At 45.8% G+C, this 461,461-nt stretch overlaps 2 protein-coding genes across 2 annotated transcripts in view; one reads left to right on the top strand and one right to left on the bottom strand.

The window, feature by feature from the left end:
- Positions 1-29,094: 29,094 nt before the first annotated feature.
- On the bottom strand, positions 29,095-440,632 carry klhl32 (kelch-like family member 32). The gene is made up of 11 exons (XM_085997427.1): positions 440,069-440,632; positions 339,766-339,850; positions 339,032-339,212; positions 303,732-303,839; positions 220,056-220,154; positions 168,035-168,250; positions 76,520-77,246; positions 67,649-67,707; positions 62,941-63,133; positions 34,970-35,064; positions 29,095-34,442 (listed from the first exon to the last, which is right to left on the bottom strand). The coding sequence occupies exons 2-11, from the start codon at positions 339,786-339,788 to the stop codon at positions 34,281-34,283; spliced, it is 1,863 nt and encodes a 620-aa protein (XP_085853553.1). The 5' UTR covers positions 339,789-339,850; positions 440,069-440,632; the 3' UTR covers positions 29,095-34,280.
- Positions 440,633-455,381: 14,749 nt separating this feature from the next.
- The window catches only part of ndufaf4 (NADH:ubiquinone oxidoreductase complex assembly factor 4), a 19,223-nt gene continuing 13,143 nt past the window's right edge, over positions 455,382-461,461 (top strand). Inside the window, exons 1-2 of the mRNA XM_085997426.1 lie at positions 455,382-455,649; positions 460,021-460,115. Coding sequence (XP_085853552.1) covers positions 455,514-455,649; positions 460,021-460,115 — 231 coding nt within the window. The 5' untranslated portion in view covers positions 455,382-455,513. The remainder of the gene's footprint in view (positions 455,650-460,020; positions 460,116-461,461) is intronic.

Here is a 461,461-nt window from a genome sequence, read left to right as displayed (position 1 = left end):
TGGGTTTTTATATTACTGATGCTAGCTTTTTATTCCAGATTTATTTAATTCACTGAATTTAAATTCCCCCGCTGCCCTGGTGGGATTTGAATTCAAGTCTCTGGATTCTCACTCGAGGCCTACTGGATTGCTAGTCCAGTCACATAACCACTATGCTACCGTACGCTTTATGAATAGAGTTATGCAAAAAAAAGGATACAGAGGCACTGAAGAGGGTGCAAAAAATATTTACAAGGATGATACCAGAAATGCTAGGGTACACCTGTCAGGAAAGGATGAATGGGCTGGGTCTCTTTTCTCTTGAAAAGAGAAGGCTGAGGGGTGACCTATAAGAACATAAGAAGTAAGAGCAGGAGTAGGCTATACGGCCCCTCGAGCCTGCTCCGCCATTCAATAAGATCAGGGCTGATCGTCGACCTCAACTCCACTTTCCTGCCTGATCTCCATATCCCTTGATTCCCCTAGAGTCCAAAAATCTATCGATCTCAGCCTTGAATATACTCAAAGACTCAGCATTCACAGCCCTCTGAGGCAGAGAATTCCAAAGATTCACAACCCTCTGAGTGAAGAAATTCCTCCTCATCTCAGTCGTAAATGGCCTACCCCTTATCCTGAGACTGTGCCCCCTAGTTCGAGACACTCCAGCCAGGGGAAACAACCTCTCAGCATCTACCCTGTCAATCCCCTTCAGAATCTTGTATATTTCAACGAGATCACCTCCCATTCTTCTAACCTCCAGAGAGTATAGGCCCATTCTACACAATCTCATCATAGGACAGCCCTCTCATCCCAGGACCTAATAGAGGTCTTTAAAATTATGAAAGGTTTTGATCGAGTGGATAGAGAGAGTGTTTCCACTTGTGGGGAAGAGCATAACTAGAGGCCATCAACATAAGATAGTTACCAAGAAATCCAATAGGGAATTCAGAAGAAACTTTTTTACCTAGAGTGATGAGAATGTGGATCTCGCTAGAAGATAGGAGCAGGAGTAGGCCATTCGGCCCCTCGAGCCTGCTCTGCCATTCAATGCGATCATGGCTGATCAATTTCAGTACCCAGTCCCTGCTTTCTCCCCATACCCCTTGATCCCTTTGGCCTTAAGAAATATATCCAACTCCTTCTTGAATATATTTAATGAATTGGCCTCTACTGCCTTCTGTGGTAGAGAATTCCATAGGTTCACCACTCTCTGGGTGAAGAAATTCCTCCTCATTTCTGTCCTAAATGGCCTACCCCTTATCCTTAGACTGTGACCCCTGGTTCTGGACTCCCCGACCATCGGGAACATCCTTCCTGCGTCTAGTCCTGTCAGAATTTTATAAGTTTCAATAAGATCCCCTCTTATTCTTCAAACTCTCTGCTACCTTCTCCAAATAGTACCGTGAGATCTTTTACATTCACCTGAACAGGCAGGTTTAATACCTCATCCAAAAGGCAGCACTCCCTCACTGAAATGTCAGCCTAGCAAGTGCTGATTATGAGGCAAGAGTGCTACTACTGAGCCACACTGATAATTATATTAAAATTGGTATTCCATGAAATTTTAGCTGACAGTAGGGGGCCAAAAATATAATTATCTGATTGAGTGACTTAAATTTGAATATGCATTCTAATATAATCAAAAATTAGTTCTCTGATTGGATTTTAAAAAAGCTTTCTTTACTGCCAGGTTAAGCTGTTACTTCTGTCTGCTGAAGCAAAATGAAGCGCATAGTGAAACACGAAGTCAGAAACAATCCTTAGGAACAAAATATTGGTGAACGATTTAATTAACGTTTTTCTTTTATAACTATCTACCTATCCATATAAACTCACAATAAAATGTTCTTTCAGGATTTAGCTATCCTTCCTTGCACTGTGTCCAGAAACCCAAATAGTCAAAATTTAGAATAACATGTTGAACTTAGCAGATTTGTGTAAAAATGTGTTTTTGCACCAAGCATCATGCTTAATATCTTACATGTTAAAATAACACTGAATAAGTTTGGAAGATTGCACATATTTCATTTTGAAACATATCATAATTGGACATGTTTATGTCAACAGGTCTACTGCTTTTTATCAAAATAGAAAGGTCTGAATGCACGCGCACAAGTTGTAATTTAGTCGGTTACAACTTGTTAATTGTTACCAATTACCACAATCGGTGTGTTCTGCCTGTACTTGGGAATGTAGGAACAAATTATCAGTTCACTTAATCAGCCTTCATTACTTACCTAAATGTAGTAGCTAAAAGCCTCTGTAGACCACTTATGGGCCCAGAACAGCGAGATCCTCTTTCAATGTGAATGTGACATATGAACTTATTCTGTAACTACTTGTAAAGCACAGACACCTGGGATAGGTTTTATGTGTCCCCTGAGCACTGGCTATGTCTGAAAGCTTTAACTAATAAAGTCTGATTTATTCGGATGTCTTGGTAATTTGAGTGCTTGTGATGAAGCAGAGATAGCAGAGCAGATGTCTGCAGTATCACTTCCTGAATTTAGGCCACAAGTAAATTCTGCACTTTCCAGCAGTTATGTCTGTAGAGATTGGTAAGAGTTGGCTTTTTGTTAGATCTGCATACAAAGACCGGCAGTCTGCAAGGCAGAACCAAACGTTAAGAGGCAGAGAAGCTGTGATATGTTTTTTTGACAATGCATTTGATTGTCCTTTTTTAAGTATAATTTATAGCAATATAATAATTCAACCTCCAGCGAGTGAACAGATTGCTTTGTTATACTTGGTGTCTGTTCTGTGACTACCATGACTGTTGAACCAAAGCATTTCAAATTGTCAAAACTGCACCTTGATGGTCTGCATTGTATTCACTTAGTCTCCTGTATACTGTAGTTTGTGTTTGTTAGCTGAAGTTGGACAGGAAATAGTATATTTCAAGCTTAATTGGGGTAACTGTCACGAGGTCGAATGGCGATAATGGACTATTGTAGATTTTATATAATTTTATTACAGTATGTCGTCCTATCATAATGCTATAAAAGAAAATTTACTGTTACTATTTCATTTTAGATTGTTCCAACATTTTTGTTGGGTGGGGAAACAGGTCTTCCTTTAAATAACAAGGGTAAAAAATAAAGCATTTTGTGGTTAAAAATATGTGCTTAACTAGCCATTTCAAACAGTAAAAGTTTTTATTTATGGTTACAAAACTACTGAGTTTACAATGAGGTTGCGATCTGCAGAGGTCTGATCTAAATAGGTATGAAGTGTTGTGTCCTTGACCATGTGGCAAACACTATTTTGATCATCGTGGCCAAATACAAAGTGCCATATTTGCAAAAGTGCTAGATAAAGGAATCAGTGTTAACATAGCAAATTACCTTTGTGCCTTAACTATGCTAAATAAGCTAAATTTGTGGAATATAGCAAATAACTTTTTTAAGAAACCTAAGTGAAGGCCAGAGGCCCATAATGAAGACAGCAAAAAGGTTGAAAGTAGGCCAGAAATTAGTAGTTTTTATAGATTTTAGGAGGAAGAGAAGACGCGGGGAGTAAGGAGCTCACAGTTTTGAGATCTTGGGAAAGAATGAATTAGAGTAATAGTTTGAGAAGGAAGAGCCGAGATCTTGGGAAAGAATGAATTAGAGTAATAGTTTGAGAAGGAAGAGCCTGTAAATAAGCATATTTAAGTTTAGGAGGAACAAGATGAAAGTTTAGAAGAGCAATGACTGTAGTTGTATTAATAAAATAGAGACCAGGGGAGGTTGGAAGGTCGGGGAGAAAGAAAGATTGCCGATCAGGATGACAAGCTTTCTCTTACATCATTTTTGTGGCTCAAGTAATTCCCTCCCAAATAGAGTTTCAGTATTTGGCACGGTGAACTTCTGAGGTATTTACAAAAAAGGAGAAAAAAGATTTCATGTCATTTATGGGAAACCATATTTGCATGCCGTAGCTAAAAATGTGGGCAAAATTGAAATGGTCATAGATATCTGAAAATCTGATACCAAATTTTAGAGTGAACATTTTTAAAACCTTGTCAGGAATATGCTGTCAGTTTTGGCATCAATTATTTCCAGAATTGAGCAAGTCTTAGATGTGAAACATGCCTGAGGAAGGATTTCTGTGAAAATCCATTTTGAACACATCTTTTAATCCTTTTTAAATATACTAAAAAAATGGCAGTTCTGCCTTTGAACACTGAATTTTTTGAACGGGCGCCAGCATGTTATAAAATAGTCTGTGTGCGCGTGAACAGTTTTTTATATTCTTGATCGTAATTCTGCTACCATGTTGCTATTTCGCTATTTACCCCACTGCCCCTCTCCCACTCCACTCCATATACACACACACACAATAAAATAGTCACATCATATAACTGATATTAAATCACAAAATTTTGAACCTTGCAAGCAAGAAACCCTACAAAGTCTGATTTAGTGGTGCAATCAAATTGCTAATATTCCAAAGAGTTTTTTTTAGTACTGGCATGCATTGTATACAAATGAAAACATACGTCACAGAGGGGGATTAGGCATTTTAACCTAGTTTTGCAGATTACCAATGTTTTTACACTGGTGGTAGAACTTGCTATCTAGAATTCCCCTCCTTTACGTTGAGTGCTCTCTCTGAGATATACATAAATAAAAGAGATTCAACCACTCAATATATTATAAAATAAACAAAATGCAAAATTTCAAATGCAAAGTTTCACTTGTCACACGGACACAAGCTCCTTGTGCTCTCTCTATACAATCCTCTTTGCTCTTCCCATTTTACACTTTCATGATTTGCCCCACCAGTAATATGTTATGCTCAATATCCTGACAGCCATGTCTAATCCGATTGCAAAAACAAATAAAATGTTGGGATGTATTGCCAGGACAATTCAGGCCCCACCTAGAATATTGGGCGTGATCTTGCCAGCCCTGGGGAGGCGGGTATGGAGGCAGGACTGCCGGGAAAATGGCAGAAATTGGGAGCGGGTGCCCAACCCGTCTCCAACCCGCCTCTGTGCCATCTTGCCAGGAAGTGGGTAGCCCACCCATGCCGGCTCCTGTCTCCTTGGAGGCAGGAAGGGGATTCGTGTCACTTATCTGCAGATAAGAGGATTATCCCCATTTTACCAACACAAGTGCGGGCTTCCCGAAGGCTGCGAACCCCGCCAGGGTCACCGAGGCGTGTAGTGGGTCTGCAGGGGTCGGAGGGGTACAAAAGTGCGCTGTGAAGGTAAGTGATGGGTGCAAGTGTGGAGAGGTGAGTATGTGAGGTAAGTGGAAAGGTAAAAAAAAAGTTTACTTACCTTTGTTTCTTCCTGCCGGCTTCAAGAGTTGGGTATGCGGAGAGTCTCACACTTCCGCGGCAGAGATTACAGATGGCCGCTGCATTTTCCAATGCAACAACCATCTAATTTCTGCTAAATAAAGAGTTTTGATGAGTCTTGAATTGAAGAACTCATCAAACTGCAGAGAATGTCACTGTTTAACAGCTTCACAGAGCTGTCAAATGATGACAATGCATCTCAAAAATTTTTGACAGATGGAAAGTCATACGCTGACGTTCTCTGTAACCAGCTTTCCCTTAATTGGCCTGCTAAGCCTGCTGGGTGGGCTTAACAAGATCAATCAAGGGAAAATAGCGTGGGTTGGCTAGAAGTTGATGGAGGCGGGACTGAAACCCGACAAACATAGAAACATAGAAGATAAGAGCAGGAGTAGGCCATTCAGCCCCTCGAGCCTGCTCCGCCATTCAATGAGATCATGGCTGATCATCCAAATTCAGTACCCGGTCCCTGATTTCTCCCCATACCCCTTGATCCCTTTAGCCTTAAGAAATATATCCAACTCCTTCTTGAATATATTTAATGAATTGGCCTCTACTGCCTTCTGTGGTAGAGAATTCCACAGGTTCACCACTCTCTGGGTGAAGAAATTCCTCCTCATCTCAGTCCTAAATGGCATACCCTTTATCCTTAGACTGTGACCCCTGGTTCTGGACTCCCCGACCATCGGGAACATCCTTCCTGCATCTAGTCTCTCCAGTCCTGTCAGAATTTTATAAGTTTCAATGAGATCCCCTCTCATTCTTCTAAACTCCAGCGAGTACAAGCCCAATCGACCCAATCTCTCATACGTCATTCCTGCCATCCCAGGTATCAGCCTGGTGAATCTTCGTTGAACTCCTTCCTTGGCAAGAACATCCTTCCTCAGATAAGGCGACCAAAACTGCACACAATACTCAAGATGTGGTCTCACCAAGGCCCTGTACAACTGCAGCAAGACATCCTTGTTCCTGTACTCAAACCCTCTCGCTATGAAGGCCAACATACCATTTGCCTTCTTAACCGCCTGCTGCACCTGCATGCTTACCTTCAGCAACTGGTGCACAAGGACACCCAGGTCTCGTTGCACTTCCCCTTCGCCCAATCTATTGCCATTCAGATAATAATCTGCCTTCCTGTTTTTGCCACCAAAGTGGATAACCTCACATTTATCCACGTTATATTGCATCTGCCATGCTTCTGCCCAATCACCCAACCTGCCCAAATCATCCTGGAGTTTCTCGGCATCCTCCTCACAGCACACACGCCCACCTAGCTTTGTGTCATCTGCAAATTTGGAGATATTACATCTAGTTCCCTCGTCTAGATCATTAATATATATTGTGAATAGCTGGGGTCCAAGGACCGATCCCTGTGGTACCCCACTAGTCACTGCCTGCCACTCAGAAAAAGACCCGTTTATTCCAACTCTGCTTTCTGTCTGCCAACCAGTTTTCTATCCAAGTCAATACCTTGCCCCCAATCCCATGTGCCTTAACTTTACACGCTAACCTCTTATGCGGGACCTTATCGAAAGCCTTCTGAAAGTCCAAATATACCACATCCACTGGTTCTCCCTTATCTATTTTACCAGTTACATCCTCAAAAAGTTCCAGTAGATTAGTGAAGCACGATTTACCTTTTGTAAATCCATGTTGACTTTGTCCGATCCTGTCACTGTTTTCCAAGTGCTCAGCTATTACATCCTTTATAATGGACTCTAGCATTTTCCCCACTACCGATGTCAGGCTTACCGGTCTGTAATTCCCCGTTTTCTCTCTACCACCTTTTTTGTCCAGCCTCCAAAAGCTCCCTATTGGCAAAATCCAGCCCATTTTTTAGTCCACTCACATGGTGGGATGATTATAGAGGCCCTGGAAAAGGGTTAAAATAATACCTAGCTTAAAGACCCTCACTTACCATGATAGGTTTAGAGAGCTGGGTTTTTTTACTGTAGGAAAACATAGGGGTCTAAACTCAACGTCGTTGCACTCGTTTTTCAGACACAACAGCCTAGATTTTCAGTGTGCCGTGAGGCGGGCTTTTAGGCATGTGGGGGGCTAAAATCCCGAATTCGGGGTCCCGACACCATCGCGCCCAAAACCCGCCTCCACATAAGTTTCAAAGGAGTCGGGTACCCGCCCTGCACTGGGAACCGCCGACCCGAGGCGGGAAGGGATTACTGCCAATTAACTGCCTGTTAACAGGCAGTTTTTAGCCTAATCCCTATTTTGAGGGGTGTCGTGGGGATTCCCGACGTCTCCAAACCACGCCAGGTTAGAGCAGGCAGGCCGTCGGCGTTGGAGGGGTTGCGATGTCGGTGTTCAGGTGAGTGATGGGTGCATGATTGCAAAGGTAAGTGTGTTTGGTGTGTATAAAGTGTGTAAAGAAGTTTAAATTACCTGTACTTACCTTAACAGCCTTTCTTCCTCTAGGCATCGGGAGTCCATCACTCAGCCAGCACTGAAAGCAAAATGGCTGCGAACTGTCAAAAGTGACAGCCTTCAGCTTTCAGTGCCAGTGAGAGTTCTAACTGAGTCTGCGTAGAAGGACTCAGGTTAGAAGTCAGACTGTCAGTGTTGACAGCTTCAAACAGCTGTGAAACACTGATATTTCATCTGTCAAGACGTCTTGACAGATGAAATTTCAGTCTGTGACGTCACCTGTTGCCGGGTGGCCCTTAATTGGACTGCTGAGCCCGCTGGACGGGCTCAACAAGGTCAATCAAGGGAAAATCGCATGGATTGGCTGGACGTCGATGGAGGCGGGACTAAAACCCGAAAGTTGTAGTCCCGCCTCCTTCCCGACTGCTGAATGGAAATCCAGCCCAATGATGACAAAATTAGCATCAAGGTGGCTCACGCCCAACATGAGCATGCTCCCAACGACTGCTAAATTCGTCCTGCAATTTCTTTTTTAGGTGGCCACCACACAACATTGATTTTAATATTAAAATGAGAGCCTTGCGCATAGGGACCCCCGTTTGCTAAATTTGTGTGTGAACGCGCCCGATTCATACTTCACCTTTACAAAGGAGCAGTGCATCAGGCAGTGACTGAGCTCTACCCCCTGCTCACCCAAGAATTGCAGCCCAGCAGCAGGGCATCCACCGTGGCTGTGAATGTTACTGTAGCCCTAAAGATTTCTGTATCGGGCTCCTTTCAACATCCAACGGGCGACATGTGTAACATCTCCCGGTTTGCTGTGAACACTAATCAAGGAGGTCACAGGTGCACTGTTTACTAGGTGCCAGGAATTCATCACTGTCCCAATGGAGGCTGCCAAGCAGAAGGGAGGCTGGCAAGCAGGTGGGCTTTGTAAGAGTTGCTGGATTTCCTCAGGGGCAGGGAGTCATCGGAAGTACCCACATGGCCCTGCGCGCTCCCATGCAAGACCAAGCCTTCTATTACAACAGGACGAGATTGTATTTGTTGAATGTGGCACGCGTCTGCAACCACAGGCAACTAAATATGCGGGTCTGTGCCCGGTATCCTGGCAGTGATCATGATGTAGCATTTCCTACATTACAACAGTGACTACACTTCAAAAGTACTTCATTGGCTGTAAACCGCTTTGGGACGTCCAGAGGTCGTGAAAGTCACTATAGAAACACAAGTCTTTCTTTGCATTCATTCTTCGCCAGCCATCAAACTCCTAGCTTTTCCACCATTGTGTTCCTACAAAACCTCCCTCATTATTGGATCCCTGACAATGTTTTTGTTTTCTACTTATGTACATGTGGTCACGATGCTGAAATTTAGAGGTGATATTTTTCCATCGCATTTCAAACACTATATACATTTAAGTGGAATGATTATGTGTGAAATGGAAGTTTGTGATTCTTCCTTTATTCTATGGTGTTAGCCGTGGTTCAGTTGGTAGCACTCTTGCCTCAGAGTGAGATAGGTTGTGGGTTCAATCCCCACTCCAAGGACTTGAGCACATAATCTAGCTGACACTCCCAGTGCACTGCTGAGGAAGCGCTGCACTGTCGGAGGTGCTGTCTCTCAGATGAGACATTAAACCATATCCTTCTTTTCCTTTCTCCCCCATGTACTTATCTAGCTTCCCCTAAATGCATCAATGAATTGTCAACCATTTCACCACATAATTTCTTCATGTTTTATAGTCTGTCTTTCGGATGAGGTGTTAAACCGAGGTCCCATCTTCCCTCTCAAGTGGACGTAAAAGATCCCATGGCACTATTTCAAAGAAGAGCAGGGGAGTTCTCCCCGGTGTCCTAGGCAATATTTATCCCTCATGCAACATCACTAAAACACAATGGCCTGGAATTTGCAGTGGGTAATAACTGCGAATGAACAGCATTTGCTTTTATTACGCCTTTGAAACTGACCGCAACTTCATGCGCATCCTAGCGCAGAAATCCTGAAGTTGCGGTCAGTTATTTCACTGCTCCAACACTGGGCCCCATGCTGCGAACTCTGCAGTTTTTTTTTAACTTAACTGCAGCACCGGGGAGAGTGCCGGGCTGACCGATCATGGCACATCCAGAGCAAAAAAAAAACATTTTTCAAAAAAGCTGACATTTTTTTCAGGGTGGCCGGCCACCTCACCTTTAACTTCTGCCCTGCTAGCAGCCGGCTGTCCTGCTCACATCAGTCGCTGCCATCGCCCAGTACTGCTGCAGGGGCCGAAGGGGAATTTTGCTGCCAGGACAATGCGCCTGGAGATGACGCCATGATCTCCGGGCACATGAGATTGGTGCGATACTCGGTGACGCCGCTACTAACCTGCGGAATTTGACAGGAGGAGCGATCAGCGCCGCGGCCGGGCAAAAAGGCCTTTGCACCCTGTTAGCGCCCCCCACGGGAGGCGCAAAGGAGGGGAATTTCTGCCCCTTGGAATAAAAGCATTTCTTCCCATCTGTGAGAATTCTGCATTGTGATTGGCTGCATAGACAGCTTGTTGACGTCACAGCAGCTCACGTTAGGAATTCGCCATTAACTTGCACTGATTTCAACTGAACGTCGGAAAAGCTGAACTTATACATAGATACATAGAAGATAGGAGCAGGAGTAGGCCATTCGGCCCTTCGTGCCTGCTCCGCCATTCGATGAGATCATGGCTGATCCTTTAATTCAGTATCCCGTCCCCGCCTTCTCTCCGTAACCCTTAACCCCTTTTGCCCGTAGAAATATATCTAATTCCCTCTTAAATATATTTAATGAGCTGGCGTACACTGCCCTCTGTGGCAATGAGTTCCACAGGTTCACCACTCTCTGAGTGAAGAAATTCCCCCTCATCTCTGTCCTAAATGGTTTAGCCCTTATCCTTAAATTATGTCCTCTAGTTCTGTTCTCACCCGCCAAGGGAAACATTCCTTCTGCATCCAGTCTGTCTAGACCTGTCAGAATTTTATACACTTCTATGAGGTCCCCTCTCAATCTTCTAAACTCCAGTGTGTACATCCCTAAACTACATAGTCTCTCCTCATAGGTCATTCCCGCCATTCCTGGTATCAGCCTGGTGAATCGCCGCTGCACCCCCTCCATGGCAAGAACATCCTTCCTCAGATGAGGCGACCAAAACTGTACACAGTACTCGAGGTGTGGTCTCACCAGTGCCCTGTACAGCTGCAGCAAGGTATCCCTGTTCCTGTATTCTAACCCTTTTGCTATGAAGGCCAGCATACCGTTTGCCTTCTTGCTCGCCTTCAGTGACTGGTGTACAAGAACACCCAGGTCTCTCTGTACTTCCCCCTCTCCCAATCTATTGCCATTTAAATAATAATTTGCCCTCCCGTTCCTGCACCCAAGGTGGATAACTTCGCACTTGTCCACATTATAGTGCATCTGCCATTTATCCGCCCAATCGCCCAGTCTGTCCAAATCGCTCTGGAGCTTCCTGGTCTCTTCCTCTGAGCCCACCCCCCCTCCTAGTTTAGTGTCGTCTGCAAATTTGGAAATGCTGCATCCGACTCCCTGATCCAGGTCATTAATGTAAATTGTGAACAGCTGGGGGCCCAGGACAGATCCCTGTGGTACCCCACTTGTTACTGCCTGCCATTCAGAAAATGAGCCGTTTATTCCAACTCTCTGTTTTCTATCTGACAGCCAGTTCCCTATCCACGCCAAAACTTTCCCCTTTATCCCATGAGCCTCAATTTTCCATGCTAATCTTTTATGTGGGACCTTATCGAAGGCCTTTTGGAAGTCCAGGTACACCACATCTACTGGCTCTCCCCCATCTATTCTACCAGTTACTCCCTCAAAAAATTCCAATAGATTAGTCAAGCACGATTTACCCTTTGTAAATCCATGTTGACTCTGTCCTATCCTGTCCCCATTTGCTAAGTGCTCCGCTATTTCATCCTTAATGATGGACTCCAGCATTTTGCCCACAACTGATGTAAGGCTTACAGGTCTGTAATTACCTGCTTTTTCCCTACCCCCCTTTTTGAATAGTGGGGTAACGTTAGCTACCCTCCAATCCATCGGTACTGTTCCCGAGTCTAATGAATTCTGAAAAATCATCCTTAGTGCATCCGCTATCTCTAGGGCCACCTCCTTCAGTACCCTAGGATGCATGTTATCAGGCCCTGGGGATTTGTCCACCTTCAATCCCTTTAGCTTCCTTAACACCATATCCTTAGAGATATTGATTTGCGTCAGTTCCTCCTTTGCCAATGTCCCTATTTTTCCCGATATCCCAGGGAGTTTTTTTGTGTCTTCCTTCGTAAAGACTGACCCAAAGTATGCATTTAGTTGATCTGCCATTTCCTTATTTCCCATTATATATTCCCCCGTATCTGACTGCAATGGACCAACTTTGGTTTTCACCAGTCTTTTCCTTTTGATATACTTATAAAAGCTTTTGGAGTTAGTTTTTATATTTTCCGCCAGCTTGTTTTCGTAAGCTATTTTGCCCCTCTTGATTATGCCCTTTGCCCTCCTTTGCTCTATCTTAAACTGTTCCCAATCTTCCGCTCTGGCGCTTTTTTTGGCTATTTTATACGCCCTATCTTTGGATTTTATGCTGTCTCTAATTTCCCCTGTTATCCACGGTTGAGTCACCTTTTTAGATTTCCTTTTATGCCAGATTGGTATAAACAATTTTTGCAATTTTGTCATTCTATCTTTAAATGTTTGCCATTGTTTATCTACCTCCAGTCCTCCCAGGAACGTTGTCCACTCAGACCTACTCAGTTCCCGTCTCATGGCATCATAATTCCCCTTGTTTAAATTCAGGACCTTAGTCTCTGAGTCAATTTCTTCGCTCTCCATTTCGAGTGAGAAATCGATCATGTTATGATCGCTCTGACCCAAGGGTCCCCGTACAACAAGATTACTGACAGGGATCACAAGATCTTTGTGGGAAGCTTAATTTGTGGTCAACGGCCATTATCTGGTCATTATCTCATTGCTGTTTGTGGGAGCATGCTGTGCGCAGATTGGCTGCTGCATTTCCTACATTACAACGGTGACTACACTTCAAAAATAGTTCATTATTTGTGAAGTGCTTTGGGACACCCTGAAGTCGTGAACAGTGCTATATAAATGCAAGTCTTTTGTCCTTATTATGATTGCCTGCTAATGTAATTTACTACAGAGAAATTTAAAAAAAAATATATATATATATATGTGGGTGGATTCCTAATTGTACCACAGAGGGTCGACTTCGCTTCTGAATTCCATTGCTAAGCTTGTCACCTCGGAACCGACACAACCCCAAAAGACCCACATACCCCTTCTCCCTAAGTATAGTCACTGGTTGGTTGTTAGACAACTGACAATTGTGGGTTTGAACCCTCACTAGATGGGCAGCAGGCACTAGGAGCTCCTCATGAGTGGCATGGTGAGCAGCACAACTCACCATAACATGTTTGAGTGCATTGCCACCATCCACCAAACTTGCCACTGAATACCCTGGAATGGAAGTCAGCCTCACTGGCACATGCCATACCCCATTGAATGGAACAGAGCTTCAGCAGCAGATGATTCCCTGTCTGAAACCCAATCACATTAAAGAAAGAAAGAACTTGCTTTCATATATTTTTTTAACCTTGGCACATCCCAAAGCAATTTACATCCAATGACTTATGTTTGAAGTGTAGTCATTGTTGCTATGTAGGCAAATGTGGCAGCCAAATTGTTCACAGCACAGTCTCACAAATAGAAAATGAGATAAATGACCAGTTAATCTGTTTCGGTGGTGTTAGTTGAGGCAGAGATGTTAGCCAGGAAACCAGAAGAATGACCTGCTCATTGTCAAATAGTGCCATGGGTCTTTTATGTCCCCTTTAACAGAAAGATGGGGCTTCAGTTTAGCATTGCATCTGAAAGATGACACTACTGACAATATACCATTACCTCAGCCTTCGGTCACTTGAGGAAGAGAGTGTTTGAAGACCAGGACCTCAAACCCGGCACTAAGCTCATGGTCTACAGAGCAACAGTGATACCCGCCCTGCTGTATGCTTCAGAGACATGGACCATGTACAGTAGGCACCTCAAAGCACTAGAGAGGTACCACCAACGCTGCCTCCGCAAGATCTTGCAAATCCATTGGCAGGATAGGCGCACCAACGTCCGTGTTCTCGCTCAGGCCAACATCCCAAGCATCGAAGCTTTGACCACGCTCGAGCAGCTTCGATGGACGGGTCACATCGTCCGCATGCCCGATATGAAACTCCCAAAACAAGCTCCAGCACAGCAAGAGAGCCCCAGGTGGGCAGAGGAAATGCTTCAAGGGCACCCTCAAAGCCTCCTTGAAAAAGTGCAACACCCCCACTGACACCTGGGAATCCCTGGCCCAAGACCGCACAAAGTGGAGGAGAAGCATCCGGGAAGGCGCCAAACACCTCGAGTCTCTTCACCGGGAGCAAGCGGAAGCCAAGCGCAAACAGTGCAAGGAGCGCATGTCAACCCAAGCACCCCACCCACCCGCCCCTTCAACCACTGTCTGCCCCACCTGTGACAGAGACTGTAGGTCCCGCATTGGACTCATCAGTCACCTGAGAACTCATTTTTAATGTGGAATCAAGTCATCCTCGGTTCCAAGGGACTGCCTAAGAGAGAGCCTCAGTTCTGAACTAAAGTGTCTATCTAGATTATGTGCTCAGGTTCTACTGTGGACTTGGCAGGTATCGATCCCTGGCTATATGAATGTGTGGTCTCATACTCAGCCTCTAGGTAATGTCTTCTAGTTGCTGTTGTCCAAAGTTTCTTCATCAGCTTTACGATGGATGCCTTTATCATCATGGAAGAACCTACATAGGGCAGATTGCATTGTACCAGCCATCTTGATGTTCTAGACATCCAAATACAGTGCTGTGTACGAGGCTTGCTCATCAATGTGAGGAGTTTTGGCAAACAGGCATGCCCACCATATAGCTGACTTCCATTCCAGAGAAATATGTCAGTGTAAGATGAAGCCCACACTCCTTGCAACCACTTCCCCTTTTTGTAACAAATCCCTCACACAGATTGGTTTAGCTCTTGAACATGGGTGAGAAGAAGTCCTTCTGTTGCATGTGACCATTCAATAAAGGCATAACCCTCAGGTAGCCAGGAATTTTTGGTGTAGTAAAACATTTGTGCTGTTGCATAACGGTGAGAATTCTTCCATTAAAATACACCTTAAAAACAGGTGCCTGGAAACACCACGGGGGATCTCCGGCACAGCATAAATAATTAAAAAATGGCCGTTTGCACCATCTCTCTGGGGGTTTCTGGCAATTCCCCACTGAAACTATGGCGAGAGATTGGGAGAGGCCACGGAATTTCAGGGCCCCATTGTTTTAACTGGATTACAGCTGTTTGATTAATTGGCTTAGAAATATATACTTTATGTGGAACTGTATTATTTTACTGTTGTACTTTTCAATTTTATCCTTGCTTCGAAATGCCTTCTTATCTCAGAATATGTGACTTTGCAGCCAGACATCATATTTCCACAAGGGCTTCTAGTAGGTAAACGGAACAGTAACTTCATTTATAATTCTCCCTGCCACTAACGTTTCCCATGGCTTCACATCCAATGTATTTTGCATCAGCTTACCAGCTGATAAGTGTCTTAAGTGATGTGCATAAGAAGGGAATCCTTGCTTGTTCCTATTCTTTTCCTTTTTAGGAAGCCAGTATCTGATTTAACTTGAACATGGTCTATCCATGCAGTCAGTACACAGAATAAAACTTGGTAGGGTTTCACCATGGTAAGTTCATTAGAGACGGGGACCGACAACAGAGCTCAATTATCTTTTGCTGCTGAATAGCACTGCTTCATTTGCCTAGAGATAGGAAAACAATGCCGAGGTGGCCTATATGACAAGGGTGAGCAACATGTACAGGGCAAATTGGTAATGAGTGGGATCTGTTACAGGCTAGATGCACCCATCAAATTACATGACAGGCCTGTCGCACCTGTCAGGTATGAGATGTATTGAGCGACAAGGACAGCTGAGCACTGGAGTCCTGCCAGGACAGCAACCTCTTCTGAGACAATGACATAAAACAGCGGGGATATAATTTTACACGATTTTGAAATTCTGTCTCCTCTCAGGTGATTATCTATCATGTAGCTTTAGGTTTGACACTGAAAACAGTGCAATGTTCAGCGAGGTCCCGGGTTTATTCACCAACCTATGTTGAATTAGTTGATCTCAGATGGGATGGTTTTGGGCTACAATTAGCCTCAGCACTGCTGCCCCAAGGAGGGGGGCAACACAGTTGTACAGGGCCTTGGTGAGGCCACATCTTGAGTATTGTGTGCAGTTTTGGTCGCCTTACCTGAGGAAGGACGTTCTTGCCATGGAAGGAGTTCAGCGAAGATTCACCAGGCTGATACCTGGGATGGCAGGAATGACGTATTAGGAGAGATTGGGTCGATTGGGCTTATACTCACTGGAGTTTAGAAGATTGAGAGGGGATCTCATCGAAACTTATAAAATTCTGTCAGGCTTAGACAGACTAGATGCAGGAAGGATGTTCCCGATGGCGGGGGAGTCCAGAACCAGGGGTCATAGTCTAAGGATAAGGGGTAAGCCATTTAGGACTGAAATGAGGAGGAATTTCTTCACCCAGAGAGTGGTGAACCTGTGGAATTCTCTACCACAGAGGGTGGTGGAGGCCAGTTCATTAAATATATTCAAGAAAGAGTTGGATATATTTCTTAAGGCTAAAGGGATCAAGGGATATGGGGAGAAGGCAGGGACACGGTACTGAATTTGGATGATCAGCCATGATCTCATTGAATGGCGGAGCAGGCTCGAAGGGCCGAATGGCCTACTCCTGCTCCTATCTTCTATGTTTGAACACTATCCAATCCTTCCTGGTGAAATATGTTTGTGTGTGGATATTGAGTGGGGAGATAATTGAGCTTGTTCAAGATGTCCCTATGGTCGATAGCCTGAAAATATTTACTATCTGAGTTCACACATGAACAATGGGTACTTAGTTGAGGTACAGTGGTGCCCATGCTAAGGCTGTGCATTTGGTAGGGAAATGGTGAAAATTGGAGAACTAGGGTTTCAAAATAGTGAGAGGCATAGGTCATTGTAGGTATTTGGGCTGTGAGAACATAACTACAGGAAACAAGTATAGAAGTGTCCCAGCCCCTAAACTTGCTTTAAAATCTGTTCTTTTTCCTACTTTTTTTCCAGTTCTGACAAAAGATCTTCAACCTGAAACGTTAACTCTGTTTCTCTCTCCACGGATGCTGCCTGGCCTGCTGAGTTTTTCCAGCGTTTTCTGTTGTTATTTCAGATTTCCAGCAGCCGCAGTATTTTGCTATTGTATAAAAGTGTCAAGTCTGAAACAAGACAAGATTAGAAGAGAATGTTTTCTTCTATTACAGAATAATGGATATTTGGAAGTCTCCTGGCAAAACTTCTTTAATACAAGTTGGGTAAATATCTGTTTAGCAACAGGCTTGAAGGTTATTAGAAACATATAGCTATAGGTCAAAATAGTTTACATGCTGCGATAATGTTAGGAATACCATCTGTAAATATTACGATATATGATATAGTTATTCTGATGCTTCACTCAATTAATCACAGGAGTTCAGCGAGGCATTTTGTGGAAGTATCCCTCAGGAGCAAGTTATGTTGGGTAAAATCCAGGATGAGGCAATTTGTACATAATTTATGGAAGGAATGAGCTTTATGGGCTAAATAGCCTTTTGTTGTTATAAACATTCTTACATTTACTTCAGAGTCTGTGCCATCTTTCCCTTTCAGCTTGTAGTTTTTTATTTCAGACTTATAGCTTGAGCTCTTGTTTGATGGGACCAGTGGGAAAGAGGCTATCTATAATGGCTGGCATTGGCAGCCAAGGCTTGTAAGATGTTGTTTTCTTGTCCCAGTGGTGGAGAGTTGTTTTATGAAGTCCTTCACCGGGGAGTCCAGCCACAAACCTACAAAACTCATCCTGATTATGTGTGGTGTACATTGTGGAGCCAGAAGGGATTTTAAAAAGTTAATAAAATAAAAAAGGAAGATTTTTTTCTTAAATTAACAAAAATGTCTGTGAGCGACTACCAGAATTTTTCCCACTGGTTCCTCCTTTTTCATTGCAGATGACTAGATGACAGAAACGCAAAAATTGATGACATAAACACCAAAGGCTGTGAAGCAAAATGCCAATCCAAATAATCCAAATGATAGCAAAAGATGAATTTTTAAAAAATCTTTTACTGTTAATCAATCAGACATTGTGACATTAAGATAAAGCAAAATACAGCAGCTGCTGAAAATTTGAAACAAAAACTGAGATTTGACAAAGGGACCAAACCCAAAACACCAACTTGACTGTTCTCGCCACAGATGTTGCCCAACCTGTTGAGTGTTTCCAACATTCTTCATTTTTGTTGTTGGCGTCAATAGAAGTAGATTTTGTACAGGTTATAATTTGAGCTTTGCTATATTTTACATCTAAAAGTAATGAAAACTTTTAAGGAACTTTTCAATTGTCCTGTCATGGGTTCTGTAAAAGCTCATCTCCAGTTGTATATCTCTAGTTTCTTTCATACTATAATTGGCATCAGTCATACTTTGATCATGCAGTGTATCCTCCCCTATGAAAAGACTCATATCTTCAACATTATATTGTGGAAAAAGATTGTAAATTTTGGTAAAACGTGGCAGCAAAAATCAGAAAAAGATGAGTTTGAACCTAGGCCTTCAATATCCTGTCATATATACTTGGTGAACACAAATGAATATGAGACATTCAAAAGCTATGGAAGCATCTTCTCTTAAAAAATAAGATGCAATATTCTCAGAAAGTTCAACAAATTTCTCAAAAAATAAAAGGTCATAGGCCCCAAAATTCCTGGGCCTGGAATGGTGGTGTTTGTGAGAGCTGGAATTGGAGGTGCGACCCACACCCCAAAAAAACAATTTGCAAGTTAAATCAAGGAAAACCCAAAGATGTTTTATAAGTACATAAAGAGCAAGAGGATAACGAAGGAAATAAGGCCTACTAGAGACCAAAAAGGAAGCTTGCGTGTGGAGGCGGAAAATGTGGGTATGGATCTTAATGAATACTTAGCTTCCGTCTTCACGAAAGAGAGGGACGATGCAGACACTGCAGTTAAGGAGAAGGAGTGTGAAATATTAGATAAGTATAGTGAGAGAAAATATTAAGGGGTTTAGCATCTTTGAAAGTAAATAAATTGCCAGGCCCGGATGAAATATATCCCAGGCTGTTAAGAGAAGCAAGGGAGGAAATAGAGAATATCGAGGCACTGGAGAGGGTACAAAAAAGATTTACAAGGATGATACCAGAAATGCGAGGGTATACCTATCAGGAAAGGATGAACAGGCTGGGTCTCTTTTCTCTTGAAAAGAGAAGGCAACCTAATAGAGGTCTTTAAGAAAGGTTTTGATAGAATGGACAGAGAGAGAGTGTTTCCACTTGTGGGGAAGAGCAAAGCTAGAGGCCATCAATATAAGATAGTCACCAAAAAATCAAATAGGGAATTCAGAAGAAACTCCTTTACCCAAAGAGTGGTGAGAATGTGGAACTCGCTACCACAGGGAGTGGTTGAAGCGAATAGTACAGATGCATTTAAGGGGAGGCTAGACAAGCATATGAGGGAGAAGGGAATAGAGGGTTAAGCTGATAGAGTTAGATGAGGAAAGACAGGAGGAGGCTCAAGTGGAGCATAAATGCTGGCATGGACTGATTGGGCCGAATGGCCTGTTTGCTGTATATCCTGTGGAATCCTATGAAATAGCGGAGGCCCTGACCATCATTTTCCAATCCTCTCTGGCTACAGGTGTGATGCCAGAAGACTGCTAACGTGCCGTTGTTTAAAAAGGGAGAAAAGGATAGACCAAGTCAGCCTAACCTTGGTGGTGGGCAAATTATTGTAAAAAATTTTGAGGGATAGTATTAATCGTTATTTATAAAGGCACGGATTAATCAAGGACAGTCAGCTTGGATTTGTCAAGAGAAGGTCGTGTCTGACTAACTTCATTGAATTTTTTGAGAAAGTAACAAGGAGGGTCAATGAGGATAGCACATTTTGATGTAGTCTACATGGATGTTGACAAGGTTTTTGACAAGGTCCCATATGGCAGACTGGTCAGAAAATTAAAAGCCCATAGGATCCAAGGAAAAGTGGCAAGTTGGATCCAAAATTGGCTCAGTGGCAGGAAGTAAAGGGTGATGGTCGATGGGTGCTTTTAGGACTGGAAGGCTGTTTCCAGTGCAGTTCCATAGGGTCAGTATTAGGTCCCTTGCTTTTTTTTTATTCATTCATCGGATGTGGGCATCACTGGCAAGGCCAGCATTTATTGCCCATTTCTAATTGCCCTTGAGAAGGTGGTGGTGAGCTGCCTTCTTGAACCACTGCAGTCCGTGTGGTGAAGGTACTCCCACAGTGCTGTTAGGGAAGGAATTCCAGGATTTTGACCCAGCAACGATGAAGAAATGACGATAAACCTCCAAGTCAGGATGGTGTGTGACTTGGAGGGGAACTTGGAGGTGGTGGTGTTCCCATGCGCCTGCTGCCATTGTCCTTCCAGGTGGAAGAGGTCACGGGTTTGGGAGATGCTGCCGAAGAAGCCTTGCGAGTTGCTGCAGTGCATCTTGTAGATGATACACACTGCAGCCACGGTACGCGGGTGGTGGAGGGAGTGAATGTTTAAGGTGGTGGATGGGGTGCCAATGAAGCAGGCTGCTTTGTCCTGGATGGTATCGAGCTTCTTGAGTGTTGTTGGAGCTGCATTCATCCAGACAAGTGGAGAGCATTCCATCACACTCCTTACTTGAGGCTTGTAGATGGTGGAAAGGCTTTGGGGAGTCAGGAGGTGAGACACTCGCTGCAGAATACCCAGCCTCTGACCTGCCCTTGTTGCTACAATATTTATGTGGCTGGTCCAGTTAAGTTTCTGGTCAATGGTGACCCCCAGGATGTTGATGGTGGGGGATTCAGCGATGGTAATGCTGTTGAATGTCATGGGGTGGTGGTTAGACACTCGCTTGTTGGAGATAGTCATTGCCTGACACTTGTGTAGCACGAAAGTTACCTGCCACTTATCACTCCAAGCCTGAACATCGTCCAGGTCTTGTTGCATGCGGGCATGGACTGCTTCATTATCTAAGGATTCCCATCGACTTCAATTTTACTAGGGCTCCTTGATGTGCTTCTCTTTTGTAGACTGCAGGAAGGTATCAATGGATTGGTCAGGTGGGCAGGAAAGTGGCAAATGGAATTCAACCCGGAGAAGTGTGAGGTAATGCATTTGGAGAGGTTTAACAAGGCAACGGAATACACAATAAATGGTAGGATACTGAGAAGTGCAGAGAAACAGAGGGACCTTGGCGTGCGTGTCCAGAGAGCCCTGAAGGTAGCAGGGCAGGTAGAGAAGGTGGTTAAGAAGGCATACGAGATACTTTCCTTTATTAGCCGAGGCATAGAATATAAGAGCAGGGAGGTTATGCTAGAACTGTATAAAACACTAGTTAGACCACAGAGTACTGTGGACAGTTCTGTTCACCACATTACAGGAAAGATGTGATTGCACTAGAGAGGGTACAGAGGAGATTTATGAGGATGTTGCCAGGACTGGAGAATTTTAGCTATAAGGAAAGATTGGATAGGCTGGGGTTGTTTTCTTCAGAACAGAGGAGGCTGAGGGGAGACTTGATTGAGGTGTATAGAATTATGAGGGGCTTAGATAGAGTGGCTAGGAAGGACTTATTTCCCTTAGCAGGGTGGTCCATAACCAGGGGACATAGATTTAAAGTAACTAGTAGAAGGATTAGAGTTGAGGAGAACTTTTTTCACCCAGAGGGTGGTGGGGGTCTGGAACTCACTGCCTGAAAGGATGGTGGAGGCAGAAACCCTCATCGCATTTAAAAACTTGGATGTGCACTTGAAGTGGCGTGACCTACAGGGCACAGACACGATGAGCTGAATGGCCTCCTTCTGTGCCGTAAACTTCTATGATTCCACCGGGTCTCTACCACTTTCTCACAAGCCAAATCCTGAGGGCGGGTGGTGGTGGTGGTGGTACTTCCCAAATCTGACCCTTCTGTCATGACATCACTGAAAGAGGTGGGACTGGCAGGAATATGTTCACCACCAGAAAAAATATCAGTTCCAGTGGAAAGTACATCTAAATAATGCTGGCGTATTTATTCTACAAAAGAGGAAATGGGGCCTATGCCTGTTCCTAATCCTGCATTTCCTGAATTTATGGCTATAATGTTTAACCTATCCATAACTATCAAGGCAGTATGTTTAAAGCGTTCAACCTCAAGAATTACTGCTTCCATGGGTAAATATTACAGAAAGTTCTTACATTTAAAATTGACCAGCAGATGCTACTAGTACAAGTTAATAGTGGCCCAGAAATTTGGGTCGGAGGCTTCCCGCGGGTGCAAGCCTCCGACCTGCACTTACCTAGCACGCCGGCCGTTGAGCTGTGGGCCCACGTGGGATTCCAATCCAGGGCCTCCTCCAACTGCTGGCGCGCAGTGCTTGCGTATCCCAGGGGCGTAGTTAGTTTGATGCGTCCCCTGGGATCACATGGGCCATGGAGAGCCAATGGCAGCAGGGAATGCTTCATTCATAAAATTGACAGGAAGAGCTGTCAAAACTATAAATACTATAAGCCCCAAAACATCACTAAAACTTCAAATAATTTTTTTTTTTAAATCACATTTTTAAAATAACTATAAATTACATAAAATAACTATTTTAAACAATAATTTAAATTTTTGAAAAAATTTAATTTTCTAACGGGGCTAAAAATAAACTTACCTTTCTTTAAAGTATTTAAAAATAATAAACCTGTGGAAAAAAAGTTTTAATTTTAATTAATTCACCACTTACCTTGTTAAAAGCAAGCCTTGCGACTGCTTTTTACATTGTAACTCTTGGAGACTTAACCTCCCGGGAAAACCTGGAAAAAAAACGTAAGTTCCATGCGCACGCGCTGCCTCTAAACCCCTTCCTTTAAGGGAACAGAAGTTCCGGTTTCCCGCGCATGCGCAGTGCATGCACGAAACCGGCACTTCCGTTGGGCCTATGGGTGAGTACTCCATGCATACTCACCCGTGGAGACTCGAATTTCTGGGCCTCCTTTTGGGTTTGCTCCTGTACCTGGAGTCTTTCTGTAATAGTTGTACTTTAAGATGTTATAAACATCCCCACCTCAACAACTGCTTTATGAAAATATTATGTTGACGTGAAAAGGAAGAAAGACTTGCATTTATATAGTGCCTTTCATGACCACTGGACATCCCAAAGTGCTATACAGCCAATGAAGTACTATTTTGAAGTGTAGTCACTGTTGTAATGTAGGAAACGTGGCAGACAATTTGCGCAGAGCAAGCTCCCACAAACAGCAACGACCAGATAATCTGTTTTTAGTGATGTTGATTGAGGGATAAATATTGACCAGGACACTGGGGATAACTCCCCTGCTCTTCTTCGAAATAGCGCCATGGGAGGCGATTTTGCCAGCCCTGGGGAGGCGGGTATGGAGGCGGGACTGCCGGGAAAATGGCAGAATTTGGGGGTGGGTGGCCAACCCGCCCCCAACCCGCCTCCGTGCCATCTTGCCAGGAGGCGGGTAGCCGACCCGCGCCAGATCCCATCTCCTTGGAGGCGGGAAGGGGATTAGTGTCACTTATTTGCCTGTTAACAGGCAGATAAGAGGATTATCCCCATTTTGAGCCCTGAAGTGCGAGCTTCCCGAAGGCTCCGAACCCCGCCAGGGTCACCGAGGCGAGTAGTGGGTCTGCGGGGATCGGAGGGGTGCAAAAGTGCAATGTGAAGGTAAGTGATTGGTGCAAGTGTGGAGAGGTGAGTAGGTGAGGTAAGTGGAAAGTGTTAGTAGAAGTTTACTTACTTTTGTTTCTTCCTGCAGGCTTCAAGAGTTGGGTATGTGGAGAGTCTCGCACCTCCGCGGCAGAGATGACAGATGGCCGTTGCATTCTCCAATGCAACAACCATCTAATTTCTGCTAAATAAAGAGGTTTGAGGAGGTCTTGAATTCAAGAATCATCAAACTAGAGAATGTCAGTGTTTGACAGATTCAACAAAAATTTTTGACTGATGAAACGTCATACGTTCTCAGTAACCGGCTTTCCCTTAATTGGCCTGCTAAGCCCGCTGGGCGGGTTTAACAAGGTCAATCAAGGGAAAATAGAGTGGGTTGGCCAGAATTTGATGGAGGCGGGACTGAAACCCGACAAGTGGGTGTCCCGCCTCCTAAAGCTCCCCATTGGCAAAATCCAGCTTGTGGGATCTTTTACGTCCACCTGAGATAGCAGACAGGGCCTCGGTTTAACGTCTCATCCGAAAGACAGCACCTCCAACAGTGCAGCACTTCCTCAGTACTGCACTGGAATATATCAGCCTAGATTTTTGTGCTCAAGTCCCTGGAGTGGGACTTGAACCCACAACCGTCTGACTCAGAGGCGAGAGTGTTACCCACTGAGCCACAGCTGACACATTTCTTAAAAGGTGCAGATTCATGATTCAACCATGCGTAAGTATATAACCTGAGGTCTGATGGAGATATCTTTTAATGTAGGGAATATTTCCAAAATTCAAAAACCTGTATCTGTAATAAAAATACTTGAAAATCTACCTGTGATTTAACCTCCTGGGCAAGAGATAGTCACCAATACTTTATTGTTGGAAATCAGCTATAAAAAAACGAGTAAGGAACATACTTTTGAAATGTATTATATTACACGTTACTTTATTTACATAATAAACTGTTGTACAGGCATCAAACAATGTGTATCATAGGTAGCTTTTTTCTGTGTTTTTTTGTTAAGGAAGCCCATAACAATAGATTCCATGTCATGTAAAGTTTTGTTCAAAGGCTTGATTGACGTTTCCTCCATTCCAACAGGAAAATTTATTGAAAAGTGGTTGATAGTCCTTGGCTTTACATAACAAGTAGCTAACACAACTGCACTGGTACAGTCCTGATTGGTCACATCATTGTATTTCAATCTGAGCTTCAACACAGTTAATAGTATTGGGATTAACCCTTACAGTACTGATGTTTGTTATTAACCTGCAGTGTACAGTTTTATATTTTCACAATTAACAGTAGTGAATACATTGAAGTTGAATGAGAATAAAACGCACATCCTATATAATGTGGTGAATAATGAGGCTAAATTTAAGGTATTGCATCAGAGGTCGTGCAGTATAGATTAATGGGAGTTTTATTGTGAATGTGAAAGCCCCATAAGTCACAAATGCCAGAGCACAAGGGATGTATGATGGCCTTTTCCACAACAGATGGAACTTCCACGGTATACTAACAATGAAACAATGTTGGATATATTACATGGATGGCCTTTGAATCATCTTCTGAAACACATAATCTAGACCATTCAGTGATACTGAATTGCAGTAACCATTCTTTATCTTTGTATTTTCACTGAACAGGATTGTGATGCCTCACCCATAAAAGTAAAATACTCTAATCTTGTAATATTCGAACATGAGATGCAGTCTACAATTGGGGTTTTCAGTGCTGCCGTTTTGTTTTGTTTGATTCTTGCACCAGTAGATAAGGCGATGAATATTTTAGTAAGACAATGTGAAAAGGACAGTAACTTCCGGTCATACTCCAAATGCTTTTTCCAAGAACTATTTACAAAATACCATGGGGTGGATTTTCATTTGAGCAGCCTGGGCGGTAATCTGGCAGAGCAGGTCAGCCGCCCATTCTAGAACCTGCCCCATTTCCATTCCATTGAAATCAGGCAGGTTTTGTAACGGGCGGTTGATCTGCTCCACCAGTTTACCGTTCAGGTGAAGACAAAAATCTAACCACATAGATCCCCGTTATAGACGACAGCTTTATTGGATTTTTGCAACCACCTTGACAGGAGTGGTGCTGCCTTATTTGCACAATAAAAATTAATTTTATGCTTCAGTCAGTTTTTTAAACTTCTTGCAGGATTTAGGTTTTGAAAAAAAATGCTGCAATGACTTGTATCAAATATTATACATTCCTCTTTTTAAAAAAAAAGCCCCAGTTCTATGGCACCAAATGGTGCAGTAAAAAGCCCCAGTTCTATGGCACCAAATGGTGCAGTATCAGATGCATTTTTAAGAATAATGCAAGTGGACAGCCATGGTTACACTTCTCGATTACACTGCCATTGAGTGGAAGAAAACATGCGCACTGAAACACATGCCTGGAGCTCCACTCAACAGTCTTTTGTTGCCAGTAAACTTTTAAATAATAGAAGAGCTGATGAGATAGTCAGCTCTTTTCTTTCATTAGAAATGTAAAGACAGTATAGTGGGCCACCTGAGTTCTTTTTAAATGTTTAAATTTTATAAAGTTGGCTGCACAATAATGCAATATCACCACTTTCAAATGATTTTCTATTTTTTTTAAAAATTCATTCTTGGGATATGGATGTCGCTGGCATGGCCAGCATTTATTGCCCATCCCGAGCTGCCCTGGGGAAGATGGTGGTGAACCGCCTTCTTGAATCGCTGCAGTCCACATGGTGCAGTGCTGTTAGGGAGGGAGTTCCAGGATTTTGACCCAGCCACAATGAAGGAACGGCGATATATGTCCAAGTCAGGATGGTGTGCGACTTGGAGCGGAACCTGGAGGTGGTGGTGTTCCCATGCGCCTGCTGCCCATGACCTTCTAGGTGGTAGAGGTCGTGGGTTTGGGAGGTGCTGTCGAAGAAGCCATGGCGAGTTGCTGCAGTGCATCTTGTAGATGGTACACACTGCAGACACATACTGATATCAAATTACTGATTTCTGTGAAATCAGCATCATCATAACGAGAATTGTGTGCAATGCAATAGATTGTGCTGCATTGATTCCAAATGTGTAACATACAAGACTTTTCATTTGGAATATCTGCACAGGCCCACAATAATTTTTTGCTAAAGTTTTAAGGTAAAATATATTCAGCTTTTTGAGACCTAAAACACGTAACTAATACTGCAGATCACATTAATATGCCATACAAACATTTAAGAGCATGCGACATTCAGTGTTCCCCTGTAAGTTTTTTTTGGATGCGCGGCCCATTAAAATTTTCGTGCAAGCGCGGTTATTCCAATTGGAAAGCCGGCAAGCGGCCTGTGCGGGAGCTCCAGACCACTGCGCGACTTAACGGGAACATTGGCGACATTTCAAATATGACGGTTTCCTAGAAAAGGCTGTTCTGTCCAGTGAATAATTGTTACTTATCCAACTATCAGCATTGTGACCATGATTTTAATAAGCAGTTTTTGAAAAAATATTGCTCATTTGATTAATTTCTTCCCTCTATATTCAAACTATAGTCTTGTTGATCAGGAAAAGTAGGACTGTCAATGAAACTAGTGGCAGAATTTTTTGGCGGTTTTCCTCCTCCCCCAGCCTCCTGATGACCCAGCTGAGAATGGTAAAACTCACCATCTAGGGGAAGCATGCATGCAAACATCAAGGTGAGACTGGAATTGTAGTCAAGAATCTCAGGCGCTTCAATTGCAGCTACCAGAACATCCTATACAACATCTAGGTCTGTAGCATCAAAGATATAACATCCAGAAAACAAAACACATCTCTATTCATACTCCAGCAGTCATTTTTTGACCACTTTGAATGGAAAAATCTGGAGGATCATGGAAATCAGTATTCTGCAGAACTTGCATGATGTGGGAGTGTCTGAAAACTGTGTGCATCCAGGACAACCACAGGTATAAGGAGTGTCCCCAAGTGGACTTGCTTAAGCTCCAAGTGCTGAGCTTGAGGAATAGTCAAGACATTTCACACTATACAAGAGGGAAACAAGGGACCCAGGAGCACACATTGCTGGAGGTGGTCACTTCACAGTTAGAGAAGAATAGTGAGACAGAACAAGGCAAGTAGGTGACCATCCGCTGGCTTGGGGGAGGATAGTGAAGAAGGACTGAAGTTGTCTGCTGTGTTGACAGTACTGGATATCTATGATGTAGATGAGGACGGCGACTCGGAGGCAAATCGTGAGCAACACCATGGACCACATGGTTACACAGACAGGAAGAAATAATAGTGTTGAGAAAGTCATGTGATAGTTATTGGGGATTCTATTATCAGAGAAATTGATAGACTTTATTGTAGCTGTGACTGGGAGATCCAAATGGCATGTTAGCTCCCAATTGCCAAGGTACAAAAAATAATGGAGTGGATGAGGATGCTTCTGAAAAGGGATGATTCATGTTGGAACCAATGATATATGGAAGAACAGGATGGAGGTTTCTGAAAAGAAAATTTCAGGAGTTAAGTATTTTAAAAATATTGTGCCAAGCACTAGGTCCATTAGGAAGAAGCAGAGCAGACACATCAATGCATGTCTTGACAAATGGGAGGGTTTCAGATTTCTAGAGCACTAGGATTAGTTCTGGACAGGAGGAAGCTTTACAACTGGGATGGGCTTCACCTAAAATGAGCGGCCAATGTCATTGCAGAGAGGGTAAATATAATAATGGGGAAGGGATTTAAATTTGTAAAGTAGGGAGAAGGAGCAAATTTTAGAGCATATAAGGAGGGGTTACAAATAGGTATAGTGAAGGGGAAAAGCAACTAAAATAGTAAGCTCAAGGGAGAGGATATGGAGAGATATATACTAGGGCAGTTAGGAGAAGCTCAAGAGAAGAAACGTGAAGAAAACAAGAGAAAAATAGTACTGATTAGTATGAATTGGTCAGCGGTGCATTGTTTATACATGAATGTACAAACCATTAAAGAAAGAGTCCGGGAACTAGAGGTACTCGTATCTTCATACGTATCTTCGTACCACCATACGTATCTTCCCCTCCCCTCCCCTTTCAGCATTCCGCAGGGACCGCTCCCTCCGAGACACCCTAGTCCACTCCTCTATCACCCCAAACAGCCCTTCCCCTTCGCCTGGCACCTTCCCGTGCAAGCGGAGGAGATGTAACACCTGCCCCTATACCTCCCCCGTTCCCACTGTCCAGGGCCCCAAACACCCCTTCCAGGTGAAACAGCGATTTACTTGTACTTCTCGCAATCTAGTATACTGTATTCGCTGCTCACGATGCGGTCTCCTCTACATTGGGGAGACCAAACGCAGATTGGGTGACCGCTTTGCGGAACACCTCCGTTCAGTCCGTAAGGGTGACCCCGAGCTTCCGGTCGCCTGTCATTTTAATTCACCGCTCCATTCCCACTCGGACCTCACCGTCCTTGGCCTCTTGTATTGTTCCATGGAAGCTCAACGTAAACTCGAGGAGCAGCACCTCATCTTCCGATTAGGCACTCTGCAGCCTTCCGGACTCAATATTGAATTCAACAATTTCAGATCATAAGCTCGGCCCCCATTTCATTTTCTCTTGCAATTGTTCCACTCCTTCCCCCCCCCCCCCCTTTCCTTTCTCACACCTGGCAGCTATCTTTTGCCCTGCCAGTACACTTTACACCTAATCTCAGCCTATTACCATCTCGTCTAGCTTCTAATCTCTTTTACTTCTTTTGTTTCTTTTATTCTTTTGTCCGATCGCAGCCCTGCCTTCGATCTAGTTTCTTTTCTTTCCAGTTTTGAAGAAGGGTCCAACCCGAAACGTCAACTCAAATTTCTCTCCACGGATGTTGCCTGACCTGCTGAGTTTTTCCAGCATTTTCTGTTGTTATTTCGGATTTCCAACATCTGCAGTATTTTGCTATCGTACTCGTTAGAATGTGGTGACACGGGGTGAATTTCCGTGGGGTTTTGCTGCTTGTCCGCCGTAACTGCTATTTTCCCATGCTTTCCATGGATATGGCAGATGAGCAGGGGAGTCTCTGTGGAAACTCACCCCTATGATGTTGTAACCATGACAGAAACTTGGCTTCAGTCATGGCAAAACTGGGAACTAAATATTCCCAGCTCTAAAACTTTTAGGAGAGATTGAAAAGGAAAAAAGTATTAAGGATACAATTACAGTGATGCTCAGACAGACTGAGGTAAGGGATGTGTGAGGATATTGGAAGTACATTATAGACTTTTGAATAGCGTGAAAGAATACAAGGATGAGATTTGTAGGGAATATGGAGAGATCTGCAGTGGCAATAAGAATGGAATTATGTTTTTTTTTATAAATTAGACTGGGTTAAGACAAAGTTTGTGGTCAAAATGAGGAGGGGTTCTTAGAATATATCCAGGTCTGTTTCCAATAATTTCAGCTGATGATAGGGACCTAGTCCAGATTAATTGGAAAAGTATCAGATCAAACATTGGGAGATATTTAAAGATGAAATGGATAAAGTACAGGTTAACTATATTCTGACTACATGTAAAGGGGTTATGTCAAAGGCATTAATAAAGAGGTTAGATCAAAAATTAGAATTTAAAAGAGGCACATAATAAATATAGGGGGATAATACAGAAGAAAATTATGAAAGGTTTCCACAAAGGGAAATAGCAAAGGCTTTTATAAGCACATAAGTAAAAGGATAGAAAAGAAGGGTGAGCCTACTTGGAGCATCATGTGCTTGAGACTAAGAGAATAGCAGAGATGCTTAATAAATGCTTTTTATGAGATTTGACAGAGGAATACGAAAGTAGGACTGTGGGGGTATCTGAGAAGGATGTGGATGAGGTACTATTGGAGATTTTGACACTTTAAAAAAATGAATGGCACTGAAAATAGTAAAGCTACCAGACCCAGAATGCATTCAAGAACACTAAAGGAAGTTGAGGAAGAGATAAGAGAGGCACTAACCATAATCTTCTAAAAATGTCAGAAATAGGAATTGTGCCAATTAGAGGGTGGGAAATGGTACACCCCCTGCAGGCAGAGGTATTTGAAGAGCTGGGACTGGAATGTATCATCTTGTATGAATTTCAGCTTTCTCCTAAGATCAGTTCTTAATCGAGTATTGTAAATAGTTAGCTGTGTATTACAAGTTTGAATTTTTATATTTATTATTGTACTTGGAGACTTTTGGCAAACAAGTTTTTGGCAGAGCAAGAAGTAATTTTCTCTTTTAAGGGGGTGGAACAGAATGAGTTAGAGGAATTAGTCTTTGAAGGCACAATATAAAAATATTGAAACTAAAGAATCCTTGCCACAACTAAATTGGGATGACTGTTGTGGATGCTGAGGTTACTGCATCTGTGACGTGCAGGATGCGGGCTATCCTGGATCCGCAAAGTATCCAGGGAGTACACTTGCATGAAGTGCCGACTAATTAATTCCTTTGAGAAACAAATTGACAGGCTCAAGGACCAACTAGCTACATTGCACAATATAAGCAAAAGAGGAAAAGTTTCCGGAAGATACCTTTCATGTAGCTGTCCCCACTGAGATAGAGGGAGACAGTGCAGCAAACAGTAACAGATGGGTGATAGCCCCTAGAGCACGTAAAAAGAATTAGAAGATATCTGTGAAATTAGAGCTATCCAACAGATTTTCAGCACTGAAGGTGGATAAGGATGGAACTGCAGGTGATGATAATCACAACCAGGCCAATGACACAGGGCAGCCATTAGTTGCTCAAGGCAAATAGGGAACAGATAAGATTAAAGGTAGCACTGTGGTTGTAGGGGATTGCACAGTAAAATGGATCAATAGAATCTTCTGCAAGATCATCTGGAAGTCCTAAATGTGTGTGGCTTCCCAAGTGCCAGGGTTCAGAACTTGACCATGCGGATGAATAAGATCCTGTGATCGAAAGGGGCGAAATCAGAGGTCGTGGTTCACATGACAGCCAATGATTTAAGAGGATGTAGAATAGAGATCCTATGCCAAAGAGATTACAGGGTGGGGGGGGGGGGGGACGGACGGGGGGGAGGTTTTACCTTCGGGATGACCTTCACCTAAACTGAGCAGACACATTTATCTTGACTGATGGAATAAATAAAACAGTTGAGAAGAATGCAAGAAGGAGGGATCCATTTTCAAGGCCTCTTTGGCTGTATCGCCTGCAAGACTGATCGGAGAATGCACAACACACGCTGCAACCAGTTCTGTACTATGATGTACACAGGACCCCGATTTGTATGTAAAATCGGGCCTACAGCTTGAAACAGGCAGGCCGTACAGCCACTCAGTGGTAGCCCCCTGTAAAAATGGCAGGGGGCAGAGCATTGGCATTAATGGGAAGGTAAGTCTATCGACCCCATTTTGAGGCAGTTGCTACCCAGCTAACACCAATTTAAAAGCAAGTTAAAATCAGCCTCAATGTCCAAACAATGCACAACAGCAACCAAGGCTGTTGAACTTCATAACCAAAACAGTAGAATATGTCAGAGGAAGTCTTGACCATACTGAATAGTGCTTTGATCAGACTGCACTTTCTGATAGGCAAGACACAAGGGAGACTTTCAAGCTCTGTAGGCAACAGAGAGAGGAGCCATGAGCTGATCCCTGGTACCAATGGTCTGAGAACTTTGGCAACCCAGCAAAGCTGTATTGTAAGTCACCCCTGAACTGTCCAAGCATCTGAAGCTGCAAGATGCCAATAGTGTGTTTCAATAATGACTCTTGTGGCTGCATGGGCCTCGCTGTATCATAGCTGTCTCAATGGTGTCATGAATAAGGGCTGAAGAGGATTGCCTCAGTCGCAGCTGTTCCATCCGTGTTGTCTGCCTTCTCCTTTAAATAGCTCAGAGGATTCTCTTAAAACGAAGGCATCATAACTGCTGCCTGGAAAGCAGGATCTGACCTGTGTTGTGGTCACTGACCATCTGCACAATGGTGGAGTAGATCCCCTTGTGGTGCATGAGGGCATAAAATTATATAAACAGGCCTTGATGCCCAAGTGGGTGGCATCAACAACACCCGGACTTTGGCCAATCCACCTGTGCATTGATGAAAGGTGTCGATGTGCCCTGCGGTAACTTGGAATGAGCCTGAGGCATAAAAGTATGAGGCTATGAAGGCCTTGACTGATACTGTGCTGTGGGTCAGATTGCAGCAGACGGCATAACTCGGTTACTGACACTTGGGGTAGCGGAGCCTGCATTGCCATTTCCCTTGCACATTCCCAAGTAGATGTGCTTGGATAAGGAAAGTCCTCATATGGAGCAGTCAAACCTGCCTTGCATCCTTTTCATCCTCTCCCCCAAATAACACAAATAGAGAGGAATACCTACTAAACTTTCCGTAGCTCAAATTTTGATTGTAGCGATAATAAACCTTGCTGCCAAAAGCTAGGACAAACCCTTCCAAAAAATAAACAAACTCCCAAGGAAAACACTGAAAATGTCATTTTTCGTGAATCCAAAGTTAAACACCACTTTCAGATATGCTTCAAATTAAAATACAGAAGATCCACCTTTTAAATACATTCCTGTTATTTCAGTACACGCCCAATCCTGTGAACTGATCACACACCACATGCCCTGTGAGAACAGTGGATAAAGTTGCCTGTACTGATTTCCATCTCATTACTAGTATGGTAATATTAAAATGAAGCTCTTCTACATTTTGTGCAAGAGTAATTTAGGCCAGCCTAAAAGGCTGGTCAGAAAATCACAGTGCACAATGAGTGATGGTCCAAGTCCACGCTGGTGGCACCAGCCTTGGCAACTGGAAAATCTATCATACAATGCTTACTTACATTATTTTTACTGGGTTTAGAGTAACTTAACTACAGTATGCATTCCTTCCCCCCCAAACTTGCATGGGGTTCTTAATAACTGTGATGCACCAACTGATAAGAATCTGTTCTTGATGTTTGTTTTTCCGAGCAGTCCCTGAAAAATATGTAGAGCCATGAAAGAGCTGATTTAATTTTAAACTTTTGATAAAATTTGTGTTAAGGACTGAAAAAAACTTTTATAAAATTAGCATTTAAAAAGGTAGAAATTACTGTTGGTGATAATAGCAGATGAGCACTTCACCTATTTATAGGACGTTCCTCATTTTAGAGGAAGCATTAACTCGTTTATCTTAGAGGATTGTCATATGAACAGGTTAAATATTTGTCTGCTAGCAGCAATTTTTACCTTTTAAGTGTTTAGTTAGTGAACTTCAGTCTGCTGGTGGGAAATGAGATAAACCACGGAATGGCTACATAACTGTCTTAGAGACACACAAAGTTGGGAAGATGACTAGTATTGAATTCTAACTGTACGTTTAGAAGAACATGACTAACGGTTAGGAAATTAATAGAAATATTTATCTAAAATCATTGACTACATGTTGGAAATCCCTTTCCCCACATAAAGCGAGAGAGAAAAATGAACATTGGTGTAATCTTAGAGACTTATGTATGACATCAGATTCAGCATTAGCCTCTGTAAACAGAATCAAATAATCTCCTTCAAATAAAACTGGGACTTTCTTTGTTCTTTTGAAAGTATTAACAAATCTTGTATTCTCACAGAAGCAGCAGTTGTTATAGTTACTAGCTACATCAAACAGCTACTCCTATAGAGAATTTAAGGTATGTTAGAATGCATTCATGAAAAGGTAGGCTACCTGATCTTGACTGGGACATGTTGCAAGTGGATATAGGCTTTGGCCTAGTCACACAAAATGCTGAAAATATCAAAACCACTGTTGCTGTCAGATATATCCATATCCATTCACACTGCACGTGGATTGATACCTTAAGCTCTATGCCCTCACATAGCACCTATCCTGTGATGAGGCACTTGCAGTGTCTGAAGATTAGGGCATGTAAAATAAGGGGCTGGGAGAAAGCATCCTGCTATTCCATTGGAAGCAAATGGTAGCGTTGGCCCATAAAACACCTCCTCTTTGCCTTCTGTACTGACATCCAATACCTAAAAAATACAAGAGAATTACATTTTTGTTTTTCACATATATTTTTATAACAAATATATATTTCATCACAAATCACCATTAAAACAATTTCCTAATTACAATTAATAATGTTCTTCACTTATGTAACTTTTATGTATGCACAGATATTACAGTTATTCAGTCTGAACATTTGGTGATTAAACCCAAGTTCTTAGGAACCTTTTAAACTCCAAACTGAAACATCCTGTAACATCAGTTAGTCAAGCTCGTATTTTGCAACTTCCACAACTGAGCAAGCCACGAATTTAGTTAATCATAGTTGTTGAATTTCTTCTTATTCAGCCTAATCAAGATTCCTTAATTTATGTATGTGTATTTCATGCAATATTTTCCATAGTATCTTGAAGATTGTTGTTAAAGAGTAAAAAAAAAACTTTAATTTCAATAAAGGAATTGACAAAAGAAATGAAGAGGCTTCCCTTCCACATATTTTAATTAATAATCCTATAAAAGAAATGCAAGGAAGGAAATAAACCAGGTTACTGACCTGGATACATGCTAATGGCTCATTGGTCCAGATGGAGTACCCGCCAACTAGATAGATTCTTGCATTGTGCACAGCTACGCCCGATTCATTTTGGCCTAATGTGGAAAAATGAAAGGTACTGATTAGTTAGATTACTCAACTAAAAACCTACAATTTAGCTTAAATGTTGGGATATTTGCACCTGAAGTTTAAATAAAAGATGCTATTTTCATGGCCATGAGCAGAGTGCAATACCAAAATAAAGATTGTACTACCTGTTATTCAATAGCATCGCTTTTCAACATAAGTATTGGTTCTATTTACTCTCATAAACCTTGCTGCATCACCATAGAAGTATCTCTTTTGTCTTCATGGCTATATACTTATTTTGTAATCTACTTATTACCTTCTTGAATAGATTCCACTGTTAGTCTGTAGATTTACAACTAACAATTTCCCCCAGTTTACTACATTACAACAGTGACTAGACTTCAAAAGCAGTTCTGACGAAGGGTCATCGACCTGAAACGTTAACTCTGTTTCTCTCTCTACAGATGCTGTCTGACCTGCTGAGTATTTCCAACATTTTCTGTTTTTATTTCAAAGGTACTTCATTGGTTGTAAAACGCTTTGGGACATCCTGAGGTCGTGAAAGATGCTATATAAATGCAAGTTTTTCTTTCTTCTTACTTTTACTACAGTTAATTGCTTCCTAATCCCTTTAAAGTTAGCCTTGTTTAAGACAAATATCTGCTACTTTTCTTATAGGTTGTCCTGATCTTTGTATAGATACATTTCCCTGTTGATTAGTTAGGAGGTCTATACAGCAACCATCCTTTCCTGTTTCTTAGCTGTACCTATAATTATATACTTACTGATTACACTCATTTAGTTCTCTTCCACTTCCATTTTGGTGGTCTTTATTAATACTGCCATTTGTCTCTTTCCTATTCCCCCCCTATCTCATCTTAAAAAAAAAAAAAAAAAAAATCTACATTCAGGTATATCTAGCTCACAATTTTGTCCTAGCTGCAGCCAGGTTTCTGTAATTGCTACCACATCATACCCCCAATGCTTCTAGCTCCCCTGTTTTACATGTAATAGGATTGGCATAAAGGCACCTTGTTTGGTTGACTGCTTTTCCCCTCTCCATTCCCCCATCTATTGGTCTCCATGCCCCTGTTAATTTACTATTTTGTTTAATTTTATGTTAAACTTCCCACCCTCACTAATTTCCGTTCCCTCAATGCTATCTATTTTAAAGTCTTGTTTTCCCCCTATCCCTCCTTTACCAAATTCTCTTCCACTGATCTATTTTATGAAGACATTGTTTAGGTGAAGACTGTCTCATCTATACAGTTTCCCCTATCCAAACCTTGTCCCAGTGCCCTAGAAATCTGAAGCCCACTCTTTTACACCATCACTGAAGCCATGCGTTGATATGATTAAACTGCTTCTCCCTAACTTGCCTAACGGGTGGCATTGGGGAATAATTTGGAGATTACGACACTTGTGGTGTTGTCCTGCAAATCAGCACCTAACTCTTCAAAATCCTTTTCCAAGACCTCCATCTCATTGGCTCCCATGTGAATCATGAATTCTAAGTTTCGCCCCCACCCCACCCTTTGAAGAAGTTTTCCATCTATTCCATTCAGTCCCTTACCCTGGCACCTGGAAGCAATTCACCATTTGGGTGTCCCAATCACTGTTGCAAAAAAAAGCTGTCTGTTCCTCTAATCATAGAATTACCCACAATTAACATTTTCCTATTCTTCCAAGGCCATACCCCAACATGTCTATCCCTTTAGAAAAAAAAAGGTAAGGCAAAATATTTGCAGAGGACTTGTTCAACTCAACTTATAAGTTTCTAGAGGAATGAAAATAACCACTGATAAAAAGGTTCTGTGAAATAAGTCTCTATCTTAGTCATGAAAACTATCCTTATTAGTCTAATACACAATCTGACCTATTCAACGCTGACCTGGTGCATTCCACAGATTATAATGTCCACTAGGAAAGGGCCACAGTGTTACACCAAATATTTTTATCAATCATGTTCTTAATCAGATATCTACCCAGCTTCTTTTTAAAGGGGCGAATTGATAAAGCATCAATTACTTTTGCCAGGGAGTGGGCCTTTGGCGTAGCGGTAAGCATCCCCGCCGCTGGGCCAGAAGGTGTAGGGTTTCGAACCCCGCTCCAGACAGTCCCGGCAAGTAAAGTCGGAGCTCCGGCTCTAAATTCTGGGTTGACATCCAGTGGGATACTTGCGTCCGTGGGCGTGGGTGGCCCCCCCATCGTATGGGTTGTGGGAGCCCATAAAACCCTCCCGCCATAGGACTAACCACCCTAATGGCTGGTATGAAGATGGTTACGGTCACGGAAGGAGCGTTTAACGCGGCCAGAAATCCTTCCACTACTTCATACTGTTCCCCAAAGGGAACAGTGTGTAGACACGATAAGAAGACGACTTTTGCCAGGAGTATCTTCCAGACTTTTGGTACTCTATGGCTCTCATCTCTAATTTTGCTTGATTACACCCCTAGCTCTGCAATTAAGTTAAATAACCTGCTAATACTACAGTAACTTTTAAAAATTCTTGGCTTTTAGCACTTCAAAGACATGCATCATATCTCCCTCCATTTTATTTTCTCCAATGCAAATACGTTCATACCCATTTTTTATAATTCAAGGGTCACAATCTACTGGCAGTAATGTTAACATGCAGCTAATGCCACATTGTATGCATAAACTGGATCTGGTCAACAGTAACAATGCTTTAAAAAGGTGGTAAAATATCAATGCTGTTGGTTTAATAACTGCAATTAAGCCAGGCAGCAATTCCCAAATCATTACTTAGCATGATTATCTGGATTTTCTAGTCAGCCTTTAGTTCACTATATTGCGATGGAAAGTCAGTGTGATGACTTTTTTTAGAAACATGCTGAATGTATCAATGAAAAGGAGTAACTACACTGATATCTGCAGAGGCATTTTACACCAATTCAGAACATATTTTGAATACTCCTTTATGCAGTATGAAAATGCTTTGCATCACATTACAGTAGTCCAGATAAACATTGGAATTTCATCTGAACTCATCCCCCTGCCCCCCCCCAAAATAGGCCACCAAATCAGGCAGCACATTCCAGAAACAGTTATAGTTACAACCATAAGGATGAGCAGCCATCATACTGAAATATCTAACATATACATTTGCTTTACTTGTTCTCGGGATGTGGGCGATGTTGGCAAGGCTCCATTTATCGCCCATCCCTACTTTCCCTCAGAAGTTGATACTGGTACTTTTCTGTTAACTGCTACAGTCCTTGTGCTGATGGTATTAGATAGGAAATTCTAGGTTGTTTACCCAGTGGTGATGAAGGAATGGCAGTATATGTCCAAGTCAGGATGGTGTGACTTGGAGGGGTACCTGGAGGTGATGGTGTTCCCATGATCTTGCTGCTTTTGTCCCTCTTGGTGTTAGAGGCTGCTGTACTGGGAGGTGCTATTGAAGGAAGGTTGGGGAGTTGCTGCAGTACATCCTGTAGAAAGTACAAACAGGTGCAACAAAGCACCAGTGGTGGAGGGGGTGGATATTGGGTTCAGTGGCAGGCGTGTCATTCAAGAGGACTGCTTTGTCCTGGATGGTGTCAAACTTCTAGCGCATCATTGTGGCTGCACCCACCCAGATGAGTGGCGGGTAGTCCAGCATGCTACTGACTTGAGCCTTGCCGATCATAGAATCATAGAAATTTATGGCACAGAAGGAGGCCATTTGGCCCATCGTATCTGTGCTGGCCATAAAAGAGCTATCCAGCCTAATCCCACTTTCCAGCTCTTGGTCCGTGGCCTTGTAGGTTACAGCACTTCAAGTACTTTTTAAACGTGATGAGGGTTTCTGCCTCCACCATCCTTTCAGGCAGTGAGTCCCAGACCCCCACCAACCTCTGGGTGAAAAAAGTTCTCCTCAACTCGCCTCTAACCCTCCTACCAAATACTTTAAATCTATGCCCCCTGGTTATTGACCTCTCTGCTAAGGGAAATAGGTCCTTCCTAGCCACTCTATCTAGGCCCCTCATAATTTTATACACCTCAATTAAATTTCCCCTCAGCCTCCTCTGTTCCAAAGAAAACAACCCCAGCCTATCCAATCTTTCCTCATAGCTACAATTCTCCAGTCCTGGCAACATCCTCGTAAATCTCCTCCAACACCTCTAGTGCAAGCACATCTTTCCTGGAATGTGGTGACCAGAACTGTATGCAGTATTCTAGCTGTGGCCTAACTAGTGTTTTATACAGTACAAGCATAACCTCCCTGCTCTTATATTCTATGCCTTGGCTAATAAAGGAAAGTATCCCATATGCCTTCTTAAGCATCTTACCTACCTGTCCTGCCACCTTCAGGGATCTGTGGACAATGTTGTAACATTTAAACAACAATACAACATTAGCAGTCCTCCAGCACTCCAATGTCCCTCTGTTCCGCTAAATTCTCAGTATCCTATCATTTATTGTGCATTCCCTTGCCTTGTTAGACCTCCCCAAATGCAATACCTCCCATTTTTCCGGGCTGAATTGCATTTGCCACTTTTCTGCCCACCTGACCAGTCTATTGATATCTTCCTGCAGTCTACAGCTTTCTTCACCATCAACCACACGACCAATTTTTGTATCATCTGCAAACTTCTTAATCATGCTCCCTACATTGAAGTCTAAATCATTGATGTATACCACAAAAAGCAAGGGACCTAGTACTGAGCCCTGTGGAACCCCACTGGAAACAGCCTTCCAGTCACAAAAACACCCGTCGACCATTGCTTCCTGCCACTGAGCCAATTTTGAAACTAACTTGCCACTTTCCCTTGGATCCCATGGGCTTTTACTTTTCTGACCAGCCTGCCATGTGGGACCTTGTCAAAAGCCTTGCTAAAATCCATGTAGACTACGTCAAATGTGCTACCCTCATCAACCCTCCTTGTTACCGCCTCAAAAAATTCAATCAAGTTAGTCAGACATGACCTTCCCTTAACAAAGCTGTTGTGTATGCACCTTTAAGGGAATAACTGGTTTTAGACTGCAGTACCGGCAGTGACCACCCCTGTATAAAAGGCCCTAGCAGGCTTCTGTATTTCAGTCTGACACTGCCTCCTGTTCAGTAAAGTACCTGTTAAACTGTTCTCCCGAAGTCCGTGTATTATTGAGGCGTGGACTTTACAATTTACAATTCAAATCGCTTTATTGGCATGATAAGTTACATCTTATGTTGCCAAAGCATCAAAATACATTTATGGTTTAGCACATAAACGCAGTTCTATTCATACAGTGTATAAACAGGTACATCCCTGAGTGTATAAATATACATTCGCATTGTTTATATATATTCTTTTCTTAGTTTACTGGTTGTCCCTCTGTTCATGGCAAGCTGTAACATAGTGTGCCGCCAGTGTTATACAGCTTCTCTCCTCTCCCAGTAGGAATGGGAGTTTTTGGTTGTCATTCAGATTTCTGAAATCAGGGCATATTTGTGAGAATTTTTGGTAGAAATTCTCCCTGATGCCCTGATATTTTCCACAAGCTGTGAGGAAGTGCATTTCTGTCTCCACCACTCCCTGACTGCAGTGAGAGCATATCCTGTCCTCTCTTGGCAGCCTGGTCTGCCTGTGTCTGCCTTTTTCGATCGCTAGGCTATCACAGAATCACAGAAACCCCACAGTGCAGATAGAGGCCATTTCGGCCCATCGAGCCTGCACCGACACATACCCCACCCGATCCCCGTAACCCCACGTATTTAATCCCCCTAACACTAAGGGTCAATTTATCATAGCCAATCAACCTAACCCGCACATCTTTGGACTGTGGGAGGAAACCGGAGCACCCGGAGAAAACCCACGCAAACACGGGGAGAATGTGCAAACTCCACACAGACAGTCGCCCGAGGCTAAGTCTGTACCTTGTCAAGGTTCTTCTCAGTTTGTTATCCTTTACCATGGTCAGGTAATCAGCTATGTTGTATTGTCTGTTTAGGGCCAAGTAGCAATTGAGTTTGCTTTGGGTTTTTGTTGTTTCTGCCCAATATGTCAGATATTTTTCCTTTTGCTTAGCGACGATTGTGTTGGGTCGAATTCTTTGTGTTACCCTGTGTTACAGTGGCGACGAGTAAGTTCGACCTCACCTGCAGTGTGGCATCATCTCATGGGGATCTCGCCTGAGAGAAGGGTTCTGGAAGGTCGTAGTCTGAGCAACGGGCGTCGACCGAGGGCAACCGCCCAAAGAATTCATCGGTGTTCGGAGAATTGTGGGAGAGACTGTGGAGAGCTGTGCTTGGCTCCCCAGTTAAGGTGTTCCAGCAAATCGTGCTGGTAGCAGGTAGCGCGCTGACCCTTCCGGACTGCGGCGGGCTCAAGCTCGATCGAGCGGCTCTACAAAATGGGCCACGCAGCGTCGCCGGGAAAAGAAAACAAGAGAGAGAGAGGGTGGAGTGCACAGGGCGCGGTCGGTGCTCAAGAACAGGGCAGCGGAGAGAAACTAAACGGGGGGGAAGGAAAGCGAGACGCGCCGAAGCTGCAGGTCGCCGCCATTACCCCGTAGAACGCTAGGAGCAGCGTGGCAGCAAGGGCAAGAAGCAAAAGCGTGGGAGGCGCCATTTTATCCCGTTGGGGAAGAAGCAAAAGCGCGGGAGGCGCCATTTTAAATCACCCAAGATGCCGAAAAGTGGCAGTATCGCTGCTTTCGACAATGAGGTAGAAGACTGGACCACGTATGTGGAAAGAATTGAAGTGTACTGCAAGGCAAATGAGGTGGCTGATGGAAAGAGGGCGTCGGTATTATTAAATCTGATGGGTGCGAGTACGTACGGCCTATTGCGGAATTTAATTACCCCAGCTAAACCAATGGAGAAAAGTTTTGAGGAGATTGTTCATATCTTACAGGAACACCTAAGCCCTACACCACTGCTGATAGTAGAAAGATTCAAGTTCCATAAAAGAAACCAGCACAAAGATGAGAGCAATGCTGACTATCTTACGGAACTACGCAAGTTATCGAAGCACTGCCAGTTTGGAGCAGGACTGGCAGACACCTTACGGGATAAGTTTGTCTGCAGGCTCCAGAGTGAAGGAACCCAGAAACGACTACTTTCAAAAAAGGACCTGACGCTAGAACAGGCTTTCAGCGTGGCAGTATCCTACAAAGCAGCAGCATGGGGAGCTGCGGAAATACAACAGAAACCACAAGAATACAGAGCTAACGAAATGGCGTATGGAGCAGAAAAGTGCTATCGCTGCGGCAGAACAACCCATGAGCAGAAGGACTGCTGGTTTAAAGATAAAATATGCAGGCAATGCGGAAAAATGGGACATATAGCAAGAGTCTGCAGGTCGGGAAAGAAAACCAACATGACAAGAACTACTAAGGAACAGTACAGGAAAGTAAAGAAACTGACAGACAGTAGTTCAGAAGATCAGGAGCGTGATAAGGACTCCGGGAGCAGGAGATTAAGTTGTTTAAAGTTACACAACGTGATCGCAAAGGAAGATCACCGAACCATTTGGGTCACCCTCATGATAGCAGGGTCCCCAGTAAAGATTGAATTGGACACAGGATCAGCCCTAACTGTCATGAATCGACGAGACTATGAGCGGCTATTCTCACACATACCCTTAAAGGACACGTCCATTGTATTGAAGACATACACGGGGCAAAAGGTCTACCTCAGAGGAAAAATAAGGGTGCCAGTTGAATATAACGGAAAGGAAACACAGAAACTATACATGTATATACTACGAGATGGAGGACCACCATTATTGGGACGTGAATGGATCCGAAAAATACAATTGGATTGGCATTCCATTCTGGCACTAACTGTGACTGACAAAAAGGATGATGACGTTGCACCTGGACGTCTGTCACAAATTCTATCTGACGCGGAAGAGGTGTTCCAACAAGGACTTGGGACTCTAAAGGCAACCATAAAGATTGAGGATAACGCAACCCCAAAATTTTTCAAGGCCAGACCAGTGCCATACGCGATCCGCCCAGCCGTGGAAGCTGAACTGGAGAGTCTGGAGCGTTCGGGGGTGCTGTCTAAGGTGGACTGGAGCAAGTGGGCCACACCCATCGTTCCTGTAATGAAGAAAGCATTGAGCAGCACGCCTGGGGAGCCAAGGAAGGTTCACATCTGTGGGGACTTCAAGGTGACTGTGAACCCAGTCCGGCACACAGTACAGTATCCACTTCCGCAGATAGAAGATATTTTCGCCTCACTATCTGGAGGTAAACGTTTTACAAAGATTGATCTGGCTCAAGCGTATCTACAAATGGAGGTGGAAGAAGCATCTAGGAAATACCTCACGATAAACACTCACAAAGGCCTTTACCAGTACAATCGACTGGTATTCGGGGTAGCATCGGCCCCGGCTATTTGGCAGAGGGCAATGGAACAAGTCCTGCAAGGGATCCCGGGGACCCAGTGTTATTTGGACGACATCCTGGTTACGGGCGAAAATGACAATGAACACCTTGCCAACCTGGAACAGGTGCTCACGAGATTGCAGGAATATGGGCTACGAGCCAACCGCCCCAAATGCGAGTTCTTCAGGAGACAAATCTTGTATTGTGGCCACATGATTGATGAGGAAGGGTTGCATAAGTCGCCGGACAAGATTGAGGCTGTAGTCAAGGCTCCAGCACCGGAAAATGTGTCGCAACTGAGGTCGTTCCTCGGGTTGGTGAACTACTACCATAAGTTCTTGCCGAATTTATCTACAATTCTGCACCCACTGAATGCCCTGCTTCAAACTGGTGTAACATGGAAATGGAGTGATGAGTGTAAGCGTGCCTTTCAGGAATGTAAATGCCTAATCACTTCAAAAGAAGTATTGGCCCACTACAACCCAACACTACCGATTTGGTTGGCATGTGATGCGTCACCTTACGGCATTGGAGCGGTGCTGTCACACAAATTCCGTGACGGTTCAGAGAGGCCAATAGCCTTTGCATCGCGCTCGCTAACCTCAGCTGAGCGTAACTACGCCCAGATTGACAGGGAGGCCCTCAGCCTGGTGTGGGGGGTGAAGAAGTTCAATCACTATCTGCACGGGCAGAAATTCACCCTACTGACTGATCATCAACCCCTGGTCTCAATTTTTAACCCAAAGAAGGGCGTTCCGGTGATGACGGCGCAACGGCTGCAAAGATGGTCACTTTTTCTAGGGGCACATCAGTATGACATAGAGTACAAAGGTACGAAACAGCATGGAAACGCTGATGGGCTGTCGCGCCTACCGTTGCCTACGGTGGAAGAAGCACCTGCAGTGGACCCTGTGGAGATATTCCATGCGACCATAGTCGAATGTTTGCCTGTTACAAACGCAAGTATTGAGAAGGAAACCCGAAATGACCCGACACTCTCTCGGGTCTATGATTTGACGGTGAAGGGATGGCCAGCATATGGCGACTCACTGTTGCCAGCATTCTCGCCAAGGAGAGAACAGCTGTCAGTGTGCCAGGGAACCTTGATGTGTGGATCCCGAGTGGTAATTCCACCCAAGTTGAGAGATAGAGTGCTCAATGAGCTTCACGAGGGTCATCTGGGAGGGGTAAAAATGAAGAGCCTAGCCAGGGCGTTTGTGTGGTGGCCAGGAATCGATAAAGAATTCGAGGACATGACCAAGAGATGCACAGGATGCCAGAAGGTCCAAAACGCTCCACCACAGGCCCCGCTACATCTATGGGCGTGGCCCTCATCTCCATGGCAACGGGTACACATCGATTTCGCTGGTCCATTTATGGACTCAATGTTTCTAATCGCTGTGGACGCCCATTCGAAATGGCCAGAGGTCATTAAAATGTCCTCCACCACCACGGAGAAAACTATTGCAGTCCTAAGGACCATCTTCGCCAGGAATGGGTTGCCAGAACAGATTTGCTCCGACAATGGCCCACAGTTTGTGTCTGAGGATTTCCGGAGGTTCCTGAAGAATAATGGGGTGAAACATTACACATCTGCCCCATATCATCCAGCCACAAATGGATTGGCTGAGAGGTTTGTTCAGACCTTTAAAAAGGCCATAAAGGCAATGTATAATGACGACATACCACTACAACACAAGGTGGATAATTTCTTGTTTGCTTACCGGAATGCGACACATGCAGTAACCAACCAAACTCCAGCCGTACTGTTTTTCAACCGGAGACTAAGATGTCGCCTGGATTTGCTCAAACCAAACATAAGACGAGATGTTGAGGATAAGCAGTTCCAGCACATAAATGAGAAGCCAACCAGGAGCTTCAAGATAGGGCAACCAGTCTTGGCCCGCGACTACCGAACAGAAAAATGGCAGCCAGGAACGATATGCACACAGCAGGGACCACTAATATACACAGTGGACGTTGGAGAGAGCATCGTGAGACGCCATGCTGACCAGATTCTAGAGTCACAGGAACAAGCCAAACCTATACCACAAGCATGTGCACCTGGTAATGAGCCCGAAGTACAGATTGCGTCTACCTCAGAAGCAGGGGTATTGGAAGCTGACGAACCAACCAATGACAATGAGCCAGAATCGACTCCACCGCAAGAACAGGATACTCGAGAAAGGCGCTATCCAGTCAGGATCAGGAAGCCTCCTCAAAGACTGAACTTATAAATGACTATTTCAGTTGATGTATATAGTACTGAGAAAATTGTAATTGTAATTAGTTATTATTTAGTTGTTAAATGAATGTTATGTACTGTTTATCTAAAAGGGGAGGAATTGTTGTGTATGCACCTTTAAGGGAATAACTGGTTTTAGACTGCAGTACCGGCAGTGACCACCCCTATATAAAAGGCCCTAGCAGGCTTCTGTATTTCAGTCTGACGCTGCCTCCTGTTCAGTAAAGTACCTGTTAAACTGTTCTCCCGAAGTCCGTGTATTATTGAGGCGCGGACTTTACAAAAGCTATGCTGGCTGTCCTTGATTAATCTGTGCCTTTTTAAATGACAATTAATACTGTCCCTCAGATTTTTTTCCAATAATTTGCCCACCACCGAAGTTAGGCTGACGGGCCTGTAATTACTTGGTCTATCCCTTTCTCCCTTTTTAAACAACGATACAGTATTAGCAGTCCTCCAGTACCACACCTGTAGCCAAAGAGGATTGGAAAATGATGGTCAGATGGTGGAGTTGCTTTGAGGGGTCAGGAGATGAGCTACTTGTCGCAGAGTACCCACCCTCTGCCCTGCTCTTGTAGCCATGGTGTTGAAATGACTGATCTATTTAAGCTTCTGGTCAATGGCGACTACCAGGCTGTTGATTGTGGGGGATTATTGATGGTGCAGCTTTTGTGTAGTGGTCACTCCGACCTATGCGGTCATAGCCAGATGTATCTGCGACAGGTATACTGGCGAGGTCGAGGTCAAGTAGGTTTTTCCCTCAAGTTGGTTCTCTCACCCCCTGCCACAAGCCTAGTTTTACAGCTATGAATTTCAGGACTCAGCCAGCTTGGTCAGTGGTGGTTCTACCAACCAATCCTTGGTAAATTGAGCAGCTTATATTTTTCTAACTGCTACTGATGGCAAGGGTACCATGTACCTTTTGTCAGCTGAAGTTTTTAATGTAACATGCTAATAGGTGCTTTCATAATAAGAACGGCTCTTTACCATCAGAATGTCATCGAAAGGGCTGTTAAACAAGTCAGAATATCATTGCTTTAAGTATCCTTGAAACTATGAGATAAAACCTCGCCAATGCATTGATTATTCTTTTGAAGCTTTAATTTTATGGCCAAATATTTCACATAATATTTAAACATGGCCTATGCCAATGACTTGTACAGCTAAAATATGTTTGGAGCTTATAATCAAATGCCCTCGAGGTGCACCCCTGAACTTGATTGCTTTGTTAAAGCAACTTCAAATTGACTTGTGAAAGATAACTACTGGTTCTCGATTCACTAAATGTCAACACACTAACACCCCTTGACCCTTTTATTAAATACATTGCTTAGAAATAAGTTTTCCCAAGGTTTTATAATTATCCAAAATAACTAATTGTCTGGAGTTATACAGATCATTAGTTCTATCAACATAATGGGCTGGAAATTACTGATAACTTATGCCATAGTAATACAGGGGTAGCGCATCTACAGCACACATCATTCCAATTTCCAGAAAATTATGGCGTGAGTGACTCGCCATTACTTGCGTCATGCCAAAATGTCTTGGGACCCTCTACGCGGCACCACGGTGAACCTCGCCATCATAGTGAGAATTTGATTTTCACAGCTCCTTCCCGCTACAAAATCAATGTCCAATTAATGCTGCTTTACTCGTCACTGCCACTTGGACTGAACCAGAATGGCTCTGGTGACCAGGCAGTGGCGTGAAGATCCATCAGCAGTTCATTTTGCAATTTTGTGTTGAAATTAATTACAGACACACACATCCTCGGATTCCTGAAGACTTTTGTAACGCACAGAAACTTTATGCGGGTGCAACTTCAATAGTTTACAAGGCAACAATAAACGAATGAAAGGAATGATTTATTTACATTAGGGCTAATGATTGACGTGATTTGTTTTTCTTGGTCGGATCCAGGGTGAGTTTTAAAAATGTTGCTGACAGGACTGCTTCTTTCGCTATTTGCTGGACTACAGTCAACCTCAGCCTGTCTCTAAACCCGGAGCCTGCAAGTGAGCTGAACATTTGGGCCAAATCACTGCCGGGATCCTCATTACCACATCGCAAGAGCAAATCAGCACTGTAAGAGAGAGAGGAGTCTACCCACAGCTACCACAGGGCATCCACTTAGTTTACAAAGCAGGTTCAGTCAAACCATAACTTACTTAAAAATGTTTTTCCCACACTCGGTTATAAAAACCGATTAAGATTAGTTTGTAGCCATTTCTTGCTCTACCTGCCTTCTACATTTGACCACTGCTGTGGAAGATTTTACAGTCAAGCATTTCAGGTACAGCAACAAGCCTAATTACAGTTGGGGGTAATGTAAAGCATTTCGAATAGACACGTAAGACTGTGAAATTCTTTTTGTTTCATTCAGTAATCACACATTCAACCCCTCTGTGTTCTGTAACTTGCAGGTACTAAACGCTGATAAACATTGGCCTTTTTCAATGCCGCTCCCAATCCACCACTTTTCTCGCTGCGCCGTTTTCTAATTATTTTTTCTGCAAATTGTGGTGTGAATTCACCACTGGCGAGCACAATGGTCCAACCTATGACGTTTGTCACCAATATCATCACTCCAGCAAATTACAACCAATATTCCAGGGCTGTGAAAATATTGATGCCGGGAAATCAGCATTAAAACTTTGAAGGAAGTGTTTGTAAAAGTTTGTAATTATAATCTCTTTGGAGAAGTGAAATTTTGACACCATTCCAGGCTAAAACTGCATATGGAGTCTGTAATCCACTACTGGAGCTATTGGCCCAGAAATTCGGGTCTCCACGGGGGAGTACGCACGGGGTACTCACTCGTAGGCCCAATGGAAGTGCCGGTTTCCTGCATGCACTGCGCATGCGCGGGAAACCGGTACTTCCGTTCCCCTGAAAGAAGGGGTTCAGAAGTCGAACGCGTGCGCAGGAGAGGCAGCGCGTGCGCATCGAACGTACTTTTTTTTTTGCAGGTTTTCCCAGGAGCGTAAGTCTCCAGAAGTCTCCAGTCGCAAGGCCTGCTTTTTACAAGGTAAGTGGTGAATTAATTAATATTAAAACATTTTTTCCACAGGTTTATTATTTTTAAATACTTTAAAGAAAGGCAAGTTTATTTTTAGCCCCGTTAGAAAATGTAATTAATTTTTTCAAAAATTTAAATTATTGTTTAAAATAGCTATTTCATGTAATTTATAGTTTATTTTAAAACTGTGATGGCTTTAAAAAAAAATTATTTGAAGATTTAGTGATGTTTTGGCGCTTGTAGTATTTATAGGTTTGACAGGTCTTCCTGTCCATGGCCCACGTGATCCATGGGGACGCATCGAACTAACTGTGCCCCTGGGATACGCAAGCACTGCGCGCCGGCAGTTGGAGGAGGCCCAGGATCGGAATCCCACGTGGGCCCACAGCTCAACGGCCGGCGCGCTAGGTAAGTGTAGGTCAGGGGCTTGCACCCGCGGGAAGCCCCCGACCCGAATTTCTGGGCCAATAGCTCACTCACTCAGTATGCGGAGAGGAATATGGCTGTTTTTGAAAGTGAGGAACTTGAGGTAACATGATGACATGGAGTCATGTGGAGAATGAGATCATAGGGGGGTATATGGAGTTCGGTCACAGATCAGTCATGATCTCATTGAATGGCGGAACATGCTCGAGGGGCTGAATGGCGGAACATGCTCGAGGGGCGAAATGGCCTACTCCTGTTCCTTTATTTCTAGATTCTGTTGAGAAGGATTGAATGGAAGACTAACCCTTTCTGGCACCCATCATTAACTCATCACAAGGTGATGTTTTCCTACAGCTTTTTCATTTACCACAGAATAAGGCTGAAACAACTATCAGGTGAATCGTAGTGGAGCTAAGCTTCAAGATAAAGCAAGTAAGTAGAAAAATCGACAGGCCCGGATGAAATGTATCCTGTTGTGAAGTAAGGCAGGGAACAGCAGAGGCTCTGACCATCATTTCCCAATCCTCTCTGGCTACAGGTATGGTGTCGGAGGACTGCTAACGTTGTACCATTGTTTAAAAAGGGAGAAAGGGATAGACCGAGTAATTACAGGCCAGTCAGCCTAACTTCGGTGGTGAGCAAATTATTGGAAAAAATTCTGAGGGACAGTATTAATCGTCATTTAGAAACGCATGGATTAATTGAGGACAGTCAGCATGGATTTGTTAAGGGAAGGTCGTGTCTGACTAACTTGGTTGAATTTTGAGGAGGTAACAAGGAGGGTCAGTGAGGGTAGCACGTTTGATGTAGTCTACATGATTTTAGCAAGGCTTTTGACAAGGTCCCACATGACAGGTTGGTCAAAAAAATAAAAGCCCATTGGATCCAAGGGAAAGTGGCAAGTTGGATCCAAAATTGGCTCAGTGGCAGGAAGCAAAAGGTAATGGTCGACAGGTGTTTTTGTGACTGGAAGGCTGTTTCCAGTGGGGTTCTGCAGGGCTCGGTAATAGGTCCCTTGCTTTTTGTGGTATATATATTAATGATTTAGACTTCAATGTAGGGGACATGATTAAGAAGTTTGCAGATGATATTAAAATTGGCCGTGTGGTTGATACTGAGGAAGAAAGCTGTAGACTACAGGAAGATATCAATAGACTGGTCAGGTGGACAGAAAAAGTGGCTAATGGAACCCGGAGAAGTGTGAGGTAATTCATTTGGGGAGGGCTTACAAGGCAAGGGGATACACAATAAATGGTAGGACACTGAGAAGTGTAGAGGAACAGAGGGACCTTGGAGTGCATGTCCACAGATCTCTGAAGGTAGCAGGACACTAGTTAGGCCACAGCTAGAGTACTGCATACAGTTCTGGTCATCACATTATAGGAAGGATGTGATTGCACTAAGAGAGGGTATAGAGGAGATTTTCAAGGAGGTTGCCAAGACTGGAGAATTGTAGCTATGAGGAAAGATTGGATAGGCTGGGGTTGTTTTCTTTGGAACAGAGGAAGCTGAGGGGAGACTTAACTGAGGTGTATAAAATTATGCGGGCCTAGATAGAATGGATTTCTCTTAGCAGAGAGGTCAATAACCAGGGGGCATAGATTTAAAGTAATTGGTAGATGGATTAGAGGTGAGTTGAGGAGAACTTTTTTCACCCAGAGGGTGGTGTGGGTCTGGAACCCACTGTCTGAAAGGGTGAGAGAGGCAAAAGCCCTCTTCACATTTAAAAAGTACTTGGATATGCACCTGAAGTACCGTAACCTACAAGGCCACGGTCCAAGTGCTGGAAAGTGGGATTAGGCCGGATAGTTCTTTTTCAGCTGGCACAGACACGATGGGCTGAATGGCCTCCTTCTGTGCCGTAAATTTCTATGATTCTATGTTGAGACATCACAGCTTGAGGAGTTAGTGATTATCTTAATACTACAAGGCAAATCGCTAGCTCTTTATATTATCGCTTTAAAATGGTAGAGTTTCTGGATGCTTAGAGAGTTATAATGAAAGCATACATCCTTTGTCTATTCTTTTTAAGAGCCATGTTATCAATGAAGACTGTAGATGGCAGTGTGATTATGAATGTGATTTTTCATCTGTGACTCCAGCTTTGTAACATGTTAGCTGTGGAATGGGGGAAATGCAGTGCATGTGGTGCACATGGAATTTCAAATTGGATTCAAAACTGGTTAGAAGGGAGGAAACAAAGAGTAGGAGTTAAGGGCAGTTTCTCAGTGATTGGATATGGGTAGCACTGCCCCACACTGTGTACATCAATGATTTAGACTTAGGGGAGAGGAAGTAACATACAAATTTGCAGATGGCACTAAAATAGGATGCATAGTAAATAATTCTGAGAACCAAAGAAAGTGGCAAGGAAATACTGGCAAAAAAGTAATAAGATAGTATTCAATGGTGGTAAATGTGAGATGGTAAATTTTGGTACAAATAAAGTAATAATTAAACTTTGAACGGGGAAGGCTGGGTGATGTTTAAGAGCAGAGGCATTTGGGGTTTAGGTTAACAAGACATTAAATACGACACAACAACAACAACTTGAGAGAGTTGAGATGGAGGTTGATATCACTGAGGATGAAAAGTCGCTTGGTGCAGAGGCTAAGGGAGAAAAGCAGTGAAGATATCTCGGTGAGAAACTTAGCGTGTTAGTTGGGTGGATGAGAATGAGGATTTGAAATGAGAGGTGATGGGGTGGAACAAGGTGAGATTATCAAAGGAGGAGAAGGTGCCAGAGGAGTAGGGGGACAGATCAAGGTATGATTTAGTGATAAGAACCACACCGCCACCATGGTGCTTTGGGCGGGCCAAGTGGTGGAAGGTATAACCAAAAATGAGGCTTCATTAAGGGGGAAGGTGTCAGCACCTGTCAGCCAGCTTTCTGTCAAGGCCACGATGCCAATGCAATCATCTATAGTAAACTCATGGATGGCAAAGGCCTTGTTCATAAGTGAACAGACGTTCTGGAGGGAGATGCAGAGGGGCGGAGATAGCCGATCTGCTGCCAGAGTGCACGGCGTCAGCGCTGGAAGGTGTGAGTGAGACGGGAAGGAGATTGGCAAGATTAGCCTCCAGCAGGCGCACTGGGTGCGATGGTCGACGAGAGAAAATAGGATGGGGCAGTTGGGGTTGCTGCTCGTAAGGAGGTAGGAACGAGTGCCTCACTGGACCCTTCCGAGGATGCAGAGAGAGGCACAGAGGGAAGCTGTCGGCTTATCCAAAAGGGAGTCAATCCTAGGATGGTGGCAGGAGAGTAGGAAGGTCGAGGAATGCCGATGGGTTGGGGTAGGAATTTGGGAGGGCTGAGTACCTGAGAGGGGAGAAGGGAAAGGAGGCATGACAACAGGAGAGAGGGGCCTAGGAGGGGTAAAGAGAAAGAAGAGAAAAGGGGAAATAGAAGTGATGGGCTTGTGTCCAAAGCAGCAGCCAAAACACACACGTGAATGGACACAGGGAAACTCAAGTTACATAGGCATGGAAGATAAGCACTCCAAATGAATAAGGCCATGAAACAAACTAACGGGATACTAAGTTTTATGGCAAGAGGCATAGAAAATAAAAGTCGAGATGTAATAGTGAATCTATAGTAAGGCCACAGTTGGAGTACTGTGTGCAGTTTTAGGCTCCACATCATAGGAAGTTTGTTGAGGCAATAGAGAGGATACAGCACAGATTCACTAGGAAACTAGAGGAAATACAAATACAACGAAAGACTTTCAAATTAATTGTTGCTTGTTTATCAGTTTGATCCAAGGCCTACCACAATGCTGCCCTGTATCACACAAATCCCCATTTAGCCTTAAATACTATACTTCTGTTTAGATTTTGGTTCGAATACCTGATAATGAAGGCTTATTGGCAACAAGTGGGGCTACTGCAAAAATGTGCAGACCTAATCGGTGGCAGCACCGAGGAGGCGGCGGTGCCGAGGAGGGGGCGGCACCTCTGACAATTTCAACAACAAAAAACAAGGAGTGACATCACAGGACAGCAGGTAGGTGATTGGTTGGTGAGTATTAAGGTTTTTTCTCTCTAAGCTAGGACAGTGGTTTAAACTAGGAGCGGGAAACTATAACGTAATTTGTTAAATTAAAAATTTAACTAGATAAACTAATTAATATAACTATAAATAGTCATTGAATAAAGATTTTAACTAATTAAATATATAAAACAAGGCTAGACTAAGATATGGTAGGGCAGGTTGTGTGTCTGGACTGCAATATGTGGGAGTTTGTGGACAGCGAGACTGTCCCGAGCAAACACGTCTGCAGGAGATGTCTCGGTCTCGAATCTCTCCGGCTCAGAGTCATTGAGCTGGAGTGTGAGTTGGAGACACTCCAACACATAGGGGAGGGGGAGGAGTATCTGGACGGTTTGCTCCAGATTTCAGCCACACCAAATAGAGAGGTGCAGGATCAGAATGGGGTTGGTATGACCGATAGTGTGCAGAGTAAAGGGAACCCAGGTAAGAAAGGGAACGAGGAGCCACAGAAACTGATCCTATCCAACAGGTACAATGAACTTGCTACCTGTGAGGATAAGGATAAAGACTTTCGGAAGGACAGCTGGAATGCAGACCATGGCACTTTGGAGCAGGAGGCTGTTCTAAGGGAGGAGGAGAGGAAGTGTAATGTGGTAGTTGTAGGGGATTCTATAAGTAGGGGAACAGATAGCATCCTTTGGAGGCAAGATCGAGAGTCCCACATGGTATGTTCCCTACCTGGTGCCAGTGTAAGGGACATCTCGAACCGGCTTGAACAGAGAGGGAGGCGGAGAATCCAGTCATTGTGGTCCATGTTGGGATCAGCAACATAGGGAAGAGTAGGCAATAAGTCCTGTTTGGGGAGTACCAGGAACTAGGAGCTAAAGTAAAGAACAGGACCTCAAGGGTTATAATCTCTGGATTATTCACCTGAGCCACTTACAAATTGACGTAGAGATAAGCTGATTAGGGAAGTGAACATGTGGCTAAAGGCGTGGTGTGGGAAAGAGGGGTTCCATTTCATGGAGCACTGGCACCAGTATTGGGACAGGAAGGAACTGTACCATTGGGACGGGCTCCACCTGAACCGGTCTGAGACCAGGGTCCTAGCGGAAAAAATAAATAGGACGGTCACAAGGACTTTAAACTAGTAAATTGGGGGGGGAGGGGGAGGGTTCAGGGGTAAATTGCAAGACAAATAGTAGTTCAGAAACAAACAAAAGGGAAAAGAGTAGAGTAGCAATCAGAATTTGTGCTTTAGGCACTACAGGTAAAGGGAAAACTAAAAGATGTAAAGCGATTAAACCAGGAGAGAGAAATAAGAAACATATGAGTAAAACATCAGAGCTGAAGGACAGGCTAGGGTGTGTGGCCCAAATAAGCACTCTTTATACAAACACACGGAGTATAAGGAATAAGTTGAATGAACTGCAGGCACAAATTCAAATTGGAGAGTATGACATGGTAGCCATTACTGAGACATGGCTGCAAGACAGTCAGGACTGGGAACTAAATATACCAGGTTACAAGGTTTACAGGACAGATAGGGAAAATGGCAGAGGGGTAGGAGTAGCCTTAGTGATTAAGGATGAAATCACTTCAATGATGAGAGGATTTAAAGAGGGGTAAGCAGCCAGTGGAAACCTTATGGGTTGAATTAAGAAATAGGAAAGGAGCTAAGATTGTAGTGGGAGTTGTGTATAGGTCCTCTGGTTGCAGCTTTGAAGTGCTAGATTATATAAATGCAGAGACAGTTTTAATGAGGGATTTTAACTTTCATATAGATTGGGAAAAGCAGACTAGCGCCTATCAGAAAGGTAGTGAATTTCTTGAGTGTGCCCGTGATAGTTTTCTACAACAACATGTCCTAGAGGCAACAAGGGGGCAAGCCATATTAGGTTTAGTAATGAGCCACATTTAGTTAACAGCCTAAGGGTGCGTGAACATTTATCCAATAGCGATCATAACATAATTGAGTTCAAATTGGCATTTGAAAAGGGAGAAACGCGAAACAGCTACTAAGATTCTAGATTTAGGTAAGCCGACTTCAATGGGATGAGGCAGAGACTGTCCAAAGTAAATTGGGCAAATTTGTCCATGGGTAAAACAACAGAGGATCAGTGGGAGATGTTAAAAAAAGAATTTAACGTGATGCAGAACCAGTTTATACCCGAGGGGCAAAAGCTCTACTTGTTAAGTCTGTGTGTTATAGTGAGAATTACTACACAGACCACAAGAGTAAATTCAACAGGTCTTTACTGGTTGGAGGTCGGACTATACTGAATACAATATTATTACACTGTACTTATATACCGGTGTGGTCACCACCGATATTACGTATACAGCAGCCAAAGAAAGTAGTACCTTTCTTAAGGTGGACCAGGCTCAAGTTCTCTTAAGGTGGAACAGGTTACATACACCACAATCCTCCCTTTTTAGCTTAACAGTCATATCCCCAAATAAACATAACATATATACATATATAATTTCAGGTATAACAGTTCAAAGGTTCAGTCTCTCAGGAGGCTTTCTGATTCGGCTTGGATAACGCCTTTCAGTGGTCTCTGATTCTTGTGTTGAGGTGCCTCCTCTAGTTGGTTGCCAATGTATTGGGTGTCATCATCATCAAATACATTCTCGGCCGAGGTAGATGCTTCAGGTTCATGAACGTCTTCCACAGCTGTCTCTGTCACAACCATGGGTTCGACCCTTGCTCTCGACTCTACCAGTTGATCCGCATGACGCCTTATCACATTATGACCAATATCTACGGTGTACATCAGAGGTCCTTGTCTGGCCCGGATTGTTCTGGACTGCCATTTGTCGTTTCCATAGCCCCTTGCCATCACTGGTTGTCCTATGTCGAAAGTTCGAGTGGTCTTGCTGTTAATATGCCGAAACTGTTTGTTTTCCACTTCCCTCCGCACATTTGGTTTTAACAAGTCCAACTTGGACCGCAACCTCCTGTTATAAAACATCATAGCAGGACTTTGGTTAGTCACGGCATGATCGGCGTTTCTATATGACATCAGGAACTTATCGACCTTGTGTTGCAGCGGAATCTGATCATCATTCATGGCCTTAATAGCCTTTTTGAATGTCTGGACAAATCTTTCAGCCAACCTGTTTGTCGCCGGATGATATGGGGCAGAGGTATAATGTTTAACTCCATTCTTCTTTAAGAATTGTTGGAATTCTTCCGATACAAAATGTGGTCCGTTGTCCGAACAGATCTGTTCTGGCAATCCGTTCCTTGCGAATATTGTTCTTAACACCGCAATTGTCTTTTCTGAAGTAGTGGTATTCATCTTGATGACTTCTGGCCATTTGGAATGTGCGTCCACCGCGATTAGGAACATGGAGTCCATGAATGGACCAGCAAAGTCAATGTGTACGCGTTGCCATGGGGCTGAAGGCCATTCCCATGGGTGTAGCGGTGCTATCGGAGGTGCATTTTGCACTTTTTGACACCCAGCGCAGCTTTTCGTTAACTCCTCAATCTGTTGGTCAATACCCGGCCACCATACGTAAGCCCTAGCAAGACTTTTCATTTTAACTCCCCCCAGATGACCTTCATGTAGTTCTTTTAAAACTCTTTCCCTTAACTTGGGAGGAATAATCACTCTTGTCCCGTACATCAAAGTACCATGGCAGACGGACAGCTGGTCTCGCCTTGCCGAGAATGCCGGTAACAGAGGATCACCCCGTGTTGGCCATCCTTTCACTGTCACCTCGTAGACTCTGGACAGTGTCGGGTCGTTCCTGGTTTCTCTTTCAATACTTGCGTTGGTGACAGGTAAACACTCGATAATGGTCGAATGAAATAACTCAACAGGGTCAACTTCCGTCGTGTCTTCATCTTCAGGTAGTGGCAGGCGCGACAGGCCATCAGCATTGCCATGCTGTTTCGTACCTTTGAATTCTGATATTGATGTGCCCCTAAGAAAAGAGACCATCTCTGGAGACGCTGTGCTGTCATCACCGAAACACCCTTCTTAGGGTTAAAAATGGACACCAACGGTTGATGGTCCGTCAGAAGTGTGAATTTTTGGCCCTGTAGGTAATGATTAAACTTCTTCACTCCCCATACAAGGCTAAGGGCCTCCCTATCGATCTGCGCATAGTTGCGCTCAGCGGAGGTCAATGATCTGGATGCAAACGCGACTGGCCTTTCCGTGCCATTTGGCAATTTATGTGAGAGTACTGCCCCAATACCATATGGAGAAGCATCACAAGCCAACCGAATAGGCAGTGTCGGGTTGAAGTGAGCCAACACTTCCTGAGGTGATCAATTCTTTGCTTTTGCGAAATGCCTTCTTACAGTTTTCGCCCCAGTCCCATGGTACCCCTTTCTGTAAAAGAGCGTTCAACGGATGCAGCACCGTGGATAGATTTGGCAGAAATTTATGGTAATAGTTAATTAATCCTAGAAACGACCTCAACTGAGAGACATTCTCCGGAGCGGGAGCCTTTACAACAGCCGTTATCTTGTCAGGAGACTTATGAAGCCCCTCCCGGTCAATGACATGACCACAGTACGAGATCCGCTTCTGGAAGAACTCACATTTCTGCCGATTTACTCTAAGTCCATACTCTTTCAGTCTGTTGAGCACCAGTTCCAAGTTAGCGAGATGCTGTTCATCACCATCACCTGTGATCAGAATGTCGTCCAGGTAACATTGTGTGCCTGGAATTCCCTGTAATACCTGCTCCATGGCCCTCTGCCAAATTGCTGGAGCCGATGCCACACCAAAAACCAGACTATTGTACCGGTACAACCCTCGATGCGTGTTGATCGTGAGGTATTGGCGTGACTCTTCTTCAACCTCCATCTGCAAGTACGCCTGTGCCAGGTCTATCTTGGTGAAGTGTTTCCCGCCAGACAGTGAAGCGAAAATATCCTCAATCCGTGGAAGCGGATACTGCACCGTGTGAAGCACCGGATTAACGGTGATCTTGAAATCTCCACAGATGCGAACCTTCCCTGGATCTCCTGGCTTATTGTTCGCAGGACGTTTCATAACGGGAACAATGGGCGTAGCCCACTCACTCCAATCTACTTTAGACAGTACCCCTGAACATTCTAGTGCTTCCAGCTCCGCTTCAACCGCAGGTCGTATTGCATAGGGTACCGGTCTGGCTTTAAAAAATTTTGGTTGTGCATGTTCATCAATCTTGATGTTTGCCGTAATTCCTCTCAGTGTTCCCAGTCCCGGCTGGAACACCTCTTTAGCCTCATCCAATATTCTGGACAATCGTTTAGGTTTGACAGCTGTTTCCCCGGAATCTACCGTTAGTGCTTTCAAGGAGTGCCAGTCCATATTCATTTTCCTAATCCACTCCCGTCCTAGTAGTGGTGGACCTCCTTCAGGTAGCACATATAAGTCCATTACTTGGCTTCCTTCGCCCTTGTGGACCACTTCTACCTCTATTTTTCCGATGGGGTACACTCTTTGCCCCGTGTACGTTTTCAATATAATCTCTGTATCCTGTAAGGGAATATGTTGGAATAACCTTCTGTAATCTTTCTTATTCATGACTGTCAATGCCGATCCAGTGTCCAATTCCATTTTTACTTGGACTCCTGCTATCTTAAGAGTGACCCAAATTGTCTGGAGGTCTGTATCCTTACCAACGTTGTGTATTCTTAAGCTATCCAGTTCATTACTGCTAGCGTCTGAATCTGACTTCTGTTCGGTCAAACTGTTCTTTGTCACCTTGTGTACCTTTGCATATTTTCCTTGCGGTGACTTTTTATTGCTGGTCTTCTTTCCTGACCGGCATACTTTAGCTATGTGGCCAAGCCTGCCACACGTTCTGCATTCTTGGTTTTTAAACCAACACTGGTTCTGATCGTGCGTTGTCTTTCCACAACGATAACATTTGACAGAACTCAAACCCAATTTGTTTGTACCGAGTTCCGGTGGCCGTAGCTGCATTACTGCCGTGCCTCTCGCTGCGGCCTCGTGTGCTGCTGCCATAGTGACCGCCTTCTCGAGAGACAGCTCATTCTCCTCGAGCAGTCGCCTTTGTGTATCCTGTTTAAATAAACCACACACAAATCTATCTCGAAGTGCCTCTGTCAGTCCCGTTCCAAACTGACAATATTTTGCTAGCTTACGTAATTCCATCAAATATTCAGCATTGCTTTCATTTTGCAGCTGTCTTCTATCATAAAATTTAAATCGTTCCGCTAGCATCAGCGGCGTGGGGCTAAGATGATTTTTTAGGACAGTAACAATCTGTTCGAACGTCTTATCCGCCGGTTCATCTGGTGATAACAGGTGTTTCAATTGCCCGTATGTCTTCGCACCCATTAAGTTTAGTAATGTTAGTGCTTTATCTGTCTCAGGAATTTTATTTGCCTTACAATAGTTTTGTACGCGTTCTACATACATAGCCCAGTCTTCTATATCACTGTCGAAGGCATTAATGTTCCCATGTTTAGGCATCGTAGCAATTTATCGTATTTTTAATGTTATCTAAGATGGCGGCTTCCCGCTCTTGCCGTCGTCCTCCGCCCACAAAATGGCGGTTTTCCCGCGCTTGGCGGTCTTCACCCGTCCCCCGACGCTGTCTCCGCTTCACCGCGGCTCTCGCGCCTTCAGTTTCCCCAGACGCTGCACCTTTAGCCCGAATGCGGCCCTTATCTCCGGTCGCGATCGATGTCCCGCGCTGCGCCTCTCGCTCGATAGCGGCCCGGCCCTTATCTCTGGTCGCGATCGACCTCACCGCCCTTATTCCTCCGTCTTCCCAGCCCCGTCTGTACAGCCAACGCGGTTGACTTTCTGTCGCGTCGCTGCCCGGCTTACCCACCACGAGGTAGTAGAAGAAGCTGACAGTCGCTGATGGAGGCTTCGAGGTCAGGATGTCTTCTGCACTCCGGTTGCTCGATGCCTGCCGCTCGACGTGTCTTCCCGTAGGTGATGAGGGTGGAAACCTCTCTTCGACGTCCTGTCTGTGGACGAAGTCGCCGTGGAAATTACTGCAGCAGGGTAAGAATCGGACTCGTCGCCACTGTTAAGTCTGTGTGTTATAGTGAGAATTACTACACAGACCACAAGAGTAAATTCAACAGGTCTTTACTGGTTGGAGGTCAGACTATACTGAATACAATATTATTACACTGTGCTTATATACCGGTGTGGTCACCACCGGTATTACGTATACAGCAGCCAAAGAAAGTAGTACCTTTCTTAAGGTGGACCAGGCTTAAGTTCTCTTAAGGTGGAACAGGTTACATACACCACACTACTTGCCAAAAAAAACAGCCATGGACAACTAAAGAGGTAAGGGACAACATAAAAGTAAAGCAAAGGGCACACAAAAATGCAAAAAATAGCACAGATCCTGGAGAATGGGAAAGATACAAAGAACAGCAAAGGGTTACAAAACAGATAGTAAGATCTACAAAAAAGCAGTATGAAAAGTAACTTGCAAGTGATATCAAAATCAATACGAATAATTTTTATAGTTACATTAGGAAAAAGAGGGTAGTCAGGAGCAATGTTGGCCCCTTAAAAACTGAAAGTGCTGATATTGTCAATGACAATGGAGAAATGGCGGACATGTTGAATAATTACTTTGTGTCAGTATTTACAGTAGAAGGTGGTTAGAGTTAGGGTGCCAGAAATACCAAAGAAACTAATATTGAATCGGGGACAGGGACTCAATAAAATTAACGTAAGTAAAATAACAGTAATGAAGAAAATAATGGCACTAAAGAGTGACAAATCCCCTGTTCCTATGTTCCTACTACATTGGGTAAAGCCTTGTCCTAAATGGTTACTTTTCAGCATTTCAGTTTTTCTTGACTCCAGATAGATTTTTGCAAGCTACATTCTCTTCACTGTAACGTTATTTTTGAAAAATGAGAAAATGCTCTGGTATTAGAATTATATAGATACTAAGAAAACAAGAGTTGCAACTATAGACAAAACTAACCAATCCAAAATACACAGAAATGACTCAAGAACTTCCTCTGCTGGAACAGCAATACTGAGACATTGGTGCAAACAATGATCGAGAACAAACTGATCGAAGAACATAAGAAATAGGAGCAGGAGTAGGCCATTCGGCCCTTCGAGCCTGCTCCGCCATTCAATGAGATCATGGCTGATCTTCCACCTCAACGGCCCTATCGCCATATCCCTTGATGCCTTTACTAGTCAGAAATCTATCAGCTTCTGTTTTGAATATACCCAATGACTGAGCCTCCACAGCCCGCTGGGGTAGAGAATTCCAAAGATTCACCACCCGCTGTGTGAAGAAATTTCTTCTCATCTCAGTCCTGAATGGCCTACCCTTTATCCTGAGGCTGTGGCCCCTGGTTCTAGACTCCCCAGCCAAGGGAAACATTCTCCCAGCATCCACCCTATCAAGCCCTGTAATAAGTTTGTATGCTTCAATGAGATCCCCTCTCATTCTTCTGAATTCAAGAGAATACAGGCCTAGTTTACTCAATCTCTTCTCATAAGACAGTCCCGCCATCCCAGGACTAAATCTCGTGAACCTTCGTTGCACTCCCTGTATGGCAAGTATATCCTTCCTTAGGTAAGGAGACCGAAATTGTACACAGTACTCCAGGTGTGGTCTCACCAAGGCCCTATATAATTGGAGTAAGACTTCTTTACTCCTGTACTCAAATCCTCTTGTAATGAAGGCCAGCATACCATTTGCTTTCCTAATGGCTTGCTGCACCTGCACATTCACTTTCAGTGACTCATGTACAAGGACACCCAGGTCCCTTTGAGCATCTGCATTCCCCAATCTTTCACCATTTAGGAAATACTCTGCCTTTCTGTTTGTTCTACCAAAGTGGATAACTTCACATTTATCCACATTATATTCCATCTGCCATGTTCTCGCCCACTCACAGCCTGTCGAGATCCCCTTGAAGCCTCTTCACATCCTCTTCACATCTGACACTGCCACCTAGCTTTGTATCATCAGCAAATTTGGAAATGTTACATTTAGTCCCCTCATCCAAATCATTGATATGGATTGTGAATAGCTGGGGCCCAAGCACCGATCCTTGCGGTACCCCACTAGTCACAGCCTGCCATCCTGAAAAGGACCCGTTTATCCCTACTCTTTGTTTTCTGTCTGTTAACCAATTCTCAATCCATGCTAGTATATTACCCCCAATTCCATGTGCCCTAATTTTGTTCACCAACCTCTTGTGTGGGACCTTATCGAAGGCCTTCTGAAAATCCAGGTACACCACATCTACTGGTTCCCCTTTGTCTACTCCACTAGTTACATCCTCAAAGAACTCCAATAGGTTTGTCAAACAGTATTTCCCTTTCATAAATCCATATTGACTCTGCCCAATCTTACTATTAGTTTCTAAGTGCCCAGTTATTGCATCCTTTATAATAGATTCCAACATTTTCCCAACTACTGACATGAGGCTAACAGGTCTGTAGTTCCCCGTTTTCTCTCTCCCTCCTTTCTTAAATAGCAGGGTTATATTTGCTATCCTCCAATCTGCAGGAACCGTTCCAGAATCTATAGAATTTTGGAAGATGACAACCAATGCGTCCACTATCCCAATGGCCACCTCTTTCAAAACCCTAGGATGTAGGTCATCCGGTCCTTGGGATTTATCGACTTTTAGTCCCATTAATTTTGCTAGGGCTGTACCTCTTACACCCATGGTAACACATAGCCCTCACACAGCGACCATGAAAAAGCAGTGGTGAAGAAACAATATCCTCAATTAATAATATAGCTATATTGATGTATATGGAGAATAAATGTCAAAATAAAACAACTTTAAAAATACACTGAACAGAATATTCTTAAGCATACTCGACAAGAAAGTCCATTAAATTACCCTGTCATGAATGCAGAATAATACAGTACTCTCACAAAGGAAACCTAAAAACGCCTACCTGTGAGTAAGTTGAAATGGCAGCGTACCCACTGGTCAGTGTCTATGTTATAACAATCAATTTGACGAACCAGAATCCGATCATTGTTGTAGTCCAAGTCATTTCCTCCAAGGACATAAAGTTTTCTATTGACAGTTGCCATAACATGATAGACTCGCCTCTGTAACATTGGGCTGCGGCTGATCCATTTATTCTGAGAGTCAGAAAGATTAAAAAAATTACAGAGGGTTTAATTTATTTAGCCACTTGCAGATCATCCCAAGTCATTGCTCACCATAGGTCAGGGCATATACACAAGGCCCAATTTTAACTACAGTGGATAACAGGCAGGTGGCGGATGGAGTGCAGCCGCCCATTGTTGCGAATGTGAGGCCGGAGCCATTTTGAGGCCCAGGCCTCATTTACATGCCAGCTGGTGAGCTGCTAAATGGGCGCCCCACTACAGCTCGCTAGTTGGGGAAGGGTGGGAAATGGGCTGCCTCCCACACACAGTCGGAGCCTGGGTGGGGGAAAATTATCTAGAGGGAGGCCTCAGATGGCCCAGCAGCAGGATGGAGTTTTTAATGTGGGCCCAGGAGGAGCTGCCACATAAAAGGTTCAAAGCAGCTGTAACCTTGACAGCCACTGGAACTAGTCTCCAAAGTTTGGTGATGGCTTCCTTTAGTTGGCACTGGCAGATTCAACAGATCCAGAAGAGAGACCCTGTACCTATATAAAAGTGTGTCAGCATGAGGATGTGTCTGAATGCTCCCTCTGATCTTTCTCCTCCTCCAGAACTTGAGCTAGGGCAAACTGTGTGAATCAGTATTAAAAATACAATGGCCTTAAAATTCGGCAGTGCCCGAAAACGGGCGTTCAGGGTACAGGGTGCGCACTACACACGTCAGTTTAACTTAGCCCCGGGCAGCACATTAAATTTGTGCTGGGGCCTCATTATAAGAAGTCAGGCATTTGTCAGGGGGTGGAGGGGGTGAGGGGAGGAGACCAGAAATTGGGCATCTCTGACACCACTTAAAGGCAGACAGCGCTTCTTGGGGGGGGGGGGGGGGGGATGTGCTTTGGCTGCAGAAGGAAACACTTCTCAGCAGAGAGATGGCTGCGTCCAGCAGGGTGGGCCCCCCAAGTTCTCCGATGCTGCTTTGAAGGCCGTGATCCAGGCAGTGAATAGCAGGAGTGAGATCCTGTTCTCCCAAGCCCTCCAGGCAACAACTGTGCCACCAGTGAGAAGACATCGTGGAGTAGGTCAAAGCCAGGAGCTTAGCTCCCCGGACATGGCTCCAATGTAGAAAGAAGTTCAATTACCTCAGCAGAGTTACCAAGGTAAGAATATTGCTCTCTTACTCTCTGCTCACACCTTAACCACCTCCAGCCTCACAAACCTCTCCATCCCCCACTTCCCGTCATCCTCCTACAATCACTGCGCCGCACTTCACTACACCTCCTTCCCCTCATACTCACACACTCACCACTATTGCAACCCTCACTTCTCACACCTCATCTTACACCTGCATACTCATTATTGGACCATGACAGACACATCTGCTAAACAGCTCACAAGGCTGTCATCAACACACTCCATTCTTTCTTACAGGAGACGATTGCGCACAACTCCAGACAGGAGACAGCCACCGGAGGAGGTTGAGCCCATCTGCACATTCTCTCCCTCCTTGAAGAAAACATGCTGACCATGATGGGCCGGGCCCGAGTCATGGCCCAGGCAACTGGCATCGCTGGAGGAGACGTCAGGCAGGGCTTCCTCACACCTGATTCACTTTTCCATTCTTACTTCTAGCTCACCCGACTCACTATGCCTGACAAACTGCAGGTGCTCCCTTTTTTGCGAGCTGCTCCTGCTCTCTCCTGTCTTACTTGCTGCTCCTGCTTTCTCCTGTCTTACTTGCTGCTCCCCCTCCTCTTACAGCTCCAAAGGCAGCCCTACCAGACCAACCATGACTGCAGTCAAATAGTTTTGAAAGCAGCCAAAAATAGTGCAACACCAGCAAAATCTTCTTCTCAGCAGTCAGAATTCAGTTTCCAGAGTTAGACAACAGGCCAAAAATTGCCTTGACGTTCACTTGCAGCCTGAAATGACAAACCAGCAAGTAGTGGATGAGCCCTTTAAATAGCGCTGCTGAAGGGTCCTTTACGCCTGTTAGCGCCACGAGTTGCTCGGCAAATTGCTCACGTGGCGAGTCAGGCGCTGGGGCAGCCCAATATCAGAAATGTGTGCTACAACAAGTGTAGGACCCTTATTTAAATATTTTAATTCATTGGTTTAATAGTTCTGGCGTGCACCCTGGACGCCTACGGAGAAGCCAATATGGCAGGTGGTGCATTTCAGGCTCGAAATGAGCGCGTGCACCCTGCCTACCACACTGGGTGCTTAAGCGCTGATTCTGTGACTAAAGAACGGGCGCAGCACGATCAAATTTCTAGGCCACTATTTGTCCTGCATGAACTAATTTCTGCTATGAATTTGGACCAATAGCACCCCCCCACCCCCCTAATGAATGGCTAGAGGCAACATCTGTTTGCTGTAGAAGGTTTCCTATGTTCTTCAATTAGATCTTCTTTAGCAGCAAAGTCTGGCAGGTTGAGCTCCTGATCACCATAAGGAACAGAGACTCTGGGGAAATGAGGGGTCATTCTGAATCAACTGACAAGCCATTACTAATCAGTATAGAAGGAGAAGGGGTCACTGCCTGTTAGCAGGTATCTGTGTGCTCTTTGGCAGATGCTTGCTATTATCTGCACTTGAGAATGTCCTGAAAAAAAAACCTCAAATACCAAATGATAGAGTTATTGGAATTCAAAGCCATACCCTTCCAGCTGTGACTTTTGTTAGTCACTGTATCCAAACAATATGCCACATGAATTTTAAAAAGCTAGTGTACGTGTAAACATGAAACAGACCTGATTAGAAAAACATTCACTCTTTCAATACTGCAATAACTTTTTTTAAAAAACAGCACATCCGCAAATAACGGATTGATTTTCTTGCAGTTTTAATTAAGGTGCATAATATGCAAATGTTTGTGTATGCCACTTTGTTTTCTTTGCATTTTGAACAAAGTCAGCATTAAAATATAATTGAAGGTGTATTTATTTAAAAAAAAGTAATGAAAATCCTTCTATGTTCAAAGGATTCTCATTAATTCCGTTGAAGTACAGAAAAGAGGCGATAGCCTTAGTCTGGAGAGGTTTTGTAATGCACTCATTGTTTAATCTGTTCAAGTCCCCTATTCAAAAATGAAACTGCACTGGTATGCGTACATAATTCCGGTTGAATCATTTTGGTATTTTAGGGATGAGTTTTTGTTTTTGACTCTTTCTGATGTAGCATAAGGGCAAATTTAGTGAAAATGCACTCCAGAAGTGGAGCCGTGCTAGACAGGAGAGCAAGTTGGACACAGGCTATAACACTATAATCGTGATTCTCCAGCCTGCAGTCCCATCTAGTGAGACTCCATTTTGGAAACACAGTTTTTGATAAATGTCTCCATAATGTCTAATGAATTACATTTTCCATAAACAAAAGCAATCATTAGATCAGCAACAAGCAGGCCGAAATTCCACTGGGCGTGCAACGGCAGCATGAGGGTATTTGCCCCGGTGTGTTTCTGCGTTTCTGGCACGTCCGAGCGGATGTTCAGGTTTTCCAACGTTTCCTCATCACACACCGGGAGCACTGAGGCCAGGGTAGGGAGACGGCATTTCCTGAGCAATTTAAGGTTGCATCTGCATCTCTTGTTGTTTGTCAAATTGTTCAGTTCTGCTTATTTTTGCTATGTGGTGTGGAGCGGAACCAGAAGTCTGCTGATTCCATGGGGTTGGAAGGACAACTCCCCTTACTGAGACCCCCCCTGCAGGTCAATCCGAGGGATGAGACGGTATGGAAGAATTCCACTTTGGACAGGACAGGCACCCTTCTCAGCAAATTGCAATCAGTGCTGCCTGGGAAGAGATGGCCAAGCAAGTGAATACAGTTTCTGTAATAAAAAATTCATCTCCCCAGTGTATTACTCGTCGCCATATGCAAAATAAACATTTTGAGTTGAGCGAAGATAAATTTCATGCTACAAGGCATTTTTGGAATAAAGTCTATTTTTGCCACAGTTTCAAGCACAGTTCTTGTGTGGTGAAGTAACAAAGTTAATCAACTTTCTGCTAGAAATAATTTCCATTATTCACAAAGGAGGCTCCCCCTCATTATGGTGGACAATGAAGGTCCTACTGTATGGGCATCAGGGTGAAACTAAGACACAAAACAGTGATAAACTAGAATGGTGGTTACTAGCAATAAGTTTGTATGTTTATTTGCCTGTTGTATAATGTATTAATGCTAAGGATGCTGAAGTGTCTTTTTAGAATATTCAGTTGGAGCCACAGAAAACCAGAACAAAGCTGGAAAGTGAGCAACAAAGTCAAGTTCACAGCATTTGTGAAGATTCTTTGATTGTAAGAAATTAATGTCAAATATCACTGGTTTGAACAAGTCTACTTGTAGCAGCTAAGCGCCACATAGCTGTGACTATCTGGCAAGCAATTAAACCCAGGCCACCAAAAGACTTCTATACTCTAAGATAACTCCGTTAAAAGTTATTGTTGGCACATTTTCTTTTCCATTGTATAAAAAGTATAATTTTTAGTGTGTGCTTAACAGAATGAAGTGTCCCCACAGTACACACAGAGCAATAGTGATACCTACCTGGCTTGGATCGTACACCATAAGTCTGTTCTGGTACTGAGCTGTGTTGGTCACTCCACCTACCATGAAAACAATTAATTCCAGCTCAGTGATGATTTGACAAGCATTTCAATATGACATTACTTTTTATTCCAATTTTCTTTACACGTCAATTTCATCTATCTGCTCCCCCCACCCCCCACACACATTTCCTCTCAATGCTCAGATGTGATGGGCTGACTGGAGTTTTTGGAGTGCCAATTGCTATTATTCTATGAATATACCGACTCATGCTGGGCTCTGGTTCCACAGCCACTGACTATCCTACAGTATCTCGCTCGAGTGGCCATTCTTCACACACGAGTCTACACAGTGACTGTAAGCAGGCTATTCAAGCATGGGGAGGATTCATCACAGGTAAGCCCAACCCTATCCCCACCCAATATCCATACACTGCCCAGCAGAGTCAGTGGATGGTGACCAGCAGGAGTCAGTGGATGGTGACCAGCAGGAGTCAGTGGATGGTGACCAGCAGGACCTGCAACTTCTACCTGATTCTTCCTCTCTGTAAACCTGAGGCCAACTGTAGCACCTGTATCACTTTTTTGCTGAGATCAGTTAACTCGGCACAGAACAGCGATCAAACAAGGAGCCTTTCTGATCTGTATCGCTCAGTTCCATATTGGGCAGTGCATATATCAACTGAGCCATCAATGCTTCTTAATACCATCTTATATTTTTGGTCAACACATATTGGCAAAATTCTCGGAGAAAAGTATTACTTAACAATGTGAATGGCTAATCTACTTAAAATGCAATGATATTACAAGAAAACCAAGTATAATGTTATAGTGCTAATTTCATGTTAAAAATCCTTTCACCCATTGTAGGAGGTGGAGGTCAGTAAAGCACAAAAAGACAAAAAGGATATAACTAACTGTACCTGCCTGATGTTAAGTGACATTTTAAATGTGCATCAGATAAAGGTTTCAGTCACACTAACTTCAGATTTAATTTTTACTTGTGTGAGATGCAATTTGTTTAACTTATTCTGAAACACATTTCCAGTGCACTTAGGGCATTCAACATGATCTGAAGGTGATTGAAACCACTTCAATTTTATATAACAGCATAACAAAACATGAATTGAGAAACTACCATCCAGGCATCAAACAGGCTTCTTCCACAATGTACAATCTATTCGACCATGGACCTCACCACCCACCTACTTGTTCTCCTACTGGAAAGTTCAGTGTAAATAAATACTCCCGATCCCTAAAAGTAATAAAGCAAACTCCAGAATCTACATGCACATCTTCACCATTCAATCCTGGCCTTCACAGACACCAGAAATCCAGCACCCAATGTGTTTCATTGAGTAATTATTAATCTCAGTTGATATCTATCCTGAGAAACCTCCAAATCCATTCTCAATCAACTATGTTAACCGACACAGACAAATTAGTTTCTCTCTGGTAATGAGTGTCACATATCCATTATTCTGAGCCATAAAAAAATGTCCTCATGAATTCTTCTGGACTTATTTGAGGCTTGTTAATTTTAAATCCATGTCCTCCAGGTCTATGCATTAGCCTAGTTGCAGTTACTCGCTTACATCTAAATCACGCATGTCTCGCAAACATTTTAAAGGTATAGATCATATTTCACTCAATCATCTTTTCTCCAACTAAAACAAGCCCTTCAAATATCTTCTTGCAATTTCAAGCCCCAAGTCCTAGAGGTCTGTTTATGCTCTTCTTTGATCTGTTTTCAAGGTATTAATGTCCTAATGTGGAGTGGCCAAAATGGCACACAGTCTACCTATCCATCTATTTACATATCTCTCAGAGCCTTACTTACTGCTGTCACAATTTTTGAGTAATAAGAATATTGACATTTAGACATTGTAAATATTTATAATGGCACTTTGCAATGTCAACAATTGCCTGCCAATGTGCAATTACAGACTCTAGCCACCAAGTGGCATGAAGAAGTAAGTTTCACAAAGCTCTCTCCCAATTCAGCATCTAATTTTTCCTGTTTTTTTCAAAAAAAGGGCTTTTTCCTCATTTATTGGGTGTTTTAAACCTCTTGTGTCCATGTTTAGACCCCCCCAAGGCTGTAATGAGGTCTGGAGCCAGGGGGGTCTGGTGGAATACAAACTGAGCATCGGTGAACAGGTAATTGGTGAGTAAGTGCCGCTTGATAGTGCTGTTGACGACACCTTCCATCACTTTGCTGATGATTGAGAATAGGCTGATAGGACAGTAATTGGACAGGTTGGATTTGTCCTACTTCTTGTGGCCAGGACATACCCGGGCAACGTTCCACACTGTCGGATAGATGCCAGTTTTGTAGCTGCATTGGAACAACTTGGCTAGAGGCGTGGCTAGTTCTGGAGCACAAGTCTTCAGCATGACAGCCGGGATGCCATCTGGATAAGTCCTTCTTCTTCTTCTTAGGCAGTCCCTCGGAACCGAGGATGACTTGCTTCCACATTAAAAATGAGCTCACAGGTGACTGATTAGTCCAATGCGGGACCTACAGTCTCTGTCACAGGTGGAGCAGACAGTGATTGAAGGGGCGGGTGGGTGGGGTGCTTGGGTTGACGTGTGCTCCTTGCGCTGCCTGCGCTTGGCTTCTGCTTGCTCCCGGCGAAGAGATTCGAGGTGTTCGGCGCCTTCCCGGATAAGTATATGGAAGCTTACTAGTGCTGTGCTTGTATAGCCTGCGGTTCACAAGCTTTGGTGCCTATATGCACCTTAATATACTGGGGTTTAGGGATCTGGTATGTGTCCCCCAGAGAGAGAGTGTGCACTCCATGTTGGGCAAAGAAACTCTACTATGTGGATTCCTCATGAACTTGGTTGGGAGCCTCTTAAGCATGGTCATGAGTTTCCATGCTTCAAGCACCGAGCTAACCAAAAATGTATTTCTGCAATTTTTTATACACTTCTTAAGTCCATTTTTTTTTTAAATGGGTAATTTTTTGGGGGGAGGATTTTTCAAAAAGGTCAACACCATAGATTTCTGTAGTTTACATCTTCTACCAAGGTGAACACACCTGTATTCAGTTCTGTAATTAAATTCCTTCCACGTATGCACTTCATGTTCATGCTCATCTGTCAGTAAGGGATGCTGAGGATTTGCATACAGATTTGATTGTACTAAAACAGATATTAAATTAGAGTGTCCTTATTGTTTACTTTGCTTACAACCGGGGTGCATTTGCCTGCTGAAGTTCTCAAAAGTCATCAAGCTGATTTCTCTGCTGTTAGGTTATGCTACCTCATGCTGGCACATCATCCCTTGCAATCAAAGCCCTCCATAGATTCTAGGGCTCACCTATCGAGTGTATCACACAGATTAACACTTCATTCTATCTGCTTCCCAGGGGTCTAATCAGCATGCTAAAGTTTCGGTAATGCTGCAACCGTAATTAAATCGCCTGATGCTGTTAAGGATGATTCTAAGCTTTTTATTTCAGTCCTGACAGAGAGTCTCTACCAAAAACATTAACCTTTCTTTTCTCTTTTCAGATGCTAATGGGCCTTCTTTGTAATTTCAAAATGTTATGTTTTTATTGCAGTTTTTTTTAGCTTGTGCAGTTTGTTTTAATTTTATTGCTTTGTCTTTCTTGTTCTAAAACATGATTTTTCTTTTCAAGTTTGAAACAGCTGTTAGTGATTGAAAAGATAGCTGCATGATTTTTAAAAAAAAAAGTAACTTTGACGTGGCCGTGCCTCGGCTTAATGGGTACAAGTGAATCAGTGCTACTCTACAGTGAGGCCGCTCTCCGTGGGCCAAATTAATTCATCAGGGCTGAAAGTAACCAACTTCTCTGACCTGGAAAATCAGGAATTGGTTGAGGATCAGTCTATGGAGACTTTTTACTGAGAGAAATAAAAGGCGAGTTGGCATTATGTGATTCATGGCTCCATGGAGCATGTTACTACTGGGCATTGGAATCAGTATGGGAGGAAACAGATGTTAGTATTAGGAAATTCGATGATCAGGGATATAGACAGGCACGTCTGTAGGCTTGACTTGAAGACCAGAGGGTATGTCACTTGCCTGATGCCAGGGTGAAGGATATCAAGCAGGTTGTGGTCAGAAATTTGGGCAGCCTGAGTTAAACAGCCACTGGTCGTAGTTTATGTGGGCACTAATGACACTGATAGGACCAAAGAAGCAAGCTGCACAATTTCATATTCATGAGGGATTAGCCCTTACCACAATCTGGACAGCAACAAGTACAGGAGGAAGAGAAGCAGCTTCCACCAGTGACCCTATCTGCCCAAGCTCTCGGAGACAAGCTGATCAAGGAGCAGTTCAACTAATTCAGCCCTCCCATTCCCCATCTAGCCTACAATCCTTATCACTCTTCTTACAGCCGCCATCCGATTGCCTTCCTTCACCCCCAACACTTCACTACAAAGACAAATACCCAAATCAAAAAACTAATTTATCAAGCAAATAATGTAAGCATTGACAAAAAAATGACTAATCACCCTTGTGCAAGCCCTCAGTACCTGTCTTGTGTGCTCATTCTCCTATCCTGGTGCATCTACTAAGTGCTTCCCCAGTGGCTACAGCTTAGGAAGTTGAAAGCTGCTGAGCTTCCATTAAGGACACTGCAGATGGCCTTGGAGGACGACCTGAAACAACTCTGGGCCTTGAGGGCCCGGCTGCAGACGGCAGCATCTCGGCCTAGGCCAGGGCAGTCTCGCCTAGCTGGCTGAGAGGCACTAGCAAGAGCACTGGTGGCGTGTGTGGTAGGGGAGCAGACACGCTGTCACCCTGAGAGAGGACTGTAAGTGCCTCTCCTACAGAGCCATGGCCACATTCCTTGGACGGTGCCCCAGCACTCCTTGGGCTCTGCTAGAGTGCAGGAGTGATGTGATGCCTTGGAAGACCCTTTCAACAGTGGACCCCAAAGCCAAGATGGCAGCCATCTGAGCTTCCATGCCAGCAGTGTGAGCCGCTATAGTGGTCATCTGGGCTTCCATGCTGCAATTTGTGCTGGAGGAAAGAGACAGGGATGTTGCTGGGGGGTCTAAGATGTAGCACATGGACTGTTCACACTCACCTTTACCTTCACTACTGAGCGTACAAGCCAAGGAGAACATTCCTATAGTTAAATTAAGAGCCACGTAGAGGAAGCTTCTCCAGGGAGGCAGTAACAGACATGTGACATCTGTTCCAAGAGAATCTGCATCCAACCTCCGGTGCTGCTTGTTGAAGTAAAGTATACTGCAGCCTGAACTATTTGGCCTCTAGTTCCGTCCAGGCTGCTCCAGGGGAGATCAGTAATATCAGCCAATTTGCAGTCCTTACAAGTATCAAAAAGACGATCACTTGCCTTGTTTCTGAAAACAGACATCTTCATTACTTTCTCCGTCCAGAAGCAGCAGGATAGGGATCTGGGGTTTGCAGGATTCCCCAAAGTTCAGAGTGTCATAGATAGCACACATATAGCAACTGTTTTTCCCTCCATACAATGCCTAGCCTTCATAAATTTCAAGAAATTCTACTCGATCAAAGTGCAATTCTCTGTCTATCTGCAACAAAACCTGCCGGTCATTACCCACTTTGACAGCTGCCATGATATCGGCACCTTATGCCCGTCATCCATTCCCCAATATTTGACCCTGGAAAGTGAGTCAAAGTTTAGCTCCTTGGAGACCAAGGCTACTAACTGCAGGCCTGGTCAATATCCATGTATACCTGCTGAACACAGATAAAATGAGATCCATGCTTCTACAAGATACATTAGAGGAGGAGCAGGGGAATGGGGGTGGGGCAGGTGACCAAAAGCTTTGTCAAAGAGGTGGGTTTTAAGGAACGTCTTAAAGGAGTAAAGGGGGGCGGAGAGGTGGAAGGGTTTAAGGAGGGAATTTCAGAGTGTGGGCCTTAGGCAGCTCAAGCACAGCTGCCAATGGTGGGACAAAGAGACGGGAAATACACAAGTGGCCAGAGTCAGTGGAACGGAGAATTCAAGTGGGGAGAGAGAGGCTTTTAGAATTGGAAGAGGTTAGAGAGATAGGGAAGTGTGTGAAACATGAAGGGTTTTAAAAACGAGGATGAGATTTTTAAATTTGAGGCATTGTGAAGATCGGGAGCCAATGCAGGTGAGCGATCACAGGGGTGATGGGTGAGCAGGACAGGATATGGGCAGCTGAAGTTTGCTGAAAATAAACAGTGGGACAGCCAGGAGAGCAATGGAATAGTCGAGTTTGGAGGTGACAAAGTCATGGGTGAGGAATTCAGCAGCAGATGGGTTGAGGTAGGGTCATAGGCGGACAACGTTATGGAGGTGGAAGTAGGTGGTCTTTCTGATGGAAAGGATATGGTGTCGGAAGATCAGCTCTGGGGCAAATAGGACAACAAAATTGTGAACAGTCTGGTTCAGCCCGTGACAGTGACTAGGGAAGGGAATGGAATTGGTGGCAAGGGTACGGAGTTTGTGGCAGGGGTCAAAGATGATGACTTCAGCATTCCCAATGTTGAATATGGATAAAACTGTGGCTCATCCTGACTAGATGTTGGGCAAGCATTCTGACAACACAGAGGCAGTGGAGTTATTGACAGAAGTGGTGGCAGGGTAGAGCTGTGTGTCATCAGTGTCTATCAACAAGCTTGACCCCACATTGTTGCCAAGGGGCTGCATTTAGATGAGGAACAGGAGGGAGCCAAGGATTAGATACTTGGGAACTCCAGAGGTAACAGTGCGGGCCAGGAAGTGAAGCCACTGCTGAAGATGTACTGCATATAATCGGATAGGTAATGGTGAGGACAACGAGCTGGACATCGCAAAGGATGATGTGCAGGACAGAGGTGCTAAAATCATGTCTGTGGCCCGGTGTTGCCTGCTCTCGCTCGCCTGCTATCTCTCATTGGTGCTGTTTGTGTGCCCCCCCCCCCCAAAAAAAGACATCCCATTTGCCATGACCATACCTCACCTGCTGTGACCCCTTCTTGTCTAACCTGTAACGGAGTCTCAACCCCAGGCCACCCCCACAGGCACAAACGCCACCAATAAGAAGACAGTGAATATTTTAAAAGCAAAAGTAAACTGAAAATGCTGAAAATTTAAAACAAAATGCTGGAAATAGTCTGCAGGCCTAACAGCATTTCTGACAATGGGTTGTACCTGAGGCAATAAATTGTCTTTTCTCTTTACAGATACTGATAAACCTATAGGATGCAACTGCAGGATGTTACGTGCTGATATGTGCATAGCTGTGGTATGTTAGGAACGCATACTTATTTATCTACCTGTGGTGGGTTAAAAGCACATTATAAGTGAACATAATTTCTATATCTATATTTATCCATGAGCAACACTGTGGAAGGTTTACTAGTTTAAATAGACTCAAAGGTACAAAGGTTTGAGCTGCACCAGGTAAGGCACTGGCTGCAGCACAAACTTCCCCCGTTAACAGGGTAGCAGGTTTTGAATAATTTTCAGAGAAGACTATTCTTGGCCATTCCTAGAATTAAGCCTTTTTGGAAAACTTCCTAGAGGGCCCAATGCCCTTTAAAGTTTATAGTCTCACAGAAAACTCCTGACTCCATTCTCCAAACACAAGGATTTTTTTTTATTAATTTGACTAACCTCTTTTGCTATTCACCCTGATTTTGCAGCGTGCAATTTGTTATTTGTAGTTTGTTCTCAAGTGCTACCAGCTGTCATGCTTTTAATCATCGATGCAATAATTGCAGTATTTGTAACTAATTGTGACTGACAATCAAAAATGCACTATGATGTTTCTGGCATAACTGATGTATTTCTGTCACCACAGAAAAGTTGGAAATTACAGCAGAAACCAGTTATTATAAACCTTGATACTCTAATCAGTGATGAGCAAAATCATGTTTTGATTTTTTTTTCCTTCCCTTATTTTTAATTTATTTTAATTTTCTTACTGTCTCTCTCTGGTTTCCCCCAGCCCACGTACCATTCACCGATTGACAGCATAAACAAGTAGCCTGCCCCCATGTTTCAGCTAATCCCACTCTCGAGTTGGCTTCCAGATGTGCGCGAGATCAGCCGAGAGTAATTCATCCTCTGCTTTTCCCTTCCGGGCTTGTTGTCTATGGGGAATTGCTTGACACCTCCCCTGGTTAAGATCAGGAAGACACCATGGCCAAGATCAAGAAGGCATCATGTAGGGAGTCACAGGTGTAAACTCACGGCCTAAAACTCTGTAGCAATGTACACTTCTTGTTTCATTTGCTGCCTAACGTGGGAATGCCTTATCGAGTACATTCTGAAAATCCTCTCAGTCACCTCCTCAAAATACAATTACATTTGTCAAATACTTCTGGCCTTTACACAAATTCAGTTTTCCCAAAACTGAAGTTAGATGAACCGGTCTATAATTACTGCATTTATCCTTCTCGGCCAAAGGTGTTACATCTTCCAATCACACACCACAATTTTCATATTTGAGAAGGGTTAAAAAATTGTGGTCAGAGCTCGTCAAAACTTCTGTTTTCCAAAAGGGAAGGTGCTGCTTGACCAACCTTATTGAATTCTTTGAAGAAGTAACAGAGAGAGCAGCCTGTGATGATTGAGCCAAGGTGGCAGTAGAAGCATTACAAGTGGCCTTAGCTTTTCTGTGCGAGAAAGGGGGAAAATATTGTCGTGTTTCCATTACTTGTAACCTTCCTGGCTTGTATGGATCAGTAGCACATGGATCCTGAATACTTACTCAATGAACCATTTAGGAAACTTATTCTCCATCCACATCAAAAATGAGTATCCCAGTTCTCATTTCAGCTAACCTTACCTTTGTTTAACTGGATCTAGGCCTTATAAACCACAACTGATTTGTGCATGCAAGATACTCAATAGAGGACATTAAAACTCAAATTGTAGATCCTTACCCGATATCCAAAGAAGCCCATCAGCCATACATCCTGCATGGCAGGATAGCGATCTATCAAATGATTGTACGAAAGACCACTTGTTCTTCTTTGTACAGTATCTCTCCACTGTGGGCAAAACCTGCCGCAGTTCATTCCTTCCACCCACGGCATATAGGTATTCATCCAAGGCTCCAAGTACAAAATGCTCACGGCAGTTTTTCATAGGAGCTATCTCTGTCCAAGTGTTGCTGCGAGGATCATAACGGCACGCGGTCCTTACAGCACAGGTGCGACCTGTTGCATGTTCCACCTCCCCACCTGCCACAAAAAGGAAGTCTCCCATGACAGCCACACAATGATGGCTTCTTCCTACAGGCATTGGGGACAGCTCACTCCAGTTCGATACCCCTGCTATGTGAACATTCTCCTGGTTCACTGGGTTAAAATACCGCAGGTCTCTCACTTTGCAAATCTCGCGCTTCTTACCACCTACAATGTAAAGTGTTTCTGATTGGAAGCGAGGTCGTGTCCTGATGGTTTGCCATATGGGCTGTGCATAGATGCTCTGGTGGTACTCCAAGGACTCATTAATGAAAGCTGTGGCAGTTTCATTGGCCTGAACCAGAGGGTGAGACAGGGCCACAGCATGAAGTGTATCAACATCCATCAAACCAAAGCGTACATATTGTAAGAGTTCGTCCATGTACTGATACCGACAGCCATGTTCCAACCACCTCACTGCCAGCTGTCAAAATAGAACATAGCCTGGTTAGTCTTTTAAAGCAAGAAGATAGCCCAACATCATTGTTAACAAGCAGTCAATAATTATAACACTTAAGATTCGAAGTTTAGAATTAGTGGATGTTGCCAACTCTCAAACATAAACATAAATCTAGAATACAATGATTCTATTTGGCAAACAAAATATTGTTAATAGCTGATTTTGTAATTCCGCTCCCTTCTTCATTCAATCTCTGACTATAGCTTGGAAACTTAGAAAAAAATCAAAAATAATTCAAATCAAGAAGTAATTTTCTCAGTTCTGAAGTTAAAAATCATGATTGGATTCAACAACAATAATAAATTTATATAAAGCACCATTAATGCAGCAAAATTTCCCATTTCACAGAGGCGTAATCTGACAAAAATTGGACGGCTAGCCAAAGAAGGAGAAATTAGGAGGAGTGACAGTCACAGAGGTGGGTTTTCAGGAGGGTCTTAAAGGGGGAGAGGGGAAGAGGGTGGTGGAGAGGCAAATAGGTTCAGGGAAGGAATTCAAGAGTGTGGGGCTGAGACAACTGAAGGCACGGCTGCCAATGGTGGGGTGAAGGGAGAGGGTATCAGAATAAATCTAGTCAGAGGAACAGAGAGTTGTGGGAGGTTGTAGGGCTATACGGGGTTACAGATAGAGGGAGGGACAAGGCTTTGAAGCGATTTAAACACGAGGATGCAAATTTTAAATTGGGGATGTTGGGGGACTGGGAGCCAATGTAGGTCAGCAAGGTCAGAGGTGATAGATCAGCTGGACCTGGTATGGGATAGAATATGGGCATCCTAATTTTGGATGAGTTAAGCTTACAGAGTGTTGAGGACAGGTGGTCATTTTACCAATTAAATTAAACGGTAAAATGACCATTTTTATTGGCAATCCTCACCTGTTCTTTACCAAAATTTTTATTATAGTTCAAGGAATGCTGAAACACAAGAATAGGCATTCGGCAGAACAAGTCTATGTCAGTATTTTCTCTACAAGAGCCACCTAGTCTAATCCCAATAGAAACATAGGAGCAGGAGTAGGCCATTCGGCCCCTCGAGCCTGCTCCGCCATTCAATGCGATCATGGCTGATCATCCAAATTCAGTACCCAGTCCCTGCTTTCTCCCCATACCCCTTGATCCCTTTAGCCTTAAGAAATATATCCAACTCCTTCTTGAATATATTTAATGTATTGGCCTCTACTGCCTTCTGTGGTAGAGAATTCCACAGGTTCACCACTCTCTGATGAAGAAATTCCTAATTTCTGTCCTAAATGGCCTACCCCTTATCGTTAGACTGTGACCCCTGGTTCTGGACTCCCCGACCATCGGGAACATCCTTCTTGCATCTAGTCTGTCCAGTCCTGTCAGAATTTTATAAGTTTCAATGAGATCCCCTCTCACTCTTCTAAACTCCAGCGAGTACAAGCCCAATCGACCCAATCTCTCCTCATACGTCATTCCTGCCATCCCAGGTATCAGCCTGGTGAATCTTCGCTGAACTCCTTCCATGGCAAGAACATCCTTCCTCAGATAAGGTGACCAAAATTGCACACACTACTCAAGATGTGGTCTCACCAAGGCCCTGTATAACTGCAGCAAGACATCCTTGTTCCTGTACTCAAACCCTCTTGCTACGAAGGCCAACATACCATTTGCCTTCTTAACCGCCTGCTGCACCTGCATGCTTACCTTCAGCGACTGGTGCACAAGGACACCCAGGTCTCGTTACACTTCCCCTTCTCCCAATCTATTGCCATTCAGATAATAATCTGCCTTCCTGTTTTTGCCACCAAAGTGGATAACCTCACATTTATCCACATTATAGTGCATTTGCCATGTTTCTGCCCAATCACCCAACCTGTCCAAATCATACTGGAGTTTCACGACATCCTCCTCACAGCATACCCTCCCACCCAGCTTTGTGTCATCTGCAAATTTGGAGATATTACATCTAGTTCCCTTGTCTAGATCATTAATATATATTGTGAATAGCTAGGGTCCAAGGACCGATCCCTGCGGTACCCCACTAGTCACTGCCTGCCACTCGGAAAAAGACCCGTTTATTCCAACTCTTTGCTTTCTGTCTGCCAACCAGTTCTCTATCCAAGTCAATACCTTGCCCCCAATCCCATGTGCCTTAACTTTACACGCTAGTCTCTTATGCGGGACCTTATCAAAAGCCTTCTGAAAGTCCAAATACACCACATCCACTGGTTCTCCCTTATCTATTTTACCAGTTACATCCTCAAAAAATTCCAGTAGATTAGTCAAGCACAATTTACCTTTTGTAAATCCATGTTGACTTTGTCTGATCCTGTCACTGTTTTCCAAGTGCTCTGCTATTATATCTTTCATAATGGACTCTAGCATTTTCCCCACTACCGATGTCAGGCTTACCGGTCTGTAATTCCCCGTTTTCTCTCTACCACCTTTTTTGAATAGTGGGGTAACATTAGCTACCCTCCAATCCATGGATACTGTTCCAGATTCCATCAGCAATGCATCTACTATTTCTAGGGCCACTTCCTTAAGTACCCTAGGATGTAGATTATCAGGCCCTGGGGATTTATCGGCCTTCAATCAATCAATTTCCCTAACACCATTTCCCTACAAATACGGATTTCTTTCAGTTCCTCACCTGCTCACTCTCCACGCACTTCAACATTACTCTTTTTCAAGCAACTATCCAAGTCCTTCTTAAAATAATTTATGAACTCGGCTTCAACCATATTGCAGAAAATTCCAAAATGATATATTCTTTGTATAAAGAATTTTCCAACTTGCCTTTTAATCCTTTTTTAAATTATCTTAATTTTTGTGAGGAACTTGATAAAATTCTTGCTGTTGTTTTTGTGAAATGTGTGTATGGGTGTTACCACCTTAAAATATACCACATATAAATATTCAGATAGGCAAATTCTGGCCTCCTACTCAACAAGCATAAGTAATGGAAATTAAATTTACTCTAAAACTGCTGAGATATGTCATTGCTACCAGCTGTTGTAGGAAATGAAAATGTCACACAACCACATTACAGTGTTCACTTCTAAGTCTGTGGTTGATGTATATGGTTGAGACCTCAAAGTACTTAGTGATGCCACTGGGTAAAGAAAAGATGGAACTGTATCTATAATTTATCAGAACTTGCATCACTCCTTTGATGAGCAAAATATATTCAAAAGAAATAATATTACTCAATGTGTTTTGTGCCAAACAGCTGTTTGTACTGCATTTTGTTGTGATACAAATCTAAAAGTGTATTGTATCCTCTCCCATTTATTATAGTGCCACAAAAGGAGTGGCAGCGTCTATATTAATGCTACATCTGAGGCACTGCAGATGATGCATTTGTTTTCTTTTGATGTAGTGCACCTTCCATGACCAACATATTGCACAATATTACAAGAAGCATCATTCTGCATAGATGATTATTTTTAGTTGAAAAAAAATTGATAATCAGATCTGATTTAAATGAATCGTGTGACCAAAATGCCATTGTTCCTTTACTGCATTTATATTTCATTTAACTAGTGTGTAATTGCTTTCAACACCCACCCTTGCTAACCAACTCAAAATTTGCCAAAATAAATCAACACCTGCATTATTTAATACATTATTGTAACCATATCCTCACTGCCCAACACAGATGTGATATATTATCATGAGATAGGAAGCCACTAACAACACTGCGCATGCACATTTTAGATCCACATAGCAACATGTAATTGGCGTCATCCAGTGATGGGAGGTGTGAAAAACGAATTCAAATGGGGAAAGGCAGCACCATGATGGTGCTTTTATTATGCTGACAAATGTGTAGGTTTTACTTTTTCTCCTCATCAATTTTCTTCTCTATTTTCCTGAAGATACCGTACTCCTTGCTGGCACGCTGTTCCATGGGTGCCAATTACACGCGAGTGCCTCGTTCAAGTGGCTAATACTTTTGTATGATCCTTAAGTGCCAGCAGGCTATTCAACTGCAGAGAGCATCACAGCTGAGCCAAATTCTATCCTCACTCGCTGCTATCATGTGATTAGGATGCATGACATCTTCGCCAGTTTTTCTCTCCCTAACGCAGGGACATAAAGGTCAATTACACCACTCTTCCTGCTGCCCTGGCTGATATCAGCTGGCTCAGCACAGACTTTGAATTGAACCTGGGACCTCAGTAGCTCACCTACTCACATGATTAGCTCTCTGAGCAATCAGAGCACTAATTATGCTGCTGCAACCGAGAATCAATGTATGAAAAAACAATAGAAGGAATGCTTTTCTTAAATAGGCACAATCTTCAAGAAAGCATTTGAAAAATATTTTTCAGCTGGGAGCAGAGTCAGAACACATAGGTGTCATTTCCATCACAATGAAATATGTGCAACTGATGCAAAGTATGTCCAATGCAATTTACCTTATCGCACAGTGGTTGCAAACAAATGAAGAAACAGGCATTTCAATGCTCCCTCAGCTTAATAATTGAATACACCACTGTTGTCACACCATGAAAATCCCAAGCTTAATCCCTGATTGATGCACACTCAATCCATTTTGGCCATGGGGATGCTACAATTGGCCTCAGTATCCTTGGACTGGGGGAGAATGAGCAAGGTTAGCTTTCCTGATCAGTATTCAGTGACCCTTGCTGGAAAGTGCACATATATGGACAGGTTGAACAGCCCAGCACTTTCACTGTCTAGGTACACAAATGGAGAATGGCCAGTGGGTTAGGCACCAGAGGACCGCCCAGTAAGAGTCACCACCTTGAGAAAAGGGAGGGAGAAAATTGATGAAGACAGTCTCCCATCATAAACCATGCCAACTCTCAGCATTAGGTCATAACTCACTTACCCTTATAGTTTATGGGTTGCGCATTTTAATCTCATTCAAGCTTTTTTTTGTATAAAACTCAAGCCTTTGTTGCTCATAATCAAATTATTTATACATAATCTAAATCTAATATATTAAGAATGATACATATGCATGGACTTCTTGTCATGTGATCATCACAGTTGTAGCATCACACTTTGTTGATTTGCTCAAATTAAAACAGCACAAATCAGAATTGAGGAGATTGGGAATATACAAATCAAAAGTGAGGAAAGTAGCTGAAAAACTAAGAACTTATGCAAACAACCAATCCTGAATTCTGAGTCAGGAGAACATACCAAGAAGAGAAAGAAGAAGGTGAGCCAACTAAATCACTCAAAACATGACTTTAAATGGTTTTCTTCCACCATTTTCTCTCCTTCACTAACCAACAACAGTCCTAAAATAAGGTTTCTAACATAATTAAGACATAAAAAAAATTGCAATAGCAATAAATGTTAAGTATCAGGTTGGCTTTTGTGCTTTCTGAATACCTTCATTAATGTAGCTACATTTACATCGGTGGGAGCTCGCCCTCAATATTATAATTTGCCTGACCCTGGAAACTTCAGTGGGGTCAACACAGATGCGGTCAAAAGCCCCACCCCGCCATGCTTCCAACAGCGATGGAAAATTCAGTGATGTGTGCGTGCATGTATGAGAGAGGGAGAAAGAGTGAGAGAGACACAAAGACAGAGAGAGAAAGCGACATAAAAGGCAAAGGCCAAAGTTCAGAAACTCCCCTCCAATACTACTAAACTCCATGCCCACCATCCACTCACCAGCACCACTCAGTACCAGGCCCCTAGTAGATACTGGTGCATCTTGCTATTAATCCTGAGCTTTAAAAAAGTAAAAGATAAAGCTTAAGTATATAGGTAATATAATAATACCTCTATATTAAAAGTTTTACATTTACCATGCATTTCAGGGCTGTTTGACTGGGTGGGGCGGTTGGAGCAGGAGATCATGTGATGAAACATCCAGGCATACTTACAACTAGAGGTGGAAACCTTACTTTGCCCCCATCCTCTACACAACTCCATTAGGACAAAAGAAGAACTTGAATTGATCTAATACTTTTTATGTCTTCAGGACATCCCAAAGCCCTGCACAGCCAATTAAATACTACAGTACTGAAGTTACTGTTACTGTTAATGTAGGCAAATACAACAGCCATTGTGCACTCGGCAACATCCCACAAACAGCAATAAGTTTAATGACTAGATAATCTGTTTTAGTGATGTTGGTTGAAGGGTAAGTGTTGGCCAGGACACCAGGGAGAACTCCCCTGCTTTTTTTTTTCCCCAAACAGTGTCATGGGATCATTTTCGTCCACTGGATCAGGCAGGCAGGGTCTCAGTTGAACGTCTCATCCATCTGGAACCTCTGGCAGAGCTGTCCTGGAGTGTCAGCTTAGATTATGTGCTCAAGTCTCTGGAGTGGGGCTTGAACCCACAACATTGAGATTCAGAAACAAGAGTGCTACTACTGAGTCTAGACTGACAAAAGAGTTATATAGTCATCCTTCACCTTATGTTACAAGCATAGACTTATGTTACTGTGGTGTATGAGAGGTGCAAATTTATTTCTTTATTAGTCAATTTCCCAGGAATGGGAGAGGAGGATGAGGAAAGAAGGAAGGGGAGGTCAGCTCCAATCAGCGAAGTGATGTTCAGTGGCAGGGGTTGAGCAGAGGAGAGATATGTTTAGGTGTGGAGGCTGAGTTTTCGTTACCAAGGCAATGTTCAGTGGGTAGGGAATTGTTTAACTGGTCGGTGGGCAAGGGAGGGAGATGTCCTCAGGGGAGGGGTGTGGGTTCTGATTCCCAAAATGATGCTAACTGTTGTAAGGGGTGTTGCTTGGCTGAGGAGGTCTGCTCCAATTGCCGAGGTACCGCTCAGTGCAAAGGGGTGCCAAATGTGGGTTGAGGGTTTTTCTTCCACATATCTCTCCTCAAATGGGACACGTGCAGTGTGTGTAACATGATATGACTGCTCATTGGGAAGTGGGAAGCAATCTGGTGTTGGGGTATGTTGACAATAGTTCCTCTCCATGGGGGAGGGGAGGGAATCCAATTAAGGGGGGTGGGGGGCGGCAGATCATGATATTTAGGCTCAGTGGTGGGGTGTTTGGTTTTGGGTTCGTATTCCGATCCTAGAATTTCTGCTCTGTGGGGGGAGTGGGGGTTGAGGCCCGGTCCTGGTGGGGTTCTTTCCTTCTTTTAAATATCAGATGACCTTCCCGTCCAGTCGGCCATAGAAAGTGTTTATTTACAGCTTCTGAATGTCGTCGGCTGATTTCTTGTGGTAAAGTACTTGGTTTTTCTGTGACTCAGCTGAGTTACACGATGGCCATTCGTCTTCTCTAAACATTCACTCCACCTACTTTGAGAACTTCAGATTCCTTTTGTCTTGGCCATCACGCCATGCACTGTTTTGTAATCCATTCCTTTAAAAGCATCCTCAGACCATAAACGTTGTCTTATTTCCATCCCTTTGCATCTCGTAGCTGAGAGTTTCTGTCTTTGCAATAAGTATACTCATCTTCACTCACCTTTTCCAACGTATCCGGGCCATTCTCCATGGAAAGGATTCACCCAGCATCACTGGGTGGACAAAACAAGGAATTGCACCAAGATTTCACAGAAGAGGCTTCAGATTAGTTGATTGATGGTCACATCAATTAGGTTGAATGTCATTAAAGTTAATGAGTCAAGTGACATTACTCTGACATCGCCACCTGCAGGTACAATACCACTAGCATGTTGTGACCACACGCTGCGCTGTGTTGAAGCTCCATACATTGTTGGCTCTGTAGCCCGCCTGTCCATAACTGGATCAAATTGCACATTGAACTTAGCCATATAGAGTCTACAGCGTGACTGGATCAAATTATACATTCCAGGCAAAGTGTTGGCTGAGTATTGTCCTCCCACTTCCTGGCTATGACAATACACTGCTACTTTAATTGCAATGCATGGGGTCAACAAACATAGCCTTTTAATATACAGTAGAATGTCTAAGTGTAGTGGGCAAGGAAAACGTTATTCATTTAATTTTCAGGAACTATTCAAATAACACTCACTGCGTCTGAACACATCTCTTACAAGTTTCTTTTCAAATTCTTTCAGCAGAAATATACCTCCCTTCACCACTCAAGCACCCTCTTTCCAAGAGCATAACCTCTGACTCACACCACCGGAGATCTGCAAATTTAATTAAAAGTCTTGCATCTTGCATTAGTTTGCTGCATCACGCCTTTCAAAGCCACCACAGCTGAAAGTGCAGCCTCAGGGGCATCACGGCTCAAACGTGTCCCACTTCCAGACATCACACCTCAAAGGATCATGCATTCACTGCGCAAATAACTGCAACAATTAATAAAATATCCAATTTACTAAAAGTGAATCAATTAAAAAGTAGTAAAGTTCCCCAAAGGGGAACAAACAATCAACAGAAAACCAAACTATTATTCACCGGTCAGCAAATACCACAAAATCTATCAAAGAGTTTTCATCTGTCATTTTCCTTCTTTGCTCAGATGAGTGCATAGTCAGAAGAACAGCCCCCAATTTTCATTTGGAGCCTCCGATTGCATTCGCACAGTGCAATATTAGCATATGCCCAACAATGAATGCACTAAACACACCTTTATTTATGGCTTCAGCCTGATTTGCCTTGTTTCACCTTCATCAGCTGCATAGTCACATGTGATGTTTTCTTATCATTACACACCCCTGTGCTTGAATTTTGCCTTGTTTCCTTTATTGGGGGAGGGCATGCTGCTTAAGTCTTCCCTTGTTAATACTTTGAGGAAATAATTAATTCAGAATATTTACTATTTTGTACTTAGTTTCAAGTCCCCCTGCATCTCTTGTGATTCTTCCCTCTTCCTTGACTGCACTCTTATAATTGTAGCACTGAAATTTCTTTTTTACTGTTATGTTTTGCTCTTGTAGCTCTACTTTTTTCCCCCTCTGTCTTGCTGCGCCTTTGATCACCCGTTTAATATGCATGTTGTTTCATTTTTCATGAATGCTGTTGAGATACCGCATGGGAATTGTAGTTTTCACTCTGCTCCTGTGGAACTACAATTCCAAACCAGGCAGAAAATTTACAAATAAAAACTGAGATGAAAAATACAATCAAAAGATCTCCATTTTAATGCTGTGCAGCTGATTTTGCTTGTCATGCAATTTTGTTTTGGTACTGCCGAGGGTGACTGATATTTGTGGCTGGGTCAGAGGCATTTTGTTGCCGAAATTAGTCAACCAGGTGCAAACCATGACTAATGACTATGTGTTGAGAAGCTGGTCATTGAAGACACAACACTGGGCTGGGAAGTACCTCCATGGAAAGGGCTTCAATGATAGCTTCAACAAAACCTGCAATTCCACCATAGGAAGTGGAGGAGAAAAAAAATCATTTAAAAAACTGAAAAGACGGGTGGTTGTATCTGGCTCCGCCTCAATTCCCGCCATCGCCCGCCAATGTTGATGTCATTCCCACCAGCTTTGGGCAGGAGACACTTCAGCACTATTTAAATGAGGCCCTGGAGTTCAAATGGCCCAGGCCTATTGCTGAACTGTCCTCGCAGATTTGGGGGGGGGGGTTACTGCCCATCCTGCACCCCGAGTTAAAAGCCTTTAAACTGATGTGAATTATAAAAAATCAAGTTTTTAATACAATTCATTTTTTTCATTTTTTTTAAAAAACCTGACCAGTTGACAGCAGTAACCACGCTGGTAAACAGTAATATGTTGAAATGACCCTGTAGGTTTTTCCTGGCATACTCTCAATTGACTGACAACCTCCTTTACAGAGAAAGCTAAACAGAAGTCAAAGCCAACTCCACAACACTTTTGTTCAAAGGCTGTGAAGGTCACAGCCAAGCAAATGAACTTCCTCCTCAAGACAGAAATAAATAAATCGCAAGGAAAGAAACTAAAATGCAATCTCTAGCGTTCAAGACACGAACTCTAAATGACAATGATTGACAGCTGAGCTATATCCATGCAATATCTGAGATAGCACGTTCTCATTTACCTCAGTGTAGCTAGCAAGCGCACATTAAACATCCGTCTGATGCCCAAATTAACCTTCTCAGGAAACTGAAAGAGGCACAAACTATCATAATCAGCCTTTCATTATCACAGCAGCCTCTAGTTAAAGGGTCAGAATAATTGTGCCATCAGAGCAATGATTGTTTTCAATCAACAGACGGCTGGAATGACAGGTCTGTGATTGAATAGTTTGATGAAACTGCACTAGGCCTAATCAGACCAGATGAAAGGGAGGCATGATTGGTGCAAATGAACATTCAGGGCTCTTCTCTTCATTTACAATCTGAAATTACACTTAAATTCTAGGTTTTTTTTTGAGTGTCTTAAGGGGGGATGTTTGATTTGTTATGAGTTATGACAGCTGAGTGTTATAAAACATAGGATGGGGGGGTATCAGATCTTGAAACAACTACTGTAATATTCACATAAATTCTGTAGAAGTTCAAATTCTAACTCCACAAGGTCACAAAAAGAATGAGGACTGACTTATCCTTGTAGCATTGTATCACATTAATGGAACCATCAAAGCAAAAAATAATTACAGTAGGTAGAGTCAATATAGGCTAACCAAAATGAAAGACCTTTTAACCTTCTGATAGACTATACATTTTACAGCGTACTTTGGTTTTCAAAAACCTAGCCAATAACACACGGCAAAAATAAAATCAGCTTCCTTTGCCACTGAAGGTGAGGTTTGCTGCTCGGGTGTAAACTGTGAAGTTTCTGTATCTTTAATCGCAGCATTAAAGAAAGAAAGAAAGAAAAAATGAAAGAGCTTGCATTTATATAGCACCTTTCACGACCTCAGGATGTTCCAAAGCGCTTTATAGCCAATGAAATAATGTTGAAGTGTCGTCAGTGTTGTAATGTAGGAAACATTGCAGCCAATTTGTGCACAGCAAGGTCCCACAAACAGCAATAAGATAAATGACCAATTAAACTGTTTTTAGTGATGTTAGTTAAGGGATAAATAGTGCTCAGGACACAGGTGAGAATTCCCCTGCTCTTCTTTGAAATAGTGCCATGGGACGTCAGTTAACGTCTCATCCGAAAGATGACACCTCTGACAGTGCAGCACTCCCTCAGTACTGCACTGGACTGTCAGCCGAGATTACGTGCTCAAGGCTCTGGAGTGGGACTTGAACCACTAAGCCGTGGCTAACACCTAATTAGTTTCATTTCTAACAGTTGTGTCACTCTCTCTTGAATTGCCTGTACGGGACACTAATATGGTTATTGTTTCTTATCAAGCTCCAAGATTTACATTTCTATGGCATGCAGTGTTCAGCGTTTCATATCAACCTTCCTAACAGCACCGTGACCACATAAAACATTTCTTATGCGTCTTTATAATGTGTTTCTTAACAAATATCTTGAATCTGTCTAAGCTTACTTTACAGGAAAAAATTATTTTAGAGTGCATATTCAGAAAGAAAGTTATTAAGAAGTTCATCAGTTTGCAGCTCGGGATAAAAACATTTAAAAATAGAATACATCGTCAATGCCGGTTCTGATTCTCACTTCAAGAAGTTATCTTCATCCCCTAATTAACTACCTGGATAACACTCTAACTCTTGGAGTGCCACTGCTGAATTACCTTGTCGAAAGTGCAATCATGTTGCCAATTCCAAAGAAAAAAATATCCAGCAGCAGCACTTGCTGTGTTTGACACTGGGAAATCACATCCAAAAATTGACCTGGCCACAGCCACGTCAACCTTCAGACTCTTAAGCCTCGAACTGCAAAACGAAAATGGTCAAAAAACTCAGGACACATTTTCCCCCCAGTGTGTATTCACCTCCAAAATGAACGGTGGAGCCTTGGGAGAAGAGAATAGGTTAGGAAAGTGTTCGTTTTAAAGTAAAATACGGAATAGATAGAATGGAGTATATTAGACATAAAATAAAAATGGAAAAGAGATAGAATGACGATGAGAGAATGGGTAGATGAGAGAGCGAGCAGAATAGTTTGCTATTTTTAGTTGTACAGAATGAATACTAGACTAATAAGGCTACTCCTGATAGTTGAGTAGTTTTATTCCTGTAATGTTAGCAGTTGTTTCAGTGCCACAACGTGTAAGCGGAAAATTTTAAAAAGGCTGGCTCAGGGAGACTAAGATCCCCTGGTGCTTCTGGCAGCCTGTGGGCTAACACTATTTGCCAAGCATTTGTAGGTTTAAAAAATACTTTTAATAAAATCTAAATTAATTTCTTAATGTATTAATGGGTAGAGTAAAAAAAATTGTCTGCGTAGGCAGCGCACACCCCAACCAGAAGACCCCAGGCTGGCCTTAAATTAGGCCTGATTAACATTTTATGTGCGAGCGCCTGCCGTGTCTCCTTAGGCAGCTTGCGCATCGAAGGTGCTGAATTTCAGGTTACTCGCCTCGCGGGTAAGTAGCCTCGAAACTAAGTCCCGGGGTGGGGACTGGAATGGGCAATGGCACTTCTGCTCCTGCTGGAACCACAGGAAGGCTTTATTTGTTTAATGTAATTTTAAAAACTTTCCTTTCGTTGGCGATCGCCGTGCCCGCTGAAGAATCCTGCCAGTACCTGCTCCCCTCCCCTCATTGCAAACAAGCTTCCCAGAGGAGACTTTAAACAGGCGTCGGGCCCCTAATTAACATACGCAAGGGACCCAACACCTGATTCAGACAGATGCCCAGAACGCCTACAAAATGGGCTCAATGAATGAGGCAATGGCCCGAACATGCTCAGATTTGGTGCGGGCCATCCCTCTGCTAAATCTATTAGTGTTACGCCCGTTTTTACACTTGGAAAATGGGCGCGACACATACCTATTTCTACCCCATGGTTTTTACTGCAAATATCACCATTATCCGACATCCTGTAGTCACATCAACGTAACCAAGCGGGTCTTTGGTCTCTACCAATGCTACTTTTGATAGGGCCATCAATAAATAATTGAATACAGGTAAGTGACTAATTTTACCTCTGATTTATTCCCATCCTGTTTGGCCTCTGCACAAACTCATTCTCCATCGCTCACAGTGCTCAAACAATTAATTCATTAATAAGGTTGGCCTGGAAATTGCGGTCGGAGGCTTACGCCTCCGAACCGAAAGAAAACTATGTACTTACCTTGTGCCTCCGGAGCTTTGGACTGTTCGCAAGCGTCCCTGGGATCACGTGGGCCAGGCCGAACCAATGACAAAGGGGGATTCCCATTATGCTTATGGGGATTCCATTTGCGTATGGAATCCACTTGAGCATAATAATAGGAATCACCTAATAAATAAAATTTCACAACACTTAAATAAAAATAAATGATCACTATAGTAATCTGGGATGTTATGATTAAGGTTCTCCACCAGGTGGTGCTGTAGCCAATGCTGCTGCTAAGGTCAGAGGTTTGCTTCCTGTTAAGGTCAGAGGTTTGCTTCCTGTCAAGGTCAGCAAAGGTGGAATGCCAGGATGCAGGCATGATGTTTGTTACTCTGTTTGTTTAATAAAATACTCGTACTAGTTCCAAGATATCGCCTCTTCGAGTTCTTGTTCCACTACATGGATTTATCACATTTGGCGACGAGGTAAAAAGGACCCTGGATAAAGAAGAGAAGTCTGCCAGGACTTTTAAACAACAAAATCACGAGCTGAAGTTAGCTACCAGTTGGAAGAGAGCATGGCTGCCATGGTAGGAATGGTTTCCGCTTTTGACAGTCAAGCACAAACCTGGGAGGAATACTGTGAAGTGTTGGGTTATTTTTTCGAAGCAAATGAAATAAATGATGCCGGAAAAAGGAAAGCCATTCTGCTTAGTTCAGTGGGAAGCCAGACCTACAGTTTGATGAGAAATCTGTTCAGTCCTGAAAAGCCTGGAGACAAATCATTTGTTGAATTAGTGGCTTTGCTAAAAGAATATTTCAACCCTAAGCCTAGTGAGATTGTAAAGCGGTTCAAGTTTAATTCAAGGAACAGGAAAGAGGAAGAGAGCGTAATGGACTATGTAGCGGTGTTGCGTAAATTAGCACAAGATTGCAATTATGGGAACAACCTGAAGGAAATGCTGCGAGATAGGCTAGTTTGCGGAATTATGGACGACCGAATGCAGCGTAGATTATTATCCGAGACTGGGCTTACTTATGAAAAAGCATTGGAACTTGCTCAAGCCATAGAGACAGCGAACCGAGATGTAAAAGAAATACAGGGTTCAGACAGGGCTAATGCTATGCAAGTTGCAGGTCAGGTTGTTGTGCACAAGTTGAACATGCGTCAGAAACCACAACGTGAGCATGTGAAGGCATGTTATAGATGCAAGGGCGATCACCTGGCGAGTGAATGCCGGTTTCTGGAGGAAAAGTGCTACAAGTGTGGGAAACAAGGACACATAAAACGAGCTTGCAGGGCGAAATCACCTGTGGAGGAATCCAAACCAAAAGGGGGAGGACAGCAAAACCAAGTGAGAGAAGTGAAAAAACATGGAGCACACCACATCAGCGGGGAAGCTGAGGAAGAAGAGGACATGTTCATAATGTATAGCATGTTAGAGAACATTCCAAAAGTGGCTCCTATCACATTGCAACTGACAGTAAATGACTCTAAGGTGAACTTTGAAGTGGATACAGGGTGCGGCGTGACCATAATGAACAAGGCAGAGTGCTCAAAATTGTGGAACCGTGCAAAAGTTCCCAAGTTAAAGCCTTGCTCCCTGCATCTTAAAACATATACAGGTGAACGAGTAGTGACATTAGGTACAGCTAATGTAACTGTGCAACACAGGGACACAGTGGAACAGCTACCTGTAGTTATAGTATCGGGTACCGGACCAAACCTGTTAGGTCGGGGCTGGATAAAAGAACTTAAATTAGACTGGGCAGCAGTAAATCAAATAGATGCGGGCAAACAGTTGACTTTGCAAGAAGTGTTGAGTGAACATGAGAATGTGTTCAAGGAGGAACTTGTGTGGCGACACGCCACCACTGGACACAATCCGCTCACGCCGGTACGGACAGTTTAAGCAGACGCCCCCAACCGGGGGCCCTTTCCTCCAGCAACTTGTTTCCCACAGGGACAGGCTGCCGGGAGCACTTCCTGTCTGGGGAGTATTTAAGTCAGGCGCGGGCGCTTCCAGTTCCTGTTTTGCCATGAGGCTGAAATAAAAAGCTGTTCTGTTTTACTAGCTCTGGTCTCGACTCCCACGTTTGCCGCGGTATCTCAACACAGGTGACCCCGACGCTCAGGACGAATCCTAAGCTAGCATGGCGGATACAAACGCAGTCACGGTTAAATTACCAGACTTTTGGGAAAACTTGGCCGAAGCCTGGTTCGTTCAAGCCGAGTCCAGATTCCGGCTGAAAGGCATCACAGGCGACACCACGAAGTACGACTACCTCGTCTCCTCGCTCACGTACGCTACCGTCCCCAAAATTTGGGCAGCGCTGTAGGACCCACCACAGACTGGCAAGTACGAACATCTGAAGGCTGCGCTCCTTAAAAAATTTCAAACGTCCTCTTACCAGCGCCACTGCCAACTCCTTGACCTCCCCGGTCTCGGTGACACTTCACCATCAGACCTGCTTTCCCACATGCTGTCCCTCGCGGACGACAAGCCCCCCGGCGCCCTCTTTCGCACGCTTTTCATTCGGCAGCTTCCCGCCAGCATCTGCCCGCTCATTGTGGAGTCCGGCTCCACGGACCTGAATGACATAGCAGAAAAGGCCGACCGGCTGCTCTCTGCACAGTCCGCGCGTGACGTCACGCCCGACCTCGCGGCAACGACCACGCGGTCTCCCCGGCCCACCAGGCCCGCCCACCCTGCCACTCCGGGCCACTGTTACTACCACACCCGTTTTGGCACTAAGGCCCAACGCTGCACGCCACCGTGTACCTTCAATTCCCCCCCCGCACCGGCCCCCGCGATGGCCGTGGGGCAAAAGGGGCCTCTACTGTACGTCACTGACGACAGAACCAACCGCTGATTTCTGTGCGACACAGGGGCCCAGCACAGCATCACCCCTGCCTCCACCCTCGAAATCCAACGCGGCACACGAGGTATCACGCTGGTCGCCGCCAATGGCTCGGACATCCGCACATATGGCACCCGCATGGTCACGCTCGACCTCGCGGGCCGCCGCTACCGCTGGGAGTTCCTCACCGCCGAGGTCCTCTGCCCACTCATCGGCGCCGACTTCCTACGCGCCCACGGCCTCCTTGTCGACATTCCGAGGCACCGCCTCATCGACGCCAACACTATGGCCACCATCCCCGGCGCCTTTACCCCGGACCGTTCGGCCGGCCTGATGACCTACTGCCTCGCCAGGGCCGTGGACGACTACTCGGCACTCCTAGCCGAGTTTCCCGCCCTCACCAACCCGACCTTTTCGGCCAAAGCCGCCAAACATGGGGTGGAGCACGATATCCCCACCACCGGCCCTCCAGTTTCTGCCCACGCCCGCAGGCTCAACCCGGCCAAGCTGAAAATCGCGCGGGCCGAGTTCACCACCATGGAACAACTCGGCATCATCCGCCGCTCCAGCAGCCCCTGGGCCTCGCCCCTTCCACATCACCCCTAAGCCCGGCGGAGGCTGGCGCCCTTGTGGGGACTACCGCCGCCTTAACGACGCCACCACCCCCGACCGATACCCGGTGCCTCACATCCAGGACTTCTCGGCCCGACGAACCGTCTTTTCCAAAGTCGACCTGGTGCGCGATTACCACCAAGTCCCCGTACACCCCGCGGACATCCCCAAAACGGCCGTCATCACCCCATTCGGCCTGTTCGAGTTCCTGAGGATGCCCTTCGGCCTCAAGAATGCAGCCCAGGCTTTCCAGCGCCTTATGGACTCGGTCCTGCGGGACCTGAACTTCCTATTCGTCTATCTAGACGACATTCTCGTGGCCAGCTCTTCCAAACAGGAACACCTCGAACACCTTCGCGTCCTGTTCGGGCGCCGAGCCCAACACGGGCTCATCCTCAGCCCGGCGAAGTGCCAATTCGGCCTAACCGAGATTGATTTTCTCGGTCACCACATCACCCCTGCTGGGGCCGTCCCCCTGCCCAACAAGGTGCAGGCCGTCCAGCAGTTCCCCCGCCCCACAACCATCAAGGGCCTCCAGGAGTTCCTCGGGATGGTGAACTTCTACAACAGGTTCATCCCCAGAGCTGCAGCCCTCATGAAGCCCCTATACGACTCCCTCCGAGGTAAATCCGGCAAGATGGCCGTAGCCTGGACCACTGACACGTCAGCCGCCTTCGATGCCACCAAAAACGCGCTCGCTGACGCCACTCTGCTCGCGCACCCGAGGGCCGACGCCCGGGTCACGCTCACCACCGACGCCGCCGACCACGCGGTCGGGGCCGTGTTCGAGCAGTGGGTTAATGGCGCGTGGCAGCCACTTGCCTTCTACAGCCGCCAACTGCGCCCCCCGGAGGTCAAATACTCCACTTTCGACCGCGAGCTTCTCACGCTCCACCTGTCGGTCCGCCATTTCAGGTTCCTCCTGGAAGGCCGCCCCTTCACCGCGTACGTGGACCACAAGCCACTCACATATGCGATGGCCAAGCACACCGAACCCTGGTCCGCTCGGCAGCAACGCCAGCTCGCGGCCGTGTCCGAGTTTACCACGGACATCCAGCACGTCTCCGGTAGAGACAACGTTGTCGCCGACTGCCTTTCCCGTCCCGCCATCTGCGCGAATCACCTCGCGGTTGACTACGCGCAACTAGCAGCGGCCCAGCTCACGGATCCAGACCTCCTCTCGGCGGCTACCAGCCTGCCAGGGCTACGCCTAGCCAAGGTCGTGCACGGGCCCGAAGCCACGGCAGTCACTTGCGACATCACACTCAGCCAACCCAGGCCAGTCGTCCCTGAAACCTGGCGCCGCCGCGTCTTCGACGCGCTCCACTGGCTCTCCCACCCGGGTTCCCGCGCGTCCGTCAAACTCCTCTCCCAGCGTTTCGTCTGGCGCGGCCTCAGCAGAGATGTTCGGACTTGGGCCACCTCCTGCCTCGCCTGCCAACGGGCTAAGGTACAACGGCATACAAAAGCACCCCTGGGAGACTTCGAGGTACCCAGCCGCCGCTTCGACCACGTACACGTCGACATCGTCGGGCCCCTGCCGCCATCGCAAGGCCAGACTTATCTCCTCACGATGGTCGACCGCTACACACGCTGGCCTGAGGCAGTGCCGCTGACCTCCACCACCACAGCCGACATCGCCAGGGCGTTCGTTAACACCTGGGTAGCGAGGTTCGGCGTACCGGCCGACATAACCTCCGACAGAGGCGCCCAGTTCACCTCCGAACTCTGGACGGCCACAGCACGCAACCTCGGTGTGACGCTCCACCGAACCACGGTGTACCACCCGCAGGCCAACGGGCTTTGTGAACGCTTCCACCGGTCACTCAAGGCCTCACTCCGCGCCAGCCTGCAGGACAGTACCTGGACTGACCGCCTACCATGGGTACTACTAGGCCTACGCACCGCGGTCAAAGAAGACCTCCAGTCCTCGGCAGCGGAGTTAGTCTACGGACAACCGCTGCGCGTCCCAGGCGAATTCCTTCCGGAGGCTACCACGCCTTGGTCGGCCGACCAGCAGCAGCTCAACTTTTTCTCTTCCGCTCAGCAGTTCGCCCCACTTCCGGTCAACCGACACGGCGAACTCGCACCTCACGTTCCGCCAAATTTACAGCAGGCGCGCTTCGTCTTCGTGCGACACGCGGACCCCCGTACGACGGACCGTACGAAGTACTACAAACCGGGGACAAGGTCTTCAAGCTGCGACTCGGCGACAGGGTCAAGACAGTCTCCATCGACCGGCTCAAACCAGCACACACAGAACCAGGGGAACAAGTCCCCGTGGCCCGGCCTCCAACTAGAGGTCGTCCCGCCAGCAAGCCAGCACAGCCGGCGGCGAACCGCCAGGCCCCGCCAACTAGACCGGCGATCACGCAGAGCCGCTGCGGCAGAACCATCAGACCACCGTCACGACTCGTCCACTCCTCCTAAGCGGATTCTGGGGGGAGCTCTGTGGCGACACGCCACCACTGGACACAATCCGCTCACGGCGGTACGGACAGTTTAAGCAGACGCCCCCAACCGGGGGCCCTTTCCTGCAGCAACTTGTTTCCCACAGGGACAGGCTGCCGGGAGCACTTCCTGTCTGGGGAGTATTTAAGTCAGGCACGGGCGCTTCCAGTTCCTGTTTTGCCATGAGGCTGAAATAAAAAGCTGTTCTGTTTTACTAGCTCTGGTCTCGACTCCCACGTTTGCCGCGGTATCTCAACACTTGGCACATTTAATGGCCCCCCAGCTAAGATTTATGTAGACAAGGAGGCACCGCCAAGGTTTTTTAAACAACGACCTGTGCCTTATGCCATGAAGCCAAAGGTAGAGGCTGAGCTTGACCGTCTATTGAGAGAGAACATACTGGAGCCAGTGAAATGTTCGGAATGGGCAGCTCCCATAGTACCTGTTTTGAAACCGGACAATTCGGTAAGACTCTGTGGAGATTATAAATTGACAGTCAATCGGGTGTCCAAACTAGAGCAGTATCCGATTCCCAAAACACAGGATCTCTTTGTGAATTTCTTTCCTCCAGCCAGGTTTGCAAAGTTGGATATGAGTCAGGCCTACTTGCAGATTACACTGGATGACGAATCAAAGAAGTATGTCACCATAAATACACACAAGGGCTTGTTTACATATAACCGCTTACTGTTTGGTGTCTCATCTAGTCCAGCTATCTTCCAGAGGACAATCGAAGGTGTACTGCAAGGGATTCCACATGTTTCCATCTATGTGGATGACATTCTGGTGACGGGAAGTACCGACCAGGAGCATCTGAGCACTCTGAGAGAGGTACTACAGAGATTGGAGCGGGCAGGGTTCCGGCTCAAGAGGAGTAAGTGCACTTTCCTGGGGAATGAGGCAGTGTTCCTGGGACACAGAGTGGATGCCACCGGGCTCCATCCACTCAAGGAGAAGGTACAAGCACTGCACACCTATCCGTGCAGCTCCAGAGGACAGAGTTTTGATGTTGGAGGACACTGACACGGCACTTGTGACTGCAGAGCAAGTAAGAACATGGACAGGTAAAGATCCAGTACTGTCTAGAGTTCGAGAATATGTGGTGAGGGGATGGCCACAGCATCCGGAAGGGACTGACTTCACACCCTACAGTGTCAGGAAAACAGAGCTGAGTGTGCAGGATGGTTGCGTGTTGTGGGGAGCACGAGTGATTATTCCACAGCCAGCATGACAGTCTATCCTAGAGCAACTACATCAGTGTCATCCTGGGGTCTCGCGTATGAAAACCTTGGCTAGGAGTTACTTGTGGTGGCCAAAGCTAAATGAGGAGATAGAAAATCTAGTCAAGACATGCAGCACTTGTCAGGAACACCGGAAGGCACCAGCAGCGGCTCCTCTCCACCCCTGGGAGTGGCCGGATAAACCATGGCGAAGATTGCACTTAGATTATGCGGGTCCATTCATGGGGAAGATGTTCCTCATAATCACTGATGCACATTCCAAATGGATGGATGTTTATCCTGTAAATTCTGCTTCCGCCACTACTACTATAGACTGCCTGCGTCGGAGCTTCAGTAATCAAGGGCTACCGGAGATCGTGGTGAGTGACAATGCCACTTGTTTTGTGAGTACAGAGACAAAAGAGTTCTTGAGAAAAAATGGCATAGTGCAGGTGACCTCGGCTCCATATCATCCATCCTCAAATGGCCTTGCGGAGAGAGCTGTACAAACATTTAAGGAGATGATGAAAGAAAGTGCAGAAGGGAGTTTAGCAGCCAAAGTGTCACGGGTTCTGTTCAGCTACAGAATAACACCTCAATCCACCACAGGACTCTCTCCTGCTGAGATGTTATTAGGTCGTAGACTACGCTCCACTCTTGACCTTGTCCACCCAGACCTAAAAAGGAAAATGGAAAACAGACAAAACAAACAAAAAGAGAACCATGACAAAAGAACAAAGAGCCGAAGTTTTGGAGAAGGAGATGCGGTCCTTACCAGGAATTTCAGTTATGGGCCAAAGTGGATTCCTGGCTTCATAGACTCAATGACAGGTCCAGTATCATACAAGGTCATGTTGGGAGATGGTAGGGTAGTACGCAGACATGTAGATCATATACTTCCCAGACAAGGGGATATTGAAATGAAGGTTCCAGATGCAATGACTGAAGACAGGGTTGCCCCCAGTTATCCAAGTGCATCTGTGGTGCCACCCCCAAGGAAAGAGACAATTCCACAGGAACCTATTCGTCAAGAGGAAACCACCGTTGCAGAGTCAGATACTCTGAGCACTGCTCAGGAGCAGCTGGTGGCTTCACCACAAACAAGCAGGGACTTTACTGTTAGACGTTCACAAAGGACTCGCAAGCCACCAGAGAGATTGATACTGAATTGTTAGATTCATCAAGTATGGAACATGATGAATGGAGACTCCTTATGTGACCCTCAGGAATGGTTGTTTGTTAAGAAATTCATACTGAAATCTTAAGGGAGGAGGGATATAGTAATCTGGGATGTTATGATTAAGGTTATCCACCAGGTGGTGCTGTAGCCAATGCTGCTGCTAAGGTCAGAGGTTTGCTTCCTGTTAAGGTCAGAGGTTTGCTTCCTGTCAAGGTCAGCAAAGGTGGAATGCCAGGATGCAGGCATGATGTTTGTTACTCTGTTTGTTTAATAAAATACTCGTACTAGTTCCAAGATATCGCCTCTTCGAGTTCTTGTTCCACTACATGGAGTTATCACAATCACAGGTTCCAAATTAATTAAAATAACCTTTAATTAAACATGTAAAAAAAAAATTAAATGTTTTGAAAAATAAATTTAAATATTTTTAAACAGGACAAAATTTACCTAAACTAATTTAAAATGTAAGTGAATGTTTAAATCATTTAAAAAAAAATATTTTATTTTAACATTTATTTTAACCCTTACGCTGGTAAAAGAAGGCCTTATGCCTGCCTTTACCGTTTCGTGGGTATTTGCTGGGCAGTACTGCGCCAGCAAAAGTGAATTTCCAGCGGATGCGGTGGATCTGTCCAAGCGAAACTTGACAGATCGCAAGTTCCGGGTTTTCGCGCATTGCGCATTGCATGTGGAAACCCGGAACTTGCGGGGCCATTCACAGCACTTACGACTGCGTGTGCATACACCATCATAGGCCTCGTAAATTCCAGGCCATTGTATTGTAAAACACAAATGGTTGGATAACTTACAGTAATTCACAGCAGTGTCCCACATTCTTCACTTTTTTTTGTAAATGGTAGTTAATGGTAATTTTTTAGGAACTATTGTAATGTTTTGAGCTCTATTTAGGATGTCCAGGCAGAACGAAAACAAAAGGTCCACCCTTTAGGCCAAAAAACTGTCACTTCAGATTCACAGTAATCTTTGTATGTTTAGGCAATCACAGTACTAAATCTCGTTGATAGCCTAGATGTATAAAGTTCATTGTCCTATTCCTTATATATCTGGGGGAGGACTTTCCAGTGTTTTGTAATGTGTATAGACACTTGAGCATCACATCACAATTTCACTGAGGAAGGCCTCATTTCTTTACCAGGACTCTCAGAGTTCATGGCTACAATTAACTATACCAGAACAGCTACTGATATTTCTCACTACTGAAGTATAAAAACAAATACACTATTGAAAATTGAACAGGTTGCATATTCCTGCTTAACTACTGTATATACTAATGGATAGAGCATATGACTGTAAACATTGGATGCTTTAATAGGAATAAGCAATAAGACACGCAAAAGCCTCAAATAGCCTTATGCTCAAATATTCCTTATCCAATATAGTCCATTAAAAAAATCTGTAATGTACTTTTGTACTTTCATCTTCTAGTTCATTTTCCAAGCACCCTGAAATGAATTAGAATGGCAGTGCACTTTACTCATTTTGGAAAAAAAAGACTTGCATTTCTATAGCGCCTTTCACAACCACTGAATATCTCAAAGTGTTTTACAGCCAATGAAGTACTTTTTGAAGTGTAATCACTGTTGTAATGTTGGAAATGCAATTTGCGCACAGCCAGCTCCCACAACCAGCAATGTGATAATGACCAGATAACCTGTTTTAGTGATGTTGATTGAGGGATTAATATTGGCCAAGACACCGGGGATAACTCCCCTGCTCTTCTTCAAAATAGTGCCATGGGATCTTTTACGTCCACCGAAAGAGCAGACGGGGCCTCGGTTTTACTTCTCATCTGAAGGACGGGTAAATGCGAGCTGGGTGATTGTGAGAAGGCCTTTTGTGATAGCTTTAATTACAGTTGGAACCCGCATCTTAGGGCACTCCCTGACATGTGTAAAACAATTTTAGATGACACTATGCCATATAAACCAAGAAGGTCTCAGAATCAACACCTCATTTGTGCTGTGCTAGCTGATCTTGGCTGATGCAGTGGTTAGGGCACTACATTAGCCTTGCTTTACTGAAACAGAGGAAAACACAGCCAGAGTTTCAGGATGTCAAGTGACATCAGGATTTGACTTGGCTATGATGCCCTCTCCCCTATTCTGGAATAGACTGTCAACACTCACTATCCCATTGCTCAGATTCCCAGATAAGAGTTCAGCCAGTGATACCCAATGTGCAACCTTTCCCTAGCTGACAGACTTGGTGCATCTTTTGACTGAGATTTCCATGACTAATGTGACATTTTCATTCTGGTTAGTGCACCATATTTTCCCCCATCATCAATTTCTTTGCTAATCCATCATCAGTAAGTCAGTTTTTGATTAGTATTATACCATTACAATATAGTTTTTAAAGTCATATAATATTATGTTTATGATCAAACAACATTTTACTGACTTGTTTTATGAGCTTCAGATAATGACATAAAGAAAACTGAGTTTGGTTATATAAATAGCAAATTAGCATTACTTAGTTATGGATTTGGATATAAAAGTAAGAAAGTATTACTCCAACTATATAGTCCAACAACAATTCACCAGAATAATACTTGGGATGATGGCACTAATTTATGAGGAGAGACTGAGTAAACTTGGATTATATTACCTGGCCATTAGGAATTTAAGGGGTGATTTGATTAAGTTATTGAAGGAAATTGACTGAGTTGATATGGAATCACTTTTCCCTGTAGTAGGGGAATCCAGAATAAGGGGACATCATTACTGAATTTCAGCTAAACCGACTAACAAGAGTGAATCCTGGAAAAACATCTTCATACGAAGGGATGTGATAAAAATAGAACACACTACCCCAGAAGGTACATTATTTTAGGTGTTTGAAAGAGTGATATATACTTACTCGAGAAGTAAAGATAATACAGGATATAAGAAAAAGGCAGGAGAATTGGAATTAAAAAGATAGAGCTAATAACTAACAAAAATGGCAGAGCGGATTTGATGGGTTGAACGGCCTGCTCCTGTTACTTTTTTTTTTGCACTACTTCCTCGGTGATTCATTCTTACCAGTTTATCTAAAAAAATAATTAATTACAAGAAAGTTGATGATTTCCTCCAAACATTGCTTCAGTTTGTAAATGGACTGCATAGAGTGCTACTGAGCTGTACTGACTGGGAAGGCAGCAGGTTTTAGGTCTAGTCTGTGCTCACTAATCTCAACTGTAGTCTAAATGAGGGCACCACAGTTGGTCTCGATGTACCCAGGGTGGGGAGGGCAAAAAGGTCATGTACTGCTCTTGACTGCCATTCAGTGACTCTTGTAAGAAGTGCATGCGTGAGTGCTTCACATGTGTAGGATCAGCCCTGCTGTGATGTCTTTCATGGTTAAATAGGGGTGAAGTATAAAGTATGCACATTCAAAATTATATTCTGAGACTCCCCCTTGCCAATCATACATTTTTCCAATACTCCCCTTCCCATAAAAGTATACTTTCTACCTTTCCCTCTTCCCATGATTAATTTGGATCACAAATATAACTTTTTGATTTCAATTCAAATAAAACAGAGAGAGTAATAAGACATAAACAGAGACAACTAATATCAGAAACCGTTATAATCAAATTATAGAGTATGGTATGGGGTGTCTGTCATAAAAACAGCTAGAGAAAGCCCTTTGGATAATCTGTCAAACCTGGCTTCCCTAACATCCACATTGTTAATTCTATTCCTTTGCTGGGTTTGCTGTGTAAGGCCAGAGCAGCTCTTTCAACATACTCAGACTCTGAACTCCCTCAAGCCCCACTCTGTTGCCACAAGTGACCAGGGTGGGGCTTTCAGTCACCAATCTGGCCTGGTGTTGAGCCCAGCCTAAATCCCAGAGACAGGCCATTTACATAAAGGGGGGGGGGGGGGGGGAGAAGTGGGGAAGCGATCACACTCATTAAAGTGCTTCCTGGTGTCTGCTTAATGGGGAATCAGGAATATCAGCACGGTATCTTGATGTTCCACTGGGAGTTTTGGGGGGGGAGCAGATTAATGCAGACAAAGATAGAATTAAAAAAAAATAATCTCCATTATATTGTTGCCATTGGGAAATCAGCATTCAGCCTACACTTCCATGTTGTTTTGTAAATGCATCTGCAGGTGTACTTTATGTTGGCTACAGGAAAGGCAGAACTGGCACAATGACTGGCAGGGTACATCATGCTCCCAGTCCTCTTTCCGCAACTTGAGGCCGGAAAAAGGACTAATGCAAAAAGCATCCAACCTCTTTCATCATAAATTTTGACCGTGGGAAGATACTCGATAGAACAATGCTGTAACCCAATATGCACACTTACATACCTCAATTTCTACAATCATCATTATCTACTCCATCAAAAAAAATCCTTTATAAGGACCCTAACTCCCAAATTCCTCTAACTCTGGTCCTACTCCTGCCGATATGCAATTTTGGCGCGTGCTGCACCTGATTTTCCAACCATTTGGAAGTCTGAAAATTATCCCTTAGATGCCTAAATTGGAACTCCTGTAGCACACCGATCAACAGTGACCTCCTGACCTTGATGAGCAGAAATGAAAATGCGGATAAACATGAATGATGTCAAACTGAAAAAATGCACTCTTACATTGACATTTAGCAATGCCATATAAATTATTTCAATGACATGTTGAGATGCAAACAAAAGCTTGATGAATCCAGTGCTACTGTAGTCCCAAAAATAACATCAGTTTTATTAAATAGACATGCTGGGCCCAGCATTCCTGACTTTGCGAATCTCAGCAAGAAAGTAGATAATGGTGCGAGATTGGGAGAAAGCACCAAGAACAGTTTGTTCTTGTGAAGGAATAAGCCATATTTCAGAAAAATACACCATCATATGAATAGAATTCTGATTTTATTAATACATGATATACTGGGTTTAAAAATCTAAAGTCTCAACGACACAAGCTGTGCAAACAGGCTTCTGCGATGGGATGGTCTGATAACACAAAAGTTGTAAACACCACAAGCTTTTGAAATGGGAATTGGTTAAAAATACTAAAACAATGGCCCTATTGAAATAGCAGTTTGGCGCTTCCAGAAGGTCTGGAGTTTGGGAGAAACACAATGGAATGACCCAAGTAAAGTGTATTAAAATATTAAAAAACCATGTGCCTTTGTAAAAGTAACATCAAATGAAACAGGAAACACGATTATAATTTAACCAACTAAGATGGCTAGGAAAACAAACACCCTAGTTGAAGTGTCTTTAATTTACATGTTGTAAATATGATACCAACAGAACTCTTTGAAGATATGACTTCAATTGATGCACCAAGCAATCACATGGTGTTTGTATTGAACTTGGAACACCACGGAGACAGGAGTCTGTGGTTGTAACCAGTTAAGGTGGTTTTAGAATTGAATGGAAGTCCTTCGATAAGAATGACATCAAATAAATACTACTGTCATATTGTGTTTTATGATAAGTTTTTGAAACACCTAAACAACAGACAGAAGTCTGCAAGCTAACATTTGAATTGGCAGTAAGTATAGAGAAAAGTCAACAGGAAGATGACTAGAGATAATTAGCTTACATCAACAGAAAACTTCAAAGGATAAACCACTAAAAAAAGGTATAAAAATAGAGCTTTTCAGATAGACAGTTAGAAGTCGCTGGAAAGGGGCAAAGCGATTCTCTCAACTTCAGAGGCACGCTCTGTAAGTTTTTAACTCTGAGTCTCGGGGATTAAGGTACTTTTAATTTGATTTTGGTGGATATTCTGGATTAGAATTAAGAATAAGAAATGTAAAAATGTACGAAGTTAAGATTTGAGAATAAGGATCTCTGAGAAAAAGAAATGTAAGCTATATGTATTTTGAATTGTTAAAGTTGCGATTGACTCACAAGCTGTTAACTGTATGTTGGCTCTTAAATAAATCTATATATTTTTAGAATTGTCTCACAGAGTATTTCTGTATCAAACTCGTGAACTCAATTTCTGTACACTCTTTTGCAAGGAGTTGCAGAATTTTGGGGGGGGGGGTTTCCGGACCCTCATAATATCTGGAAGGTTACAGTCTAGTTAAACTTATTAAAAGTGCTATCTGGAGGACGTTAACATCTTCACGTCGTTCCTTTCCTTTAGGGAAAGATAATCTGAACCTTTAGACCCAATTAACCATCTTACAGAATTCGACTATCTTTAACTTTAGTTGAAGGTGAACGTCTGGGGAATACGCCTGATCTGGGGTAGCCTGAAAAGGGCTAGGACTAGTAATTATCCCTTCATTCTAACATGGGTTTAACAAGTACAAAATGACCTTTTACTCACTTTGCACTAGGCTTTCTTTGCTTCTTAAAAAATATTGAACATGGACAATTTGTGTAAAAAGGAGCAAAAAAACTAGTGCAAAATGAGAAAGGTGATAATTTTGTACGTGTTAAACCCATGTTAGAGGTCATTAATGATGAACTTGTGCAGCATTCCATGTCTGCAAATCAGATCAAAAAAGTGAGGATTTTGCTTTAGGTCAGAACTGGACTTAGTGAGCTTTGAGAAGATCAAAATTTTGAAATCTCAACACAGCAGTGAAAGAAGTGAATAGGACAGGAGTTTTCCACCCATAAGTAATCATGTGGAGATAATTAGCAGGTATACCACAGTAGAGAAGGAGAAGAAGTGGGTGGCCAACAAAATGCACAGCTGGTACTATCCCTCTGTGTCCTGTTAAGTGGCTGTTTTGCTTTTAAACGTGACAATAGTGGGCTTCAGACAGTAATTTACCCTCTGCAAAATTCTTCCTGTACTATATTCTCTCTCCCATCAAAGAATGCATAACTGCGCTATTCACTACCAATTTTCTTCTTTCTCCTGATGGCAATGACTCCTTACTGGGATACAGTTTCATGGATGTTACTCACATCTGGTACCATGTCCAAGTAAGTAATATTCTAGTGTGAGTCTTAACAATGAATACTGGCAGGCAATGTGACTGTGAGGAGCTTGGCAGTTAAGCCAAATCCCTTCCTTACCCAATGTCCACACACAGACACTTGGAGAAAACTCAAATGGAACCCTGACCAATCTTCCCCTCCTTAACATGGGGCACTTAAGCAAATTTTTGCCACTACTGCTACCCCGACTGAGATCATCTAACACAACATTGAGGGCTGAATTTTGCCGGTGCTCGGAGTGCAGGTTTGGAGGCAGATCCGCTGTCAAAATCGCAATGATTGACAGCGGGTTGGGAACCCGCCTCCATGGAAGTTTCCAGAGTGTGGTCTGCGATTTCAGAACAGACCCGACACCAAGCGGCGGGGGAGGCATTTAAGACAGTTCAATGCTTGTTAACTACTATTTTGCCAGCCTTTTTCTATTTTACCACATTTTTAACAGGGTTCACGTCATTCAGAGATCACGTCAGGTAAGTAGGTCGGGTTCTCTATGTCTCCCCATTGCTGTGAATAGGTGACAGCTGCAAAAGTGGTATGAAAGCTACCATTTCACAGCTGGTCACTTCCCAATGTCAGAAGCTTGAGCCTTCAGGACTTGGAAGATACTTTTGAGCTTTATGCAATTTGGAAGTGTTTGTAGTAAACTCTCTATCCACTGTCACCTCCTTGGAGCAGCCTCTCTCACCATTGACAGATCGCTTCTGTCATCTTAACTTCAGCTGCCATCTATTCCAGCAACATCGGTACCCTTGAAAAAATCTCACCTTGGTCCTCAATCCCTCCACGATCAGCCCCAACATCACCAGGCACATCAACAACAACACCAACCTTCTCCGCAATCACCTAATGCTGCACAGGACACAGGGAATCAGCCCCTGACAACATTGCTGCCAGCGATGGCATTACCATGGCCAGATTTACTTCACTTGACACTGTACACCCTGGCTGCCACATGATGCGCCAGGTTAACACCACCCCACACCATTACCATAAAGCATTCCTACAATGACCAAGCCATTCCTTTCACACTCGTCACCATTGTGGGGAATACCGTTATGTCTCACCATTCACTGCAACTCACTAAGACACTCCAAAGGTGAACACTGATCTGTACAATAAGGCAAAGTGTTGAAAATAAAGAGTTCAATGTTTGACAACACATTAACAGAAAATTTACATGAGCATTGCATAAAATATCCAAGTGCCTACCCTTGTGTGTTGTTAGTTGGTATGATTGGATGAGGATGAGGGTGAGTGTGAGGGTGAGGGGTGGCTAGTGAGATGGGGAAGTGATAATATAGATAGGGATAGGTGGAGGTGCAAGGTAAGTTGGTGTGAGTAAGGATGTGCAGGAGTAGGGTAGGGAAGGCAGAGTGATGGGGATGTGCAGGAGTGGCACAGCAGGACGAGGTTGAGTGTGGCTTTGCAGTAACGTTTCATGATCTACTGAGATCATTGAAAGGTGTGCGCCACTGCAGCCAGGTACTCCTGACAACATCCCTGTTTGTGACCTCCTGTGCAATGTGCAACCAGGCTGCATTGGTGTCCTGGGGAGGTCTCTTCCGCCCTTGGAAGGGAAGAGAACCTCCCTGCGTGCTGTGACTCCCTCCATAAGCATATGGAGGGAGTCATGCGAGAGCCTGGGTGTAGCCGTGCACCTTTGTGCAGTGCTTGTCAGTGTTTGCAGCACCTCAATGCTGTAGAACACCGACAATACAACTGTCAAAATGAATGCGGCCATGGTCCCTTTAAGGAAACTGGCTGATGACGCGTCATCAAATGATGTCATCAGACCCGCTTCCTTTTAATTGGCCGGGAACCCCATAGGGCTAACAAGCCCTATTAATGGAAAATCCTTTTTACAGAGCGGCTGTAGCCAGGAACGGGACCGGAACCAGCTGATATACCTATCAATTCGTCCAATAAAAAGCGACGAGTTAGGAACGTAACTAAAGGTTTTTATTGACTAAATAACAGAGCCCACCCTCGTGGGTGATCGGGTCCAACAAGGAGGAATACCAGCCAGTCGACTACCTTTATACCTGGGCAGGTAGGTGGAGCCATGGGCGGAGTCGGAGGTGGTCAGCCCAGGTATAACAGCGCGACAAGAGGCGACCTCGTATCGTGATACAACAGTGATAACGGTGATAACAATACAACAGTGATAACTATAGTGTAACGATAAAAGTGGTTTACCACATTCACCCCTTGTTTAGATTTGAGTCCGGCGGGGTGAAGTGTACTACCAGTTCTGGTATGTCAGTCTGTCCGGAGGCCTCGTAAGCCTCTCCGATCGTCGCAGCGGCGGTGCTGCATTATCCGGTGTTAGTGCTGGTGTCTGCGTGGTCGGCGAAGGCTCGTGGGGTTCCGGCATGCCGTCTACCTGGGCTGGAATTGGGGGGGTGGTGGGGGGGGGGTAAAGGTGGTGTCTCCGGAGTGCCCGAGGGTGCGAGGTCTCGTAAGGAGACAGTGTCCTCCCGCCCGTCTGGGTAAGCCACGTAGGCGTACTGGGGGTTGGCGTGCAGGAGGTTCACCCTTTCGACCAGGGGGTCTGTTTTATGGGCCCTCACGTGCTTTCGCAGCAAGACGGGCCCCGGAGAGGTCAGCCAGGTTGGTAGAGTGGTTCCCGTAGTCGACTTCCTGGGGAAAACAAACATTCGTTCATGGGGGGTGGCGTTAACGGCAGTGCAAAGTAGTGACCGGATGGAGTGCAGCGCTGTCGGGAGGACTTCCTGCCAGCGGGAGGTTGGGAGGCCCTTAGACTTTAAGGCTAAGAGGACGGCCTTCCATACCGTCGCGTTCTCTCTTTCCACCTGGCCGTTCCCTCGGGGGTTGTAGCTGGTGGTCCTACTTGCTGCAATACCTCTCGCTAGTAGGAACTGACGGAGTTCCTCGCTCATGAAAGAGGAGCCCCGGTCACTATGTATATAGTTTGGGAACCCGAACAAGGCGAAGAGGTCGTTCAGGCATTTAATGACCGTGGTACTGGTCATGTCTGGGCAGGGGAAGGCAAAGGGGAAACGGGAGTACTCATCAACAATGTTGAGGAAGTACACATTACGGTCAGAGGACGGGAGGGGCCCCTTAAAGTTGATGCTCAGGCGCTCGAAGGGGCGGGTGGCCTTGATCAGGCTTGCTCTGTCCGGCCTAAAGAAGTGCGGTTTGCACTCGGCGCAGGTCTGGCAGTTCCTGGTTATGGTCCTGACCTCCTCGATGGAGTAGGGCAGGTTGCGGGCCTTAATGAAGTGGTAAAGTCTGGTGACCCCGGGGTGGCAGAGGTCGTTGTGGAGGGTCTGAAGTCTATCACTTTGCGCGCTGGCGCATGTAATTCGTGACAGAGCATCGGGGGGTTCGTTCAGCTTACCTGGCCGGTACAAGATATCATAATCGTAGGTGGAGAGCTCGATTCTCCACCTCAAGATCTTGTCATTCTTGATTTTGCCCCTCAGCTTGTTATTAAACATAAAAGCGACCGAACGTTGGTCGGTAAGGAGGGTAAATCGTTTGCCTGCCAGGTAGTGCCTCCAGCGTCGTACCGCCTCCACAATCGCCTGGGCCTCCTTCTCGACCGACGAGTGTCGGATCTCAGGGTCCTGTAGGGTCCTTGAGAAGAAGGCCACCGGTCTCCCCTCCTGGTTAAGGGTGGCGGCTAGGGCGAAGTCGGATGCATCGCTCTCGACTTGGAAGGGGATGGACTCATCCACTGTGTGCATAGTGGCCTTGGCAATGTCTCCCTTAATGAGGGAGAAGGCTGCGCATGCTTCCTCCGTAAGGGGGAAGGATGTGGACTTCATGAGGGGTCTGGCTTTGTCTGCATAATTGGGCACCCATTGGGCATAGTAGGCGAAGAGCCCCAGGGTTCTCTTAAGTGCCTTAGGGCAGTGGGGGAGGGGTAGCTCCATGAGGGGGCGCATTCTTTCGGGGTCGGGGCCGATGAGTCCGTTCTCTACTACACAGCCAAGGATGGCAAGGCGCGAGGTGTTAAACACACATTTCTCCTTATTGTAGGTGAGGTTCAGCCGTTGGGCTGTACGGAGGAATTTCTCCAGATTCACGTCGTGGTCCTGCCGGTCGCGGCCGCAGATGGTGACGTTATCTAGGTAGGGGAATGTGGCCTGCAGTCCGTTCTGGTCAACCATCCGGTCCATCTCCCTTTGGAAGACCGAGACCCCGTTGGTGACACCGAACGGGACCCTAAGGAAGTGGTATAGGCGCCCATTCGCCTCGAAGGCGGTGTACTGGCGGTCCTCGGGGTGGATAGGGAGTTGGTGGTAGGCCGACTTAAGGTCGATGGTCGAGAATACGCGGTATTGTGCAATCTGATTGACCATGTCAGATATGCGGGGAAGGGGGTATGCGTCCAGCTGGGTGTATCTGTTTATGGTCTGGCTGTAGTCGATGACCAGGCGATTTTTATCGCCGGTCTTAACGACCACGACCTGGGCACGCCAGGGGCTGTTGCTCCCCTCGATGATGCCCTCCTTCAGGAGACGCTGCACCTCAGAGCTAATGAAAGCTCTGTCCCCAGCGCTGTACCGCCTGCTCTTGGTAGCGACGGGTTTGCAGTCGGGGGTGAGGTTAGCGAACAGGGAAGGTGGCGGCACCTTGAGGGTGGATAGGCTGCAGGTGTTACGCGGTGGGCGGTTTAACCTTCGCTGGTTGTCGACTGTGAGTGGGGGGAGGGGTCCACCGTATGCTAGGGTTACACTTTGGAGGTGGGATTGGAAGTCCAGCCCTAGTAGGACGGCAGCGCAGAGCTGGGGGAGGACGAGGAGTTTAAAGTTTTTATACTCTGTACCCTTAACCGACAAGGTCACAGCACAGTAGCCGCTAATGTCCGTGGCGTGGGACCTCGATGCCATCGAGATTCGGTTGCGCGTTGGCAGGACAGGGAGGGAGTAGTGGCTCACCGTGTCTGGGTGGATGAAGCTCTCCGTGCTTCCGCTGTCGAACAGGCAGGTCGTGGCGTGGCCGTTTACTTTGATGTCCATCATCGACTTGGACAGGTGGTGTGGGCGGGCTTGATCCAGAGTGACGGAGGCTAGCATGTAGGTAAGCGAGTCGTTGTCGTCTGCGGGCGAGGCGGTCGTCGGGTCCGGGGGCCCGGTGGCAGTCGGGCGTGGTGGGTAAAATGGCGTCTCCCACGAGGTAGGACAAAATGGCGGAGAAGATGGCTGCCCCCATAACTCACGAGGCACTATTGGGGTCGGTTGCCTTGATCAAAGATGGCCACCCCCATGACTCACGTGTGGGGATACTGGCCTCAGTTGCCATGAAAGAAGATGGCCGCCCCCACAGTTCGCATGAGGCACTGCTGGCCTCTGAAGATCCGCTCCTGCAGGCCTTAGAGAAGTGGCCTTTCTTCCTGCAGGTTGTGCAGGTCGAGTTCCTGGCTGGGCAGCGCGACCTCGGGTGCTTCTCCTGGCCGCAAAAGAAGCAGCCGGCGGCCCGATCGCGGGTGCCCGATGTCGGAGCCGGTACCGGGGGTGGCGGGCCCGGTCGGGTCCGGGACGCCGACGCTGAGGTAGGTCCCGGGGGCGGCGCTGCGAAGGGTATTGCGGTAGGGGTCGGGCCCGAGTCCCAGGGTCGCGAGCAGTACCTGGAAAACGCCTCCTGGTCCTGATGGGCCACCTCCAGGGAGAGAGCGAGGGCTTCAGCTTTGTCCAGGTCGAGGTCTTTAGCTTCAAGCAGTCTTTGCCGTGAGTAGTCGGACCGTAGGCCTTTCACAAAGGCATCGCGGATATTATCTTCCGTATTTTCAACAGCCGTCACCGCTTTAAAGTCACAGTTCCTGCCGAGTGCTCTTAGCGCCCGTAAAAATTCAGCTACAGACTCTCCTGGCTGTTGCGGGCGGGATCTTAGGAGGTGCCTGGTGTACATGTAATTTACCGGGCTGCGGTACTGCTGTTTCAGTAGGTTGATAGCAGCCTCGTACGTAGTCGTGTCCTGTATGAGTGCGTATACTCTCGGGCTCGCTTGGGCGTTCAGAAGTCTTAGTTTGGATCTCTGCGGGGCGCCGGATTCTTCCAGGTAGGATTCGAAGCAGTCCAGCCAGTGTTTGAAGTTGAGGGCTGCGTTTGCTGCCTGTGGGTTTAGATCCAGGTACGGTGGTTTGAGGGCTTGCAGCCAAGCCGGCTGGTGTGGCTGTGCTTCTGGGAGGGCTTCTGGCTGGCCAGTAGTAGACATCTTTAAAATTTAGTCAATAAAATTGATATACCTATCAATTCGTCCAATAAAAAGCGACGAGTTAGGAACGTAACTAAAGGTTTTTATTGACTAAATAACAGAGCCCACCCTCGTGGGTGATCGGGTCCAACAAGGAGGAATACCAGCCAGTCGACTACCTTTATACCTGGGCAGGTAGGTGGAGCCATGGGCGGAGTCGGAGGTGGTCAGCCCAGGTATAACAGCGCGACAAGAGGCGACCTCGTATCGTGATACAACAGTGATAACGGTGATAACAATACAACAGTGATAACTATAGTGTAACGATAAAAGTGGTTTACCACACCAGCCAACCACCTCTCCCGCCACGATCCTGCCTCCGCTGGTGAAATCGTGGCCTGAGGGTCAAATGTGGGACATATCTGGGTTTTATAGCTCAGCGACTAGTTTGATGAACTCTCAGCCATTTGGAGAGCCTAACTTTGTCATTTTTACTATTCTTACATTAGCTGCTGCATCATTGCTAACATTTCTGTTAGAAAAGCATTTTTGCATATGTTTGACAATTACTACTTTTCTTTACATTGTGCTGTTATATTGGCCCAGAAATTCGAGTCGGGGGCTTGCCGCGCGTGTAAGCCCCCGATCTGCACTTACCCGACGCGCCGGCCGTTGAGCTTCAGGGACGCCTGGAATTGCTGTTTTAAAATGTTGACTCCCGGGCAGTGTCTGACGTCACGCCGCCCAGGAGTGCAGCCAGCGCAAAGCCTGTAGCGCGCTGTGCAACTGAGACACGCCCCTTGAGGTCTCAGTTTAACAGGACACGCCCCCAATGTTTCTGCCAAGCTGCTAAGCATTTTTACATGCAAAGCAGCAGTTTAAATAGGTTTTTGGAAGTTTTTTGAAGCTTTTGGTAACTTTTATAAACTTTTAAAAACGTTTACATTATTTTGAAGGATCTGAAGTAGTTTTAAACAGAATTAAAGCAATTTAAAGACTTTTAAAAGCCCTAAAAGAATTTTTTAAATTCCATTTATTTATTTAGCAATGTCGTCGTCATACGTGTCTTCACACTGTTCCCTTTGGGGAACTGTATGAAGTGGTGGAAGGATTTATGGCCATGATTAACGCTCATTCCGTGACCGTAACCATCTTTGAACCAGCCATTAGGGCGGTTAGTCCTATGGCGGGAGGGTTTTACGGGCTCCCACAAGCTATACAAGGAGGGGGGCCACCCACACCCACGGACGCAAATATCCCACTGGATGTCAACCCAGAATTTAGAGCCGGAGCTCCGACTCCACTTGCCGGGACTGTCTGGAGCGGGGTTCGAAACCCTACCCTGATCTGGCCCAGCGGCGGGGATCCTACCGCTATGCCAAAGGCCCAATCCGATTAGCAACGTGAAATGGCTGGAATGAGCACAATTCACGGCATTAAAAGAACTCACAATTGAACTGATGATGACCTCAGCAATCTCCTCAAGGAGGTGGAGGCGCAGCGCCTGCTCATCATTGGTAATGAGAAGTCAAAGGCGCCGCAAAAAGGGCAGATGATAGCTTGGTCTTTCAAGTGGCAGCATAGGGCTCCAGTCACGGGGAGGGAAAAGGCGCAGGAAACGTATGGGTGTCACCTTTTGTGCGGAGTGGGCCTTTTGCGTAGCAGTAAGCATCCCCGCCGCTGGGCCAGAAGGAGTAGGGTTTCGAACCCCACTCCAGACAGTCCCGGCAAGTGGAGTCGGAGCTCCAACTATAAATTCTGGGTGGACATCCAGCGGGATACTTGCGTCCGTGGGTGTGGGTGGCCCCCCCCCTCAGATGGGTTGTGGGAGCCCGTAAAACCCTCACGCCATAGGACTAACCACCCTAATGGCTGGTTCAAAGATGGTTACGGTCACGGAATGAGCGTTAATCACGGCCATAAATCCTTCCACCACTTCATACAGTTCCCGAAAGGGAACAGTGTGAGGATACGTACGACGATGACCTCTTGCGCAATGTACCTCCTTGGACCCTCAGTCGCAGATGCGAGGGGGCAAATCGTGCAATTGTTAAATTTTTCATTTTATTGACATGTAAAATGTTGGCCCAGTAATTCCCTTCCAAATGCGCGAGTACGGTCGGGGTACTTACGCGTCTGGCCGGAGGAAATGCCGGTTTTCAGCATGCACAGCGCATGCGGGGAAAACCGGCATTTCCTGTCCTCTGAACGAAGGGGTTCAGAGGCAGAACGCGTGCGCAGTAAAATTCGCCGCTTTCATTCATGCTTTCAGTGAGGTCAAGTCCTTACAACTTACACATGAAAAAAGCATGGGTACAGTTGCTCCAGAGGCTGCGGAGGAAGATATTTCTTATCGTGGAGCTTCTGAAAGTATGTATGTCTGTATATATTCCTTTGCGTGTTATGTATATATTCCTTTACTTATGTGTATGAATGTATTATTTAATTATGACTTTCAGAGAAAGTAACTTATTGGAAAATCATAATTAAAAACATACATTCATACACATAAGTAAAGGAATATAAAACATACATACATATACGTAAAGGAATATATGCGGACATACATACATAATTACTTATTACTGATGAAAAGTTTCTTTGTTAAAAGTGCTGGAAATGTTACATTACTCATTTTAGAACACTCATTTTCACATTCAATTCACACAGCCACAATTGCTCCTTCTACCTACCGTTCTGAAAACCCGTTTAAAAAAAAAATTTAAACTTTAAAACTTACTTAAAATTTCTTAAAATAACTTCCCTCCCTTTCCCAAACAAAAATATTGCCTTTCAGAAGCTCCACGATAAAATATATCTTCCTCCGCAGCCTTGGAACAACTTTACACATGCTTTTTTCAAGTGTAACTTGTAAGGACTTACCCTCACTGAATCCATGAATGAAATCGACGAAGTTCACTGCGCAAGCGCTGCCTGTGCAGTCGCACGCGCTGTGCCTATGAACCCCTTCGTTCCGAGGGCTGGAAATGCCGGCGTTCCCCGCATGCGCTGTGCATGCTGAACGCCGGCATTTCCAACGGCCAGATGCGTGAGTACCCAGACCGTACTCACGCATTTGGTCACGAATTTCTGGCCCATTATCATAATATTCATGGCTTAGCTTTAATCTCTTATAATTTGTGCTCCTTCTTCTGGATCTCCAGCTACATTGTAGAGATGTTGGCCTAGAAATTCGAGTAGGCCGGAAACCTGCTGGTTACAGTGCCGGCCAAGACTAATGGCCGCCTGCAGAGAGAGCGCAGGCAGCACCGGTATTCTGGTGCTGCCTGCTAATTAACATCAGCGGTGCGGAGAATTTGTGGTGTAACACGGTCTTTAGAGTGCTAAGCTCAGCAGGAGACCGAAGGTCGTGTCTGTGTTCCACTTACAGTTAAGGAGAACAACGAAGAAACAAGTGAACCTGTAAGCCATGTATGGAACAGTTGCCGTATTTGTTACAACAATTTACCTGCCACCCCGCTCACCAATCAATGTTACAGCATTGCATTCAGCTTTTGTGGAGAAAGCTCCCTCTTGTTTAAAGCGCATCAAAGTAACACAAGCAAAACTCCGGAACCGATCTATGGAAGTCATCTTTCAGATCAGCTCAGGCTCTGGCTCGCAAAATTTCTGCAGATGGAAAAAGGGTTCGGCAAATTGTTTATGGATTTGTGGGGAGTCTGCCGACTACACCGGGAGTTTTTGGTTTGATCGGACTTCGGATTTTATGGGATCGGAGGAGAAGTGGCGGGGTGGGGTGGGGGTGGTGTAGATGTACAACAGGGCAAATTAATTATCGGAAGTCTGTATGCTGAAGAAGGCACGAAACAGAGAGTGTTGTTGAAAGGGAACACAGTTCATTTTGTTTTGACATTGAGCCAAGATGGCCCATTTAATGCTTTCAAGGAATCTCTCCTATTACTTTACCCACACATCTCATTCTAAAGGAATAGGAACCAAGCCAAGCTCTTTATTCTGACGAAAGGTCATCGACCTGATACGTTAACTCTGTTTCTCTCTCCACAGATGCTGCCTGACCTGCTGAGTGTTTGCAGATTTTCTGTTTTTATTTCAGATTTCCAGCATCCGCTGTATTTTGCTTCTGTCTTTATTTTAAATGCTTGTAATTTGTGCTCCTTCTTCTGGATCTCCAGCTACATTGTAGAGATGTAGCATGATTTTCATGAAGCAGGAAGAAAAAGATGTAGGACAGGAACAATCAAATCCAGCGCTTTGTGGTTTTTGAAACCGTTACACTGTCGTCATAATTTCACTGATATGCTGAGGTCACTTTAGTCACTGGCTTAGGAGGGTCTGACAACAGGGCCTTTTACTGTTCCATGCTGAGGACAGAGTGCTCATATCTGATAACTTAAAGAATTTGAATTCACACTTCAAATTTCAGAGATCGAAACACTGAACATCCATAGGTGATTCCTAATCCAAACCTCAAGCTTACTCTTCTAGTCACTCAGAAGTAATCACTTGCAATATTCTGCATCTTCTGATTTGTTACATTCAGTATTACAATCTCAGGCAGGACAGTTTCAAATAAGTAAACAATCGAAAAAAAAATTAAAATTTACCTACAAAAAATCAAATTTTACCTACAAATCGCAAGGGTTAGCTATCAAGACCTACGTGGAGATGATAGTCCTTGCTGTCTTACATTTGTCACTTGAAGTGTTCTCATAGCTGTTTACGCTGCTGAAGTGCTTTTAGTGGTTGCATGCACGGGCGTGCTTTGGAGAGGACGGCAAGAGGAGCGGCGATATCCAAAATGGATGAGCGGGCGTCATCTCGGTGTTGCACGCAGATTGACATCACGCTCCGACTAATTACAATACTTTCGACGTGCGCAGGCAACGACAGGCCGCCACGGGATTTGCCGGCAGCGGACGAAAGTGAGGCGGCCGCCAATTTTTTCCCCTAAACGGGCCTTAACGGCCAGCGCAAACACTTCAAATTTCTAGGCCAGAGTTCACTCTGTTCGTGATATTTTGCCATTCTTGGCATTTCTCTGCATACCTGCCGATTGTCTTCTCCCCTAAGATTGTGCCTGTGTTTCTCCATTATTGAGCTTACAGAGTCCCACCAATAAGAGAAACAGGCAATCTCCTGTTCTAGTTAAAAAAAAAATACTTTTACCCCTTAATAATTGTTTCTAATAGCTAATCACTATTAAAGATTTTATTTATTGGTATGCTTTTGCTCAACATTGACATCATACAAGAACAAATAAAGGTTTCAAAACAAAAATAGAATACTGGCAAACTTACCTTCCTGAAATGTAGAGCATGGTTTCAGTTGTGAAATTTACTTCAGGTGCACTAGACATACTTTCAAGCACCACTGCACAACAGTGATCCTTCATTTAACAGGACAAGTGCACTCTGCTGCTAGCAAATTAGTATTCAGTCATTAATTTAAATACACTTGGGGACACCTAGGAGTACTCAGGATGGGGAGGGCTATCTGGGAGTACATGGGATGGGCAAAAAAGTGAATGGAGTGCACAGATGGAAATAATTAATCGTATTAAATCACTGGGAGTTGATTCTTTAATATACATATATTAGCAGATCTCATGCCATTGGCGCATGGTGAGTCAGAGATTGCACCGTGTCAAGGGAAAGGGAGGAAGGTGCGGAGATGTAAACGTGGGGAGGGATGTGGAAGTGGGCCTTTTTTGATGGCCCAATAAGGAGGACACTGGGTTGCCCCAGGGTCACCAAACAAGAATCATCACAACAAGCACCCCTTTTAGGACACCGCTAATATAGGAAAGAACACATGGTCCAATCAAACTGAAAGAAGCCAAAAAAAGCAAGAAACTCCCAACAAAAGGGATAGCCTTCCGACTAAATCAAAATGTTATCAGTTTCTACGTGAAACTCAATACCCTGCGGTGCAAACTGATCATGGAAGGCTCCCTCTCCAGGGCCACCCAGGCACAGACAAGGCCGCAAAAGAGAGGCAGGCAGCCAGACAACTCCCGCCCCCATGGGCCCGGCCAATCTTGGACCTTCAAACTGTTGTTTTAGCCAGGCTCAAGAGCACATCCACGAGAAGATCCTCGGATTTACCGACCCCACTCCGCACTGGGCTAGAAGTGGGGCAGGGGAGGGATGTGGACGTGGGGGGGGGGGAGGGATGTAGAAGTGGGGGGAGGGGTGTAGAAGTGGGGGGGAGGGGTGTAGAAGGGGGGAGGGATGTAGAAGTGGGGGGAGGGATGTAGAAGGGGGGATGTAGAAGTGGGGGGAGGAGTGTGGAAGTGGGGGGAAGGGATGTAGAAGTGGGGGGGTGTAGAAGTGGGGGGAGGGATGTAGAAGTGCAGGGGAGGGATGTAGAAGTGGGGGGGGGAGGGGTGTAGAAGTGGGGGGAGGGATGTAGAAGTGGGGGGAGGGATGTAGAAGTGCAGGGGAGGGATGTAGAAGTGGGGGGGAGGGATGTAGAAGTTGGGGGGAGGGATGTAGAAGTGGGGGGGAGGGATGTAGAAGTGGGGGGGAGGGATGTAGAAGTGGGGGGAGGGGTGTAGAAGTGGGGGGGGAGGGGTGTAGAAGTGGGGGGAGGGGTGTAGAAGTGGGGGGGAGGGATGCTCCCATTATTTCAGACAGCAGCTATCGGTAATGGTTCTGCTGTTACCATTTACACCTCCTCTAGACCCACCTTTTGTTTCTTTATCTGTCCCATTACCATCCGCTTTTGCCTTGCACCATCATCCTTTTTGTCATTTAATTTCTCCTGCCTTCCATCCCATCACAGACCTTCCCTTTTGTTCTTTCCTCCCGTCTCCCCCAGCCGCTACACTTGCTTAAAACCTGTTACATCTCTAACATTTTCCAGCGCTGATGAATGGTCACTGACCTGAAACGTTAACTCTGTTTCTCTCTCCACTGATGCTGCCTGACCTGCGGAGTATTTCCAGCATTTTCTGGGTATTTTTCAGATTTCCAGCATCCGCAGTATTTTGCCTTTGGCTTTTTGATTGGGTCCTGGAAACTAGTGTGCTCCTTATCTACTGCAGCTAGATAAATAAATACCAGTTACATAAATCAATCGCAATTGATATCAATTGTTTTCATGTCCAAATTGAATTAGATAAGCAATGCAAATGTATCTGATAATTACTTTAACACTTCTATGTGCTTTTTTTTGAGAGAAAAAACATTTACGTGTGGGAGCACTGTCCTGTAGAGATAACCATGATCCAGTGAAGATTTTCAGTGAAACAGAGGTGGGTTGATCACAGAATCGGTTTGTGATTAATCTAGGACTGGAAATTACATTGATATTTATGTTGCTGATCAACCTACCAGTAGAATGCTTGAACCCCACCCCACCCACTTTGACCCCCCAATGTAATAAAAGCTAATGACATTTACCCTCTGGATCAAGCTGACTGAAAATATAGAGGAATGAGTTTCAAGTTCTAGGTTCTTAAAATGGGAGTTCCACAGCGTGGAAATATGATTTGGGTCACCAACAAAGCTTCCTGGTAAGTGCCGTCACAATGAAGATGGCCAGTGGTATAATTGATTTTGCACTATGCCATAACCTTAGCTAACATTCACACTCAACCTCCCTCCGTGGGCAGCTGACGCTCTTCATTGGTTCAGCACCGAGTAGCGGTAAGAGACAGGATATTACGACCCAGGTGCAAGGGCTGCATCAAGAGGCCTGCTGTGCATGTAGGCAATAGTGGGACCAAAGTACCTTTACTCATTAATAAGCACATGGAAGTTTTGAAGTAATTATCAGCTAAATGTACAAAATTATTGCTTATTCAATCACATTTGGCCATGCATCTAATTTAAACATGCTCCCTGTGCCTCTAGTGCCTTGCACTGGAAGCATGAAATGCATGGGGGGGTGGGGGTGGGGATGGAAAAATCACAGCAGCTCAAAGCCCTTAAAGGCTGCAGCTCCAATTTAATGTCCTTGCAGCTAGTTAGAGGGAAATGGCTGCATCTAGTAACAAAAACATTGGAAAATGTTGCAAGCTTTTGCTGGGGGGAGGTGAGGCAAAAGAAAGGAAAAGCCAAAATGGAGGCACAAAAAAAAAGAATCTGTGGGCAAAAGGTGGAGCGGTGCTACACCCAATCCACTGTTTGATAGCTGGCAAAGTGGATGTGCTGCTGCATGAGGTGACTGTGAGGATGATTGCTCCATTTGGCACTCTCGGGAACCTGACATAGAGGACTGAAGTGCACCATGACTGGCAGGAGAGGAGGGCCAGGCTTCATGCTGCATGCTGGGAAACAGATACAAGAGAAGATGAGACACTTTTAAGGAATTTAGCAAGGTAAGACTACCCAAGAGTGCCATATACCAGTTAGAAAATCCATGATTTCATGGCACAAAATGTTCCCCATCAAACCGTTCCTCATTTACTGATAAACTCATGCCAAGTCCTCACACTTCTACTATCCACTCTATGACTTCCTACAACACCCTAGGTTGCATGCAGTCAGGGCCCAGTGACTTATCCACATTAATGTGTATTAATAATTTCAGAACCCATTTATTTTCTATAATACAATTGGAAGCCATGCCATACTCACATCTTCCATAGGGTTTAGCCATCAAAGTGCTGAAGCCCAAGCTAGTTGCCAGATGCACGGTGACTTACTGACATACATGGTGACTGACAGGTTGTGCATGTCTGTCACTGTGCGCAGAGATGTAGACAGCATGTTTAAAATTAGAAATACTCCTTCCAAACAGCAATGTGTTTTTCTCCCCCCACAACACATGCAAATGGACATTTCTTTTGGGGCATGTTTCCCAGAAGAATTTTGAATGCTATATTAAAAGTCTTGAGTATAGAAGATTGAGGGATGATCTAATCGAGGTGTTTAACATTTTAAAAGGATTTGATATGGTAGATAGAGAGAAACTATTTGCTCCGGTGGGGGAATCACGAATGAGGGGACATAATCTTAACTTAAGAGCTAGGACATTTAGGAGGGAGATCGGGAAACACCCAAAGGGTAGTAGAAATTTAGAATTCTCTTCCCCCAAAAGGCTGCAGATGCTGGGACAATTGGAGCTTTCAAGTTTGAGATTGCTAGATTTTTGTTAGGTAAGTGTATCAAGGAATATGGAGCTAAGCTCAGAGTACGCTGTCGTATTCCCTTTGAAAGGTCCCAGAAGTTCCAGATTTCCGCATGCGCGAAATCCGGAACTTGCGATCTGTCAAGGTAAATCTTGACAGATCATCTATTTGCCCAACAACTGCCCAGCAATTGCCCATGCAACTCTTATGGCTAGTAAAAGCAGGCATAGGGCCTGCTTTCATCAGCGTAATAGTATATGTAAGGCTTAAATAAAACATTTAAAAATCCAAAATGATGCACATACACTTTAAATGTTTAAAAATTAAATTTTTATTCAGGTTGGTGCAATGAAGGGACTTATGAATAAAATTGCAATTCAGTACATTTATAATCATTAGAATTCTGTACATGCAATGGAATCGATTTGTGATTTGAGGACCGGACCCACATGATCCCAGGGACGCTTCCAAACCACCTACGTCCCTGAGATCCGTGGGCCTTTATGCTGCTGTCCACCTGGAGGCCCGAGACCGCAACTCTACACAGCCTGGGTGCCTGGAGGTAAATTGGTAAATATTTCATGGGTCGGAGGTGTACTCCGGAGGTACGCCTCCAACCACAATTTCTAGGCTAATGTGGTTCATATGCACGACTCTGGAACATGATGGGTACACACGTTGCCAGCTGGTGTCATGCAAGATATTCACCCCCATAACAGAACTGTCCATGGAAAATCCATTCCAGTAGAGGATAGTGCCTCAAAATAAACTGTTAGCGTCAATAAAGTAAGATTTCTGCCTGAAGGTGGCACAAAATTCATGTAAACAGGACCACAAATCACTGGCCTTGGAGGAGACACAGGGCATTCTGGTGTATCAGAGCATGAGAGGAGTAAGGCAAGATGAAGCAACATGCCTAGTTCCATCCTGCTCTGATGTCTTGTACCCTCTTTCACTCTCCCACACAAGCATAAGCACAACTACACAAACCACACACACAGTATTGTACAATGCAAGCTCTGTTTGAAGCCAAGTCAGGGAACAAGTATTCTAACATTTGACACTGTTTTGTAGACTTGGAAATGCAGCTGCTCAATACTGCCACCAGCCTAGAGCAAGGCAGCAGCATACAGTGTCCTGCTTATCAAAGTTTGCAAACCGTGACCACAACTACATCAATTTAGGAGGAGGATGTTAGTGAACTTGACAAGATAGCTCTGATTGAGATAGAGTGCGTAGGTGAGGAGGAACAAGTGGTGATGTTAGAGGAGCAGAGTTTGTGTTCCAGTGTTGGGAACCTTGTAACCCAGAAATTATTCTGTGTCCTGTTGAGCGGGTGCCTCCTTTCTACAGGGAAATGGATGAATGTGTTTATACCTTACAAACCAGGCCTCTGTCACTTGCTTGATGCAGCTGTGGACAGCCAATTGATTTAGCACATGCTGCTAGTAGTAGCTTAGAAGGATCTGATGGAGTAAAGGTTTCCGTCATGGCCATGGATGCCCTTGTGGCACAAGTTGCCTGTAGGCTAGCCTTCATGGGAAAGCATAACTATATGGACACCCTCATTGTGAAATGGAGGCACAGAAAATGGGTTTACTCTGAGATAGACAGGAAGGACTACATGGGCCAGTAAATGTGGGCCATGGGGTAAGGACAGGTGAAGTATAGTTGCACCTGCTTTTCCTGTCTTCTCAAAAACTGCTCTTCCTGTAAAAGAAATTCCAAACCTGTCCAATTTGGTCACTGCATGCGAAATAGATGATGGATGCAAGATGTATTGGAAATAAAAATCTTGCGATGCAACTGATCAGGCCTTTATAGCAACACAGTTAATGCACCAATCAAAAAGCAGATAAAGCAATATGAGGTGGCAAAAAAAATTCCAACTTTCAAACCAACAATAAAAGTGATACGTTTAAAAAGCCAACTCCTACAGAGTATCCAAACTCAGCTGCACCTGTTTCATGGTGAAAAAACAATGAGAAAGTTGCTAAATTCAGCATGATACAAATTTAAATAATTTTGTTAGGTTTAGTGAGGCTTCTGCTGGCAACCAGCATGGCTTCCAAAAACCCTGCAACTGTCTTCACCACAAAATGAAGAGCATAGGAATTATCCATGCTAGCCCCATTTTAAAACCCATGCTTGCCCTCAGCAAGATTACACACCAACATTGAAGCCTCGTATATTGGGTGCTGATGCCTAGCCAATGCAAAGGAACACAAAAAAAAGAAATAAAATTAGCTAATGTACAATCTAAGGTGGACTTCAGAACCCTCATCATCTGCCCACAGAAAAGCACCATCACTGAAATGTTTCCAGCTGATTGCCTATCCTATCAGCTATAACCCAGACTCTAGCTTGGGAGTGCATCGATAAATTGTTCCTAAAATGGGAATTAAAAAGCATTTATATTTTTTTAAATCATACTTTTGGACATAATGTTATGTCACAGTGTAAAAAGGTATCACTATAAGGCTGACATAAGTATGTTATACCACATGTATCACAATAACTTCTCTTTTTGATTTTCAGTGATATATCTCACATTACTTCACTTCAAGGCTTTCAAAGGAAAACTTCCCTCAGATAAATATTTGGCGGATACTTTTGGGAAGAAGGGACACAGAGGCAATCCTGGTCAAACTCTGAAGACCCAAGATAATCTGTTCCCTCCGAGTTTTTTTCCCTTTCTGGGATTGATAACAAGTGCATGAATTGCCTTCCTCTACATGATGTTGAGAATCCTTCATAATGCAAACTCCACAAGCCAAATAATTCCTACTCCTACTTTCTTTCTGATTCCACTTCTAACATGGTTGTTTTCTTAGCAGCCTGATGAATATACTGGTTGAAGTTCTTCCATCAGACACTAATCATACTCTTAGGGGGCGATTTTCTGACGTCGGAGGAGGCGGGTAAGGCAGGAAAATCAGATTCAAAGAGGTCAGGTTTGGAACCCGCCTCCAACCCGCCTCCGCGGGATTTTGCCGGTGCCGGCTTTGGAGGTCAGGAAACACTCCCGCCTCCAGCTGGCCACTGCGCTATTTAACCTCCTTAAATGCTCGTTAAGGGCCTCTCTAAGCCTATTTTGAGAGGCCCTCCTGATTTTTCCAGCATTTCGGCATGCTCCACGCATCTCCTAAACCACGCCAGGTAAACCTGGCGGTTTGACTTGTGGGTGGCCTCCTCACTGCTGCAGGTCTAACAAGACATTGTTTATTGCAGCAAGGCTTACTTGCAGGTGCCAGACCTTGACTTTAAAAGGTCTCTGAGCACTTTTAGAAGGCCTTCCGAAGTCAGAGGTGCTGCAGCTTGACTCCAGCAACTGTGGGGCCTCCTTGGAAGACCCTCTCCCCGCTTGCAATGAGCGCTTCCCCAAAGGAGGCATCTACAAGCAGAATGGGAACCATTCGTTTTCTTTCTGCATCGTCCTCAGATGAAGATGAGGAGGAAGAGGAGGTCAGAGCGTCGGTGTATCGACCAGCAGCAGTGGCAGCACGCTAGCACATGGCTGCCCGGGATGAACTTATCATGGCCAGATTTGCATAGGTTGCCCAAGTTGGCACATGTCCTTGGCTCCATCCTAGGACATCATTGACAATGGACATGACTCTCTGGCCCCTTTTCACTCAGGCCACCAACCTGACAACGCAAGTGTGCCAATGCCCGCAATGTGGAGCTGCCTAAGGCAAAAGAACAGATGGCATAACACCAACATTTTGGCTTCAAATCATTTTAATACTTTCCAACAGGGATGGCATTTTATCAATACACAGAAACAGTCTCCCTATCTGCACACCGATCTGGAGGTTATATCCCTTGCCAGATGTACCCACACAGCCTTGGTTTCTTTGGCAGGTCCCTTCCTCCGAGATGAGTGGAAGAGCACCTCCATGCTAGCTGTCACCCCCACAAACAACATTTGCAGCTCCTCATCCGAGAGCCTCGGGTAGGCCCTTGCCTTGGAATTGGACATAGTGGTTTCTCAAATGATGTTGGACGTGGTGCAGGAGACGCAGAAATGCTGTGGAATGAGCCAAGGGAGCAAGAAGTCATAAAATCAGACTGGAAAAGTGCTGTCAACAGAGGCGAGTTTCAGTCCCAAAACACTAATTGAGCAAGGGCATCCCACACCTCTGAAATCAAGTGGCCAATCGTGGGAAAATTGCAAATTTTTGAAACCTATCAGTGGAGGCGAGTTTCAAACCCACCCAAACTGAAACCTACCTCCATCTCGCCTCCAGTGGGAAAATCACCCCCTTAGTATCTCACAGGTCCAATTTAACAGTCCCGATTACCACACTTTCTGTATGAACACAAATTCTCTTAATGCTGCCATCTCCCACAACAATAACCTCACCACACTGAATTATTTTCCAGTAAATATGTGGACCATGATTCACCCACTCACACTTACAGCCTGCTGGCAGGCCTGAATGTTTTTTCTCTTTGATAACAGTTTTTGCTAACAGGTTAGATAAGTTGCCATGGAAACCAATCTGGATTCTAGTTGTACCAATTTCCTTGCAGGGATGGATGGAAAAGCATTTCTCTAAAGGAGAAGGTAAATTTCAATGCAAGCCATTTTTATTCACCTCCCTTAATTAACGGGGAAAATACTTAATAAATACTTTTTTTTGAGGGAAAGCGGAAAAACAGGCAACCTCCAATCAGTCCCAAAAAACCTAGATCATATGATCCCTCAATTTTCCCCCCAATATTTATTTCCCCCTGAAGGTGCTGATACTCTAGTATGGTTCTATAGGCAGCAGTCACTGTCATGTATCTTACTGAGGTGGTCATTATTCATGTGTAAGCCTTGACAATGATGACAGGCTATTTGAGCAGCACAAAGCCCTGGTTAGACCACATCTGGAGTACTGTGTACAGTTCGGGGCACTGCAATCTTGGAAATTATATATTGGCCTTGGAAGGAGTATAGCACAGATTCACCAGGGTTAAGGATGGTGCCAGGGTTAAGGATGTCTTTGAGCGGCTGCAGAACATTCTGAGCGGGGAGGGTAAACAGCCAGAGGTCGTGGTCCATATTGGTAGCAACGACATAGGTAGAAAGAGGGATGAGGTCCTGCAGGCAGATTTTAGGGAGCAAGGAAAGAGATTAAAAAGCAGGACCTCAAAGGTCGTAATCTCCGGATTAGGGCAGGGAAGGGGAAGAATCTCTGAAGTGTGTTCAGGAGAGCTTTCTTGATCAGTATGTTTCCGGCCTGACGAGGGAGGTGGTATTGCTAGATCTGGTTCTGGGGAATGAGGTAGGTCAAGTGGAGCAAGTGTCAATAGGTGAACATTTAGGGAACAGTGATCATAGTATCATAAGGTTTAGATTAGCAAAGGAAAAGGACAGCGAGCAATTTAGAGTAAAAATGTTTAACTGGGGGAAGGCCCATTTCAGTGGGATGCGAACGGATCTGGCCCAGGAAAACTGGAATCAAAGATTGGCAGGCAAAACTGTAGTGGAACAATGGCTGCCTTTAAAGAGGAAATAGTTCAGGTACAGTTGAGGTACATTCCCACTAGGGGAAAGGCAGGGCAACTAAAGTCAGGACTCCCTGGATGATGAAACAGATAGAGAATATGATGAAGCAGAAAAAGAGCGTGTATGAAAGATGTCAGGTTGCAAATATATCTGAGAATCAGGCTAAATATAGAAAGGTCAGAGGAGAAATGAAAAAGAAAATAAGAGGGGCAAAGAGAGGGTATGAGAATAGAATGGCAGGCAACATAAAAGATAATCCAAAAGTCTTCTATAGGCATATAAATAGTAAAAGGGTAGTAAGAGGAGGGGTGGGGCCGATTAGGGACCAAAAAGGAGACCTATGTGTGGAGACAGAGGGTATGGCTGAGGTACTAAACGAGTACTTTGCATCTGTCTTCACCAAGGAAAAGGATGCTGCCATAGACATAGTGAAGGAGGAGGTACTGGAGACACTTGATAGAATAAAAATTGATAAAGAGGAGGTATTAGAAAGGCTGGATGTACTTTAAGTAGGTAAATCACCAGGAGCGGATGGGATGCATCCTAGGATGCTGAGGGAATTGAGGGTGGAAATTGCGGAGGTACTGGCCATAATATTCCAATCCTCCTTAGATATGGGGGTGGTGCCAGAGGACTGGAGAATTGCAAATGTTACACCATTGTCCAAAAAAGGGTGTAAAGATAAACCCAGCAACTACATGTTAGTCAGTTTGACCTCGGTAGTGGAGAAGCTTTTAGAAACAGTAATCAGGGAAAAAATTAACAGTCACTTGGACAAGTGTGGATTAATTAAGGAAAGCCAGCACGGATTTGTTAAAGGCAAATCGTGTTTAACTAACTTGATTGAGTTTTTTTGATGAGGTTGATGAGAGCAATGTGGTTGACGTGGTGTACATGGATTTCCAAAAGGCGTTCGACAAAGTGCCAGCAAAGTTGAAGCCCATGGCATAAAAGGGACAGTGGCAGCATAGATACGAAATTGGCTAAGTGACAGGAAACAGAGAGTAGTGGTGAACGGTTGTTTTTCGGATTGGAGGAAGGTATACAGTTGTGGTGTTCCCCAGGGGTTGGTACTAGGACCACTGCTTTTCTTGATATATATTAATGACTTGGACGTGGGTGTACAGGGCACAATTTCAAAATTGGAAGTATAGTGAACAGTGAGGAGGAGAGTGATAGACTTCAGGAAGACATAGACAGGCTGGTGAAATGGGCGGACATGTGGCAGATGAAATTTAACGCAGAAAAGTATGAAGTGATAAACTTTGGCGGAAAGAATGGGGAGAGGACATATAAACTAAATGGTACAATCCTAAAGGGGGTGCTCGAACACAGAGACCTGGGGGTATGTGGGCACAAATCGTTGAAGTTGGCAGGGCAGGTTGAGAAAGCAGTTAAAAAAGGCTTACAGGATCCTGGGCTTCATAAATAGAGGTATAGAGTACAAAAGTGTGGAAATCATGATGAACCTGTATAAAACACTGGTTTGGCCCCAACTGCTGGAGTACTGTGACCAATTCTGGGCACCACACTTTAGGAAGGATGTGAAGGCCTTAGAGAGGATGCAGAAAAGATTTACGAGAATGATTCCAGGGATGAGGGGCTTCAGTTATGTTGATAGACTGGAGAAGCTGGGGTTGTTCTCCTTGGAGCAGAGAAGATTGAGAGGAGATTTGATAGAGGTGTTCTAAATCATGAGGGGTCAGGACAGAGTAGAGTGAGAGAAACTGTTCCCATTGGCAGAAGGGTCGAGAACCAGAGGACACGGATTTAAGGTAATTGGCAAAGGAACGGAAGGCGACGTAAGAAAAAACTTTTTTATGCAGCGAATGGTTAAGCTCTGGAATGCACTTCCTGAAAGGGTGGTGGAGGCAGACTCAATCTTATCTTTCAAAAGGGAGTTGGATAAGTATCTGAAGGAAAAAAAATTGTAGGGATATGGGGAAAGGGTGGGGGAGTGGGACTAGCTGAGGTGCTCTTGCAGAGAGCCGGCACCGGCTCGACGGGCCAAATGGCCTTCTTCCGTGCTGTAACCATTCTATGAATGTTACCAGGGCTCCAAGGGTTAGATTATGAGGAGAGATTACATAAACTAGGCTTGTAGAAGGTTAAGGGGTGATTGAGGTTTTTAGGATTTTGAAAGGAATTGTGAGGATAGAGAAAAACCTTTTCACTGGTGGGAGAGTCTAGGACAAGGGGACATAACCTTAAAATTAGAGCCAGGACATTCAGGAGAGAAGTTAGGAAACACTTCTTCACACAAAGGGTGCTAGATGTGTGGAACGCTCTCCCACAAAAAGCTCAATTAATAATTTTAAATCTGAGATCGATAGATTTTTGCTAGCTGAGGATATTAAGGGATATGGAGCCAAGGTGGGTGGATGGAGTTCGGATACAAATCAGCCATGATCTCATTGAATGGCGGACCAGGCTCGAGGGGCCGAATGGCCTACTCCTGTTCCTATAAGTGCGTCAAAGACAAACTTGCTTCTACCTTCACCAGAAATTCCGAGGTCCCGGAACTTTCAGTGGAGGTAGCACCGACTCAGCTTTGTGCTGATTTTGCAGCTGAGGTGGGGACAACAGACATTGGGTGCAAACTCGTGACTATCTGCATAAAATGCAGATAGTTGGTCTGCATGTTTTTTTAGAAAGCAAGAACTGGCATTTATATAGTGCCTTTCATGCCCTCAGGACATCCCATAGCAATTCACAGCCAATTAATTAAAATAGAAGAGTTTTAGGACAGAGAACAGGAAAAACGTATTGTGACACAGAGGGTTGTGAGGCTGTGAAGTGCACTACTGGAGTTAGTGACTGAAGCAGAGAACACATCAACATTTAAGAATAGATCAGATAGGTGGCTGAAAGAAAAGGGAATAAAGGCATATGGGACAGGGTGGTGACATGGGATTAAGGCAACTGCTCGTGTGGAGGATAATCACCAACATGGGCTGGTTGGGCCAAATGGCCTGTTTCCAACTTGTAATTACTTTTGAATATAGTCACTGTAGTAACCTGGGAGGTTATGAGTAACCTGATCCACCAGGTGGTGCTGTGGCAATTGCTCTCCTGAGTTAAGTCTAATCTGTACTGGTTGTACTCTTTGTTTTTGCTGCCTCATGGCAGAAGCTTTTATGTGCAAGTGTTGATTAAACCATGTTAAGGAGTTAACCTGTGTCTGTCTCCATCTATGGCCACCTCAAGATACCACATATGGCGACGAGAATAAAGGACGGAAGAGTTTTGGAGTATTCGGAAGAGGTGCTCGGGTTGGTTAGCAAACTAGTCAGAAAAGCACGAGGCTAGGCCGCGGGAGTCGAAACGGAGTTTGATTTTTTGGCTGAAGTGACCGGACTCCAAGGATGGCAGGAACGGTAGGCTCCGTGGCACCTTTTGACGGCAAGTCGCAGTCTTGGGAGGAGTATTGTGAAATACTGGGCCATTTCTTTATGGCAAACGAGGTGGACAGTGCTGAAAAGAAAAGGGCCATTTTACTGAGTTGTGTGGGAGCGCAAACCTATACACGGATGAGGAATCTGCTGAGCCCGGAGCGGCCAGGAGAAAAATCTTTTGACGAGTTGGTGAGTCTACTAAAGAATCATTTCAATCCGAAACCTAGTGAAATAGTACAGAGATGGAAATTCAATTCGAGGATTAGGAGGCCGGAAGAAAGCGTTACTGAGTATGTGGAGGAGCTTCGGAAGCTCGCACAGGACTGCAATTTTGGAAATGCGCTCACAGTCATGTTAAGGGACAGACTAGTATGCGGAGTTAACGACGACAGTATACAGCAAAAGTTGCTGTCAGAAGAAGGATTAACGTTTGAGACGGCACTTAAAAAAGCACAAGCCATGGAGATGGCTAACAAGGACATTAAGGACTTAAACAGTATGAGCAAGGAGAAATGGAGTAAACCAGTGGGAGGAGCTGTTTTCAAGATGGAAGCTGGCGCGAAAAGTCCACCAGTCGGGGTTGGGGATTGCTACCGATGTGGCGGGACGAGCCATTATGCAAAGGACTGCAGGTTTGCAAAGACAAAGTGCCACAATTGTAGAAAAATAGGGCACTTAAAGAAAGTCTGTAAAAGGGCAGTGAGTGAGAGAAGCAGTGCTAAAGGGGCAAAGCATGCTAAAGGGGGAGGGAGAAGTACACAAAGCGGGCAAATTACATACAAGAGGAAGAGTCTAGTGAGGAGGTTTTCACTATATACAGTATAGACACTTCAAGGCCCAACGTACCCCCTCTCACTCAGTATTTGATAGTGAACGGAGGTCAAGTAAAGTTTGAGATTGACACCGGATGTAGCGTAACCATAATGTCGCAGACTGAGTACACCAAGCTATGGGGGGAAGCAAAAGTACCAGAGCTAAGTACATGCCCCATTAGTCTCAAAACCTACACAGGACAGAAGGTGGACATTTTGGGGGCGGCCGAAGTACAAGTGGAACAGAAAGGAGTCACCGAAGAGCTTACGGTGGTAGTGGTAGCAGGGTCAGGGCCAAACCTGTTAGGGCGAGGGTGGATCAGTGAGTTGAGTGTGGACTGGCAGGCAATGAATAAAATGGAGGACAGTACAGAGGCACTGCAAGAAGTGCTGATGAAGCATGAGTTAGTGTTCAAGGACGAACTGGGCACCTTAAGGGGAGCCACAGCCAAGATTCATGTAGCCAGTGATGCCACGCCTCGTTTCTTTAAACCAAGGTCGGTACCTTTAGCAATGAAAACCAAGGTTGAGGCGGAACTAGATCGCCTGCTAAAGGACAAAGTAATAGAACCAGTGAAATTTTCAGACTGGGCGGCACCAATAGTCCCGGTATTGAAGCCCGACGGTAACGTAAGGGTGTGTGGTGACTATAAGTTAACAGTGAACAGAGTATCATCACTGGAACAGTACCCCATTCCGAGAATGGAGGACATGTTAACATCGCTCGCTGGGGGAGAAAGATTCAGCAAACTGGATATGAGTCATGCGTATCAGCAGATATTGCTAGATGAAGAATCAAAAAAGTTTGTCACGGTGAACACGCACAAGGGGCTGTTCACGTATGCCAGGTTACCATTTGGTGTCAGTTCTAGCCCAGCAATATTCCAACGGACTATGGAGGGCATTCTGCAGGGCATTCCAAAGGTGGCCGTGTACTTAGATGATATTCTGCTAACAGGAAGTGACGATCAGGATCACTTAAAAACACTGGACAAAGTGCTACAGCAGCTGGAAGAGGCGGGGCTACGCCTGAAACGGAGTAAGTGTAGTTTCATGGAGAAGGAAGTTACATTCCTGGGACATCGGGTGGATGCCACAGGCCTCCATCCATTACCAGGGAAAGTGCGGGCAGTGCAGGATGCACCGGCACCCACCTCAGTGACTGAACTGAAAGCCTATCTAGGGCTCCTGAATTATTATAACCGGTTTCTCCCAAACTTATCGATGCTGCTGGCACCCCTGCACAAACTGCTGAGAAAGGAGGAGCCATGGCGTTGGGGGCCAGAGCAAGCGAAAGCGTTTCAGCAGTCAAAGGAGCTACTTCAGTCCAGCAGGGTGTTAGTGCATTACGACGAGAAGGAGGAGCTGATAATGTCCTGCGACGCATCACCCTATGGAGTGGGGGCAGTGTTGCCCCACCGCATGCCAGATGGAGCGGAAAGACCCATCGGGTTTGTTTCACGCACGCTCACAGCTGCGGAAAAGAACTATTGACAGCTTGATAAAGAGGGGTTGGCCATTATATCTGGAGTAAAGAAATTCCATAAGTACATATATGGGAGGAAGTTTGTAATCAGTACTGACCACAAGCCTCTTATTAGCTTACTGAATGAGATGAAAGCGGTGCCTCAAATGGCATCACAGAGAATAATGAGATGGGCAGTAATACTAAGAGCCTATGAATATGTGATCACGTACAGAGCCGGCAAGGAAAACAGGAACGCAGATGCTCTCAGCTGCCTGCCCCTCTCAAAATCTCCTCGCAGTACTTCCCCTGAGGAGCACGTCCTGATGCTGGATCAGGAGATCAGTCCCCTGATGACTTCAGCGCAAATCCAGGGCTGGACAGCCAAGGACCCCGTTCTGTCAAGGTTCCGTGAGTATGTGTTGAAAGGCTGGCCAGATCACCGTGAGGGACCGGAGTTCGCACCTTACAGACAGAGACAGCACGAGCTCAGTGTCCAAGATGGATGTGTGCTATGGGGAGCACGCATCATAGTCCCAGAGCGGGGACGCTCTACTTTGATGGAACAGTTGCATCAATCGCACCCAGGAATGACTAGAATGAAAGGACTGGCTAGGAGCTACCTGTGGTGGCCTAACTTGGATGCTGAAATTGAGTCAAAGGTAAAGTCATGCACTATATGTCAGGAACAGAGGAAAGCACCTGCCGGGGCACCACTCCATCCCTGGGAGTGGCCCAGCAAACCCTGGAGGAGAATTCACATAGACTATGCGGGACCTTTTATGGGCAAAATGTTTTTGGTGCTGGTTGAAGCTCACTCAAAGTGGATCGACGTTTATCCAGTGAGCTCTGCAACGACTGATGCCACACTGAATTGTCTCAGGAACAGCTTCAGCACGCATTGTATTCCAGAAATGATTGTATCCGACAATGCACAGTGTTTTGTTAGTGAAGGGAGCAAAGAATTCATGGTAAGGAATGGAATCACACATGTCACCTAGGCTCCATATCACCCAGCCTCAAATGGGTTAGCCGAGCGAGCCGTGCAGACTTTTAAGGAGCTCATGAGGAAGAGCTCAGGTGACACCCTGGAGACCAAGCTCAATAGAGCCTTGTTTAGTTATTGTATAACACCCCAAGCTACCACGGGGCTTTCTCCGGCTGAGTTGATGATGGGGAGAAAGTTGCGGTGCACGTTAGACCTGATACACCCAGATCTCAAAAGCAAGGTTGAGACAAAACAAACAAACCAAAAAGCGTACCATGACAAACATACTAAAGCTCGCCATTTCGCCATAGGGGACTCTGTGTACACCCGGAACTTCGGTTATGGACCGAAATGGATGCCAGGACTAATCCAGGACATTACAGGACCTGTGTCGTACTCCATGTTACTAGGGGATGGTCGAGGGGTTTGTCAGCATGTGGATCAGCTTTTCAGCCGGCAGCAGGGGGAACTGCCTCAGATGGAACAAAGGGCAGTAGAGGAGGCTGTTCCAGGACCCAGCACGGCTTATAAGGTGCCAGTGGACACTGGTACTGCCAGGCCACAGCGGGACAGAGTAAAACCAACATCAGAGACTACTCCAATCTCAAGTGCGAATGAATCTGAGAATCCACCACAAGTGGAATTAAGACGGTCACAAAGGATTCGCAAGCAACCAGAAAGACTTATACAAACCTGTTAAATTAGTCAGGGGTTAACCATGGTTAGAGCATACTGGTTAATTAAAACGTAGTACCTAGTAAGGGTTATTGTTTAAGAATTGCATACGGCAATCTTAAGCGGGGAGGAGTGTAGTAACCTCGGAGGTTATGAGTAACCTGATCCACCAGGTGGTGCTGTGGCAATTGCTCTCCTGAGTTAAGTCTGATCTGTACTGGTTGTACTCTTTGTTTTTGCTGCCTCATGGCAGAAGCTTTTATGTGCAAGTGTTGATTAATCCATGTTAAGGAGTTAACCTGTGTCTGTCTCCATCTATGGCCACCTCAAGCTACCACAGTCACCATGGTTACAGGAGTGAGCCTTTGGCTTAGTGGGAGCATTCCTGCTTTTGAGTCAGAAAGGGCAGGGTTTGAACCCCACTGCAGACTGTCCTCGCTGCAGACTGTCCTGGCGAGTGAAGACCAGAGCTCCAGCTCTAAATTCAAGGTCGACATCCAGCACGACACCCTCCTCATCGTATGGGTTGTGGGAACCCATAAAACTCTCTGCCACATAAGACCAGCCACCCTGTCGGCTGCGCCATGGAAGGAGTGTTCCCGTCGCGACCTGTCAGACAGTTTATCAGCCTGTGAATCCTTACATTTCTTCCAAGGGAAGAGTGTGAAGCTGCGAGAACCAACAACAACCATTGTTATATAGGCAAATATAACAGCCAAATTGCACACTGCAATGTCCCATATAAAGCAAATGAGATAGATAACCTGTTAATTTGTTTCAGTAGTATTGGTTGCAGTATAAACGTTGGCCAGGACGGTGAGAGAACTCCCTACTCTTCTTGAATAGCAATATGGGAGCTTTAATGTCCAAAAGTATGATACGTAACATCTTTTAGCTATATTTATCACCAGAGACCACTTTATACTGTCCTGGAAAACAGCATCATATGAACACAAATAAATGGCAGATGCACTTTGGGCAATTTGAAAACAAATTTTTTCTTTCACTATTATTAAATTGGGTACCATTATTGCAGATTAGCGGCATGAACAATTTGAGTTGGGCTAACTAGGTTTATACAGAAATGCTGCACTTTTTTCAGAGCAGATTGACACGTGTCCCCTAAACTGGTTGTTCCAGTCTGAACTTGCATCAGAGCTGCATCCTGCAGATGACATCCAGCAGCAGCCCAGCACAACACATGGTGGGTAAATAAATGACTGAGAATATTCTTGCAGTGATTGATGAGACCAGTTTGTAAAGGTGTACTTTTGCTGAAGTCTCTCCAGAGTCTCTTGTTGCTCAGTTTGCTGCCAGCTGATTCTCCACGTCCCACTCTCACCAATCATTTTGAAATATTTCTTCTCCCCAGTCAAACTGGTGAATTGCAGGCTGTGTCCTGTTTTTGGCTGTTGCTGAAGGGCGTTTGCTGCCAGTGCGCTGCCGTTCCCCAAGTACCCAAGACTGTTTGGAAATCGGGGACATTTTTAGAAAGGGTAAGGAGCCCTAGATAGCTCGCAGACAGATCTAAACTGATACATGAGCACAGGAACCATAGGTGCCGTCAGTGTATATTAAAATTGAGCTTCAGGGGTGGCTGGGACAGCTTACTAGGATGATGGAAGTTTGAATGAGGGCAGCTCCTTCACTTCCACTCGGGAGAGAAGGAAACACAGAAGATGCAGATGCAGTGGCCAAATGTTGATGTCTGAGGATGGTTGGCGCGTACAGGGATGATATTTGGCCCGTAATTTCCAATAAGAGGCTTCCTGTGTATCGGAAAAAAATCTATGCCCTTACCCGAGGGCTCCTGAGGTCCGGACACTTCCGCTCCTGGGCCTCTCCACAGTCGAAATGCGCAGGGCCCAGGTATCCCAGGGCGGAGGCGGTTCATAAGCGTCACTGGGATCACGTGGGCCAGGTCAGCCAATAGGAGAAGGGAATCTCCCTTCATACGTTTGACAGGTAGACCCGTCAAAAGTATGAATGGTGATCACCTCAAAACACATCAAAACATTAAATACATTTTTTTAAAAACCATCATGTTTTTAAAATGAGTTAAAATTACATTAAATTAAATATTTTAAAACAAAAATTTTATTTTTTGAAAAAAAATTCAAGTTTTTTACAGGATTAAAAATAATAATCTTTTTTTAAAAGTATTTAAAAATTATAAATGAGTGAAAGAAATTATTTTTTAAAACTTTTTTTCAACTCTTATGCTGGTAAAAGCAGGCCTTATGCCTGCTTTTACCAGGCGTAAGATTTTTAAGGGATTTCAGCGGGCAGAGGGTCTGCAGAAAGCGGAACTCTCCAACCGCAGAGGCCCTTCTCCAGGGCAGGCGTCCGATCTGTCAAGAGCATTCTTGACAGATCGGAAATGCCGGTTTTCAGCACATGCGCTTTGCATATCTGAAACTGGCATTTCCGATGTCCCTATGGGTGGGTACACAGCGCGTACCCACCCGTAGGCATTGGAAAATACGGGCCATTGTTAAGTGGGTAAATATGGACAGTGAAGAATCTTAGATACCGGCTGTTGAGCGAAGAGAAAATGATATCCATCGTCAAAAACTACTGTTAACGATAAAAAGTGCAGTTTGGCTGTTTGGTCTGCTACCGCTGGAGTGGGGCCAAAATCACTCGCATCAGATGGAGGCAGGGAGCATGGCATTTGCATTAATACTGGAGTTCTGTACTTTTGTTGCAGCTCCCTTAAAACTTCAGTGATTCTGGCATCAAAATCTAAATTCCAGCAAATCACATTCTGTAATTCCAGTTGCATTGACTATGTACATTCAAGACGTTTTTTTTAAAATCGAGGATTAATATTAGCTAAATTTTCAATATTTTATTTTGGCTTCACAGAGATCTGACATAATAAATATTCAACCATGAAATATAAACAGCTCCTATATACTACTAAAATATAAGTGTGGCGCCTTGCCTTCACTCTCTTTCTCTTCCATTTTTATTTTATGTATCTTGGCATTTCTGAGACAGCTGTACCGAAAACCCCCTCACAAGATGAGTTTTGACACCTTCTGTACTTGGATTCAAACAGGGTTGAGTGTCCTAAATAGAGCTGACTATTGCAAAAGACAACAATAAAGTTGAACAATGAATGTTCCTCACGGCAATAAAGTCATCCATAATGTATGCAATTATTAACAATCCATGTTGATATGTGGATTTGAGCTTATTTCTTTGAGTCTATCAACATATTTGTGGCAGAAAATACAATAAAGCAAACTATACCTTACCTCTGTATACCAATTAATGCCACCAATAGTTTGAGAGCTGGGATGATCTAAGCATGCTTTAACTTTGTATTAAAATAATAAAGACTTATTCATTTCACATGACAGAAGTGGTTCATTCTATTTTAGCTATTTTTTTCTTGTTTAGAAACACATTACAAGTGTAAACATGTCATAGCAATGATTATCCAAATACCAGAGGTTAAAGTAACACATTTTAGGCATTAAAAACATATATTCTTGCCTATTATAAGGGACACAGATATTTAATATTTTATAATCCCTTTAAGAATTTTTAAAAATATATAAATTCTACCTAACTCTGCAGTGAGTTCTTTTATCTAAATTCTCAGCCCTGCAGCTTATTCAGTTCTACACATTGGAATAAAAGCATGGTTCCCTCATGTTGCTCATTAACTAAAAAGAGGCAAATGATCAGAGAGCTGCAGGTAATCATCACTGTGGCATGTCTCATTTTCATCTGATTGCAGCTAGTTTCTGAGCTGTTAGGCCATGTTACCACATACTGTGTTTTCCAATCCTTCAGTCCATGCCCCTGGTATTGAGGTAAAGTGCTTGGCAGAATATCTCTCTGCAAGCCACTCTCTCCCTTTAATTTGACTGTCCTGCTTTTTTCCATTTTCTCCTTGCATGGCTAACAACCTTCCAAGCTGCTATTCTTTTTCGTGGGATTGAGGATGCAGGAAAGTCAATGAGCACTTTATTAAAGCCAGAGAGCTTGGTAATGAACAATTCAACAATTTAATGAGATTTCGTAGATCTGTCTCCAGCCTGCCCATCAAGTTTCACTTCTATAAAGAATGCTGACACTAATCCTGTAGACTATCCAATCTGCACCCAAGGCTGCATATTAGATTTTTCCACGGTATATTGCATTAACAGTATAACCTCAGCAGAAATGCTGAAACTTAACTACACTTGAGACATTATGGTTCAGTTGATTTTATTTTATACTGTTGAGTTTACTATAAAAATTACCTATTTACTTAGATAGCGAAAACAAGTACTTACGCACCACTGAACATATAATTGGCTAACAATCATTCATATCTATTAATTGATCCCTAGTACCACAGACTCAACTACAGCTTCAGGGAGAATAATATAGGAATCATAAAGCTGTAGGAAATTGTACTGGTAATTCGTGATTTAAAAGAATCTGCCATTTATTTTAAACATTCACCATTAGCAAATAGGTTAATAGTTTTATCGTACTGTATCCTAAACATATAGGGCCTGAAATTCCTGGACCCCCACACCATGAGACAGGACTTCCACTCACCACTGCACCCTGGAGATGATCCCACCCTAAATTGTGGGGATGGGGTCATTTGAATAAGTGGGGTGCACACTCATGTATGCTGAGGCACTGCTCTGACGTGGTGGCGGTAGTTGGATATGTCAACTCTGACAGGGGGACCCTGAGGAACGGAAAGGGCTGCTCTGTTTTTGTTCTGCTCCTCAGTGAGCAAAGGGATGAATTACCTTTCCTGTGGGCAACCTTGGAGCCTTCTTAAGGCTCAGTATGGCAGAAATGCCTCCTCTCAGCCTATCGGGTAGTATACAGGGCAGAATCTCCAAGGTAGGCCAGGAACATCTTGGATCCGTCCCAAAGCTGGCTGCGGATGTAGAGATGGCAGACGACTTGTCCGCCTTCCTGTTCCACTTCAAATTCCTGCTCACTCAGGCAGTCTGCCCAAGCTGCACCCTCTCCCACCTCATGAAATTCGGTACACAGAAAGATTATTGCAAAGTGCAGCCCTCACCAGTCCCTGCCGCCACCCCCCCCCCCCCACACCCGGCGACACACACACACAATTGCACATTTTAAAAATAAAACCTTCAATTTATTAAGTTTTTTTAAACTTTGAATCTTCTAAAGACATTTAAACTTGTTTTTTTAATTATGTTTAACATTATTCAAGTAACTAGCTTTCATTTATTAAATTTTTCTACAATATACCTCATGACATAAGGCTCAAAAATCAGCACACACTTATTGCTTGGTTAAATCACTGTTTTATGGCATTAGACAAGTTTTACAACATTAAAATAATACGGCTGCCCTTGTCCTGGTCAGATAGTTTTCAGTCAATACAAGCGATTTCACAACGTACAGCCACTGAAACACCTGTGAGTGAGAACCTTTTATGTGCTCTTAACAGTTCAGTTACGTTTAAAGAGAAATGGCAGGTGACCCAGAGGATGGCAAGGCCGCACTGCCTCTAGCAAGAATCAAATGCAGGTACTTTGGGATCTGCTTGCTTGAGATTGGGACTATGAGCAAACATGAATAATGAGCAGTGACCAGCTGCAGCAAGTACCAGCCATGCGTTAGGAGAAATTGCAAAGATTCTGCACAACAGCTCCAAGTCTCTGAAAAGTAAGTGAACTCTGTTGGTTTGTGATAACACTCAGCCTAATTTTAAAACAGATTTCTTTATGTCAGAATGAAAGGGAAGGGGAAGAGTTTTGAGTTGTATCTGTCAGGTGATAGACAACAATTGCTCCAATATCAGTCATTAATCTTAAAAAGACTGGAATTAAAATTAAATACACAAACTATGTCACTCTGCTATATGTTACATTAGTGCAAGAAACAAAACATTAAGGCCTAGAAATTCAGTTAGGGGCGCCCAGGCGGAATTACCGCTGCGCGCGGAGCCACTTGCGCCAGCGGGATATTCAGTTTCAGCGCCCCAAGTGGAAGCCGGCCGCTAAACAAGGGTTTCGGCGCCCTGCTTGGGGCGCTGAAACTGAATATCGGCGTGCAAAGTGCCGCAGCGCCACCCGCTGCGGCACGGCAGCCTGCGGTACTGCAGGCCTTCCTTCCACTGTTAAGGGGGAGGTGCCTGCAACAGCGCGATCCCCGCTCACGAGTGCCGGCAAATGAGCCCGGCACCAAGGAGAAGTGCCGGGCTCTCTGGAAACAGCAGGCAATGCCGCCGGGGGGGGGGGGTGTAGGAGGCTGGGGACGGAGGTGCGGGCAGGCAGCCGCCGAAAAAGCAGCCGGCCGCACCTCCACCTTAACTCGCCCCACTACCGGCACAGGTAGGCCCTGTGTACCGGTCGCTGTTTGCGGCCGGCGCGGGGGAGGCGGCAGCGACCAAATATGGCCAGCGGGGCGATAGCGGGGCGCTGCGCACACCGATGACGTCATCGGTGGCGGCGCAGCGCTACTGGCTAACGCCGCCATTAGCGCCCCGCTAAATATCGCGGTAGGTTTGCACAGTGGCGCAAAAGCCCTCTTTGGGCGCAAACTGGTGGCGCAGGCCACTGAATTTCTAGGCCTAAGTGTCAGGTTGACTCAGTTGGTGGCACTCTCATCTCTGAATTCAAATCCCTGTACAGACTTGAGCACAAAATCTAGGCTGATACTTCAGTACAGTATTGAAGGAGTACTGTATTGTCAGAGGTACCACCTATCAAATGAGACATTAATCTGAGGCCCCGGCTGGCTGGTCGGGGTGATGTAAAATATTTCATGCCACTAATTCAAGAAGATCCATGAGTTCCTGCCTCAACTAACATCACCAAAAACCCCATAGATTATCTGATCATTCATTCATCTGCTTTCTGTGGGACCTTGCTGTGTGCAAACTGGATGCCAGATTTGCCTACAGAATACAGATCAATTTTACTAAGTAATCCATTGGTTGGAAAGTGCTTTGGGCCATCATGGGAGTGATAAAGTGCTATATAAATGGCTCTTTATTCTTTCTTAACAAATAGTGCTGTAATGAGCACAGCTCAACCAAATACAATTAGACAAAATAAAACAGCTAAATACTAATTCTACTTCCTTTTTTAATAAAAGCAATCAGTTCCACATTATAAAGATATAATTATGTAAGAGAAAATCTACCAATCGATACAAAATTACATTTTGGACAAACAATTAAGTACTATAAATACTGAAGTCCTATGTACTCTGCAGTTTTATAGATAGATTCTTGTTAAAAGGATTAGCCTAGATGGAGTTAATTCTGCCAATCTTATTTGATAGTTAAAAACTCTCAGCTCTTCAGCTAGCTAAAGTCATCGGCAAATCAATCTAATTTTAAATCAAGCTGGTATAAACAATCAGATTAGATATTTTTTTAGCCCAAGAATAATTACAGTGCATGTACTCTTCTGCAGACTAGATGGAACTCAGTGCTTGAAGTGAGTTGTGAAAAACTATGCACAGTTTGCATCAGCTTTTTCATGATTGCTGACAACACTGTTCTGTGGTTACAGCACTAAGAACTATGCTTGTGGCAAGACAGAACAAGTTTTCTTTCTCTCTTCTCCCTTCCAAAGTGAGACCCTCCACCATCACTCTGAATCTGCCCAGTAGCTGATAAAACATTACATTTTGGTGGCTAACAGATTCCAGAGTTCATGCTGCACAGAGGCTCCAAATTGTAACTCCGGGATCAGTGTGCAAGAATCATCTAACGTTTAGTAGGGTCAACACTCACAGGCCTAGAAATTCGGTTGGTGGCGCCAGCGGTTAGCACCTAAAGAGCCCGAGAATTGGGGCGTAACCCAATGTTGGGGCGGGCGCAATGAAGATAGCGACAACTCCCATATTGACTATACATTTAACGCCTGCGCTAAGTGTTTGCGCGCGCCCGCGTGCGCAGGCAGATCATGACGTCATTTCAGTGTGCAACGCCTTTTAGGCACCCCGACCGGATATTGGGTGGCGCCCGGAACCTTTATGCCTAGCGCTGTTAGTGACAGTTCGAAGGAACTTTAGCAGGCCTTTCTCGGAGTCGGGGGGCGCTATTTAAAGGGGACAGCTCTAGTATAAAAGCTGCAGCCACTTGGCCTGTTCATTGCGATCGTTGCTGAATAGAGTTGGTGAGCTACTGTGGAGCAGAGTTTTTGGAATTTAGCATTAGAGTACTTGGGACCTTCAAACCTGTCCGGAGCAGTTGGAGCACTACACCTAACAGCGTGTTGACCAACTGGCATCGGAATGGGAGCTGCTTTGGAGGGCGACGGCCTCATGGCCGAACACTGTGAAGGGGCAGAGAGACGGCGGGAGAGAGGGCTGGGATTGGCCAGAAGGAGGAGGGGCAATGGAGGTCGGTCAATCCGAGGGTATGCTGCGAGGGTCTTTAGGCAGCAGGTGTCATACCTTGACATGTCGGAGGAGCAGTGTGTGCGAAGGCTCCGATTCGGGAGGGACGTTGTTACTGAGCTGTGCCACCTGCTTGCTGAAGATCTGCAGCCGCGTCTATGGTGCAGGACCTCTCTGTCGGTGGCCGTAAAACTGACTGTTGCCCTCAATTTCTATGCCACTGGATCCTTTCAGTCAGCCACTGGGGACACTGTGAATATCTCTCAGTTTGCAGTCCACTGTTGCATCCGGCAAGTTACAGCTGCCCTTTATAGACGAAGGCATCAATTCATCACCTTCCCTCTGACCCTGGAGAAGCAGGCGGAGCGCGCGCAGGGCTTCGCTGCTATTGCGGACTTCCCCATGGTGCAGGGGGCGATTGACTGCACACACGTGGCTTTGAAGGCGCCATTCCAGAATCCTGAGGACTTCCGCAACCGCAAGGGGTTCCACTCCCTCAACGTGCAGCTGGTCTGTGACCACCGCCAAATCATCATGGCAGTCAACGCCCAATTCCCAGGGAGCAGCCACGATGTCTTTATTCTGCGGCAGACCTCAGTTTGTGACCTTTTTGAGGGGCCGGCTCGACCATGAGGCTGGCTTATTGGGGACAAGGGCTATCCTCTCTGCCCATGGCTGATGACACCACTCCGTCTGGCCACCACCCCAGCAGAAGAGCTGTTCAACAGCAGCCATCAGGCGACCAGGAACATTGTAGAGCACACTATTGGTGTGCTCAAACAGCGTTTCCGCTGTCTGGACCATTCGGGGGGAGCCCTGCAGTACTCGCCGGAGCAAGTGGTCGTCTGCTGCATGCTCCACAACTTGGCGATTCGATGCACCCAGCCAATTCCAGCTGTCCCTCAACGTCCAGCAGAGCAGGCGGAGGAGGAGGAGGAGGAGGAAGAGCAGGCGGAGGAGGAGGAGGAGGAGGAGCATGCGGACGAGGAGGAGGAGGAGGAGGAAGATGGAAGGGCTCCTGAAAGTGGAAGGGCCATCCGTCAGAGGCTCATCAGGACTCGTTTCGAGGCCCCTCTGGCGGAATGATGGGTGTCTTTACTCCTGCGCACTTTGGATCTTTGAAAGCCTCTGAAGGCCAGCATCACTGTAAATAGTCACGTGTACCATAGCACATTAAAACTTTTCTTTATTGTCACAAAAGTCTTTCATTACAGCAAAACAACGTCAAGTCAACAGAAACCATAACTAACAAATAACAGTTAACTCTTCGGCAAAGCCGCAAAACTAAACAAACCATTTCCAACAATTACAACAGGTGAGGGTGTCCTTGAATTTGGCCAAAGAAACGTCTCAGCACCTCCCTCTACTGCTGGCCCCTTGATGGAGAATGACTTCTCTTTCGCGGTCGGCCCCTTCCCTCCCTGCTGCTCCTACGTAATTGAACCCCAGTGGCGGGGTCAATGCTGGGGGACGCTTGCTGACTGTGTGGAAGCGCAGAAGCCCCTGAGGGACGGCCTGGCCGACCTCTGGTCTTGGAGGGTGCGGACGCAGGCTGCTTGATCTGAGCATGGCTGGAAGCAGTGTGCCCTGCAGGTGGTGGCAGCTGCACTGCAGACGTACCAGCGCTGGCATGTGCAATGGTCACCTGCCGAGAGAGGACACCTGCACCATGGTCGGACGACACACTGGCTCTCTGAGGGGACCGGTTCGGCTCATCCGCCACAATCGCATGCTCCACTGATTCCTGGCCTTGTATGGGACTGGAAGGGCCCGGGGTGATCCTAGCTGATGCAGATAGGGTGGCTGCAGTGAGAGTTCGCATTGCCTCAATCTGGGTGTGGACGAGGCCGGCAAGTGACTGCGTGGCAGCAGTGAGGACCTGTGTGGCAGGTGCCAGTGCTTCGGAGAAGCCCTGGACAGTTCTTTCCATTGCTTCGGACAAGGCCGGAGCAGTCCGTTCCACTGCCTCGAACAAGCCCTGGACAGACCTTTCCAGGGATTGTCCGAAGCCCTGAACAGTCCTTTCCATAGCGGCCTCGAAGCCCTGGAGAGTCCTCTCCATTGCTGCCCCGAAGTCCAACACACTCTTTGCCAGTGTTTCTATTGACTGAGGCATCCTCCCCACTGCAGCCATCAGCTCAGTGTGCCTGAGCCGGGCCTGGGTGCTCATTTCAGCCAGGCGACGCACCTCCTCTGCACTCTGTGCAGCAGTCATCACTCCCTGCCTTGCCCTCCGGGGAGCCGGTGGCCGAACTTGCCTACCCCCCTTGCGTTGCTGCATGCCGCTTGTTCCGGCAACTGGCTCATCATCAGAGCCCCCCCCCCTCCCCTCCAGGGAACTACTATCCCCAGTCTGCAGATGTGTATGCTCCCCTGAGATTGGAACGGATGCTCCGGCTTCCTCCTGATCCTCGCCTCCAGAGGCACTGGCACTGGCAGCTTCAGGGCGTTGATCCCGAGTTGGTGATGAATCATCTGAAAGCAGGGAGGTGGAAGAGTGGCTTTAGCAAAAGGACAGGTTGGCGGCAAGGCATGCCAGATTGCGGCAAGGCTCTGACATGGCTGCACACTGAGGAAGCATGCTGGCGGGGGGACCAAGTGGAAGGAAACAGCTGAAAAAGGTGAGAGCCTTACCCTCGCTGTCGAGAATGGGGTCGGCAGCTGCAGTGGTAACAGGACCACTCAGACGTCCTCCAAGAATCTGGTGCACTCTCTCCTCGAGATCCGTGAGAGTGACGACTTGTGGAGGCCCGCCACCGGTTCGAAGCTGGTCCTTTCGCATCGCCGCCAGCTTGGACTGCAGGGGAAAGAAGGGGAAGTTCTGTAACATGAGGCCTTGAGAGATCATCTCATGCCCCCCATGGTGCAAGAGCCCTTACATGAGGCCTTGAGAGATCATCGCATGCCCCCCATGGTGCAAGAGCCCTTACATGAGGCCTTGAGTCAAATGTCCATGTGTGTGCCCAGAAAGGGCCATGGGTGCTTGCTGACAGATGGCCATTGGGGCATCATGGCAACAGGGTCCTCGAAGTCAGGTGCAGATGGAGGGAATCAGAAGTTTGCATAAACAACACTCACCGTAACGACCCGAGTGAGGTCGTTGAATTTCTTCCTGCACTGAACAGGGCTCCTGGTCGCCATACTGCTGGAGTTGACCCTCAGAGAAACCTCCCTCCAAGATCGCCGGTAATCCTTTTGATTCGGCCTCCTGCCATTGTCAGGATACAGAACATCTCGACGGCGCTCCACTGCGGACACCAACTGGTCCAGAGCCTCAGTGCTGAAGCGCTCTGCTCTCTGTCTCACCTTCTCCATCCTCACCAAGTTTTTTGCGCCAGAGAAGGGCGAGCGCCGATTCTGAGGCCTACAGGGCGTTCAGTGTGGCAGCTCAGGCTGACTGACCCACCCCTTTAAGAGCCGGCCGGCACCTGGAAGTCTCGTGGTTTTCGGTAATTGAGATCACCTGCGCTGCACCCGTCCGCGCCGATATTGGGTAGCGCCTGAACTTTTGCGCCTTAGGAGCCCCGTGCAACGTCTGAATTCGCGCCTTAATCCCCTTTGGGGGCGATGCAACCCAATATCGCGCCAGGCAGCGATAAGTTTCGTCTGGCTATAAACTTTGCGCAGCGCCCGTTCTAACGCCTCAAGCGGGGCTATACCCAATTTCTAGGCCACAGTGCCTACAGGCTGCCAATGAGCTTTAATTCATTCAAAGTTTAAGGCAGGTTGTTAAAACAAGATAGATTAAGTCAATGGATTCTACCTCCTAGGTCCTGAAATATGAATTGAACACTCTTACAGATAAGTACCAAGTGACTACATGAACTGTAAATGAATGAGAATGACCTATTAGCGTATTTAGTGTTTTTTTAAAGAAACCTGCCCAGTTTCTTTTTTAACAAATACTTCAATGTCGCTGAAGGTGTGGGATTGGGAACAGAAGATATACAATGACAGCTGTTAGTATTAGATCAGTTCTGATTTAAGATTTAGCCACAAGTGAGGCAACTGTGCTAAAAACAGCCCTTTCAAATTGTGCAGACCCATAAAATTCTAACAGGACAGACCATTAAATAGGAGCAATAAGCGGAAATAAGACTGAGTTGCCTGGGCTATGAAGGTTGAATTGTCATAGCTCAGGAGCTCTATGGTTTTAAACTTCTTCCCTGACAACTTTTGCTATCATGGTATTAGAAGAACATTTTAGCCTTACCTTTCCATCTGCTGCTATTCCCTTCGGCACCTTAATCAGTTTATAGACCTGCTTCTGTGTACCCTCTTCTGTGTACCCTCTTCTGTGTACCCTCTTCTGTGTACCCTCTTCTGTGTACCCTCTTCTGTACACCCTCTTCTGTGTACCCTCTTCTGTGTACCCTCTTCTGTGTACCCTCTTCTGTACACCCTCTTCTGTGTACCCTCTTCTGTACACCCTCTTCTGTACACCCTCTTCTGTACACCCTCTTCTGTGTACCCTCTTCTGTGTACCCTCTTCTGTACACCCTCTTCTGTGTACCCTCTTCTGTGTACCCTCTTCTGTACACCCTCTTCTGTACGCCCTCTTCTGTGTGCCCTCTTCTGTGTACCCTCTTCTGTACGCCCTCTTGTGTGCCCTCTTCTGTACACCCTCTTCTGTACACCCTCTTCTGTGTACCCTCTTCTGTGTACCCTCTTCTGTGTACCCTCTTCTGTACACCCTCTTCTGTGTACCCTCTTCTGTGTACCCTCTTCTGTGTACCCTCTTCTGTACACCCTCTTCTGTGTACCCTCTTCTGTGTACCCTCTTCTGTGTACCCTCTTCTGTGTACCCTCTTCTGTACGCCCTCTTCTGTGTACCCTCTTCTGTACACCCTCTTCTGTGTACCCTCTTCTGTGTACCCTCTTCTGTGTACCCTCTTCTGTGTACCCTCTTCTGTGTACCCTCTTGTGTACCCTCTTCTGTACACCCTCTTCTGTGTACCCTCTTCTGTACACCCTCTTCTGTACACCCTCTTCTGTGTACCCTCTTCTGTACACCCTCTTCTGTGTACCCTCTTCTGTGTACCCTCTTCTGTACACCCTCTTCTGTGTACCCTCTTCTGTGTACCCTCTTCTGTGTACCCTCTTCTGTACACCCTCTTCTGTACACCCTCTTCTGTACACCCTCTTCTGTACACCCTCTTCTGTGTACCCTCTTCTGTACACCCTCTTCTGTACACCCTCTTCTGTACACCCTCTTCTGTACACCCTCTTCTGTACACCCTCTTCTGTGTACCCTCTTCTGTACACCCTCTTCTGTGTACCCTCTTCTGTGTACCCTCTTCTGTGTACCCTCTTCTGTACACCCTCTTCTGTGTACCCTCTTCTGTGTACCCTCTTCTGTACACCCTCTTCTGTACGCCCTCTTCTGTGTACCCTCTTCTGTACACCCTCTTGTGTACCCTCTTCTGTACACCCTCTTCTGTACACCCTCTTCTGTACACCCTCTTGTGTACCCTCTTCTGTGTACCCTCTTCTGTACACCCTCTTCTGTACACCCTCTTCTGTACACCCTCTTCTGTGTACCCTCTTCTGTGTACCCTCTTCTGTGTACCCTCTTCTGTACACCCTCTTCTGTGTACCCTCTTCTGTGTACCCTCTTCTGTGTACCCTCTTCTGTGTACCCTCTTCTGTACACCCTCTTCTGTGTACCCTCTTCTGTGTACCCTCTTCTGTACACCCTCTTCTGTGTACCCTCTTCTGTACACCCTCTTCTGTGTACCCTCTTCTGTGTACCCTCTTCTGTACACCCTCTTCTGTGTACCCTCTTCTGTGTACCCTCTTCTGTACACCCTCTTCTGTACACCCTCTTCTGTGTACCCTCTTCTGTGTACCCTCTTCTGTACACCCTCTTCTGTGTACCCTCTTCTGTGTACCCTCTTGTGTACCCTCTTCTGTGTACCCTCTTCTGTACACCCTCTTCTGTACACCCTCTTCTGTACACCCTCTTCTGTACACCCTCTTCTGTACACCCTCTTCTGTGTACCCTCTTCTGTGTACCCTCTTCTGTGTACCCTCTTCTGTGTACCCTCTTCTGTACACCCTCTTCTGTGTACCCTCTTCTGTGTACCCTCTTCTGTGTACCCTCTTCTGTGTACCCTCTTCTGTGTACCCTCTTCTATGCACCCTCTTGTGTACCCTCTTCTGTGTACCCTCTTCTGTGTACCCTCTTCTGTGCACCCTCTTCTGTACACCCTCTTCTGTACACCCTCTTCTGTACACCCTCTTCTGTACACCCTCTTCTGTACACCCTCTTCTGTGTACCCTCTTCTGTACACCCTCTTCTGTACACCCTCTGTACACCCTCTTCTGTGTACCCTCTTCTGTGTACCCTCTTCTGTGTACCCTCTTCTGTACACCCTCTGTGTACCCTCTTCTGTGTACCCTCTTCTGTACACCCTCTTCTGTACACCCTCTTCTGTACACCCTCTTCTGTGTACCCTCTTCTGTACACCCTCTTCTGTGTACCCTCTTCTGTGTACCCTCTTCTGTACACCCTCTTCTGTGTACCCTCTTCTGTGTACCCTCTTCTGTACACCCTCTTCTGTACCCTCTTCTGTACACCCTCTTCTGTGTACCCTCTTCTGTACATCCTCTTCTGTACCCTCTTCTGTACACCCTCTTCTGTGTACCCTCTTCTGTACACCCTCTTCTGTGTACCCTCTTCTGTGTACCCTCTTCTGTACACCCTCTTCTGTGTACCCTCTTCTGTGTACCCTCTTCTGTACACCCTCTTCTGTGTACCCTCTTCTGTGTACCCTCTTCTGTGTACCCTCTTCTGTGCACCCTCTTCTGTGCACCCTCTTCTGTGCACCCTCTTCTGTACACCCTCTTCTGTACACCCTCTTCTGTACACCCTCTTCTGTACACCCTCTTCTGTACACCCTCTTCTGTACACCCTCTTCTGTACACCCTCTTCTGTACACCCTCTTCTGTACACCCTCTTCTGTACACCCTCTTCTGTACACCCTCTTCTGTGTACCCTCTTCTGTACACCCTCTTCTGTGTACCCTCTTCTGTGTACCCTCTTCTGTACACCCTCTTCTGTGTACCCTCTTCTGTGTACCCTCTTCTGTGTACCCTCTTCTGTGTACCCTCTTCTGTACACCCTCTTCTGTACACCCTCTTCTGTGTACCCTCTTCTGTGTACCCTCTTCTGTGTACCCTCTTCTGTACACCCTCTTCTGTACACCCTCTTCTGTGTACCCTCTTCTGTGTACCCTCTTCTGTGTACCCTCTTCTGTGTACCCTCTTCTGTACACCCTCTTCTGTGTACCCTCTTGTGTACCCTCTTCTGTACACCCTCTTCTGTGTACCCTCTTCTGTACACCCTCTTCTGTGTACCCTCTTCTGTGTACCCTCTTCTGTGTACCCTCTTCTGTACACCCTCTTCTGTGTACCCTCTTGTGTACCCTCTTCTGTACACCCTCTTCTGTACACCCTCTTCTGTGTACCCTCTTCTGTGTACCCTCTTCTGTACACCCTCTTCTGTGTACCCTCTTCTGTGTACCCTCTTCTGTACACCCTCTTCTGTGTACCCTCTTCTGTGTACCCTCTTCTGTACACCCTCTTCTGTGTACCCTCTTCTGTACACCCTCTTCTGTGTACCCTCTTCTGTGTACCCTCTTCTGTACACCCTCTTCTGTGTACCCTCTTCTGTGTACCCTCTTCTGTGTACCCTCTTCTGTACACCCTCTTGTGTACCCTCTTCTGTGTACCCTCTTCTGTGTACCCTCCTCTGTGTACCCTCTTCTGTACACCCTCTTCTGTGCACCCTCTTCTGTGCACCCTCTTCTGTGTACCCTCTTCTGTGTACCCTCTTCTGTGTACCCTCTTCTGTACACCCTCTTCTGTGTACCCTCTTCTGTGTACCCTCTTCTGTGTACCCTCTTCTGTGTACCCTCTTCTGTGCACCCTCTTCTGTGTACCCTCTTCTGTGTACCCTCTTCTGTGTACCCTCTTCTGTGCACCCTCTTCTGTACACCCTCTTCTGTGTACCCTCTTCTGTACACCCTCTTCTGTGTACCCTCTTCTGTACACCCTCTTCTGTACACCCTCTTCTGTACACCCTCTTCTGTACACCCTCTTCTGTACACCCTCTTCTGTACACCCTCTTCTGTACACCCTCTTCTGTGTACCCTCTTCTGTACACCCTCTTCTGTACACCCTCTTCTGTACACCCTCTTCTGTACACCCTCTTCTGTACACCCTCTTCTGTACACCCTCTTCTGTACACCCTCTTCTGTGTACCCTCTTCTGTACACCCTCTTCTGTACACCCTCTTCTGTACACCCTCTTCTGTACACCCTCTTCTGTACACCCTCTTCTGTACACCCTCTTCTGTGTACCCTCTTCTGTACACCCTCTTCTGTACACCCTCTTCTGTACACCCTCTTCTGTACACCCTCTTCTGTACACCCTCTTCTGTACACCCTCTTCTGTACACCCTCTTCTGTACACCCTCTTCTGTACACCCTCTGTACACCCTCTTCTGTGTACCCTCTTCTGTGTACCCTCTTCTGTACACCCTCTGTGTACCCTCTTCTGTGTACCCTCTTCTGTGCACCCTCTTCTGTACACCCTCTTCTGTGTCCCCTCTTCTGTGTACCCTCTTCTGTGTACCCTCTTCTGTGTACCCTCTTCTGTACACCCTCTTGTGTACCCTCTTCTGTGTACCCTCTTCTGTACACCCTCTTCTGTGTACCCTCTTCTGTGTACCCTCTTCTGTGTACCCTCTTCTGTGTACCCTCTTCTGTGTACCCTCTTGTGTACCCTCTTCTGTACACCCTCTTCTGTGTACCCTCTTCTGTACACCCTCTTCTGTACACCCTCTTCTGTGTACCCTCTTCTGTACACCCTCTTCTGTGTACCCTCTTCTGTGTACCCTCTTCTGTACACCCTCTTCTGTGTACCCTCTTCTGTGTACCCTCTTCTGTGTACCCTCTTCTGTACACCCTCTTCTGTACACCCTCTTCTGTACACCCTCTTCTGTACACCCTCTTCTGTGTACCCTCTTCTGTACACCCTCTTCTGTACACCCTCTTCTGTACACCCTCTTCTGTACACCCTCTTCTGTACACCCTCTTCTGTGTACCCTCTTCTGTACACCCTCTTCTGTGTACCCTCTTCTGTGTACCCTCTTCTGTGTACCCTCTTCTGTACACCCTCTTCTGTGTACCCTCTTCTGTGTACCCTCTTCTGTACACCCTCTTCTGTACGCCCTCTTCTGTGTACCCTCTTCTGTACACCCTCTTGTGTACCCTCTTCTGTACACCCTCTTCTGTACACCCTCTTCTGTACACCCTCTTGTGTACCCTCTTCTGTGTACCCTCTTCTGTACACCCTCTTCTGTACACCCTCTTCTGTACACCCTCTTCTGTGTACCCTCTTCTGTGTACCCTCTTCTGTGTACCCTCTTCTGTACACCCTCTTCTGTGTACCCTCTTCTGTACACCCTCTTCTGTGTACCCTCTTCTGTGTACCCTCTTCTGTACACCCTCTTCTGTGTCCCCTCTTCTGTGTACCCTCTTCTGTGTACCCTCTTCTGTGTACCCTCTTCTGTACACCCTCTTGTGTACCCTCTTCTGTACACCCTCTTCTGTGTACCCTCTTCTGTGCACCCTCTTCTGTGCACCCTCTTCTGTGCACCCTCTTCTGTGCACCCTCTTCTGTGCACCCTCTTCTGTGTACCCTCTTCTGTACACCCTCTTCTGTGTACCCTCTTCTGTACACCCTCTTGTGTACCCTCTTCTGTACACCCTCTTCTGTGTACCCTCTTCTGTGCACCCTCTTCTGTGCACCCTCTTCTGTGCACCCTCTTCTGTGCACCCTCTTCTGTGCACCCTCTTCTGTGCACCCTCTTCTGTACACCCTCTTCTGTACACCCTCTGTACACCCTCTTCTGTACACCCTCTTCTGTGCACCCTCTTCTGTGTACCCTCTTCTGTACACCCTCTTCTGTGTACCCTCTTCTGTGTACCCTCTTCTGTGTACCCTCTTCTGTGTACCCTCTTCTGTACACCCTCTTCTGTGTACCCTCTTCTGTGTACCCTCTTCTGTGTACCCTCTTCTGTGTACCCTCTTCTGTGTACCCTCTTCTGTACACCCTCTTCTGTACACCCTCTTCTGTACACCCTCTTCTGTACACCCTCTTCTGTGTACCCTCTTCTGTACACCCTCTTCTGTACACCCTCTTCTGTACACCCTCTTCTGTACACCCTCTTCTGTGTACCCTCTTCTGTGTACCCTCTTCTGTACACCCTCTTCTGTGTACCCTCTTCTGTACACCCTCTTCTGTACACCCTCTTCTGTGTACCCTCTTCTGTACACCCTCTTCTGTGTACCCTCTTCTGTACACCCTCTTCTGTACACCCTCTTCTGTACACCCTCTTCTGTGTACCCTCTTCTGTACACCCTCTTCTGTACACCCTCTTCTGTGCACCCTCTTCTGTACACCCTCTTCTGTACACCCTCTTCTGTACACCCTCTTCTGTACACCCTCTTCTGTACACCCTCTTCTGTATACCCTCTTCTGTGTACCCTCTTCTGTACACCCTCTGTACACCCTCTTCTGTACACCCTCTTCTGTACACCCTCTTCTGTACACCCTCTTCTGTACACCCTCTTCTGTACACCCTCTTCTGTGTACCCTCTTCTGTACACCCTCTTCTGTACACCCTCTTCTGTACACCCTCTTCTGTACACCCTCTTCTGTGTACCCTCTTCTGTACACCCTGTGTACCCTCTTCTGTACACCCTCTTCTGTGTACCCTCTTCTGTGTACCCTCTTCTGTACACCCTCTTCTGTGTACCCTCTTCTGTGTACCCTCTTCTGTACACCCTCTTCTGTACACCCTCTTCTGTGTACCCTCTTCTGTACACCCTCTGTACACCCTCTTCTGTGTACCCTCTTCTGTACACCCTCTTCTGTGTACCCTCTTCTGTACACCCTCTTCTGTACACCCTCTTCTGTACACCCTCTTCTGTGTACCCTCTTCTGTACACCCTCTTCTGTACACCCTCTTCTGTACACCCTCTTCTGTGCACCCTCTTCTGTACACCCTCTTCTGTACACCCTCTTCTGTATACCCTCTTCTGTACACCCTCTTCTGTGTACCCTCTTCTGTGCACCCTCTTCTGTACACCCTCTTCTGTACACCCTCTGTACACCCTCTTCTGTGCACCCTCTTCTGTACACCCTCTTCTGTACACCCTCTGTACACCCTCTTCTGTACACCCTCTTCTGTACACCCTCTTCTGTACACCCTCTTCTGTACACCCTCTTCTGTGCACCCTCTTCTGTGCACCCTCTTCTGTACACCCTCTTCTGTGTACCCTCTTCTGTACACCCTCTTCTGTACACCCTCTTCTGTACACCCTCTTCTGTACACCCTCTTCTGTACACCCTCTTCTGTGTACCCTCTTCTGTACACCCTCTTCTGTACACCCTCTTCTGTACACCCTCTTCTGTACACCCTCTTCTGTGCACCCTCTTCTGTGCACCCTCTTCTGTACACCCTCTTCTGTGTACCCTCTTCTGTACACCCTCTTCTGTACACCCTCTTCTGTACACCCTCTTCTGTACACCCTCTTCTGTACACCCTCTTCTGTACACCCTCTTCTGTACACCCTCTTCTGTACACCCTCTTGTGTACCCTCTTCTGTACACCCTCTTCTGTGTACCCTCTTCTGTGTACCCTCTTCTGTACACCCTCTTCTGTGTACCCTCTTCTGTACACCCTCTTCTGTGTACCCTCTTCTGTACACCCTCTTGTGTCCCCTCTTCTGTGTACCCTCTTCTGTGTACCCTCTTCTGTACACCCTCTTCTGTACACCCTCTTCTGTGTACCCTCTTCTGTGTACCCTCTTCTGTGTACCCTCTTCTGTACACCCTCTTGTGTCCCCTCTTCTGTGTACCCTCTTCTGTGTACCCTCTTCTGTACACCCTCTGTACACCCTCTTCTGTGTACCCTCTTCTGTGTACCCTCTTCTGTACACCCTCTTGTGTCCCCTCTTCTGTGTACCCTCTTCTGTGTACCCTCTTCTGTACACCCTCTGTACACCCTCTTCTGTGTACCCTCTTCTGTGCACCCTCTTCTGTACACCCTCTTCTGTACACCCTCTTCTGTGTACCCTCTTCTGTGTACCCTCTTCTGTGTACAAGCTTTGTAAATCTTTTCCCCCAAATTTTCCTATTGATCCATTTCAGAGCATTCTTAGTGACTTTGCCTTTTCTGTACATGTTCCGGATGTCCCAGACAATATTTTTGAATGACGTCCATATGTCCTTGACCAATTCTTACTTGAATAGTTTTCCCCCCAATTTATGTTGTTAGTTTGGGCTCATAGTCCTTAAGTTTACCTGTCTGAAGTCTGCACTGCTTCCCAAGTTGGATTGTAAATTATTGTGCTATGACTACTATTGCCTGAAGGATTAGCTATATGTATAAACTGAATAACATCTGGGTCACTCACAAGAATCAAGTCCAGAAGAGACAGCAGCCTTCTATGGGCGTCCTAGCACATTGAGTCAGGAAACAGCTACTCATTACATTGACAAGTTTATCATCTTTCCTGCTTGGGTTTCCCCAGTTTATGTTGGGCTGATAGAAGCCATTAATACTCTTCTCCTTTTCTTGCTCACCCTTCAAATATCAGGGTAAAATGACAAGCCATGGTCAACGTTCCCTGTAAGGTGTGCAGCTGTGCACTGCGCCAGGGAACCCGCGCAGCCGGCTTGTCGACATTCAATGTAAAAACCACGCATGCACGGTTCCCTCCGCAATGCCCTGGTCCACTCCTAAATCACCCCCAACACCCCTTCCCCTTCCCATGGCACCTTCCCATGCCAGCACATGAAATGCAACACCTGCCCTTTTACCTCCTCCCTTCCCGCTGTCCAGGGCCCCAAACACTCCTTCTAGATGAAACAGCGATTTACTTGTACTTCTTACAATCTAGTATACTGTATTCACTGCCCACGATGAGGTTTCCTCTACATTGGGGAGACCAAAGGCAGACTGGGTGACCGCTTTGCGGAATACCTCCGTTCAGTCCGTAAGGGTGACCCCGAGCTTCCGGTCGCCTGTCTCTTTAATTCTCCGCTCCACTCCTACTCTGACCTCTCCGTCCTCGGCCTCTTACACTGCTCCAACGAAGCTCAACGTAAGCTTGAGGAACAGCACCTCATCTTTCAATTAGGCACTTTACAGCCTTCTGGACTCAACATCGAATTCAACAATTTCAGATCATAACCTTTGCCCCCATTTTTTCCAAACAACAGCTGTTGATGATTCTGCAATTCCCATTTACACCTTTTCTAGTTCCATCTTTTGTATCTTTACTTGTCCCATTACCATCTCCTTTTGCTTTGCACCATCATACCTTTTGTCATTTAATCACTCCTGCCTTCTACCCTATCACAGACCTTCCCTTTTGTTCTTTCCTCCCCCCACCTTTCCCTGCCCCTGCACTTGCTTAAAACCTGTTACATCGCCAACATTTTCCAGTTCTGACGACAGGTCATCGACCTGAAACTCTGTTTCTCTCTCCACAGATGCTACCTGACCTGCTGAGTATTTCCAGCATTTTCTGTTTTTGTTTCAGATTTCCAGCATATTTCTTCATAGCGACCAGAATTAAAACATTTTAAAGTGATCCCACCACCTTTTACACACACATTACATAAGATTTCCAATATCTCTGATGGAAGTGGGAAAGGTAAAAGTTGGCACGGTTATGTATCAATGTATCTAATTTACATACTCATCCACACATGCACAGTTTCCAATTTTTCCCTTCCTCTACAAGTGACTTTTGCTGTGGTACAGTCCCAGGGGCCTCAGCAGCCTGCTGGCAGCTCTCCAGTTCCTAACACAGGTGACTATTCTTCATGCATGAGTCTAGACTCTAAATGTCAGGTGACTAATCGACTATGTGTGGCAAAACAGTAGGGTGACCATATTTTCTAAACCGAATCCGGGGACACACAGGGTAAGAGCACAGCAAAAGTAGTCAGGACGGAAAATGCAGGTTGCGCAGCATAGTGAGGCAAATTTTTTTTTAGCAGCCTATATTTTAAACAGTTGCACATATAAACTGCAAATGTAAAACAAATGTGATTACAATTACCGCGGATGTGACGTCACACGATTGAAGCGCATTCAGATGCCGTTTATAAATAATAAAATAACACTCTTCAGGAACGTCAGTTTTTCGTACCCACTGTCTATACGGCCTATTCAGAAAATCTCTTTCTTCACATCATTGCCCAAGTCATTTAATTCCCTCCCTCTCCTTTATGGTCCTCTATAAAATTCCTCTTTGACCAAATTTTTCATCACTCCCCCCAATATCACCGTCTTTGGCTTAGTGTCCATTTTTTTGATTATGCTTCTGTGAACGGCCTTGAGATCTGGGAATAGGCGGGGGAAGCTCAGTGTTTGCTCAGTGAAGGGTAAATGCTGGCAGGGACTGGTTGGGCCAAAGGGCCTGTTTCTGTGTTGTATTTCTATGTATTTCAGTGTAAAGAGCGGATTCCCCACTCCTCGCACGGGAACTCCCCAGGAACATTATTGAGTTCTGGGAAAGGTCTCACAGCAAACAGGGAACTGTGCTTTCCTTTCCTGGGCGCTGGCTAACTCTCCGTCTATTCCCAGCACTGACTGGTTGATCCGCTGTCTATACCCAGCGCTGACTGATCGACCCACCGTCTATTTGTTTCTCCCTCAGCCCCGTGATCCGCACTGCAGCCCGGCCTCTAAAGCTGCTCCCGAGGGTGCCGTGTTATTGGCCCAGTTAACGCAGCATGTGAGGCATGTCAATGCCTCTTGGCCCTTTAGGCTCACTCATCACGAGCAGCACTGTGCCAGAAGCTGCCGGAGACTCAGCATCGTGGCCCGGTCCAGGAAGGAGGCGAATTACAGTCTCGTGAGGCAGCGACCGTCCTCAGGCTCACGGTCCGTTGTCTCGTCCACTCAGTTCCAGCCACAGCGAGTCGGGTGGTCTGCCGGTTCCCAGGATCTTGGCCAAGACTTTTATTCAATGGCCGGTGTTTGTGCTTCAGTCCCTTGAGGCAGTAGCAGGTTTGCGGTGGCGCTTCGCTAATTTCCCCGTTATTTTTGTAGCGCATTATATTTGACCTCCGCACCCCCCAACGGGAAATGGGGAAGCCTGCCCAGTGAGAGGCGCCTTGGGGCGAACCCACATCGAACAATCAGATTCACATTTTCACATCAGCAGCTAATGAGATGTGTTACCTGTCCCTAGGCTCCGACTCACACAGACAACACCGCCATCACACCTCCCACGTAAACATAGCCACCCCATTGGCCAGTACTCACACCCCACTCTGTCCTTTCATTGGTCCAAACTCAAGCCAATTCGGTCAAAGCCAAACTGTTGTCTCAGACCGTGATCTGCCCTATCATTGGTCCAAACTGAAGCCAATCCGGTCAAAGCTATTCAGCAGACAGTAAACGGTAATCTGTCCTTTTATTGGTCTGTCACTGACAATGAGCAGAGAATCTGTCAATCAACAGTGGGCCCTGTTGATTGGTCCATCTCTGAAACCCTGAGTGCGGGCATGGATTTACACGAGCTGCAATGGAACTTACTGAAATAAAATGGCAGGTAGGGTATTCGGGGACAAGTTTCATGAACCGGGGACTCTTCCGGGGACACAGTACCTCATCCGGGGGTTGTCCCCGGAAAATGGGGATGTATGGTCACCCTGTAAAGGAGCCAACCCAGATCCATTTCCATTCAACATCCACACATGTGCACTTGTCAACAGGAGTCAACTAGATCATAATCCTACCTAACCTGAAACCAATTGTTATGTCTCACTGCGCACTGACTGAGATCAGCAAAATCAGCATAACGAAAGAGATAGAGAGTAAGATGAAGCAGAAAAAGGGGTCATTTGACAGATGTCAGGTTGAGAATACAAGTGAGAACCAGGCTGAACATAGAGGCCTAGAAATTCGGTGGCGCCCCCTACCGCCCCGGAAGGAGCCGCGAGCGCCAGCGAGAAATTCAGTTTCAGCGCCCCAAACGGAAGCGGGGCGCTGCTCGAGGCGCTCCGCATCCCTCTTGGGGCGCTGCAACTGAAAATCACAGCGCAACATGCCGCAGCACCACACGCTGCGGCACGGCACGCTGCGGTACTGCAGGTATTCCTCCCGTTCTTAAAGGGGAGGGGCCTGCTGCAGCGCGATCCGAGATCGCGAGTGCCGGCAAAAGAGCCCGGCACCGAGGAGAAGTGCCGGGCTCTTGGGACACAGCCGGCACAACGTGGGGGGGGGGGGGGGGGCTCAGAAGGCCGGGGACGACAGCGCGGAGAGGTGCTGGCAGGCGGCCAGCAAAAGAAATGGCCGCCCCGCACCTCCTTTAAATAGCGCCTCTACCGCCGCAGGTAGGCCCCCCTGAACTGGTCGCAGACCAAATATCGCGATCGGGGCGGTAGCGGGGCACTGCGCACACCGATGACGTCATTGGTGGCGGCGCAGCACTACAGGCTAACGCCGCCATTAGTGCCCCGCTAAATTTCGCGGGAGGCGTGGCCAGTGGCGCTAAATCCACTAAGTGCCCTCTTTGGGCACTAACTGGTGGCGCAGGCCACCGAATTTCTAGGCCAGAAAGTTCAGAGGGGAATGAAAAAGGAAATAAGAGGGGCAAAGAAAGAGTATGAGAATAGACTAGCAGCTAACTTAAAAGGGAACCCAAAAGTCTTTTATAGGCATATAAATAATAAATGTGTAGTAAGAGGACGGGTGGGGCCGATTAGGGACCAAAAAGGAGACCTACACATGGAGGCAGAGGGTATGGCTGAGGTACTAAATGAGTACTTTGCATTTGTCTTTACCAAGGAAGAAGATGCTGCCAAAGTCATAGTGAAAGAGGAGGTAGTTGAGATACTGGATGGGATAAAAATTGATAAAGAGGAGGTACTAGAAAGGCTGGCTGTAAAGTAAATAAGTCACCAGGACCGGATGGGATGCATCCTAGGATGCTGAGGGAGGTTAAGGGGGGAAATAGTAGAGATACTGGCCATAATCTCCTTAGATATGGGGCTGGTGCCAGAGGACTGGAGAATTACAAATGTTACACCCTTGTTCAAAAAAGGGTGCAAGGATAAACTCAGCAACTACAGGCCAGTCAGTTTAACCTCAGTAGTGGGGAAGCTTTTAGAAATGATAATTTGAGACACAATTAACAGTCACTTGGATAAGTGTGGATTAATTAGGGAAAGCCAGAACAGACTTATCAAAGGCAAATTGTGCTTAACTAACTTGCTAGAGTTTTTTGATGAGGTAACAGAGAGGGTTGATGAGGGTAATGCGGTTGATGTGGTGTACATGGACTTCCAAAAGGCGTTTGATAAAGTGCCACATAAAAGCTTGCCAGCAAAGTTGAAGCCCATTGAATAAAAGGGACAGTGGCAGCATGGATACGAAATTGGCTAAGTGACAGGAAACAGAGAGTAGTGGTGAATGGTTGTTTTTCGGAATGGGGGAAGGTATACAGTGGTGTTCCCCAGGAGTCGGTACTAGGACCACTGCTTTTCTTGATATATATTAATGACTTGGACTTGGGAGTACAGGGCACAATTTCAAAATTTGCAGATGACATAAAACTTGGAAGTATAGTGAATAGTGAGGAGGATAGTGATAGACTTCAAGAGTACATAGATAGGCTGGAATGGGCGGACATGTGGCAGATGAAATTTAACGCAGAAAAGTGCGAAATGATACATTTTGGTAGTAAGAACAAGGAGAGGCAATATAAACTAAAGGTACAATTCCAAAGGGGGTGCATGAACAGACAGACCTTGGAGTATATATGCACAAATCGTGAACGTGGCAGGGCAGGCTGAGAAAGCAGTTCAAAATGCATACAGAATCCTGGGCTTCATAAATAGAGGCATAGGGCTGGATTTTCATTGAGGAGTCGGGTAGGAGGCGGGACTACAACTTTCGGGGTTATAGTCCCACCTCCATCGAGTTCTAGCCAACCCACGCGATTTTTCCCTGATTGACCCGGCAACAGGTGACGTCACAGATTGAAATTTCATCTGTCAAGACCTTTTGACAGATGAAATATCTGCGTTTCACAGCTGTTTGAAGCTGTCAAACACTGACAATCTGTACTCTAAGTTAATTCCTTCCTCTCAGGCTGATTTAGAGATCTCCCCGGAACAGAAAGCTGAATGCTGCAATTTTTGACAGCTCGCAGCCATTCTGCTTTCTGTGTCAGTGAGATGAGGGACTCCCGAGACCTAAAGGAAGGAAGGCTGTAAAGGTAAGAAAAGGTATGTAAAACTTCTTTAAACACTTTACACACCAAACACACTTACCTTTGCACTCATGCACCCATCACTCACCTGAACACCGGACATCTCGACCCCTCCAAGCCCTTCATCCCGACGGTCCGCCTCCTCTAACTTGGCGTGGTTTGGAGCCATCGGGAATCCCACACTTCAACAATAAAAATAGGGATTAGGCTAAAAACTGCCTGTTAACAGGCAGTTAATTGGCACTAATCCCCTTCCCGCCTCGGGGAGGCGAGTCCCAGTGCGGGGCGGGTATCCGCCTCCTTTGAAACTGGCATGGAGACGGGTTGGGGGGGCGGGATGGGGTCGGGACCCCTGATTTCGGGATTTAACCCCCCGAACGCCTCCAATCCCACCTCCACAGCCCAATGAAAATCCTGCCCATAGAGTACAAAAGCAAGGAAGACATGATGAACCTTTTTCAAACACTGGTTCGGCTTCAACTGGAGTATTGTGTCCAATTCTGGGCACCGCACTTTAGGAAGGATATGAAGGCCTTAGAGAGGGTGCAAAAACGATTCACAAGAATGGTTCCAGGGATGCTAACGTAACCCCACTATTTAAAAAAGGTGGTAGAGAGAAAACAGGGAATTATAGACATAGCCTGACATCGGTAGTGGGGAAAATGCTAAGAGTCCATTATAAAAGATGTAATAGCAGAGCACTTGGAAAACAGTGACAGGATCGGACAAAGTCAACATGGATTTACAAAAGGTAAATCATGCTTGACTAATCTACTGGAATTTTTTGAGGATGTAACTGGTAGAATAGATAAGGGAGAACCAGTGGATGTGGTGTATTTGGACTTTCAGAAGGCTTTCGATAAGGTCCTGCATAAGAGATTGGCGTGTAAAGTTAAAGCACATGGGATTGGGGGTAAGGTACTGACTTGGATAGAGAACTGGTTGGCAGACAGGAAGCAAAGAGTTAGAATAAATGGGTCTTTTTCTGAGTGGCAGGCAGTGACTAGTGGGGTACCGCAGGGATCGGTGCTAGGACCCCAGCTATTCACAATATATATTAATGATCTAGACGAGGGAACTAGATGTAATATCTCCAAGTTTGCAGACGACACAAAGCTGGGTGGGCGTGTGTGCTGTGAGGAGGATGCAGAGAAACTCCAGTATGATTTGGACAGGTTGGGTGATTGGGCAGATGCATGGCAGATGCAGTATAATGTGGATAAATGCAAGGTTATCCACTTTGGTGGCAAAAACAGGAAGACAGATTATCTGAACGGCAATAGATTGGGAAAAGGGGAAGTGCTACGAGACCTGGGTGTCCTTGTACACCAGTCGCTGAAGGTAAGCATGCAGGTGCAGCAGGCGGTTAAAAAGGCAAATGGTATGTTGGCCTTCATAGCGAGAGGGTTTGAGTACAGGAGCAAGGATGTCTTGCTGCAGATGTACAAGGCCTTGGTGAGACCACACCTTGAGTATTGTGTGCAGTTTTGGGCGCCTTATCTGAGGAAGGATGTTCTTGCCATGGAGGGAGTGCAACGAAGATTCACCAGACTGATACCTGGGATGGCAGGAATGAAGTATGAAGAGAGATTGGGTCGATTAGGCTTGTATTCGCTAGAGTTTAGAAGAATGAGAGGGGATCTCATTGAAACTTATAAAATTCTAACAGGTCTAGACAGACTAGATGCAGGAAGGATGTTCCCGATGGCGGGGGAATCCAGAACCAGGGGTCACAGTCTAAGGATAAGGGGTAAGCCATTTAGGACTGAGATGAGGAGGAATTTCTTCACCCAGAGAGTGGTGAACCTGTGGAATTCTCTACCACAGAAGGCAGTTGAGGCCAAATTATTAAATGTATTCAAGAAGGAGTTAGATATATTTTTTAAGGCTAAAAGGATCAAGGGATATGGGGAGAAAGCAGGGACAGGGTACTGAATTTGGATGATCAGCCCTGATCTCATTGAATGGTGGAACAAGCTCGAGGGGCCGAATGGCCTACTCCTGCTCCTATCGTCTATGTTTCTATGGGGGAATTTGGTTACATGGATAGACTGGAGAAGCTGGGGTTGTTCTCCTTAGAGCAGAGAAGTTTGAGAGGAGATTTGATAGAGGTGTTCAAAATCATGAAGGGTCGAGACAGAGTAGATAGAGAGAGACTGTTCCCATTAGCGGAAGGGTCGAGAACCAGAGGACCCAGATTTAAGGTGATTGGCAGAAGAACCAAAGGCGACATGAGGAAAAAAAATTTTATGCAGTGAATGATTAGGATCTGGAATTCACTGCCTGAAATGGTGGTGGTGGCAGATTCAATCCTGGCTTTCAAAAGGGAATTGGATAAGTACCTGACGGAAAAAAATATGCAGGGCTATGGGGAAAGGGCAGGGGAGTGGGACTAATTGAAGTGCTCTTGCAGAGAGCTAGCATGGGTTTGACAAGCCTAATGGCCTCCTTCTGTGCTGTAACCATTCTATGATAACAACAACAACAACTTGTATTGATATAGCACCTTTAGCGTAGTAAAACGTCCCAAGGTGCTTCACAGGAGCGTTATAAAACAAAATTTGACACCGAGCCACACAAGGAGATATTGGGGCAGATGACCAAAAGTTTGGTCAAAGAGGTAGGTTTTAAGGAGTGTCTTAAAGGAGGAATGAGAGGTAAAGAGGCAGAGAGGTTTAGGGAGGGAATTCCAGAGCTTAGGGGCTTGGCAGCTGAAGGCACAACCGCCAATGGTTTTAAAGAGATAAAAGCCTAGGACTTTCCTAGTCTGCAAAGCTCACAGATATATTTACCCACTAATCCATCAGCAGAATTTTCCAGGTTTCTTTCCTCTATCAGGAGATTATAAAATTCTAACAGGACTAGGCAGACTAGATGCAGGAAGGATGTTCCCGATGACGAGGGAGTCCAGAACCAGGGGTCACAGTCTAAGGATAAGGGGTAAGCCATTTAGGACTGAGATGAGGAGGAATTTCTTCACCCAGTGAGTGGTGAACCTGTGGAATTCTCTGCCACAGAGGGCGGTGGAGGCCAATTCATTAAGTATATTCAAGAAGGAGTTAGATATATTTCTTGAGGCTAAAGGGATCAAGGGATATGGGGAGAAAGCAGGGACAGGGTACTGAATTTGGATGATCAGCCATGATCTCATTAAATGGCAGAGTGGGCTCGAGGGGCCGAATGGCCTACTCCTGCTGCTATGTTTCAATGTTACATGGCTCTTGGTGGGTAGGGTGTGTCTGAATGGCAATGCATAAGACATCGTGACTCTGGGCCAGGCTAGATAGGCCAGCTGGTCTTTTTCTGTCTGGCATTTTCTTATGTTTGTATGTAACATATCACTTACACATTCTGAAAAGGTAGTGCAAGGGGTTCTGTGCACAGGTATAATGCCTGTGTTCCAGAATTATGGCCGTACTTCTTCTGTGGATTGCATATTTTTAGGAGGCATTAAACTGTTAAAGATATTTTTATCTTGTACGAATGTGCGTAAGGAAACCGAGTTAAAATTGTTTTTCTCTATGTTTATTTCTTTTTTTGAGCTTTTTCTCTTGCTATTATAATTCCTAATTATTTTCTCATACCGGTTTTACTTCACTCTGTGTATAAATGCTGGGAATGCCAACATTCACCACTGGCTCAGACTGGAATGTTAAAGGATAATAATTATGTTGCAGCTATACTGAAAGCCGTTAGGGAAAGAAGAGAATCACAAAATATCAAGATTTTCAGTTTTCTGCTTAGTGGAACCTCGATCTGCACTCTGATTATCCGTGTTCTCAAGTATCTGCAAAAACTTTCCTGGATAATGGGAGGCCAGTGGGAGTTAGGACTGTAGCACTTGTTTTTTTTTTACTCACTGCCATTATCCTACTCCTGCTGGCAAAATCAGCTGCTGCTGGGGCATCTGATGTAGCAGATCAGATTTGCTGTCTTAGAACACCCATTCTCTTGCCCACAACTCCAGCCATCTAACTGGCTATAGACCCAAGACAACTGGCCAAAAATGCTCCCCTAATGTTAACCACAGATTCCCCAGCTACAAAGGTGAGGACTAAACACAGCATATTCTCATCTCCAAAATAACAGCAGGCTGTATTGATTTTAAAGCCAACAGCTCCACAGAGACAATGCCAGAGGGGTTCCCTACTGAATTTTGCAAGTTAACACTTACTTATGTAGCTGGGGAGGGGGCACGATTGGCATCAAAGGAGCATTTTTACCCATGGTCTCTTGGCTCTGTGATAGGACCAGTGGTTGGAGTTACAAGTGTGTGCATGGGCACTGATCTTGCCGACAAGAACAAATAAATGAAGATGGGGTGGCGGGATGGAAGAGCTGGAGGGAACTGAGACAGGTAGGTGTGAAGGTTATCTGGTCATTTCCACTATCCAGCAAAAGGGGACTCCATTATGGAAAATCAAGTTTCCATGTATAGTGACTCAAAATTGGGTGTTTTTGCTGCAGGCAGAATCCTTGAATACATGGACCCTGAATTTCCGAGGGGGTTTGAGATAACCCTCACGGAAACTCAGGTTCATTGAATATATGGAAACACCAATAATTTTTTTGGAGGGAAATCTATATGTCGGAAGATTTTGTAAACTTTAGGAGTGAACATTTAATTTTGTAGAGGCTGTGAGAAACACTGGAATCACCATTCCCTTTTATGCATATACCCAAATTTTTGAGGGTTGGTAAAGAAAATGTTCTCTACTGAATTTGTCATTAAAAAAAGTTTTCCCTGGTCATTGCAATGAAAATAAGGTCCTAAGATGCACATGTATCACATTTGCACATTGTATGATATACATGTACATCACGTAGAGTACTAGCATCTCTCAATTTGCATGATGACTGATGTAAAAAAACTACTAGGCACTTGGTCTAAGCGTTAAACAAAGCTCAACTGTTTTACAACATGGAGGTCTAGTTGTGTCCTTCACTAGTTCCTGTTAAGAATGTCCTGCGCAAGCTGGGCCCGTGCCCGAGTATTTATACTCTCCCTGGACAGCGCCACCCGTAGGCCGCTCAGTATTATTTCATAAGTCTTTCTTTCATGAATGACTGATTCATGTCAGTGACGTTACTATTGTGACATGTGTGCGTCTTGGCATCTGATTTCCTGCAGGAAAATAAAAGGAGGCATTGGAATTTTTTTTAAGGGGACCCTGATCTTGCTGTGGCACCAGCTGTACAGTGCTTATAGACTGGCTATATATCATTTGCTTGTCTATCATCCTTCTATGTTTATTGGTATTTTGGGATTTGCCATTCCTTTCCATGGTACCTTTTTGACATTTCCCTGTAACACAGAATTGCAATGGTTCTGCAAGTCAATATATAAGAATTTAGAAAAGAAACTAAACATTTAATCCAGTTTATTTTAAAATGAGTTCCACTTTTTTTCTTTTTATTAAAGAAATCCAATCCAGTATGAGATAATTGTTAAAATAAAACAGTTTTTTCCTTGAGTAACTTAGGGGGAGGGCTCAAAGTTACGGATCATGAAACCATAGATCACAAAGAAATCCCAGTAACTGGGATTTTACACCACTGTATTAACTCAGCCGATTGACTTTGGTGTATGCTCAAGAAATGAGAGACTGTAATCAATTACTTTACGCCTTACAATAATAGTGTTTTTCAATAAATCAATATTTTTTCAGTCTGTTTTCTTGAGTTTGTGATTTTTAACAACATTCTCTAAAAAATTTTTGGGGGGGGTCAAAGTTTATCCCACTAATTTTCTATTACAAATAGAATCTGAAAAAATTAGATTGGTAATCATTCTTACATGTAATGTGGCATAATCCAAGAAAACATTAAAAAATGCACAGTCAGTCTAACGTCATTTCAATTTAAAAGGAACATTATGTAGCTTTTTCTTGAACTGTAAATTTAGACTATTGTAACTGTGGTTATGAGAAATACAATTAGAATGTGCCCACATGTATACCAGAATTCCAAGTGGCATGGACTTATTCTGCTAAAGTAAGATTAGACTAGCAGCCCAAATCTGAGCATATTTCCCATTATCAAACACCAGTAAAAACATCAGGCGCAATAAATCAACCGTTTAAGTAAAAAAAAGACACAGGAAAATGAAGACTGCATCAAACTAAAACAGAAGAAAACAATCCGTGACCTTTCCATACAGCAAGACACGGGGCATACTGACAAGTTAACTACGTTTTGCCCTTGCAACATGTTGCCAATATTGTATTTGCTTTTTCCTCCAAAACAGGGTTTATTAAAAGGGTAGATTGCACCCTGTAGTTGCTCACTTTTCTCCCAAAGATTGCAAATAAGTAAGATCCTGTCATAACACAATGTTTAGTCAGAAATGACCAAGATATAGGACTAGCATGATCAACAAATAAAACAAAACACGATTTTATATTAAAAATGGTGGTTGTTCAATGAGTACTTCAGTTCGATTGGCAGACAAAATGATAGAAAGATAAAAAGAACTGAAGGTGTGGTGAAGCAACTCAAACATTTAGAAGAGACAACTGATATTTAATCTTCAATCAGGATCATGCACCTTTAGCTATAAAGAAAACAGTGAACAGTAAATTATACCATATACTGCATTTTGCAGTTTCAACAAAATAAAGAAATATAAATCTAATATTCCCAAATCCACATAATAATTTTAAACTCAGCATACCTGTATTGCAAAATACGTATAATGTTATGCACCAGACAGGAGCTTTTTGCAACATTATTCTACAGGATTATCAACTCTCCCTTACCTCCTCCCCTCCCCCAACACATGCTCACACAGTGACAGGACTTTGATGACAGTCTTTTTTTTATATCAGAAAATGTTGGCATGTGCAAGGTTGAGTGATCACAATTGTACCTGTGAATTGTTTCACTTTGTAATCCAGGCATTCCCTTTTTCAATCCCTTCTATAATATGATCACCAAAGCAGAATGCTTTGAAGAAAGCTTATCGGCCTAAAATGAATAGTCAATAAGCAATTAGTACAAGGCCCTCATCCTATTTGAAAAGATCTTTACAGTCTCAAGAGACCAGCAGTGAAGCAGATAAGGCTTTTGCTTGACGCTTAAAGGCAACTTTCAGTTGTGGTATTGCAAGCCATCATGGAACTGGAAGAAAGATACATCCACATCTTTTGCAGGAAGAGTAGAAAATCGGCCTATCCTCTTACTTTTCTCCCATTGGGGTACGGTGTGGTGAAGCAACTCAAACATTTAGAACTGACAACTGATATTTAATCGTGATATTAAATTTAAACCCACAATGATCTTACAACTTTTTTTAAAATGTAAAATTTGACTAGAATAGAAGACTACTTTTCCTGAGGTTTTCATCATTTTCATAAGTTAACCCCTTCTGCGAAACAGAAATTTAAAAGTTGAGAGGCTCAATAAATAGGTGGCCTATACAGGCCAGGAAGGTAGCAGGTTTGATCTTTGATGTATACTTAGTCTGCTGATATCAGCTAAGGTAGCAGGGGTGATGCAATTGACCTCAGATTCCGAGGTTAGGGAGGGAAAAAGCGGCCGGAGTTCCTGCTCCTGACTGCTATTCAGCAACACCTACTGGAAGTGTGCATCATGGCCATTCAGCAAGAACAGAATTGAGCTTTGATGTGCTGCCTCTATCGTTGAATAGCCAAATAACATGCACTGTCAAGGATCACACATGAATAATTCCCACTTGAACATAGTACTGGAGGGCGATCACATGGAACCATAACACAGCAAAGAATCAACACCTTTTGAAGAGGAGAGGTGAAAAAAAACTTGAGAGTTGGAGCTAAATACATCTCTGCCTTTATGTTACCTGCCATATCTGCTCCTCACTTAGCGATGTCAGACGGTCACTCTTTAGAACTTCTCGGAGCAGCCGGTAAGGGAGTGCCAAGACCTTTTCAGGGTGGTTTTTCAGCAGTTCAGAAAGGTGCTTGACCAGGAAGTTAACTACTGCTTCCTCCAGCAGTGTAAGATTAAATAGGTCAGCAAGTTTGTATAAATCCAGGTAATTGAAACTAGTCAGTTCCTAGGAGAACAAAAGGAACACTGAAAATGACATTCCTGTCACTCATACATATAGTGAGTATACAGTGTACATACAATTTCACTATAATCTATATCATATCATTACCCGGTAGCACGGCAGTAATAATGTCAGAAAGATGGTGAATACCTTTCACAAATGTCATACCGTAGAATGAATGAGTCTTCAAAAGGCAACTATCCCAGCCAAATTTCAGAAGAGACAGAATAGAGATAGACTACTTCCTATAGACCACTCTTGCTTACATCTATTTGCAGAGGAGCATTGGAAGAGACCTCGGAGGAAGTCACCTGTCTTCTGAACATTGAAGTGAGTGGCTAGGAGCCGACCAATATTTTTTTTATGGAATAAAAATAAATGTAAATAGCAGGCATTAGAATAATTCAAGGTTGTAATCTAATTTGAAAGACTCAGGTCCTTTTTTTCCAGGAGGGAGAGTAAATTTTGGTCTACATATTGCAAGTAACGGTTCTTCATTTGAAATAAAAATACTATTTCATTTCACAGTCAGCTTTAAGATTTTTATGAGTGAGTCTGCTAGCTTAATGTCAAGTAATAGTTAGCGTTATACTGTGAAGCTGCAGCCTCAATTAATTTCACGTAACTGCCTTACAGTCATCAGAAAGACAAGACTTTCATACCAGCAGTCTGGGATGAATTTCCACCCAGTTCCAGAGGAGAAAGGGCGCTGTTTAAATCTACTGTGGCATCTGAATCCCTGAGAATAGATTATAGCCTATTTAGCCATTTCAATGTATCCATTATTCAAATTTTATTTTATATATGGGATATACCAAAGGTGAAAACTTTAGAGGAATAGTCACCCTGGGCCCTTCTTTTGCAACTCTTATGAGCTTAGTTTCAAAACGGCATAAATTGAAGCCCAAGTAGATGTTATGTTGTCTCTTTTCTCTTGAACAAGGATGGTTTGTAACACATTCAATTATGAGAGACAGTGCAGAATATAAAGTATGTGTCTATACTTAATGCAATAATGACGAGACAGCTTGGAAGATTCAACGTAGGTCTTTACTTAATACCAACAGGCGGGAAACTGAGGGGAGATCAGTACCCACAGTACTATTTATACCCCTATGGTCAGGAGTGGTACTACGGCATCACTACGCCCTACAAAGTAGTGCTGCCCTGGCCATAGGTTTAAAGTAACATACCTATTACATACACAACATTCCTCCCCTTTTAATTAAAACGTACCCGTGCAATTAAGTCAATAGATGCACCATAACTAGGGCTAATAACATTTGGTAACACAATATACATAACATATTTACATCAAGAGTTGTCTACTTATATATATATATATATATAAACAGAAACATGTTATAGATTCAGTCTCTGAGGAGGCCTCCTGTCTCGACTAGGGTAACGTCTTTCTCTAGTCGGTCTCGGTGTAGGCGGCGGTACTCCTGTCACCCCTTCATCGCTGGACTCGTCGGTGTCTGATGGCACATCCTGTGCCGTGGAGATCACTGGAGTGCTGAACTCCTCGCAATCCTGAGACCTCTGTAACGACGAGCTGGGCCGTGATTCCGCTGTAACAATGTGCTGAGACGTTTGAGGTAGTGAATCAGTTGGGTTTCTGGACTCCACAAGTTGATCAGCATGTCGTCTGATTATGCCTTCCCCTGTCTCAACTGTGTACATCAAGGGTCCCTGGCGGGCCTTTATCGTACCAGACCGCCACTTTTCATTCCTATAATCACGGGCCAACACTTGCTGCCCCACCTCAAAGCTCCGTGTCTGTCTGTCAGGAGCCCTACGAAATACTCGGTTTTCCACATCTCTCCGAATGTTTGGTCTGAGCAATTCAAGGCGAGACCTTAACCTTCTATTAAAGAACATGACGGCGGGGGCCTGGTTGGTCACCGTATGTGCAGCATTACGGTATGCGAATAGGAAGTTGTCCACCTTGTGTTGTAGTGGCAACCTTTCCTCCCCCATCGCCTTGATGGCCTTTTTAAAAGTCTGCACAAATCGCTCTGCCAGCCCATTTGTAGCCGGATGATATGGTGCGGACGTATAATGTCGCACTCCATTCCTTTTTAGGAATGCTTGAAATTCTTCTGCCACAAATTGTGGCCCATTGTCCGAACAGACTTGCTCGGGCACCCCGTTTCGGGCAAAAATGGTCCTTAAGACTGCGACCATCTTTTCAGCTGTCGTTGATGACATCGTTATGACCTCCGGCCATTTTGAATGGGCGTCTACTACAATAAGGAACATCGCATCCAGGAAGGGGCCAGCGAAGTCCACGTGGATCCTTTGCCACGGCATTGAGGGCCACTCCCACGGATGTAGTGGGGCTTGTGGTGGTACGTTCTGTACCATCTGGCACCCTTGGCACGCTTTTGCTACTTCCTCAATGTCCCTGTCAATGCCGGGCCACCAGACGTAGGCTCTGGCGAGGCTTTTCATTTTGACACCCCCCAGATGACCTTCGTGTAAGTCCTGCAACACTTTCTGTTGTAATTTTTGAGGGACCACCACCCTGGCTCCGCACATCAATGTGCCCCGGCAGACGGACAACTGGTCCTTCCTTGCCGAAAACGCCGGCAATGATGCGTCACCCTGCGCCGGCCAGCCTTTCACGGTTAATTTGTAAACCCTTGCCAATGTCGGGTCGTTCCGTGTTTCCCGCTCGATACATTGGCTGGTGATGGGCAAGTGTTCCATAACAGCCGTATGATATATTTCCACGGGGTCCTGTACTATCTCTTCGATCTCGGCAGGCAAGGGTAGCCGCGACAGGCCATCCGCATTGCCATGCTGTTTGGTACCCTTATATTCGATAAGGTACTGGTGTGCTCCTAAGAACAGCGACCATCTCTGTAGCCTTTGGGCCGTCATCAGGGGCACCCCTTTTGTTGGATTAAATATCGACACCAACGGTTGATGATCCGTCAGTAGTGTGAAACGTTGCCCATGCAGGTAGTGGTGGAATCTTTTTACACCCCACACCAGACTGAGGGCCTCCCTGTCGATTTGCGCATAGTTTCTTTCGGCTGTAGTTAACAACCTTGAGGCAAATGCTATTGGCCTCTCCGTCCCGTTGGGAAATTTGTGTGACAACACTGCCCCTATACCGTATGGGGAGGCATCACATGCCAACCTCATTGGCATTTTTGGGTCAAAGTGTGCGAGCACTTCCTTGGATGTAATGAGTTGTTTACCCTTTTTAAAAGCAGCCTCACACGCTTCGTCCCAATTCCAGGAGACTCCCTTTTGCAGCAATGAATTTAGTGGATGTAAAATGGACGATAAGTTTGGGAGGAACTTATGGTAATAGTTTATAAGGCCTAAGAATGATCGTAACTGAGATACATTCTCAGGGGGCGGGGCCTTCACTACTGCCTCGATCTTTTCCGGGGACTTATGCAGGCCTTCCTTATCTATAATGTGACCACAGTATGAGATACGTTCCTGGAAAAACTCACATTTCTGCTTGTTCGCCCTGAGTCCGTATTGTTGTAACCACAGAAGTACTCGCTCCAGGTTAGCGAGGTGGTCGTTATCCGTTTGTCCTGTCACCAGGATGTCATCCAGGTAACATTGCGTTCCTGGAATGCCCTGTAGGACCTGTTCCATGGTCCTCTGCCATATTGCCGGGGCGGACGCCACACCAAATACCAGGCGATTGTACTGGTACAATCCCTTGTGTGTGTTAATCGTTAGGAGCTTTTTCGAGTCCTGCTCCACCTCCATCTGTAAATAAGCTTGACAAAGGTCAATCTTCGTAAAGTGTCTACCCCCAGCTAACGATGCGAAGATGTCCTCTATCCGCGGCAGCGGATACTGTACCGTGTGCAGGACTGGGTTAATAGTTATCTTAAAATCCCCGCAAATGCGAACCTTCTTTGGTTCCCCCGGTGTGTTATTTGCAGATTTCTTTATAACTGGGACAATGGGCGTGGCCCACTCGCTCCACTCAATCTTTGTAAGGACACCTGCACTCTCTAAGGCATCCAGTTCTGCTTCCACCGCTGGCCGAATGGCATAAGGCACCGGTCTGGCCTTACAAAACTTGGGGTTTGCGTCTTGAGCAATAGTTATTTTTGCTCTAATGTCCTTTAAGGTCCCCAGCCCTTGTTGGAACACCTCTGGCGTTTTTGCCAATAGTTTCGACAGCCTGCTTGTAATGGTTGTATCATCCGTGGTGGTCTCTACTTTTAACTCGTGTATCGACTTCCAGTCGAAATGGATTTTTCTTATCCATTCCCTACCCAAAAGTGGTGGTCCACCGTTTGGTAGGACGTATAAATAAAGTCTGCCGTTTTCTGCCGTTGTATTTAACTGTTACTTGCATTTTTCCCTTCGGGTAAACTTTTTGTCCCGTATATGCTTTTAATTTAATTTCCGTATCCTTTAAGGGAATGCATTTGAACAGCCTGTTATAATCTTGTTCATTAATTACTGATAGGGCTGAACCCGTGTCCAGCTCCATATTAACTTCGACGCCTGCTACCTTCATTTTAACCCACATTGTGCTGTGGTCCTCCGTTTTGTCTGCACCATATAACTTGAGACATCCCAGACCTTTAGGCTCTGCTTTTGTGCCTTCCTGTGACTCGTCTGAGCTACTGTCAGACATCTTATGTATTTTTGTCCTTGCCTTGGTACTGCTCGGATTGCCCCCATGATTGGGTTTCGTACCAGACCGACAAACTTTCGCTATATGCCCCTTTTTCCCACACTGCCGGCATATTTTATCACGAAACCAACAATTACTTTGGTCGTGGGTGGTTTTGCCACAACAGTAGCATTTACCTTTGTGAAATGTCACCTCATGGGTGTCATAGCCGGTTGTGTTTTGTCGTATTTGAGCAGCACCCTGTGCTGCTGCTTCGTGGTTCGATGCTATTTCAATCGCCTGATCTAGGCTGAGCTGTTTCTTGGCTAGCAACCGTTTACGTGTATTCTCATTTAACATGCCACAGACAAATCTGTCTCTGATCGCGTCCGCCAATATGGCTCCAAACTGGCAATGTTTGGACAACCTTCTGAGCTCAGCTAAATAGGCTGCCTGCGACTCATCATTCCTTTGGTCGCGTCTGTAGAAGCGGTACCTTTCCGCTATAAATGGTGGCTTAGGGTTTAAATGTTCCCTTAACGTATCAACAATTTGGGCGTACGTTTTGTCTGCTGGCTTTTCTGGAGTAAGAAGATTCCTCAGCAGACCGTATGTTTTTGCCCCCATAAAATTTAATAAGGTTGCTACCTTTTGGTCATCTTCCACCTTGTTTACTATGCAATAAAGTTCATGCCTTTCGATATAGGCATCCCACTCTTCGGTGTCCTCAACAAATGCTGACAACGAACCTTCTTTAGCCATTTAAAACTTTTGAAGAGAAAAAAAAAACTTTTCCCGCTTTCTCCACTAGATGGCGTTTTTCCCGCCTTTTCTCCCTCTGCTGTCAACGACCTCTCTCCAGCGTCATTATTTTTGGCCCTTGCAGCTCCCGTTATTGCCACCGCCGCTATTAACAATGACCTTCCCCTCTCGTGGCCCGCTAGTCCTTGTGGCTCCGTTTGTTCCCCAGATCGCCTGCCCGTTCTGGCCCTTGCAGCTCCCGTTCCCCGGGAAGGATTTCAGTTTACCTGGCCCTGGGTGGACTTTTGCCCCGTGGCTGGAGCGCCCGTTCAGCCTCTTCTCTCAGCTGCCGCAGCCTCCGCTGGAAACCTCTCTCTCTCGCTCCGTTGCTGCCGCTCCTCCCGAACCCGGAGTGCTGGGCGGCCTCCTTCGATCGACGCTGGACTCTGCAGGCTGGCTGGTAAGAAGCCTCTCTCCTTCTCTCTCCGTACTGCTACCGTTCCTTTGTTGCACCGTGTACTGGTGAGTTCGAACCTTACTCATCGCCAGTATAAAGTATGTGTCTATACTTAATGCAATAATGACGAGACAGCTTGGAAGATTCAACGTAGGTCTTTACTTAATACCAACAGGCGGGAAACTGAGGGGAGATCAGTACCCACAGTACTATTTATACCCCTATGGCCAGGAGTGGTACTACGGTATCACTACGCCCTACAAAGTAGTGCTGCCCTGGCCATAGGTTTAAAGTAACATACCTATTACATACACAACACAGAACACCCTACAAAAAGAGCCAACATCACTCTCAAAATAAAGAATGGTTATCTGTGCTAAGTAATTGATGTCTACATTGTAAAATTAACTAAACCTTTCCAAGTTACTTATCATTTTGTTCAGCACAATCTCCTATACAATCCTCCCAGAAGTCTGAAAGATATTCACCATTTGATTTTATGTAGGTTTCAGTAACAGAAGTAAGTTCTATATCAGTTTATTTTCAATACATATACACTAAGATTACACCTGAAAAATAATTGTAGAGAACATTATCCTTAAATATACTGGGGGAGAAATTGAGTGGAGCCGCAAACGGGGCGCCAAGCTCGCCTGGGCGCCGGATTTAGCGCAGCGTTTGGAGCAGTAGCGACCGCCGGAAATTCAGCTTGAGCACCCCAAGAGGGACACGGGGGCGAGGCTCGAGGCACTCCGCGTCCCTCTTAGGGCGCTGAAACTGAATATCGCAGCGCAACGTGCCGCGGTGCTGCAGGCCTTCCTCCCATTCTTAAGGGGGAGGGGCCTGCACCAGCACGATCGGAGATCGCGAGTGCCGGCAAAAGAGCCCGGCACCGAGGAGAAGTGCTGGGCTCTCGGAAAACAGCCGGCAATGCCGCGGGGGGCGATCAGGAGGCCGGGGACGGAGGTGCTGGCAGGCGGCCGCCCCGCACCTCCACCTTAATTTGCGCCACTGCCGCCACAGGAAGGCCCCGTGAACCGGGAGCCATTTGCGAACGGCGCTACAGAGGCGGTCGCTGCCAAATATCGAGATCGGGGTGGTAGCGGGGCGCTGCGCACACCGATGATGTCATCGGAGGCGGCGCAGCGCAACAGGTTAACGCCGCCATTAGCGCCCCAGCTAAATATCGCGGGAGGCGCGGCCAGTGGCGCTAAAGCCACTAAGTGCCCTCTTTAGACGCTAACTGGTGGCGCAGCCCACCGAATTTCTAGGCATCTGTATTTGGTTTGAAAATAAATTGAAAAAATTTCAGTTACATTGGAAAAACACAACTTGCTTTCTTTGAAGAAATTCTGATTTGAAACAAATCTGTGTTTACATATAAAAAAAACTTAGGCATTTCAACAGTGGCCACATTCAAATACATCACCATAATGCTGTTTACTGTATTAACCAGTTATTTTCTTCCATACAAATATACTTAGATTATTTAATTTGTAGCTACATATCTCGTGAGATGTTGTCTTTTACAATCTGTGATTTCACTATTTAAACTCTGTCCAGCAAAAATGAAAATGGGGAAGTCAAAGGAAAATAATATTGTATTCTCAAGAAACAAAGGAAGGGAAAGTGGTTGGGTCCCATCTCTTTGTGGAAGACCTTTCTTCAGAGGAACATGAATTACTATATTGAGTAAAATGTTATTCACTATCAGATTGGTTCTTTCAAACTCTGTGATTCTATTGGATAGAATCCAATAGTAAATCTAATTAAAAAGAGGGCTGTATCAAATACATTTTCTAAGTGATATTGAAACCGATTTAATATCGTCCTGTGGAGCAGACACCAGTAAAAAGGCCAATAAAGCAACAGGAATAACTAGAATGTACGTGAATATGAGTATTTTGAACTATAAATACAGGTATTGAGAAAACATGGGCTGACATGATAATTCACAGCTATTAAAGTTGAAGTGCCGATACGGATAGGTTGGGCTGAATGGCCTGTGTCGGTGTTGTAACTTCAATGTAATTCTACGTGGTACAGTTTATTCTTGATAATTTGAAGGGGGTTTTATTGCATTAAAATGATTTGAATTATCCAATGATTTAAATTAATATAAATAACACATGCTAAAAAGAAAACTTAAATAAATTATTTGAATTAAGAGTAGACCATATCCCACAACACCTTATCACATGTTGTTTATCCCATAAGTTAAATAATTAAAATTCAAATAATAAAAGTTAGAAGCAAATTTTAATTTTGCCACGAACTAAACTGCTCTGTGGATTCTTTTCCATGATGACAGTGTGAGACGTTTACATCATGCTATTTTGTCTCAATTGTGATATCACCATGAAATTTTTTTAATGATTAATGGAGATGGCAACATTATGTGTGGTATAAACTGCTGGTGGTTATAGCACACGAAGAAAGAGGAAAACCCTGAACCTATTTTCCTTGGCACACAGGAGCTTAGGGCCTAGAAATTCGTTAGCCCCCAAAAACGGGCGCAGGATTCGAGATGCATGATCAACCTGCGCCTGTTCAGAGGAATGCAGACAGCACGCTGACTTTGTGCTGCCTGCTCATTTCCATGATTTCGGTGTTTAGCCCAGCGCTGAACGTGCTGCTGAGTGGCTGAACACTCAGCAGGGGCCCAAGTTTTTGCGAGGCTAGCTCCAATTAAAGCTAGCCTGCACTACTAAAAGCCAGTCTGCACCTCTGAAAGGGGAGGTGCATTCTGCCTGCAGCAGCTTATTGAACTGGCTGGGGAAGACAGTGAGAGGAGGTGAAAATAAAAATCATGCCACAACAGGGGAGAGAGCGTGCGCCTAGGTTCTCTGCTGCAGCATTGGAGGCCTTAGTGCAGGAGATCAACTCAAGGAGAGTGGTGCTGTTTCCACAGTGGGCCAGGAGGCCCTCCAGGCAACAGTGGGAGAGATAGAGAGTCCAATGGGAGCAGATAGCCACGGTGGCGAATGCCAGCAGTTTAGCCCTGAGGACCTGGACGCAGTGCAGGAAGAAGTTTAACGACCTCACGAGTGATCAAGGTCAGTGAATTCATCTTCAAATGCCATATCCCACCCTCTGCACACTAGCCTCACACACTGCTCAATGCAACACACCCCCATCACTCACCTACCAACAATCTCTACCAAACACGACTTATACCTCACATTCATAGCTTCACCTCACCCTCACGCACTTACCACTGCTGCAAACCTCAGACCCACATCTCACAGCTTGCACATGTCAGTTATTCAACCATGACAGGCATATCACCAAAACACATGGCACCACACTCACTGACACACTTCCCTTTCTCTTGGATCTCATTATACGCATGCTACCCACGTGCGGTTGAGTTGCCAAGCAGAGTCATGAACCAGTGGTCTGCGGATAGCACTTGTCGCCCAGTAGCCACCCTCTGGTTTGTCTTGGTGACACAAAGACTGAGAGAACTGTGGACTGGCGCAGAATAAAAGCATCATGACTGCGGCTCGGATACCAGGCATTCACCATCATGATGTGCTGAGCATGGTCGCACACCAACTGTACATTCAGCAAGTGGTAACCTTTGCAGTTGCGGTACATCTCAGCATTTAGATGTGGCGCCCGCAAAGCCACGTGCATGCAGTCATAGAATCACAGAAATTTATAGCACAGGAGGCCATTCGGCCCACCGTGTCTGTGCCGGCCGACAATGAGCTATCCAGCCGACTCCCACTTTCCAGCTCTTGGTCCGTAGCCTTGTAGGTTACAGCACTTCAAGTGCATATCCAAGTACTTTTTTTTAAATGTGACGAGGGTTTCTGCTTCTACCACCCTTTCAGGCAGTGAGTCTCAGACCCCCATCATCCTCTGGGTGAAAATATTTCTCCTCAACTCCCCTCGAATTCTTCTACCAATTACTTTAAATCTATGCCCCCTGGTTATTGGCCTCACTCTATCTCGCCCCTCATAATTTTATACACCTCAATTAAATCTCCCCTCAGCCTCCTCTGTTCCAAAGAAAACAACCCCAGCCTATCCAATCTTCCCTCATAGCTAAAATTCTCCAATCCTGGCAACATCCTCGTAAATCTCCTCTGTACCCTCTCTAGTGCAATCACATCTTTCCTCTAACGTGGTGACCAGAACGGTACGCAGTGCTCTAGCTGTGGCTTAACTAGTGTTTTATACAGTTCTAGCATAACTTCCCTGCTCTTATATTCTATGCCTCGGCTAATAAAGGAGAGCCTCCCGTATGCCTTCTTAACCATCTTATCGACCTGTCGATGGCGCCCTGCAGGATGGGGATGCCCGCTACCCTGGCAAAGCCATGTGCAAGCTTCGTCTGCTTCTCTCTGGTCAGAGAGAACACAATAAACTCCTCTCTCCTGGCATAAGGAGCGTCAGTCACCTTTCATATGCAGCAGTGGGCGGCGAACTGGGAGATGTTACAGATGTCATCTGCTCCAGCCTGGAAGGATCCTGACATGAGGAAATTCAGGACCACGGTCACCTTCACTGCCACTGGCAGTGTTGTCCTTGCCCTGGTGTGAGGCCGCAGGTCTGGTTGCAGGAGGTGGCAGAGTTCTGTGAGCACCTCCTTTGTAAAGCGCAGACGCCTCACACACTGCTCCTGGCTCAGGCTGAGGTAAGAGAATTGCTCTCGGAAGACCCTAGGTGGGTACGGCCTCTTGCTGAGAGCCCTTCTACTCCTTCTCCTCCTCCTTCTGTGAGCAGCTTGGCCTCTTCTTTGCTGCCTGTGCTCCAGCTTCCTGTCATGCTGCAGGCCAAGGGGGGGGGGGGGTGACAACTAGAGAACCCATGACTGGGAGCAAGTGGTCTGACCAGAACCCCTGAAGTCAGAAGCAAGGCCTTCTCCACTTGCAGCACCACTCCCTGTCACCTCACCAACTTTAAACAACTCTAGAAAGCTCCAGACACGTCCACAAACCTACACAGAGCCAGAAGAAATTAATCAAATTAAGTAACCTGAGAGTGATTGCTGATTCCTTTAAGTATCGCTGGTAGGGGGTCCTTGCTGATGCTGAAAGCATGTTCAGCTGTGTGAGGTTAACACAAGGCGTTAGTTCCAGCGTTGAGGACGAAAATGGCACTGCTGGCATCAAATCAGCGTTGCACGCTGATTGACATCACGATCTGCCTATTCTACATATTTCTCGCACACGCTGCCAGCACCGACGCTAACGCCCTCACCAAGATGGCGTACAACGCAGCATGCACCAGGAGTGTGTGAGCGTGGCGCAGACACCATTTTCGTACAGAGTCGAATTTTTCGCCCTAGAAATGAGGATGCCTCAAAAGTATTTGGCAGCAAAAAGAATTATTCCCAATTCTGTCCGAAAATGCATTCAAATAAGATGATCCTGAGCAGGAATCAGAACCGGGCAACTATAGGCCATTAGTTTAACTTCAGTTATAGGCAAGTTAATAGAAGCTAGTATGATCATCTAGAATCAGCAAGGACTATTCCAGCATCATAGCATGGCTTCTGGAAAAGAAGTCCTATCTCGGCAACTTTTATTGAAGAGATTACAAAGTTGCTGAAAGATGAAAATCTGGTATGAAATTGTCTATTAAGGTTTCCGAAAACATTTTATAAAAGGCTGCTAAGTAAGGTTGAGGCTTGTGGTATTGGCAAGGAGATCTTAGGTTGGATAGCAAATTGGTTGCATTAGTATAGACAGGAGGTAGTTATTAATGCTCTGCATGGGGTCTAGTCACTAGTGGAATCCTGCAGAGATCTGCGTTAGGTATGATACTCTTCACTATCGTCATTAATGATCTGGTGAAGACACCCGGGAGAACAGTTCACAAGTTTGCTGATTTTTTAAAATTCGTTTATGGGATGTGGGCATCGCTGGCAAGGCCAGCATTTATTGCCCATCCCTAATTGCCCTTGAGAAGGTGGGGGTGAGCCGCCTTCTTGAACCGCTGCAGTCCGTGTGGTGAAAATAAAGGATCGGCAAAATACTTCTAAGTCAGGATGGTGTGTGACTTGGAGGGGAACTTGGAGGTGGTGGTGTTCCCATGCGCCTGCTGCCCTTGTCCTTCTAGGTCGCGGGTTTGGGAGGTGATGCCGAAGAAGCCTTGGCAAGTTGCTGCAGTGCATCTTGTAGATGGTACACACTGCAGCCACGGTATGCCGATGGTGGAGGGAGTGAATGTTTAAGGTGATGGATGGGGTGCCAATCAAGCCGGTTGCTTTGTCCTGGATGGTGTCGAGTTTCTTGAGTGTTAGAGCTGCACTCACCCAGGCAAGTGGAGAGTATTCCATCACACTCCTTACTTGTGCCTTGTAGATGGTGGAAAGGCTTTTGGGGACTCAGGAGGTGAGACACTCGCCACAGAATACCTAGCCTCTGACCTGCTCTTGTTGCCACAGTATTTATGTGGCCGGTCCAGTTAAGTTTCTGGTCAATGGTGACCCCCAGGATGTTGATGGTGGGGAATTTAGTGATGGTAATGTCGTTGAATGTCAAGGGGCAGTGGCTAGACTCTCGCTTGTTGGCGATAGTCATTGCCTGGCACTTGTGTGGCGCGAATGTCACCTGCCACTTATCAGCCCAAGCCTGAAAGTCGCCCAGGTCTTGTTGCATGCGGGCATGGACTGCTTCATTATCTGAGGAGTTGCGAATGGCACTGAACACTGTGCAGTCATCAGTGAACATCCCCATTTCTGACTTTATGTTGGCGGGAAGGTCATTGATGAAGCAGCTGAAGATGGTTGGGCCTAGGACACTGCCCTGAGGAACTCCTGCAGCGATGTCCTGGGGCTGTGATGATTGACCTTCAACCACCACAACCATCTTTCTTTGTGCTAGGTATGACTCCAGCTAGTGGAGCGTTTTCCCCCCCGATTCCCATTGACTTCAGTTTTACTAGGGCTCCTTGATGCCACACTCGGTCAAATGCTGCCTTGATGTCAAGGGCAGTCACTCTCACCTCACTTCTGGAATTCAGCTCCTTTGTCCATGTTTGGACCAAGGCTGTAATGAGGTTGGGAGCCGAGTGGTCTTGGCGGAACCCAAACTGGGCATCAGTGAGCAGGTTATTGGTGAGTAAGTGCCACTTGATAGCACTGTCGATGACACCTTCCATCACTTTGCTGATGATTGAAAGTAGACTGATGGGGCGGTAATTGGCCGGGTTGGATTTGTCCTGCTTTTTGTGGGCAGGACATACCTGGGCAGTTTTCCACATTGTCGGATAGATGCCAGTGTTGTAGCTGTGCTGGAACAGCTTGGCTAGAGGCGCAGCTAGTTCTGGAGCACAAGTTTTCAGCACGATAGCCGGAATGTTGTCAGGGCCCATAGCCTTTGCTGTATCCAGTGCGCTCAGCCATTTCTTGATATCACGTGGAGTGAATTGAATTGGCTGAAGACTGGCTTCTGTGATGGTGGGGACCTCAGGAGGAGGCTGAGATGGATCATCCACTTGGCACTTCTGGCTGAAGATGGTTGCAAATGCTTTAGCCTTGTCTTTTGCACTCACGTGCTGGGCTCCACCATCATTAAGGATGGGGATATTCATGGAGCCTCCTCCTCCAGTTAGTTGTTTAATGGTCCACCACCATTCTCGACTGGATGTGGTAAGACTGCAGAGCTTTGATCTGATCCGTTCATTGTGGGATTGCTTAGCCCTGTCTATAGCATGCTGCTTCCGTTTTTTAGCATGCATGTAGTCTTGTGTTGCAGCTTCCCCAGGTTGGCACCTTATTTTTAGGTACGCCTGGTGCTGCTCCTGTCATGCTCGTCTACACTCCTTATTGAACCAGGGTTGGTCCCCTGGCTTGATGGTAATGGTAGAGTGAGGGATATGCTGGGCCATGAGGTTACAGATTGTGGTGGAATACAATTCTGTTGCTGCTGATGGCCCACAGCGCCTCATGGATGCCCAGTTTTGAGCTGCTAGATCTGTTCTGAATCTATCCCATTTAGCACGGTGGTAGTGCCACACAACACGATGACACGAAGATATGTACAGCTGGGGCAATTAAATAGAAAACTATAAATACAACCCTTTCCTAGTACAAGGCTTTGACCCAGCCATGTCTAGAATACGGTTTGCAGTTTTGGTCTCTCACATAGTGGGGGATATTGAGACCCTGGAAAACGCTCAAAGGGCCACTTGACTGATGCTTAGTTTAAGGGCCCTGAGTTATCAGTGCAGACTTAGAGAATTGGAGCTTTATAACTCTGGAAAAGCATATACATCAAGGGGACATGATTGAAGTCTTTAAAATAATGAATGAATTAGATTCTCTCTGTGACGGAAGTGCAAGTTTATAAAATCAACCCTATTACAACCCTGGTATCCAGTGGCTCAGTTGGTAGCACCTCGCCTGAGTCAGAAGGTTGTGCTCAGCTCCAGAGACTTGAGCACAAAAATCTAGGCTGATACTCCAGTGCAGTACTGAGGGAGTGCTGTACTGTTGGAGGTGCCGTCTTTTGCATGAGATGTAAAAGATCCCATGGCACTATTTCAAAGAAGAGCAGGGAGTTCTCCCCAGTGTCCTGGCCAATATTTATCCTTCAACCAACATCACTAAAACAGATTATCTGGTCATTATCACATTGTTGTTTGTGGGAGCTTGCTGGGTGCAAATTGGCTGTCACGTTTCCTACATTACAACAGTGACCACACTTAAAAAGTACTTCATTGGCTGTAAAGCACTTTGGGACATCCAGTGGTCAGGAAAAGCGCTATATAAATGCAAGTCTTTCTTTCTATGACTGCCCATTTTCAAAACATACAAGATGTTCTCCTACATTCTACTTAGAGATGAATGAAGTTCTGAAGATTTGAAATGACCTTTTCATGTCTAATGTTGAGTTCAAGTAAAGAATCATTTGAAGGGAAAGCAGACTGATCTGCACTGATGAGGAAGATGCAGAAGAATATTTCTTAAATACAGCTGGGAAGTGTTTGATGTTTTTCCCTTGGGAAGGGTGACCAAAGCTTGGGTCTTTGTCAGGGAAGACAAGGTTTCTTCTAACTAGAGAATAAAGAGCTGGCTTTCTTCTTTGGGAAAATTAAAATAATCCTGGACATTCTGCAGGAAACTAGCACTAAATACTTATTCCGGACTAGGACACAAGGCATCGATCTAACCCTCTGTCACTAATATTAATAGCTACCTAAAAGCTGAAGCACTGCAGTCTTAATAATCCCCTCACAAATGAAGTTATGCTGAACACTTAAAGGATAAGCCTTGCACGTTATCCCTTAAGACATTATGATAATGTGCCAAATAGGCCCGATAACTACCCAACCCAGCCTGCAAGATACTGCTTGAATGTAACTTATTACTTCAAGCATCCATCCTTCAAAGTTTTCGTTCTCTCTCTGTCTCTAAAGAGGACAAGATAATAAATCCAATCTGCCTGAATTAAATAAAATTAAATGTACTTATTGAGTCAGTCAGGGGTTGAGGCATGCTGGTAAGCAGAAAAGATGGCCAGATGCTGGCAGTTTCTTGGTTCGATGAAACAAGGCCTTATTAATGAGAACTATGGAGCACTCATCAGCAATCCTGCTGAATGCTAAAAAGGTCAAATGGCAACTGTGGGAGTTTTGATCTTGCGAGATGTGATCATGTCTTTGAAACACCAAAGGATTTCTAAAGTACAAAAAACATATTCAGTATCTAGGTTGCGCTCTATGCAGAAAGCGAAGGCTGCCACCTCTTGTGTAGTCTTAATGCATTCCAACAAACTCATCCTCCAGATCTAGGGAGAGTACTGCACTGATTTGGGCCTAGAAGTTCATCTTGGGTGGCGGCACAAAACAGGCGGTAACTGATCGGCCGCCCGTTATACGCAGTGCCTGATGTTCAGTTCCACTGCAGTCAATCAAACTGAACATCAGCCGCTGCGTATAACAGGCAGCCAATCGGTACCGTCCGTTTAGCGCCACCACCCGGGACAATTTACTGGGCCTTGGTATCTTAGCCAACAGGCCATAATAAGAAGCAATCTGCACTGAGGTTAGAAAAGCAGGTAAAGTGTATTATACAGATCAAATGCCTTAATGTGAGGAAGTGAACTCCATACTGCATCCCCAGGTAATGATATTCAGACCAAATTCCTAAAAACTGTTAGATGTGAGGGAAATGGCAATGGTTTTCGAGAACCATGCCAGGAACCACTGACACACCTTGGAGCTGTCTATCTGAAGCAGATGAATAGAATTCTGGGACACAAATACAGTGCTGAGAGCACAATTGTGCATCATAGTGAGCCTGAAAATTACTAAGAAAAGTTGTAATCTCACTGGCTGTGAAGCTGGTTCCCTCATGTTGCTGTCCACATTAGTAACTTTGGTGACCAATAGAGTAGTCAGAAAGGAACAAGCTGGATTCTGCTCCCTTAAGTAATGTTTAAGGCATGATGTGGCTTGATATAATATCACAGAAAATAGTACGGCTATGGGGAGACCCATAAACATTGTTTTCACTGATTTTCATAAGGTTTTCAGCCAAGTGCCTTCTGTTGCCGCCATGCAGAAGCTGGAAACTGTGAGAATAGAAACATAGAAACATAGAAGATAGGAGCAGGAGTAGGCCATTCGGCCCCTCGAGCCTGCTCCACCATTCAATGCGATCATGGCTGATCATCCAAATTCAGTACCCGGTCCCTGCCTTCTCCCCATACCCCTTGATCCCTTTAGCCTTGAGAAATATATCCAACTCCTTCTTGAATATATTTAATGAATTGGCCTCTACTGCCTTCTTTGGTAGAGAATTCCACAGGTTCACCACTCTCTGGGTGAAGAAATTCCTCCTCATTTCTGTCCTAAATGGCTTACCACTTATCCTTAGACTGTGACAACCTTGTTCTGGACTCCCCGACCATCGGGAACATCCTTCCTGCATCTAGTCTGTCCAGTCCTGTCAGAATTTTATAAGTTTCAATGAGATCCCCTCTCATTCTTCTAAACTCCAGCGAGCATAAGCCCAATCGACCCAATCTCTCCAATATGGCGGAAGATTTGCCGCTCCCTTTCCACTGGTTAAATGACGAATTTGGAGCAAGTGAGGATGGGAAATTGGCCCATGAGCAGCACTTTCAGCTCCCAAAAAATCACAAGTCACTTTTGGGGTTTTTCTACTCTTCCCCAGTCACACATACCTCTGGCTAGTAGGTAAACTACCTGATTGGGAAATAGTGATAGTTTTCTGGTGAAGAACACGACAGTTGTGGTAAGTTGCATTTATTTCCACAAATGCCACTGTATATGAATGTTATAAAGTGAAATGGAAATCTACACACATATTAAAGGTGTTGACAGTCATTTTCTTCAACTAGATTTTCATCAGACCCAAACATGCTTATAGCAATGATTCTTGCAATATGCATCGATTTTAGCATTAAATAAATAGTATGGCCTCAGTACTGTATAGGCTACTTATTATAACATGATCTTTGTATTGCTCACAAAGATGGCTTTACAGACAGTGTAGTGCAGTGACATTTGAGGCAATTTATGCGCAGTTTAACTTCTCTGTTTTGAATTTTTCAACATTAAGCATTTAATCACAGTTTTGGCCCAGTATTCTTCTAACCAAACTGGCCCACTTTGTCACCGCTCGGTTGTTTGATTGATTTTGTTCTGTATGTTTCTATATTGAATAGGTTTTCTGGCATTTTCCTGAACTTAAAAATGTACCGTCTGCTCCGTGGATATTAATCACGTTCACTTAATGGGGCTCAGAATTTATCGCACAATTCATCCCTTATCATGGACCATGAAGTAGCAAAACACGAGACAACGAAAACAATGGTCAAAAATGTCTTAAGTATAACAAGCCAGGGGGAAAAATATTTACAATAGCAAAATACTGCAGATGTTGGAAATCTGAAATAACAACAGAAAACGCTGGAAAAACTCAGCAGGCCAGGCAGCATCCGTGGAGAGAGAAACAGAGTTAACGTTTCAGGTCGAAGACCTTTCGTCAGATATTTAATTGTGCAGCACTCTTTTAGCAGCTGTAGAGTGCTACTGGACAATTAAATGCCAATTAAAAAAAAAAAAGAGCCTGGAGAACAGCCTTCTGGATGGGGTCATTGCTATTTCGACTGCTCGTGTTGCAATGATCGCAGCACTGGGCTGTGCATATTGGTTTCATGAACCTATTGAAAAATTATTTTTGCTATTCCATTGTAGAGACAGTGCTGATATTTTACCACTGATTTTAGGGATAAGCAACATCACTCTAAGATAAACAATGATATGAACTGGACTTGGTGCGAGTTAGGACACGGGCAGACAAGCTTTCGATGATCTCAAGATTACGTAGGGTAGAACGTGGGAGGCCAGGCAGGTGTGCATTGGAATAGTCAAGTCTAGAGGTAACAAAGGCATGGATGAGGGTTTCCGCAGCGGATGGGCTGAGACGGGCGATGTTACAGAGGTGGAAATAGGCGGTCTTAGTTATGCCACAGATGTGTGGTCGGAAGTTCATTTCAGGGTCAAATATAACACCAAGGTTGCGAACAGTGTGGTTCAGCCTCAGACAGATGTTAGGGAAAGGGATGGAGTCAGTGGCTAGGGAACGGAGTTTGTGGCGGGGACCGAAAACAATGGCTTCGGTCTTCCCAATATTTAACTGGAGAAAATTTCTGCTCATCCAGTACTGGATGTCAGACAAGCAGTCTGACAATTTAGAGACTGTGGAGGGGTCGAGAGAAGTGGTGGTGAGAAAAACTGGGTGTCGTCAGTGTACATGTGGAAACTGACGCTGTGTTTTCAGATGATGTCGCCAAGGGGCAGCATGTAGATGAGAAGTAGGAGGGGGCCAAGGATAGATCCTTGGGGGACACCAGAGGTAACAATACAGGAGTGGGAAGTGAAACGAAGAGATTCTCTGCCTACGATTAGATAGTTAAGAATATAACCAGGCGAGTGCAGTCCCACCCAGCTGGACAACGGTGGAGAGGCGTTGGAGGAGGATGGAGTGGTCAACCGTGTCAAAGGCTGCAGACAAATCAAGAAGGACGAGGAGGGATAGTTTACCTTTGTTGCCGTCACAAAGGATATGACCTTGATGAGAGCCGTTTCGGTACTGTGACAGAGGCACAGATTCAAAGATTCCCAGATTACAAAGATTTGTGAGCCACCTACTAGGGAAGAGCAGCTGAGAAAATTTTCTGGAAATACTCAGCTGGTCAAGCAGCATCTGTGGAGAGAGAAACAGAGTTAACGTTTCAGGTCGATGACATTTCATCAGAACTCAACCTGAAACGTTAACTCTGTTTCTCTCTCCACAGATGCTGCCTGACCTGCTGAGTATTTCCAGCATTTTCTGTTTTTAATTCAGATTTCCAGCATCCGCAGTCTTTTGCTTTTGAGAAGGTTTCTTGTTGCCTTCCTCATGGTTTTATCCTCGGAATACCTTCTCCTAGGTGGGCTGCAACCAAGGCACTTTACTACCTTTACGATGGGTGGGACAGATGGGACACCTGCACCCACTGGATGCACATTCCCCGCTGGATGTGAAACCAGTATTTAGCAACATATTCTTGTCTCCACTTGTTAGGGCTGTGTGGAGTGGGGCTCGAATCCTTCACCTTTTCACTCAGATATGGGAATGCTACCATCAAGCCAAAGGCTTACTTCCAAGATGTGGCAAAGCCAGGAATAAAAAATAAATATGGAGTTCAGACCACCAATTGGCAAAGTCAGATAACGAAAGGCATGACTCATTGTATATAATATCTGGGCTATGTATTTTGAGCCCTTGTCCAAAAGTTTAACTTTATACACGTACAATAAATACTGACCACTATTGTCTGATAACTAACTATAGATTATTACAGTTTAAATGTGCAGTGGTTTTGGTGAAATTATTATCCCTTCTGTGATTATGCATCAGTTATATGGTGGTATCATCGGCAATACCATCATATAATGGGGGGGGGTAGGAAGAAAAATGGAATTAAGATTCCTCTTTTTCCCTCCTCAATGTGAACTCTATTATTAGATATATCTTAGCAAAATACTGCGGATGCTGGAAATCTGAAATAACAACAGAAAATGCTAGAAACATTCAGCAGGCCAGGCAGCATCGAGGAGAGAGAAACAGAATCAACGTTTTGGGTCGAACCCTTCGTCAGAACTGGAAAAGGTTCGGGAGGAGAGACTTTTAAGCAGAGGCAGGGAGGAGGGGAGGAAAGCACAAAGGGAAGGTCTGTGATAGGATGGAAGGCAGGAGAGATTAAATGACAAAAGGAATGATAGTGCAAGGCAAAAGGAGAGGTAATGGGACAAGTTAAGAAACAAAAGATGGCTCTAGATGATGTGTGAATGATGATGGCGGCAACATTAACAGCTACCATGTGAGGTAACAAGAGAAAAAAATATATTAAGAAATACAGTGGCCAATTTATAGTCTGAAATTGTTGAACTCGATGTAAAGTCCAGAAGGCTGTAAAGTGCCTAATAGAAAGATGAGGTGCTGTTCCTTGAGCTTACGTTGAGCTTCGTTGGAACAGTGTAAGACGCCAAGGATGGAGAGATCAGAGTAGGAGTGGAGCGGAGAATTAAAGTGACAGACGACCGGAAGCTCGGGGTCACACCTACGGACTGAACGGAGGTATTCCGCAAAGCGGTCACCCAATCTGCGTTTGGTCTCCCCAATGTAGAGGAGATCGCATCGTGAGCAGCGAATACAGTATACTAGATTGTAAGAAGTACAAGTAAATCGCTGTTTCACCTGGAAGGTGTGTTTGGGGCCCTGGACAGTGGGAAGGGGGGAGGTAAAAGGGCAGGTGTTGCATCTCCTGTGCTTGCATGGGAATGTGCCGGGTGAAGGGAAAGGGGTGTTGGGGGTGATAGAGGAGTGGACCAGGGTGTCACGGAGGGAGCGGTCCCTTCAGAATGCTGAAAGGGGGGGGGGGGGAGAGGGGAAGATGTGTTTGGTGGTGGGATCACGCTGGAGGTGGCGGAAGTGGAGCAGGATGATCTGTTGAATGTGGAGGCTGGTGGGGTGAAAGGTGAGGACAAGGGGAACCCTATCGTGGCTCGGGAAGGGAGGGGAAGGGGTGAGAGCAGAAGTGCGGGAAATGGAACGGACATTGTCAAGGGGAATTCTCGGTTGAGGAAAAACAAAGACATACCGGAAGCACTGGTATGGAAGGTGGCATCGTCAGAACAAATGAGGCGGAGACGGAGAAACTGGGAGAATGGAATAGAGTCCTTACAGGAAGCGGGGTGGGAGTGTAGATATATTTTTATATACTAGTGGATACCCTAGTGTTTTTCCTGAGGATATGGTACCTCTCTTAGCTGTGTCTGTTGTGTTTGTGTTGCTGTTTTCTTTTTGTGACTTCTACAATTCTCCTTGTATGGTACACTTATTTTTGTGTTGGTCTTTCTTGTTTCTGTCTGTGTGCTTTTTTTTCTTCTTTGTTTTGTTTTGGGTGGGGGTGGTGAGTTGTGTGGCAGGGAACAGAGCAGTTGAGAGTTGCAGAATTCTAGGGATGGGTGTGCTTCCATTGAGATGCACTTGCACTTCAGGTGCATGTTGCCTCAACTATCCACTCAATGGGATCATTTTGCATCGGTTTTCCTCCATATTGCTTGTAGTTCACCTCCCTGTTGTCATTCCTTTCACCCATTGTGGTCCTATGTTAACTGTCATGAAGTCCTATTTCGTATGCATTCCAGTAGCCTGCTCTCAAACTTCCTCCTATGTTTTCTGCTTACCCTTAACTCCCATTTGGTCCACTTATGATGCCTGTGCCCTCATCCCCTGGCTCCATGGTCAACAATGCATAAGCCCTTATGCTGTCCCCATGTGTCTGGTACTGAGTTCCGTATGGGCTTAATCGCACTATTGGGACAGGGAGGATGATATTTTGGTGGGAAGGAGGAAAGATTGGACTGTGTGGGAAGAGGAAATCAGCTGAGGGAAGGAAAAGGAAATGAAAAGCAGCAGGTGTTTTGTTTGGGAGACTGAGGGTGGAGGGTCTAGGAAACGAGCATACATTTTGTTGGTAGCGAGTGGGCAAACTGCTAGGTCAGCATCTGAGGAGGTATTGGTGGAAAAGCCGAGCCAAGCGGGGGGGAAAAAGGGTAAAAAAACTTAGGGAGTGGGGTTGGGGCTAAATTTATATATTTACAGTTTGTGTTAAGTTGGTAACAAAGCTGAAAGGATGTGGGAGGCACAACTGGCACCTATGGGTCAGAGGCCAGTAATTATAGTGTGACAGCCAAATGTTGACATTGGGCTTTGCAATTATAACATTTGAAAATGTTGAAATAGGGTTTTACCATTATAAATGTTGACAAAGAAATGACTCAGAAATCGTGACACAGGACATAGGGTTAATATAGAGAGGAAATGCACACTCTATGCAAGACTTTAGTATGTTATAGATATTTGAGAGAAATAATACTAATGCATACATAGTTTTCAATGATTTAATTGCAAATCTACTGAGATTGCCTCTGAGTTTATGACATCATAAGAACATAAGAAGTAAGAGCAGGAGTAGGCCATATGGCCCCCTCGAGCCTACTCCGCCATTCAATAAGATCAGGGCTGATCATCGACCTCAACTCCACTTTCCCGCACGATCTCCATATCCCTTCATTCCCCTAGAGTCCAAAAATCTATCTATCTCAGCCTTCAATATATTCAAAGACTCAACATCCACAGCCCTCTGGGACGGAGAATTCCAAAGATTCACAACCCTCTGAGTGAAGAAATTCCTCCTCATCTCAGTCTTAAATTGCCTATTCCTTATCCTGAGACTATGCCCTCTAGTTCTAGACTCTCCAGCCAGGGGAAAAAACTCTCAGCATCTACCCTGTCAATCCCCTTCAGAATCTTGTATGTTTCAATGAGATCACCTCTCATCCTCTAAACTCCAGAGAGTATAGGCCCATTCTACACAATCTCTCATCATAGGACAGCCCTCTCATCCCAGGAATCAATCTAGTGAACCTTCGTTGCACCGCCTCCAAGGCAAGTATATCCTTCTTTAAATAAGGAGACCAAAACTGTGCACAGTACTCCAGGTGTGGTCTCACCAAGGCCCTGTACAATTCTAACAAGACTTCCTTACTCTTATACTCCAACCCCCTTGCAATAAAGGCCAACATGCCATTTGCCTTCCTTATTGCTTGCTGTATCTGCATGCTAGCTTTCTGTGTTTCTTACACGAGGACACCCAAATCTCTCTGAACACCAACATTTAAAAGTTTCTCACCATTTAAAAAATATTCTGTTTTTATATTCTTCCTACCCAAGTGAATAACCTCACATTTCCCCACATTATACTCCATCTGCCACCTTACTGCCCACTCACTCAGTCTATCTATATCCCTTTGCAGACTCTTTGGGCTGGATTTTGTCAATGGGGACGTGATGGAGGCGGGACTCCCACTTTTTGGGTTGTAGTCCCGCCTCCATCGATTTGTGGCCAACCCACGCGATTTTCCCTTGATTGACCTTGTTGAGCCCGCCCAGCGGGCTCAGCAGGCCAATTAAGAGATACCCGGTTGCAGGTGACGTCAGGGATTGACATTTCATCTGTCAAGTGCTTTTGACAGATGAAATATCAGCGTTTGACAGCTCTGTGAAGCTGTCAAACACTGACAATCTGACTTCTAACTTGAGTCCTTCTCCACAGACTCAGTTAGAAATCTCCCCAGAACAGAAAGCAGAATGCTGGAACTTTTGACAGCTCGCGGCCATTCTGCTTTCTGTGCCGGTGAGATGAGGGACTCCCAAGACCTGAAGGAAGCCTGCATTAGTAAGTAAAGGTAAGTAAAACTTATTTAAACACTTTACACACACCACACACACTTACCTCTGCACTCAGGCACCCATCACTCACCTGAACACCGGACATCTTGAACCCTCCAAGCCCTCCAGCCCGACGGTCCGCCTCGCTAACTTGGCGTGGTTTGGAGCCGTCGGGCAGCCCACACTTCAGGGCTAAAAATAGGGATTAGGCCAAAAACTGCCTGTTAACTACCTGTTAACAGGCAGTTAATTGGCACTAATCCCCTTCCCGCCTCAGGGAGGCGGGTCCCAGCACAGGTCGGGTACCCGCCTCCTGGGAAACGGGCATGGAGGTGGGTTGGGGGCGGGAAAGGTTTGTGCCCCCCGATTCTGCAATTTTCCCCCCACTCCCGCCTCCAAACTCGCCTCCATGGGGCTTGGAAATTCAAGCCCTTTGTGTCCCACCTAGCTTTGTACAGTGAGATGAGATTATTACCTTATAATCACTTTTGGATAGCTATCATTTTCTACAACTAATTACAATATTGAATTATATTCTTCAACACTACACAGTAGCAGGTTATTTTACTAATGTTTTAATCAAGTTAAAATAAGAAAAGCCTAGAGGTATATTTTTAGATACTAAGGCACTTCAGAAAGTTGTGCAACAGTAAGTGGGGCTTATTGCCAACTGTGAACATTGCACATTCCAAAATACAGCTTCTTAACTGGCTGCTAGAAGTAAGTTAAGGCTCTCAATCATTTCACAGCTGCAATAATCAGTTACGCACTTAAACAAACAGGGAATCAGGTACTTGACCCCTGTCAGTCACCATTCAAGAGTTATGTTAGTGCTTGAGGAAAAAAATGACCTCTTGGTGTTTGCAAAGCCCCAGTAACCCAGTAATGGTTACTGCCATTTTCTTAATTGCAATTCAAGTCACTAATGGTCCCTTTAAGTTTATTTCCAGTATCAAACAGATGCAAGGCAAAACCTTCCTGGAGAAATTGAGCTTCTGTATACACTACTCCTCTGATAGGCCAAAATAGGATATGTAAAACCTATACAGCCTGGGATAAGGCTTTTTCCTCATTACCCTTCTCCCTTTCATTCTACTTGCCCAAGAACATTATTGCTGTAGCTAGTGACGCATTTTAATGATTGAAAAGTGGTAACCTTGTCAGCCCTCATCATTCATTATAAATTGGCTGGTGGCGAGATGCTTATGAGGCGCATTCCATTTATGTCTCCAAAAAGCAAGTAGTTAAATCATGGCTCCTTGGTTGAACTGTTTGGAAAATAGAAGTAATAATGTACTCCTTAATTTATCAAGTAACTTTTTTTGCCCCGTTTCTCTTCTCCCCTTTTCACAGCTGTCTCCCTGTGGCATTTGCTGATTCTGCTACTCCTTTTAATTCTCTTGCTCTCCAGCAAGAGAGCGCCCTGGGGAAAGGGGTGCCCCTGCATCCATATAGCAAGTGAAAGTGCTCTTAAGCTTCAAACTGCAAAAGGGAATAACTATGACAGTACACCCAAACAGGACAGGGTCTTTTTCTCACCTAAAGCAATTAACAGAAAGGTTTTCTATTCGTTATCCTGATCTTGCTATCAGAAACTTACCCAGATATTAGGGGTAGTGAAGATACACTGAAGACCATAAGGAATTAAGACTCACTTAAGTAAGTTATAATACAGAAGTATCTAGACCTTGATTTTAACCCCCTCGTCCAGTGAGAATGGTGCGAGCGAGGTGTAAAGATTAGGTCTGGTCGTCTTATCAGCCTGAAGTCACTTCTTTCCCACCCGACACCATTTCACTCGCCAACTTTCAAGTTGGCCGAGGCTCTTGCTTCAGGCAACTACGTTAAGTTCAAAAATCACTGCCCAATGACGTCATCCTTGCCGCAACTTGATTTTAACACGGAACCAGGGGTAGACCTGAACGGTGTAAAAGCCGACAGCCGAGCCACGGCAGAAGGCACCGACTGGCCAGAAGAGGCCGAGGTAAGTTTTGTAAACTGACTTTTGTGAGAACGCCTTGTGGGCCTGTTTCGGGAGGGAGACAGTGCTGTGATATTTAAATGGCCTGGGCTTCACACTGAGCATCCCATGTGGGTTTCCCTCCTGCCCGTCCCGAACACGCCCCCCAGTAAGAGGAAGAAACAGACCCTAGAGTCAGGGGGGCAGGAAAGACTCAAAAACATAACAGGGATGTCCTAAGACCATGATAATGTGCTATATATTTACAAATTCTTTCTTTCCTTCATTATATGCCCACATAACTTCAGGCCATCAGCAAATTTAAGACTACTACTACAGACACCATGGCCTAGAAATTGGGTATAGCCTCGCTTGAGGCGTTAGAACTGGCGAAGCGCTAAGTTTATAGCCAGACGAAAGTTATCGCTGTCTGGCGAGATATTGGGTTGCATCGCCCCCAAAGGGGATTGAGGCGCTAATTCAGCCGTTGCACAGTGCTCTTAAGGCGCAAAAGTTCAGGCGCTACTCAATATCGACGCGGACGGGCGCAGCGCAGGTGATCTCAATTACGGGAAACCACGAGACCTCCAGGCGCCGGCCGGCTCTTAAAGGGGTGGGTCAGTCAGCCTGAGCTTCAACACCCAACGCCCTGTAGGCCTCAGATTCGGCGCTCGCCCTTGTCTGGCGGTACAAACTTGTTCAGCATGGAGAAGGTTAGACAGAGAGCAGAGCGCTTCAGCACTGAGGCTCTGGACCACTTGGTGGCTGCAGTTGAACGCCGTCGAGAGGTCCTGTATCCGGATAATGGCAAGAGGCCGAATCAGAAGGCTTACCGACGATCTTGGAGGGAGGTTGCTGTGAGGGTCAACTCCAGCAGCACGGCGACCAGGACCCCTGTTCAGTGCAGGAAGAAATTCAACGACCTCACACAGATCGTTAGGGTGAGTGATGGTTTAGCAATCTTCTGATTCCCTCCATCTGCAGCTGACTTTGGGCACCCTGCTGCAATGATGCCCCAATGGCCATCTGTCAGCATGCACCCATGGCCCTTTCTGGGCACACACATGGACAGATGTCTCAAGGCCTCATGTAAGGGCTCTTGCACTATGGGGGGCATGCAATGATGTCTCAAGGCCTCATGTAAGGGCTCTTGCACCATGGGGGGCATGCAATGATGTCTCAAGGCCTCATGTTACAGAACTTCCCCTTCTTTCCCCTGCAGTCCAAACTGGCCATGATCCGAAAGGAGCAGCGTCGAACCGGTGGCGGACCTCCACAAGTGGTCACTCTCACGGATCTGGAGGAGAGAGTGCACCAGATACTTGGAGGACGTCTGTCTGGTCCTGTGACCACTGCATCTGCCGACCCCATCACCGACAGCGAGGGTAAGACTCTCACCTTTTTCACCTGTTGCCTTCCACTTGGTCCCCCCACCAGCATGCATCCTCAGTGTGCAGCCATATCAGAGCCTTGCCGCAATCTGGCATGCCTTTCAGCAAACCTGTCCTTTTGCTAAAGCCACTCTTCCACCTCCCACTTTCAGATGAAGCAGCACCAACTCGGGCTCAACGCGCTGAAGCTGCCAGTGCCAGTGCCACCAGAGGCGAGGACCAGAAGGAATCCGGACCAGCCGTTGCAGAATCCGGGGAGCTGACACATCTACAGACTGGGGATAGTAGTCCCCTGGGGGGGAGGGCTCTGAGGATGAACCAGTTGCCGGACCAAGCGGCATGCAGCCACGCACGGGGGATAGGCAAATTCGGCCACCGTCTCCCCGGAGGGCAAGGCAGGTCGTCATGACTGCTGCACAGAGTGCAGATGAGGTGCGTCGCCTGGCTGAGATGAGCAAACAGGCCCGGGTCAGACACACGGAGCTGATGGCTGCAGTGGAGAAGATGCCTGAGTCAATAGATTCATTGGCTAAGAGTATGTTGGACTTCGGGGTAACAATGGAGAGGACTCTCCAGGGCTTTGGGGCAACAATGGACAGGACTCTGCAGGTGTTCGGGGCAACAATGGACAGGTCTATCCAGGGCTTCGGGGCAACAATGGACAGGACTATCCAGGGCTTCGGCCCAACAATGGAGAGGACTGTCCACGGCTTTGAGTCGGCTATGGAAAGGACTGTTCAGGGTTTCGGACAATCCGTGGAAAGGTCTGTGCAGGGCTTGTCCGAGGCAGTGGAGCGGTCGACACCTAGCTTGTCCGAAGCAATGGGAAGAACTGTCCAGGCCTTCTCCGAAGCACTGGCACCTGGCACACAGGTCCTCACTGTTGCCACGCAGTCACTTGCTGGCCTCCTCCACAGCCAGATTGACGCAACGCGATCTCTCACTGTAGCCACCCTCTCTGCATCAGTTAGGATCACCCCGGGCCCTTCCAGTCCCATACAAGGCCAGCAATCAGTGGAGCATGCGATTGTGGCGGTAGAGCCGACCCGCTCCCCTCAGATAGCCAGTGTGTTGTCCGACCATGGTGCAGGTGTCCTCTCTCGGCAGGAGACCACTGCACATGCCAGCGCTGGGACGCCTGCATTGCAGCTGCCACCACCTGCAGGCCACACTGCTTCCAGCCATGGTCCCATCAAGCATCCTGCGTCCGCACCCTCCAAGCCCAGAGGTCGGCCAGGCCGTCCCTCAGGGGCTTCTGCGCTTCCAGACAGTCAGCAGGCGTCCCCCAGCCTTGAGGCCGCCACTGGGGTCCAATTACGTCGAGCAGCAGGGAGGGAAGGGGCCGGGCGCGAAAGAGAAGTCGTTCTCCCTCAAGGGGCCAGTTGTAGAGTGAGGTGCTGAGACGTTTGTTTGTCCAAATGCAAGGACACCCTCACCTGTTGTTATATTTGCAGAAGGTTTGTTGAGTTTTGCGGCTTTGCCGAACAGTTCACAGTTATTTTGAAAGTTATGGTTTCTGTTGACATTACGTTGTTTAGCTGTACTGAAAGACTTTTGTGCCAATAAAAAGAAGTTTCAATGTGGCATGGTGCATGTGACTACTTTCAGTGATGCTGGCATTCAGAGGCCCTCAAACATCCAAAGTGCGCATGAGTTAAGACTCTCATCATTCCGCCACAGGGGTCTCGACACGAGTCCAGATGAGCCTCTGACGTATGGCCCTTTCACTTTCAGCAGCCCTTCCATCTTCCTCCTCCTCCTCCTCCGCCTGCTCTTCCTCCTCCTCCTCCTCCTCCGCCTGCTCTTCCTCCTCCTCCTCCTCCTCCTCATCCGCCTGCTCTGCTGGTCATTGAGGGACAGCTGGAATTGGCTGTGTGCGTCGAATTGCCAAGTTGTGGAGCATGCAGCAGACGACGACGATGTGTCCCACTTGCTGCGGCGAGTACTGCAGGGATCCCCCCGAATCTTCCAGACATTGGAAACGCTTTTTGACAACACCAATAGTGTGCTGTTTACTGTGCCTGGTCGCCTGATGGCCGCTGCTGATCAGCTCTTCTGCTGGGGTGTCGGCCACACGGAGTGTTGTCATCAGCCATGGCCAGAGAGGATAGCCCTTGTCCCCAGTAAGCCAGCCTCGTCTTTGAGGCAGCCCCTCAAAAAGGTTACAAACTGAGGTCAGCCGCAGGATAAAGGCATCGTGGCTGCACCCTGGGAAATGCGCGGTGACTGCCATGACGATTTGGCGGTGGTCACAGACCAGCTGCATGTTGAGGGAGTGCAACCCCTTGCGGTTGCGGAAGTCCTAAGGATGATGGCATGGCGCCCTCAAAGCCACGTGTGTGCTGTCACTCGCCCCCTGCACCATGGGGAAGTCAGCAATAGAAGCGACACCCTGCGCGCCCTCCGCCTGCTTGTGCAGGGTCCGAGGGAAGGTAATGAATTGACGCCTTCACCTATAAAGGGCTTCTGTAACTTGCCGGATGCAACAGTGGACTGCAACCTGAGCGACAGTCGCAATGTCCCCAATGGCTGACTGAAAGGATCCGTTGGCATAAAAATGGAGGCCATCAGTCAGTTTAGCCATCACGGACAGAGAGGTTCTGCAGCGTTCACGCGGCTGCAGATCATGACCAAACAGGTGGCACAGATCAGTAACAATGTCCCTGCAGAATCGAAGCCTTCCCAAACACTGCTCCTCCGACATGTCAAGGCTTGTCACCTGCTGCCTAAAGACCCTCGCAGCTTCCCGTTGGATTGGCCAACCTCCATTGGCCCTCCTCCTTCTGGCCAATCCCGGCCCTCTCTCCCGCCTTCTCTCTGCCCCTTCACAGTGTTGGGCGATGAGGCCGTCGCCCTCCAAACAAGCTCTCATTCCGATGCCAGTTGGTCAAAAGGCTTTTAGGCGTAGTGCTGCAAGTGCTTCGGACAGGTTTGAAGGACCCAAGTACTGTAAAGCTAAATTCCCAGAACTCCGCTCCACATTAGCTCGCCAACTCTCTCTGGCAACGATCGCAATGAGCAGGCCAAGTGGCAGAAGAATCTGCACTGAAGCTGTCCCCTTTAAATAGCGCCCCCCTACTCCAAGGAGGGCCTGTTAGCCCTCCCTCGAACTGTCACTAATAGCGCTGGGCGCTAAGGCTCCGGGCGCCACCCAATATGCGCTCAGGCGCTCCTAGAAGGCGTTGCACACAAATGACGTCATGAACTGCTTGCGCTCGCGGGCGTGCGCAAACACTTAGCGCAGGCGCTAAATGTATAGTCAATATCTGAGTTGTCGCTATCTTCATAGCGTCCGCCCCAACATAGGGCATCGCCCCAATTCTAGGTCTCTTTAGGCGCTCAGCGCCGGCGCTACCAACTCAATTTCTTGGCCCATGTTCCATATCATTCACAAATACTGTGAACAGCAGTGAGTCAAAACCGGATTCTTGTGCAACATCACTACTTTTTCCTAGGCAATTTTCCATTTATCAGCACCCTCTGCCTTTTGTTATCCAACCAATTCTCAATTTATCAAGACAATTTTTCACCTGTTCTATAAAAAGTAACTTACCCTATTAGTCTCACATGAGGAACCTTATTAAACACCGTTTGAAAATCTTGGTAAACTACATCTATTGGATTACCCTCATCTACTACCTCAGATATCTCATCAAAGAATTCTAGACGATTTGCAAGGCATGACCTATTACTTTGGAAACAATGCTGACGGCTCCTTATGATAAATATTCATTTATGACATCCTGTAAAATACCCTCAAGCATCTTTACTAATGTGTATGTTATGTTAGTCTAACCGGCCTGTATAATCAGGTTCATGATTTACTTTGTTTTTTTGAAAATGGTGGAATGACATTTGCTATCCTAAAATTTTTTCACACAGAGGGATGTGAGAATGCTGCACCAGAAAGCAATGGATGCAAAGCCCTTTGAGGCACTTATTTGAAAATTATGGATATTAAGAAATACAAAGAAGTGGCAGAGAATTGGGATTAAAAAAGAGCTGCTGCTTCTGTGCTCACCACTCCATGGTTTTCCAACCATTAAAGTGAACGGGTGGAAAGCCACGGACTTGTGGTGCAGAAGCAGAAAACAATGGCCTTTACATCTCAAAAGAATGAGGGTGGAGGCTCAATAGGTCTAATGGCCTGTTCTTAACCTCTATGCCTCAGGTACTATTCCAGTATTTATGGAGCTCAGAAAAATAATCAACCAAAGCATCATTAATTTGTTTCTTCAATTCCTCAAGGACTCTCGGATAGATCCATTTAGTCCAGGACTCAAAGTAGATATTTAATACTTCCAGATTGAATGCCTATATGTATCATGGATTCCTTAGGAAGGGGAGTTATCCCCGGTGTCCTGGCCAATATTTGTCCCTCAATCAACGTAACAAAAACAGTTTACCTGTTCATTATCACATTGCTGTGCGCAAATTGGCTGCCGCGTTTGCTACATTACAACAGTGATTATACGCCAAAAGTAAAGCGCTTTGAGACGTCCGGTGGTCGTGAAAAGCGCTATATAAATGTAAGTCTTTCTTTTTTCCTTAACCTCATTTATAATCACTAGAATTGTTTTGTACAGTCCTTTGTGAAAACTGATGAGAATAGTCTATTCAATATAACGCCATATTCTGATCCTCTGTAATAATTGTACCAAATTTATCCTGTTCTTTGACCTTCTATTATATTAGCATATAGTTATACAGGCATTGCTATGTTTCTTTAAAAAAAAACAGAATTTACTTTCTTTCCTCATTTAAGAATAGACTTCAATACATTGAAATTTTCTTCTGTTGTTCCATTTTTATGTATGGTTTCACAATTAATTTTCCCATAGTCCTCTTCCTATAGCTTCAAAGTCTACTCTTCCAAAGCCTTGTACAACTATAATGTTGTTTATAGCCTTAACTTTGACAACATCAAAATCTAACAATAGAATGATTGCTGGAACCCAGATGCTTGCCAACCTTCACTTTACTAATAGCTCTGGTGGATTGCTAAACACCATATCCAACACAGACTCTACTCTATTCATCTCAAGTTATCTGAGGAAAGCATCCCTGACCACCTCAGGAAACTGTTTGTATTTTCACCTCTGTCTTCTGGTTGTCCCTGACTTGCCCATTCAACCTCCAGAATGTTAAATCCCTCATCAGCAGCATATTACAATGTTTCACAGCCCTTCCTAACAGCCTAAAAACCTCCCTATCTGTATGTTCATCTCATTAATGGTCTACAGCAGTTATCAAATAATAATTTGCCACTTTCATTAATACACAGTTATATCCATATTATCTCAACCTTATTCCCTTTTGCTGCGATATCCATCCTTTCTATCGTTGCTATACTTTCTTTATAGTCTGCTTTGTTTACCCTCTGCTCTTCTCCCTCCACCCAGCTCATTAGTTTTAATTCTCTCTGCTACCCTATTTATTTCTGGACAACTTACTCAAACCTCGAGTGTCCAGTGCAACAAACTATTTCCTCTGGTGGGGGAATCCAGAACAAGGAGACATAATCTTAAAATTAGAGTTATGCCAGTTAGGAGTGAAATCAGAAGCATTTTTTCACACAAAGGATCGTAGAAATCTAGAACTCATTCCCCAAAAGGCCATAGATGCTGGGTCAATTTACATCTTCAAGACTGAGATTGATAGATTTTTGTTAGGTAAGGGTATCAAGGGATATGGAGAAAGGCGGGTAAATGGAGTTGAAGTACGTGATCTAACAGAATGGCAGAAAAAGCTTGAGCAGCTGAATGGCTTACTCCTGTTCCCAGCACTATGACACAAGAATTAAAAATGAGAACATTGTAACAATTTGCCTATATTGAAATTACACATACCAGAAAATGTGATCTTTAAATATTGCAAAAGTCGTACCCAGGAATTTGCACCCACCTTCCTAGCCCTTACCCCATTAGATCCGAGTTGTACAGACACATAAGTTACACCGCCAAGGTTTCCCAGTCAAAAATCTACACCAAGACGTTAACTACATGCCTGATTTTACAGCTTGTATATTTTACTATGTGTACTCACACAGCATTGCTGTCATGAGACTGGCCAATAGGAAAATAATTGAAGTAGAAAACTTGTTTGCAAGAATTTAATAACCCACTTGTGTCTTTATCACCAGTGAGTTATCAGGTCATTGCTCACCAATGGGATAATCCTTGTAACCCACTGATGATCACTATGACTTTGCAATGTATTCATTAGCTTTCTTTAATAATATAATAAAGCAGCTGCAGGGTAATACAGCAAAAGAGCAGCCACTGCATGTCTTACAGCAAGCTCCTTTTTCAGATCACATTCACTACATAAAAGTGCGAAACTAATGGTTCTTAATGACAAATTAATGCCTGTGAATTAAAAATATACTTATAATAGGGGAGAGTAATTTGCCATTACAATATCATCATTGGACATGCTCCTTGTTTAGTAAGATGTATTTAATTCAGAACCGAATGAATGAAGTATGAAAGGAGAGGAACCCTGCAATTTCTCTTATGCAAGTCTGTCACCTTATTTGTAAAACCTAAGCGTAATTTACATTCAAATGATAACAAATGACTAGTTTTACGATGCACAATGATAAATGATTATGTTGGTAAATGGTATTGTGCTAACTATATAGAAACAAGCTACTACCCTTTTTAACATTTACAATGTAAAATGTTTACAATGGCAGAAATAAACCTAAAATGTATAAATATAAGGTCACTATGCTCCCCCCAACCTTCAAAGAAAACATTTTGTAAAAACAAAACTACAATTCCAGACTTCTAACATTTAATGAGTTCATACTGCCATCTACTGGTGTTTTATCTTTAAATGAGGATAGAAGGATATGAAAAACAATGGCCCTCCCCGGAACTTGCGATCCAGATGACGGTGAACTGACAGTGTTCGCCGTCATTTTGCCTTTGAAGCTGACCGCAACTTCGGGATTTAGCGCTTGCACAGCCTAACGTGGAAATCCTGAAGTTGTGGTCTGTCATTCACTGCTCCTCCACAGGCTGTGCCATGGACACCACCACCCACCCCCCACAATCAGTGAAATCACTGATCTAATGGAAACATCCCCTTTTCCGAACAAATATCGCTGTTAGAAACCCCATGAAAAGTTAGACCCATTCAAATGAGGTGTAACTGGGTTTTTAATGACGATCTGAGTAATAACTACTGACAGACAACCGTTCTGGCCCAGAAAAACTAATTTCATATTGGTGGAATGTCAAATTTCTCCAATAAGTTAAAAATTATTAGATTTTAAAATTAATTTAACATTTTTTTTTTAAAGTTTGTTCATATTTCAGCTTCTACCTTAACCCAATGTATGTAAAAAAATCTTTAATTCGCTCTCTGTAAATATTTTTTAAAAAGTGATTATTAGTGCTTTATATCTTTCTATTTCTTGGTTTCCTGTTTTTTTGAGAATTCTGCATTGTGATTGGCTGCTTAGACAGCTTGTTGACGTCACAACGGCTCGCTCTATGGGATTCCCATTATACTACGTTGATTTCAGCTGCATGTCGGAAAAGCCAAACTTCTCGCCACAGAGATCGCGAGATCTTTGTGGGAAGCTTACTTCAGGGCCAGCAGCAAATGCCTTTGCTTCGCCGCCGACCACAAAATATGGGCCAATAGAGCTTAAATGGAGCCACGTGGATGAAAACGTTTTTGATGAACTTTTTTCCATTCGTAAACAATGAAGGATGCGCATTGGAACATTGAAACACACAATTGCATTACTTGTGTGTTATGTTAAATTGTTGAAAATAACTTTTCCCTCCCAAAAGGAAACAAAAGTGTTATTTTATATCAACAGACATGTGTATTAGCAAAAGAGGAGGCGAATGTAAGAAAACAAGAGCCTATATCAAAGACAAGAAAAGATCACTGGGCCCTTCACTCCTACAGTACATTAACTCTGCCACTAGACTCACTTCAAAAATCCTGAATAATTTTGGTTATACTGTGCTACCAGGCAGTTTTCCAACATTAACAGTCTTTGTAGAAAGAAGTTCTTTCAGTTTTGATGAAGGTTACAAACCTAAATTGTCAAAAGCTGTCTTTTCTAAATCCTAAATTGCCTAGCCTTTGGCCCTCAGTTCATCATAATACTTCTGCAGCTACCAATCTGCTCAACCACTCCCTCCTGCCCATCTTTGATGGCCTTGTCCCTAGCTAAACCTTTACTCTCTCCCATCCCACTCGATCCTCTGGTATGGCCCCCATCTTCACACCCTCACGCCTTCACACCCGCAGACTTGAACATATCTGAACAATTGGTTTATCTATCCATCACCAGATCTGGCTCGACCATATCAAGTGCTATCGGGGCTCAGTCTCCTTTGCCAACACCACCCACTACTCCAGGATCACTCTGGAGAGCAAAAGATAACCCCAGGCTTCCTTTCTCCACTACAAAGTGCCTGCTTAAACCCTTCTCTCCTGCTCCCTCCATCCTCACCTCCAACAACAAGTGTGAGGAGATCATGGACTTCTTTATTATTATTATGATTAAGACCATCCATTCAGCTGCCTCTGTTGCATTCCCCCCTTTCCCTTTGCTTACCAAGCCAAACTGCTCTCCCTGCCCAGGCACCCTCCTGCCATAACCCTATACCCAGGTCTTTCTCCAGTTTCTCTCCAATCTCTCCTCATGCCCTCTCTGAGCTCTTCTTGTCCATGAGGCCCACCTCTTGCTCCTTTGACCTCATTCCAATAAACTGCTGACCACTCAACTTCCGTAAACTCGAGGAACAGCACCTCATCTTCCGATTAGGCACTTTACAGCCTTCCGGACTCAATATCAAGTTCAACAATTTCAGATCATAACCTCGGCCCCTATTACATTTTTACGTATATTTTTTATCCACACCTTTGTTTTGGCCTTTCCCCCCGCTTTTTTTTCTCTCTCCCACATGGCAGCTGTCTCCCATTCTGCCAGCGCATTTCACACCTAATCTAGAGCCGTCTTTTGTCTCCACTAGTCCTATCACCATCTCGTCTCGTTTTGAATACCTCTTAATGTCGCTTCTTCTCTTTTGTTCTCTCCCAGCCTGGCCTCTTAATCTATTTCATTTCCTGTGCCTCTTTAGTCTTGACAAAGGGTTCACCCGAAATGTTGTCTCTGTTTCTCTCTCCACGGATGTTGCCTGGCCTGCTGAGTTTTTCCAGCATTTTCTGTTGTTATTTCAGATTTCCAGCATCTGCAGTATTTTGCTATCGTACTCAACTTCCCTTCCTGGCCCGCATGCGAGCTGACATCATAAATGGTTCCTTCCCTCAGGTACTGTTCCCCTCCCTTTGAAAACCACCACCATCCTCAAAACATCCACTCTCAACACCATGTCCTTGCAAAACTACCGCACCATTTCCAACCTCCTTTTGCTCTCCAAAGTCCTTCAACGTGTTGTGACCTCCCAAATCCATGTCCATATTTCTCGCAACTCCATATTTGAACCTCGCTAATCAGATTTACACCTCTGCCACATCACTGAAATGGCTCTAACCAAATGACAACCTCTGTGACCGCGGTGTACTATTCCTTCATATCGCCTCAACCTCTCTGCAGCTTTTGATAGTCGGCCATACTATGCCTTTTCTGTGTTGTCCAGTTCTTACTTGTTTCCACTCATACCTATCCAATTGTAGCCATAGCATCTCCAGCAATGGTTTCTCTTCCCAATCTCGCACCATTACCTCTGGAATATCCCAACGATCTATGCTTGGTTTGACCTTCCTCATCTACATGCTTCCCCTTAGCGACATCATCCTCAGACATAGGGTAAGGTACCACATGTACGCTGACAACACCCAGCTCTACATCTCCACGACCACTCTCGCCTTTTCTACTGCCTATGCATTGTCAGCTATTTGTCTGATATCCAGACGTGAATGAGCCATAATTTCTTCCAATTTCTGGGGTACGGTAGCATAGTGGTTATGTTACTGGACTAGTAATCCAGAGGCCTGGAGTAATAATGCAGAGACATTGGGCTCGATTTTAACTCAGGTGCGGGGAATTGTCGGGTTCCCCGAATTTGGTGTTTCCCACACGAATCTAAATGGGTCTGTGAGATTGATGCAATTTTCACTCAATTGGCCAATTGATTTCCAACGTGTGGGAAGCCTTGGCAATTGAGTATTTCCAGTCAGAAAGTCGCAGAATATGACATCATCATTGCTGCTGCTTTTAGGGCCCACAGCAAGCCTAGCTTCTTCTGCAGGCTTCCAAACTTCACCATTGAGATGGCACAGGAGCCTGCAGGAGCAACGGCCAGCGGGAGGGCAAGAGTTGCCCCCAAATTTGTTGAGGCGTCACTCCAGGCATTGCTGAATGGTGCTAGGCCCACAGGGAGGTCCTGTTCCCTTCTTCAGGGAGGAAGAGGCCTCCCAGTCAGACCAAGGCTGTGTGGCTACAGGTGGCAGGGGAAGTCAACTCCTTGGGGCTCACACGGCGCACCTGGATGCAGTGCAGAAAAAGATTCCATGACCTTCATCACACTGGAAAAGTAAGTACTGTATGAAGTTTCCATCACCCTCAATCTGATCCCCATTGCCTTTCCTCACCAGCACTCAGCTTTAGCAATCTCTTCCTCCACATCCCACTTGACACTCACATCCATGCACCCTTACCCATTCCCTCTCTCTCTATGCTCACATTCACAGAACTATGCCACCATGCAGCCCTCACACTCCCTCTCACTCTGATGCTTTGAACACAACTGACAACACACAGGGAGGGCCCTTGGTCTTGCAACCTCACTCCATCTTTGTCTCCTTCTAAGTATCTATGCTATGCAATCTCTGCAGTCACTCCTTCATTCTCACTCAACCTCCACTTGTCTCCCTCATTGCAGGAAAAGAGAGCTCACAACAGGAGAGAGCGAGCCAGGACAGGAGGAGGGCCGCCCTCATTAGCCCAGCTCACCCCCTGGGAGGAAGGCGTCCTGGAGATTGTCGGTGCTGACATAGATGCGGGAGTTGGGGAAGGAGAGACAGGTGCATCCCCGCAAGCTGGTGACAGAATAGTTTTCCATCTCTCTCATTGGCATTGCATGAGTCGCTGATAATGATTCTGAAGCTACATCATATGGACTTATGATCATCTGCAAAGTGCAATTATGCATGTAACCTTGGCATCACATCTCTAACTTTTTCCTTGACTCCCCCACAGGACCATCGAGAGCCCCCGTCCCCATGTGCAGGAGGAAGAGCCTGAGCAGCCAGACTTCTCAGAGGAATCTGCAACCTCTGAGGGCGCAGTGTCATCAGAAATAAGCACACCCAGCACCAGCGTAGACAGTCACACCTCGGTGGGACCTTCGGGACATAGAGTAGAGTTGTCACCTGGTGTATCACAGCTCACAAGTGAGCATCAGCAGATTGTGGAGACAGGGACAGCAGTGGAGAGTCCTCGTCGGAGGGCGCAGGACTCTGCCAGCTCGGCTCAGCTGCATGTTGACCGTCTGCCTCTGGATCCATCCGTAAGATCAGAGGTGATGGAACTCCAGGCACAGATGCAGGAGTCTCTGGCAGGTTTTGTCTCTAGGGTCACTGCGAGTGTGGAGCGAATGGAGGAGTCCATAGTGAACATGAGCAGAGCCTTTGTGGAGTTATTGGCGCATGAATGCATCAACACAGAAAGGATGGCTACCTACGTGGAAATGATTGCTGCCTCCGTGGTAAGGCTGGCTACGGTAGAGGAGAGGAGGGCTACGGCCATGGAGGAGGTTAGTCGCCAGGGTATGGAAAACATGGTGAGTGTTCAGAATAGAATGACATCTCTTGAGGAGCGATGGGCATCTATTGAACAGAGAAACCAGACCTTCATGGAAGTCCTTCTGAGTAGGACTGCCATTGCAGATATGGGTCCCCATGGCCCCCCTGATGTGCAGCAAGGTGCTCTCAAGCCACTTGCAGGCACTGAGGGGGACCTGACCCACGAGAGGGAGGTTGATGGCAGCCCTCAAGGAAGTGGGGGCTCCTCTCCAAGGACTCACACTTCCATGCCACTGCAGAGCCCTCGGTCAGAGCCCCGCCGGAGTCCATACCTAACTGAGATAGACGTCTCAACTCCTGCACAGCCGCAGGAGCAGCAGACTGCTGACGAGCTGTCATAGGCTCGCCACCCCAGAGGACGCCCGCCAAAGGTGTCAAGACAGGAGCATCAGGAAAGTGAGCAAGGGCCTCCACATCTGCTGAAGCCACAGGGGAACCACTACGTAGGAGCAAGAGGAAAATAAAGCACAAATAGTCACAAGGGTAGTCACTTGGGTGAAATGTGTATTCTGTAAAAATGCCATCAGTTGTTTGTTTTGCATAAAAATTCTGATGGCAACTTCTGCTGTTGTTGAATGTGTCATTTCACGAATGGGGCTGGAGGTCCTCTAATGCCAAGAAGGGAAGGAAAAAAAGGCGTCCCATGCTTCTGGTTGATGCCTCAGTTGAGGAAGCACTGAGTGAGGCTGGCGAGAGGGGTTTCGCAGGAGGTCACACTGGAGAAGTGTGTGAGGCTCCAACATTCCACAGGTGTGGTTAAGCCTGGTAAAAGTTGCCCCAGGCCTGAAACAACAAAGTCCTGCCACCTGCAAATGATGGCTGATCAAATCTCCTCTTTAATGGTTGACCTGCAGCTGTTAGTGTAAGATTTCACAATAATTTACAGCTCCGAAGATTAATTTTTGATTAAAGAATCCCTGGGTGATACACCTTTAAAAATTTCAGGGATCAAAAATGGCCGTCAGACCGCATGGCCGAAGACAAAGGACTTGGAAAACAGCTTTCTGTGTGGCTGTGAGAAAGGTTCAATGGAGCTGCCAATCAAAGGGGAGTCCCCACTCCCCTGCCGCAGACAATCGATATGTTTACAGAAACTGCTACAAGATGTTTGCACAAAGGATTAACCACTTGACTCCGGTTTCAGCCTGACCACAAGAACAATGGCTAACAATGGCTTCTGTTTACTATAGCCTCCCAAGCTGTTTACATAGTAATACAGCTCCATTCAAAACCCATCAATCATGAATGGAAATACATTCAAAGCTCAGCACAGACAATTGAAGAGACATTTAAACTGAGAAAAGGAACAGTTTAAAATGAATGGGTGTTTCATCCAAACCCATTACTGGACAATGGGGCAGTTGGATCCCTTTTGTTTTAGCCCAGAAACATCCGGATCTGGGCGGGCCCCAAATGGGGGTATAAAAGATAGCTTCCCAGAAGCTCCCTCTCTCTCTGGCCTCGCCTTCGTGTGCCTCTATAGCGTGGGAGCCTGCCTGAGGAGGTAGAACACCAGCAGTCTACTTTTAAAACACTGGGGTGTTTCTTACTTCGGGGCAGTGAAGATCTAAGTTTGCAGGGCATGGAGCAGACATTTCCAGTGGTGAGCATATATTTTTCTGGCCTTCCACAAGGCAACTTAGGATAGGTATAGGGGTGGGAATTAAAGGGAATTTTGTTAAGAACTGTGATTTTAGTCGATCTTCCCTCATTGTGTCCATTTCTCCTCCCCTATTTAAGTAAGACAGTGTTGCACCTAGCAGAGTAGTGCTATAGTGAACACTGAATTCAGTATTTAAAACTGTATTAAAAAGGAGTAGCTGTTTCAAAGTACTGTATTTAAAACTGTATTAAAAGGAGTGTTGCACCAAGCAAAGAAGTGCTGTGGTGAACGCTGTTAGCTGTTTTTTTAAGTAACTGTATTTAAAGTGCTGTTTTTAAGTAAAAGCCACTAAGCTAAGGTGCTGTAGTGAGCAAAGGGTTTTTAAGCAAAAGGTGCTGGATTTAAAATAAAGTAGTGTTGCACTGAGCAGGGAGCGCTCTAGTGGACACTGAGGGTACTGCGTTAAGCAAAAGTGTTGTACCAGGCATAAGAGCTATATCGATTATTTTAAGTTGTTTCTTTCTTTTGTTTTCAATAAATACTGGTCTGTTTTGCACCCAAACCACGAGTCACGTTTTTTTCTGTCTACATCGCTACCGAATAAGTCCGGCAGTCAGAGCGCAGGAATAGGGGAGCGCTTCGAAACCGCAAGGGGGGCCCTGGAGCAGCTCAGAGGCTTCTGACTGGCCAGAGACAAATAACCCCAACCCCGCTAGCGTGTGCTAATTCTTCACATTAGTCAGCAAGCCAATAGTGCTCACGCCAGGTTTCACAGGCGTGATCCCCACCAGGCGTGTTTTACGTGGGAAAAGGGTTAAACAGGCAAGGGGATGTTAAAATGGGATTATAAAGGCCAATGAGTGTTGTTTAAGAGCCCTAAAGACCAGTCCCGCCTGTTGCAGGCGGGACTGATTCGGGACCATCAGACACGCCTGGGTTAAAATGGCTAGGTGTCGGGAACCAGGTTTGGGGGGGGGGGGGGGGGGAGGGTATCCCAACCCCCAGGTTTTGCAATTTTAACCCCCCACATGCCTCAAAGCCTGCCTGACGGCTGAGTTAAAATCAAGCCCATTAGTTCAAATTCCACCATGGCAGCTGGGGAATTTAAATTCAGTTAGTTAAATAAAACCTGGAATTAAAAAAAGCTAGTATCAATAATGGTGAGCATGAAACTATCAGATTGTCGTAAAAACCCATCTGGTTCACTAATGTCCTTTAAGGAAGGTAATCTGCCATCCTTACCTGGCCTATATGTGACTCCAGACCCATAGCAATGTGGTTGACTCTTAACTGCCCTCTGAAATGGTGGCTCACCACCACCTTTTCAAGGGCAATTAGGGATGGGCAATAAATGCCAGCGATGCCCACATCCCGTAAATGAATAACAAATAAATTAAAAGTTAGGAAGATTGAAGCCATTTTTTTTGGCATCGGCCACAAACTCTGTACCCTCACCGGCCACCATCTCAGGCTGAACTAGACGCCAGGCTGAACTAGACGCCAGGCTGAACTAGATGCCAGGCTGAACTAGACTCCAGATTGAACTATTCCAATACTCTCATGGCGGCTGGCCTCCCATCCGCCAGACTCCGTAAACTTCAGCTCATCTGAAACTTTTCTGCCTGTATCCTATCCTGCACCAATATTGCTCATCCGTCACCCCTGCCCTACATTGGTTCCCAGCCACCCACATCTCTAATTTTAATTTTTTATCCTTATGCTTAAATCCCTTCATGTCCTCACTTCTCCCTAACTCTGTTCCCACCTTCATCCCTACAACCCACCACCGCTCCCCCCCCCCCGCCCCCCACCTCCCAACTCCCCAGAACTACACTCCCCCAGCCCCCACCACCCCTTCGCTCCAACATTAGTGGTCATACCTATATTGTTTAGGCCCCAAGCTCTGGAATTCCCTCCTTAAATCCTTCAGCCTCCTCAGCTTTCTCTCCCTACAAAAAGACCCTGCATAAAACCCAACTCTTTGACTGAGCTTTTGTCATCCCTCCTAATATTTCCTTCTTTGGCTCAGAATCCATTTTTGTCCAATTGCGTCTCTGTGAAGTGCCTTGGGACATTTTGCTACCTGAAAGGAGCTATCTACAAACATATGAACAATGACGGACAGGTAAAGACCTCTGGTCCATCGAGCCTGTTCCACGCAATTGTGACATATACACAACATATACACCCCACCCCACCCGAAACCATCTGATCTCCTGGGAGAGGCAAAAAAAAGGTGAAGAAAACCCAGGCCAATTTGGGGGGAAAAAATCTGGGAAATTCCTCTACAACCCATCTAGGCGATCAAAACTAGTCCAAGAGATTACTCTGGCCCTGAATTCCCTGCAGTACCTAACTTTCTGTAAGAGGTGATCTCCGCTCCGGCCAGAAACAGGTCCAGCTCTCGCTTGAAGGAATTCAGTGAATCAGCGTCCACCGCACGAGACAGCAGCTTGTTCCAGAGGTCCACTATTCTCTAGGAAAAGAACCACCTCCTGACATCTAACCTATACAACTGCCTTATACAACTTAAATATGTGACCCCTGGTCCTCTCTAACCTATTTAATAGGAACAAACTCAATTGGAACACAATCTATTCCCTTAATTATCTCATAAACCTCAATCAGATCCCCCTAAGTCTACGCTTCTCTGAAGTGTAGAGTCCCAACTCTTTTAGCCTATTTTGATAACTAAGATGCTTTAGGCTGGGAATTAGTCTAGTGGTCCTCCTCTGCACCATTTCCAAAGCCTCAATGTCACCCACCATGTGAGGAGACCAAAACTGGATAAAGTATTCCAAGTGTGGCCTGACCAAGGTCTTGTCCAAGGACAAAATAGTATGCCTCGTCTTGGACTCAATTGTCCTATGCATACACCCCTACGCCCTATCTTCTCTAGCTATCGCTTCACGGCATTGTTCATGCACTAGAATGTCCAAATTTCTTTCTATCCCCAGCTTCTTTAATGCTTTTCCCTGAAGGGTGTGTGAATGTTGAGCATTTGCCCTGTCCACATGCATAACACTTCACTTATCCAAGTTATACACCACTCATAAGCCCAATCTCCCAACACATTAATATCCGCCTGAAACAGACGAGTGTGATCTAGTCTTAATACTCCCACAGATTTTACTATCATCTGCAAATTTGCAGATCGTGCCCTCAATACCTACATCCAGATCATTAATAAAAATAGTAAAGAGGAACGGTCCCAATACCAATCCCTGCGGGATACCACTGGTGACCGGTCTCCAAACAGACTGGCGCCAAAGGAGCACGGAATTGGTATATCAATTCCATGCTAATTTCCTCACTTGCTTGAAATTTCATGCTCATCCATTTCCTGCACAAACCTAATTAAGGGTTCAGATTTAAGGCAAAATATTTAAATACACACCTAGGACAATTAAATGGTATTTGAATCAGTTGCTCTTTTTGTTTTGCTCTCCTTTGGAATGCGAGCAAGGGAAAGTCCAGGGCACAAGAGCTTTTAAATAGCTTCTTAAGTTTGTCTTTATGCAGGTTTTTTTTTTTTTAAGTATCTCAGATACAGTATTTTGTCATTGAGGTATCAGATTATGAAAGAGAGTACATCAAAAAGATCAGCAGGTCCCAAACCATTCGTACGAACATATGAAAATGAAGGACAAGAAAAGACTAGCTGGTACATCGAGCATGTCCTATACGGTCATGGTGTGCCTTGTACACACTTATCACCCCATCTGTTCCACCACACCCACCAGCTGCACAATCTCCTGGGAGAGGCAAAAAAAAAGAGGAGAAAAAACATTAGGCAAATTTAGGAAAAAGCCCCTTTTGCACTAATGCACAAGACAAATTTCATAAGAACAAAAGATATAGGAGCAGGAGTAGGCCATTTCTCCCCTTCAAGCCTGCTCCGCCATTCAATAAGATCATGGCTGATCTTCTGCCTCAACTCCACTTTCCTGCACTATCCCCATGTCCCTTGATTCCCTCAATAACCAAAAATCTATCGATCTCTGGCTTGAATATACTCAATGACTGAGCCTCCACAGCCCTCTGGGGTAGAGAATGCCAAAGATTCACTACCCTCTGAGTGAAAACATTTCTCCTCATCTCAGCCCTAAATGGCCGACTCCTTATTCTGAGACTGTGACCCCTGGTTCGAGACTCCCCAGCCAGGGGAAACATCCGCCCTGCATCTACCCTGTCAAGCCCTGTAAGAATTTTATATGTTTCAATAAGATCATCTCTCATTCTTCTAAACTCCAGAGAGTATGGGCCTAGTCTACTTAATCTCTCCTCAAAGGACAATCCCCCCATCCCAGGAATCAGTCTGATGAACCTCTGTTACACTTCCTCTATGGCAAGTATATCCTTCCTTAGGTAAGGAGACCAAAACTGTGCACAATACTCCAGGTGTGGTCTCACCAGGGCCCTATATAATTGCAGTAAGACGTCTTTACTCTTATACTCAAATCCTCTTGTAATAAAGGCCAACATACCATTTGTTTTTCTAATTGCTTGCTGTACCTGCATGTTACCTTTCAGTGATTTGTGTACAAGGACACCCAGGTCCCTCTGAACACCAACATTTCCCAATCTCTCACCATTTAAAAAATACTCTGCTTTTCAATTTTTCCTACCAAAGTGGATAACTTCACATTTCTCCACATTATATTCCATTTGCCATGTTCTTGCCCATTCACTTAGCTTGTCTATATCCCCTTGAAGCCTTTTGCATCCTCCTCACAACTTACATTCCCACCCAGCTTTGTATCATCAGCAAACTTGGATATATTACATTTGGTCCCCTCGTCCAAATCATTGATATAGATTGTGAATAGCTGAGGCCCAAGCACTGATCCTTGCGGTACCCCACTAGTTACAGCCTGCCGACCCGAAAATGACCCATTTATTCCTACTCTCTTTTTTCTGTCCGTTAACTAATCCTCAATCCAGGTTAGTATATTAGCCCCAATCCCATGAGCCCTAATTTTGTTTAATAACCTCTCTTGTGGCACCTTATCGAATGCCTTCTGAAAATCCAAATACACCACATCCATTGGTTCCCCCTTATCTACTCTGCTAGTTACAGCCTCAAAAAACTCTAACAGATTCGTCAAACACAATTTCCCTTTCATAAACCCGTGTTGTCTCTGCCAAATCGTATTATTATTTTCTAAGTGCCCTGTTACCACGTCCTTAATAATAGATTCTAGCATTTACCCTACTACTGATGTCTGGCTAACTGGTCTGTAGTTCCCCGTTTTCTCTCTCCCTTTCTTAAATAGTGGCGTTACATTTGCTACCTTCCAGTCTGCAGGAACCATTCTAGAATCTATGCAATTTTGGAAAATAACAACTGATGCATCCACTATCTCTATAGTCCCCTCTTTAAAACCCTAGGATGTAGGCCATCAGGTCTAGGGGATTTATCGGTTTTCAGTCCCATTAATTTCTCCAATACTATTTTTTTTACCAATACTAATTTCTTTCAGTTCCTCATTATTGCTAGACCCTTGGTTCGCCACCATTTCTGGGACGTTTTTTGCGTCTTCTTCCATGAAGACAGACACAAAGGGCAGGATTTTCATTGGGCGGGATTGGAGGCGTGTGGGGGTTAAAATCCCGAAATCGGGGGGCACAAACCCATCCCGCCCCCAACCTGCCTCCATGCCAGTTTCAAAGGAGGCGGGTACCCGACCCGCACTGGGACCCGCCTCCCCGAGATGGGAAGGGGTTTAATGCCAATTAACTGCCTGTTAACAGGTAGTTAGAGGCAGTTTTTAGCCTAATCCCTATTTTCATTGTTGAAATGTGGGATTCCCGACGGCTCCAAACCACGCCAAGTAAGCGAGGCGGGCCGTCGGGATGAAGGGCTTGGATGGGTCGAGATGTCCGGTGTTCAGGTGAGTGATGGGTGCATGAGTGCAGAGGTAACTGTGTTTGGTGTGTGTATAAAGTGTTTAAAGAAGTTGTACGTACCTTTACAGCCTTCCTTCCCTCCGGTCTCAGGAGTCCCTCATCTCACCGGGACAGAGAAGCAGAATGGCCGCAATCTGTCAAAAGTTCCAGCATTCAGCTTTCTGTTCCGGGAAGATCTCTAAATCATCCTGACAGGAAGGAATTAACTTGGAGTACAGATTGTCAGTGTTTGACAGCTTCAAACAGCTGTCAAACACTGATATTTCATCTGTCAAAAGGTCTTGACAGATGAAATATCAATCTGTGACGTCACCTCTTGCCGGGTGGCCCTTAATTGGTCTGGGCGGGCTCAACAAGGTCAATCAAGTCAAAATCGCGTGGGTTGGCTAGAACTCGATGGAGGCGGGACTACAACCCCGAAAGTTGTAGTCCCGCCTCCTACCCGACTCCTCAATTTCCTTATTCCCCATTATAATTTCTCCTGTCTCAGCCTGTAAGGGACGCACATTTACTTTCGCTAATCTTTTCCTTTTTACACACTTATAGAAGCTTTTACAATCTGTTTTTATGTCACTCGCTAGTTTACTCATGATGTAAAAAGACTACTGAGCACTTGGTTTGAGTATAAAACAAGGCTTTAATCAACTGTTTCAAAACCATGAGATTTTTAGTTACAATCACTAGTTCCTGGTTACAGAAACATCCTGAGCAAGCTGGGCCCACGCCCGAGTATTTATACTCCTTGGACGGCGCCACCAGCTGGCCGCCCAGTGTTACTTCATGAGTCATGATAAGATTCATGACAACTCATATTCTGTTTTCCCTTTCTTTATCAATTTCTTGGTCCTCTTTTGCTGAATGCTAAAATCCTCCCAATCCTCAGGCTTACTACTCTTTTTGGTAACATTATAAGCCTCTTCCTTTGATCTAATACTATCTTTAACTTCTCTTGTTAGCCACGGTTGGCCCACTTTTCCTGTGGGGTTTTTGTGCCTTACAGGAATGTATATTTGTTGTAAGTTATGTATTAATTCTTTAAATGCTAGCCATTGCTTGTCTACTGTCATACCTTTTAATGTAGTTTCCCAATCTACCTTAGCCAACTCGCCCCTCACACCTACGTAGTTTGCTTTGTTTAGATTTAAGACCCTAGTTTCAGATTTAAATAAATCACTTTCAAACTTAATATAAAATTCTATCATATTATGGTCACTCTTCCCTAAAGGCCCCTTTACTACAAGGTTATTAATTAACCCTCTCTCACTGCACAATACTAGATCTAAAATAGTCTGTTCCCTAGTTGATTCCTCAACATACTGATCTAGAAAACTATCTTGCATACTTGCCATGAATTCGTCCTCCGCACTAGTACTGCAAATTTGGTTTGCCCAGTCTATATGTAGAAGTCCCCCATGATTATTGTATTACCCTTGTTACATGCGCCTCTAATTTCCTGATTTATACTCTGCCCTACATTACAATGACTGTTTGGGGGCCTATAAACAACTCCCACCAATGTTTTCTGTCCCTTGCTGTTTCTTAGCTCCACTCAAACTGATTTTACTTCCTGATTTTCGGAGCTAAGATCCTTTCCCTCTACTGTCTTTATCCCATCCTTTATTATCAGGGCTACCCCTCCTCCTTTTCCATTTTGCCTATCTTTTCTAAAAGTTAAGTATCCTGGAATATTTCGTTCCCAACCTTGGCTATTCCATGTACAACTCCTAGGTATCAATCTGCTAGCTCCCCTTTAAACCTTTTCCAGGGTTTCTATATAACCTACTCACAATATGTGAGGAGACTATGCTGATGACCTTGGCACATCTGCTGCCAATTCCTGAGAACAACAATAAATCTCTGGACTGGGACTTGAACCCACAACCTTCTGATTCAGAGGCAAGAGTGCTACCACTGAGCGACGGCTAACACCTAAGAAAAGGCTAAGAGGAGGTTTATTTCAGTTTTTTTTTAATTATGAAGAGTTTTGACAGAGGGAACTGGGAAAGGTTATTTCTTCTGGTTGGGAAATCAGTGACAAGGGGTCATCAATTCAAAACTGTCACTAAGAGAATGAGGACAGGGTTCGGAGATTTTCTTTGTGCAGAGGCTTGTTGGAACATGGAATATTTTACTACAAGGAGCGTTTGAGTCCAATGTTAACTAATTTTTTTGGGGGGTGCGCGGCCCCATTCAACTTTCTGCGTATGGGCGGTTTTTCCATTGTAAAGCCAGCAAGCGGCCTGCACGGGACCATCAGACAGCTGTGCAACCACGTGGCCATGCAGCTCAACGGGAACATTGGTTGAGTCCATTACATTTTAAGGGAAAATTGGATAAATATTTAAACTGAGGAAGATGCAAGGTTATTAGGAGAGTGCAGAGCAGTGGGAGCAGTTTTGGATTGCTTCAGCAAAGAGCTAGTACAGACATGATGGGCTGAATGGCCTCCTTCTGTGTTGGAATATTCTATGGTTCTATGGCAGGTGCCATCTACCTGGTACATGGTACTGTTGATTAGCCTAACCATGCCAGATTCCTGAAAATGTGCTGTCTTCGCTCACATTCATTCGCAAGTACTGTAGGTACTATAAGTAGTTTTCAGTGTGTCTGCCACCTCCTGCTGTCCTCTGGAGAGGATGCCCAGAAGTGACAACCTCTACTCATAACAACTATACTCACACCCACTTCATGCAGAGTGTCCACTTTGCCAGCCATTAAACAGGGGGTCAGAGGCAGTGCCAGTGTGCTGTTTCCCCACAAACTCCATTTCATTCCACCACAATGCATTTCTGTCCTTTTGACCTTGCCTGTTAGTTCTTCCCTCCACAGACCATAGAGCCTTCGCAAAGGCTGAAAATTGCTGTCACCATTTTAGAGCCTTGAAAGAAACTCCCAATATTTTTATTCCCTATATGCAACCACTTACCTTTAAGGGCCTATATCCCTTTAATTTTGAACAGCAGTCCTTTAAGAATTGCATGGTCCAGATTCGGCAGGCCCCAATTCATTACACCCCATACACAAGGCTCAAGCTGCGCAGGGAGCACATGCAAATTGTTAAAATTAGCTGACCTTGCTGAATCCAGCAAGGTCAGATCCCCACTTCAATTGCATGAGTGCATTTGCATGCGCAGCAATCCCAAAGCCATTTTCCCTGGGATTGTGGAATCATTCCCTTCTGTCCTAACCCAGTACGTAGAGCCGGTGTCGCTGTATTCTGATTTCACAGAATTGCTGTCTGGTGGGTAGAAGCACTTCAGGAAAATTGCCCAGGCTGATTAGAATTTTGTGTGACTGTCATTTATTTTCAATACATCGTACACGATTACATTTCCAGATTTCTTTCCAAAAAAAACTGGTACACATGAAAAGAACTGACTGCATAATTTTCAGTTACACCTATTGGGAAACTTTAACAGAAATATTTTAAGGTTTTTGGTAGCTTTCTTGTTACTTGTTTCTCAATGTTAACTGACAATAAACAAAGTTAATCATCATAGGTAAGAAGGGTTAAACAATACATATGCAACGTAACAAATAGAGAGACAAGGCTAGATTTATGCAACCACTATACCTCAACAAGCAATACATTTTATTTTAGAAGCTAAAGAAACAGTAAGTGTATCAATATGACTGTCTGCTCAGATTTATAGTGAAATAAACTGATTGAAATTGAAGGAAATAAAACAAAAGTTTTCTTTAAAGGTTTGCTGATAAAATGGATGTATTCACATGAAATGGAAGTTGTGTTCCAGAAATCAAACACCTTTGTTATTTGCTACCAGCACTAGTCTGGAACCCCAGTTCAAAAGCGCTGCATTGTAATCATTTTCTGAAATGTCATTTCAATCTAGGGAATCGAGGTAAAAATAAACTCACTCATTCCTTATAGTTTGTCTCTCAGTTATTTCCAAAACACTTTCCTGGTTTCTCTTTTTTCCCCAGCAGTGTAGGAGGGAGTGGGGCTGGGGCTGAGGATGGGGACTCTCAATGCCAGTAGTTTGCATGTCCTCTGCTCTCAGAGGGAGAAAAGACAAAACAAGCCAATGATTGGGTTTGTGGGGCTGACCTGTGGTTCAGGCCCAGGATGCAGTCAGGATCCCCTCCCACCCCTCCCCCCAAAGATCTCAAAAATTGTGGAGTGCTTTTTGGCTCCCTTACCAGATACGTTGCCACAAGTGTCCAGACATTGAAAGTTGGACAAAAAAACGGGCGCTACCAAGCCCAATTTCGCCCCCACTCTGTATAGTGACCTGGGCAGGGAAGGAATAATCAAAGACTCACACCATGGGCTGGATTTTCATTCAGCAGTCGGGAAGGAGGCGGGACTACAACTTTCGGGTTTTAGTCCCGCCTCCATCGACGTCCGGCCAATCCACACGATTTTAACTTGATTGACCTTGTTGAGCCCGCCCAGCGGGCTCAGCAGGCCAATTAAGGGCCACCCGGCAACAGGTGATGTCACAGACTGAAATTTCATCTGTCAAGAGTTTTTGACAGATGAAATATCAGTGTTTCACAGCTGTTTGAAGCTGTCAAACACTGACAGTCTTACTTCTAACCTGAGTCCTTCTACGCAGACTCAGTTAGAACTGTCACCGGCACTGAAAGCTGAAGGCTGTCACTTTTGACAGATCGCAGCCATTCAGCTTTCAGTGCCGGCTGAATGATGGACTCCCGACGCCTAGAGGAAGAAAGGCTGTTAAGGTAAGTACAGGTAATTTAAACTTCTTTACACGCTTTATACACACTAAACACACTTACCTTTGCACTCATGCACCCATCACTCACCTTTACACCGACATCGCGACCCCTCCAAGTCCTTCAACCCGACAGCCCGCCTGCTCTAACCTGGCGTGATTTGGAGCCGTTGGGAATCCCACACGACACCCCTCAAAATAGGGATTAGGCTAAAAACTGCCTGTTAACTACCTGTTAACAGGCAGTTAATTGGCACTAATCCCTTCCCGCCTCGGGTCGGCGGGTCCCAGTGCGGGGCGGGTACCCGCCTCCTCTGAAACTTACGTGGAGGCGGGTTTTGGGCGGGATGGTGTCAGGACCCCCAAATTCGGGATTTTTGCCCCCCGCACGCCTAAAAGCCCGCCTCACGGCACACTGAAGATCTGGCCCCATGTCTTCTGGAAAAGGTCATGTTTTACCAACCTGGTTGAATTTATTGAGGAAGTTACTCATTTGGTGGATGAAGGTTGACATTGTATACTTGGATTTTCATAAAACTTTTGACAAGGTGCCACACACTAAGTTATTTTTATAAGATAGAGTCCATCACTCCACAACTCCTTTCTCACTCTCTCTGCCTATTCAATCTCATTTATGATGCATTATTCTTGCAGCCAATAGTGTATCTATTTACTTCTGTAAATATTTTGCTGCATCCTTCATCTCTGTTTTAGTGTCAAATGAGGAGGAGTCAGCAGGTAGGAAGAGGAAAAGAAACACAGACAAGAGAGAGGGGAGGAAGGCCCCTCAGAAACTAAAATTTGCTTCTTTGTATAGTGTGATTTCAAAGTCAGCAGCCAGGAATAATGAAGCTAAGTATTGGCTCACCTGGATTAGATAGTGAGAACACAGTTTCAGGAGCTCCAGTAACTGAAGGTGACTTCCTGCTGCAAGCACATCTTGAACTACACCTGGTTCCAGTAAGATCTGAAAATTAAACAGTTCCAGTGCTCAAAAGAGAGGCTGACTTTGTGTCAAATAAATTATTTTTCTGCATTGCTAATTGTACTAAATCACAACAGCTTGTGTGACTCTATTCAGCGGGGACATTACCAACACAGAAGAGAAATTGAATACATTTAAAACCATCCTAATGCAAAAGGAAGTCATAGATGTCCCTAGAGTCAAAAGAAGGTCACATGGTAAAACAAAGCCAAAGTGGCTAACTGGTTATGTGCAAGGACAAATCAGACTAACGCAAAAATACTTTTAGAGACTAAAGGAAAATAACTCTCAGGAGAACAGAGATAGGTATTGAACTCAGCTAAAGGCAACAAAAGCTGCTATCAGAGCAATCAAAAGCTCACTGGAGAGGAAGATAGTGTATAACTGCAGTAGCAATAGTAAAATCTTTTTTTAAAAGCTTGGCTAGGAGTCAAAGAGCCATTAAAGACTGCATAGGGCTGTGGAAAGATTCAGGTGAACTCCCAGGTTCTGGCAGAGGTTTTAAATGGCTCCAATACATTAATCTTCACTCCAGTAGACTAGGCTCATTCTTCACCCAGTAGACTATGCTCAGTTAGCATTAATGCAACGTACAGTTGTAAGTGTCAAAGTGAATGTGGCAAGAAGAAGGGGTCTCAAAACAGATCCGGCTATTGGTACTGCGGTATTCACCAGAAGATGCGCAAAGGAATGGGTACAATCAGTGACTCCCTTGCTTATTTATAAAACAGCTCGCTATGGACACAGATATTTCCATGTTATGCCAATATTCAAAAATGGGCAACAAGTCAAAACCAGAAAATTATAGGTCCATTGGCTTGACTTTGTTTATAGGCAAGTGGCTAGAAGGGATCATTAAAGATACTGGGCTATAAATTTGTTAGCCCCCAAAAACAGGTGTGGAGATCGCGATGCATGATTAACCAGTGCCTGTTGAGTGGAATGCAGGCAGTACACCAACTTCATGCTGCCTGCTCATTATAATGATTTCTGCAAGCAGCCAGCACTCCCCTCGCTGTTCATTGGCTACAAGCATCATCGGAGTCCCAATATGGTTAGTAACGCGCACTCCTTAAAGCTAGCCTGCACTACTTTAAGCTAGCCTGCACCTTTTAAAGGGGAGGTGCTTTGTGGCTGAAGCAGATGCTGGGAGTTGTTCTTCAACTGAATCTGACTTGGGAAAGAGAGAAGATTAGCTGACCATGGGAGACAGCGGGCCCCCAGGTTTTCAGACACGGCACTGGAGGTCTTGGTGGAGGAGGTGGAAAGGAGGAGAGATGTCCTGTATTCTCAGGGGGGTACATGAGAAGGCAGTGGGATCAGATAGTTGTGGCGGTCAATGCCAGGAGTATAGCCCCAAGGACCTGAATGCAGTGCCTGAAGAAGTTTAATGATCTCACACAAGTGGTCAAGGTCAGTGAGTGCATCTTCAAATGCCATATCCTACCCACTGCAGCACTAGTCTCAGCCACTGCTCAATTCACCACACCCCCATCACTCACCTACCAACAATCCATATCAATCAGGACTCATACCTAACATTCATATGCTTCACCTCACCCTCACACACTTAGCACTGTTGCAAGCCTCAAACCCACATCTCACAGCTTGCACACACTGCCAGCTTTCAACCATACAGCTACATCACCCAAACAGATTGTATGACACTCACTGACACACTTCCCTCTTTCTTGCATGAGAAGGTGCTGCACAACTGGAGGCAGCAGGAACTAGCCAGAGGGGAGAAGCGTGCCTGCATGTTCTAACCCCCATGGAGGAGGCGGTGCTGGCCATTATGGGAAGGGCCATTGTGGAGGTCCTGGCCACCGGTGGGGCTGAATCGATTAAAGATGAGGGTATCCACATACCTAATCCTCCTTCTCTCATCCCACTTCTCCCTCATCTCACAATCTCTTCTGACTGAGAAGCTGCTGATGGTGTAAGCAGCACTTCTTACTTTCTCCTCTCCCCTCAACACAACCCTACTCTTGTCCCATTTTCTTTTCAGATACCCAAGAAATGCAACCTGTCCAGGCAGTGGAGGAAGAGCAAGTAGAGAGTGATGATGAAGACACACCGTCACTCCATTACACACTCGCAGCCACCAGCTCAGATACTGACACTGCACGTAATTTAGAGGATAGGAGAGAAGCGGGATCTGCACATAGAGAGACACAAGTGCGCTGCAGCCAGGGCTGGGGAAAAGGATAGCGCAGGGGCCAGCTCGCTGGTGGGCGAGGTCGCACACTATGTCTGCTGCAGAGGACTCAGATGAGGACTTTGATGGGTCAGGCTACAGAATAGGGGTTATGGGTGTACACACCCAAATGCTTGGTGCACTGGAAAGCCTGCATTCAACGTCAAGGAACATAGAGCAGACCGACACCAACTTGGCACAGGGATTTCGCAGAGGTTGGAGCCCATCCTTTCCAATATGGAACGGGTGGACATCTACATCAACACACCTGTGGAGCCAACCATGATGCTGCATCTGATGGCCAATATCTCAGCTTCCATTGCAGCACAAGCAGCGCCCACCCAATGTCTGACTGCTGCAGTGAAAGCTCAGACTGCATTCATGCAATCTCAGCTTGCTGCCATGGAAGCTCAGACTGCTACCATCATGGCTCTGGATACCAGTGTGCAAAGGGGCTTCCAGGGTGTCACAGCACACCTGCAATCTGTTCTGCAACAGATCTGCTCCCTAAAGACCCTCTGCAGATATGGCCTCCTGCCGAGAGCCCTTCTCCCCCTCCTCCCCCACCCTTTTCCAGCAGCTTGTTCTGCCCTGCATGGCCTCTGCTTATTCTCCCAGTCATGCTCAATGCCAAGAGGAAGCCCTACTAGGCCACCCATGTCTGCAAGCAACTGGTCTGTGCACAAGCCTTTAGTCACTAAAAAGTACTTCAGCACCAGCCAGGCCACTCCCTGTAGATATTGAAACTTTTAAAAAGTATGGAATAGCAGCCAAAACATGTAGAATTGCAGCAACAGCCAGAAGAAATAATGCAACAACTAACCTGTAAGTAGTTGATGATCCGTTTAAATAGCACTGGTGGGAGCTCCTTCATGCCGTTGAACACGTGCTGAGCTGCATGAGGTTAAGAGAGGATGTAGGCTGGAGCATGGAGCTCCAAAATGGCAGCACTGGTATCACATCATGATCTGCCTGCTCTGCATACTTCTGGCAGACATTAGGTGCATCCGCGCTAGCTTCTTTGCCAAGATGGCAACTGGCACACTTAGCATAAATGGCGGATGCCATTTTGGAACCTTAAGGGGCCTCATAATGCCCAAAAAACGGGCGCTACCGAGCCCAATTTCGCCCCCGCTCTGTATAGCCACCTGGGCAGAGAAGGAGTAATCAAAGACTCTCACCATGTCTTCTAGAAAAGGTCATGTTTTATCAACCTAGTTGAATTTATTGAGGAAGTTACTCATTTGGTGGATGAAGGTAGCATGGTCGACATTGTATACTTAGATTTTCATAAAGCTTTTGACAAGGTGCCACACACTAAGTTACTTTATAAGATAGAGTCCTGAAAGATTGGAGAACAGATCTTGGGTTGGGTAAGGAATTAGTAAGGGACATTATCATAGTCAGAAGGTTGTTCTTAATACTCTTCACAATTTTCATTAACGATTTGGATGGAGGCTTTGAGGGAAGTGCCTGCAAGTTTGAGGAGGGTACAAAGATTTGTGCGAGTGTTAGAACCTTGGATGAGAAAAAAAAAAATAAAATCAGATCTACATGCAATGGGGGAACGGATGCACATTTGGCAGATGTCATTTAATATTGATAAATGTACTATTATGTGCGTGGGTAGGGCTAATATGAACCACATGTATGCCAAGCATTGGTTCCAAACTATAGTCTGCTGAGTGGGAAAAAGACCTAGGTGTTATAGTAGATGAATCGCTAAAGTTTCACAACCAATGCCACAATGCTATAGCTAAAGCAAATAGATTATTAGGATGTAGAGCGATAGAATTGAAAGTAGGGAAGTTATGCTAAACCTGTATCGAACCTTGGTTAGACCACACTTACAGTACTGTGTTCAGTTCTGGTCGCCATATTATAAAAAGGATATAGAGGCACTGGAGAGGGTACAGAGAAGATTTACAAGGATGATACCAGAAATGGGAGGGTATATATATCAGGAAAGGATGAACAGGCTGGGTCTCTTTTCTCTTGTAAAAAGAAGGCTGTGGTCTATAAAATTATGAAAGGTTTTGATAGAATGGATACAGAGAGAATGTTTCCACTTGTGGGGAAGAGCATAACTAGAGGCCATCAATATAAGATAGTCACCAAGAAATCCAATAGGGAATTCAGAAGAAACTTCTTTACCCAAAGAGTGGTGAGAATGCAGAACTCGCTACCACAGGGAGTGGTTGAAGCGAATAGTATAGATGCATTTAAGGGGAGGCTAGACAAACATATGAGAGAGGAGGGAATAGAGGGTTCTGCTGAGAGTGTTAGATGAGGAAAGACGGGAGGAGGCTCGAGTGGAGCATAAACACCGGCATAGACTGGTTGGGCCAAATAGCCTGTTTCCGTGCTGTACATCATATTAAATCCTATGTATGTCTAAAGACAAGCCAATAAATAACAAAAAGCACTATACTGTCCTTTGTATAAGACCTTGGTTAGGCCTCATCTGGAATACTGTGTCCGGTTTTGGTCCCATCACATGGTGGGCGATATGGAGGCCCTGGAAAATGTTCAGAAGGCGGCCAGTAGATTGATACCTAATTTAAAAGCCCTTAGTTGCCATGGTAGGTTTAGCGAGCTGGGTCTTTACACTTCAGAAAAGCAGAGACTTTGGGCAGATTTGATTGAACTATTTTAAATAATGAAGCAACTAAGACTGGGTGCATCTGGATAGGCTATTTGAATTAGATTACGGAGAACCATGGGATATTTGTATAAGTTACATAAGCATAGAACTAGGTTAGATGTCAGAAGGTTTTTATTTGCGATGAGGCTCGTCGACATTTAGAACAAGTTGCCAACTTCTGAAGTGAGTGTAGATTCGCTTCAAGCATTCAAAAAGGGAGCTGGATGAGTTCCTGAATGTGGCTAATATCACAACATGTAAAGGTAGGTGGGGTATTGAGTTACATGCTTCATGTTCACTGTGGTATCCTGGAACTCATTTTGATCGCGTGTGTGGGGGTTGGAAAGGAATTTCCGAAAAGTTTGGCCTAAGGTTTTTTTTATATCTGTTTTTTTTTGCTTCTCCTAGGTGATTACAGGCTGTTGGTGGGAGTGAGGGAGGGGTGGTAGATCATGAAGCTCAGTTGCAACATGACTGTATGGGACAGGTTCGACGGACCAATTGGTAGTCACCTGACTGTCGCTTTCGTATGTCCGTATACCTGCAATGTAGGCAATGCATAACAGGTACTGTGTTACGTTATGAGAGAAAATGCTGGAACTATCCAGCAAATTAAATCAGCACCAGAAAGAGAAAATTAAGTTAATGGTTTGGCTTCAGCCCTTCATCAGGCCTCTCACTCCAAATATTAACTCAACGTTCTCTTGAAGGCGTTGCTGACCAAGTGCTTGGCACTACCAGCTTTTACTGCAGATTTCCAGCACTCAGGTGTTCTTTTTACCTCTATTATATGCCATGCCTGATTTCCCGGAGCAGTTTATTTCTTCTATCTGGTGAAATAGCAATCTAAGAAAATAAGGCAGTGATCTTAGCACTCCTTGCCTGAGGATTGGTAATCTGTCATTGAGATTTCATTGCTCCAATACTGTTGGCAGGATGTAGGGAGGATGCTCCAGAAAATGGGAACTACAACCTGTCAACTCCCTATGGGATTGCAGAGATTACAGTCATAGTAATACTGCCATAGTTTCAGGGAAATGTAACAGTGACACAAGCATTTATTACACAGGCCCCTGCTTCACCAGCTTCATTAGAGGAGCGACTGTCTGGTCTAGGAAATTTTATTCTTATTCTCACTGCAAATGGATGTGAAACTATGAGCTTTCTTCATCCCAAAATTTTTTTGGGGGGGACCAAGAGCTCTCAAGATCATTCCCACTGCAGTTCCTGGACCTCAGAGGTGGTGCCATTATTTGAGCTATGCATTGTGGGTTAGTGTTACAAGACAGAAAAGGACATTGCAATTTGCCAAGTAAAATTAATTTTGACTTTTGTTAATATTTTAAGCTCTTAGAGGTGCGATGAAGTCTAGCTATAGCCACATTCTGTTAAAAAGAGCATTTTTGAGAATAAATTGGGTGTTCTTATCAGAGGGTTTCACTGCACACAGTTATAGGTTAATTAGCGCAGAAAACAGCTTGGACTTTTTCCAGTTGTTCTAACACGCTGCGAATATAGCCTCGCAATGCAAGGCTTGAACACACAACCTTCTGACTCAAAAAGGTCATTGTGCTGCCAATACATTGCTGAAATCCCCCCCCCCCCCCCACCCCGCAAAGTACGAAAAATATCTGCCATAGGAATTTCAGGCTGACATCCAACATATCAGAGATTTGATTTGAGGGGGGTCAATTTTATAAATGCAGAAAATACAGACAGAAAGAGCCTCAACTCATGAGGGAGCAAGACACCTGTGATTTCTCAATATGCGCAGCCAGTTTCTTTAGGATCTGCCATGCAGATGAGGAAGAAGCAGTCGGACCGCAGCACATCTGGGTCCATCTTCGGCCCCATTGCCTCAATCCTGAACATGGCTGCCCCAGCGCCTCTTATCTCCAGGCGACCTTCTCCCTGTAGCCTGTAAGTGAGATGCCCCACCAGTAGCACGAATTCGTAAAATCAGTCTCAGGGCGTTCAGGTGTTTGCGACAATGAATGAAGATGAAAAGATACACATTTTAAAGCACCTCTTACATTTTAACATAGGCATATAGCAACAGGAGTAGGTCATTCTGCCCCTCGAGCCTGTTCAGCCATTCAAGGAGATCGTGGCTAATCTGCATCTTTACTCCATCACCTGCCTTGGCTCCTTAAGCTAAATGTCAGTTTCACCCAGCCATTTTTTTTTTGGAAGAACCGACCCAGGTCCAGTCTTGTATCTGTGCTGCCAATTGTTATGCTCACTCCCAAATTTCACAGATGGGAAATAAAAGTATGAAAATGTAAGTTGAATTTGCCAGATGAGGTGCAAAACAAAATTTAAGTTAATGGTGCTCCAAGAAACATGTAATTTTCACAAGCAAATATTTGATCATGTGTCATTACAACAACTGTGAAATGCCTATGCTCCAGGGGTTGAATGGGAGTTTTATAAATGGAGATTGGTTAGATGAGGGCGGACATTGTGAGGTTTTGCTGATGCTGCAAGAGATTCACTAAACAGGAGAACAGGCCGCAGAATCAGGATTACAACGTTGCAATCCCATCTCCAACCTGTGCTCGCAACTAAGGAGCCAGCATCAGAGCCTTGCAATTTCTGTATTATAGGCCCGGATATTCCGATCCCTACGGGTGTGTACTAGCTGTGTACACACCCGTAGGGACATCGGAAATGCCGGGATCAGGCATGCGAAGCACATGCGCTGAAAACTGGCATCTGTCAAGAATGCTCTTGACAGATCGGACGCCTGCCCTGGAGAAGGGCCTCAGCGGTCAGAGGGTTCCGCTTTCTGGAGAACCTCCACCCGCAGAAAACCCTTAGAAATCTTACGCCTGGTAAAAGCATAAGATTTTTTAAAAGTTTAAAAAAAAAAAAATTTCACTCATTTATCATTTCAAAATACTTTTAAAAAGGTAAGTTTATTTTTAGCCCTGTAAAAACCTTTAATTTTTTTTTTCAAAAAATTAAGTTTTTGTTTAAAATATTTAATTTATGTGATTTAAAATTTTTTAAATGTGATTTTTTAAAATTTTATTTAATGTTTTAAAGTGTTTTTGGGGTGATCTCCATTCATATATTTGACAGGTCTATCTGTCAAGTGTATGAAGGGAGATTCCCTTCTTTGATTGGCTCCCCATGGCCCACATGATCCCAGGGACGCTTGCGAACCGCACGGGCCTCTGGGATACGTGGGCCCTGCGCATTTCGAGTTGGAGAGGCCCAGGAGTGGAAGTGTCCGGACCTCGGGAGCCCTCAGGTAAGTGCGTAGATTTTTTCCAGATCGGAAGCCTCTGATCATAAAATACGGCCCATTGTGTTTTTCTGACATCAGATAGTGCTCACAGTCCAGCAATATTGCACGCACAATAAAACAACATTTTCTTTGTGTGTGTGAAATAGCAGCTTTTATTTTTTTGAATCTAATTTGTGCTTATATATTGGAAAAAATTATTTTGTTTAAAATCCAGATAATTTACTTTAAAAGTGACTGAAGTTAAAAGAAAAAATAATCTCAAATATAGACAGACATTGAGTTTTGATTAAATTAAAGCTTGAAGCAATACATGTACAAATGGTCAGCACCTGAGGAAGTTAAAAAAAAAGTTGCAGTTTATTCACATTCTATTCTTACAATAAACCTTCAAGATTCACAATTCTAAATATTCCTTTAGTTTCCTAGTATGCCTTCTGTTGCCTAGGCCCTAAGCTCTGGAATTCCCTGCCTAAACCTCTCCACCTCACTACCTCTCTTTCCTCCTTTAAGAAGCTCCTTAAAACCTACCACTTTGACCAAGCTTTTGGTCACCTGCCCTAATTTCTCCTTATGTGGCTCGGTGTCAAATTTTTTGTCTGACAATACTCCTGTGAAGTGCCTTTTGACGTTTTACTTCGTTAAAGGTGCTATATAAATACAAGTTGTTGTTGTATGATACCAGTAACGGAATTAAATAGCTGACGAACTTCTGCAGCAAAACTCTGTGTAATGCTAAAGAAAAAAAACTGTCTTGACAATTCAATGATAGGAAATATTTTCAGCAATTGATCATTTTACACAGAGGAAAATATACCACCGACATTTGAAGATTACTCACTTCTTGCGATAATCTAAAAGCTGAAGTTCTCTGAAAGGCCGCTACATTTTTGGTAAATTGTTTCTTTTTTTCTTTCTTTATGTCGCCCGACACCATACATTGGCTTTGCACATACAGTAGATAACTGGCAACTAGGAGGTCTGGAAGGTGGCCAGCCCCCCCGACCCCCCGCAATTTTCCCTTCCTCCTTGTGTCTAAACTCTGCATAAGTATGTTGGCTATGTGAAATTGTGATGAAGATTGTGAAAGACTGCAAGAGGACATAGATAGACTAGGAGGGTGGGCAGATAGGTGGCAGATGCAGTTCAATGTAGAAATTATGAAGTAATACATTATGGAAATAATGACTGGCAAATTAAATACATTTGAAATGGTGTAAGATTTTTAAATGGAGTAAAGGAACAGAGGGAGTGGTGTGTGCAAATACACAGTGTACGCAAATAGATAAGACCTTAGGCTGCAATTGGAGTGCAGTTAACAGTTTGGGGCAACCATTACAGCAAATATATAAAAGCAAAGGGAATGTGCAAGTTCACTGGAATACTACCAGAGAATGGTTATTTAGAATCTTGAGCAGTTAGAGCAGTTTTAACTATTGTTCTGGTTAATGGGTGACCTGATAGAATCCTTCAAGATTATGCAGGGTTATGATGAGGTCAATTGTCATAGATTGTTTCTGCTAGTCAGTAACATGATAACAGGAGGGCACAGATTTATGGTCATCATAAAACGAATTAAAGGGAACTTAGAAATAATTTCTCAACACAAAAAACAGTTAGAATGTGGAATTCTCTGTCACAAATCATTGCTGAAGCAGAGTCGATAAATTATTTTTAAAAGAAATTCATTACTTGAGAAAGAGGAACATAAAGGATATGGGCAGAAAGCAGAAGATTGGGATTAGATGAGATGGCTCTTGTGAAGAAGAGTAACAGTGTAGATTTGACTGGCTGAATGGCCTGTAATATTCTAGGATTGATCTTTGCTAAAAGTCCGAGATTGAAAGTCCCACTTTTTGCTCTTCCTACTATTTGTGGTATTTCTAAGTAATCGGACCCACGACTGCCGCCAGATTGCACTGCAGCACCACCTGGTGGCAGGAATGAGTACAATACAACATCAATGCAATGAAACAACTTCAGAGAATTTTTCTCCTGTTATTTTGCTGGTCTCAAAAATAGTCAGCTTTGGAATATATGGAATTGTGACACCAGTGAGGACTTGAGTTTGATAAAATAGGTGTCGAAGTGGATCATTTTCTTCACAAGCTAATTTATTCCTTCAGAAGTAGATCGATAGTTCAGGGTGAGGCTTAAATGCAACCGAAAGAAATTATAACTGATCAATCAAGTCAGTTATGTATTTTAATTCCATAAATGCACTTGATATCCCAACAATTAGAATATGTTGAAAAGTCCTGAATTTAACTTTTCATTTCTACAGTGCCTTTTGGCATACAGGGGTCAATTTTCCTGGCTCCACCCCCTCTCCTTTGCCCATGTGCTAGACAGGCACAGCTCACTCAAAGTGCACTATGGCCTGTCCAGTCCTCAGCACGACCAAATTGGTGGGCTTGATTGGCCTAGTCACACCTTTGGCAGGGTCTAGCGCCTGGCAGAGAGGAAAGAAATGTGTCTGCCGCTGCAAGCCTTACAGGCTCCATTAGGACGGAGGGTGTTGTACAGGAGTCCGGTACTTCAGATCAGCGTGGAGGGGCCTGACTAACCAGAATATTGGATACAGCCTCAGAACCAAGCCAATCAATGTTTTGTTCGCAATTGCACCGCATGAAAGAATGTATGCCAGGCTGATAAATAGCCAATATATCAAAATTAATTCCACCCACCAAGATGCCACTAACTATCTGCAAACCCTGGTTCACCTACTTGATAATGATAATTACTGTGTCCAATTCTGGGCACCACACTTTAGGAAAGATGTGAAGGCCTTAAAAAGAATGTACAGAAAAGATTTATGCGAATGATTCCAAGAAGGAGGGACTTCAGTTACGTTGATAGACTGGAGAAGCTGGGGTTGTTCTCCTTGGAGCAGAGAAGATTGAGGAGATTTGATAGAGGTGTTCAAAATCATGAGGGGTCTGGACAGAGTAGAGAGAGAGAAACTGTGCCCATTGGCAGAAGGGTCGAGAACCAGAGGACACAGATTAAAGGTGATTGGCAAAAGAACCAAAGGCGACGTAAGAAAAATCTTTTTTACGCAGCGAGTCGTTAAGATCTGGAAGGCACTGCCTGAAAGGGTGGTGGAGGCAGGCTCAATCTTACCTTTCAAAAGGGAGTTGGATAAGTATCTGAAAGAAAACATTTTGCAGGGCTACAGGGAAAGAGCAGGAAAGTAGGACTAGCTGAGAGTTAGCACAGGCTCGACAGGCCGAATGGCCTTCTTCCGTGCTGTAACCAATCTATGATACTATGATCATGAAGTACAGGCCTAGAAATTCACTATGGTCCCGCCAGCTGGCTAACGGCCAAAAGTTAGCGCTGGGCGCGGAGCCATGTGCGACCGTCCGATATTCACTTTTTGCGCCCCAAGTCGGAACCGGCTGCTATTCCAGGGTGTGCCCGCTCCCGCTTGGGGCGCTGAAACTGAATTTCAGCGCTCTAAGTGCCGCTGCGCCACCCGATGCGGTGCGGCAGGCTGCGGTACTGCAGGCCTCCTCCTTCTCTTAAGGTGGAGGTGCCTGCAACGGGGAGATCGCCGCTGGATTGTGCCGGCAAATGAGCCCGGCACCACGGAGAAGTGCCGGGCTCGCGGAAAGCAGCCGGCAATGCCGCGGGGGGGGGGTGGTGGAGGAGGCCGGGGAAGGAGGTGCGGGCAGGCGGCTGCCGAAAAAGCGGCCGGCCGCACCTCCACCTTTATGCGCCCCACTAAGGCTGCAGTAAGGCCCTGGTCTCCGGATGTTAGTAGCGGCCGCCACGGAGGAGGCGGCAGCAACTGAATATGGGCGTCGGGCCGGCATCGGGGCGGAAATGGGGCACTGCGCACACCGATGACGTCATCGGTGCCGGCGCAGCGCTACCGGCTACCGCTGCCATTACCGCCGAGCTCAATATCAGCGCAACCTCCTATACTGGCGCAGAAACCCTCTTTAGGCGGTAACTGGGCGCAAAGCTTGCAGCGCCTTACTGAATTTCTAAGCCACAGTCTTTACAGGGCCTGGATCAACTGAGAACCAGATGCTGAGCTGTGCAATCTGCTACAAGGATTGGTGGGCTTGATTGACCTAGTCATACCTTTGGCAGGGCCTAGCGCCTGGCAGAGAGGAAAGAAATTTGGCTGCCGTGAAGCATAGGGTTGCACATGTCACAGAGCTGTTCCAGCACCATGCAGGTAGGTTGAAATGCTGACCTACAGGGATAGTGCAATGGAGTGACACAGAGGGAAACTACCTCATGCAGCAGCACCTCCACTTCAGCAGCCAAAGAGGGAGCCAGGTTCTGGGCTGCTCTGCCAGCTGCCTGATGGTCTTGCCTGCATCTTGGGCTCTTCATTTTTGCTCGTCACATAGAATTTACAACCCAGGAAGCAGCTATTTGGCCCATCGTGTCTTTGCTGACTCTTTGGCTCCCCTATCCTTTTTATGTAGCCTCTTAAATTTTTCTTCAAATATTTATCCACTTCTCTGTTAAACACTGCAACATAATTTGCTTCCACTGCTGTTTCTGGTAGCCTCTGCATTATAACATTTCATCCTAACATCCATCCTCATTGTATTGGTGATGATTATAAATTTGCACCCTCTAGTTACTGAATTATCGGCCGGTGGAAATGTTTTTCCCCAATTTACTCTATCAAATGCCCTTCAAAATTTTCAAGGCTTTATCAGATCTCCTTATAACGGTTATGTCTGATAAATAGCCAAATTGATGTAGTAATGTAATGGGTACTTTCATTTCAGACTCCTTGGAACATTCTGTCTGGATAAAATATTCAATATAAGAGGAGACTCTTGAATATAATTGCTACAATATTCTTGCTCCCAACAGGGGGGCCTCGAGTGTTCAGTTACCAATAAGCAAGTACAATACAGATCATTATCTATCTATATTCTAAGGAACAGAGCCCCAATTAAAGCTTCTCATCACTGGCCCTCTCCATCCTTCATGGTGTATGGCACCTAAAACTAGACATATAGGCGTAGAAATTCATCTTGGGCATTCGTGCAAAGTAGGCGGTATCACATGGGACACCTCCTATATGCCCCTCGCAATATTCAGTTCTATTGAAGTTAGCTGAACTGAATATCGTGCGGGTCGTATAACAGGCGGTGGATGTGATACCACCCGTCTTACACTACTGCCCAAAACAAATTTCTACCCCAATATTCTAATGATAGACTAATCAATGATTTGTATAGGCTTAGCATTACCTCTTGGCTTTCATAGTCTATCAAAAAGCTTAGGATCATATATTCTTTTTCACAACTTTTCAACCTGTCCTCCCGTTTTTAAGATTTCTTTATATCTAAAACTCAAGTCTCTATTTCTTTCAAAATTTTACCATTTAGTTTGTATTTCCTCTCATTCTTGTTTCCAAATGTATCAATAACATTTCTGTGCATAAAGTTCCATCTGACATCTATCTGTCAAATCTACTAACCTGCCTATTTCTTCCTCTTCAAAGTTAACCATTGTCCCTATTTTTGTATTAGAATCATAGAATGATAGAGTACAGGAGGAGACCATTTGGCCCATTGTGCCTGTGCCAGCTCTTTGGTAGAGCCCACTCCCCTGCTCTTTCCACATAGCCTTGTAAAGCCCTGTATTGTCTGCAAATTGAGATATTGGCCCAGAAATTCAGGTCTCCACGGGTGAGTACGCACGGGGTACTCACCTGTAGGCCCAATGGAAGTGCCGGTTTCCTGCATGCACTGCGCATGCGTGGGAAACTGGCACTTCCGTTCCCCTGAAAGCAGGGGTTCAGAGGTCGAACGCGTGCATGGGAGAGGCAGCGCGTGCACATCGAACTTCGTGTTTTTTTTTAAAACAGGTTTTCCCGGGAGGGTAAGTCTCCAGAAGTTAGACATGTAAAAAGCAGGCGTAAGGCCTGCTTTTTACAAGGCAAGTGGTGAATTAATTAAAATGAAAACATTTTTTCCACAGGTTTATTATTTTTAAATACTTTAAAGAAAGGTAAGTTTATTTTTAGCCCCGTTAGAAAATAAAATTACTTTTTTCAAAAATTTAAATTATTGTTTAAAATAATTATTTCATGTAATTTATAGTTTATTTAAAAAATGTGATTTAAAAAAAATTTTATTTGAAGATTTAGTGATTTTTGGGGCCCATAGTATTTCTAAGTTTGACAGCACTTTCTGTCAGACTTATACATAGATACATAGATACATAGAAGATAGGAGCAGGAGTAGGCCATTCGGCCCTTCGTGCCTGCTCCGCCATTTAATGAGATCATGGCTGATCCTTTAATTCAGTATCCCGTCCCCGCCTTCTCTCCGTAACCCTTAACCCCTTTTGCCCGTAGAAATATATCTAATTCCCTCTTAAATATATTTAATGAGCTGGCGTACACTGCCCTCTGTGGCAATGAGTTCCACAGGTTCACCACTCTCTGAGTGAAGAAATTCCCCCTCATCTCTGTCCTAAATGGTTTAGCCCTTATCCTTAAATTATGTCCTCTAGTTCTGTTCTCACCCGCCAAGGGAAACATTCCTTCTGCATCCAGTCTGTCTAGACCTGTCAGAATTTTATACACTTCTATGAGGTCCCCTCTCAATCTTCTAAACTCCAGTGTGTACATCCCTAAACTACATAGTCTCTCCTCATAGGTCATTCCCGCCATTCCTGGTATCAGCCTGGTGAATCGCCGCTGCACCCCCTCCATGGCAAGAACATCCTTCCTCAGATGAGGTGACCAAAACTGTACACAGTACTCGAGGTGTGGTCTCACCAGTGCCCTGTACAGCTGCAGCAAGGTATCCCTGTTCCTGTATTCTAACCCTTTTGCTATGAAGGCCAGCATACCGTTTGCCTTCTTGACCGCCTGTTGCACCTGCATGCTCGCCTTCAGTGACTGGTGTACAAGAACACCCAGGTCTCTCTGTACTTCCCCCTCTCCCAATCTATTGCCATTTAAATAATAATTTGCCCTCCCGTTCCTGCACCCAAGGTGGATAACTTCGCACTTGTCCACATTATAGTGCATCTGCCATTTATCCGCCCAATCGCCCAGTCTGTCCAAATCGCTCTGGAGCTTCCTGGTCTCTTCCTCTGAGCCCACCCCCCCTCCTAGTTTAGTGTCGTCTGCAAATTTGGAAATGCTGCATCCGACTCCCTGATCCAGGTCATTAATGTAAATTGTGAACAGCTGGGGGCCCAGGACAGATCCCTGTGGTACCCCACTTGTTACTGCCTGCCATTCAGAAAATGAGCCGTTTATTCCAACTCTCTGTTTTCTATCTGACAGCCAGTTCCCTATCCACGCCAAAACTTTCCCCTTTATCCCATGAGCCTCAATTTTCCATGCTAATCTTTTATGTGGGACCTTATCGAAGGCCTTTTGGAAGTCCAGGTACACCACATCTACAGGCTCTCCCCCATCTATTCTACCAGTTACTCCCTCAAAAAATTCCAATAGATTAGTCAAGCACGATTTACCCTTTGTAAATCCATGTTGACTCTGTCCTATCCTGTCCCCATTTGCTAAGTGCTCCGCTATTTCATCCTTAATGATGGACTCCAGCATTTTGCCCACAACTGATGTAAGGCTTACAGGTCTGTAATTACCTGCTTTTTCCCTACCCCCCTTTTTGAATAGTGGGGTAACGTTAGCTACCCTCCAATCCATCGGCACTGTTCCCGAGTCTAATGAATTCTGAAAAATCATCCTTAGTGCATCCGCTATCTCTAGGGCCACCTCCTTCAGTACCCTAGGATGCATGTTATCAGGCCCTGGGGATTTGTCCACCTTCAATCCCTTTAGCTTCCTTAACACCATATCCTTAGAGATATTGATTTGCGTCAGTTCCTCCTTTGCCAATGTCCCTATTTTTCCCGACATCCCAGGGAGGCTTTTTGTGTCCTCCTTCGTAAAGACCGACCCAAAGTATGCATTTAGTTGATCTGCCATTTCCTTATTTCCCATTATATATTCCCCCGTATCTGACTGCAATGGACCAACTTTGGTTTTCACCAGTCTTTTCCTTTTGATATATTTATAAAAGCTTTTGGAGTTAGTTTTTATATTATGAATGAAGCATTCCCTGCTCCGATTGGCTCTCCATGGCCCACGTGATCCCAGGGGACGCATCGAACTAACTGCACGCCTGGGATACGCGAGCACTGCGCGCCGGCAGCTGGAGCAGGCCCAGGATCGGAATTCCATGCGGGCCCACAGCTCAACGGCCGGCGCGCAAGGTAAGTGCAGGTCGGGGGCTTGCACCCGCGGGAAGCCCCCGACCCGAATTTCTAGGCCATTTAATGTCCCCATTACAAGTTTTGGGTGCGGCGCAGCTATTCTCTCAGGTACAGCAGTGCTGCTCATTCGCAGAAGAGGTTCAATCTTCTTATGTTGCGGCATGTGCCCATACTGCGCATTATCTAATTATGTATTAGCATAACCCGGGGTCTAACAATAGGACCCCCTTGTGATCCGAACTGGATGTTGTGTCCTTCACACTTGCCCTCATGTATGCTTCTCTAATATTTCAGTAGGGGGATTAAAAAGCATTTGAGAGAAATGAGACCTGATGTGAATCTTTAAGCTGCTTTATTTTAGAATCATAGAGTAGTACAACACAGAAGGCGGCCATTTGGCCAATTGAGTCTACACCGGCTCTTTTGAAGAGCAACCCAGTTAATCCCACTGCCCCACTCTTTCCCCATACCCTGTAATTTTTTGTCCTTCAAATATATATCCAATTCTCTTTTGAAGGCTACTGTTGAATCTGTATCCACCACCCTATCAGGCAGTGCATTCCAAATCCTAACCAGTCGTTGCGTAAAAACAGTTTTCCTCATATCGCCTCTGGTTCTTTTGCCAATCACTGTGCCCTTTCATTATTGACCCTTCAGCCATTAGAAACAATTTCTCTTTATTTATTTTATCTAATGCTTTCATGATTTAAAAGACTTCTATCAAATCTCCTCTTAGCCTTCTTTGCTCTAAGAAGGACAACCCCAGCTTCTCCAGTCTGTCTACATAATTGTAATTCCCTCATTCCTGGAACCATTCTAGTAAATCTCTTCTGTACCCTCTCCAAAGCCTTCATGTCCTTACTAAAGTGTGGTGCCCAGATTTGGACACAATACTCCAGCTGGGGCCGAAATAGTGTTTTATATTGGTTTAGCATAACTTCCTGGCTTTTGTACTCTATGCCTCTATTTATAAAACCCAGGATTCCATAAGCTTTATTAACTGCTTTGTTAACCTGTCCTGCCACCTTCAAAGATTTGTGCACAAACACCCCCGGGACTCTGTTCTTGTATCCCCTTTAAAATTATACCATTTAGCTTGTATTGTCTCGCCTCATTCTTCCTACCAAAATGTATCATCTCATACTTTTCTGCGTTGAATTTCATCTGCCATGTGTCCACCCATTTCATCAGCCTGTCTATGTCCTCCTGAAGTCTGTTACTATCCTCCTCACTGTATACTACATTTTTGAGTTTTGTGTCATTTGCAACCTTTGAAATTATGCCCTGTATACCCAGGTCCAGGTCACTAATATATGAGAAAGAGCAGTGGTCCTAATACTGACCCCTGGGGAACACCACTGTAAACACCAAATTCAGTATGAAAAAACATTCACCATTAACACAACTCTCTGCTTTCTGGCCCTTAGCCAATTTTGTATCGACGCTGCCACTGGCTCTTTAATCCCATTGGCTTCAATTTTGCTAACAAGTCTATTATGTGGTACTTTATCAAATGCCTTTTAAAAGTCCAGATACACAACATCAACTGCACTACCCTCATCAACCCTCTCTGTCATTTCATCAAATAACTCAGACAAGTTGAGTGAGTGGGCAAATACATGGCAGATGCAGTACAACGTGGATAAATGTGAAGTTACCCACTTCAGTAGGAAAAACAGAAAGGTAGAGTATTATTTAAATGGTGCTAAACTGGGAAATGCTGATGTACAAAGGGACCTGGGTTTCCTTTTACACCAGTCACTGAAAGCAAACATGCAGGTGCAGCAAGCAGTTAGGAAGGCAAATGGTATGTTGGCCTTCATTGCAAGAGACCACACCTGGAATAGTGTGTGCAGTTTTGGTCTCCTTACCTAAGAAAGGATATACTTGCCATAGAGGGAGTGCAGCGAAGGTTCACCAGACTGATTCCCGGGGTGGCAGGACTGTCGTATGAGGAGAGATAGGGTCGACTAGGCCTGTATTCACTAGAGTTTAGAAGAATGAGAGGGGATCTCATTGAAACATATAAAATTCTGCCAGGGTTAGACAGACTGGTGCAGGGAGGATGTTTCCCCTGGCTGGGGGGTCTAGAACGAGGGGTCACAGTCTCAGGAAAAGGGGTAGGACATTTAGGACTGAGAGGAGGAGAAATTTCTTCACTCAGAGGGTGGTGAACCTGTGGAATTCTCTACCAGAGAAGGCTGTGGAGGCCAAGTCACTGAATATATTTAAGAAGGAGCTAGATAGATTTCTGGACACAAAAGGCATCAAGGGGTATGGGGAGAGAGCGGGAATATGGTATTGAGATAGAGGATTAGCCATGATCATATTGAATGGCGGAGCAGGCTCGAAGAACCTACTCCTGCTCCTATGTTTCTACGTTTCTGTGTTTCTAAATGGAGTCAGATTTGGCACAAAGAGATAGAGCTGAGTGCAATCAATGTACACTTCAGTTGAGGGGAAGATGAGGCCCTCAAAGTGGATGCAAGACAGTTGTACACCAGATCAATACAGGCACCATCGGTACAAGAGGCAAAATAGAGGAGAAACTAACAAAGGAATTAAGAGTTAGAGGAGGACAGGGTGATGTATATATGGTAATAGAGATGAATTAGTAACCTGAGGTGACCATGCTGGTGGTTGTGACCTTGAAGGTGAATATGGGTGGAACATTTTATCTGGTTGACAGAGGCAAAGCAAGCAGTGAAATTGGAGGAGACAGGACAAAGTGAGTTCGGGCATAGGGTGAGTTCAGGTACGGGGTAAAGTCACTGTGGATGAGGAATCACCATCTAGGTGCATACAATTAAACTGATTTCAACAGGGAAGGTGCTGGGGTATGGGGCATGGCGAGGGGCACAGTTCAGATAGACAAAAATCTTGAAGGAAAGTTGGGAAGATTAATAGACAGAGGTTTTCCCACGAGGAAGAAGTGCTGGAGGAATTTGGAGATATGTCAGAACAGATCCAGCAGCTCAAAACCAGGCATCCATGAGGCATTGTGGGCCATCAGCAGCAGAATTGTATTCCCCCACAATCTGTAACCTCATGGCCTGGCATATTTCTCACTCTACCATTACCATCAAGCCAGGGGACCAACTCTGGTTCAATGAGGAGTGTAGAAGAGCATGCCAGGAGCAGCACCAGGCGTACCTAAAAATGAGGTGCCAACCTGGAGATGCTGTAACACAGGACTACATGCATGCTAAACAGCAGAAGCAGCATGCTATAGACAGGGCTAAGTGATCCCACAATCAACAGATCAGATCAAAGCTCTGCAGTCCTGCCAAATCCAGTCGTGAATGGTGGTGGACAAGTAAACAACTAGTGGGAGGAGGAGGCTCCATGAACATCCCCATCCTCAATGATGGCAGAGCCCAGCATGTGAGTGCAAAAGACAAGCCTGAACATAGGAACAGGAGTAGGCCATTTAGCCCCTCGAGCCAGTTCCGCCATTCAATGAGATCATGATTAATCTGCAACCTAACTCCATATACCTGCCTTTGCCCCATATCCCTTAATACCTTTGGTTAACAAAAATCTAGCAATCTCAGATTTAAAATTAACAATTGATCTAGCATCAATTGCCATTTTCAGAAGAGAGTTCCAAACTTCTACCACCATTTGCGTGTAGAAGTGTTTCCTAATTTCACTCTGAAAGGTCTGGCTCCAATTTTTTGACTATGCCCCCTAGGCCTAGAATCCCCAACCAGCGGAAATAGTTTCTCTCTATTTACCCTATCAGCTCTCCTTAATATATTGAAAACTTCGATCAAATCACCCCTTAACTTTCTAAATTCTAGGGAATACAACCCTAATTTGTGTAATCTTTCCTCGTAATTTAACCCCTGGAATCTGGGTATCATTCTGGTAAACCTACACTGCACTCCCTCCAAGACCAGTAGATCCTTCCTAAGGTGTGGTGCCCAGAACTGCTCACAGTACTCCAGATGTGGTCTAACCAGAGTTTTGTATAGCTGCAGCATAACTTTTTTTTTATTATGCATTGATGGGATGTGGGTGTCGCTGGCTAGGCCTGCATTTAGTGCCCATCCCTAATTGCCCTCGAGAAGGTGGTGGTGAGCCGCCTTCTTGAACTGCTGCAGTCCATATGGTGTAGGTACACCCACAATGCTGTTAGGAAGGGAGTTCCAGGATTTTGGCCCAACGACAGTGAAGGAACGGCGATACAGGTCCAAGTCAGGATGGTGTGTGGCTTGGAGGGGAACTTGTAGGTGGTGATGTTCCCATGCGTCTGCTGCCCTTGTCCTTCTAAGTGGTAGAGGTCGCGGGTTTGGAAGGTGCTGTTGAAGGAGCTTTGGCGAGTTGCTGCAGTGCATCTTGTAGATGGTACACACTGCAGCCACAGTGCGCCGGTGGTGGAGGGAGTGAATGTTTAAGGTGGTGGATGGAGTGCCAATCAAATGGGCTGCTTTATCCTGAATGGTGTCAAGCTTCTTGAGTGTTGTTGGAGCTACACTCATCCAGGCAAGTGGAGAGTATTCCATCACACTCCTGACTTGTGCCTTGTAGCTGGTGGAAAGGCTTTAGGGAATCAGGAGGTGAGACACTCGCCGCAGAATTCCCAGCCTCTGGCCTGCTCTACCCCGTTGTATTCTAGTTGTCTCGATATAAAGGCCAGCATTCCATTAACCTTTTTGATTATTTTCTGTAGCTGTTCATTATATTTTAATGATCTATGTACCTGGACCCCCAAGTCTCTTTGGACCTCCACTTTCTTTTAGCTTTTCACCATTTAGAAAGTACCCTGTTCTATCATTTTTAAGTCCAAAGTGGATGACCTCACATTTGCCTACATTGAAATCCATTTACCACAGTTTTGCCCATTCATTCATATGAGATCTTGGGTTTCATAAATAGAGTTATTGAGTACAAAAGTAGAGAAGTTATGCTGAATCTTTATAAAGCACTGGTTAGGCCACAACTGGAGTATTGCGTCCAGTTCTGGTCACCACACTTTAGGAAGGATGTGAAGGCCCTTCAGAGGGTGCAGAGGAGATTTACCAGAATGGTTCCGGAGATGGGGGATCTTAGTTACAAGGGCAGGTTGGAGAAGCTGGATTTGTTTTCATTAGAGTAAAGGAGGTTGAGGGGTGACTTGATAGAGGTGTACAAGATCATGATGGGTTTGGATAGGCTAGACGGGGAAAGGCTGTTCCCACTAGTTGATGGCACAAGGACTAGGGAACACAGATATAAGGTTTTGGGCAAGAGATTCAGGGGAGATGTGAGGGAAAACTTTTTTACGCAGCGAGTGGTGAGGACCTGGAACTCACTGCCGACGGAAGTGGTGGAAGCGGAGACACTCAATGTTTTCAAGGGGAGACTGGATAGGCACTTGAGGGAAATAAACTTGCAGAGCTATGGGGATAGAGCAGGGGAATGGGACTGATTGGATTGCTCTGCAGAGAGCCGGCACAGACTCGATGGGCCGAGTGGCTTCCTTCTATGCTGTTATGACTCTATGACTCATTTAATCTATCAATATCCCTTTGTAATTTTATGCATTCAACTACACTGCCTATAATGAAGCATTTGCAACCACCTTCAGCTGGAAGTGCTGAGTGGTTGATCCATCTCGGCCTCCTCCTGAGCTCCTCATCATTACAGAAGCCGGTCTCTCACTATTCGATTCACTCCACGTGATATCAAGGAACGTCTGAGCACACTGGATACAGCAAAGGCTGTGGGCACCGACAGCATCCTGGCTGTCGTGTTGAAGACTTGTGTTCCAGAACTAGCCGCGCCTCTAGCCAAGCTGTTCCAATAGTACAGCTACAGCACTGGCATCTAACCAGTAAAGTGGAAAATTGCCCAGGTATGTCCTGTCCCCAAAAAGCAGGGCAAATCCAATCCAGCCAGTTACCGCCCATCAGTCTACTCTCAATCATCAGCAAAGTGATGGAAGGTGTCGTCGACAGTGCTATCAAACGGCACTTACTCACAAACAACCAGCTCACCAATACTCACTTTGGGTTCCGCCAGGACCACTCGGCTCCATACTTCATTTCAACCTTGGTCCAAACATGGACAAAAGAGCTGAATTCCAGAGGTGAGATGAGAGTGACTGCCCTTGACATCAAGGCAGCATTTGACCGAATGTGGCATCAAGGAGCCCTACTAAAATTGAAGTCAGTGGGAATCAGGGGGAAAAACTCTCCACTGGCTGGAGTCATACCTAGCACAAAGGAAGATGGTTATGATTCTTGGAGGTCAATCATCTCAACCCCAGGACATCGTTGCAGGAGTTCCTCAGGGCAGTGTCCTAGATCCAACCATCTACAGCTGCTTTATCAATGACCTTCCCTCCATCATAAGGTCAGAAGTGACGATGTTCACTGATGATTGCACAGTGTTCAGTTCCATTCGCAACTCCTCAGATAATGAAGCAGTCCGTGCCCACATGCAGCAAGACTTCGACAACATTCAGGCTTGAGCTGATAAGTGGCAAGTAACATTCGCACCACACAAGTGCCAGGCAATGACTATCTCCAACAAAAGAGAGTCTAACCACATCCCTTTGACATTCAATGGCATTAACATCGCCAAATCTCCCATCATCAACATCCTGGGGGTCACCATTGGCCAGAAACTTAACTGGACCAGCCACATAAATATGGCAACAAGAGCAGGTCAGAGACTGGGTATTCTATGGCGAGTGGCTCACCTCCTGACTCCTCAAAGCCTTTACACAAGGCATGTCAGGAATGTGGTGGAGTATCTCCACTTGACAGGATCAGTGCAGCTCCAACAACACTCGAGAAGCTCGACACCATCCAGGACAAAGCAGCCCACTTGATTGGCACTCCATCCGCTTCCTCCACCGTGCCTGCAGTGTGTACCATCTACAAGATGCACTGCAGCAACTCGCCAAGGCTTCTTCAACAGCACCTCCCAAAACCGCGACCTCTACCACCTGGAAGGACAAGGGTAGCAGGCGCATGGGAACACCACCACCTCCAAGTCACGCGTCATCCTGACTTGGAAATATATCACCCTTCCTTCACCGTCGCTGGGTCCAAATCCTGGAACTCCCTACCTAACAGCATTGTGAGAGTACCTTCAGCGCACGGGCAAGAGTTCAGTGACGGAACAACAACAGATAGGATTGGACATCAATGGCCGCATAGCACAGTGACCCAGGGTCAGGGAATATAATGGCTTAGACTGGAGAAAGGAGGAGAGGTGGGAGCAAGTGGGACGGAGAAATGGAGAGAGTATAAATAAGGGAGGCTAGAGTGCAGTTTGTCACAGAGTGCAGATTGGAACAGAGTGTTAAGCTGCGAGTTTGGCGAGTAAGGGAGTTCGGGGAGGGTGGTGTTCCTTTCTTTTTCCATCTCTGTTAGCTTCCAGCAGAGCAGGAGCTAAAAAGCTGCACAAGAGGGGACAAAGAACCAGCGGTATTTCTACAGTATATCTACATTCCAGTCATTAAATTATAAGGTCTCTAGTTTAGAGTAAGTAGTGTTTAAAGGGAAGTAAGGTCCCTAGTGTATTTAATATTCTTTAATTTAAAGGGAGTAAATTAAGGGTAGGACATGGCAGGGCAGCTCGGCTGCATGGAGTGCTCCTCCTGTGCTACGTGGGAAGTCAGGAACACTTTAGGTGTCCAGGGCGAACACATGTGCAGGAAGTGTCTCCAGCTGCAGCTACTCGAAATCTGCGTTTCGGAGCTGGAGCTGCGGCTGGAGTCACTGTGGAGCATCCGCGAAGCTGAGATCTTCGTGGATAGCATGTTTAACAAGGTGGACACACTACAGTAAAGAGTGCACAGGCAGACAGGAAATGGGTGACCGCCAGACGGAGTAAAAGAACTAGAAAGGTAGTGCAGGAGTCCCCTGGGTCCACCTCCCTCTCCAACAGATTTTCCGTTTTGGATACTGATGGGGGAGATGGTTTCTCAGGGGAGTGCAGCAAGAGCCAAGTTCGTGGCACTACGAGTGGCTCAGCTGCACAGGAGGGAAGGAAAAAGACTGGGAGAGCAATAGTGATAGGGGATTCTATCATAAGGGGAACAGATAGACGTTTCTGTGGCCGCAGACGTGACTCCAGGATGGTATGTTGCCTCCCTGATGCCAGGGTCATGGATGTCACTGAACAGCTGCAGGACATTCTGAAGGGGGAGGGCGAACAGTCAGAGGTCGTGGTTCACATTGGTACCAACGACATGGGTAGAAAGAGGGATGAGGTCCTGCAACAAGAATTTTGGAGGCTAGGTAGCAGATTAAAAAGCAGGGCCTCAAAAGCTGTAATCTCTGGATTACTCCCGGTACCACGTGCTAGTAAGTATAGGAATAGGAGGATAGAGCAGATGAATGCGTGGCTAAAGAGTTGGTGCAGGAGGGAGGGCTTTAGATTCCTGGATCACTGGGTCTGCTTCTGGGGAAGGTGGGACCTGTACAAGTCGGATGGGTTGCACCTGAACCGGAATGGGACCAACATCCTTGTGGGGAGGTTTGCTAGTACTGTTGTTGGGGGGGGGGGGGGGGGTTTAAACTAACTTGGTGGGGGGATGGGATACGGAGTGGAGCTATAGTAGGGGGTGATGCACAGCCAAATATAGAGGAAAAAACAAGAGCCTGGAGGGCAGAGCAAATATGTAACGGCACAAGGGAGTATGGCAAGGCTGGATGGCATTTATTTTACTGCAGGGAGTCTTGCGAGTAAGGTAGATGAATTGAAGGTGATGATGAACACATGGGAGTATGATATTGTTGCTATCACAGAGACATGGTTGAGGGAGAGGCAGGACTGGCAGCTCAATATTCCAGGGTATAGAATCTTCAGGCAAGACAGAGGAGGGTGTAAAAGAGGAGGGGGTGTCGCAATATTAATCAAGGAGTCAATTACTGCTGTAAGGAGGGATGATATTGTAGCAGGTTCCTCTAATGAGGCCATATGGGTAGAACTTGAAAACAAAAAGGGGGCAAGCACTTTGTTGGGAGTGTACTATAGGCCCTCAAACAGTCAGAGGGAGATAGAGGAACAGATATGTAGGCAAATCTCAGAGAAGTGTAGAAAAAATAGGGTAATAATAGTAGGGGATTTCAACTTCCCCAATATTAACTGGGATAGTCAGAGTGTGAAAAGCTTAGAGGGTGCAGAATTCTTAAAGTGCATCCAGCAGAGTTTTTTGAGCCAGCATGTAGAAAGTCCTACAAGAGAGGGGGCGGTACTGGACCTAATTCTAGGGAATGTAGCCGGGCAAGTGGTAGAAGTATTAGTAGGAGAGCATTTTGGTGACAGTGACTGTCATGAATCTTATCATGACTCATGAAGTAACACTGGACGGCCAGCTGGTGGCGCCAGCCAAGGAGTATAAATACTCGGGCGTGGGCCCAGCTTGCTCAGGATGTTTCTGTAACCAGGAACTAGTGATGTAACTAGAAATCTCATGGTTTTGAAACAGTTGATTAAAGCCTTGTTTTATACTCAAACCAAGTGCTCAGTAGTCTTTTTACATCAGTGACCATAATTCGGCGAGATTTAAGGTAGTCATGGAAAAGGACAAAGATGGACTGGAAATAAAGGTTCTAAATTGGGGGAAGGCCGATTTTAATATGATAAGGCAGGATCTGGCCAAAGTGGAATGGGTTCAGCTACTTGTAGGAAAATCCACATCAGAGCAGTGGGAGTCTTTCAGAAAGGAAATAGAATACATCGCCAACATGTTCCCGTAAAGGTCAAGGGTGGGACCAACAAGTCCAGGGAACCCTGGATGTCAAGGGATATACGAGAATGGATTAGGAAAAAAAGGGAGGCTTTTGGCAGATACAAAGGACTAAAACAGTGGAAGCCCTAGATGAGTATAGAAAGTGCAGGGGAGTACTTAAAAAAGAAATTAGGAGAGCGAAGAGGGGGTAAGAAAAAACATTGGCGGGCAAAATAAAGGAAAATCCCAAGGTGTTTTATAAGTATATTAAGGGCAAGAGGATAACCAGGGAAAGAGTAGGGCTCATTAGGGACCAAAGTGGCAATCTGTGTGTAGAGCCAGATGTAGGTGAGGTTTTAAAGGAATATTTTGCATCTGTGTTCACTATGGAGAAGGATGATGTAGGCATAGAAATCAGGCAGAGGGATTATGATATACTTAAATGAATTAGTAGAGAGGGAGGAGGTACTAGCGGTTTGAACCGGCATAAAAGTGGATAAATCCACAGGCCCAGACGAGATGTATCCCAGGCTGCTGTGTGAGGCAAGGGAGGAGATTGCAGGGGTTCTGACACACATTTTCAGAACCTCTCTGGCCACAGAGGAGGTGCCAGAGGACTGGAGAACAGCTAACATAGTACCATTATTCAAGAAGGGTAGTAGGGATAAACCAGGGAATTACAGGCCAGGGAGCCTAACATCAGTGGTAGGGAAATTATTGGAAAAAATTCTGAGGGACAGAATTAGTCTCCACTTGGAGAGGCAAGGCTTAATCAAGGATAGTCAGCATGGCTTCGTCAGGGGGAGATCATGTTTGACCAATTTGATTGAATTTTGAGAGGGGGTGACTAGGTGTGTGGATGAGGGTAGTGCAGTTGATGTGGTCTACATGGACTTCAGTAAGGCTTTTGACAAAGTCCCCCTTGGGAGACTGGTCAAGAAGGCAAGAGCCTATGGGATCCAGGGCAACTTGGCACATTGGATCCAAAATTGGCTTAGTGGCAGGAGGCAGAGGGTGATGGTCGAACGTTGTTTTTGTGACTGGAAGCCTGTGTCCAGTGGTGTACCGCAGGGATCGGTGCTGGGTCCTTTGCTGTTTGTAGTGTATATTAATGATTTAGATATGAATGTAGGAGGTATGATCAGTAAGTTCGCAGATGACACAAAAATTGGTGGGGTGGTAAATAGCGACGAGGGAAGCCTCAGGTTACAGGACGATGGCCCAGAAATTCGGGTCTCCACGGGTGAGTACGCACGGGGTACTCACCCGTAAGCCCAATAGAAGTGCCGGTTTCCTGCATGCACTGCGCATGCGTGGGAAACCGGCACTTCCGTTCCCCTGAACGAAGGGGTTCAGAGTTCGAACGCGTGTGCCGGAGAGGCTGCGCATGCGCATCGAACTTTGTTTTTTTTTTGCAGGTTTTCCAGGGAGGGTAAGTCTCCAGAAGTTACACATTTAAAAAGCAATCGTAAGGCCTGCTTTTTACAAGGTAAGTGGTGAATTAATTAAAATTAAAACATTTTTTCCCACAGGTTTATTATTTTTAAATACTTTAAAGCAAGGTAAGTTTATTTTTAGCCCCGTTAGAAAATAAAATTATTTTTTTCAAAAATTTAAATTATTGTTTAAAATAGTTATTTCATGTAATTTATAGTTTATTTTTAAAATGTGTTTTAAAAAAAATGTATTTGAAGATTTACTGATGTTTTGGGGCCGTAGTATTTATAAGTTTTGACAGCTCTTCATGTCAAACTTATGAATGGAGCATTCCCTGCTCCGATTGGCTCCCCATGGCCCACGTGATCCCAGGGGACGCTTTGAACTAACTGCGCCCCTGGGATACACAAGCACTGCACGCCGGCAGCTGGACCAGGCCCCAGATTGGAATCCCACGGGGGCTCACAGCTCAACTTCCGGCACGGAAGGTAAGTGCAGGTCGGGGGCTTACACCCGCGGGAAGTCCCCGACCCGAATTTCTGGGCCGATATAGATGGGTTGGATGGATGGGCAGAACAGTGGCAAATGGAATTTAACCCTGAAAAGTGTGAGGTGATGCATTTTGGGAGGCAATGGAATACACAATGAATGGTGGGACCCTAGGAAGGACAGAGGATCAGAGGGACCTTGGTGTGCATGTACATAGATCCTTGAAGGCAGCAGGACAGGTAGATAACGTGGTTAAAAAGGCATATGGGATACTTATATTCTATGCCTCGGCTAATGAAGGCAAGAGCAGGGAGGTTATGATGGAGCTGTACAAAACGCTAGTTAGGCCACATCTGGAATACTGTGTGCAGTTCTGGTATCCACACTATAGGAAGGATGTGATTGCATTGGAGAGGGTGCAGAGGAGATTCAACAGGATGTTACCTGAGCTGGAACGCTTCAGCTATGAAGAGAGACTGGACAGGCTGGGGCTGTTTTCCTTGGAGCAGAGAAGGCTGAGGGGGGACCTGATTGAGGTGTACAAAATTATGAGGGGCATAGATAGGGTAGATAGAAAGGAATTTTTCCCTTTACTAAAGGGGTCAATAACCAGGGGGCATAGTTTCAAGGTAAGGGGCAGGAGGTTTAGAGGAGATTTGAGGGAAAACCTTTTCACCCAGAGGATGGTTGGAATCTGGAACTCACTGCCTGAAAGGGTGGTAGAGGCAGGAACCCTCACAACATTCAAGAAGCATTTAGATGAGCACTTGAAACGCCACAGCATACAAGGCTACGGACCAAGTGCTGAAAAATGGGATTAGAATAGATAGGGCTTGATGGCGGCGCAGACACGATGGGCCAAAGGGCCTCTTTAGAAACATAGAAGATAGGAGCAGGAGTAGGCCATTCGGCCCTTCGAGCCTGCTCCGCCATTCAATGAGATCATGGCTGATCATCCAATTTCAGTACCCTGTCCCTGCCTTCTCCCCATATCCCTTGATCCCTTTGGCCTTAAGAAATATATCCAACGCCTTCTTGAATATATTTAATGAACTGGCCTCCACCGCCCTCTGTGGCAGAGAATTCCACAGGTTCACCACTCTCTGGGTGAAGAAATTCCTCCTCATTTCAGTCCTAAATGGCTTACCCCTTATCCTTAGACTATGACCCCTGGTTCTGGACTCCCCGGCCATCATAAACATCCTTCCTGCATCTAGTCTGTCCAGGCCTGACAGAATTTTATAGGTTTTGATGAGATCCCCTCTCAATCTTCTAAACTCCAGTGAGTATAAGCCCAATCGACACAATCTCTCCTCATACGTCATTCCTGCCATCCCAGGTATCAGCCTGGTGAATCTTCGCTGCACTCCCTCCATGGCAAGAACGTCCTTCCTCAGGTAAGGTGACCAAAACTGCACACAATACTCAAGGTGCAGTCTCACCAAGGCCCTGTACAACTGTAGCAAGACATCCTTGTTCCTGTACTCGAACCCTCTTGCTACGAAGGCCAACATACCATTTGCCTTCTTAACCGCCTGCTGCACCTACATGCTTACCTTCAGCGACTGGTGCACAATAACACCCAGGTCTCTTTGCACTTTCTGTGCTGTATAACTCTATAGCAGACAGAGAAGCTGAGAAACTCAGGTCCGAGCTGTCCGTAAACGTGTCCAGAGAACCTCAGTAATTACACCATTAAACCAAGAACATAAAATCACTGAGTAGCGTTTACTCTAATAGTTAGATAAAATCCTTCATGTTGAGGAGATGGAGACTGTATTGCAGCACTTGGAATGCTGCATGGCTGGGCACTCGCTAATTACACACAGGATAGCAGTATCACACACATTACTTTCAAAGAACTAAGTAAGGCTGTAAATTTGTATTGAGATCACAAAAGAAGCATCCAAGCTCTTGAAGCAGCATAGAGAAAGCGTGCTAGGCTGAACTTTAGTGTCAGAGGATTGAGGTTATGAGGTACTAACTGGAATAGAAATGGTTAATTTTGAGCACCATTTTAAGTGACTGCAGGACAAGGGGACATCAGGTCAAACTATTAAAATACAAGTTCAGGACATGTCAGGAAGAACTTCTTCACACAACCGGTGATTAATACCTGGAATTATTTTCTGGGTAGGTGTGGAGGCAAAAACTCCAGAATCATTCAAGAGACAGTTAGATGTTATGATGGGAGGGCAGTAGGTTTTTATTGAAGGATGAGCTAGATGGACCAAATAATCTCCTTCATTTCTACTTTGTGATCTTATTCAGCCTTTAACTTGCTAGCCACTACTTTCATAGCTAAGAAAAAATTATTTGGATACCTCTTTCTTCAATCAACTTTTTAAGTGTCCTTTCAAACCTACTTCACACAGCCTGCTGTTTGATTCAATACAGTGTTTAAGCAACCTTCAGGGAGATAAAGAGAGTTTAGACATCTATTGATCTTGCACTGCAGTTTCACAGAATGGAAGAAAAGAAGAATGTCTCTGAAGCTTCACAAGACTATTGGTTTTGGTTCAGAGTAAATGTGGCTGACGTGGGCTTTTCAATTTTAAAAGGAACCAACAGGATAAAAAAAGATTTTTTTTTATTCCTAGACAAAAGACTAATTCTGATCAATATAGCTGCCCATTGGAGATATTTATTCTGCTCTATTCTGGATACAAAAAAAATGTACGACATAACTGTGCTTTAGCTTTATTTAGACTTGCAGTTCACATCTACTACTTATTACACCAGCAAGACTCCAGAATGATGCCATCGAGGTCAAACTGCATACTTCACCAATAATATTAGATCATAGAATCATACAGCACACCATTTGGCCCATCGTGCATGTGTCGGCTCTTTGAGCTATCCAACTAGTCCCACTCCCTTGCTTTTTCCCCATAGCCCTGAAATTTTTTCCATTTCAAGTATATATCCAATACCCTTCTGAAAGTTACTATTGAATCTGCTTCCACCACCCTTTCAGGCAGTGCATTCCAGATCATTACAACTCGCTGCGTAAAAAAAATTCTCATCTCCCTCCTGGTTCTTTTGCCAATTATCTTAAATCTGTGTTTTGGTTACTGACCCTCCTGGCAGTAGAAACAGTTTTCCCCTATCTACGTTATCAAAACCCCTCATAATTTTGAGCACCTCTATTAAATCTCCTCTTAACCTTCTCTTCTCTAAACTTCTTCAGTCATAACTAAAGTCCCTCATCCCTGGTGCCATTCTAGCAAATCTCTTCTGCACCCTCTCCAAGGCCTTGACTTCTTCCTAAAGTGTGGTGCCTAGAATTGAACACAATACTCCAGTTGAGGCCTATCCAGTGATTTATTAAGGTTTACCTTTAGATATCATATTTTTATAATATCAATACATAACATACATAGTGTCTGCTACTGCACCTACTTCAGGTTCAGATGGAATATTTGGGCCGAATTGAGATCACTCCTATGGAACAGTGGGAGCCATTTGCTGTTCATTGCAAAGATGTCTGAGAACTACAGTTTGCAAAGCAGTGAAGAGGTCACCAGGATAACCTTTAGTTTCTTTGCTCACATCTTTTATATTGTTCATGAGATCAAACAAATGTGTATAAAAATCTGAAGAGATCGCAAAGTCTCTGTTTGAAGAATGGACTCAGTCGAGAATATTTTTGTGGACTTTATGGGCTGAGGGTGTTTTCCCTGTGGTGGGATCGCCCTGTGCAAATGCGTGGGGGACTGGTTTGTTAAAACTCCAGAGAATGCAAGGCAGTTGGCTGTGACAAAAGAACTGTCAGTCATCCAGAATGTATGGGTTCGCCCGACAGTCCTGGAAAAAGGGGGCCATTGAACTTGAAGCCACTCTAATATGCAAAGCACTTCTCACTTCCATCTCAGAAGAGAAACAGAACAATGAACCCACTGGCCTCAGCCAGCCGAAAAGGAGCCAGTTTTTTTTTCCCCAACACAAAGACCGAAAGATATGTCCCAGACTTAGGACCATTAATCCAATACTCATGGGTCTGACGATGACTCATCACTGATTAAGCACCAGAGTGCTTAGAAACAAAAGGATTTTAAAGATTGGCAGGAAAAGATAGGGGTAGCCAGACTACTATAAAGATACGATAGCAAAAAAGGCACTTTATAGCCTTCCGGACTCAATAGAGTTCAACAATTTCAGATCATAACCTCGGCCCCCATTACATTTTAACTTATTTTTTAGCCGCACCTTTGTTTTGGCTCTTTCCCCCCCCCACCTTTTTTCTCTCCCACATGGCAGCTGTCTCCCATTCTGCCAGCGCATTTCACATCTAATCTAGAGCCGTCTTTTGTCTCCACTAGTCCTATCACCATCTCGTCTCATTTTGAATACCTCTTAATGTCTCTTCACTTCTCTTTTGTTCTCTCCCAGCCTGGCCTTTTAATCTATTTCATTTCTGTGCTTTTTCAGTCTTGACAAAGGGTTTGACCTGAAATGTTGACTATTTTCTCTCCACGGATGTTGCCTGGCCTGCTGAGTTTTTCCAGCATTTTCTGTTGTTATTTACTATAAAGATAGATTCTTTTCCACCATTCTCTCTCTCTCGCTTCCTCGCTCCAACAAGATCGAACTAACAAGAAGTACCAGAGGAAGAAGCCGCTGAGTGAAGCGATCAAGCCAAGCCGATAACCAGATCCCAGGCAAGCTGGGTGAGGTGGAAGGGGCTCAGGGTTCTTCTCAGAAGTGAAGTTTTTGGGCTATTCTGGGGTGGGAGCTTCGTTTGGTTCAGCCAGGCGAAGGGGTTTATGCGACTGGGTAATTCGTTGGTAGGGGTGGAATTAGAGTCCACCATAGCAACAAGGGAATTGCTGCTTGTTATAGTCCCCAGTTGTGTACTGTATGTATATTGTTTGTAACCTGGATTTTATTCCCCACAGAAGACAGTGATTTCATTTAGTAGTGCATGTTTTAGCCAGTCTATGTTAGACCAAATAAATATAAGTTTGATTTTTCACTGAAGCATTCCTGTCCGTGACTTATTTCATTTACACTCTGAATAATAATTCCCGGGAATCGAACTTTCGTAAGGCGGGGGCGATTCAAACCGTCCGTCTAGCAATTGGGCTAGGATCAAAAACCGCTTACAAATCTTTGTGCCCAGGCAAAAAAAATCATCCAGCTTTCAAGCTGATGCAGCTGTGGTCCTTAAAGAGAATTACCAAAGTAGATAATTATCTGGGCAAGTGAACAAGTCTTTATCTAAGCATGCCTATGTCCTGAATATTTCTTGAACCATCTTCAGGTAGATCTTCCACTCATTATGGAGGATCGTGAGATGACTGAAAACATGCACTGATATATGTTAAGTGAATCTCTCGATTAAGGCACCAGTAGGACAGTCATACCGCATCCTAATAGGAGGGGCATAAGCAGATGCTTCCCCACTTGTTGGTTCAGCAGACTAGCATTGCTTTGTTAAACATAGGCATACCAATTTGCCCTGCATGAAGGTCTGGAAACGCTTCAGAGCAAAGAATATCATCCTCAGTTCCAGGCAATCGATATAGCCAGTGGATTGTTCTGTCGTCCACCTGCTCTGAACACAGTTCCCCTGTGGGTGGGCATTTCAATCTAACAGTCTATTACCATTGTGAACTGTGGAGGAGGAGGTTGTAAAGAAATCCCCTGTAGAACATTCAAGATCTAGAGTGAAAATATAGTTAATCATTGTCTGGTGAGATAGAGATGCTTTGCAGGGAGATTGCTGGCTGAGCAGATTCATTGAAATGATCTCAAAGGAGGGGCTGTTAGGAAATAAAAAGATTGCTGCTGCCGCCAATAGGTCAATTATCCATGGATAGTGTGGTGTATGTGCCTTTAAGAGCCCCTGTATACTGTAATGCCGGTAATGGCCACTCGGGCTATATAATCCTGTATAGTACCTTGTATCTGTTAGTTCACCTCCAGACTTTGTTCAGTAAACACCTGTGAAACCTACTCCTGTATTCCGTGTCTCCATTAACACATGGATACAACAGTGGTGACGAATTGGAAACGGACTTACCTGCAATTCGGCAGCACCTCAAGGAGATCGATTCCTCAGACGAAAGTCAAAGAAAAACAAGAAAGAAAAGAGAAAAGGGAAAGGCTGTGGTTTCACCGGCTGGCCAAGCTGGTGGCAGGTACTGCAGTGGTCCTTCCTGGGCGGCGGGCTGGGGCTCCATCGGCTGGCTCTGCAGCGGAGCCGAGCAGCGAAGGCGGAGGTAAACAGAGACAGAGGGGGGGAGCACTCGGGAGACGGCCGGCACTGCAAAGCAGGTCGGCGTTCGGACCAAGCAGAGGGAGGGAAAGGTCCGAGAGAGTCCGGCGGGAACGAGTCTCCACCGATTGAAAAAAAAAACCTAGGTAAATAAAAACCGCGGAGAACAGCGTTGTCAGCAGCAGCAGCGGCGGCGGGAAAGTGCGGGAAGTGCCATTTCTTTTCTGCAGGGAAGAAAGGAAAGCGCGGGAGGCGCCATTTTTTTTTCAGGATGCCTGAGGCTGGCAATATTAATGCTTTCGAAAGCGATATAGAGGATTGGACCACATATGTGGAAAGAGTGGAGGTACATTGCACAGCAAATGAAATAGAAGATAATAAAAAGGCATCAGTACTTCTAAATCTAATGGGCGCAAGGACATACGGGCTGTTACAAAACTTAATCACTCCAGCCAAACCAAAGGACAAGAATTTTAAGGAGATTGTTGATACCCTACAGGAGCACTTAAACCCAACACCGCTGCTGATAGCGGAACGATTCAAATTCTTCAAGAGGAATCAGCACAAGAATGAAAGTAACGCTGATTACCTCACCGAATTAAGGAAGCTGTCAAAGCACTGCCAATTCGGGGCAGGACTGGCAGATTCTCTTCGAGACAAATTCGTCTGCGGTCTCCTAAGTGAAGGAACACAGAAAAGGCTACTTTCTGAGAAAGATTTGACACTGGACAAGGCTTTCAGTATGGCTGTATCATACGAAGCAGCCGCAAGAGGAGCTGCAGAGATACAGCAAAAGCCACAGGACTTCGGCACCCATGAAATGACACAGGGTTTTGAGAGGTGTTATCACTGCGGCAGATCCACCCATGACCAGAGGGACTGCTGGTTCAAGGACAAAGCATGCAGGCAATGCGGAAAGATTGGACACATAGTGGTTAGCACTGTTGCCTCACAGCGCCAGGGACCCGGGTTCGAATCCGGCCTCGGGTGACTGTCTGTGTGGAGTTTGCACATTCTCCCCGTGTTTGCGTGGGTTTCCTCCGGGTGCTCCGGTTTCCTCCCACAGTCCAAAGATGTGCGGGTTAGGTTGATTGGCTATGATAAATTGACCCTTAGTGTTAGGGGGATTAAATACATGGGGTTACGTGGATAGGGTGGGATGTGTGTTGGTGTAGGGGTTACGGGGATCGGGTGGGATATGTGTCGGTGCAGGCTCGATGGGCCGAAATGGCCTCTATCTGCACTGTGGGGTTTCTGTGATTTCTGTGATTGCACGTGTATGCCAATCTGGACACAAAAAATCCACGGACAGGAAAAAAATCAATAAGGAAAAGTACAGCAAGGTACAAATGATGACGGACAGTAGCTCCGAAGACCAGAAGAGCGATAGCGACTCCGGAAACAAGAGACTAAGCTGTCTCAATTTACATAATGTAATTGCCAAAGAAGATTACCAGACCATTTGGGTTACCCGCATGATAGCGGGGTCCCCAGTTAAAATGGAGCTAGATACAGGATCAGCTCTGACCGTCATAAGTCGACGGGATTACGAGCGGCTATTTCCGCATATACCTTTGAAAGACACATCCATTATCTTGAAAACATATACGGGGCAGAAAGTATACCCCAAAGGGAAAATAAAGGTGCCTGTTGTATACAACGGCAAGGAAACACAGAAGTTGTATTTATACGTTCTGCAAGATGGTGGTCCACCGCTGTTGGGATGTGAATGGATCAGGAAGATACGTTTAGACTGGCACTCCATTCAGGCACTGACGGTGACCAGTAAGAAAAAAAATGATGACGACGTCATACCTGAACGATTAAAAGACATCTTGGCCAACGCCAAGGAGGTGTTTCAACAGGAACTAGGAAGCTTGAAAGGCGTCACCGCCTCAATAAAAGTGGAAGATGCGGCAAATCCCAAGTTTTTTAAGGCAAGGCCGGTGCCATACGCAATTCGTCCAGCAGTTGAGGCAGAGCTGGAGAATTTGGAAAAGGCAGGCGTATTATCCAAGATAGATTGGAGCGAGTGGGCAACACCCATCGTCCCGGTCATGAAGAAAACGTTGAATAATGATAAATCTGAAGAACAGAGAAAAATTCGCATCTGTGGGGACTTCAAGGTGACTGTAAACCCGGTCCTTCACACGGTAGAGTATCCTCTTCCGAGGATAGAAGATATTTTCGCCTCACTATCCGGAGGAAAACGTTTCACCAAAATTGACTTGGCTCAGGCATATCTACAGATGGAGGTTGAAGAGGCCTCTAAAAAGTATCTCACGATAAATACACACAAAGGCCTGTACCAGTACAATTGACTGGTTTTCGGAGTAGCATCAGCTCCAGCTATCTGGCAAAGAGCTATGGAGCAAGTCCTGCAAGGGATTCTGGGGACTCAATGCTACCTAGACGACATCCTTGTAACAGGAGAAAACGACAACGAGCACCTTGCCAATTTGGAGCAGGTGCTCACTAGGTTGGGGGAACGGGGCCTACGAGCAAATCGCCCCAAGTGCGAATTTTTCCAGAAACAAATATCATATTGTGGCCACATAATTAATGAGGAAGGGTTGCATAAGTCACCTGAAAAAATTGAAGCGGTCATAAAAGCCCCAGCACCTGAAAATGTCTCACAATTAAGGTCGTTCCTGGGATTGATAAATTACTATCATAAATTTTTACCGAACTTATCAACTCTTCTGCACCCTCTTAACGAACTGCTACAAACGGGAGTAATTTGGAAATGGAGCAAAGACTGTAAACGTGCCTTCCATAAATGCAAAGGCTTGATCACGTCCAAGGAAGTTTTGGCTCATTACAACCCATCACTGCCAATCAGACTGGCGTGCGATGCATCCCCTTACGGCATAGGAGCGGTATTATTGCATAGATTCCCTGATGGCTCAGAGCGGCCGATAGCTTTTGCGTCACGCTCATTGAACTCAGCTGAGCGTAACTATGCCCAGATCGACAGGGAAGCACTTAGCCTGGTATGGGGAAGTGAAGAAATTCAACCATTACCTACACGGACAAAAATTTACCTTGTTGACTGACCATCAACCCCTCGTCTCCATATTCAACCCTAAAAAGGGTGTTCCCATTATGACAGCGCAAAGGCTACAGAGGTGGTCCCTTTTCCTAGGGGCACACCAATATGACATAGAGTACAAAGGAGCAAAACAGCATGGGAATGCTGACGGTTTATCGCGCCTACCGTTGCCAACGGTAGAAGAGGCACGTACAGTGGACCCAGTGGAGATGTTCCACTCAACCATAGTGGAATGTCTACCAGTAACAAATTCTGCTATTGAAAAGGAAACAAGGAATGACCCGACTCTCTCACGAGTCTACGATTTAACGGTGAAGGGATGGCCAGCACATGGCGAACCACTGTTGCCAGCATTCTCGCAAAGAAGAGGAGAACAGCTGTCAGTGTGCCGAGGAACCTTGATGTGTGGATCCAGAGTGGTGATTCCACCCAAACTCCAGGATAAAGTGTTAAAGGAGCTTCACGAGGGGCATCTGGGTGGAGTGAAAATGAAGAACCTAGCCAGAGCGTTTGTGTGGTGGCCAGGTATCGATGGAGACATCGAAGAAATGACCAAGAGCTGCCTAGGATGCCAGAAGGTCCAAAACGCCCCACCACAAGCCCCTCTACATCCATGGGAGTGGCCCTCAACTCCATGGCAAAGGGTACACATTGACTTTGCTGGTCCATTTATGGACTCAATGTTCTTAATCGCGGTTGATGCACACTCCAAGTGGCTGGAGGTAATAAAGATGTCCTCCACCACCACGGAAAAAACCATCACAGTATTAAGGACCATATTTGCCAGGAATGGGCTGCCTGAACAGATCTGTTCTGATAATGGACCGCAATTTGTGTCCGAAGAATTCAGGAAGTTCTTTAAAAACAATGGGGTTAAGCACTACACGTCCGCCCCATACCACCCCGCCACCAATGGATTGGCTGAAAGGTTTGTCCAGACCTTCAAGAAGGCCATAAAGGCCATGGGTAATGAAGACATAAAACTTCAGCATAAGGTAGATAACTTCTTGTTTGCATACAGGAATGCAACACGTGGTTACAAACCAAACTCCCGCCATGATGTTCTTCAATAGAAGCCTAAGATGCCGGCTGGATTTGATCAAGCCAAACATCAGAAGGGACGTGGAGAACCGGTAATTTCAAGGCATGAATGAAAGGCCAACTAGAACCTTCCAGATAGGTCAACAAGTTTTGGCCTGGGACTACCGTACCGAGAAATGGCAGCCTGGAACTATTTGCACACGACTGGGACCGCTGATGTATACCGTGGACATTGGAAAAAGCATAATAAGGCGCCATGCTGACCAGATCATAGAGTCATCCAAAAAGGGACAACCTACACCACAACTCTATACGCCTAATGATGAAGCAGAGATACCCATAGTATCTACCTCCGATCCGGTGATACTGGAACCAGATGAACCCGACACTGGCATTCAAGCCGAATCGACCTTGCCAAAAGAACCTACTACACCACCAAAACCTACTACACCACCGAGGCGTTATCCGGACCGAGTCAGGAAGCCTCCAGAGAGACTGACTTATAATTGATTAACTGCAGCAAATGTGTAGATTATTGTTCTTGTAATATGTTAATTAATGATTACTTAAAATATTATGTACTGGTTGTCTAAAAGGGGAGGAATTGTGGTGTATGTGCCTTTAAGAGCCCCTGTATGGCCACTCGGGCTATATAAGCCTGTATAGTGTCTTGTATCTGTTAGTTCACCTCCAGACTTTGTTCAGTAAACACCTGTGAAACCTACTCCTGTATTCCGTGTCTCCATTAACACACGGATACAACAGATAGCTACTCACTGGGATTCATGAGCCCTGCTCTAAAGGGAACAGCAAGTCCTAGAGTACCATAAACCAATCTAGAGGCAGAAGACTTTTTGATGGGTAGTTTGGAATAATACTCGCAAGAATGTTAGTCCTGGCATAAATTGGAGCGGAGACATTCCGTAATCAAGCCGAGCTCCCGGACTCTATTGAATATCTGGTTTGCAGCTGTGGAAGCAGATTCCAGACAAGGAGTTCTAATGTGCCAGCCATTCCAATCGGGAGATTTCCTGACATGTGCTTCAAACACAGAGACACTCTTTGTTAAAACTGTGGGTGCCAAGGAGAGCCCAAATGGCAGTCTTGCATTAATAGATTTGCCCCTTGAAACTGAAACAAGACAACTTTTCATAGCAATACAGGAATAAGCATCTTTTGGTTCTATGGTGGCTAGCCAATCCCCTCAGCGTACGAACAAGTTGCATATATATTGCGTCTTTAACTTAGTAAAACATTCCAAGGCGCTTCATGGGAGTATTATAAGACAAAAATTTGACCCCAAGCCACATAAGGAGAAATTAGGACAGGTGACCAAAAGCTTGGTCAAAGAGGTAGGTTTTAAAGAATTGTCTTAAAAGGAGGAAAGAGAGGCGGATAGGTTTAGGGAGGGAATTCCAGAGCGTAGCACCTTGGCAGCTGAAGGCAAGGCCACCGATCGTTGAGCGATTATAATCAGAGATGCTCAGGAGAGCAGAATTAGAGGAGCACAGATATCTCGGGGGATTGTGGGGGTGGAGGAGATTACAGAGTTAGGGAGGGGCTAGGCCATGCAGCGATTTGAAAACAAGGATGAGAATTTTAAAATCAAGGCGTTGCTTAACCAGGAGCCACTGTAGGTCAGCAAGCACAGGCAGCTAAGTGTCCTTTGCTGCTTGGTGCGCTCGGCTCGTTAAGAAAAAAGCATTTCACTGACTGGATTTCACTTGCTGTATTTGGTTATGTGACAAATAAAAATTGAAATTGAAATTGAAATTGAATTGAAAAATTGGGTGAACGGGACTTGGTGCGAATTAGGACACGGGCAACGAGATTTGGATGACCTCAAGTTTACGTAGGCTAGAATGTGGGAGGCCAGCCAGGAGTGCATTGGAATAGTCAAGTCTAGAGGTAACAAAGGCTTGGATGAGGGTTTCAGCAGCAGATGAGCTGAGGCAGGGGCAGAGTCGGGCAATGTTACGGAGGTGGAAATAGGTGGTCTTAGTTATGGCGCAGATATGTGGTCGGAAGTTCATTTCAGGGTCATATAAGAAACCAAGGTTGCGAACAGTCTGATTCAGCCTCAAACAGATGCTAAGGAGAGGGACGGAGTCGGTGGCTAGGGAATGGAGGTTGTGGCAGGGACCGAAGAAAATGGCTTCGGTCTTCCCAATATTTAATTGGAGACAATTTCTGCTCATCCACTACTGGATGTCGGACAAGCAGTCTGACAATTTATAGACTGTGAAGAGGTCGAGAGAAGTGGTGGTGAGGTAGAGCTGGGTGTCATCAGTGTACATGTGGAAACTGACGCTGTGTTTTCAGATGATGTCGCCAAGGGGCAACATGTAGATGAGAAATAGGAGGGGGCCAAGGATAGATCCTTGGGGGACACCAGAGGCAATGATGCGGGAGTGGGAAGAGAAGCCATTGCAGGTGATTCTCTGGCCAATATTAGATAGGAATGGAACCAGGCGAGGGTAGTCCCACCCAGCTGGATGACAGTGGAGAGGCATTGGAGGAGGATGGAGTGGTCAACTGTGTCAAAGGCTGCAGACAGGTTGAAAAGAACGAGGAGGGATGGTTTACCTTTGTCACAGTCACAAAGGATGTCATTTGTGACTTTGACGAGCGCCGTTTCGATACTGTTGCTGGGGCGGAAACCCGATTGGATGGATTCAATCATGGAGTTCCGGGCACGGATTTGGGAGGCGACAACACATTCAAGGACTTTGAAGAGGAATTGGAGATCGGGGTGGGGGGTTAATTTGCAAGGACAGAGGGGTTAAGGTTTTTTTTTTTGAGGAGAGGAGCGATGACGGCAGAATTGAAGGAGAGGGGGACAGTACCTGATGAGCTGAGGGAGTGTGATCATTTATTTGAGGAATCGATTCAGAACTGTAAGATCTAGGACAGAGTGAGTGTCTGTTCTTCGTCGCTTGCAAGCTCATAGGGAGGTTCCCGAGTGGGTACCTTCGCGCCCACTGACTGAGGAGGTATGGCCTAAGGGATGGGGGAATTACTCCAACTGAGTCAGCCTGCATCGGAATGATTTTGCTCGGGGAATCAGAGCTGGGATGTTACTCCATTTTTGGAAGCAATGTTAGATTAGCATAGTCTTCTTCAAAACAGTCTTCTAGGAAAGAATCAACAGATGCCTCTGAAGCAGGAGCTCCAATAGAATAGGGCACTGAAGGGGACTTGTTCTGCATCGTTTGCTGTGAATTATTCATCCTCATGACAGGGAGCTGGTGATACCATACTCAGCTCATTTCAAGTATTTCCAGCATTTTCTGTTCTTATTGCAGCTCGTCTAGAGATACTTTCCCTCAAAGCTTTGGTGGACCTCTCAGTCCATTTCTTCAATGGATGTGTATGTTTGGTGTTTCATTGTATTTGAACTACCCTATGGATGTGTGGTCCGACAGGCACCAAATACCAATTAGCCCTAGCGAGGTCGCAGCAACACCTTGCTGCACGTGACCAGAATTTCTTTGTTGGAGAGTTCCCTTCTGAGGGAAGCTTCACACTGCTAAAAAAAAAAAAATTTCCCCCCCCTTAGAAAGATCAGGTGCACCTTGCCTTTGTCTTATATCACATGCAGCATTGCTTGATGCTGTCGAGTCCTGTGCACTGAACTGTGCTGGTGAGTTTTTGACACGGGCTAGCGCTTGTGATTCCCCAGCACCAATGAGCGACTATAACATTTTAAACAAACTAGCAAATATTCAAGAAGTAATATATAAAAGGATATGGAAAAGGGGCAAGCACGTGAGATTAAATGGCCCCATGTGAAGATCTAGCACCATCACAAGAACGATGGTCCGAATGGCCTCTTGCTGTAATTTCTTCACTGGGCTTGACAATTCCCTGCTGGACATTACCGAACACTCACTAGTGATTCAGAGTGACCATCTTTCCTTTGCTTTTCCGATTTCTCAGTTTTCTCTTTACAGTGCCTTTCGGTAACCTGATGCAAAGTCAACATGGATTTACAAAAGGTAAATCATGCTTGACTAATCTACTGGAATTTTTTGAGGATGTAACTGGTAAAATAGATAAGGGAGAACCAGTGGATGTGGTGCATTTGGACTTTCAGAAGGCTTTCGATAAGGTCCCGCATAAGAGATTAGTGTGCAAAATTAAGGCACATGGGATTGGGGGCAAGGTATTGACTTGGATAGAGAACTGGTTGGCGGACAGAAAGCAAAGAGTTGGAATAAACGGGTCGTTTTCCGAGTGGCAGGCAGTGACTAGTAGGGTACCGCACGGATCGGTCCTAGGACCCCAGCTGTTCACAATATATATTAATGATGATCTGGACGAGGGAATTGGATGTAATATCTCCAAATTTGCAGACGACACAAAGCTGGGTGGGAGGGTAAGCTGTGAGGAGGATGTCGTGAAACTCCAGTACGATTTGGACAGGTTGGGTGATTGGGCAGAAACATGGCAAATGCACTATAATGTGGATAAATGTGAAGTTATCCACTTTGGTGGCAAAAACAGGAAGGCAGATTATTATTTGAATGGCAATAGATTGGGAGAAGGGGAAGTGCAAAGAGACCTGGGTGTTCTTTTGCACCAGGCGCTGAAGGTAAGCATGCAGGTACAGCAGGCGGTTAAGAAGGCAAATGGTATGTTGGCCTTCGTAGCAAGAGGGTTCGAGTACAGGAACAAGGATGTCTTGCTACAGTTGTACTGGGCCTTGGTGAGACCGCACCTTGAGTATTGTGTGCAGTTTTGGTTGCCTTACCTGAGGAAGGACGTTCTTGCCATGGAAGGAGTGCAGCGAAGATTCACCAGGCTGATACCTGGGATGGCAGGAATGACGTATGAGGAGAGATTGTGTCGATTGGGCTTATACTCACTGGAGTTTAGAAGATTGAGAGGGGATCTCATCAAAACCTATAAAATTCTGTCAGGCCTGGACAGACTAGATGCAGGAAGGATGTTTATGATGGCCGGGGAGTCCAGAACCAGGGGTCATAGTCTAAGGATAAGGGGTAAGCCATTTAGGACTGAAATGAGGAGGAATTTCTTCACCCAGAGAGTGGTGAACCTGTGGAATTCTCTGCCACAGAGGGCGGTGGAGGCCAGTTCATTAAATATATTTTAAAAAGAGTTGGATATATTTCTTAAGGCTAAAGGGATCAAGGGATATGGGGAGAAGGCAGGGACAGGGTACTGAATTTGGATGATCAGCCATGATCTCATTGAATGGTGGAGCAGGCTCGAAGGGCCGAATGGCCTACTCCTGCTCCTATCTTCTATGTTTCTATGCTAGGCAGTGGTTTCATGTTTCGATCAACCAGTTTAAGCATCAATTGCGCACGCCCCCAATTATGAACAGGCTTCAGGAGGACATAGACAAGTTAGTAGCTTGGACAGGTATATGTTAAGTGAAATTTAATGTCAACTTGGCTCAGTTGGTAGCGCTCTTGTAACTGAGTTTAGAAGGTTATGAGTTCAAGCTCCACTTCAAGACTTCAGCAAATAATCTAAACTATTACTTCAGAGCAGTACTGAAGGAATTCTGCATTGTCGGAAGTGCTGTCTTCCTGATGAGGCATTAAATCGATGCCCTATTCAGGTGGTTGTAAAAGATCCTTTTGTACTATTCACAGAGCAGGGGACTTCTCCTAGTCTCCTGGCCAACATTAATTCCTCAACCAATACCTCCAAAACAGAGTAACTGGTCATTTATCTCATTGCTGTTTGTGGGACCTCGCTGTGCACAAACTGGCTACTATGTCTGTATACTTAACAGTGACTGCACTTCAGAAGTAATTCATTGGTTGTGTGGTATTTTGAGGTATCCTGGGCACACCAAAGGTGCTGTATAAATGCAAGTTATTTCTTTCAAATGCACCGAGCTGATACATTTTAGGAGGAAAAATAAAGAGATGACATTTACACTAAATGGTAAATCTTTAAAAGAACTAGAGGATTTGGGAATCTTAGGAGTTCAAATACACATCTAAAATTGGGAGGAAAAGCTGATAAATTACTATATACTTATTTTTACAGTTTTAAGTTTGTTAGAATAAAATTTTGCTGGAAAAGACACAAACAACAAATTCGCTGACTGGGACTAATTGAATCACTGCACAATGAGACATGCCACGCCTACGCATGGCTGGAACAAAGTTCATCTCGTGTCCTGTTATCACAGTCCCAAGAACTAACAAGGTTCACTGGTATCCTATTATCGAACTAATCACATTCCGCCGGTGACGCGGACGGAACAAGACGAAACGAAGACCCTTCGCAATCACTGAGGACTAACAAGGTTCACTGGTATCCTATTATCGAACTAATCACATTCCGCCGGTGACGCGGACGGAACAAGACAGAACAAAGACCTTTCGCAATCACTGAAGAGGCAGAATTGGCAACACAAGTGTGTAAACTCCTGACTGGAGGAAAATAATGATATGCGCTAATAAACGAATTGATTGGATGAATGTAAATGATCTAAAACCAACTTCTTGGAATTGTATATAAGCTTGGCACGTTCTACAATCGAAGAGAAGGTGCTCTCGCAGACCGCGTGGTTGCAGACGCTTCTCCCAGAGCTCTGTCATTTAATAAAGTTGTCTCTCTTACTCAAAGTCTAGTTTCCGAGGAATCATTTTTCCTACAACAAATTGGCGCTGCGAGCAGGGTGCCATGGAGCTGAACAGTTGTTCGAATCAGTGACCAGGGTGAGTAGTCAGATTTTTGACCGCCCATAAATCAGAGACACTCGACAAGGCGACTGGACGGCGAAGCGGCACCAAAACGAATCTGGGACACAGACTGAGTGGGTAAGAGACACTACTTGATTTGTATTTGTGTATTTGTATTTGTGTAATAGTAACTAAGAAAAACCTCGGACCAGGAGGACACTTGTCTCAGACACCTAGCCTCAGGCCGGTTGTTAAGAGGGCAAATGCCCCACGTGAAGGCCAGGACCATGAAGTAGGTGCCGAGACTCCAAGGTGTTCTAAAGTCGTGATACTAGTCGAGTATGGTTAACATTTTTCTGCATTATATCATGTTGCTAAGTGAAGAGATTATTAGTGTCAGTGTTGTAGGACCCTGATCAGGTAAACAGACACCGGGGAGGGGTAGAAACCCCGTCCAACAAGCAAGCGTTACACGTCCGGGCAGTTTTGAGAGAAAGACAAACCCGGACCTCCGAGAACGCTGGCATAGAGTGCAACAAGAAGCTCGGGTATTCTCGGAAGGAAAGAATAGGGGGGCTCTCTAAGGAACAGATCTCCAGACACGAAGGAACGATCGGTGAAGCAGCGGCGATGTCAGGTGAGGAAGTTAAGAGGGGACCTTCGGGCTCCCTCACATATTCTTATATGACAAACCGACAGTCGTTAATTAAGAAGATGCAGAAAGACGGTTGGGATGTGTCACAGACTTTAGAACTCCAGAGAAGCTGGTTGACTAAACAGACAAAGGATAAAACCAAGAAGGCAGGAGTGTTATTAGTACACCAACTAGCAGGACTCATTGAACAAGTAAACGTAATAAAGAAAGTTGCACAAGACAAAGTACAGATGGTTACGGAACTAGAGACAAAGGTGAAATGTCAAGCAAAGATTATAAAGGAATTAGAGTGTAAGGTATACGAGGGGGGTGAATGGGGACCTGTCCAGACACCACCTCCCTTCCCCCATATTACAGTGCAGAACCAACAGCCCCTGCAGGTGAGGGGGACGTTGAAATAGTCGAGATGGCTCCTGTGAGTCGGGGCAGGACATTGGCTAATCCCACCGCCAGTTACAAACCATTCACTCCCAGGGAAAGACAACAGATCATGACCGTCTTAGGAAAACTCCAGCCCCGGAGCCAGAATGTTAAATTCTGGACGGAACTTAACGCCGTCTGGGTAGGGTACCAGTTGCACCTAAGGGATATTCACCAATTGGTCCGAGCAGCCTGCCCTGCGGACAAGTGGCGACTTGTGGCAGGCGGGCATGCAGTTCAACCCGCTCAAGACTACAGCGGAGGGCGTTGGACACACGTGGTAGCCCTCACTGACAAAATGGACACCCAACAGCCGGCATTTGCCCTTTTTAAGACAGAAGTCCAGAGGGTCCTAGGTGATTCCCCCACGAATTGGAATAGAATCACAACAACCAAACAACAAAAGGGTGAGGGAGCGTCAGAATATGGAGAACGATTATTCAATATCTACCACGAGAGCTCGGGCCAACATAATGCCATTAGGACGGACCCGGCCTTTATACAGGCATTTAAGGATGGCTTGTCACCCAGACACCAAGGCATCATTAAGATGGGGGTAGTAACCGCCAGAAACTATGATGACCTGGTAGAATGGGCTTGTGGGGTAGATGGAAGTGGGATGGAGGATAAGGATAAGGTTAAGGTAAAGCAAGAGATGGTAGCAGCCGTGACTAATTGGGAATCTGGAACCCGACCCAAGAAAGGACCATGCCACAACTGTGGAAAAATGGGCCACTTTGCAAAAGAATGCAAAGGGAAGAAAGTTGACAAACAGTGCAATTATTGCGGAAAACGGGGGCACCTAGAGGCCGCCTGTTACGGAGAACACAGCAGGCCTAGTGAGGGGCAAAACACCCTAACCGCCGAAGAATATAAGGAATGGCAGGAATATAAGTGTAGTAGTTGATGTCCTGTGACCCCCATAAAAGGTAAAAGGGAGGGGAGAATTTATGTGTCTGCACTAGTAGGGGGCCGACAATGTGAAATGCTGGTGGACACAGGCGCATCAGTTTCCGTCACTAACCTCCCCCTCCCCACGACTAGTAAGTCAATACTCCTGCGAGGACTCAATGGCACTAAAGTGCCAGCTCACTTGAGCACCACGCAGCTGGTGGAAATCGATAATATATACCTCCCCATGAAATTCTATGTGTGTAAAAATAATGAAGGTACAATATTAGGGAATGATATAATGAGGGAGTACAAAGCAATTGTTGTATCCGTGTGTTAATAGAGACACAGAAGGCAGGAGTTGGTTTCACAGGTGTTTACTGAACAAAGTCTGGAGGTCAACTAACTGATACAACACAGTATACAGGCTTATATAGCCCGAGTGGCCATTACCGGCATTACAGTATACAGGGGGCTCTTAAAGGCACATACACTACAATTCCTCCCCTTTTAGCCAACCAGTACATAATATTTTAAGTAATCATTAATTACATGTTACAAGAACAATAATCTACACATTGCTGCAGTTAATCAATTATAAGTCAGTCTCTCTGGAGGCTTCCTGACTCGGTCCGGATAACGCCTCGGTGCTGTAGTAGTTTCTGGTGGTGTAGTAGGTTCTTTTGGCAAGGCTGATTCGGCTTCAATGCCAGTGTCGGGTTCATCTGGTTCCAGTATCACTGGATCGGAGGTAGATACTATGGGTATCTCTACTTCATCATTAGGCGTATAGAGTTGTGGTGTAGGTTGTCCCTTTTCGGATGACTATGATCTGGTCAGCATGGCGCCTTATTATGCTTTCGCCAATGTCCACGGTATACATCAGTGGTCCTAGTCGTGTGCAAATAGTTCCAGGTTGCCATTTCTCGGTACGGTAGTCCCGGGCCAAAACTTGTTGACCTATCTGGAAGGTTCTAGTTGGCCTTTCATTCATGCCTTGAAATTGCCAGTTCTCCATGTCCCTTCTGATGTTTGGCTTGATCAAATCCAGCCGGCATCTTAGGCTTCTATTGAAGAACATCATGGCGGGAGTTTGGTTTGTAACTATATGTGTTGCATTCCTGTATGCAAACAAGAAGTTATCTACCTTATGCTGAAGTTTTATGTCTTCATTACCCATGGCCTTTATGGCCTTCTTGAAGGTCTGGACAAACCTTTCAGCCAATCCATTGGTGGCGGGATGGTATGGGGCGGACGTGTAGTGCTTAACCCCATTGTTTTTTTAAGAACTTCCTGAATTCTTCGGACACAAATTGCGGTCCATTATCAGAACAGATCTGTTCAGGCAGCCCATTCCTGGCAAATATGGTCCTTAATACTGCGATGGTTTTTTCCGTGGTGGTGGAGGACATCTTTATTACCTCCGGCCACTTGGAGTGTGCATCAACCGCGATTAAGAACATTGAGTCCATAAATGGACCAGCAAAGTCAATGTGTACCCTTTGCCAGGGAGATGAGGGCCACTCCCATGGATGTAGAGGGGCTTGTGGTGGAGCGTTTTGGACCTTCTGGCATCCTAGGCAGCTCTTGGTCATTTCTTCGATGTCTCCATCGATACCTGGCCACCATACAAACGCCCTGGCTAGGTTCTTCATTTTCACTCCACCCAGATACCCCTCGTGAAGCTCCTTTAGCACTTTATCCTGGAGTTTGGGTGGAATCACCACTCTGGATCCACACATCAAGGTTCCTCAGCACACTGACAGCTGTTCTCTTCCTTGCGAGAATGCTAGCAACAGTGGTTCACCATGTGCTGGCCAGCCCTTCACTGTTAAATCGTAGACTCGTGAGAGAGTTGGGTAATTTCTCGTTTCCCTTTCAATGGCAGAATTTGTTACTGGTAGACATTCCACTATGGTAGAGTGGAACATCTCCACTGGGTCTACTGTAGGTGCCTCTTCTACCGTTAGCAACGGTAGGCGCGATAAACCGTCAGCATTCCCATGCTGCTTTGATCCTTTGTATTCTATGTCATATTGGTGTGCCCCTAAAAAAAGAGACCACCTCTGTAGCCTTTGCGCTGTCATAATGGGAACACCCTTTTTAGGGTAGAAGATGGAGATGAGGGGTTGATGGTCAGTCAACAAGGTAAATTTTTATCCGTGTAGGTAATGGTTGAATTTCTTCACTCCCCATGCCAGGATGAGTGCTTCCCTGTCGATTTGGGCATAGTTACGCTCAGCTGAGTTCAGTGAGCGTGACACAAAAGCTATCGGCCGTTCCGAGCCATCAGGGAATCTATGCGATAATACCGCTCCTACGCCGTAAGGGGATGCATCGCACGCCAGTCTGATTGGCAGTGATGGGTTGTAATGAGCCAAAACTTCCTTGGACGTGATTAAGTCTTTGCATTTATGGAAGGCACATTTACAGTCTTCGCTCCATTTCCAAATTACTCCTGTTTGTAGCAGTTCATTAAGAGGGTGCAGAAGAGTTGATAAATTACTATCATAAATTTTTACCGAACTTATCAATCCCAGGAACGACCTTAATTGTGAAACATTTTCAGGTGCTGGGGCTTTTATGACCGCTTCAATTTTTTCAGGTGACTTATGCAACCCTTCCTTATCATATTGTGGCCACAAAATTAATATTTGTTTCTGGAAAAATTCACACTTGGGGCGATTTGCTCGTAGGCCCCGTTCTCTCAGCCTAGTGAGCACCTGCTCCAAATTGGCAAGGTGCTCGTTGTCGTTTTCTCCTGTTACAAGGATGTCGTCTAGGTAGCATTGAGTCCCCGGAATCCCTTGGAGGACTTGCTCCATAGCTCTTTGCCAGATAGCTGGAGCTGATGCTACTCCGAAAACCAGTCGATTGTATTGGTACAGGCCTTTGTGTGTATTTATCGTGAGATACTTTTTAGAGGCCTCTTCAACCTCCATCTGTAGATATGCCTGTGTGAAGTAAATTTTGGTGGAAACGTTTCCCTCTGGATAGTGAGGCGAAAATATCTTCTATCCTCGAGATACTGTACCGTGTGAAGGACCGGGTTTACAGTCACCTTGAAGTCCCCACAGATGCGAATTTTTCTCCGTTCATCAGATTTATCATTATTCAACGTTTTCTTCATGACCGGGACGATGGGTGTTGCCCACTCGCTCCAATCTATTTTGGATAATACGCCTGCCTTTTCCAAATTCTCCAGCTCTGCCTCGACTGCTGGACGAATTGCATATGGCACCGGCCTTGCCTTAAAAAACGTGGGAATTGCTGCATCTTCCACTTTTGTTGAGGCGGTGATGCCTTTCAAGGTTCCTAGTTTCTCTTGAAACACTTCCTTGGCGTTGGCCAAGATGTCTTTTAATCGTTCAGGTATGACGTCATCATCATTTTTTTTCTTACTGGTCACCGTCAGTGCCTGAATGGAGTGCCAGTCTAAACGTATCTTCCTGATCCATTCACGTCCCAACAGCGGTGGACCACCATCTTGTAGAACATCTAAATACAACTTCTGTGTTTCCTTGCCGTTGTATACAACAGGCACCCTTATTTTTCCTTTCTGCCCCGTATATGTTTTCAAGATAATGGATGTGTCTTTTAAAGGTATATGCGGAAATAGCCGCTCGTAATCCCATCAATTTATGACGGTCAGAGCTGATCCTGTATCTAGCTCCATTTTAACTGGGGACCCTGCTATCGTGAGGGTAACCCAAATGGTCTGGTAATCTTCTTTGGCAATTACATTATGTAATTTGAGACAGCTTAGTCTCTTGTTTCCAGAGTCGCTATCGCTCTTCTGGTCTTCGGAGCTACTGTCCATCATCATTTGTACCTTTCTGTACTTTTCTTTATTGATTTTTTTTTTCCTGTCCATGGATTTTTTTTGTCCAGATCGGCATACCCGTGCAATGTGTCCAATCTTTCCGCATTGCCTGCATGCTTTGTCCTTGAACCAGCAGTCCCTCTGGTCATGGGTGGATCTGCCGCAGCGATAACATCTCTCGAAACCCTGTGTCATTTCATGGGTGCCAAAGTCCTGTGTCTTTTGCTGTATCTCTGCAGCTCCTCCTGCGGCTGCTTCGTATGATACAGCCGTACTGAAAGCCTTGTCCAGTGTCAAATCTTTCTCAGAAAGCAGCCTTTTCTGTGTTCCTTCACTTAGGAGACCGCTGACGAATTTGTCTTGAAGAGAATCTGCCAGTCCTGCCCCGAATTGGCAGTGCTTTGACAGCTTCCTTAATTCGGTGAGGTAATCAGCGTTACTTTCATTCTTGTGCTGATTCCTCTTGAAGAATTTGAATTGTTCCGCTATCAGCAGCGGTGTTGGGTTTAAGTGCTCCTGTAGGGTATCAACAATTTCCTTAAAATTCTTGTCCTTTGGTTTGGCTGGAGTGATTAAGTTTCGTAACAGCCCGTATTTCTTTGCGCCCATTAGATTTAGAAGTACTGACGCCTTTTTATCCTTTTCTATTCCATTTGCTGTGCAATGTACCTCCACTCTTTCCACATATGTGGTCCAATCCTCTATATCGTTATCAAAAGCATCAATATTGCCAGCCTTAGGCATCCTGGGAAAAAAATCGCGCTTCCCGCGCTTTCCCGCCGCTGCTGCTGACAACGCTGTTTTCCACGTTTTTTTTTTAATTAATTTTTTTATTTACAGGTGGAGACTCGTTCCCGCCGGACTCTCTGGGACTTTTCCCCCCCTCTGCTAGGTCCGAACGCCGACCTGCTTTGCAGCGCCGGCCGTCTCCCGAGTGCTCCCCCCCCCCGTCTGTTTCTGCTTGCCTCCGCCTTCGCTGCTTGGCCTCGCCGCAGAGCCAGCCAATGGAGCCCCAGCCCGCCCAGGAAGGATTTTTGCAGTACCTGCCACCAGCTCGGCTAGCTGGTGAAACCACAGTTTTTTTTCTTGCTTTTCTTCGACTTTGGACGTCTGAGGAATCGATGTCCTTGCGGTGCTGCCGAATTGCAGGTAAGTCTGTTTCCAATTCGTCGCCACTGTTGTATCCATGTGTTAATAGAGACACTGAAGGCAGGAGTTGGTTTCACAGGTGTTTACTGAACAAAGTCTGGAGGTGAACTAACTGATACAACACAATATACAGGCTTATATAGCCCGAGTGGCCATTACCGGCATTACAGTACACAGGGGGCTCTTAAAGGCACATACACTACAGCAATAATTGATTGTGGCAAAGGAAGGTTAACATGGCCAAAGGCGGATGGTCGTAAGGAAAAGATTAGACAACTGGCAAATAACACTGGCACCCTTGGGGTGGCCACCGTAACTACCAGGGACTGGCACGAAGATACGGGAGGATACGGAGCCATTTGTGATTCCGTGATTGGGGTATGGGCTGAAACAAAGTTAGATACAGGAAAAGCTAGTATCGACGCTATTAAGATTCCCGGACCAGAACACAAATCCCACCGCCAGTACCCAATAAAGGCGGAGGCCAGGAAGGCAGTCATGGACATAGTGAAGGGGCTAGTAGAAAGGGGTATCCCGAGGGAAACCACGAGCACTACTAATTCCCCCACATGGCCAGTAGAGAAACCTGATGGGAGCTATAGGTTGACTATAGACTATACAGCCCTCAACAAGGTCACTCCTAAATTACACCCCATCGTTGCCAGCCCCTCAACAATTTTGAATGGGCTATCCCCTGAACAGAAGATATTCACCGTTTTAGACATAGCTAACGGATTCTGGGCACTCCCATTAGATCCGGAATCACAAGAGAAATTTGCATTCACAGTAGGGGATAAACAATATACGTGGACCCGATTGCCACAGGGATTCCATAATAGCCCAGCTATTTTTCACCGCATCATGAGTGATATCCTAAAACAGATAGAAGTACCTTGTGATGAAATATGTCATTCATCAGACTCTGTAGTTAACTGTATATATTGTATTGCCTGCTCCGGTGTTTGTACCTTGTATTGTGTATAGGGCACCGCCCCTTTGTGTGTCGGCTCCGCCCATACCTGGCCCTACTTAAGACAAGTCCAGGCTTGTCCTGCAGTAGAACAGCAGCACGCCAAGTGAAGCTAGGTGCAGCCACCGGCATCTTTTCTTTGCTAATAAAAGCCTTGTTTTATTCTGCTAACTTCGAGTCTTGAAGTTATTGAGGCACGTCATACCTAAAGGAAGCACTATTTTGCAGTACGTCGACGACATACTAATAGCCTCGGAAACGAAGGCAGACCATCTGGCAACCCTATATTTAGTACTAAGGGCCCTAGAGGCGGCTGGCCTCAAGGTAAGCCCTAAAATAGCACAGATAGGAAAAACTCAGGTCCTATACCTGGGACATCTAATCTCCCAAGGACTTAAAGAAATGCCACAGGACAGGAAACACGCTGTCCAGGGCATGCCGAGACCCGTAACAGTACGCGGAGTCAGGAAGGTACTGGGGCTCTTTAATGACAGTCGAAATTTTATCCCGGGGTTCGCTAAATTCGCAGAACCTATACAAAGATTAGTGAAAGGGGGTAAACCCGCGTTGGAACCGATAGATTGGGGACCGGAACAAGAGGAAGCTTATACTCAACTAACGTCTGAGCTAGTATCAGCCCCAGGGCTAGGACTGCCAGATATGAGTAAGGACTTCCACATACATTGCAACAATGAAGAAGGGTTTTACACAACAGTAGTCACACAGGATCATGGGGATAAAAGAAGGCCCGTCGCCTACTATTCCACAGCGGAGGGACCGGTAGTCACAGGGCTCTCCCGGTGCATAGCTGCATTGGATTGTGCGGCTTGGGCAGTAAAGGTTAGTGAGCCGATAGAAATGACAGGAAACATTATATTGCACACTAAACACACTCTGGTAGAGATGCTGAATACCGGGAAATTAAGATCCGTCTCGAACATGAGACATGCCAAGTGGGAGGCCGTCCTCCTCCCTCCGAGTAAAGCAGTAACCATTGTTAGAGACACGGGGGAGAACCCGGCAGAAGGAATACTGGGAACTGGGGAGCCCCACAACTGTGGGGACGTAGATATGAACCTGGAAGAAGATAGGATAAAAGACACCCCTTTAGCGACAGCGGAAGAGACGTTGTACGTAGATGGTTCACACAAGTATATAGATGGGCTGCCCCGAACGGGGTGGGCGGTGGTTAATGGCGAATTAAAAACCGTAGAGTCAGGATGGATTGATGGAGGCCTATCGGCCTAAGTGGCAGAGCTAGTGGCACTCACCAGGGCACTAGAGTTGTCAGAGAATAAAATCGTGAACATTTACACAGATAGTAGGTATGCCTTTGGGGTGGTCCACGATTATATGACTGCATGGGGTAGGAGGGGATTCATTACTATGGGAGGCAATCCCATAAAACACCAGCTGAGGATAGAAGCCCTCCTAGAAGCTAGCGACAAACCCCAACAGGTAGCAGTAATTAAGATTAAGGCACATCAGAGGGAACCGGACCGGACTAGCCCGGACTGGTTAAATCACCAGGGGAACCAGGCTGCGGACCAAGCAGCACAAAGGGCGCTAGAGCAAGAAAGGATCGAAGAAGTACCAATAGCCGCTGTGAGCAGCTCCGAGGACGAGATAAGTATTGACGAACTCCATGAGGACACCCCCGACGTCGAAAAAGGTATGTGGGAAGAACAAGGCGCAAAGCGGGGAAGCGATAATGTCTGGCGAAAGGATAACAGGGTAATGGCCCCCAAGTGCATTCAAAATACGCTATTAGAACTCCACCATGAGCTTGTACACTCAGGGAGAGAAGCGATGATGGGAAGCCTCAGCAAAGAATGGTGGTGGAAGGGGATGGGAAGAGATATCGCGAGATACTGCCATCGATGTATCACCTGTGCGCAATATAACCCCGGGCGACCCATAAAGGTCAAAATGGGACATCAACCAAGGCCACGAGGGCCCTGGGAGCATATACAAATAGACTTCACAGGTCCCCTTCCACCGTCACATGGCAAAACATACTGCCTCGTGGTCATAGACCAATTCACCCGCTGGGTAGAGGCTTTCCCCACGCGAAATTGCACCGCTTTGACGGTTGCCAGAGTCTTAGCTGAAGAAGTAATCCCCAGGTGGGGAATACCAATTCAAATGGACTCTGACCAAGGTACCCACTTTACCGGGAGTGTCATAAAAACGGTATGCCAATTAATGGGAATTAAACAAAAATTCCACATCCCATACCACCCTCAAAGTTCGGGCATGGTGGAACGAATGAACCGAACCCTTAAAAATGCATTGGCAAAGGCAATGCAGACGTCGGGGAAAACCTGCACTGAAGTATTGCCCATTATCCTAATGAAGCTGCGAGCCACTGAAAACCGAACGACAGGCTTGACCCCTTATGAATTGATGACAGGAAGGGCGATGCAATTGCCAGAAGGCATCCTAACAGGTGGGGCCGATGTAGGCCCTTTAAAAGATAGACTAAAACGATACGTTCTGGAACTTAGCACTCAATTAAAGGAGATGCGAAAGAATGTCCGTGATAATCAGGAGGACAAGGATCGGACACAAGAGCTCACAATGATGGCTTATGTTCCCTCAGCGGGTAGTAAAGTCATGGTGAAAACTCTGCCCAGCAAACCAGGGTTCGCCCCAAAATGGAGTGGGCCATATGAAATCATAATCAGTGGGGATACCTGTGCCTGTCTAGACATAAGGGGTAAAGGAGTATGGAAGCATTGGACACAATTGAAAGTATATAAAGATGACTGACTGGCTACTTTCTGAATCTGTTTTACAGGTGATCTGCATACCCTTTGTCATAAAATTCCTGTAAAGACTGGACTGTAGTGATATATTAATCATGTTTAGAGTATTATGGGTAATGGCGTTATTTTATATTGTCACAGGAAGCGCGTTACCCCATTTACGTAAAGAGAGAGGATTGCATGTAAATACCTTTCTGTATATGTCATATGTCTATGCGAAAAAAATGGGCCAAAGCTCCTGCTGGGTGTGCGCCCATGTGCCCACCCATACGGGGGGAGGAATCCCATTAAGGCCTTTACCCCTTTAAGGTAGAGGAGATGGTAGGGTGGTTATTATACTCTAATACCACCTGGGATAAGGAGGATACCATACAAACCCAAAATAGCTTGAATCCAGATCAGCTGGAACATGAGTGGAAACAGGCAGGGTATAACCCCACGAACTTTAAAGGATGGTTTCATCTCCAGTATGATAATCAAAGGTATCCAGAAGAGCTATTAGTCAGCACAGGGGGAAAACTAAACAATGCAGAGGGGGAAGTCTGCTTGGTAAACTATGACGAGACAGGGTTAGTGGTTGGATGGAGTAAGTGCAAGTATAATTACACTTTAACCAAAACCAGTACTAAACCACCAGGTGCCCTAGAATGGCCCCACGTGGAAACGTTTAATTTATCCGAAGTGCTAAACCGGACTAGCAATTTACCCTGGAGGGGAATACCTGGGATCATGTACCAACTTTGGAACAAATTTGAGGCCTATAATAATACCTATTTCATTTGCGGATATAAGGCGTATCCATGGCTTCCACGAACCTGGACTGGGTCTTGCTATATAGGATACGTAATACCATACATCCATCATTTATCCTCCCTAACCCACCACTACGGGTACCAGTCATTATGGCAATCAGCCAAGCGTGTTAAGAGAGCTATTACGGAAACTGAAAGATTCTGGGCTATAGCATTCCCCTGGTACGGAACACGAAAAATAGCAAGGGAATCCATAAACATGGCAGCAGTGCTCGAACAAATAGCCAACGATACGGCTGAGTCCCGGAGAGAAATGAGTGCCGAAATGGTGGCGATCCGGACCACTGCCTTACAGAATAGGATGGCCCTAGATTATCTGCTGGCGGCGCAAGGGGGCACCTGTGCCCTGATCGGGACAGACTGCTGTACATATGTCCCAGATAGCTCCGGGAATATCACGAGCCTAGCAAATCATATCCAAGAAGAAATAAAGAAGCTCCATCAACCCACAAGCACAGGGTGGCTTGATTGGTTGCTAGGGAAAACCAGGTGGGGAGCGTGGATGATGCAAGGGATAATAATAATAGTTGTAATTTGTATGTTGATGTGTTGTGCGCTGAGCCTTATAAAGTTGTGTTGCCAAACTGCTATGAAAACTGTGATGCCGATCGCCTCTAGCGAGGAGGAACACACCAACCTGCTACCAAGGGATGAAGAACACCAATACGACACTGTCGAAGGAGCAACCGAACCCCCGGACATAAGCCAGTGGCTGTAAGCACCGACGAAAGGGGGACCGAGGATGGTCATCTGGGAGCAAACGAATCGTGCTCCAAGACCAAGAGGAGGGACTGTTAGAATAAAATTTTGCTGGAAAAGACACAAACAACAAATTCGCTGACTGGGACTAATTGAATCACTGCACAATGAGACATGCCACGCCAACGCATGACTGGAACAAAGTTCATCTCGTGTCCTGTTATCACAGTCCCAAGAACTAACAAGGTTCACTGGTATCCTATTATCGAACTAATCACATTCCGCCGGTGATGCGGACGGAACAAGACGAAACTGTAGTGTATGTGCCTTTAAGAGCCCCATGTGTACTGTAATGCCGGTAATGGCCACTCGGGCTATATAAGCCTGTATATTGTGTTGTATCCGTTAGTTCCCCTCCAGGCTTTGTTTAGTAAACACCTATCAAACCAACTCCTGTCTTCAGTGTCTCTATCAACACACAGACACAACAGTGGCGACGAGGTGGAAACGGACTTACCTGCAATTCGGCAGCACCTCAAGGACATCGATTCCTCTGTCGTCCAGAAGACTCAAGAAAGTGAAAGAAGCTGTGGTTTCACCAGCTGGCCAAGCTGGTGGCAGGTACTGCGCTAATCCTTCCTGGGCGTCAGGCTGGGGCTCCAGCGGCTGGCTCTACAGCTGGGCCAAGCAGCGAAAGCGGAGGCAAGCAGTAACAGACGGGGAGGGAGCACTCGGGAGACGGCCGGCACTGCAAGCAGGTTGGCGTTCAGACCTAGAGAGAAAAAGCCGGCGGGAACGAGTCTCCAACTGTAAATAAATAAATTAAAAAAAAGAACGGAAACCGCGGGAAACAGCGTTGTCATTGGCAGCAGCGGCGGGAAAGGGCGGGAAGCGCCATATCTTTTCTGCAGAAAAGAAAGAAAAGCGCGGGAAGCGCCATATCTTTTCTAAGATGCCTAAGTCTGGCAATATTCATTCTTTTGATAACGAGATAGAGGATTGGACCACATATGTGGAAAGAGTGGAAGTATATTGCACAGCAAATGGAATAGAAGATGAAAAAAAGCTTCAGTACTGCTAAATCTAATGGGCGCAAAGACATACGGGCTGTTACGAAATTTAATCACTCCAGCCAAACCAAAGGACAAGAATTTCCAAGAAATTGTTGATACCCTACAGGAGCACTTAAACCCAACACCGCTGCTGATAGCGGAACGATTCAAATTCTTCAAGAGAAATCAACACAAGAATGAAAGTAACGCTGATTACCTCACCGAATTAAGGAAGCTATCAAAACACTGCCAATTCGGGGCAGGACTAGCAGATTATCTTGGAGACAAATTCGTCTGCGGTCTCTTAAGTGAAGGAACACAAAAAAGGCTGCTTTCTGAAAAGGATTTAACACTGGACAAGGCTTTCAGTATGGCTGTATCATACGAAGCAGCCGCAAGAGGAGCTGCAGAGATACAACAAAAGACACAGGACTTCGGCACCCATGAAATGACATGGGGTTTCGAGAGATGTTATTGCGGCGGCAGATCCACCCATGACCAGAGGGACTGCTGGTTCAAGGACAAAGCATGCAGGCAATGCGGAAAGATTGGACACATTGCACGGGTATGCCGATCTGGACAAAATAAATCCACAGACAGGAAAAAAAAAATCAATAAAGAAAAGTACAGAAAGGTACAAATGATGACGGACAGTAGCTCCGAAGACCAGAAGAGCGATAGCGACTCCGAAAACGAGAGACTGAGCTGTCTCAAATTACATAATGTACTTGCCAAAGATGATTACCAGACCATTTGGGTTACCCTCACGACAGCAGGGTCCCCAGTTAAAATGGAGCTAGATACAGGATCAGCTCTGACCGTCATAAATCAACGGGATTACGAGCGGCTATTTCCGCATATACCTTTAAAAGACACATCCATTATCTTGAAAACATATACGGGGCAGAAAGTATACCCCAAAGGAAAAATAAGGGTGCCTGTTGTATACAACGGCAAGGAAATACAAAAGTTGTATTTATACATTCTACAAGATGGTGGCCCACCGCTGTTGGGACGTGAATGGATCAGGAAAATACGTTTAGACTGGCACTCCATTCAGGCACTGACGGTGACCAGTAAGAAAAAAAACGATGATGACGTCATACCTGAACGATTAAAAGTTATCTTGGCCAACGCCAAAGAAGTGTTTCAAGAGAAACTAGGAACCTTGAAAGGCATCACCGCCTCAATAAAAGTGGAAGATGCAGCAATTCCCAAGTTTTTTAAAGCAAGACTGGTGCCACACGCAATTCGTCCAGCAGTCGAGGCAGAGCTGGAGAATTTGGAAAATGCAGGCGTATTATCCAAAATAGATTGGAGCGAGTGGGCAACACCCATCGTTCCAGTCATGAAGAAAGCATTGAATAATAATAAATCTGAAGAACAGAGAAAAATTCGCATCTGTGGAGACTTCAAGGTGACGGTAAACCCGGTCCTTCACACGGTACAGCATCCTCTTCCGAGGATAGAAGATACTTTTGCCTCACTATCCGGAGGGAAACGTTTCACCAAAATTGACTTGGCACAGGCATATCTACAGATGGAGGTTGAAGAGGCCTCTAAAAGATATCTCACGATAAATACACACAAAGGTCTGTACCAGTACAGTCGACTGGTTTTCGGAGTAGCATCCGCTCCAGCTATCTGGCAAAGAGCTATGGAGCAAGTCCTCCAAGGGATTCCGGGGACTCAATGCTACCTAGACGACATCCTTGTAACAGGAGAAAACGACAACGAGCACCTTGCCAATTTGGAGCAGGTGCTCACTAGGCTGAGAGAACGGGGCCTACGAGCAAATCGCCCCAAATGTGAATTTTTCCAAAATCAAATATCATATTGTGGCCACATAATTAATAAGGAAGTGTTGCATAAGTCACCTGAAAAAATTGAAGCGGTCATAAAAGCCCCAGCACCTGAAAATGTTTCACAATTAAGGTCGTTCCTGGGATTAATAAATTACTATCATAAATTTTTACCAAACTTATCAACTCTTCTACACCCTCTTAATGAACTGCTACAAACAGGAGTAATTTGGAAATGGAGCGAAGACTGTAAACGTGCCTTCCATAAATGCAAAGATTTAATCACGTCCAAAGAAGTTTTGGCTCATTACAACCCATCACTGCCAATCAGACTAGCGTGCGATGCATCCCCTTACGGCATAGGAGCAGTATTATCGCATAAATTCCCTGATGGCTCGGAACGGCCGATAGCTTTTGCGTCACGCTCATTGAACTCAGCTGAGCGTAACTATGCCCAAAGCGACAGGGAAGCACTCAGCCTGGTATGGGGAGTGAAGAAATTCAACCATTACCTACACGGACAAAAATTTACCTTGTTGACTGACCATCAACCCCTCATCTCCATATTCAACCCTAAAAAGGGTGTTCCCATTATGACAGCGCAAAGGCTACAGAGGTGGTCCCTTTTTCTAGGGGCACACCAATACAACATAGAATACAAAGGATCAAAACAGCATGGGAATGCTGATGGTTTATCACGCCTACCGTTGCCAACGGTAGAAGAGGCAACTACAGTAGACCCAGTGGAGATGTTCCACTCAACCATAGTGGAATGTCTACCAGTAACAAATTCTGCCATTGAAAAGGAAACGAGAAATGACCCGACTCTCTCACGAGTCTACGACTTAACGGTGAAAGGATGGCCAGCACATGGCGAACCACTGTTGCCAGCATTCTCGCAAGGAAGAGAACAGCTGTCAGTGTGCCGAGGAACCTTGATGTGTGGATCCAGAGTGGTGATTCCACCCAAACTCCAGGATAAAGTGGTAAAGGAGCTTCACGAGGGGCATCTGGGTGGAGTGAAAATGAAGAACCTAGCCAGAGCGTTTGTATGGTGGCCAGGTATCGATGGAGACATCGAAGAAATGACCAAGAGCTGCCTAGGATGCCAGAAGGTCCAAAACGCTCCACCCCAAGCCCCTCTACATCCATGGGAGTGGCCCTCATCTCCCTGGCAAAGTGTACACATCGACTTTGCTGGTCCATTTATGGACTCAATGTTCTTAATCGCGGTTGATGCACACTCCAAGTGGCCGGAGGTAATAAAGATGTCCTCCACCACCACGGAAAAAACCATCACAGTATTAAGGACCATATTTGCCAGGAATGGGCTGCCGGAACAGATCTGTTCTGATAATGGACCACAATTTGTGTCCGAAGAATTCAGGAAGTTCTTAAAAAACAATGGGGTTAAGCACTACACGTCCGCCCCATACCATCCCGCCACCAATGGATTGGCTGAAAGGTTTGTCCAGACCTTCAAGAAGGCCATAAAGGCCATGGGTAATGAAGACATAAAACTTCAGCACAAGGTGGATAACTTCTTGTTCGCATACAGGAATGCAACACATATGGTTACAAACCAAACTCCCGCCATGATGTTCTTCAATAGAAGCCTAAGATGCCGGCTGGATTTGATCAAGCCCAACATCAGAAGGGACGTGGAGAACCGGCAATTTCAAGGCATGAATGAAAGGCCAACTAGGACCTTCCAGATAGGTCAACAAGTTTTGGCCCGGGACTACCGTACCGAGAAATGGCAGCCTGGAACTATCTGCACACGACTAGGACCGCTGATGTATACCGTGGACATCGGAGAAAGCATAATAAGGCGCCATGCTGACCAAATCATAGAGTCATCCGAAAAGGGACAACCTACACCACAACTCTATACGCCTAATGATGAAGTAGAGATACCCATATCTACCTCCGATCCGGTGATACTGGAACCCGATGAACCCGACACTGGCATTGAAGCCGAATCAGCCTTGCTAAAAGAACCTACTACACCACCAGAAACTACTACACCACCGAGGCGTTATCCGGACCGAGTCAGGAAGCCTCCAGAGAGACTGACTTATAATTAATTAACTGCAGCAATGTGTATATTATTTTTCTTATAACATGTAATTAATAATTACTTCAAATATTATGTACTGGTTAGCTAAAAGGGGAGGAATTGTAGTGTATGTGCCTTTAAGAGCCCCATGTGTACTGTAATGCCGGTAATGGCCACTCGGGCTATATAAGCCTGTATATTGTGTTGTATCCGTTAGTTCCCCTCCAGACTTTGTTTCGTAAACACCTATCAAACCAACTCCTGTCTTCAGTGTCTCTATCAACACACAGACACAACAGAAACGAAGACCCTTCGCAATCACTGAGGACTAACAAGGTTCACTGGTATCCTATTATCGAACTAATCACATTCCGCCGGTGACGCGGATGGAACAAGACAGAACAAAGACCTTTCGCAATCACTGAAGAGGCAGAATTGGCAACACGAGTGTGTAAACTCCTGACTGGAGGAAAATAACGATCTGCGCTAATAAACGAATTGATTGGATGAATGTAAATGATCTAAAACCAACTTCTTGGAATTGTATATAAGCTCGGCACGTACTACAATCGAAGAGAAGGTGCTCTCGCAGACCGCGTGGTTGCAGACGCTTCTCCCAGAGCTCTGTCATTTAATAAAGTTGTCTCTCTTACTCAAGTCTAGTTTCCGAGGAATCATTTTTCCTACAACAAGTTGTATAATTAGTGTATTGAGTACAAAAGCAAAGAGGTCATGCTAAACCGAAAGAAATCATTGGGCTCAATTTTAATTTATCTGAGCAAGTGGGTTTGGAGGCGGGTCAGCTGCAAAAAATCAGAAAAACCACCGGTGGGATGCGAACCCGCCTCCATGCGATTTTCGCAAGTGTCGGGTCACCCGTTCACGAACTGATCCAACAGCAAGCGGCGGGACAGGCAGTTGAGGCAGTAAGCAGCTTGTTAACTGCCCGGATAATCCTATGTTCACTGCCTGTTCTGATTTTGGTGTTTTTTCAGCATGCTGCCCGCCGTCACAAAAACACGCCAGCTGAATCGAGCGGGTTCAGCAAGGACTTGAACTGTTGTCAGCTGCTCGAGCAGCTTCACAGCATCCCTGCAACATCTCGGAGTTTCAGATGCCACAACTTAGTGGTGTGAGGCTTGACCAGGCCTTTCTCAGCTCTACTAATCTTGAGTGTTCTAGCTGGAAACCATTTGCAGTGTGACCTCCTTGGAATACCCTCTGGCCACTTTGTCTGAGCGCAAACACATGGGCCAGAACTTCAACTCTTTGCCATCACTTTAGTTTAATAACATCACAAAAGGATGACATTGTAAAGATAACAACATAACAAAACAACCAAGTGACTACCCTTGTGACTATTTGTGTTTCAGCTTCCTCTTACATGTGCTTCTTCATGCTGGTTCCCCTACAGCTGCTGAAGCTGTAGAGGCACCTTGATCAATTTGATGCTGCGCCTGCTTAGACGCCTTGGGCGGACGTCCTCTGGGTTTGGGAGCCTGGGAGTGCTCCTCCTGCAGCTGTGCAGAGGCTGAGATGGCCATCTCAGTCGGGTGAGGAACATGGGGCTCTGACCGAGGGCTCCGCAGTGGCATGGTCGTGTGAGTGCTTGGAGAGGAGCCCACACTTTCTTGTTGTCTGCCACCAACATCCCTCTCATGGGTCACCTGCACTTCACTGCTAGCAAGTGGCTGGAGCGCACCTTGCTGCACATTAATGAGGCCAGGAGGACCCGTTTCAGTACTGACAGTCCTCATAACGGGGACATCCATGTACCTCTGGTGTCTCTCCTCAATAGATGCCCATCTATCCTCCATAGCAGACCATCTATTTAGAAGAGTCACCATGCTCTGTTGAGTCTGGCGACTTACATCCTCCAAGGAGGTTGCCACCCTCTCCAAAGCGGCACGTTCGTGCGCCATTGCCTCCACAAAGGCAGAGCTCATGTTAGAGATGGACTCCTCCATTCTCTCATTACTTGCAGTTGCCATGCATACAAACCCTGTCAGAGACTCCTGCACTTGCTCCTGGAGTTCCAGCATCGCTCTCTTTCTGGATGGCCCCAGAGGCACAGCATCTACATGCAGCTGAGCAGAGCTAGGAGCGTCCTGCGGCCTCTGATGAGGACTCTCCACTGTTATTGCTGTCTCCACTATCGGTTGATGCTCACTTGTGAGCAGTGATACACCACGTGACAACACTACTCTATGTCGCGAAGGACCCACTGAGGTGTGCGTATCTGCGCTGGTGCTGGGTGCACCGAGTCCTGGTGACGCTGCTCCCTCAGAGGTTGAAGGTTCCTCTGAGGAGTCGTCTGGCTCTTCCTCCTGGACAGTGGGGAGGTGGGTTCTCGATGGTCCTGTGGGAGAGTAAAGGCAAGAGTTAGACATCAGATTTTTAGGTAGCAGACACTTCCTATTGTGCGGATGCTCAGAAGTTAATCTCTATGAAGATCATATGCCATTGCAGTCAATCATGAAATTTTAATGGGAGGGATTGAAAATGCATTCCGTCACCAGGTTCCTCAACTGCACCCGTCTCACTGTCCCCCACTTCCAGGTCCTCGCCACCTCCCACGATTTTGTGGGCAAACTCCTCAGCCAAGCGAGGGACACAAATGGAGTTTCAGCGAGAGTGATGGAGTGAGTGCGAAGTGTCCAGAAGATAGAAGCTTAGAGGGAGACCAAGATGGAGTGAGGCGGCAAGTGGAAGGAGCCTCCCTGTGCATTGTTAGTTGTGATTGCATAACAGTGAGAGCGAATGTGAGGGTTGTACAGTAGGATGGTGAAGTGATTCAGTGCAAAGAGAGAGATGGATAGGTAAGGGTGCAAGGGAAGTAAGGGTAAGTTGGGATGTGGAGGAGCAGGCTTACAAAGCAGAGTGCTGGTGCTGAGAAGAGGAGGGAAGCAGATTGAAGGTAAGTGTGATGTGAAACTCACTTTTGACAATCGCAGAAGATCATTAAATCTTTTCCGGCACTGGAGCCAGGTGTGTGAACATATGGACCTTGCGCTGACCTCCTCAGCAATGTGCAGCCAGGCTGTCTTCGTTTGCTGAGGAGGCTTCCTCCGGCCATCCCAAGGGAGCAGGATGTCCCTGCACCCTCGTACTCCCTCCACAAGAGCTTGGAGGGATTCCTCATCGAATCTGGGAGCAGCCTTTGATTTGCCAGCACTCATTGCAGCCAAAAGGAGAAATGAGAGGATGGGACTAACTGGGCCCCTTAAGAACCACTGCAGCAATGACCTCATTAGTGGAGAGCAACAGACCTGCTCCCACTCATTGCAGCAGCCAGCGCGCCCACCGGGGCTCAATAGGTCAATTAAATTAAAATTGCAAAGCTGGAGCGGATTAAACTGACAGCAGCACCAGAACCCGCCCACCAAGCAACCCGACTCCATTCAAATCGAGCCCATTGGTTCTGCCCTGGTTAGAACAGTGTGTCCTGTTTTGGGCACCCTGCTTTAGGAACGATATCAAGGCCATGGAGAGACTACAGGAAAGATTCATTAGGATACCAGGAATGAGAGGCTTTAATTATGAAGAGAGACGAGAGAGAAGAGAGACTACACCAACTGGGATTCTTTTCATTACAGCAGAGAAATTAAAGAGATCTGATAGAAGTCTTAAAAATTATGAAGAGTTTTGATAATGGTAAATAGTGAAAAACTATTTCCACTGGTTGGTGAGTCGATAAACAGAACGCATAAATGTATTATCATCACAAAAATAACAAATACAGAGGTTTGGGGAATTTTGATTATGCAGAGGTTTGGGGAATTTTGTTTATGCAGGTTTTTTAGGATATGGAACACCTTACCAGAATCCATAATATAAAAAAGGAACAATTGCAAATCTAAAATAAAAGCAGAAAATGCACGATAGGCATAATGGACCAAACAGCTTCCCTTTCTCCTGTAAAATTTGAGGAATCTTGCATTTAGCCCAATATTTAAAGCCTTTTGCAGAAGTTGAAGTAGGCACATGAGGACAGATTTCCTGATTGAATGCACCGGTACTACAGCCATGGATTGGAGAATCAGGCGAGTATGCCAGCTGGCATGAAGAAAAAGTTGCCAAAGCCTCAATTTCAATTTCAATGCAGATTTATGTAAACAGCCATGAGCCATGATTTCCTGTAGTTTTTGCTGGAAATGCACTGACAACTTTGCATGCCCAAGAAAATGGCCACTAGAGGGAAGGCATGTTTTACTCTTTGAAGTGTTGGATATGTGAAGGTGTGCTGTACTGTTTCCTGTTGGAGTTCAAATTTATTAGTGCATTTGGATAAATTATCCTGAATTTTTACTGTTGCATTACTTTTGGCTTTTGTTTAGACTTTCTTTTTTGCATTTTCCACCCCGGTTTTGCCACTATAGGCAACTTTAATTTTAATTTCCGCAACAAAAATATCAGAGGGTGGGCATTCTTCTTGCATTGAGCGACTTAGATAGTTCTGTCTCTCTCCAGTTCTTTGTCGGTCTCTCTCTCTCTCCCTCCCAACCAAAATTCATCTACAAGATGCACTGCAACAACTCGCCAAGGCTTCTTCGACAGCACCTCCCAAACCTGCGGCCTCTACCACCTAGAAGGACAAGGGCAGCAGGGCGCATGGGAACACCACCACATCCAAGTTCCCCACCATCGTGACTTGGAAATATATCTCTGTTCCTTCATCATCGCTGGGTCAACATCCTGGAACTCCCTCCTTAACAGCACTGCGGCAGTACCTTATCCACACGGGCTGCAGTGGTTCAAGAAGGCATAAAAACATAAGAACATAAGTAATAGGAGCAGGAATAGGCCACTTGGCCCCTCGAGTCTGCTCCGCCATTCAATAAGATCATGGCTGATCTTGGGCTCAAAGCCACTTCCCTGCCCGCTCCCCATAACCCTTCACTCCCTTATCTTGCAAAGATTTGTCTATCTCCACCTTAAATGTATTTAATGACCCAGCCGCCACAGCTCTCTGGGGCAGAGAATTCCACAGATTTACAACCCTCTCAGAGAAGAAATTCCTCCTCATCTCAGTTCTAAAAGGGCGACCCTTTATTCTGAAACTGTGCCCTCGAGTTCTAGATTCCCCCACGAGGGGAAACATCCTTTCTGCATCTACCTTGTCAAGCCCCCTCAGTATCTTATGTGTTTCAATAAGATCACCTCTCATTCTTCTAAATTCCGATGAGTATAGGCCCAGACTGCTCAACCTTTCCTCATAAGTCAACCCCTCATCTCTGGAATTAACCTAGTGAATCGTCTCTGAATTGCCTCCAATGCAAGTATATCCTTCCTTAAATAAGGAGACAAAACTGTGCGCAGTACTCAAGGTGTGGTCTCACCAATACCCTGTACAGTTACATAGATACATAGATACATAGAAGATAGGAGCAGGAGTAGGCCATTCGGCCCTTCGTGCCTGCTCCGCCATTCGATGAGATCATGGCTGATCCTTTAATTCAGTATCCCGTCCCCGCCTTCTCTCCGTAACCCTTAACCCCTTTTGCCCGTAGAAATATATCTAATTCCCTCTTAAATATATTTAATGAGCTGGCGTACACTGCCCTCTGTGGCAATGAGTTCCACAGGTTCACCACTCTCTGAGTGAAGAAATTCCCCCTCATCTCTGTCCTAAATGGTTTAGCCCTTATCCTTCCCTGCTTTTCTACTCAAACCCCTTGAAATAAAGGCCAACATTCCATTTGCCTTTTTGATTACTTGCTGTACCTGCATGCTAACTTTTTGTGTTTCATGCACAAGGATCCCCAGGTCCCTCTGAACGGTAGCATTTTGTAAAATCTCTCCATTTAAATAATAGTTTGCTTTTTTATTTTTCCTGCCAAAGTAGATAACCTCGCACTTTCCCACATTATACTCCACCTGCCAAATGTTTGCCCACTTACTTAGCCTGTCTATATCCCTTTGCAGATTCTTCGAGTCCTCTGCACGACTTGCTTTCCCACCCATCTTTGTATTATCCGCAAACTTGGCTACATTACACTCGGTCCCTTCATCCAAGTCAGTAATGTAGATTGTAACTAGTTGAGGCCCCAGCACCGATCCCTGTGGCACCCCACCAGTTACCGTTTGCCAACCGGAAAATGACCCATTTATCCCGACTCTCTGCTTTCTGTTAGTTAGCCAATTCTCTATCCATGCTGATATATTACCCCCAATTCCATGAGCTCTTATCTTGTGCAGTAACCTTTTATGTGGCACCTTATCGAATGCCTTCTGGAAATCCAAATACACCACATCCACTGGCTCACCCTTGTCCACCCTGCTCATTACATCCTCAAAGCAGCTCACCACCACCTTCTCAAGGGCAAATAGCGATAGGCAATAAATGCTGGCTTTGCCAGCGACACCCACATCCCACATACGAATAATAATTTTTAAAAATCAGCAAGAACTCACTTTTCAATTTACTGCTCACCCAACTTTTTTTGATGGACCACTCACCCTGCTTTTACCTCATCTTCCCCATCCTGTTGCCCACACAGCAACTCCGTTGCTTTAAGATGCAGGGTGAAAAGAAATTGTTGAGGAGACAAAAAAGGGGAAGAGGAGGGAGATGCTGAAAACGAAAGAACAGGAAATAGCGGGAAAGAACATAAATAATGAAGGAGAACAAGAAAGAAACAGAAATGAAAACTTACCACTACCAACATTATTAGCTATAGGGGCATGAGCCCATCCAAAACAACTACTGAATCAGATAATTAGTTCAAATTTTGTGTTGAAAATTGCAACTGGTTTGAGCCAGCCTTGAATGAAGGTGTGCATATGAATTGTAACTCTACACTCATTTTGTCGATGTTTAACAGTACTTTTCTTAAGAACATCACAATATATTTATGTTGTTATTATAGATATGTGAAGAGAAAAAGACTGGTAAAGTCAAGCGTAGGTCCGTTGCAGTTAGAATCAGGGGAATGTATAATGGGGAACAAAGACAAGGCAGACCAATTAAATACATACTTTGGTTCTGTCTTCACAAAGGAGGACACAAATAAACTCCCAGAGATGTCAGGAACATAGGATCTAATGAGAGGGAGGAACTGAATGAAATCAGTATCTGTAGGAAAATGGTGTTAGGGAAATTGACGGGATTGAAGGCCGATAAATCCCCAGGGCCTGATAATCTACATCCTAGGGTACTTAAGGAAGTGGCCCTAGAAATAGTAGATGCATTGCTGGTCATCTTCCAAAATTCTATAGACTCTGGAACAGTTCCCATGGATTGAAGGGTAGCTAATGTAACCCCACTATTTAAAAAAGGTGGTAGACAAAAAATGGGGAATTATAGTCCGGTAAGCCTGACATTGGTAGTGGGGAAAATGCTAGAGTCCAGTATAAAAGATGTAATAGCAGAACACTTGGAAAACAGTGACAGGATCAGACAAAGTCAACATGGATTTACAAAAGGTAAATCATGCTTGACTAATCTACTGGAATTTTTTGAGGATGTAACTGGTAAAATAGATAAGGGAGAACCAGTGGATGTGGTGTATTTGGACTTTCAGAAGGCTTTCGATAAGGTCCCGCATAAGAGACTAGCATGCAAAGTTAAAGCACATGGGATTGGGGGTAAGGTACTGACGTGGATAGAAAACTGGCTGGCAGACAGGAAGCAAAGAGTTGGAATAAACAGGTCTTTTTCCGAGTGGAAGGCAGTGACTAGTGGGGTACTGCAGGGATCGGTGCTAGGACCCCAGTTATTCACAATATATATTAATGATCTAGACGAGGGAACTAGATGTAATATCTTCAAGTTTGCATACGACACAAAGCTGGGTGGGCGTGTGTGCTGTGAGGAGGATGCAGAGAAACTCCAGTACGATTTGGACAGGTTGGGCGATTGGGCAGATGCATGGCAGATGCAGTATAATGTGGATAAATGCGAGGTTATCCATTCTGGTGGCAAAAACAGGAAGGCAGATTATTATCTGAACGGCAATAGATTGGGAAAAGGGGAAGTGCAACGAGACCTGGGTGTCCTTGTGCACCAGTCGCTGCAGGTAAGCGTGCAGGTGCAGCAGGCGTTTAAGAAGGCAAATGGTATGCTGGCCTTCATAGCGAGAGGATTCGAGTACAGGAACAAGGATGTCTTGCTGCAGTTGTACAGGGCCTTGGTGAGACCACACCTTGAGTATTGTGTGCAGTTTTGGTCACCTTATCTGAGGAAGGATGTTCTTGCCATGGAGGGAGTGCAGCGAAGATTCACCAGACTGATACCTGGGATGGCAGGAATGACGTATGAAGAGAGATTGGGTCGATTAGGCTTATATTCGTTAGAGTTTAGAAGAATGAGAGGGGATCTCATTGAAACTTATAAAATTCTAACAGTACTAGACAGACTAGATGCAGGAAGGCTGTTCCCAATGGCGGGGGAGTCCAGAACCAGGGGTCACAGTCTAAGGATAAGGGGTAAGCCATTTAGGACTGAGATGAGGAGGCATTTCTTCACCCAGAGAGTGGTGAACCTGTGGAATTCTGTACCACAGAAGACAGTTGAGGCCAATTCATTAAATATATTCAAGAAGGAGTTAGATATATTTCTTAAGGCTAAGGGGATCAAGGGATATGGGGAGAAAGCAGGGACAGGGTACTGAATTTGGATGATCAGCCATGATCGCATTGAATGGCGGAGCAGGCTCGAGGGGCCAAATGGCCTACTCCTGCTCCTATCTTCTATGTTTCTATGTTTCTATGTTGTAGTTAAATTAATTACCACAAGGGGTCATGAATGCATTGAAGATCATGAATATGATAAAAAGTATTATTTTAAGGAAAGGCAGGAAAAAAATAAAGCAGAGAGCAAAGCAAAATTTGCCCATCAGGTCTGTTAAATTACAACAGGTGCTGGCCCTTTAGTGAAAAGATCCTTATGGAAAGTATTACCTTCCAATTTTCTTCTGCAAAGGTGAGGTGCAGGGGGAAGTAGAAGGGAGGATTACAGATATGAACATATAAAAATATCAATTTACTGTGTTCAGTTCTCTCTGTTGCGAAGCAGGATAACTACCTTTAGGAGGCAAAATTTTGGGGCGCTATGAGGTCCCTTTAAGGTTCCAAAATGGCGTCCATGGCAGACCGGACACCATCTTGGTAAAGGGTTGCAACGCTGATTTGATGCCAGTGCGGAGCTCCAACCTACGCCCTCTCTTAACCTCGCACAGTTGAACACGCATTCAACAGCATGAAGGACCCCCCCCAGCGCTATTTAAAGGGATCATCAACTACTTACAGGTTAGTTGCTGGTTTATTTATTCTGGCTGTTGCTGCAATTCTATGAGTTTTGGGTGCTTTCTATAGTTGGTTAAAGTTTCAATACAGGGAGTGGTCTGTCAGCTGCTGAAGTACTTTTTTTGGTGACTTCAAGGCTTGTGCACAGACCAGTTGCTCCCAGACATGGGGGGACCAGTAGCCCTTCCTCTTGGCACTGAGCATGACTGGGAGAATGAGCAGAGGCCACGCAGAGCAGGACAAGCTGCTAGAAGAGGGAAAAGGAGGAGGAGGGGGGAGAAGGATTCTCAGCAGGAGGCCACATCTGCTGAGGGTCTTTAGGAAGATGATGTGTTGAAGAACAGATTGCTGGAGTGCTGTGGCACCCTGGAAGCTGCTTTGCACACAGGTATCCAGAGCCATGATGGCAGCAGTCTGAGCTTCCACTGCAGCACTCAGACGTTGGGTGGACGCTGCTTGTGCTGCAATGGAAGCTGAGACATCGGCCATCAGACACTGCATCACGGTTGGCTCCACAAGTGTGTTGATGGAGGTGGCCAACTGTTTCATTTTGGAAAGGATGGGCTCCAAGTTCTACGCTAAGCCCTATGCCAAATTGGGGCTGGACTCCTTCATCCTCCTTGACATTGAGGGTAGGCTTTCCAGCAGGGTTCCCAGTACACCAAGCATTTGAGTGTGTACACCCATAAGCCGCCTTCTCATGTGAGATCATTAAATTTCCTCCTGTACAGCATCCATGTTCTTTGAGCTATACTCCTGGCATTGACCTCCTCGCTAACTCTTGCCACTGCCTTCTCATCGTGTGTCTGGAGTGCCTCCAGCCCCCAAGGGTAGAGGACATCTCTCTTCTGTTCCACCTCCTCCACCAAAACCTCCAGTGCAGCGTCCGAAAACCTTGGTGCCGGCACTCTCCCATGTGCAGCCATTGCTGACTGTTGCACAGCACGATTCCCAATGATCTCAGCACCTCCAGCAGCCACAATGCACCTCCCCTTTAAGAGGTGCAGGCTAGATTTAGGCAGTGCAGGCTAGCTTTCAGTAGTGCTAGCAAGTAACCATATTGCATCCCCTGCTGATGCCTGCAGTCAACGAACAACACAGGTAGCGCCGGCTGTACACAGAAATCATTATAATGAGCAGGCAGCACGAAGTTGAGTCCTGCCTGCATGCCACTGGAACAGGCATGGGTTAATCGTGCTCGCAATCCCTGCGTCTGTTTTTGGGGGCTAACCAATTTAACTCCATAATGTGTGAATTAGAATACAGCGGGGACCGTTGCCACCTTCCTAAAATCATTAAGGAAGTCCCCAGAATAAATATGTGATCAGAAGGGAGAGATCCGGATTAAAAGTGGCTGATCAAACTTGTGGAGTGATGAATTATGACCCTTACTGGTTTGTTCTACAAGAAGAACAACAAAGTCCAGTACAAAAATGCCGTTTGGCCCATTAGGTCCACTGCATATGTTCTACCACGCAGAGGCTGGCATCAGTACGCAAGAAATGTAGCAAAATTGTGCTTAACTCAAGCAAGGAAAAAAAAAGTTTAGATTAAGGGCAAATGGAGGCTGCACATCGTCTGAAGTGCAGCCATTTTTCCTGCTGCAATTCTACGATCCTCTGACGAAAGGTCATTGACCTGAAACATTAACTCTGTTTCTCTCTCCATGGATGCTACATGACCTGCTGAGTATTTCCAGCACTTTCGGTTTTTATTTCAATGTACACCCTAATTTTTTTGTGGGTGCCTGGTCCCTTTAACGGGCTGTGCGGGACCTCAAGACAGCTGTATGGCTGCCAGCTGAGAGAGCACAGGAGTGATGGGTGAATGGGACTTGCTGCGTGTTAAGATGTTCATTGAGGGTGGAAGATGGCAGGCTGGCCAGGAGAACACTGGAATAGTCAAGTCCAGCAAATAACACATAAATGTAATGTTATGCATGTTGCAGGACCAAAACAGAATATGCTCTCATTTTTTAAAATTTATTTATTTATTGCCCATCCCTTGTTGCCCTCGAGAGGGTGGTTGTGAGCTGCTTTCTTGACCCGCTGTGGCTTGGGGACGGGGGGGGGGGTGCAGGAGAGGGCGAACGTGGTGTTGGTGTAAAGAGGGTGGGGGTGGAAGAACGTGATCCAGGCCCCCCGATCTCCTCTCTCGGCTACCCCCCTCCGATCTCCTCTCTCGCCCCCCCACTCCGATCTCCTCTCTCGGCTACCCCCCTCCGATCTCCTCTCTCGCCCCCCCCCTCCGATCTCCTCTCTCGCCCCCCCACTCCGATCTCCTCCCTCGCCGGCCCCCTCCGATCTCCTCCCTCGCCCCCCCGATCTCCTCCCCCCCCTCGCCCCCCCGATCTCCTCCCCCCCTCCGGCCTCCTCCCCCGCTCCCCCCCCCCCTCCGGCCTCCTCCCCCGCTCCCCCCCCTCGGCCTCCTCCCGCCCTCCCTCCCTCCGCACCCCCCGCCGCCGCCCCCGCCTCCTCCTCCCTCCGCCCCCCCGCCCTCCCCTCCTCCTTCCTCCGCCCCACCCCGCCCTCCCCTCCTCCACCCTCCGCCCCCCCGCCCTCCCCTCCTCTTCCCTCCGCCCCCCCCGCCCTCCCCTCCTCCTCCCTCCGCCCCCCCCGCCCTCCCCTCCTCCTCCCTCCGCCACCCCCGCCTCCTCCTCCGCCCTCCCCTCCTCCTCCCCCCGCCCTCCCTTCCTCCTCCCTCCGCCCTCCCCTCCTCCTCCCTCCGCCCCACCCTCCCCTCCCTCCGCCCTCCCCCCCTCCTCCCTCCGCACCCCCCCGCCCTCCCCTCCTCCTCCCTCCGCCCCCCCGCCCTCCCCTCCTCCTCCCTCCGCCCACCCGCCCTCCCCTCCTCCACCCCCCCCGCCCTCCCCTCCTCCTTCCTCCGCCCCCCCCGCCCTCCCCTCCTCCTCCCTCCGCTCCTCCTCCTCCCCTCCACCCCCCCCGCCCTCCCCTCCTCCTCCCTCCGCCCCCCCCGCCCTCCCCTCCTCCTCCCTCCGCCCCCCCTCCTCCTCCCTCCGCCCCTCCCCGCCCTCCCCTCCGCCCCCCCCGCCCTCCCTCCACCCCCCCCGCCCTCACCCCTCCTCCCTCCGCCCCCCCGCCCCCCTCCGCCCCCCCCCCCCTCCTCCTCCTCCCTCCCCTCCCTCCTCCTCCCCCGCCCTCCCCTCCTCCTCCCTCCGCCCCCCCGCCCTCCCCTCCTCCTCCCTCCGCCCCCCCGCCCTCCCCTCCTCCTCCCTCCGCCCCCCCCTCCGCGCCCCCCCCGCCCTCCCCTCCTCCTCCCTCCGCCCCTCCCCGCGCTCCCCTCCGCCCCCCCCGCCCTCCCCTCCTCCTCCCTCCGCACCCCCCGCCCCCCCTCCTCCTCCCTCCGCCCCCCCCAGACCCCCCGCCTCCTCCCTCTGCTCGCCCCCCCTCCTCCTCCTCCTCCCTCCGCCCCCCCTCCCTCCGCCCCCCCCTCCCTCCGCAGCCCCCCTCCCTCCGTCCCCCCCGCCCCCCCCCGCCCTCCTCCTACCTCCGCCCCCCCCCCTCCTCCTCCCTCCGCCCTGCCCCCGCACCCCCCCTCCTCCTCCCTCCGCCCTCCCTCCGCCCCCCCCGCCCTCCCCTCTTCCTCCCTCCGAGCCCCCCCGCCCTCCCCTCCTCCTCCCTCCGCCCCTCCCCGCCTTCCCCGCCCTCCCCTCCTCCTCCCTCCGCCCACCCCCGCCGCCCTCCCTCCTCCTCCCCCTGCCCTCCCCTCCTCCTCCCTCCGCCCCTCCCCGCCCTCCGCCCCCCCGCCCTCCCCTCCTCCTCCTCCCTCCGCCCCCCCGCCCTCCCCTCCGCCCTCCTCCTCCTCCCTCCGCCCCCCCGCCCTCCCCTCCGCCCCCCCTCCTCCTCCCTCCGCCCCCCCCGCCCTCCCCTCCTCCCCCCCTCCTCCTCCCTCCGCCCCCCCCCTCCCCCCGCCCTCCGCTCCTCCTCCCCCCGCCCTCCCCTCCTCCTCCCTCCGCCCCGCCCTCCCCCTCCCTCCGCCCCCCGCGCCCTCCCCTCCTCCTCCCCCCCCCGCCCTCCCCTCCGCTCCTCCTCCCTCCGCCCCCCGCCCCCGCCCCCCCTCCTCCTCCCTCCGCCCCCCCCGCCCTCCCCTCCTCCTCCCTCCGCATCCCCCCGCCCTCCCCTCCTCCTCCCTCCGCCCCCCCCGCCCTACCCTCCTCCTCCCTCCGCCCCCCCCCCGCCCTCCCCTCCTCCTCCCTCCGCCCTCCCCTCCTCCTCCCTCCGCCCCCCCCCTCCTCCCTCCGCCCTGCCCCCGCACCCCCCCCTCCTCCTCCCTCCGCCCTCCCTCCGCCCCCCCCCTCCTCCCTCCGCCCTCCCTCCGCCCCCCCCGCCCTCCCTTCCTCCTCCCTCCGCCCTCCCCTCCTCCTCCCTCCGCCCCCCCTCCGCCCCCCCTCCTCCTCCCTCCGCCCTCCCCTCCTCCTCCCTCCGCCCTGCCCCCGCACCCCCCCTCCTCCTCCCTCCGCCCCCCCCGCCCGCCCCTCCGCCCCCCCCGCCCTCCCCTCCTTCTCCCTCCGCCCCCCCACCCTCCCCTCCTCCTCCCTCCGCCCCCCCCGCCCTCCCCTCTTCCTCCCTCCGCCCCCCCCCGCCCTCCCCTCTTCCTCCCTCCGAGCCCCCCCGCCCTCCCCTCCTCCTCCCTCCGCCCCTCCCTGCCTTCCCCGCCCTCCCCTCCGCCCCCCCGCCCTCCCCTCCTCCTCCCTCCGCCACACCCCGCCCTCCCCTCCTCCTCCCTCCGCCCACCCCCGCCCTCCTCCCTCCGCGCCCCCCCCGCCCTCCCCCCCTCCCCGCCCTCCGCCCCCCCGCCCTCCCCTCCTCCTCCTCCCTCCGCCCCCCCCTCCTCCTCCTCCGCCCCCCCCGCTCCTGCCCCCGCCCTCCCCTCCTCCTCCCTCCGCCCCGCCCTCCCCCTCGCCCTCCCCTCCTCCTCCCCCCCGCCCTCCCCTCCTCTCCTCCTCCCTCCGCCCCCCCCGCCCTCCCCCCTCCGCCCCCCCTCCACCCCCCCCGCCCTCCCCTCCTCCTCCCTCCGCATCCCCCGCCCTCCCCTCCTCCTCCCTCCGCCCCCCCCCGCCCTCCCCTCCTCCTCCCTCCGCCCTCCCCTCCTCCTCCCTCCGCCCCCCCTCCTCCTCCCTCCGCCCTCCCCCCTCCCCTCCTCCTCCCTCCGCTCCTCCTCCCTCCGCCCCGCCCTCCCCTCCTCCTCCCTCCGCCCCCCCCGCCCTCCCCTCCTCCTCCCTCCGCCCCCCCTCCTCCTCCCTCCGCCCCCCCCCGCCCTCCCCTCCTCCTCCTCCGCCCCCCCTCCTCCTCCCTCCGCCCCCCCCCCGCTCCTCCCCCCGCCCTCCCCTCCTCCTCCCTCCGCCCCGCCCTCCCCCTCGCCCTCCCCTCCTCCTCCCCCCCGCCCTCCCCTCCTCCTCCCTCCGCCCTCCCCTCCGCTCCTCCTCCCTCCGCCCCCCCGCCCTCCCCCCTCCGCCCCCCCCTCCGCCCCCCCCCGCCCTCCCCTCCTCCTCCCTCCGCATCCCCCGCCCTCCCCTCCTCCTCCCTCCGCCCCCCCCGCCCTCCCCTCCTCCTCCCTCCGCCCTCCCCTCCTCCTCCCTCCGCCCCCCCTCCTCCTCCCCTCCGCCCTCCCCCCTCCGCTCCTCCTCCCGCCCCCCCGCCCTCCCCTCCTCCCTCCCCCCCGCCCTCCCCTCCTCCTCCCTCCGCCCCCCCGCCCTCCCCTCCTCCTCCCTCCGCCCCCCCGCCTCCTCCCTCCCCTCCTCCTCCCTCCGCCCCCCCCGCCCTCCCCTCCTCCTCCCTCCCCCCGCCCCTCCGCCCTCCCCCTCCCTCCGCCCCTCCGCCCCCCCCGCCCTCCCCTCTTCCTCCCTCCGCCCCCCCCCGCCCTCCCCTCCTCCTCCCTCCGCCCCCCCACCCTCCCCTCCTCCTCCCCTCCTCCTCCCCCGCCCCCCCCCTCCTCCTCCCCTCCTCCTCCCTCCGCCCCCCCCGCCCCCCCTCCTCCTCCCCTCCCCCTCCCTCCGCCCCTCCCGCCCTCCCCTCCCCCCCTCCGCCCGCCCCGCCCTCCCCTCCTCCTCCCTCCCCGCCACCCCCTCCTCCCCTCCTCCTCCCTCGCCGCCCCCCGCCCTCCCCTCCTCCTCCCTCGCCGCCCCCCGCCCTCCCCTCCTCCTCCCTCGCCGCCCCCCGCCCTCCCCTCCTCCTCCCTCCCCCCCCGCCCTCCCCTCGCCCCCCCCGCCCTCCCCTCCTCCTCCCTCGCCCCCCCGCCCTCCCCTCGCCCCCCCCCGCCCTCCCCTCCTCCTCCCTCGCCCCCCCCGCCCTCCCCTCCTCCTCCCTCGCCCCCCCCGCCCTCCCCTCCTCCTCCCTCGCCCCCCCCCGCCCTCCCCTCCTCCTCCCCCCTCGCCCCCCCGCCCTCCCCTCCTCCTCCCCCCTCGCCCTCCCCTCCTCCTCCCTCGCCCCCCCCCGCCCTCCCCTCCTCCTCCCTCGCCCCCCCACCTCCTCCCTCGCCCCCCCGCCCTCCCCTCCTCCTCCCTCGCCCCCCCCGCCCTCCCCTCCTCCTCCCTCGCCCCCCCCCGCCCTCCCCTCCTCCTCCCCCCTCGCCCCCCCGCCCTCCCCTCCTCCTCCCCCCTCGCCCTCCCCTCCTCCTCCCTCGCCCCCCCCCGCCCTCCCCTCCTCCTCCCTCGCCCCCCCACCTCCTCCCTCGCCCCCCCACCTCCTCCCTCGCCCCCCCCTCCGACCTTGTCCCTCGCCCCCCCCGACCTCCTCTCGCCCCCCCCGACCTCCTCTCTCGCCCCCCCCGACCTCCCCTCTCGCCCCCCCGACCTCCTCTCTCGCCCCACCCCCGACCTCCTCTCTCGCCCCCCCGAACTCCTCTCGCCCCCCCGACCTCCTCTCTCGCCCCCCCGACCTCCTCTCTCGCCCCCCCGACCTCCTCTCTCGCCCCTCCGATCTCCTCTCTCGCCTCCCCCCCCTCCGATCTCCTCTCTCGCCTCCCCCCCTCCGATCTCCTCTCTCGCCTCCCCCCCTCCGATCTCCTCTCTCGCCTCCCCCCCTCCGATCTCCTCTCTCGCCTCCCCCCCTCCGATCTCCTCTCTCGCCTCCCCCCCTCCGATCTCCTCTCTCGCCTCCCCCCCTCCGATCTCCTCTCTCGCCTCCCCCCCTCCGATCTCCTCTCTCGCCTCCCCCCCCTCCCATCTCCTCTCTCGCCTCCCCCCCCCTCCTATCTCCTCTCTCGCCTCCCCCTCACCCCCGACCTCCTCTCTCGGCTGCCTCCCTCCAACCTCCTCTCTCGGCTGCCCCCCTCCAACTTCCTCTCTCGGCTGCCCCACTCCGACCTCCTCTCTCTCCCCCTTTTGATCCCCTCTTATGTCCTCTCTCCCATCCCCGATCCCCTGCCCTTCTCCGTATTGAGCCGAGGAAAGCGTGGCCGTGCAGGCTGCTGCTGCAACTTTTGGTACTGCGCATGCGTGACCAGGTCAAGTGCACATGCGTGGTACCAAACAAGCGTGCATGCGCAGAGATAGTCAAAAATGTGTTGCAAATAATCACTCTGGGTTGAAATAGGTGGTCTTTGTGATGGTGCGGATATGTGGTCGGGACCTCATCTCAGGATCAAATATGTCGCCAAGGTTGCAAGCAGTCTGGTTCAGCCTCAGACAACTGCCAGGGTGAGGGATGGCGTTGGTGGCTAGGAAACAGAGTTTGTGGCGGGGACCAAAGTCAATGGCTTCGTTCTTCCCAGTATTTGGTTGGAGGACATTTCCACTTATCCAGGACTGGATGTTGGACAAGCAGAATTATAAGACACATCTCGGAGAGACCAACTGGCAAAAGATCAGGACAACACTCAGCTAGTCCCAGCTCAGCTGATCATGCAAAGTCTTCATTACTGAAATCTGAGGACTGGTGCACAGGTCCCATAGACTAGTCAAGCAACAACCTGACATATTTGTAGTCACAGAATCATATTGGTCAGACAATATCCCAGATGCCTCCATCGTCATCCTTGTGTAGGTCATGTCCCACCAGAAAGGAGACCCCCACTAGAGGTGAGGCCACAGTGGTATACAGTTGGGTGGGTATGGCCCTGGAAGCACTCAAGATCAACTCTAGACCATACAAAGTCAAATAAGGCCAAGTGAGAGAGAATCAACACGAGGGAGTAACATACGATAGCAAAATACTGCGGATGCTGGAAATCCGAAATAACAGAAAACACTGGAAAAACTCAGCAGGCCATGGCAGCATCCGTGAAGAAAGAAACAGTTAACATTTCAGGTCGATGACCTTTCGTCGGAACTGGAAAAAAGCAGGAAATGGAAAGCAGGTTTAGGGGCTGGGAAAAGGGGGAGGGGATGAAGGAACAAAAGGGAAGGTCAGTGATAGGATAAAAAGCAGGAGAGATTAAGAGACTTTGAGAGACATTAAGAGATATTCAAGGCGAGAGGAGGTGGTAATCGGACAGGTTAAGAAACAAAGGATGGCTCGAGATGGGGTGTGAGTTGCGCTGGCAGAATGAAGGACAGCTATGTGGGAGGGAAGAAAAAAAAAGTGGATAAAAAAAGAAAATATATATATGTGATAGGGGCCAAGATTATGATCTGAAATTGTTGAACTCTATGTTGAGCCCTGAGGGCTGTAGAGTGCCTAATCGAAAGATGAGGTGCTGTTCCTCGAGCTTACGCTGAGCTTCCATGGAACAATGCAAGAGGCCGAGGACAGTGAGGTCTGAGTGGGAATGGAGCGGAGAATTAAAGTGACAGGCCACTCGGAGCTCGGGGTCCCCCTTACGGTCTGAACGGAGGTGTTCCGCAAAGCGGTGACCCAATCTGCGTTTGGTCTCCCCAATGTAGAGGAGACCACATCGTGAGCAGCGAATACAGTATACTAAATTGCAAGAAGTACAAGTAAATCGCTGTTTCACCTGGAAGGGGTGTTTGGGGCCCTGGACAGTGGGAAGGGGGGAGGTATAGGGGCAGGTGTTGCATCTCCTGTGGTTGCATGGGAAGGTGCCGGGCGAAGGGGAAGGGGTGCTAGGGGTGGTAGAGGAGTGGATTAGGGTGTCGCAGAAGGAGCGGTCCCTACGGAATGCTGAAAGGGGAGGTGAGGGGAAGATGCGTTTGGTGGTGGGATTACGCTGGAGGTGGCGGAAATGGCGGAGGATGATCCGTTGAATGTGGAGGCTGGTGGGGTGAAAGGTGAGGACAAGGGGAACTCTATCGTGGTTCTGGGAGGGAGGGGCAAGGGTGAGGTCAGAAGTGCGGGAGATAGAATGGACACGGTCAAGGGCCGTGTCAACCACAGTAGAGGGGAATCCTCAGTTGAGGAAAAAGGAAGACATGTCGGAAGCACTGGTATGGAAGGTGGCATCGTCGGAGCAGATGCGGCGGAGACGGAGAAACTGGGAGAATGGAAGAGAGTCCTTACAGGAGGCGGGGTGGGAGGAAGTGTAGTCCAGGTAGCTGTGGGAGTCAGTGGGCTTGTAGTGAATGTTAGTCAATAACCTATCCCCAGAGATGGAGACGGAGAAGTCGAGGAAGGGAAGCGAAGGGGTCAGAGATGGACCATGTGAAGGTGAGGGAAGGGTGGAAATTGGAAGCAAAGTGAATGAAATTTTCTAGTTCAGGGCGAGAGCAGGAGACGGCACCGATACAGTCATCAATGTACCGGAAAAAGAGGTGAGGGAGGGGACCAGAGTAGGACTGGAACAAAGAATGTTCCACATATCCCACGAAAAGGCAGGCATAGCTAGGACCCATGCGGGTACCCATAGAAACACCTTTGATTTGGAGGAAATGAGTGGAGTCAAAGGAGAAGTTGTTCAATGTGAGAACAAGTTCAGCCAGGTGGAGGAGGGTAGTGGTGGATGGGGACTGGTTGGGCCTCTGTTCAAGGAAGAAGCAGAGATGTAGAGGGATTGGACGTCCATGGTGAAAAGGAGGCAATTGGGGCCGGGAAACTGGAAACTATTAAAGTGGCAGAGGGCGTCGGAAGAGTCGTGGATGTAGGTGGGAAGAGACTGGACAAGGGGAGAAAAAAGAGAGTCGAGGTAGGAAGAGATAAGTTCTGTGGGGCAAGAACAGGCTGAAACGATGGGTCTACCAGGGCAGTCCTGTTTGTGGATCTTGGGAAGGAGGTAGAAGCGGGCTGTGCGGGGTTGGGGAACTATGAGGTTGGCGGCCGTGGGGGGAAGATCTCCAGAGGAGATGAGGTCAGTGACAGTCTTGGAAACGGTGGCTTGATGTTCAGTAGTGGGGTCATGGTCCAGGTGGAGGCAGGAGGAGGTGTCGGAGAGTTGGCGTTCAGCTTCCGCTCGGTAGAGGTCGGTAGCAACACCTTTGTGCAACATACTTGACTTTGTTCTCACCAATCTACCTGTGGGCAGACACATCTATCCATGGATCAATACCTATTGGCCCCCTACTGACAAAGGAGTACTCATTCAAGTTGAATTAAAAGATTCTTTGATTAATATTTTTCACAGCCCCATATATACTGGATATAAGTACACCCAGTCTGGAGGATAGCAAGGGTATTTCCAACATTCAAAACTGTACTTTTCTGTCATAAATTTAAAAGACAAATGTGCCGGCACCAACAGGACATCTAAAGTCTGCAACTTCTGTTTTGAATCACAAAAAAGTACCCAAAACTCAAAAGAATTATAAGGTCACATCATTATAATCTTTCACCATCTCACAAATGTAACTATACTTGAACAAGTTGTATTGTCAAATAAGCAAATAAACAAAACATTCAGTTTAGATGTGAATGCCTACCAATAACAAACATATGATTTGACTTCTTGGGAACATCACCAAATCAACACTGAAATCTTTTACAAACCCTTACAATATCTGGGTTATGAATGCTGACTCTCAGCATCATGATTCCATGCTTCATTCTATATATGGTGCAGAAACATCATTGCAGAAGTTCAGCATGGTTCCAGTTCCTGACATGATTGTCCTCTAATGATTATACTTTGTTAAACTATTCACACAACAAGCCTGCAAAGAAACTTCTAATTGTTTCAAAGTAGATTTTGAGATCCCAGACATTTCAGACCATTATGGGGACTCAAAGATAGAATGCACTTTTATTAGCCTTATAGCTTCAGTTTCTGATGGTTCTCAAGTGTTAGTTAAAATTTGAAAGGTGCAGCTAAATGCACGTTACAGGTTGTGGAAACAGTGATCTCACTCAGTTTGGAGTCACGACTGCGCATTCCCTCACCACATTGGAATGGAAGGTTTTGATACATTCTCAGAACATCGCTGGCTAAGGGAAATATACACAACACAGGACAAGCAGTTAGCACCTCATGTGTAACCCTGCTGCAGTTGAGTATAATGGCCCAGAAATTAGGTTCGGGGGCTTGCCGCGCGTGCAAGCCCCCGATGTGCACTCACCTGGCGCGCCGACATCTGAAGCCTGGGCCTGCTTGGAATTCCTGTCACTGGCCCGGTTCAGATGTCAGCGCGATGTGCTTACCTGATCCCGCGGCGTAGTTAGTTCGATGTGCCGGCTGGGATCAGGTGAGCACTGTGCAGCCAATCAGGGGAGGGGAAACTTCATTCATGAGTTTGATAGTAAGAACTGTCAAACTCATGAAAACTACGGGCGCCCAAAACACTAGTTAAACTTTAAATAAAATTTTAAAAAACATCCCACTAATTAAATAAACTATAAATAACTTAAAAAAATTATTTTAAACAATTAATCAAATTTTTGAAAAAAATAATTTTTTAAGAAATCGGGTCTAAAAATAAACTTGCCTTACTGTAAAGTCCTTAAAAACAATAAAGCTGTGGAAAAAATGTTATAATTTTAAATAATAGACCACTTACCTTAAAGTCCTTACGCCTCCTTTTTATATGTCTAAAAAGTTCAGGCCCTTACACACGCGCAAACCTGTCAAAAAGAAGGAAGTTCAACGTGTGCGCGCAGAGTCCTGCGCGCACGCGTTGGACCTCTGAACCCCTTGGAGGAAATGCCGGTTTCCCGCGCATGCGCTGTGCATGCTGAAATCCGGCACTTCCAACGGGCCCACGCGTGAGTACCCCGTCCGTACTCACGTGTTCGGACCGGAATTACTGGCCCAATAAATGTTTCCATCTTACACACAGGAAATTAACATTTTTAATTTTTGCTTGATAGACAATGTTCAGTTTGGGTTCAATTGAAATTAAGATAGTATCAAATTACACTAAAATATTTAGCTTTACCTTGCTATGTGTACAATCTCATGAGATTAATTTCCAGCAAGAATTCAACTAGATGCCTATCATTTTGTTCTTACAAAGCAAACAATTCTGTACCTGTCCTGTATATGCAAAATCCAGAGCTTGTTTCAGACCCAGGCTGGTCACTCCATGTAGGCTCACTTCCTCAGCAACACTCTCCACCATACACAGACTAAACATGGCCTGAAAACAGAGGTAAAATAAATTCAGCTCAAGGGTCAATTACACAGAATGCACAATAGAAGTGTAAGTATTCTAACTTTTATTGTCACTATGCACACTTAGAGTTAATCTCTTACAATCACCAAAATATTGTAGGTGCATACTTAATGCCGGGGACCGCAATTCATATCGTCAATATGGTCTGTAGTTCAACGAGTACTAACACAGAGTTAACAATAGATCATCTTTTTGACACGAGTACCAGAGTGAACCTGATTCATTTGATGAAGGCCTCCAGTGGTGATCTTATAATCTTCTAGCATCAATGTAAATTAGATCTTACTTCAGTGAGGAAGAAAGGAAATTTGACTGTAGGTTGAAGTCACTGAAGAGGAGTCCTTCAGTGCAGAGACTAAATGAGGAGAGAAGTAAGGGGATTTAGGTGAGGAAGGCAACTAAGAACTTGGAAGGCGGTAGACAATAAGGACTTGAAAGAAGAGGCAGGAGGAGTGCCAGAGGAGCGGCGGGGGGGGCAGAATTTCTAATGGATTTTCCATGATTATTTAATCCATACAGATGTGTGTGTTGACATTTTTTATGAATTAAAGCATATAGGGGCCAAAAATCCTTCGACATGCTTCACTGCCATAAGGGCAGCAGAGTGTCAATCCCACTGCTCCTGTGACCTCCACTCCTGGCTCCAGCAGAGTATCTGGGATCAGCTAACTAAGACATTTCTAGTAGGTTCCCATGCCAGTTTGGGTACAATTTGGCTACCTACTTTGGTGGTGGGGGGGGAGGGAGGAAGATGTGGCACTGACCAGCTGCTCAGGGGTGGGGGTACAGGCCAGTGCGACCAACTCAAAAATATTTAAAAATGTGGCAGTCAGCTGCCTTTATAAGAGGTTTGGTTTACCTGATACTGCCAAGATGCAGGCCTGGACACCCCAGTGGGCCTCACTTTCACATCGCTATGGACCTGGACGCTTGTATCTATCTGGCAACCAAATCACTGGGCACTTGAGGGAGGAGTCATTGGAATTCTAGCAGGAGACTTTATCCCTTACCTCCTTCTGATGTCATGGGGAGATGGAACTTCCTCAGGTCACAGGACTCTCATCTAGGTGCAAATCCGGTATTTCTGGTTCCCACCCAATTTCCTATCCCTGTCGGGCTTCTTCTGCCCTCTACTCCAGGTTGCCCCAAATTTCCCTGGGGCCTGGGTGCAATGCAGTTCTCAATTAATTTCCCCCCAGATCACTTCCACTCCTCTTCTACTTTACATAGGATTACATGGAATATACAGCACAGAAACAGGCCATTCGGCCCAACCAGTCTATGCCGGTGTTTATGCTCCACTCGAGCCTCCTCTCATCTTTCCTCATCTAACTCTATCAGTATAACCCTCTATTCCCTTCTCCCTCATATGCTTATCTAGCTGCCCCTTAAATGCATCTATACTATTCGCTTCAACCACTCCCTGTGGTAGCGAGTTTCACATTCTCAACACTCTGGGTAAAGAAGTTTCTTCTGAATTCCCTATTTGATTTCTTGGTGACTATCTTATATTGATGGCCTCTAGTTATGCTCTTCCCCACAAGTGGAAACATTCTCTCTGTATCTATTCTATCAAAACCGTATCATTTTAAAGAACTCTATTAGGTCATCCATCAGCCTTCTCTTTTCAAGACAAAAGAGACCCAGCCTGTTCATCCTTTCCTAATAGGTATGTATACCCTTGCATTTCTGGTATCATCCTTGTAAACTTCATCAATCCTTTATTGAGCTGGGAACAAGAACTGAACTGGAGTTTTTGTTGACTTCTTACATGATAAAGGTGATCAATCCAAGCTCAGGCCATCTGTCTGTTTCTAAATTAGCTCAGGATTAACAAATAAGGTGATTTGGAGACAAGGCAAGACTACAGGCTTAAGTGTTTATATTGTGTTGCTAAGGATCTGTAGCACACTTTAACTACTATAGATAATGTAAATAAACATTGATTTTTTTTAAATAGAAAATTCTGAATTTTATCAAGTTTGTTTGCACCTACCCAAAACCTACCCTGGGTTTCTCACCAAGGTACCCTCACTCCTTTCCCCCCTCAGCCTTTGCACTGAGCAACTCCTCAGCCAGTGATTTCAACCTCCATCTCAACTCAACTTGCCCTCTCTCCTCTTGAGTTCACTGCACTAATGTCCTCCCTTGAACTCTCCCTCCAGCTAAACTCACCTACCCATATTCAAGACCCCCTCGACCTTGGCATCTCACGTGGCCTCGCTATTCCCAAAATTCTCAATCACAGACAAGGCCATCTCTGATCGCTCTTTGTATCCCTCACCACTCCCATTCCCCTTCTCCCTTCCAACACATTTCCTTCTGTGTTTGCCTGTGGAAAAACCTCTCCCCCAAGTCACTTTCAAACTTCCAACTGTCTAGACATTGACCATCCATTTGTTACAATACTATTGTAGCTGTTTGTTGAATCCGTGATTCTTGAAGTATGATGTTTTCCAATAACTACACGGAGGCTGTAACTTAACAATCAACAGGTGTTTACTGGAGGAGGGTAGTCTAAAGACTGACAGTACAGAGGCATGCTCAAGGCTTATATACAGGTGTGGTCACTGCCGGTACTACAGTATACAGGAGCTATAAAAGTAGTTCTCTCTTAAAGGTACATACACTACAATTCCTCCCCTTTTAGATTAGCAGTACCAATAATATTCAAATAACAATTAACACTTTAACATGCACATTAAACTGAAATAGTCCATTTATAGATTCAGTCTTTGGGGCGGCTTCCTGATCCTTTCTGGATAGCGCCTTTCCTGAGGTTCTTGTTCTTGGTGCGGAGGCGATTCTGGCCCCCTTTCGTCGGTTAGTTCATCAGTTTCCGCTGCTACTGTTTCTGAGGTAGATGCTACCGGTATGTCGGGTTCATCCCCAGGTACGTGAGCCATGGGGTTGACGCGTTCCTGTGACGCTAAGATCTGGTCGACGTGGCGTCTCACAATGTTCTCCCCGACATCGACTGTGTACATTAATGGCCCCTGCCGTGTGCATATCGTTCCGGGTTGCCATTTCTCTGTTCGGTAGTCACGGGCCAAGACTGGTTGTCCTACATTGAAACTCCTTGTCGGCTTCTCATTGGTGTGCTGGAATTGTTTATCCTCAACATTTCTTCGCACATTTGGTCTGAGCAAATCCAGACGAGATCTCAACCTTCGGTTAAAGAACATCATGGCCGGGGTCTGGTTGGTAACTGCATGTGTCGCATTTCTGTAGGCTAACAGGAAATTGTCCACCTTATGCTGTAGTGGAATTTCATCATCGCACATGGCCTTTATCGCCTTCTTAAAGGTTTGTACGAACCTCTCAGCCAATCCATTTGTGGCTGGATGATACGGGGCGGATGTGTAATGCCTTACCCCATTCCTTCTCATAAATTTCCGAAACTCTTCGGACACAAACTGTGGTCCATTATCAGAGCAAATCTGCTCTGCCAAGCAGTTCCTGGCAAATATGGTCCGTAGGACTGCAATCGTTTTCTCTGTAGTGGTTCAGGACATTTTTATCACCTCAGGCCATTTCGAGTGAGCATCCACTGTTATTAAGAACATTGAGTCCATGAATGGACTAGCGAAATCAATATGCACCCGTTGCCATGGAGAGGAGGGCCACTCCCATGGGTGTAGAGGGGCATGTGGTGGTGCATTTTGGACCTTCTGGCATCCTGAGCAGCTCTTTGTTAGGTCCTCGATTTGTTGATCGATCCCTGGCCACCACACATAAGCCCTAGCAAGGCTTTTCATTTTCACCCCTCCCAGATGACCTTCGTGAAGCTCATTGAGCACTCTCTCCCTTAACTTGGGTGGAATTACCACTCGGGATCCACACATCACTGTCCCCTGGCATACTGACAGCTGTTCTCTTCTGGATGAGAATGCTGGCAACAGTGAGTCGCCATGTGTTGGCCATCCCCTCACCGTCAAATCATATACCCGAGACAGTGTCGGATCATTGCGGGTCTCCTTCTCTACATCCGCGTTAGTTACTGGCAATCGTTCAATTATTGACGAATAAAATATCTCGATAGGGTCCACTGCTGGTGCTTCCTCTACAGTAGGCAGTGGCAGGCGTGATAGCCCATCAGCGTTTCTATGCTGTTTCGTGCCTTTATATTCTATTTCATATTGGTTCGCCCCTAGAAAAAGGGACCATCTTTGTAACTGTTGTGCAGTCATCACCGGAACGCCCTTCTTTGGATTAAAGATGGAGACAAGTGGTTGGTGGTCAGTCAGCAAGGTGAACTTCTGCCCATGCAGATAGTGGTTGAATTTTTTTACTCCCCATACTAGGCTGAGGGCCTCCCTGTTGATCTGGGCGTAGTTGCGCTCGGCTGAGGTTAGTGACCGAGACGCAAAGGCTACTGGCCTCTCCAACCTGTCTGGGAATTTGTGCGACAGCACCGCTCCAATACCATAGGGTGATGCATCACACGCCAACCGAATTGGTAGTGCTGGGTTGAAATGGGCCAACACCTCTTTTGATGGGATCAATTCTTTGCACTTCTGGAAAGCTCGTTTACATTCGTCATTCCACTTCCATGGTACCCCCGTTTGCAGTAGGGTGTTCAGTGGGTGTAATACTGTAGACAAATTTGGTTAGAACTTATGGTAGTAGTTCACCAGCCCGAGGAACGACCTCAGTTGTGACACATTTTCCAGTGCTGGAGCCTTGACTACTGCCTCAATCTTTTCAGGGGACTTATGTAACCCCTCTTCATCGATGACGTGGCCACAATACGAGATCTGCTTCTGGAAAAACTCGCACTTGTGGCGATTAGCTCGTAGCCCATATTCCTTTAATCTAGTGAGCACCTTCTCCAGTTTGGCGAGGTGATCACTGTCATTTTCGCCCGTGACCAGGATGCCGTCCAAATAACACTGGGTCCCTGGAATCCCTTGCAGGACTTGATCCATTGCCCTTTGCCAAATAGCCGGAGCCGATGCTACCCCGAACACCAGCCGGTTGTATTGGTAGAGACCTTTATGAGTGTTGATCGTGAGGTATTGTTTCGAGGCTTCTTCTACCTCCATTTGCAAGTACGCCTGGGCCAGATCAATTTTGGTGAAGCGTTCACCTCCAGATAGCGAGGCGAAAATATCCTCAATCCGTGGAAGCGGATATTGTACCGCGTGAAGGACTGGGTTCACTGTCACCTTAAAATCCCCACAGATGCGGACTTTCTTTGGTTCCCCAGGCGTATTACTCAATGACCTCTTCATTACAGGAACGATGGGTGTAGCACACTCGCTCCAGTCTACTTTGGACAATACTCCTGAACGTTCCAACCCTTCCAGCTCTGCTTCGATGGCTGGTCGGATCGCATAAGGCACCGGTCTGGCCTTAAAAAACTTTGGGCTTGCATTTTCCTCTATTTTAATCGTCGCTGTTATGCCTTTTAGTGTTCCGAGTCCCTCCTGGAACACTTCTTGTGCATCAGTTAGCATTTTTGACAGTCGTCCAGGTGTGACGTCGTCATCCTTTTTGGCCTCAACCTTCAGTGCCTGTATGGAATGCCAATCTAATTGTATCTTCCGGATCCATTCACGTTCTAGTAGTGGTGGTCCTCCATCTGGCAATACATATAGGTCCATTTTAGGTATTTCCTGGCCTTTGTATATCACTTTCACCCTTATTTTTCCTTTGGGGTAGACTTTTTGCCCCGTGTACATCTTCAAGACAATCTCTATAGCTTTCAAGGGTATATGTGAAAATAGCTGCTTGTAGTCCCTTTGGTTTATGACTGTTAGGGCTGATCCTGTGTCCAATTCCATTTTCACTTGGACTCCATCTATCTTGAGTGTAACCCAGATAGTCTGGTGATCCTCCATTTTGATTACCTTATGTAGTTTCAGACAACCCAGCTCCTTGCTTCCGGAGTCTGTATCACTTTTCTGTTCATCTGAACTACTGTCCATCACCTTATGTACCTTTTTGTACTTCTCCTGTGGAGATTTCTTGCTGCTGGTTTTCTTCCCTGACCTGCAGACTCTTGCTATGTGTCCTGCTTTTCCACACTGTCTACACACTTGGTCCTTGAACCAACAATCCTTCTGGTCGTGTGTTGTTCTGCCGCAGCAATAACACTTCCCTGCTCCATATGACATTTAATTGGTGCCATATTCTTGCGGTCTCCGCTGTATCTCTGCAGCGCCCCTTGCAGCTGCTTTGTGTGATACTGCCATGCTGAAAGCCTTGTCCAGCGTAAGATCCTTTTCTGATAGAAGCCGTTTCTGGGTTCCTTCACTTTGAAGCCCACACACAAACTTGTCCCTTAACGTATCTGCTAGTCCCAACCCAAACTGGCAGTGTTTCGATAGCTTGCGCAGTTCCGTTAAGTACTCAGCATTACTTTCGTCTTTATGCTGGTTCCTTTTGTGGAACTTAAATCTTTCTGCTATCAGCAGCGGTGTGTGGTTTAAGTGGTCCTGTAGGATTTCCACTATGCTTTCGAAATTCTTATCCACTGGCTTCTCTGGGGTGATTAGGTTTCGCAGTGAGCCATAAGTTTTTGCACCCATGGAATTTAACAAAACCAGTGCTTTCCTAGCATCTGGCACTTCATTCGCCCTGCAGTACACCTCAATGCGTTCCACATATGTCGCCCAATCTTCGACTTCATTGTCGAACGCAGTGATACTGCCACTCTTCGGCATCCCTGGGTGTGATTTAACTGTCTAAAATGGCGTCTCCCGCGCTCTCCCTTCTTCTCCGCTGGCACAAAATGGCATCTCCTACGCTTTCCTTTCTTCCCGCGCTCGCCCTTCTTCGCCACTGCGGCTTCTAAAATGGCGTCTCCCGCGCTCTCCCTTCTTCTCCGCAGCTCAATGGCATCTCCCGTGCTCTCCCTTCTCCCCGCGGATGCTGTTCAGCCATTGAGCCCTGGCTGTGCTCTGCGCGTTCTCCTGTGTGCCTCTCCCGTTGCCGCCGCTCGGTCCTGAACCCGGCTGCTGTTTTACCCTCTCTCTCTCTCTCTTTTGTTTTTCCTCAACGCCGCTTGGTTTTCAACCCCCGACTGCGCCCTGTGCGCTTCACCCTCTCTTACCCCGTCGACGCTGCTTGGCTTTTTCTATGCCGTCGGTCGGCTCCAGCCGCCACTGTCCGGGAAGGGTCTGCGCTGTACCTGTTGCCAGTCTGTTGCTGGATCGTCGTGGCTGGGGAACCAAGCCCGGCTCTCAACAGCCTCCCCTGCGATGTTCACTCTCTGCCGGATGACTGGGCGGTTGCTCGTGGTCGACGCCCGTGCTTCTGGCCTCGACTTTGTTCCACTGCCCTCCCGGAGCGAATCCTTGAAGGGAAATACAGAGTTGCAGGTAGATTCGAATCGACCTCGTCGCCACTGTTGAATCCGTGATTCTTGAAGTATGATGTTTTCCAATAACTACACGGAGGCTGTAACTTAACAATCAACAGCGGTTTACTGGAGGAGGGTAGTCTAAAGACTGGGGGTACAGAGGCATGCTCAAGGCTTATAAACAGGTGTGGTCACTGCCGGTACTACAGTATACAGGAGCTATAAAAGTAGTTCTCTCTTAAAGGTACATACACTACACTGTTGATCTGCTCGATCACTCATTCACCTCCACCTTTGATGCCCTTGTCCCCAGTAAAACCCTTGCTCTCCCAACATGGTCGTTCCCCTTGGTACAGCCCCCATCTTCCTCCCTCATGTCCAAGAACCGCAAACCTGAACGTATCTGGTGCACAACTGGTTTCGCCATTCATCACCAGATCTGGCTAGACCATATCAAGCCCTATTGGGCTGTGCTCTCCTGTGCCAAAACCACTCACTACTCCGGGATCATCCTGAAATGTAAAGATAACTCCCAGCTTCTCATTTCCGTTTCCTTAAACGGACCAACCGTCTTCTTAAATTCCTCTCCCCTGCCCCCTCCAGCAACAAATGCAAGGTACTCATGGACTTCTTTGTCACTAAGATTGAGACCATCTGTTCAGCTGCCTCTGCCACATTGCTCCCTTCCCCACCGAGCCAAGCTTCCCCCCAAGGATTCCCATCTGCCAGAGCGTTGAACTCGCATCCTTCTCAATTTCTGTCCTATCTGTCCCTATGCTCTCTCGGAACTCATTTTGTCCACGAGACTCACCTCCTGTTCTCTCTCGACCGGATTCCCACTAAGCCTCTGATCACCCAACTTCCCTTCCTGACCCCCATGTTAGTTGACATTGTAAACGGTTCCCTCTCCTCAGGTATTGTCCTGCTCCCTTTCAAATCTGCAGTCATTACCCTCCTCCTCAAATAACCCACACTTGATCCCTCTGTCCTTGCAAACCACCACCACTTCTCCAACCTCCCTTTCCTCTGCAAACTCCTCGAACATGTTGTCACCTCCTCAATCTGTGCCCATCGTTCCCACAACTCCATATTTGAACTTCTACAATCAGGTTTCTGCCCCTACCGCAGCACCGAAATTGCCCTGATCAGTCACAGATTACATCCGCTGCAACTGTGGAGCACTATCCCTCCTCATCTTTCTCACCTCTCTGCAGCCTTTGATACAGTAGACCACACCATCCTACTCCAATGTCTCTCCTCCATTGTCCAGCTGAGTGGCACTGCTCTCACCTGGTTACACTCTTCTCTATCCAGTCGTAACCACAGAATCTTCTGCAACAGCTTCTCTTCCCGGCTTCACATCGCTACCTCTTGAATTCCCCGATGATCAATTCTTGGCTCCCTCAGATTTCTCAACTACATGAAGCCCCTCCGCAACACCCTCCAAAGATATGACATCAGGTTCTAGGTTTACGCTGACAAAACCCAGCTTTACCTCACTACTCTCTTGACCCCTCCACTGCCCCTGTGTTGTCAGCCTGCTTGTCCAACATCTGACCCTGCATGAGCAGCAATTTCCTCCAAATAAACATAGGGCAGGCCAAAGACTTCGGCCCCCACCACAAACTCCGTTCCCTCGCCACCGATTCCATCCTCCCCTCCCTGGCCACTGTCTCAGCATTAATCAGACTGTTTGCAACCTCGGTGTCCTATTTGACCCCAAGCTGAACTATCAACCTCATATCTGCTCCATCACAAAGACCGCCTACATCCACCTCCATGTCATTGCCAGTCTTTGCCTCTGCTTCAGCCCATTTGCTGCTGAAACTCTCATCCATGCTTTTGCTACCTCCAGCCTCAACTATTCCGATGCTCTGCTGCCCAGCCTCCCTCCATAAACTTGAGCTCATCCAAAATTCAGCTGCCCGTATCTTAAGCTGCACCAAGTCGCGGCTCAAGTTTAAAATGATCATCCCAGTGTTCAAATCCCTTGCACCTCCCTAACTCTAACCTCGTCCAGCCCTACAGCCCCCCAATAATTTGGAGTTTTTCCAACTCTTGCCTTCTACGCGCCCACCACCACTCCCTTCATCCAACCATTGGCAGCTGTGCCTTCAGCAATCAAGGCCCAAAGCTCTAGGATTGCCTCCCTAAACCTTTCCACCTCTCCCCTCCTTAAAACCTAGCTTTTTCACCAAACTTTTAGTCACCCCTCCTAATATCTACATTTTTGGCTCGTTGTCAATTTTTGTCTGTTTACACGCCTGTGAAGTGCTTTGGGACATTCTCCTACGTATAAATGCAATTTGTTGTTGTTGAAACTGAGCCGGGTCATGGTGGGGTGGAGTTACTGACAGAAGTCCCGCCCCAACGCTCCTGGGACAGGAAAGTGAAAATCCAGGTTCCTATGCGCACATTTATACAACAGAATGTCAACACACATCCACTACATAGAGTGCAATGACCATTTCCTTTTTGAAAAAAAAGCATAAAAAATTGAAAAAAGAAACACAAATGGGTAGGAGCAACTTCAAGGTTATAAATCGTATCTGAGCAATCAGAAGACAATTATAAACCACTTCAATCAATGATCAAATCTGTAGAGATCAGTTAATTCTGCTAATTTTACAATGCTCGAAGCAAAGGAGCGCATAAGGTTTTCTAGTTTAATCAGTGTACAGGTTAGAACCCATTCTTGAAACAATGCAACATCAACATGGCACTTCATAAGTGCCAATAAATCAGTAACTCCAAAGAATTGTATGTGGAAGCAAGTATCACAGATCTTTAGTGCAAGTAAAATTTTCCCAGTCAACATTAGTTTATAGTAGTTATCTTTCTTTTTTAAATGTACACCCCAGCAACCCTGATCCAGTTATAGGAATATTAAACCCTCCAGCAAATTACTTCTTTCAGCAGTTTTGTAATGTTCCAGTATACTGAGCTTGCCTATGTAAAAGTAGATTTAAAAAAAAATTATTATTACATTTGGGAGATAAGCAAACTGATTTGATTCAAAACAGAGTTTAAAGATAGAAAATGATGGATCTCTGGTAATAAAAACAAGGAAGTAATTTAATCATGGAACGCAGAAGAAGACAAAGTGCAAGAGCAAAGCTGGAGTTGTTCGTAATTGTTATTTGAATCCAGCGTTAGATTACTCCCCTATTTTAAATCACTCAAGGGCACGATTTTTCATATAAAATGTATATGGGCAAGATTATGGATAGCATGATACTTTCTGATTCACTTTTAATGCTTCACTTTTAACGCTAACAGCAGCTATTAGCACAGATGCCCCACATTTTTGATGCACAAGGCAGCTAGCGTCGGTCAATAAAGGCCAGCAACATCCACATTGCGAGAATTTTAAAAATGTTGAAACTGTAGGACTGCACTTTATTACTAAGAAATTCTATGGCCAAATATACATTACACTGTACAAGGCACTTAAGCGGAAGGACCCATTAGAAAACAAATTTCCCTCCCTACATTTCTAGAGACAAGAAGTGTCCAAATCTTTCGTCTTCAGTGCCTGCATAGATGCATAGCATGGAGCCTGGTGGAGAGGAGGGGGTAGGTACAAGTTGAAATCCATACTATCATTAATTTGCATATATTTCAAGTTGCTGATACCTTGATGTTCTGATCTAGGATTTATCCAGCACTAGGATTTATCCAGTAATGAGGCAACCCGCGTTAAAAACAACCTTCTTGAAGTCTCCAAGTCCACAAAATAAAAAATCTGCAAATAAGAAATATACAAGAGTAAATAGGACTTCACGGGCCAGGTTACTATGGCCAGGAGCTGCAACAGGCTCCTGTTGGTTTAGCCAGATCAGTCGGTATCAGACAACATTTCAGACTGGCTTTCTCAGGTCTGTGTTGGGTTTAGATTCTGACGATGCAGGCAAATGCGTTGGGGAGGTTATGAAGTAGCATATAAATTGCTGTTTCGGCAGCATCTTATCTTCCTGGCAGAGGTATCCTGTGGGAGAAGCGCCAGCTCACAGCTTTCCTCACGCACCTGCTTGCAAATCCAACTGGTTTTCCCACCACAAAGCCGGCAGAGCCAGCCAAAAATTCTCCTTGGTGCCGAGTCACCCCAGGCTCAAACAGAAGTGCATGCATGAACTAATGGGTTGCTGTTGTGTAGGGTAATCAGTTAATTGAGATAAAACACATTCCACTTGGGTGTCCTGATTAACCAGCATCTACTGCGAAATGTAAAATAAAAGGATAGAGAGCGAACAGCTGATATCAATGCACAATTTTTATACCACAAGTGACCTGTCCACATGACCAAGTAACAATTACAAGTTTGTTACATCAAGTTAACAAATCAATACATTTATCTGTATTAAAAAAATCTTACATCTTCCTGTCCACGAAATCTTACTTCCTGTTGTCAACGTTTTCCATTATAAATTCTTATGTCCACAATTATGTCAACTGGTCATGATTTAATTACACCCTCCCGTTAGTAGTAGTGTAGTGCCTCAGTTTAGCCTCTGCCAGTTCCTCAGCATGTACTGCTCCAATCAGCTCCACTTCTCACTTCCAAATTGCCATAAGTTTTACTAGGTAGCTATGCTATTAAACTATTAAAATCAAAGTATTATATAAAAGTAAGGGCAGAATATATAACATTAATCACATCTGCGTGTCTTGGTCCAATTCCTGCGAGGCTTTTGAACTACAGAGAGGGCATTCGTGAAAGGACTTACGCCTAGAAATTTGGTGGGCTGCGCCACCAGTTAGTGCCTAAAGAGGGCACTCAGTGGCTTTAGCGCCACTGGCCACACCTCCCGCGAAATTTAGCGGGGCACTACTGGCGACGTTGGCCTGTAGCGCTGCGCCGCCACCAATGACGTCATCAGTGTGCGCAGCGCCCCACTACTGCCCTGGACGCGATATTGGGTCGCGCCCCTCCCTGTAACGCTGGTCGCAAATCGCGACCGGTTCACGGGGCTTACCTGTGGCGGAAGTGGCGCAAATTAAGGTGGAGGTGCGGGGCGGCCATTTTTTTCGGTGGCCGCCTGCTAGCACCTCCTCACGCCGCCCTCCCCGGCCTCCTGACACCCCCCCCTGCGGCAGTGCCGGCTGTGTCCCGAGAGCCCGGCACTTCTCCTCGGTGCCGGGCTCTTTTGCCGGCACTCGCGATCGGTGATCGCGCTGGTGCAGGCCCCTCCCCCTTAAGAAGGGGAGGAAGGCCTGCAGTACCGCAGCGCGCCGTGCCGCAGCATGTGGCGCTGCGGCACCTAGCGCTGCGATATTCAGTTTGAGCGCCCCAAGCGGGACGCATGGAGCCTCGAGGAGCGCCCCGAGTCCCTCTTGGGGCGCTCCAACTGAATATCGGGAGGGCGCAAGCGGCTCCGCCCAGAGTGCAAATTCCGGCGCCCAGGCGAGCTTGGTGCCCCAAACGCGGCGCCACCGAATTTTTAGCCCTTAGAGTCATAGATGTTGCATCTGTGTAAAATGAGACACAGACTGCGGAGAACGGTACAACAGGTGTTTACTCAACGTGGCTCACACTGCAACTGATCTGTACAGATTACTACTCAGTGTTATATACAGGTGTGGTCACTGTCGGTACTGCAGTATACATGAGCTGTAAAACATAGTTCCCCCCCTTAAAAAGGTATATACATTACAATTCCTCCCCTTTTAGATTAACAGTACCATAACACTCATTTAACAATTAAATATCAAACTAATTACAATTAACACTTTTAACATGCAACATTAGCTGAAAATAGTCTATTTATATATTCAGTCTTTGGGGAGGCTTCCTGATCCTTTCTGGATAGCGCCTTTCCCGAGTGTCTTGCTCTTGGTGCGGAGGTGATTCTGCCCCCTGTCGTCGGTTGGTTCATCAGCTTCCGATGCTACTGTTTCTGGGGTAGATGCGACGTGTACGTCGGGTTCATCACCAGGTACGTATGGGCGAGGCATGGGGTTGACTTGTTCCCGTGACTCTGGGATCTGGTCAGCATGGCGTCTCACGATGCTCTCCCCAACGTCCACTGTGTACATTAGTGGCCCCTGCCGTGTGCATATCATTGCTGGCTGCCATTTTTCTGTTCGGTAGTCGCAGGCCAAGACTGGTTGCCCTACATTGAAGCTCCTTGTTGGCTTCTCATGGATGTGCTGGAATTGCTTACTCTCAACATCTCTTCGTATGTTTGGTCTGAGCAAATCCAGGCGAGATCTTAACCTTCGGTTAAAAGAACATCATGGCTGGGGCCTGGTTGGTGACTGCATGTGTCGCATTCCGGTAGGCGAACAGGAAATTGTCCACCTTGTGCTGCAGCGGAATGTTGTCATCCTTTATTGCCTTCTTAAAAGGTTTGTACGAACCTCTCAGCCAATCCATTTGTGGCTGGATGATACGGGGCGGATGTGTAATGCCTTACCCCATTCTTTTTCAAGAACCTCCGGAACTCTTCGGACACAAACTGTGGTCTGTTGTCGGAGCAAATCTGTTCTGGCAAGCCATTCCTGGCAAAAATGGTCCGTAGGACTGCAATAGTTTTCTCCGTGGTGGTGGAGGACATTTTGATGACCTCAGGCCATTTCGAGTGCGCATCCACGGCTATTAAAAACATTGAGTCCATGAATGGACCAGCAAAATCAATATGCACCCGTTGCCATGGAGATGAGGGCCACTCCCATGGGTGTAGAGGGGCCTGTGGTGGTGCATTTTGGACTTTCTGGCATCCTGAGCAGCTCTTGGTCAGGTCCTCGATTTGTTCATCGATCCCCGGCTACCACACAAGCCCTGGCTAGGCTTTTCATTTTTACCCCTCCCAGATGACCCTCATGAAGCTCATTGAGCACTCTATCCCTTAACTTGGGTGGAATTACCATTCGGGATCCACACATCAAGGTCCCCCGGCACACTGACAGCTGTTCTCTCCTTGTCGAGAATGCTGGCAACAGTGAGTCGCCATGTGCTGGCCATCCCTTCACCGTCAAATCATATACCCGAGACAGTGTCGGGTCATTTCGGGTTTCCTTTTCGATACAAGCGTTAGTTACCGGTAGGTATTCAACTATAGTCGAATGGAATATTTCGACAGGATCCACTGCTGGTGCTTCCTCCGCAGTAGGCAGTGGCAGGCGTGATAGCCCATCAGCATTTCCATGCTGTTTCGTGCCCTTATATTCAATCTCATAGTGGTGCGCTCCTAGAAAAAGTGACCACCTTTGTAGTCGTTGCGCAGTCATCACCGGAACGCCCTTCTTCGGATTAAAAATCGAGACAAGAGGCTGGTGATCAGTCAGCAAGGTGAATTTCTGCCCGTGCAGATAGTGATTGAACTTTTTCACTCCCCACACTAGGCTGAGGGCCTCCCTGTCAATCTGGGCGTAGTTATGCTCAGCTGAGGTTAGTGATCGTGACGCAAAGGCTATTGGCCTCTCTGTGCCGTCCGAGAATTTGTGCGACAGCACCGCTCCAATGCTGTAGGGTGACGCATCACATGCCAACCAAATTGGTAATGCTGGGTTGTAATGGGCCAATACCTCTTTCGATGTGATTAGTGTTTTGCTCTTCTGGAAAGCTCGTCTACATTCGTCACTCCACTTCCATGGCACCCCAGTTTGCAGTAGGGTGTTCAGTGGGTGTAGTATTGTAGACAAATTTGGCAAGAACTTATGGTAGTAGTTCACCAGCCGGAGGAACGACCTCAGTTGTGACACATTTTCTGGTGCTGGAGCCTTGACTACTGCCTCAATCTTCTCTGGGGACTTATGTAACCCCTCTTTATCGATAACATGGCCACAATACGAGATCTGTTTTCTAAAAAACTCACATTTGGGGCGGTTAGCTCGGAGCCCATATTCCTGCAATCTAGTGAGCACCTGCTCCAGGTTGGCAAGATGATCATTGTCATTTTCGCCCGTGACCAGGATGTCGTCCAAATAACACTGGGTCCCTGGGATCCCTTGCAGGACTTGTTCCATTGCCCTCTGCCAAATAGCCGGAGCTGATGCGACCCCGAATACCAGCCGGTTGTATTGGTAGAGACCTTTATGGGTGTTGATTGTGAGGTATTTTTTTGATGCTTCTTCTACCTCCATTTGCAGATACGCCTGGGCCAGATCAATCTTAGTGAAGCGTTTCCCTCCAGATAGCGAGGCGAAAATATCTTCAATCCGCGCAAGTGGAAATTGTATGGTGTGAAGGACCGGGTTCACTGTTACCTTAAAGTCCCCACAGATGCGAACCTTCCTTGGTTCCCCAGGCATGCTGCTCAACGACTTTTTCATCACAGGGACAATGGGTGTAGCTCACTCGCTCCAGTCTACCTTGGACAGTACACCTGAACATTCCAGACTCTCCAGCTCTGCTTCGACGGCTGGGCGGATCGCATAAGGTACCGGTCTAGCCTTAAAAAATTTGGGGCTTGCGTTTTCTTCAATTTTAATCGTCGCTGGCATGCCTTTTAGTGTTCAGAGTCCTTGCTGGAACACTTCTTTCGCATCAGTTAGGATCTTTGACAGTCGCCCAGGTGTGACGTCGTCATCCTTTTTGTCAGCCACAGTCAGTGTCTGTATGGAATGCCAATCCAGTTCTATTTTCCGGATCCATTCACGTCCCAGTAATGGTGGTCCTCCATCTTGCAATACATACAGGTCTAGTTTTGGTGTTTCCTTACCATTACATATAACGGTCACCCTTATTTTTCCTTTGGGTTAGACTTTTTGCCCGTGTACGTCTTCAAAATAATTTTTGTGTCTCTCGAGGGTATGTGTGAGAATAGCCGCTCGTAGTCCCGTCGGTGTATAACTGTTAGAGCTGATCCTGTGTCCAATTCCATCTTTACCTGGACCCCTGCTATCTTGAGAGTGACCCAAATGGTTCGGTGATCCTCCGTTGTGATCACATTATGTAGTTTCAGACAACTCAGTTCCCTGCTTTCGGAATCGTTATCACTCTTTTGTTCATCTGAACTATTCTCCGTCATCTTATGTACCTTCTTGTACTTTCCTTTGGTAGGTTTCTTATTGCTGGTTTTCTTTCCCGACCTGCAGACTCGTGCTATGTGTCCTACTTTTCCACACTGTCTGCACACTTTGTCTTTGAACCAGCAATCATTCTGGTCGTGTGTTGTTCTGCCGCAGCGATAGCACTTCTCTGTTCCATATGACATTTCGTTTGTGCCATATTCTTGCGGTCTCTGTTGTATCTCTGCAGCGCCCCGTGCTGCTGCTTCATATGATACCGCAATGCTGAAAGCCTTTTCCAGCGTAAGGTCCTTTTCAGATAAAAGCAGTTTCTGGGTTCCTTCACTTTGAAGCCCACACACAAACTTGTCCCTTAAGGTATCTGCCAGTCCCGCTCCAAATTGGCAGTGTTTCGATAGTTTGCGCAGTTCTGTTAAATAATCAGCATTGCTTTCATTCTTATGCTGGTTCCGTTTGTGAAACTTGAATCTTTCTGCTATCAGCAGCGGTGTGGGGTTTAAATATTCCTTTAGTATCGTTACTATGTCTTCAAAACTCTTTTCCATTGGCTTCGTTGGGTTAATAGATTTTGTAATAAACCATACGTCTTTGCACCCATTAAATTTAACAATACCGACGCTTACTTGTCATCTGACACCTCATTTGCCTTGCAGTACACCTCTATTCATTCGACATATGTAGTCCAATCTTCGACTTCATTATCAAATGCGGTGATACTGCCACTCTTCGGCATTTTGGGTGTGGTTTAAAATGGCGTCTCCCAATGGCTTAAAATGGCATCTCCCGCGCTTTCCTTCCTCCCCCGCTGCTGCCAACGCCACTCCCGGCGGTTCTCGTGGCAATGGCGGCACCCAGTAGGTTTCGCGCGCTTCTCCTGTGCTGCTGCCAACGCCGCTCTCGGCGGTCCTCGTGGCAATGGCGGCGCCTCGCGGGTTTCTGCGCGTCTCTCTCTCCCTCTCTCCGACGCTGCTCGGCCCCTGAACAACGGCTGCGCCCTGTGCGCTCTGCCCTCTCTCTCTCTCTCTCTCCCCCCGTCGCCGCTGCTCGGCCCTTTGGTGTGCCGCTCAGTCGGGCTCTAGCCCGCCGCTGTCCGGGAAGAGTCTGCGCACTACCCGCTGCCAGCCCGTTTCGCTGGACCACCTCGACTGGAAAGCCAAGCCTGGCTCTCGACAGCCTCCCCCGCAATTCTCGAGTCTCTGCTGGATGACTGGGCGGTTGCCCGTGGTTGACGCCTGAGTCTCTGGCCTTGACCTCCAATCCACTGAACTCCAGGAACGAATCCCCGGGAGGTGATGCAGAGTTGCAGGTAGGTTCGAACTTGCCTCGTCGCCAATGTTGCGTTCGTGTATAATGAGACACAGACTGCGGAGAACGGTACAACAGGTGTTTACTCAACGTGGCTCACACTGCAACTGATCTGTACAGATACTACTCAGTGTTATATACAGGTGTGGTCACTGTCGGTACTGCAGTATACATGAGCTGTAAAACATAGTTCCCTCCTTAAAAGGTATATACATTACAATAGAGTTATACAGCACAGAAAGAGGCCCTTCGGCCCATCATGTTCGCGCTGGCCATCAAGCCCTGTCTATTCCAATACCATTTTCCAGCACTTGGTCCGTAGCCTTGTATGCTACGGCGTTTCAAGTGCTCATCTAAATGCTTCTTGAATGTTGTGAGGGTTCCTGCCTCTACCACCCTTTCAGGTAGTGAGTTCCAGATTCCAACCACCCTCTGGGTGAAAAAGTTGTTCCTCAAATCCCCTCTAAACCTCCTGCCCCTTACCTTGAATCTGTGCCCCCTGGTTATTGACCCCTCTACTAAGGGGAAAAGTTCCTTTCTATCTACCCTATCTATGCCCCATATAATTTTGTACACCTCTATCAGGTCCCCCCTCAGCCTTCTCTGCTCTAAGGAAAACAACCCCAGCCTGTCCAGTCTCTCTTCATAGCTGAAGTGCTCCAGCCCAGGTAACATCCTGGTGAATCTCCTCTGCACCCTCTCCAATGCAATCACATCCCTCCTATGGTGTGGCGACCAGAACTGCACACAGTATTCCAGCTGTGGCCTAACTAGCGTTTTGTACAGCTCCATCATAACCTCCCTGCTCTTATATTCTATGCCTCAGCTAATGAAGCCAAGTATCCCATATGCCTTTTTAACCACCTTATCTACCTGTCCTGCTGCCTTCAGGGATCTATGTACATGCACACCAAGGTCCCTCTGTCCTTCCTAGGGTCCTACCATTCATTGTGTATTCCCTTGCCTTTTTAGTCCTCCAAAAATGCATCTCCTCACACTTTTCAGGGTGAAATTCCATTTGCCACTGTTCTGCCCATCTGACCAACCCATCTATATCGTCCTGTAGCCTGAGGCTTCCCTCCTCGCTATTTACCACTCCACCAATTTTTGTCTCATCTGCGAACTTACTGATCATACCTCCTACATTCATATCTAAATCATGAATGTACACTACAAACAGCAAAGGACCCAGCACCGATCCCTGTGGTACACCACTGGACACAGGCTTCCAGTCACAAAAACAACCTTCGACCATCACCCTCTGCCTCCTGCCACGAAGCCAATTTTGGATCCAATGTGCCAAATTGCCCTGGATCCCATGGACATCCCACAACTTGAGGAACAGGAGCTCCATTATTTAAACTGAAAATGAGCTAAGCAACTCTGCAGGAAAGCTCATGTTCCCGCCACCCGCGCTGGCCCATTCCTTCCCAGCCGTCACCCTTTAACAGTGCATCCTGCTGTAACCCATCCAAAATGCCTACCCCTTGCTTTTTCCGTCTTGGCCTCATTGCCTGCCACCCTGAAAGCGCCAAGCACCCTTTCCTTCTCCATTCTACCACATCCCACCTCTGACTACATTCCTCTCTGACCAACACCTGGTCAGAAAAAACATCCTGTAGCCTACAACCCTCCCTCCCCCATCCACCAGCTGAGATCGGCAGCACAAAATGCACCCATGACCCACTAGCCTAGTGACCATATCCCTCACCCGCCTGCCGCCCCCTACCATTTCCATCTCCCTCCTATCACTTCCTACTCATCATTTCCCAATCTGAGCACCCATTACTTCTTATCACATCTCCCGCATACTGCCTCCTGCCCAAGGCCCCCTTCCCTTCTCGCCTCTTCCCCTTTACCTCACCCTCTTACTGCCTCCCATGCTTAACCAGGTGCCTTCAAACCCAACTCTGTTACCACCAGCACATCATACTCCCTTCCCTACTTTACCACCTCCCATCTGAAAAAAACAGAAGACAGACAGATAAACTGAAGAAAACAGAGGGAACACTACAAACCAAGAGGAGATGGAAGGAAAAGAGCAGAGAAAAACAAAAGAGAGAAAGAACTTGGAGAGAAGAGAGAGACAATTACAACAACAGACAGAGAGGGAACCAGCAACACAAGAGACAAATGTTTCCGACAATTTTCCATGGGAAATGCCACAGGAAATGATTAAAAGTCTTAGTGACATAAATTGGCATCGTGTCAGTCAAGGACAATTTGCCTCAGGACAGAAGCTAAGTAAGTGATTTAACAAATAAGGCCAGCTTTCAGCCAATTGACCAAATGTAAAAAAGAATCAAAAGCAGTTCATTTCAGGTGGTAACTACCAATGAGGAACGAGTAAACAGCAGGAAACTACAGAATCCAATTAGAGGGGAGGCAAGGAAAAGGATGAGGCAACCGGGAAATGGGAGGGTAAGAGTGAAGGAGGAGGACAAGAAGTGCGGAAAAGGAAGAGTGGAATGGGGAAGAGGGGTAGGGCTAAACCGTACCTCCTCCCAGGCACCAAAACGTGTCTCAGTGAGGGTGGGGAGAGTAGTCTGCTAAACCTCACCTTCCCTGACCGACATTCCCAGCAATGGGGAAGCTACAGCTCCCTTCACCCAAATTCTTCTCAGAAAGGTAGTTGTGGGGGAGGGGGGAGTTGGGGTGGCTTGTGTGTTCACTGATCATGATCCTGATATTTATCTGGAGGGAAGGGTCGGGGTTGAGTTAAGAGTACATCCACCCAAGGGCAAAATAAACTCTCATAGAAGGGGGAAATTGTGCTACAGTGTACTTTACTTCTCTCAACTCCAAAATTCATCACAATAAGGGCAAAGTGTGTGTGCTGCACTTCATTGCCTGCTTTCAAATCCAATATTACTGTCGGAGCATGAAGGAGAATGGACTAAACAATTCTTCTATCCAGGCCATCAAATTATTATAACTGGGGGAGGAAGAGATGAGATTCGCTTCCCAGACTTGGGAATCCGGCATGCAGTCCTGGAAGAGCAGAAATTTCCTCCAACTAAATATTGGGAAGACCGAAACCATTGTTTTTAGTCCCTGCCACAAACTCCATTCCCTAGCCACTGAACCCATCCCTCTCCCTGGTCACTGGCTGAAACTGAACCAGATGCAACCTTGGCATCTTATTTGATCGAGATGAGATTTCGACCACATATCCGCTCCATCACCAAGGCCGCCTACTTTCACCTCCGTAACATCGCCCGTCTCTGCCCTTGCCTCAGCTCTACGGCTGCTGAAACCCTCATCTATGCCTTTGTTACTCTAGAGTTGACTTGTCCAACGCTCTCCTGACCAGCCTCTCGTCTTCCACTCTCCATAAACTTGAACTCATCCAAAACTCTGCTGCCCTTATCCTAACTCGCACCAAGTCCTCGCTGACCTACAATGGCTCCCGGTCCGGCAACGCCTCATTTTAAAAATTCTCATTGTTGTTATCAAAGCCCTCCATGGCTTCATCCCTCCCTATCGCTGTAACCTCCTCCAGCCCTACAAACCTCCAAGATCTCTGTGCTCCTCCAATTCCGGCCTCTTGCACGTCCCCGATTTTAATCGCTCGACCACTGACGGCCGTGCCTTCAGCTGCCTGGGCCCGAAGCTCCAGAAATTCCCTCCCTGAACCTCTGTGCCTCTCTATCTCTCTCTCCTCCTTTAAGACACTCCTTGAAACCTACCTCTATTGACCCGGATTTTGCTGTGAGTGGCGAAGGAACAGCTTTCGCCATTCACCTTGCGTACAATTGCCCACAGACATTTAGCAAGCTGGTCAGCGGAGATTTCTACTCTTGTGGCGTCTGTTTGAAATTGGCGCCCTCTACAGGAGATCTGTGTCATCTATGAGCAGGATAAGCAGCAGGAAAGCCGTTCAACAAATCAGATTGAAGAATCTTCACAGACTGCAAAGCAGGAAGTAAAAAACAGGAAATATAAATTAAACTTAAATCATTGTACAGGAAGCAAAATAAAGATTGGGTCATACACATGGGATTAAGGGAAAGACAAAAGAGCAAAACACAAAAACTATATGAAACTTTTTAATTTTGAGACTCCGCACTTGCAAAATTAATTTTTCAGGGCCAGAGAGGTTGTTCAGCAGCAATTATGACTTACTAAGTCGTTAAAAACTCAGTTACTCCTGATTGAACAAGGCTCAAGTATTTCATTGGTCTTTAGTGTGCTAATAATGGGCAATTAGCCTAAGTTCACATTTTAACAGTGATTTCTGTGCAGATTCCATCGGTGATGACAGCAACAACGCAGCCTGTGGAGGGGCAGGGCATGACTGACTGCAACTCCCGGACTTCCGCATTTAACTGCGCACGTGCAGATGCCAGAAGTTACCGTCAGTTTTCCCCAGTAATAACGGCGAGCGCAGAGAGCCTCACTGTTATTAGTGCAGCAAAATCTGGACCAATATCTCATGTTGCTCGGTGTCAAATTCTGTTTGATATTGCTCTTGTGATGCGCCTTGGGACGTTTTGCTATGTGAAAGGCATGATATAAATGCAAGTCGTTATTGTTGTTGTTGTTGAACATGCGACACTGATTGCATGAGGATGCAGTGTTTCAGTGCTGATCTAAATGCTGCCTATCGCCATGTCAGTGATGGCAGGTAAGGTTCCCATTTCACCGCTCAAGAATAGTAGATGTATCGAATGAACTCACAGCAAAACCAGTTAATACTTTGTTTATTAACACCTTTAAAAGGGACCAGCTAAGCGTATGCTTAATCGCAAGGTTGACGATCATAAGGATAAAGACAAAGAGGTCGATGAAATATTCTCAACAACAAAATGATTCATGCGCTGCTGGAACTATAGATGTCACTTCTGGGATTTAGCTTATCAGATTAATTGCGGGCTTTAAAAATGTAGCTTTACTTAATTATCCTTGTAGGTGAAACATTTCACAGAGTTTATCATCTTTTGAGGTTTAATTAAGGTTTCTGGCCTCCCTCAGTAAATTAAGTGGATTGATCAGAGTTCACAACAGATCAAACAGAGCATGCTCTGTGGAAAGAAAAACCACTATAGCCAAATGGAATTTTCTCATTTCATAATACTTTTTTAATTAATTTAATGAATGATCAGAATACATCCTACTTAAAATCAAATGATGATTTAAAAGTACCTAAAACATCTAATCAGCATAAGGGATCACTTCAAGATTCTATTACATAAACATAGAAATTGAATATCCAAATGATAAACTCAGAATACTGATCGCCATGTGATATCAAATGACTTCTGCGTATTACATAGCAAAAACATTAAGGAAATCAGCATCTCCAAGCACTCTGCAGGTCTCCTAAGCTCATCACGGTTATGCTACACATCTGAAAATCTTTATTAAAAAACAGAAATTCCATACTGACTTTTGTGTTTGGAGAATTAAATTGCCAAAATGGAGCTACATTTTGAAGAAATATTTCATTAGGCATTCGTGTCTTCTGATAGAAACTTGACCAACAGAATGTGCAACACACTGTCCTGAAATCAGTTTTATGTTGATCACATAACCTGCATAAAATTATCTTTGTTAGAAATATGTAATCAAACCAATAATTTTAACTGCTATTGCCAACATAAATCTGTGGATAGCATTGCATGAAGTAATGTAACAGTCTAGAACAATGATTTTGAATTTTATTCCCATCAGGTTGAGGATGAGAATCGCTTCAATGGATATGATGTTTCCTTTCTTTCCCCTCGAGCGGTTTGTTGTTACTTGTTGGTCAATTCACTTGAAGTCTACTGGAAAAACCTTCATCAAACAGCTCACAGCTGTTGGATCTTGCTGTATTTGAGACTTAATGAAACATGCAGGAATTACCATGGCAATACTTAATTAGTCTATTATCATAATAACCACGTCCATCTTAAAGCTAATCATACTTAATAAGCCTATAAAGGCTACCTTCAGCACAACATTTACTTAAGAAAGAAAGATTTGCATTTATATAGCGCCTTTCACGACATCAGGAAGTCCCAAAGTGCTTCACAGCCAATTAAGTACTTTTGAAGTGTAGTCACTGTTGTTCAAAATAAACTTATTGCATGTGTGCGAACAAAATTAAGTTTACACATTTTAACTTTTGAGTTTTTCCCCTTATAATTTGAATGCAATGGCACTTACTATCCACACTGCAACATGCCTCTTGCTCCAAGTAACCTATTTTTTCTCACAAGTATTAGATTTCTGTCCAAAACAGCACTTGAACCTAGAATATGCAGCAAACAACTGCTGAGCTCTGTATAAATATACTTTTCTGACACAGGCTTGTTTCCATTGTTCTCTGCAGTGACCTGACATGACATTTGTAACCAGTGAAGTTTGATACCAAGTCCTTTTGTTCTTTTAAAAATTGTAAACTAATCATTTAATAAATATATTGATCAAATGCTATTATCCAACGAAGCAAAGAAAAGCAGGCTGTTATTCGACAAACACACTTCAACCTTCTATGCTCAGTAACAGCAGGCTGTTTGCTAATTTTACATGGAAAGTTATGAAGAATCCTCTCATGCCATTTAACATGCAGGTTCTGACTGAATGCTGACCTCGCTTGGAAGCAGATAATCAGGTACCAAGTTTTTTTATACATAAAAGGATAGCACAATTATAGCAGCATCATATTTTCCTGAGCTTAAAACAGAGAATGCCAGCAGTAAGTACACTACAAATTGGTCTCAGAATCTGCAGGCTAGGAAGAGTGAAAGCTCCAGACTGCTTTCCAGTGACCCCTGATGAAAAACATGCATGTTTGGATGTTGAGGGAAGACCCAATCACATTCGTCTTTGTTGCCCTCCCTGGTAAAATCCTCTGTTTATACCCACTAAGCCTTTAATAGCCACTTGGGTAAGGTACCAGAAAGGCAGGTGGCACTTGTGGTATCAAATTCCCAAACCTTCAAGCCAAGAAGGCAGAATGCTTTCATCGATCTTACTCACATGTTGTGAATTTTGTCAGCTACCTCATACATGCCAACCTAAAAAGTCACAGAAATTGACAAACAGCGCCAAAAAAAAGTGACAGACTGTAAGTAAAAAGCATTTTTTAAAGCCATTTTGGCAATCGAAAAGAAAACACCTCACATTCACTGTGTTGTAAAGTTGCTGATTCCTTTCTGCCTGTGAACAGAGAAAGATAGAACACAGAGATAGAGGCCCAGGCAGTCAGCTTTTTAAGGAGAAAGCTGTGAGAGCGGAGGTTAAAAATGTAAGAGGGCAGTTTCAAGACATCTTAGTAAGTCAAGTAAGATGTCCCACTAATGTGGGGAAGTGTGGCGCATTCCTTATTTTGTACTATGTGAAGATAAGTTTTACTCATTGAATTAAATAAGTTTGATCATAACCGTTGTTCTGTTCGTGTTCATCTTATTATGAAACAAAGCAGTTTATCGATTCGTTTCAGGCTTCATCTCACATTCGGAGAGTTTGAAAGTACATGTGCAGATGACAGGAATATCTGGCTCAGCTTACAAGAGGGTACCATTGTTACACTCCCGGGTTCTGCTATCAAACTAGTAGATATGGGCCAGTGTGAATCAACTCCCATTTTCAAAAAAAGGCACCTAGATCGCAAATGAGAATAACTGACACCACTGAACACAAGATAGTTATGGCAGAAACAAATTTGTAAAAGCCCCTTAATTAGGACAGAGAACACTTACCTCCATTTTGTGGCTTGTTGGAGCAGAAGAGTTAAATAGTACAAAGAATTGTAATTCCCTTACTAGACCGTGCTTTTTCTTATTCATTCATGGGATGTGGGCGTCGCTGGCAAAGCCAGCATTTATTGCCCATCCCTAATTGCCCTTGAGAAGGTGGTGGTGAGCTGCCTTCTTGAACCGCTGCAGTCCGTATGGTGAAGGTGCTCCCATAGTGCTGTTAGGGAGGGAGTTCCAGGATTTTGACCCAGTGACTATGAAGGAACAGCAATATATTTTCAAGTCAGGATGGTATGTGACTTGGAGGTGGTGGTGTTCCCATGTGGCTACTGTCCTTGTCCTTCTAGGTGGTAGAGGTCACAGGTTTGGGAGATGCTGTTGAAGAAGCCTTGGTAAGTTGCTGCAGTGCATCTTGTAGATGGTATATGCTGCAGCCACGGTACACTGGAGGTGGAGGGAGTGAATGTTTATGGTGGTGGATGGGGTGCCAATCAAGCAGGCTGCTTTGTCCTGGATGGTGTCGAGCTTCTTCAGTGTTGTTAGAGCTGCACTCATCCAGGCAAGTGGAGAATATTCCATTACACTCCTGAATTGTGCCTTGTAGATGGTGGAAAGGCTTCGGGGAGTCAGGAGGTGAGACACTCTCCGCAGAATACCCAGCCTCTGACCTGCTCTTATAGCCACAGTATTTTTATGGCTGGTCCAGTTAAGTGTCTGGTCAATGGTGACCGCCAGGATGTTGATGGTGGGGGATTCAATGATGGTAGAGCCATTGAATGTCATGGGGAGGTGGTTAGACGCTCTCTTACTAGGTACTGGGTGGCCGCAAGAAAACGTGTGACCCATGTGGTAGGCACATAACCTCTGTATATGGGGATAAATGTGCAGCCTCCAAGCATGCACATAAATTTTCAGCTTCCACACAGGCACACAAGTGCTCCAACTCTACCTACATGACACAAGCACTTGAACGCTGTTCATACGCGAAACTCCATGCAATCAAATTACAGGGCATTCGGGCCAACTTAGGGAGAGGGGCCAATGGCTATGGGAAGTGCTAACCTCTGTCCGCAAATGCTGACACATGGACAAAACTCAGGAAATGCTGACTGTTGGCTATGAATGCACTTCCCATGGAAGCTGCACTCATGCCCCCAATACCTGGCAACAGATTTGCAGAGGTCGAACCGTTCCCTTGGCTGGGTATGATGCATAATGTGGGAAAACCAAGAAAACGGGTATAACAATAATTGTTAAAAACATATGAATACCACTGTGCTAGACGGACTTCAACCCAGAGAACTGAAAGATCATGAAGAGGAAAGAGCATGCTGGTTCTTTATGGAATACACAGGCTCAAAATCTAATGAATGTATCATCAATTACAGAGTGTATACATATTCAGATGGGCCTTAAAAATCCAGATGATGACTAAAAATGTTGAAGTACAGAACAACAGATTGAAGAAAGGTTACCTCAACCATGACGATGAGGCTAATTTTACCCTGTACGTCGATTTTGTAATCTGGAGTAATCACAAACCAGCATTGTTCTGGGAATAGAGCAAGCTTCTCATATGTTAAGTAGTCTTCGTAAATTATATAAACATTATAAATAGACTGATTTACGATAGTCACATATCCTTACAAAATATGATTCGGTATCTTCGGCATGCACATTGGACCACATGCTGCATGCTAAAAGAAAGGTCTTTTCAATGAATAAAAATGGCCTTTATGTAGAAATAGGTCACTGTCTGCCTCAGACATGCTCAGTGTCCCTGCCCTACAGCAGATACATCAAATGACTCCTGACTAAAATGTTCCAGTAGAAATCTACTGGGATTTCATAGTGATTGAATTCTAAACCACATTCTCGAAATATTTATTCCCATGTATGCAAACTGAAATGCTGAACCTTGGTAACATAAGAAAAACAATGATATTAATATACACACACTGCAGAATCCAATTATACGTAATTGGTCAGGAGAGATTTTTTTTAAAGCTGTTTAAAATTGGAGAGAAAGAAAAAGAGAGAGAAAGAAAGGGCAGAAATAAAGAAATAAGTATTTATATAGCACCTTTCATGACCACAGGACATCCCAAAGAGCTTCACAGCCAATGAAGTACTTTTGAAATCTAGTTACTGTTGTAATGTAGGGAAACGCAGCAGCCAAACAGTGCACAGCAAAGTCCCACAAACAGCAATAAGATAATTGACCAGAGCATTTGTTTTAGTGCTTTTCATTGAGGAACAAATGTTGGCCAGGACAATGAGAAAACTTCCCTGCTTTTCTTCAAAGAGTGCCATAGAATCTTTTAAGTCCACCTGGGAGGGCAAGTTTAAGGATTTATCAGAAAGTGCAGCACTCCCTCAAAACTGCACTGGAATTTCAGCCTAGATTATGTACTCAAGGGGGTGATTTTCCCACTGGAGGAGAGATAGAGGTGGGTTTCGGTTTGGGTGGGTTTGAAACTCGCCTCCACTGATAGGTTGCAATTTGTGATTTTCCCATGATTGGCCACTTGATTTCAGAGGTGTGGGATGCCCTTGCTCAATTAGTGTTTTGGGACTGAAACTCGCCTCTGTTGACAGCACTTTTCCAGTCTGATTTTATGACTTCTTGCTCCCTTGGCTCATTCCACAGCATTTCTGCGTCTCCTGCACCACCTCCAACATCGTTTGAGAAACCACTATGTCCAAATCCAAGGCAAGGACCTACCCGAGGCTCTCGGATGAGGCGCTGCAAATGTTGTTGGAGGGGGTGACGATAGCATGGAGGTGCTCTTCCACTCATCTGGAGGAAGAGGCCTGCCAAAGAAACCAAGGCTGTGTGGGAACAGCTGGCAAGGGATATAACCTCCAGATGTGTGTGCAGATTGGGAGACTGTTTCTGTGTATTGAAGAAATGCAATCCCTGTTGGAAAGTATTAAAATGATTTAAAGCCAAAATGTTGGCGTTATGCCATCTGTTCTTTCGCCTTAGGCAGCTCCACATTGCGGGCACCGGCACACTTGCATTGTCAGGTTGGTGGACTGAGTGAAAGGAGGCCAGAGAGTCATGTCCATTGTCAATGATGTCCTAGGATGGAGCAAAGGACATCTGCCAACTTGGGCAACCTATACAAATCTGGCCACAATAAGTTCATCCCTTGCATAGGACATAGAAACATAGAAGATAGGAGCAGGAGTAGGCCATTCGGCCCCTCGAGCCTGCTCTGCCATTCAATGCGATCATGGTTGATCATACAAATTCAGTACCCTGTCCCTGTTTTCTCCCCATACCCCTTGATCACTTTAGCCTTAAGAAATATATCCAACTCCTTCTTGAATATATTTAATGAATTGGCCTCTACTGCCTTCTGTGGTAGAGAATTCCACAGGTTCAGCACTCTCTGGGTGAAGAAATTCCTCCTCATTTCTGTCCTAAATGCCCTGCCCCTTATCCTTAGACTGTGACCCCTGGTTCTGGACTCCCCGACCATCGGGAACATCCTCCCTGCATCTAGTCTGTCCAGTCCTGTCAGAATTTTATAAGTTTCAATGAGATCCCCTCTCATTCTTCTAAACTCCAGCGAGTACAAGCCCAATCGTCCCAATCTCTCCTCATACGTCATTCCAGCCATCCCAGCTATCAGCCTGGTGAATCTTCACTGAACTCCCTCCATGGCAAGAACATCCTTCCTCAGATAAGGCAACCAAAACTGCAAATAATACTCAAGATGTGGTCTCACCAAGGCCCTGTACAACTGCAGCAAGACATCCTTGTTCCTGTACTCAAACCCTCTTGCTACGATAGCCAACATACCATTTGCCTTCTTAACCGCCGGCTGCACCTGCATGCTTAACTTCAGCGACTGATGCACAAGGACACCCAGGTCTCATTGCACTTCCCCTTCTCCCAATCTATTGCCATTCAGATAATAATCTGCCTTCCTGTTTTTGCCACCAAAGTGGATAACCTCACATTTATCCACGTTATATTGCATCTGCCATGCTTTTGCCCAATCACCCAACCTGTCCAAATCATCCTGAAGTTTCTCGGCATCCCCCTCAAAGCACACACGCCCACCCAGCTTTGTGTCGTCTGCAAATTTGGAGATGTTACATCTAGTTCCCTTGTCTAGATCATTAATATATATTGTGAATAGCTGGGGTCCAAGGACCGATCCCTGCGGTACCCCACTAGTCACTGCCTGCCACTCGGAAAAAGACCCGTTTATTCCAACTCTTTGCTTTCTGTCTGCCAACTAGTTCTCTATCCAAGTCAATACCTTGCCACAATCCCATGTGCCTTAACTTTACACGCTAATCTCTTATGCGGGACCTTATCAAAAGCCTTCTGAAAGTCCAAATACACCACATCCACTGGTTCTCCCTTATCTATTTTACCAGTTACATCCTCAAAAAATTCCAGTAGATTAGTCAAGCACGATTTACCTTTCGTAAATCCATGTTGACTTTGTCCGATCCTGTCACTGTTTTCCAAGTGCTCTGCTATTTCATCTTTTATAATGGACTCTAGCATTTTCCCCACTACCGATGTCAGGCTTACCAGTCTGTAATTCCCCGTTTTCTCTCTACCACCTTTTTTGAATAGTGGGGTAACATTAGCTACCCTCCAATCCATGGGTACTGTTCCAGATTCCATCGAATGTTGGAAGATGATCAGCAATGCATCTACTATTTCTAGGGCCACTTCCTTAAGTACCCTAGGATGTAAATTATCAGGCCCTGGGGATTTATCGGCCTTCAATCCCATCAATTTCCCCAACACCATTTCCCTACAAATACTGATTTCTTTCAGTTCCTCCCTTTCATCAGACCCCATGTTCCCCGACACCTCTGGGATGTTATTTGTGTCCTCCTTTGTGAAGACAGAACCAAAATAGTATTTAATTGGTTCACCATTTCTTTGTTCCCCATTATAAATTCCCCTGATTCTGACTGCAAGGGACCTACGCTTGACTTCACCACCGCGCAGCCATGTGCTCGCGTGCTGCCGCTGGTCGATACACCGGTGCTCTGACCTCCTCATCCTCCTCCTTCTCATCTGAGGTCCATGCAGAAATAAAACAAATGGTTCCCATGCTGCTTGTAGATGCCTCCTTTGGTGAAGCGCTCATTGCAAGCGGGGAGAGAGTCTTCCAAGGAGGTCCCACAGTTGATGGAGTCAAGCTGCAGCACCGTGGACATCGGAAGGCCTTCTAAAAGTGCTCAGAGACCTTTTAAAGCCAAAGTCTGACACCTACAAGTAATCCTGGCTGCAATAAACTACATTTTGTTAGACCTGCAGCAGTGAGGAGGCCACCCACGAGTCAACCCGCCAGGTTACCTGGTGTGGTTTAGGAGGTGCGTGGATCACACCGAAAAGCTGGAAAAATCACGAGGGCCTCAAAATAGGTTTAGTGAGGCCCTTAACGAGCATTTAAGGATCTTTAATAGCGCAAAGGCCAGCTGGAGGCGGGAGCATTTCCCGACCTTCAAAACCAGCACCGGCAATATCTCGTGGAGGCAGGTTACGAACCTGACCTCTTTGAATCTGATTTTCCCATCTTTCCTGCCTCCTCCGACATCAGAAAATCACCCTTGCCCCCAAGTCTCTAGAGTGGGGCTTGAACTCACGACCTTCTGACTCAGAGATGAGTGTGTTACCACTGAGCCAAGAATGCCACAGACACTACCTCTGTGCAAACTCAGATGTCCATAAGTGTTGGCTCTGATATGGCACTTCAGTTCTCTGGCCTTCGGTAAGTGGAAAGTGTGTGCATGCCAAATTGGGCAAACTGAAACGTTGCATGTGTGGATTTCTCAGCAGCTTGGTTTGGAGACATAGGGCTCGATTTTCCAAGCCCCGAAGAGGTGGGAGTGGAAGGAAAATTGCAGAATCGGGGGGCAGGAATCCATCCCGCCTCCGTGCCAATGTTCCAGGAGGCGGGCACCTGACCTGTGTTGGGAGCCGCCTCCCAGAGGCGGGAAGGGGATTAGTGCCAATTAACTGCCTGTTAACAGGTAGCTAACAGGCAGTATTTGCCTAATCCCTATTTTTAGCCCTGAAGTGTGGGCTGTCCGATGGCTCCGAACCACGCCAAGTTAGCGAGGCGGACCCTCGGTCTGCAGGGGTTGGAGGGGTCGAGATGTCCGTTGTTCAGGTGAGTGATGGGTGCATGTGTGCAGAGGTAAGTGTGTGAGGTGTGTGTAAAGCGTTTTAATAAGTTTTACTTACCTTTGCTTTCTCCTGCAGGCTTCCTCCCTTCAGGTCTCGGGAATCCTTCAGCTCACCGGCACAGAAAGCAGAATGGCTGCTGAACTGTCAAAAGCTGCAGCCTCTGCTTTCTGGTCTGGAGAGTTCTCTAACTGAGTGAGTAAAAGGACTCAAGTTAGAAGACAGATTGTCAGTGTTTGACAGCTTCACAAAGCTGTCAAACGCTGATTTTATATCGGTCAAAAGCTCTTGACAGGTGAAATGTCAATCGCTGACGTCACCAGTAACCAGGTGTCCCTTAATTGGCCTGCTGAGCCCGCTGGGTGGGCTGAACAAGGTCAATCAAGGGAAAATCGCCTGGGTTGGCCACAAGTCGATGGAGGCGGGACTACAACCCAAAAAGTGGGAGTCCCGCCTCCAAAAGCTCCCCACTGACAAAATCCAGCCCATAGAAACATAGAAGATAGGAGCAGGAGTAGGCCATTCAGCCCCTCGAGCCTGTTCCACCATTTAATGAGATCATGGCTGATCACCCAAATTCAGTACCCTGTCCCTGCTTTCTCCCCATATCCCTTGATCCCTTTAGCCTTAAGAAATATATCTAACTCCTTCTTGAATATATTTAATGAATTGGCCTCAACTACCTTCTGTGGTAGAGAATTCCACAGGTTCACCACTCTCTGGGTGAAGAAATTCCTCCTCATCTCAGTCCTAAATGGCTTACCCCTTATCCTTAGACTGTGACCCCTGGTTCTGGGCTCCCCCGCCATCAGGAACATCCTTCCTGCATCTGGTCTGTCTAGTGCTGTTAGAATTTTATAAGTTTCAATGAGATCCCCTCTCATTCTTCTAAAATCTAGCGAATACAAATACAAGCCCAATTGACCCAATCTCTCTTCATACATCATTCCAGGTATCAGTCTGGTGAATCTTCGCTGCACTCCCTCCATGGCAAGAACATCCTTCCTCAGATAAGGTGACCAAAACTGCACACAATACTCAAGATGTGATCTCACCAAGGCCCTGTACAACTGCAGCAAGACATCCTTGCTCCTGTACTCGAATCCTCTCGCTTTGAAGGCCAACATACCATTTGTCTTCTTAACCGCCTGCTGCACCTGCATGCTTACCTTCAGCGAATGGTGTATAAGGACACCCAGGTCTCGTTGCACTTCCCCTTTTCCCAATCTATTGCCGTTCAGATAATAATCTGCCTTCCTGTTTTTGCCACCAAAGTGGATAACCTCGCATTTATCCACATTATACTGCATCTGCCATGCATCTGGCCAATCACCCAATCTGTCCAAATCATACTGGAGTTTCTCTGCATCCGCCTCACAGCACACACACCCACCCAGCTTTGTGTCATCTGCAAACTTGGAGATATTACATCTAGTTCCCTCGTCTAGATCATTAATATATATTGTGAATAGCTGGGGGTCCTAGCACAGTCCCTGCGGTACCCCACTAGTCACTGCCTGCCACTCGGAAAAAGATCCGTTTATTCCAACTCTGCTTCCTGTCTGTCAACCAGTTCTCTATCCAAGACAGTACCTTACCCCCAATCCCATGTGCTTTAACTTTACACACTAATCTCTTATGCGGGACCTTATCGAAAGCCTTCTGAAAGTCCAAATACAGGAAACTTTGTGTTATCTGGAGGCTAAGTGTCCGGCAAGCTTGCGCCACCGGCAAAAATCAGGAGCCGTTTAGTTAGGTTTTTTTTCTTCTCGGGCTTTTTTTTTTCCTTCTCGTGGCTTTTTTTTTCCCCAACAGTCAGACTCTGGAAAGTCTCTCTGAAGCTGTTGCTAAGCTACAGAGACGCTTCCAAGGTACGGGCCGACTGTTTAGAAGCTGTTGCTAAGCAACAGTGTTTGTTGTCAGATACGGAGATGAAAAGCTCCGTATGCTTCAACATTAACGCTGGTGTGTCCGGCAGCTTTGAGGGAACGGCAACAGCTCGGTCCCGTCGGTGCCAGATAGCACAAAGTTTCCTGTACACCACATCCACTGATTCTCCCCTATCTATTCTACCAGTTACATTCACAAAAAATTCAAGCATGATTTACCTTTTGTAAATCCATGTTGACTTTGTCCAATCCTGTCACTGTTTTCCAAGTGCTCTGCTATTACATCTTTTATAATGGACTCTAGCATTTTCCCCCACTACCGATGTTAGGCTTAACAGTCTATAATTCCCCATTTTTTCTCTACCACCTTTTTTAAATAGTGGGGTTACATTAGCTACCCTCCAATCCATGGGAACTGTTCCAGAGTCTACAGAATTTTGGAAGATGACCAGCAATGCATCTACTATTTCTAGGGCCACTTCCTTAAGTACCCTAGGATGTAGATTATCAGGCCCTGGGGATTTATCGGCCTTCAATGCCGTCAATTTCCCTAGCACCATTTCCCTACAAATACTGATTTCATTCAGTTCCTCCCTCTCATTAGACCCTATGTTCCCCGACACCTCTGGGATGTTATTTGTGTCCTCCTTTGTGAAGACAGAACCAAAGTATGTATTTAATTGGTTCGCCATTTCTTTGTTCCCCATTATAAATTCCCCTGATTCTGACTGCAAGGGACCTACACTTGACTTCACCAATCTTTTTCTCTTCATATATCTATAGAAGCTTTTACAGTCAGTTTTTATGTTCCCTGCAAGCTTACTCTCATATTCTATTTTCCCCCTCTTAATTAATCCCTTTGTCCTCCTTTGCTGAATCCTAAACTGCTCCCAATCCTCAGGTTTGCTGCTTTTTCTGGCCAATTTATATGTCCTCTCCTTGGATCTTATGCTATCCCTAATTTCCTTTGTTAGCCACGGTTGAGTCACCTTTTTTGTTTTATTTTTATGCCAAACAGGGATGAACAAATTCTGTAGTTCATCCATGCGATCTTTAAATGTTTGCCATTGCCTATCCACCGTCAACTCTTAAACGTGGCGGACCAAAGAGGTCAAGGATGATAAAAGGTCATTCAGCTCATTAAAACTTATCCCTCCAGTATTCATATTATTCATCAATAAAAGATTGCGAGGCACTTTAAAATTAAAATGACAAAATACATTATGGAAACCTTCCCATCACTTTTACGCAAACTGTAGCAAAGACCTATGACAATAAGGCAAGAGTAGCTTGAATCCATGTCGAACTACGTCAGTAATATTTATTTATTTATTTTTCTTCCATAATCTTCAAATTAATTCATTTAAAATGCTGATTCAGTACACTGGAAAAGTTTAGGAATTTTGTTTATGTCAAGTGAAGAGACACGCTCTAGAAATCAGATAGGATATGAGACAAAATTCCAAGTTAATTTTCTTTAAAAAAAAATAGCAGGCTTAGTTAACTCAAGCTGACAATTGAGTTTCCACTTCTACTAAACCTTAAGAAAACTGTTCCCACCACCATCCAACTGCTAATTACCTAAAGTAAGTGTCAATTGTTCATAAACTACAAATATTACATTGATTTTTAACCTGTGTATAATGGGTTTTAAAATTCATGAAGCAATACAAAAAATATTCCAACATTAATAAATGGGTTAACCTCAGAATACAGTAACAATTATTCTGCATGCTCGAAGCCGGTCTAAAGTTCCACGGATGAACAACAACCTTTAAATGTATTATTTCTGAAAATCAGTATGAATATGAAGGCGATGACAAACTTACTCGGAAATAATCACTGCACGCTGCCAGTACTGCTTTGTGGGCATGGAATTTTTGTTCCTCAGCAACCAGAATGACATCGCAGAGTATCCCATCATTCCTCTGCTGGTTCAGAGCTGCTAGGACAGCATCCTTATGAGACTTCGACTGGCAGAGCCTGTGACCTGTCAGCATTTCTTGAATGCTGTAAACAAACAAAAGTTATGAACAAAATTAAGACCCTTCCTTCAAAACAAAATTAGCAACGTGCTCACTCACAAAAAAACTCCTGTGCTGAACTATTCACAATAAATGAAAACAACAAGCCTTTGCGAATAAAACAAAAGCTCTCTCTAATGAATAATTAGAAAATAATGAAACCACCATCCAGTTAGTGTGGGCCACATGGTGGACTAGAAACAAAGCCTTTAAAATCTCATGACTGCTTGACACACAACTAAATCCTCTAGATTGAACCGGAGGTGATGCGGAGAATAATAGATGGCTATTTTGTACACAGCATGCATTAGAACTATTTTTAAGAGTTCAACATAAACCACAGATAAGATTAAAAATAAAACTGGAAACAAATACAGTACTAAATCTCCAACATCTTGCTCGCTGTGCAATGCAAGTTGCTGACAATATTTCAATGCTGCAATCTCGCAATCGACAATAGCTTTGAATGCCTCAACTGAATTAAATACCAGCTTGCGCAAGGTGACATCTCATACATTCATTTGTCAGATACACAGTACCTGAGGCACATTTCAGATGGCATATTCCAATCCAGATCCAGCAGGTACCAGCGCAAAAGGTGTTGGAGGTGCAAGAGAATCCCAGCTGAAAGGGCAACAATGGGATAGCAATGTGTGAGCATGAATAGGTTCGGCTCCAGTTGACTGTACAAGCATGGATTCCTGAGGCTCATCCAACACTGAATCAGGATTATTACAAACAGCAAATGAAAGGATGTTTTGGATTAATGGTTATGCAACTTTTGCCATTGGGTTTTCCATTTTACAATTTGCGAAGTGTTACCTTTTAAATAAAGAAATCACTTTGCTTAAAATGGTTTCATTTGTTGTTGAATAGTTGCATTCAGTATTGCACAAGATGTTTTTCAAAATATACATACCAGCTGACTTACAAAGTAACGCTAGAATATTTTCAAAATGTTATGCATTAGGTTAGCAAACAGTCTTCAACCCACTCATTTATAATACTAGCAGATTTCCCATGGCAGTGCTCACGTTAAATTGGAGAATATGCTGTTTTATAAGAGGAGCATTATATTAAGAAATATAATGTATTAATCGATCAGTAAGGTACATCTGTGTGTAACGTAGCTTGCCCCTTTAAGACCGCTAGGCTAATTGCTGTAAATAGGCACACCGAGGTCAACAAGGGCAATGTTTTTTCTGTAGAATGGCAGCTGTTTGTAAATACCTAGCTGGCCCCCAGTCAGTAAAAACAGCATGCAATGTCTAGCTGGCTTGCTTTCTTTCTTTTTAAAACAAAACACATTTGGCTGTCTGAAATGGTTCAGATGCACACCAGACACAGGATGTATTAAGATATGCCACAGGACGCAGAGGTTGCAATGATCAGATTCAGCCTCAGACAGTGTCCAGGAGAGGGATGGCGTCAGCAGCGAGTGTACAGAGTTTGTGCTGGAGTCGAAGACGATAGTTTACCAATGTTTGAGGCTCAGACAAGCAGTCTTCTGTGGCGTTGTTCAACAGTAACTTGGATAATACTCTGTTTTAAAAGGCCAAAAGCAAATATGAAAAAAGTATTATTCTGTTGCTATCCTTTTCAGGCCACAAAGTCTAACTGCTCAGTAAATACTGGTTGAGGTCAAAGCTAAATAGCTCCTTCCAGGCTGCAGGTCAGATACCTAACATTGTTTCTTTCCTTTTTTATAAGTGTGATTGGCAAGGTCAATCTATTAACATATTGCATATAGCAAATGTCATCACACACTTTCTGTAACGCTTCTATTGTATATCTACTCCAGGATCACCCTACTGCCAATGGCCTCTTTAAACTCCTCTCCCCTGGTCCCTCCACTAATATCTCTAACAAGTGCAAAGAGCTCATGAATTTCTTTGTCACCTAGATTGAGACCATCTGTTCAACTGCCTCTGCTGCTTCCCCTCCAAACCAAACCTCCCCCTAGCACTGCCACCCGAGTCCGGAACCTATGTCTATCTCCACTTTCTCTACCAACTCCACTCATAGCCTCTCAGAGCTCACTGCATCCATGAAACCCACCTCCTCCTCCCTTGACCCCACTCAGACTAAACTGCTGACCACCCAACTTCCCTTCCGGGACCCATTCTCACTGACATCATAAATGGTTCCCTCTCCTCAGGTATTGTCCCCTCCCTTTAAAAACTGCCTTGATTATTACGCTCCTCAAAAAACCCAACCTCGACCCATCTGCCCTGACAAATTACCACCCCATCTCCAGCCTCCCTTTATTCTTCAACAACCGTGAATATGTTGTCTCACGATTTGAATTCCTCCAATCAGGTTTCCAGCACTCACAGCACTAAAACAGCCCTAACCAAAACCATTTAAAAAAAAAATTTGTTCCTTGGGTGTGGGAATCGCTGGTAAGGCCAGCATTTATTGCCCATCCCTAATTGCTCGAGAAGGTGGTGGTGAGCCGCCTTCTTGAAACGCTGTAGTCCCTGTGGTGAAGGTACTCCCATAGTGCCGTTAGGTAGGGAATTCCAGGATATTGACCCAGCGACGATGAAGGAATGGAGATATATTTCCAAGTCAGGATGGTGTGAGACTTGGAGGGGAACGTGCAGGTGATGTTTCCATGTGCCTGCTGCCCTTGTCCTTCGAGGTGGTAGAAGTCACAGATTTGGGAGGGGCTGTTGAAGTAGCCTCGGCGAGTTGCTGTAGTGCATCTTGTAGATGGTACACACTGCAGCCACGGTACGCCGGTGGTGCAGGGAGTGAATGTTTAAGGTGGTGGATGGGGTGCCAATCAAGCGGGTTGCTTTGTCCTGGATGGTATCGAGCTTCTTCAGTGTTGTTGGAGCTGCACTCATCCAGGCAAGTGGAGAGTATTCCATCACACTCCTGACTTGTGCTTTGTAGATGGTGGAAAGGCTCTGTGGAGTCAGGAGGTGAGACACTAGCCGCAAAATACCCAGCCTCTGACCTGCTCTTGTAGCCACAGTATTTATGTGGCTCATCCAGTTAAGTTTCCAGTCAATGGTGACCCCCAGGATGTTGATGGTGGGGGATTCGGCGATGGTAATGCCATTGAATGTCATGGGGCAATGGTTAGACTCTCTCTTGCTGGAGATAGTCATTGCTGGCACTTGTGTGGCGTTAATGTTACTTGCTACTGTATTTATCAGCCCAAGTCTGAATGTTGTCCAGGTCTTGCTGCGTGCGGGCATGGATGGCTTCATTATCTGGGGAGTTGCGAATGGAACTGAACACTGTGCAATCATCAGCCAACATCCCCACTTCTGACCTCATGATTGAGGGAAGGTCACTGATGAAGCAGCTGAAGGTGGTTGGGCCTAGGACACCGCCCTGAGGAACTCCTGCAGCGATGTCCTGGGACGGAGATGATTGACCTCCAACAACCACAACCATCTTCCTTTGTGTTGGGTATGACTCCAGCCAGTAGAGCATTTTCCCCCGGATTCCCATTGAATTCAATTTTACTGGGGCTCCTTGATGCCACACACGGTCAAATGCTGCCTTGATGTCAGGGCAGTCACTCTCATCTCATCTCATGAATTCAGCTCTTTTGTCTGTTTGAGCCAAGGCTGTAATGAGGTCTGGAGCCAAGTGGTACTGGCGAAACCCAAACTGAGCATCGGTGAGCATGTTATTGGTGAGCAAGTGCCGCTTGATAGCACTGTGGACGACACCTTCCATCACTTTGCTGATGATTGAGTAGCTTGATGGGACTGTAATTGGCCGGTTTGGATTTGTCCTGCTTTTTGTGGACAGGACATATCTGGGTAGTTTTCCACATTGTCGGGTCGATGCCAGTATTGTAGCTGTACTGGAACAGCTTGGCTAGAGGCGTGGCTAGTTCTGGAGCACAAGACTTCAGCACCACAGCTGGGATGTTGTTGGGGCCCATAGCCTTTCTGTATCCAGTGCGCTCAGCCGTTTCTTGATATGAAATTGGCTGGAGATGGTGGGGGACCTCAGGAGGAGGCCAAGATGGATCATCCACTCAGCATTTCTAGCTGTAGGTGGTTGCAAACGTTTCAGCCTTGTCTTTTGCACTCCACCATCATTGAGGACGGGGATATTCATGGAGCCTCCTCCTCCAGTTAGTTGTTTAATTGTCCACTACCATTCACCACTGGGTGTGGCAGGACTGCAGAGCTTTAATCTGATCCATTGGTTGTGGGATCGATTAGCTCTGTCTTTGGCATGCTGCTTCCGCTGTTTAGCATGTATGTAGTCCTATGTTGCAGTGTCCTCAGGTTGGGAACTCATTTTTAAGTACGCCTGGTGCTGCTCCTGGCATGTTCTTCTACACTCCTTGTTGAACCAGGGTTGATCCCCTGGCTTGACGGTAATGGTAGAGTGAGGGATATGCCATGAGGTTACAGATTGTGATAGAATACAATTCTGCTGCTGCTGATGGCCCACAGCGCCTCATGGGTGCCCAGTCTTGAGCTGCCGGATCTGTTCCGAATCTATCCCGTTTAGCACGATGGTAATGTCACACAACACGATGGAGGGTGTCCTCAGTGTGAAGACGGGACGTTGTCTCCACAAGGACTGTGCGATGGTCACTGCTACCAATACGTTCATGGACAGCTGCATCTGCGACAGGTAGATTGGAGAGGACGAGGTCAAGTAGGTTTTTCCCTCGTGTTGGTTCTCTCACCACCTGTTGTAGGCCCAGTCTGGCAGCTATGTCATTCAGGACTCGGCCAGCAGTGGCACTACCGAGCCACTCTTGGTGATAGACATTGAAGTCCCCCCACCCAGAGTAAATTCTGTGCCCTTGCTACCCTCAATGCTTCTTCCAAGTGGTGTTCAACATGGAGGAGGACCGATTCATAAGCCAATGGAGGGTGGTAGATGCTAACCAGCAGCTTGACCTGAAGTCATGAGACTTCATGGGGTCCGGAGTCAATGTTGAGGACTCCCAGTGTCACTCCCTCCAACTGTATACCGCTGTGCCTCCGTGGGCCACCTCTGGTGGGTCTGTCCTGTCCCACCGGCAGGGATGGTGATGGAGGAGTCTGGGACATTGGCTGAAAGGTATGATTCTGTGAGTACGACTATGTCAGGCTGTTGCTTGACCAGTCTGTGGGGCAGCTATCCCAATTTTGGGACAAGTCCCCAGATGTTTGTGAGGAGGACTTTGCAGGGTTGACTGGGCTGGGTGTGCCGTTGCTGTGTCCGTAGTCGGTGCCGAGGTCAATGCTGGGTGGTCCGTCCAGTTTTATTCTTATTATGTTTCGTAGCAGTTTGTTACAACTGAGTGACTTGCTAGGCCATTTCAGAGGGCAGTTAAGAGTCAACCACATTGCTGTGGGTCTGGAGTCACATAGGTCAGACCGGGTAAGGACGGCAGATTTCCTTCCATAATGGACATTAGTGAACCAGATGGGTTTTTAGGGCAATCCAATAGTTTCATGGTTACCATTACTGATACTAGCTTTTTATTCCAGATTTATTTAATTAACAGAATTTAAATTCCCCAGCTGCCGTAGTGGGATTTGAACTCACTTCTCTGGATCATTCGTCCAGTAACATAACCACTATGCTATCGTACTGTTATGAGCAATATTCTCTGTGAGCATGGTGTATTATCTCTCCAGGTCCCCTCTGCAGCCTTTGACACAGTGAAACACACCATCCTTCTCCAATGCCTCTTCCATTGCCCAGCTCAGTTGGACTGCCCTTGCTTGGTTCATAATTTCGTAGTTTTAGAATTGCCCCCTTCCCATATGTCTCTTACGACCTCCTGCGCTGAGTGCCCATGCCTCCCCCGCTATATCCAGCTCCCTCCTACCGCTTCCCACCCATGTCTGCATCTGTGCCTGACTATCTTCACCACTAAAAAAAAATTAAGCCTGTGGGCTGGATCCCCGCTCCACCCATGAACTACAGCTCAAAAAGCATTCACAACCTACCGGCCTGTCCCACCTCGCCCCTGAACTCACCATCACAAAATGCTGCTTTCCCCGCCACACCTTCCAGCCAAAAAAACAGAAACAGGAAAGTCAAAAAGGACAGAATAGCACTGAGCAATAGTGATCTTTATTTTCAATCTGCCTGAAGTTTTTGATAAATAATTCTAATCATGCATTGTGAAACTTCCAAAGTTATCTCATCAGTTGAGGAGTTGTACACATTAGCTGCCAGGTAAATGCAGCACTTCGGATACTCCCGATGCTCTGCAATAAATGCATGAATTTGAAATATATACACAAGTTATTATTATTCCTTCCTGTAGGTTTTGTATATTTATGCAAATGCTAAGAACGAAGAATAGCCCTTAGTATGAAGTATATTTAGCAATATTAGGCACTCATTTACTCTCAGTTGTAATTAAACATCTTGGAGGAGAAAGTAGATGACACCGCCACTAGACCCCCAGTTGTCATTGTTGTATATATTAGGGGGTAGCATTTCCACTAGTTTTGCGCCCAGATTCCTGCAGAATCGGCCAAACCAGCACAAAAGATCAAGGAATTTAAAATGCAAGTGAGTTACACCCAAAAATACTTACACTCGTGTTTTCCGTGATCTTTTACGCATGGTTCAAAATTTCGCTGAAACAGGCCCCGCCCACAAAAGTGGCCACACCCCCAGGTCGAAATTTCAAGATTGCACTGGTTCGGGAAGGTTCTTCAAATTGCGCTCATTTTCTTAGGCACACAAGCATGTTTTAAAATTTTCTTCACATCAAAAAATAATTAATTTACTAAGAAACTGATTAGTGTACACCAATGAAACTATTAAATGGTTCAGCATAGTTTTTTTCCCCAGTCATTTTCCATTGATTTTAAATCAGGCTATCCACAGGTGGAGGCCTGGAAACTCTCATTAAAAATGCTTATTTTTGATGATAAACCCAGCTGTATTAATAAAATTGCACCCGGTTACCACTCTTAAATACATCAAGGGATACTTTTTAATGGGAAAAAGAAACAATTACATTCGATTTCACTGTCCAATTGAAGATTTTGGACTGGGTTTTCACGGGGAAGGCGAGTTGGGGGTGGTGGGCTCCAACTGGGACAGGAAACCCAGGAGAATGGGTTTCTCGCAGGCCCTGCCGACCTGAAGTGCGGTTTAAAAAGAGTGCTGCAAGTTGGGTGAGTGAGGGGGCTGGATTTTCATTGAGAAGTCGGGTAGGAGGCGGGACTACAACTTTCGGGGTTGTAGTCCCGCCTCCATCGAGTTCTAGCCAACCCACGCTATTTTCCCTTGATTGACCTTGTTGAGCCCACCCAGCAGGAATCCCACACTTCAACATTAAAAATAGGGATTAGGCTAAAAACTGCCTGTTAACTACCCGTTAACAGGCAGTTAATTGGCACTAATCCCCTTCCCACCTCGGGGAGGCGGGTCCTAGTGCGGGGCGGGTACCCGCCTCCTTTGAAACTGGCATGGAGGCTGGTTGGGACCCCCGATTTCGGGATTTTAACCCCCCGCACGCCTCCAATCCCGCCTCCACGGCCCAATGAAAATCCTGCCCAGGGAGTCTTAACTGTTTGCTGAAATCAAACTTGTGTTTGTTTCATATTTACTGTTTTTTAAAAAAATTTTATTCACGTACAACAGTACTTATACAACTCATCAATTACATAGTAAATCCATTACATCCTATTGACCACAATAAGAAAAAAAATAAAGCCTTGAGAACAGCTCTGTGGTTAACAATATAAATGCAATGATAAATTTTACAAATGAATCAATATTTACAGTACAAACTACCACTATTTCAATAAATCAAGAAAAAACCCGTATCACGCCAGTCCTACTGACATTGTTCACCCATTCAATCGTTCAATTATCCGCTCGTTCGCAAATTCCATCATGCGTGCGTGTCATTTGTGTCTACGTTACTGCATGCGTGCGTTCGTTCGTCCGTTCGTTCTGTCGAACGTAAGTTCCATTGTGCATGCATGCGTGCGTATCATGTGTGTCTGCAAGCATGCGTTCACTCGAGCGTTCGTTTGATTCAGAACCCAGCCGTCAAAGTACTCAAATTTCTTACCAATATAATTTATTTTAACTTTTTTTTCCCTTTTTTTAATTTTCCCGTTAACTTATTTTTCTCCCTTTTATAAAACATACCATTTACTGGGCAATAATCTCAAAGTAAATTCCACATAGACACTAATTAACACCACAATGTACAAAGTCCCATAGCCTTAACAGAAATCAATTAAAGCTTCAAGCAGACTGCTTTCAACCAGAAAACCAGAAACTTCAACAAAGCAAGTGAATACCAGTTCTACGCCAGTCCTATTGGCAATCTAATAACTCCTCGTTTTCACTTGATGTTGTCTAACCATGTAATGTCATAATCCTTGTCCACAGTCTTCAGCTTTTCCACGGAAAAGAAGCCAACCACTTTCTCGAATCCCGTAAAAAGACCGAATACTCAAATTTTCTTCTACTTGCCGTTATCGCTCACAGGACCCAACCGTCAAAATACTCATTATTCCTTGCCGATATTACTTTGTTTTGTCTTTTATCTTCCTTTTATTTTCCTTTTTTTTTCCACTTGTATTCCGTTCTCTTTTCACATCTTATGGCCGCTCATGCGCCATGTTACAGATGGAAACAGTCCGTCTTTCCTCCACCAAAATGGCGGCGCACAAACCCGATCCCATCACCGAAACAAAGCCTCACAGCTGCCACCAGACGGGGCCGCTGGAAGTCATTCAGGCCAGAGACCATTCTTCAACCTTAGAAACTGTGCAGCATGCTCACCCACAGCATCTCCCGACTCCGCTTCTGCCAACCAGCCGCTCCGCCCTGGGCCTCCCGCCTAGGACACTCTCCTCTGGGTCTTCCACCCGGGGCCTTCTGCACTGGGCCCTCCGCACTGGCATTCCCCCCGAGCAGCTGGGGTGTGGAGCAGTCCGTTCACACAGCACCGAGCAGAGCTGAGCTGCTGAGAATCTCACAGCCTGTGTGTCTCTCTCCACATTTACTGTGATGGTCTACGGTTTCAAATCTAAATTTCCCACTTTAAGCAGGGTTATAAAGGGATATACAAGGCCTACAAGCATAAATTTTTACAAATAAATCAAATATTTACAGTACAAACTACCACTATTTCAATAAACCAAAAAAAAAAGGCCTACAATTCAGAGCAGCTGATGGCAGTTAATTAGGGAAACTAGATTAAACTGGTTCTCCTGTAGTAGAACAGCAAGCTCCTTTGTTTCAGGGCCTATAAAAACAGGCTTTGCAGTGCGATTTTGCACAGAGTGTGGTTTAAACAGAGTGCTGCGAGTTGGGTGAGTCAGGGAGTTAGGTCAGGAGTGGAAGGAGGAGCTCCCTTGCTTCGTCTTTGTTTTTCCTAACTTTTCACCCTGTAGGAATTGGTTCTTACTTTACACCAAGGAAAGAGCCCGAGAGCGGGAGCAGTCAAACAACAACTGCGAAACCGCTAAAATGACGTCACAACCAGGGAAGGAGCTGATTGGTAAGTGGGACTTGGTGAGTATTTCTACAGTCGAGTCGTTACAGTAAAAGTAAGGTCTCCAATTTAAAGTAGTGCTTAAAGGGAAGTAAGGTCCCTAGTGTATTTACTTCCTTTAAATTAAAGAATATTAAAGGGAGTAAATTAAAGGTAGGACATGGCAGGGCAGCTCAGCAGTGTGGAGTGCTCCTCCTGTGCTACGTGGGAAGTCAGGAACACTTTAGGTGTCCAGGGCGAACACATGTGCAGGAAGTGTCTCCAGCTGCAGCTACTTGAAATCCGCGTTTCGGAGCTGGAGCTGCAGCTGGAGTCACTGTGGAGCATCCGCAAAGCTGAGATCTTCGTGGATAGCACGTTTAACGAGGTGGTCACACCGCAGGTAAAGAGTGCACAGGCAGACAGAGAATGGGTGACTGCCAGACAGAGTAAAACAACTAGGAAGGTAGTGCAGGAGTCCCCTGGGTCCATCTCCCTCTCCAACAGATTTTCCATTTTGGATACTGATGGGGGAGATGGTTTCTCAGGGGAATGCAGTTAAGAGCCAAGTCCGTGGTACAACAAGTGGCTCAGCTGCACAGGAGGGGAGGAAAAAGAGTGGGAGAGCAATAGTGATAGGGGATTCTATCATAAGGGGAACAGATAGACGTTTTGTGGCCACAGACGTGACTCCAGGATGGTATGTTGCCTCCCTGGTGCCAGGGTCAAGGACGTCACTGAACGGCTGCAGGGCATTCTGAAGGGGAGGACAAACATTCAGAGGTCGTGGTTCACATTGGTACCAACGACATGGGTAGAAAGAGGGATGAGGTCCTGCAACAACAATTTAGTTGCTAGGTAGCAGATTAAAAAGCAGGACCTCAAAGGTTGTAATCTCTGGGGGGGGGGGGGGTGTTTAAACCAAGTTAGCAGGGGGATAGGATATGGAGTGCAGCTATAGTAGGGGGTGATGCACAGCCAAATATAGAGGAAAAAACAAGTCAGCCTTGAAGGCAGAGCAAATATGTAACGGCACAAGGGAGTATGGCAAGGCTGGATGGCATTTATTTTAATGCAAGGAGTCTTGCGAGTAAGGCAGATGAATTGAAGGTGTTGATGAACACATGGGAGTACGATATTGTTGCTATCACAGAGACATGGTTGAGGGAGGGGCAGGACTGGCAGCTCAATATTCTGGGGTATAGAATCTTCAGGCGAAACAGAGGGGGGTGTAAAAGAGGGGGTGTCGCAATATTAATCAAGGAGTCAATTACTGCTGTAAGGAGGGTTGATATCTTAGCAGGTTTCTCTAATGAGGCCATATGGGTAGAACTTGAAAACAAAAAGGGGGCAAGTACTTTGGGGGCATATAGTACACGCCCAGCAAACAGTCAGGTGAAGATAGAGGAACAGATATATGGGCAAATCTCAGAGAAGTGTAGAAATAATAGGGTAATAATAGTGGGGGATTTCAACTTCCCCAATATTAACTAGGCTAGTCAGAGTGTGAAAGGCTTAGAGGGTGCGGAATTCTTAAAGTGCATCCAGGAGTGCATTTTGAGCCAGCATGTAGACAGTCCTACAAGAGAGGGGGCGGTACTGGACCTAATTCTAGGGAATGTAGCCGGGCAAGTGGTAGAAGTGTCAGTAGGAGAGCATTTTGATGACAGTGACCATAATTCGGTGAGATTTAAGGTAGTCATGGAAAAGGACAAAGATGGACCAGAAATAAAGGTTCTAAATTGGGGGGGGAAGGCCAATTTTAATATGATACGGCAGGATCCGGACAAAGTGAAATGGGATCAGCTACTTGTAGGAAAATCCACATCAGAGCAGTGAGAGTCTTTCAGAAAGGAAAGAGAGAGAGTACAACTCCAACATGTTCCTGTAAAGGTCAAGGGTTGGACCAACAAGTCCAGGGAACCCTGGATTTCAAGGGATATACAAGAATGGATTAGGAAAAAAAGGGAGGTTTTTGGTAGATACAAAAGGACTAAAAATAGTGGAAGCCCTAGAAGAGTATAGAAAGTGCAGGGGGGTACTTAAAAAAGAAATGAGAGCGAAGAGGGGGCATGAAATAACACTGGTGGGCAAAATAAAGGAAAATCCCAAGGTGTTTTATAAGTATATTAAGGGCAAGAGGATAACCAGGGAAAGAATAGTACCAATTAGGAACCAAAGTGTCAATCTGTGTGTAGAGCCGGAAGATGTGGGTGAGGTTTTAAATGAATATTTTGCATCTGTGTTCACTATGGAGAAGGACGATGTAGGCATAGAAATCAGGCAGGGGGATTGTGATATACTTGAACAAATTAGTATTGAGAGGGAGGAGGTACTAGTGGTTTTAACAGGCTTAAAAGTATATAAATCCCCAGGCCCAGATGAGATGTATCCCTGGCTGCTGTGTGAGGCAAGGGAGGAGATTGCAGGGGCTCTGACACAAATTTTCAGAACCTCTGGCCACAGGGGAGGTGCCAGAGGACTGGAGAACAGCTAACGTAGTACCATTACTCAAGAAGGGTAGTAGGGATAAACCAGGGAATTACAGGCCAGTGAGCCCAACATCAGTGGTAGGGAAATTATTGGAAAAAATTCTGAGGGACAGAATTAGTCTCCACTTGGAGAGACAAGAATTAATCAAGGATAGTCAGCATAGCTTAGTCAGGGGGAGATCATGTCTAACCAATTTGATTGAATTTTGAGGGGGTGACTAGGTGTGTGGATGAGGGGAGTGCAGTTGATGTAGTCTACATGGACTTCAGTAAGGCTTTTGACAAAGTCTCACATGGGAGACTGGTCAAGAAGGTAAAAGCCCATGGGATCCAGGGCAATTTGGCACATTGGATCCAAAATTGGCTTAGTGGCAGGAGGCAGAGGGTGATGGTCAAAGGTTGTTTTTGTGACTGGAAGCCTGTGTCCAGTGGTGCACCGCAGGGATCGGTGCTGGGTCCTTTGCTGTTTGTAGTGTACATTAATGATTCAGATATGAATGTAGGAGGTATGGTCAGGAGGTTCGCAGATGACATGAAAATCGGTGGAGTGGTAAATAGCAAGGAGGGAAGCCTCAGGCTACAGGACGATATAGATGGGTTGGTCAGATGGGCAGAACAGTGGCAAATGGAATTTAACCCTGAAAAGTGTGAGGTGATGCATTTTTGGAGGACTAACAAGGCAAGGGAATATACAATGAATGGTAGGACCCTAGGAAGGACAGAGGATCAGAGGGACCTTGGTGTGCATGTACATAGATCCCTGAAGGCAGGACAGGTAGATAAGGTGATTAAAAAGGCATATGGGATACTTATATTCTATGCCTCGGCTAATGAAGGCAAGAGCAGGGAGGTTATGATGGAGCTGTACAAAACGCTGGTTAGGCCACAGCTGGAATACTGTGTGCAGTTCTGGTCGCTACACTTTAGAGAGGATGTGATTGCATTTGAGAGGGTGCAGAGGAGATTCACCAGGATGTTACCTGGGCTGGAGCGCTTCAGCTATGAAGAGAGACTGAACAGGCTGAGGTTGTTTTCCTTAGAGCAGAGAAGGCTGAGGGGGGACCTGATTGAGGTGTACAAAATTATGAAGAGCATAGATAGGATAGATAGAAAGGAACTTTTCCCCTTAGTAGAGGGGTCAATAACTAGGGGGCATAGTCTCAAGGTAAGGGGCAGGAGGTTTAGAGGGGATTTGAGGAAAAACTTTTTCACCCAGAGGGTGGTTGGAACCTGGAACTCACTGCCTGAAAGGGTGGTAGAGGCAGGAACCCTCACAACATTCAAGAAGCATTTGGATGAGCACTTGAAATGCCATTGCATACAAGGCTATGGACCAAATGCTGGAAAATGGGATTAGAATAGACAGGGCTTGATGGCCGGCGCGGACACGATGGGCCGAAGGGCATCTTTCTGTGCTGTATAACTATGACTCTATGAAGGGCAGGGCCAGATTTGCATCTGAAGCCTCTGTTTCCAACCCACAGCCAGCCAGATGGAGAAGCTGGCTGGCTGTGAGCGGGTAGGTCTGTGGCACTAGGCCACACAGAGGAGGGAGGGATCTGGTGGGTGACGCTGCCGGCCTCTGGAGGATTGGGAGTGGGGGTTGGTGGAAAAAAGAGGATCGGTGCCATCGAGGGACTGAGGGCAGTGTGGCGGGGGGGGGGGGGGGGGTGGTGGGTGGATGAGGAAGCTCAAGGCCGTGGAGGAACCGTGGGGGTAGCAAGATCGGGGCCGGCCTACATAGATACATAGAGGATAGGAGCAGGAATAGGCCATTCGGCCCCTCAAGCCTGCTCCGCCATTTAATGAGATCATGGCTGATCATCCAAATTCAGTACCCTGTCCCTGCTTTCTCCCCATATCCCTTGATCCCTTTAGCCTTAAGAAATATATCTAACTGCTTCTTGAATATATTTAATGAATTGGCCTCAACTGCCTTCTGTGGTAGAGAATTCCACAGGTTCACCACTCTCTGGGTGAAGAAATTCCTCCTCATCTCAGTCCTAAATGGCTTACCCCTTATCCTTAGACTGTGACCCCTGGTTCTGGACCCCCCTGCCATCAGGAACATCCTTCCTGCATCTAGTCTATCTAGCCCTGTTAGAATTTTATAAGTTTCAATGAGATCCCCTCTCATTCTTCTAAGCTCTAGCGAATATAAGCCTAATTGACCCAATCTCTCCTCATACGTCATTCCTGCCATCCCAGGTATCAGTCTGGTGAATCGTCGCTGCACTCTCTCCATGGCAAGAACATCCTTCCTCAGATAAGGCGACCAAAACTGCACACAATACTCAAGGTGTGGTCTCACCAAGGCCCTGTACAACTGCAGCAAGACATCCTTGCTCCTGTACTCGAATCCTCTCGCTATGAAGGCCAACATACCATTTGCCTTCTTAACCGCCTGCTTACCTTCAGTGACTGGTGCACAAGGACACCCAGGTCTCGTTGCACTTCCCCTTTTCCCAATCTATTGCCGTTCAGATAACTATCTGCCTTCCTGTTTTTGCCACCGAAGTGGATAACCTCGCATTTATCCACATTATCCTGCATTTGCCATGCATCTGCCCAATCACCCAAGCTGTCCAAATCATACTGGAGTTTCTCTGCATCCGCCTCACAGCACACACGCCCACCCAGCTTTGTGTCGTCTGCAAACTTGGAGATATTACATCTAGTTCCCTCGTCTAGATCATTAATATATATTGTGAATAGCTGGGTTCCTAGTACCGATCCCTGCGGTACCCCACTGGTCACTGCCTACCACTCGGAAAAAGATCCGTTTATTCCAACTCTTTGCTTCCTGTCTGCCAACCAGTTCTCTATCCAAGACAGTAGCTTACCCTCAATCCCATGTGCTTTAACTTTGCACGCTAATCTCGTATGCGGGACCTTATCGAAAGCCTTCTGAAAGTCCAAATACATCACATCCACTGGTTCTCCCTTATCTATTCTACCAGTTACATCCTCAAAAAATTCCAGTCGATTAGTCAAGCATGATTTACCATTTGTAAATCCATGTTGACTTTGTCCGATCCTGTCACTGTTTTCCAAGTGCTCTGCTATTACATCTTTTATAATGGACTCTAGCATTTTCCCCACTACCGATGTCAGACTTACCGGTCTATAATTCCCCGTTTTCTCTCTACCACCTTTTTTAAATAGTGGGGTTACATTAGCTACCCTCCAATCCATGGGAACTGTTCCAGAGTCTATAGAATTTTGGAAGATGACCAGCAAAGCATCTACTATTTCTCGGGCCACTTCCTTAAGTACCCTAGGATGTAGATTATCAGGCCCTAGGGATTTATCGGCCTTCAATCCTGTCAATTTCCCTTACTCCATTTCCCTACAAATACTGATTTCATTCAATTCCTCCCTCTCATTGGACCCTATGTTCCCCGACATCTCTGGGCAGTTATTTGTGTCCTCCTTTGTGAAGACAGAGCCAAAGTATGTATTTAATTGGTCTGCCATTTTTTGTTCCCCATTATAAATTCCCCTGATTCTGACTGCAAGGGACCTACACTTGACTTCACCAATCTTTTTCTCTTCATGCTGATCGGGGTGGGGAGATGAGGAAGATCGGGGCTGTCCACCGGGGGATCATAGCTGGCCTCAGGCCGATCGGTGGGGGTGGGGGGTCCGGGAAGGTGATTGGAGGCCTCGTAGGAAGGTCTCCGATCACGAATGGTGGGCTCGACAGGGACCCTGGATCCAAGAGGTAGGTGTAAAGGCACTTACCTCCTGGGTCCAGCAGTCCTCGCCTTGCTGCAACTGCCGGGTTTTAACGAGGTGTGTAAAACCCGACCAGCTACAGTTAGAAACAAAATGTAGGTTAAAGAGGCTTCCAGCCTCGTTGTAATATTTAAATTGATGTCCCACCTCCTGGCAGCGGGTTGGCTGCCCGCCCCCACCCCCTCCGTTAAAACCAGAAGTAGGCAGGTTGGAAGTGGGTTAAGGTCGGGATTCCAATTTTTAACAATTTAACTACCCCCTCGCTCCAAACCCAAACTTTTTTTAGATTAAAATTCCCCCCTTTATATTTGTGATTATGCAAATGAATTTTAACATAAACTTGAACTGTAAACTAACCGGCTCAATCTATAACGTATTTTGTAAAGCAGAAACGCAATTCCATCATGTATATTTATTAATAAATCATATAGCAGTAGAACATTACTCCATCACAAGCATCTTCCAGCAAGATATATATTCATGAAAATCCCCCAAATCAAACATGCAGCCTATTTCACCAGTTAGTGCATTATGAAAAAACCACACAAAGCAAATCGAATTTTAGCTGCATAGACAGAATACAGAGCTGTATCAATGAAAATTAGAGCTTTACTGCACCAAAGATAGTTGTCTCAGCAAAGAATTAGCTATCATTGCCCTTCAGCAATGTCCTTGCTCCCTGAGAAAGTCACTCCAATGTTATTTGCTGAATGATACTGTGCTGAATGATACTGTGCTGTTAATAAAGAAAAAAAAATGAAGTAAGTGCTGGCTATGATAATAAGTTATTTGCTCAGACACAGAACTATATCACAATCAAGTACATTCACATGGAAAATTGCTGGTTTCACACCAGTAATTTGCTTTTTTGTACATTATAGATGCCATAACAGAGATAACAAACAGGAACAAATGTTTCACGAATCTAACCCTGGTGGTTGCTGGGAACAAAGACCATTTAGCTGGCAACAGGGAAGAATCAGATTTCCCATATTCTAGCAACCTGTTACACTGTTGCAAGGTGGTTGTTAGGATGTGGACTGGGTGTGGGGTTCATTTGACGACTGAAATGAAATGTGTGGTGTATGTAACCTGTTCCACCTTAAGAGAACTTAAGCCTGTTCCACCTTAAGAGATGTACTACTTTCTCTGGCTGCTGTATACGTAATACCGGTGGTGACCACCGGTATATAAGTACCGTGTAGTGATATTGCTGTTAGTATAGCCCTGACCTCCAACTAGTAAAGACCTGTTGAAACGTTATTCTTGTAGTCTGTGTCAGTAATTAATCTTAAATACAACTAGAACACACAGACTTAACAGTGGCGACGAGTCCGATTCTTACCCTGCGGCAGTTTATATCCACGGCGGCTTCGTCCACAGAACGGGCGTCGAAGAGAGGCATCCACCCTCATCACCCTGCTGGAAGACACGTCGCGCGGCAGGCATCGAGAACCCAGAGTGCAGAAGATATCCTGAACTCGAAGCCTCCATCAGCGGCAGTCAGCTATCTTCCTTCTACCTCGGTGGTGGGTAAGCCGGTCAGCGACGCGAGCAGAAAGTCGGCCGCGTTGGCTGTACAGACGGGGAGGGAAGACGGAGGAATAAGGGCGGTGAGATCGATCGCGACCGGAGATAAGGGCCGGGCCGCATTCGGGCCGAAAGGCGCAGCGCGAGGACGTCGATCGCGGCTGGTGATAAGGGCCGGGCCGCATTCGGGCCAAAAAGGCGCAGCGTCTGGGGCGACTGAAGGCGCGAGAGCCGCGGTGAAGGCGAACGCAGCCGGTGCTAATAACCGGGCTGCAAGAAGGGCTGCGAGGCGCGACATCGGGGAAGCGTGAATGCCCGAGGGAGCCGCGGTGAAGCGGAGACAGCGTCGGGGGAGTTACTAACCGCTGGGAAAGGGGAGCAGCAGCGGCACACCAAACGCCATTGCAGCCAGCAGGTGAAGAAGGCGAGCGCGGGAAAGACCGCCAAGCGTGGGAAACCACCATTTTGTAGGCGGAGGACGAAGACAAGAGCGGGAAGCCGCCATCTTGGAAAAAGGGAAATCACTAAAAAAAAAAAAAAAAAAAAAATTGCAACGATGCCTAAACATGGGAACATTAATACCTTTGATAGCGACATCGAAGATTGGGCCACGTATGTAGAACGCATACAAAATTATTGTAAAGCAAATAAAATCCCAGATGATGAGAAAGCACTAACTTTATTAAACTTAATGGGTGCGAAGACATACGGGCAATTGAAACACCTTTTATCACCAGATGAACCGGCGGAGAAGACGTTCGAGGAGATTGTTACTGTCCTGAGAAATCATCTAAACCCCACGCCGCTGATGCTAGCGGAACGATTTAAATTTTACAGCAGAAAGCAGCTGAAAGATGAAAGCAATGCTGAATATTTAATGGAATTGCGTAAGCTAGCAAAGTACTGTCAGTTTGGAACGGGACTAACAGATGCGCTAAGAGATAAATGTGTGTGTGGATTATTAAAAGAAGATACACAAAAGCGACTGCTCGAGGAGAATGAGCTGACACTTGAGAAAGCGGTCACTATGGCAGCATCACACGAAGCCGCAGCGAGAAGCACGGCAGTAATGCAGCTACGGTCACCGGAACTCAGTACAAATCAATTGGTTTTGAGTACTGTAAAATGTTATCATTGTGGAAAGACAACGCACGATCAGAACCAGTGTTGGTTTAAAAACCAAGAATGCAGAACGTGTGGCAGGCTTGGCCACATAGCTAAAGTATGCCGGTCAGGAAAGAAGACCAGCAACAAAAAGTCACCGCAAGGAAAATACATAAAGGTACACAAGGTGACAAAGAACAATTCGACCGAACAGAAGTCAGATTCAGACGCTAGCAGTAATGAACTGGGTAGCTTAAGAGTACACAACGTTGGTAAGGATGCAGATCTCCAGACAATTTGGGTCACCCTTCAGATAGCAGGAGTCCAAGTAAAGATGGAATTGGACACTGGATCGGCATTGACGGTCATGAATAAGAAAGATTACAAAAGGTTATTCCAACATATTCCCCTACGGGATACGGAGATTATATTGAAAACATACACGGGGCAAAGAGTGTACCCCATCGGAAAGATAGAGGTAAAAGTGGTCCACAAGGGCAAAGAAAGCCAAGTAATGGACTTATATGTGCTACTTGAAGGAGGTCCACCACTACTGGGACGGGAGTGGATTAGGAAAATGAATATGGACTGGCACTCCTTAAAGGCACTAACGGTAGATTCCGGGGAAACAGATGTCAAACCTAAACGATTGTCCAGAATATTGGATGATGCTAAAGAGGTGTTCCAGCAGGGACTGGGAACACAGAGGAATTACGGCAAACATCAAGATTGATGAACATGCACACCCAAAATTTTTCAAAGCCAGACCGGTACCCTATGCAATACGACCTGCTGTAGAAGCGGAACTGGAAGCGCTAGAACGTTCAGGTGTACTGTCTAAGGTAGATTGGAGTGAGTAGGCTATGCCCATTGTTCCCGTTATGAAACGTCCTTCGAGCAACAAGCCAGGAGAACCAGGGAAGGTTCGCATCTGTGGAGACTTCAAGATCACCGTTAATCCGGTGCTTCACATGGTGCAGTATCCGCTTCTGCGGATTGAGGATATTTTTGCTTCGTTGTCTGGCGGGAAACACTTCACCAAGATAGACCTGGCGCAGGCGTACTTGCAGATGGAGGTTGAAGAAGAGTCACGCCAGTACCTCACGATCAACACGCATAGAGGTTTGTACCGGTATAATAGGCTGGTTTTTGGAGTGGCATCGGCTCCAGCAATTTGGCAGAGGGCCATGGAGCAGGTATTACAGGGAATTCCAGGCACACAATGTTACCTGGACGATATTCTGATTACAGGAGATGGTGATGAAGAACACCTCGCAAACTTGGAACTGGTGCTCAACAGACTGAAAGAGTATGGACTTCGAGTTAATCGGCAGAAATGTGAGTTCTTTCAGAAGCGGATCTCGTACTGTGGTCATGTCATTGACCGGAAGGGGCTTCATAAGTCTCCTGACAAGATAGAGGCAGTTGTAAAGGCTCCCGCTCTGGATAATGTCTCTCAGTTGAGGTCGTTTCTAGGATTGATTAACTATTACCATAAGTTTCTACCGAATCTATCCACGGTACTGCACCCGCTGAACGCTCTTTTACAGAAGGGGGTACCATGGGAATGGAGCGAAAACTCTAAGAAGGCATTTCGCAAAAGCAAAGAATTGATCACCTCAGAGGAAGTGTTGGCTCACTTCAACCCGACACTGCCTATTCGGTTGGCTTGTGATGCTTCTCCATATGGTATTGGGGCAGTACTCTCACACAAGTTGCCAAATGGCACGGAAAGGCCAGTCGCGTTTGCATCCAGATCATTGACCTCCGCTGAGCGCAACTATGCGCAGATCGATAGGGAGGCTCTCAGCCTTGTATGGGGAGTGAAGAAGTTTAATCATTACCTGCAGGGCCAAAAATTCACACTTCTGACAGACCATCAGCCGTTGGTATCCATTTTTAACCCGAAGAAGGGTGTTTCAGTGATGACAGCACAGAGACTCCAGAGATGGTCCCTTTTCCTAGGGGCACATCAATATCAAATAGAATTCAAAGGTACGAAGCAGCATGGCAATGCTGATGGGCTGTCGCGCCTGCCACTACCTGAAGAAGAGACGACGAAAGTTGACCCTGTTGTTATTTCATTCGACCATCATCGAGTGTTTACCAGTCACCAATGCAAGTATTGAAAGAGAAACCAGGAACGACCCGACACTGTCCCAAGTCTACGAGGTGACAGTGAAGGGATGGCCAACACATGGTGATCCTCTGTTACCGGCATTCTCGGCACGGAGAGACCAGCTGTCCGTCTGCCATGGTACTTTGATGTACGGGACAAGAGTGATTATTCCTCCCAAGTTAAGGGAAAGAGTTCTAAAGGAACTGCATGAAGGTCATCTGGGGGGAGTTAAGATGAAAAGTCTTGCTAGGGCTTATGTATGGTGGCCGGGTATTGACCAACAGATAGAGGAGTTGACGAAAAGCTGCGCTGGGTGCCAAAAAGTGCAAAATGCACCTCCGATCGCACCGCTACACCCATGGGAATGGCCTTCAGCCCCATGGCAACACATACATATTGACTTTGCTGGTCCATTCATGGACTCCATGTTCCTAATTGCGGTGGATGCACATTCCAAATGGCCAGAAGTGATCAAGATGAATACCACTACTTCAGAAAAGACAATTGCGGTGTTAAGAACAATATTCGCAAGGAACGGATTGCCAGAACAGATATGTTCGGACAACGGACCACAGTTCGTGTCGGAAGAATTCCAAAAATTCTTAAAGAAGAATGGGGTGAAACATTATACCTCTGCCCCATATCATCCGGCGACAAACGGGTTGGCCGAAAGATTTGTCCATTCAAAAAGGCAATAAAGGCCATGAACGATGATCAGATTCCGCTACAACACAAGGTGGACAATTTCCTAATGGCATATCAAAACGCCGCTCATGCAGTAACTAACCAAAGTCCTGCCATGATGTTTTATAACAGGAGGTTGCGGTCCAGGTTGGACTTGTTAAAACCAAATGTGCGGAGGGAAGTGGAAAACAAACAGTTCCGGCATATTAATAACAAGACCACTCGAAGTTTCGACGTAGGACAACCAGTGTTGGCAAGGGACTATGGAAACGAAAAATGGCAGTCCGGAACAATTCGGGCCAGACAAGGACCTCTGATGTACACAGTAGATATTGGTAACAATGTGATAAGGCGTCATGCGGATCAACTGGTAGAATCGAGAGCAAGGGTCGAACCCATGGTTGCGGCAGAGACAACTGTGGAAGACGTTAATGAACCTGAAGCATCTACCTCGGCAGGGAATGTACCTGATGATGACGTCCAATACATAGGAAACCAACTCGAGGAGTCACCTCAGCAACAAGAATCAGAGACCACTGAAAGGCGTTATCCAACCCGAATCAGAAGGCCTCCTGAGAGACTGAACCTTTGAACTGTTTATACCTGAAGTTATATATGTATATATGTTATTATGTTATGTTAAATGGGGATATGACTGTTAAGCTAAAAAGGGAGGATTGTGGTGTATGTAACCTGTTCCACCTTAAGAGAACTTAAGCCTGTTCCACCTTAAGAGATGTACTACTTTCTCTGGCTGCTGTATACGTAATACCGGTGGTGACCACCGGTATATAAGTACTGTGTAGTGATATTGCTGTTAGTATAGCCCTGACCTCCAACTAGTAAAGACCTGTTGAAACGTTATTCTTGTAGTCTGTGTCCGTAATTAATCTTAAATACAACTAGAACACACAGACTTAACAAAATGCACTCAGGAAAGGAGTGTTATACCATTTAACACACTACATATTATATATTAACAGGTAAATGCTGATGTCCTGATACACCTTTCATGATAGGCGTATAGGAGCTATTTTGAGAAAAGCTGTCTGCTGCTAAGATGGATCTCTGTTTCATTGGCCTGTACTTTCAAGACCACAGCGTGCTTTAATAAGGACATTTTGAGGTATATTAGTGGTTAATTGTTGTTACAGTACTATAGGAATGTTATTTCTAGATTAGCACCCGCTTGCAAACCACCAGCTCCTTCTCCTACAGAAAAGCCATGTTATACATCTTCCACCTGCTCCAAAACATGATAGTGCTGCATAGACGCAGAACAAAGCAGTCTTAAGCTGCATTCTGTGAGTTGTAATCCACAACATGAAAATAGCACCTTCATGAAATTGTAGCTCTATAAAAATCCCATGAACTCAAGTCCAGGTTACTGAGAGTGGTCGGCATCTAGAGATAAATGTTTCAAATACAGAAAAAGCAATTGTGTGGGTATGTTGAATAGTGTTATGACAAATGTAAGTTTTACATGTTTATCTCTCAAACCTTTTCTTAAATACTAACAGCAGCTAAAAGGATTTTGCAAAGATATTTTGTGATTTTACTGAATTTGCTTCTGCTCCTTGCTAGTTGACTGCTGATTCTTGATCAGTAATTATTGTCGTTCTTGGTACTTCTTGATTGGTGCATTTTCATTCCTGCTTGCTCAGTGGCAGGTTCCCTACCTGTTCAGATGTGATTTGCTGCTGTTTTATGGATGGTATTTGAGCCAGACTGATTTAAGTGCGACATATACTTAGCATATGCTTTAACTGTGATGCCTGAAACGTGACCGGCATTAATTTGTTGCCAAAGATGCATACTGTATGTTAGACAGTGAGTGTGTATATAATATATATTATATTGAGGAATTTTAGAATTAAAACACTGGACCTTGAAAGAAGTCAGGGCTTAGCTATATAATAGCTCTGGGAATGTTGTGAAATGTGATGGCAACTGTTAAAAAAATCATGGCATAGAACTTCAATCTTGCCAGATAATGGGCATGCAGGGGGCGCTGCCTGCACCTGTTCATGTGGCTGCAGGGACAATGGGAAATTCATGCTGCCAGCTCGTTATACGGAGACATGCGTCATGAAAGTGCTACACACACTGCTTATTGGCTACACGCCAGTTTGGACAGGCCAAAAATTGGGCGTCACTAATGCCACGTAAAATCAGCCTGCACCCCTTAGTGGAAGTGCACTGTGGCTGAAGGCAGCAGGATGTGGTTTGAAACTGGGCAACATGGCTAGAAGAGCTGCACAGAGGTCCCCCAGATTTTCAGATGCAGCTTTGGAAGCCATTGTCCAGGTGTTTGGTAGGAGCAGGGAGAACGTGGGGACAGAAAGCCGTCCTGGCAACATTTGCAAAACAATTTGGAAGAAGTGGCTGATGAAGTTAATGGCAGGAGCTTAGCTCCGAGGATTTGTCTGCAATGATGAAAGATAGTTAATGACCTTCGCATGGTTGTCAAGGCAAGAATCCTAACCCTCAGCTTAATGCTGTCTGCTCACACCTGTAGCCACATCACCACTCATAACACTTCCCACTCTGCTCTCCTGATTCCCTTCTCACTCCTCTGCACCACACTTTACTCCATCTCCTTCAGCTCCTACTCATACATTCTGCTCCTACTACTCTTAGCACTATTGGAATCCTCACTTCCCCACACCTGACATTTTGCAGCCAAAATCCTCACTATTCAACCTTGACCAGCACAGGGATACCACCCACACACTCCCTTCTTTCTTGCAGGAGAAGATGGTACACAACATGGGAGAATATGCAACAACCGAAGGAGGGCAAGGCTGCCTACATATCCTGTCACCATTAGAGGAACAGGTCCTGGAGATGACGGGCAAGGGGGGCAAGTTATGGCTGTGGAGACTGGAGAAGCAGAATGAGACATTCCTCTTGCACACCTTACCCTCTTTCCCTTCTTACTTCCCTCTCACTCTGCATGGAAAACTGCAGCTGCTTTGGATTATTCTTTCCTCCATTTGCTAATTTTAATGAAAAAGTGAATGTGAGTATAACTGGTGTATTCCTGCTTTATACTCATATTTACATTTCTGCTAAAATTAGTGAATAGAGGAATATATACCACTCAGTCCTTACTAGGAAGTTACTACCAAATAAAAGTCAATAAAGACATTTTAACTTTTGCTTCATATCAATAACCAAATATATAGGGATAATAAAGAGATCTTTTTCAGGTTGGCAGGCTGTAACTAGTGGGGTGCCGCAAGGATCAGTGTTAGGGCCAGAGCTATTTACAATCTATATTAATGACCTTGATGAAGGGTCTGAGTGTAATGTATCCAGGTTTGCTGATGATACAAAGTTAGGTGGGATAGTAAGCTGTGAGGAGAACACAAAGGGCTCGATATTGCCAGGCACGAGGAGGCGGGATTGGAGGTGTGTGAGGTGGTAAAATTGCAAAAAAATGGCATGCGGGCCTGATCCCGCCTCCAAGCAATTTTCCAAAAATCGGGGTTTTAGACCCAGTTTCCATCCCGCCTCCAAGGCCTCCCGGCGGCCTCACAAGTGGATTGCTTACTAACAGCTGCAGTTTCACCACTAAAAAGGAGTTTTCAGCAATCATCATTTGCAGGTGGCAGAACTTTGTTGTCTCAGGTCTGGGGGAACTTTTAGCAGGCCTACTCATTGTTGTGGAAGTTTGGAGCCTGACACCCATCTCCAGTGTGACCTCCTGGGAAACCCCTCTCCCCACCTTGACTGAGCACTTCCTCAACGGAGGTATATAGCAGAAGCATGAGAACCATTTATTTCCTTTCCTCCTGGACATCAGATTCATATGAAGACCAGCTGCGGCAGCAGCAGAACCCTGAATAACAGCAGCACCAACAGCAGGAGCAACAACAGGAGCGCCAAGCTGCTGCTCACCCACCTGAAGCTGCACAGGCCAGAAGGCGCCAGCGCGCGACCACATTGCTGCCCGGGATGCAAGGGACGCACTCATCCTGGCCAGATTTGCTTAGCCTGTACAATCAAACACGTTTGTCTCGCACCTTCTTACCAGAGCATCGACAATGGGTAAGAGCCTGCGGATTCCTATCATTCTGACCACCATACTGACAATTGCAAGTCACCCGAAGCCCTCAACGTGAAAGTCCCATTTGCGAAATGACACAGGCCACAACCTCAACAGTTTGCCATCAAATCTGTTTATGATACCATGCCAAGGATGGCTGGTACAAAGACAATACAGCACAGCACCCAAGTGACTACCCTTGTGACTACTTGTGCTTTATCTTCCTCTTACGTGTGCTCCTATGTGGTGCTTCCCCTGTGGCTTCAGCAGATGTGGAGGCCCCTTGCTCACTTTCTTGCTGTTCCTGTCTCGACACCTTTGGCGGGCGTCCTCTGGCGTTGTGAACCAGTGTGGGCTCAGCAACAGTCTGCTGCTCCTGCAGCTGTGCAGGTGCTAAGGCGCCCATCTCAGTTGGGTGAGGACTCTGGTGGAGCTCTGACCAAGGGTTTTGCAGTGGCATGGTCATGTGAGCGCTTGGAGAGGAGCCCCCACTTCCTTGTTGTCTGCCACCAACATCCCTCTCATGGGTCAGCCCCACTTCAGAGCTAGCAAGTGACTCGACAGCACCTTGCTGCACTTCAGGGCGGCCATGAGCACCCGTTTCTGCAATGGAAGTCCTACTCCAGAGGACTTCCATGAAGTTCTGGTTTGTATGCTCAATAGCTGACCATCGCTCTTCAAGAGATGTCATTCTATTCTGAACAATGACCATGTTTTCAAGGCTCTGGCGACTAAGCTCCTCCATGGCCGTAGCCATCCTCTCCTCTACGGTAGCAAGCCTTACCACGGAATTAGCCATCCTTTCCACGGAGGTTGCCATCCTTTCCGCAGTGATGCGTTCATGCGCCAATGCCTCCACAAAGGCTCTGCTCATGTTCGCGATGGACTCCTCCATTCACTCCACACTCGCAGCAACCCTGGAGACAAAACCTGCCAGAGACTCCTGCACCTGTTCCTGGAGTTCCAGCACCGCTCTCCTTCTGGATGGACCCAGAGGCACAGGGTCGACATGCAGCAGAGCAGAGCTGGCAGAGTCCTGCGCCCTCCGACGAGGACTCTCCACTGCTGTCCCTGTCTCCACCATCTGCTGATGCTCACTTGTGAGCTGTGATACACCAGGTGCCAACACTACTCTGTCTCGCGAAGGTCCCACCGAGGTGTGAGTGTCTGCGCTGGTGCTGGATGCACTGAATTCTGCTGACGCTGCACCTTCCTTGGAGGAGTCTTCCGGCTCTTCCTCCTAGACAGTGGGGACGGGGGCTTTTGATGGTCCTGTAGGGGAGTAAAGGAAAGAGTTAGAGGTGTGAGGTCAAGGTTACATGCACATTGAATAGTGCAGATGATCATAAGTCAATCTGTTAGAGCATCAGAATCATTATCAGTGACTCATGCAATGTCAATCAGAGAGATGCCAAACTATTCTGTCACCAGCTTGCTGTGATGTGCCCGTCTGTCCGTCCCCCACTTGGCAATCGTCCTCGTTCCTGGCGATTTCCAGGGCCGCCTCCTCCCAGGGGGTGAGCTGGGCTACTGAGGTTGGCCTTCTCCTGTCATGGCTCTTTCCCTCTTATTGTGGGCTCTCTTTTCCTGCAGTGAGGGACACAAGTGGAGTTTGAGTGAGAATGAAGGAGTGAGTGTAGAGAATGCATAGCATAGATGCTTAGGAGACAAAGGGCCCTCCCTGTGTGTTGTAAATTGTTGTTGTTGTTGCATCACATTGATAGGGAGTGTGAGGGCTACATGGTCGAATCGTTAAGTGAATGTGACCATAGAGAGGCAATGGGTAAGGGTGCAGGGATGTAAGTGGCAAGTGGGATGTGGAGGAAGAGGTTAGCAAAGCAGAGTGCTGGTGAGGAGAGGCGATGGGGATCAGATTGAGGGTGATGGGAAAGTCATATTCACTTTTCCTGTGCGGAGAATGTCATGAAACCTCTTCCTGCACTGCAGCCAGGTTCTGCGGCTCATCAATATGGAGTTGACCTCCTGGGCCACTTGCAGCCACACAGCTTCAGTCTGCTGGGGTGGCTTTTTTCTCCCTGAGGAAGGGAAGAGTATCTCCTTATTCGACCTTGCTCCCTCCACCAGAGCTCGGAGGGAGGGCTCATCGAAGTGTGGAGCACACTTTTGCCTGCTGGTGGACAGTCGATCAATGAAGTCCTTACTACAATCACTGACGTAAGAAAACTACTAGGCACTTGGTCTAAGCGTTAAACAAAGTTTTAATCAACTGTTTTACAACATGGAGGTCTAGTTGTGTCCTTCACTAGTTCCTGTTAAGAATGTCCCTGCGCAAGCTGGACCCATGCCCGAGTATTTATACTCTCCCTGGACAGCGCCACCCGCAGGCCGCTCAGCATCACTTCACAAGTCTTTCTTTCATGAATAACCGATTCATGTCAATCACCATAATGTTTGCAGTCTCCAGAAGAAGCAAAGCTGCTTGCAGGCCTTAAATCCAGCAGCATTGATAACATCATCGGAGGCAACCTTCTGCATGAAAAGACTCATTGGGCCAGGGGTTTCCACACGCTAGAAATCAATTGCCCAATTAGGGGAAAATTGCACTTTCTTCCCACTTCACTTCGGAGTCGAGGTCCTGACACGAATGCCACCTGACACGCCCCAGCCCGCCCACACTGGCAAAATCGAGCCCAAAGAGTCTGCAAAGGGATATAGATAGACTAAGTGAGTGGGCAGTAAGGTGGCAGATGGAGTATAATGTAGGGAAATGTGAGGTTATTCACTTTGGTAGGAAGAATAGAAAAACAGAATATTTTTTAAATGGCGAGAAACTTTCAAATGTTGGTGTTCAGAGAGATTTGGGTGTCCTCGTGCACGAAACACAGAAAGCTAGCATGCAGATACAGAAAGCAATAAGGAAGGCAAATGGCATGTTGGCCTTTATTGCAAGGGGTTTGGAGTATAAGAATAAGGAAGTCTTGCTCCAATTGTACAGGGCCTTGGTGAGACCACACCTGGAATACTGTGCACAGTTTTGGTCTCCTTATCTAAGGAAGGATATACTTGCCTTGGAGGCGGTGCAACAAAGGTTCACTAGATTGATTCCTGGGATGAGAGAGCTGTCCTATGATGAGAGATTGTGTAGAATGGGCCTATACTCTCTGGAGTTTAGAGGATGAGAGGTGATCTCATTGAAACAGACAAGATTCTGAGGGGGATTGACAGGGTAGATGCTGAGAGGTTGTTTCCCCTGGCTGGAGTGTCTAGAACTAGGGGGCATAGTCTCAGGATAAGGGGTAGGCCATTTAAGACCAAGATGAGGAGGAATTTCTTCACTCAGAGGGTTGTGAATCTTTGGAATTCTCTGCCTCAGAGGGCTGTGAATGCTGAGTCTTTGAGTATATTCAAGGCTGAGATAAATAGATTTTTGGACTCTAGGGGAATCAAGGGATATGGAGATCGGGCGGGAAAGTAGAGTTGAGGTCAATGATCAGCCCTGATCTTATTGAATGGCGGAGCAGGCTCGAGGGGCCGTATGGCTTATGTCCTTATGGCTTATTTTTCTTGACACTAGTATTTCTCTATTACAAGAAATTTATTCTACTTGAAAGCTGTAAAAACCAGTGAGGAAAATAACAAGACTTCACTGTACAATTTATTGCCCCTTTGGCTACCAATGATTTCTTTCCTTGCAGCTTTTAGTATACATAATCCAAATACATAGTACCAGAGTTGAAAATATGTTTGATAATCAAAGAAATAAAAGGACAGAAGAAGCCAATTTGTCCCACTGACCCACTGCCAATTCTCCCTCTTCAATTATCTACTCCAATCCGATTTCCCTCCCCGTTCTGCGTATTTTTTTATATTTTTTCTTTTCAAATACTTATCCTATTTACTTTAAATTACATTATAGTCTTTGCCTCGGTAGCCACTTGTGGTGAAGCATCCCATGTTATAATAATCCTCTGCCTGAAAAAATGTCTTCTGATAGCTCCTTTGTTCTAGCGATAATCCCGAGTCCATGTCCCTTGCTACCGATTCATCAATCAGTGGAAGCAATTTTTCACTACTTACCTTCTCAAGACTTTCTGTTTACTTGGAAACCTCCATTAGATTCCCCTTAACCGTCTCTGTTGCACTGAAAATGCCCAAATTTTTTTAATCTTTTGTCATAACTATAATCTCTCATTGCTGGTATAATTCTAGTGAATCTTCACCATACCTTGTCCCCGGCTGTCATACCCTTCCTTTATAGAGACGTGCAGAACTGTATGCAATACACAAACTGTGGCCGAATCAGTGTCTTGTATAAATTCAACGTGGTTTCCTTTCTTTCAATGACCCCATGTATAAAATCCAGAATCTCATTTGCTTTTTCATAGTCTTTAATACTTGTGTTCAAAACTTCCTTTAAATTGTATCTTCACTCCCCCCCACCAGATCCTTCTTTTCCTCACTTTATTAAATCCTACTAGTTAGGGTATATTTCCTTTCATTTTTCCCCAATATGTTCCAATCCACATCTCCGGATTGGACTGTAACAATCACCTACCTGCCCACTCTGCCAACTTATGTCCTCCTGCAGTCTTCCTCAGACTGCGCTCACTCGGAGGTCAAACTCCAAACCATCATCAACACCTTCACCGAAGCGTACGAGAGCATGGGTCTTACACTGAACATCCGTAAGACAAAGGTCCTCTAACAACCTGCCCCCGCTACACAGTACTGCCCCCCAATTATCAAAATCCACGACAAGGCCTTGGACAACGTGGACCACTTTCCATACCTCGGGAGCCTGTCAACAAGGGCAGACGTCGACGACGAAGTCCAACATCGCCTTCAGTGTGCCAGTGCAGCCTTCGGTCGCCTGAGGAAGAGTGTGTTTGAAGACCAGCACCTCAAACCCGGCACTAAGCTCATGGTCTACAGAGCAGTGATACCCGCCCTGCTGTATGCCTCGGAGACATGGACCATGTACAGCAGGCACCTCAAAGCACTGGAGAGGTACCACCAACGCTGCCTCCGAAAGATCCTGCAAATCCATTGGCAGGATAGGTGCACCAATGTCAGTGTTCTTGCTCAGGCCAACATCCCCAGCATCAAAGCTTTGGCCACGCTCGATCAGCTCCGATGGACGGGTCACACTGTCCGCATGCCCGATACGAGACTCCCAAAACTAGCACTCTACTCGGAGCTCCGGCACGGCAAGAGCGCCCCAGGTGGGCGGAGGAAACGCTTCAAGGACACCCTCAAAGCCTCCTTGAAAAAGTGTAACATCCCCACCGACACCTGGAATCCCTGGCCCAAGAGCGCACAAAGTGGAGAAGCAGCATCCGGGAAGGCACCGAACACCTCGAGTCTCTTCACCGGGAGCAAGCGGAAGCCAAGCGCAAGGAGCGCACGTCAACCCAAGCACCCCACCCACCCGCCCCTTCAACCACCGTCTGCCCCACCTGTGACAGAGACTGTAGGTCCCGCATTGGACTAATCAGTTGATGCGCTATCAATTCTAATAAAAGGCTGAGCAGAGTTCAGAACGACAGGCTTTTATTAACTACTGAATTGCACTTCAAACAGATCAGGACTATGCCTCTAGTGGACGACCGAATGCCAGAGAGCTGCCGTGCGGCCGTCCTTATACCAGGTAGCCAAGGGCGGAGTCAGCTGAGGCATAGTCAGGTATAACAGTGAAACAAGAGTGAACGACAACAACAACAACAACAATAGTGAACACAGTGAACGACAGTGGTTTACCAATCAGTCACCTGCGAACTCATTGTTAATGTGGAAGCAAGTCATCCTTGGTTCCGAGATACTGCCTAAGAAGCTGTGCCCTCTAATTTTGTATCATCAGTAAATCTCAAAATCATTCCTCTTATGCCTATGTCCAAATCATTGATATAAGTAGAAAACCACATCCTGCCTATCCAAAAAGCATTATTTACCCCTTGTCTTTTTTTCCCCTCCCCTAACCATCTCTGTTCATATGGCTACATTCCCTTTAATATCATTTGCCTTAATTTTCAGAACACGACTCATGCAGGACCTTATCAAACGTCTTCTGAAAATCCATATACACAACATTCAGTGCATTCCATTTACCGATGCACTTTGTTATTTCCTCAGAAAATTCTATTAAATAAGTCAACCACAAACTGCCCTTTGCAAATTCATGCTGATTATCCCTGATTAGCCCATGTCTTTCTAAGTGTTAACTAATTCTATCTTATATAATGGATTTCAGGAGTTTAACTACAACCAAAGCTGGCCTATAATTTCCTGGCTTATTTCTTTCCCCTTTCTTGAACAGAGGTGTAACATTTGCCACTCTCAGTCCTTGGGCACAGTTTCCAAAGATGTTTTTGAAAATTTAGTTAATAATTCCGTGCTTCATTGCTAACCCATTGAAAATACACCATTATAACTTACAGTATCTATTGAAATGGGAAGGGTCATATTTCTTTGCAGTAGCCAAAAATATTTGCACATGACTTCTTTTAAATGCAAGAATCTAGAAATTCAGGCTAGCTCCATGGCTTACTCTGAAATAAAACCACATTGAAGCTCAGACTTTCCTGTGAATGTAATGCTTCATCCTACTTAAAGGATTTTCAATGTGAAGGCCAGTCATCACTGAAGAGCGGAAGGTTGGTTACCTTCACAGTATTAAAATGTCCTCTGTATTTCTGAGACCTCTTGAAATTAAACATTAAACTAAAAAAAAAGCACTCATTATCTGTGGTGATCAACCACGCCACTTATAAAAGTATCAATGCACTCAATAAAAATAATCTACAGATCATCCTATTTATAATGGTTTGCCCATCGATGTCAAAGAAGGCCGTTCGTGCAAACACCCGGGCACGTGAATTCGTTTTTACAAAGAAGGAGCTACCGCCCGCACAGCAACCACACCCTGGGCTAGCAAGAAGTGTAACCTGGTGTCAGAGAGTTTGGGACGACTCCTATCTGCCACTGCAGAACCATTACCCAGAAAGCAATCCATCAATCGGCCAACAACCAGGTTCTTACTGCGAGCTGCATCGAGGCATTCGGAGTAAGGAAACCTGCTTAAGGTTTAACCCATCCCTGGGACTCAAACCCTGGTCCTCCCACAAGTGCAATATCCACTATGCTGAGGAAGTTCTTCTGTAGAATGTTTTTTAATGGTAATGTTTACTAACACAAAAATAGACTGCATGCAGTAAAAGGAAGATCAAGAGATAAAAAAGTTAAAAAAACAACTATGCAAAGAGAATTTTCAAAGCCTATAAAGAGTCGGTCAACAGTATAGAAACCAATAAAGTCAATAAAGCATTGTGTATTTGCAGGAGAGAAAGATAAATAGTTACCAACTAAACCTAATGAAAGAAAGCCTTAAATATGATAGATTTTCACAAAACACTAATATATCAGCCTGGAAGTGCTGACATTAATGCAATTACCAAGTCACCTTCTAGTATTCCATGATAGAGATTCATTGAGTTTTTGCTTTGAGAAATCAAAACACATTTGTCTTGTAAATAATGTGTCACATTTCCTATATTATTTCAGTGACCTACAGCCTTGTAGGTTATATTATAGGGCATCTCACAAATGAAAACTGGTGTATGACATCACTGTTTAAAATAGATTACGATCAACAAAAACTGGGTTTGCATTAACTCGGATGAAAGTGCAGATTTGCTGTACTTTGCACATAACACATGATAGCCAAAGTCAAAAAGCGAGCACTGGCATAGGCTCAGTGGGGAGAGTGGCCACCTTCTGCACTATAATTATTTTCTTTTCTTTAAAAAGGAATAATTTCATTTAAAAACACTAAATAGCAAGAATTTACATTTTATCATATACAAATTAAATATTTAAATTGAGCAGTGTAGTTGTTGATAACCTACCCCAAGTCAGACAATGTGAAGTTGGAGGTAGCATCATACATCATTGTCCAATTACAGTTTGGGGGATTTAGATACGGGGCTGGTGCCAGAGGACTGGAGAACTGCAAATGTTACACCCTTGTTCAAAAAAGGGTGCAAGGGTAAACCCAGCAACTACAGGCCAGTCAGTTTAACCTCGGTAGAGGGGAAGCTTTTAGAAACGATAATCAGGGACAAAGTTAAGTCACTTGGACAAGTGTGGATTAATTAAGGAAAGCCAGCACAGATTTGTTAAAGGCAAATCATGTTTAACTAACTTGATCAAGTTTTTTGATGAGGTAACAGAGAGGGTTGATGAGGGCAATGCGGTTGACGTGGTGTATATGGATTTCAATTACATGGACAGACTAGAGAAGCTGGGGTGGTGCAGAGAAGGTCGAGAGGAGATTTGATAGAAGTGTTCAAAATCATGAGTCTAGACAGAGTAGAGAGAGAGAAACTGTTCCCATTGGCGGGAAGATTGAGAACCGGAGGACACAGATTTAAGGTGATTGGCAAAAGAACCAAAGGCATCATGAGGAAAAACTTTTTTACGCAGCAAAATTATGATCTGGAATGCACTGCCTGAAAGGGTGGTGTGGAGGCAGATTCAATCGTAGCTTTCAAAAGGGAATTGGCCAAGTACCTGAAGGAAAAAAATTGCAGGGCTACGGAGAAAGGGCAGGGGAGTGGGACTAGCTGAAGTCTAGCATGCTTTTATGATTCTATGATTTTCCAGATTAAACCACACCAAAACTCACCAGGAGGCTCTTGTCACCCCCTTTTCCAAAAATCCATCTAATGGTTCTTCAAGCACATTTAAGGAGGAGTCTGGAATCCTGTTCCACAGGTCAATCATCCTCTTGGAAAGGTATAATTTCCAGACATCGAACCTCAGCACTTACTCCCATCATTTATCTGACTGGCCTTGAGTTCCATCGGCCCCATCAACGCAAATATTGGCTTGCACGATGTCCATTCCTTTAATAATATCCATATATGGATCAGATCATCACAAAGTCACATTCTTTCCAGCAACTATAAGCCCAAGGCATCAAGTCTAACCTCATAGCTCAATAATCTCAGGTTGGGAATCATCTTTGTTGCCCTTCTCTGCACTTTCTTCAGGTTGACGGCTGAGGCTTTCTGTGGTGTATGTAACCATTCCACCTTTAAGAGAACTATTTTAAGAGATGCACTACTTTATCTTGGCTGCTGTATACTGTAATACCGGTGGTGACCACACCGGTATATAAGTGCTGTGTAATGATTTATTGGGCAGTTCAGCCTGACCTTCGACTAGTAAAGACCTGTTGAATTTATTCTTGTGGTCTGTGTGCAGTGATTCTTATTAACAATAACTAGAACACACAGACTTAACAGTGGCGACGATGACGATCTTACCCTGCGGCAGAGATATATCCAAGGCAGTTTAACGGGCGTCGAGAAGAGGCATCCACCCTCATCATCCTGCTGAGAAAAGACTCGGGTCTGAAGAGCAAGGAAGAATCCTGACACGAAGCCTTCCATCAGCAACAGGCAGTGATCATCCCTTCTACCACGGTGGTGGGTAAGCCGATCAGCGACGAGCAGCAAGTCGGCCACGTTGGCTGTGAAGTAGGGGAGGGAAAAACGGAGGATATAAGGGCGGAGAACTCGACCACGGCCGGGGAAAAGAGACGGACAGAAGTCGGGGCCAGAGGCGCTGAGACTGGGGCAGCGTAAGGCACGGGAGCCGCGGTGAATGCAAACGCAGCCGGTGTAAAAGACCGGGCTGCAAGCGGGCTGGGAGACGCAACAGCGTAGAGAGAGAGCTCGACTGCGACCGGGGAAAAAGGCCGGGCAGCTACCGAGGCCGCGAGGCGCGGGAGAAATTTTTTTTTTTTAAACCGCGGAGAACTCAGCCGCAGCCGGGGGAAAGGACCGGACTGCAAGAGGGGCTGGGAGGCACGATTTGAGAACAGCTGGGGAGGGCGAACGCAGCAATACGGCAATCGCCATTACAGCCAGCGGGGGAGAAAGGCAAACGCGGGAAGCCGCCATTTTCGTAGGCGGGGGAAGAAGACAAGCGCGGGAAACCGCCATTTAAAAAAAAATAAAAGAAAAATTTATTTTTGTTTCTCAAGAAGATTGCGAGGATGCCTAAGCGTGGTAACATCAACGATTTCGATGCCGATGTTGAAGATTGGGCCACGTATGTAGAACGCATAGAGATTTATTGTAAGGCAAATAAAATATCAGATGAAGATAAAGCACTAACCTTACTAAACTCAATGGGTGCGAAGACATACGGGCTATTGAAGCATCTTCTATCACCAGCTAAACCGGCGGATCAGGCTTTCGCTAATATTGTTGCTGTCCTGAGAAATCATTTGAACCCCACACCGCTGATGTTAGCGGAACGATTTAAATTTTATGCGAGAATGCAACTGAAAGAGGAAAGCAACGCGGAGTATTTAATTGAACTGCGTAAGCTAGCGAAATACTGTCAGTTTGGGGAAAGTCTGACAGAGGCACTGAGAGACAAATTCGTGTGTGGATTGTCGAAAGAAGGAACACAAAAGCGGCTGCTTGAAGAGAATGATCTTACACTTGATAAGGCTGTCACTATTGCAGCATCGCACGAAGCCGCAGCGAGAGGCACTGCGGAAATGCAGCGGTACTCAGCGTAGATCAAATGGCTTTGGGTACAGCAAAATGTTATCGTTGTGGAAAGACAACACACGATCAGAACCAATGCTGGTTTAAAAATCAGGAATGTAGAAAATGTGGCAAGCTTGGTCACATAGCTAAAGTATGCCGGTCAGGAAAGAAGACCAGCAACAAAAAGTCACCGCAGGAAAAGTACAGAAAGGTACATAAGGTGGCTGAGAAGAGTTCGGATGAACAGAATTCGGATTCAGACTCCAACAGCAAGGAACTGGGTAGTCTGAGAATTCACAATGTGAGTAAGGAAGCTGACCTACAAACTATCTGGGTCACACTTCAGATAGCAGGAGTCCAAGTGAAGATGGAATTGGACACCGGATCGGCGTTGACGGTCATGAATAAGCAAGATTACAAAAGGTTATTCACACATATTCCCCTACGGGATACGGAGATAGTATTGCAGACCTACACGGGGCAAAGAGTATACCCCATCGGAAAGATAAAAGTCAAGGTGGTACACAAGGGCAAAGAACACCAAGGAATGGACATATATGTACTACCTGAGGGAGGGCCACCACTTCTGGGACGGGAGTGGATCAGGAAAATAAATATGGACTGGCACTCCCTAAAAGCAATAACGGTAGATTCCGGAAAAAAAGATGTCAAACCTGAACGATTGTCCAGAATATTGGATGAGACTAAAGAGGTGTTCCAACAGGGACTGGGAACACAGAGGAATTACGGCAAAAATCAAGATTGCAGAACATGCAAACCCAAAATTTTTCAAAGCCAGACCGGTACCTTATGCGATACGACCTGCTGTGGAAGCTGAGCTGGAAGGGCTAGAACGTTCAGGAGTACTGTCTAAGGTGGACTGGAGTGAGTGGGCCATGCCCATTGTTCCCGTCATGAAGCGTTCATCGAGTAACAAGCCAGGGGAACCGAGGAAGGTCCGCATCTGTGGAGACTTCAAGATCACGGTTAATCCGGTGCTTCACACGGTGCAATATCCACTTCCGCGGATTGAGGATATCTTTGCTTCATTGTCTGGCGGGAAACACTTCACCAAGATAGACCTGGCGCAAGCGTACTTACAGATGGAAGTTGAGGAAGAGTCGCGCCAGTATCTCACAATCAACACGCACAGAGGCTTGTATCGATATAAAAGACTGGTTTTTGGAGTGGCTTCGGCTCCAGCAATTTGGCAGAGGGCCATGGAGCAGGTATTACAGGGAATTCCAAACACTCAATGTTACTTGGACGATATCCTGATTACAGGAGATGACGATGAGGAACACCTTGCAAATTTGAAACTGGTGCTCACCAGATTGAAGGAATATGGACTTCGAGTTAATCGCCAGAAATGTGAGTTCTTTCAGAAACGGATCTCGTACTGTGGTCATGTCATTGGCCAGGAGGGGCTGCACAAGTCACCTGACAAGTTCGAAGCTGTTGTGAAGGCTCCCGCTCCGGAAAATGTATCCCAGTTGAGGTCGTTCCTAGGGTTGATTAACTATTACCATAAGTTTCTGCCAAATCTATCCACGGTGCTGCACCCGCTGAACGCTCTTTTGCAGAAAGAAGTACCATGGAAGTGGAGCGAGGACTGTAAGAAGGCCTTTCGCAAAAGCAAGGCATTGATCACCTCAGAGGAAGTGTTGGCTCACTTCAACCCAACGCTACCTATTCGTTTAGCTTGTGATGCTTCTCCTTATGGTATTGGAGCAGCACTCCCACACAAGTTGCCAAATGGCTTGGAAAGGCCAGTCGCATTTGCATCCAGATCATTGACCTCCGCTGAGCGCAACTATGCTCAGATAGATAGGGAGGCTCTCAGCCTTGTGTGGGGAGTAAAGAAGTTTAATCATTACCTGCAGGGCCAGAAGTTTACACTGCTGACAGACCACCAGCCGTTGGTATCCATTTTTAACCCTAAGAAGGGTGTTTCGGTGATGACAGCACAGAGGCTCCAGAGATGGTCCCTTTTCCTAGGGGCACATCAATATCAGATAGAATTCAAAGGTACAAAGCAGCATGGTAATGCTGATGGGCTGTCGCGCCTGCCACTACCTACTGAGGAGGAGGCACCGACGGTTGACCCGGTGGAGTTATTTCACTCGACCATCATCGAATGTTTACCTGTCACCAATGCAAATATTGAAAGGGAGACTAGGAATGACCCGACACTGTCCCGGGTCTATGAATTGACAGTAAAGGGATGGCCAGCCCATGGTGATCCACTGTTACCGGCATTCTCAGCAAGACGAGAACAGCTGTCCATCTGTCAGGGAACATTGATGTATGGAACAAGGGTGATTATCCCTCCTAAGTTAAGAGAGAGAGAGTTCTAAAAGAACTACATGAAGGTCATCTGGGGGGAGTCAAGATGAAAAGCCTTGCTAGGGCTTATGTGTGGTGGCCGGGTATCGACCAACAGATAGAGGATCTGCCGAAAAGCTGCTCAGGGTGCCAAAAAGTCCAAAATGCACCTCCAATTGCACCGCTGCATCCATGGGAATGGCCTTCAACCCCATGGCAACGTGTACATATTGACTTTGCTGGTCCATTCATGGACTCCATGTTTTTAATTGCGGTGGACGCACATTCTAAATGGCCAGAAGTGATTAAAATGACTACCACTACCTCGGAGAAGACGATCGCGGTGCTAAGAACGATATTTGCAAGAAATGGATTGCCAGAGCAAATATATTCAGACAACGGACCACAGCTCGTGTCAGAGGAATTCCAGAAATTCCTGAAGAAGAAGGGTGAAACATTATACCTCTGCCCCATATCATCCAGCTACGAATGGGCTGGCCGAGAGGTTTGTACAGACGTTCAAAAAGGCAATAAAGGCCATGAGCGAAGATCAGATTCCACTGCAACACAAGGTGGACAATTTCCTACTGGCATATCAAAACGCCACCCATGCAACAACAAACCAAAGTCCTGCCATGATGTTCTATATCAGGAGGTTGCGGTCCAGGTTGGACTTGTTAAAACCAAATGTGCGGAGGGAAGTCGAAAACAAACAGTTCCAGCATATCAATAACAAGCCCACTCGGAGTTTTGAAATAAGACAACCGGTGTTAGCCAGGGACTATAAAAACGAGAAATGGCAATCTGGAACAATTCGGGCCAGACAAGGACCCCTGATGTACACGGTAGATGTTGGTGAAAACGTAATGCGACGTCATGCTGACCAACTGGTGGGATCGAGAACAAGGGTCGAGCCCATGGTTACGACAGAGACAACCGTGGAGGAAGTTAGTGAACCTGAAGCATCTACCTCAGAAGTGAATATACCTGATGATGATGTCCTATCCATAGGGGATCAACTAGATGAGTCACCCCAGCAACGAGAACCAGAGACCCCTGAAAGGCGTTATCCGTCTCGGATCAGGAGGCCTCCTCAGAGACTGAATCTGTGAACTGTTTTTACATGAAGTTGTGTATATATGTTATTGTGTTATGTTAAATGGGGAATATATACTGTTAAGCTAAAAAGGGAGGATTGTGGTGTATGTAACCGTTCCACCTTTAAGAGAACTATTTTAAGAGATGCACTACTTTATCTTGGCTGCTGTATACTGTAATACCGGTGGTGACCACACCGGTATATAAGTGCTGTGTAATGATTTATTGGGCAGTTCAGCCTGACCTTCGACTAGTAAAGACCTGTTGAATTTATTCTTGTGGTCTGTGTGCAGTGATTCTTATTAACAATAACTGGAACACACAGACTTAACACTTTCCATCTCTTCTCTGCCAATTTTTCAGCAGACCTGGGACAGTGGAGGCAGAAAGCAACTTGGGACAAAAAAGTTAAAAACATCTATGTAAAAAGAGAATTTTCAAAGCCTGTGAAAAGTTAGTCTACAGTATAGAAATCAATAAAGTCAACAAAGGTCATAAAGGTATTGTGTATTAGTATATGAGAAAGATAAATAGTTACCAACTAAGTCTAATGAAAGGAAGCCATAAACATGATCGATTTTCACAGAACACTGCAATATATCAGCCTGGAAGTGCTGACAGTAATGTCTCTGCTCCCTGTTTTCCAGAGGCCAAGCCCATCAAAGCAAACTGGACCCACCCATATGTGCGCGAATGAACAGTAATACATGCAAATGAGGGAAACATGATTCTGCCATGTTTCCCGCTATTTATGCTCCAAGAACAAATGATAGAGACTGCCTGTGAGGCTCCTTTGACCAGTATTAAGAGGTTGAAGGGGTTCTAGGGCAAGAAACTGAGGAGAAATCTATTCAAGTACTCAGAGCACAGCCATACACAAGCAAATTCCTAATTCAAATATTATGCTAACGATGTCCATTTTAAATTAAAAATATGGGTTAGTAAATGAAAGCCAGCACAGAATTTCTAAAGGCAAATCATGTTTGGCTAACTTGATTGATTTCTTTGATGAAGTAATGGAGAGAATTGGTGAAGGTAGTGCAGTTGATGTGTATATGGACTTTCAAAAGGCATTGGATAAAGTCCCACATAGTAGACTTGATAGCAAAATTGAAACCCATGAGAGTAAAGGGACAGTGGCTGCATGGATACAAAATTGGCTAAGGGACAGGAAGCAGAGAATAGTGAAGAGCGATTTTTTTCCAGACTGACGGGAAGTATACAATGGCATCAACCAGAGGTCGGAATGAGGACCACTGTTCATTTTGATATATATTAATAACTTGGACTGGGGTATACAGGACATAATTTAAAAGTTTGCAGATGACACGAAACTCGGAAATGTAGTAACAGTGAAGAGGATTGTAACAGAATTCAGGAGGACATAGTCAGGAGGAGAGACATAGACTGGTGAAATGGGCAGACACATGACAGATGAAATTTAACACAGAGAAGTGTGAAGTGATTTATTGTGGTAGGAAGAATGAGGAGATAAACTAAATGGTACAATTGTAAAGGTGGGTGCAGGAGCAGAGAGACCTGGGGGTGTACGTACATGCTGGGAGTGTAGTGGTTATATTACTGGACTAGTAATCCAGAGGCTTAAACAATAATCTGGAGACTGAAGTTCATACCCCACCCATGGCAGTTTGTGACTCTGAATTCAGTTTGAAAAAGAGTAAATAAATAAATCTGGAATAAAAAGTTAGTTCTTTCCCCGTAGCCCTGTAAATTATTCCCCTTAGTATTTATCCAATTCCCTTTTCAAAGCTATTATTGAATCTGCTTCTACCACTCTTTCAGGCAGTGCATTCCAGATCATAGCAACTCACTCCAGAAATTTTGTTTTCCTCATGTCGCCTCTGATTCTTTTGCCAATTATCTTAAATCTGTGTCCTTTGGTTACAGACCCTTCTGCCACAGGAAACAGTTTCTCCTATTTACTCTATGAAAACCCTTCAGGATTTTCAACACCTCTATCAAATCTCCACATAACCTTCTCTGCTCAAAAGGAGAGCCACCCCAGTTTCTCTAGTATCTCAATGTAACTGAAGTCTTTCATTCCTGGAATCATTCTAGTAAATCTCCTCTGCACCCTCTGAGGCCTTGACATCCTTCCTAAAGTGTGGTGCCCAGAATTGGCAACAAATCTCCAGCTGGGACCTAGCCAGTGTTTCATAAAGGTTTAGCACTCTGCGGCCGGAATTTTCTCAAAGGAGGCGGGTTGGGGGCTGGCCTCCGAGGTGGGCAGGAAACCCGGGAGGCCGGGTTTCCCCACAGGTCCTGCTGACTTTAACGGCCGGGCCGGATTTGAATGAGAGGCCTCGGATTCCTGCCTGCAGCAGGCCCGCTTCAGAGGCCTCAGAAGCGAGGGGCCAGCAATCGGCCGGAATCGGGGCGGCGGCCAGGATCGGCATAGGATCAGCCAGCGTTGGCAATTGGTAGGGGATTGGGGTGGGGGGGGGGGGGGGGGGGGAAATCGACCGGGGTCAGGAGGGAGTTGAGGGGTCGGCCAGGAATTGTTGGGGTGGGGGGAGGTCATCGAAGGCCTTGTGAGGGGGTGGGTTAGGTAGGGACCCTGGATCCAGGAGGTAGGTATAAAGCCACTTACTTCCTGGATGCAGCAGTCCCCGCCTCCGTTTAACTGCCGAGTTTCACGAATTGTGTGAAACGCATCCACTGGCAGTTAAACACATAATGGATGGGGAAATAGAGACTTTCAGCCTCATTACAATTTTTAAATTGAGGTAACTCCCCCTGGGAGTGGGTTGGTCGTCTGCCCCCGCCACCCCCACCCCCCCCCCCCCCCCCCCGGCAAAACCGGAAGTGGGTGGGTTGGAAATCCCATTTTTAACACTTTAACTGTCCCCACACTCCAAACCCACCCTTTTTTTTTTTCGGGGAAAATTCCAGCCCATGACTCTATTTATACCCCATATATGCCTTTTTAACAGCACTCTCAACTGGCCCTGCCACTTTCAAAGACTTGTGTACATACACCCCCCAGGTCTCTCTGTTCTTGTACACACTTTAAACCATTTAGTTTATATTCCTACCAAAATGAATCGCTTCACACTTCCCTGCATTAATTTTCATCTGTTATGAGTCTGCCCATTTCATCAGTCTCGCTATGCCCTCCTGAAGTCTATTACAACCCTCCTCACTGTTTTCTACATTTCCAAGTTTCATGTCATCTGCAAACTTTGAAATTATGCCTTGTATGTCCAAGTCCAGATCATATATCAAAAGGAGCAGTGGTCCCAACACCGACCCAAGGAACACAACTGCACACTTCCGTCCAGTCTGAAAAACAATTGTTCACCACTACTCTCTTCTTTCTGTCCCTTAGCTAATGTTGGGTCCATGCAGCCATTGCCCCTTTTACCCCATGGGCTTCCATTTTGCTAACAAGTCGATTATGTGGTACGTTATCAAACATAGAAAATAGGAGGAGTAGGCCATTCAGCCCCTCGAGCCTGCTCCGCCATTCAATGCAATCATGGCTGATCATCCAAATTCAGTACCCTGTCCCTGCCTTATCCCCATACCCCTTGATCCCTTTAGCCTTGAGAAATATATCCAACTCCTTCTTGAATATATTTAATGAATTGGCCTCTACTGCCTTCTGTGGTAGAGAATTCCACAGGTTCACCACTCTCTGGGTGAAGAAATTCCTCCTCATTTCTGTCCTAAATGGCCTACGCTTTATCCTTAGACTGTGTCCCCTGGTTCTGGACTCATAGAAACATAGAAGATAGGAGCAGGAGTAGGCCATTCGGCCCTTCGAGCCTGCTCCGTCATTCAATGAGATCATGGCTGATCATCCAAATTCAGTACCCTGTCCATGCCTTCTCCCCATATCCCTTGATCCCTTTAGCCTTAAGAAATATATCCAACTCTTTTTTGAATATATTTAATGAACTGGCCTCCACCGCCCTCTGTGGCAGAGAATTCCACAGGTTCACCACTCTCTGGGTGAAGAAATTCCTCCTCATTTCAGTCCTAAATGGCTTACCCCTTATCCTTAGACTATGACCCCTGGTTCTAGACTCCCCGGCCATCATAAACATCCTTCCTGCATCTAGTCTGTCCAGGCTTGACAGAATTTTATAGGTTTCGATGAGATCTCCTCTCAATCTTCTAAACTCCAGTAAGTATAATCCCAATCGACACAATCTCTCCTCATACGTCATTCCTGCTATCCCAGGTATCAGCCTGGTGAATCTTCGCTGCACTCCTTCCATGGCAAGAACGTCCTTCCTCAGGTAAGGCGACCAAAACTGCACACAATACTCAAGGTGCAGTCTCACCAAGGCCCTGTACAACTGTAGCAAGACATCGGGAACATCCTTCCTGCATCTAGTCTGTCCAGTCCTCTCAGAATTTTATAAATTTCAACGAGAACCTTTTGAAAATAAACACAATATCAACCACGTTACCCTCATCAACCCTCTCCATTACTTCATCGAAGAACTGAATCAAGTTAGACAAACACAATTTGCCTTTAACAAATCTGTGCTGGCTTTCATTTTTTCCCTCATATTTTTTCCAAGTGCCAATTAATTTTGTCCTGGATTTTTGTCTCAAAGTTTCCCCACCATCAACATTAGGCTGACTGGTTTGTAGTTTTCAGGTTTAGTCTTCTCCCCTTTTTTGAACAGGTGTGTAACATTTGCAATTCTCCAGTCTTCTGGCACCACTCCTATATTTGTGGACTGGAAGATTGTGGCCAGAGCCTCTGCAATTTTCACCCTTACTTCCCTTAGCATCCCATCTGGTCCAGGTGACTTTTCTATTTTGAGCGCTACCAACCTTTTAAGTACCTCCTTTTTATTTTTAACCTATCAAATTTCTCTACTACCTCCTCCTTTACTGTGGCATTGGCAGCATCCTCTTCTTTTGTGAAGACAGATGCAAATTACTCATTTAGTACCTCAGCTTAAGTCCTCTGCCTCCACTAGATGATCTCCTTTTTGGTCCCTAATCGGCCCCACCCTTCCTTTTGTTTATGAAAGACTTTTGGATTCCCTTTTATGTTACCTGCTAATCTATTCTCATACACTCTCTTTCCCCTTGTTTCCTTTTTCAGTTCTCCTCTGTAGTTGTTGCATTCAGCTTGGTTCTCTACTGAATTATGAACATGGCATTTATCATAAGCTTGCGTTTTCTGTTTCATTTTAATCTCTATATCTTTAGTCATCTCGGGAGCTCCAGCTTTGGATGCCCTTCCTTTCCCCCTCGTGGGAAGATGTCTGTCTGTACCTAAACTATCTCCTCTTTGAAGGCCTCCTATTGCTTATTTACTGTTTGACCTGCCTATCTTTGATTTCAATCCACCTGGGCCAGATCCCTTTTCAGCTCACTGAGATTAGCTCTCTACCAGTTGAGTATTTTCATGTTTGATTTTGCCTTGGCTTTTTCCATAACTACTCTAAACCTAATGATATTGTGATCTCTGTTTCCCAAATCCTCTCCCACTGAAACCTGCTCCACTTGGCCCATTTCATTCCACAGAACTCGATCCACCACTACTTCCTTCCTTGTTGGCTGGAAACACACTGATCAAGAAAGTTCTCTTGTACACATTTCAGGAATTCCTCTCCCTCTTTGCCCCTTATACTGTTACTATTCCAGTCTATATTAGGATAATTGAAATCCCCCGTAATTACTACTCTAAAGTTCTTGAGCCTTTCTGTAATTTGCCTGCAAATTTGCTCCTCTATCTCCTTCCCACTATTTGGTGACCTATTGTATACACCCAGCAGCGTCATAGCTCCTCTATTGTTCCTCAATTCTAACCAAATAGATTCTGTCTTTGAAACCTCAAGTACATTATCCCTTTCTAGTGCTCTAACAGTATCTTTAATCAATACTGCAAATCCCCCTCCTTTTTTCCTTCCCTATCTTTCCTGAATACATTGTAGCCAGGACTATTAAGTTCCTAATCCTCCCAGGTCTCTTATTATTGCCACTATATCATAATCCCATTGGCGATTTGTGCCTGCAACTCACCAACCTTATTTATCACGTTCCGTGCATTTACGCACCTGCACTCCAAACACATCTTAGTCTGCCTCGCATTTCTCCCCAGTCTGATCCCTCCTATTTCTGAACTACACTTTATTCTAATGCTGTTGGTCTCTCTCAGTCCTGTGCACCTGCATCTCCTCTCTAATGCTTCATCCTGGTGCCTTCCCCCTTGCCAAATTAGTTTAAACACTCCCCCAGAGCACTAATTAACCTCCCCATGAGGACATTGGTCCCAGCCCTGTTGAGGTGCAACCCATCCATCTTGTGCAGGTCCCTCCTGCCCCAGAACTGGTCCCAATGCCCCAGGAATATGTAGCCCTCCCTCCTGCACCATTTTTCCAGCCACAAGTTAACCTATCTTATCTTACTGCTCCTATACTCACTAGCACGTGGCACTGGGAGTAATCCAGAGATTACTACCTTTGAGGTCCTGCTCTTTAACCTTCTCCCTAGCTCCTGAAACCCTGCCTGTAGGACATCAACGCTTTTTCTACCTATGTCATTGGTTCCAACATGGACCACAACTTCTGTTTGTTCCCCTTCCCCCCAAAAAGTGTTCTGCACCCGTTCAATGATATCCTTTACCCTGGCACCTGGGCGGCAATATACCACACAAGACACACGTCAGCAGTTGCAGAAATGCCTGTTTATGCCCTGACTATCGAAATCCCTATAACAACTGCATTTCTACACTTCACTGTGCCCTCCTGTGCAGTCATTTGCTCCACGGTGCCAAGGATGTGCTCTAGACTGCACTCCCCAAGGTGTCGTCACCCTCACAGGTGCCTCCTGCCCAGAACTGGCCCCAGGCACTGCCTGTCTCTTCCTACCCTGCCGGATGGCAACTTACTATCCTCCTGAGCTCTGTGGCTGTAGGGTGACCAGCTCCTGGAATGTGCAATCCAAGAAATTCTCAACCTCCGGTATGCCCTGCAGTGATTCCAGCCGTTCCTCAAGCTCAGAAACCGAGGTTGTGTTCGAGCAGCTGGAGGCGCTTCCTGCACACGTGGATATCCAAGACACATGAAGCATCCGGTCTTTAGTTTAGTATCCCCTCAACGCCTACTAATTATTTATGTATACCAGATTTTAACTTAATGCAATTCCGATCCCTTTAATGTTGGTATCCTCTACTTACTATTTTTATCTCCTTAGATCTAATTATTTACTCTGATTCATTTATATATTTACTTATTTACTGTTGCCCCTTGGTTTAAATTACTTAGCACCTCCTTCCCCCTCTTCACTTAAATCCCACTCTCACCAAAGACCCATTTTTATGTCCTCACACAGTTAGCAATACACTGCGTTTTTAGCAGACTTACCCAGCTCTATACTCGAAGTTCCGTGTACCACTAGCTTTCCTTTCAGTATGATCATCTTGTTATTCCTTGCCCCGTGTCCCCACAACGTAAACTACTCTCCTGGCGAGGACACTGGCCTCAGCTCAGTGTAGTTGAAGCCCATTCAGCCTGCATAATGCACTGCTGTCCTGGAACTGGTCCAGGAATTTCGGCCCTTCTCCCTTGCACCATCCCTGTAGCCACACATTTACCTCCCTTGTTTGGTTCCTCCTATCCTGACTAGCACATGGCTCTTGGGTTAATCCTGATATTACTCCTCTCAACATCCAACTTGTTAATCTGTCTTCTAAGTCCTGAAACTGCCTTCGCAGGACCTCAATCCATTCCTTTCTATGTCATTGATTCCTTGCAAGAGTCGGACTTTTTTTTAAATTCGATCGTAGGATGTGGGCGTCACTGGCAAGGCCAGCATTTATTGCCCATCCCTAATTGCCCTTGAGAAGGTGGTGGTGAGCCACCTTCTTGAACTGTTGCAGTCAGTGTGGTGAAGGTACTCCCACAGTGCTGTTAGGTAGGGAGTTCCAGGATGTTGACCCAGCGATGAAGGATCGGCGATATACCTCCAAGTCATGATGGTGTGTGACTTCGAGGGGAACTTGGAGTTGGTGGTGTTCCCATGTGCCTGCTGCCCTTATCCTTCTAGGTGGTAGAGGTCACGGGTTTGGGAGGTGTTGCCGAAGAAGCCTTGGCCAGTTGCTGCAGTGCATCTTGTAGATGGTACACACTGCAGCCATGTGAGGAAATCTACATGATATAAGGGGTTAATTTCAAGTGCTTGCTGGGTAAAAGTTTTCAGACTTGACACTGGGCAAGTGTCGATGTGTAACTAGAGCTATTGTAAGTACTCGGACTGCAGCCAGGAACAGATGTCTACCCACCTAATGAGAATGTAGAAGTGGAATAATGAGTTTCTTTGATGTACCAATGACCTGATAACTTGTGACCGAAAGCAAAGCTTGCCTCCCTTATATATGATTAAAGAGGACCTCCGGTTACACGATTCATGCCCTGTTATAGATTAACGGTTGACTTATGTGTCCAGGATCCTTCTGTCAATATGTTATTTCTACCTGATGATTAATCTAAAATGTATCCTGATAGAGGAACAAAGGGATTTCAATCAAACTTGTTTGTTACACTGTATAAATATAGAACGTTTACACTGTATCATTGGAATAGTAGCCTCACCCCTTGAGTGGAGGTGCTGATTCCCCTTGCAAGAGAAGTAAAATAAAAGGCCTGTCCGTCTGACGAATCCAAGTGTGTATTGAGTCATTACCCAGAGCTAAGAAGTAAGGCACTTCTACAATTTGGAGGTTCCACCGAGATGGCTTGCTGTACCAATTGGTGAGTTAACAGACGCCGAGTACGTTGCTCGGTTGGGAAAATCCCATCGGCCGAAGGTGGTGTTTTGCCACATTTTTGGGACTTTCCCTGCCATAAGCATAGCTGCGCACAGTCTGTTTATTCCATTGGACAGCACTGCCATCGGGTAATTGACTCACAAGGTTCGGGGGTTAAACTGCCGTTGTGACTGCTTCCCTTTCAGAAACGGAACAGAGGACCAGCCATGAGGCGCTGACGCCCCGCGAACAGGATCGTGCAGAAAAGGACTGTAGGAAGCGCTGAAATAAAGGTACCAGAGAGAGAAGGTTAAGTCAGGAATTTGATTAACTAAGGAGCTAGCGATTTACTGGAAATTGAACTAGCAAGGTTCCAGCTTGAAGTTAGCTGGGACAAATTGAAGGCCCTTTTTGCTAAAGATTTGGCTAAAGGGAGTAGGGTAGAAGGAGAGAAGAGCTTGAAGTTAGCTGGGACAAATTGAAGGCCCTTTTTGCTAAAGATTTGGCTAAAGGGAGTAGGGTAGAAGGAGAGAAGAGCTTGAAGTTAGCTGGGACAAATTGAAGGCCCTTTTTGCTAAAGATTTGGCTAAAGGGAATATGGTAAAAGGAGAGAAGAGTGGGCGATTGTCTGAAACACAGTGTCAATGTTTAATGTTTATGAGAGTGAGTATTTAACTACTTGTTATTATCAATCAACTTTGCAGCTTTGTCCAGTAAGGCTGCATAGGTTGGGGATTTAGTAACACTTTGGTTGTTGTTTAACAAGTGTATTGTTTATTGTTTATTGTTATATGTATTAATGTTTAGTCATGTCTGATCTGTAGAGGCGTCCCACGCAGATCATAGAGTGTTACGGAATTGTTGTATGTTTTAACTAAAATATTTAAGCTGAAAAAAAACTGCAGAAGGGGTTGGAAAAGACCCAAGCCGGGGAAGTGAGTCCCGCGGCGGAATGTATGGTTGAGAAAATAGTGATGTCTTTTACATGATCCACTAAGCTATTGTGGATTCAGTATTTTCCCCAGTTAGAAATACCTTCCACGAGGGTTGAGAACCCTCGAGTTTTATACGTATGTATAGTTTATTAATCTGATCTGTAGGGGCGTACAACGCAGATCATGGATTGTCACGGGAGTTTAGATTGTTTTAAGTGAACCATTTAAGCTGCTAAAATGAGTGCTAGCGCCAGTAAGCCACCCGAGAAAGGCACGCCAGCAGCCTTTATGTTAAAGAACTGGTCAATCATCCATTGATCACCTACCAAATTGGTCCAAATGGACTGTAAATAAGACTAGACCCTTTCCCTCAGATAGTCATTTAACATAGAAAGAATTACTTGCCTCGAGAAATGTTTAACGGACAAGAGAGAAATAGAGAACAGCCAGATAAAAAGACTGCCTCTATGTTTGTTGAGTCAGAAAAAAAAATTACCCCGAAGAAACACCTTTCTCCTCTATTATGGTAGGATAACAAGGTAACTATAGAAGGATGAATAGAGGGGAATATAGAGGAAGACGTGGTAGAGTAAGAGGGTATGGACGATCTGGTAATTGTTACAATTGCGGACAACCCGGACATTGGGCAAACCAATGCCCTGCGAAAAATCGTCAGAACAAAACCTCCAATAATGGACCTCCGTTAGAGAATAAAGGTCCTAATTTCACTGTCCATAACCCTTTTTCGGACCAGTCAGGAGGTTACCCTACAAACGGACAGGGATTTAGGAGAAATAGAGATCAGAATTACTGACTGACACCAGCAGCCCCAGGCGCCACAGACCACCAAATGCCCGTTGTTTCTTTAAATTCACGCAGCAAACCTGAAATTAAAATGCAAATAGCTGGGAGACCTATGTCATTTTAGTAGATACAGGAGCAACCTTTTCAGTGTTAGGGAAAGGATATTCTGAAGGAATGCCTATTAATGGGAAAAAGACCCCGATAGCTGGATTGGCTGGAATACTACAACGCTTGAATCAATCGACTCCCCTCACAGTAAAAGTAGAAGAATTTGAGGAAGAACACTCCTTTCTGTTATCAGGAGATGTCTCTATGAATTTATGTGGAAGAGACTTGCTGTGCAAAATTAATGCTACAATTATTTGCTCCCCATCAGGAGTAACGGTAGAAATCCAAGTAGATAAGGCATATGCGTACCCAGTAACAGAAATAAAACACCCTGTTCTTTACGCATGGGAAATTGCCGACCCAAGTTTGAGTCCCAAACTTGTCAGTCTGTTAGGAGCGTGGGGATTCGTTACAAGCTCCATTAAACAATACCAGGAATCCCTGAAACTAGGGAAATGGCATTCAAAATTGCACTGCACGGCCTGCTATGACAAAACAGGACAAGATTATCAGCCGTTTTTAAATTTAAAATACCTCCTAACTATTAGACTGCACAGCCCTATAAAGTTACAATTAATCCAGCTGCACCATTACCCAAAAGGTCACAGTATCCATTGTCAGAGAAAGCAGAAAAAGGAATTGAGCCAGTGATGGAATCATTGTTAAAACAGGGAGTTAACGCCGGATAGAATAAAGGTCGTTTGCAACACATCGTTGCCAAAAACTAAAAGAGAAATGAAGCATTTTCTAGGAATGACTGGCTATTGTAGACAATGGATATTGAACTATTTAGAAATAACCAGACCACTATTGGACATGAGCATGACAAATTTGGAAAATTCGCGGTTACCTGACTTCCTCGGGAACCCAGATTAAAAATGCACAAGAAGTGAAAAATCTTTTACTAGCTATTCAGAGACGTAAACAGATTGCAATTATTAAGTGCCAAGCGCACACGGGGCATTTGGACAAGGTTGCGCTTGGAAACGCTGCTGCAGATAGCGCTGCTAAGTCAGTAGCTATATCAAGTACTGAACGACAAGTTTCAGCCTTCCCTGTTAGGGAAAAGCCAGAGATACCGCAGCCCCCGTCCTTAGATGATGTGCTGACCCATCAAGATAGGGCCAGTTCTGATGAAGTAAAGGAATGGGTTGTTAATCATTGTTTTAAAAAACACTGACGGCTTATGGGTTCATCATGACGGCCGCATGGTGGCACCCAAATCATTACTATCACCAATTGCCCGATGTGTTCATAAATTCACCCATGCGGGCAAAAGGGGGATGGCGGACTATATCCTCAAGACCTGGTATGCACCAGGAATCTCAAAGTTGGCAAAACAAATATGTGAAAATTGTACTATCTGCCAGACCATAAATGCAGGGAAAATAAAGAAGGTACAGCCCGCATCCCACCCAAACCCCATGGGCCCTTTTGTACACTTACAAATGGATTTTATTGAATTACCTGTATGTATGAGCTTTAAATATATATTAGTTATTATTGATATGTTTTCAAGATGGATTGAAGCGTTTCCTTGTAGAAAGAATGACGCTACTACTGTTGCTAAATGTTTATTGAAGGACATTGTACCTCGCTTTGGGATACCAGCAAAACTGTCAAGTGACAATGGGTCCCATTTTACGGGAACAGTGATTAAGGAACTATGCAAAGCTTTACAGATTAACCAGCACCTTCATTGTAGTTATCATCCACAGTCGGCTGGACTAGTGGAAAGATATAACGGGATGCTGAAAAACAAGCTTGCAAAACTGTGTAAAGAAACTGGACTTAAATGGGTTGATTTGTTACCCATAGCTTTAATGACAATGCGGTCTGCTACCAACAGAATTACAGGATTGTCGCCTCACGAGATCGTCATGGGAAGACCACAAAGATTGCCTTTTTCGGCACCTTTAACAGCTAAACAAATGGACATTCATAAAATGGAGGAAGAGATGTTGAGTTATTGCATTGCACTAACCAAATGCATTTCTAGTTTCCATCAACAGGTGAAGGAAGCCCAGGTCGATCCCGCTGAAGGAAAGTGCCATACTTTCGAGCCAGGAGATAACGTTTACATAAAAATCTTCAAACGAAAGAATGGCCTTCAACCCAGATTTGAGGGACCCTTCCAGGTACTCCTGACCACAAACACCGCTGTAAAAGTAAAGGAGCGACCAACATGGATACACGCGTCCCATTGTAAGAAGGCATCAGTTGAAGACAATACACTACCAAGATGAACTGGATTTGGACTCTGATGAGATTGTTCCCTTTGTTAACGATAATTGAAACTGCCATATGGATTTACCCAGATCCTCTGAAAGGCAAACCATGTATAAAAGAATGTGTACTTTTAACCAAAAATCTCTTTTATGTTATATGTTATAATGAGACCATGAAAGTCCAGCTCCAGGACCATACTATGTAGGTACCCCCGTATCAACCCCTAAATCTTAGGGTAAGACAGGGTAAGATAGTAGAAGAAGATAGTGGACAAAGGCTTGATAAGCTATGGGTCACATGCCCTGATACTGTATTACCAAGTGACAAAACTGCGAACGGAGGGGTTATCTGCAGTGGTAATTCAAGAGGAGGACTGGCCCTGACAGCTAAGTCAATGTTTTGTGATAATCCTTTTACACAACCCCTCGTTTCAACATCAATTACTCAGAAAAGAAAAATTAGTAGGACCGCTAAGAAACAAGGAGGGAGAAGTAGAAGACTGTTAAATAAGCATAACTATCATCAAGTTAATACCTTTGTATACATGAGCTATCTGTACGCTAAAAGACAGAACCTTGCCAAATGCTGGATATGCAGCCACATCCCTGTGCATGCAGAGGGTGGAATACCTCTAAGGCCCATTCCCTTCGAAATAGAAGAGATGGTAGGGTGGTTATTACAGTCTAATACCACCTGGAATAAGGAGGCAGCCAGTACATTTCAGACCCAAAATAGTTTAAACCCAGATCAGTTGGAAAATGAATGGAAAGATGCAGGATACAACCTTATAAAACTTGAAGGGTGGTTTCATCCCCAATATGATAGTCGAAGGAATCCAGAGAGTCTATTAGTGATGTCAATGGGAACCATAAATAAAACAAAAGGAGAAGTCTGTCTGGTAAACGACAATGGAGAAGGATTGATGGTTGGATGGAGTGAGTGCAAATGTAACTACACTTTAACTAAAACTACTACTAAACCACCGGGTGCAGTCGAATGGCCCTATTGGGGACGGTGGAATCTGTCCACAGTACAAAATTTGACTAGTAAAAAAATCTGGAAAGGAGAACACGGAATAGGAATGATGCACCAGATATGGAACAAATTTGAAGCCTATAATAACACCTATTTCATCTGTGGGCATAGAGCATACCCTTGGTTACCACAAAATTGGACTGGGTCATGTTACTTGGGATATGTAGTGCCCTATATACATCATATTTCATCTTTGGATAGCCACCCTGGGACACGAGTAAAACGAGCCATTACAGAAACTGAAAGGTTCTTTGCTATAGCATTTCCCTGGTATAGAACAGGGAAGCTGGCAAGAGAATCTATAAACATGGCAGCAGTGCTGGAACAAATAGCCAATGATAAACGCAGAAATGGTGGCTATGCGCACTGTTGCTTTACAAAACCGCATGGCTCTGGACTAATTGTTGGCAAAAGGGGGCACATGTGCAATCATAAAAACCGAATGTTGCACCTATATCCCAGATAGCTCAGAAAATATCACCAACCTGGTAAACCACATAAAGGAGGCTGTAGAGAAACTACGTCAACCTGAACCATGGTCCATGTGGGATTGGATTTCAGGATGGGGAGGAGCACTAGGAAAGCAAATTTTGGAAACCTTAATCGCAATTGTGATGATAATAATTTTAATTAGTTTATTGATTGGTTGTTTAAAATTATTGTGTACAAAAGTCCTTTCCTTATTAACGTCAACTCCTCCAGTACCAATGATGTCTGAATATGAGGATATTAAGGGTGAGACCTTTGATGTAGAGTTTCTTAAACTTAGCGAAATAGATTGTCCTTAGAAAGGACAAAAGGGGGGAATGAGGAAATCTACATGATAAGGGGTTAATTTCAAGTGCTTGCTGGGTAAAAGTTTTCAGACTTGACACTGGGCAAGTGTCGATGTGTAACTAGAGCTATTGTAAGTACTCGGACTGCAGCCAGGAACAGATGTCTACCCACCTAATGAGAATGTAGAAGTGGAATAATGAGTTTCTTTGATGTACCAATGACCTGATAACTTGTGACCGAAAGCAAAGCTTGCCTCCCTTATATATGATTAAAGAGGACCTCCGGTTACACGATTCATGCCCTGTTATAGATTAACGGTTGACTTGTGTCCAGGATCCTTCTGTCAATATGTTATTTCTACCTGATGATTAATCTAAAATGTATCCTGATAGAGGAACAAAGGGATTTCAATCAAACTTGTTTGTTACACTGTATAAATATAGAACGTTTACACTGTATCATTGGAATAGTAGCCTCACCCCTTGAGTGGAGGTGCTGATTCCCCTTGCAAGAGAAGTAAAATAAAAGGCCTGTCCGTCTGACGAATCCAAGTGTGTATTGAGTCATTACCCAGAGCTAAGAAGTAAGGCACTTCTACACATGGTAGGCTGGTGGTGGAGAGAGTGAATGTTTAAGGTGGTGGATGGGGTGCCAATCAAGCAGGCTGCTTTGTCCTAAATGGTGTTGAGCTCCTTGAGTGTTGTTGGAGCTGCACTCATCCAGGCAAGTGGAGAGTATTCCATCACACTCCTGACTTGTGCCTTGTAGATGGTGGAGGGTAGTAATTTCAGTATTAGTCCAGTACTATGCACTAGTCAGTATAGGAACAGCAATGAATTATGACTCTTGGCTGTTTCCATTCTCTCTTCAATTTGTTTTGCATCAACTCCATTATATCCCTTATCCTGGCATTTGGGAGGCAACACACCATTTGGGACTCTCAGTTGCTCCTACAAAAGCACCTGTCCATTCCTCTGACTACGGAAACCTTTAACACTACTGCATTTCTGCACTTCACGTCCTTCTCTTTGCAACCATTTGCTCCATGGTTATGCTTATAGTTCCCCTCAGAGTTTTTTTTAACATTACAGGTATTCAGTTTAAGTTGAGAAGTTGGGATGAGAAGTGGCAAATGCAAGGTAATGAGACTAAGAAAGGGAAATTAAAAAAGTGAGAATATAAACTAAATAACTCTTGGCTACAGGAGATACCTAGCCTTACTGCAACCAGCCACACAGTATGTAGCAACATGAAGGCAAGTTCATCAGATCTTGGAATGTCTAGTCAGACGGATAGAGCACAAGTCCCAGGAGATGATAATCAGCCTGTACAAGGAATGCAGTACTGTGTAAAACTTTGGGCAGCAAGCTACTGCAAGGAAATCGAAGCACTGGAGGAGATGCAGAAAGTGACAATGAAACTGATAACTAGCTTAAAGCACTTGAGGAATGTAAAGAGGTTGAAGAGCCTGGGATTGTTTACTTTGAAGAGAATGCTCAGGGGAGTTATCATTTAAGTACTCTAGATCTGTAAAGGTATAGATTAAATGAACTCCAATAATATTGACACAAACTCTGGAACTGTGAAATACAGGCTGAAGCTTAGAAGAGGAAAGCTGCAGAGTGATGCGCTATCAATTACTCATAAAAGACTGAGAGTTAGAAGAGTAACTAAAGGCTTTTATTAACAACAGAATGGAGGTCTGCCTCGAGTGGTCGACCGGTCCAGGATACCAAGGGCTGGGGAGCAGTCACCTTTATACTAGGACCTGTGGGAGGAGTCAGCCGAGGCATGTCCAGGCATGTACACAGTGGAATACAAACAGGACAAACAGGAATACAAACAGTGGTTTACCACATTCACCCCTTGTTTAAAATTGAGTCCGGCGGGGTGAAGTGTATTAAAAGTTAGTGTATTGGAGTCTCTCCGGAGGTCTTGTCTGCCGCTGTGATCGGCGTGGCGACGGCAGGGGTAGTGAAGCTTCCGGCGTCGAGTCCAGCGTAGGCTGTGGCACAGGCGTGTCGTCCTCGTAGATGTCGAGCGGGTCGCGGGGCCCAGGCCTGCCGTCTGCTGGGGCTGGATATCGGATTGTGGGGGGGGGGGGGGGTGGTAGTGGGTAGTGGGTTACTGTGGTCCCCGAGGGTGCAAGGTCTCTTATGGAGACTGTGTCCTCCCGCCCGTCCGGGTATGCGATGTAAGCATACTGGGGGTTGGCGTGGAGGAGGTCGACCCTCTCGACCAGGGGGTCCGTTTTATGGGTCCTCACGTGTCTTCTCAGTAGGACCGGCCCTGGGGACGTCAGCCATGGCAGTAGCGATGTCCCTGATGTGGACTTCCTTGGGAAGACAAACATTTTCTCATGAGGGGTGGCGTTAGTGGCAGTGCAGAGCAGTGACCGAATAGAGTGGAGCGCATCGGGGAGCACATCCTGCCAGCGGGAGGTTGGAAGGCCCCTAGACTTTAAGGCTAGCAGGACGGCCTTCCAAACTGTCGCATTTTCTCTTTCCACCTGTCCGTTCCCCCGGGGGTTGTAACTGGTGGTCCTGCTTGTGGCAATACCCCTAGTTAGCAGGTACTGACGGAGTTCGTCGCTCATAAACGATGAGCCCCGGTCGCTATGGATATAGCTGGGGAAGCCGAACAGGGTGAAGAGGTTGTTCAGACATTTAATGACCGTGGCACTGGTCATGTCCGGGCAGGGGAAGGCGAACGGGAAACGGGAGTACTCATCAATAATATTGAGGAAGTACACATTGCGGTCGGAGGAGGGTAGAGGCCATTTAAAATCAACGCTCAGGCGCTCGAAGGGGCGAGTGGCTTTTATCAGGTGGGCCCTGTCTGGTCTATAAAAGTGTGGTTTGCACTCAGCGCAGACTTGGCAGTTCCTGGTCATGGTCCTGACCTCCTCAATAGAGTAAGGCAGGTTGCGGGCCTTGATGAGGTGGAAGAACCTGGTGACCCCCGGGTGGCAGAGGTCATTGTGGAGGACCCGTAGTCTATCGATCTGCGTGCTGGCGCAGGTGCCACGCGATAGCGCATCCGGGGGTTCATTTAGCTTCCCTGGCCGGTACAAGATCTCGTAGTTGTAGGTGGAAAGTTCGATTCTCCACCTCAAGATCTTGTCATTTTTGATTTTGCCCCTCTGCTTGTTGTTAAACATAAAAGCAACTGAACGCTGGTCAGTGAGCAGGGTAAATCGTTTTCCGGCCAGGTAGTGCCTCCAATGACGCACAGCCTCCACAATCGCCTGGGCCTCCTTCTCAACAGCGGAGTGTCTGGTCTCCGGGCCTTGGAGGGTTCGTGAAAAGGCGGCCACGGGTCTCCCCGCCTGATTGAGGGTAGCGGCCAGGGCAAAGTCGGACGCGTCGCTTTCCACCTGGAAGGGGATGGATTCGTCCACTGCGTGCATGGTGGCTTTGGCAATGTCCTCCTTGATACGGTGGAAGGCTAAGCGGGCCTCTGCCGTCAAGGGAAAAGAGGTGGACTTGATCAGCGGACGGGCCTTGTCCGCATAGTAGGGGACCCACTGGGCGTAATAGGAGAAAAACCCTAGGCACCTCTTCAGGGCCTTGAGGCAGTGGGGCAGTGGAAGTTCCATAAGGGGACGCATCCGGTCGGGGTCGGGGCCGATGACTCCGTGTTCCACAACACAGCCAAGGATGGCGAGGCGGTTTGTGCGGAATATGCACTTCTCCTTGTTATATGTCAGGTTTAGGAGTTGGGCGGTGCGGAGGAATTTTTCGAGGTTTGCGTCATGGTCCTGCAAGTCACGGCCGCAGATGGTCACATTGTCCAGATATGGGAAAGTGGCCTGCAACGCATTTTGATCTACCATCCGGTCCATCTCCCTTTGGAAGACGGAGACCCCGTTGGTGACGCCAAAGGGAACCCTAAGGAAGTGATAGAGGCGGCCGTTTGCCTCAAAGGCAGTGTACTGGCGGTCCTCAGGGCGGATGGGGAGCTGGTGGTACGCTGATTTCAGGTCAATGGTCGAGAAGACGCGGTACTGCGCGATCTGGTTGACCATATCAGCTATACGGGGGAGTGGGTAGGCGTCCAGCAGGGTGTAGCGATTTATTGTCTGGCTGTAGTCGATGACCAGGCGCTGCTTCTCGCTGGTCTTAACGACCACAACCTGGGCTCGCCAGGGGCTGGTGCTGCCCTCAATAATCCCTTCTTTCAGGAGCCGCTCCACTTCGGTTTTAATGAAAACCCTGTCCCCGGCACTGTATCGCCTGCTCTTTGTGGCGACGGGCTTACAGTCGGGGGTGAGGTTAGCAAACAGTGGTGGGGGGGTGACTCTGAGTGTGGAGAGGTTGCACCTGGTGCGCGGCGGGCAATTTGGAAGCTGCTGGCTGCGGACTGTGAGTGGGGGTAGGGGTCCACCGTACGCCATCGTAACACTTTTAAGGTGGCACTGAAAATCTAACCCCAGCAGGACGGCAGCGCAGAGGTCAGGCAGGACCAGAAGTTTAAAATGATCGTACACGGTCCCGTCTACTACGAGTGTCACCACGCAGTAGCCGCCGATGTCCGCCGACTGGGACTCGGAGGCCATAGAAATCCGCTGTTGCGCAGGCAGGACTGGGAGAGAGCAACGCCGCACCGTGTCGGGGTGGATGAAGCTCTCCGTGCTCCCAGAGTCAAAAAGGCAGATTGTATCGTGACCATTTACCTTAATGTCCACTGTGGAACTGGCCAGTTGGTGCGGTCTCGCTTGGTCCAGTGTAACGGATGCCAGCGTAGGGGTCGGTGTGTCGCTGCGGGTATCAGATGAGGCGGTGTCGGGGGCCTGCTGCGTCCCGGCTGTCGTCCAAGATGGCGGCGTCCATGATCCCCATGTGGCTGGAGGCGTCCAAAATGGCTGCTGTACCGGTGATTCGCACACGGCCGGGGAGGTCCAAAATGGCGGCCCCCATGGCCCACACGCGGCGCTGCTGGGGTTCGGGGTGGCTTTGGCCCTGCAGACGCTAGCGTAGTGTCCCTTCTTCCCGCAGCCCGAGCAGATCGCGTTTTTCGCCGGGCAGCGCGCTCTGGGGTGTTTTGCCTGGCCACAGAAGTAGCATTTCTGGCCTTGGGGCACTGCTGTCTGGCCTTGGGACACTGCTGCAGTAGTTGGGCCGTTGTTGGGGTGTGGCTGGGGTGGCACGGCGCTATGAGGCGGTCCTACCGTGTCCCAGGCTGTCATTCCCCGCGGCGTCCACGGTGCAGAGGAGTAGGCATCCATGCCCTGGTAGGCTGCATCCAACGATAGTGCGAGTTCAGAGGCCTTGTTGAGGTCGAGGTTACTCTGCTCCAACAGTCGCTGTCGTGTGTAATTGGATCTGTGGCCCGCTACAAAAGCGTCCCGGATAAGTTCCTCTGTGTACACGGCGGCCTTTACATCCTTACAACCACAGGCCCGGCCAAGCACAGACAGTGCCTGAAGGTATTCCACGGTCGATTCCCCAGGTTGTTGTTTACGACTCCCCAGGAGGTGCCTGGCGTACACTTCGTTCACTGGGCGCGTGTACTGGTCCTTGAGGAGCTTGATAGCGTCCGCGTACGAGGTCGCGTCTTGGATGACCGAGTACACTCGGTGGTTCACTTTGGAGGTCAGGACATCCAGTTTGTCCTCGTCCGATTTGATTGCTTCGGAGGCGGTCAGGAATTTTTCGAAACACTTAAGCCAGTGAGTAAACTTGGTGGATGAGTCCGCCTCCCGATGATCTAAGTCCAGGCATGCTGGTGTGAGGATCTTCTCCATTATAAAAATGTTGTTAATAAAATTGATGCGCTATCAATTACTCATAAAAGACTGAGGAATACAAACAGTGGTTTACCACACAGAGTTTATATTTAAACACTTTACATAGAGGGTGGTGAATGTGTAGAATGGACTGCTGAGGGAGGCAGTGGAGGGAGCCAGGGTAGAAAAATTTAAAAGGGGGAATTAGGTAGATATGAGGGATGAGCAATTGCGAGGTATATCAGAAGGACTGCAGTCTTTTCCAGGCCTTTGCTTTCCTATGTAACAATGGTTTTAACCTTTTATTTCAGAGGACAAGGACAAATTCAATATCATCCTCACCACTAACTGCCTCATGTGAACACCCCCGCCACCACCACCGCCCAACCCCACTTCCTCAGTACTCACCTCGGACACCTAGGGCGGGATTTTAATTCAGGGGCGGGCTGGGGTCGTGTAATCCGCATTTTGTGTTAGCCACCCGAATCTAAATCGATGTGGGAGATTGATGCGATTTTAACTTAATTGGCCAATTGAGTTCCAACGTGTGGGAACCCATGGCAAATCAGTTTTTCCAGTCTGAAAGTCGCCTCCGATGATGTCATCATTGCTGCTGCATTGAAGGTCTGCAACAAGCCTTGCTTCTTCTGCAGACTGCCAAGCTTTTGGTCTTTCATGCTACAGGGACCTGGAGACAGAATGACCAGCGAGAGACCTAGGTCTGCTCCCAGGTTTGATGACGTTGCCTTGCAGGCTTCAGTTGAGGAAGCAAGAGCTCATAAAGAGGTGCTCTTCCCTTCTTCAGGGAGGAAGAAGCCTCCCCAGCAAACCAAGGCTGTGTGGATCCAGGTGGCAGAGGAGGTCAACTCTAACCCGCAGAACCTGGATTCAGTGCAGGAAGAGATTTCATGACCTTCTGCGCACTGGAAAAGTGAGTATGAATTTCCCATCACCCTCAATCTGATCCCCATTGCCTTTCCTCTCCAGCACTCAGCTTTAGCAATCTCTTCCTCCACATCCCACTTGACATTGACATCCATGCACCCTTACCCATTCCCTCTCTATGGTCACACTCACCTCTCTCTCTATGGTCACATTCACCTAACTATTGGACTATGAAGCCCTCACACTCCCTATCACTGTGATGCAATTACAACTTACAACACACAGGGAGGGCCCTTGGTCTTGCCACCTCACTCATTATTTGTCTCCTTCTAAGTATCTATGATATGGAATCTCTACACTCACTCCTTCATTCTCACTCAACCACCACTTGTCTCCCTCATTGCAGGAAAAGAGAGCTCACAATAAGCGAGAAAGAGTGAGGACATGAGGAGGGCCACCCTCAGTAGCCCCCTGGGAGGAGGCGGTCCTGGAGATTGTAGGAGTGGAGGAAGATGCGCAAGTGGGGGACGGACAGAGGGGTGCATTACAGCAAGCTGGTGACAGAATAGTTTCCCATCTCTCTTTGACATTGCATGAGTCGCTGATAATGATTCTGAAGCTCTAACAGATGGACTTATGATCATCTGCAATATGCAATGTGCATGTAACCTTGGCATCACATCTGACTCTTTCCTTTACACCGCCACAGGACCATCGCAAGCACCCATCCCCACTAGCCAGAAGGAAGAGCATGAGCCTCAAGACTCCTCAGAGGAAGCTGCAACCTCTGAGGGCGCAGCATCAGCAGAATTCAGCGCACCCAGCACCAGCGCAGACACTCACACCTCGGAGGGAACATCACGAGATGGGGTAGTGTTGTCACCTGGTGTATCACAGCTCACAAGTGAGCATCAACAGATTGTGGAGACAGGGCAGCAGTGGAGAGTCCTAGTCGGAGGGCGCAGGACTCTGCCAGCTCGGCTCAGCTGCATGTCGACCCTCTGCCTCTGGGTCCATCCATAAGGTCAGCGGTGCTGGAACTCCAGGAACAGATGCAGGAGTCTCTGGCAGGTTTTGTCTTCAGGATCGCTGCGAGTGTGGAGCGAATAGAGGAGTCCATAGCGAACATGAGCAGAGCCTTTGTGGAGTCATTGGTGCATGAACGCATCACCATGGAAAAGATGGCAACCTCCATGGAGGTGATAAGTCACCAGAGTGCAGAAAACATGGTGAGTGTTCAGAATAGAATGACATCTCTGGAGGCGCGATGGTCATCTACTGAACAGAGAAACCAGACCTTCATGGAAGTCCTTCTGAGTAGGACTGCCAGTGCAGATACGGGTCCCCATGGCCTCCCTGATGCGCAGCAAGGTGCTCTCAAGCCACTTGCAAGCGCTGAAGGGGACCTGACCCATGAGAGGGAAGTTGGTGGCAGACATCAAGGAAGTGGGGGTTCCTCTCCAAGCACTCACACTTCCATGCGACTGCAGAGCCCTCGGTCAGAGCCCCACCAGAGTCCACACTCAATTGAGATCGCCGTCTCAACCCCTGCACAGTCACAGGAGCAGCAGACTGTTGCCGAGCCCTCAGGTTCGCAATCCCAGAGGACGCCCGCCAAAAAGGTGTCGAGACAGGAGCAGCAGGAAGTGTGAGCAAGGGGCCTCCACATCTGCTGAAGCCACAGGGGAAGCACCACGTAGGAGCACGCGTAAGAGAAAGATACTGCACAAATAATCACAAGGGTGAAATTTGATGTTTTCTGTGAAAAAGCCATCAGATGAATAATGTAAATAAAAAATCTGATGGCTACTGCTGTAGTTGTGGCGTGTGTCATTTCGCAAATGGGACTTTCACATCGAGGGCTTAGGACTACTTGCAATTGTCAGTATGGTGGTCAAATTGCTAGGAATCCGCTGGTCCTTCGCCATTGTCGATGCTCAGGTAAGAAGCTGCGAGGTAAAAGTGCTTGATTGGCTAGGTTAAGCAAATCTGGCCAAGATGAGTGCGTTCCTTGCATCCCGGGCAGCAATGTTCTCGCGTACTGCTGCCGCTGGTTGATGGGCCTCTGCAAGATGTTCATTTTCACTCTCCTCATCGGAGGAGGATATGTGACGAGCCATTTGGTCCTTGGGAATCTGCAAGCCACGATGCTGTGCCATGTTGTGAAGTGCACAGCAAACCACGACGATTCTGGAGACCCTGGCTGCTGAGTACTGCAGGGCTCCACCTGATCTATCCAGGCATCTGAAGTGCATCTTCAGCAAACTGATGGTTTGCTCGATTATGGCTCTGGTGGACATGTGGCTGGAGTTGTAGCTCTCCTCAGCTTCGTTGGATGGGCTCCTCAACGGCGTCATTAGCCACGTCTTCAGGGGATAGCCCTTGTCTCCAAGTAGCCATCCGTTAAGTTGGTCTGGCGGACTGAATAGCGGAGGCACACTAGACTGGCGCAGTACGAAGGAGTCATGGCAACTGCCAGGGTACTTGGCACAAACATGCTAAATTTTCTTCTTGTGGTCACACACCAGCTGAACGTTAAGGGAGTGGAAGCCCTTGCGGTTGACAAAAATACCTGAATTGCGATGGGATGCCTCAAGGGCCACATGGGTGCAGTCAACGACGCCGTTCACCCTTGGAAAGCCTGCCAGATTAGCTAATCCAACCGCATGCGCTGTGACACTTGCTTGATCCTTGGTGAAATGGATGTGATTGTGCGCGATGGCAAAGAGGGCATCAGTTACCTGCGTGATGCAAGTGTGTGCGGCTGCCTGGGAGATGCCGCTGATATCTGCTGCTGATCCCTGGAATGAGCCTGAGGCAAAAAAGTGGAGTGCGGTGGTGATTTTGACGGCCACTGGCAAGGGTTGTCCACCTGGTCCTCTGGGATCCAGGTTTTGTTGCAGCATTGCGTAGACGTCACCCACTACCTCTCGCGAAAGTTGGAGCCGCCTTTGGCACTGCTGCTCAGACATGCTGAGGTAGCTGACCCTGTGTCTGTAGACCCTGTTTGGGGGTATCTCCTGCGCCAATGGGCTTCCATGCGCTGGCCCCTTCTGGCCTATGCAGCTTCAGGTGGGTGAGCAGCAGCTTGGCGCTCCTGTTGTTGCTGCTGCTGTTGGTGCTGCTGTTGTTCCTGTTTCTGCTGGTGCCGCAGCTGGTCTTCATCCTCATCTAATGCCCAGAAGGGAAGGAAATAAATGGCTCCCATGCTTCTGGTATATGCCTCAGTTGAGGAAATGGTCAGTGAAGTTGACGAGAGGGGTTTCCCCAGGAGGTCACACTGGAGATGGGTGTCAGGCTCCAAACTTCCACAGCTGTGGTTATGCCTTCTAAAAGTTCCCCCAGACCCGAGACAACAAAGTCCTGCCACCTGCAAATGAAGGCTGATCAAATCTCCTCTTTAATGGCTGAGCTGCAGCTGATAGTCAGCAATCCAATTGTGCTCCCGCCAGGTTTCACCGTCGTGTTTCAGAACAGGCGTATTTCACGTGGGAAAAGGGTTAAAATCACAAAGGCCTTTCAAAATGGCATTATAGAGGCAATTTAGTGCTTGTTAAGGGCCTTAACGGCCTATCCCACCTCTTGGAGGCGGGACAGAGACAGGACCATTAGACACGAATTAATGAAAATTGCTTGGAGGCGGGGTTGGGCCCGCCCACCAGTTTTTGCAATTTTAACCCCCCCACACGCCTCCAATCCCGCCTCCATGGCCCAATGAAAATCCTGCCCCTAGTGTGAGGAACTCATGGATTTGTCTCTACAATTAAGGCTATCTTTTCAGCTGCTTCCTCGTGCCTCACTACTTCCCTATCTCCACTGATCCAACCTTCCTATATTCCTACACCACCAGTTTTTTTCTCCATCTTTCTCTAGTCCATGAGACTTAAATGGGTATGGTAGCCTAATGATTATGTTACTGGACTAATGAGTTCAAATCCCATCATGACAGCTGGTGAATTTAAATTTAGTTAATTAAATTAATAAATCTGGAATAAAAAGCTAGCATCAGTAATGGATATCCATGAAACTATTGGATTGTTGTAAAAACCCATCTGGTTCACTGATGTCCTTTAGGGAAGGAAATCTGCCGAGATTACCTGGTCTGGTCTATATGTGACTCCAGACCCACAGCAATGTGGTTGAGTCTTAACTGCCCTCTGAAATGGCCGAGCAAGCCACTCAGTTGTGCCAAACCGCTATGATAAAAAAACAATAATACTCCAGCGGTTCAAGGCGGCGGCTCACCGCCACCTTCTCAAGGTCAATTAGGGATGGGCAATAAATGCTGGCCTTGCCAGCGACACCCACATCCCAAATGAATAAAAAAATACACCTACTCTTTTGACCTACTCCTGATCACTCAACTATCTCTGCTCAGCTCAATTCTTGCTGATTGTCAATCTTCTCGTTTCCTCAAGACATTTATTCTCCTCCCTTCGAACTGTTGTCAGCATCCCCCTTTAAAAGTTCACCTTGACCCCTTTGCCCTCTCTACCATCGCTCTCTAGCTTCCTTTTCTTTTCGAAGGTTCTCAAATGGCTCATCACCACCCAACTCCATTCTCACTTTTCCCTATGGTAATCCAACTGAATGGATTTGAAATCAGAGAATGCTCTGCAGAGATAAAGCTTTGCATAGTAACTCCTGACCATCAAGGATAGTCAAGCAAAACGACAACCTATTTATCCAACCTTACAAACCACATACAACTCTGATAAGCTACATTTTACAGGTGATTCATCCATAGTCCCAGCTCAACATGGAACTATCTTATACCAAAGACTACTTTCCTTCTTTATCTTTATAACCTCCATAAGTATCTTGAAAAGCACATCCAATGCATGGATAGATCAAGGGATGCATTATTGTGAAGTCCTGCTTGGGTGTCCAACATCATTACTTGCTGCCTGCTACACAACTTTGGAGGCCAGAGAGGCACAACCATAGCGCAGGTGGAAGGGCATGTCCATCCAAAGCCAAAGTCAGAACAGCTCACTGGCAATGTTCCGGAAAGGATTCCCGCTGAAACATATTTGCAGACAGCGAGAATCATACACCAGACTCTGATTTGAGATCTTCCTCCAAGTGTCTATACTTGGCTATGGTAAGCTATCTTATCCTGTATCATCAAAAAAAACCTCTCTAGACAAAGTTGAAATAAATTGCAACCAAATTTAATAACTGTAAAAGTAATGTCTATGTACCCAGTGTATTTCATCGGTACTTTCCCATGATGACAGTGTATGATGTGTGCTTTCTAGAACCGAACCTAACGCTCCTTCTAAATATTATCTCAGTCACAGGTGTCAACAGTGGCACTTTTAGAAGTGGGTACAATACAATACTTTTAATTTTATTGTACATTTTTCAGCATTTTGGAGTAGATTTTTTAGTAAATGTAAATGGCTTATGCCATATATGCTACTACATGAGATAGAATATATCCCACTGAGCTGGACAGAAAACAGCTACAATAGTAAGCCAAGTACACTATGGTAATTTATTATTAGCAAAATTATATAGCTGTTTTACATTGCTTCATGCTATACCAACACACTTCTGGAGCTGGCAACATTAACTGATGAGTTGTTATGCATTTGCATTTGTAAGCTATTCCTTGTCTGCTATTTTAATAGGGGTGTAAACCTGTTAAAAATTAACAGACTAACACATCCACTAAAACAGCAGAAAGAGGAATGACATTTAATTGTGTTAAGTTTATCCACCAATATCACCAAAAGTCATTTCCAGGCTTAGTTCTCAAAATTAACTACTGGTCATATAATATATAAATAGTTCAATACAGTAACAGCCTTACAAGCTGCATCAGAAAATGGCTGCCCACAAGGGAAGTTTGATCTTGTGTTAATTTCCATTTTGTGTTTTTTTGCAGGCATGATCTGGTGCACTTCTGTGGATCCTACAAGACAAGAGCCCAGAGTCCATTCGTGTACACAGCTTAAGACTTGCTGTGTTCCAGACAGCAAGTGCTGCTTTATTGTATCCTTCATCACATCATAATTATTCGACATCTTCATTAATATGCAAGTCTTCAAACTGCAGTTCAATAAAAATTCAAACTGACTACTGTTACGTAATTTCATTTGAAAGATCTTGAATGAAAGTCTTGCCTTTCAAGGAATCATTAATCAGATGTCAGGTTTGAGTAATAATGGGTGGTGATAATAATTAACTTAAGGGCTGCATACAATTAATAATTATCCATTTAATAGCAAGATAGGAATGGCTGATCAGGCCACGTTAATAATAATTAAGCTTATGAAAGGGAAGCAATTTACATAGTGAAAATATGAAATATGTATGAATAAGGATTTAAACATATTGGTGATGTGGAATGTAAAGTGATCACACAGTGTATAATGATAATAGGGATCAATATGAATGAGGATTAAAGGTAGTGTGCATAGGTATGTGGAAGACATGGTGAGGAGGACTCAGCATAGCATATGTTTCATCCTCATTCATACTTTGAATCTTACACACTACGTGTGGCTTTCAAATGGCATGTGTTAGTAATTCATTGCATACATTAGCACTGCTTCTGCTATCAACATTTGTGTTATTCGTTGGCCAAATTTGAACTTGTAAATTAGTACTTCTGTATACATGGTTAAGAAATGTAACTGACAAAATGCTTTACAGCAATAATAGATAGCTGCTTCCCAAAGAAAATAAATGATTTTTGTTTAAATTACACATTGGTTACAGATTGCAAACAACTTCAGCAGGAAATGATTTTAAGTGACACGAACCAGTAAGCAAATACTATATTGAAACTCTAATTTCTGTTGTTATTATATACACATTGAGCAGATCTCTTGTGGTGGTGCTCAGTGTGGGTTGGAGGAGATGTTGTTTTGTAATGACAACACTGTTATACCAAGTAACACACAGTATACACGTCATCGCCTGAGCAAAAAAAAACTGGATCATTTTCTGTAATTGTCTCTCCTTCCCACATAAATTCCTCTCATGTCCTTCTCAGTCTTTGCTTCTCATTCTGAACAGGGAGTTGAGGTTAGTGCACAAAAAGGAGTGGGTAAAGGGAATCATGGTCTGGGAAGAAGTGAGCAGCTGCTTTCGCTGCGATCTGGGAACAGCAGGTAGTATTGCAGTGTGAGTCAGTGAGCCAAGAGATAACATGTATGGGGATGGACTGGTCCTAGGGATTACTTGGATTCAGAAGGTTGGGCATCTGTGAGAACTGGAGAGTTTGCAGTGTGAAGCGGTGGATGTGGTCGCCATAAATGGAAGCGTGAGGAAGGACGAGGTTGTGGGAGCCTTGGGATGGGGGGGGGGGGTGAAAAGGCGTGGAGGAGGATTGGTCACACGCCCAGGCCTCAAGTCAGCATTCTAATTACTTACCAAATAATTGCTTCCTATTTCTTGATTGCCTTTAAAAGATTGATACAAGAGAACTTTTCAGTTTAATAACAAAGTGCAGGTGTCAGTCAGGAGCACAGTAGAGATGCCATGCCGGTGTCGGGAGCAGCAGGAGAGTACAGTGAGTATTTAAACTTACTTTCGCAGTTTTTTTTTTTTTTTTTTGCAAAGGCCAGTCAATCTCGCAGACAGGCGGCGGCGTTCCAGAGCCACGCCACGATTTAAAAAGTGACACGGGCAAGAGGAAGCAGCTGATTGGGCGAGTACGGCCAGGTGAGTATTTATACTACTCTATAGTTTGACAGTTAAGGTTAATAGTTTATAAAGTTTAGAAGGTCTTAATTTTTGTGGTTATAGTTTCGAAGGTCTCTGTTGTGTAGTGGGGAGTGCTAGTAAACAAGGATCCTTGAGTATATCATTTCACTGTAGTGTAATTTGTGGCATTGATTTGATTTAATTTAATTTAAATTAATTAAAGGGTACGTCATGGCAGCACAGCTCAGCCCCGTGACATGCTCCTCCTGCACTATGTGGGAAATCAGGGACACTTCCTGTGTCCCTGACGACCATGTGTGCGGGCAGTGTATCCAGCTGCACCTACTGGCAGACCGCATTGCTGGAGCTGCGAATGGATACATACTGGAGCATTCGCAATGCTGAGGACGTCATGGATATCACGTTTAATCAGTTGTTCACACCGCAGGTAAAGGCTGTGTGATTAAATATGCCATTCATCAGGCACTATATTCCGTGTTTAGTTTAGTTTCATTTCCTTACCTGTATTGTATTGTGTGTAGGGCTCCGCCCATACCTGGCCCCTACTTAAGCAAGCCCCAGTGTGTCTCACAGCAGTACAGCAGATCTCTGGATGAGAGACACTTCTCCAATGTGTATTACTTTCTGAGTTAATAAAAGCCTTGCTTTGCTCCGTTAACGTTGAGTCTCGGATTCATTGAGGCACATCAATTTTATTAACTCAATTTTCAACGCAATGGACCAACTCTTGAAACCCGAACGTTTGGATTTGGACCCGCATACTTCGGACGCATCGGCACGATTCGGACACTGGTTTAAGTGTATGGAATTCTTCCTGGACAATTCCGCAGCCATCACAGGCGCTACGGACGCTGAAAGTATGAAACTCTGAATCCTGCGGAATTGGGTAAGCCACCGGGTTTACCCCCTCATCCAAGACGCCGACACGTACCCGGCCGCCTGCGACATCCTAAAGGCGCATTACCAGCAGCCTACGAACGAGGTGTACGCTAGGCATCTGCTCGCTACTCGCGCACAGCGACCTGGGGAAATCGCTGGATGAGTTCCTAGTCACCCTGAAAACGCTTGGCAAAGACTGCAAGTGCCAAGATGTAAAAGCCGCAGTGTACACTGACGAGCTTGTTCGTGATGCCTTTATCACAGGCCTCAGCTCCACTTACATCCGGCAGAGACCACTGGAAAAAACGGGATTGGACCTGAAACAGGCTGTGGACACAGCGCGATCCCTGGATGTGGCCCAGAGAAACTCGGACGCCTACTCTTCAGCCCGTGCCGCCACGTGTGCACCAAGGGCGCCGCCATCTTGGAAGGCATCTTCCCCGCCCGGCAGCCCGACACCGTCGGGGCCCCGCTCTCCCCCCAGAAGCCCTACGACAGCCGCGACGCGTCGGGGCCCCAACTGCTACTTCTGCGGGCAGCCGAAGCACATCAGAAACCTGTGCCCGGCAAAAGGCACCACCTGCTTTAAGTGCGGTAAGAAGGGGCACTTCGGGAAGGTGTGCAGAGGGAACCCCGCTGGAAAACCCGCCACCGCCGTGTGTGCGCCGTGGGAGCGGCCATCTTGGACGCCATCTTCCCGACCTTGTGGGGTCCGCCATCTTGTGAGCAGACAGCGTGGACGCCATCTTGTCTCGATCAGGGCCCTACAGTGGCATCGGTCACAGTGGACCAGACCAGACCGCACCCGCTATCCAAATCAATGGTGGACATCGAGGTAAACGGGTGCGGGGTTAAATGTTTATTTGACAGTGGAAGCACGGAGAGTTTTATCCACCCGGAACTGGCACAACAACTCTCTCTAACGGTGGTCCCTGCTCGGGGCACCATCGCTATGGCTGATAAAACCCAGACATCGACCGTTATGGGTTACTGCGCGGTACAATTGTCCGTTAACGGAACTGTATACGATAATTTTAAATTACTAATCATGAAGAATCTATGTGCGAGCGTGATCTTGGGCCTGGATTTCCAGTGCCACCACCAAAGCATCACGCTCAAGTACGGTGGGTCCCAGCCGCCCCTCACAGTGTGCGGTCTGGCTACCCTGAAGGTAAAGCCGCCTTCGCTATTCGCGAACCTTACTCCCAACTGCCGGCCAATAGCGACCAAAAGCAGGAGGTACAGCTGGGAGGACAGGCGGTTTATCGCGACCGAGGTAGACAGGCTCCTGAAGGAGCGCTTTATCGAACGCAGCAACAGCCCGTGGCGCGCCCAAGTGGTGGTGGTGAGGGGTAGTGAGAAGAAGCGGATGGTGATAGATTATAGCCAGACGGTTAATCTATACACCCAGCTAGACGCCTACCCGCTACCCCGCATATCCGAGATGGTGAACCAAATTGCCCAATACCGGGTGTTCTCCACCATCGACCTCAAGTCAGCGTACCACCAGCTCCCTATCAGGCCAGAGGACCGCCCGTACACCGCCTTCGAGGCGAACGGACGCCTCTACCAATTCCTCAGAGTCCCCTTTGGGGTGACGAATGGGGTCTCGGTCTTCCAGAGGAAGATGGACCGCATGGTCGATGACCACCACTTGCAGGCAACCTTCCCCTACCTCGACAACGTCACCATCTGCGGTCACAACCAGCAGGGTCACGACTCGAACCTCGAGAGGTTCCTGAAAACCGCACAAAAACTCAACCTCACTTACAACGAGGACAAGTGCGTTTTCAACACCACGCGCCTCTGCATACTAGGCAGCGTGGTGGAGAATGGGGAAATCGGACCAGACCCCGACCGATTGCGCCCCCCTACGGGAGCTTCCCCTGCCCAACACTCCCAAAGCCCTGAAAAGGTGCCTGGGGTTATTTTCTTATTATGCCCAATGGGTCCATAACTACTCCGACAAAGCTCGCCCCCTCTTGAAAGCATCCTCTTTTCCGCTCTCTGCTGAGGCCCACGCCGCCTTCAAAAGCATTAAGCGGGATATTGAGCGGGCCACGCTACAGGCAGTGGACGAGAACACTCCCTTTCAAGTGGAAAGTGATGCATCTGACTTTGCCTTGGCGGCCACCCTCAACCAGGCGGGCCGGCCCGTAGCTTTCTTCTCGAGGACCCTCCAAGGGCCCGAGATCAGACACTCCTCCGTGGAAAAGGAGGCCCAAGCCATCGTGGAGGCAGTGCGCCACTGGCGGCACTACCTAGCCGGCAAACGCTTCACCCTACTTACTGACCAGCGGTCGGTAGCGTTTATGTTCAATAATAAACAGAGGGGGAAGATTAAAAATGATAAGATTCTTAGGTGGCGGATCGAGCTCTCCACCTTCGAGTATGACATCATTTACCGGCCAGGGGCCCTTAACGAATCCCCCGACGCCCTCTCACGAGGGATGTATGCCAGTGCCACCGGGGATCGGCTACAGACCCTCCACAACGACCTCTGCCACCCAGGGGTCACACGGCTGTTCCACTTCATAAAGTCCCGCAACTTACCCTACTCGATTGAGGAAGTTCGGTCTCTGACCGGGAACTGCCGCACTTGCGCTGAGTGCAAGCCTCGGTTCTACCGCCCAGATAGAGCCCACTTAACCAAAGCTACACAGCCCTTTGAGCGGCTCAGCTTAGATTTCAAGGGCCCTCTCCCGTCAGTCGACCGCAATGTTTACTTCCTGAACATTGTGGACGAATACTCCCGTTTCCCATTCGCCTTCCCCTGCCCAGACATGACCAGCGCCACGGTCATTAAATGCCTCAACAGCCTGTTCTGCCTGTTCGTTATGCCGAGCTACATCCATACGGATAGGAGGGGCGTCCTTCATGAGTGAAGAGCTACGCCAGTACATGCTGTCCAGGGGGATCGCCACGAGCCGTACCACCAGCTACAACCCCCAGGGTAACGGCCAGGTGGAGCGAGAGAACGGGACAATATGGAAAGCAGTCACTCTAGCTCTAAGGACCAAGGGCCTCCCTATCTCCCGCTGGCAGGAAGTCCTCCCAGATGTGCTCCATTCGATACGGTCGCTATTGTGTACTGCCACTAATGCCACGCCTCATGAACGAATGTTTGTCTTTCCCCGGAAATCCACCTCAGGCGTATCCATGCCGTCATGGCTCTCCATCCCAGGTCCGGTATTTGTACGAAGGCATGTGAGGGGCCACAAGACGGACCCCCTACTCCACGCCAACCCCCAATACGCGTATGTCCGGCACGCCGATGGAAGGGAGGACACCGTGTCCATAAAAGACGTCGCCCCAGCCGGTAACGACAACAACCACGACAACGATCACAGCAATTCTTACCCACCCACTATCCTTTCACCACCTCCAGAAGAACATCGACCAACGGTGCCCCCACCAACTACTCCAACAACCCTGGCGGCGCCCCCGGCAGAGACCCAGGAGGCCACTGGGGACACCCGCGGCACCACAACAGCTACGTCGGTCAGAGGACTATCAAACCCCCGAACAGACTAAATCTGTAGAAGGGGTGAATGTGATGAAATATGCCATTCATCAGGCACTGTATTCCCTGTGTTTAGTTTAGTTTCAGTTTCATTTCCTTACCTGTATTGTATTGTGTGTAGGGCTCCGCCCATACCTGGCCCCTACTTAAGCAAGCCCCAGCGTGTCTCACAGCAGTACAGCAGATCTCTGGATGAGAGACACTTCTCCAATGTGTATTACTTTCGGAGTTAATAAAAGCCTTGCTTTGCTCCGTTAACGTTGAGTCTCGGATTCATTGAGGCACATCAGGCTGCACAGGCAGGAAGGGAATGGGTGACCGCTAGGCAGAGTAGTAGGCGCAGGCAGGTAGTGCAGGGGTCCCCTGTGGCTATCCCCCTCTCAAACAGATATACCACTTTGGATATTGTTGAGGGAGATGGCTTATCGGGGGAAGGCAGCAGCAGCCAACTTCCTGGCACCATGGGTGGTTCTGCTGCACAGGACAGGAGGAAAATGAGCGGGAGAGCTATAGTGATAGGGAATTCTATTGTAAGGGGAATAGATAGGCGTTTCTGCAGCCGCAAACGAGACTCCAGGATGGTATGTTGCCTCCATGGTGCAATGGTCAAGGATGTCTCGGAGCGGCTGCAGGGCATTCTGGAGGGGGAGGGTGAACAGCCAGTTGTCGTGGTGCTTATAGGTACCAACGATATAGGTAAAAACCGGGATGAAGTCCTAAAAGCTGAATATAGGGAGTTAGGAGGTAAATTAAAAAATAGGACCTCAAAAGGTAGTAATCTCAGGATTGCTACCAGTGCCACATGCTAGTCAGAGTAGAAATAGAAGGATATTTCAGATGAATACATGGCGAGAGGAATGGTGCAAGGGGGAGGGATTCAAATTCCTGGGACATTGGAAACAGTTCTGGGGGAGGTGGGACCAGTACAAACTGGACGGTTTGCACCTGGGCAGGACCGGGACCGATGTCCTCGGGGGATTGTTTGCTAGTGCTGTTGGGGAGGGTTTAAACTAAAATGGCAGGGGGTTGGGAACCTGTGCAGGGAGAGAGGAAAGGAAAGCAAGGATAGTAGCAAAAGACAGGGAGGAGAAAAGCAAAAGTGGCAGTCAGAGAAATCAAGGGTGTAAATCAAACATGGCCACAGTAAATAATAATTCTAAAAGGACTAAGTGTTAAAAAAACAAGCCTGAAGGCTTTGTGTCTTAATGAGAGGTGCATTTGTAAGAAGGTGGATTAATTAGCTACGCAAATGGAGGTAAATGAATATGATATAATTGGGATTACGGAGACATGGCTCCAGGATGGCCGAGGCTGGGAAGTCAACATCCAATATTCAGGAAAGATAGGCAAAAAGGAAAAGGAGGTGGGGTAGCATTGCTGGTTAAAGAGGAGATTAACACAATAGTAAGGAAGGATATTGGGCCAGAAATTCCAGGCCAGAAGCGTGAGTGCGGTCAGCTTACTCACGCTTCTGGCTGTTGGAAATGCCGCCGTTCAGCATGAACAGCGCATGCGGGGAACGCCGGCATTTCCAGACCTCGAGCACGTGCGACTGCAGGCAGCGCTTGTGCAGTGAACTTCGTGGATTTCATTCATGAAATCCGTGAGGTTAAGTCCTTAGAAGTTACACTGAAAAAAAGCAAGTGTAAAGTGGTTCATTGGCTGCGGAGGAAGATATATTTTATCGTGGAGCTTTTGAAATGCAATATTTTTGTTTGGGAAAGGGAGGGAAGTTATTTTAAGAAATTTTAAGTAAGTTTTAAAGTTAAAATTTTTTTTTTTTTTTTTTTTTTTAAAAAGGGTTTTCAGAACGGTAGGTAGAAGGAGCAATTGTGGCTGTGTGAATGGAATGTGAGAATGAGTTATGTATGTATGTCCACATATATTCCTTTACGTATATGTATGTATGTTTTATATTCCTTTACTATGAATGTATGTTTTTAATTATGATTTTCCAATAAGTTACTTTCTCTGAAAGTCATAATTAAATAATACATTCATACACATAAGTAAAGGAATATATACATAACACGCAAAGGAATATATACAGACATACATACTTTCAGAAGCTCCACGATAAGAAATATCTTCCTCCGCAGCCTCTGTAGCAACTGTACCCATGCTTTTTTCATGTGTAAGTTGTAATGACTGGACCTCACTGAAAGCATTAATGAAAGCGGCGAATTATACTGCGCACGCGCTGCCTGTGCAGTCGCACGCGTTCTGCCTCTGAACCCCTTCGTTCAGAGGACAGGAAATGCCGGTTTTCCCCACATGCACTGTGCATGCTGAAAACCGGCATTTCATCCGGCCAGATGCGTAAGTACCCCGACCGTACTCGCGCATTTGGAAGGGAATTATTGGGCCAACATTTTACATGTCAATAAAATAAAAAATTTAACACTTGCACGACTTGCCCCCTCGCATCTGCGACTGAGGGTCCAAGGAGGTGCATTGCGCAAGAGGTCATCATCGCACGTATCCTCACACTGTTCCCTTTGGGGAACTGTATGAAGTGGTGGAAGGATTTATGGCCGTGATTAACGCTCATTCCGTGACCGTAACCATCTTTGAACCAGCCATTAGGGTGGTTAGTCCTATGGCGGGAGGGTTTTACGGGCTCCCACAACCCATCTGGGGGGGGGGGGGGGGCCACCAACACCCACGGACGCAAGTATCCCGCTGGATGTCCACCCAGAATTTAAAGTTGGAGCTCCGACTCCACTTGCCGGGACTGTCTGGAGTGGGGTTCAAAACCCTACTCCTTCTGGCCCAATGGCGGGGATGCTTACTGCTACGCAAAAGGCCCACTCCGCACAAAAGGTGACACCCATACGTTTCCTGCGCCTTTTCCCTCCCCGTGACTGGAGCCCTATGCTGCCATTTCACGTAGCTAATCGGATTGGGCGTTTGTAATAGCGGTAGGATCCCCGCCGCTGGGCCAGATCAGGGTAGGGTTTCGAACCCCGCTCCAGACAGTCCCGGCAAGTGGAGTCGGAGCTCCGGCTCTAAATTCTGGGTTGACATCCAGTGGGATATTTGCGTCCGTGGGTGTGGGTGGCCCCCCCTCCTTGTATAGCTTGTGGGAGCCCGTAAAACCCTCCCGCCATAGGACTAACCGCCCTAATGGCTGGTTCAAAGATGGTTACGGTCACGGAATGAGCGTTAATCACGGCCATAAATCCTTCCACCACTTCATACAGTTCCCCAAAGGGAACAGTGTGAAGACACGTATGACGACGACATTGCTAAATAAATAAATGGAATTTAAAAAATTCTTTTAGGGCTTTTAAAAGTCTTTAAATTGCTTTAATTCTCTTTAAAACTACTTCAGATTACTCAAAATAATGTAAACATTTAAAAAAGTTTATAAAAGTTACCAAAATCTTCAAAAAACTTCCAAAAACCTATTTAAACTGCTGCTTTGCATGTAAAAAAGCAAAGCAGCTTGACAGAAACATTGGGGGCGTGTCCAGTGAAACTGAGACCTCAAGGGGCGTGTCTCACTTACACTGCACGCTCCTGGGTCCGCGCTGGCTGCACTCCTGGGCGGCGTGACGTCATACGCTGCCCGGGAATGTGCTTTCAATTTCTCCAAGTTCAGGCGTCCCAGAAGCTGATCGGCAGGAGCGCGGGGTAAGTGCAAATACGGGGCTTGCACGCGCTGCAAGCCCCGTTCTGGAATTTCTGGCCCATTAGCTCTGATGATGTGGAATCTGTATGGGTAGAGCTGAGAAATACCATGGGGCAGAAAACGTTAGTGGGAGTTGTATACAGACCCCCAAACAGTAATGCTGAGGTTAGGGATGGCATTAAACGGGAAATTAGAGACGCACGCAATAAGGGCACAGCAGTTCTCATGGGTGACTTTAATCTACATATAAATTGGGCTAACCAAATTAGTTAACAATACTGTGGAGGAGGAATTCCTAGAGTGTATACAGGATGATTTTCTGGACAAATATGTTGAAGAACCAACTAGAGATCAGGCCATCTTGGACTGGGTATTATGTAATGAGAAAGGATTAATTAGCAATCTTGTTGTGAGAGGCCCTTTGGGGAGGAGTGATCATAATATGATAGAATTCTTCATTAAGAAGGAGTGAAGTATTTGCCTCAGAGACTAGGGTCCTGAATTTAAATAAAAGAAACTACGATGGTATGAGGCGCGAGTTGGCTAGGATGCATTGGGGAATGTTACTTAAAGGGTTGACAGTGGATAGGCAGCGGCAAACGTTTAAAGATTGCATGAACTACAGAATTTGTTCATCCCTGCTTGGCATAAAAATAAAACAAAAAAGGTGACTCAACCATGGTTAACAAGGGAAATTAGGGATAGCATAAGATCCAAGGAGAGGACATATAAATTGGCCAGAAAAAGCAGCAAACCTGAGGATTGGGAGCAGTTTAAGATTCAGCAAAGGAGGACAAAGGGATTAATTAAGAGGGGAAAATAGAGTATGAGTGTAAGCTTGCAGGGAACATAAAAACTGACTGTAAAAGCTTCTGTAGATATGTGAAGAGAAAAAGATTGGTGAAGTCAAGCGTAGGTCCCTTGTCAGAATCAGGGGAATGTATAATGGGGAACAAAGAAATGGCAGACCAATTAAATACATACTTTGGTTCTGTCTTCACAAAGGAGGACACAAATAACCTCCCAGAGATGTCAGGGAACATAGGGTCTAATGAGAGGGAGGAACTGAATGAAATCAGTATTTGTAGGGAAATGGTGTTAGGGAAATTGACGGGATTGAAGGCCGATAAATCCCCAGGGCCTGATAATCTACATCCTAGGGTACTTAAGGAAGTGGCCCTAGAAATAGTAGATGCATTGCTGGTCATCTTCCAAAATTCTATACACTCTGGAACAGTTCCCATGGATTGGAGGGTAGCTAATGTAACCCCACTATTTAAAAAAGGTGGTAGAGAGAAAACGGGGAATTATAGACCGGTAAGCCTGACATTAGTAGTGGGGAAAATGCTAGAGTCCATTATAAAAGATGCAATAGCAGAGCACTTGGAAAACAGTGACAGGATCGGACAAAGTCAACATGGATTTACAAAAGGTAAATCATGCTTGACTAATCTACTGGAATTTTTTGAGGATGTAACTGGTAGAATAGATAAGGGAGAACCAGTGGATGTGGTGTATTTGGACTTTCAGAAGGCTTTCTATAAGGTCCTGCATAAGAGATTAATGTGCAAAGTTAAAGCACATGGGATTGGGGGTAAGGTACGGACTTAGATAGAGAACTGTTTGGCAGACAGGAAGCAAAGAGTTGGAATAAATGTGTCTTTTTCCGAGTGGCAGGCAGTGACTAGTGGGATACCGCAGGGATCGGTGCTAGGACCCCAGTTATTCACAATATATATTAATGATCGAGACAAGGGAACTAGATGTAATATCTCCAAGTTTGCAGATGACGCAAAGCTGGGTGGACGTGTGTGCTGTGAGGAGGAGGCAGAGAAACTCCAGTATGATTTGGACAGGTTGGGTATTTGGGCAGATGCATGGCAGATGCAGTATAATGTGGATAAATGCGAGTTTATCCACTTTGGTGGCAAAAACAGGAAGACAGATTATTATCTGAACGGCAATAGATTGGGAAAAGGGGAAGTGCAACGAGACCTGGGTGTCCTTGTGCACCAGTCGCTGAAGGTAAGCATGCAGGTGCAGCAGGCAGTTAAGAAGGCAAATGATATGTTGGCCTTCATAGCGAGAGGATTTGAGTACAGGAGCAAGGATGTCTTGCTGCAGTTGTACAGGGCCTTGGTGAGACCACACCTTGAGTATTGTGTGCAGTTTTGGTCGCCTTATCTGAGGAAGGATGTTCTTGCCATGGAGGGAGTGCAGCGAAGATTCACCAGACTGATACCCGGGATGGCAGGAATGATGTATGGAGAGATTGGGTCGATTGGGCTTGTATTCGCTAGAGTTTAGATGAGAGGGGATCTCATTGAAACTTATAAAATTCTAACAGGACTAGACAGACTAGATGCAGGAAGGATGTTCCCGATGGTCGGGGAGTCCAGAACCAGGGGTCACAGTCTAAGAATAAGGGGTATGCCATTTAGGACTGAGATGAGGAGGAATTTCTTCACCCAGAGAGTGGTGAACCTGTGGAATTCTCTACCACAGAAGGCAGTTGAGGCCAACTTATTAAATATATTCAAGAAGGAGTTAGATGTATTTTTTAAGGCTAAAGGGATCAATGGATATGGGGAGAAAGCAGGGACAGGGTACTGAATTTGGATGATTAGCTATGATCTCATTAAATGGCGGAACAGGCTCGAGAGGCCGAATGGCCTACTCCTGCTCCTATCTTCTATGTTTCTATGCCAGAGCACAGCAACATCGGTGACAATAATAACAAAAATAGTTCAGGAAGCAGGCAAAGGGTGATGACGGCAGCAGAGCGACTGAAAGGTGCCGCAGAGTAGGCAAACTTGAAGAGGCTATGATCATATAAGAATCTGTTGGAAAGTGTTTTTAAGATGGGGAGTGAGCACAATTAAAGTGCGGCCAATGCATATATCGGGATAACAGCAACAGTGTGCAGACTGAGCTAGCAAATCTCAATTTTCAGGTCCCCAAGGGCAAAGAACTTATACGGCAGATTGTCAATGAAAACAGACATTTTTTTCAAGCAATTTTAAATAGTTTTTGTGATTTAAAGTTTTTGTATTCGGTTATGTCAGAAATATTGATCCCGAATTTGCTGTCAAAATAACGGCGAGGGCAACGATGCTCACTGTTATTTATGCGCAAACCGCACAGCAATTTCATGCGAGGGCAGATGCGAGGTTAAACGTGGAAATCAAAAAGTTGGTGTTCGAGATGTGCCACTCCGCCGTTAGATGCTCGAAAATGGGATCTCGCTGTCTGCCTCAAATGCATTGAATGGTGTAAGAAATAGCTGTTAGATTCATAGATGAGGTTTTAATTCTTAGAACAGAGACTGACAGCAAGGTCAAATAACAAACACCAAAAGGCCTGAAAGTGATAAGGGGATTGTAAAATGCAAGACAACACAGGGTGGTGATACCATAGTTAGACAAAATGAAGCTGAAGTCATAAAATGTCCTTAAAGAAACATAACAAAACATTCCTCAAAGATAAGAGAAAGGCCTCGTCAGCCAGGCAGAAAGGAGCAGTGAGAAATGTCTTCCCGCACCACCCTTGGATTATACATGATGACACTAGATAGATCACAGCCCACCGAAATAGCTATATAGTGGGCTGAGGGGTGATCAGACAGCGAGGGGCGAAGGCTTTTTCGAGGTGGAAATCAATGCTGGCTCAGGCGTAACACCTTGACTAAGTTTAGCCTCTGAGGTGAATCAATGCTGGCTTATGCCCAACACCTCCAACAGCCCGGGGGATGAATCAACAGAAGTGACTGCTGTTACTGGCTGCAGAGACCCGCTGACCGGAGACCTCCATGCTGTCTCATCAGACATCTAACCAACCATCCAGTCGTGATATTCCGATTCAGAAGTGGTAGATTGCTCTCTACTGTCACGGGCTGTATGTCTATTATACTCGGCTTAAACCATATGTAATATCTGATTATGCTTTAAAACTGTAGCTCTTTAATAAAAGCCTTGCAACTCCCAAGACCCTTTGGGTAATCTGTGTGTGACCTGTGATCCAGATCTTACAATGGTGTGAAGTTCCTGTATTTGCATAGTAGTTATGAACTAAACACGCCACAGAAAATTAAGTCAAGTCATTTCAAGTCTAAGTACCCTTTTAACAACGTGATAAGTGTTCATTACTATCAGTCAACCTATCTGGCACTGAAAATTAACTATTAGAATAAGACTCCACACTTGTTTCAGGTTTTAATTGTCGTTGGAGATTATTTTTTAAACTAAATTAATTTTCTTTACTTTTTCTGTCTTTTTTTCCCCCCTCTCTCAATCCAATCTTCCTTTCCCTCTCTATTTCTCTTTCTGTACCTGATTTGACATTGAATTCATCCACTCTAACTTACACTTCCTTCTCAGTGCTTGTGCTGTTAATTTCACAAACCTTCAATCTGATTGGTTAACGAGATATACAGTTGCTTGCCTTGTTCACACATAACCCTGGTGGGTGTCTTGTAGAGGGCACGGCACTGTTTCCATCTCGCACTTCCAGCACAAAATATCAGGGAGATTAAACAGGCAAGGGCAAGTCTAACTAACGGTGGGTGCCAATCGTTGACAGGTTACAGCAAATTCTGGGCCAATATTTTTTGTTGTCTGCTGGATAAGGAAACAAGATGGCTGCTCAAAGATAGCTGCAAAAAAATGTTTAAGTAATTTGATTGGCTCATTTTGCAAAAGTTGCTATTCCAGATTGTAAGCTTTGATAAAAATGTGAGTGATTTGATTGACTGTTTTTATGTGAATGGCTGGATTCCGATTGGCAGCTTTTCCTACTGGTCTATATGAGTGAGTCAGTTCAAGAAATTTTAATGGTTACTTGAACTGATGAGAAAAGCATCACAGGTGATTTTTCATGTTAAAACACATTTAAAGCGTGATACACATACACACATTGAGAGAGTACAAATCTTTAGAAGGGCAAACAAGGGAGTAAATATTGCTACCAGAGTTGTAACAGGGAAATATCAGACTCTAAGCATCAATCAGCACAATAAATCCAATACTGTGCCATTACTCGTCAGATCACACAGCATTACTACTTGATAAATCATGTAATCACAGAAGCCATTCACAGAAGCTTTGGGTGGGGTTGGAGGGAAGCTGCAGGCAATTAAAAAAAAAGAGATAAATTGCTACCTTTTTGTACATCATGCAGAATCACCCATTCAGAATCACCCAAGGCAGAAACACATCTCAGGTTTAAGATGAAATCAAGCTTTACTTGTAGTTCAGGACATCATCCTAGCCCTTCTTCATTTTCCTACTCTGTACTTTGTTCATTTATGCTGCAGTTTCTAAACATTTTTTTTTCCCAAACACTTACTCATGGTCTGTTTAAACAAACAAAGCAGTTTCCCTATAACTCAACATCAGACACTATAAATGTACAATCATACAAGCAAAACTTACTTGGTGACTTATGCTGCCATCTTTATAACCTATTCACTTACATCATACTGTCCCCATTGTTGGGCACCCGTACAAAGGTAAGTCACAAATCATTTATTTTTGTACATAAATATAAGACAAATAGGTAGGGGTGAATTTAGTTTCAAGGCTGTGATAGCTTTTCTCTCAGTCTTGGACATTAGAACCACTTCACAGAATGACTTTACTGCATTACCTACCATTAATTCTTTCCTCCATCCTCCTCTATTTAATCACCTGAGGGCAAGTTACACCCAACAGTAATGAAATTAAACCCAGATTATTTATGGATTCTCACTGAATATTCTCCTGAAGAACTGAAATTCCTGGAATGCCAACTTTCCCAAGATCTCAAACACTATCAATGTCGTCTATGTTGCACCCAATATCCTTGCACCATGTCCTCCTCTGTATAAAATATACAAGAAAGGGTCTTGAGATTTTACCACAGTAAAAAAATACTCAAGAAGTTATTTTAAAATACAAGGAGCTGCAAAATAAGTATAAATGTGAACTAATGGGAAAATATTTAACAGTAACCTCTGGTATTTAGGTTGCTCATAGGAACCTTAGTTTATGGATTTATACAGAATGGGTACCAGTGCTCCATAACTGGAAATGGCACTGATCTATCACTGCATTGTTCAGTCAAAAACACATTCCCGAAGGCTGCATGAAGTCAATGGACCATCTGAATATATCAAAGTCTCTTTCAAAAACTGGTAAAGCAATCTTGCAGATATTAAGAATTCATAGAGCAATTGACACTTGCCAGCAGCAATCATGAGGTAGTTGCTAAAAAATTTCAGAAACACAAAATTAGACTCATTTTTAGTACTAAAATACAAAGACAGAAAAAACATTAAAATGAAAATACTTTCTAATATCGCAAGGGGTTTCAAAGGAAACAGATATGCAGAAAAACTGTAATAATGATGTCATTAACAGATAAAATCCACAGATCAATCATAGGAACAGGAAGAGGCCATTCAGCCCTTCGAGCCAATTCTCCCATTCAATTAGATCATGGCTAATCTGTACCTCAACACTATTTACCAATCTTTGCTCATTATCCCTTCATACCCTTAATGAACAAAAATCTATTGATCTCAGTCTTGAAAGTTCCAATTGACCCAGCATCCAAAGCCTTTTGGCGGAGAGAGTTCCAGATTTCCACTACTTTGTGTGAAAAAGTGCTTCCTGATTTCATTGCTCAATGGCCAAGTGACAATTTTAAGATTATGAAAAGGTGGTACCTCTGACAGTGCAGCACTCCCTCAGTACTACACTGAAGTTTTAACCCAGTTTAAGTCCTGCAGTTGGGCTTGAACTTGCAACCTGACAAGAGTGCTACCAATGAGCCACAAATAGTCATTTGAACCACTAACAGTCAATCAAATCTCTAAAACCAGCCCTCAGTGACTGGCTGACACAAAGGGCTTGCATGATTTCTAGGATCAGAGTTGAAATCCAGCCCAGACGAATTAGATGAAAGTCAACTTTAGGAAAGTTGACTGTAGTAGCCGTATTTGAAAATGAGTTTGCTTCATATACGAGCAAAGTATATTTCCTCTATCTGGCAGATGTCAGCATCTCAAATTAAATGAATTTGGGCAGTCTCGACCCGGTTTAATAGTTGGTATAACAAAACTGGCCATAATATGGCAGCCTTCCTCCGAAACTAAGCAAGGAGATAGAAGATGCATTAGAGAAGTTTAAGGATGGTTTTCATCCCTTGTGGGAAAGCATCTCGCTCTTCCGCTCAATACTTTCGCAATTAACTTTCTCTTGAATACAATGCAGTCAAGGATTTGGGAACCCAGCAAAGAGGGAGAAAACAAACGATTAGTCATGGTGTATATTATAATTATTATGACAAAAAGTAAAATAATCAAATACAAGTTTTTTTTTAGATTTCAGTACAACTGTATGTAATGGTTAAAATGCATCAAGAAATGGTTTGCATTTGAATAGCATCTTTTAATGTCTCTCAAAGCACTATAATGAATTACTATGAAACTCAAGTCACTTATGTAGAGAAAGAATAATAGTTCTCAAGTTACATTATGAGATACTAGCACATGACCGCTTTACAATTTTTCCCTGAAATTCCTCTCCAAAGCAGCCTACAGCAGGACCTGCATAACATCCAGGGTTGGCTGAAAGCAGCTGGTAACATTCGCACCACATAAGTGTCAGGTAATGACCATCTCCCCATGACTTTCAACATTGCCGAGCCTCCACTATCAACAACTTATGTTAACTCATAAGATAAACTCTTCACTAAAATAGTGGAGAGAGAAATTTCAAAGGAATACATTAAGCTAGCAATCCGATTTTAGGAATTTCAGGAAGCATGCAGCTTTAAACAAAATGTTGTAGGCAGATTTCATCTGAAGATTCCAACATACCTACAGTTGATAGTTTATAATTTCAAAACACTGAGCAACAAGAGCGTACTACAGTAGACACTACACAATTATTCTTGTATCTGTAAGGTAAAAAAAATGGAGATTCTATAAGGCATATTCCTAAAAGTGCTTGGTGTTCTCCTTGCCCTATACATTCGTAGTAAATATAAAACTATACAGTATTCGAATAAATATGATGTCCATTTGTCCAAAAATGTTACTGCATTAATAACAACTTCCACATGGATTGGAGAGGAAATAAACATCTCTCATTACAGAATATAGATCAAAAATAAAAGCAAAAAATACTGAAGAACTCAGTCTGATGAAGGATCCCAACTAGGGTTGCAAAATTCCAGGAATTTTTAAAAGAGGAAACTTTCCATGGGAATTTTGAGTTTTTTAGCACACTGATGGTTTTTGTCTCTGACCCCTATATTATCTTTGTCATCAAAATAGACATACTGGTTCATACAAATAAAAACAGGCTTTCAAAACTTTATTTAGGTTATAATTTTGAACTTTATTGAACCCCCACAAAAAAGACCCATCTAAAATAAAATAAAAAGAGCGTCAGCTTATTTAGCCTGTAATTTGTCCTTATTTTGTCCCTTTCAGTCTTCTACTCATGAGTCTTCTGAGTCTTCTACTCCTCACTGCTCCTCCTGATTCTCTGACTCTGGCGTGTCCATTTCCTCCTCTGTGTCACTGTCTAGCTGTGTGGTGGACACTTCTGTATCTGGCTCAATAAGTTGTAGGTTTGCCCGGAGAGCCACCAGTTTCTCCACTCTCGTTAATCAGCCTGTTGCGCACCTTTGTATGCGTATTCCTAAAAAGTGACCAGTTTCGTTCAGAGGCCGCTGATTTGGAGTATCACCGATGCAATGGGTGACAGGGCCTCAGGTGCACAAAGTCCCTTCCACCAGGTATGTGCACTGATATGCTTGCATGATTCCCATATCCCGTCCCCATTCCAAAGACCTTGCTTGGTAGAGAACTTTGCCCACATCCAGATTGAGGTGGTGAGGGTAGAAATCACACTGTAAGCGCTGTTGATCTGTTCTCCAGAAAGTATTTGTCTCCCAACATGCTTTGGGTTCAGCATGTATGCTGCAGCATGAATCGGCTGGACACAAAATTCTTGTCACGTCTGTATGAATTGAACAATTGCCTTCTCCTCTGCTTTAAGCAGCAGGGATGTGGGTAGGGCAATGCTGATTTAAAAGAACAAATCAGCAAAAAGCCTGAACATCTGACAAAACAGCGTCATCTCCTTCAATCTGAGCAATTGCAGATGCTACCGGTGAGTAGTTTAAGGCTGCTAACCACTCTCTCCCAAAACACATCATCCAGCAGTATTTTCTTGATGGTGGTTTCCATATCCCCAGACTGGGATATTGCCATTTCTTGCAGCGACTCCTCACCCTCCAGAAGGCTGTTGTACATCATGACAACGCCACTCCATCTAGTGTTGCTGGGCAGCTTCAGTGTGGTGTTCTGGTTCTTTTTCATTTGCTTGGAGTTGTAGGTTGCTGCAACTACCTGTTTTCCCCCCGACATACTTAACAACTTGCTTGGCTCTCTTGTACAGTGTTTCCATGGTTCTCAAACCCATGATATCCTTGAGGAGCAGGTTGAGCTCATGAGCTGCGCACCCAATAGATGTAATATGAGGGTAGGCCTCCTCCACTTGAGCCCAAGCAGCCTTCATATTCACAGCATTGTCAGTAACTACTGCAAAGACCTTTTGTGATCCATGATCGTTGATGGCCACTTTCAGCTCATCAGCAACGTATGTGCCTGTGTGTCTGTTGTCCTTCGTGTCTGTACTCTTGAAGAACACTGGGAGAGGAGTGGAGATGATGTAGTTTATGATACCCTCCCCTCGTACATTTGACCACCTATCTGAGATAACTGCAACACAGTCTGCATTCTCTATCGTTTCTTTGAGCTTTCCTTGGACTCTGTTATACTCAGCCTCCAGCAAATAAGTAGACAAAGCTTGTCTGGTGGGAGGACAGTATGCAGGGCACATAACATTGAAAAATCTCTTCCAGTATACATTGGCTGTGAGCATGAGGGGTGAGCCTGTCGCATATACAGCTCGAGCAAGGCACTCATCTGCATTCTTCTGGCTATGGTTATCCATTGTATCAAAGAACCTTCCAAGTGGGCCAGGAGCTGCTGATGATAAGGAGCCTGATGCTGAATGTGAACCATCATCTTCTTGAATGGAAGCAGAGGAACTCTGGGTTGACTGCTGTGAGCTTTGAGTGAAGTTGTTGCATTTGGATAAATGCTGCAGCATCTTTGTGGCATTCTTTACATATGGCTTTGTACAGTGTTTGCACATGTACACAGTCTTTCCATCTTTAATGTCTGGGGTAAAATGCTTCCACACATCCGACAGTAAATGTGGCATTGTTCTATGCAGAGAAATAAAGGGCATTCGTCTCTGTGTCGAACTGCGGGCGATCAGCACGATTGCAACAGGGTGGGTAAATTTTCCCTGATGCTCCATGTGATGGAACCATGACCTGTGCACGCACGACGCTACATCACCAATCCAACCAATCAGGACACATTTGTTCACAGTCACACACAAAACTTGTAATTATTAAAACAAGCCAAGTAAGAAGATAAACATGTATTAATTAAGAAATTCTTTAATAATTAAGATTCCATCTCTGTTAGTAATTTTAAGAGAGGACCTGTGAAAAAAAATGAAAGAAATAGAAAAAAAAATTATGCTAGCATGTGCTTTTTTGGGCAAAATTCCCCAAATTACCATGAAAAATGTCCGGAAACTTTCCACCCCTTCGCAACCCTAATCCCAACCAAAATACTAACTTATCTTTCTCTTTCAGATGCGGAATGATCTGCTGTGCATTTCTTGCTTTTATTACAGATTTCAAACATCTGTCAGTTTCCTTTTTTGCTATGCATTAGTGACCATGAAAATATGCAAATTACATATGTACTGGAATACAGCGAGTCTTCATTTAACAAAGAACATTAACTACACAAATTCATAGCTAATTAACACATCATTTAAATGCAATCTTAAGCTTTTGAAACATCCTTCTGCCTTGAGATTTAATTAAAAGTTTAAAAATTGCAAACACTGCTAATTATGAATAAAAAGTACTGTATTTAAGTGCCTTGGGCCGTTTTATTACATTAAAGGTGATATAAGTTGTTGTTGTATCCAGCTTTTTGAGGTATAATATAAGTATAATGCAACTAGGGTTGCAAAATTCTGGGAATTTTTAAAAGAGGAAACTTTCCATGGGAATTTTCAGGAGTTTAGAGTTTTTTTGCACACTGATGGTTTTTGTCTCTGACCCTTATATTATCTTTGTCGTCAAAATAGATATACTGTTCCATACAAATAAAAACAGGCTTTCAAAACTTTATTTAGGTTATAATTTTGAACTTTATTGAACCCCCACAAAAAAGACCCATCTAAAATAAAATAAGAGAGAGTGTCAGCTTATTTAGCCTGTAATTTGTCCTTATTTTGTCCCTTTCAGTCTTCTACTCATGAGTCTTCTGAGTCTTCTACTCCTCACTGCTCCTCCTGATTCTCTGACTCTGGCTCTGACGTGTCCATTTCCTCCTCTGTGTCACTGTCTAGCTGTGTGGTGGACACTTCTGTATCTGGCTCAATAAGTTGTAGGTTTGCCCGGAGAGCCACCAGTTTCTCCACTCTCTTGTTAATCAGCCTGTTGCGCACCTTTGTATGCGTATTCCCAAAAAGTGACCAGTTTCGTTCAGAGGCCGCTGATTTGGAGTATCACCGATGCAATGGGTGACAGGGCCTCAGGTGCACAAAGTCCCTTCCACCAGGTATGTGCACTGATATGCTTGCATGATTCCCATATCCCGTCCCCATTCCAAAGACCTTGCTTGGTAGAGAACTTTGCCAGACTTCCCAGAACTTTGCCCACATCCAGATTGAGGTGGTGAGGGTAGAAATCACACTGTAAGCGCTGTTGATCTGTTCTCCAGAAAGTATTTGTCTCCCAACATGCTTTGGGTTCAGCATGTATGCTGCAGCATGAATCGGCTGGACACAAAATTCTTGACGCGTCTGTATGAATTGAACAATTGCCTTCTCCTCTGCTTTGAGCAGCAGGGATGTGGGTTGGGCAATGCTGATTTGTTCTTTTAAATCAGTAAAAAGCCTGAGAACATCTGACAAGACAGCGTCATCTCCTTCAATCTGAGCAATTGCAGATGCTACTGGTGAGAGTAGTTTAAGGCTGCTAACCACTCTCTCCCAAAACACATCATCCAGCAGTATTTTCTTCCCCAGACTGGGATATTGCCATTTCTTGCAGCGACTCCTTACCCTCCAGAAGGCTGTTGTACATTATGATGACAACACCACCCCATCTAGTGTTGTTGGGCAGCTTCAGTGTGGTGTTCTTGTTCTTTGTCATTTGCTTGGAGTTGTAGGTTGCTGCAACTACCTGTTTTCCCCTGACATACTTAACAACTTGCTTGGCTCTCTTGTACAGTGCTTCCATGGTTCTCAAACCCATGATGTAATTGAGGAGCAGGTTAAGCCCATGAGCTGCGCACCCAATAGACATAATATGAGGGTAGGCCTCCTCCACTTGAGCCCAAGCAGCCTTCATATTCGCAGCATTGTCAGTAACTACTGCAAAGACCTTTTGTGATCCAAGATCGTTGATGACCGCTTTCAGCTCATCAGCAACGTATGTGCCTGTGTGTCTGTTGTCCTTCGTGTCTGTGCTCTTGAAGAACACTGGGAGAGGAGTGGAGACGATGTAGTTTATGATGCCCTCCCCTCGTACATTTGACCACCCATCTGAGATAACTGCAACACAGTCTGCATTCTCTATCGTTTCTTTGAGCTTTCCTTGGACTCTGTTATACTCAGCCTCCAGCAAATAAGTAGACAAAGCATGTCTGGTGGGAGGACAGTATGCAGGGCGAGTAACATTGAAAAATCTCTTCCAGTACACATTGGCTGTGAGCATGAGGGGTGAGCCTGTTGCATATACAGCTCGAGCAAGGCACTCATCTGCATTCTTCTGGCTATGGCTATCCATTGTATCAAAGAACCTTCCAAGTGGGCCAGGAGTTGCTGATGATAAGGAGCCTGATGCTGAATGAGAACCATCATCTTCTTGAATGGAAGCAGAGGAACTCTGGGCTGACTGCTGTGAGCTTTGAGCAAAGTTGTTGCATTTGGATAAATGCTGCTGCATCTTTGTGGCATTCTTTACATATGGCTTACTACAGTGTTTGCACATGTACACAGTCTTTCCATCTTTAATGCCTGGGGTAAAATGCTTCCACACATCCGACGGTAAACGTGGCATTGTTCTATGCAGAGAAATAAAGGGCATTCATCTCTGTGTCGAACTGCGGTCGATCAGCACGATTGCAACAGGGCGAGTACATTTTTGCTGATGCTCCATGTGATGGAAGCATGACCTGTACACACACGACGCTACATCACCAATAGTGTATTATTTTGTATATTTTAAATTGAAGGACAACAGAGTTCAACAAGTAACTGGTTTATTTGGTATAAAGTCTGATTTACTTACTGCATCATCACAACATCAGCAGAAAACAAAATGACTTCCCTCAGGACCCCTAACCTGGATCTTAAAAAAACTATAGCAGTCTTACAGATGCCTGCAGGCCAATCACAATTCGATATGCAAATATTACAAATAGAGGGAGCTAATCGCTCATCCACTCATCCAACCAATCAGGACACATTTGTTCACAGTCACACACAAAACTTGTAATTATTAAAACAAGCCAAGTAAGAAGATAAACATATATTGATTAAGAAATTCCTTAATAATTAAGATTCCATCTCTGTTAGTAATTTTAAGAGAGGACCTGTGGAAAAAAAAAATTACAAAAAAAACAATATTATGCTAGCATGTGCTTTTTTGGGCAAAATTCCCAAGCTAAACTTCCCGTGGAAAATTTCCGGAAATTTACCGGAAACTTTCCACCCCTAAATGCAACCAAAGCAGTTTGTTTACAATATTCCTAGTTCAAAATATTTCTAATTTGCATTCAAACTATGAGCATTTTTGAACTGCAGACCTTTAGACTGACAGGTTTAAAGATTAATAACAAACATAAAATAGAATAAGAATGAATAGCTAGCATATATTAAGCTGAAATTATTTTGACTGTATCTGATTCACGATTGTTCAACATATTTTAGTCCTGTAATTAATTAGTATAAAAACATTATTTTTGCACAGTTTGAGCCAAACATAACCACACACACAAAATGTGCTTTTACTTTTCATAAATAAACAAGACTTCACATTCTCACTTGGATTATCAGTTCACAGTAGCCTGGTAGTGCACACTTATTAACATATCAGATAACAACATACGAAATAGGAGCAGGAGTCGGCCATACGGTCCCTCGAGTCTGTTCCGGCATTCAATAAGATCATGGCTGATCTTCAGCCTCAACTCCACTTTCCCGCCCAATCTCCATATCCCTCGATTCCAAAAGTCTATCGATCTCTTTCTAAAATCCCATATTCAAGACAATGACAACCAATGCATCCACTATCTCTATAGCCACCTCTTTCAAAACCCTAGGATGTAGGCCATCAGGTCCAGGGGATTTATCGGCTTTCAGTCCCATTAATTTCTCCAGTACTACTTTTTACTAATACTAATTTCTTTCAGGTCCTCATTCTCGCTTTCCACTATTTCCGGGAAGTTTTTTGTGTCTTCTTCCATTAAGACAGACACAAAGTATTTGTTTAATTTCTCTGCCATTTCCTTATTCCCTATTATAATTTCTCCTGTTTCAGCCTTTAAGGGACCCACATTTACTTTCACTAATCTTTTCCTTTTTACATACCTATAAAAGCTTTTACAGTCTGTTTTTATGTCTCTCGCTAGTTTACTCTTATATTCTATTTTCCCTTTCTTTATCAATTTCTTGGTCCTTCTTTGCTGAATTCTAAAATCCTCCCAATCCTCAGGCTTACTACTCTTTTTGGTAACATTATAAGCCTCTTCCTTTGATCTAATACTATCTTTAACTTCTCTTGTTAGCCACGGTTGGACCAGTTCCTGTGGGGTTTTTGTGCCTTAAGGAATGTATAGTTGTTGTAAATTATGTATTAATGTTTTAAATGCTAGCCATTGCTTGTCTACCATCATACCTTTTAATGTAGTTTCCCAATCTACCATAGCCAACTCACCCTTCATACCTACGTAGTTTGCTTTGTTTAGATTGAAGACCCTAGTTTCGGATTTAACTAAATCACTTTCAAACTCAACATGAAATTCTATCATATTATGGTCACTCTTCCCTAAAGGCCCCTTTACAACAAGGTTATTAATTAACCATTTCTTATTGCACAATACTAGATCTAAAATAGCCTGTTCCCTAGTTGTTTCCTCAACATACTGATCTAGAAAACTATCTTGCATACATTCCATGAATTCGTCCTCCACACTATTACTGCAAATTTGGTTTGCCCGGTCTATATGTAGATTAAAGTCCCATTACTGGTTACTGTGTAGGATAGAGTGTACCTGTAGGATTTGGTAAACATTGTTAAGATTTTGTAACCATTATTAAATAACTATATGTGAAATTGTATGTTAAAAACCTAAAAAGCCTGTATAAAATGGTGAATGGCTGAGAAGCAAAGCAGGATGGGAATTATGCCAGCCTGACTAAACTCTGTTAGAAATTGATGTAATTCTGTAAAATGGTCTGTTAAGTAAACAAGGAGATAGTGGGGAATAAGAAATTCAGCAACATTGCAAAAGAAGATAGGGGGCTAAACAATGAACTGAATAAAAAGCAAAAAGACATCTGAGAACTTAGTGTGAAGGTTGTTCTCAGATAAGGATAGCTTGCTTACTAACTGCCACGTAGGCAAAACAGAGGGAAAAAAGTATAAATTAACAGCTATTGAACACTGAAGGCAGCGCAAAACCAGAGGATGAGAAACTTCAGTCAACAGAACACAGCAAGAGAATAAAGAGGCCGCGCCACAGTCACTCGGAAGGAACGCCGGGGTTTGATGAACAGACTGGGACTATCTTCTTGTTCAGTATTACTTCTTTGTTCTGGATGTTTAATGCTTAATAAACCTGTTTTACTGATACACAATATACCTGGACCCAGAGTGGTTTGTGTAGTCACGGACAAATTAATTCAGAGCTTTTAAAAGCTACAACTGTATTACCCTTGATACATGTGCCTCTAATTTCCTGATTTATACTCTGCCCTACATTACAAATACTGTTTGGAGGCCTATAAACAACTCCCACCAATGTTTTTTGCCCCTTGCGGTTTCTTAGCTCCACCCAAATGGATTCTACTTCTTGATTTTCGGAGCCAAGATCCTTTCTCTCTACTGTCTTTATCCCATCCTTTATCAGGTCTACCCCTCCTCCTTTTCCATTTTGCCCATCTCTTCGAAAAGGTACATATCCTGGAATATTTAGTTCCCAACCGTGGCCACTTTGCAACCACGTCTCCATTATGGCTATTAGACCAAAACTGTTAATTTCTATCTGTGCTATTAATTCATCTATTTTGTTGTGAATGCTTCGCGCATTCTGATATAGTGCCTTTAGCATTGACTTATTTCTATTTTCACCCCCTGCCCCCGAGGTCACCTTAGTCATTGATGCCTTATTATCTTTGTTACTCTCTGTTCCTTCCTGACCCACACTGCTTACTTTTACCCAAAACTCTACTCTGCTCTAAAGCCTTGACATTTCTCTCACTGCTTTTAAATTTACTCTTTCCATAATCCTCCCACCTCCACTTCATTAGTTTAAGGCCCTGTCTACTGCCCTAGCATGGAGTGAGGATTGGTTAATGGACTGAAAACAGAGAGTAGGAATAAATGGGTCATTTTTTGTTTGGCAGGCTGTAACTAGTAGGGTACCGCAAGTATCAGTGCTTGGGCCTCAGCTATTCACAATCTACATCAATGATTTGGAAGAGGGAACCAAATGTAATATATCCAAGTTTGCTGAAGATAAAAAGCTGGGTGGGAATGTAAGTTGTGAGGAGGATGCAAGGAGGCTTCAAAGGGATATAAACAGGCTAAGTGAGTGGGCAAGAGAATGGCAAATGGAATATAATGTGGAGAAATGTGAAGTTGTCCACTTTGGTAGGAAAAATAGAAAAGCAGAGTATTTTTTAAATGGTGAGAGATTTGGAAATGTTGGTGCTCAGAGGGACCTGGGTGTCCTTGTACACAATTCACTGAAAGTTAACATGCAGGTACGGCAAGCAATTAGGAAAGCAAATGGTACGTTGGCCTTTCTTACAAGAGGATTTGAGTACAAGAGTAAAGATGTCTTACTGCAATTATATAGGGCCCTGGTGAGACCACACCTGGAATATTGTGTACAGTTTTGGTCTCCTGACCTAAGGAAGGATATACTTGCCATAGAGGGAGTGCAACGAAGGTTCACCAGACTGATTCCTGGGATGGGGGGATTGTCCTATGAGGAGAGATTGAGTAGACTAGGCCTATATTCTCTGGAGTTTAGAAGAATGAGAGGTGATCTCATTGAAACATACAAAATTCTTACAGGGCTTGACAGGGTAGATGCAGGGAGGATGTTTCCCCTGGCTGGGGAGTCTAGAACCAGGGGTTACAGTCTAAGAATAAGGGGTCGGCCATTTAGGACTGAGATGAGGAGAAATATCTTCACTCAGAGAGTGGTGAATCTTTGGAATTTTCTACCCCAGAGGACTGTGGAGGCTCAGTCATTAAGTATATTCAAGACAGAGATCGATAGATTTTTGAATATTAAGGGAATCAAGGGATATGGGGATAGTGCAAGAAAGTGGAGATGAGGTAGATGAACAGCCATGATCATACTGAATGGCAGAGCAGGCTCGAAGGGCCAAATGGCCTACTCCTGCTCCTATTTCTTATGTTCTTGTGTTCTAATATACTAAACGACTGAGCATCCACAGTCCTTTGGGGTAGAGAATTAGCCAAATCGCCCCTCATACCTATGTAATTGGCTTTATTTAAGGTTAAGACTCTAGTATTGGATTTAAGTATGTCAGTCTCAAACATAACGTGAAATTCTATCAGATTATGATCACTCTGCCCCAGAGGATCCTTTGCTATGAGATTACTAATTAACCCTGTCTCATTACACAATACAAGATCTAAAATAGCCTGTTCCGTGGTTGGTTCCACGATATATTGTTCTAGGAAACTGTCTCGAATGCATTCCATGAACTCGTCCTCCAGATTACCTTTGCAAATTTGATTTGTCCTGTCTATATGAAGATTAAAGTCCCCCACGATTATTGCGTTACCTTTGTTACAAGTTCCTATTATTTCTTGATTAATACTCTGTCCAACAGTACAGCTACTCTTAGGGGGCCTATAAACTACGCCCACCAGTATTTTCTGCCACTTTTTATTCCTGATCTCCACCCATATTGATTCTACTTCCTGATCTTCCATGACAAGATCCTTTCTTGTAGCTTTAAAAAAAATGTCTCCTTGATAGGATAGCTAAAATCAGCTCTGATCTTACTATTAAAACATCTGACAGCAAATTATCCTGTTTTAAATATCACGCCAGACATTTCTAATTTCAGTAATGAAACAGAGGATAAACATTAGTGGCAGGGAATTAAAGCAGTTCTTCCATAAAGACGCATTAACCAAGTCACAGAAATATCACAGCAGCTTCTTTTTTCATGAAATCTGGAGACGCTTTACTAGATCATGAAATCCCACCCACAGGGCACTCATCCATAGAGAAATCAAAGATGAAGAATAAGTGGATGTTTCGCAGATCTGACATGCCACCTCTTTTTCTCTCTCTCAGACCAGTAGCTGCAATAGTAATTTCAAATAGACAGATCCCTTGTTTACACTGCCTATCTGGAACACTGATTCTTCCGCCCAGGAGGGAACACTGCACATGCGCAGAAATTTTCTCCCAGCAGTTAAATTTTAAATGCTTACAGAGTGGGTGACAATATCTGCACTCTCAAAACATTTACCTTATTTGCAGATAGGTCTATAACATGTATAGGTGGTCCAAGGTAATTGGACTCTGTCTTATCTCAAATCAAAGCAAGAGTACCCCCCTCCAGAAAGTCTCGTACCACTTCTCTCCAGACTCTGAATTTACATTACAAGTTTAGCGTGAAAGCAAAGTGGAAACTGCGTTGCACCAATACTAAAGTTGTAGTGTAAACACACCATTAAAAAGTGTCCAAATCAAGCTAATGAGAAATGCATACAGATAGAGGGAGAGTTTATGTTTGGTTAAATGGTATGCAAAATCTTACTCCAGAGCTCTAAACTGCAATTAAGTAGAGAAAGTCAAGGCCTAGAGACTCCCACAATGGTATTGAAGTTCAATCAACTAAAACTAGGAGCTTTCCAAAATAGAACTTTGATAAGCATCCTCCTGCATGTCTAACCAGGACCACCCTACCCCTTAAGAGTTTTGGCTTGCATGATTATCTGAGACTAAGTGGGAAGAATCCCAGTTTCCAGTGACAGATCTACCCCTCTAGGTCAAACACCAAATCTGCAAAGGTTGACTCAGTTCTGAACTTCCATCACTAGGCATGTTACCTTGGAGCCACCTCAATCCCAAAGAGACAATGCTTACATTCTCCCCCTTCCCTAGCCATCCAAGAGGATAGTCGCTAGTTAGTCATTAGACAACTGACAAGCATGTGTCTGAGCCTGAGCCCTTACTAGGCAGACAGCATGTATCAGGAGCTCTTCACCAGCAGCATGACAAACAGCACAACTCATTATAAATTATGTGAGTGCATTCCTATAATCTTCCTGACCCCAGCACAAACACACGGCATACTCTGTTGAACAATTGCAAATGTGGAGCTTCAATAGCAGCTGCTTGCCTATATGCAACTAATCATGTCTGCTTACAGTTATTGAGCAGGAGACCTGGGAAGCATAGTGAAGAAATCAGTAAAGTTTCCACAAGCAGTGTGACAAGACCACTGGAAAGCAAAAAAGGGTTTTGGGTTGTATAGATACAACAGTAAGTCAGACAGTATAAAACTAAGAATACTATACTAAGGTTGGACCATTTTAAACAACTAACAGGGGGAGGAGGATCCATCAATATCCCCATCCTCAATGATGGTGGAGCCCAGCACATAGAAACATAGAAGATAGGAGCAGGAGTAGGCCATTCGGCCCCTCGAGCCTGCTCCACCATTTAATGAGATCATGGCTGATCATCCAAATTCAGTACCCTGTCCCTGCTTTCTCCCCATATTCCTTGATCCCTTTAGCCTTAAGAAATATATCTAACTCTTTCTTGAATATATTTAATGAATTGGCCTCAACTGCCTTTTATGGCAGAGAATTCCACAGGTTCACCACTCTCTGGGTGAAGAAATTCCTCCTCATCTCTGTCCTAAATGGCTTACCCCTTATCTTTAGACTGTGACCCCTGGTTCTGGACTCCCCCACCATCAGGAACATCCTTCCTGCATCTAGTCTGTCTAGTCCTGTTAGAATTTTAAAAGTTTCAATGAGATCCCCCCTCAGTCTTCTAAACTCCAGCGAATACAAGCCTAATCAACTCAATCTCTCCTCACACGTTACATGAGTGCAAAAGTCAAGGCAGAAGCGTTTGCAACCATCTTCAGACAGAAGTGCTGAGTGGATGATCCATCTCAGCCTCCTCCTGAGGTCCCCACCATCACAGAAGCCAGTCTTCAACCAATTCGATTCACTCCACGTGATATCAAGAAATGGCTGAGCGCACTGGACACAGCAAAGGCTATGGGCCCCGACAACATCCCAGCTGCCGTGCTGAAGACGTGTGCTCCAGAACTAGCTGCACTTCTAGCCAAGCTGTTCCAGTACAGCTACAACACTGGCATCTACCCGATAATGTGGAAAACTGCCCAGGTATGTCCTGTCCACAAAAAGCAAGACAAATCCAATCCGGCTAATTACCGCCCCATCAGTCTACTCTCAATCATCAGCAAAGTGACGGAAGGTGTCATTGACAGTGCTATCAAGCGGCACTTACTCACCAATAACCTGCTCACTGATGCCCAGTTTGGGTTCCGCCAAGACCACTTGGCTCCCAACCTCATTACAGCCTTGGTCCAAACATGGACAAAGGAGCTGAATTCCAGAGGTGAGGCGAGAGTGACTGCTCTTGACATCAAGGTAGCATTTGACCGAGTGTAGCATCAAGGAGCCCTAGTAAAACTGAAGTCAATGGGAATCGGGGGGATCCTTCACCACACGGACTGCAGCGGTTCAAGAAGGCAGCTCACCACCACCTTCTCAAGGGCAATTACGGATGGGCAATAAATGCTGGCCTTGCCAGCGACGCCCACATCCCATAAATGAATTTTTGGTTCCCACATATGGCAGGGAATATTGAGACTCTGGAGAGGATACAGAGGAGGGCAACCAAAATGATAACCAGTCTTGGAGCTCTTCGCTATCAAAGTGGGGTCCAGTGGTTGGGGCTATGTTTATCATAGAAAAGCATGCTTAGGGGATAAATGATTGACGTTTTTAAATTGAAGCAAATAGATTCTGACCAGTTGGATGGATTACTTGAGATGAATGGTGATTGGAGAACAAAGGACCATAATTATAAAATATGAGAGCAAAGAAGTAGGTTAGATGCAAAGAAGTATTTGGTTAACCAACCATTCCCCTCTAGAACAGATTAACGAAGCAGGTGGTGAAAATGGGTTCCCTGCAGTCCTTTAATCGGGAACGGGACCTTGTAATTTACTGTTTACAACTTTAAACGTCCTCCTAAGAGGTAGAGTGCAAGGTAGCCCGCGTGAAACCAAGGCCTCCTCCAGGTTACTCAGTGCTCACAAGTTGCAGCCAGGTCTCATTTACCCTTCCAGGGTAACTTCACACTCTGAATCTCCCCCAGCTTGTGCTCCCAGGCACTAGATTCCAGCCCATCAGGTTTCCGAGACCTCAGGTTTTTTTTTTTGAAGTGAGAAGACAGTGACCAGACACCTCAACACTACCAGGCAAATAGCAAGCTACTGCTATGCTATTTTTTTTATTAAAAGCAGAGATCACAAATTTGCATATGCACTACTTCCACACACAGGCTTTATTCAGCAATAAAGCTATAAACCTTGACAAATGATCATTATTTACAATTACCTGAGTGGGACAGCAGCTGTATCAAAGAAAATGATGACACCTCTAGCTGCATGATAAAAATGGGGGATTAAGGTCTTTGTAATATACATCATACTTTCTTTTAATTACAAATTTTAATTTATGCATCTTTTAATACCAGAATTATTTGAAAGCAAACTTTATTATTGTGGAAAGGGGAAGGTACGTAATTTCAATATAAAATACCCCATTTTTTAATCAACATACATGTTCAAGATTTCTCCGAGCTAGTAGGAAAAATCTATTGTACAATCTCACACAGACCCTACATTAAGTCAGAAACTTAGCAAAGAACCACTCAGCTAGAGGCCCTGCGAACAAGCAGTTTTCACAGACTTAGCAATTAACACCCTTTCCAGTCCTGGATAGTAATAAGGACAATTCTGCCATTTTAAGGCTTAGTGTTCCTCTGAAAGACTCACACCTATCAATGTCCATATATAAAAATACCTTGCAACTAGCACATGGTCATCACGCTACAGACATAACACTTGAAAGTGTCAACAGAATATAAAAAGACAAGCCTTGCATAACCTGGCTTCTCCCCAATAGCTAGGCCCTACGATTTCCAAGCCACTGTCAATCTACAGAAGCTTCTCAGTAATTAGCCTCAAATTAACCTCAGGACTTATTCAGACCCCTACCCCACAAGTGGCTAAATCAGTGGCTTTAAAAATGAGGTAGGTTAAACCCCACTCCATCTTAGAAGCTCAAAGTCACAACCATGCTCCAGACCCCAAACGACTCATGAATAACAGTACAGATCATCTCTAATATATTAAATTGTCAGTCTTGACAAAGGGTTTTGACCTGAAACGTTGACTATTTCTCTCTCCACGGATGTTGCCTGGCCTGCTGAGTTTTTCCAGCATTTTGTTATTAAATTTTTCTCTGCAGTGCCACCATTGGTGGGAGGATGTCATTACAGGATGACATATTTACATAGGCTGCTTTCATTCTAAACACATTGACATTTATATATGGAAATATAAAAAATAAGGGCAAAATGTATGACTTTAAAATGGGAACTGAATTACATCTGCATACCCTAGTCGAATAATTACCCTGCTGACTAATACCACTTCACTTGAAGGATACATTTGCATTTGATTCCCTGTCTGCACTGTGACAGGATATTGACTAGTCAGCTAGCAATAATTTGTACTTCATCAAACATTTCTAATTCTGCTCCTCCAACTATTATCTTTAAATAAAATTGTATTCTCCGCTTCTTATTTCACATTAGCCTTTTGAATGGCACACACTTCAAATTGTATTGTAAAAATAAAGACAAAAAATGAAATAAAATACTGATACAGCCCAGAGGAACAATGGGCTGAAACACAAAATGGGACATCCAAGTTCAGATTCAAACCCTTAGTGACATGAGCACTCAGATTTCTCCAAACAGCGAGTCCATTTTGACCAGGTGATCAGATGTAGCACCAAGCAAGGATTCAATCTTTGATCACATTTCAGACTCCCTACTAACTAGCTCCAGAGTGGCACTGATGGAAATTGTGGAGATATCCACAATTCCCCATGTTCTCTCAGCCAGCGTTCAGAGTACGTGCCCACCTGTGACAACACAAAATGAAGGCATAATTTAGCATATCTCACAAAATTATTCAACGTTAGCAAGAGTGGGACCATGCTTTTTAAATCATTTTGACATTTTAAGCAGTTAAAGTTTCAACATATATAAATCAACTCTGATCAGGTTTATTTATAAAATATGAGCACCTTTTTTAATCTAATGGAAGTTGAAAGAAGAAATGCAGTATAATATATATAAAATTATTAAAAATCTTGCATCTGCACATACTTCCAGTCAACTTTTCCCATTATAAATTCCTTTGTCCACATTGATGCCAATGTAAACTCATCATACTGTAACTACATCCTCCCTGCAGTGGAGGCACTGCAGCTTGGATAGGCTGTTTCCATTATAAATGCAAACATAGGTATTTGTAAAAGATATAAAAAGATAAAAGACAGAACATGTGACTTTAAAATGGGGACTGAATTACATTACCCCCTGCTTTATTTGAAAACTTGGTCTTGACTTCCCATATGCAATGCCACAGGAGATCAACTAGCATGTATTAAAATTGCAACAGCCTTTAAACTATATTATTTATAAATTTAAATGGTTAAGCATTGTTTGTAATTACCATCAATGATAACATTTCAAAAGTACATTTCAAAAGTAAATTTACAGCATTTTCGAAATGCAAAAAAGCACATTAGTACAGCACTCCATTAACTAGTTTAAATTAAATTCATATTGTCCCACTTTGTTCGAAAGCATATTTCAATTTTAATTATTTCCAATAATTACTGGCAACTCAGATGAGATCATCATATTGAGTTTCTATCCAAATTCTCCCTTGAAGCAAGGTCACGTAGTATCCTGTCTTACAGCTGTGTTGCCATGGTAAAGCTAAAGTCAACTAAAGTCTTATGACAGAATAAGCTGTTTTCACCACATTTTTCAACGTCCCCTATATGGTAGAAATGTAAAGCGTTCAATCTCAACGTAATTTCTATTGCAATTACATATTTTAAAAGTACTACAGCGGATTTTAACGGACTCGTAAACAGTACACAACCCAAGCACCTGGATACAGCAATATCTAACCTAACAGAGTCACAATCCCCACGATTATTGCTACTCCTGCTTAGAAACACTGATCCCCTAAATGTATAAAATAACTTCCACTCACCTCACAAAAAACACGTGTTTGCTTGGGTTTTAAAAAAAAAATGATTCAGGTGCTACACTTCTGATGCGTATAGGTATCCGGCGAACCTTAAGAGACACGGTTGCTGTTTTTTTGGATTTGTTCCATGGAGCCGGGCTTGCAGAGACACTCACTGCTCCGTTGTGTGTGCCCGCTGTAGCGAGAGCCTGGGCTTTGATACACCACTGGAGCAGAGAGCGCCACGGCGCGCACGGTGATTGACACGTGACGTGGAGCGCACGGCGCTCCGGACAATCCCTGGAACGTTGTGCTGGCGAGCGAGGGGATTGCTGCTGGCGGATTGCACCTTGGCCGCGGCTGCAAGCAACCCCCGCTCTCTCACTGTCTTTGTCTCTGTCTGTCGCTTCATCTTTCACCTCGCTGGCTACGTCCAGGGGGTGGGAGGTAAATGTTCGGAGTGACTCTTACCGCTGTTAAAAGTGTTGCAGAGTGCATGTCCACTTCAGCACCGAGCTGGGCTTGCGTTTAAGAACGGTATCGGCATTAAAATAGGTCACGCTTTCCCGAACTGCAAAATGAGGGATTGTCACTTCGAATCAATGGCACTGTCGATCGGCAAATTGTCGCCGCTGAAGCAACCTGCTGCCACGCTTTTGCCCACTGCCACTACTTTTGAGTTTGCTGCTGGCAGATCTGCAAAAATTGGGATCTTGATTGTTCATCTTTGTGGGAAGTGTCTGGCCTCCATGTGGCTTCTCCCTTTGTCCAGGGGAAATTTACCATGTATCGAATTATTCCATAGTTTGGCGGTATGAGGATTATGAACATGAAAGGCCCAGTAATTAAAACGTTACAACATTAGCGTACAGCTTCAGAATTATGATTTCAAATTCAATGTATTTTAAAATGGATGTCACCCTCCAGTTTTCTTCTGATATCCGTGTCTCCCAAAGCCACAACCTGCTCCTAGGCTTCTGCCAATGCCACTCTGAAACTGATCTTTTAAAAATTCTTTCCTGGGATGTGGACGTTGCTGGCAAGGCCAGCATTTACTGCCCATCCCTAATTATCATTGTGATGGTGAAGGTGGTGGTGAGCCGTCTTCTTGAGCCGCTGCAGTCCGTATGGTGTAGGTACTCCCATAGTGCACTTAGGGAGGTAGTTCCAGGATTTTGACCCAGCAATGATGAAGAAACGGTGACATATTTCCAAGTCAGGATGATAGGGAACTTGCAGGTGATGGTGTTCCCATGCGCCTGCTGCCCTTGTCCTTCTGGGTGGTAGAGGTCGCAGGTTTGGGAGGTTCTGTCGAAGAAGCCTTGGCGAGTTGCTGAAGTGCATCTTGTAGATGGTACACACTGCAGCCACAGTGCGCCGATGGTGGAGGGAGTGAATGTTTTAAGGTGGTGGATGGGGTGCCAATCAAGCGGGATACTTTGTCCTGGATGGGGCCGAGCTTCTTGAGTGTTGTTGGAGCTGCACTGATCCAGGTAAGTGGAGAGTATTCCATTACACTTGTGCCTTGTAGATGGTGGAAAGGCTTTGGGGAGTCAGGAGGTGAGACACTCGCTGCAGAATACCCAGCCTCTGACCTGCTCTTGTAGCCACAATATTTATGTGGTTGATCAATGGTGACCCCCAGGATGTTGATGGTTGGGGTTTCGGCACTGCTAATACCGTTGAATGTAAAGGGCCAGTGGTTAGACTCTCTCTTATTGGAGATAGTCATTGCCTGGCATTTGTGTGACACGAATGTTACTTGCCACTTATCAGCCCAAACCTGAAGGTCTTGCTGCATGCGGGCATGGACTGCTTCATTATCCGAGGAGTTGCGAATGGAACTGAACACTGTGTAATCGTCAGTGAACATCCCCACTTCTGAACTTTTGATGGAGGGAAGATCATTGATGAAGCAGCTGAAAATGGATGGGCCGAGGACTCCGCCTTGAAGAACTCCTGCAGCGATGTCCTGGGGCTCAGATAATTGACCTCCAAAAACCACAACCATCTTCCTTTGTGCTAGGTAGGACTCCAGACAGAGTTTTCCTCCTGATTCCCATTGACTTCAATTTTACTAGGGCTCCTTGATGCCACACTCGGTCAAATGCTGCCTTGATGTCAAGGACAGTCACTCTCGCCTCACCTTTGGAATTCAGCTCTGTTGTCCATGGACAGGACAGGACATATCTGGGCAGTTTTCCACAGTGTCAGGTAGAAGCCAATGATGTAGTTGTACTGGAACAGCTTGGCTAGAGGCGCGGCTAGTTCTGTATCCAGTGTGCTCAGCCATTTCTTGATATCACTTAGAATGAATTGAAATGGTTTCTGTGATGGTAGGGACCTCAGGAGGAGGCCGAGATGGATCATCCACTCAGCACTTCTGACTGAAGATGGTTGCAAATGTTTCAGCCTTGTTTTTTGCACTCGCATGCTGGACTCCGCCATCATTGAGGATGGGGATGTTAATGGAGCCTCCTCCTCCCGTTTGTTGCTTAATTGTCCACCACCATTCACGACTGGATGTGGCAGGACTGCAGAGCTTTGATCTGATGCTTTGGTTGTGGGATCACTTAGTTCTGTCTATGGCATCCTGCTTCCACTGTTTAGCATGCATGTAGTCCTGTGTTGCATCTTCCCCAGGTTGGCACCTCATTTTTAGGTATGCCTGGTGATGTAACAAAAGAGTCTCACACATCAAGGAACTTTAAAGTAAGCTTTAAGCAACTTATAATTAAACTATATACAAGAGCGGTCTTCACCATGCCTCTAGGTGAAGCCCTTTTACCATACTGAGCAGTTCAGTATTTATACTAGTCCAAACACAGGAAGTGACGTATGCACAGGAAGTGATGTATGCACAGAGTTCACAGTTCACAGGAAGTGATGTGCACATAACTTCCCGGAAGTTATTATTATTATCACATTCTTCCCTCCTGCGAGATTAGAAGGCTGTGGTCTTCCTTTTGTTCCGCAGCCGCCGAACGAGAAAGAGTCGCACCCGTTTGGGTTCCCGTCGTAGAGGGTCGCTGGTCCGCTTACATGCTGTTGGCCATTGGTCAGAGTCTGTGTGGCCTGGATTACCCTGTGAAGGGTCGGGGAGATCATGGCTTCGTGTAAGAGTCCCAATAGGTGCAGAGCTGGTCTGTGGCGGATCAGTACTTTGGTGCGCGGTACTGGGAGGGTCGCAACTTTGAGTACGGGGTTCTACCGGTACCAAGCTAGTTGGTGTCAGATCAGGATCCTGGAGAGGGGTATCCGGTAGGTTCCAAGAGGCTCCTGGTAAAATACCATCACTCGATGTCCCACTAGGTCCTGGTGGGCAGGGAGCCAGATCCCGTAATGATACGGTAGATTCTCGGCCGTCGGGATATCGTATGTATGCATAGGTGGGGTTGGCATCGGTTAGTTCGACCTCGTCTACGAGAGGGTCATTTTTAGACGTCCGAACGTATCTTCGGAGTAGTACAGGTCCAGGAGTAGTTAGCCATGACGGGAGGGATGTCCCATAAGATGAGCGACGCTGGAATCCAAAGAACCACTCATGAGGTGTAGTATTTGTGGCTGTAGAAAGAAGGGACCGTATAGAGTGCAATGCATCCGGAAGCACTGTTTCCCATTGCTGGTTTGGTAGGGCCCGAGATCTTAAAGCAAGATGTACGGAATTCCAGATGATACTGTTATACCTCTCTACCTGTCCATTTCCGATGGGATGATATGGTGCCGTTTTGATTATAGCAATTCCCCGTTCTGAGAGGTAGTCCTTGAGTTCCCTTGACATAAAGGATGGACCCCGATCTGAGTGAATGTAAGCCGGCATGCCACAGAGAGAAAATACCTGCTCAAGGCAGCAGATTACTGTGGACGCCAGCATATTGGAGCAGGGGAAGGCAAACGGAAAACGTGAATATTCATCAATCATGGTGAGCAAATATGTGTTCCGAGTTGAAGAGGGTACTGGGCCCTTAAAATCGATGCTAAGTCGTTGCATCGGTTGGGTCGCGTGTATGAGCATACCATCTGAGGGGCGGAAGAACTGAGGTTTTAATTCTGCACAAAGCCGGCATTCTGAGCACATTTTCTTTATATCTCCAGTAGAAAAAGGGAGATTCCGTGATCGTACGAAATGTAGCATGCGCGTAACGCCAGGATGACACAATCCATTATGGACATCCATGAGAATAGAGAATGACATAGTGGAGCAGAATGCTCGTGTGAGGGTATCCGGGGCCACATTCTCCTTGCCAGGTCGATAGTGAATGGTGTAACCAAAAGAGGCCAGTTCCATCCTCCAAAGCTGTATTTTATTATTCTTAATTTTGGTTCGTTTTCGATTATCGAGCATGAAGGCGACTGATCGCTGGTCCGTGATTAATGTAAAGTGCTGGCGAGCTAGGAAATGGTTCCACTTCCGTACCGCCTCTATGATGGCTGTGGCTTCCTTCTCAACCGGAGGATAATGTAGCTCGGCACCTTGCAAGGTCCTGGACATAAATGCTACAGGACGACCTTCCTGATTTAGAGTAGCCGAGATCGCCACCTCCGAGGCATCACTTTCGACTATGAAAGGGAGATTCTCATCGATGGAGTGAAGAGCCGCTTTCTCCAACTGTTTTTTGAGAAGGTTAAAGGCTGCAACAGCCGCTGTTTCCAATGGAAATGATCGAGCATGCAGCAAGGGTTGGATTTCGTCTGAAAAATGAGGAATCCATTTAGCGTAGTATGCAAACAGACCGAGAGCCCGACGTAAAGAAGTCGGATTCTTAGGTGACGGGAGCTCTTAGAGCGGGCGAAGTCTTTCTGGGTCTGGCTTAATGATACCATTGCCTACGCAGTAGCCAAGGATGTTGATGGTCGGTTGCGACTCAACAGATTTAGATTCATTCAAAGTTAAGTTACGGTGATGGAGGGCATCCCGAAATTTTTGGAGGTTGGTGTCGTGTTCCTGTTGATCGTGACCTGCAATAGTAATGTTATCAAGATAGGGAAAAGTGTCCCTTAAGTTTTCCTGCTTAACCAGGCCATCCATTGCCCGTTGGAAGACAGCCACTCCATTAGTAACCCCGAATGGGAGGCGACGAAATTGGTACAGCCGTCCATTAGCCTCAAAGGCCATGTACTGCTTATCTGAGACCTTCAAGGGTACCTGATGATAGGCACTTTTTAAATCGTAAGTTGAGAACACTTTGTATTCGGCCAATTTATTAACCATACCATCAATGTGTGGCAATGGGTAGGCGTCCAAGTCAGTATATTGATTGATGGTTTGCGAATAATCAATGCATAGTCGTTGTTTGCGAGGTTTCAGAGGGTTCTTGACGATGACGATTTGAGCCCGCCAGGGCGACGAACATGGTTCGATGATATCCTCTGCTAAAAGTCGAGAGATTTCAGCCTCAATAAAAGATTGGTCTTCCTGACTAAAGCGCCGCGATTTCGTTATTATTGGTTTGCATCGAGGAGGAATACTGGCAAATAATGAGGGTTCATCAAGTGAAGCTGCTGATAATGCACAAAACGGTAATTTAGACAGTATATTAGAAATAGTAAGTCCAGGTTTGGATCCGCCGAACTCAATGATGAGTTTCTTATGCTGTTTTTGAAAATCCAACCCTAAGATGAGATCGCTACATAAGTCCTTGAGCACCGAAAGTCGGGTGGAGGGATACATGCGACCATTAAGTGTCATATCAATAATACAAAAGCCAGAGATTAAGTGATGACTGAGCCATCGCAATTGCCTGGTCCGATGGGAAGATATGTAGTTTCAATTTCGCAACAATCTGTTCTCTAATGAAACTATCAGTACTTCCTGAGTCAATTAAGGCATCTAAGGTGTGCCCATTAATTGAAACTTTTGTAGCTGCATGAAACAGGTTCTGTGGGCAAGCAGCTGTAATTGGTGTGGTTGCACAGAGAGTGGCTGAAACTTTAGGTGTGCTTCTTCGGGAGAGAGCTCGAGAGGAAGCTTGATAGGTCCTAGCCGGAGCATCTTGATAGGCCCTAATTGGGGCAGTTCGGTAGGCCTTAGCTGGATAGGCCCTCGTAGAGGCTCTTGATTGGCAAACTTTTGCAAAGTGTCCCTTTTTATCGCAATGGCTGCAGATCGCATTGCGAGCAGGGCAGAATTTCCTAGGGTGAAAAGAATCTCCACAAAAGAAGCATTCCTTCCTAGATTGCCAAGAGGCTGCTAAAGTGGGGTCATACTCCTCTTCTTCATCAGAAGTATCATCAGGATTAGATTCCTCCATGATAGGGTTCACCTGAGGCCACTTGAATCGTCTGGTTGCAGTTACAGCAGCAGATCGAGATCTGGGCAGCTGATAGAGGTCTGCATTTTTCTTTGCCAAATCCAGAGAACAAGCCAGGTCAAAAGCCTTTTGTAGCTCAAGTGTTTTACTTTCCAGTAGACGCTGGCGTATAAATGGAGAGGCAATCCCGCAGATGAAAGCATCACGAATCATTTCTTCGTGGTACAGCTCAGCCGAGGCTGCCTGAAAGTTACAATCTACGCTGAGCCTGCGAAGTTCTTGAAGGAATTCGTTAATCGATTCCCCTGGCCCTTGCCGGGCTGTGGCCAGTAGATGTCTAGCATAGACCTCATTTGCGGTCTTGGCATATAGTTTTTTAAGTGCCCGGATCACCTCATCGTAATTAACCCATTCATCAACATATTCAAACACTGTTGGGGTCACATAGTTGATAAGTATCCTCAGTTTAGTAGAAGCATTCGCTTTACATTCATCAAGAAAATTCTCAAAAGTACGGTACCAATGCTTCCATACCCTGCCAGCTGCTGGTGCATTTGGGTCCAAGTCCAGACGAGTAGGTTTAAGGATGTTTTCCATGATGGGTGGTTCCCTGGATCCTTAACTCCGAGTTTGTCCGAAGGTCTAGTATTTGTGAGTGTAAATACTAAGTTGCTTAAATTGATGTAACAAAAGAGTCTCACACATCAAGGAACTTTAAAGTAAGCTTTAAGCAACTTATAATTAAACTATATGCAAGAGCAGTCTTCACCATGCCTCTAGGTGAAGCCCTTTTACCATACTGAGCAGTTCAGTATTTATACTAGTCCAAACACAGGAAGTGACGTATGCACAGGAAGTGATGTATGCACAGAGTTCACAGTTCACAGGAAGTGATGTGCACATAACTTCCCGGAAGTTATTATTATTATCACACCTGGTGCTGCTCCTGGCATGTTCTTCTACACTCCTCATTAAACCAGGGTTGGTTCCCCTGGCTTGATGGTAATAGTAGAGTGAGGCATATGCCGCGCCATGAGATTACAGATTGTGGTGGAATACAATTCTGCTGCTGATGATGATGGCCCACAGTGCCTCATGGATGCCCAGTTTTGAGCTGCCAGATCTGGTCCGAATCTATCCCATTTAACACGGTGGCAGTGCCACACAATACAGTGTGAAGATGGGACTTCCTCTCCACAGTGACTGTGCGGTGGTCACTTCTACCAATACTGTCATGGACAGATGCATCTGCGACAGGTAGATTGGTGAGGACGAGGTCAAGTAGGTTTTTCCCTCGTGTTGGTTCTCTCACCACCTGTTGCAGGCCCAGACTGGCAGCTATGTCCTTCATGACTCGGCCAGCTCGGTCAGTATTACTACTACCAAACCACTCTTGGTGATGAACATTGAAGTCCCCCATCCAGAGTACATTCTGTGCCGGTGCTACCCTCACTGCTTCTTCCAAGTGGTGTTCAACATGGAGGAGTACTGATTCATCAGCTGAGGGAGGGCAGTCGGTGGTTATTTCCTTGCCCATGTTTCACCTGATGCTGTGAGACTTCATGGGGTCCGGCGTCAATGTTGAGGACTCCCAGGGCCACTCCTTCCTGACTGTATACCACTGTGCCGCCACCCCTAATGGATCTGTTCTGCCGGTGGGACAGGGCAGAGGAGTCTGGATGTGTGCTGAAAGACATGATTCTGTGAGTATGACTATCTCAGGCTGTTGCTTGACTAGTCTGTGGGACAGCTCTCCCAATTTTGGCACAAGTCCCCAGATGTTAGTGAAAAAGACTTTGCAGGGTCGACTGCGCTTGGTGTGCCGTTGTCGTGTCCCAATCCTGTGCCTAGGTCAATATCGGATGTTCGGTTTTATTCTTATTATTGTTTTTCATAGCGGTTTGATACAACTGAGCAGTTTACTTAGCATTTCCGGAGGGCAGTTAAGAGTCAACCACATTGCTGTTGGCCTGGAGTCACATATAATAGGCCAGATTTCCTTCCCTAAGGACGACAGCTTTCCTTTCCTAAAGGACATTAGTGAACCAGATGGTTTTTACGACAATCTGGTAGTTTCATGGTCACCACGACCGATACTAGCTTTTTATTCCAGCTTTATTCAATTAACTGAATTTAAATTCCCCAGCTGTCGTGTGGGATTTGAACTCACGTTTCTGGATCATTAGTCCAGGCCTCTGGATTACCAGTCCAGTAACATAACCAATATGCTACCATACCCATCATGTAAATGTGCAGAAAAACTGTCACGATGGTGACTTTCCCTCTGACTCTTTCACTGGAAGTGTACATCCCTTCTATACTTTAGTATCCATCCTTTCTACACCTTAGTACCCCACCCGCTTGCAACAGTATAGCCTCTGACTTATTATGTGCAATGCCAGAGGAAGTGGGGGATGTGGTAACAGGGCACTTAGAAAATCATAGTATGATTGGGCAGAGTCAACACCGATTTATGAAAGGGAAATCATGTTTGACAAATCTGTTAGAGATATTTGAGTTTGTAACTCGCAGCGTAGATAAGGAAGAACCAGTGGATGTTGTGTATTTGGATTTTCAGAAAGCATTCAATAAGGTGCCACCCAAGAGGTTATTACACAAAATTAGGGCTCATGGGATTGGAGGTATTAACATGGATTGAGGATTGGTTAATGGAGAGAAAATAGAGAGTAGGAATAACAGGTCATTTTCGGGTTGGTAGGCTGTCGTCTCCTTCTTAAGTATGGTAGTAGCAAAGTAAATCAAATGTCGATATCTAAGTCAGATATTCAAGCCAAAGCTTCCGGTGTAACAGAGTGGATATCTTGTAGGCTGCCTGTGAATTTCCTCTGAGGGCAGCGCTCAATGATGCGCTCCAGGGTTTGATTAGGATCTCCACAGTCGCATGATGGGATTGCTTTAATCTTCCATCTATGGAGAAGGTGGCAGCATCTACCATGACCGGTTCTGAGGCAGTTGATGGTTGTCCACTGTTTGCGAGGAAGGTTTGATCCTTCAGGTTGTACTCTGGGGTCCTCTATGAGGAATCCATTCCATATGTCATAGTTCTTCAAAGCATTTCGCCATCAGTCATCAAGACTGAGGGGAGGTAGGCTGTAACTAGTGGGGTACCATAAGGATCAGTGCTTGGGCCTCAGCTATTTACAATTACAAAAGGATTGGAATATAAGAGTAAAGAAGTCTTACTGAAATTATATAGGGTCTTGGTGAGACCAAACCTGGAGTACTGTGCACTGTTTTGGTCTCCTCACCTAAGGAAGGATATACTTGCCTTAGATGGAGTGCAACAAAGGTTCACCAGACTGATTCCTGAGATGGGGGAAATGCAGTCAATGGAACTGAATATCAAGCACTGTGTATAACCGGCAGCTGATCCAATACCGCCTGTTTTGTGCCACCATCCGAGACAAATTTTTACCCCCTTTACTCTTATATTCCAATCCTTTTGTAATAAAGGCCAACATACCATTTGCTTTCCTAATTGCTTGCTGTACCTGCATGTTAACTTTCTATAATTCGTGTACAAGGACACCCAGGTCCCTCTGAACACCAACATTTCTCAATCTCTCACCATTTAAGAAATATTCTTTTCTATTTTGCTTACCAAATTGGATAACTTCACATTTCTCCACATTAAATTTCATCTGCCATGTTCTTGCTCACTCACTTAACCTGTTTATATCCCTTTGCAGCCACTTTACGTCCTCCTCACAACTTCCTTTCCCACCTAGCTTTGTATCATCAGCAAACTTGGATACATTATACTCGATCCCCTCATCTAAGTCATTGGCCCAGAATTTGCAGTTAGCGGTGAAGCAAAGGCGCTCGCGGCTGGCCCCAAAGAAAGCTGCCCACAGAGGTCTCGCGGTCTCTGTGGTGAGAAGTTTGCCTTTTTCGACATTCAGTTGATTTCAGCGCTCTGCAATGGGAATTCTAGTGCGATGCTGCTGTGACATCAACAAGCTGTCTAAGCAGCCAATCACATTTCAGAATTCTCACAGACAGGAAATCAGGAAATGAGAAGCTGCTTTTATCTGGACTTTTTAAAAATGTTGCAGAGAGCGAAACAAAGATTGGGATTCTCACATAGGGATAAGATAGAACCTGAAATACCACGAACAAACTAACGCTGTTAGTTCGCCATTATTACCCACCACAAATTCCGGGCCATTGAAATAGCTGAGGCCCGAGCACTGATCCTTGTGGTACCCCACTAGCCTGCCAACCTGAAAATGACCCATTTGAATTTCTACTCTCTCTTTTCTGTCCATTAACCAATCCTCAATCCATGCTAATATATTACCCCCAATTCCATGAGCCCTAATTTTGTGTAATAACCGCTTGTGTGGCACCTTATCGAATGCTTTTTGAAAATACAAATACACTACATCCACTGGTTCCCCCTTATCTACCCTGCTAGTTGCAACCTCAAAAAACTCTTAACAGATTTGTCAAACATGATTTCCCTTTCTTAATCCGTGTTGATTCTGCCCAATCCTATTATTATTTTCTAAGTGCCCTGTTAGAACGTCCCGAATAACATTTTCCCTACTACTGATGTCAGGCTAACTGATCTGTAGTTCCCTGTTTTCTTTCGCCCTCCTTTCTTGAATAGCAGGGTTACATATGCTACTTTCCAATCCACGGGGACCGTTCTAGAATCTAAGGACTTTGTGGAAGATCAAAACCAATGCATCCACTATCTCTGTAGCCACTTCTTTTAAAACCCTAGGATGTAGACCATCAGGCCCAGGGGATTTGTTGGCTTTTAGTCCCAGTAATTTCGTCAATACTATTTCTTTACAAATACTAATTTCTTTAAGTTCCTCATTCTCACTAGACCCTTGGTTCCCCACTATTTGCAGAATGTTTCTTGTGTCTTCTTCTGTGAAGACAGATACAAAGGCCATGATTTTGCCGGTGCTCAAAGGGCAGGTTCAGAGGCGGGTCCACTGTCAAAATCGAAATGATTGTCAGCGGGTTGGGAACCCGCTCTGAACACGCCTCCTGGTGAGTTTCCAAAGTGATTTCAGAACAGACCCGACACCAAGCGGCGAGGAAGGCATTTAAGATAGTTAAATGCTTCGTAGCAAGAGGGTTTGAGTACAGGAACAAGGATGTCTTGCTACAGTTGTACAGGGCCTTGGTGAGACCGCACCTTGAGTATTGTGTGCAGTTTTGGTCGCCTTACCTGAGGAAGGACGTTGTTGCCATGGAAGGAGTGCAGCGAAGATTCACCAGGCTGATACCTGGGATGGCAGGAATGACGTATGAGGAGAGATTGTGTCGATTGGGCTTATAGTCACTGGAATTTAGAAGATTGAGAGGGGATCTCATCGAAACCTATAAAATTCTGTCAGGCCTGGACAGACTAGATGCAGGAAGGATGTTTCTGATGGCCGGGGAGTCCAGAACCAGGGGTCATAGTCTAAGGATAAGGGGTAAGCCATTTAGGACTGAAATGAGGAGGAATTTCTTCACCCAGAGAGTGGTGAACCTGTGGAATTCTCTGCCACAATTCTCTGGTGGAGGCCAGTTCATTAAATATATTCAAGAAAGAGTTGGATATATTTCTTAAGGCTAAAGGGGTCAAGGGATATGGGGAGAAGGCAGGGACAGGGTACTGAATTTGGATGATCAGCCATGATCTCATTGAATGGCAGAGCAGACTCGAAGGGCCGAATGGCCTACTCCTGCTCCTATCTTCTATGTTTCTATGTAAACACTTGTTAACTACTATTTTGCCAGCCTATTTATATTTTACCACTTTTTTAACGAGTTTCACGTCGTTCGGAGATCATGTCAGGTAAGTAGGTCAGGTTCTCTATGTTGCCCCATTGCTGTGAATAGGTGACAGCTGCAAAAGTGGTATAAAAACGACCATTTCACAGCTGTTCACTTTCCAATGTCAGAAGCTTGAGCCTTCAGGACTTGTAAGACACTTTTGAGCTTTATGCAGTTTGGAAGTGTTTGGAGTAAACTCTCTATCCACTGTCACCTTGGAGCATACTCTCTCACACCTTTGACAGATCGCTTTTGTCGTCTCAACTCCAGCTGCCATCTATTCCAGCAACATCGGTGCCCTTGAAAAAATCATACCTTGGTCCGCTGAACTCCTCCATGATCAACCCCAACACCAACATCACCAGGCACACCAACATCACCAACAACAATACCAACCTTCTCCGCAATCACCTGATGCTGCAGAGGACACAGAGCATCAGCACCCGACAACATTGCTGCCAGCGATGGCATCACCATGGCCAGATTTACTTCACTTGATGCTGTACACCCTGGCTGCCACATGATGCGCCAGGTTGACACCACCCCACACCATAAAGCATCCCTACAATGTCCAAGCCATTCCTTTCACAGTCATCACAATTGGGGGGGAAGTTATGTCTCAACATTCACTGAAACTCACTAAGACACTTCCAAAGCTGAGCACTGATCTGTCCAATAATGCAAAGTGTTGAAAATAAAGATTTCAATGTTTGACAACACATTACAGAAAATTTACATGAACATTGCATAACACACCCAAGTACCTACCCTTGTGTGTTGTTAGTTGGTATGATTGCACTAGGATGAGGGTGAGAGTGAGAGGTGGCTACTGAGATGGGAAGTGATAACGTAGATAGAGCGGGATGGGTGGAGGTGCAAGGTAAGTTGGTGTGAGTAAGGATGTGCAGGAGTATTGTAGGGAAGGCAGAGTGATGGGGACGTGATGAGTGGCACAGCAGGATAAGTTTGAGTGTGGCTTTGCAGTAACGTTTCGTGATGTACTGAGATCAATGAAAGGTTTGCGCCACTGCAGCCTGGTCCACCTGACGACATCCCTGCTTGTGTCCTCCTGCAGTGTGCAACCAGGCTGCGTTGGTCTCCTGGGGTGGTCTCTTCCACTCTTGGAAGGGAAGAGAACCTCCCTGCGTACTGTGACCCTCTCCATAAGCATATGGAGGGAGTCATGCGGGAGCCTGGGTGCAGCCGTGCTCCTCTGTGCAGTGCTCGTCAGTATTTGCAGCACCTCAATGCTGTAGAACACTGACAGCACAACTGTCAAAATGAATGTGGACATGGCCCCTTTAAAGAAACCGGCTGATGACGCATCATCAAATGACATCATCAAACCCGCTTCCTTTTAATTGGCTGGGAAACTCGCAGGGCGGGCTTAACAAGCCCAATCTACGTAAAATCCTTTTCACAGAGCGGCTGGAGCCGGGAGCAGGACCGGGACCCGCTAACAACCTCTCCCGCCGAGATCCCGCCTCCGATGGCAAAATCGGGTCCAAAGTATTTGTTTAATGCCTCTGCCATTTCCTTATTCAGCATTATAATTTCTCCTGTCTTTGCATGTAAGGGACCCACATTTTACTTTTGCTAATCTCTTTCTTTTTACATAGCTATAGAAGTTTTTACAATTTGTTTTTTGTCTCTTGCTAGTTTATTCTCATTCTATTTTCACTCTCTTTCAATTTCTTGGTCATACTTTTTTAAATTATAAATCCTGGTGGGATGGAACTTGTTGATGTTATCGTGTAGTCTTTTCAGTGATTCTTCGCCGTGGGTCCATAGGAAGAAAATGTCGTCGATGTATCTGGTGTATAGCGTTGGTTGGAGATCCTGTGCAGCGAAGAAGTCTTGCTCGAACTTGTGCATGAAGATGTTTGCGTATTGGGGTGCGAATTTGGTCCCCATGGCTGTTCCGTGTGTTTGGGTAAAGAACTGGTTGTCGAAGGTGAAGACATTGTGGTCAAGGATGAAGCGGATGAGTTGTAGGATGGCGTCTGGAGATTGGCTGTTGTTGGTGTTGAGTACTGAGGCTGTCGCAGCGATGCCGTCATCGTGGGGGATACTGGTGTAGAGTGCCGAGACGTCCATCGTCTGTTTTTTTGTTTTTCATACAGACCCCAGCATCTGCAATATTTGACCCCTTGTGACCCCACCTCATTGTTCTTTGATGTAATGTTTCCCTGACTGACCTGTTTGGACACCATTCACACCTTTGACTGCTGTGATTATCTCTCTGCCGAGGTGTGATTAATGGCAGTTGGAAAGGTTACCTGTAAACATCTGACATGATTCTCTGACTATATAAGCTGTGTCTTTATGCATTTCTCCACTTCACCTGAAGAAGGAGCAGCGCTCCGAAAGCTTGTGATTTCAAATAAAGCTGTTGGACTATAACCTGGTGTTGTGTGACTTTTTACAGAGGTAACATAGGCATGGCTGAGGGTTTCAGCAGCAGATGAGCTGAGGCAGGGGCGGAGTTGGTAGGTGGTAGTGATGGCGCGGGTATGTGATTGGAAGCTCAACTCGGGGTCAAATGCAATACCAAGATTGCGAGCAGTCTGGTTCAGCCTCAGACAGTTGCCAGGGAGAGGTATGGAGTCGGTAGCTAGGGAAAGGAGTTTGTGGTCGGGACCGAAGATAATGGCTTCAGTCTTCCCAATATTTAGTTGGAAGAAATTTCTGCTTATCCAGTACTGGATGTTGGACAAGCAGTCTGACAATTTAGAGTCAGTGGAGGTGTTGAGAGAGGTGGTGGTGAGGTAGAGCTGGGTGTCGTCAGCGTACATGTGGAACCTGATGTGTTTTCAGATTATGTCGTCGAGGGACAGCATGTAGATGAGAATAGGAGGGGGCCAAGATAAAAGTTTGTAACATTCGTTATGTTTGACAGTACAATTGATAGCAAGTTCACATTTTAAATCCATAGATATAAAAACATTGCCTGTTATGTTTTAAATTGTCAGACTTTGTTAGATTCACTAAACAAGATTGTTTAAAGAAAAGTATTTAAAAAAGAAAGTCAGTTAATTCTTGCAATTTTTTGACCTAGTAAAGGAACCAGGGATTCACTTTAAAGGTGCTGCATAACTACAAATGATATAGAGAGGGAAATGATACTGAATGAGTATGTTTGTGTATGACTGGACAATATTCCATTCAAGGGGGTTTTAGGTCTTTTAAATGTTGTCATCTGAAGCCCTCCCGCCACCAATTGAAAATATAAGTGCATCCGTCCAATCATCCTCCTGCATTGCCCAGCAGGCGGCGCTGCCTCTTTCTGTTGCTGGTATTTGTAGCTGTGTGTGGTTTTTTTTGCCCCCTCTTTGCCGGCTGGGTCGAAGTGTCTTTGGTGGTTGCGCGGAACCGGCGAGCGAAGGCGCTCAGAACGTTGCCCGGAGGATGAGACAATGGGAGCGCGCGTGACCCGTGCGCTGCGGAACTTTAACCTGGAGAACAGAGCGCACGTGGAGGTCGGCCGGCAGAAGCCGAGCAGCGCGCCCAGGCACCCGAGCGCCCAGGCGCTGATCGAGCACCAGCTCCGCCGTGAGTGCAGCTCTCACCGCTCACTGTACTGGGGGGTGGGCAAGGAGGAGGGTTGTGGGCATCAGCTGCAAGGACTTAGACTAGGCGGCTCTGATACTATAGTCCGCCGCTACCGTTCCCTTCCCCCCCCCCCCCTTCCTTGTTGACTGGGGTTTGTTTGCATTTGCTCTCCTTTTTGTAGTTCCTCCATATTTGAGAGAGATTTTATAAGCCATGCTATTTTGTACGTTGTATGAAGCCGGGAGGTCAAGGTGATCTTGAGGTTGTGTAACTACTCGTAGCCTAATACAATAGCAAAATACTGCGGATGCTGGAAATCTGAAATAACAACAGACAATGCTGGAAACATCCGTGGAGAGAGAAACAGGGTTAACGTTTCAGGTCTGAAAGAACATGCTGTGAAAATGTTGCAAATGGGAATGGTTCTTTCAATTCCTTCCTCCCCTCCTAAACCCCTCCCCCCGTCTCTGCACCTGCTTAAAATCTGTTACATTTCCAGCTTTTTCCAGTTCTGATGAAGGGTCCCCGACCTAAAACGTTAACCCTGTTTCTCCACGGATGCTGCCTGGCCTGCTGAGTATTTCCAGCATTTTCTATTATTTTACTCATAGCCGAATCCCTTTTTTAATGAATTATGTTTCAAACCCATTCAATTAAAAATAGGAAGATCACCGTGTATCTAACTTTGTTTCTGTTATATTTTTAAGAAGTAAAATCCCAGTAATGTTTGATCGTGCTCTTTCCTCTGGCATCAAAAAAACCAAATGGGTAACTAGTTTAAACTGTGCAGGAAATTCTACTCCCTATTGGTATATAATGTGACCTGTGATCAGTACAGATCATTTAATTTAAACATCGGAGCTTTCCTGTGCTTACCGACTGCTATGATCAATGCTGGAGATACATGCCTTGCTGAAAATGAAACAAGAATTACACCACGAATAACAGTATAATGTGTGATTCAATGCCACTATATCTTGGAGTTCTGATGCTGCTGCAGTTGGAGTTTGTCCGCCACCCATCTTGACCCCTTGACTGCCTCTATTATCAGATTGCTTGTCCAACATAAATTCTCTGGTCAATCACAACTTCCTCAATCCCAACATTATGAAAAACAGAGCCATAATTTACAGCCCCCACCACAGCCTTCACTCACTTCCCACTGATTGCATCCCCAGCCATTGTTGGACTGAACCAGAGCCTGTGTAATTTCCAATGTACTGTTCAACTTAGGGAAGTTATCCCTGGTGTCCTGGCCAATATTTGTCCCTCAGCCAACATAAAAACATTATCTGGTCATCATCACATTGCTGTTTGTGGGACCTTGCTGTGCGCCCTACATTACAACAGTGACTCCACTTCAAAAGTACTTCATTGCCTGTAAAGTGCTTTGAGACCTCCGGTGGTCATGAAAGGTGTTATATAAATGCAAGTCTGTCTTTCTTGGAGCTGAGCTTTAAACCCCACATCCCAATAAGTTAATGGTAACATTGATTTTTAAACTTTGTGACTATGTAGCCTATAAAGGGAAAAAATACTGTGTTGGGGCTGCAACTGTTCACCGTATTCATTAACAACTTAGATGATGGCATAGAAAGCCACCTATCCAAATTTGCTGATGACACAAAGATAGGTGGCATTGTAGGCAGTGTAAATCAAAGCATAAAATTACAAAGGCATATTGATCGATTAAGTGAATGGGCAAAACTGTGGCAACTGGATTTTAATGGAGGCAAATATGAGGTCATCCACTTTGGATCTAAAAAGGATAGAACAGGGTAGTTTCTAAATGGTAAAAAGCTAAAAACAGGCGTAGCCTAAAAATTAGAGCCAGACCTTTCAGGAGTGAAATTAAGAAACACTTCTACACACAAAGGGTGGTAGAAGTTTGGAACTCTCTTCTGCAAATGGCAATTGATGCTAGATCAATTAATTTTTAAAATGAGATTGATAGATTTTTGTTAACTACAAGTATTAAGGGATATGGGCCAAAGGTGGGCATATGGAGTTAGGTTGCAGATCAGCCATGATCTCATTGAATGGCGGAACAGGCTCGAGGGGGCCCCCTGTTTCCATGTTCCTACATTCCTGCCCTATTAGGTCATCACATTTCAAGACTTTCAAGAAAAGTATGAGTTTCTTCAGTCTTTTCTCATAATTCAGTCCTCTGATGCTTGGGATCAGTCTCATGACTGTTCCTTGAACTACTCCCGGTGCTTAGATGGTGCCCTTGTGTCTTGGTGACCAAATCTGGGCACAGTACTCAGGCTGGGCTGACTAGAGAACTGACATTTGAAGAATTAATTTCTCATTTGTCCTTTTTTAATATTTTAGCTATATAGTTCAGAATTCTACTTGGCTTGTTGATTGCTGCTTCACTGTGATTGGACACATACCGAGTTCGTAAGATCAGCTGTTGTTGTACTAGTTGGCACGTGCTCAGCTCTATTGGTTCACCAGCACTTTAATTTATAGAAATACATCGAACTTGCAACACAGAAAGGGGCCACTTGGCACAACCAGTACGTGTCGGTGTTTACCCTCCACACAATCGCATAGTCCTTATAACATTTACCTGTCCTGTTCCTAGATCTCTTCAACCCCTTTTCCTTAATCCACCTAGCCAATCCAGTCTTGAATATTGGCATAGTTTCTGCCAACCACTAATTCTGAAAGTGAATTCCACAGCCTCACAACTGTGTAAAGAGTTTCTTTTGCAGTCTATCCTAAATCTCCGATATGTGACCCTTGTTCTAGACCCTTCAACTACCAGAAACAATCTGCTGCTATCTACCCGTACCATACTTTCACAATTATAAACACTTCTATCATAACAGTAAGTTACATTTATATACCCTTTAATGTAGTAAAATGTCCCAAGATGCTTCACAGGAACATTATCAAACAAAGCTTGACATCGAGCCACATGAGAAGATAAAAAGGGGAAATAGAAGTGATGGGTTCGGGTCCGAAGCGGCAGCCAAAACGTGCATGCTAATGGACACGGAAACTCAAGTTACATAGGTGCAAAGCAAAGGAGCTCTATAGGGAGCTACCAGCTCAGGAGCCATCTTATCGCCCCATAATCTGCATTGTTCTAACAAAAAGCCCCAAGTCTTCAAGGCTTTCTTTGTATTTGTATTTGCTCATCCTACTGAATCTCTGTTGTGCCCTCTGAAAACCTCAATATCCTTCTTATAGTGTCGAGCCCAGTGCTTTTATCCCTTGTGATAAAGTCTTATTAACCTGAAGTGCTGTTTTTAACGTCTTGTGAACCTGTATCTCCCAAATCCCTCTGCCCTTCTCCAACGCCAAGCCTACTTCCATTCAATTGCTGCTGTTATTTTTTAAAATCAAAATGTGTCACCTCACGGTTACATTGAATTCCATCTTCTACTTTACTTGCCCATTCTCCCATCTCGGCACTATCTCTGTGCAGCTTCCTTTAGTCTTCTAAACAATGAACCATACCTCCTATTTTGCTATTATCGACACCACTTCCTCTCAGCCTATATTCAAATTATTGATCTACATTACAACAGTGACTACACTTCAAAGTGTCCATTGACACCATTTGATTGATTTGATTACTAAATGGACAGTGAAAAGAAGTGGCTTCAGAACCTATACCTGTGGGACACCACTACTCACTTCCAACCAGTTTGAAAAACAGTTCTTACCTCTAAATCTCTGTTTGATTCCTTCTAACCACATTTTAATTCAGCTTGATATCCTCCCACTAATTCCATACTCCTTAATCTTACTCTTTCATGTGGTATCTTGTCGAAGCTTTAATACAGTCCATGTACACTACATCCACTGCATTTCCCCCATCTATCACATCTGTAGCTCCTCAGGAATTATAGGAGGGTTGTCGAGCATGATCGCCCGTTTTCAAATCAGTGCTGTCTACTTCTAACTATTTTGTCTTTAGATATGTGGTAATTTAATCTTTAATTAGAGACTCTATTAACATTTTCTGTACCACAGATGATAAACTAACTAGCCTGTAATTACTGTAGTGCCATTGAGCTTCCCAACTGTACCAGTTATTTCAGTAATGAGCTTGAAACTTCCTTTGCTCTTAGATGGGCAGTGCTGGCATTTTAAACATGCTGCTAACTGAAATTAAAGTGCCATTAGTATAGAAACTAACAGGGAGTTGCACTGTAGGTTCAAATTCATCAGATGCACCACAATGAATCACTTCCTGTGTTGTGCCTGATTCCTTCAATGAACCAATTTATATAGCCAAAAAAATGTTTATTATATTACACAGCAGAAAATACTTTTTTTCTTTTTAGCCTTTGTTGGTGTCGGCACAGCGTTTGATTCAAAGTCATATAATTAAATTCTAGTTTTCTTTTACAGACCATCCCGATGTACATGAAGTTCATAACAAGAATGAAGAACTTTTGTCTTTACTCAAAGATGTTTATGTTGATTCAAAGGATACTCCTGCAAAGGTAAACATTGTAATAGAAACATAGAAGATAGGAGCAGGACTAGGCCATTCGGCCCCTCGAGCCTGCTCCGCCATTTAATGATATCATGGCTGATCATCAAAGCTCAGTACCCTGTCCCTGCTTTCTCCCCATATCCCTTGATCCCTTTAGCCTCAAGAAATATATCCAACTCCTTCTTGAATATATTTAATGAATTGGCCTCAAATGCCCTGTGTGGCAGAGAATTCCACAGGTTCACCACTCTCTGGGTGAAGAAATTCCTCCTCATCTCAGTCCTAAATGGCTTACCCCTTATCCTTAGACTGTGACCCCTGGTTCTGGACTCCCCCGCCATCGGGAACATCCTTCCTGCATCTAGTCTGTCTAGTCCTGTTAGAATTTTATAAGTTTCAATGAGATCTCCTCTCATTCTTCCAAACTCTAGCGAATATAAGCCTAATCAACCCAATCTCTCCTTGTACGTCATTCCTGCCATCCCAGGTATCAGTCTGGTGAATCTTCGCTGCACTCCCTCCATGGCAAGAACATCCTTCCTCAGATAAGGCGACCAAAACTGCACACAATACTCAAGGTGTGGTCTCACCAAGGCCCTGTACAACTGCAGCAAGACTTCCTTGCTCCTGTACTCAAATCCTCTCGCTATGAAGGCCAACATACCATTTGCCTTCTTAACCGCGTGCTGCACCTGCATGCTTACCTTCAGCGACTGGTGCACAAGGACACCCAGGTCTCGTTGCACTTCCCCTTTTCCCAATCTATTGCCGTTCAGATAATAATCTGCCTTCCTGTTTTTGCCACCGAAGTGGATAACCTCGCATTTATCCACATTGTACTGCATTTGCCATGCATCTGCCCAATCACCCAACCTGTCTAAATCGTACTGGAGTTTCTCTGCATCCTCCTCACAGCACACGCACCCACCCAGCTTTGTGTCGTTCCCTCATCTAGGTCATTTATATATATTGTGAATAGTTGGGGTCCTAGCACCGATCCCTGTGGTACCCCACTAGTCACTGCCTGCCACACAGAAAAAGACCCGTTTATTCCAACTCTTTGCTTCCTGTCTGCCAACCAGTTCTCTATCCAAGACAGTACCTTACCCCCAATCCCACGTGCTTTAACTTTGCACGCTAATTCCCCGTTTTCTCTCTACCACCTTTTTTAAATAGTGGGGTTACATTAGCTACCCTCCAATCCATGGGAACTGTTCCAGAGTCTATAGAATTTTGGAAGATGACCAGCAATGCATCTACTATTTCTAGGGCCACTTCCAAAGTATGTATTTAATCAGTCTGCTATTTCTTTGTTCCCCATTATAAATTCCCCTGATTCTGACTGCAAGGGAC

This window comes from Somniosus microcephalus, chromosome 9 (genome assembly GCF_052327205.1).
Source record: "Somniosus microcephalus isolate GS21.2 chromosome 9, FLI_Smic_1.0, whole genome shotgun sequence".
NCBI lineage: Eukaryota > Metazoa > Chordata > Chondrichthyes > Squaliformes > Somniosidae > Somniosus > Somniosus microcephalus.
Note: the sequence above shows the minus strand (reverse complement) of the source record. Positions and strands in the feature narration are given on the sequence as shown.

Coding starts and splice junctions, on each gene's coding strand:
- klhl32 (XM_085997427.1), bottom strand. CDS start 339,788: ATGCCATCTGAAATGTGCCTCAG. Junction 67,708..76,519: donor TGGGCTTCTTTGGATATCGG/GTAAGGATCTAC, acceptor TTTTCATGGTAG/GTGGAGTGACCAACACAGCT. Junction 34,443..34,969: donor AGCCATTAGCATGTATCCAG/GTCAGTAACCTG, acceptor TGTATTTTTTAG/GTATTGGATGTCAGTACAGA.